Raw genomic sequence first — 576,716 nt, 5'->3', positions numbered from 1 at the left:
TGCATGGTAGACCCGTCCATGCCTGCCTCTAGAGTCAAGCCCTTTAACATCCTACTTCTTCAGCAAATATCTTTGAATGCACAGGTCAGGTGAAAGCTGTAACCAATGCAGGTGCTCCAGCGGAAAAGGGCAAATTTACATATCCTCCCTATGTCACAGACTCGTCACCATATTACTCAATCATACATTCATTCATTGGTGGGGCCCATAACACCAACACTCACACGTCTCACTCGAGTCTGCACACAGGAGGAAAAGAAGCGCTGGACACGTGGGGTGTACCTTGTTACCTATCGAGAGTAATTCCTTTACATTATATACATTATGTACATCTGCACCTATAGAATCCTAACTTTAACATCAAGGCACTCCACCACTTGGTCGATGGACCAATTAGTTGGACTGGTTGATGGTGATTTAGAACCAGTTAAAACACATTTAAAGTTTCAGAAACTTTCGGTTAACTTTCAATACCTTATTAAAGAATCACAAACTCATTTTTATTAATCAATGTTTAGTTTATCTAATTAATTCACTCTGTGTTAGCATATTCAGGATTACAGTTCAAATCAGATTTCTATTGAGCGATTTCCAACCTTTGATCTTGAACATAAATTGACATAACATTTATATTTACCTAAATTTGAATATTGGCTACCATTTCCAGAAGAACCCGTCAACCCACAGCAAAATCAAAATCCCTTCAGATGGAATCGTTCTTTTATAATCAAAGCGAAACCCAGGTAAGCCCAGGAAATCTCCCTCAGCACGACGCAGTCCCCACAATTTAGCCAAGGGACCATGCGATCGCGCCAACGAACCAACAATCCAGAAAATCGACCCTTCACACCAACAGCCACCAACGGGATAATGATACAGACCTTTTTTTCTCTTCTAAATTCTCCCCTTATATACCCTTTTTCTTCTTACTTTCAGGACAATGTGCAACAATTTAGCAGTAGAAAGTGTTCTGATTGGCTAAATCCTCTGAATTTGGTAAGTCTTTTCAATATTCCCAGGTTTGCCTGTTTCCCATGAGACCGGGCATGACATCTCCCCAATTGTATTCTTTTCGTAGTTTCACAGGCGAAAGTTCCGAAGTAACAACATGTAAACCTTCTTGTACAGGTCGTTCATTGTCCCCTCAGTCATTCACACTAGTCTGGGTCTTGGCAGTCCTCCACGTTCCTATCCTTGACAAGGAACATTTCATTTCTCATCGGAGGTCGCCTGGAGATGTTCAGAGCCATCCGAGTCTGCGCAGTAGGCATCGCGCTCACATGACGGTGGCCACTTCCAAACTCCATTTTAAGTACTGCGGCCTAGTAGGCCCGAATGCCAACTTAAGCAAAAACAAACAGAACAGTAATTAATATATGGAAATGAAGATTCTAATGTTAAACCTGCACTAATCCCTATATATATTAGTATTTTCCTAGCTTGTAGCAACATTTACTGCAATAATACTCACCATTCTGCAGCACTGGAAGCACAAACCATCACAAAAGCAACATAAATCATGCAATTCTCTATTTCAACACATCCTACAGTTAGTTTGCCTACCGTAGTTAATTATTAGCCATGCAATTAGCATTTTAGTCCCATGTGTATCTTGTGTTTATTAAGGTGCAAGGGTTGACTAATTATAACACTTCGCACAATTAGTACGAGTCAATAGTTAGAATGGTTACGTAATTAATATTTCATGCAATTGTTACATCATAGTATCTCCCATCTCATCCTCTCTTGTTCTCTTGTACATGTTCTCTTTCCATTCTTCTAGTTCTATATCTCCTACTTCTCTTTCTCTTATTTCCTTCTCCTTTCTTTTCGCAACTTCTCTTTTTATTCCATTGTGTAATTTTCTTCTTTTTATACATACACACCCTAATCTTAAAATCAGTATCAGTATTACCCCACAAGTCAGTGGCATTAGTATTTTACCTACAAATGAGCTATCTAATTTTGTTAATAAACCCTTTATAGTAGAAAAGCCTTTACCAAGCTTCTCCCAAACACTTTCAACCTCCAATGGAACAATTTCCTCATGCAAATCAGTTATATTCTTGATGTATTTCTTTAAATTTTGGCTCTCGTCAGGAATATAGGTACAGCAATGTTGTACCTTCAGCATTCCACAGACTCCACCCTCTTTGGCTAATATAATATCAAGGGCAAGTCGATTTTGCATAATCTTGGCTCTCATGGCAGCCATTTCGATATTTACCATTAAGAACCCAACAGCTGTGCTTGTCGATAAGCGATCCACAACTGTAGACAATTTTCTAATTTTATGTGCATTCAGAGATATTCCAACGGCTGGTATCAGTTCTCCAAAAATATACCCTACAATTTCTGACCAACTCTCCCTCCTTCTACGTGTTAGTTGCCTATCTATTTCGTGCAAACCGTCCTCTCCCCTTCCCACATGAAATATTTTTGGGAAGACCAGGCCTAAGTAGCATGTACCATACCAGTGGTCCGGTAACCTATAATAAGCCCTGTTTCCACAGATGTAATATATTCCAGGGAATACCGGATCATTTCCTCCTTTAAATCCCCATCCTCCCATGATCTTATATACATCATGGCATTCACTTGCACCTACAAAATAATTATCATAAACAGTGTTATCTCTACTGATGCACAATTTGCCTCTCTGAGGCCAATCCAAAGCCATTGCAGGATTTGTTTCTCCCTTTAAATGGTTTTCCTTCTCAGCATCCCAAAATGTTGTTTCCATCTTTTCCCCGGATACCTTTCTTTGCATCTTAATTCTCCTCTCTTCTCCCATGTTCAAGAAAGTTTTCTCTTCTTTTTTCAGACTACAAGTAAGATTGTTCTTAAACACTTCTTCTAAGGTTAATTCTCTAGTTTCTAAGAAAAATTCACCTAAAGTTCTACCAGGAATCACCTTATTTAGTTCAGGAACTACAGGTACCTGCGAGAAAACGTTATCTACATCAGTATAATAATATTCTAATTTCCCTGTTCTATAGAACAAGCTTGCTAATACACTACATGTTATTCCATATGTCAAAGGAAGGTGATGATAGGTGACACCCTCTGACACCGATGCAGGTAACTGCATACAAACATAGCAATCTCTAACTTCCATAGTCTTTACATATTCATACAGTAACTTTGAAAAAACATTATTAGAAAAATCAGTTATAGACCTATCCTTATGGAAATCTGTTCTATCTACCAGTTTAGTCGCATGAGTATCATAAACCTCTTCTCTATTAGTCTTGTTCTAAGTGTGGTTTTCTACCCTTTCGAGTGTCACTTTAAACGAAATTGTTATTGCTAATAGGATCCATAGAAGCATTAGTAATCCTGTACAACAACAACACATCTTGCACCATCTTCAGAGAAACCCACATGTAGGTTTTCTACCTTCTGTGTTTGCCATTTCGGAAATGATCAGTGTCTTTTGACTTAGCCTCTTTTATTCACAAATTAATTTTTGTCTAAACCCAAGGCTTTTAAGTGCCTACTTGGTTCTTTCGGTTACGTGTCTTGTCCAGTATTTAAAATTCTCTGCATCTTTCTTTGTCAATTCAATCCGGGCATTGATCATCTTTGTCTCGTTTTTCACAGTCTTGATTCAGAACGTCCTGATCATCCGTCTCTTCTCTGATATCAGATAAGAAAACTCTCAGGATTTCCGAATCTTCTTCTTCTTCAACCACTTCCGGTACAGTCACTCCTAGACTTCCTTGGCTATCTGCTTCCTCTTGGATGTCAGGAAGTGCCACATACGTCCACTCTGGTGACTTGTACTTCTGGTTGGGTTTCTTGATTCTCTTCTCTCTTTTCAAATGTGCCTGATCAGTGTCTTCTGATTTCTCTTGACTAGACACTTCATTCACTTGTTCTGCGTTAGGAGATCTTACTCTAGTCAGTCGATATCTCAATCTCTTAAGTTTATTTGGCCAAATTTCCTCTTTCGACAGTCTTTTCAACCTGTTCCCCTTCTCACCTCGCTCTGTTTTCCAAGCTCTTTTCCTCAATATTCGTCCTCCTTGGCCTTCTCCTTCACTTTCTTCAGATTCTGTATCGGTTTGACTTTTACTTACTTTGGATTTTACTCTCAAGACTTCAGGTTCCCTATCTACGCTTTTCCCTCCTCGTGTTTCTTCCACGCAATCTTCCTGCTGACTAACTGTCCCTTCTTCTACCTGGATGTGTGTTGTCCCTACACCTCCTCGAGGGTCTTCCGCAATAACCTTACCCTCACTCTCTGTATCTTATTCATCACCTTCTATTTCTAGGATTTCAGGCGGAATTTCGCATGTGCTTGCACTTGGTGCTTCTTTATCAAGAATTTCTTGTTCAGTTTATTCAATATTCTCTTTTATCCTTTCTTGTATTTCCACCTGTTCAGTCTTTGACTCAGAGCTAGTGTCAGAAATTTCCAGTCGTCTCCTCAGTGGTATGTAACTTGGCTCAAGTCCGCCTCTACTGTTCTCTGGGTTTGCCTTGTTTTTGTTTTTCCTCTGATTCCGACTCAGAACTGGTATCAGACTCTTCCAAATACTCTTCCTCGGGGCGGTTTATAGGACTGGGGGTTCGAAGAGTATGACTAGCATGAATCCAATTCTTTACCTTGGCATACTTCACACCGGTTGTCGTGGTCAGAATCACTTGATGTGGTTTCCCTCAGCGTGGGACCAGACAATTTCTCCTTCTGTGCATTTTGATTCACACCCAGTCCCCAGGACTCAAATTATGAGCTAGCTTCTTTTCAAGGGTGGTTGCATCCAGTCCAAACTGATGAAACACAGAATGAACGAAATCAGCCAACCCCTTGCAATAATCCAAAATGAAGTCATCAGATATAGGCAGTAGTCTGTTGACAGGAATGAAAACATGTCTCATTGCTCTACCCATAACAATTTCATGGGGGCTCAGGCCAGTGTTCCTATCAGGAATAGACCTAATAGTCACGAGCACCAGAGGCAAGACATCTGGCCATTTTAGACCTGTGGCCAAACACATTTTCTACAATGTGTTTTTAATGGTGCCATTCATTTGTTCCACTACTCCAGAAGCCTCTGGACGATAGGCACAATGTAGTTTCTGTTGCACACTCAATGCCTCACAAATCAATCTTATAATTTCATTCTGAAAATGCTTTTCTCTATCTGACTCAATCGTTACAGGGAAACCAAATCTAGGAATGAACTCTCTCAATAGGAGTTTCGCTACACTAACTCCTACTAGTCGGGTAAGCTTCCACCCAACGTGAAAACAGGCAGACAACTACTAGGACATATCTTAGCCGATTACACGGGGGCATTCATTTCAATTAAATCAGTCTGCATTCTGGTGAAAGGACCTCCCTCCCGTCCTATGGTCCCCAAACTCACCACTGTTTTCCTTCCTGGATTATATTGCTGACATATAAGGCATCTTTGACAAAGGCTCTCAGCTACAAGCCGGAACTTGGCGTTATACCAGGTCTGTTTGAAAAGTCTAATCATGGCATCCCTACCTACATGTGCCTGTCCGTGGTACATCCGTGCCATGGTAGAGATCATGCTATCAGGCATTACTGGTCTTCCATCACGATAAACCCAAACCTTGTCTACCTCGCGTGGTGCACATCCTGATTTTATCCACTGTTTCTTCTCCTCCTCTCCTGCCTCTTCCTGTAACTGCCTCACCTCATCCCAGGTATTTACAGTGTTAGTAAAAAGCAAGGGATATGAGTTTATTTCCTCTTCCCGGTTCCAATTCAATGAGTTTTGTTTCCGTGCACAATACTGCGCTATGTCATTCGCAAATTAATTGCCCGCAGACACATAGTCTGTACCCTTTGAGTGGGCTGCACATTTTACAACTGCAATTTGCTTAGGCAGCTGTATTACCTCAAGCAATTTTACAACCACTTCAGCATTCCTGATCGGAGTTCCACTCGACGTCAAGAACCCTCTTTGATACCAAATCTGTCCAAAATCATGCACCACTCCAAATCCATACTGACTATCGGTAACCACAGTGACTCGCAGATTCTTTCCCAACTTACACGCTCTGGTCAATGCAAACAATTCAGCAACCTGAGCTGATTTTACTCCTTTCAGGCAAGATGCTTCCAACACAGCCGCTACAGTACATACTGCATACGCAGCACTCAGAATTCCTTCTTCAGTTCTCAGACATGGCCCATCCACAAACATCACATAGTCACTTTCTTTCAAAGGCACATCTTTTATGTCAGGACGCGGCTTAATGCAAAAATCAAGCGCACTTCCAAACAATCGTGATCCACGTCATCCTTCACTTCCACATTCACAGCATCAGGTAGCAATGTTGATGGATTTACATTAAGGCACCTCACAAGGCTCACATTTGTAGCACCCAGAATGACCTTTTCATATTTCGTTAGACGACTATGCGTCATAAACTGTGTGCGGCTTCTTGTCAAACGAATTGCAACATCATGGGGTACAAACACTCTCACAGGATATCCCATCACAATTCCTTTACTCTGCTCCAAACTCTTACAGGTAGCAGCTACTGCTTTCAAACAACCAGGCAAAGCTACGGCTACAGGATGTAATACAGCTGAGAACTATGCAACCGGTCGTCTTAATTTTCCATGCCTCTGTACTAACACAGAGAGTGCACATCCATCTCTCTCACTACAATATAGCTCAAATTCTTTTTCGTAATCAGTCATTCCAAGAGCTGGTGCTTCACACAAGCAGTCTCTCAGTTGCCTAAAAGCCTTCATCTCCTCTTTATTTAGTTCAAGGGGGTCTTTCACATCACTTTTTGTCAAGCGCACCAAGGGTTTTGCAATCAGTGAAAAGTTGCTGATTCACTGGCGACAATATCCCACCATTCCAAGAAACATTCTCACTTCTCTCTGAGTCATTGGTGCTCTCATTCCTTTTATTATCCTAATCCTGTCTGCAGTCACTTTCCTCAGGCCTTTCTCAATATTGTGACCTAAATATTGTACTTCCTTTTTACAGAATTGTAATTTCGATGGGGATACCTTAAGTCCTCCATCCGCCAAATGATTCAACAACGCAACTGTGTCCACCACACATGCGACTTCGATGCCACCAATAGGTCATCAATGTATTGCATGAGTACTGAACTTTCGGGCATTTTCAAATCTTCCAAGGACTTCTTTAGAATCTGATTAAATATCGATGGACTTTCTGTATACCCCTGTGGGATACGGCAATATGCCAAAGTACGTTCGCCGAACCGGAACACAAAAATTTGTTGGCTATCGGGGTGCAATGGGATAGAAAAGAAAGCATGAAACAGGTCGATGACTGTGTACCATTCCGCATCATGGGGAATCTGATATAGGATTACCAAAGGGTTCGGTACAATGGGACAGCAGGGTACAACAACTTTATTCACCTTTCTCAAATCTTGCACTATCCTGAAAGTTCCGTTAGGCTTCTTTAAACCCATGATTGGTGAATTACATGGGCTACTCATTATTTCTCTCAAAAGTCCCTGTTCAATCATCTTGTCTATTACGGGGGTCACTCCTGTAATTATTTCTGGTGTCAATTTATACTGGGGAATATTTGGGTAGCTTACTCCTTCTTTTACAGTTATTTTCACAGGGTCTACTCTTTTCATCAATCCCATATCTTCTCCTGTCAAATCCCATACCTCTGGTTTCGTTTTCTTCAATTCCTGAGGCAATTCTTCCAGATCAAATACAACAAATGCCTCAGTAATTTCGGGTTCCAAATTTGCCATTTTCATTCTATACAGTACATCCTCATCAGGATGTTTCAAAGGCTATGCCATCAGGGGTACAGAAGATAGTGCAATTCATTTTGCACAACAAATCTGTCCCTAACAGATTCACGGAGCTAGTATCACACACGACAAATCGATGCACGTCGGTGAATTTCCCTATTTTAACTTTAACAGGATCAGTAAGATAAGTTTTTATCTGTCTGTTTGAGACTCCTACTACTTGGATTGTGTCACCAGAGAGAGGAAGATTTTTAACGTCAGCTGATCTAACAGTTGAACGAGTAGCACCAGTATCTACTAGGAAAGTAATTTTTTCATCATTTACCTTTCTATCCACAAAGGGTCCTGTCTGTTCTACCTCTAGAGTTGTGCCAAGTACGCACTCCTCTTCCTCTCCTAGGCACCGTCAATAACTCTCTTCTGACTCGCTCTCATCGCGCTGCAGCCAATACTGCGAAACAGCACTAGCGCGCGGTAGCTTCGTTACCTGTTCCTCGGTGTAGAATCCTGTCTCATTACTGTATCTCTGAGGATTTATGCTCTGTGGAAAAGGTGGCTTTGGCACCTGACGCTGTTGCGTAATAACCTGCTGTTGTCGCGGCGGTTGACAACTCACCTCATTCTGCACCTGTGGATTCAATGATGCATTATCACGATTAGCACTCAGGGGCAATTTACACTCGGATTTCCAATGCCCTAATTCTCCGCAATTATGACATGGCCATTTCTTTTTTTCTTCCTCTAAGCTGATTTGTCCCTTTCCCTTTCCAATAATAGGCTTTTGTCTAACTTGGCCCATGCCATTAGCTTGCTCAATCAACTGGGCTTCTTGCCTCTCCGCTACCTTAACTTGTGCCCACATTGCCTTCTCTTTCAGTTTGCGTTGTTTTGCTTCGATTTCATCACTAAAATGTTTTGCATGTCGTAACACTTCATCTATCTTTTTATTTTGCCAATCCACTGTATGTTGTTGATCATTTCGCTTACATCAGGTCTTAAACCATAAACAAATCGATATACAAAATGACTCAAATCCTTCTTACTCAATTTCTCATCACCACTGTATTGCTGAAAAGCTAAGAGTAACCTTTCATATTAGGCGTGAACAGATTCTTTAACCTCCTGGTGAGTTCTATCAATTTTTACCCAATCGCTTTCCTTAGGCGGCACTTTATTTTTCAAAAAAGTAATTACCTGTTCATATTTTCTCATTACCTCCGGATCAGGGGCTCCCGTCTTAGGCTCCCTAGGGTACTCTTGAGTTGGCCAACCTACTGTAATTTTACATTCTGCCCATAAATCTGCAGGTACAATTATATCAAAAAGACCATTCAGATCTATCCACAGCACTTTTGATAATTTAACAAACCTTCCCACCTGTCGATACCACTCAACGGTTTTTTCTCTTAACCTCAGGAAATCATTGGTAAATGACAAAGGGGCATATGCATCAACATTAGCATTTGCGATTCCTTATTAGCGAAAAATAAGGAATCGCTAATAAGGAATAGCAAAAGGCTATGCATGTAGGAATCGCTATTCAAATAGCGATTCCTTAACATTCCTTATTACCGAATCGGTAATACCGAATCGGTAATAAGGAATACCTACCCATTCATTCCTATGGGCTTGGAGGCCCATGGGAATGAATGTAAAGCCATTCTGTATTAGCGATTCGGTATTACCGAATCGCTAATAGCGGGAGCACTTTCAAGGGTGCCAGGGTGTCAAAAGGACACCCTGTTGCACCCCTGAAAATGATATGTGCACATATGTTGCACACACACATGCTCTAAGGGCATGTGTGTGCGCAACATGAAACTTTGAAAAATGCACAAAAGTGCATTTTTCAAAGTTTTTGCAAATTACCATGCAGTTCATCTTCATGGTAATTTGCTCCCCTTATTAGCGAAATCGCTAATTTTTTAACTTTGATGCATTGCATTTAAGGAATCTCACTTTGGGATTCCTTAAATGCAATCGCTATTTAAGGAATCGGTATTTAAGGAATCCCTATTTAAAGAATCGCTATTTAAGGATTCCTTAAATACCGATTTCTGCTTTTGGGTTGATGCATTGGGATTGGGTATTTTTTACTTAATACCGGGAGCTAATAAGGAATCGGTATTTTACCGACTGGATTTTGGCTTGATGCATAAGGGTGTAAATGTCCTGTCTAGTCCAGGGAACATGTACATAACCCCCTTCTGGGATTTCCCTCATGGGACATTCAGTTACTACTGTCTCTTTTTCTCTTATCGGAAATGCCGAAAAGGTCTTGTCTGTCGTATCCTCTCCCTTTCGAAACCACCTACCTTTCCACCTATCTACATCACCTCATTTCCTTAACAAGGCAATCAGTACTTTAATTTGAGTCAATCTCCCTGCAGTATTCAGATTTTCAATATCTTTCTCAGAAAAATCCACTCTATATGGTTTCTGTAATGATCTTATTTTCTCAAAGTCAATCCCCATTTCACTCGCTGTCTCTTCAAGTTTCTCATGCAAACTTCTCGCTCTCCAAGTTATACTTTTGCAGAGAAACATCAGCTCCTCGTCCTGATATGTTTTAATTTTTCAGTTGGAATAGTCCCTACTATTAATTCTTCCAAGGTTATTTTTAATTTTGCCACATCTAAAGGTTGAGGTTCTGTATCTTTTCGCTGTAAACTCCTTAACCAATCGCTTAATTCTTCAGAAGTGGGACCTACAGGGATTGTTTGACTTCTTATTCTCTCCGCATTTCTCTCTGGGGTTTCTGTTGCCGAATCTGTTGTCATCAGCGTCTTACTTGCTGGACTTTGATTTATAGTCAGATTTTTAGGAGTACTTAACCCTGATGTTCCTGCCATTTTTCCCCATGCATTTCCTCCAGATCCACTTCTTTCTGTCTCGATTTGTTTATTACTATTGTAGGGAACTGTTAAACAATGCTCACTATCTTTCTGTTTATCAAAGACAGGCATCACTGGCCCTATAGTTACAGGTACAGTTACTGCTTCCATATTTTTGGTTAATTCTCTAATTTTCTCAGTTAATTCCAGAGTAGTTCTAGCTAGTTCAGCCGAATTTTCATTTCCCGTCCTGACAGGTTGTACCATTTCAGAGTCTCTAAATGGATTATTTTTCCCTAAATCAGGTGGCGTTTGCTCAAAATGTTTATTTAGCAGGGTTTCTTTTGCCGGCGCACTTGGCGTCAGCAACGTAGAATTTGGTTGATCCGGGGGAGGACTTTTATAAAACATGTCCTCTAGCACTTCATCCTCCAATTCATTTACACCATACTTATAACCTTCTGACCCTGTATTGTTTCTCTTTTCTGTACACTTTCTGCCACTTGTCTCTTCATTATTTCTCAAAGGAAACATACCATCAGTTATGTTTGTTTTCCGCCATCTTCTCATTCGATCCTCATGACTTTCCTGACCACAATGTCTACCAAACATGTAATTATACCTTCTTCCACTCCGATGCCGTTCCCTTTCATACATCTCTTCTTCCCACTCTGTCAAAGCCTCGAACTGAGTAGGTCTAGCTCTTGGTTCTAACCTCATCATTCTTTCTCTTAAGTTCCTTAATACAGCTAAACTAAATGAACCACTTTCTAGAAACGCTAGGACTCCATCTTCTTTTGTATATTTTGCCCAATTCTCTAGCCAAATACATGTATGGTACCCATATTTCGCTACCATATAAGATGCAGGTGATTTCGGTGGAGGAAGTATTTGTCCTTCCCTAGTCATAATCGGCTTATCCTTTTTAAATAGATTTTTTAATTTTCCCAAACCATGATTTTTTTCTCTTTCTCAGGTGGATCGTAGTACATCGTTTTTATTTTTCCCTAGTTCTGAATCACTAAACTTTTCAAATCACTTCTCTTGCGACTATTCCGTATGCTGTCCAATCCCAGCGCGACTCACACTAACGCACCAATCCGGAGCGTCTACATCACTCCTGAAGTTGTCCATTCCCAGTGCGACTCACACTAATGCACCAATCCTGTGCGTCTACGTCACACTGGCAAATCTCCACTCCTAGCGCATCTCACACCAACGCACCAATCCGTGAAATCTTCGTCTCTCCATGGCTGGCCAATCCCAGCGCGGTCTTTCTGACGTCAGCATTTCTCTCTACTCCTGCTCCTGCTGACCCCTCCCTTACAAAATTTATCGGCAAACTTTTCTTACGTTTTCTTTAATCAAAATCTGTTAGTAACGAGATAAAAACACCACCATTGTCTGTTTCACTAAACCAAAGAGATAGTTTTGTTCATTTACACAAGAATTCTGTATTTCCAATAGGCAGCGCTTACCTCTACCCTACCACAGAATTATTCAGTTTTGCCGATAAAATAGCACTTCCCTCTTCCTTACCCTTCTAACAACCAAAAAGGCTAACCGTTTCTCTGGGGATAAATTACATGTGGAGACTACACTGCTCCTGAGAATTAAGGTCAGAATGCTTTATCTCCAGAATGGAGTGGACTACTGAAGACACTGCGCACCCTGGTCTGCCAGACTTTTTTCTGACCACCGTACAGTAAGTACTAAGATTTTCTGTGAGGGACGTTGTGCAATCTTCAGAAGATCACTGGCGCTCTACGAGAAACACATTGGCTTGTTGTAGAACAGAGGACAGTTCAGATGCCTGCTTGGTTCACAAATCTTTTTGTGGTCGGTGTAGTCTAATATTTTCCAATTTTCTTTCTCCTTGAATGCCAGCTTGACCTCTGCTTTTAGAAGACAAGCCCACACTTCGTCACTCTTTTAGATTTATAGCTACAACATTGTGCAACCAGCCACCCCTGGAACTTAGGAAAACTGGCAATCACCTGGTTTTCAGAACTGCGGACAGGCTTTTATTCTGTTTTCAGATGTTCTTAGTTCTTCGGACCTCATCACCATTGTAGTGTCGTCATGCCTGGCCCCGGCGTGCGACGTCAGGACCAGGCACGGCAGAAACGGGAAGTGAGGGCATAGAAGATATAGAATAAAGACGTGTGTAACCTGCCTGCCTGTCTGTCTCCTTTATTTCCATGAGAGACACGAAAACTGGTGACGAGGGTGGGATCGGAAGGACCCACCAACCAGCGCGCATTTAAACGACGCGCTACGTTACCTGCTGTGAGGCTGATTACTGTCACCGACACCCGCTGTGCAGTGAACCACGTCTGAGTCGGGTGCATGCCGTCGGTGTCATCACAGCGAGCTCTGGCAGCCACCACGAGTCTGCACTAACCCCTGATAGAGCCTCGAGTGCAGCATCTAGCTGGGGTAAGCCTCATCACCACATGCTGTGCCTGTAGCCTGCACACGTCTGTCCTTGCTGGTGGCCATATTGAAGTCAGGCCCCATTGCATTGAAAGACCCTGCCACCATTCCGGCGGCTATCTTACAACCAGGCAAAGAAGAAATACTAATATTGCTGCAAATATAAGATAATGAGATAGTGCTCCTGAGCGTCATTGCTGCACGCTGCACCCTCACATTGCCAGATGCCCGCTCTAGATGCTCTGCTGAATTAGGAAGAGTAAACAGAATCACGTGCACGTCATCATGTCTGTGCCCCCAGACACCTCGCAGAATGCGCAACCAGGTCCGGTACTACTGGGGGTATTGTTCCTACCCCCTCCAGAACCCCTGATGCTAACATCTGGAAACAGCATGGGTCCAATATGGCAAAGCTGGTTGGAAGACTTCGAGGACTTCATGAAAGGGTCGCGAGTCGTGGACCCCAACCAACAACTTACCGCCTTGTGCAATCTGGTGGACAAAGACGTCGGCCAAATTATCAAAGAGCTACCACCGGCCACATCAGCCTCCTATCAAGATGTCAGAGAGGCGCTGAACAGAAAATCTCTCCACAAGCGAAACCTGGATTACGAAAGTTACACCTTCAATTTAGCGTCACAAGAAAAACATGAATCGATGGGTGATTTCATTACTTGCCTTAAACGCCTAGCTCGCTACTGCGAATTCGACAATTTCACCACCGAAGACATACTTCGCATACGGATCATAGAAGGGTGCCAGTCCGAATCTCTACGCCGTCGCCTGCTGAAGAAACACTACTCACTCGATGATATCGAAGAGCTCACGCGAATAAATGATCAAGCTGAAGAACATGCAAAGAAAATGAAAGCAGGCAAGACGGAGAAACGTGAACAAGCTTTTCGACTGCACTCCCAAACAGATTCACGTCGCCAGTCAGACTATAGAAACCGTCGAAATCCACGAGCCAAACTCGGCGAAACTCACAAGGAACACGACAAGGACTTAAATCGCATGTGTCACGCTCTTCTGAATGTCAACCTCACGCTCAACCGAGACAAATGTGAGTTTCATAAATCTACATTAAAATTCTACGGTCACATTTTCTCCAGTGACGGAATGCTACCTGATCCTGAAAAAGTGTCAGCCCTATCGGACACACCATGCCGCCGAGATGTCAGCGATGTACGATCCTTCCTGGGCATGGCCAGCTACTGTACCGTTACATCAAGGACTACGCTACCATCAGCTATCCTCTGCTGGAACTTACAAAACAAGGCCAAATCTTTCAATGGTCAGACAAATGTGAGCAAGCATTCAGCAAAATCAAAACAGCAGTAAGTTCTGCCATCAACCTGACATACTTTAACCCCCGCAAGAAAACTGAAATCACGGTTGACGCAAGCCCTGTAGGACTCGGAGCCATCTTAGCCCAATACGAAGACGAAGGAGATCAGTGACACATCGTAGCATACGCAAGTCGTAGTCTCACAGATACTGAGGGCCCGATTCACAGAACTAATTTAAGAAAAAATCCTAAACTTACTACCATTTTGGTATTCACAGAAGGCACTTACTCATTTTGGTATTCACAGAAGGCACTTACTCATTTCGGTATTCACAGAAGTTAGGAGTCCTAACTTTAGGACTCCTAAATGCCTTCTGTGAATACCGAAAGTCTTAAAATTAGGATTTTTCTCAGTTTAGGAGTCCTAAAGTAAGGACTCCTAACTTTACTACTACTACTAAAGTGAGAAAAATCCTAATTTTAAGGCTTTCGGTAGTCACAGAAGGCATTTAGGAGTCCTAAAGTTAGGAGTCCTAACTTTACTACTACTAAATTGAGAAAAATCCTAATTTTAAGACTTTCGGTATTCACAGAAGGCATTTAGGAGTCCTAAAGTTAGGAGTCCTAACTTTACTACTACTAAATTGAGAAAAATCCTAATTTTAAGACTTTTGGTATTCACAGAAGGCATTTAGGAGTCCTAAAGTTAGGAGTCCTAACTATACTACTACTAAACTGAGAAAAATCCTAATTTTAAGACTTTCGGTATTCACAGAAGGCATTAAAATTAGGATTTTTCTCAATTTAGTAGTAGTAAAGTTAGGACTCCTAACTTTAGGACTCCTAAATGCCTTCTGTGACTACCGAAAGCCTTAAAATTAGGATTTTTCTCACTTTAGTAGTAGTAAAGTTAGGAGTCCTTACTTTAGGACTCCTAAACTGAGAAAATCCTAATTTTAAGACTTTCGGTATTCACAGAAGGCATTTAGGAGTCCTAAAGTTAGGACTCCTAACTTCTGTGAATACCGAAGTGAGTAAGTGTCTTCTGTGAATACCAAAATGAGTAAGTGCCTTCTGTGAATACCAAAATGGTAGTAAGTTTAGGATTTTGTCTTAAGTTAGTTCTGTGTATCGGGCCCTTAGAGAGCTTACTCACAGGCAGAGCAGGAACAGGAACGGGAAGTGAGGTAGCCGGAAGGGCGGAGGGGTAGGCAGGAAGGGCATAGAAGATATAGAATATAGACATGTGTAAGCTGCCCGCCTGTCTGTCTCCTTTATTTCCATGAGAGACACGAAAACCATGTAGCCTTTGGCATTGTTGGTGTTGTTCATTCGTACGTATATAGCTCACAGTCTGCCATTCCTATGACATCCAAGCATCCACATTAACATTAATAATATAAAATAGAACACACAAATAGTGCTTATTTGCAACTGGTGTATGTGACTGGCTGCACTACGTATACGTTAGAAGCACAGCAGTGATACAAACTAACTATAGGTTGTCTTTCCTTTCTGGCTGCACAGTCCACAGTGTGTAATTCGCAGGGCTTTAAGTGGGCTGGGTGCTAAAGGCAGTTCTAAAAAGCAGGTGCTGAGACGGATTTTTTTGGGCTCTCTAATATTGCCCGCACCCTCTAAGTAAAAATAAATATTAACTTAACAGCAGTACCACCCATCACTGCCTTTGATGTGGTTTTAAAAGGACTTGTTATGGTTCTTTCACAGTCTCCTCATTTCAGAACTGAGATGCCGTTCTTGTTGCTTATTTATCTTATGCAACTAACAACCATTGACAAAGCCAATAGTCCTGGCTTGCTGTAAGTGTAATGTTACTTGTTGCATTATATATCTAGATGCAAAGGCAGAAGCAGCAAAATGCCAGTCGGGCAGCACACTATGCTAGGCAGAGATTTCTAACTTACGTGTTTAAGCCACGCCCTTAATAATATCGGCCACGTCGCTTTCAGAGACCCCCCCCCCTTTTTCATCCCACTTAAAGCCTTGGTAATTTATACTTACAAAAGATCTGTGACGACGGCATTGGAATCACCGTTCTCGTCAACACTCGCGCCTTCATCCATTAATGTGACAATAAAACCTAGTGAAGCGGTCAGAGATTCAACAATCTGAACCAAGAGAAAAAAACAGGTGTCTCTGTCTGGTCCCCTGCTTGTGGTAACCACTTTTTTAATCCTTATACTATTTACATATCGCCCTTTTCATGCGACCCCTTTTAGGCCCTCTGTGCCTCTTTTCTTCCATTTTGTAATCTCTGCCATCACGGCCGTTTTCCCCAGAAATTTCACTCGGCATGCCCTCCGCGCCATAATGTAAAAGACAAGCCTTTCACTCGCGGCACTTTACCTTCCACGTCGCTCCTGTTCCGACACTCCTGAGAGACGCCTCTCTCCTTCCCTTCCCGTCGTGCCCTCCGGATCACCTTACCGGCCCCAAGCTTCAACGCGTATCCAGGGCGCGTCACGGCCGAGCCTCGCAGCTCCAATTTACGGAGTTCGGGCCGCTTCGCGCCCCCGTCCTGACCTCGGTTTTCCCTTTCTGGCCCTCGCTAGGATTTTAGCCTACATTAACCCCTCATTACTCAATAAAAAAAATAAAAAAATAAGAGCAAAGAGGAAGTGAACGAAGGGCTCTCACACATTTGAGGAGAGACCCTTAGCAACCATGACTAATATGCTAAGCACGCCAACGCATAACTAGGCTTGTCAAGGTTGCCTAGCAACGTGTATCTTCAACAGCAGATCGCCCGACGGTTGGCAGCTCGATGGGATTTCCTCACTCCTGCCTGTAATTTCGTAGTTTCTTATCCATTTTATTATTATTAATTCCTTGCCCATTTTATTATAAAATATATATATATCTTATCCTACTGAATCCCAATTAAAACCTAGGATAAACCCCCTCCTCTCTTCCATAATTTCAACCTACCTAGTGATCCTTTTGCCCTCATCCCATCATGTCTGATGCTGAGTCCGATGACTCTCAGACCCAGGTACCCGCTCCTAATACCAACGAGGAGCTTATTAAGAAAATAATACACAATGAATTGCATTCCTGCATGAGGGAGACCATAAGTAAAATTGTTGCCGGTAAGAGATCTCTTCCCAACCCCATTAACCCCTCTGCTCTCCACGGAGGGCACTCTGAAGACCTGAACAAGAGTGTGGGTAAAAACTAAGGATATGCAACAATTTAGAAAATGAGAGCACTATGGTAGGTCCAAGCACCTCAAATGTATTGGGAGGTCTACGCGCCTCAAGAACTGAAGGAGGACTAAGATCCTCAAATAATAGTGGAGGCCTACGCACCCCAAAAAGACCATGTGCCCGTAACAGCACATCTCATTTGGATGCCCTATTTGGCTCACAATATCAAAGTGATTCTATGGATCTCCTCTTATCCAACAAAATGGATACTTCTAAAGAGTCCTTCGATGAATAACTTTTGGCCTTAGACCAAATTGACGATGATATCAATCTCGACATCTCGGAAGAGGAACTCCCCTCCTCCTCAAAGGAAATTATTTTTTACCCCCTTGGCGGGAAAATGTTCTCCCCTGACAACATACAGCACCCTAGGAGCTCCCAGTGGTGGCCCCAAAAACACGCGGCAATGTTTATTAAGAGTCGGGTCAAGAAACCCCCGAAAGAGAGGCAAGAAACATCCTGAAGTAAGAATGCCCACGGCTTGTCATACAAGATAAATACGGCCTTACACCTAACTTGGACCCTGAACTCATCAAGTTCCTATTAAAAATGAGCAGGGATCCCAGGAAAGGTATGGAACGCTCCCTCAAAAGCTATCAGGATCGCATGCTTGAGATGCTCGGCCCATTGTGCCGTATGATTGACCTAATTGAGGAGAGCAATATTAATGGTTCACAACCCAACATTGACCTCCTACGAGGATGGAGCCAGAGAACACTGATCCTCCTCGGGAAAGCCAACGCTTCTCTAAATACCGAGAGAAGGAAAGTGGTTTTGTCCAAATTGATCCCAAGCTCTGTGACATGGCAGAAAAAGAATCCTCATCCAACCCCAATGGCCTCCTGTTTGGGGAGGATATGATTAAAGATTTGGGACAGTACGTGGCAACCTTTACGGCTCTGGATAAAGTGCAAGACAACATGCTCAGAGTCTTCAACCCAAGTGTTTTTGCCAGGGCCGGCAGAAGGGGTCTTTCTGCCGGCCGCCTCTTCCAAAGACCCTTCTCCGGGCAAAGAGGTTTTGGTCACCTGTTCCAGCCTAACCCTTCATTCTACCCTCAACGAGGTCGATCATCCCACTCAAGAGGCTTCAGGGTGCCAACACCTCAAGTAAGCACCCTTCCTCCTCATTCTTCCTCTTTAACACAGAGAGTGTGGGGTTGCCTAAAACATTTCCTACACGTTTGGAAATGAATTATACACGATCCCTGGGTTTTAGAAACTGTTCAGGGTTTCAGAATAGATTTCACGGAAAAACCCATTCAAGTTTTAACTTCCAAAATGTTAAACCTGACACTAGAGCAACAATCTATTGTGGCAGAGGAGGTAAATTTAATGTTGATGAAGGGCACTATTGTAGATGTTCCTTGGGAACGCAAGTTTTTCAGGAGCAACATTTTCCTAGTGGGAAAAAAGGGCAAAGGGTGGAGAACAGTAATAAACCTAAATGAATTGAACCGATATCTCACCTACAATCACTTCAAGATGGAGGGTATCCATCTCCTCAGGGACATGCTTTTAGAAAAAGACTGGCTAGTGAAACCAGACCTAAAAGATGCCTACTTCACGATTCCAATGGCAGAGGAGTCGCAATCCTTCCTTCAATTTACGTGGAACGACCACCTTTACCAGTTTCAAGCTCTCCCCTTCGGTCTATCCTTGGACCCTTGGTGCTTTACCAAAGTAATGAAGGCTATTACCACGGTCCTGAGAGAAAGGGGTGTCCGCCTTGTAATCTATTTAGACGACATACTCATCATGTCCCAAGACCACTCTCAAATTCTGAAAGATTTGAACACTACTGTGGATCTAATAGAGAGTACAGGTTATATTATAAACACGGAGCAATCCACCATGACTCCCTCGAGGTCCCTAGAGTTCCTGGGCTTCACGGTAAACCCCGGGAAGTCTATGCTCTTACTTCCCGCAAAGAAGATATCCAAGATTCGGAAAGAGATACGTCATGGTCTGAAATTAGATCTTGTAACCTTAAGGGAACTAGCCAGACTTCTGGGCCTCCTATCATCATCTATCCAAGCTATCTTCCTGGGCCCTCTAAATTACCCTCTAAATTACCGAGCCCTTCAAAGACTGAAGGGCAGGGCCCTCCGTTCAGGCCTTTGGTACGGAGACAAAATTCACCTAGACACTGAAGCCAAGGCAGAACTGACTTGGTGGTTAGAGAATCTAGATGCATGGAACGGCAAAGCCATTTTTGGGACTTCCCCGGATTACGTACTGGAATCGGATGCCAGCCTTCATGGCTGGGGTGCTTGTTTTCAAAATCAGAGCACAGGAGGTTTATGGTCCTATTCGGAGAGCTTGCACCATATAAACTTTCTGGAGTTAACCACCGGACATTATGCCCTTATGAGTTTCAAACAATCCCTTCAAGGGAGGTCAGTCGTCCTAAAGATGGACAACATGTCAGCTGTTGCCTACATAAATCGTCTAGGGGGCACGATGTCACCAGACCTCTCCAACCTAGCCAAAAAACTGTGGATGTTCTGCTTGGAACACCAAATTTCGCTGAGAGCAGAATATCTTCCATTTCTAAAGAATGTTTGTGTGGATTGGAATTCAAGGTTCCTCGTAGATCACACCGATTGGAAATTAAACGCAAATGTGTTTAAGAGTCTGGACTGTCTTTGGGGTCCCCTAGAAGTAGAACTCTTCGCGAGCAGACTCACGTTCCAACTTTCCAGATACTTCAGCTGGATGCCAGATCTGGATGCTTTGGCAGTGAATGCCTTTCTCCAACATTGGAACGAAATTCGGGGATATGCTTTTCCCCCCTTTGCGATGATCCAACGCATCCAGGACAGAACAATCTTCAGTAGTCCTAGTAACTCCTTTTTGGCCGTCCCAAGCCTGGTTCCTAACAACCTTGGAATTAGCTTATGAAATACCCTTTCTGCTCCAGCTTCACCAGGTCTCCTAAGAGACATAGACGGTTTGGATCACCCAACGGGAACGGGACTTTGAACCTTCTTGCCTGGAAGGTGTCAGGCGAGACAATTAAATCTCTGGGCTTTCGACGCAGGCTTCTTCGCTAATCTTGGGCCCCTAGTACACACTATAGATACAACGGAATCTGCAAAAGATGGTTTCATTGGTGCCTGGAAAGGAACCTGGATTCTGTAGAGGCTCCTATTGTACATGTAGCCAATTTTCTTGTTGAGCAATTTGAAAGAGGCCTTTCCTATAGGTCAATTAACTGCTATAGATCGGCCATTTCTGTGGGTCACTCCCTCGTAAATGGTAGAACTATCGGCAAGAATCCTATAATTTGCAGAATTATGAAAAGTATCAGACTTAAAAGACCTCCAAAACCTAAATACGACAAGCTATGAGACGTTAAATTGTTACTTGATCTTTTTTGTAACTGGCAGAATAATAACTTATTAGATAATAAGGGACTCTCCATCAAACTAGCTTCTCTCCTAAGTCTAATATCCTGGCGTAGAGTTTCGGACGTTAAGGCATTGGAAATATCCAACAGATCTTATGAAGCCTTCGGCGTCAGATTTGAAATTATCAAAAGAACTAAAACAATGTCTGATATGATTTTTTACCCTAGGTTTGACGCTTGTAAAAGATTATGCATGGTGGATTGCATGAAGGAATATGATTTAAGGATGGACCTTCATCGCAACGCTGGTGTAAACCAACTCCTTATATGCTTTGTTAAGCCCTTCAAACCTGTCTCTTCTTCTCCATAGCTAGATGGGTTAAACTGGCTATGCAATTGGCAGGCATTGACCTCCTTAGATTTCAGGCACACTCTTTAAGAGGGGCTATGGCTAGCCAGTCCTTTTGGAAAGGAGGTAAGTTGGATGACATTCTTAAAGCAGCAGACTGGTCAAGTTCCTATACCTTTGCAAAACATTACTGCAAACCTGTCGAACACATGTCTGAGGTAGTTTTACTTGACTACCAACATGCATAATGGTAGCCTCCTGTCTTGTAATGAAATTGAGATTCTCCTATTACCATGACCAGAGAATCTGGATTTCATTAAAGACACGGAAGCTAACATTGTCCCAACCCTCTCTCCCGGGAGTGGGTTTTAACATCTCTTTGACTTATCGCACTCTTCTTGTTCTAAGAATTTTTTAGGTGTAATGTTTTGTTTAGATTACAATACAACTCCGTTTTTTACTGTATTTTGCCTTAATATGTGTATTATCAATTACCACCTTTTCTTTTTTCCCTTTACATAGGGCGTTTTGTACAAATCCTAATATATTGTCCTTTTTGAGATAATTCGTCATGATTGGTTCATGGTCACGATTTGTTGCAAGCAACTCCACTCTCGACAGCTCGCTTCCTTCTGCATGGAGTCCCTCACTATTTCAAGGCGAGACCTTTCCCTTCATGGTGCCATCTCTTGGGCTTTGTTGCATTTGGAAGAACTTTTCCTTTTGCTCTCACTGCATTTAAAAGAGGCAGATATGTGTGATGATGTTGCCAAGGTTACACTTGTACATTCTAGAGCTTTGCTTTATGATGCAACTTTAAATAGCTGTACTTGAAGTTGCATTAAAAGAATAATGCATAACGTTAGCCTCCATGTCTTTAATGAGATCCAGAATCCCTGGTCATGGTAATAGGAGAATCGCAATTCAACAATATGAACCAAGAGAAAAAAACAGGTGTCAATGGAAGAAGGATCGCGATAGCCGCCAAGTCAGGCCCGTGTGGGTGTCCGCTTGACAATGAGTGCGAGACACAGTGCAGCAGAGGGGAATCTAACATGGCCGCTCACCTGCACGTGACACTGATCCACCAGAAGGCAATTCCTAGCACTTGTTATTGCATCAATTAATCAATCAGTGATAATAACTGTTCCTCAGGCATTTCCAGCAATCAATACTCATCTCTTAATTACCCGGCCTTTTGCAGTGATGGATGTTTTTCTGCTGCTAATTAGATCCTCTCTAGCCTTTCCCCACTGAATATTATGCAGAGTTCTGCATTGTATGCAAGCGCGGCAGTGTCAACCTCCGGGGCACCGGCGCCAGTGCGGGCTGTTTCTTATCATGGCTTCCATTTTGTGAGAAGGGCGGTCAGGGGCCCCGCCCCCAGCCTACTTTTCTTCTAATATGTCATAGCACAGCTCTAGGGAATGGGGACAACGCGCACACCATGCATTAGCACTTCTGCCAAACGCAACGACATGCGCCCGCAGTGGCAACCCACATGGATTTAGTGTCACAAATTAAAACAGCAGCAAGATGCAATGCAATCGATCGGAATGTTGGAAGAGCGAAAGCATCCTTCTGTGTGATTATCGATAGGGTGACCGACTTTAAAATAAAGCCACTGAGCATTAAAAAACAGAAAAACAGCGGAGAAAAACACAAGGAACGACCAGCATGCAAAAGACAGGAAAAATGAGATATTAAGAGCAATTAATGGGCGTTCTTCCATCAGGCTACGTTTACTTTTCCTTACACACAGAGAAGATGACATCAGGTAGAAGCCACCATAACCATTTGTGCAGAATTACGTGAATTTTTAAATCTATGGCCAAAAAACACACATTACTACATACAAATAGCCACGAAAATGATCAGCGCGAAATTGTGATAAATGTGTGTGTTATGGACGATGCACGACTATCAGAGACATGTGAGGGTGCGAGGGCGATCAAAGGTTGTCATAGTAAATAGGAGCAAATATTTTTTGGGAAAAAAATTGTAACACATTTCTTTATTCTTATATAGATCTGATCGTTTCAGCCGTTTCACCTGGCTATGATGCAGAACGCTCCATATATTCTCTTGATTAATATTACTTTTCACCCTGCTCATTGCCCTATTTATTCCACTTTTGTTGAGAATTATTTTTCCTGTTACATTTTTCTACATATTTTCTTGAAAATTCACCCATGCGTGTGGGTTCTTGTGAAAATCCCAATTATTCGGTTTCATAGATTTGGCATGATTGTTGGTTTCCTTTCCAACACTTACAGCTCATCAATTCTTGTTCCTGCTCCTCCACTTCCCTCCTCTTATGTCCAGTCCTGCTGGTTCCCACCCGCCTTTCCCACTTTCCCATATGTCTTACTCTATGATTCTTCCACCTACCATTCCTCTCATCAGCTCCTGACCATAACTCCATCTTGTTTCTTCTCTCTTTCCCTCCCTATTTTGCGCGCCTCACTTTATCTCTTTCTTGACACCATATCGTTCTTTTTTCAGCCCTTCACTCTTTCCCAGGTGTCCTCCTCAGTCTTTCTCACCCAGAGCTTACATTAGTGCAGTCAGGACCGGTATTTTTACTTGCATGGACACAAAGACTTGTTGTCAATAGTCCTCTCTTTGTTCTATGCAAAGGAGCCTTAATTTTAGTCCTTCCTTTCTTTCTATGTCACAGAATATAATGAAGTACTACGACCCTTAGCATTCAACCGTTATTTGACATAGAAACAAAAATGTGAGTGCATTGAAGGCAAGGGTGTTCGCGATATAGACTGGCCTTCGTTTGTTTCTGTGCTTAATTTGAGCTGGTGTTTTCCGTTGCTCGGCACTAGCACTTAACTGTCAGTACTGTTGCTTGTGACAGTCTGCCACAAGGTGGTGCTGTTTGGCTAATTTAGAGATGAGCCCAACACAATTCATTATTAATTAATTATGCATTAAAAATTACCACTAGGTGCTGCCCAAGCCATTCTTATAGCTTTTGAGGCCTGAAATAGTCTGAATTGTAGGAGTGTGATGGTCGGTAGTTGTGTTGTTACTTTCATTGGCAGCAACGCAGTGGCAATGTGTAGTTCACACTGCTGTGGCCTCCTGATGAGAGCTCTGGCACTTATGTTTTTTACAAGCACTGTTTGGTTTAATATGTCTATTTTAATGTCTCATATTTTATATTAAAATATGTATCTACAGACAAGCAGTGCTTAACTCGTGCAAAAGTAAGTGCACCAAAGTGGTTCTTAGGTAGCTACTACAGCGCTACAGAATGCTCGGAATTCTAAGGCTGCCGAGTCTTTATTTCGCTGCTATCTTCCACCACGCAACACTTCTTGTCTCTTTATCTCGCTCTACTTCCTCATTTTGTTACTTTTTAAAACGTTTTCTTCCTCCTTTTTCTTCCCTTTCTCCCGCTTGCTCTGGCTTAAAGTCCGATGATGAAAAATCAGTACTGGTCTGCAGAAACGAGTACCAGTGCTGAGACGCCGCACCAGCACAAAATAAGCACTGTGTATCTATGTAATGCAAATTCAGAGTATTTATTATTCTTTGTGCGTGCAAGATCCAGGACACGTTAAACTAAAGTACAGTCGTACAAAGGGCTGCGCCGGTCTCTCTAACTGCAATATCAGGATGAAACTACACAGAACAGCGGTAAATGCAGTGACAACCCTGGGGTGATGTTTGTTGCATTCGGCATTCTATGCTGGCGCTTGTGGTGACACATGATGTCAAAAATGTGATGTATTGCACCTTTTTAACTAATAGAGAGACCTTGAAAAATAATTAAATCCAGTTTCCATCCACGCTGGTTTGGACTCTGAAGTCCGGCCCCTCCCCCTCGTCAATTTCTGCCAGTTACCTCTGTTATTAGAGTAGGGCACAACAATTCACCGAGTAGTAAAATTAAAGTCAGAGTTTCATGAGATTCACACTGCATCTAGATGAGATGAATTTGCATACATTGAATTTCAGTGGACTTTATTTGCATGTTTTCGGTCATTCAGAAGAGTTAACAGGATTTTACTCATCAGTGACTCAAGGAGCCCAGCCCTACCTGCAGATCACTCTTGACTTTATGAGTGGCAAATGCAAATCATTCTGAGGGGACAGTCTGGAATTCCAGTCTTTGTGAGTGACTGAGCAGGAGGGGATACAAGCCTCATGCTTCAGGAATGTCGTTTATTCTGTGCACATTGTATTGTATGGTGCTGATATTTAGATAGTGCTTTCCATTCCCACTGTGAGTTCTAAAGCGCTGTCTGTGTTGCCCAATTACATTATTCGTGTAGCACTTTGGATGCCTCACGAAGCCGCGAATCACTCTGATTACTATTGTGCTCCTGGGCACCCTTTGTAGTGCATGGTTGAAAGGGTGTTGTTTCTAGTTTGGCCTCTGGAGGGCCTGTTCAGTGTGGTGCCTGAAGTTTGGAATGATGTGGTGGAAGCACGGTGCACCTTATCGCAAAGTGCAAAAGCATGAGTTATCAGCATAGAGGCCACCACACTTGCTGGTACGTACCAACTTTAGGGTAGACAGAAGCAAATGTGGAACCTGGCACTGATGTTCATCAGTTGGGTCTACTATGGTACACAGAGTCCACCCAGTAGCATCAAAAATCCCAACACATTGTTAAGCCACCAAGGCTATATTATGAGTCCACTTATTAGTAGCAGAGAACCAGTTAATTGGAGTCCCTGTTAAGCCATCAATGGAGTATTATAATGTGTTGTGAACCCAGAAGTGGCGCAAGGCTCACCCATTGAAGGCACTGTAAAACTACCAAAGGAGTACTTTATGGAGTCCACCCAGGACCAAAAGAGGACCAATCCTTTTGAGGCGCTGTTAACCAACCAATAAAGTCATAAATGCAGCCAACCCAGGAGTGACAAAGGGCCGGCTGATTAAAAGTCAAGGTTAAGCTACACACAGAGAGTTATGTTGGGTCCAAAGAGGATGGACAGAGGACTCACCATTGGAAGCACTGTTAATGCACTAAACTAAGGCTATATAGAGTTCCTTCAGAAGCAACAGCGGGACTGCTAAATTAACAAAAGGAGTACCATATAGAATACAACCAGAAGCGACTCGGGGTTCACCCGCTGAAGGAACCCATGAGCAAAGGAAGAAAGGCAGGGGTTCATCTCCTGTGCCCTTTCCAGGTCTAAATAGGAAAGATGTTATCGGTAGACACCCTTGTCCTGCTTTTCCTGGATGATCTGAGAGGAATGATTATGTCGGTGTGACACAATTCCGCCTACCCACTAAAGAGTGGTTGGTACCCAACATCTGTTGTGAGACAGGAAGTACTGTGCAGCTAAAGGAGTGATACACACAGTGAGGCGAGAGGATGAATAATGCCACCAAACATACGCAACGGTGCTCTTGCTAACTTCAATAAGTGGTGGGAGCAAACAAATGCACTAGTATGTACCTTCCTTCCAGTTGAAGACTCAAAACAGAAATACAAATAATGTAGCCCTTTTTAAAATATCACTTTCCCAAATAAAATGCTGGTCCACATTTTAACACACATTATCATTTTAGGTCTTTAGATCATCTTCTGACAGGTTTTTGGTCAGGAGAGGAGCTGGGTGGGAACCACAGCATCCCTCGCCGTGCTTGGATGGTAGGTGCATAGATCAGGGAGCCTCAACTTGTCCTGATGGGAGAATCTATGATGCAGGCTGCCCTCCAATTGAAGCATTTCTGGTGCATAACATTCTTTGTTTCTGTTCGTGGGGACAAATTTATCAACACTGCACTGGGTTTGGGCATACCGATTTTGAATTCACTTCCTTGCACCGAGCAGGTTTTCTGCAAGTAAGCAGCCGCAAGTGAAGCAAACTAGAGCTTTGAGCGACTTTGCAACGCTTTAGTGAACGTGGGGTAGCATGGCTGGTACATGGGTGTCTCAATGCAACCACCCATGGGTTTTGATGCAAATCCTTAAATGCTAACAATGTATACACGGTTTGCACAAAAATGAAAGCCCATTCATGGCACGTCTAACAGTAGAGAAAAGTTATATTGTCTCAAATCTTTCCTAACTTTGTATATTACATACACAGCACACATGCAAAGTTATAAAAGTGTAAAACGGTGTCAAAGAATAGTATTTTGTACTCGAAGGGTCCACTTCCAGTACCACTCCGATGCTTGCCATCAAGCACACCCCCTTGCATGTACGTTGGCACAAGGCAACACAGAGAGCGCCAGCACAGGTAGAGAGAAAAACAGCACTATATAATAATAGCTATAGAGCTTGTTCTGCTCGCTCCCATTCACACAAAGCAACTGACCTACTTTGATAGCTGCACCACGTTGTAAGGATACTTGGTAAATGTGGTCCACCGTTTTCATTGGTGCACCGGTGGCACCAAATGCCATTCAATAAGTAAGAATTGAAGTAGGCATGATGCAATACAGCCCATTATTTCTGTATTAGTGCAAATCTGGCTTAAAAATCATCCTTATCATTGTTCAGAATGTTTTTAATTGCCGATTAGATTTACCGCAAGGAACCCTTCCATTCTTCAGGCCTCTACCGAAATGTAAATGTAAAGTTTTATAGGCACGAAGACTGAAATAAAAATGAAACATTTGTATCGTATCATTCAAGCTACAAAATTCCAAGCCAATAGGGAAACACCTTTCAAAGAAGGAAAAGAAAATTAATTGCAATTGTAAATACTGTTCTGCACTATCCGATGAATGGGCTCAGTACCGAGGCTGTGGCTCAGTGGCTGGTGTAAGAGGACAGAACTCTGGCGACGAGGATCTCCGCCTCATCGAACACCGTCACCCTCATATCTGCAACGCTGCAGGCTGCAACCCCGAATCCCCATGAAGAGAGACGAGGTCAAGAAGCTGAGAGCGATCAGCCTTTAGTGGGCGCTTCCGGTGCTCCTGCAGGTCCACTCTAGACAGTCAGCGAGCTCGCGCCTGCTCAGCTGGAATACTAATGCACTACGTGGGTGAGAGGATTTACATTTTGTACCTTCGCCTTTTCGACACAGGGGATGACTACGGCAGAGAGGGGCGGGGCTAAATGTGCAATTCATGACGCAGAGCAGTCCCAGCTAGTGCAAGTCTCCTAACAGCTTCAAGATAGGCCATGTACCGGATTACTTCCCCTGCAAAACACTGTATCCAACATTAAAAATACGGTGGTCTGATAAATGGGAAGAGGACCAAACAAACATATAACATAGAGAGTACTACAAAGGATTCATGAACAAAACAAGAGGACCCTTGCGAGAGATAGGATTCCCATCAATCACCAAAGTGATCAATATCATCGTTTGGATATCCTTCCTACCATCCACTATACCTCTTGATCATAGAGGAAAACCATGTGGATTGTATCTTGTCCAGGTCATAAAGGAAGGACAAAGAAAAGAGACGAGCTCTCAAATAGTAATGATCACAATGAATAGGTGATAGAATTTTGGTGCAGTGCGTGAGAGTGAAGCTATAAAAGGATTTAGACAAGAGAAAAGACTTTTATTAAGATATCTCTTGTAATCCTAATTAAAAACAGTGCAAAAGCAGCTTGAAATAATATATGCTGCTTTAAAATAGGGTCGACATGTTTCAGCCTTCTTGACTTGTAGTCATAGGCTTTCTTCAGGACCTAACTAGAATCTACGCTGCTACTGCATTAAAAAATAAAGTGATAAAGTAATGTAAAGTTGAAATCAATCCAACCTTACACTACGAGTTTCTTTCCTCTGTACAGAAAGGATACAGTTGATATCTATAAAATAAAGTATGCATTGTAGTACTCAAAATGAAACAGTGAATTAAGCCCCCAAACACCCCAAAAAAGGTCATGTATCCTGTGGAACATCTAAAATTAACCACAGTCACTCATATCTATATGATGTATATATCAAACAAAAAACCTTTGCCAAAAGTATTTGCTCACCCGTCTTGTACGAGGATAGGACCTCACCTCATCCGGTAACAACTCAGGTCAAAGAGGCCCCGCTCTGAGGAGGAAACAGGGAATAAAAAGAGAGAAGACAACAGGAAGGTTAAACCACTCCCAATGTAGAAATATCAAACTGTCCCTCATATTCTTTCTACAATATACAATTTTTTAATTTTCTGGCACTTTTCATTAGTAGACTCGAGTATGAATGAGCCATTATGATCATGGCTCTGTCCAGAGTCAGTAGCTAGAAACCTCAGCTCATTCTCGTACTGAAAACCAGAATGCCTCCTTTCAGTACCTTATGTAACCATCCTGATGTCTACACTATCTTCATTCTTAGTGTGTCATTTTTCAATTTGTTATAGGGGTCATTGTGTGTTGCAACACCTCTTCCAAATGTACAGGCCATTGGCGAGTGAGCTACCTCTGTCTGTCCAGTCACGTCTGAGAACACAGATGAGCCCCACCCCTGCAGCCCATGCATGGTTATAGCAGAGGAAATCAATCAGTCTGGCTCATCTCGTTAGCAGATGAGAAAACACAACCCTCCCAACCCAAGCGCAAGATCACCACCCACAAGCTTGAAAGTGGCTCCCCCTATCAACTCTAAAGCGTCCATGAACATGATGGACAAAACCAACACATACTATCCAAACCATGCCCAAAGCTCACCAGATCACGCAAGCATATCACTGCATATGGGTCCTAAAATCGCTGTCTTTAGCAATATCACTGTGAACTGTGGTACTACACGCTAATGAGCAATTGAAGGCTGGGTGTAACATGGGCCCACTCATGAGCTGTCAAACTCCTGAAGCACCACTGCTGATTCATTGCGCAAGGACTATTGTCTTGTAAATTCAATGGCCACCTTCATGAAGACAGACGTTTCTTCTTAGATGTTGGGCCCCTTAAGATGAAGACTCTAATCCTACACTACATTTGTGGCTACTTGAAGTGTGCACTTGCGGAGGACCAAATAGTGCAACAGAGTTGAGTAAATTATGCAGCAAGAAAGGCCTATTTATGTGGCACAATCTGTGGCAGTATTGTTTCATTATTTTGTCCTGATTTTGTCATTCTAATACAACTTACTACTGCCTGGAAAGAATTTGTATCTCATTAGCACCAGTTTCACACTTGAATACCGTGAAGGGGAACTGGAAGTTGACCAGATAACTTTTGGAAAGAGTCTGCCCAGTGCACAATCCTGTGTGGGGCTTTTCTTTTTTTTATTTAAACGTTAGATTAGTTTGAGCTAGAAACAAGTAATTTTTTTGCTGAAACCTGCATTTAGTAAATCCATAATTATGTATAGAACCCCTCATTTGCTGAATCACGTTATTTATATTGCTCAAGCGTAACAAAGGCAGAATTTCTTGCCCCATAAAAAGTAATTTAATGGTAAGAAAACTGAAGAATGAAGGGGGATATTAGACTAGCCAATGCTTGATGGCCTTTTTTCATAGATGTGTCTTTGATGGATTTAGTAGCAATATAAGTGGGAAAGGAAGAGAATTCACAGTTTGGCTCCCTAGACTGAGAAGGCTCTATCTACCAAAGTTAACCTTTCGAGTGCACAAAGATTTATTCGGCTGATAGACCTGGAACTTCCAAGTCAAAAATTGAGGGGTGCGTTGATGTACAGTTTTGTGTACTATAGTGAGTGCTTTAAAGCCCAAATGGGAAGCCAATGTAGAGAATCCAGTATCGGAGAGATCCTGCTATGTTTCGAAATGCCTGTGGGTAGTCGGACATCAGTATTTTGCAACAGATGAAGCCAACAGAGCAGTTTATCTGGGGCAGCCAAAGAGATTAAATTATCATCATTGAGTATGGACTGGAGCAGATTACAATGGCCTTGATTATGATACAAGAAACCCGTGGCCCTCAGACACCACAGCTCCCCTTCCATATTCTCGCTCGAGAAATGAGAAAAAGAAGGAGTGATTGTAAAGGTAGCAGACTTTACACCATGGGCTCTGCATTGACCAGCGGCATCCGAACAGGGCCATCAAAAAAGAATTTCACATAACCCAACCATAGGCAATCTACTGGCAGATCTGAGCTGAAATCAGTGGCTTACAAAGTTGGACCTGTTGGCTAGATGTCATCAACTACAATTAAATGGAGCCAGCAGATATATAACCATGGTCCCCACGCATATTGTGCTGCTAAAGACTGAATTTGGGGACATCTTCGGCTTCTGAGATGGTCTAAAATGGAATCAGATAAGTCCCAGCAGATGGGGAGAACCTAATGAACATCAATGGTGGAGTTGGTATGTATGCAAATACATTCCTGAACACCACCGTCAACTGAACGTGGTACTCCAAAGAATTTCAGATTGAAGACTAACACCCCTCAAGAGCAAGACTGAATTCCTGGAAGACACCCTGGAGTTCTATGGTTATTTATATATATGTAAAACAGCCTCCATGTGGCCTCACACAACCCAATACTGGCATTGACCAACACTGGCATTCACCAATAGCCTTCAGCTGTGGGCTTTGAGTAATATAGGATTCAGCAGTCCTCCACCAGGGCAGTGGCGTAGCTGGGAGGAGGTCGTGGGGGTGGGGGCGGAGGGGGCGGACTGCCCATGGTAGCACTTTTTGGGGGCGGCGGCTATGGTGTGCAGCCGGGGTCTCGGAGGCTGCAGGGGAGCAGATCCACAGCCAGCGCAGGGCCTGGCTGCGGCCGAGCAGGAGGGCGGGTCTGGATGATGCAGATTATGGCACTGTGATCAGCACGCTGTTTGGGACCTTAGATCCCAACAGGGCTGAGTGACAGCAAGGTAAGTTTTCATTTTTCTTCTACCTCGTAGCCCTTGTTAACCTGGCCAACCCTCCCCCCTCCCCCCACTCGTCGTCTTTAACCCAGATAGCCCCCCCCCCGGTCACCCCCCCCGTAGTCCACTGCACCAGGGCGTCCTGGCCAATGTCCTAAATCTTTGCAAAGTTGCAGTTTTCCCAGAGAAGCAAAATTTGATAACTATTCATTTCTTCCAATATTTCATTTTCCGAGTCATCGACACGTTTCACTCTTCATGTTCTCTTCTTCAGTGAACCACAACAGGTACTCAGTGCTCAGCTTGTGCAGCATAACATTTATAGAAGAGTGCCTTCTTAACTGTTTCTCAAACAGCATTTTTCTGCAAGTAATTTCTTCCTATATTAAGTTCCTCCAATATCTGGTGGGCTTCACTGAAGGGGCTCAAGAAGAACGAAACGCGTGCCTGCAACTAGTAAAATAAAAGATTGAAAAATATTAATAATTATTAAGCTTTGTTTTATAGGAACTACTAGCAGGGCTGTAGTACAGCGATGCCTGCTTCTGCAGTTCACACCAAGGACTGGCGCCGATGGAGATCATTGCAGGGACAGTAAGAGAGCACTGTTTGCAGTTCTGATTGAGAAATGAGGAGAGTTAACCCTGTATTTGACATCAAGAACTGAAGGGGCCTGCAGCTCTCAGCGGGGGCTGCGAAAGGGCAATGCCTGCAGTTCTCAGCAAAGAAGGGTGGTGACTGCAGTTTTCACTGAGAACTCTAAGAGAGTGGTATCAGCAAGATGGTGGTGTCTGCAGTTTTTGGCACGGTATGAGGTGACCAGCAGTTCTCTGTAGGAACTATGGGCCATATGTAGGTAGCCTCACATTTACCGATTCATAAATACCGAATTTTACCGATTCGGTATTTATGAATCGGTAAATAAGATGTAGGTAATAATTCGGTAAATTTTACCGAATCGGAAAAATTCGGTAATTAAGAATCGGTATTTACCGATTCGGTAATGAGGCATACCTTCCCACTGATTCCTATGGGCCTGGAGGCCCATAGGAATCAATGGGAAGCCATTCACCATTACCGATTCGGTAAATACCGATTCGGTAATGGGGGAGCATATTCAAGGGTGGCAGGGTGTCACATTGACACCCTGTTGCACCCCTGAATCTTGCATGTGTGCACATGTGGCGCACATACATGCCCTAAGGGCATGTATGTCTGCCACATGGCACTCTTAAATCTGCAAAATATTACTTTTTGCAAGGTATTCGTTATTTATCACCAACCTGTATTTGGTGGTAAATAACGAATTCTTAATACTAATTTTCACTCTTTGGAGTGCTCCCTACATATGATTTCAGGATTCGGTATTTACCGAATCGGTATTTTACTGATTCGGTAAATTACCGAAACCTGAAATTATGCCTCCTACATCTCAAATAGCTGAATACCGGTCGGTAACGGGATATTTACCGAATTTCGGCCATTACCGACCGGTATTTAGCTACCTACATGAGGCCCTTTGAGAGGCTGGTGTCTGTAATTCTCTGCAAGTACTGTCATAACCCATGCTTCTATTCAGGAACTGTAAGGGGCTAGGGATCTGCAGTTCTCAGTAAGGACGGGTGAAGCCTGCAGTCAGCTGCAGGAGCTGTAAAACGCTGGTGTCTTCTCAGTAAGGACTGGCGGTTCCAGCAGTGCGCTGCAGGAACTGTAAGAGACTTGGTGGCATATTAACAACGACCGTTGCTTAGCGATAATTATATTATCGCAGGCTATCTCTGGTATTTATCGCCCTGGTCAGTGCTTTAAATGGGATGGTAGTCACCGGTACGGAGTACCACCACTTTTTATTTTTCTCCCTTTGAGTACCGGAACTTTTCCTTCGCCAAGGACAGTACCGGTACTCAGGGGAAAGTCAGGCAGTGCAGGCTCCATGGCACTGGAGACTGTGCTGCGCAGAAAGTGCTCTGCTCGGCTGCTGCCGAAAAAGAGAAGGCAGAATGGCGGGAGGTGCAGTGTATGTCTCTGAATGGAACCGCTGCTGAGCAGTCCAGCAGCGGCTCATTAGCATCACTTAAGGGCTGTTTAGGGTTGTGAATGCCCTGCGGCCCTCTGTGAATAAAAGTGACGGGTTCGATCAGACCCTGCCCAGTCAATCACACTGTAGGTGTGGGACTCTGAGCCTATCCCCTACCCCACAAATCTAATTACAGCGTGACACCCAAGATGAATGCACCTCTCAGCATGAGTCTGCGAAGGGGGGTATTACACGCTACACAGCATCAGATTGGGAAGGCGGACATTGGGCGATGGGATGGTGCCTAAGGGTCTCTCTGCTTTTCTTCCCTGCTCCCTGTCCAGGCTAGCGCCATGAAGCTATAGTTTGCTGGGAAAGGGGGAGAGTTCGTGAATTGGCCTTGCTGAGGGCCTGTTGTTAGCACCTTCGCTCCAGTGTCTTTCAGGCCTTGGTGGAGGGTTTATGTTTGCATCGGCTGTGAGGCCTCTTTCCCAGATAGGAAAATTGAGAGGATGTAATGTTAGGGCCGGTCAGAGCTGCCTAACAATGAACTATGAAAATAGGTTTGAGTCCCAGCTTCAGCTCAACATCCTGTGATTCTGAGCAAATGACTTAATTGTCCTAGGCCTAAAACTAAAATTAATGTGACTTTCTGTAATGTAACTGATGCTCATGCAATCTCTGCTCTTGTGTGTCTGCTGTTTGTGTGTTTGCCTGCATTTGTATGAAGAGAGAATCAAGACACTCTCAGGAGGTATTTTAAAGAAAATGGGTGGCACTTTGTGTGTACATGTCTGCTCGGCGACAAGGGATTCATAAATAACGAAAAAAAGGGTTGGTGGGTGGGTGAGTGAGTGAGTGGATGGATGAGTGAGCAAGGGTGGATGTATGGATGGATGAATAGATGGATGGATGAGTGAAAGCATGCATGGGTGAAAGAGGGTGGATGATTGGCTAAAAGGGCAGATGATGGGTGGATAAGTGAAAGATTGGATGGATGAATGAAAGGGTGGATGATGGATGAGTGAAAGGAAGGATTGAGTGAAAGGGTGGATGGAATGAAAAGGTGGATGGAATAAAAGAGTGAAAGGGTTGATGGATGGATGAGCGAATGGATTGATGGATGAGGGAAAAGGTGGATAAAGAGATGGGTGAGTGAAAGGATGAATGAATAGGTTTGGAGATGGATGGATGGGTTTGGATATGAAGGGTGGATAGACGGAATGGTGAAAAACTGAATGATTAATGAAAGACAGAATAGACAATAGAATGTAAAGGTTAAATGGTGGACATCAGCAGGTAAATGGTAGGATGAACGGATGAATGGATAGATCGATGGAAGAGACAAGAGATTTCTTCTGGGGAGTGTCATGATTGTTTGCTTCATATACTTGGTGCCATAAGATCTTTTGTTCGAAGTGGGGGTATTTTCAGTTTCTTCCTACTCGCACGCTCATAAATATATAGTATTGTGCCAAACAGCAATTAACAGTATGACATTAAAAAGGTGCAACTATTTGTTAACATATTATTGCATTTCTCTTTCATTTTGTGTAATGACTTAACCTGCTTTGTTTATATCAACACATTTCTCCTGTGTTTTGGTATGCGCTGCAACTAATATAGAAGTCGTTAAGTATCATCATGTCTGGCCTTTAGCCCCGCCCCTAGCCCCGCCCCTTCACTACACCTCTAGCTCATTTTAATGAGTACCTGCACTTATTTTTTCCCATTTAAAGCACTGGCCCTGGTAGCGCGTTATTAACAACGCGTTACTCCAGGGCGATAAAAATTCCAGAGATAGAGGGGAGGAGCCAAGATGGCGACCGGGACGGCAGCGTAGACTCCCGGCTCCGTGAACCTCCGTATCCCACACGGATATCCTGCATTAGATCCTCAGCCTGCGCTATGCGCCCGTGTTTGTGAATGAGAGAGGCAACCGATCGAGTGACTCTGAAGTTTCTGGCGGCTGTACCGCCGGAGAAACGGGTATTTGCAATTTGCGGCCTGTGCGGCCCTGGAGCCGGGACCTCGAGTGGACACCTTGGCCGGGTGGCAGTTTAACAACAGCGGCCTTTGGTGACTGGGTGGAGTCGGACTGACGGATCGGTGCGACTATCGGCCTACATTTCGCCGTGGTCGCTTCCTACCACTAAGCGGAGCGGAGCAAGTGCATGCCCGGGGTGGCAGTTCCACGACTCTCCGGTGATTGCCTCTGCCTTCGACGGTGAGCTGCCCGAACGGCGCCCGTAACTCGCCCTGATTCCTGCCGGCTGCTCCCGGATTTGCGCGGGCGCTGGTCCGTGGTGGGGACGACTGTTGCCTGTGACTACATAACGGATACATTTTTGTCTGCCTCCGGAACCCTGTTTGCCAGCGACATGGACCTTGATGCGCTTGCCCCTGGGTCCCGGTCCCAATACGGGTTGGACCTACCCGGCGGCCATCTTGTCACGATGAAGTCTACCATCCTGTCCACCAGGTCACAGCAGGATCGGGAGTGTGCGACTCTAGGGAGCGTAGCGGAGCAATCGCAGAGAGCTGTGCTGGGGTACTGTGACCTTCTCGAGGCTCTCGGTGCCCTTCATTCCACCTTGCTCCATGGCGTTTGGGTATTGGGGAGTAGGCTTGATGGTGTGGCATCAGCGTTGGGACAGTTGCGGCCTGCCTGTCCTCAGATACACAGAGACTTCCTGCACTACACTCAGGACGACAATGTCGTGGCCACCCCTGTGACTAGTGACCAGCTGGAAACTCCGGACAGTCTACTATCGTGTGATCGGCTGGCTGTGGGTCTGATCTGTCCCGGAGGTATTGGACCTGAGTGGGGGGGGGTGGCCTTGTCCGGTGCGCGGCCTCCGGCGACCCGGGGAAAACTCAAGCAACGGTTGTCTACTCTGGCTGATTCCGCCTTCCTGGACCTTGTGTGCAGTGCAGATCCTGGGGCAGCACTGGGAAAGACGTTCCTCCATAATGCTGACTGGGTTGGTACTCAGAGACTTCCACCCCACCGGGGTGCGTCGCTTCCTGGTCGTTTTTGGATGCTCCTTTACCGTGTAGCATTGGACATGGCGCCGGGTCGAGGGGTATGCATGGGCGGATTTGCCAAGAGTGGCCAAGGATAAGAATGATCTTTCAGAGGTGGTCGGCTAATAGGCGGGCGGGCTCGGGGTTGCGTGCTCTCATGGTATAACTGTCGGTATAGTAGGTGCAAAATGCTCCCCATCTTTCTTTGACATGGTCGATTTTGTGTTGCTTACTGTTTGCTTTGGGGGAAACATAATGTGCGGGAGGGAGAAGCCGGGGGCATGTTTTGAAGGCCCTCCTCCAGTTTATTAATACTCTCTCTACCCCCCCGTCTGGTGGGGTTCTTTTCTTACTCCTTTTTCCCTGTTTCTTCTATATTTCGGGTCTGGTTCCAGGGCGACAGGCACACTGCTGGGGGGGGGGGCCGTACTCATCTGCAGAGGTGCAGGGTGGGGGGTTGGGGGAGGGGATTCTTTAGTCTTTAATCTCTTTTTTTCCATGGCCTCTTTTTCTTCTCTGATTCTTCTTGTTTTTTCTTTTCTGGGATCAGCGTGGTACGCCTCCTTTGTTGTGAATCATTGCCTTTTTATGTGTGCCACAATTTCCGGGGTGTTCTCTGGGCTTTAGGGCAGGGGACTGCAGGCGCAGCTGGGCATGATATTCTTCCCCATCCTGAATTTCCTGTGTCTGCGCCATTGATCCAAATAGATTGCTGTTTATTGCTTATGTTTTTTACTCTGCCTGCCTCTTATCGCTGTTGGGAAATTGTTCGGCACCTGATCCTTCTGTCTTTTTCCATTATAAAATGAAAACCCCTTTTTTATCCTGGTGTCCTACCTGCGCAGTTCACTGGTCAGACTATATTAGCATGAAGATTCTGCTCCCCGAGGTGCTGCCTGTGTTAACATTTGATCTCTGTTGCTCTGACTGCTTAGCGGCCGGCCCCGGGGGGTTGTAGGCCCATACTTGTTATTGATTGAAATGTCAATAAAGGTTTTTCAAAAAAAAAAAAAAAAAAAAAAAAAATTTCCAGAGATAGCGAGGTCATCGCCCTTTTGCAGGGAACATCACTGGTTTTCCAGCGATGTTCACTGCAAAACAAAAGGGCGATAACCTTGCTGATACGTCCCACAGGGCCGTATCAGCAAAATCCACCCCTATGTTAGGGATGGCTAAGTCAGGATTTTAGCAGACGTTAGGTTTTGGCGAAAAAGGCCAAAATCCAATGTGTGCTAAAATCATGTGGGCTGCCTTGTAAATATCGCGATGTAAACATCAGCGATATTTGCAAGGTAATCCATCTTGGGTACACCCAGTAACGCCCACTTTGCATCTCATTGGAGATGCAAAGTGAGGCGTTGGGAAAAAGGGTGCTAACATGTGATTATGCATGTTAGCACCCTCTTGTAAATAGGGCGCTGGTTTTATCTCCGCTTTTTTGGCTTTGTAAGCCAAAAAAGCAGAGATAAAGCCCTTGTAAATATGCCCCTTGTGTCTTTTCAGTAAGGCCTGGTAGGGCCTGCAGTGCACTGTAGGAACTGTGAGAGGCTGATGTCTGCAGTTCTCAGTAAGGACGGGTGGCAACTGCAGTGTGCTGCAGGAACTGTAAGAGGCTGGTGTCTGCAGTTCTCAGTAAGGACTGGTGGGGTCTGAAGTCTGCTGCAGGAGCTGTAAGAGACCGTTGTCTGCAGTCCTCAGTATGGATGGTGGGGCCTGCAGTCCGCTGCAGGATCTGTAAGAGGCTGGTGTCCGCAGTTCTCAGTAAGGACTGGTGGGCCGTGCAGTCTGGTGTATGAACGGTAAGAGGCTGATGTCCGCAGTTCTCAGTAAGGACTGGTGGGTCCTGCAGTGTGCTGCAGGAACTGTAAGAGGTGTTGTCTGCAGTTCTCAGTATGGATGGTGGGGCCTGCAGTGCGCTGCAGGAAATGTAAAGGCTGGTATCTGCAATTCTCAGTAAGGACAGGTGAGTCCTGCAGTTCACTGCAGGAATGGTAAGCGGTTGGTTTGTGCAGTCCTCAGTAAGGACTGGTGGGCCTGCAGTCCACTGCAGGAACTATAAGAGACTAGTGTCTGTAGTCCTCATTAAGGACTGGTGGGGCCTGCAGTGCGTTGCAGGAAATGTAAGAGGCTGGTGACTGCAGTTCGCAGTAAGGACTGGTGGGTCCTGCAGTCTGCTGCAGAAACTGGAAGAGGCTGGTGTCAGTAGTTCTCAGTAAGGACTGGTGAGGCATGCAGTGGGCTACAGGAACTGTAAGAGGCTGGTTTCTTCTTAGTAAGGGCTGGTGGGGCCTTGAGTCCACTGCAGGAACTGTAAAAGGCTGGGGTCTGCAGCTCTCAGTAGTGATGGTGGCAGGGCCGGTTCTAGGGCGGTGCGATTGGTGCCACAGCACCAAGCGTTGACTTGGGGTGGGGGCGTCATTTTTGAGAATGTATATTTTCATTTTAGAAGCACCTACTGCTATGTTCCTATCCTTCATCAATTTCAGACATCAATCAAAATGTCAACTCTGGTGATTAATCATGTTTCTGGAAAGAGACCGGAGGTTTGTCTTGGGGAAGTTTTGACTCATACTAAGGTAGCGCAGAGGGTTAAAATGCCTGCTGATAAGAACGTGTATTATGCAGATAGCAAAGCGCATATAATGAAAATAGATCAGTGTGTTACTGATTCTGTAAGAGAGCTCCTTTTGTAACTTGTTGCTTATAAGTCAAAATCCTAATATAGAACACTGACTTATTAACTGTCATCAAAGAGCTGCATGCAAACTGCAAGGTATAAATTAGAGCTACATGTTTTTTTGCCCATTCTTTTATCATCCTAATCTTGTGAAAAGAGTTAATTTGGGTTGAAAACAATTCTTATTATGAAAGAGAACCCTTAACAATGATGTTACGTTTTAAATTCAGAATGTGTGCTTTTCCAGAATAAGGACTCAAACTAGCAGCATAGATGACATGTCACTCCTACGCTACACCTTGTAGTCCTGCCTGATGTAACGTTTCCTATACACTGATTTACATGATTGTCTATGTCCAATGTGTGTGTGATATAAAGTGCTGCAACACCTTACACTAGTATGAGTGGCGCTATAAAACTAAATTAATCTGAGAAACAGGTGTTATGAAGACTTGAGGGGCACTGTTAAAGGGTGCTAGTAAGGTAATCTGTGGCAAAGGTGGTCATGGGGGGGGCGCCAACAGACATTGTTGCACAGGGCGCCACCAGCAATAAAACCGGCCCTGGATGGTGGGGTCTGCGGTGCATGGCAGGAACTGTAAGAGGCTGGTGTCTTCTTAGTAAGGACTCTTGGGGCCTGCAGTGTGCTGCAGTCCGGCGCAGGAACTGTAAGAGGCTGGTGTCTGCAGTTCTCAGTAAGGACTGGTGAGGCATGCAGTGCTCTGCAGAAACTGTATGAGGCTGGTGTCTTCTTAGTAAGGGCTGGTGGGGTCTGGAGTCCACTGCAGGAACTATAAGAGACTAGTGTCTGCAGTCCTCAGTAAGGATTGGTGGGACCTGCAGTCCACTGCAGGAGCTATAAGAGACTAGTGTCTGCAGTCCTCAGTAAGGACTGGTGAGGCCTGCAGTGCACTGCAGGAACTGTAAGAGGCTGGTATGTGCAGTTTGCAGTATGGACTCGTGGGTCCTGCAGTGCGTTGCCGGAATGGTAAGAGGCTGGTGTCTGCAGTTCTCAGTAAGGACTGGTGGGTCCTGCAGCCTGCTTCAGGAACTGTAAGAGGCTGATGTTTGCAGTTCTCAGTAAGGGCTGGTGGGGTCTGCAGTCCTCAGTAAGGGCTGGTGGATCCTGTAATCCACTGCAGGAACTATAAAAGACTAGTGTCTGCAGTCCTCAGTAAGGACTGGTGGGACCTGCAGTCCACTGCAGGAGCTATAAGAGACTAGTGTCTGCAGTCCTCAGTAAGGACTGGTGAGGCCTGCAGTGCACTGCAGGAACTGTAAGAGGCTGGTATCTGCAGTTTGCAGTATGGACTCGTGGGTCCTGCAGTGCGTTGCCGGAATGGTAAGAGGCTGGTGTCTGCAGTTCTCAGTAAGGACTGGTGGGTCCTGCAGCCTGCTGCAGGAACTGTAAGAGGCTGATGTTTGCAGTTCTCAGTAAGGGCTGGTGGGGTCTGCAGTCCACAGTAAGGGCTGGTGGATCCTGTAATCCACTGCAGGAACTATAAAAGACTAGTGTCTGCAGTCCTCAGTAAGGACTGGTGGGACCTGCAGTCCACTGCAGGAGCTATAAGAGACTAGTGTCTGCAGTCCTCAGTAAGGACTGGTGGGGCCTGCAGTCCTCTGCAGGAAATGTAAGAGGCTGGTGTCTGCAGCTCACAGTCAGGACTGGTCAGGCCTGCAGTGTGCTGCAGAAACTGTAAGAGGCTGGGGTCTTCTCAGTAAGGACTAGTGGGGACGGCAGAGCGCTCCAGGAACTGTAAGAGGCTGGAGTATTTTCAGTAAGTACTGATGAGGCCTACATCTGCTGCAGGAGCTGTAAGAGACTGGCGTCTACAGTTCTCACTATGAACTGGTGGGGCCTGCAGTCCGCTGAAGGAACTGTAAGAGGCTGATGTCTGCAGTTCTCAGGACGTACTGGTGGGGCCTGCTGCCTGCTGTATGAACTATAAGAGACTGGTGTCTGCAGCACTCAGTAAAGACTGGTGGGGCCTGCTGTCTGATGCTGGAACTTTAAGAAGCTGGTATCTGCAGTTCTCAGTATGGACTGGTGGGGCCTGCAGTCTGATGCAGGAGCTGTAAGAGGCTGGGTGTCTGCACTTCTCAGTAGGGACTGCTAAGTGTTGCAGTCCACTGCACGAACTGTAAGAGGCCGGTGTCTGCAGTTCTCAGTAAGGACTGGTGGGGCCTGCAGTGCACTGCATGAACTGTAAGAGGCTGGTATCTGCAGTTCGCAGTGTGGACTGGTGGGGCCTGCAGTGCGTTGCCGGAACTGTAAGAGGCTGTTATATGCAGTTCTCAGTAAGGGTTGATGGGGCCTGCAGTGCGCTGCCGGAACTGTAAGAGGCTGGTATCTGCAGTTCGCAATATGGACTAGTGGGGCCTGCAGTGCGTTGCCGGAACTGTAAGAGGCTGGTGTCTACAGTTCTCAGTAATGACTGGTGGGGCCTGCAGTGCACTGCAGAAAATGTAAGAGGCTGGTATCTGCAGTTCCCCATATGCACTTGTGGGGCCTGCAGTGCGTTGCCGGAACTGTAAGAGGCTGGTATCTGCAGTTCGCAGTATGCACTGGTGGGTCCTGCAGCCCGCTGCAGGAACTGTAAGAGGCTAGTGTTGCCAGTTCTCAGTAAGGACCGGTGGGGCCTGCAGTGTGCTGCAGGAAATGTAGGAGGCTGGTATCTGCAGTTTGCAGTATGGACTGGTGGGGCCTGCAGCCCGCTGCTGGAACTGTAAGAGGCTGGTGTCTGCAGTTCTCAGTAAGGACTGGTGGGTCCTGCAGCCCGCTGCAGGAACTGTAAGAGGCTAGTGTTGCCAGTTCTCAGTAAGGACCGGTGGGGCCTGCAGTGCGCTGCAGAAACTGTAAGTGGCTGGTATCTGCAGTTCCCCGTATGCACTTGTGGGGCCTGCAGTGCATTGCCGGAACTGTAAGAGGCTGGTGTCTGCAGTTCGCAGTATGCACTGGTGGGTCCTGCAGCCCGCTGCAGGAACTGTAAGAGGCTAGTGTTGCCAGTTCTCAGTAAGGACCGGTGGGGCCTGCAGTGCGCTGCTGGAACTGTAAGAGACTGGTATCTGCAGTTTGCAGTATGCACTGGTGGGGCCTGCAGTGCGTTGCCGGAACTGTAAGAGGCTGGTGTCTGCAGTTTGCAGTATGCACTGGTGGGTCCTGCAGCCCGCTGCAGGAACTGTAAGAGGCTAGTGTTGCCAGTTCTCAGTAAGGACCGGTGGGGCCTGCAGTGCGCTGCAGGAAATGTAAGAGGCTGGTATCTGCAGTTTGCAGTCTGGACTGGTGGGGCCTGCAGCCCGCTGCCGGAACTGTAAGAGGCTGGTGTCTGCAGTTCTCAGTAAGGACTGGTGGGTCCTGCAGCCCGCTGCAGGAACTGTAAGAGGCTAGTGTTGCCAGTTCTCAGTAAGGACCGGTGGGGCCTGCAGTGCGCTGCCGGAACTGTAAGAGGCTGGTATCTGCAGTTTGCAGTATGCACTGGTGGGGCCTGCAGTGCGTTGCCGGAACTGTAAGAGGCTGGTGTCGGCAGTTCGCAGTATGCACTGGTGGGTCCTGCAGCCCGCTGCAGGAACTGTAAGAGGCTAGTGTTGCCAGTTCTCAGTAAGGATCGGTGGGGCCTGCAGTGCGCTGCAGGAAATGTAAGAGGCTGGTATCTGCAGTTTGCAGTATGGACTGGTGGGGCCTGCAGCCCGCTGCCGGAACTGTAAGAGGCTGGTGTCTGTAGTTCTCAGTAAGGACTGGTGGGTCCTGCAGCCCGCTGCAGGAACTGTAAGAGGCTAGTGTTGCCAGTTCTCAGTAAGGACCGGTGGGGCCTGCAGTGCGCTGCCGGAACTGTAAGAGGCTGGTATCTGCAGTTTGCAGTATGCACTGGTGGGGCCTGCAGTGCGTTGCCGGAACTGTAAGAGGCTGGTGTCGGCAGTTCGCAGTATGCACTGGTGGGTCCTGCAGCCCGCTGCAGGAACTGTAGGAGGCTAGTGTTGCCAGTTCTCAGTAAGGATCGGTGGGGCCTGCAGTGCGCTGCAGGAAATGTAAGAGGCTGGTATCTGCAGTTTGCAGTATGGACTGGTGGGGCCTGCAGCCCGCTGCCGGAACTGTAAGAGGCTGGTGTCTATAGTTCTCAGTAAGGACTGGTGGGTCCTGCAGCCCGCTGCAGGAACTGTAAGAGGCTAGTGTTGCCAGTTCTCAGTAAGGACCGGTGGGGCCTGCAGTGCGCTGCAGGAAATGTAAGAGGCTGGTATCTGCAGTTTGCAGTATGGACTGGTGGGGCCTGCAGCCCGCTGCCAGAACTGTAAGAGGCTGGTGTTTGCAGTTCTCAGTAAGGACTGGTGGGGCCTGCAGTGCGCTGCAAGAAATGTAAGAGGCTGGTGTTTGCAGTTCTCAGTAAGGACTGGTGGGGCCTGCAGTGCGCTGCAGGAAATGTAAGAGGCTGGTGTCTGGAGTGTTTGAGGTTAAGCAAACAGTCACTGAAAACGCAATACGCCGCAGCTATCTACAGGAGCAGTGAGACAACAAGTGCTGGATTACAGTCAAAGTGTAGTCAGACCTTGCGCCATTGAATACGCGCACTGGGCTCCTGCACTGCTTGGTCTGAACTCTTCTTTGTTCTGCTGCTGAAGGTCACTGGCCTGTCTCACACCAAGGGCTCTCCTGTCGCTCATTCCCTGGGTGAGAGATAGATCAGTGGCTAGATGCACTGTCTCTTTGCCAGGCTCTGTCTCCAGAACCTTTTGGGTGTAAAGAAGGCAAAGTTACCATGTCTTTGACGATCACTTTGAAATCAGAGATATTTCTTTAAACATTAATTTGTGTTTAGTTTCCAGATTAATGCACTAGTTTAAATGACGATCTCTCCTGACAACCAGAAACGTCCAGCTCATGTAACTCACCAGTTCTAACACTAAGCCATTTTACCACAATAGAGCAATAAAATAAAGAAAGGACTACTGCCTACTAAAGGCATGTTAAAGTGTTGACCTATGGGCTATGAAGACACTCAATGAATCTTGCATCAGCATAACTCACAATCCCTAAGTACTAAGCATGAAGTGCAACACCCAGCCAGTAGCAATAGTTACTCTGCTTAGTCGAATTCTATCCACTGCACACACTAGCCGCCATTCCACGTAGCCTCACCTGCACAGGACGGGCTGAGTAGATAAGCCCATGCAAGTATACTCATTAGCAGGGGGCGCTAGAGGGCGCACAAGCAGAATGGCCGCACTGACGTGAGGCTCCTGCAACCTGGAACTATAATCCTGCATTTATCCTTCAAAAACTACCGATCCTCCGGCAAAAACCACACCGGGATGCTGCTGGCGCTGTCCTGTTGCCTCGGTGGACGTTTGATGCCTGTGTGACCTGCTGCGGAGGAGTTAGAGGCGATATGACACGAGGCGGGCGCTGGGCTGCGTAGGAGTGGAGCGTGCTGTCGGCCGTGTGAGCTACGCCGGATCGGGGCGCACCACGAGGCGGGTGGGCCCGAGCGGAAGCCTGCACCTACGGCGCCCTGCTCTGCTGGCGGAGCTGCTGCGGGGCGCGAAGAGCGTTATACAGCCACGGGACACGGCTCGATGCTCGTCCCCCCCCCCCCGCCCCTCGCCACTGGGAGCGGATCTGCCGGTGCCACTGATCGGAGCAGAGTGGGACTCACGGTGAGCGGAGCGGGATCTGGAGGGAGCCTGCCAGCCATTGCGGGACTCGGGAGCGAGGTGTGTAACTGCCGGTGAGACTTAGGTGCATCTGGGGGCCTGGTGATTCGTGTCCCCCCCTCCCCCTCTGTGCCCAGGGGAGCGGTTTAGCTGCGGTGCCACACAGGAGACGTGGGGATGGCTGGTGCGGGAGGACTCATCGGCTGGGGTGCCCCTGGGGGACCCAGTGCACTGTGCTACTGTGGCAAGACTGGATTGCCTGTGACCCGACATATCGACGCAGCGTTGGTGGCCGGTGTAGCGGAGGCTCCGCTTGGACAGAGGAGGCTTGGTCTCGCAGTGAGGGCGCTGATGTGATAGTGCGCCCACCCGCTTGCGTTGTTACAAAGGCTGGTGAAGAGGTGCCTTGGTGGCGCGCGCTGGTCCTGTGCCTCCACTGCTTCGCGATTGTATGGAGGTTGGCGCTCCAGGGGCTGGCAGCATTCCCTTGTCGCGTGAGCACCGGCGGTGCTGGCCTCGTTTCCTTTGCTGGAGTGGGCTGTTGGTTGCTACCGGTCCCACTGTCACTTGTCAGGTGGAGTTCAGGTGATGCAATGAGACTTTTATAGCTGTCCAGGAATGACGGAGGCTCGCGTTCCTCTGGTGGCGACGGTGGTGGTTGCCCCCCTCCCTGCTTGAAACCTTGGCCCTGCGGTACCGATTTGGGGCTTCTTGTGAACTGCTGGCCTCTGCTACAGACGCGCTGTCCTACACCTGGAGCCTTTGACCCCATCTACGCCTGCGTGGCACTAAGAAATTGCCCTTTTGCCCGCTGCTAAGGGCCCGCACACGAGGCCTGAGATGGGTAAACAGGATAGTCGACAGCCCAAACTCACGTTTGAGGTCCCAGCGGCCAAGAAAAATGCACGGAGTGCACAGGATACAGGAAGCTCTAATGATTCGCCTGCGGATGGTGCGAGCTCCGGCCCCCCAACAGCGGACTTGCGACAGCTGATGCAGGAAATGAGACAGGGCTTTGCTACCATAGTTGATAAAGTGGACCGGCTGTCGTCCAGAGTGGAAACTTTCGCGCAGAAAATCGATATACACGAAGAGCGTATCACGGAGGCGGAAAGGCGGATATCTGATCAGGAAGACACCTCTGTTTCACACACTTCGCAGCCCCCGAGGAATGGATAATGTTTTAAGAGTTATTGCCGCAAAGAATGAGGAGTTGGAAGCCCGTAGCCGGTGTAACAACATACGTGTGGTAGGTGTGCCGGAGTCCACCAATACAGGACGCATGGAAGACTACATAGAGAAGATACTCCTTACCTCCGTGGGGTCTGAGGCGTTTTCTAAGCAGTTTATCGTCGAGAGGGCACATCGCTCCCTTGGGCCGCGGCCCAAACCTGGAGCCCCGCCGCGGCCAATCATTGCTCGGCTCCTAAACTACCGGGACCGTGAAGCTGCGCTGCGTGCCGCGCGCACGAATAAGATACTTGCATGTGATGGGGTCAGCTTTACTATCTACCCAGACTTTACGCCTATTGTACAGGAGCAACGGCGCAAATTTCTAGAGGTAAAAAAGAAATTGCGGGCCCTGCAAATTGATTATGCATTGTTATACCCGGCAAAGCTGAGAGTCACCCACCAAGCGAAACAGCACTTTTTCACGAATCCGCAACAAGTGGAGGATTTTTTGAAGACTCTTAAGACTACGCGAACTGTGAGACAAGAGGGCGATGTGGAAGACCACGAGGACGATCACTAGGTGTGGAGTCACAGCTTTCTGTTGGTTGACCGCCGAACTAGTAGACTGCGGCAATATTAGCGTCAAGAAGGCCCACCCGATGGACACACTGCTGTGACGGCGCTTCAGTGCACGAGAATGCCGTGGCCGGATATAGGACGGTGGTTGGTAATGTACTCCAGGCACCACCCCCCCCCTCCTTTTTGGTTTGTTCCCTAACTATGGGAGGGGGCAGGATTTAGGGAGTGGATACGGGCGCCCTCTTGCTGAACCTCATGGGGTGTGCCCCACTGAACATGATGACTATGTTGCTCTTGTTGAGCTGTTTGATGGGGAGGGGGTGGGAGAGGGGATTCTGGCAAGTTGGGGATGCTTCAGTGGGTTGGGGGTGGCTTAGGGGTTTTTATGGTGACTCAGGTCCCCTCCGATACTATCGTTGTTTTTGGGACAGCTGCGCCTGGACTAGCAGTTAAGCAATGGCCTGACTACGCAATATGGTTCTTAATTGTTAGTAAGTGTTGTGGGTGCTCTGAGCTGGTAGGATTTCTTGTTATGTCATGGGTCCTAGAACGACCTGTTCTATGCTTGGAAATCATTATTGGATGGGCAACCTGGAACCCTGTTATTGTATTATATGTGATCGCTTTGTTTTCATTACAAGTTGGACGGGCTATTGCAAGGGCAGCAGGTAACACTTTGGAGTTCTTTTGGCAGTGGGGTGGGGGGTTGGGGATGTTTGACAATGTTATTACAATGTTTGGCACGTTTTTTCTTACAGTGATGCTACATTCTGATTTGGCATGTCTATATGAAGGAGAATTGCGGCAGGGGGGCTCCTCCTGCTGCATGAGGTGCACGTACACATTCACATGCAGCCTGGCAGGGCTACTTACAGTGATGTAGGACACGAGGTGCGCTATTACAGTGCGACGCAGGTGACACAACGCTCAAGCATGCATACACTTCTGAGCGAATTGCAGATTCCTATACTGGTGCAAACTGATTCCTCTCGCTACCCACATGGCTAAGACAGATACTGATTTAAATATACTAACTTGGAATGTCAGAGGCTTAGGGGACCCCAGGAAAAAGAGACAGATCCTTTCTTATTTGGATCGCCATGCAATCCACATAGCCTTTCTTCAGGAGACACATTTTAGTCCCCAGGCTACTCACACTTTTGCCTCTAGATGGGCAACCTGCGCATTGTTTTCCTCCTACTCCTCATACTCTAGGGGTACGGCAATACTGGTAAAAAAGGGGACGCCCTTTGTTATGGCGGGCACGAAGTGCGATGCTCAGGGGAGGTATTGCCTGATGTGGGGTAGGCTGGGGCGTATGGCAGTTACCCTGGTCTGCTGCTACGGCCCCAACATAGATGATCCGCAATTTTTTGCAGACCTCAATGCGACTATCATAGGCGTGGGCCCGCGGCACCTCATCCTGGGTGGGGATTGCAACACCTCACTCGACCCATCGAAGGACAGATCTCACCCGGCCCCGCATCATTATACCAAAGCGCGTGCGATGTTGTCAGACATACTAGCTGAGCATAACATAATTGACACATGGAGATGCCTCCATGCTGATCAGCGGGAAGGCACACACTTCACGGCGCAGGCGAGATCATGGGCCCGGCTTGACTATGTCTTCATATCTCCTTTCCTTTATACGGCGCTGACTAGAGCGCACCATCTTCCAAGAACGTTCTCGGATCATTCGCCAGTTCGTGTTACGCTGCGAGCTGCAGACCTTGGCCCCCCCGTGACTGCATGGCGCCTGCAACCAAAGATGCTACTCGATCCTGTGTTTCAGGAGGAATTGCGGGAAGACTGTCTAGATTTTTTTAAGCGTAACAAAGATTCTGTGCAGGATGTAGAAACGATATGGGATGCATTTAAAGTGACGCTGAGGGGCATATGCATCGCTAAAGGGTCCGGTGTATTGAAAAGTATACTGACACGCCTGCGACTACTGGAAAAGGATCTTAAAGCATTGGAGACGTCATTGGCTGTCGGTCCCGATGATACTAAGCTAGCACATATTCGTGAAAAACTGACGGAATATACAAGCGAAGCCACCAGGGAGACGAACTTTAGAGGTAAACACTGGATTTCCCAACGCTATGGCGAGGGCGAGCGGCCGGGGAAGGCCCTGGCAGCGACGATCAGATTGACGCGGCCTCCTACCACTATATTGGAAATTGAAGCCATGGAGGGGGTAGTCTACAGAGACACCATGCACATCCTTAATGGGTTTGTGGAACACTATTGCCAATTGTATACGTCAACTAGGGTGGGGGATTTGCAATTGCAGGACTACCTGGAGGATGTGTCCCTCGGGTGGCTTAGTGATGCTCAAAGGGAGTTTCTGAGCTCCCCTTTTGAATTGGACGAGGTACGTGAAGCTATTATGCACACGCGGTCGGGCAAGGCTACGGGCCTAGATGGGATACCAATAGAATTCTATAAAACTTACATTGACTTTATGGCACCGGTCTTACGGGAGGTATACGAAGATGCCCTTGAGGTGGGCCGGTTACCCCCGTCTATGCGCATGGCCCTAATTAAGTCACTACTTAAACCTGGGAAAGCTGCAGATAAATGTGACTCCTATCGGCCCCTCTCATTGCTCAATTGCGATGTGAAAATACTCGCGAAATTGATTGCTACTCGTATTAACTTGCTCCTCCCTAACCTGATCTTGCCTGATCAGGCAGGGTTTGTGCCCGGCAGGGCAACGTCCCATAACCTGCGCACTTTCTTCTCGATCCTAAATTCGGTGCACGAAGACCTGCCAATGGCTGCCATCTTCCTAGACGCCACGAAGGCTTTTGATTCGGTAGAATGGGACTATGTCTTTAAGGTACTGGAACGTATGGGGTTTCCACTCATTTTCATCTCATGGATTAGACTATTGTATACGTCTCCTGGGGCCAAGGTGCTAATAAATGCCATCCTTTCCGCAGCGTTTCCTATTTCCAGAGGAACTCGACAAGGTTGCCCCTTGTCGCCCCTGCTGTTCGCTATAGCCATGGAGCCGCTTGCAGCAAAGTTGAGGTAACATCATAAAGATAAGGCGTTGCGATGTTTTCATAGGCAGATTTTAATATCCATGTACGCAGACGATATTACCCTGTATATACGAGACCCCAGCGATAATCTTAATCCGATTCTTAGAGAATTCATCCGCTTCGGTAGGCTCTCCGGAATTCAGATTAATTGGAACAAGTCACGGATTTTCCCCCTTACGGCATCTACCAAACGATTTGTGTTGGACTACCCTCTCGCTTGGAGCGAGGGCGACTTTAAGTGTTTAGGTATACACATTGAAAAGGACAAAGACGAGCTATTGCGAGCCAACTATGGAACGACGATGACACGTATTTCCGCCTGCATTGCTAGGTGGATCACGCTCCCCCTTTCAATGGCGGGAAGGGCCTCACTGATTAAAATGGTAATATTACCTCAACTGCTGTATTTGTTTTTAAATATCCCCTTTTACCCAGGTGGTTTTTTCTTCCGGCACCTCCGCTCAGAGCTCATTAGACTAGTCTGGGGTGGGAAGTCGCCCCGGCTCCGGTGGGAGGTCCTCACTAGGCCGTACAGTCAAGGCGGGTTTGGCGTCCCTGATTTTGAACTTTATTTTCAAGCAGCGCAAGCACACTACGCTTATTTCTGGATACGGCAAACAAGATATATGCCTCAGCTTGCTGCTGAACACTGGCTTGCACACCCGATCCCCATAGAAGGCGCCTTGTATATCCCAGTACGGGGGAAAGATACTACGCCCAGGACCGTGAGGAGTACGGTAACTGCATGGAACCGACTCACAACCAAATTAGAGATTACCATGTTATATGCGCCGCTCTTACCCCTTGTTTACCATCCCAGCATGCCTCTGTTACAGGAGGTGGGGTTTCGGAAATTGGTTCATACTCTAAACGTCAGGACGTGGGGAGACCTGTACCATAAGGGTACGTTCCGCTCTATGGAGCATCTATTTGGAGGCATCCAACCTTCGCCCCTTGAGGTTTTCCTGTACCTCAGGCTTCGGCACGGAATCAAGACACTAACACCTGACTTTCCGAAGGAGCCTCCGGCTGTCGCACCCTTACAACGTATCCTCTTGGACGAGGCCCCTGCAAAGCTAGTCTCCAAAATTTACGGGTCGGTTCTCACACTTGTGATCGCCCCGCCTCTGGCGGCTCGGGCGAAATGGGACCAGGAACTATCGGTCCCCTTGACGGGCAAACAATGGGAGTTCTGCCTCCAACAGACGGAGCGTGTCTCCTCTAGTAGTAGATTTAGGATACTACACTATAAATACATCCACAGATTATATTACCCTCCTGCGCGGCTGTATAGATACCGACTCCGGGACGACGATAGGTGCAATAGGTGTCACGCCCCTATGGCGGATTTTCTTCACCTGGCGTGGGCATGTGAGGCGGTGAATCGCTACTGGTGCCAGATCTTTACGGCACTCTCTACAATGATTAATTCAGAGATAGAACCCTCCCCTATCCTTGCCCTCTTGGGGTACGTGGAACCCATACAAGCTACACACCGCAAATTCATTGCGCTTGCCTTCTTGCTTGCCAAAAGACGAGTTGCATGTAAGTGGGGCAGGGGCAGGGGTAGGGCCCCCAAATTTAAGGATTGGCTGCGAGATCTTACTTATTGTCAGGAACAAATACATACATACTCTGAACTTCTACCACCTACATCGCGACCTGTGGACATATGGGCTCCGTTACACTGCTACTTGTTAAGAGGGGAGACGACTGTTGAGGACACGACATCTACATAGCCACACACTGTAAAACCTCTCAAGCCGTAATGAACATCAGTTATGGGAGGGTACCCCCCCCACCCCTCCCCCTTGGGATGTGGTGCTTTAGGCACGTCACAATGTGGGACTTCATCCCCTGTGCTACCTGTGGTGCTGGGTGCAGGGATCCGCCGGGGGGTGACTAATCATCAGTAGCCCTGTGGATGCTATGAGATAGATGTACTTGCCTGCAACGTGGGTTAGGACCGCACTGTTAATGCCTGTTGTGTTTATTTCCTGCCTACATTGTATTGCTTGTGGATGAGATGTGTACCAATTGCTGTACCTATGCAAAGCACTGTATGTTCGCGCAAAAAATCTAAAATAATGGTTTTATAAGTAAAAAAAAAACATAAACAAAAAAAACAAAAAAAAAGTATACTCATTAGCAAATGCAGTGTCTACACCACCACAAAACACGCTCATTCTTTCCTCCGTCCTATACAGATATAGTTGATATGTAGTTTTGGCGGAACCATCTTGATGCCACCTTTTCCAGTGACCACTACCTAAATGACTTCTGTTTGGATCAATAGTATGTAAATTCACCTTATTTGCATATCGTGAAAGTCTGACTTGATACCTCCCCTCCTAGATCTATGATGGACGCTACTGCTCCGAAACATCAGTCCAAGAGCCACCTCTACCAAAAACAATGGTTCCGTGTCTGATCATTGTATAAACTACGGTGGTACAGCAGCCCCCCAAATACCCCACATCTTCCCCAGGGTTCCTTCTTGGCATCTAAATGATCTTGGGAATACTTTGAAAATATCTCTGTTGCTCCCTTATATATTCTACGTGTATTTAATTTTTTGTTTATTGATCTTTAACCCTTTTCGCCTTCTCACTCCACACCCTAAGCGCTTCTTCTAACACCGCCTTGTTGCATAAATGCTTAGTTTAAAAATGTGAATGCGTAATAGTGCCATAGTAGCAGCGTTCAATTTATAAAAAAAGTAGTCCAGTGGCCCAAGGTGTTCCTCTGTAGGCTGTTTCCAGCACTGCCAAATGTTCGGATTGTCGAATAGCAAGGCTGCCTAATTCTGATTCCACCTCATGCTTCTTCAATACCCCAATCCACACTTCCCATTTCACCCTTGCAGAGCCTTCACACTTCATTGTACCCATGTTTTTGATACTTCTGCTTGGAGCCAAGATTGTAACTACTTCCTGTGAGAGCAATCCCCTTGCACAAAGGGTGTGTCTGCACTACAGCCAGAAAATGGCATTTGACAGTGACTCACCTCAAACCGGTTCCAAGACCTTAGACACTGGATTTACATGTGTAGAAAAAGTATTATCATAGTGGAACTCAAACCACCAGACTTTGTTTCAGTTCTAGGTGGTTCATCACCTAGGAAAGTAGTGTTCTGCAGAGCACTGAAAGAGTTCCTTTGTGGGCTGCCAGGATGTATGTCGTCAACACAAATATTGTCATTTAATAAATATATATATCTTTTTATTGCCATTTCCTAAATAACAAATATTGTCAACAAAAATATTGCCCCAAAAATATTGAGGACAAATATATTGACTTTACATACCTTGTACATAAAGTCAAAAATATAAAAAACCAACATACTGAATACCACAATATTGTCAGAAAAGAGGTACGTCAAATTTTAATTATTATAAACTATATTAACTTTAAAACATATATTAATTTCAAAGTTAATATTAGAAATTTGAAAAATCAACCTAAAATATATAAAAATGTATAACTTACTAATATACCATAAAAATATATTATGTATTATATTCACAAACAATAGTTAAAATAACATTCAAGGGGCGTGGTCTCGCCGCGGACGATGTGTGTCGCACATCGCTGAGGCTCCGGGCCGCCGCCGTGGAAAACAGCCTTTAAAGCGGGGCGGTGGATGCGGAGACGAGTTAGCCGGGGGGGGACCGGCTGGATATCGACAGCGGGCAGCTGCCAGGCGCCTTAGAGACTCCCGACACAGGCTGTGGCGAGCAGGGGTGATATACGAGGCGAGGAGCCGGCGGGAGAGACTGCGACCGCCATCTTGGCTGCGCCTGGCTGACCGGGAGGAGTGCCGCTAGAGAAGCCGCGAGGCCGTGTGACAGAGCGACGGCGACGTTGAGGCGGCTGGGGCCGTGTGACAGAGCGACGGCGTCACTGAGGCGGCTGGGGCCGACGGAGAGGCGACTCGAGGGAGATCGGGCTCGGGGACGGGCGCGGCCGCCATCTTGTGTTCTGCGGCTGGCCCTGGCCCGTTGCTGCGGCTGTCCGTCTCGTGGCGCCAAAGAGGAGGCGGACTGTGATGAGGCCTCGGCCCTGACATTGGTACGCGGAGCGGTTTGCTGGGGCTGCCTGGGGGGCACCTGGCCATAGCCTACGACTCACTGCACGCGCGGAGCTGCTGCCGCGTGGCGGCGCTGCGGGCCCTGCTGCTGGTGACTGGGGCCCCTGGACTGGCCCGGCCGGGCCCTGACCGCGGCGTCGACCTGCCGGCCTGTGGCGACCTTGAGCTTGGAGGCGCCGGCCATCAGCGGAGCGAAGCAGCGAAGAGCCACCGAGCTGCACGGCGGACGACATCTACAACGACGAGAGCTGGTAGGCCGGGACCTCCCGGACGACCTGGGTGATTGCTGGGGGCCAGAGCGGAGGCGGGGGCCCGAAGGTGAAGGCGAACGACGCGGGGTGTGCGTGTGGCTGTGGACTAGCCGGGGGCGGAGAGACGCTGGCTGCCACCTTGACTCGCCTCGCGGGAGAGGCCTAGCCCACACGGCGACTGGACTGGGGCCTGGGCCAGGATCGGGGGGCGTTCTAGAAGGAAACACGCTCAGAGGACGACCGGCGCCCTGATGTCCGTGGCCGGCTGCCTGCACCTGCACACCAGACGATAGACTACCGTTGGGCTGGGTGAGGTCCGCTGACGAGCCCTGACCTGAGAGCTGGTGGCGTTCGCTACAGGCGTGACGGCCATTCCTAGCGCTGGAGGGCCTCTCTTGGACGGCGTGGGAGCTCAACCCTGGGACAGTTTAGCGGCCGCATCGCTACGTGGAGTTGGGCCTCGAGGACCTCCTGCGTTGTGGCGCTCTACGCTGCGGCATTGTCGTCTGCGCTCATCCCTGCGCCCCTGTGGTTCTGAGCCGGGAAAGGTGGGGCTGGCCATTCGCCACACGACTGCGGGCCCCTGAGCTGCTGGGGGCTGCTACCCCCATTCACTGTGAGGCTGATCCTGAACGCGGCCACACCATGACCCGTACGAAACAGGGGAAGGAGCCGCCGGCAACCCCCAAAGACGCCTCTGTTAAGGACTTGTGGACCAAGCCTGCCACATCGTCACAGAGCGTGGAGCCATCGGGGGCCGGGGCCTCGACAGCCCCCGTCACGCAATCCTTCATGACGGCATTCATGCACGAACTTAAATCGGAGATTGGGTCCCTTCGCTCTGAAGTCCAGGCATGCGTGAAGGACCTTCGGAGGGATGTGGGAGAGCTGGGTGGCCGAGTGGATGACTTGGAAAAGACCCTGGATGCACGCACGGAGGACCAAGAACACCTATGGCAAAGGCTGGCGACCTTGGAAGAACAACATGTTGAGCTTCAGATCCAACAGGAGGACTTGGAAAATAGGGGGCGCCGGAACAACATACGCATCCGGGGGGTGCCGCCTGGGGCAGAAGGGGCAGATATTATGTCCTTCGTGGCGGACCTACTCCATGACATCCGAGGGGATGATGACACTTCGCCGCCCACCCTGGACCGCGCTCACAGGGTTTCAGGGCCGATGGGGAGGCCGGGCCTGGTCCCTGACATCTTGACACGGGTTCACTTCTTTGTTGAAAAGGAAGCCATTCTTCAGGCGGCCAGAGGCAAATCTGAAATCCTCTGCGGAGGGAAGCCCATTCAACTGTTTCAGGACTTGGCCTCCACCACTCTCCGGCGACGCCGGGACTTCAAGCCCATCACTGCCAAATTGAGGGAGCTCAACATCCGCTACCAATGGGCCCATCCCTTCGCCCTCATGTTTCAGTGGGAGTCCAAGCGGCGGGTGCTGCGCTCATACCGGGAAGCGGCCCAACTCCTACAGATTCCTGATTCACCGCCGGCCAGCCCCGCGCGGCGCCCATCCAAACTCAGAGTCCCGGCGAAGCCGCAATGGTCCACGGTGCGACACCCTAGACACCCACCGTCGCCGGAGGGCAGCAGGGCCTCCCGGGACAAGCAGGACATTATTGAACATATCAAATCCTTGGGGGGCTCTTCCTCGCCGCTGGGCTCCCAGGCCTCTGCCGTTAAATGACCAACGCCCACCGCGGATCTGCTCACTTGACTGCATTCACATTATTGAGCTGGCTGAGACGACCGGAGGCATGGCCGGCTGTGGACTGCATCTCTCCCCCATTGCTAGCGCCCTGGACGCCTCACTCGGAGGCGCACCGTCGTCTCCTCTACGGGGCACTGTCTCCCAGGCTTGGGCGGCGGCCCGGGCTAGACCCTCGACACCATAACTTTGCGGTTCAACGATGGCGAACCCCCCCATCCTATTTCTGGGAGAGTGACATCTCCGAGACAGCCTGTGCCATGGTGCCTGGCTACTCTCTTGACTGGAATAGGCTCTTCCGGCCCTGTTGGCCGACTACAGGTTTACATGGTTGTACTTGTTCTTATTTGTTCTCCTCCGTAACCTCTTTCCTCCATTACCCTTGGCGGGGGGGACATGTGTTTGGGTGGGATGCTCAAGCGTGTGGTGCCCTACTGGGGATTCTACGACAATGACTACCATCTCTACTTGGAAGATTCTCTCTCTCAATGTGAATGGGCTCAACTCTCCCAACAAACGACGCCTCATCTGGCGCTACCTCCTCCTGCAGAACCCCGACATCATTCTTCTTCAAGAGACTCACCTCCTCAAGTCCGACGTGGGCCGGATGGCGCATCCGCGCTTCCCCCTTCAGTTCTGGTCCTCGGCTCCTTCAAAGACGGCAGGGGTGGCGATCTTGTGCCGGGCGGGGATATCCCGGGGTGATTCCAAGGTACATAGCGATGCGGAGGGGCGGTTTCTGCGGGTGGAGATCAGGCGGGGCTCCCGCGCTCTGACACTGTGTAATTTATATGTCCCCAACCAGGGTCAGGATCTCTTCTTGCGTAGGGTAATCAGGGAACACCTAGAGCCGGTAACCACAGACCTCATAGTCGGGGGGGACTTCAACTGGGTGTGGGACGCGGAGCTTGACCGTTGTGGGGGCGCTTTTCACGGGGTGGGGGCCATGTCTACGGCGGTGAAACGCTCCTTAACCGCCTTAACCTTAGTGGATGTTTGGAGGTACCACTCCCCGGGGTTGCGCGACTACACCTTTTACTCCCATGTTCATCGCACTTACTCCCGCATTGACCTCCTTCTCGTATCGCACTCGCTACTTAAGGACTCCATCTCGGTGTCCCACTCCACCATCTCGGTCTCGGACCACGCCCATGTCGAGCTGCTTCTACGGGAGGGTCCTCCCCACCCGCTGCGTCCGCGCCGCTGGCGTTTCCCGGACCACGTCCTCCGGGATCCAGTGGATAGAGAGGAGCTCCAAACAGCTATCCTGGCATATTTCGAGGATAACGACCTGCCGGGGACCCCTCTCCCTATCCTTTGGGACGCCTTCAAGGCCACTATACGGGGCACTCTCACAGCCTTGGCGGCTGCTCGAGCGCGTGAGGCCCAGCTCTATGAGACAAAAACTACGAGGGAGTTGCAGGTGCTCGAGCAGATGGACAAAGAGCGCCCGCTGGCGACGCACAAGCGCCGTTTGGCCGTCCTACGGGGGCAGCTCCGCGCACATAGGGTCAACAAGGCTGAGCGCGCTCTGCTGGCACTCAAGCAGCGCTACTATGCGGGGGGCGACAAGGTGGGCGCTGTTCTGGCGCGACGTTTGCGGACGCGGGCCGCTACGGCACATATCGCGAAGCTACAGAAGGCGGACGGGTCCTGGGCCGTTACGGAATCGGCGAAGCTCCAAACGTTCCACGACTACTATTCAGCCCTTTATACTGGCGACCCCCCCGCGGCGGAGCTGGTTGCGGAAGCCTTAGACGCTTGTCACTGGGACCCGTTGAGTGGGCATCACTCCGGGCTTCTGGAGGACTCTATCACCCCGGCAGAGCTGGTTGGCGCTTTACGCGACCTCCCGCTTGGCAAGGCGCCCGGCCCGGACGGGCTCCCGGTGTCGTTCTTCCGCGCCTTCTTACCGCAATTGCAGCCGTACCTTTTGCGCCTCTTTAATTCCTTTGGGGAGTCGGTAGGGCCTTCAGCAGATATGACAATGGCCGACATAACGCTCATCCCGAAGCCCGGGAAGGACCATACGCTGTGCTCCTCCTACCGGCCTATTGCCCTGCTGAACACCGATTTAAAACTATACACTAAAATTCTAGCCAAGCGGCTTAGCCCTCACCTCCCCAATCTCATTGAGCCCGACCAGGTGGGGTTCATCCATCAACGCCAGGGCGCGGATAATGTACGGCGTATTGCGCATATCGTCGGGAAGGCCCAGCACTGGAAGATCCCGGCCTGCCTGTTGTCGCTCGACGCGGAAAAAGCGTTCGACAGGGTGGACTGGACCTTTCTTCGAGCAGTGCTGCGGAAAATAGGCCTGGGTCCTAAGATGGTGGCGCGCATTATGGCCCCGTATATCTCGCCAGTTGCCAGGGTGCGGGTTAACGGACAGCTCACGCACCCTTTTCCCATCTGCAGAGGCACTCGGCAGGGCTGTCCCCTCTCGCCCCTATTGTTCGCCCTGGTGGTGGAGCCTCTGGCCATTATGATTCGGCGGTCCCCCGATATCTGTGGTATAACCCTTCGCGGAGTGCAGCACAAGATTGCTCTCTTCGCGGACGACCTCCTCCTCACCCTCTCTGAGCCCCTGCGCTCACTGCCGGTGGTACACTCGCTACTCCGCACCTACGAACGTGCCTCTGGGCTCAAAATTAACCACACCAAGTCCTGGGCCCTTAATATCTCGATCCCGGCCGAAGAGCTCCCAGCGATTCAAGTTTCGGCCCCGTATCAGTGGGCGGACGCGTCAGTGCGATACTTGGGTCTTAACTTGACTCCAGACCTGGCCACTTGGACGCAAGCCAACTGGCAAGACTACAAAACCTCTGTCCTGGCTGACCTGCGGGCGTGGAAGGCCTTACCGCTCTCCTGGTTGGGCCGCCTAAACACTGTGAAGATGTCGATACTGCCAAAGGTCCTCTATCTATTTCAAACACTGCCAACTCCGATTCCGGAACATCAAATACAGGGGCTCCAACGCGAGCTCAACGCGTTTGTGTGGGGGGGGAAAAAGCCACGGTTCTCGAATAAAATCTTGAGTCTCCCCCGGGACAGGGGTGGCCTGGCCTGCCCTAACCTCCTCGAATATTACTGGGCGTCGCACCTTCGCTGTATCCTGGAGTGGGGGGCGTGGGAGAGTGAAAAGGTGTGGTTCCACATGGACAGGGCAGTCACCTGCCGGCCGCTATGGGACCATGCCTGGCTTCCCCGGGCGGCCCGACATCGCAGCGCCTACATGGCCGTCCCTACCAAAACGGTCCTGGAGATCTGGGATAAAGTGGCGGTGAGTAGGGGCCTGACCACCTTTCCATCCCCACACACCCCGATCGCGCGAAATCCACAGTTTCCGCCAGCATGTCAGACACCTTACTTCGCGAACTGGACAGAGTCGGGCTGCAGGACGATACGAGACCTATTTTGCGGTGACACTCTCAAAACCTTTGCACAGTGCAAGCAGGAATTTGGGCTCCTGGACGGCGACAAATACCAATATATACAACTGCGGCACTGGATACAGGGCTCGTCCCTGACGCCGGCGGCCACGCGACCCTACACGCAGTTCGAACAGCTAGCGCGGGATTTAGGTAACTATAAGGGGCTCATTTCCCGCATCTACAGGGTGCTGCAGCGCTCGCACCGGCTAGACCCCCACCCCTATCAGACGAGATGGCACTCCTCTACTAGCTCGGGCGTCACCCCTGCCCAATGGGCCCGGCTTTGGGGCGACATCCCTAAAATACTACGTAGCATCCCTCAACAAGAATCGGCGTACAAAGTAATGACCCAATGGTACTACACCCCCGCCAGACTCCACAAAATGTTCCCCAATTCCTCTCCCCTGTGCTGGCGATGCACTCAGGCGCAGGGAGACTTCATACATATTTGGTGGACATGCCCACTTTTGAAAGTCTTCTGGAAGGAGGTCCTCAGCCATGTAAAAAGGGTGTTCGGGTTCCCCCTTCCGGAGGATCCGCTGGTGGTCCTTCTGGGGGTTAGTCCAACAACCCTGAGAGCCATGACGGGTCGTGATCGGCACCTTAGCCTCCACATGCTGGGCGCTGCAAAACAAACAGTAGCCCTTCACTGGAAGAAGCCGGAGTCGCCCTCTGTAAACGTGTGGTTTACCCGTCTGTGGCAGGTGGTGGCGATGGAGTTTCTCACGGCGCGTCTACAGCTTCGAGACGCCAAGTATAAGCAACTCTGGAAGCCCTTGGTGGACTACCTGGGGCGGCTAGAGCATGCTCGCTTGCAGCCGCCACGACTTCGAGCCCTGAAGCTCTTCGATGACGTGCTAGTTCCCACGGACCCGGGGGGGTTCTGGAACACCGCAGGGGGTATGTAACGTAACCCACTAGTGAGCGCCGACCCGGAGGGAGGGGAGGAGACCCTGCTGTTAGCGGACTACACCCTGGAGGGCCCCCATCTGCTGGTGATAACTGAGCGCGCATCTTTTCTCCCTCGCCATGACTGTCGCCCTTTGCGATGGTCCACACCCTCCCCCTCTTCCCTTGTTCTCTCCCCCTGGTTGTTTGGTCGTCACATTGGCAATCTTTGATGTGGGGAGTGGGGCGCTACTTACTGCTCTGTGCATCATTGATGAAAGGTACCTGACTTGTACAGCGCCTCCTTTAGGTGATACTTGCTAGCATATGCTGTGACCCTAACATCGCACAACTGGGACACCCCCACTGCCTTACCCTAACGCTACCTGCCCGGCTGGCCCGGGACGAGTGGGACATTTCGTTAGCCATGGTTTCTAGCCTTTAAGAACTGTCTCTACAGGGTTGCTGGGCGGGAGGTCTACTGAGGGTTTAACGCCACTAAGGCAAACAACCTCTGAGAGTCAATGTACCTGTGGGGGCCGGTTTCTGGGCTATCGATAATGTTCCTGGTGCTAAAGCATATGCCTGTATTCATGCCAATGACTAGTCACCTGCTGCCGGCCAATGTGGTTGTAGGCGAACAAGCTGTGTATGGATTTTTGCACGACCGTTAAAATCAATAAAAGTTGGTTCAAAAAAAAAAAATAACATTCAAAAATATAATTATTATTTAAAAATAAATAATGAAAAATTCTACTAATAATTAATCATACTTAAAAACACTAGATATTAAAATATTTGATAAAAAGGTTTAACAACATTAAAATAAAATACAGTACAGAATTTTTTAACAAAAAATAATATTAGATATTACTTTAAACTAAGGGCTTGATTTAGCTCTCTGTGTACAGGTTACTCTGACACAACGGTGAAGGATATCCGGTCCGCCAAAATATACATTTCATTATATTGTTTGAGATATATTTCAGCAGACAGGTTATCCATCACCGTTATGTCGGAGTAACCCATTCGCTGAAATCTAAATCAAGCCCTTAGTTTTAAAATCAAAACAAAAATATGTATTAGAACTTTTTTTAATTCATATACTAAAATATCATTTGGCGGGTTCAAGCTCATGACTTCCACTCTAATCTGGCCAACAGTAGGGTAAGAGTTGGACTTTGACAGGGTCAGATTTATTATTCCCACTTCAACATAATCAACAGTAGAGAAAGCTTTGGACTTTGGAGGAGTCAGATTTACTATTCCCACTCCAAAATAATCAACAGTAGGCAAAGAGTTGAACTTTGGAGGGGTTAGATTTGTCATTCCCGTTCAAACATGTGCAAGAGCAGGGAAAGTGCTGGACTTTGAGGGGTCAGATTTACTATTTTAACTCCAATATAAGCAACAGTAGGGAAAGTGTTGGACTTTGTAGAGGTTACATTTACTATTCCCACTCCGACATAAGCAACAGTAGGGAAGACATTGGACTTTGGAAGGGTCAGATTACTATTCCTATACCAACGTAAGTAACAGTAGGGAAAAAGTTAACATTTAGAGAGCTGTTTTAATTTTTCCTCACCTAAATTATTATAAAGTAAACTACATTTATAAAAAATAAATAAACCTTTAAATATATTTCCGTAAACATATAAAAAAAATAACAGTACATAATTTATAGAAATAATTAAAAACAAACAATTAACATATAAAATTGTACTGAACAATTATGACGATTACAACATTTATAAAATAGATTTAAAACACGTCCCACCCTATTACCCTGAATTCCCAATAACTACAAAATAAATTAAATTAATAACAACAAACGAATAAACATTAAACAAAATTTACATTATAGCATTATTATACAAAAAAGGAAACATAATACAATTAACAAATAATTACATATGTATTAATAATTAAAAACAATTAAATAAGCAACACCAGCAGTAATCCTATTAACCAAATAACAAACAAAAACATTAACAAAGTATTTAATCTATTAAATAAGGTATGTATTTAATTAACAAATTAAAACATCATAAAAATATTTTATAATTAATTAAAATATAAATTTAAACATCTTCCCTCTCTACTAACGTACAAACACAACAACCTGCCAAACAAATTGACAGAAAATAATTAAACTTAATATATATTAACAAGCTAAAATATAATCCACACCAAACAATAAATAAACATGCTGAACATAAAAATAATAAACTACTAACATTAAAACGAATGAAACTCAACTAAATAATAAAAACATATATTAGGTACAAATATATTTTTTTAAATTAAAGACTTAAATAACAATCATTTTAGCTTCTATATTCTGTCCCACATTTCTGACATCACAATATTTTTGACACAATATTTGTGTCTCATAGTATTTGAGAAATGCTATTTTGACAAAATACCAGACTGGTGTCTGCATGGTGAGAGTTCATCGCCTGAAGTCTGCCCATTTTGCTGTAGAAGCTGTGGGACTGCCTCGCTCCTAGAAGCAAGCATCCTGATCAGAGAGGCAAGGAGAGTAACTTGCCCTCAGGATGAGGGAGACTTGACGAGGAGGAGAAACCCAGCCATGCTTCTGGCATGTGGAGCACTCAGAAGAAGCTGACTGTCAAGTGAGAAGGTCCCTCGGACTGACCTAAGTTGTGAGGGATTCTCCGGTCTCCCAGAATGTAATTCATTAGGCAAACAGCATAATACAAATTTAAAGGCAAATATTATATGCTGCCTAGCATCTCTATAGTGTGCCTGAAGTACTGGTGATGATGCAGCAGAAGAGAATGGTGCATCCCCCTCAAAAAGCTGTTGTCGCGGCCAAAAGGAGAAGTTCATGGCACAGCAGAAAGCTGAAAGATTTTTCAGAGGGTTCCAACCATTCTAGGCTCGATTACGACTTTTAGCTGTGCGGGGGTGGGCGGCCTGCCATCGACACGCCCCCGCACCGCCAAGAGTTGCTGCCACCCGCCCACCAGATTACAAGTTATTTTGTATTCTGGCAGGTGGGCAGCATGGCGGTTCCCACAGCAGTGCCGTTTTTAAAGGCTGTGGTGCTGTCTGAAAAAGGCACCGCAATGGAAATGCCACGCAGGTTCCTGTACATCATGGACTGCAAAGTCCATGCTGTGCAAGAACTGGGGAACATGCATACAGGGGGTAACATTTTGTGTCCCGCTGCATTCATCCATAGACTGAGGGGCACATGGGCCCCTGTAGGGCCCCCATTGTTTCAGCACCGCCAGCCTTTTCATGGGGGAAAGACCTCCATGAAAACGCTGGCAAGCCTGAAATTTGAAATATGCATGGCAATGTCACAGCGGCACCATCTGCATCTTACAATGGCCCTGACCACCACGCCATCGCAAGGGATGGCGGGTCCCTGGTGGGGCCAGCAGTCCAGTTATGGTCCAACTGCCAAACTGGTAAAACACCGGATGGCCGGTGCAGTGGTGGTTGGACCGCCACCACCGCACCACCACGAGTATGGTGATTCTCGGACTGCCAGACTAAGGGCCAGATGTACGACCCTTGTAAATGACGCCTCACAATTTGCACTAGATTGCGAGGCGCAATTTACAATGTACTACAGTGTCAGAGACACTGATTGTGATTCCCAATGGGGTCGCAAAATGCGAGCCTCATGAATATTGATGAGCCACTCGCAATTTGCGACCCCATTGGGAATGGCTGGCCCTCCCAGGGATGGTGGCTTGCTGGGCTCATCAGACCACCGTGTCTGGCACTGCTTTTCAATAAAGAAGGTTTTTTTTTTTAATGCAGCCCGTTTAAAAAAACAAATGAAATGTTTTCGTCTCAGGGACCACTGCCTGCCCCTAAAAAATATTTTCCCCTGCATTTGCAAAGGGAAAGGGAGTGGTAATTTGCGAGTGTTTTGCGACCACAATTGTGGTCGCAAAACATTCCTACATGGCTTTGGGTTGCTTCCTAAAAGCGTCTCGCAATTCCTAAATAGCGAGTCGCAAATAAATTGAAACTCGCTATTTAGGAATTGTACGTGGCCGTGTGACGTTTTGAATGCGCAGACGGGTCGCAAACCCGTTTGTGCATGCAAAATAGGGTCGTACATCTGGCCCTAAGTGTGTACATATGGGCCTAGGTTAGTTTCCGTCTGAAATCTAGTACAAGAAGCCTGTCCAGGTTAGTAGGGAAAACACTTTTTACCTGCAAACGTCCTGTCTGTTGTCTTTAAGTGCATAATACCTTTAGGCTGCACTGAGTGTTACAGGGATGCAGGGTGCAGCTTTATATGAAAGAAGCTAAGAGCCAAGAGAGACTAGAGGTTACTGCAGCAATAACTGCATTTCACGACCTGCCTTCACTGGGACAAAAAAATCTTATCATTCATCCATCGCCATGTCGTTTATGGCCCAAGAGATATATTTCAGGTTTAATACAAGAAGATTTTGATCATGTGCCAGCAAGAGAGATAGTGCGAGCGCTTGATTGGAGTCTCTATATTCTTGGCAGACAGCCATAGGAGGCCACCTTTATTTATATTACTTATTGACAAGTTTTATAGAGCCCCAACGTCACCGCAGGTAGTAAAGAGACACTATAAAATGAGATCAAATATATACAAACATATTAAAAATGATAAAATCTATGGCAGAATTCAACAGAGTATGATAAAAATCCAATTTTCATATAGAAATAAAAAGTGAGGAAGAAAAGGAATGTGAAAGTGAGACAAATTGAAATATCATCTCAAGAAGAAGGAGAGGGGAATGGCAAATCGACTAGAAAACGCTTACAAGCTTTCAAAAAATAAAGAAAGGTAGAAAGCAAGCAGAGTTTTGTTGGCCAAGCTCCAGAGCTGGGGAGTGGCAGCTGAAGATGGGAAAGGATTTGCTTTGCTACCGGTACTTTTGCACCCACCCAATGCTCACTGGGCTATTAACTTCACATCCTAGATGGATGGATTCAGCCAGTGGTGCTGGAACAATTTTCAGAGTGGGGGTGCTGCCATCAATGTTACATAACTGAAGTCATAGGGACTGGGAACAATTCAAGCACCACAAAAAACAATTGTAGCAAATGAGCTACATCCATTCATTGGGAGAGTGGTAACAGTGTGGTATACATCTGGTGGTGAAGTTTGGAGAACACAGTCACACTTATATTACTAAAGCAATGGTGTAATAGTGCACAGTCATTTGCAGACCACATGTTTTCCATTGAAATGGTCACTAAACAGACATCAGTTTTACTGATAAAACAATATAGCACACAAGCAATAATGTATGGAAATTGGGGTTCACAAAGTAAAGTGCTAGGATTTTTTATGGCATTAAAATATATGTTTTCTTAAAACTTCATACCTACCAAAAAAAACACTTAGGGGATCATTATGATGGCGGAAAGACCACCACCACCGGGCCGGCGGTGGCGGTCCATCCGCCATCACATAGTGATTTACCTACCGTCAAATTAGGATGGTGGTTGGTACCGTAGCGGATGCAAAGTCCGTCCGCCGCTTCACCGCAAAAGGCGGCGGATGGAGCAGGGCCACTAATATGGTGGTAGTGCCAGCAGGCACCTTCCACCAAATTAGGATGTGGGCTTAAAAAGGCGACATGGGAAGGCTAGTGTGGATTGGGTTGGGGGGGTGTCGCTGCACTGGGGGGTACCCATGGTACCCCCCTGCATTTCCATGCATTTCCATGCACCAAGTGGCAGGCACCGCATGGTGCCTGCCACGTAGTGCAGGAAAATGCAGTGCAAGCACTTTTAACATTGCGGACGGTGCTACAGATAGCAGCACCACCCGCAATGTTAAAAGCCCAGGATGTTAAAAGCCCAGGATGAGCCCGCCAATAAAAGCTAATTGAAGGCATAATTGGGCTGTGCAAATGGGACATACATACTGCTTCCTTGTATAGGAAACTTGATATGATGCACTCACTTGGGGCAACCTCAGTGTCTCTGACAACTGCCTGGAAGAAGCTTCTGTGGACAGAGGGTGTCTCAAAAGTATTCAAACTGGGTCTATTTCAGGAGCTTTGGCACCTGATTTCTCAAATAGCGGCATTCAAAAGTGCTCTTATTCTGAATGTATCTATGGGGCATTTTTCAGAGTTTGAGAAAGAAAGTGAAACCAACGTCACAGCGTACTAGAGGCATTCTGCTAGGTGGTTCCCTATGAAATCCCAAATTCACGGTCATAGAAGACTTACTTGGCATTGCAGCTTGGCACACAGTGTTGGGTTTGTCTACTTGTTCCTGTGTGAGGGACGCTGATGCCGTTCACTGTGGGCGCAGGGGATGAGTGTTGCTTTACCTTGGATCCTCAGAATTGGTGCAAGGAACTATGTGATGTTAATTCTAAATAAGGCGGAAAGAGGTGGGTAGCATCTCTGCTTCCATCTTCAATGGAAAGCCATGCCCAAAAAGTACCAAAAGTCAATCTGATTGCAGTATCGTTGACCGTTGCGGGTTTCTGCCCTTCCAACGTTGGGAATCTTTTATTTTGTACCTTTATTCTCAACACTGAAACCTTTGCACTTTGATCCTGATTTCTGGAACCAGGACTTGATTTCCTTCTAAATCCAGAGAGAAGACTTTATTAGATTCTTCTGTGCTTCCTGGGGCTGCATCATCTGTTAGAAACAGAGGGGATTTACACTTTCCCCACACCTTCTGCTGTCTCTGGTACTCCCAGTGGCTTCAAAGTCTCCCATGCTGTCCTCCTAATCTCCTCTTTCCGGATTGCTGACACTGTTTTATATCCCGAACGGGCTTGCCTAAGAGCCTCAATATATTGCAGAAGAGAATTGAGGGCTATTTTAAGTTGCCTATGTCATAGGCCCTATGAGCAGCAGTGCAGGCTGCATTTAACCATCTGCGTAAGGGCGCTGTGTTTGCAGGTTTCGTTATCCGTAAACATTCGTGATCTAGACTGGCATATCAAGCCGACACCATTAGTCTGCCTCAGGTGTCAAACATTGATTAAAGCTTCTTATTTATTTATTACTGGATGTATCAATTTTGTCCCATTCGATTCTCAGTCCCTTATTAACTGTGTAGACCAAATCCCCCATCTCATATATTCTACAATCATCCCTCAAATCTAAATTAAAAACCAAATGAAGGCGGTTATGGTCAATTGCACAATTAGCAATAACAATAAATTAAAATTGGTAATTAAAGAGCATTGATCCATGGACAATAAAAAGAAATTGATGGTACTACCATGGCCTATTTCAGTAAAAGGTTGGGACATATATATGCCAGCTTCTAACGTTAAATCACAGGTGAACTCTAGATTATTTTTAGTTACTAGCTGGGTTAATGCTTCTCCATTGGGGGTGAGTCTAAAGTAGGTATTATCCTCCCCCTCCAATCTACAAATCCACAAACAGGCGGCCTACAAACTCTACAAGTAGAAATGTTAAATTACCCAGCTCATACTATTAATGTGTGGCAATTTCTTGTTCAGAATGTATTTTGATGTACTACTGCCTAATTTATCAATTACCTCGTAAGATCGTTGGTCAAAAACATTGTATTAAAACATTATAAGCATCAAGACAAAAGAACCTGAAAAAGATAGGTGTAGTAATTGGCACCAAGCTGTATGGCATAAGACATCCACATTGACAAAGACCAGATTGGCCAGGTCCCCTTGTGGCCTGCCTGCAGGAGAAGGGACCGCCACATTAGATTAAGTGTGAAAACTGTCACTGCAAAGGTCGTCTGTCAGCAAGGCCTCTTGAAAATGACAACATATTTATTTGTGATCCCTCAACAGGGCCAGCCAATCTGCACTTGTACATTTTGAACAGGAAAAGAGATCTTTATTGTACAGTTAATTAAAACCATTACAATTTTTAAAACCTTGTGCGTGTTAGCAGGCTTTTCAAAGTGCATTACAGGTGGAAGGACGGTGCACACGATACAAGGTTAAAATTGGATCATATTAACATTGAAAATTGGCAGTGCAGGTGTGGGATGTCTGCTCAGTTCACTTGGCGCGCGTCGAGACACTTCGCTCAATGATAAGTCTGTAAAACATGGAACAAGTCCAAGATAAAAGATAGATCCCATAAAAAATACCGGCCGAGTGCTGTTAGCTAAATCTGATAGGACTTTGAATTATAAACTATTGCCGATATTAGCACAATCAATATTTGCCCCTGTAGCAGGGCACAAAAAGTTATGCTAAGTGCAGACGGTTCTTGGCATGAGTGAAGCTGTCTCGCACAGTTTGAAAGAATTCACCTCCATGGGCATCCATTGATGACCATGCTTGCCATGGGGCACTAGCTGGTGGGCCAAGCTCGGGCGGAATGCTTCCCTGAGCTGGGTAGGGCTCCCTGGCAGCTCTTCTGTAGATGAAACTCCAAGTCAGATTGTACCGTGTGCAGACTATATGACGGTTACTTGAGTTTTTGTTCCGTATGCCAAGCTTGTTCCGTGTGCCAAGCTGCCTCTCTCGGTCCTCACACTCTCCCCCCACTGCGTTTGTAACTGTTTACTTGTTGAAGAAACTTTGTTGTCCTACAAGAGACCTGGAGCGACTGACTATTCAGAAGTGTCACCACAGCGGGTCGACAAGATCTTATCTGGAGTGACCAGAGGGCTGGTAATAGTAGTTGTTGTCTGATGGCGGTAAAAATGCACAGGAAATGTTGAACAGTGTCCTCGGAGCTGCCGCATAGTCGACAAATGGGGTTTGGCCAGGTTTGTTTCCACGATGGAATCTGGTCTTTTGAGGAAAAAAAACTCCCAGTTGTACGAGGAGGAGGGAATGCTCTGTTGATGGAGATATATGGCTTACGAGGTACGGTTTTGGGTCCCAATTCCCATACGATTGTTGAACCATCCATGTTTTTTGCTTGCCATTTCAGCTTTATCAATTGACTAGGCTTGCAGGTCGGCTGCTTTATTTGTGATTTTTTGAACGCGGGGAAGCTGATGTTTAGGCCCCATGCTTCAGTCAGCTTGAGGGCGGTTTGCACTTGTTGGAGCACCGTTGGCCAGTCATTCTTGGTTTTGGGCCGATTCTTTATTTCTGTCCAGCAAAGTGCGGCCAGTGATTTTGGATGTGCCGCTCTCAATCTCCAGCACAGTTTGATAATTGCTGCCATCCTGACCGGTAGTTGGTGAAATAGCCCGAATTACAATCGGACCTGCGCCTGAGAAATGGATTGCGGGAGTCGAAAGATGCGTTTGAACAGAGTGGATTGCTGTAGGTTCAAGAAAGTTGCATTTTTCCCTTTTAAGGTAGGGAGCCATTGGTGAGCGTTGGAAGGAACTTGGCAGCAATTACTTGTAAAAGATGGGAGTTGGACAGGCACTCCAGCTTTGTTCGCAGTGAGTTAAGAGCGAAACGCAATTTGTTTGCCTGGGCCCGTCTTTTAAGTAGATGGTCTTTGAATTTTAATTTGGAGTCTAGAACCACCCCTAGATATTTAATAGGATCCAACCAACTCTAGTTTGTTCCCTGCTGCCGTCCATTTGAATTTTACATAATGGAGATTTGTGTTTGCGGAGAAGCAGATGACCTTTGCTCTATTGTAATTTAATTTCAGTCCAAGCACCTCTGTGTATTCCGGTAGTTTGGTTATCAGGCGCTGAAGGCCAATTGAGGTCTAGCTACATAGGACTATGTCGTCCGCATATTGTATGCTCCTCACTGGGCATTTTGCTAGCTTGGGCGGATCGCTTCGGACTTCTGGCAACCATGCGTCTAAGTCTGCCATAAAGATATTAAATAAACTGTGAGCAAGCACACATCCTTGCTTTAGGCATATATATGTGGGTATCTTCCCTGTTGTTCTCTCACCTTTGCCTAATTTGGCACATACCATGTTTGAGTATAAATTGACAATGGCTCTGAGTAACTTTGGTGGAATACCCCATTCAGCCATCTTTGACCATAAGCACTCACTTGGGACCATATTGAAAACTGCTTTTAGGTCGACAAAGCAGGTGTACAATTTAGTGGTCTTTTGTAAGACTTTTTCTACGTGGAGGCTCAGGGCCAAAAGGGTGCTCATAGTACTTGTACCTGGTCTAAAGCCTGTTTGTCTAATTGGAATGATCTTGCTGCAGGTGACCTAGGCCTCAAGATCTAAGAGAAGGTTAGAGGCGTACAGTTTGGCTTTGACATCAATAAGCGCGATCAGTCTGTAGTTCGCAGGATCTGATCTACTGCCTGCTTTATAAATTGGACGGAGGATATTGCTTCTCTATGATGCGGTTCTGCAGTTTGTCGAAAACTGTGGGGTAAGGTACGAGGCCCAAAAGGGTTGATTGAGCTTGAATAATGCTTTTGGAAGGCCATTTGGGCCAGGGGCCCCCGTCTGCTCTCAGTCTTTTTAGGACTTTCCAAACTTGAATTTCATTCAGCCGTTTTCCCTTGAGCTGGTTTTCAAGGGGCGTGTTTGTCGAAAAGATAGGGGCCTAATTATGTTTGGCAACTGAGGTTTGTGCAACAATTGTGTTCAAGTGTGCTTTCTAGTCTGCCTCTGAGATATTTGCGTTATGATGGCGGAAGCTACCATTGGCAATGTTGTTGATTTCTGCCCAAAACTGCTTGTTGTTGTTTGTTTTGCTTGTGTGCAGGAGCTTTATCCAGATATTTGATTGGTATGATTTTTTTGCTCACCAGATTGCCTTTTTGTACACACGCCTTAAGGTGTAGACTTGTTGGTTCATATTTGGGATGTTCTTTGACTCATTTTTCCAGAGTTTTCTGATCTCCTTGTTAAATTTTCTTTTTTCCATAAGAGTGATTTTGAGAATCAAGATGCTTCTTTTCTTGTGTTGTTTGGGTGGTGGAAGCAATTTGGTGAGAATTTGGAAATAAGTGTTGTTATCATGGACTCCCATTTTTGCCACAAGATCCATGATTGATTATCGGGCTTGTTTGTAGTGAACGTTATTATAAAGTTCATTATTGTGGATGCCTCTGTTCCCTTCCAGCTGAGCCTTTTCAGATTATATGAGTTTGGGAGGGCCATAAGGTAATTACTTGGTGGGGCTTTTGGTGGGGCGGATGGTGGACTCAATAAACTGGGGAAAATGGTCACTCTGCAATCTTGGCGTGATTTGATAGCTGGCAGTCATTTGAAACAGCTCAATATCTACAAGAGTGTAATCTAAAATGGTATTAGTGTGTGTTTGAAGCTCTGGTAAATGCCGCTAGTTGGTCTTCAGGAATAGACCATTACAGTGACCATACCCATCTTCGTTAGAGCTGTGATGCAAGTTTTTCCTTGGTGGTCTGTTCTGGAATGCGATAGTGGTTTGTGGGGGAATGTTGTTTTCAACTAAGTTTGAAGGTTGAGTGGCAGGAATGATGCCAGTTTGCAATAAAGAAGCCTCCTGACAACATTATTCCAGCTTCAGGATAATTAAATTGTTTTGATTTTAATAGTGACGTTAGCGACTCTATTTTTCCTGCTTTATGCTTCTGGGAAGGATGAATGTACACATTGCAGATTCAAAATGTGTCTTATGAATTTTGCTTGATATTCCTCTATTTCTATCTTGCAGCAGTGAAAATTTGACGCATTGGACCCATGATTGATCTAAGCCGATCGGTTCTTGTTGCTATCGTAAGTGGGATGCGATAAATATAGATAGTCCACCGGAAGCTCTACCAGATTTTTTAGTTTTGGTCGCTTGTTGGTGGTACTCCTTAAAGCCCGTGATTGGCATTGGAGACAAAGCCCAGGTTTTCTGTAGTAATACTATATCGAAATCGTGAAGAAAGGTGATGAAGTCAATCTCCCCCACCTTACTGCTGAGGCCCTTTATGTTCCATGAGCAAAGTTTTAAATTTCTGTTTCATGGGACCCTGTGTTGGAATGATCATATGTTTCTCTTGATGTTTGCTGCACCCCTAGCTGGTGGTAAACAGACCTGTCTTACATGGCTGTTGGCTGCGGATTGGAGAAAGCATACATTTTACAGACTGTCCAGGGTGTGTTCCACTGGGCCTATGGCTCCCCTAAGTTCCTCGATAGCCATGGTGATGTTGGTTTGTGGTATTTTTGATTTTGGGCAAAGGAGGCTTGGATACCCCTCTATCTCCATGATTTTTATTTCTGTGCCCCAATTCAGGAAACGATCCCTGTGGTGCCATTCTTCCATGCCAATTTTGTGTTGCTCCAGATGACCAACGTGATTTCTTTTCTGGTCTCTTCTGTGTCTGGTTTGAACTCTATGCCTTCAATGTGTTGGGCTCTCAGATGTTTTAGACTAGAGGATCAATTCTGCTGCTGGCCAATTTCAATATGGCACTTCGGTTTAGTATGTCAAGGCGTCCTCTGGACCTGTAATGAGGAAAATTTCTAATTTTACTTGTTCTTCTAAATGTCTAAAAATGTGTGGGCTTCTTCACTCGGCCGGGTCGCCACTCGGTTTGGGACAGGACGGTGTTGCTGTTCTTGAGGTTGGTCCATGGTTGTGAGGAGATTTGATGCTGTTACATTGGAGGCCAAACAGAATGCTTGCATATCTACTGTGTTTACCTGGCTCACTCATTGCAAGCTGCATAGTGTAGGCAAGATTGTGTACTTAGTTTGGTGTTGATATCATTGATCTTGTATCCGCTCATGAGCCTCCATTTTACTGTTATATAGGTTTATTTGTTCTGGGGGGCAATGGAGTAATGTGGCTGCCCTGACTGGTGGTTGTGGGCTAAATTACCAAACGTTCTTTGTGCTGTATGGGTGAGGTTTGGGACATGTGGCAAATAATGATCATGTGGAATAGGGGATTCATATGAGGTTTGTAATGATAGATCGGTTGAATTTCCTTGTAGCTCGATTGGTGATCCAGTTAAGAGTTGTGGGGGTACCATTTTGATTATGGTTCTGGGGCCCCTGTCACTGTGATCTAACAATTTATTAAAGTTGGCAGGGGACCAGACATCGGGCCCCTGCTGACATTGTGTTTCTTTTAACATTCGAGGGGCCTTTTGTTCCTGGAGCAGAATATTGGGGAGCGTTTGGGCCTTTTCTTGTTGTCTTAACAATTTATTATTCCTTGATGTCCTTAGCCGTTTGCGCTCCCTTTTTGTTAGGGGGAGACATTGTTCAAGACCCTGCTGGTTTGTTTCTCTTGCTGAGGGCGAGGGACCCCCACATGTCTGAATTGCTGATGTAGTTGCAAGATGCGGATCATCATTGGATTTTATCCGTGTGGCCCTGGGTGCCATATCTTCTGTTCTCATTAAATGATGTCCCCGTTGTAAGTGAAGTAGGCGATGTACTCGGGCTTGTAATGGGCGAAGTGCTAATTGTCAAAGGCATTGTCTGGAGTTTTACTTCTACTAATATATCCAACAGGATGGTAGGAATGGATTGTAGGTGATCCAAGGTGCTAGAGCATTGGCACCCGTGATACGAGGCGATGGGATCTTTTTGCACCTGCTTGATTAGTGTTCAGTTCCTGAAGGTTCCTTTCACTGCCGGAGACATGGGTGGCTAGGACATTTAATAAGTCCACTTGGAGCTCTAGATTTTCCGAATAAAAGGTTAGCGCCGATGAGATGGTCTCCATCGTGCTTATAAATGGGGCCCATAGGGGCGCTGAAAATGGCGAGCTGTATTCCGTGTGACGGATGTCAGCTGGTGGCGGAGGCGAGAAATTGCTTTGTTTTGGAAGGAAAGTATCGATTAGGTGGCTCGGGTTGTCCTCAGAGATTACCTATTGTGGAGAGCTGCATTGTGGGTGGATGTTACTGTGACCCTGCTGGATTTTTGTCGCAAAGGTAGAGTGTTGTAGCCATAGATAGGAGCAGAATTCATGGTGGTATTTAGTTGCGCCCCTGCTCTCTCCTTTGCGGTTCCTGAGTTGGTTCAAGAGGACTAAATAGAAATTCTTGCCATTCTATTGCTGCTTCTGGTGGTCTTTCTGGTGAGCCGGTGCCTTGACCGCTGTAGGGGCAACAGGCCGTGGTTCGATTGGATGGCCAGCTTCCACCTACTGTGTTCTCTGGCAAAAGATGTGTCGGCGATTTCCCAATTTGCTGTTGAGTTTCCTGTGCATGCACTTGCACATTGATAAGTGGTTGATGATTGGGGGTTATCATTGAGTGGCATGCAGGTCTGCAAGGTGGGTGAGCAACATCTTGCAAGGTCTATGGTTTGGGGCCTTGGAGAGATTGAGAAATCAGTGATTGTCACCTTCCTGACCAAAGTTTTTTTTGTAGGTGATGATAATGGTATTATTTGTGTTACATGAGATGGTGATATATTAAGTTTCATCTGGAAGTGGCTCTGTTGCCTTGTTGTTGTTCTTCTTCAAACTTTGTTTTTTCATTGATTTTGCCACTGCACTAGTCCTACCAGATTACACTGTGGGTGGTAGTCCTCGTAATTAGTGGGGCCCCAAGCGGGAACACTCCAAACGACCCACGAGATGCACCCGCTCCTGACTGGGCCACTTCTGGGCACCTTCTTTGGGGCCCGGGTTCTCACTCAGCGGCTGGTTCTCACTCAGCAGGCAAAGGCTTTGACCGCCGCAGCTCGGTCCCTCCTCCTCCACACCCCTAGCTCAGTGGTACGTCGATGGTGCTGTGTCTGTCTTGTCTACTAAGCCCCTTCTGTGCCCTTTTATGCCCTTCAAGTGAGCCTAATTTGCGGCAGGAGCTATTAACTGGTCGCTGTGTCCTCAGGTATGGTCTGGCTGCAACTGGAGCTGGCCCCGTGATTCGCCAGGGGGTGGCCCAGGCTCAAAGTGCGGCATGCGGGGGATTGGCTCTAGAGTGTGTGGAGTGACGGCTGAAGGCACGGAAAGAGTGAGGCGCTGGTCTTACCATGATGTGGTGAAGGTAAAGCAAGGTTGGAGCCACTGTCCGCTATCAACTACCACCGGCTACTCTTGCCCCCTCTGCCATCCTTGCCATCTAGGCTTCACTCTCGATTTCTCCCGCAGTGTCCTCTGACCTCATGCAATGAGTGGGGCGCATCGAGCAAGCTGCAGGCCGCATCCGGTCCTCACCGGGCCGCCTCTGCTGATCACCCGGGAGCACACTCTCTGCACTCGAAGCACTGGAGGGAGCAGGCTCAGCGTGATACTTGCTCCCAACACCCTTCCAATACTCTGGGTGCTGAATCCAACCACTCCCCCGGTGGAAAGTCAACAGTGGCACGCCAAGCAGTTGGAGTAGCTCAATGCCTGCCTCTGTCACAATGCGACTCGACTCAGACTCTATCAGTCCATGACCGAATTTAGCTCCACCAACACCAGGCATCTGGTGTGTGAAGCCCCCGATTAAAATATTGAGCAAATTCCAGCTAAGTTCCTTGCGAGGCGTTTAACCCCCGTCGCAGGGGGTCTCCATCTTTCGTGTAGAGGGGGAGGGTAGACCATTCTTGACACTACAGACCCCTTTATCACCATAGATTGACTATGTTGATAAGGCGTAATGGCTCTTGGTGTAATAATGAGATGCTAGCTTTCCAACATAAAACATCACAAAGCAATACACTCAAAACCACGTTTCAAGCATCCACCTATCGACCATGGAACAAACTCAGTTTTGAACACTTAGAAACACAACTAGCATTAAACACAAATCTAGGCACAATACATTCCATTCAAAAACTATATGAGTGGCTGTTGGAAGGTTTTGATATCCTAATAACACTCAGAACAACAAACCAGGACAAAAGAAAACAGGGACCTTGGAAAAATACAGAATTAAAAGAGATAAAACAGCAAATAAGAAAGCTGTAACACACCTGGTTCAAACAAACAGCAATCAAGACAAACTTCACCTACAGAAACTTAACAGATGATATAAGTCAACAATCATGCAAGCTAAAAAAATACTATTCAGCCAGATTCAAAATGCTAAGTGTGCGATTAAAGATTTTTATAACATTCTCACCGAATTTCTATGGATGAACAGCAAGTGCCTGAAGCTTAACTATTTAATCTAAATGCACAGAAGGATCTTATCCCATTACTCAAGAATTCACTCACTAACTGGCAAATCGTTACACAACCAAAGCAGACATGTTGTAATCCTATTTAAAACAAAGTAAAAACCACAAGCACCAACCCAGTTCCAAACATCCCCTTCATGAGTAAGCTATTCCAGTCTCTGCATTCTTCCAAACAAATATCCCAAAGTGAATTTATGGATCTGGTCAAAGCAAGCAGGCAAGTCGGCTGCCCTTCTGACCCTTGTCCACCATAAATATTCAAGAACATTCTTTTAACTACCTCGACTGCCATGCCAGTAAGAAAAATCATCAATAATTCTTTAACTTCAGGAATTTTTCCTGAAAACCTAAAAAAGGCATACCTATGCCCCTTAATAAAGAAAACAAACCTGGACCCACATGACACCGACAACTACAGACCGATTACAAATGGGCCTTTCCTGAGCAAAGTGATGGAAAGATCAGCTTTCAACCAGATGTCACAATTCAATGAAGATAACCCCATACTTTCAGACTACCAAACAGGATTCCATCCAGGAAGAGGAACGGAATCTGCCCTCATCGCCATCTGGGATGACCTTAAAAACACAGTAGATCACAACGGGTCACTGCACTACTTCTCTTGGACCTCTCAGCTGCCTTTGACACAGTTGATAATGACACCCTACTACAAAGATTCTATGAAGCCGGCATAGAGGGGACTGATCTCGACTGGATCGCGTCCTACCTTAAAAAAACAGGACTAATGTCATCATTACACCACCTTTCTCATCCGAACCATACTTTACAAAAGGAGGGGTCCCTCAAGTGTCTATCATCTCATCCATGCTTTTCAACATCTAAATGAAGTCATTACTAGCAAGGATCAATGAATTTCAGCTCACATGCTATAACTATGCTGATACACACATAAATAATCCTTAAACTGGAAAGCCCCTAAGACATTGTAAACTCCAAAATCTTAAATTGACTCAAAGCGGTTGATTAGTGGATAACATGGTGCCATCTCAAATTTATTGCTTCAAAAACTGAAATACTAACAAGTGGCGATTGGAAAAATTATGACTCACTTGGCGTCTCGCCTGATGATCTTGAGCCACCACCTAAAGTATGTAAGGAAGTAAGAAAGCTTAAAATTACTATAGACTCTAAGCTATCAATAAATTCTCAAGTAGACAAATTAGCAAAATCAAGCTTTTATTATGAAAACTCTGCAATGCATTTTCCCCCAACTAGGATTTTCACACAAGGTCCAGGCTACTAGCTCTCTTGTACTAAACTTGATTACACCAATGGCCTCTACCACAGATCATCTTTATCAACTATGAAAAGACTACAACGGATTCAGAAATCTGATGCCAGACTACTCCTACATGTAAATCAATCAATCAATCAATCAGGGAATTGTGAAGTGCGCTACTCACCCATGAGGGTCTCAAGGTGCTTGGGGGAGGTGCTGCTCTGGTCAGTCGAAAATCAGATCTTGAGGGTCCTCTTTATGATGTGCAGTAGGGGCACATCTGATGTTGATCGGGAACTCGTTCTAGGTATTTGCTGAGATGTAGGAGAAGGCTCTTCCACCAGTTCTGGCTCTGCAGATGCGTGGGGTTTCAGCGAGGGCGAGGTCAGCGGATCGGAGATTCTTTCGTTGAGATATTGGGGGTCCGGTGTTGTGGACACATTTGCAGGCATGGGTGAGTATCTTGAAGGTTACTCTCTTCTCGATGGGGAGCCAGTGAAGGCCTCATATGTGTTTGGTGATGTGTACGTGTCAAGTGATGCCGAGGACGAGTCTGGCTGCGGTGTTCTGTATGGTCTGGAACTTGCAGAGCAGAGATTTGTTGATCCTGGTGTAGAGGGCGTTTCCACAGTTTAGTCTGCTGGTTATTAGTGCGTGGGTAATGGTCTTTTTTGATTCAGTGGGGATCCATTTGAAGGTCTTGCGAAGGATGCAAAGGGTGTTGAAGCAGGTGGAGGCGACGGCGTTGAGCTGTCGGGTCATGGTGAGGGACAAGTCGAGTATGATGCCCAGGTTCCATGTGTGGTCTATGGGGGTCGGGGGGCTGCCATGGGTGGTGGACCAACAGGTGTTGTCCCATGCAAACGGGGAGGTTCCCAGGACGAGGATTTCTGTCTTCTCTGAGTTAAGCTTCAGGCAGCTGCTGTTCATCCAGGATGCAACATCCTTCATTCCTTCCTGGAAGCTGAGTCTGGTGGTGAGGGGGTCCTTAGTGAGTGAGAGGATGAGCTCGGTGCCCTCTGCGCAGGATACTATGCTGAGTCCATGCTGTCTGAAGATGGTGGCGAGGGGGGCCATGTAGATGTTAAAGAGTGTGGGGCTGAGTGAAGATCCTTGGGGTACTCTGCAGTTGATCTCTGTGGGTTCAGAGAGGAAGGGGGAAAGTCTGACTTTTTGGGTTCTGCTGGAGAGGAAGGAGCGGATCTAGTCGATGGCAGTTCCCTGTATGCCGGCGTCGTGGAGTCTAGCGGTGAGAGTACGGTGGGAGACGGTGTCAAAGGCTGCAGAGAGGTTGAATAGGATCAGAGCCTCGTGTGGCCTTGGTCGAGCAGGGTGCAGATGTCATCTGTAGCGGCGAGTAGGGCGGTCTCGGTGCTGTGGTTGCTGCAGAATCCGGATTGGGAGGGGTCAAGGATGGAGTTCTCTTCCATGAATTTCATTAGTTGAACGTTGATGATCTTCTCTGTGACTTTGGCCGCGAAAGGGAGGAGAGAGATGGGTCGGTAGTTCTTGAGGTCTGTTGGATCTGCTGAGGGCTTCTTGAGGAGAGGCTTGACTTCTGCGCATTTCCAATTGTCGGGGAATGTGCCGGCTTTGAAGGCTGAGTTGATGGTGCATCGTAGCTCAGCTGAAATGGCGGCAGTGGCTCTGTGGAAGATGTGAGGAGGGCAGGGGTCCATGGAGGCTCCTGAGTGAATGCCCTTCATGGTCAATGCAGTGTCTTCGGTGGTGACTGGGCTCGAGGAGGGGGTGGTGGGCTGGCTATCGTTGATGGGGGAAGTAGGTTCGGTGTCCGTGGTCTGTTTGTTGAAGTTTTCATAGAAGGATCTTATTTTCAGGTGGAAGCAGGATCCACGTTTGTTGCAGAGGTCCTATGAGGGTGTAATGTCCGTGGCTTCGCTGGGGGGTTTGGTGAATTCCTGGATGATGCTGAAGAGATCTTTGGAGTTGCTGACGTTGGCGTGGATTTTGTTTCGGGTGAAGTGCCTCTTAGTGGATCTGATGAGTTGGTGGTATTCTATCATGGCATTCTTGTATGTGGTGCGGTCCTCCAAAATGTTTCTGTTTCTCCACTTCTTCTCTGCAGGTATGTCTGAATTCTTGGAGGTTGGCGGTGAACCAGTTTGCCTTCCTGGGGCATAGTCTGTTAGGGTTGCGGAGGGGGGTGAGCTGGTCTGCGCAGTTGATGATCAATCTGTGAAGTTCTTTGACTGCGGAGTTGGCTCCGGTTGATGTAGGGGGGCATCGCAGTTGAGGGTGGAGTTGAGAAGCTTGTCCGTGACTTTGCTCCAGTTCCTTCACGGAGGGTGGGGTGCAGGTTTGGGGGCGGTGGGTTTGTCAACGTGGAAGTGTACGCAGTGTTTGTCCATCCAGGTTGGTTGCGTGGTGTGGCTGAAGTGGATGTTGTTACCTCCTGCGAAGATGGAGTCAAAGGTGTGCCCCGCCTTGTGGGTACGGGTGGTGACGAGTTGTTTCAGTTCGATGTTGGTGAGGTTGTCCAGGAGGGTGGAGGAGTTAGGGTTGCTGAGGTTGTCGAGCTGGAAGTTGAGGTCTCTGATGAGTCTGTAGTCCGTGGATGCAATGGTGTGGGGCGCAATGAGGTCGGCGATGGTGTTGGTGAATCCGGTTCGAGGTCCGGGGGTCTGTAGGCGAGGGTGCCACGTAGGGTTGTTCTGGGGCTGGTCTGGATCTGGAAATGGAGGTGTTCGGTTGTGGACGGGGAGTCACTCGTACTGGAGGTGGTGAGTTGGAGGGAGCTCTTGTGTGTGAGTCCTCCTCCTGGGTTGTCCTTCCTCTGGATCTTGTATCCGTCAGGGATGGTGGTGGCGATGTCAGGGGCGGAGGTGGGGTTGGTCCATGTTTCCGTGAGGAAGGCATCGTCAGGCGAGAGGGTGTCAAGGCGGTCCCAGATCTCTACAGCATGTCTGTGCAGGGAGCGAAGTTGAGAAGGATGCACCTCAGGGCTTTGGGGTGCTGGTGTCCGTTGCGGGGAGGGCGGCTGGGGGGTGCAGAGGGTGGTGAAGGTTTGACGGCAGTTAGGCAGCAGAACTAGCCATGGGTGGTGTTCGGCGTAGACAGCTGCAAGTTGTTGTTCCTTCCGGGTTTGAGTGCAAGGAGGGTAGCTGAGTTGTAGCGTGGGTGATCGGAGATCCAGGGTCCCTGGCGCTGGTCACGGTCGGGTTGCAGACAGGCGCAGACGGGCTTGCCTTTGGTGCGCCTTCAGCACGCCAGTGGCGCAGCCGCACAGCAGACACCATTAAGTAGGGGAGGGAAGCACAGCTGGGAGACAGGAGCGGAAAACGGCAGGATGGAGGGGCCATGGGGCGGCAGCGGCAAAAACAGGCACGGAGGACAAGGGCACAGGTACAAGAAACAGGCAAATGGGCAAAAATAGACAGAGCTACAGAAAATACAGAATACAGATACAAATACAATACAATGCAGAAAATAACAAATATAAAGGCACAATAACAAGAAGACAGTCAGAAAACAGAAACCAGGCACAAAACACAAATACAGACAACAGCGGACCAGAAGAAGAGCAAGGCTCTCCCAATGGCTCACCAGGGATGAGGTGCACGCAGGAGCCTGCGGGTGGAGGAGGGCCTCGAACACCTACCTTCACAGGGCAGCGGCACAACAGCGGAGCTGCTGGGGGAGAGAGCAGGGTCTATGACCAGGAGCCACAAGCCCACATCTCCCCTGCCTTGGTTAACGGTTGCCAGACGATCCGCAGTTGAGCTACTTTGTATCACCCACAAGGCAATACATGAACAGGAACGCTTTTCATCAGGAATAAAATCCATTCAACAAAGGAACCGCTGCCTCAGATTAGCACCTCCTCTCAAAATTCCACCATAGAAGAAAAGGAGCATAGGTTGCACATCCTTCTCTGTTCAAGTAACCAAATTATGGAACTCATTACCAGCAAACATAAGATCCACAGATAAATATCTTATCTTCAGAAGACTACTCGAGAGTAGGCTCTTTCCTAGAGAACCACCATATTCAGAACACAAATGTACAGCATATCCCTGTGTATAAACATTTCATTTGATTATATGTATGTATCTAGATAGGAATATTTCTTTGTGAAAATAGGTATAATAATTATATTGTGAATATATAGATATTCTTTAGGTTGTCTTGACAAATGTACATATTACTTATGGTTAAATACATATATAGATTATTCTATGCTTAACATGTATGTAGGTCACTGAATAGTTTCATATAAGTTACTTGATTAGATAGTTATGGTTCTCCATTTATTTATCTATCACAATATGTAAATATTATCATAACTAGTTTATCTACAATTGCTTCACTATTGAAATATTGATTTTTTTTAATGCAAAAGTACATTTGCTTGAAGTCTAGCAACACTTGAAAGTCTGAGTTTATTAAATACAACTTAAATCTTGATATATTACCTTCCTTATAACATGCATACCCTCTAAGTACTGAGCTGTAAAGCAATTACTGCTGCTGCACTCCTGTTGACCTGTCACCGTTTTAGATGTGCTGTGAGGATGCATTCTTTTGAAAACCGCAAAGAACTGAGGATACCTACCATCTCTTTGCTTCAACAAATGTCATTCACACTTAGCTATGTGTCAGTCAATGTGCATGCCTACAGGTCAAACCCTACCACACAAATAAGTTTCAGACGGAAAACACAAGGGCAGCAAAACAATTTGGGTCTTGGTCTCACAATTCTGGAACTCGCTATGACCAAATTTGAGGAACCAACCAAACCTGACAGCCTTCAAAAGAAATCTGAATTCAAGACTCTGGATGGAGGCCTTCTCCTCTCTACTAAGCACCATTGGGATCACCCACCTCTTACATGGTACAGCCCAGCCCCAAAGTGCAATATGCAGTTAATGCAGCAACATTAGGATGTAGAAAGGGTTACTTCTGGTGTTGGGACGCACTGTGATTTACAGGACATTAGCTGATGGCAGATGAGAAGAGATAAGCTACTGCTTGCAAGGGGTATCCGTTTCAGAATGAACTTTGTTGTTAAATATTCAGGGCTGATTTAGGGTTTGGTGGAGAGGGTACTGTGTCACAACAGCGATGGAGTACACTCTCGGCCAAAGGGAAGTTCTGCCCACATCATTTAGAGTTGGGCCAACTTAGGTATGTCAGCAACACAGACTTCTGTCTCTCCACTGCTGACATAGTCCTGTGGCAGGTGCGTTGGAGCTTTGGCCATTTGTCTGCCCCTCTACCTGCAGTAGGCAGACAAATGGGCAGTTTTAATTTCACACCGCCATCCAAAACATGGTAGTAACTGAAGGCAAAAACATTTTAATGATCCCCACTTCATGGGAGAAAACTCCCAACTTGAAGGGGGCATTACTTTTTTTAAATTTTCAAATGGAAAATGTCCACCTGGGATTTTGATTTTGTTTCTGAAAATAAAAAAAACATATTGAAAGTTTGACAGGCGGCACTGTTATGTTGACGGACATGTACCCACACTTTCAATACCTTGACAGGAAACCGCCGTGACGGTTGTTCCTGCCAATGGTCAGAGATAACCTGCCAGAGTCTGGTACTCCATCAGGGTGATGGAGTACTTTACTCAGTTGCCCTGATGTAGTAATTAGCTTACGCCAAACTGTAAATCGAACTCTCGACATAATAGATTCTTCATCAACTCAGCAGTCTGGTCTATTCCCATCCCCCAGTCTTCGGAGACCCGGATATCCACTCCCTGATCCCTCAACAGCATCTGAAGCCCCGGAAAAGGTTCTTCAAGGTGGACTGATCACACTCAGAAGTGTATTTTGGGCACATGCTAGTCATTAAAAAAATAATGGAAAAAAACAAAAATACATAAATAAGTTAATTAATTAATTAATCAATCAAGCAATTAAATGAATTAGTTAATGATGAACATAAGCAACTTGGTAAAGTCTTCTGGTTCCACCACATGGGACATCTCACATCAGACATCCCAGAGTCAAACATGAGCGTGGCACATCCCCCCCACTCCTGAAGAGACATATACAAATATTGGCTTGATCTTCAGTACTAGAGGACTGAGGTGTGTGATGGACTCCTCGTGAATACGCTGATGAGCCGCCACGCCTCCCATAGTGCAGGGAGTCCATATCGATAGCAGAATATGTGCTGTACGTATGCCTCTAACATGACATCCCTCCAGTACAGCACTAAAGTAAAGCTCCTTTGCTCTGTTTTAAGGGACTTGTGCTCAAAGGAAGAGTGTACTGAAGGTAATTTTAAAAGTGGAGCTGCTGTTGTGTTTCGGGGATGCTGCATCACTCCGTTGTTAGGTCTTTTTACTTCATCAGTATTCTCCTCCAAGTGAGACATTGGTAAAACCTGTTACTTCCGTGTTGCTGCTTACAATCTTCTGGAGTGTTTGGCAAACCACGTGACGTCACCACCTGGCTTTTAATCCTACAAGGGTATGTGCCTCCAGCTTTGGCTAATTTTAATAGCTGGGAGTTGCAGCCCCCATCCACCACTGGTCATTTGCACGCTGCTGCCTCGAAATGGGAATGAACTGATGAGCAATTGCAGGCAGGTAAACAATGCTCCCTTGAGCAGCCCTAAGGGATGCAATGCAATTGAGGTCTGGCACCCTGACAAATAGCTTACCAAGCCTAAATGTTCTCTCTAGGTTGCCTGGCCTTCCACATTGCTTGTTTTGCTATTATTTATTTCTACACTTTCCATTAAAGGGCCTTGTGCTCCGGCTGCTTAATGCTTTCGAAGCATCCTGCACAATGCAGTCAGATTGAGCAGTGGGTGGGCAGGGATGTTGGGCTAAAGGTGGCTGTGTGCAGAATAGAAGCGCGCAAGCGGGGCGCTTTTCCACCGTACGGTGCAGTGTGCCATGTACTCCCAAAAGATTTGCCTGACAATGTGATTGATTTTGTAGTAGGGACCCCTGGGGCTTCACTGCTCTCTCAGTGTGTCCACTAGATTATGCAGTCCATATTGTGTCATAATGTGTGGAATTGTATTGTATTGAGTAGTAGCAGTTTTATAGCTCCTCGCACTCTTGAAAAGGCCTTAAAGTACTTCAAGTAGGAAAGTAAGAAGCTTAAAATGTTAATCCTTTTTTGTTATGTAGTTTTATAGAGTGTCCTCTGTGGGAAGCATTTTGGTGTTATGTGTGAGTGCCAAAGGGGTGGCTCAAACATGCAGCAGCAACCGTGTGGCTGCGCTTAACCGTGGAGTGAAGTAAGAGAGATAATATTGGGAGTTTTCTTACTTAACCTCTTGGGACAGCTGGGTTTGTAGCTGTACCGATGCCAGTCTTTATTTGGTGAGTTATGGATTATATAATGATAATAATAATTTACATTTGTAAAGCGTGAACATATCACCCCTTAAGGGTTTTAAGGCGCTGGGGGCCATCTGCAAGATTAAGGGGGATATGTACAATGGAAGTGGCGGAGCATGTTGTGAGCCTCCTGGGCCTAACAACACGTTCCACCACTTCGGAAACGCAAGGCTGCACCATATTTACAAGAATGTGGTGCAGCCTTGCGTTTCCCCCTGCGATGGCGCTAAGTTTAACAACTTAGCGCCAATGCAGGGAAGGATTGTTTATGTAAAGGAAGGTGTCCCTTCCTGCACATAAACAATCCTAAAAGGCCATTTTGTAACTTTCATGTGTGCTGCTTCATACAGCACACATGAAAGTGACAAAATGGAATTTTTCAAAAAGGTTTGTTTATGTACAGGAAGGGACACCTTCCTATACATAAACAAACCATGGCATTTTGCTTTTTTCATGTGATCTGCACAATGTAGCACACATGGAAAAAGCAAAAACAAGGAGAAATAATGCGTTTCTCTTCATTTTGCCAACTTAAGACCAGGGTTTTCCTGGTCTTAATTTTGGCGCTGCCTCCAATGTACGCCACTCTTGTACATAGGGGGCAGCATCAAATACAATGGGTGTTGCGGTGGAACGCCCACCACAACACGCACTGCAGGCCCCTTTCATGCTAAACATAGGGTGAAAGGGTGCCTTATGCACAAGGCAGCGTTAAGCCACGTTAAGTGGCTTAACGCTGCCTTGTACATAACGCAAGGCCCCTATCGCCACGGGAACATCACAAAAAGTGACGTTCCCGTGGCAATAGGGGTTATGACATTTGCCCAAAGTGAGCTATTGCCCAGAGTCAACTGATACTGAGCTGCCGCCAGCGCAGGGGATCAAACCGTGAACCCCGCGCTCCAGAGTCAGACATTCTGGCCGCTGCACCACACTTCTCATCGATTCACCATCTGCACATAGTGCAAGGTATTGCATGTCATGCATGAGGCGAAAAGATGTGCTCCAATCATAACACAGTATTCTTAAAGCTGCGACTATGCCTCTTGTGCAGTGGAGGGGTCAAGGATGGCTAGGAGAGGTAAACACAAAGTACCAACCTTCTCCTGTTTCCCTGACCTGGCTGAGAGGCCAATTCCACAATGTAAGATGAGTTCTGAAAATGATCTCGTGCCTCCACCGTGACCATTAATTATAAGCACAGATGTAAGGCCCATCAGTGTTCACAAATGTACTCATTTGTTTCTTTGCTACAATGTTGCGAGTCCGTCTTTAAGGTTCGAGAAAGGACATGCCAGTGACATGGTTGCTTATATACTCTAGTCATGAACTGACACCACCATCCTAGGAAGACATGTTCCTTGATACAGACTTCGGGGGTACTGAGATGAAGCATGAAATGTAAGTCCCTGCCCCAAAAATCATTGAGTAGACAGGGGAGACATACAACAAGGGATTGGCATGTTAGAGGCGTGTGGAACATGAAGAACCAATGACATAAATGTAACTTGTATGCGTAAACAAAATAAAAAGTATAATAACATCAATGTGAGTCCCTAATACCTACCTTACTAATTCAATATACAGTCACTTTAAGAACAAGAAAATGCTAATGTACTATTGACTATGTTTAAACAAAAAGCACCGGTTGTAAAAAGATTATTAACACCTCAGATTATCCTGCCAGTTTTTTCAGTTTATAACTGATAAACATATGGGGGCAGATTTATATCAGACTTGCGCCACTTTTACGCTGCCGTTGCGTCACTTTCGTGACGCAGCGGCGGCGTAAACCCTGCGCCATGTTGCGTCCCATTTACATCGTGACGCATCTATGGAGATGCGTCACGGTGTAAAGCCCTGCGCCACATGAAACCTGCGTCAGGTTTCATGTGGGCGTTTCTACTCAGGGGGGGGCGTTCCGTCGCAGGAACGCCCCTGAAAAGTGACTTAGTGAAATCTATAAGATTTCACTGAGTCACTTTCCCAATGCTGATGCGTCAAAACCCTGCGCCTGCTTGAAGCAGGCGTAAGGCTTGACGCACCATGGTAGGGATAGGGTAGGTTGGAACAGTGCTGGAATACGTCGCGCTTGCGACGCAACTTCAGCACTGCGCCAACCTTACGCCGGCAGATGCATCGCGTATCTGCTTGTCCTTGCGCTATGATGCACCGCATTGTAAATGCGGCGCATCTGCGGTGGTGCAAGGACAAACGTGCATAACGCATCTTCCCTGGCGCATCCCTGCTGATTTGCAGGGATGCGTCAGGGAACATAAATCTGCCCCTTAGTCTTCTATAAGCTCCCAATAAACCCCTTCTGTCTTTCAACGAGCATGCGCGTGTAGGCCCTCTCAAAACTGATACGGTCGCAGTGCAATGTTCCTAATTGTATTTTCAAGATCTTGCCTGGCTGTGCCGATGTTGAACTCAAGAAGCAAACAGGTTGTGATTTCCTTTCCGCTATTCAAGTTAGACTCAGTCAAATATACTTACTCGCTGAATTTTAAACTGATGTCCTCTAGCATGGAAGTACTTTAAGTAAGAAACTTCAAAGCTGGAGTTGTTCCACTTTCACCTTCAAAGTTAATGGGTCGATCTTCTGACCTTCCTCAAGGGGATTTCTCAGCTGGTGTTATGCACAGGAGCTACTGAAATTAAAAGCATTGGGTTCAAGGTCATGGCTTGGTTGGAGCTGGGCTTACTTCTAGATTGAAGATGCTGGCTGCTCTTTCTCTTGAAGGTTCCTCACATCTGGTTTCTCTATTTGCTGTACCTCATTTGTATTTTGACATAGAGCCAGTGAGCATCATAGATACCTGCTAAGCCCCCTTCAGTCCTACTTCGGGAGCCAATGAGCATCATCGGTACCTGCTACGCCCCCTTCAGTCCTGCTTCCAGAGCCAATGAGCATCATTGGTAGCTGCTACGCCCCCTTCAGTCCTGCTTCCAGAGCCAATGAGCATCATCAGTAGCTGCTACTCCCCCTTCAGTTCTGCTTCCAGAGCCAATGAGCATCATCGGTACCTGCTACGCCCCCTTCAGTCCTGCTTCCAGAGCCAATGAGCATCATCGGTAGCTGCTACGCCTCCTTTAGTCCTGCTTCCAGAGCCAATGAGCATCATCAGTAGCTGCTACGCCCCCTTCAGTCCTGCTTCCAGAGCCAATGAGCATTATCAGTGGCTGCTACTCCCCCTTCAACTCAGTTTCCAGAGTCAATGAGCATCATCGGTACCTGCAACGCCCCCTTCAGTCCTGCTTCCAGAGCCAATGAGCATCATCTGCAGCTGCTACGCCCTCTTCAGTCTTGCTACCAGAGCCAATGAGCATCATATGTAGCTGCTACTTCTCCTTCACTTCAGCTTCCAGAGCCAATGAGCATCATCGGTACCTGCTATGCCCCTTCAGTCCTACTTCCAGAGCCAATGAGCATCATCAGTACCTGCAGCGCCCCCTTCCTAATTAACATGCCTTAGAAGAAAAATATAGGCAACGGATCTGCTCCAGTACATGTGCCCTTAAGTTATCTCGATCTGATATAATAAATATAGACTACTTATAAATGGCTCAATAGTAAATCAGAACAGAGGTACTCCTGCACTCCTCTCAGCTTAAATTGTTGATTCTAAAAGTACATTTTACAAGAGATGAAATATATTAAAAAACATTTTTAGATATACATTTATGCTATCTCAATAATGCACATTAAACAGCTGACTGTGCTCTGCCAGTGATGAATAAATTATTTACTTCTCAAACAGTTTCCTTGGTGCTACCCTCTCCCTTCCTTCAAGCACTTCCTTCTGTTAGAATATATATGTCATTTGCAAATAAATAAATTAAAACTACCCTGATTTGAACTTTATCGAACTCCAGGGTTAGAGGCCCTATGTCTAGTTCCAGGTCTGACATCCCTCCCTAATCTTGTAGGTGATCATCAGATAAGCTAACTGACTCTAATGTGGGATGCCCCCTTAGAGGCACACTACAAACTGCAGCACATGTCATCCAGAGCCTAAAGGAATATGATGACATCACCTCCCCTCTGATGAGCACCATTGGCTCCCCTGCCAGCCTGCACCATCTTCAAAACCAGCTGCACCAATTACAAAGCCATCATGACCAGCACTGCTGCTTATCTTGCAGACAAGCTTCACATCTCTGGGAGTTTCTATGCACAAACTCATAGGCAGGACATCATCAGACTGCAGACTAAGAAGCGTAAAAAACAATAAACAAGAAAACAGGCCTTTTCCATCTATGCACCCAGGATCTGGAACATCATTCCTGCATCCATCAGGACCACTTAACGCTGCTCCAATTTAGGAAAGGGCTGAAGACCCACTTTTTTAAAGAAAAATCACATCACAATGAATTACAGGTTCACAACTCGGCTTCCTCTCCTATTACTCGTCAACTTTACGTTTGCCCTTGTCCATGCAAAGCGCTTCGCTGCCTTTTGACTAGGTTTGTGCTATAGAAATACCAGCTACATGCATATATGCATGCATGCATACAGACATATAGACATACATGCATACATGTATACAGATATATAGACATACATTCAGATGGGTCACTATCATCCTCCCTTGTCACCTGCTAGCCTGGGGCATCATGCAGCTAACCAGGGACTGAACTGGTGGTTACAGAACTCATGCTTTGGTTGCCAACACTACATTCTTCAAATAATCTTATCAAACATTAAAGATACAGATCCCTCGATATCCCTTGATTTATTATCTTCCATCTGCTCATATTTTATTTTACTTTGAGTTATTTTTCCTGTCTGACGTGTTTCCTTTTGATGTCTTTACCCAGTTTGAACTATCAACTGAAACAGGTTTGTATATAATCTGTGAAATATTTGTTGTTTTAGACTCTTCTTCTACTGGTAGTAGGTAATTCCCATGTAGGGTCTTTCTCCTGTCGTGTTTGTATAGAGGGAGATCACGCAATTTACTTTCCACAATATGTGGGCCTGAAAACCAGTTCTTTCCTGGTTGGTTTATTTCCTCAATGCCCCAAGTGACAAACAAGTACTGTGATTCCAACTTGTAAGTCCTGTTGCTTCGCTCCCTAATCATTTCTTGCATTGTTCTCCCTGACTAGTTTGTCTGCTGCAGTGGTTTCACAGTTGATGTTTCAGTTTCTATACATTTGTCAGATGAAATTCTGCAGAATCTCCATCTGGATTTGTTCCAAAACATAGATCAACTCGGTAGCCAGTATCTCTCCCAAAAGTGAGATAGTAAGACGAGTAACCTATGGAGCTATTTTTAGTTCAATTATAGCCTCGGATCAATGTTGCTACATAATGACCTCAATTCTGATTCTGCTCCTTTGTTAGTGTTCCCACATATCAAGGAGGGTGCAGTTAAACGTTCTACACAGTGGTTGATTTGCAAAACAATAAGTGCCAGAGCCCTTGTCAGGAGGACACGGCAGCTTGCACCATCCATTGTCCCTGCCAGCGCTGCCAATGACAGTGCCAACACAATTATTAACCGTCGCCCTCCTACAAGTGTGACAATTCATACTATTCCAGGCCTCCAAAGCTATAAGAATGGCTTGGGAGGCACATATTCGTGATTGTTAATGGATATTAAGTTAAATCAAATGCTCCTACCCAAATTTGGCAGACAGCGCCACCATGTGGCAGACTGTCACAAGTGCCGGTGCTAAGAATTAAGTGCCGGTTCCGAGCACCAGAAACCACTGGTTCAAATTAAGCACTGGTTCAACATGAAATGAAGAGCAGCCGCGGCCCGTGGAGGGAGTTCCGTGGGGCGGTAAGGCGGGGCGGGGGAGGGGGAGGATGGGGGGGTTCTAAAAACCGGAGTATGGATAATTACAGGTAAGTAAACAATTAAATAAATAAAACGAATTTCGTAGCGCGCGCTGCATCGCATTTTGCGATGCAGCCTGCGCTACGAAATTCGTTTTATTTATTTGTTTACTTACCTGCAATTATTCATCTTCCGGTTTTTAGAACCCCCCACCCTGCCCCTCCTCCGCCCCGCCTTACCGCCCCACGGAACTCCCTCCACGGGCCGCGGCTGATGAAGAGTCTCCAAAATTCAGTTTGTCATGACCTATTTTAGGGGAAACGTGATCTGGACGGGCCACTTGGGCTATTGTGGAACTTAGATCAAATTCTGCCATCTTGGTCGCTGTAATAAGGGAAATTCCATGATCACTGATGTTTGACCTGAGAAGCAGAACAGTTCACCATTTGTCTGTGTTCAGATGTAAGAATTTCCCCTCACCAGCAATCCTCCTGGAAGTTTTTCTGTTTGGGTGGGGAAGCCTTTGGTGTTTGGATTCAAAAGTGCATGTTTGAATCAAGACTTCCTCTGGAGCAATAAGCACAGAATGTTCTCTGCATAATGGATTGTCCTCTTTTAGTAGAGCTGCATAGGTAGTGCAGAGGGATTTGAAGGGGACTCTTCCAGCAAATGGAAGCCAATAAAGGGCATATAAAGCCGTGCTGACATGATTTCCTGATTGAAGATGCAGGAGAAGCCTCTGCAGTGTTTTCTGTATCCGTTTTCATGGGAGCCGGTTTGAATGTGCCTCAAGAGCTCTCCAGCAAAGGACAACATCAGCTAGATTTCCTCTTGGCCACTTCCATACACTACTACTGGACATCTCCCTAAGCAGACACCTTGCGTACCTTGGGAGAAAAAAAGAAGGGAAGGTGCACTTGGACAAGAACCCTTATAAGAGCAAAAACAGTATTCTGAGATGTATTTTCATCCTTTATTCATTTTCTTCAGTAAGAGGATAGGCACACAGCCAACGCGTTTCGTTCCCTCATGCCTTGGGAACTTCGTCAGGGCTTCCAAAGGGTATAAGATAGCGTCAATAAGAGCCAAATAGGATAATACCATGTGTTTTGGAAAAAGCAATCTCAAAACGTAATTCAAATGACCCCAATGTCACCGAGTTCTTAAAGAGCAATTAATTAAGGTTATATTCCGTCGACACAGTAACTCTTCAGAAAGCGTGGCCTTAATAGGGCTTTTTAAACAGTCATATAAGATCTCAGAAATGTTCTATAATGGAAAGGCGCAGTATAATAGCTGATAACCCCAGGTTCAGTAAACGTTGCGTACCTTGAGATGGCTCCCATCTGTTACCCTATGGAAGAAGCAGAAGATTGTCTAGACCTTCCTGAGCTACTCACAAAAGGAGGGAGGGACAGGTGATTATTAAATGAGAGTCACAGGTAATCCTTTAAACAAAGAACCTTAATAATCAAAAATCTAGGGCAGATTTAAAAAGATCTGACTGCAAAAATCCAGTCGTAATTCACAATCAGTATTTTTGCGAGCAGTAAAGAATTTCATGAACTGACCTTTGTACTAATTAGGCATTTCATATGATTTTGAATTGGAGTGGGTTGTAATCTCACTTACCTCATGAATATTAATGTGGTATGTCACAAATTGTGACTGTCACAGAATGTTGACCATCTCAGGGATCTGGGCTTGCTATGGTCAGCAGGCCACCATGTCTGTGATCACTTTTCAATAAAGTATACATTTTTTATAAATACAGCACTTTTTCCTTAGAGAAATTGGAGCTGCATTTTTTAAAAAGTTTCTTTTTTAGTAAAAGTTTGTTTGAGTTTTGGCAGTGGGTCCCTCGACCACTGCATACTTTCCATGAAACTTTTTTTTTAATGATCGAATTGGAAGGAGTCGCAAAGGGACCCATCTCTTTTTCAAATGAATTACCACAACAATTTGGAAGTCAGTAACTTTTCAATGTTTTGCTATTGATTTAAGTCACTAACATTGATACATAGTATACAGAATTGTTTTTTTTAAGGTACGCCTACAACAGGTCCCTCCAAAATAGCAATTGGGCAAGGGTTTCAGAATCCCATGTTAGGATTTGGTAAAAGTTTACTGAGTCTCTAAAATTGGATGTCTACAGTTGAAAAAATAAATTGTGTAGTCAGAAACTATGAATCTGATCGTTTGCGGCTGTAAAACTGCTAAGTACGATTGGCCCCTAATTTCTCTATGGAGGCATGCCAAGGAAAACCCTTTTTATGAACCCTCGTCTAGGGCAGTGCATGTGTGTTATGAAAACAATGAAAATAATGTAAATCATATTTTGAGGACTTTGTGCCCTCACCAACAATATGTGGCGTGCTTCATCATAGGGCCTGCTCCTGGTGATGCTGGATATCCACCATTGATAATCACTGATGGAAGCAGGAAAATTGTGTTTTTTCTGTATCAGCATCTAACATATGGAGCATCAGACCATGACTGTGCAAACTCATCCTGATTGCCTGCTATGAGCGTATAGAATAGTGTATCTACCCTATCCTGATACACACCAAAGGTACTGAGCACAGGCCCAAGGATGAAGCTGCACATCATTGGGAGCTTACAGATGATCTCCCCAGATGTGTACTACCTACCAACGGACCAACAATGCGTGCTGCTGCTACTGGTCTAGACAGTGCTGTGGTGCCTTTCTTTGTCGCCATAAGATTCACTTGATGTAGCAAAAGCTCCCTTGATGGCGGACATCCACGATGGCAGCCAATTGAGCTAGTGAAGAAGGCTTGCAAACAAATTCAGAGAAGGATTCAGATACCATCCGTGCTGGATGTAAATGCTGAAATTCCAACCCATGAGACAATTTGGGAGGGGAAGTGCCCCAGGACAGAGATCCAGAGGATCCCTTTGCTGATCAGAGGTGGATGTAGCTGGCAACCTCTTAAGCCCAATATTGTGGAAGGAGAGTTCATATTAAGGTCAAGCACACGCATTAAGAAGAAACATTAGAAGGACCAAACAAAGGCCATCTTGTGATCAGGCATCACTGAATCGTGTAAGAAATCGTGAAAGGACTACAAAGGCAGACAAAAGGCACTGAACGGAATGAAAGTGGCATCTTCAATGATGATCACCCTTGTAGAAATGTGATGGTCAGGGATTGGATAAACTGATGCTTGCCTGTATATTTCCAACACTTGCTACGCAAAACCTACAGCCCACTGATATGGCATAGCAACCCAAGTAAAAGGTAAAATTCTATTTGTGAGTTTTGACCCAAAGACCTAATGTAAACTTACGGTTGTGGTTCCAACAGACTTAGCATTGGGATATGATCACTTCAAAACAAGTATTTACGACACTTATCCACTACAGGAATTTTAATGAACTGTTATTCAATGTCCAGACCTTAACAAATATTGATGTTATCTGATGATCATTGGGAGGTGGTGGAGAACACGAAAGAAGTCAGGGATTGATAGGAGCGGTAGCTAGAGTATGAATCAATAGAGGGTTGGAGAATGGGCACCATAGTGTAGGACATTCTCATTCAGTGGTTAAAGCAGCAGGAAAATTAAGGTCTGAGAGTGTGGACTTGGCCCCTGGCTTTTTGTTCAGTCTGTTCGGGGAGATGTTTTCTGGATCATAGGGGTGTATGGAATTACCAAGCCACGTCTCGATGATAGTGAGTAATTTAGGTTTGTAATCAGTGAGAATATTATGTAAATGGTAAAGCCATAGACATTGCATTGATCAGGAGACAAAGGTTGTGACAAAGCCGTTTGAGTTTGGAATTAGAGGTAGATAGGAGATTGTGCGTCAGAAGGTCAGGGTGGTGGATGCATTCTAAGGGAGTAAAAGGGTGAGGGGAAGCGAGAGGGAGTGGTAAAGGGCTGGAAGCGGGCAGACATGCAAGGGCAGGATGAACTTGACTGGGTCCAGTGGAGATGCTCTGGAGTTGATGACGGCGGGACATTTGTCTGTGCTAGGAGGCTGCAGAGTTTTCACAGGTGTAGAGAGTGACGGAGGGAATGAGGTTGGTAAGTCTACAGTTAACGTATACAAAGCAGCATTAGATTTCTACCAATCTCATTGGCCCCTTCACTGCTCTACCTCAATACCAGGAATTCACCCAAAGTGTAAGTATCTACAAAATACTATAACAGTTCATGGGAGCAAACGCATTACATCGCTCCTAACATAGAATTATCACTCAAAAATTGAAAATTCAAGTATTTCTTCTATTATTGCACGTTAAAGGAGATTTATTCCATTACACATAAAATCTAGTCATTCACGGTTATTATTACATGGATAAGTGATTCTAGCTAAACCAAATTTGAGTGCAATGAATCTCTTTGTTTTCGATGAACAATCAATTCAGAGGTGGAATCCACAGTCCTCATGTTCACTACTGTATTTCCAAAAAGATGTAAGTGCGAAAGGTCTAGAGATACCGCGAACTGGTGTTTTGCAGACTTATGCGCTTCTTTTGAGCTTAAAATAGTGTTGTGAATATTTGATGATACATTGAAAATATCATATTTTGAATATATAACAGCATGTGAATTGTTATTTTCAAATAGAAAGTCCCCGAATTCTTTCCCCCGCACCTTTGGCGTGTGAAAAAAAGTCTTCTCTACAATAATGTGTGGATGACAATGAGGTCAGTTGTCTATTAGTAGCTAGGATCCATCTTACCAAGCTGGTTGTGGAGTGAGGGGCAAAATGCTTCAAGGAAGCGTGTTAACATCTGCCCGAGGTTTTGTTGTGGTGGAGACAAGAGGAGAGGTGAAGCTTGAAGGGACACAACAAGCCTGGTGTGTAACAAAGGCTCCTGAGAGGGCGGGTCTGGGTGTGATTGTGGGCTGGCTGGTATTTAGCATGGCGTGGTTTGGGGGGGAAAGTCTGGAGGGATGGGGAGAAAGCATGGCAGGGTGGGATCAGCAGGGGAGGCTCCAGGGGGAAGAGCCTAGAAGAAGAGACATAGTTGGAAGGTGGAGAGATAGGCCAGGGTAGGGCTGAATGGAAAAGTTGGAGAGTCTGTTGCTTGGAGCGGGATGTTTTCTGGGAGAAGAAGGGCAGGGTGGCTAGAGGGGGGGTTAAAAGGGGAGGATGAGGAGATTGCTGCACGGTTGAAGAGTCAAGCTTCATGTGGTGGCTGGGGCTGAGAAGCTGATAGATGGAGATAGAAGTTGAATGTACAGTGGTTTGGTAAGGGGAGGTAGTAGAAGGGAATCAGTTTAGGGGGGACCTGGTGTGTGTGTGTGTGTGTGTGTAATAATGCAACAGATAGACGAGTGTGAAAAGGATAGAGAGCAGCTGGGGAGGATTCTCATGATAAGCGGTTGTACATGGATTCAGGCCAGTGTGAGACCTACCTGTTCCCTTGGCTCTGCGTGTGGGAGTTCACCTGGACGGTGGAATCAGGAAGATAGAACATGTCTTCTCTGCTGCATTGGCTGCAGGAGGAAGCTAGACTGCTGGACATGTTTTACCATTTTAGATAAATGCCTGCACGTGTCAGCCCCTGATCACCTCTGAAACAAAATCTGTCCTTGTCTTCTTATCACTTCCCTCCAGGTGGTTCACCACAATCTTCTTTCTCTTCAGTCTTTTAGTCAGGCTGCAGATGTGGGTCATTTGCTGGGGGTCCTGGGCCATCACCCAGAGGCTACGTAGGTACAACCAATGACTTACAATTGACCCAACACTCTATGCAATGCAACAGGTGCAGCTTAGGTGCCACACAGGGAGCTGCAGCCACTGCTTAATTTGAGATGGTACTTGCAGGTGGGGAACCAGGACTTATTTTTCCTCATCAGACTGTGACAAAGAACAAAAGATAGAAAAACACAAGAGGATGAAAGAATGAGGAAAAGAAAGACTGAAAAAGAGTGACAAAGGGAGACAGCAGGGACAAAAAAGAACGTGCAGGAGTGAGTTAGAGGGGCAGGGAGTGTCTGGTGATGGATTAAAGATGCATGGGGGAGGAGTCAAGACTTCGCAGCCTTGGTATTTGGCACCCCATCTTCTTCTGCACCATTATCAGCTTCTGAACAAATGTCTGAGCCTGTACACTTTTTATTTCACACATTAGGACCTGGCTGCAACTATTTAGCGGATATGACTGATTTATGCACACAATCTGTGGACACTTGCCCTGATGTATCTAACTTAACTGTTCCCGATTGTATATGATGTAATTTATCAGCTACCTATTTACTATAGTATATGACACAAAGTTACTTATAAAGAGCCCTAATACCTTTGGAGGAGTAGCACTTGATATAAATATTGCGAGAATAAATAAATATGAGGTCCACCCAAGGGCAGCATAGGTGCAACCTCCGATGATGCAAATGATTTCTTAGCAATCTGTGTAGTCCACTCAGGAACAGCTTTGATGAGACCCTATTGAGACACTGCTCCAGAGAGGTTACAACTGATGTACCCAATCCATGGCGTCCCTATTCAGACATGAGAATGGAAAACCTACAGTGATGATATATGGTCAGAGTGCAGGAAGTCTGGGAGCAGGGTGCGGCCAGAGCCCTGATCCAGAGGGTCAGGCGCAGGGTATTGCTAATATGGTCTAAACGTGAATGGAGCAGGCCCCCTGCTTATTCTCTAAAATAACTAAATGCTGGGGCCTGTTTTGCTCAGAAGTCCATTTACGGTGATATCAAAGGTCAGTGAACCAAATATGGAGACTGAGTACTTTTCATCCCACCTCATATGTTTTTAATCCATCACAAAACACTCCCTGCCCCCTTTCAATCACTCAATCAATCAGTTAATTTGTAAAGCGCACCACTTACCCGCAAGGGTTTCAAGGCGCTGAGGGAGGGGGGGGGGGGGTGCTGCTGCTACTGGTCGAAAAGTCAGGTCTTGAGTCGTCTCCTGAAGGTCAGCAGGTTTTCGGTTTGTCGTAGGTTGAGGGGGAGGGTGTTCCAGGGTGTTCCAGATCTTGGCGGCGCGGTGGGAGAAGGACCTGCCTCCGCATGTGGTTCTACGGATGCGCGGGACCGTGGCCAGGGCGTGGTCAGCGGAGCGCAGTTTCCTGTTGGGTACGTAGAAGTGGAGTCGACTGTTGAGATAGGCTGGGCCGGTTTTGTGGAGTGCCTTGTGTGCGTGGATCAGGAGCTTGAAGGAGATTCTTCTGTCGACGGGGAGCCAGTGCAGGTTCCTCAGGTGGGGGGTGATGTGGTCGCGGCGCAGGACGTCGAGGATCAGGCGTGCAGAGGTGTTCTGGACTCTTTGTAGTCTGTTGATGAGTTTGGTCGGAGCTCTGGCGTAGAGGGCGTTTCCGTAGTCGAGTCTGCTGCTGACTAGGGCCTGGGTGACTGTTTTCCTTGTCTCTGTCTGGATCCATCTGTAGATCTTGCGGAGCATGCGGAGGGTGTTGAAGCAGGTAGAGGAGACTGAGTTTACTTGTTTGGTCATGGTGAGTTTCGAGTCGAAGATGACTCCCAGTTTGCGTGCGTGGTTGGTAGGAGCCGGGGGTGTCCCCAGTGATGTAAGCAACCAGGAGTCATCCCATGCTGAGGGGTTGGGCCCGAGGATGAGGATCTCCATCTTGTCTGTGTTCAGCTTAAATCGACTTTCCTCCATCCAGTCAGCGACAGCCTTCATTCCCTGGTGGAGGTTGGATTTGGCGGTGAGGGGGTCCTTGGTGAGGGAGAGGATCAGCTGTGTGTCATCGGCGTAGGAGATTATGTTGAGGTTGTGCTGTCGGGCGATGCGTGCGAGTAGTGCCATGTAGACATTGAACAGCTTTGGGCTGAGGGAGGATCCCTGCGGGACGCCGCAGATGATCTCGGAGGCTTCGGACCGGAACAGGGGGAGGCGGACTCTCTGAGTTCTACCGCAGAGGAAGGATGTGGTTCAGTCCAGGGCCTTGTCTCGGATCCCTGCGTCGTGGAGGCGCGTGCATAGTGTGCGGTAGCAGACGGTGTCGAAGGCGGCGGAGAGGTCCAGGAGGATGAGGGCCGCCGTCTCGCCGTTGTCTAGCAGGATCCTGATGTCGTCTGTGGCGGCGATGAGGGCGGTCTCTGTGCTGTGGTTGCTGTGGAATCCTGATTGGGAGGGGTCCAGAATGCTGTTGTCTTCGAGGTGACGGGTGAGCTGGATGTTAACTATCTTCTCGATGACCTTTGCTGGGAACGGAAGCAGGGAGATGGGCCGTAAGTTCTTGAGGTCGCTCGATCCGCCTTGGGTTTCTTCAGTAGGGCGTTGATCTCGGCGTGCTTTCAGCTCTCAGGGAAGGTAGCGGTCTCGAAGGAGAGGTTGATAACGTTGCGCAGGTGGGGTGCGATGGAGCTGCCGGCTTTGTTGAAGATGTGGTGTGGAAGAGGATCAGACGGGGAGCCGGAGTGGATTGTGCCCATGGTCTTGATTGTGTCCTCGATGCTCACGTTGGCCCAGGTTGTCAGGGAGTCGTGGTCGATGGGGTGCGGTGGGTCCGGCGTGTCAAGGCCTGTAGGGGTCGTCCGGGGGTTGAAGCTGTCATGGATGTCGGTGATTTTGCGGTGAAAGAAGGGGGCGAGGGTGTCGCACAGGGCCTGTGATGGCGGAATGTCGTTGGCCTGGAGCTGGGGTTGGAGAGTTCCATCATGATGTTGAAGATCTCCTTGCTGTTGTGTGCGTTGTTGTCGAGGCGGTCTTTGAAGGAGGTCCTTTTGGTGGTCCTGATGAGGTGGTGGTGGTTGCGGATGGCGTCTTTGTGGGCAGCACGGCTGTCCAGCGTCTTATCGCTGTGCCATTTGTTCTCCAATTTCCGGCAGGTGCGCTTTGATGCTAGGAGTTCCGGGGTGAACCAGCTGGCTCTCTCGCTGGTGTCTCTGTTGGTTGGCTTTTTCAGCGGTGCTAAGGTGTTGGTGCAGTCGTCCATCCAGCGTCTGAGGATGCGTGCACCATCGTCGGGGTTGGTGGGGTTGGTCGGTGGGTTGAGTGCGAGGCTTGTCTGTAGTTGTTCTTGAGTGACTTTGCCCCAGCAGCGGCGGGGGATCTGTAGGGTGCGGTGGTGTATGAGGGGTTTTCGGAAGGTGAAGTGGATGCAGTGGTGGTCTGTCCAGGTGAGTTTGGAGGCGTGGCTGAAGGCGACATGGGTCTTGAGGAGAAGATGGTTTCGAGCGTGTGACCGGCGATGTGGGTCGGCGTCGTGATGAGCTGTTTAAGTCCGAGGTTGGCGAGGTTGGCGATCAGGGTGGAGGAGTTGCTGTCGTTGTTGTTCTCCAGACGATAGTTCAGGTCTCCGTGGAGGCTGTAGTCTGTGTAGGTCAGCGTGTGCGTGCTGATGTGGTCGGCGATGGAGTCACTGAATTGTGGTCGGGGTCCGGGCGATCTGTAGACGAGGGTGCCTCTTAGGGTGGTCTTGGGGTCCGTGTGGATCTGGAAGTGCATGTGTTCGGCAGTGCTGAGAGTGTTGTTGGTGTTTGTTAAGACCCTGATGGTTGTCTTGTGGACGATGGCGATTCCTCCTCCGGCTCCGTTGGTGCGGTCTCTGCGGGTGATCTTGTATCCGTCGGGGATGGCTATGGCGATGTCTGGAGATGAGGCTTCGTTCATCCAGGTCTCAGTCAGGAAATCGACGTCCGGAGATGCGGTGTCGAGTAGGTCCCAGAGCTCGACGGCGTGTTTGCGTGCGGAGCGGGTGTTGATCAAGATGCATCTGAGCTGGTTGGGTTCCGTCGCTGTGGGTGTCTCGGCGCCTTCGAGGCAGGAGAAGCTGCAGTTCCGGCAGGCGAAGGGACCGTGGGTGCGCTTCTGGGCGGCCTTGCAGCAGGTGTGGGTCCTTCCTGAGTTGAGAGCGACGAGGGTGCTGGCGTCGTAACGGAGGCGGTCTTCATGGCTGGTGCGGGGGCCAGGGGTTCTGGCGCTGGGCGCGGTCCAGGCGTGGACGGGCACAGACGGGCTTGCCTTAGGCGCACCTTAGGCGCACCTTAGACGCGCCAGCGGTGCGCCAGCTGCGTGCAGCCGCGCAGCGGCCGCCATATATGGAGAGGTGGGGAGGGAGGAGCAGCTGGGAGGCGGGAGGCGGGTGGCAGGGGCAGCGGTTAGGCATGGAGGGGGCAGGGCCACGGGGGATGCAGCGGCGGGGACGGGAGCAGGGAAGCAAAGCGGTCGCAAGGTAGGAAAATAAGGCAAAAAGGGGTACAGAAGCAGAAAAGGGGACACAGCAGTAGCCGGACAGATGGGCAGGGGGCACAGAGCAGAAAGGTCGCAGCAGGGGCGGGAGGCAGACGAGGGACAGAGGGAGAAAACCGGGCAGTGGGGGCACATAAGTAAAAGAGGTCACAGCGACGAGCGGGCAGCAGGGGGGTAAAGGAGAGGAACGGGTGTACAGAAGGAGGGCAGAGGAGTACAAAAGAGAGACGGGCAGACAGAATACAGGCACAACAGAGAGCAGATACAACCTAAGGCCACCACTGGCCACCAGGGATGAGGCGCAGGTGGTAGCCTGCGGGTAGTGGAGGGCTTCGACTTCAGCGGCGGCAGCAGGAACGCAGGCAGAGCCGCAGCGGGGGGGAGCGACCTACCAGGCAAGGTCAAGGGTCGCTTGACCCTTTATCTCACTCTTACAGGTTGTGTTTCATCCCTGCTTTCTCTCTTTGTCACAGTTTTCCATCCTGCTCTCCCTCACATTTCATTCTTTTGTGTCTTCCCTTCTCCTGCTCTTGATTGAAGTCTGTTGAGGACAAATAAGTGCTGGTCCCCAAAAATGAGAGTTTGTGGCCCCGTCCTGCAACAATTGGCTCAAAATAGGCAGCCGCGGTCCGTGCAGGTAACAGTGGTGCGGCGGTGGGGCCACTTAAGGGGGGATTTCGAGGGAAAATAAAATAAATAATTAATTTTTCCCCTGCATCGTCCCTCAAAATACCCCTTTACCTGGCACCCCCACCCTACCGCTATTACCTGCACGGACTGCGCCTGAAAATAAGCGCTGCAACACCTCTACTGTACTATCGATTTCTTCTTTCTGAGGAAGCATGGCATGCTTGGCATAATAGTCCCTGGGTGCAGATCAGGCCTCACCTGCCCACTTGCCTGCTGGCGGTGAGCAGCGGCTGCTGTCACTGGCACAGAAGTCTTGTCCACATGATTCCCTGTCTGTCACCTTGTAGATGCGTGTAATGGGCAGCATCTCCACGAGGCGGAGGTGTCAGTTCTGTATTTAACTTATTAATAGCGTTTCATAGACCCTGAATCAAGGTTGAGGAGCTGAGTGGATATAATGATGTTCAGATTGAAGTCCTTCAGGGCATCCTCCGTGCATACTGGACCAGGGATGTCTGCCCGCACCTAGATCAGCGCTAACCAGGGCTACATTTAAACTCATCAGAGAAGCACAGTCTTGATAGAAAGAGGGTTTGAGTGCATTTGTGCAATGAGAGAATTTAATACCAGTGCACCTTTTCTGCAAGGTGGCATCTCCACCATGTGAAGCCACAGGTGGGTCCAGCACACACACACTGTTGTGGCTGCAGAGAAAGTGTAGGCCCTACAGAGATGCACGGAAGAGGGAGTTTATGGCGAGAGACATAACAGGGAAAGAGGACTTCCTGTTTGGTGACTTCCTTTTTGTGAGGAGCCTGGAACTGAAAACAACGTCGCATCTGCAGGGTCCATTCTGAGATCACAGCGTCCAGCACCAGCCGGGGGGGCCCTCGAGGCAGAGGCCTGAATGGTGCGATTGCTATCTGCGTGACCTCACTGCAGACTCCCGCCGATCTATGGTAAACCAATCAGCTTCTTCCGTGATTGCATCGCCCCCACACGAGAGCAAAACTCAACATCTGTTAACGCTCCACTCTATAATGCTGGCACCATCGCCTGGCGACGGAGATTAAATCATTACCAATTAGACGGCTAGAAGCATTAAACGAGTTTCACCCAGTCCCCTGGACACGCACCTAATGTGTGTTCAAAAACACTCGCTTGCATTAGTCCGATAAGCAAAAATCTATTCAGGTAAAGGAAGTGGACGGCTAATAGCCTGCCCTGCTGAGGGCGAAAAGGGGGGCGGGCGGGAAAATGAAATGGTGTCATGGCGGCGTCTTGCCACTTCCAAGAAAGAGTGGTCTTTCGGGGAACCATCAGGCCTATCTGAGGGCATCCCAAAGGTACTTTCGTCATTCACAATCACGCTCGGAAAAATCACACAATAGATTGGAAGGGTTTGCGGTGGAACCGCCACCACGTCGCAAACACAGGGGCTTATTTACAAGCCCCTTGCGCCGCCGGTGCGTCACTTTTAATATGGGAAAAAGTGAAGTACCCACTTGAAAAGAAGCCCCTTAGTTTTATTTCCCATTTGTGGTTGTCGTCTTCACATCCCATGATTTGTGTGTGGAGGGCTCCAATTACGCGTAGTTGTGTAGCGCTGGCACTGGGAGATTTGCACGTGTGAGATTTGCGCGTGTTTCCTGCTGGCTTCAGACTGTATTAATATCAGTGGCGTAACACCTGGAGCTGTGAGACATGTACTCCTAAAAGAGCGCTTTATTGTCATCCCACCCCCACTACACCACCCACCTTATGACCATCACCCTTCACTAAGTCAATGTATAGACCAACCCACGAAAAACTATTTTTATATGCAATAAATGTGCTTACATTGTCCCTATTCCCTGAGAAATGGTATATAGGTTTCTATGTTAAAAACTAAAATGATGAAATTAATCAGACTCAAAAGGTGATCAAAATAATGATGAGCCCTGAAAATACTCTGGCACCAAGATGAGTGCCAGAAGTATCCAGGGGTACCAAGGGCAAGCCCAGAGTAACAGGTGCCACTCCTATCACCACTGACATCCATTGCTATGAATTGAACCCATGACCTCCGCATCAGAAGGTATGCCACGAAAAGAGTGTTTTGGCAGTTCGGGCTGGACTGTTCCCATGAGGCACAGGGTCAAGACTGATTTGTATATGGCCAGGTCTAATCTGGGGGGGGCATGGTGAGCAAAAGAATGATGGATTTAACCCAGATCTCTTGACTGGGGGTGAATGTTTTGATTTGTTCTGCATTCCGTCCATCAATTGTGTATCTTTTGCTTTCTCGCCCTAAATGCGCCAGGTATGCCCAGACATGGGTCCTGGGCTCACTGTGCCACTGGAATCAAGCTATCCTGGCTGAAGAGGGGTGAAACCCCAAAACCAGTCCTAGGATGCTTGTTTCCGGTCCAGGGAGGACCTGGCTTGGCAGTTCGGGCTGGACTCTTCCCATGAGGCACAGGGTCAAGACTGATTTGCATATGGCCAGGTCTAAACTGGGGTGGCATGGTGAGCAAAAGAATGATGGATTTAACCCAGATCTCTTGACTGGGGGTGAATGTTTTGATTTGTTCTGCATTCCGTCCATCAATTGTGTGTCTTTTATGGAAAAAAGTGTTCAGCAAACAAGCATCAGTGTGGATTTAAAACGACTCAGTGTCCTGGAAAACAGACTAAAACAGCCATGATATGGGGATTCTTGTTCACCTTTCTTTCTCAGACTGCAAAGTGAGAGGAGCCACTATATGACAATCCTGCTGGGGTACAGGGAGCGTGAAAGGAAAGCCTGTAGGATGTCATTTTTTGTAACATATACCCAGATTTTAATGCCTGTAAATATACTACACATATTTCAGAATACAACAGCAGTTAGGAAAGCAAAAAGTAAACACTTTTTGTATAATTCTGAGGTGCTCTGTAAACAAAGATTTTAATGTGATCAAAATTTGGCACTTTTACTTGGTGATGCGCAAATAATAAATATTCCCTGAAACCCTATTGTGCGCTATAGAGGTCCAACAGTCAAACTGCAGGTCTGTGCAAATTTACTGGTCATGTCAATGGAAAATGTGCTATCTGTAAATGACAGTGTGCTACCACACAAAGCTTTGGTAATACATTTGTGACAGTGTGCTCCTAAATGCACAACCAGCTACATACTATACCCTTACAACTCTTCCGCTGAATTCATTGGCTACACGTTGTGTGTAGGGAGGATTATTCACAATCCCTAAAACTTCAGTGATGTAACTTTGATGTCAGCACCCCCACTCTTGAATTGTTACAGCACCACTGGTGCAAAGGTGCTAAACCAAGTCCTTCCATGTCTTTAAATCCAATTTTAAAACAAACTCCTACAAGCATTCCCAAGCAAGACTCCAGATTAACCTTCCAGTATTTTTGCTGACGTTTTTTTTACGTCACAAAGCCATTTCAGCAGAGCCTGTGCTCACTATATGTGACCATGCACAATCAAAACACTTGTGTTTGACTTTCACACATGAATTGAGAAATTATGGATAAGGCGTAGCGGGCAGAACTGTTGACTTTTAATCTGGGGAACCACGTTCGAGTCCCGTGTTGGCTTTGGACCAATAACTTAATCGCCTGACTTAAAATAAAACAAACCTGACTGTATGTAATCTGGTGCTCATGTAAAGCACTCAAATGCCCTTGGGCCGTGCTGACTCCGGATAACACTATATATATGGAGTCCAAAATGCAACACAAGGCCTTGTTTTAACACAAAAATGGATATGAGGACTTACCCTATACTCTGATGCAGAAGGGGTTTTCCACTTTTCCTAAAATCACTGATATCAACACCAAGATTTTTTCAGAAGCCTTGCAGTTTTAGTGAACAGATGCCACAGGCCAGCACCTCAATCTGAAAAGTGTTCTAGCTCCAGTGCAGTTCACCTTCTGCCACTTTAATGAGCAGATCAATATCTTAGCCACAGTCGGGTAAATGCATATCGATGGGTGCGGACAATGTCGTGGCATTTACAAACAATTGCAATTGGAAAGGAACACTAAAAACAGCAGAGTATGTTATTTTAGTAATTCACAGTATTTTGAAAGCATGTCTGCTACTACATTTTAAAAACCGCACTTGCCTCATATCCGTGAAAGATAGGTGGGTCATGAAAGTGCGTTGTTCTCAAAATTGGGTTGTGGTTCTAAAAAGTTTGGGCAGCACTGTCGTAGTGTGTATGCATGTTGTAGTATCGGGTGAACCTAGCTGAGAAGCAATCAAGCTCTGAACAGAAGGTGATAGTCTTGGACAAATTTAAAGTTTTCAATTAGACAGCTGTAAGCATATCTATTTGTAGGAGAATGGCTCTTTGAAGAGCACTTTGTTCAGTTCTTTTAAAAATGCCAGAGGGTTTGACCATTTCTGATGTTGATGAGAACATTATTCCGTATTTGAAGTTTGTGGATCGACAATGGGTCTTGGTCTCATATCACCTTGTTTCAGACAGCAACAGACCTTCTGTTATTTGCTATCCACATTGTTATACTGCAAGCAGTCCAACAATAGGGTAGCAAATGGTTATATAAAATGTGAAACTCCCCTTTATTTTTTCCCTTAGTCATTGAGTAGTTGATTGTTTTGGTTCACTATGCAATGTCTCTCTAGGACAGAAGTTCTTAGCCTTTTAACTTCTGTAGACCTCCTTTCTAATCAGTACTGGAAAATGGGGATGACCACTGAAACATTTTTGCAATCCAATGACCCCCAATGAGACATAACTAGATGCCAGGGACTCTGGCCTAAGGAATTTCAATGATATACATCTCAAAGCAATACACAAAAATGTGCCGACAAGTATTATCAAACAAATACTCAAGTTGTTAAAAATTGGGTTGCTGTTCGAGTGGGGTGTGAACCCTGGTCAAACAGCAATTACAATCCTAGTCAGGGTAAGGCACAAACAACCCCACATTGACCTATAGTCACCCCCTGGTACCTCTGCACAGAGCAGTTAGGCATAACTTAAAGGCAATGTTTAAAGTATTTGTGCAACACTTCAAACAGTAAAACAATGCAAACATCACACAAAAAGATCCTACCCAGGTTAGACAAAATAGAACAAAATTCACTAAATAAAATAAGACCAAAATGACAAAACTCCAATGAGTAGAACTGGAGTAATACTTTTTTAAAGAATAAACTGTAAATTAGCGCCTTGAGACAGAAAGCCCCAGCAGCGTCTATCTGTTCACGCTAAGCGGGTCTAAGTCAAAAGTTCAGGCCGACCGTGAAGGAGTGGGGTCAGATACAGTTCTAGATTAGTCCCGTTGAAGGTTTACCGTCTCAAGTTGTGTGCCAAGAGTCCCGTTCGTGTTGGAGAGGATTCCGAGGAGTAAGGAGACCCTCGTGGGTGGCAGTCTGTAGGACGTGAAGAGCATGCTGGGAGTCGTGGTCGGGCAGGCTGGAGCTTCATGTAGGGAGTCCCCTGTGGGCTTTCAAGGAGATGGGCTAGCGGCTGTTCGCTTTGATTTTTGGTGCGAGCGGCACGGTTCCAGTGTGAACTGGCCCATCCGTGGTCGCGAAGAGCTTAAAAGCTTGAATTAAGAGCCCGCTGAGCATACCATGGGCCCAGGACCTGAGGGGTACAACTTGGGGGTCATAAACTTACTGAAGACGTGGCCAGGAGCTGTTGGGGAGCCTTTTATGTCCCTGAGGCTCAGATTAGGAGGCCAGTAGACTAGCCCTTTGATTCGCTCTGGAGTTCTGGGTTCAAGAGGGTTGCAGGTCCAGTTCTTCTTCCCCAGGCTAGAGGGCAGCAGGTCAGCACAGCAGGGCAGCAGTTCCTTAAGAGCAGCAGTCCAGCAGAGAGGCAGTCCTTGTAGCAGCACAGCAGTCCTTCTTCCTGGCAGAGCATCCACAGGTCCTGAAGTGTACTGAAGTGGTGGTGCTGAGGTCCTTCTTTTATATATAGTTGTGTCTTTGAAGTGAGGAGAATCTTTTAGAGGCATGACTTTGAAGTGCACAGATGCCCTGCATTCTTGGACCTGGCTCAAGACTAATTACAGGGGGGGGGGTGCAGCCCTTTGTGTGGAGACAGGACACAGCATATTCAGGTTTAAATGAGCTGGGCCCAGCTCCTCCCTCCCACCCTGCCAATGATGGCCAATCCAGTCACACCTAAGCTCCCATTGTGTGTGTGTGTCTAGGAGGAAAACACAAAGACCAACTGCCAACTTCACCCACTCATGTGACCAGAGACACTAAGGAAAGAAAATGGCATCTTTCTAAAAGTGGCCTTTTATGATTTGTAATTTAAAATCTGATTTTACCATAAATTAGGATTTTAAATTAAGATTCCCGAGACACCAAACATGAACCAATCATCTCTTCCAATTTGGAAACTACACTTAAAAAATATAATAAGGCAACTCCAGTGTTATCCTATGGGCAAGATGGGCCTTGCAGTGGTGAAAAACGAATTTAAGCGTTTTTCACTACCAGGACATGTAAACCTTAAAAGTGCAAACCCAACTTTTTAAATACATTGCACCCTGCCCTCCAGGCTGTCCAGGGCCTACCCTAAGGGTGACATATATATTACAAAAGAAAGTTTGGGCCTGGAAAAAGGTTTATTTTGCCAGGTCCAAATGGTAGTTTAAACTACACACACAGGCTCAGCAATGGCAGGCCTGAGATGTTTAATGGGCTACTTAAGTGTGTGGCACAATCAGTGCTGAAGGACCACTAATAGAATTAAATTTACAGGACCTTGGTACATGTAGTGCACTTTACTAGGGACTCATAAGTAAATTAAATATACCAATGGGGTATAAGCCAATGTTACCATGTTCTGAGCAGAGAGCACCAGCGCTTTAGCACTGGTTAGCAGTGATAAAGTGTGCAGAGTTCTGAGGACAGTAAAACCAGGGGGTCTGAAGGCAAAAGGTTATGAAATGATGAAATATTTAATTTAATTAATAAACAAATATAAAAAGTACACATTTTTAATTTTAATGGGAAGGGTGGTTTGACCACCTGATTATGAGTCTGGCGGTCAGACTGCCACCAGCCCGCCACAACACCGTCGGCACCACCAGCTTCCTGGATCATGAGGGGCTGGCGGTTTTCAGAGTGGGGAGCAATGGAGGCTGTGTCTTGCCTTTCCACAAGCATTTTCACTGCTGGTAAACCACCTTGAAAAAGCTGGCAGAAAGGCAAGGAGGAGGCCCCAAACCGGGCCCCCAGGAGTCGTTGTGCATTTTGTTATGTGACTGGGGGCACATGTTGTGCCCCCCCATGCCTGCGCTGTTGGGCGTGCACTGTGTGACATGCACGACGTGGTGCATATCAGCAGTGCTCGCACAACAATGCAGGCGCAGCTGGACTGCTGCATTGACTTCAGACTCACTTAGTGAGTGGAAGCATGCAGACAGCCAAGACTGCGGCAGAACGCCTGCCTGGCGGTCCAGTCATAATGCGGCGGTCTCAAGACCACCGGCATTTTGGTCTTGTGGTGGATGTGGTGTCAGTGGCCAGAGGACGGACCGCCGAAGTCGAAATAAGGCCCTAAATCCTGTATTTTGGCAGACTTGAAGCTAGCCAATCATGTGTTTTTGGTAGTCCTTTAATACAGCTCTAAGATCAAAGTGCATGGAATTTCTCATTCGGAAATGTGCATAAAACTGAAGTTTATTGGGGATGAGTCACTTGGACCGTCATGAATGAAAGTGTTGCTTATCTTGAAGAGAACAGAGTACCAATACATATCATAATGATGTAGTCTGGATGTAAACAAACATCAATGAGAAGTGTATTTTACAGTGGTGGATGAGGTGAAAGAAATTAACAGTAGAGCACCTAGAGGGGAAATATACAGTTTAAGGCGCATCATGTGGGCACATCCACATGAAACGAGGAGAACGGTTAAGTTTGGAAGCATGGCTTGATTTTGAGAAATTAGGATTTGAGGGTAGTTTGAAAGCCAGTGGGGAGAAAATGCTCCAAGTTCAGTTGGGAAGGCATTCCTCGAACTGTACCTGTAGACAAATATTGTGGCCGACTCGTATCTTTCAAATGTCCCTCCTTAGCAGCATGAGTCACTATTACAAGCCACCGATTTCCAGTTTGTAAGTATTTTGTAACTTTGTTCTGCTTCAAAACCAAACTTGTCCAGTGCATTCCAAAGGGAGAGATTGAGCATATATTTAGAACCTACCTGATCCTCGCAACAATTCTTCTCCTCAGTGTGAAATTTGCACACAAATGAAAAGCACATGTGAAACATAAAATGTGCAGCATTCATATAGCGCTTAGTACTGGAGTTCGCGGTTTCTCTGCGCTTACAGTTTTAACATGCTTTTGATGACTTTGGTCAAGAGTTTCAGCTAATTTCACGTGTGATCTCGTTTGACAGGGAGTTTCATAAGTAATTTAAAAGAATGATACTTTTTAAAGACTTTTTATCTGCAGATAGTCCGGTATTTAGTAATAGCATTCTCATGCAAGCTATTAGTTGAAATTGCTTTATTATGTCACTCTATTTATATAAAATATACTTGGTGCTGGGGAATGTGCAGATATAGACTGGGACTTGGGGGGCAGGAGTATTTCACATCTCTTGCAGAAGATGACATGATCACCGGGGATTGTGTTTTTAAGGCAGAGGTTCCAGGGCGTGGACAGGTCTGCAGAATCAATTTCGTAAGCCGATGTCTCACTGCACCTTCCTCACAACAGCAGAGCTCGGCTTACTGGGGCTGAAGTCTTTACAGCTCTGTTGATTTTTCTATTAGTCATGCACACACCACAAACTTAAATGCTTACTTGAAGAAAATGTGCTATTGTAACCTGATTTATTGGCAGTGGCGGCTCCGCTCATGTTCTCTAACCCAGGCGGATAAAATGCTCAGCTACAGTTGCGGGGAGGTAAGCATGTATATGTCGATTGATACATACCTCTCTGCAGCATGTGCATAACCTGCCATGCTACAGCGCTGTTTAACTGACAGGTTGTGGAATCGGTTTGGATCTTTTTCAAGTGTCCTTCTCAGGCTCCCTGCCTTTGTGTAAAGTGATACTTCTCACTTGCACTGACTGGGGGGAAGCTCTCATCACCTCTATATTTTGCCATGCCACAATCAGAGGCATCCAAGATGGACCCCACCGCACATCCTTAATTAACTCTGTGATGGAAACTTTAGGGGTGAACATTAGAAGACATCTGCACCAGCATCTGCAGATTGCACATTTTACTCTAAACCGCACGCATGTTTGGCTTAATCCCTAATATTGTATTTATGCACACTGCCCACACCTCATTTCAAAGATCACAAACTACCCTTTGAAAGTCACCTCTGCGACCAAGCAACAACCTATCCCCTGTAGCCCATCCATTAATACTGCCAACCATTTGCATGAATATACATGCCGCCTCTCCCACTAAAGATCACACCCACCGCCTACCAATCTCCCACATAGAAACTGGAGTAAATGCATGGAATGGTTTCATTAAGATCTCGCGACTAATCCAATAACCAACAAGAAGGAATATAAGACGATACTTCGCGTGCCATTACTACGCATGCTTTTAGTGCGATGTTTTTACATCGCAAATGCATTTACTTAGCATTTTCTTTTTGCGCATTCAATTACTTCGCAAAGGCATTTTTAAGCTAATAATTTACTTTTAGTACGCATAACCTTTCTACGCATACCACTACTTTGTGATCATTTTCTTTTTTACCAACATTAAATTTAATTAAATAATTACCCTAACACTACACCAAATTCTAAATGTAAAAACACCACACTACACAAGACATACTTCACAACAATACTCTAATCCCTTCAACACTACCCCAGAACGAGCCTAACCTGTGCCCGAGTCCTGCCCCTACATGCAAACACTTCCCTACACGACACCCTGACTACTCTAAACCCTAAAAAACTACCTTACACTACTTAAACACTACCCCCAGCACGACCCTACCCCCAGTCCATCCCCTACACTGAAACACTACCCTACACAACCCCCTAAGACAACCCTAAACCCTAACACACTACCCTACACTACACCTACACTATAACACTACCCTTACCCTAAAACACTACCCCAAGCACGACCCTGCCCCTAACACCACTCCTGTACACTACCTACTCGCAAACACTACCCTTCACAACCCCCTACACTACCCTATACACAATTACTCTACTGTACACTACACTACAAAAACACAACACAAACCTTAAAACTACACAGCCCCACTTACCTCTCTCTCCGTGTGGTCCCTCTCGTCTCGCCTGGTTCCTCTCTGCTCCGGCTTCCTGCCTCATCTGGAAACGGATGCGTCTAGAAAAGGATGCGCCTTAAAAATAACGATGGCGATAGCGCATACAATTACTACGCATGCGTTGTAACAACACTTGCGATGTAACAGCCTGCGTACTAATGGTATGCGTTGTTACATCGCAAGCATAGTAACGCTTGCGAAGTAATGGCATGCGTACAAACAGCCGCGTACTAATGGCTGTTCACCAACAAGAACTGCTGTAAGAAAACACTGATCTTGAGTTCTGAAGTCGCGTGCTTTCCAGCATGAAGTGCTTTAATGCCTCATCATGGTTAATATGCACTAAATAAATACTATTGTAGTACAATACAATATGTAACTCTCCTGGCCCACATTAACACAAACACATAACACTCAGCAGCCAGGCACTCAATTGTAGTTCATACAGACTGCATAATTATTCCCGTATGCTGTTTCACACTCAGACTCCTATAAGGCAAAACTCCTACAGGTCATGTCATTTACCTTTTACTGTACCAATCCACAGCAGTAAACCACCCATAACCAACCAAACAAGCTTGGAATAATTAAAGAAATTTGCCACAGGCCGCTGGCTAACAGAGGACTTTAATCTGTTCCACTACAGCAGGTCCCAGCACGCCACATACCATGACTGCTTCTCATAATGACAATTAGTTGCCATGACTAAAGTCCATAACAGCAAATCTCTCCACCACAGTTCCCTCCAACCCATGCCTGCTCAGGACCATAATCTTTAAACAAAATGTGTCATAATGAACAACTATGGGCAGTGACCAGATAAGCAGACTATGGTTATAAGAAATACCACAATGGGACATGCAGAGCTGCTCAAAACTGTCAGCTTTCCGAGAACCATAAACTGCCAGCCTCTCTCTAACAGTTCTTCATTCATCACACTGCTAAGTGCTGTGTCCAATAACCGATAACCGCACCCTGGCGGTCATCATGCATGACATGGAAACACTTCCCACAAAGGATTAAAACAAAGACAGAATACGTCGTGGACTCAGACCCAGAGCTGGACCTTGAGAAACATTCAGAGGGAGGAAATTGACCCTTACCTGTGTGGCTCTGGGCTTCTCACAATTATTATAAAGTCTTTGGTAGCATCAGCTATTTAGATGCATATGGAATTACAGGCCCTCAATACATGCAGAAGCAAAATGGATTTGTTTAGAAGATTAAAATAGTGGGCCTTATTTATGAGAAGTGTCACATCGCTGTGTGAAAACAGCGATGCATCAATTCTCAGTGCATCCTTGCGACATGATAGATGCATCATATTTATTGTATGACGCATCATGTCACAAGGAGTTATAGATACGTTAGTATTTCTGATGTATCTATAGGCACAAAAGTGATGCAGTGATGGGTTGACGCAACTCCAGCAATGTGTCCTTTCACATGGGGCAAGCCCCATGTGAAAGGGCCTGCATCAGTCTTACGCCTGCTCTGAGGCAGGCTTAAGAGATTGACGCAATGGCGTCCTAGAAGTTGCGCACTGAAATCTCATAGATTTCAATATGCCACTTCTACGAGGCTTTTTGCAGGGGAACACCCACCCTGCCTACATTATACCTGGCGCAGGTTTAATGTGGCGCAGGGGTTTACAAAGTGACACATCTGCATAGATGTGTCACTTTGCAAATAGGGCACAACATGCACATTTTTTACGCCACCGGTGCATCACAAAAAGTGACGCACCGGCGGCGTAAAAGTGATGCAAGGTCTCATAAATAAGGCCCATAATGTGCAAACCTATCACGGAAATATTTTATGAAAAACAGGAAGATATTAAAAATGATGCAATGCAGATTAAGGAAAACTTACAACATTTTCTTACTCAAATGTAGCATGATTAGTGAAAAGTTTGGAATCCCCAAGGTAGTGAGGCCTTTTAGAACTCCATCTCATAATATTCTTTAGGCAGTCCTGTCCAACTCATAGTGCCTTAGTACCTTTCAGAACAAACCAAGGAGACCTTAACTTCCTCACTGGTCCATCTAATACAAATCACATGTGTACTTACTGCAGTTTATCTCTCACCTGTTTCTCTTCAGTTCAATCTCTGGGGGTGGAAGACCGTTACCAACAAAATGTGCAGTTTTGTCCCAGTAACATAACACTATTGTATATTGCACCTGACCTCTCCACTATGTGTACCTAGCCGGTGTTTGTATAACTACACACTGTCACTTTAACCCAAGTTCAACCTCATTCATCCATCGCTGACTTCTTATATTCACAGAAGCTTTCAGAAATCACTTATGTTTACATCATTGAACTGCCAGTAAATCAGTGACACTACATTGATTGGACACTACATCAAAACGTATGCACTCCCATTACCGGAGATGCCAGCACATCGCACTAGGTATATTCTGTTTCATTTAATTTAATTTCGAAACAATTACATTTTTGTAGTGGGTTAGGGCTCATTTCATTGAATTGTATTTAAGTAAGTTGGTATGGCTATTTAGTTTGTTTAATTTGATATAATTCACTCTAATAATAATTCATTTTGGTTAGGTTAAAAAAGTTCACTTAATGTAATTTATTGTATTTCATAATTAATTAAGGATTGGAGTTCGAACTACTTATACAATCTTTTTTAATTTTGTTTAATTTAAATGAATCAAGGGTTAGAGTTCTGGTTACTTATTTAGATTTAAGTTAATAATACTTACAATGAAGAATTAACTTCAGGGTTAATTATTTGCTTTCAATTAAATTAATATAAAACTATAAGATAAGTGATTAGGGTTGACATTAGGTTTAGTTTAAGGTTGTATTTTATTTCAATTAATTAGAAATAAAATAAAATAGTAAAATAGTTAGAGTTAGTATTAGGGTTACTTTGAGGGCACTTATTTAATTAAATGATAATTAATTACATTTTAGGGTTTCAATGACAGTTTATTCAAGACTAATCATTGTGTTTATTTTAACTGTGTTTAATATGGGGCAAGGGTTAGGATTGACATAAATAAGTATATAATTAGTGTATCTAATAAGCATATACTTAACAAAATAATGTTACTTTAATATAATATAGCATCTCTAGATATAGGGTGATTAGTTCTAGTTTACAATTTAAAACTTAACTTGTTCATGTACTTTCTGCCTAGAGAGTAGCACACAATTATCTATGATATACTTACGACACATGACAAATACCTTGTTTCTCTTTTCAAAATACATTTCATTGATTCCCAAGTAGAAATGAGCCCTTGGGATCATTCGGAAAAAAGAGTATATTTCATGCAAGTACAAGTGGCCAAGTCTTGAGTGACAGTGGCTTTACATTGATCTTTTTTGGTTGTGCTCTTAGAAGTACTTTAAATAGAAGTAAATGATTAGCATGTTTAAAATGTATTTAATTCTTATTTTAATGTATGTTGACAGTCTTATTTACTTTGTCCACTTTTGTTGTGTGGATGACTACTACTGCTAGTGGGGGACAGCCAGCATTCAATTCCTGCCACACTCATCGATGATGGCAATACCAGTGGCCTTCAGCATGGCATCGCGGCATTAAAACCTTCCTGATCTCACTTTCATGCTGGCAACTCGCTGAAATGCCCTATATCCTTTAAAAAAGAAAATTAATCAATCACTCATTCATTTTACGCCCTAGTAATTGTCATTGGTTTCTGCGGGGTAACCCTCCTTTATTTTAGCTAATTTTATTTACTTTTAATACTTTACTTTCTTTGTATTTGGAACTTCAGGTATCTGACTTTACACATTTAACTTTGATTTCTTTGTCTTTTCAAATTTGTGTTTGCAGGCAATATTATTTTCTCTACCCACTTTTATTCTGTGTCTTACTTCCTTTACTGTTTGAAATAGAACTGGAATCCACTGGACCGTGGGATGCATCCTAAACTATAGACCATCCTCTTAAGAGCCCAACTATTTTGAATGGCTTGATGATCTCATCATGCGCAGTTGTTAGATGGTATGCTGAGCTGGAGGAGTAAGGGGACTATACACCTGGGCTGAAGTACCCAACATTCCCTCAACTAACCATGCGCCCAATGCCATCAATTCATTAAACCTCATTCAAGTGAAGGGACCCGCTTGTTCTGCAGGTTACACCCTAGGACTTATTTTCAGTTCCCATAACTGTGTAATGGTGAGCCCGCTGCTAAACCTCCTTTGACAGGCCATCTTATAACATACCTTGACATCACTTTACCAAAGGCAATAATCGCACATCAATTGCTATAGTAAACGTGCAATCGGAAATTAGTTTCTCCTAATTACCCTCTAATGAAGTTTGAGGAAATTAGGTTGTGTGTTGGTAATTTCAATGAAGCTCAAGACCCAGAAGCTAAACTGAAGTAATTTGCACTATTGGAAAGGAGGGATCAAACTCAACAAACAATACGCTAAAGGATAAAATCAATCAAACAAGCCGTTGTCTAATGGATTTTTCAAATCATCAATGATTTGTTAACTACTGGCAACTTCAAGTGATTGTAAAATGACCATAATCCACCCTACACGTAAAAAGGGTGTCTCTGGGCTCTGAAGACCCACCAAATTAACGTCCTATTTTGCTGTTATCATATTTTTAAAGCTATTGGAGAATGGACATCTTAGTTACCAACCTATATTGAAATTGAATGGGGTGATGGAGGATGTGCAATATGGCTAATGACCAGTATTAGGGACTGAAACAGTTATCCTTTCTGCCATTAATGACCTCTGGATTGCTGCTGGTGGTGATGGGTCATGAGTGGTGATCCCTTTTGATTTCTCTGTTGCATTTAACACCATTGACCATCATATCCTTCTGTACCATTTAAGAATCTTTGCCGCATCAGGCACTCTCCTGCACTTTTTTGCAATCTTCTATCATAGGTAGAACACAAGTGATTCAAATTGAATCTTTCTTCTCTACCTCGAAGTCCTTCTGTTGGGGCGTTTCTCATAGGTTGGTCGTGTCAACTTTATGTTTTAATCTGTACTTAAAACAAGTTGCTTCTCTTCTGCACCAGTTTAATCTTACAACATATTTAGATGCAGATTGTATTGTATATTATTGTAATTGCATTTATATAGCACTTACTACCCCAGGCGAGGCATTGAATCGCTTTATGTCAGGTAGCATGCTACTCCGTAACCCAAGTTTAGTAGTTAATCAAGTGGTTATTAGGTATAGTATATTGTTGGTTATTGGGGTTTGTCTTGTGCCTTCATGAAACTGCTTGAATCATTTTCTCCTCTTTCTTGAGGTAGATCAAAATAGACATTTGGGGTGATCATTGGTGTGTGTTCATGCAAGTGAAACAAGTAGAATAAGCAAATAGGCTAGAGAAGTATTAGATCTTGTTAGATTGCACGGTGAGGTTATTCAGAAGAAGTTTACGATTTGTGATGAGCATAAGAGGGATGAGTAAATAGGCTAGAAAAGATAATATATTGGTAGACTGCAAAGAATGGTTACATGGAAGAAGAACTTATTGGGATGCAGCCCCGCCCGCTACCTCGCTAGCAGCTCTACCCGCAGCCACACACACAAGCCCTGCTCACCGGCAATCATCAGCAGGCAACGGCGGTGCTTAGGGCCCATAAAAGAGGATTCCATCATGGATCCCCGTCTAGCCCCCTCACTCTCTCGTTCTTCCTGCACTTACCTGCAGTTGTTCTTTGGATCCGCGCCAGAGAGAGGGATCGTCTCCTGCGTTCTCTTGCGATGTCTTCGTGGGTTCTTCTCATCCGGGTCCCAGCTCCTCTTTCGGGGCACTCCACAGTATTGTTGCTCCCTCGCTGGCTGATTCTTCGTACCGCAACATTTTCTGGCAGCTTATCCTTGCGCCGCCTTCTCTGTTCCAAAAAGGGAGAAAACATAGAGTATTTACTTTAAACAATCCTAGCCTCCAGTCTACACGGGAGACATCTGTTACATGCAGTCTTTACACTGCAATACGTTTACAACGTGGCCATTACAACGCAAGTCGCTACAACGACTTGTGCTGGATTGCACTATACACTAAGGAATAGTATGATGTACTATTCCAACACCTTCCCTACTGTTACGTAGGCTGGAGTTGGACTAGTAAATCATACTATTCCTAAGTCCAGCGCGCTCCAGTGCAAGTCGTTGTAACGACTTGCGTTGTAATGACTGCGTTGTAAACATATCGCTGTGTGAAGACTGCGATGTCACATCATACATTCATCTATATGGTAGAGCTAGTTCCTCTGCCATGATTGACCGCCACACCTTCTCTTATGCTGTAAAATAAGAGAGTGGTATTAGTTACGTTTGTGAATTACATAGATATTCTATCCTACCCTGACCCAGCACATTTTTGTGCATTTTTTTTCATGTCCTGTCTAGGAAAATGAGTTTTTCGTTTTTTCCTAGTTATTCAGGATAGTATTTGTTTCTTGGGTCTAATGAATGCACCTGGTGGTCTCCGTTAAGGTTAGTATTGTTTACCCTTGTCATGATTGAATGCCTAAATTATTCAGTCCTAATGAGTAATATGTACACTTATACCTTTCAGATATAGGTTTAGACCTCTTTAACTTAAACAATTTGAATTGTGCCTTTGAGGCTTCTTTGATATGTTGTTTTCTTTCCATGTTTTACAGTTACCCCTGAAGAAGGGCGAGAAGCCCGAAATGCATTGGGTTAAATTACTTCATGATTATTTGTTAAATTGGATTTTTTCAAAATGCTGTAATTAAGGCTTTTGAGCATAATACATGCACTTGAAAATCGAAATGACCAATTCGACACATCAAAAGACAAGAATAAAATATATTTAAAATAAACGAATCATGGTTAAACGATGATTTTTCATCTAACATGGGGTGTCGCATCCTGGGACTGACGCATAGTCATGCATCAGCATCATGTTTTGATACTTCCACCACTCCTGACATTGTTGTGAACGGGCATCCTTATGGCAGCCTTGCATTCCATTTCATGCAATCCTAGTCATTGAGCTAAGAGGTAGCCATGATATGTCAATAACTTGATAAGAAAGCAGACACTCTTCAGTGCACAGACATTGTCTATCATTAATCAGAATAATTGGGTTGTCCAGATTAGATTAAAGCAGTTCTGTTTCTGTACACAATGCACTCAGACTGGTCATGAGCAGCAGCAAGTAAGGGCTCTGGGTGCTGCAGGAATAGACCGTATATAGGCGGCTCTTACGGTGCGCCATTGGCTCTGTTATATTAAGAAATCACGCTAACTAAAAGCAATGCTATTTCTATCTAAATGATTGCTTGCAAAGCCTTTCCACCCGCACGCTGAGATCCGCCGGGGCTAATTTAAAGAAATATGCAATTTATTTTAGGTATTTGAGGCGAGAGAGCACTAAATGTAAGGAGTAATAGAGAGCTTAATGTAAAGCCTTTTTATTGGAACTGGAGAATCGCCGGTGCTGTGCACAGAACAGGATTGTCGTACAGGGTCCAGTTAAAACTGGATTACGGAACCCAGGAGGGGTGTGGACCATGTAACTCGGACAGTACTAGACAGCTCGCCACACGGGAGTCTCCAGGTTCTACTCTCACTAATGGAGCCTTAGACATCTTTTCCACAAAGTGCTTAATCTGTCAAATATTACGTCCTTGGGACCAAACTTTATTCGGAACTCACCGACGATGCTGCTGAATGCGGAGTTGCCTAATTCCTAATATCCTTCCTGATAGTTAAGGAACTGCTCAACATCCCCTCATCTCCCGCTGCCTCTCCTCCCCCGCCGGACAGATGCAAGGACTTAGCCTCATACTTCGATTCCAAAATCACGCGGATCTTGGAGTCCCTTCCCCCAATCAGCCCCCCCATCCCGGTTGATGCAGACGCCTGCTCCACCAGCCCACGGCTGTCCTCCTTTAGAGGAGTCTCCCTCGATGAGGTCACCACCACGCTGGCTAAAATGAGAAGTGGATCCCCCCTGGACCCGGCACCCGTCAGATTCTTAAAAACCGTTTCTCCCAGTACTTCACCTACCATTAGGGATCTGATTAACACATCTCTTGCCCAAGGCACAGTGCCCTCCTCTTGGAAGAGCGCAGTTGTCAAGGCCTTGCTGAAAAAGCCTAACCTGAACCCGGACGATATGGCAAATTATAGACCCATTTCGCTCCTCCCCTGCATCAGCAAGGTGGCTGAGAAATTAGTCAACGTGCAACTCTCCCAATTCCTCGAAACGAATAAAATTCTACGTCAGTCACAAACCGGATGCCGGCCGGGCCACGGCACAGACACCGCACTCCTCTCCGTCATCGAGGAGGCTAGGTGTATCCTGGATTCAGGAGGATCAGTGGCAGTGATCCTCCTGGACCTCAGTGCCGCATTCGACACGGTGGACCACCGTGTCCTTCTCCATCGCCTGGCCAAGGCAGGAATTGTGGGAACGGCACGTGCTCGGATCAAATCCTTCCTCTCGGGTCGCTCATTTCAGGTGTGGGACGGCAACTCCCGCTCAGACCCCCTTCCGCTCACATGTGGTGTGCCCCAGGGGTCCTCGCTTAGTCCCACCTTGTTTAATATGTACATGGCCCCGTTAGAGGATGTGGTTACCCCCTATGGGATAAAAATAGTCAATTATGCCGACGACACCCAACTCGTCGTCTCTCTTTCCCAGCTGGACAATAACCCTAAAATCCTACTTAACTGCCTACAAGACATACACACCTGGATGTGTGAATCCTCGCTGAAGTTGAACGGGACAAAAACAGAAATCATGCTTCTGGGCAACAAATGGTCCTCCGTCCCTCCTTCAGTCTGGCCGGATTCCTTCGGTGACATCCCCACGCCTAAGACAGAAATTAAAACACTGGGCTTCTGGTTGGAGCAGGACCTCTCCTTGAAGACCCAGGCAGTCAAGACCGCGGGGACCTGCTTTGGCCTTCTCCGTTCAATTCGTAAGATCCTCCCCCTCCTGCCCCCCCTGTCCAGGAAACTTCTAGTTCAAGGGCTCATTCTAGCACGTCTGGACTACGGCAACGCCGCATACCTCGGCGCTCCTGAATCCACCCTGGCCAAACTCCAGCGTGCACAAAACGCCGCGGCGAGACTCATTCTCAACCTTCCTCCCAGAGCCCCGACTACACTGGCCCTTAAATCTCTGCACTGGCTTCCGGTCCGCCAGCGAGTAGAGTTTAAGGCCATGTGCATCACGCACAAACTCATCAATGGGGCTGGACCTGCCGCCCTCAAAGACATGATCACACCTTATAAAGCCCACAGAAACCTTCGCTCGGACAACGAACATCTGGCCACAGTCCCAAGATTCAAGAAGTCGCGCACCGGTGGCCGCCGCTTCTCGGTTAAGGCCGCCTCTAACTGGAACGCTCTCCCTCGCCTGCTGCGCCTGGAAGCTAGCCACGCACTTTTCCGCAAAAAACTCAAAACCCTCCTCTTCCCCAAATAGTTCCTGGTTTCCGCCTGACCTGGATTTTACATTCTTATAGCGCGGGGATGCCCTCGGGTCACCAGGCGCTCTATAAATCTCAAAATAATAATAATAATAATAATAATTCCAAGGCTCTCTAATCTTGATTCCACCTTATTCCACCATCCTGCATTTCCCATCTCTTTATCTCATGCTTGCAGGTTGTTTTTTATCCCTGTTTTCTTCTTTTGTGCCTGTCTTCCCAACATTATCTTCCTTCTTCTTTCTCCCTTTTCTGCCTTTCTCTCTCCTTCTATGAGACTCGATCTCCTATGCAAAAATATTCCTAAACTTGAACTTTTTAAAATCCTGTACTCCAAGACTCCATGCTGCACTCCAAGACTAAAAACCAGAATCACTGGTTTTCTGCCAAAAAAAAGAAAAGTAATACTATGTGCGCCCTTTACAATACCTCTCACTGTCTGAACAGCCTCTCTCTCATCACAGTCTAAATCCCAACCATCACTGCCAGAGAGATCGACAATGCACCGATCAAAATAATTCTCGCCATAGGCTGAAAAGTGCCTTTCAGTCAACATCCGGTGGAGCCTGCATCGCCTTAGTGCGACTCATTGCGCCTGTTAATGTGCTGTGTGGGAGATCATCAGCTTCCGTGGATCCACTGAGGACATAACCTCCTCCTTCCCAGGCAACACATGTTTTCTTTTCATTTTTTCGTATTATTTATTACTGTCACTCAATTCTTCCTCATCCAGGTATCACCAATCTCCATCCACATCAAAAAGCTCAGTTAGTTTCCTTTTCTTAGTAAATATACACTTGCAGCATCCTGAACTGAAGACCGAACCTAGAGCAACTCATTTCTCACGGCTTCCCAAAGGGAGGAGAGAAGGGGGTCTGGTGGCTGCTCTCGGGCATCGTGGCTGGGAGTGATAGCGCTACCACTGTAAGAGTCTAAACGCACATCGGGAGCCGCCATACACAATATAACTCTATGGCAACCCCTAAAGCGCTTTAAAGTTCAAGTTTAATGCTCACAACACTAATCTCTCTGGGGCATATTATCAAGACAGGCAATAAAATTATCGCCGCTTTAGCGGCAGAAAACTGCCGCTAAAACGGCGATAATGGACTTGATTATATGCTCTATGGAATTCCAACTGAAGCCCATGTTAGATGTGAAGGACATCTAACCTGAGCTTCAATTGGAATTCCATAGAGCATATTATCAAGCCCATTATCGCCGTTTTAGCTGCAGTTTTCTGTGGCGATAATTTAATCGCCTGTCTTGATAATATGCCCCTCTGTTTTTAACTTTTAACAACTACGTGAATGTTAAAGTAGGCATTCCGCTTTACTGGGAATATCCTGACCTAACAACTAAAGATAAACAAAAGCAGTCAAAATTATGACAGTATAAATAACCCCAATTATCTCATAAGAAACACATTCCTAAAGAAAGTAAAACTACTTAGCTGTGAAGGCGCAGCAATGAAAAGAGGAAGATGGCTGCTGTGTTGGAACGTATAAGGACCGGTTATGAGTTCTAGTTCTAGAATGTTGTGTTTAGCTGTAGATTACTTCTATAGGCTCCTTGAAGTGGCAATAAAAGAATATGGGAAATGCTACCCTCAGGCTTGACATGAAATCCACTGCTGTAATTCAATCCACTATATGAGCCACGTGGTTGAAGAAGTTCCATTCAGGATTCTACTGTGAATTTAACATTTCAACTAGGAATTGGAGATTTTCTATAGCCACCTAAATCTTAATCTCCACATACTCTCTCCCTGAACAGCACTCTCCTTTCTGCCAGTCTCAAAGACCTCATAAACGTTAGGGTAGCATTCAATGTGTTTAAAATGTGTGTTTCAGTACTTTTTGCAAGGAATCAGAAATTGCTTTTATTTATTTCCTTGGAATTGCATTATGTATTAGAAATTTTGGTTCCTGATTAGAAAGACGTCACCCAATGCCTGAAAGGACAATGCAATCACCAAATCTATCTTTAAAAAAATTCAATTTTTTAGTTTTCTAGTGCACATAAACGTGCAGTACCAGATATCTGATCTTATTGAGAATGGTAAAGCACTAGTTAGGAGTGAGACCATTTGCCTCATCCTTTGACCGAACACCATCTGTACGCACATTTCCCGTCATAGTCCTTCAGTACTATTGACATCCGTCTCCCACACTTTTATTAAATCCATTAACAATTCCTGGTCAGTTTCTAGCTCTGCCATTAGTTAGGACATTTTTTTTTAAAGAAAAATATATACACTATATGTACATACATACGGGTGCTTTCAATCTCCCGTCTTCACCCATTGGTCTGCTTTAGTCTCATTCACATTTTTCCTCCCTGTACCCCAGCGTACAGCATGGAATACAGCATCAGCTCACTTCAGTTACAGGCTTACCGGTCTGTGAGTGATGGCATTAAACCCTAGCGCAATGTGCACAAATTCACAGTGAGTAATCGCCCTCTGTGCCAGGAATTACTAGTGCAACGTGTGCTCTTACATGAAAAATATTTTAGCTTCTAGACAAGGCTTGTTTTACTTAAGTAAGCACCAAGCAAATCTCACAATATGGCTGTTGAGCCACTTCTGTGTCATGAGTCACCATAGAAAAGCTATTTATAAACAAACAAGCACAGGCAAAGCCAAAAGCTCAGCAGTCAACACCAGGTCTATTGGCTTTGCCAATGCTTGTTTTTCAAGTGCTTCTGTGATACTGATTCCATCTCACAATCACCTCACCCAGAATCTACCCATGCTGAATTTTCCCCATGTAAACATCCCCAAATCATGCATGTCACGAGACTTGATTCGGGCCGGAGACTACTGATTTTTAAACGAAAAATGGCTTTAATTTAGGTGTCTCCTGCCTAAAAATGCCCCTTCTTCAATAAAAGCCAATAAGGAAAATACGTTCCCCCAATTTTATTTTAAAAATCTCGCACTTTCCTGTTCTAAAATGTTGTCATGTATGCCAATGATTATATCGGTTTCCAATGGTACCCATTCAAAATTTATTAATTTCCCCAGCAAAATACCTGCACACTATAATCTCGACAAGTATTAAAAGAATATTAAATTCAACCCTTATAATAAATAATCCTTGAATTTTTCCCCCATTACGACTTTATATATATATATATTTTTTTTTTCATCATCAATATATCTTTATTCGGATATTAAAACATCCAAGAAAAGAACAATACATTTACACATATCACAATACAATAGTATGGGCAACTTATCATAAAAAGCCCTTGACAATAAGACAATTCTAGTAGGCCTGTCTAGGGCCTTAATAACAGGAATGCACAGTGGCTTCTTAAAAGGCAGTCAATTTATAGCTTTTTTAAAGTGCCGGGTGCTGAGAACTATAAAGTGCGAAATACCATCACAATAAAATAAATAAACTGCAAGATCATAGCCTACATAAAACAGTATATTATAAAAGGACTATAACATATTAAAAAAGCCATATAACATCCCAAATACTCTTTACACCTCATGTCTAGAATTCCTCAGTTTTGCAGCTAATCTTAAAAAATTCACAGTACAAAACAAGGTAAGAGGTTCAGCAGAGAGTTTCAAATATAAAAGTGCTACCCTAACTTGGGTAAATTTATTCGCTTTTAGGATGGTTTTTAAAAAGACAGCCCGCGGGTATTCATAATATGGGCAAAAGAATACAAAATGGAGGGTATCCTGTGGAGATCCCAGATCGCAGCCACAGGGACCCTTTGATCCAATATCTTTTGTGAACCCTCCGGGGACAGCTAAGATATGGTGTAAAAGGTCCAGTCTGAATCTGGACATTAAAAATCTATCATTTTTGTTATAAATCTGCGCCAGGTAAGGTTCTAAACCTACAACAGATTTCGTTAGTATGTGTGCTCGCACTGATCCTTTCAATATTTCACTGTCTTCCCGGGCGCAGGCTAGTCGCCTGAGATATTCTGTTTTTATAGCTACTTTTAATTGGGGCGTCAGAGACGTGGGCTCCTCAAAATACCTAGCAAAGCCCAGCCACTTCAACTTGTCCTTCACATATTTAAGCCATGGTATCTTGTGACCTTTGTCCCTATTAATACAGTCTTTGATTATTTCTCTACTGAGACTAGCATCGGGATTGGTCCAGATTTTAATCCAACACATTAATGGTTTGAAACTGATTCTATCAGAGATGTAAGGGAGCCCTAGCTCCTCATGGACAATGTAAGCCGGGATGCTTTGGGGCACTTGCAAAATCCTCCTGAGAAACTTATTCTCCTCCAACTGTATCTTGGAAGTGTTTCTAAGACCCCAAACTTCGCTCCCATACATAATTTTAGAGCAACAGATTGAGTTATATAATTTCAGTATTTTATTCAATGACCAACGGCCTAATCTCGTGGCTCGATTCATAATTGAGCCCATTATACTCAGATGCTGTTGACATTTTTCTGCGATTAGTGTGTTAAAATTGAGGTGTTTGTCGAAGATTATCCCTAAATAATTAAAAACCTCGACCTTCTCTAGTTTGTGACCCCCAATTTTAAAAGTAAAGTTCCTCGTTGTTTTTTCCCTGCTTCCATAATGTAGGATTTTGTTAAATTGGGGGATAAGTCTAGTTGTGCCATGAACCCACAAAAACCATCAATGAGAGACTGCAGTCCCCTCCCTGTACGTGAGAGGAGTACTCCGTCGTCCGCATATAAAAGGACAGGAATGCTTCTGTTGGCCACTCTAGGACAATCTACCCCCAATTCTCTCAATGCTTTGTCCAGACCATTTATGTATAACGTGAATAAAAAAGGCGCCAAGATACAGCCTTGTCTCACACCCCCAGTGCATGCGAAATGGTCCGTGAGGTTCCCCTCATTACTGTATCTAACCTGGGCTGTTGTGTTCATGTGAAGTGTTTTTAAGATGAATATCAAACTTGGATCCACCCCAAGCAGCTCTAAAATCTCCCATAGTTTTTCTCGGTTGACCCGGTCAAAGGCTGCTGTCAGGTCCATAAAGGCTAGAAAGACTGTCCCTTCACCAGCCACAGTGTACTTTGCCACCAAATTATATAAATTGAGGCATTGGTCTGATGTGGAACGGCCCGTTCTAAAACCATACTGGGTGTCTGTGATAATTTCGTTTTCCTCCGCCCAATCCATTAAACGGTTTAGGATTACCTTCCCTAAAACCTTTGCTGACACGTCAATTAATGAAATCGGGCGATAACATTGAGGATCACTTTTGTTGCCCTTTTTAAATAGGGGGACAATACTAGCCGTTGACCAAGACCTGGGCATTCCCCTTTCCACTGCTGTGTTAAAAACTCTTGTGAGTATCGGAGCCCACAAGTCAACCTGAGATAAAAATAAGTCAGGGGGAATTCCATCTGGGCCAGGGGCCTTATTCCTTGTCAGGGCGTGTATTCCATCTTTAATCTCGCTCACTGTGAATTGCACCCATGAGCTCGGTAAAGCGCCCACATCTGAAATTTGTTGAACAATGGCGCTGCCCTGATTATACAACTTTTTAAAATGAGAGACCCACACTTCTGGCAGGATATTGCAAGCGACCTTCTCATTATTCGGGGGCTGGAAACTAGGATCATTAATCACCCTCCAAAATCTCGACATGTCTCTCCTCTCAGCTGCCTCCCTTAAATTCTCACCGGCCTCATATTGGATAGTGTATTTCCTCTTCTTTATGGCCAGTTTATATTAAGCCCTACAATGCGCTATCCTACTCCTATCCTTAGGCACCTTTTTAAGTGCCTGTTTTAATTCTTTTTGGGCTCTGGAGCATGCTTTATCAAACCATTTTGGTGAGAGGTTAGACATAGGTGATGAATTGGCCCTCAATAGCCTGTCAATATCCCTTGCCATACTTTCAAAGGCACTTATCAATTCTTTACCTTTGACTTCTTGATTCAAGCACTCCCATATCCTGCTTTCTGGGGATGCAATAAGTTTTTTATAAAATGCATCCCCATCAATGTTGGTCCAACGAATTCGCCTGCCCTGGTCAGTTGCTTCCAATTTTCCCCTAGTCATCCTGTGCCTTGGCTCCATGGATGAAACCACATCCATCAGTGACAACACCAGAGGGTTGTGATCACTAAAAATACTCATCTCTATATTAAAATCTATGATCTTACGTTTAAAACCATGTGCAACAAAAATGAAATCAATAATTGTGTCCCTTCCCCTGCCTTTAAAGGATGGATTAATACTATTAGAGTTCCTGGGGTTGATTAAGTCCATTGTAGGGACTAAATCATGTATGCCCAGGATCTTACTCAATTCACTGCCTTCCACTGTGTGTTCTAAATGCCAGTCCAAAATAGTTGGGCAAGCGTCCCATTTTCCCCCACCCCATTTCAAATATGGGCATTGGTGACAGTTAAAGTCGCCCACCAAGATCAAATTTGGGGGGGTATTTCCCCTGGAGTCCAGGTCGGCCAGTCTGTTCTTGAGTTCGTTCAGTCTCTGTAATGATTGGTTCGGGTTATAAAAATTTATCAGAACAAATTTTAAGCCCTTTTTGCCGTGACTGACACCCTGTATGTTAACCGAATTCCAGCCCACAACCTCCCAACTCCCTTGTAGGGCAAGAGACACATACATTATTAATCCCCCTTTAGCTCTTCCCTTTTTGGATTTTTGGGCGGGCACGAAGAACATTTTATACCCCTCTAAATGCGGGACGCTACTATCCGTCTCCCACGTTTCTTGTAGGCAGATAATATCAAATTGTTGGATGAAATTCAACCATTCCTTATTTCTTAATTTGGTCGAGATCCCTGCAATGTTCCACGATACCACCCTGAGTTCTCCAGCTACATAGTTTGTCTCACTCCTCACTGGAGTTGACTGTTTTTGGGACGAAAATCCTACTAGACAACTCATTCCTGATACTAGACTGTCGACTGGGGGAATTGATACAGCCTCGTTTAGGGGGATATCGGGTGAGCAATTATTTCCTATAGTGCCCACATTCTCCCTTGACGTTAAGTTAACTGGGGGGGGGTAAAGACTCTGTGTTCAGATCTTGGGCCAGTCAATCTAGTTCATCCATCACTGCCGCATCAGACAGTGGGATGAACCTATTTGAAACTGACCCCAATCTATAAGGCCTCGTGTTGGAAATTTCCCCTCTTCTACATGTCCCTTGGTATAACTCTTTTGCAAAGTCCCTATAAAAAAGTTCAGGGAAAGCATTTTTATAGTCGTCCCTCTCTCAAAAACCCCGGAACTGTGGATAAGCAAATCTTTAACCAACTCTGGGTGACTAATATTTACAATAACGCAGTCCCCTGCAAACTTTTTCTCCGAGGGTCCAATCCAAGATACCCTCCTTGCCATGAGAATATGCCTACTCTGTAGCTTGACTCCCTTCACATTGTTGTGGAGCCAATGGTTAACCTTGTTTATCAGGGAACTTGTGGACTCTTCTCTATCCTGGTTATAGGTTGGGACCCCCGCTAAAACTATTGTGTAAGGGCAAGAGGCTGGGGGAAGATCCAACGTCTGCAAGCCCGGTGTACTCTGCACCTGATCCTTCGGGGGGCTGTGAGCTACTAACGCCCCTTTTTTATTAACCTCTTGTTGTGAACTCTGGGGCACTATAATAGAAGGTGTGCCTTTATCCTTACTCGCAATGGGGACAGCTCTCTGCTCATTCCCTACCATCCTACTACTATTTGTACAAGTACTGCCCGGGCGGGGTACAATCTCTATCCCTTCATGACTCATGGTTGTCTGGGGCTCTGGGTGTTCACCATCTTTCGGTTCTAGCAACCTACTAACTTTCTCCTCGATTTTCTTTATGTGTTCCACTAAGGGGGCCAGATGTTTAAGAAAGAGGGCTTCCAAATTGGCCTCAAGTGTTTTCAGTGTCTCCTGCGACCATTCCATTCTTTTTGCAGGAGAACAGATTTCACCCTGTTGGCAGGATGGCCTATTTCTTTCCTCCTCTACAACTTTTGGGTCTTTTCTGGGGCCTCCCTTTTTCACCTTACTGTTTTTCTTAGTTATACTTGTCCCTTTGCTTTGTGAGCTAGCTGTAGGCCTTGTAAACTCTGTGGTGATATTTTCTAAAGAGGGGGCTGGCACCAATAACACTTTTTTTGAGCGGGTGACCACTTCCTTTTCCATTCCTGATAATGAATTGGGGTCCCTCTTCCCCCCGGGAGTGATTTCTTCCTGCTCGTGGACTCCCTTAGCCCCACTGGATGCTATGTCTGCCTCCAAATTAGTAGTCAAATTTTCAAGCACTCTCGTGGGGGAAGTATCATGTTGGCTAATATTGTTTGCAGGCCCCTCCAATAACAATGGCTCTTGTTCCCCACCTACTCGCTTGTTTATATGGACTTGTGCTGTGGTTACATGCTGAATTTCACTGTGGACAGGAGGTCCCTGATCTGCAGGAATGCTTACCCCTGGTGTAACACACTCAGCTATATGCCCCAGTGAGGAACGTTTATGAGCCAAAAGGGAATCAAGGGACAACCTGCGCTCCGCTAGCTGTATCTCGTGCGTCAGCAGGGATTCGGCTCTTGTGATGAATGCATCCAAAGTTCCCCTTACTCCCGCCCCCGATCTAATTTGTTTTTTTTTAGTTTTCCCCATATCACTACTTGGGCTCAAAGACGTATGGTGTTGGGGATCAAAGTCCGTGGGCTACGTAATCTCAAACTACCACTTCTAGTTGACCAAAGATGAAAGAAAAAATCACAATATGTTAAATAACAAGCTATAGTGAATAATGCCTGACGTTAACCAACCACGGATAACACCCAGATACCCATCTGACACATATAGCAAATCACCCAAATGTGCCCCTCATTGGGAGTCTGGCAATAATCCCACAATAAATGACCCACAGGACCCCCCTCAACTTATCTCGGATGTCCTTGTAAAATTTTGACAATCTTGCCTCAGGGACCAAATGGTTAGGCCCAGCCCAGCCTCTGTCGGCCCCGGACGGCCACAGACGGTCCCGCCCTTGTCCTGGGCTTCTCCCGGCACCGCCCGCGCGCGTCCCGCGAGGCGGTGGCTCTGTTCAAATTTATGCGCCTCCGTGCGCGTTGTTGGTGATGCAAGCGGACTTCCGCCGCTAAGGCTCCTGGGGGCTGTGGTCCTGCACTCAGCGGCCGCAAGGGAGCACGTCAGCGGCAGCGGCAGGAAAGTGAGCAAGCCAGCACCAGTACCCGGTAGGGAGAGCAGACGGATTTAATTTTCGCTGTGCCCAGGGTTGTGGAGTCGCCCGCTCAGCCGGGGCTCTGTTCAAATTTATGTGCCTCCGTGCGCGTTGTTGGTGATGCAAGCGGACCTCCGCTGCTAAGGCTCCTGGGGGCTGTGGTCCTGCACTCAGCGGCCGCAAGGGAGCACGTCAGCGGCAGCAGCAGGAAAGTGAGCAAGCCAGCACCAGTACCCGGTAGGGAGAGCAGACCGGTTTAATTTTCGCTGTGCCCAGGGTTGTGGAGTCGCCCGCTCAGCCGGGGCTCTGTTCAAATTTATGCGCCTCCGTGCGCGTTGTTGGTGATGCAAGCGGACTTCCGCCGCTAAGGCTCCTGGGGGCTGTGGTCCTGCACTCAGCGGCCGCAAGGGAGCACGTCAGCGGCAGGAAAGTGAGCAAGCCAGCACCAGTACCCGGTAGGGAGAGCAGACGGGTTTAATTTTCGCTGTGCCCAGGGTTGTGGAGTCGCCCGCTCAGCCGGGGCTCTGTTCAAATTTATGCGTCTCCGTGCGCGTTGTTGGTGATGCAAGCGGACTTCCACCGCTAAGGCTCCTGGGGGTTGTGGTCCTGCACTCAGCGGCCGCAAGGGAGCACGTCAGCGGCAGCGGCAGGAAAGTGAGCAAGCCAGCACCAGTACCCGGTAGGGAGAGCAGACGAGTTTAATTTTCGCTGTGCCCAGGGTTGTGGTTGTTTATATTAAAAAACATGGATGACCCCTCGTGCATCATTTACAAGGAATCTTTCCACACCTCCAGTACCATTCGCACGTTATGTGTTTATTTATACTTGTGGATTCAATTAAAAAACATAAAGAAAGTAAATATTAGAGCCAGGGAACTCCTCATACAGGGCGCTATTTGTAGCTGAAATGAAGAAAAAACGTATGTGGAATTGCAAAGGAACTTTATATCAAATTTCCTAATCGAATATTTCTGCTTTGTTTTAGATTTTGAACATTTTGGGCCTAATTACGATGTTGGGCGGACTTAATTCCGTCCAATGCCGTTGCTGTTCTTGGACCGATTGGCCTCTAGTCAGTGGTCCTGACTGCCTAATTAGGATGCAACCGGACACTGTTCAGTCTCATTCCTACATTTCCCTATTGGAGCAAGCTTTACTGACGTAAACCAGCCGTAATACATGCTTCTGTAGGGAAATGGGAGGTGCTGTTCATCCCTACACCTTGTGGCAGGCACCTCAAGGTATCTTCCACGGGGTGCAGGAATCAACAGGTGCCTCCTCGGCCCCCAACCGTAGGCCGCACACACAAGGGGGCCTGCTGGGGGCACCCAATCACGCTTTCCAACATAGTTTCCACGCCGGAAACAGTGCATCGTAATCCCAAGGGTGGAAAGGCCTGCCCTTTGATATTAAAAGCTAGTTCCGACTGATCAACAGGCTCCTTGAGCCCGTTGGAAGCCAGCCAGAATGACCGGCCGGTTTAGTTTCTGACCGTCAGCATTGTAATGCGGCAGTCGGAAAGCAAACCGAGCGGCCGATTGCAATGCGGTCCAGAAGGCTCCGACCGTGGGTGAAGCCTTCAGGGCCGCATTGTAATCAGCCCCTTAATATTCAGGGGCAGCTCCTCCACAATGGCTGAGGAGCATCTCCCAACTGGGTCAGAGCCAGCAGCAAAAAAATAAAATGAAATTTCGTAAGCGATTTATTTTTAAGCCACTGGCTCAGCCAGGGTGCTCAGGGAGGGGCATGACCGAGGCATGGGAGAGGGGAGGAGGAGTGCTACGTGCACTCCCTAAGTGCTCATGTGTGTTTGGCCGGCCACATCCGGCTGACCAAAACACACATGCACACTTAGGTTTCTCAAACCCGGCTGTATTGAACAGGTTAGAGAAACCCCACAGACTCCCTGAAGTGAGTGGAGTGTTTTCCTATCCCACTCAGGCCAATCCCCTATGCTGCAGAGATGGGACAGGGAGTCTGTGATGTAGTCACAGTGTCTGCTTGGACAAGAAAGTCCCAGCACCGAGGTGCGACGCAGTAGGCGGCCGGCAGAAGGTCCGTTTAACTTTTTTTAAAATTATTATTATAGCACGTCCCCTCCACCCCCATGTTCCCCCCCCCTCCGCGCCCTGAACTCACCACTTTTTGTATGTGGCGGCCGCCACTGTTTATATTAAGAAATTAAGTTGTGGCTAGTAGAAGAATGTTAGGGCAGGATTGAAATTATCTGTTATGGCACCGTAGGCAACGGGTCTGTTAGGCAGCTACAGAACCAATAGGCACAAAAACTTTAAAAAGAGATTAAATACATTTTGAGGAATGTCAGAGGAAATGGAGTTTCAAGCCAGTTGGGTGGGTTGATTTGTTGAGAGGATGGGGGAAGTTTTAGTTTAAACTAATGTTCTCTAGTTTGATGAGAAGCACATAGTGGTGTGGATGGCCGTATAGGCCGAGAATGCAAAGTATGAGCTTTTTCCTCCCTTCTCAAAAAAGCAAGCTTCCTACAAATTTATAAGCAAGTCCATATGATCTGTATAATGTCTTCAAACCCTCTCTTGAATTCTGAAATGAGAAGAAATGCGGACCCAGGAAGGCACCGTCAGACCCAAGAGGGCAACCGCGACTAATGCACACCTTGGGTAGCGTAAGGAAGGGGCGGCCAGTCAAAGCCCAGGATAATACCCACACGGCATTGGCTGACTGGTGATAAACAATCAGGGGGCAAGGGGTGTGACCAGTGCATGGCTAAAAGAAGGCCGGAACAGAGGCTAATCTGTTGTGTGCAGCAATCGTTGACCCACCCACACCGGACAATTGCGGGCAGTGCAACTGCAGTAGGCGAGTAGAGTACACCGTGGGTATCAGTTGGGCCCCTGGAGGTCTCCGGATACCAGAAGGTGAACAACGCCAATGTGGGCAGAGGTGAACATGCTTTCATTGGGCTGCCTCACAGCAGGGATACACAAACGGTGGTGGACTCAACAACAGAAAGCAGATAATAACACCATTGGATCAAAAGAAACTGCCCGAGCAGAGTCCTTGGTATGCCTTACGGCAGGGACACTGGGTGGCAAGCAAAGGAGGGCCACGATGGGGTCAGCGCAAAGGGGACAAGGCCCTTACTGCCTGGACCCATCCAGAGGGCTTTGAAGGCCAGACATTGGTTGCAAGGGAGAGCCTAGAAGCTGTGGCGCTCAATACGAAAGATGGACCAGGAACAATTGCTGTCACATGTGATTTATGGGTCAACCAAGTGGGATGTATGATCCCCAGGGACTCAGTTATGGTTTACAATGTGCAGGTTGTCCAGTCGATAATCTTGCATGCGTTGGTGAATATTAATGACCGAAACTTTGTGATGTCTTATGAACCAGCATAAATAAAAGAATGTGATCAAATATGTAATAAACTGCAGCCATTTACGCACCATAGAAGTTGTGATTTCATGTTATCAAAGTAGGAGGCTGTGAATGGTTGTAAACCCCTGAGGTAGCTCGCCAGTATGAGGTGGGTTTTGGCCAACCTGTCTCCATCCTGGGAGTGGGGGGTTGTCTGAAGTTGCACTCAAGAGTTTATTGAAATCAGGCAGGGGGTTTAATGGCTGGGCTGCTGATCTTGGTATCCGGTCACCTAGGCCAGAGCTCATGGTGTTGGTTGGCGCCCACATTGTGGTTGCCACACTCACACTGGGGATCATGAGGCACATTATCACAAGAAACGAGTAGCCTACACAAGCTCCGGCGACAGCATCTGTGCAAGATAGTGAGGAGCAGACAGGGAGGGAACGGAGGGTAAACCACCTGGATGCTCCAACCATGAAAGTGGCCGACTTCACCAGCACTTCCGGGAGACCTCAGTTCCATCCACAAAGGGAAGGTTGCACGGTGCCCAAACTCAGAAGCTCATGACCTCGCCTTGGCTGCCCTCATGCTGTCCCTATGATTTGGCATTTCTATAGCGGGAAACTAGTTGCATTCCTACCAACGTACAAATGAAGGCCACTGTGTGACAAGGGGGGGCATTGGAGGGGGCAGGCCTCATTCAGAGATCTATCTAAGAGGCACTCTGCCCCTCACCAAGTGCCCCACATCCCTCCCGAAAAATAAATACAGAGGGTCATTGAGGCAGTGACCGATGTCCTGGGGTGTTTTCACACCTCTCAATGGATACTACCTCCGAAAATGAGCTTAAAATCCTCTGTTTACAATGGTTTCAGCTCGTTTTCCCTACCTCCGTGTGATTTCGGCTCCACGCCAGGTGACTGTGTGATGGGAGCCGAAACCGTGTGACACACGGCGGCACCGTGTGAGTTGGCATGTCTGTCGGTGACTAGCAACAGAGCACTATACGGCATCAAGCCCCAGAGGGGATTTACAGGGGGGAGAGGACTCAGGGAGGAGGCAGAGTTAGTGAAAGGGAGGGAATCAGTGTTCAACAAGACATCCATTTGCACAGGGTTAGGACCATTGGGCGTAAATTCTGTGATTCCCCATTGCCCTTGCACGTGGTTAAATAACAGGAGCTTGTGCAGTAACAAATGAATTCCGCAATGTGATCGCGGCATCTCATGGAATTAAGGGAATGCCCACCTCCAAATGCATGCCCGCTCCATGCGTGGACTTACAGATTGTGCCTTGCAGGGCTTGCTTCAAAACTGGTACTCACCTACCCCACTTTGGGTTCATCTATTACTAGTTTTAATATTTACTCATCATGTAATTTGGGCAACACATCGCTAGTTGCTCTATACTATAGATATGTCAATTGCAAAAATGGGAGCAACAGCACAATGTGTAAATAGTTCTATTCCAGTTGTATGTTATCACCCCCCACTGTCCATCACATCCTGGCTCCTGTATGCAGCCACAAGTGTACCCCAAACAAAAGCAAATCCCATCCAATTCTATTTAAAGCACCTTTTGTTTCACCTGCTTCTAACCAAAAAGTTTTCTTTTCTCAAAGATCTACAATAAATGAAAACCTATTATATGTAAATCACACCAGCCTTCACAAAGATACTATTCAGTCTGCCAACCGGAGATACTAACAATGCGAAACCACCAAGTAATTGATATAATCATATACATTAAGCATGTCATAATTTTTCATATGGCTCAGCTATTATAGCTTTCTATGGCAGTGCTCAGTATGTAGGTTAATCTCTCTCGAGCTGCTCTCAGCTTTGACATCTGAGATAACTGGGGATCAGGAACAATGTGTCACTGGACCAGGATCACACAGTTGGTCAATTCGGTAGCTATAATTAAAACGTGTATCTCTTGGTTTCAGCGCCAATAATGTGCCCACTAGACTGGTGAGTGTGTGCTTGCGTGTATGGTGATGGGTCTGGCGCAGAGCCAGACGTCCGAAGGCCGGAGCTCTGTCCTTTGTACTTCCCACTGGCAGACTTTCTGTTTTAACGCTATTAAGACAATGAAAATGTTCCTTTATCCTGAAATATATGAGTGGGGGTAGGTGAGGGGATGGTCGTCACATGTTTCTTTAGTGCACACATGCCTGTCAGGTGCCTGCCTGTGCCGCGGCTATAGGAACATTTAATACCAATAAATAATGTATTTATGAAGTTAGGGCACTTTTAAACTTGGTCTACTCGAGCCACAAGAAGAAAGTGACCGAGAAGGTTGTCGGTAATTCCAAGCTGTCATCCTGGATGAATGCTCATTGCTTCCAAGTGGTACCCAGAGCACGTCCGTCCTTAGGTCATCGATGCTCAGGGGTGTGATGTGCCAACCGAGCCTCCACGCTGTGCATATATAGTGCTGTGGATCACCCTCCCCTTTGTGTTAAGTGTCTTCTGGAAGAGGTAGCATCTGCTGAGTGCTGTCTTCCCCTCTCCAGGCTTCTTATAAATGACATAAGACACACCAAGGACACTGCATACATTTATACAGCGCTCCATGCACCGCTGTGGCTCTCCAAGGCACTATCATTGCTAGCTAGGGTCACTGGCTGCCTGCCTGTGGACCCCAGAAACATAAAGGGCTAAGAAAGTCACACGTGGGGTGGAGTAACAGAACATTCTCCTCGCCCACACGGTCATGGGCAGTACAGGTTAAACACAGCATCCCACATAAACCCAACACAGCGCCTTATGCTCTATAGAGGGATGTCACGCTCCTCCCAACAGCACATGCCACCAAGGGATCCCACCCAAAAACATCCACACAGCCAGCAGCACCAGGCCTAGACTATCTCTGACCACCAGGCCGGGGCCATGGTACCGCCCTAGCAGATGCCCTCCAACACCAACCGTGGCCACTCAGATCGTTGAGGCTGGCAGCGCCGCCCAACCAGAGATGATCCAGACCACAATACCAAGAACACATCATCACCGGAGGACCTGATTCATCATAGCATTTATAACACATCTACGACTCATAGGGTCTCTTAGGGCGAGTTGTCGCCATCATCTAAAGGGGAAGATGTGGAGGCATTTTAAAGGATGTGGAGGCATATTAAAGGATGTGGAGGCATTTTAAAGATGGACTTCCAGACTCCAGGCTGCGACAGAAAGCACACGAAGGCATGCAGGGGCGTCCTAAGCAGAGATAGTGCTACAAAGCCAAGCAAAGGGCAGACTGTGCTATACACATATCAGCAATATAACCTCGTCTTGTACAGCGCAGCTGACACCTCTGGGTACCCACGTGGATTCCTGGCACAGTGGGGTTGGGATGCCTCTCCAGTGTAAAGGTGTTGCACTGGGTTAGGCCCCATGCGTTTGAGTAAAGGTGTTTGATATAGCATGCACCGAGCTATGCACATTCTTTTTGTCACATGGTAAAGCAGGGATTAGGACCGAGGTTGCAGGTTTCAGCAGAAGTAACTTAGTGAGGCTACATTTCCCATAGACCTAGCCTGTACCTGCTTCTTTTTGCTCATCAGAAATGGAGCAACGAAAGTGGCTTGTATTCGTTTTTGTTCAAAGCTCATGTGGGGTGGTGAGCAGTATTTTGGTTTGCAGAAGAACTGGAAGACATGTGCTTGTTTTCACTCTCTACTCCGTGAGGTTCGCCTTGCTATGCTGATGGGCGGGAGTGCACCCGATAGACCTGTTACCTTTGCAGTTGCTGTGTGTAGAAGGATATTTGAAATACTGTTATATTAGCGACTTAAGAGAACATCTAAGGATTGAAGGACTTTTCTGAGGTGTATTTGTGGGTAAGGTAGAGGGCCTTGAAGGTTTTGAGTCATCCATGGTAAAGCAGGGAGGTGGCGCCCACAGGGCCAGGGTGACATTGTTCCACGACCATCTGCCTGGTTGCCGCATTCTGCATGGCCTGGACACCAGACATGTCGCATCTCAGTACATCTGTGATAAGGAAATTAGCCTTTTCCAAGTCAGGAGCTTGTAGCAGATCATACTGCTAGTGGGGTGTCTTCTGTGTGTGGGATACAAGGACCAGCTGCTGCAGGAGGCAGAAGAGAGATGTGCTACTGTCCCCTGGCTCCCTTCATCCATCTTGTGTCATAGGGGGTCGAGGGGGGCCTAGACAGTTCCTGTAACGATGGTCAGTAATCAGATCGACAGGCACCGTGAGAGTGTTCAGAGGTTGGTGTTGCATTGGAGTTGATGAAATGATACATGTTCTAAGCTCGCCTCCTTGATGGAGCTGCTGGCCAGAGAATGTCCCAACACTGATGTCCAGCTTGAGAGAGCTGTGGTCGTTGACTGGATGCTATGAGGCTTTAGAGGTTTACCTAGACACGTCTTCATATGGTCAATAAATGCATTACTGGAATAGTCTGGAATGTACACAACAGCACAATCCGAACAGCCTTCTCTAAAGGTACCTTTGCCTTGTACCAAATGTGTGAAATTCACCCGTCAACGACATTAGTAAATGTATGAGGAATGTGAAATAGTGAGAGACCATAGGCTGGAAGTAGGAACCGGTATGGATGCATTAGTATTTATATAGTGCAAACCTAGGTAGGAAGCCATGGAGCGTTGTACATTACATCTACAAGATAGTGTTCATCAAGTGCATATTACATCAATATATTTAGGCACAGGGTAATTAAATCATTTGCCAGAATCACATGATGTTGAGCCAAGTGGTGATGCTGGTATTTTAGCGTGGGTACCCAGGTTCCATGGTCGGCAGGTCCAGCCACTAGGCCACATCCACTTTCCGAGAAGAATTAGTCATTTCCTAGTAACAAAAAAAATCAAGAGTAAGGCCCAGGTATTCCTCAGGAAGAACTTAGATGAAAGGATGCCTACTGAAAACTAACAAGAGAAGCACAGAATAATAGCACTTATGACATTTCTTTACAAACTGCAATAAATACATCATCAATACAAGTTCAAACATGACTAAATAAAATAAAATAAAGTTCTTTCTTCCGAAAGACAGCCTTAGGACTGCGGTCACAGCGCTCATCTTGTCCCAAATGAACTACTGTAACAGTCTCTACTTGAACATCCAAAAAAGTCACATGAACAGACTTCAAATCGTGCAAAATGCCGCAGTTAGACTGTTGTTGGGTACAGCTAGGTTTGTTTCGGTTAAGAGGGGACTTAGACATCTCCACTGGCTCCCAGTAAAACAACTGGCACTATTTAAGGTCCTCTGCACGGTCTTTAAGGCACTTAAGTGTGTAGGCTCCACTATTTGAATCAACGGTTCCAATGGTACGTCCCGAGAAGAACTCTGTGTTCGATGGAAGCTAAACAAGTGACTGTTCCCCAGTTAAAAAAGCTAGCTGGGGCGGCAGGAGCTTCATCACATGTGCAGCTAAAGATTGGAACAATCTACCTTTCCACTGTAGAAATGCAACCAAGCTCCTTTCTTTCAGGAAGGGGCCTGAAAACCTGGCTTTTCACTGCATAGTCACTCACCCTACAGTAACTATTTAGGCAATGCTCAGCGCCAGGACACCCTAGAGCAGGGGTACTCATAGTACGGCTCGCGGGCCGCCAGCGGCCCGGCAAGCCTTTCTTGGCGGCCCGCGGACCTTGCAGACATCATACCGGTGTTTTTTTTTTTTTTTTAACATTGTCAGCAAACACAGACTCTGCTCTGTGGGGGCCCGGGGATTCAAGCGATAGTCCGCGTAAAGCTGCTGGGGCGCTAAGAGGTGAAAAACAACAAAGCCTCGTTTTCATGCAAATGGTCTCTTAAAGACCTGTGAAGTACTCCGGTGGGGCTGTGTGTGTGCCCTGGAAGGGAAGCTGCCTCAGCTGCCACACAAGCGAAGGGGGGTGGAGGGGGCGGGGGGGGGAGGAGAGGTGACAAAGAATGAGAAGAGAACAGCAGGGTGTGAGAGTCGGGTAAGGGGACAGAAGGTGACAGAGGGCAGTAGGGAGAGACAGAAACAGACAGATAGAGATAGAGACTAACAGAGACAGGGACAGACAGAGACAGATAGGCAGAGACAGGGACAGACAGATAGAGGCAGAGACAGACAGAGAGGCAAAGAGACAGACGGAGAGGGAGATGGAGAGGGAGACGGAGAGGGAGGGCGACAGAGAGAGAGGGAGACGGAGAGAGAGAGGGAGACGGGGAGAGAGAGGGAGACGGGGAGAGGGAGGGAGACGGGGAGGGAGACGGAGAGGGAGGGCGACAGAGAGAGAGGGAGACGGAGAGAGAGAGGGTGACGGGGAGAGAGAGGGAGACGGGGAGAGGGAGGGAGACGGGGAGGGAGGGAGACGGGGAGAGGGAGGGAGATGGAGAGGGAGGGAGACGTGGAGAGGGAGGGAGACGGAGAGGGAGGGAGACTGAGAGGGAGGGAGACAGAGGGAGGGAGACTGAGAGGGAGGGAGACTGAGAGGGAGGGAGACGGGGAGAGGGAGAGAGACGGAGAGGGAGGGAGAGAGGGGAAGAGGGGAAGAGGGGGAGAGGGGGAGGGAGGGAGGGAGATGGAGTGGGAGGGAGACGGAGAGAGAGAGAGGGGGAGAGAGGGAGAGAGAGAGAGAAAGAGAGGGAGGGAGACAGGGAGGGAGGGAGACAGAGAGGGGGAGACAGAGAGGGGGGAGACAGAGAGGGGGAGACAGAGAGGGGGGAGACAGAGAGGGGGGAGACAGAGGGAGGCGGAGAGGGAGGGAGAGGGAGAGAGAGAGGGGGAGAGAGAGGGAGGGAGAGAGGGAGGGAGGGAGACAGAGGGGGGAGGGAGACAGAGGGGGGAGGGAGACAGAGGGGAGGGAGACAGAGGGGGAGACAGAGAGGGGGAGACAGAGAGAGACGGAGAGGGAGGGAGACAGAGAGAGAGGGAGAGAGACAGAGAGGGAGGGAGAGAGACAGAGAGAGGGAGGGAGACGGAGGAGGGAGGGAGACGGAGGATGGAGGGAGAGGGAGGGAGACGGAGGATGGAGGGAGATGGAGGACGGAGGGAGACGGAGAGAGAGGGAAGGAGAGGGAGAGAGGGAGGGAGAGGGCGAGGGAGACAGAGAGGGAGGGAGACAGAGAGAGAGGGAGACAGAGAGGGGGAGATGGAGAGAGACGGAGAGGGAGAGAGACGGATAGAAGGAGAGAGGGAGGGAGACGGAGGAGGGAGGGAGATGGAGGAGGGAGGGAGACGGAGGGAGAGGGAGGGAGACGGAGGGAGAGGGAGGGAGACGGAGGACGGAGGGAGACGGAGGAGGGAGGGAGACGGAGGAGGGAGGGAGGGAGATAGAGAGAGTGAGAGAGATATGTGTATGCCGGGTCCGGTGGCTCAGTGGACAAAGGCGTCCGCTCATGGGACCTGTGTTCCACCTCATGGTCACAGTTTTTTTTGTTGCTCTAGCCCCACCCCCTCCCCCAATGATCCCGCCCCCAAGGTGCAGCCCTCGGCCACAAACCACACTGTAAATTTGGCCCCCAAGAGAAAGTTTGTGAGTACCCCGGGCCTAGAGTAACACCAGCGCTTTAGAAATCATATTAACATAACATAACATAACTTGTATTCACATGAATACTCTTTTACATCGAATTGCATCTTTCTCAATCATCATCAAATCGATAAATTAGATTAAGACAGACCCAATGTTTTACTAAGATAATAATTATAATATGACCAATATTTTGCTTGTTTTACAAAGTTATTCATTAAGGCCCTCATTATGATGTCGGGTAGACCAGCACTAATGTCGGTGGCGGTCTGCCCAACATCTAGGGCAACAGTCCAACACCCGGATTATGAGACCGGTGGTCGGAGCGCAGTCGGCTGGGGAAAGACAGCCGCCTCCGACAGGCACAAGGAGCCTGTCAGGGTGGCGGTCGGGCAGTAATCCCTACAATGAAGGCGGTGCCTGTACAGACACCGCTGCAGGGATTATGATGTATATTTCCCACAGCTGTTTCATGGGCATCCCACCGCCATGGAAAGGTTGTCAGAAAGGGACCTCTGGAGGCCCCTAGCAGGGCCCCCGTCTCCCGTGGACCACCGAAATGTGGCCAGGGGGGCATATAGGGTGCCCCTCCAAACATTCATGCACTGTGTGCCAGGTACCATATGATGCCTGGTACATGGTGCATGGATGTTTGATAACATGCCTTTACTACTATGGCTTGTGCTGTGGCCCTTTTCTGGGCTGCAGCACAAGCCATAATATTAAAAGGCATATTTCCTACCACCTACACGGCAGTCTCATCATAGAATGGGGGGTGGGACCGCCGCCTACTTGTTGGCTGGTCTCTATCCCACTGAGATGGCAGTCGGATGCTCGTCCAACCGCCATCATAATGTGGCCCTAAATGTTTTGACGAATGGCAACCACTCTGTGCAAAACTTTGTTTCTATGTAGACAGAAGGAAATGAGTATATGCAAAAAATAAAAACATTGAACTTAAGCCAATTCATAATTATGAAGATCTCTTCCTTTATCAAAAAATTGTAACACAATGGAATTAGAGGCAGCAAAAGTCTGATGTTAAGGAATCATTTTGAGTTAAATGTCCTTCAGGTGTAAAGGTGGATCAGTGACATAATATTGTTGCATACCAGAATTTCGACAATCAAATATCGATAACAGAAATATTGACTTCCTATACTTAACTAGTAAAACCACAAATATCGAGAACACAAATATCGTTGTTAAAAATATAGATTTTACCTATATTGAAAACAGAAATATTGGAAACAAAAATATTGTTACCTTTAAATAAACATATGTCAAAAATATCAATTCACATAATATTAACTGCAGTATTATTACTAACATAATTAAATAATCTTTAATACATATTAAAAACACATTGTACATAAAACAATTATAGAAATTAAACCTAAAAAACTTTATACACATTGTTAAATAAAATATAAATATATTACTTCAACATAATCATTATCATTCACTCCAATATATTATATGACTAAAATCATATCAAAGCAAAACCTTTGGTTTTGCTTTGTTCGCCCTAAGTTGGCAGGGTATGCCCAGACGTAGGTCCCTTGCTCACTTTGCCACTGGATTCAGGCTAGCCTGGCTTATAACGGCTGATAGCCAGAAACCGGTCCTAGGAAGCCTGTTTCCGGTCCAGGGAAGACATGACTTGGCAGTTCGGGCTGGACTGTTCCCATGAGGCACAGAGTCAGACTGATTTGCATATGGCCATGTCTGAACTGGGGTGGCGGACTGAGCTAAAGAATGATGATGGATTAAACCCAGATCAGTTGACTGGAGGTGAGTGCTTGCAATGTTCAACACTTCGTCCATCATCCCCTTTGGTTTTGCTTTGTTCGCCCTAAGTTGGCAGGGTATGCCCAGACGTGGGTCCCTTGCTCACTTTGCCACTGGATTCAAGCTAGCCTGGCTGATGACGGCTGATTAGCCAGAAACCGGTCCCAGGATGCTTGTTTCCGGTCCAGGGAAGACATGGCTTGGTAGTTCGGACTGGACTTTTCCCATGAGGCACAGGGTTAGACTGATTTGCATATGGCCATGTCTGAACTGGGGTGGCGGAGTGAACTAAAGAATGATGATGGATTAAACCCAGATCAGTTGACTGGGGTGAGTGCTTGTAATGTTCAACACTCCGTCCATCATCCCCTTTGGTTTTGCTAAAATCATATCAATACAATCTAAAAATAACCTTTAGCTACAAACATTTAAACAACAACCTAAATAATAATAAATATAAATATATATATAAATATATATATATATATATATATATATATATATATATATATAAATAAATGTATACTCAAAACTATCAAACTATATGTCATACATTAAAAATAAAACCTAAATTAGCATTTACCAGAGAAGGACATAACTGATAAAAAATTGAAACTAAAACTAAGCCAACCAATAAAATAAAAGTATAAACAACTTTAACCAATACAATTAGACAAACAATTAAATCAACTATATAAAAGGCACTCTAAACAGCAAAATACTTCAAAAACGACAAACGCTGCAAGACGAAGAAACTCAGTCGGAATCTCTCACCAAACCATAAAATAAAAAATATATACATCTGAACAACTACCTAACAAGGGCCTAATTACGAGTTTGGCAGCCTGACCGCCGTAGGACCAGGTCTGCCCCCACCATCAGCCCACGGCACTGGCAGGCCAAAGACCGCCATATTACAGGTTGACCATGGGGTCAGAGGTGTGAGGGCGGAGCTCTCGCAGTGGTGGTGAGTTCTTTTCACAAATATATCGATGCCTGTGTGTGCATCTTGACTGTAGAAGTGTCAGATGCACAGATATTCATGATATATATGGAAAAATACCATATACCCATTACCGGGGTTCAGCTCATATGTGGGCAGTCCTGGCACTGGGTACATGGTTAAAAAGGACTCACCTGTAGATTGCCGCAAACAAACTTAATCCTCAGCGTGAAGATCCTGCTGTGAAGGGGGGCCCTGAAGAAAGTGATCCACATCAGAATCAGCCTGGAAGAAGAAGAAAGTGGTGAGTACGCATCTTAAATCCTTAAATCACTGCCATCTTGAAGCAGGCGGTCAGACTGCCGTGGTCCGTTCGTGGAACAGGCAACTCATAAAATGGACAGTGATGCACCTACTCTGTCCAGCCTATGGTGGCTGCCTTGCCCCGACAGCAAACCCAGCAGTCGGCGGTCTGCTGGTGGTCTGAGCGATCCAGCTGCTGTCTTTGCAGAGCAGATCCGCCCAACTCCTAAAACGGCAGTCCAACCGCCGAGCTCACCACGCTCGGACCGTCATAACCGATACGGCAGTCCAAGGGACCACCAAACTCGTGATAATGCCCAAAGTAAATAAAACTTATATTTAAACTAAAAAGTGCCTGCTAATAAACCTAAAAACATATAATAGAAAATAATTAATAAAATACTCTGAAACTTCTATCTCTTTAAATAGACTTCCTAAAAGACAAAAGTACGACTTGAAAAATTGATAAACTGCCAGAAAAAATGACAACCACAAACCAACAAAACGATATAAGAAAGTAGGAATACATAAATAATTACAAAAGTGTGAACTCACCCAAATACAGAGTAAAAATAAACCTAACAACATCAACCTCTACAAACTGCCACCAAATTAATATTTAACATGAAATTAACATTTTTTTCATCCAAAGGAAAAGAAAAAACCTGTGTCACATTAGCACACCTCCAACGGAAAAGCTGCAAACCCATGTGAAACATATTAACAGACATGTAAATATTCAAAATAGAAGTAGTTACATAATTTACATGTAAATAACAAACATACAAGCTTTAAAATCTTGTATATATTTATAGTATTTTACTAATTTCAGATACAATGGCAGTGAAAGAAAAGTACATAACTTCATAGAAGTGAAAGCAGTAACTAAGGGGCCTGATCCCTTAGCTGTGGCTTGGTGGTCTGGCCCAGCACTATGCTGGTGGTGCCGCTGCAGCACTGCCAAGTATATTATGAGTTTCCTCACAGCCACAGTTTTCATGGTGGTGAGCTCACCATGAAAACTGTGGCAGTGAGGAAAGTAAGGGGGCTCTATAGAGTCCCCTGTTGTCCTGGGCCAGGGGATGCATGCAGGGGGGCACATGGTGTGCTCCCCTGTCTGCATGCACCTCCAGATCCTGCACGGCATGGACTTCACAGTCCATGCAATGCTGGAATGTGCTTTGGCATTCCCATTGCAATGGCATGGCAGCCTGCTCCCACACCCCCAAACTTGTGATCAGGCCCTAAATCACATGGGCTACGCTTACAGCTAAGAAAGTACAACAACAAAAAATACAAACTGGAAATGTAACAAATATTATTCTAATGCAAGGTATGGGAGGGCAACTACAAAAGATGTAATTTATGTACGAGAGCACAAGCACCCCCCAAATGTGACATAAATAGAAGCAAGGGTGATATTATAATGTATAAGAGAGGCAAGCACTAGTTCACAGGAACCCACAAGCAAAATACTTAAAGATATACTGCCTAAAGTCCATGAACACATCACAGGCCAACTACCACCTATCCCCACTTAAAACCTTTTATTGCAAAAACTAAAAAGAGCCACCAGCAATACTCCTCCTGCCCCTAGAAGATATCAAGACATACACATACTTAAACATTTAACAATTGCACATAGGGTCTGATTACAATGCCAGTCGGACCAACTCCAGTGGTCCTGTCAGAGGTGGTCGGACCGCAGCGGTCTCACCGGATGTGGCTGGTCTGATCGCCGGATTATGATGCATAAATCCTGTAGTCCGACCAACCGCTGAAAGACTGCCGAGAACGCAATGGAAGGATGGTAAAATGCCTTTAAATCCACACTAGGCAGAACCGAACCTACACTCTTTGGGCCTAATTACGATGTTGGTCGGAAAGGCTACGAAAGGCATTCGGGTTTACTTAACCTATGTCGAAACCCCTGTTTCCAACCGACTCGAAAAAATTTCCGACCGACCGATTACGATGGAAGTTTACCGTTCGGTCTTCCCGACTCGGTGCCGACTGGCATTCGGAGACTCGGTCGGAGCTCAATCATACAGGTCTATGGACCGCATTTCCGAACGACGCATTACGATGTCGGATTCGGATAGCCTTTCCAAATCGGTTTGTCCGACACGGAACGGCAGTCAGAAACTGACTTTGGGGGCCCGTAGCAGGCCTCCCTTCACCCGGAGGCCTACGGTTGGGGCTTGTTGAGGTAACCCTGGGACCCCTCTTTCCAGCCATGCACAGTGTGGTAGGCACCATGGGGCTACAGGGCACTTTGAAAAATGCTTTTTTGGGCATTTTTCAAAATGTACACATGGTTACATCGACTTGGAGTCAATGGTAATAGCATTTCTAGAAAATACACAGTTTGCATTTAGAACATGCTTGGTACATGTGCTAAGGGAATCACAAATTGTGATTCCCTATTTGTGATCGCAATTTTAGGTAATCGCAATTTTTGCAATTACCTAAAATTGCGACTACAAAGCCTTTCATACATCTTGAAAGGCTATTTTGCATTCGCACCATTCGCGAATGCAAAATTGTTTGATACATGTGGCCCATTGTTTTGTAGCTGCATATCTTCATCTGTATCCATAGAGTCATAAACACTAATCGTCCAAAAACACGAAAAATATTGTCCAAAAAGTCTAAAAAAAAATGCCAACATAAGCCGAATATAATACAAATCCCTTGAGGCAATCCAAAGTATTTCGGAAACAAGAAACCCAGAGAGTGTTTAAAATAAATAAATGTTCCAGGAAACACAAAAAAAGGAAATCAAAGTAAAAAGCATTGCTTTATTATAAATCAAAATTGATTTCCTTTAAAAAAAATAGAAACTCGCAATTCCCATAGGACATGTTCATTAACAAAAGCCTGAAAAGTACAAAAACCCACCTGAATAACAAATTACATTCCCCAAAATACATATACATCACATTTAACAATCAAACTCTAAATAAGATAACATAATTTAACATAAGAAAATGATTCATTACTAAATTGGTGTACGAAAACCCCAAACTACTAACTAATGAAAATTACTACTATTAACACTTCTAAGTGCCTCATTACGATGTCGGTCGGAAAGGCTCCAAATGTCGTTCGGTTCAACCGAACCGGTGTAGGAAGCAATGATTTCAACCAACCGATTATGATACAAGGTAGTCGTCGAACATTCCGAATCGGTTCCGACTGGCATTTAGGGAGTCCTAGTCAGTCGGAGCCGAATCGTAGAGCTGTACGGGCCACGTTTCCGACTGACCGATCACAATGTCGGATTCCGACAGCCATTCCGACTCAGTCTGGCCGACACAGATTGGATGTCGGAAACAGACTTTGGGGGCCCATAGCAGGTGTCACATCATCCAGAGGCCTCTGGTTGGGGCTCGCGGGGTTACCCAGGGGACCCCTCTTTCCAACCATTGACATTGTGGCAGGCACCCTAGGGTGCCCACCACAGGGTGAAGGATTTTCCGGAACCACCCCTTTTTTCAATGCGAGCCTGTGTTGTTTATCGGAACACAGGCCCCAATTGAAGTCAATGGGAGTCTGACAGAACGGTGGTCGGAACTATCTTAATAGGTCGGTCGGACTCTCCGAACCCGAGTCGCTCAGAAACCATTTTGACAAGGAGTCGGTCAGAATCCTTTCCAACCGACATTGTAATGAGGCCCTAAATGTACCAAAAAGCCACAAACAACACTATAACTAACATGTAGACCCCCAAACCCTCTGTCCTCACAACCCTTACAAAATCCTTTTATTCACCACTCCAATTCCACTGTATGGTTCCCTGCGGATCATGTGGCAAAATATGTTTCTTTTTATTTGTGGAATGCTTTTGACAAATCCACAAGGAATAAATTAAAATCCAGATGTCACCACCCTTCCCTCCCTAATAATATTAGAAATACTTGCATCATTGACCCTAATATGCTTCTGTTCTTTTTTACATTTGGCAGGGATCGTAAAAAAGAGGTGGATAAAGCTTGATCTAATTGCCAAGATAGATTATTGGATTTGGTGATTGCTCTCACCAGAATATTGGATTTGGCTGGAGGGGCCAAGATAGAGGGCACTATACCCTTTCCAATTGGGCCCAACGGGCTATTTGTGTTTTAGGGAATGCCAATGCCCACATATCTTTGGAAAGAAGGAAAAGCCTTCTCCTGAAGATAGACCCCACATTGGCCTCTTTAGCTGCTAAAGAAGAGGGTCCTTCTGCCAAAGGCCTTTTGTTTGGCGACTCTTTTATTAAAGAGCTAAGCAAATATGTTGCCACCTTCACCACCATGGACAAAGCACAAAAATCTATTTAAAAGATATTTTCCCCTCTGTTTTTTTCCAGGGACGGCAAGGTCGGAGTCGCTTTGCCGTCCGCGCCTCTAATAGAGGCTCCTTTAACCAACAAGGTCAGTCTGACTCCTACACATGGATATAAGCCTCAGTTCTATCCATGTCCTACCAGAGGATTCCAGTCTAGAGGCTACAGGAATAAAGGAGAACAACTCTCCGGTAAGTGTATCCAATCTGGCCTTCCTCCCGTCAAAGGCCGACTAGCTTTATTCCTAGATTCATGGATTTCTCTTTCCACAGATCCCTGGGTTCTTCGGTCATTTCAGGGGTATTTAATAGAGTTCTACGACAGCCCAGTTCAACATTCTCTTCCTCTTCTGTTGCGTTTTACCCAGAAACAGAACAATCTCATGCACAACAAAATTCTTTCCCGCTATCCAAACAAAGGATCCAGCAAAGTTCCTTCGATCCTTCGGGATTTCTCAGCAATATTTTCCTTGTCCAGAAAAAGAACCAGAAGTTTCGTCTGGTCCTAAATTTAAGGGACTTCAACAACTTTGTAATTTATCACCATTTCAAACTGGAAACGATTTCACACCTCAGACATTCTCATCCAGGACGATTGGCTGGTCAGATTAGATCTTCAAGACACTTACCTCTTAGACCCCATTCATCCTTCTTACAGAAAGTATCCCCAATTTCGATGGAAGAATTCTTTTTATCAGTACAAAGTTCTTCCTTGGTGCTTTACCAGGCTCCTATGTCCAGTGGTGGCCTTTCTCAGAGCTCAAAGTGTTTGCCTTATTATCTATCTCGACCATATCCTCATCATGGTGGCTTAAGACAGGAATCTCCTGTTAGTTCACTTTAATCTTTGTCAGAATCTTCTCTTTCAATTAGGTTTTCTGGTAAATCTTCAAAAGTCCGTTCTGCTGCCTTCTCAACAGCTAGAATTTCTTGGTTTACTCATCGACACTTCACGCTCGATTCTCCAACCGCCTTTTCACAAGGTAGCTCTGATCAGAAAAGAGATCTGTCATTCCCTCTCACTTCTGATGTTCTCAATGAGATCTCTCACCTGGTTAGTAGGCCTTCTGGCTTTTTCCATTCAAGCCATTTTTCCAGGCCCTCTTCACAATCGGGACCTTCAACATTTGAAAATTCATCACCTTCACGGAGGTCCTGCTTATCCCGATTCCATTTCTCTCGATCAAGAATCCAAAGAAGAACTTCTTTGGTGGCTTCAACATCTAGATGCCTGGAACAGGAAAACAATTTTCTCTGCCGTCCCAGATCTTGTATTAGAATCCGATGCAAGTTGGACAAGTTGGGGTGCAAGATGTAGCCAGTTCTCGACTGGAGTCGTATGGTCTCGGAAGGAGTCCTTCTTGCATATCAAAATTTTAGAGATGCTTGCAGGTTCCTGTGCCATCCAGCCCTTTGCCAAAAACAGAGTAAGTTGCACCATTCTTCTCCGTATGGACAATCTGACTGCAGTCAGATATATCAATCATCTGGGAGGCAGAAGTTCAAATATTCTTGCAGATCTTTCCAGACATCTTTGGGATTATTGTCTTCAACGCAAACTATCGGTGCATGCGGTTTATCTTCCAGGGAAGGTAAATGTTGTAGCGTATTGGTATTCCCGTCATCTTCAAGATGCCAGTGATTAAAGATTGCATCCTTCAGTGTTCAGTCCTTTTTCTTCCATAATCAGAACAATGTCAATAGATACTTTCCCTTCCGGTCTCAATTCCCATCTCCCCTCCTTCTTCACTTGGAGACCGGATCCTTTGGCCCTAGCTACAGATGCTCTTCTCCAAACCTTGCCTCACTCTCTTCTGTATGCTTTCCCTCCCTTTCTTCTCATTGCACAAGTACTGGCTCACACTCGGAGACAGCGATCCTCTCTAGTCTTGATTACTCCATTTTGGCAAGCCCAATCGTGGTATCCCTCTATTCTGGAATTGGCCTTGGATTTTACAGGATGGATATCTTCTTTACCAGATATTCTTCTCAATCCATTAGGTCGTAAGCACAACATGATCTTAGACAGATCTCTGTCTCTGATTGCCTAGAAGATTTCGGGTCATCCTGGAGAACCCTCGGAATTTTGGAAGAAGCTATCCGATTCATTCAACAATGATGGGCGCCAGGTACCACGAAGGTTTATAAATCAGCTTGGTTCTCCTGGTGTAGCTGGTGTTTGGACTGGAATTCAAATCCTGTTTCAGCTGATGTTACATTAGTGGTCAATTTTTTAGCTAATCTAGCCTCTCAGGGTAAATCTTACCATTCCATTAATACATATTGATCTGCTATTTCTGCAAAACATCTCCATGTGGGTGGGAGACTTGTTGGTGAACATCCTTTGGTTTGTCGTCTTTTGAAAGGGGTACGGCATGCGAAACCTCTTGCTCCCAGATACAGTTCCATGTGGGATGTCAAACTGGTTCTTCAACTTTTGATTACTTAGCCGGATAATGTCTTGTTCTCACTTAAACAACTTTCTGCTAAACTTACTATGCTTCTTTGCTTAATCTCTTTGAAGCGTGTTTGTGATGTGAAAGCTTTGGATGTGCCTTCTTTCTGTTTTTCCTTTCTGGGTGTCTCTTTTAAAGTTTACAGACGTACTAGAACAAATTTATCTTCTATTCTCTATCCCTTTTTTCCTTCTCAACCTAAGTTGTGTGTTGCTAACTGTTTGAAAACGTATGTGTCTCGAACTACAGATTTAAGATGTTCGTCTTCTCTACAGTTGCTCATTTCTTTTCAAAAACCTCATAAGCCTGTATCTTCTCCTAATTTAGCTCATTGAATTAAATGGATTATTTCTCTTTCTGGGATTGACATTTCTTCTTTTGGTGTCCATTCGGCCAGAGGGGCCATGGTCTCTCGAGCCCTTTGGGCTGGGTCTTCTTTGCATAATATTCTTAAATCTGCAGATTGGTCTAATGTTAATATGTTTAGAACTTTTTATTGCAAACCAATTTCTCATGTTTCAGATGCTGTGATTGCAATGCTTTGATCTTGCATAATAGGATCCTCCGTGTCTTTCATTAAAGACACAGAGGCAAGTATTATCCCTCCTCAAATATGTTTTAACCCTCCCTTTTCTTTTGCAGTGCCTACTCCTTCCTCCGGTACCTCCACTTAACCGAGATGGATATTCTGTTCATTCACAGACCCATGGATTTTCGCCCTGGATATCTTTCTGTGTGACCACCTAACTACTCCATATTTTTTGGACTGTTTTTGGACATTACTGTTATATTATTTATTTTATTGTCTATTTTTTCCTTCTCTGTTGAAAAGAGGACTTGTTGCTCGCTGTCAACATAATTATGGGTTCACTTGATATCTCATTGGTCTGCCCTTTATGATGTTATTCTTTTTTTTCTTCATGTTTGGGAAATGCAGTTCTTGCTTGGCTGTTGTTTAATAAAAGCAAGAAAAGACTGCATAATACTCCCCTCTGTGTCTTTAATAAAATCTAGTCTTTCTGACACCAAGGCTGGGAAAATCTCAATTAAAATAAAGGATTTCAGATTAAATTATAAAATTAAGTAATCACACTAAAACTAAACCCATTTAAAAAAATAAAGGCTAGACACCAAAAGAGTAACATTTATAAATCTCACTCCAATCCAATCGTATTGGGGGAAGATGTTGGGCAATAAAGGGGTGGCATTTACTATTCCCACTGCAGTTGAACCATATTGGGGAAAGGTGTTGGATACTAAAGAGGTGACATTTACTATTCCTACTCCCCTCTAAGGACCGCCAGACGCACTGTGGTAGTCTCCAGACCGCTCTATTATGACAAGGGAGGTTGGACTGCCCTGGGACCACCGCCACAACTGCCAGGGAACCAAAGTTCCCTTGCGCAGCAGTCCTGAGGCCATAATATGCTTGGCAGGGCCGCTGCAGCCCAGCCAAGCATATTACGAGTTTTCTCACAACGCCGTGAATAGTGTGGCGGTGAAACAAATGTACTGTATACACTTCAACCTAAAACATTCTAAGGAAGGATAATACTAATTAAATATTTTATATGCACAATCAATACTCTATACTGCACACAGGATCTTAACTGTAAACTACAATAATATTTATTCTAAAAACGCCCTATTCAAAACTACAGACCTATATTTACATATTTAAACATCATAACATATAAAAAAAAATCAAAAGAATGGATAGAAAATCATAATTAATGTAAATATAAAAAATACTACTAATTTTAACATTTATACTATAAAAATAAATAAAAATTAAACCAAAATTAAGAAACATAATTTTAAAATAACATTATAATTTAATAACTTTTCAGAAAAAAGTAATTTGTTAAAGTTTATATGAAAGTAATCTCTAATAATTTTACTTTTTTTTAAATATATTTTTAAAATGTTATATTTAAAAATGATTTATTACCATTATTATATATTTTATTTAATATTAAATTAACATGTATTGAAAATATTATAATAAAATAAATTTAAAAAAGTATATAAATAAAAAATAGTTTCCAGAAAATGTCTACATTTATTAACTTCTATTTAGAAATAATATCATAATATTTTACTTTATTACTATATTTTTCACATATTTTCATTTTGTAAAGTGTTTTAATTAATTATTTTTAATTAAAAAAACTTTTTACACATAATACTATTATTATACAATTTACTTAATATAAATGTAATTAAGAACATGAAAGTAACAAATTAATTTTTTTTTTTAAATATCAATGTGCATATCTTTAAAAGGATTACCATAACTCTTACTTTAAAATAAACTTTGTAAAACATCTTTCTATCCTTATCCCTTGAAAACCGAATCTCCTGCCACAAAAAAAGTCTAAAACCATTATTTATATGCACTATAACAACTAAAAATAAAAATGTAAACAATTTCAAGACTACAAAATTATCTTACTAAAAACACAAATCAAAAAAGTTAACAAACATATCCAACTAAACACACTACAATAAATAACATACAAACTAACATTTACAAATGATATTACATACAACGATATTTTCTGCATTGATACTTTTTACAAAGATATTGAAAACAACTCTGTGAAGAATCGTTTTACCTTTGATATTCCTAATGACGATATTCCTGTAATCCTGGTATTCTTATTTTGTTTCTATATTCTTTATTTAAAGATTAAAACAAAGCAGTGTTTAGGGGAAGGAGGGGCGGGGAACATGAGTTATACCATATGTGAAACAGTAAGACTGTACTGAAGAGCAAAGTGCAACATGAAACAGAGCTCTAGGTACACAAGATGTGGTGTACCCACAAGGCAGGGGCCCTTGAAGAACAAGCAAGGGCAATATCAAGGAGGACATGCAGGTCCACATCTGTACACAGAATGGTCAGCGGGGTGGGGTGGCAGAAAGATGTAACATGACAAAATGAAACTAATAAAGGAAAAGCAAACAGTGAATCCATACTCGCATACACACGCGGAAGAGGCAGAGGGGCAAAGGGGAGAGAAGGAGGAAGAGAGGAAAGAGATGAGAGGAAAAGAAGAAGAGATATGTGGAAAAAGCTTGAGTGGGAGAGGAAAGTGGGGGAAGGAAGCATACACCCTCATGGATCATGACCAGATGGGATCTCAAGGGCAGTGTCAGTGTGATATAACATCTGGTCACCCTATTGAGGACAGGGGTGCTCTCAATTAAGGGCTAGTGGGCTCCATCCCAGAGGAAAGGCGTCCGGTGAGGAAGAAGGTCTCTGTCTTATCGTAGGTTATATAAAACCTGCTCAGCCATTTATCATGTAAGGAGGTGTGGGGGAATGCCAGTGGTGAAGAATGCAGATCATAGCCGTGGTAAGAGCTGTATGCAGTACTCGGCCTTGAAGGTGGGAAAAGATCTTGGGAGGCTATGATATCCTGTTGATGGAATCAGGGGACGAGGCAGGGGTGCCGTGATTGGTAGGGCATCGCTCAGCATGGTGCCGACTGCCGCCCAAAAAGGTTGTACCGAAGGGCAATCACAGAGGACGTATATTAGGTCACATCGGTCGTGGGAGCAGCACCAGCAATTTGCATGAGGTAACAGGCACACAGTTTTATGGGAGTCTATTGCCAGTCATGCAGTGACTTAAAGAGGCAGAACTTCAGACGTGCCTCCCAGGCAATGCCTCTAGAAGGTCCACCCAATTCTCTGGTTCATATTCTCGACACAATATTTTTGTATTATGATATTGTTTCCCAATATTTTGTTGAAATACCATAACAGACACTATCTATGCTACAGAAGGACATGGATTCTTTTACACCCTTTGCAATTAATGGCTGGCATTTAAGTGCATAGTCACTTCTGCATGGATGTTGATCCGTTTCAACCCAAGGGTCTTTAATGGGTCTTCTCAGGACTTGGACGCTGCTGTGATCTTTATCTACCTGTAAAGGAAAGAGTAATTCTTGTTAAAAATGGGAAAAAAATTGTGCAAAACAATATCAATGATCGCATCGCTGTGTAGGCACTGTGAGTTGGGCTGTTATGGGCCAGAAAATGGTGACAGGTCTGAAAAACACCTTGTGAGGGAGCAAATTTTTAAACTTAGCAGCATGTTATTCCAAAGGATTTTTATTGTGTGGAAGACTGATTTGATTCATGTCTAATGATGTGCCTTGAGATCTGTTGGTGGTGCCCCCATCCTATATTGGAAGTTGTATTTAGAAGGATAGGTGCAATCTAATAGGAGAGAGGCCTGTGTTAGAATTAAAGATGCAGGCACTTCCTCAGTCTCTGTGTTTGACAGATGGACTAGCATTTATCTCTGGATCAACTAACTATGAAATAACCAGCTTGCAGACTCACTTTTCTTCATATTCCACCATGTGGAGCTGCCCCATCTCTGCAGAAAAGGATCAACCCATGGTTGCCCCCTTTGATTTGAAGAATACATTTACACAAACATGTTTTGGAAGAATTAGTTGTAGTGTAATTATCGCTAATAAAAACATGAAATCTGTGGGTGCTTGATGGGGTCGTGTAAGGTTTTCAAGGTAAAGATCCATAATATCTAGCGGCTCCTTCTCTAGAATGTTAGTGTAGAGAGATTCTATATTAAAAGTGACTAAAAATGCAATTTTTTATTAAGTGTAATCCTTTATAATAGGCTGATGATCTACAAGAACAGTCCCTTCCACAGCAACTTCCGGGTTTGGAAAAGGTGTGCAAATGACGCCCTTTGCATTTGCACTGAGTCCCGGAGAAGCTGTATGACTTGACTCAGTGGGTGAACCACAGGTCCCCCAGTATCAAATTTGTTAAACGCCAGTCCAGGGATAAGTTAACTATCTAGACACCTGGGTTAATGCTGAGGGTTGTGCCCTATATACATTTTTGCACGCAAACCTATACTCCTGTGGCAGCATTTGCCGCCTGCCACTGTGGCCTAGCCATTATCTCACAGTCCCTGGGTTGTATCTGCCAGTGTTGGGGGGCCATACCATACTCTCCCAACCCTCCCACCCTTGCTGATTTCTGCCAAGGGCAGTCATGTACCCGCTGGCCAGGTGCTCTGCCAAAGCCATCCTGGGCCTTCTAGGGGCAGTGATCTTGCCATCCCTCATTGATGGCCAGCTAGCCATACTGGGCTTCTCATCTTCCCGGGGTGTTGGAGCCGCACAGAGTACCCCCAAGTCCGCAATGCCACCAAACCGATCACCCTGTAAAAAAGATGAGAGGCCCAGTGTGCTGGTTACTACTTCCGGCCTAACTGTACATGTCCCCGCCTCGAAGACACCCCTGCTCTTCCCAGCACCCTCTCATCCCCTGCTCTGCTCGCACTCACACCTGCGCCCCCTGCGCATCCACCACAAATGCTACGCTGAGCTTCTCTGTCATAAACTCTAATGAAGCGGTGAGCCACCCCCTGCAGAGACTTACTCGTGCTTCACAAGGACAAATCTTCTGCCACCTCTTCCGGTGACCCCTGGTTTCCCTGTCGCCACATTCCAAACCGGGCACCATAAGGGAAGCCGCATTATTCCTACTGTCACCAGGAGTGCTGGCAGACCGCCCCCACGCTCACACCCCACCCAGCCCTGGGGCTGCTTACGCTCTCGCCCAACACGACCTGCGCCAAACAACCCCAGCTCCCTCAGGGGCCCAGGCCAATAAGCCCCCCACCCCCCTTTCTGGCACCCATGTTCTCCCTTGTCCCTGAGCGCATTCACTCTCCCTCCCAGTCACCACCTTATTACAACTGTCATCATGGCTGCCTGGCCCTCTCCTCTAAAGTCTTGCTCTCCCAGTATGTTCCAGTACCCAACCTGCGTGCCTATCCCCTCAGTCTCCCTGTCAGGGAATAATTGAGGGACCTATCAGCAGCCCCCACCCCTTTCTCACGCTCTCTCCGCGCCATCATTCTGGAGTTCCTCTGCCTCCCACCCCTTGCCTCCATCATTCCGCCTTCATTATCCTCCCTGTACGTGGAAAGGGCCACTTCGTTCCCAGCTCCGTCCCTCCCCCTTCCCCCGCGCACCACAACACCTGTAGCAAACACCCCCGAATCAGGGCCAAAGCCAAGTGTCACTCAGATGGGGAATCGCCCTGACACCACAAACATTCCCTGGGGCCTCCCGCTGCGTGCTTGACTGGGCCTCACCACTGGAGCAGCCGCTTGGATGCAGAGCTCGACCCACAACCTGCTCTGTGAGTGCGTGGGGCCACTCTCCCAACCTGGGAGCGGCCCCGGTCTCTCACCTCAGGTTGTCCCCCATCTGGGGTCCGAGGCGGTGGCGAACAGCCCTGGACTCCCGGTGCGGCCCCTGCCAACGCCCTCAGGGCCGGCTTTAGTGCTGGTGGCGCCCTGTGCGACAATGTTTTTTTGACGCCCCCCCCCCAATGACCACCTCCACCATGGATTCTCTCACTAGCACCCTTTAACAGTGACCAAGTCTGCATAACCACACTCTCTTAGATGCATTGAATTAGTTATATAGCGCCAATTCATACCAGTGCAGGGTGTCCGAGCACTTTGCATCACACACACATTACACGGAGACAATCAATCATACGTGTGTACATCAGTGTATAGGAAATGTTACATAAGACAGAGGACTAAAATTATAGGAGTCACATGTCATCCATACTGGTAGGCAGTATAGTTTAAGAGTGCTTGGTGTGGAGAAGCACAAACTCAGAGTTGAAAAAGAAACAGCATAGTTGGGAGTTTTCTTTAATAATAAGAATCGATTTATAGCCAAATTAACCCTTTTTGCAACATTAATCAATGTTCTAATAATGTATACTTTGCAGTCTGTATGCAGCTCTAGGATGAAAGTTAATAGCTCACTATTCTATATTAGAACTTTAAGTTATAAATTGCAAGTAACAAAAAGATGTCTCTTTTTAAAGCAGTAACCTGCTGATCTGTTTACATCATACGCACTCTGTAATCTACTTGGTACACGTTCTTTGCAGCAGGCATATTAACCCTCTGCACTAACTTCACCGAAGTCAAAACCTCAAGTATACAAAATGCTGATCTCTCTCCAAGAAGATAATTAATCACACAAGTTATCTTGACATTTTTATGTGGCCTGGTAATTGCAGGGGAAAGAAACGCTGCAGCAGGTGCTTCAAAAGCATAATTAACTTTCAAATACGGCGCCCCCAGGAAGCCAGCACCCGGTGCGGTGGCACCGGTCGCACCGCCCTAAACCGGCCCTGAACGCCCTCCTTGACGGCTGGGCAGTTCCATCTTGGCCAAAAAGTCCAAGCGCTTGGCCTCCTCCAAGAGCATGAGCACCTGGGCCATTTACGAACTCCTCTACACCGGCTACGGAGCCTGCATGCTGTACAGTGCCTAGGTACCCCTCTTCCTATAGTTGGCGCCCAGCACGAGCTCAAGAACAGCCTCAGGCTCAAGCATGCCGCCTTCAACCACCAAGACCTGGCTTTCTACCCGTACAGCCATCACCAATTCAGATCCCTCCAGGCAGTGGTCGAAGTGGGCGGGATCGGCAGGGCACAGCGTGCCCCTACTTCTTCAATTCCAAGGATTACGTTCCCCTACTTTTTTATTTTGAAAATGCATCCCAGGACGCAAGAAATCACCATCGCCTATAAATAAAGCTCGGCGTTCCTGGTGTTCGAGGACGGGCGGCAGAGAAGTAACAGGACTCTGTCTTTTCCTTCTTGCACAGAGAAGAAAAATACAGTGTCCCCTTTTGCTCTGCCACTTCAGTTGCCCCCCCCACTCTTTCCTTCTTCCCACTCTTTGGGGCCAATTCCGATCCTGTATTTTTTTTTCCCGCCCGACTTGTATCGGTAAATTTTTCCATACAAATCGTACAAGTCCCGTCCGACCCGTGAAGTACGATTTGTATGGGAAAAATACAACTTTTCCCGATCCGATTTGTACGGATCGGCCCGATCCGTACAAATCGGATCGGGAAAAGTCATAAGAGACGGACCCGGACACTTTTCCGTACAAATTGTAAAAATTCAGTCCGACCGTACTAGTACGATCCGGACCGACTTTCCGATTTACGATTTGTATGGAAAATGTCCCGTACACAGGGAATGCCATTACCCGCAATGAAGCGAACTTTGTACGACTCGTATCCCAGGAAAAGTTGTTCCCGGGGTGCGAGTCGTACAGTGGTACGGGTCGTACAGGCATACACCCCGTGCGTTGTGTATGTACGGTGCGTACTCCTAGTGCGCATGTACTGTGCGTACCCCCAACATCGCGTACCCCAACATCACGTACCCCAACATCGCGTATGTATGGTGCGTACATACGCGATGTTGGGGTACGTGATGTTGGGGGTACGCACAGTACATATGCGATGTTGGGGGTACGCACAGTACATACGCGATGTTCGGGAGTACGCACTGTACATACACAACGCACAGGGGTGTATGCCCGTACGACTCGTACCCCTGGGGACTCTACTTTTACGGCTGTTTTTGGCTCCCATGAGAAAAGAGCCGTACGGAGTGCCGTAGGGATGAATCGTACTTGCTGGGCCAGAAACCGCTGCTTAAATACATACAGACGTCGCGTGCAAGCTGTTCCGGATCAGAATCGTAGGTTTATTTTAGCTGTATGGTCTTTTGTACGATTTGCATGGAAAGAGGCTTCCTGTACGAATCGTACTTCCTAGGTTGTAAGAAAAGTTTACCGGGGACGAGTTGTACGGGACAAACGCTCCATACAACGATTTGTACAGCCTTTTTCCAGGATTGGAATCGGCCCCTTTCTGTCTAGCAGTTCTTCTCTTACTGAAAATCGTGATTTCAAAAGGGGGTTCTCACTCTCTTTCCTCTCCTTTCTTTTATTTGCTCCCCTGTGAATTGGATCCAAAAAAGAAAAAAAAAATTGCTGGAAAATGTCGTATTTTAATTCCAAAGTAAGTAAGGCAGAGTGGTAGCAAACTGGCCAGATTTATTTTATTCACACCCAAACACATTAGCGCCACTGTGAAGCGCTATTTTTGTTTTCTTGTCTTTGTTTTCCCTGGGCTTGCAACTAGTGCACCAATCCTGGAGGTACTGTGTGGATTGGAAAACAAAATGTGTACTGCGGCTCTACATCCAGAGATGTGGTCTTTTTTCCATACTGCTTACGTTTTGTAAGGATATAAGCAATGGACATTGAAATGGGTCCATTCAGGGCCCTGTAGTCATATCCTTAACTTTTCAGACAAAAGCACCCACTGATTTCTGAATTGTGAGTGTAAAAGCGTAAGGTAACCATGTTGTTCTTGCTTACATTTCACATGGTTTGCTAAATTTAGCATTCCCTATGAGTGTTTGCTTTTTCCAGGATGTTGTTACTTTTTTTTGTAGGCTGCATATTGCTCTTGTCTAGTGCGTCATTTAAATTGAGCCGCATCCAGGTGTTTATAGCCGGCAGCAATTGGGTTAAAGTTGAAGGCAGTGTGAGTTCTTCTCAGTGGGGCAGTATGGTGTTCAGTGGGGGAGAGGATGTGGCACTATGGCCAGAGCTGCTGAATTTGGAACTGGGGAACCAGGTTCAGCCTTAATAACCAGTCCACCAGACCACTCTCCTGAGAGAGCACAATCCCATGCTAGACCTTAGAAGGCTGCGCAAGACCTTAGAAGCCCTGGTGTCTTAGCACCAGCAGGTGGACCCTAGAAGTGGCAAGTGTGGGTTAACCTTCAAAGTTTGTCCACCACAATCCAAACTGAAGTTCACCTCCAGTCTTGCGGGCAAGCCTATGAAGCAGCACACCCTAGAACAACAGTGACTCTGTCACTGAGGTCACAGGACCCTTGAGAAGGGCCAGATCTAGGGCAGGGCAACCGGTGTGACCTCACCGGGTGATGACTTTGGGTGGAGGCATTATGTTTGCAAGTATATTAAGGTTTTAAAAGCGCTTGCTGCCTCCTTCTTGGCCTCCAGCAATTTTCGGCAACAATAAAAATATCATGATGACTCTGGTGTTTAATGTTCTTCCTAGCGAGAGATCATTTGTCTAGTGGAAGTTTTGATTCATGGAAAGGTAGCTCAGAGGGTTAATGTGCCTGCTGCAAAGAACTTGTACCATGCAGATCACAAAGTGCACATAATGTAAATAGGACTGTGGGCTACTGCTTTTGTCGGAGAGATCCTTTTGTTACTTGCAGTTTATAAGTTAAAATTCTAAATAGAACAGTGAGCTATTAACTGTCATCTAAGAGCTGCATACAAACTGCAAGGTATAAATTAGAGAGTCATGTTCCCCCCCTCAACCCTCCCAGTCTTTGATTATCCTAATGTTACAAAAAGTGTTCTTTTGGACAGAAATCAATTCTGATTATCAAAGAGAACTCCCAACCATGGTATTACGTTTTAAATTCTGAGTATCTGTTTCTCCAGACCAATCACTATTAAACTATACGGCCTACTAGTATGGTTGCCATGTGACTCCTACACCTTGTAGGCCTTAGTCTTATGTTACATTCTCTATACAGTGATTTACACACATATTGATTGTCTCTGAGTAATGTGTGTGATGTAAAGTGCTCTGACACCCTACACTGGTAAAATTGGCACTGTAAATCAAATGAAATGCATCTGAGAAAGAGTGTGGTTATGGAGACTTGAGGGGCACTGTTAAAGAGTGGTAGTGAGGGAATCCATGGCAGAGGTGGTCATTGGGGGGCAATAACAAACATTAATACACAGGGCACCACCAGTGCTAAGGCCGGCCCTGCCCTTGAGGCCAGTCTTCCTCACCCAAAGGCACCTCCATTGGCCTTGTTTCAGAAGTAGTAGCTGCAACTCACCAGGGATTGGCAATGCAGAATTTGCACGCACGCCAGACTAAGTTTGCAAACTTCACAGTCTCTCTGCTTCATTCACAAGCACTTTTAACATGTGCTGTTTGCTGTGGGGCCACTGAAATTAATTATGCAGCAAAGGAGGACAAATTTATGCCGCAGTGTTGACTAAAATATGCATTAAAAAAGGCTGCAGTGTAATGCAGTAAATCTACTGATATTTTAATATTTTGACATGTGTACACATGCTAACAGTCTTTGGAACGATTTTGCCTTATTAGTACCAGTGTAACATACAAATGCAACAGTGAGAAAGGTGATCAGTCAACCTTTGCAATAAGCCATCCACTCCGCAGCAAAACAAGTCACATTTTGTTATTAACTTTTGATACGTTTGAGCTATAAACAATTTATTAGCTTAAATGGTCAGATCATGCAGCAGATCTTGCATTAGGAGGCAAATATGGCAGAGCCATAATTATATAGAGAACATTTGCAAACTAGGATATTTTGCCTTTCATGTTTGAACTGCTGTTGTGGAACAAGGGAGAAGTGCTGATGACAAACTCCATGGCTCGGCAACAAATGGCTTGTGCTTCCACATTTTATCGTATTTGGGACAGTCTTTGATTAGAAGCATATCCCACTTTGTGAATGTGTTAATGTCAATAACTCATTATAACCTTAAACAATCATGTGTATCCATTGGTTGATTAAACTGGGCAGTGAAATGCCAAACAAATACAAAAATGTGGGATTTTTGCGCATTCTGGCCACACCTCTGGCTCCGCCCACTGATCCAATCCTTCGGTTATTCCCGCTCTCTGATTCTCCGCCCACAGTTCCCCTTTTTCTCCTCCACTTCGACCACTGCCTCCAGGCCCTAGCTCACCGCCCGTGAGGGTAACAGCACCCTAAAGGCCTGGCTAAATGAGCACTGCAAAAACCACAGCAATGGCGAGAAGTTCTTGCCCGGTAAATATGTAATATATATTTGTCCAACCATAATCGCTTAAACTAATCTTGAGTGAATTTGCAACTTGTATATATCTAACTCTAACCACTAGTGTCTGTAGTAGACCTATGTACTTACTACCATATTTATGTGAGTTTAGAGTTTATCTGTTTCGAATCTTTTATGTAATTCATGTACTCTGAAGACCTTATGTAATGTAACTGGTTCTATTGTAAAGAGATCTGACATCTTTCGGTAAAGTATGCGCTATATAAAAATGCATAAATAAATAAATACATGCCTCAGTAATGGACAAATACGCTCACAGCCCTGCTACCAGCCAGCGTGTTAATTAACAAAATGGTGGCTGGTAACATAAAATAGCCCCTATATATACCCGGGCTGCATAATAGCCCAAAAATAGCCCAAATGTCAGAGCAGTTGTTTGACTGCTCCTTTGCCCAAATTATCCCGGGGGCAAACCTCCCTGTGGTCGACTGTCCCCCAAGACCCCATTCTTTACTATCGACATTTTCTCAGGGATAATTTGCCACATGGACAATTCCTAAGGATCAGACGGAACTGTACTAACATGGACAGCTATTTTGAGCATTCAGAAATACTCTAGAAAACTGAAGGCAGAGGCCACCTGAAACAAACTACTTAAAAATTAGTCTGGTTCACCCAAGAGGAAAATTGTTGGCATAAAAGAAACAAGTATTGGCAAAACCAATAAGGTTAGTGTTGGCCTTCAGGCTTTTGTCATAGCCAATGTTTGTCTTGCTTTGTCATAACTTTGCAAAACTTGTTGTGGAAGCTGTAAAGCCCTTGTCAATCTAAAAAAAATGCACTGGCTAAAAGCAAAAATATTTTTGGGTCTCAAAAATCACACATTGACATAGTAGCTCCTCTAACTTCAGAAAACTACTTTGTGTATGGATGAGCTCTTTGTGAAAGGCCAGAATGCCGTCACTCACAGAGAGGTTAGGCAATGGCTGAACTGAGCTGACTAAGTGCCTCATGTGGTAAGCTGTAGCGGACAAAAGAAAAAAATGGAATGACACAATAACGGCCCACTATAGGTAAGGCTCTCTACGCCGGAATCAACAAGAAACTCCTTTGCAAACTCCAGACTGTCCAGAACGCCGCAGCCAGACTGATCGTCAACATCCCCCATCGCAGTCACATCACTTAACACCTCTGCGATCTCCATTGGCTTCCAGTTGAAAGAAGAATAACCTTCAAACTCCTCACCAACGCATTCAAGGCCCTTCACAACTCCGGACCCGCATACCTGAACAGCTGCCTTTCCCTGCACGCACCCAAAAGACACCTCTGAACAGCCCAGCTGTCACTGGCCACCGTCCCACGTATCAACAAGACCAGGACGGAAGGAAAGTCCTTCTACCTCGCAAACAAAGCCTGTAACACCCTCCACCTCCAGAAATCTCCCACATTGCCCCAGTTCAGGAAGGACCTCAAGACCTGTCTTTTCGGCTGACCCCAACACTCAACGTAGTCGCCCGCCTCCCCCCGGTTGACTTGAGACCCTCACGGGTGAGTAGTTGCGCTTTACCGACCCTGATTGATTGATCAGTATATTACGCAGATCATTTTGGTAAAATCAAAGGTCTTGGCTAACGTCAGACCTAAAAATGACAATAGGCTTATATTTGTTTTCTATTTTTTGTCCTAACACTACAGACGTAAAGAAAATTATAAATGAATAGTGGTATTTTTTGCCATCATTGTAATGCCCATTAGAAAGCCCTTTGTCTGCAATGGCAAAAAGCAAAAGTCTCAATTGATCGGAGCTGTTGCTGCTGGGACGGTTAGTGGTCATGCTGTGCTCCTGTTGGCAGCCCTCGCCCTGCCACCTCCTCGCCTCTGGTTTCACTGGCTACCTAAACACACCCAGAGAAGCCAGGCTTAGTCATTTTGGGTGCAGAAAGATAGGAGAACTAGTAGTATAGAGGGATATATGGCTCCACCATACTCGTAAATGGGTCCTTAGCCTTCCATCACAGCAAGCATCAAGAAGTGCTACAAAGCTTATGAATGGAATGAATACATGGATCTCATTCATTCACTGAAATCTCCCACAATGCCCTGTAATCACATTCAACTCTGAGATCGCACAATGCATGCACTCATTCATCCTCATTTGTTATTTTTTGTCAGCCATTCATTCAGCTGTGCGTTTAGGGGTGTTTGGGTCAGGGACTGACATACAGCATCACACAGCAATGAGTACATAAACTCATCACCCAGACAGTGCTATAACTTCAACGAAGAATAGTAATTGCATTAACAGATAAATTTCTTATTTTGAAAAAAGCCAGTAGGCCTTACTTTTTCTTTGTGAAAATCTGTCTGTATTGATAAGCAAGTCTGTGCGCGTGTTGTGGACGGGTGAGAGGATGCATGCAAGAATTTGTAGGTGAATGAATGGAGGCATTAGTTGGTGGGGGATGGAACAGTAGTTGAGTGAAAGAGTAACTAATTGGTGGAATAGATGTCTGAGTAGATGAAAAAAGGACACCAAAGGCAGCTCGGCCTGCTGTTAGCCCCACTCCATGCTGAGTCCTTGCTAGTTTGATAACAGCCTCTAAGTAACGATGGAAAGCACTGACTGCTCGTGATGCAATAAATGTATGCAGGGGTGTAGCTTTGGGGGGGGGGGGGTGTTTGGGGTGTTACACCTCCCCCTAAAAAATGTCTTTTCAGGTGAATAATTGGGCACAGGTGCTTTCAGTCCGGTATGGTGAGGTGTCAGTAGGATTTCACCTGTGATTTTTGAATAAACAAACACACACTCTCTCATCTCTGTGTTGAAGGCCCTAAAAATGTTTATGTTACAAAATATTGTGTTTCTCTCATTTAGTACTCCTATTAATCCGTATTCCTCTCCCTTTCCAATGCCTCTTAAGCCCCTCTCATTCGCCCTGCTTGTCATAAAATGAATTCTAACATTATATGCCACCGTGATGGTCGGGAAATCTGATGTCCCCCCCCACTGAAAAAGTAACACCCCTAAATGCATGGTGTGATGCAGATCTTCTGTTTGTCTGCTAGAGTGCAAACTGGTCCACGGTGGGTCAGACATCCAATCCTGGCCACTCACACGGTGTTGAGCCTGTACTTGCAGGTGATGGGCAGAGCGTTTGAGGACACCTGTCTGCCTCTCTGGGCATGTTAGGGCCTGACTGAATGAATGAACCGTATTTGTATAGCACATACCTACTCCTTCTGGATTGTCCTGGCGCTGGCAATTAACAAGTGCATACCATACGCGGCTTAGTTTTTAAATAGCCATGTTTTCAGCTGTTTTTCGGTCTTGCCTATGCAGCGCGCAAGCGCTGCATAGGAGGGACCTCTTGCCATCGCACTGTACTTTTTGGAAAATGGTGCATGTTTTGCACTGCTTCCAATGAGTACTCGTGCATGCAGAGCGTTTGCCTTGCGGGAGCAGTGGCGCCATCTGTTAGCAATTATCGCGCCTGCAGCTGCTCGCTCCCGCAAGGCAAATGCTCTGCATGCACGAGTACTGTTTCACTTTCGCAGCCGCGGGGCGGCGCTTGCTTTTCCTATAGGCAGCGGGTGGGGACTGATACCGGTGACAGTGGCTGCTGGCAGTGTATGTATAATTCGGTGGGAGATGTTGAGAAGGTTTAATTAGAATATGTGGTTTACAAATTACGGGTTGGTGATGAGAGTTCTCTCTAAAACATCTGAGCAATAAATAAAAAACATTTTAAAAAATGACGTAAAAACTGAAATATTATTGGCCACTTTCCATTATTTACCTATCGACCCCACAAGACACGCTCTCTGAGCAGTACTACCACCCTCTGCTGGCTAACGTGCGTGGCGCCACCGGTGATCAGCTCTCCGCTTCAGTGGAAGTAAATACCGCACATGTGTTACGTCCGGCCTGAGGAAAGCAGCGCTCGCTCTCCTCCTACAGCCCACGCTCAACGGGGTGCGACACTGCAGCTGCTGCCCAGGAAGACGTGGCAGTTGGGGGGGCCTTCTCAGTGCACCAGCCTCTGGGAGTGAACTATGAAAAGCAAAACACTCCCGCGGGATCAGGGAAGAAGTGAGCCAGTCAGAAGCAGGAGCTGCGGACGCACCAATAGGAAGCATTAGATGAGTTGCTCCGAGGCCAATCGCTGGGGAAATGTGCCAGAGGTACTTAGAGGTGGTGTAAAGTGGATAATGCCATGCATACGTGTTTCCTTTCACCGCTCCACGCGGGATTTCAGTTGGTGGTGATTGTGTACACATGCATTGGAAAAATAGACCACCTGTATCTGGTTGCCGTATCTGCGATCCGAGTTTTGATATAATGACCAAATCTTTCCAGGACATTGAAAGCATCGTCGCAATAGAGCGTTGCGTGCTGGCTCTTCAAAAACAAGCATTTGCAATGCACTAGGTCTCGCATTTGCGCGAATTTGAGCTATTGGCGTTGTCAAGACAATGCCTTTTATTTAGGTTTTGGTTTTTAAAACATAAATAAAAGGCATTGTCATTTACAATGCCAATAGCCTAAACTTGCGTAAATGCGAGACCTATTGCATTGCAAATGCTTGTTTAAAGTGGGAGAGCACTGTTAAAGATCTCAGAGCAGCTGGCAGTTTGTTCCAGAGGTGGGCTCCCAAAAAGCCAAAAGATCTGCTGCCTCTGCGTGCCAGACGAGCTTTGGGGATGCAAGCCAGGTCGGCGTTGTCCTGGTGGGCACATATCAGTTGACTCTTTTTTTATGATAGGCGGCGCTTGTTCCATGGAAGGCCTGGAAACAGCCTTGGCTCTGAATCCCTGTCCCTTGATGTTCATCCCTCGTTTATCCTTCCCTTGACCCCTTCTCCCCAGCAGTTCATCCTACCTGCTGATCACCGGCCGGTTGTACTAAGACTTGCAAACTGCACACCAGCTGGTGTGCAAACAGGGCTTCGTTTAGCAATGAGTCAAATTGCAAAATATAGATAGGAAGATTTCAATACCTCTTGCCTAATGAGACAAGAGGTATTTTGCAGCTGCAAATGTAGAGATGGAGTCCCGCGAGGGACACAAAGACCCCCACCCCTGCATATGTGTTCATTCCAAGTGAACTTTTTCTTGACAGAATTCTCTGTGACATAGAAGACCATGGCCATAAAGAATGTTTTTAAATTTAAAAAATCACTAACTTTAAAAGGATTGATATCACCATAGCATGACGTGGTCCCCCGGTCCAGTTCTATCCCACCCCACCTGACTACACCCTCACCCCAGGCCACCCACCATATTTCCCAAAAGGTACAATGTCCCATAAGCACAGCTTCTCCTTTCCTAATCAATATCCAACCTAAATCAGGTGACGGTAACTGACCATTGGTTTGCAACTGCCTCTTTGATTTCAAACCATTGATACATTTCATTGTGACGCACAGATAGGACGTGGATGCCCCTGTCACGACTCCTCCTATCTTTGATCCGCAGTGAGTCACTAGTTACTTTGCAAGTCATAAATACTTTTCTTACTTGCCCAGCAGCATTTGTACATTGTGACATGGGCTTTTGCGGACACATAGCGAGGGGTTGCAAATCGTAGGCTTTGGGAATGTAAAACCTTTTATTACCGCAGGCTCGTTTACTCCTTCCTCATCATTACCCTCCTACCTACACTATTATACCTGGGAGCACCAGATACACACCACGGTGTTGCACTCAGGTTGCTCGTAGATGGACACCCTGTGCAGCCAGCCCACTGATGAGACAGCCAGGGACTCGACTTGCACTGTGTGTGCTCCGAGTCATTTAAAACTCATCAGGCACGTACTGTGTCCCTTTGCCCTCCCCTGTACTCTACTTACACATCCGCAGAGCTCCGCCCGTGCTTCTTTGTTCTGTACTTCCAATACTATTATCTCAGTACTCGAAATCTACAACCCCAGTGTTTTGTAGCGTGTGCACCTCAAGTTGTTATATGTATGACATAGGACAAGGCTAAAAGAAGCACGTCAGCACATATGAGGATGGAGCTCTCGTTGAGCTTTGCAAATAAATGGCTCAGGATAATGTGGGAAGAAAGCTCAGAGTCCACTGGTGGTGAAAGGCTTCAGCCCACTACGATAGCTCAGGGGGTTGAGTACCTGTTACGAGGATCTTTGTGCAATATATTCGTCGCCGTTTCTTTTCCCAGTGTGTTTCAGGTTAATGCAGCAGCTGCAGAAAAAGGGGCGTGGCCTGCATTTCCCGCTGCTGGTAGCAGGCAATCTTTCTAATTAAAAGGCAGTGTTAATAATATGCCTCTAGAAGTGATGTGGTTTCCTGTGCGTGGCAATAATTGGAAGTAATGTGCCTCGTGCACAGATGAATGCATAATCTGCAGGCCCTTCTCGTTATAGGAGTTCTGTTGGTTAATGCGTCCATTGCAGAAATATGAGTGTAATACAAAGAACACAAGCCCGAGTGTCAGTAAAATAGCCACGGGGTGTGATATATATATGCAGGAATCTTTGCGTCCAGTCCAAGTCACACTCTACAAACCCAGAGAGAGGGCTCCGAGCAATGCATTGTGTGCTGCAGGGAGCTGTGCCCGACCTGCGTGTAAAGGTTGTCAAGGGAGACCCCTGTGGGTGGCACTCCTTGTTTCTGTTGTGATTCATATCCTTTTTTACCTTCATTTGTAATGTCTGGCCTGCAACAAACACGTAAAAAGTGATGCAAGAAACGCTACAAATAGTCTATCCGCTGCCAATCACTCGGGGTAACATCCCGCACATTGGTTTTTCGCCCACTGTGTCACTCTAGACCAGTGGTCTCCCAACTTTTTGATGCCAAGACCCCCCATCAAAATGTATTAGGCGTAAGTACCCCCTCCCAAAAAACAATTCTAGAACCTGGTAGCCCTTATCATGGGCAACCATAAATGTTCTTCAGAGAAACGGTCAATCTGTGGTTGCACCTCATTAGTACCAGTTTAACACCAAAATATAGCAATAAACACCAAAAATGTGACCAGAGCAGCTTTCCAAAGAGCCTTCTACAGAGCGGCAACACCTGTTGCTGCTTTTTACTAACTTTTAAACCTTTTGAATAAATACATTTTTTTTGTGTTAAAATTAGCAGATTATGCAGCAGATGATGGATTATGTGGCAAATGCGGGAAATTTATAATTATGCTAAAATTGCTACGGCCGCACAATTACATAATTCCAGTGGCCCTTGGTATAATAGCTGTAATGCATGGGCTGCAACTTTATTGCACGGCATTAGAGGAAAACCATGCTATATTTCATGGGATGCTGACAGCTTGGCATTTACAGCTGCATGTAACTGGAGAGAGCTGAACAAAATTCATCATAATTAAAACATACGTACGTTTTTTAGATCTTTCACCGTCAGGTAGCTACATAAAAAATAACGGGCAGCTTCAATGAATAATAAATACATTTGAAAAAGTTGTTACTCAGTGGGAAATGCAATATAATAAATTAGGAAACCTCTATTAGTTAATGCATTGCAAAAGTCTGTGTGAAAGCAGAGCGCCACGGAATTAAATCGTGGTTGGTGCAGTTGAGAATAGTGACTTGTGTAGTTTTAGTGCTATGAGGTCACAGCCTGCGACAGAAAGCATTGTGACTATTTAAATCGCTATTTTATACTTGCATTACACACAGTATAAAACAGACCTCTACAAAACATGCAAGATGTTCTACGATAAAATGGTGCATCCAAATATATACTGGCTTTTATGGCGCTCTGGTTGCGCAAAGAGCAGCCCCATATCTACTTGGTCACGCAAGGTCCCTTTGGGTGGATTTTCATGGCCTCCTAGATATGGTGTAAGGCAACGCAGCGCAAGTTGGTGCGTTGTCTTACATTGCGTGGGTGGGGGGCATTCCATGGGTGTTGCAATGTGTTTACCAATGGGTTGTGACACATTCCCAGATTTACAAGGATCTGTAAACCTGAGTATGGGTCAAACCTGCACCCTGCCCCAGGGAATGCGTACAAAGGAGACATATCTTTATTTCTCTTCAATTGTTTCCTCTTTCAATTGCGCAGGAAGACGTGCCTTCTTGCACAAAAACAATCCTGCCCTCAATGCAAACACCCTTGCACCATGGTGCAAGGGTGCCTGCATTGGCGCTAGGCACCAAATTGTGCGCCGGCAGAAAGGACAGGAGTGCACTGTATCTTATAAATACAGTTCATTCCTGTACTTTTGAATTGGCATAGGGCAGTGCAGCAAAAGTACTTGCAGAGCTGCCCTACACCATTTCATTCGAAATAAGACCCATAGAATTTAGTAATAACCAGACCCTATGTAATTACATTTTATTTACATAACTGTTCCTTCAACACATTCTCAGGGATAGTAAGCACTATGTAAATACAATAACTATTAGAAGCAAGCACTTCACAGCTCAGTAAACTCTGTGCACTACCACTCAAAAAAGCGATTTGATCAATTGTAGCAGAATTCTCTTGTCCAGAGAAATCAAAGTTAGGCAGACAACTAAACACACCTTTTTGCCAGTGTGCTGCTAGCCTGAAAGAAATACAAGTGTGCACAACGAGTTAATCTGCAAATCCTTTACATTTGCAGATTAACTGGTTGTGCACATTTGCATTTCTTTCAGGCCAGCAATACACTTATAGAAAGGTGTGTTTATCTGTCTGTCTTGCTTCCATTTCCCAGCAGAGGAGAGTCCCTGAATAACACTCCAGGGAAAACAGGTTAACTACCGGAATCAACCGCCTGGGCCGTTTTCTTTAGCAAATGAAGAGCGTCACCCCCTTCCCATGCTTCCAGGGCCCCCCTGGGGGTCGCGCCCCACAGATTGAATACCTCTGCTCTAGACAAAGGTCCACCATATACAAACCAGTACTAAACCTGTTTCTCATGGGAATAGTCCATCATGAGCTGCCAGGCTCACTGTGCCACTGGAGCCAAGCTGGATTCAGGGGCGACCGATACAAATAAACAGTGGTGAGGTGGATGGAGGAGGTGTGGGATGAGTGCGGGAGGGGAAACCTGGGGTGGGGTGTAAAAATAAATAAATAAAAGACATACCTGATTCTGCTGGACGCCTCACGCCTCGGTGCTCCTCTGCTTTCCTGCTCCCAGCAGTCCCTCAGACACATCCCAGACTCCACATCCAATCCAGACGCTGCTCTCATGCTTTACCCAGCACACACAAGGAGATGATGATAGAGCACTAAAACTTTTGAGACACAGACCTGGGTTGAATCCGTCTTCGTACTTTAGCTCACTTCGCCACCTCAGGTAAGACCCAGCCATATGCAAATCAGTCTTGACCCTGTGCCTCATGGGAACAGTCCAGCCCGAACTGCCAAGCCAGGGCTTCCTTAGAACAGCAACAAGCATCCTAGGATGCTTGTTTTCCAGTCCAGGGAGAACCTGGCCTGCCAGTTCAGGCTGGACTGTTCCCATGAGGCACAGGGTCAAGACTGATTTGCATATGGCTGGGTTTAAACTGGAATAGCATGAGGAGCAAAAACACTATGAATTTAGGCCCAGATCTCTGTACTGGGGTGAATGTTTGACATTGTTCAACATTCTGTCCATCAATTGTTCTTTTTGCATTTGTCACCCTGAGTGGGACGGGTATGCCCAGACGTGGGTCCTGTGCTCTCCATGCCACTGGAGTCAAGCTAGCCTGGCTGATAAGGGGTGAAATCCTGAAACTGGTCCTAGGATACTTGTTTTCCAGTCCAGGGAGAACCTGGCCTGGCAGTTCAGGCTGGACTGTTCCCATGAGGCACAGGGTCAAGACTGATTTGCATATGGCTGGGTTCAAACTGGAATGGCATGGTGAGCAAAAAAACGATGGATTTAGGCCCAGATCTCTGTACTGGGGTGAATGTTTGACATTGTTCAACATTCTGTCCATCAATTGTTCTTTTTGCACTCACGTTATACCTAGAATGAGAGCAGCGTGTGCTGTTTCTCCACCCGCTGCGGAGTGTGCATGTCTCTTTTACCGGCCTTAGATAGCCAGCCAAACAGACATGCACACTTGTAGCAGTGTGTACCACTCCTCCCCTCAGCCTCCCAGTGTCAATCAGGATGGCCCCGCCCTTAATGCGGCCTACCAGGCATAGCAACGGGGGAAAATGATAATAACATGTTTATCATTTTATTTTTCCTTTATTCACTGCTCAGAACTCCTCCGCCTTATTGGAGAAGCCACCGCTGCGTGGGTTGTTTGTGTTCTAGGTTTAGAGAAGACCCACCTTGGCAGTTCGGGCGGGACTTTTCCTTTTGGAAGAGGACCAAGACTTATTTGCATATGGCTGAGTCTAGTCTGAGGTGGAAGGGTGGCAAAAGAACAATGGGTTTGAATGCTACCCTGAGCACAGTTGCCAGTGTTTAGACATATTGCAAGCATTCCTCCCATCACCTTTTGTGTGCTTAATTATATGTGTCTTTTGCTCTTTTTCAGACACACAGTTCATTGTAGCTATGTCTCTATATCAAGTGCTGACACGTAGTGCCTGCATGTTGTGCTGGAAACATCCCTTCTTCGGGAGATTAAACGTTACATGTCTTCTTCCTCTTGTCAGAAGGTGTACTCTTGATGGGTGGCATATGAGGGAGTGCCACTGAGTGTCAAAAACGTTGTGCATTGGAACCAGCATGCCAGTTTTCAGTCTCTGCCAGAGAGTGCAAGGGTTTAATTGGGGTACTTAAGAGATCTGCTTGAACCTACAGGCCATGGGATCTAGTGGAACAGTTGAAAGACAGGTTCCCAGTGCAAACACAAAAAGGATAATGGAGAAGGCCGCGGGCCTCAGGGAGTGGCATTGTGAAGGGCTGTTCTCAGTACTGTAAAACTATAAATGCTGAAGGGCCAATATATTTAGGCAGTGAGGTGTCTGCATGTTTTTTTTGTTTTACATTATTATTTACTGTTGTTGGATGAGGTTGAACTGTTGTTACAAAAAAAGAAAAAAAATAATATCTAATGCACAGACTTGACGTTGGAACGCCCATTGATCTATTTACTTATGATACGTTATACGATGAAATGTCAGAGTTGGATCTCATTGCAAAATGTACTTATCAGTATGCATTGATGTTCTTACGAATTGCCCTCGCTGCCATGAAGAGGCGTACTTAGCACGTTCACCCTGGCCCTTCACTGGAGATGACAGAATGTGTGTGCTGTAGGAGCCCAAAGGGACTTGTATACGTAAATGTAACCCCCACGCCCCAGGCATGGCTGACAATGAAGTAAAATGACAGAAATGTTTTGATTTATATGCAAAGTGTTCAGGAGCAAGTGATATCGTTGACATATTGATGTGTACAGCTGCCTGTGGACTAATGTACCAGAAAAGATAAAAGGCAATAAAGATATTTAAAGAAAAAAAAACAAGAAAAAAATAAAATAAAATTGAGGTGCTGACATGTTGCATTGGAAAGGAGTCCTTGACACCAAAATTCAGAAAATGAATATGGACTCAAACACATGCACTAGAAATTGGAATCCCTTCAGGTTACAGGCGTCACGTCATGCCACAACAGACAGCTGATTTGGTTGATTACTTGCTGCTGCGATCTTTCTTTAACCTGCAGATCACATTTTTCAATGGCACAAAAATTGCTTTGTGGCTTATTGCACATGCTGTCGAGAGAAGAAGGCAGAAAAAGTGTTTATGTGGGCGCGTTTGTGAATTTGTGTATTCTGTATGCGTGCTGGTTTGTCTGAGTGTCACCTAGGGATTCATTTGTCTTGTATCTTTTATTTTTAGGTTACACGTGATTATATTTTGTTATACATTGATTCGCCCACAACCGTATAACTTGCTCAAACTCAAACAATGATGTCACTTCCAGTGATGTCACTTCCCGCAATCAGAGATTTCTTCATGAGCAAATTTATGATTGCATGTTTCAGGGGTCCTGGTACAATCCCACTGGTAATTGATGCATTCGGTAGGTTTGTGATGTCACGTGACAGGAAGCGGAGGAGTTTCTTGATGCAGGAAGACCAGCGTGGTTCCATTGGAGGGTTGGATACTTTGATCATGGGTGCTGGTCCGGGACCTGCTGATTCATTTAAAGGCTCAAATCTCTCAGCAGTCCGTGCAAGATGGGCAACGGAGTCGGTGGAAATGCTCATGCTCCCCTCTTTTTTAAATCTTTCCTCTAATTGTATAATTTTTTGGGGAACCGCAGAAAGAATGTAAACTCTCACACAGCTTTGTGTTTGTGTCAGAGGGGTTTATTCAATTCTTAGGATTGGACAGTTCCCGAAATGTGTTACTATATCCCACAATCACCTCAAGTCCTCTTTAATGCTCTTTGAGTAATAATCTTTTATGGCATATTTGGTCAGGACAGTCATGAGGTAAGGAGCTGGAGAGAGTAGAAGACAGAAATGAATGTGGGACAGTGTCTACCTTTGACCCATTTTTGAATTTCTGATCTTGACCTTTGAACTATCCCCCTGCTACCTGAAGAGTGATCTGCAGACCCTCCAATTGACTCTAGCATCAAAATTCCTCCGCTTCACCATCCTTTAACCCCCCTGCACCACTCACTGATTCCGGCCTTTGCTGCTCCTTACTCTCCATCTCTCGGCAGCGACTGTCACCGCACTCACACAGAGGGATGTGAACGCACCCTCCCAAAGGCACAGACTTGGAAGTTAACAGTCAAATTTCTCTCTTGTGCTAGTAATTCGTTCATCCCCACTATACCCTTGAAAGGTTCCTTCTCGACTGCTGAGTTAACACTACAAAAGCTTCAGGGGCAGATTATGAGTTTGGCGGCCCTGCAGCTGACGGTGCAACACGCCATCCGCTTTGGGACCGCCAAACCCGTGGTGCAACCGCCTGCCAGATTAGGGCTTCAATCCTGGTCTGGCAGTTGGTCAGGCGGTGGTCTGACAGCAGCAGTCTGATAGGCTCATGGAAGAGCCTAACATGCAGACCGCCGCTCCCAGAGCGCTGACTGCACCTTCCTGCATGGTGTGGTATACATGACACACCGTGCAGGAACTGGAGGTGCAAATCCAGGTGGGCACTCCATGTGCCCCCCTGCATGCACCCCCTGGGCCATGAGGCGGCAGGGGGTCCTATTAGGTCCTGGATTCCTGGTGGTCGCTGCGGTCCTGTGGCGGTCAGACGGACGCAGTCGTAATACTTTGGGCTGTCCCGCAGTGCGGCAGTGGTCAGACCGCCATCACGGGTTTGGCGCTCCTATGGACTGCCAAAATCGCAATCAGGCCCTTAGTTTGTCTTGATGATGACCCATGGACGATATTTCATTTTGAGTCAAAAGACTCAAGAGTGGACAGTCCAGGGCAGATCTGTGAACCACTGGACTATTAAATTGCCTGCAAAGAAAAACAATTGCCATTTACTTTTGATATGGCACCCACAAATTACTCTCTCAGAACTCTGTAAAGTTTGCGGTTTATTGTATCTTTGCCGTTTTAGGACTTTAGTTGCATTACGCTATTTTTAACACTGCACTGTCTGCATTCTCATTGATGTAAGCTGTATGAATTGCATATTACACTTTTAGAACAAAAGTCCAAGTTCAATTTATTCAAAGAGATGAATTTCTCAAGTGGTGATAAACCGTTTTAGTGAACATATTATGACTCTATGCGAAATAAAGAAGATATGACATGTTGTGGGGTGTTAAAAATATAAATTTTACCAGATGGACCTCTGCGTTTGAATATATTCTATTCATCTCTGTCAAAACTACCATCTCTCTAGGAGACTTTAGGAACCTGAACAGTGCCTCCTCTGGCTACAAAGAGATGCTGCAACCAATGATCCCAAATGTGTCAAGCGAGGTGCCGGACTCTGCTAACCACTATCAGGGGTGCAGTTAACTGTCCCCAAAACCTCTGAAAACCCCACTAACAGTTGATGGTCACGCCTAGTGTTGATTTCTTGATTTCGATACTGTTACAGTCGCTTTGATCCTATGTGCAATATCATCTCTGACAAATATTTTAGGTAAATGGATAATCATTTTCTGTTATTGCCATTGACAAGATCCGTTGATGTTTAATGTGTATGCAGTTCCATTGATTCACTCGTGTATGAGTGGGTAACATAGAGCATCGAGTTAGTGCGCCGAGGAACTCTCTGCAGACGCTAGTGCCTAACATGCACGTCACAGGTTTGTATCTATGTTTGGCTGATTCAGCCTTTCATCTTTCTGAGGTCAAGTCATTGGGTGCCATCAAGATAGTGAAGCCAAAGGGCCTTATTACAAACGCGGCAGTCCTCAGGACTACCGTACTCATGGGTGTGGCCAACCACCGCCATACTGCGGGTCCGCCTGCAGTATACTGAGTGTGGCAGTCGGACCGCGATGAGACCGCTGGCTCCGCCGGGATCAAGGATTCCGCTGGGCCGGTCGGTCTGCTACTGGCCTGAATATGCTGGTGGTGTCACTGCCGGCACCGCTGAGTATATTCCGAGTTGCCTTTTCACCGCCCTTTTAGTGGAGGTGAGCCCGCCATAAAAAGGGTGGCAGAGAGGCAACTCCTTCCGAATCTGGGTCTGTGGGTGCATGCAGGGGAGGCACATGTTGTGACCCCTCGTTATTGCACCCCTGTCCCTGCAGGGTGTGGCACACCGTGCAGGAACATGCTGCAGGCCCTGTCACGGCAGCAGTCTGCTATGAATGCTCTTCTATGGGCCTGACACAGCCGCCACCATGAGACCACTACAGCACCACCCGCCTGACCTGGATTAAATTCTGAATCCGGCGGGCTGGCGGGCGCACAACGGCCTTGCTTGTCCTCCTATGGACACAGTGGTGGCAGTGCCGGAGGAGGACCACCAAAGTTGTAATAAGGCTCTAAATCTAGTGTCTGCATCGCATTAAGAGGCAGATCCGTTGTAGTCAACACTAAAAAAAAAACGAAAATATTTATCCCCCCCAAAATATATATATATATATATATATATATATATTCACTTAAAAAACCATAGGTTTCACACATGTTATGGTTAGGTGGATATTTCACTCGTAAAAAAACAATGAAATTCCCCCGTTATAGTTAGTTCAGATAACTATAACTCGCGCGCCCGCAATGCACTGCTGATGACGTCACATATTACATCACTCATGACATGGTCAGTGACATCACTCATGACATCACTGATGACATCATCCTTGTGATAGAGTGGCGGTTGCGCGAGTTATAGTTATCTGAACTAACTATAACGGGGGAATTTCATTGGTTTTTTACGAGTGAAATATCCACCTAACTATAACATGTGTGAAACCTATGGTTTTTTAAGTGAATTTGCAAGGTTTTTTAAATGCTAATTCCTAACTATAACGTGTATGAAACCTATGGTTTTTTTAGTGAATTTGTACGTTTTTTTAAATGCTAAGATATGTATGTATTATTATTTTTTTATATATTTATTTTACAATAAACTACGTATTAAATTATTTATTTATTTTTTCAACGTGCGCGCACCCCCGCGATTTAAAAAAAAAAAAATGTTTTCAAAAATGTCTGCCTTCGGGGTCCTTCAGGGACCCCCTGACAAAGGCTAGGGGGTCAGGAACTCTCTACCCTGCCCCCTTTTCACGTTCGCCACCTTTCTTTTTCACTCTTGCACTGAAAACAAACAAAATGGCGGCCGACACTTCCTGATTTCGACCGATTCGAACGTTGACTAACATGTAACCACCAATCAGAATTACGCTCGCGCACGTTAGGGTGCTCGCACGGTGCGCGCACGGTGAGCGCACGGTACGCGCTTATAGATATTCATATGCTTTTAAATGCTATTTTCTCAGGAACTACTGAACAGATTGACACCAGACCTGCAAAAGGCACTTCCCTGACCTGAGGACTATCTCTCTGCCAAATTTCAAGTAATTCTGTTCAGCCGTTCGGGCTGTACCTTCAACTAATGGTCCTTTGGGAAAATGCATGGGGAAAACGCATTTTGGGACCCCCCTTTTTTCTCGGCCCCCACTTGACGAATCGCCCCGAGACTTTCAGGGTAGGAGCTGAGCGGAGCGCCCCATTAGTTTTGAAACTTTCGCGAGGATTCGTCAACCAGCGCTAAAGTTATTAACAATAGAATTTTCAGATTTCCTATGGAAACACGGTCCTAACTGTAACTATCTACTATATATATATATATATTATCTACTGGCGGTCGCCAGTAGATAGTTATAGTTAGGACCGAGTTCCCATAGGAAATCTGAAAATTCTATTTTGAATAACTTTGGCGCCGGTTGACTTATCTTCGTGAAATTTTCAAAACTAATGGGGCGCTACGCTCAGCTCCTACTCTGAAAGTCTCGGGGTGATTCGTCAAGCGGGGGCTGAGAAAAAAGGGGGGTCCCAAAACGCGTTTTCCCCATGCATTTTCCTATAGGACTTTAGAACTGGACAGTAAATTCCCGAATGGATTGAACAATACGGAGGACCTACACACTTTTTTATAATTGGGTGCATGTACCTCCTTTGTGCTTCCTTATAAATAGGTTTCCATATAAATGATGATATATTTTTCAAGTTACATTTTAATAATGGGCGTCAACTAATGTAAACAATTGTAGTTGTATTACATTACCCATGGTAACTTTCGATGGTAGCGACAAATATGATGAAGTCTCCTAAGAAAATCTACTAGTGCTCACTCTATTTAGATATTGAACATATAAACATCATCTATTAACACTTCTCGTTCTTTTAAAGAAACACTAAAATTTAACTGAATTTTATATGGTTTATTATTACATTTTTTCCCTTGTGTTATTTATTTTTATATTAAATTGACATGCATGAAGCACTTTAGAAATTTGGAATAACACTTAGGAATTATTTGTACAGAATTGCACGAGGCACTTTCTCTTTTTGTATAAATACGTGCTTTGAAAATTAGTATTATGCTGATACTAAAAAAAACAAATTGGAAGAATAAAACGCATTTAAGCAGTTATATGTTTTTCCAAAAGCAGACGTTTGCACACGATCTCGCTATGTTTACATTTGTTGAAGTGTGATAATGTGTATATTTTAAATTATTTATACATGTTTTATTTATTTCTGAAAATGTATTGTTTTTCTAAATATTTAATATATCTTAAAATATTTATTGAAAATACGCGCCACGGGGAGGAGCCTAGCGCGCAACCAAGATGGCCGCGTAGGTTTACGGATCTCGAGGGCCTCCGCAACCTCCCACGTCTATCCTGACTTAATCCTGGTTTTTTTGACGGGCTTTTGAGGATGAACTTGCGCTGAGGTGCCACCCGTTTTCCAAACTCAAATCGGACGCCGGGAACCGGAATGTTTGCGCTCTGAAGTTTGAGGCCTGCTCTTGCCTTGGCCCCGATCTCGAGTTGGTGAGGTGCCCGGGTACGAAGTGAACAAGCGGCATCCCGGGCTTGACCTGCCACGTACCCCGCACTTTCACTTTCGTTTTCAAGCTTGTTTGCTGAGATCGTTGAAACCCAAGTCAACCCGGAGGGGCGCCTATACTCAGGTCAATAACATGGATCGTTATGCCCAGGCAAAGGGATCTCCTAGTGGCTCGCATAAATCGCCTGAGAGGTCCAAAGAGGTCTCGGGCTCATCGTCAGAATTGACTTTGCTGGACGTCATGGGCGCCATTGAGGAGATGAAGGCTGCTGTGGGTCAGCAGTTTGATACCCTGGCTCATAAATTGGACACGGTCCTGATCGATGTGAATTTGGTCAGGGCAGACCTGTCCAAAACTAACGAGCGGGTCGACTCCTTGGCTCAGGCCACGTCGAGCCTAACTGTGGACGTGGCCGCCCTGCAGACGGAGGTCCGTAGGTTGCGGCTAGCCAGTGACCTGACGGACCGTCGACTTGAGGACTCCGAAAGCAGGGCTAGACGGAACAATGTTCGTATCATTGGAGTGCCGGAAAGATCGGAGGACTCTGCTGCTGATCTTTTTGTGGAGGATCTGGTGATCAATCGTCTCGCGCCCAAGGGACTGAGCAAGTTCTTCGCGGTGGAGCGGGCCACAGGATTCCGGGTGGTGCGCCCAAAGTGGGTGCTCCCCCGCGGCCTATAATCGCCCGACTCTTTAACTTTCGGGATAGGGATGCTATGCTTCAGGCGTCGAGGGTGGCCGGGCCGCTGAAGTTTGAGAACTCTAATGTCAGCTTTTACCCGGATTTCACGCAAGCGGTTCAAAAACAACGGCTGGGATTTTGAGGGACATGGAGCTGAAATATGCGATGTTATTCCCGGCTAGGCTGCGGGTTGAGTTCGGGGGTCGCTCACACTTCTTCGACTGGCCGGAGGCGGTTGGAGACTGGTTGGATGCCCTGCCTCGGGGACAGAATCGGGATGGTCGGATGGCGGAGAGCGGAGAGGGTTCGGTGGAGCAGGACTAGAACTTGGTTCCTGGTAATGGACTAGACTGGTGACGTTTTGTACCTTGGCTCAACTGGACTCTAGTTTGCCACAATATGCCCTTCAAATGCTTGGAGGTTGTGGGGAGCTTATTGGGGCCCTTTCCTCCTTCTGGGGTTCTTTTTGTGGTATATGTTGGGGCGACAGGCACACTGCGAGTTGGGGGGGCTGTTGGGGCTCAAGCAGGGGTGCAGGGTGGGGGGAGTTGTGGTTGGGGGACTCTGGGGGAGGGGGGGTGTTGGGGTCTGTTTGTTTGTTTCGCAAGGCAATGTGAAGTTCTCTGCTGACTTGTCCGGATTGTGCTCTCCGGGGGGTGGGTATCATGCACGGGAGTGGGGTGGGGGGTAGGGGATTGAGAATCCTTTCGTGGAATGTGAATGGATTGGGGGACAGGATCAAGCGCGGGGTGGTGTTGCAGTTTTTGAAACGGATCTCACCCGACATTGTTTTCCTGCAAGAGACACATTTGATTGGGAACTCCTTCCATTCCCTGAATAGGCGGGGCTATCGCCTTGCCGCTCACTCTGGTTTCACTTCTGGCTCAAGGGGAGTGGGCATTTTGGTTAGGGCCTCTCTCCCATTGGAGGTGGACGAGGTGCTTCACGATGATAGGGGGCGCTATGTGGCACTGGTGGGGAGATGGGAGGGTAGGACTGTTTCGCTCGTTGCTGTTTATGTGCCTCCGGGATTACAGACGGCTACATTTGCTGATTTGGGGCGTCTGGTCCTGGGACTCCCTGGGGGGGTTCTGGTGTTGGGGGGTGACTTTAACGCTGTTGTATCCCGGTTGGAGGACCGTCACCCCCCCAGGGATCTCCCTAGGGCTCAAGCCTGGTTGGGTGGCTTTCTGGACACTTTGGGACTTGTAGATTGATGGAGATTGATGCACCCGGGGCAGGCGCAATACACCTTTCACTCGGGGGCCCATGGGAGTCTCTCGAGACTTGACTACATGCTTATGCCGGCGATCCAAGCTGGGATGATTGGGGAGGTGCGTCATTTGGCCCGAGGTATTTCTGACCATTCCCCTATATGGTTGCAACTGAAGGTTGTCTCTGGGGCAGAGGGGAGAGTAGCGCCCATTAACCCCTGGTATTTACGTAACCCTAAGATCCGCGCGGAACTGGTCAAGTCCATCGATCACTACTTCAATGATAATGTGGGGTCGGTGTCGTCGGCTGTCTCCCTATGGGAGGGTTATAAAGTGGTGATCAGGGGGCAGGCCTTGTCACTTATCTCCCATGCTAAGAGGTGCGAGAGAGCAGAGGTGGTTCGCCTGGAAACGGAAATAGCTGAAATGGAGGAGGACTTGGAGCGGGGTGTTACTGATGAGAAATTGCACGTCCTCAGCCTCAAACAATCAGATTATAGAGCGCTAGTCACGGATGCCGCTAAAAAGATGAGTAGAGAGCAGCAAGGACGACTGTATGATGTGGGGGATAAGGCCGGAAAGTTGATTGCTTGGTTGGATAAGAAGGAGAGAGCGAGCAGGGTAGTGCCCGTTGTGGAGAGCAGGGATGGAGTGTGTGTGACTGACCCTGTGGAGATTGTTGACTGCTTCGCGGATTATTTCCGCGGGGTATACTCTCCGGTTTCTGTGCGTTCGGAGGAGGATTATTCTCATCTGTTGCTTAGAGACATTGCATTGCCAACCCTATCGGAGGCTGATGCAATATTGATGGAGGCGAAGTTGTCGTCAGATGAGATCGCTTTGGCCATTCGCTCGATCGCTTCTGGTAAGGCTGTGGGTCCTAATGGTCTTCCCATTGAACTATATAAATTGCGTCCCGATAAGATAGCGCCGTATCTTCGGGACATGTTTTTCACGGCACGTGCGGCGGGCTTCCTCCCCCCTGACCAACGTCTCGCCACCATAGTTGTGATACACAAAGAGGGGAAGCCGCGGGATCGCTGCGCCTCCTATAGGCCCATTTCGCTGTTGAATGCAGAACCCAAAATTCTGGCTAAGGTATTGGCTAATCGGCTGGTTCGGGTCGTGGGCGACTTGATTCATCAGGATCAGTCCGGTTTTATACCCCATCGGAATACCGCCCTGAATTTGAGGCGGTTACACGGCGTGCTTGCTAGAGCGGAGTTTATACGTGAGCCGGCCATCTTGGCTTCTTTAGATGCTACTATGGCGTTCGACACTTTGGAGTGGCCGTATATTTGGGCCGTGTTGGCGAAATTCGGGTTCGGCCCTGAGTTTATTGGTTGGGTAAAATTATTATACGCTGACCCATTGGCACAGGTTGTGGTGAATGGTAGGGTGTCGGCTCCCCTCGCACTGGGGAGAGGTACGCGGCAGGGTTGTCCGTTATCACCCCTTCTCTTTGCACTTTCTTTAGAGCCTCTCGCCGCCTGGTTGCGTTGGGAGCCGTCGCTGCGGGGCATCAGATGGACGCCGGAGTTTGAGGACCGTGTCTCCCTTTACGCGGATGACATCCTTCTGTATCTTACCTCTCCCCGACAGTCGCTGATTGTATTGGTAGACGTATTGAATTCCTTCGGTCGCAACTCTGGCCTGGTTATCAACTGGGCCAAGTCATGTGTTTACGTCCTCTCGGGCGAGGCCCCCCTCCTGCCGCGGGATTGCCCTATCCAGATTGCTACACTGGGGTTCAAATATTTGGGAATCTTTATATCTCTGGATCCCGCGGTCCGCTATGAGCGAAACCTTCTCCCTCCCCTCCAGCGATTGAAGGCCGACGTCGCGAGGTGGCGACGACTTCCGCTCTCGCCGCTCGGACGGGCGGCATTGTTCAAAATGATGTCGCTGCCTCGCTTCTTGTACGCTTTGCAAAATACTCTAGATGTCGTGCCCGCCCGTTATTTCCGTGAGGTGGAGGGTCTTCAGCGCCAACTGTTTTGGAATGGGCGGCCGCGGATCGCTCTCGCCAAGTTGACGCTCCCTTGGTACGATGGGGGGGTCGCCCTCCCCGACATTAAAAGATACTATTGGGCGTCTCAATTGGCGGCGGTGAACCACGGGATATTCGGTCCTGCCTTGAATCCGGCCTTCGAGATGGATAAATTACTGCTCCCGGGTGGGGATTATAATAGGGCGCTGTATTCGGCGACCCCGGATGCACGGTTGACAGGACCCACGCAGGTTGCGGTACGTGTGTGGCATGCGGCGAATGCTGCGATGGGGTGGCGGGATCGCTTGACTCGGGCGACGCCGTTGTATGCATCCCGGCGGCTGGGTTGTTTGTGGAAAACGAAAGGCTTTGAGAAATGGGATATGATTGGTATATGTAAGGTGGGTGATCTTTGGGCGAAGGGGTCTTTCAAAACGTTTGAAATGCTTAAAACGGAATACAAATTAAATGATAGAGAGTACTTCCGGTATGCACAGGTCTACCACGCGCTGTGTTCGGTCTTTCCGGACGTTGCTGCTATCCCCGAATACTCCCCGCTGGAGGATAGAGTGTTGGATGGCTATGTGCCCGACAGCACTATTTCTCTGATCTACAAAAAACGTATTAACGATCGCGCGGACTTGCTGATCCGTCTGCGGGAGGCATGGACGGGCGACGGCTTGGAACTGGACAATGAGGACTGGGTATCGGCGGTGGCCTCCCCGAAAGAGGTGGCGATCCCGGCCCGCTTACGATTCGTACAGCTGAAGATCCTCCATAGAGTGTATGTCACGGGGCCCGGTTTGCTACGTATGGGTTACTCGAGGGATGGAATGTGTAAGCGTGGTTGTGGCCTGTCGGGTAGCTTTCTTCATATCCTATGGGAATGTTTGGAGGTTGTGCGATTTTGGAACGGTGTCCATGCCGTAATGGAGGAGGTCATGCACGTTGCTCTGCTGCCAGAGGCTAGGAGGTGTTTGATGAATGTCTGGGAACCGAATGACTATAATGTGGCGCAGACGCAGTGGGTGACTTTGGGGTACATGGTGGCGAAGCGTAACATTGCACAGCTGTGGGGCTCCCCGAGGCCGCCCTTGATCGCGGTATGGAAGGAGAATATGGACTGGTGTATGTTTAGGGAGAAGACGGTGTATGTGGCGAGAGGCAAGCCTGGGAAATGGACTAAGGTATGGGGTCCATGGAATTCATATCGTGGACATATCTGCGCCCCGCCTCTGCCTTTAGAGGTTGATATTGCTTTGTCCCCCTAGCCACGCGTTCTGCGGGATTGTGTAAGGTGTGTTCCATGCTTTGTCTTCCCCTCGCCCCCCACTGCCACTTCCTGTCAAGAACTGCTTTGGATACTGTACGTTGTCCCCCGTCCTGGGAAGCGCACGCTGCTATTTCGGACTCTCATTGCCTTGAGTGTGTGTTGTATTTAATAGAAAATGAAACTGTTTTTTCCGATTGCTCTTGGCCTATGGCCACGGCCTGTTGCATGTGCTCACGAACTGCCGAGAGCTTCGCCTCTGGTTCATTTGAATGTGTGGCGTTGCATTGCGGGCCCTCGGGCTCTGTAGCGGCCGGCCTTGGTGGTTGTAGGCCCTTGTATGTATTTTTTACTGTGTAATAAAGGTTTCTTTAAAAAAAAAAAAAAAAAAATACGCGCCACAACAAATGCGAATGGTACTGTTTTCCAGGTGTGCGATTAAATGAGTTGAGGTCTGTCTTTCAGCTATCGATGCACTTTGCAATGATTTGTAGCATGTAACAAAAGGAAGTGTTTCTTCACTGTTTATCACTATGGAGGTGTGTTCCTTTTCACAAAGCATATATAAAAAAGATGGCGTACTGCAAGCTCCTTATGTGATCAAGGGCACTTGATGCCCGAAACGCGTCATAAGATGAGGAACAAAGAATAATAAAAGAACCTTGCCATTGACTTGTCCTGGTGGTCCATTTCTGTCAGTTCGCCGGAAGGAAGTACTGAGAGTGGTTTGGGTGCATATTATATGTATATATATATATATATATTATTATTATTATTTTTTTTTTAAAGAGACAAGCCGCACTCCAACAGTGCCATTCAAAATTGAATTGATGTTCTGGCATCAGCAGTCCTGAAGCGTTTCGGTCACATTGACCTAAGCCTGGGCATCAAAGTGAATAAACACCACAAACACAAATTACAACTATTTTCAAGTGCTTGCCCCCTAGTGGGCGCCCCGATGGGCTGTTGCTTTGCATGCTGGTACTTGTGGTGCCTCATTCAGTCAAACAAATATAACCCTCCAGTGGGTGATGCCGCTTTGCCTGAAATTTCACCACGCTCACCGTGTCTCCGATAATCCCATTTTCAAGGATTCAGGAGTCCATGCCGGTGACGGTCTTCGGCGGCGCACTACTGCCCAAACTTGTGTGTGCGTGTGTGTATATATGTATATACTGAGTACTCATTGCTACTTTCATGCATCTATGTATTCATTCATTTTTTCATTTCCCTATTTGTTTGTCCATGAACACATTTTAGGGGCAGATTGTAGACATTTGAGGGGGCCATGAATGGGTGAAGGGGCAAAGAATAACAGCCCTCATTAATATAGAAACACAGAAGGGGTACTAAGCAAATACATAAAATGTAATTTTTAAAACCGGCGTCATACCTGTTAATAAAAGTGCTTACTTATAACTGCTGCTAATTTAGCCCTGCTTTGGAACACCCAAAAAAGTGTCTCTGACTGTTTTCAGTTCAATCCTCTCTAAAAACCTGGACATGAACTAAATATGGCGAAATCGGGCCGGGACAGCTATTGGAAAGCGGGACTGTCCCGGCAAATCCGGATCGCCTTGTCTCCCTAGGCCATGACGGTCCCCATTGTGCTCTTTGGGTGAGGTCACAGCAGAGGGTGATGGGGTAATAAAGGAGGTGTGATGCGACTCCCGGACCGGTCGCGCGCAGGTGGAGCGCCCTCCACGTATTCCTGTCGGAAGGCAGAAATGTCTGCTGGCCGCAGGCCTCCCCTTTAATTAAAGGCTCCTGCTCTGCTGCTGCTGTAGCTGGGCTGAGATTCGCAGGGTGCTGCTGTCTGCAGCCCGGCATGAGGAGCAGCAGCGGCTGCAGTGGGTACCCCGGGGACCTCCAGCATTACCACGCAGCACCCACTGCGGGGGCCAGCACCCGAAGCCTCTGCTAGGCCCAGAGGACGCCCCGGTCTGTGACCCGAGCCTGTATGCGGGGGCTTTCACCATCCTCACTCGGGATGCCCCTGGCCCTTCATGGGGAGGTGGAGGTGGGCAGAGGAGAGCCCCAGTGGGCACAGCGGCACTGATGGCAGGGCTGGAGTACCCCGGAGAGGGGCTCGTCTGCAACCTCGCGCAGCCAACAGACTGGACGCCAGCCACCTGCCCTGAAGTCCCCAGACCAGCGTGAGCCCCGTCCTGCCTCAGGGGAGAAGTACCTCCTCGCAGCGGGTCGACTCTCTACCATCAGCTTCCTGCCCTCTGAGTAGCCAGCTCCCAGCCACGAGCCACTTTCTACCCACCCCCTACCGCCAGACCCCTCCTTCCCCCACCGGTCTGACGTCCCCTGACATAGCGTGTAAGAGGGGAATACCCTGCCCCTCTGAACCAGTATCCGGCTGCCATCCTGACAGCAGCACCCTCTTTCGAGACAACCCCGGTACCCTGCCTGCAGTAACCTCCCTACAGCCTGCAGTTGCTCTAGTGTGCCCGCCGTAATAAGCCTTTTGGACCAGCCTGCAGCATCCCCGGGGACCCAGCCAGCGGCATTCCCAGGGGCCCAGCCTGCAGCAACCTCTTGCCAAGCCTGCAGCATCCCCGGGGACCCATCCGGCAGCAACCTCTTGCAAAGCTTGCTGTAACTCCAGGGTGCCCGCCCTTGGGAGCCCTTGGGGCCAGCCTGCAGCATCCCCAGGGACCCAGTCTGCAGCAAACTATTGGCCAAGCCTGCAGCATCCACAGGGACTCAGCCTGCAGCAACCTTTTGCGAAGCCTGCTGTAACTCCAGGGTGCCAGCCTGCATAACACCTTGATGCAGCCAACAGTACCCCTTGGGCCACCCTGCAGCAGCTGCTTTGGCTAGCCTGTCACTACTCCTGGACCAGCCTAAAGCACCCCCTGGGACCAGCAGGAGCAATCCCTTAGTCAAGCCTGCTACAACCCCTGGGTTCCAGCCAGTAGCAGGACCTTGTTCCAGCCTGCAGCAACCGCAGGACCCATCCACATCACCCCTTGGGCCCAACCTTCAGCGCCCCCGGGGCTCAGCCTGCAACACTCCCTGGGCCCATCCTACTGCACTCCCTGAGACCAGCCTTCTGCCCCTCTGGGGCCATTCTGCAGCAGCCCCTGAAACAAGCCTGCAGTCCACTCTGAGCCCAACCTGCAGCAAGCTCGGGACCCAGCCTGCAGCACCCCTGGGACAAGCCTGCAGTCCACTCTGAGCCCATCCTGCAGCAACCTCGGGACCCAGCCTGCAGCACCCCTGGGACAAGCCTGCAGTCCACTCTGAGCCCATCCTGCAGCAACCTCGGGACCCAGCCTGCATCACCCCTGGGGCAAGCCTGCAGTCCACTCTGAGCCCATCCTGCAGCAACCTCGGGACCCAGACTGCAGAACCCCTGGGACAAGCCTTCAGTCCACTCTGAGCACAACCTGCAGCAAGCTCGGGACCCAGCCTGCAGCACCCCTGGGACAAGCCTGCAGTCCACTCTGAGCCCATCCTGCAGCAACCTCGGGACCCAGCCTGCAGCACCCCTGGGACAAGCCTGCAGTCCACTCAGCCCATCCTGCAGCAACCTCGGGACCCAACCTGCAGCACCCCTGGGACAAGCCTGCAGTCCACTCTGAGCCCATCCTGCAGCAACCTCGGGACCCAGCCTGCAGCACCCCTGGGACAAGCCTGCAGTCCACTCTGAGCCCTTACTGCAGCAACCTCGGGACCCGGCCTGCAGCACCCCTGGGGCAAGCCTGCAGTCCACTCTGAGCCCTTACTGCAGCAACCTCGGGACCCAGCCTGCAGCACCCCTAGGACAAGCCTGCAGTCCACTCTGAGCCCATCCTGCAGCAACCTCGGGACCCAGCCTGCAGCACCCCTGGGGCAAGCCTGCAGTCCACTCTGAGCCCATCCTGCAGCAACCTCGGCAGAACCCCTGGGTAGAGACAGCAGCACCCCCTGGACCCAGCCTGCAGCACCCCCTGGATCCAGTCTGCAGCACTCCCTAGAAACAGTCTGCCCCACCCCCTGGGACTAGCCTGCCCCAACTTCCTACTCAGGGCACAACTGGGACGGCATGAAGCGTTTCTCCGCCCTCACTGGATCTGCCCGGAACAACCCCTGAGATCTGCCTGAATAATCTTTCGGCTCCAGAGTACCTAGCTACAGCAACTACCAATACCTGCCTGCATCATTGTCCTCTCCAGGAGGCTAGCACCTGCCTGCAGCAACCACCTAAACCTGCCTGCATCATTGTCCTCTCCAGGAGGCTAGCACCTGCCTGCAGCAACCACCTAAACCTGCGTGCATCATTGTTCTCTCCTGGAGGCTAGCACCTGCCTGCAGCAACCACCTAAACCTGCCTGCATCATTGTCCTCTCCAGGAGGCTAGCACCTGCCTGCAGCAACCACCTAAACCTGCGTGCATCATTGTCCTCTCCTGGAGGCTAGCACCTGCCTGCAGCAACCACCTAAACCTGCCTGCATCATTGTCCTCTCCAGGGGGCTAGCACCTGCCTGCAGCAACCACCTAAACCTGCCTGCATCATTGTCCTCTCCAGGGGGCTAACACCTTCCTGCAGCAACCACCAATACCTGCCTGCATCATTGTTTTCTCCTGGACGCTAGCACCTGCCTGCAGCAACTACCAATACCTGCCTGCATCATTGTCCTCTCCAGGAGGCTACACCTACCTGCAGCAACTACCAGCACCTGCCTGCATAACAGTCCGTCTGGGAACCTGCCTGCGCCAACCCCAAGGACGTACCTGTGCTGTCTTTCTTCTCCATCGGATCTCTCTGTAACAACGCCCTGGACGGTTCTTCCTCACCCTTTGCCCAGAAATCCCGCCTGCACCAATCCCCTGGAGCAGTCAAACTCGAACCTCCTCAAGAGGTGCTGCCTGCAACACTCCAGGTCGGCACCCTGCTCTGTCCACTCCCCACTGGACCTGCCTGCCTCAGCCTCCGTGGTCTGCCTGCGCCCTTCTTCCCTCCGTTCCATCCAGGGGACCTGCCTGTAAATGCCCTAAGGAGTTCACCATCTTCTTAACTCTCCAGTCTGAGGGCATGCCTGCAGGGACCTGCGCTGTCTGCCTGTATTTTCGCCCCTCTCCTAAACACCGCATGTATCGCCGCCTTTATTCACACATATGTTCTCCGTGGAACAACTCCACGTAAAGTCTACGTCACCGTCGCTGTCCAGCAACATGAACTGCCTGTAAGAACCACCAGGACGCGACTGTGGCACCTTTCCCCAGCCAGGCAACCTGCCTGCAATAGCCTCAAGGCGCTATCTGAAACATCTCCCTTCTCGAGGACACCTGCCTGCCTACACCTTGACACTACAGGCAGAGTACCATCCTGTACCACACCTCACTCTAGCTTGGGGACCTGCCTGCAACAGTCTCCGACACCTGCCTGCATCACTCCCCTTTCAAGCCTGTGGACCTACCTGTAACAGCCTCCACGATCTGCCTGCATCATTCCCCTCTCTAGCCAGAGGACCTGCCTGTAACAGCCTCCGAGATCTGCCTGCATCATTCCCCTCTCTAGCCAGAGGACCTGCCTGTAACAGCCTCCGAGATCTGCCTGCATCATTCCCCTCTCTAGCCAGAGGACCTGCCTGCATCACTCCCTTCTATAGCCAGAGGACCTGCCTGTAACGGTCTGCGAGACCTGCCTGCATCACTCCCCTCTCTAGCCAGAGGACCTGCCTGTAACAGTCTCCGAGACCTGCCTGCATCACTCCCTTCTCTAGCGAGAGGACCTGCCTGTAACAGCCTCCGAGACCTGCCTGCATCATTCCCCTCTCTAGCCAGAGGACCTGCCTGCATCACTCCCTTCTATAGCCAGAGGGCCTGCCTGTAACGGTCTCCGAGACCTGCCTGCATCACTCCCTTCTCTAGCGAGAGGACCTGCCTGTAACAGCCTCCGAGACCTGCGTGCATCACTCTGCCTCCAGCCAGGAGACTCACTTGACTGCATTACCCCTCCTCAGAAAGGAGCTGCCTTGCCACAGCCCCCCCCCCCCCCCACGCGAACCTGCTGGCCCTGCGCCCCCACCCCAGGCACTTTCACAGTCCTCCTCTGAAGCCGGGGGATGCTGGCACAGCAGAACTGATAGAGGACCAGAGCAGAATACCCCATGCTCCTCCCTGGCAAAGTACCCTCTCTCTAAGTGCCCACCTGCCCTCAGAGATCCACCTCTTCTGCCCCCCTGCCCACCGGTGCCAGGATGAGGAGGCTCCGGAGGTTTGTGCACCTCGTGCTGCTCTGCCCTCTTTCAAAGGGCATGCAGGTAAGCCACCTCACTGGGCATTGAATATTGAAATTGGGGAAATTCTGGACTGGGCATCTATGTGCCTCCTTTCTGGGTGTTGGGGGGGGGAGTACCTTACTGAGCACCGCATATGTGATAATGCTGGGATGGGCATCTGTGTGCCTCCTTTCTGTGTGTTGGGGGGGGGGAGTAGCTTACTGAGCACCGCATATGTGATAATGCTGGGCTGGGCATCTGTGTGCCTCCTTTCTGTGTGTGTGTGTTGGAGGAGTACCTTACTGAGTACTGGATATGTGGTAATGCTGGACTGGGCATCTGTGTGCCTCCTTTCTGGGTGTTGGGGGGGGGAGTACCTTACTGAGCACCGCATATGTGATAATGCTGGGATGGGCATCTGTGTGCCTCCTTTCTGTGTGTTGGGGGGAGGGGAGTAGCTTACTGAGCACCGCATATGTGATAATGCTGGGCTGGGCATCTGTGTGCCTCCTTTCTGTGTGTGTGTGTTGGAGGAGTACCTTACTGAGTACTGGATATGTGGTAATGCTGGACTGGGCATCTGTGTGCCTCCTTTCTGGGTGTTGGGGGAGGGGAGTACCTTACTGAGCACTGCATATGTGATAATGCTGGGCTGGGCATCTGTGTGCCCCCTTTCTCTGTTGGGTGGGGGTGGGGGTTTACCTCACTTGGCACTGAATGTGTAGTAATGCTGGGCACCTGTGGGCCTCCTTTCTCTGTGTGTGTGGGGGGGGGTAAGTTCCTCACCGGGCATTGATTATGTGGTAATGCTAGCCATTGTTGTGCCTTCTTTTCTCTGTGAGGGTAGGTACCTCACTGTGCATTAAGTATGTAGTAATGCTGGGCATCTGTGCGCAGCCTATCACTGTTGGGGGCGCAAGTTTCTCACTGGGCATTGCATATGTGGTAATGCTTGGCATCTGTGCGCCTCCTTTCTCTGTTGGGGGGACTATGTATTTCACTGGGCACTGAATGTGTAGTAGTGCTGGGCAACTTGTGCCTCCTTTCTCTGTTGGTTGGGGGGGAGGGGCAGGTTCCTCTCCGGCATTGAATATGTGGTTATGCTGGGTATCTTTGTGCCTTCTTTTCTCTGTGGGGGTAGGTACCTCACCGGGCATTGAATATGTGGTAATGCTGGGTATCTCTGTGCCTTCTATTCTCTGTGAGGGTAGGTACCTCACTTGGCATTGAATATGTGGTAATGCTGGGCATCTTTGTGCCTTCTTTTCTCTGTGGGGGTGGGAGTAGGTACCTCGCTGGGCATTTAGTGTGTGGTAATGCTAGTCTTGGCATCTGTCTGTGTGCCTCCTTTCTCTGTTGGGGGCAGATTCCTCACTGGGCACTGAATATGTGGTAATGCTGGACATCTGTGTGCCTCCTTTCCCTGTTATGGGGGCAAGTTCCTCACTGGGCATTGCATTTGTGGTAATGCTGGTCTGGGCATCTGTGCGCCTTCTTTCTGTGTATGGGACGTTGCCTCACTGGGCATTACAAATGTGGTAATGCTGGGCGTTTGTGTGATCCCTTTCTGTGTTGGGGGCGGTATCTCACTGGGCATTGAATGTGCAGTTATGCTGGGCTGTGCATCTGTGCGCCTTCTTTCTGCATTGGGGGGCGGGGGAGGGGAGTGGCGAGACCTCGCTGGGCATTGAATATGTGGTAAAGCTGGGCTGTGCATCTGTGCGCCTTATTTGTGTGTTTGTGGGGTGGGGGGGCATCTGGAGAGCCCCTTTGAATGAGAGTGTCAGGTATTTGACTAGAGATGGCATATGTAAGTGATGCTGGCACCTGTCTCGCTTCTTTCTGCACAGGATGGGCAGGTCTTACACCTTCCATTCGGTGTGTAGCGCTGCTGGGGATACATATGGCTTCTTTGTGGATGAGGGCAGGCTGCTTACTGCTATGTATGACGTCATGCTGCACTGGTGCCTTCTTTCTGTAGGGGTCGTCAGATACTTCACATGGCACTAAAGAGACTAAAGATGCGCCTGCCTTGTTTCTGTGAGTGGGTGTTGGCGCTGGACAGGTGGTGATGCGGCTGGCACTTGTCTCCTTTCTACCTGGGTGAGTGGGTACTTCACTGCGAATAAAATACATGACAAATATTGGATAGGCGTCTGCATAACGTCTTTCTACACGGGATGGTCGCGAACCGGTCGGTGGTGTTCAGTGTGACGTCGTTGTGCTCTGTGTGACGTCGCGGTGCTCTGTGACGTCGTCGTGTTGCTTGTGAAGTCGTCGCGTGTGGCTGGCACGTACTTCGCTGGTCTCGGTGGTTTCTTCCTGCACAGGGAGGATGGGCAGGCTCACCTCCCACGCGCAGGTGCAGCCCAGCATTCACACCCAGTGCTGGAAGTGACAGGTGTGACGCCGCCCAGTTCAGGAATGGCCGTGTTCATCCCTGTAACGGATAACACAGCCATCCGGCGTTTATTGGAATGTGATGTGATCATAGCCGAAGTGGCAAACATTCGCTAAACGTGTCATATATAGCGCTTCTTCTCGGCGCCTCGTAGCGCTGTAAATGGCTAACTAGTGGTTCTCGAAAGTGGCGTCGAACCTTCGAGCTGCAAACTTACAGGTTGAGGCTGCAGGTGCATTAACTCACTGAGATATATGTTTTAATGTATGCTTCACCCTACACTGATCACCCTTTTCCTTAAACAAATACGTCTCTTACTCTCCTTATACGTTTATGCCATGGAAGTCTTGGCACGGCTCCTTACTCACTGTACCCAGATGTGTGTTAAAGCGTGCCAGCTGAGCCACTGGTGGGCACCCCGGTGTGCTCAGTTGTGCCCAAACCAGGTCATTCCGAGTTTTTTTCCCCACAGGAAACGCTCGCTGTTTTATGAAGGTCGATAATGGCATATTGATAATAAATGAACAATATTTTATTATTTCCTTATTTTCCGAAGCTTTTATGTGAACATTGTAGATTGAAAGACCAATATACGCTGCTAGAGTGAATTAGAAAGAACTGCAGAATGCTGAATTTCATGTGCGCTCAGGAAGTCATTTAATCCGACAGGGCGGCCCTACAGTGTTCTCATTAGCATAGCTTGACCCTGACTTTTGGAGGGAAGCATAATAATGTGTGGTCATGTAGCACTTCATATCCGCACCTATGCGGTTTCTAAGCGCTGCGAATAAGAGATTTTATTCTGGGGGAGTGATGCAGAGCGCGTCTTTGCTGTGCAGCCAGCCCAGGTTCATATGCATTTAATTGATGTACGTACGTGTTCTTTTGTAGCGCCAGTATGCACACTTTCAGCCTCTTCGAAGCACTTAGACGAAGGACGCACATATAAAAGAACGTAAAAATGTTGTTACTCTGCAAAATGTAAGATAGTTACAACGAGGCTTATGCTTGCTCTGGGAGCATAATGTCGTGTCTGCGAGCTAGGCCAGCGCATACTGGATTTTCCTGTTCATTGCTGAACTTGGTCCTGAATGTGTATCAGAATGACAAAAGAGCGAAACAGTACAGCCACAGAATGTGCTGTATTATGTCACATCATTTGCCTTTTCTTGCCACATAATTTAGTCTGTCATCTAGGGGCTGATTACGATGTTGTTTCGGAAAGCAGTCTGACCGAAGCGGTTTCGAAATGCTTTCCAAACAACTCGGGTTCGGGTAGTCTGACCGACAGATTACGGTGTCCAAATACCGTTCAGTCGGACTCCCATTGACTTCAATGGGAGCCTGTGTTCTGACTGACTACACAGGCTCCCATTGAAGAAAGGGGTGGTTGCAGAAAATCGTGCACCCTGTGGCGGGCACCGCATGGTGCCTACCACACTTTGCATGCATAGAAAGGGGAGCCCATGGGTACCCCCACAAGCAGTATTCGGAGACTCCCGGGGGAAAGGAGGCCTGCTACGGGCCCCCAAAGTCCGATTCCGACAGCCGATCTGTGTCAGAATAACCAACTCGGAAAGGCTGTCCAAATCCAACATCCTAATCGCTTATGCGGAAACGCGGTCCATAGACTCCTACAATTCAGCTCTGACCGACTCGGTTACTCAGAATGCCGTTCGTAACCGAGTCGGAAAGTCCGAACGGTTTCCAGCCATCCTAATCGGTCATTCAGAAAAGTGTCAGAGTCGGTCGGAAAGGAGTGTTCAGAATCGGATTCGGACAAACCAAAAGCCATTTGAAGCCTTTCTGAATGACATCATAATCGATCCCTAATTTGCTCTTGCAGTGCCGCATAATTCCAGTGGCCCTTAGCTCTAACCAGGGCTATATCCAGTTTTCCTCTACCTGAAGTATTCGGTTTAATTTCCTGATTTGTGATTCTGCAGGAGCCACGTACTATGCTATTGTAGCCCTAAATAGTTCCATGGAGCACAGGGCAGAATTTTCAGAGATTTTGCCATTTTCTGAGGAGGGAGGTCCAGAGGGTATATGAAATATTCATTGCATGAGATTGTGGAAGTGTGCCCTGGGGGCAGCATTCAAACAACTGCACGCTTGCTTTCCTTTTGCCCCCTCTTTGCAACCCCAACAGGGGTATGACACGCCACTTGTCAGGTACAATACAGCTGACAACTGGCACCATGAGCCATTCCTGGTGTTTTAGCCAAAAACGTGTTGAATGTTGGGACAATTTGACCTTTAAACATTATGAGAAATTCAAGCCTGGTGGTTACGCGTGGCATGCCAACACTACCACCAGCCACCCAACCTTGTTTGTCCCAAAGAGCCCCACCCTTTCCCTCCTCGCTCACACTAGTATTTGTGTTTTTGAGCAGTGAATATCAACCATCTTGGACTGTGACTCAAAAACACAAAGAAGCCTTTTCTTAAAGCCCCTGAAATATGCAAATATAATCACGACTCTTTTGCATGCCATTGTTCCCATGTTTTTCTCCTGCATTGGTTTGCTGATTCTCGTTAAGCCATATTGATATTTTTTTCAGTAATGCATCCTGTGCTTGTTTTTTTATGTTATTTTCTTTATACTCATTTTTATCTAGGTTCAGTTTTAGTTTTTGTTTTCCGACCTCTGAATGGGGTGCTGTTGCATATACTTACCAGCCTCATTTTTGGGGCCTTTTCAAGACGAGAGTCGAGATAAAAACAAAGTCGTCTCTGGCACGCCGGGTGTCGCTGATATTGATCCAATGTAGGGGTGCATTGTTGCGTAAAGGTGTCCCTGGTGGTCCCTCTTGCTCCTCAAGTGACCCTTATTCAGTTTGAAACTTATGTGCAGAGCTGGAATCACAAGTGGGGCTCATGGTATTATGCATGGAGGGCATCATTTTGTGTTACACCACTTCTCCTAGGTCAGCTTCCCCTCCCAGCCTGCATCTATGTATGAGACAGAAGTGAGATGCAAATGGAGACAGGACTACACACATTGGGACAGCCCAACAGCCTTCAAGGGAGGGTGACTCAGTGTCTGGACTAAATGGAACTGTGCATAAAGCCTGCTGGAGGAAGGTTCCAGAATATCTGGGAAAGGTAGCCCTACACTGCACGCGCAGTGAGAACTTCCAATGACGCCACTCCATGGGAATGTGGCAACACACTCTAGATACAGGGTCCCTGGAGTGCAGGGACTAGGGATTAGACACTTTCCTGACCCAGCTGGGGAGCACTCAAGGGATCCTAAATCTAAACAAGCTTTTAAAGGGTTAATGTAAAATGTAGGACACATTGACTGACCACTGTTAGGGGAGTGACACCCGTCCCCCACTTCCTGCCCAACCTCCTACTACTCCGTTCTCGTGGTCTTGATCTTCCAGTGAAATCTTAATCCCACCTCCTTCCCAGTGTGTTACTTCCTCACCTTCCCATTTAGGCACTGGAAGTAAGTGTGTGTGTGGTGGGGGGTGCTGCAGCACCCCCAAAATAACCACACTGGAGGTGACCGAGCATTCGTGATGACATTACATTTTCTTTTGTATCTTGTCACACTTGCTGTGCGTTCGAAGAAAGACTTCAAATGTCAGATAACATCTCCTGACAAACTGCTGCTTATTCTTTTAACACGTAGACTGGTGTTTACTTTTCTTTCTCTTACAGCTATGTATGAGCATTTTTTTAATAAAGTGAAGTATGTGACAATCTTGCTGGTGTGAAAGGGAGAGTTGTAGGATGTCGTTTTCTTCTAATACCCGACAAAATGTAAATAACTATGAATGCACCGTCCAAATTTTTAAAGATAAACTGGAAAGCACAAATGAAGTGCCCTTTTCCTAATTCTGAAGTGTGATGGAAACAAAGGAAAGATTTAATGGAATCAAACCAAGGCCCTTTACTAGGTGGTGTGCCACTGACAAATATTCACTGAAAACCAATTTTCGCAAATTATCGTTTGTTTGCTGCATCATTATATCAGTAACACTGTATGCCTGTGCAACCTTACTGGTCCTTTCAATGGAAAATGTACAGTCTGTCAATAACAGACGCTACCACACCATGCTTTAGTAATATATTTGTGACAGTGTGCACCTAAATGTAACACCTGCTACATACCACACCGTCACCACTTGTGCTTTGTGTGATGTTTGCATTCTTCAGAATCTCTAGAGTTCAGTGATGCAACATTGATGGCAGCATCCCTAATCTGAAAACTTTCCCACCTCATGCGGTCTACTAAGCCGCCATCTTATTTTGAAAAAGGGCCCCCAAGTCGTTCTTAAGATAAAATGTTGGCTTCTGTACAGATCTGAATATACCAGTTTTGAATCTAGAATATCATTTCATGTAAAACCTTGATCTTAAGATATGTGTACAGAAATTAATGTTAGATTTACATTGTTTCTTTCCCCAATATTTCTTTTTTCATTCGATTAATTATTTTAGTCTCTTGCTGTTCCTGCTCTATTTACTGAACATGCAGAACACGTTCTGAAGCGGCTACAGTTGCGGCATGACGCCCTACATGAATTCTAAAGTAGGAATATTAATACACACCTGGCACAAATCCTGACCGCAACCAGATAAATGTTCCTATTATCCTGTTTTGCACTGTCAACCTTTCTCCTGTCATGAAAGGCTGGCTTGCTAATCTGCAGGCAGGGCCCTCAACATTGCAGCAGAATCTATGAGCCCAGGCTTGTGCGCTGCATTTCCCACAGCGGGCATCAAAAACTCATCTCCAGTTGCCTACTTTTCATCTCTCTTCTCCTCGGCATTCTTCTACCGTTACAAATTGATCGGTCGATAGCTTGTTCCTTGGAAATTTAGACCTCACACAATGGTGGTGAGGTTCATTATATGAGGCTAAGCCGGAGGTGAGTGTGGCCTGCCATTGAAAAGGGAAGGATCTGCTTACACAATGGAAGGGGCCATCCATCAATACATAACTACAGTATCCCTCCCCTTGCGCGATGATCACATTTCCTGTTCCGCGTTGACACGATGTGGCTTGAAGGCCAGGCTCTGGATGGAGTTAGATATGTTTTCTGTAGAGCGATGACCAGAACGGTTTAGACCCCACTGCGCTGAATCCTCAGGCCTCTTGAACCCTCGACCAGACACTGCTGGCCCTTTATCTCACTCTCGCCGCATCCTGCTTTCTATCTTTGTGTCGGTATTTCTGTGTTTCTCTTCCCCTTTTTTTCTCGTTTGTGTGATTTTATCTCTCTTGGTCGCGCTCTATATCTGATGAGGAATAAGAAGTACTGGTCTCCAAAAATGAGTGCCAGTGGCAACCACCAGCACAAAAAAAGCACTGGGACTGAGGCTTAGATATGTAAAGGATGTGCGATCGAGGAGGGCTCCGCTACCATTTCGGATTTCTCCAATAATTCCTGAATTTTTAGAAACTTTGCAGCTAGAAGCAAACCGCCACCTTAAAACCGTTGTATTTAGAACCCCTAGGGCCTTATTATGAGTCGGGTGGGTCGGAGTTTGGGCGACATACCGCTCTGCCCGTTATTCCTGCACCTGATTTTTCCCAGTTGCACAAATACAGATCTAATTTTACAACCAGGTGATTCAGGCATGAAGCTTGGGCTGCACAAGCTGAAAAGCTCTCTCTCCCTCTCTCTCTCTCTCTCTCTCTCTCTCCCTGCTCCCTCCCCTGTCGCAATCCAGGCTTCCCCTACACGTTTACCAGCAGGTGATAAATCTGTGCATTAATTCACACGGAACCGGGAATGCCGTGCAGAATTTTTCCAGTTAAAACCAGGTGCTCGTAGTAATTCCCCATTCCATGGAAATTAACTCACAATAGCCGGAATTCTGTGAGGAAATTCAGGTCTGTAACAGTAATTATGTCTGCCCAGAGTCCTGGAGTTTCCTCATAGTAATCCTCTATACTCTTAATCGGGTCGAGGATGTTTAATTGGAACCAGTGAAAAAAATGCAGTTCTTATGCATTTCAGAATCAGCTCTGTGGTGAAGAATGTTAATATCTCCCGAAGTGTCTGCATACAGCATACAGCTAAAACGCATTAGTGGATGGGTCGGACACCACACCATGGGTGAGTGCTTGGGTGGAAGAGGTCTGCAGTGCAGTGTGGCCTATGTGGGAAGAGCTTTGGTACCATCCATAATGGATCCGAGTAGTATTTTTATCCTGATTTGGCATGACTTGACTGACTTGACATGACTTGACTTAACGTGACATCACTACATGACTTGACTTGACATGACTTGACTAGACATGACTTGACTTGACTTGACATGCATTCATATGACTTGACACGACTTGTCTTGACTTGACATGACATGATTTGACTTGACGCGACTTGACGCGACTTGACTTGACATGACTGACTTGACATGACATGACTTGACATGACATGACCGACTTGACATGACATGACTGACTTGACATGACTTAACTTGATATGACTTGACTGACTTGACTTGACTTGATGTGACCTGACTTGACTTGACATGACTTGACGTGACATGACTGACTTGACATGACTTAACTCAACGTGACTTTACATGACTTGACTGACTTGACTTGACATGACCGACTTGACGTGACATTGACTGACTTGACATGACTTAACTCGACGTGACTTTATGTGACTTGAAATGACTTGACATCACTTGACTGACTTGACTTGACATTACTTAACATGACTTGGCTTGACATCGCTACATGACTTGACATGACTGACTCGACATGACATGCATTCACATGACTTGACATGACTTGACTTGACATGACTTGACTTGACTGACTTGACTTGACTGACTTGACATGACTTGACGTGACATGACTGACTTGACATGACTTAACTCGACGTGACTTTATGTGACTTGAAATGACTTGACATGACTTGACTGACTTGACTTGACATTACTTAACATGACTTGACTTGACATCGCTACATGACATGACATGACTGACTCGACATGACATGCATTCACATGACTTGACATGACTTGTCTTGACATGACTTGACTTGACATGACTTGACTTGACATGACTGACTTGACATGACATGACTTGACTTGACATGCCTTGACTTGACATGACATGACTGACTTGACATGACATGACTGACTTGACATGACTTGACATGACTGACTTGACATGACATGACTGACTTGACATGACTTAACTTGACGTGACTTGATATGACTTGACGCGTCTTGACATGACTTGACATGACATGACTGACTTGACATGACTGACTGACATGACATGACTGACTTGACATGACTTGACTTGACATGACTGACTTGACATGACATGACATGACTGACTTGACATGACTTAACTTGACGTGACTTGATATGACTTGACTGACCTGACCTGACTTGATGTGACCTGACTTGACTTGACGTGACATGAATGACTTGACATGACTTAACTCGACGTGACTTTATGTGACTTGAAATGACTTGACGTGACTTGACTGACTTGACATTACTTAACATGACTTGACATCGCTGCATGACTTGACATGACTGACTCGACATGACATGCATTCACATGACTTGTCTTGACATGAGATAACTTGACATGACATCACTACATGACTTGACATGACTAGACATGACTTGACTTGACATGCATTCACATGACATGACTTGACTGACTTGACATGACATGACTTGACGCGACTTGACATGACATGACTTGACTGACTTGACATGACTTGACACGACTTGACATGACTTGACATGACTTGACATGACTGACTTGGCATAACTTGACTTGACATGACTGACATGACATGACTGACTTGACATGACTTAACTTGACGCAACTTGACATGACTTGACGCAACTTGACATGACTTGACATGACATGACTGACTTGACATGACATGACTTGACTTGATTTGACATCACTGACTTGACATGACATGGCATGACTGACTTGACATGACTTAACTTGACATGACTTGATATGACTTGTTGTGACCTGACTTGACATGACTTGACATGACTGACTTGACATGACTTAACTCAACGTGACTTTATGTGACTTGAAATGACTTGACATGACTTGACTGACTTGACTTGACATTACTTAACATGACTTGATTTGACATCGCTACATGACTTGACATGACTGACTCAACATGACATGCATTCACATGACTTGACTTGACATGAGATAATTTGACATGACATCACTACATGACTTGACATGACTAGACATGACTTGACATGCATTCACATGACTTGACATGACTTGACTTGACTTGACATGACTTGACTGACTTGACATGACTTGACTGACTTGACATGACATGAAGAGATATGACTTGACGCGACTTGACGCGACTTGACATGACTTGACATGACTTGACATGACTGACTTGACATGACTTGACATGACATGACTGACTTGACATGGCTGACTTAACTTGACATGACAGACTTGACATGACTTGACTTGACATGACTTGACTTGACATGACTTGACTTGACATGACTGACTTGACATGACTGACTTGACATGACTTAACTTGACGTGACTTGATATGACTTGACTGACCTGACTTGACTTGATGTGACCTGACTTTACGTGAAATGACTTGACGTGACATGACTGATTTGACATGACTTAACTCGACGTGACATGCATTCGTATGACTTGACTTGACATGAGATAATTTGACATGACATCACTACATGACTTGACTGACTCGACTTGGCATGACATGCATTCACATGACTTAACGTGACTTGACATGACTTGACATAACTTGACATGACTTGACTTACTCGACGTGACAATGCATTCACATGACTTAACATGACATGACTTGACTGACTTGATGTGACTTGACATGACTTGACTGACTTGATGTGACTTGACATGACTTGACATGTCCTGACGTGACATGACTGACTTGACATGACTTGACTTGACTTGACATGACTTGACTGACTTGACTGACTTGTCATTACTTGACATGACTTGACATGACTTTCCAGGACTTGACATGACTTGACTAGACATGACTTGACTTGACATGCATTCATATGACTTGACACGACTTGTCTTGACTTGACATGACATGACATGATTTGAATTGACGCGGCTTGACGCGACTTGACGCGACTTGACGCGACTTGACGCGACTTGACGCGACATGACTGACTTGACATGACATGACTGACTTGACATGACATGACCGACTTGACATGACATGACTGACTTGACATGACTTCACTTGATATGACTTGACTGACTTGACTTGACTTGATGTGACCTGACTTGACTTGACATGACTTGACGTGACATGACTGACTTGACATGACTTAACTCGACGTGACTTTACATGACTTGACTGACTTGACTGGACATGACCGACTTGATGTGACATGACTGACTTGACATGACTTAACTCGACGTGACTTTATGTGACTTGAAATGACTTGACATGACTTGACTGACTTGACTTGACATTACTTAACATGACTTGGCTTGACATCGCTACATGACTTGACATGACTGACTCGACATGACATGCATTCACATGACTTGACATGACTTGACTTGACATGACTTGACTTGACTGACTTGACATGACTTGACGTGACATGACTGACTTGACATGACTTAACTCGACGTGACTTTATGTGACTTGAAATGACTTGACATGACTTGACTGACTTGACTTGACATTACTTAACATGACTTGACTTGACATCGCTACATGACATGACTGACTCGACATGACATGCATTCACATGACTTGACATGACTTGTCTTGACATGACTTGACTTGACATGACATGACTTGACTTGACTTGACTTGACATGACTGACTTGACATGACATGACTTGACTTGACATGCCTTGACTTGACTTGACATGACATGACTGACTTGACATGACATGACTGACTTGACATGACTTGACTTGAGATGACTGACTTGACATGACATGACTGACTTGACATGACTTAACTTGACGTGACTTGATATGACTTGACGCGTCTTGACATGACTTGACATGACATGACTGACTTGACTTGACATGACTGACTTGACATGACATGACTGACTTGACATGACTTGACTTGACATGACTGACTTGACATGATATGACATGACTGACTTGACATGACTTAACTTGACGTGACTTGATATGACTTGACTGACCTGACCTGACTTGATGTGACCTGACTTGACTTGACGTGACATGAATGACTTGACATGACTTAACTCGACGTGACTTTATGTGACTTGAAATGACTTGACATGACTTGACTGACTTGACTTGACATTACTTAACATGACTTGACATCGCTACATGACTTGACATGACTGACTCGACATGACTTGTCTTGACATGAGATAACTTGACATGACATCACTACATGACTTGACATGACTAGACATGACTTGACTTGACATGCATTCACATGACTTGACTTGACATGACTTGACTGACTTGACATGACTTGACTGACTTGACATGACATGACTTGACGTGACTTGACATGACATGACTTGACTGACTTGACATGACTTGACGCGACTTGACATGACTTGACATGACTTGACATGACTGACTTGGCATAACTTGACTTGACATGACTGACATGACATGACTGACTTGACATGACATGACTTGACTTGACATCACTGACATGACATGACATGACTGACTTGACATGACATGACTTGACTTGACATCACTGACTTGACATGACATGGCATGACTGACTTGACATGACTTAACTTGACGTGACTTGATATGACTTGACTTGTGACCTGACTTGACTTGACATGACTTGACGTGACATGACTGACTTGACATGACTTAACTCAACGTGACTTTATGTGACTTGAAATGACTTGACATGACTTGACTGACTTGACTTGACATTACTTAACATGACTTGACTTGACATCGCTACATGACTTGACATGACTGACTCAACATGACATGCATTCACATGACTTGACTTGACATGAGATAACTTGACATGACATCACTACATGACTTGACATGACTAGACATGACTTGACATGCATTCACATGACTTGACATGACTTGACTTGACTTGACATGACTTGACTGACTTGACATGACATGAAGAGACATGACTTGACGTGACTTGACGCGACTTGACATGACTTGACATGACTTGACATGACATGACTGACTTGACATGACTTGACATGACATGACTGACTTGACTTGACATGACAGACTTGACATGACTTGACTTGACATGACTTGACTTGACATGACTGACTTGACATGACTTGACATGACTTGACATGACTTGACTTGACATGACTGACTTGACATGACTTGACATGACTTAACTTGACGTGACTTGATATGACTTGACTGACCTGACTTGACTTGATGTGACCTGACTTGACGTGACATGACTTGACGTGACATGACTGATTTGACATGACTTAACTCGACGTGACATGCATTCACATGACTTGACTTGACATGAGACAACTTGACATTACATCACTACATGACTTGACTGACTCGACTTGGCATGACATGCATTCACATGACTTGACGTGACTTGACATGACTTGACATAACTTGACATGACTTGACTTACTCGACTTGACAATGCATTCACATGACTTAACATGACATGACTTGACTGACTTGATGTGACTTGACATGACTTGACTGACTTGATGTGACTTGACATGACTTGACATGTCCTGACGTGACATGACTGACTTGACATGACTTGACATGATGTGACTTGACTTGACATGACTTGACTGACTTGACTGACTTGTCATTACTTGACATGACTTGACATGACTTTCCAGGACTTGACTGACTTGACATGACTTGACATGGTTGTTGCATGCAAGTATGTATCGGAGGGACGAGTAGTGATAGATGGAGCACATGGGGTTTATATTGATGCAATTATTGTGCCTTGTTAAAGCGATCTCCATAGATTCCATTTAGGAGCACCTGTGGAGCAGCCCATTGCAACGACTGAATACAGGGAGCCCTGATAGAATGCTCAGTTCTATAAGGTGCACCCAGGATGGAGCTGTGGGCGACCCTCGACATGCACTAGTACAGGCAGCCAGGGTAGAATGCTCAGTTCTATAAGGTGCACCCAGGATGGAGCTGTGGGCGACCCTCGACATGCACTAGTAACAGGCAGCCAGGGTAGAATGCTCAGCGCTGTAAGGTGCACCTGGGATGGAGCTGTAAGGGACCCTCGGCATGCACCAGTAACAGGCAGCCAGGGTAAGTAAATACTCTACAGCGGTTACCCATGGTCGGGGATGAGAGAGTTATCGCAATCACTTTCTGGTATACAGCACTTGTAACCTTTCCCTTCGCAGTGACGTAAATAAGAGATGCTGCTAGGACTCAGCAATGCACACTGTATAAACCTTGGAAGGATGGGAGTTGGAGTTGGTCCTGCTGATTAAACACAAAGTTAAGAAGTGAGTACTTGACTCTTTGAACTGTTCGACTGAGTTCAAGGTCTATAATTCGGTGGGAAGGGGGGAGGTTGCAGGATTTCTTTACAGCACAATGACATCGCCCAATATCATTCATTGGTGTATATGACACAATTGTATCTCGTTCTGAGCCATATATACTATTTAAAGCACGTAAACAAAGAGCAGCAGGTTTGAAAGCGGATAAGAAGCGGATGTCCTGGAGGTGTAATTGACACAAGTGGTTGCGTGCGCTCTAGTTTTCCTTGAACAAACAGCACGAGGATCAATTCTATAAACATGCGTCACTTCCGAGCTTGGCGTTTGTTGCTCGAGGCACGTGGCTGGGTGGCCGTAGTTGTGCGGCACGGGCGCTGCGGGGCGCCCTCGGAGCATTGACCTTTACGTCACCCTGCATCGCACACCTGGGGCGTGCCTCCGGGCACCCGATGACCCGGATGCAGCCTGGGCTTTTATTGCATCTATTCATTATCAGAGAGTCACAGGGAGATCAGTGAGGCTGAAAGCTTAAGTGACAGTAGTAAAATATTGTGCCGTCATTTGTACGTAAAAAAGGGGCACTCATGCTGCAAGCTCGCCTGGCAACCCTTCCTTTGTTGCCAGACGATGGCTTGAGGCTGTTAACAGTTAGTTCTAGATTGAACCTGATATAGGGAAGGGAATCAAAACTGTTCCCAACCTGCTATGGATTTTCTCTGGCGCACAGAAACTAAATATCGGTTATTTGAAATAAACTTCTAGCACTGTTCAGCACTGGCAACAAGACACAGACCCAGGACTTGTTGTGTTATGTCAGGGACGAGTAGTTGTAAAGTTTCCAGAAGAGAAGTGTGGTCGAGTTTAATAAAAGTGACCTTACAATGTGTCGGCATTAAATAGTAGGTGGTGGATACATTGAGAGCAACCATATGGTCATAAGCTTGTGGTGGACTCATATCTATCAGCTGTTCTCGCCATTCCATCTTCCCCAAATATATTGCTATTTAACTTCACGAACACAAGTTAGTCTTCTCTACGACAGGATATCGTACATAAAGCGAATAATAATTAAATATTGCATTAAAAAAGGAAGAAGCTGTGGCTTGAAAAATGTTCATCTTAGTTTAAGACGGCACAGAATCAGCCGTGCACTTTGGATATTGTCTGAGATCACAATGAGGCTTGTTGACCAGTAGCAAGGACAACAATGAGGCTTGTTGACTAGTAGCAAGGACAACAATGAGGCTTGTTGACCAGTAGCAAGGACAACAACGTTAGAAACATAGCCAGCGGACCATTGAGTAATAATTAACGCTCCCTATTTTCCGTTTTTATGGATTGTTACAGTAAATACAGACAGTCTGTATTTAGTTTTTAAGTGACTCTACGTGCTGTCTTTCATGAATCATAGGCCAGCAGCCGAGCAGATGAACAGCATGGTTAATTAAGAAACAGGATGACATTTCTTTAAATAAGACATTTATGGTATAATGCTAGTATTTACCAATTGATGTATTGTTATCTAATATTTGGCAGCTTAAATAGCTAAAACACAACAGATATCAAAGTAAGAGGTGCAAGTCTATCAGTTGTATCGATATGGAAGTGTACAGTTTTACAACTTAATTTATACGCAAAACGCAAAATAAATATGGATAAATACAGATAAAATAGCCAAAAAATAATTATGGATAAATACAGATGGAAATGGCCAAAAAATAAATACCATAAAACCGGGAGCCTAGTAATAATGTACTAGCCATTTTAAAGTGGCATCTGTTTAGTTTCAGTATTATTTATGCATATTCAGTAGGCCTAGGTAGGATTTCAGTTACACCGGAGGAATCCAGTAATTTTGCGTTCCTCTTTGACAGGGAATTGCCGGTAATAATGCGATTACTCATGCTCAAGTAATTTTGGGGGAAAATAATCCTCCCGCAAGGTCACATTTAGAGAGAAGCCACTCACGCTCACTATTCCTGTTCTGCTGCATTTACCAATATTTTTTGGTGCAAAATGCCTCTTTGCATCCATTTTGGAAGCTAGGGTTCATGTTGCACTTAGAAATAGCACTAAATTCCTGGACTACGAGGAGCCTAGCGCGTGACCAAGATGGCCGCGTGAGCTCAGAGCTCCTGAGACCCGCGCTCCCTCCGGCAAATATCCTGTGACGAATCCTGTCTTTAACACCCGGAATATTGGAGGCGAACCGTTGCTGAGGTGATTGTCGCTGTCCGGACTGAAATCGCTCACCGGACGCCGAAGTTGTGCCACATGGAGGGTTGCGGCCTGCTCCCCGGAAGATGCCCGGGGCCTGCGCTGGCCCGGTGCCCGAGCACTAATTGAACAACAGCGGCTGAGTGTGGGGCGAGCCATCGGACGGACGGTGTCATCACTTTCACTTTCACTTTCCTGATTTCATCGCGCCCTGGCTTGGGAGTGCGCCGCGCCGGCCATTTGTTGCACTGTCTTCTCTGGATGGGCTAGGGTACTGTTTTTCGGCTGCAGATCACGATGTCAACCAAATCGGAAGCCGAAAAACAGAAGCCCAAGAGCACCAGGCGGGGAGGGTACACCCAAACTAACAACATGGACCGTTATGCCCAGCAGAAGGAGTCACCGGGCGGCTCGGGTCGGCCACTGGAAGCCCTGAAGGACGGTTTGCCCCCCGCTACGGAACCAACCCTCCAGGATGTTATGGGTGCCATCGAGGGAATGCAGGCCTCTATCGGGCGGCAATTCGAGACCTTGGCACACAAAGTGGACACCATCTCGATCGACGTTAACTTGATTCGGGCAGATCTGGGGAAAACCAATGAACGGGTTCAATCCTCGGACCTTAAAACTTCTGGCCTCCTGGGTGATGTCTCCGACCTGCAGCTGGAAGTCCGCAATTTGAGGTCTTCAAACGACCTCTTTGCCCGACGGTTGGAGGACTTTGAAGGCCGGGCACGGCGCAATAACGTGCGCATTATTGGGGTCCCAGAAAACACGGAGGAACAGTCGGTGGACCTGTTCGTGGAGGACTTGGTTGTAAACCATCTGGCGCCCAAAGGCCTCAGTAAGTTCTTTACTGTTGAACGGGCCCACAGAGTCCCCGGTCGGAGGCCCAAGGTGGGGGCCCCTCCGAGACCGATTGTAGCCAGGATCTTTAATTTCAGGGACCGTGACGCCATTCTACAAGCATCAAGAGTGTCCGGCCCGACGGCCTTCCAGAACACCACAGTGAGCTTTTACCCTGACTTTACCCAGGCGGTGCAGAAGCAGAGGCAGAGCTTCCAGGCGGTTAAGAGAAGGCTTAGAGGGATGGAACTGAAATACGCCATGCTCTTCCCGGCCAGACTGCGTGTGGTGTATGAAGAGTGGACTTTCTTTTTTGAATCACCGGACATGGCTGGAGAATGGCTGGACACATTGCCCCAACGACGGGCTGGCGGGGAGCATGCTGGTGGAGCAGAAGGTGGCGGTGTGGATCAAGAGTGAGGACTCTGGTGCTAGATTATTTTGACTTTGCCCCGGACAGTGACTCACAGTTTTCGGTTTCTCCGGGAGGGTAGTAACCCGGGGGGTGGCGGGGTATGAAGGGAGCTTTCTCCTCCTCTGGGTTTCTTTTTGTAGATTAGTTTTAGAATAGGGCGACAGGCACACTGCAAGTTGGGGGGGCTTTTCAAGCTTACGCAGGGGTGCAGGGTGGGGGGTGGACTGGGATTGTTGGGATGGTTGTTGTTGGTTTTTGTTTTGCAAGGCGTAGTGATGCAAGCTTCTGTAGTTCGAGTGCGGTTCTTCGGGGGGGGTGTTGGTCTCCTTACATTTCGGGATGGGGGTAGGGGCTTAAAGATACTCAGTTGGAATGTTAATGGCTTAGGGGATCGCATTAAGCGAGGGATCGTTCTGCAATTTCTGAAGCGATGTTCCCCTGATATAGTTCTATTGCAAGAGACGCACTTGATAGGTAACATGTGCTACGCACTCAACAGGAAGGGCTATAAATTTGTTGCGCACTCGGGGTTCTCCTCGGGCTCCAGAGGGGCTGGAGTACTTGTCAGGGCCTCACTGCCGTTTGAGGTTGATTCCACCACTGTTGACGACAGGGGGCGATTTGCGGCTGTGGCGGGGAGGTGGGAGGGCAGGACGCTGGTCCTGGTCTCTGTGTATGTCCCTCCTGCGCTGCAGCCCTCCACATTTGAGGACCTGGGGAGGGCTCTGCTGGATCTCCCAGAAGGGATGTTGGTGGTGGGTGGCGATTTCAATGCGGTTGGTTCCGGATTGCTTGATAGACACCCGCCGAGGAGCACTGGGGGGGCGCAGAAATGGCTTACAGATTTCGTGGATACCCTTGGTCTGGTTGACTGTTGGAGACTGCTGCATCCCACTCAGCGGCAATACACCTTCCACTCAGGGGCGCATGGCAGTCTCTCTAGAATTGATTATGTACTTACTTTGGCTGCACACGCCTCCTTTGTGTCTGAGGCTAGGCACATGGCTAGGGGTATTTCTGACCATTCGCCGGTGTGGATCTGTATGGATGTTGGTCGAGAGGTGGGGGTAGGGTGGCCCCGATTAACCCCTGGTATCTCCGTGACCCTAGGACTCGTAGCGCTGTGCTGAAGGCGGTCGATCGCTACTTCCAGGAAAACCTAGGCTCGGTCACGTCTGCGGTGTCTTTGTGGGAAGCGTTTAAAACTGTGCTGAGGGGAGAGGCCCTTTCCTTGATAACGGCGGCCAAGCGTCGGAGGGATGCGGAGGTCGCACAGCTTGAGGCGGAGATAGCGGCTCTAGAGTTGGCCTTGGAGGGGGAGGTTCTGGCAACAACGCTGCACAAATTGAGCCTTAAGCAGTCGGAGTATAAGGCCCTGGTGACGGACGCGGCCAAAGCCCTGAGTAGGGAGCAGCAGGGGCGACTGTACGATGTTGGGGACAAGGCCGGGAAATTAATAGCGTGGCTGGATAAAAAAGAGCGGATTAATCGTGTTGTGCCAGAACTTGTTACAGAGGGTGGCGTTAGTGTTACTGAGCCGGATGGCATAGTCCAGTGCTTCGTGGATTATTTCCGTACGGTCTACACCTCGGTGTCGGACAGGCCGGTTGAGGACTCGTGTGAACTTCTGCGTGATCTGGCTCTGCCTTGCCTCTCTGATATAGACAGGGACGACTTGGATGGTGACATCACAGCTGACGAAGTCGCGGGTGCTATCCGTTCACTGCGCCCGGGCAAGGCCTCGGGCCCGAACGGTCTGCCAATTGAGTTCTATAAACTCCGTCCGGACAAGATTGCTCCGCATCTGCGAGCTATGTTTGTGGAGGCGCGGGAAATGGGATGCCTTCCATTTGACCAACGTCTGGCGACAATTGTGGTCATACACAAAGATGGCAAGCCCAGAAATAAATGCAGCTCCTATAGGCCGATTTCGCTACTTAATGCCGAGCCGAAAATCCTTGCTAAAATACTGGCCAACCGCTTGATTAGGGTGATTGGGGACCTGATTCACCCGGACCAATCCGGTTTCATCCCGCATCGTAACACTGCGTTGAACCTTAGGCGCATCCACGGCGTGCTTGCACGGACGGGGACGCTGCAGGAGTCGACCGTTGTGGCCGCACTTGACGCCACGATGGCCTTTGACACGGTAGAGTGGGCATATCTGTGGGCTGCACTTGCAAAATTCGGCTTTGGGCCTGGCTTTGTTGGCTGGGTGAGATTACTATATGAAGGACCCTTGGCCAAAGTCGCGGTCAATGGTAGGGCGTCCTGCCCGTTCGAGCTGGGGAGGGGCACCAGGCAGGGTTGTCCCCTGTCGCCGTTGTTGTTTGCTCTTGCCCTTGAACCGCTAGCGGCATGGATAAGATGGCACCCGGACATAAGGGGGATCCGATGGTCACCAGATCATGAGGACCGCATCTCTCTTTATGCCGACGACATTTTGCTATACCTCACCTCCCCTAGGAAGTCTCTCATAGTAGTCTGTGACGTTTTGGCCTCTTTTGGTAGGAACTCGGGTCTCACCATTAACTGGGGTAAGTCGTATCTGTACGCCCTGTGTGGAGACGTCCCTGTTCTCCCGCGGAATTGCTCGATCCAGATCGCTCGGGATGGCTTTTTGTATCTAGGTATCTATATCTCCACCGATCCGATTGTTCGGTATGAGAGAAACCTGCTCCCTCCATTGACGCGCTTGCGGCGGGATGTGGCGGGTTGGCGGCGGTTGCCGCTTTCCCTCCTGGGCCGGGCCGCGCTGTTCAAAATGATGTCTCTTCCCCGCTTTCTTTATGCCCTGCAGAATACTCTGGAGCTGGTCCCGGCCAGCTATTTTCGGGAGGTTGAGAGCCTCCAGCGCTCGCTGCTGTGGGAGGGCCGACCGCGTATAGCTATTGCAAAACTGACCCTTCCGTGGTACGATGGGGGTATCGCGCTTCCTGACATCAGGCGATACTATTGGGCCACCCAGTTAAGTGCTATCAACCACGGCGTCTACGGACCGGCGCTGAGCCCCGGCTTTGCTATGGACCGATGGTTGCTGCGCGGGGGTAATTACTTTAGAGCACTCTACTCCAGGTCGATGGATGGGTCCCTCACGGGACCGACCAAGACGGCGGTGCACGTGTGGAAGGCTGTTACGAACTCGTTGGGTCGGAAGGATAGGCTTACCCGCGCCACTCCGTTGTTTGATTCCGATGTGTTGGGGAAACTTTGGCACACGAAGGGGTTCGAGAAATGGGACCTGATTGGGATTTCCAGAGTGGGGGATCTTCTGGTTAAGGGACGAGTGAAATCGTTTGATGAGCTACGGACGGAGTACGATCTGGAGGGTACGGAATATTTCCGGTATGCACAGGTGCGCCACGCTCTGCGGTCCGTCCTCGTCGAGGGGGAGGCTGTGCCCAAGTCCTCTCCCTTGGAGGATCGGATTCTGGATGGCCATATGCCGGAGAGTACAATCTCCTTAATCTACAAGAAGCTTGTTAACGTCCGGACCGACCTCCTCCTTGGGGTGCGTGATCAGTGGACTAGGGACGGTCTTGAACTGGATGATGAGGACTGGCAGTCTGCCATTTCCTCTCCTAAGGAGGTCGCGATCCCGGCACGGCTAAGGCTAGTGCAGCTTAAGATACTTCATAGAGTCTATGTCACGGGCCCCCGACTGATTCATATGGGTTTCTCCGAGGATGGCTTGTGTAAGAGGGGCTGTGGGATGGTGGGCACCTTCCTACATATCATATGGGAATGTGGTGTGATTGCGGAGTTCTGGAAGCGAATTCATGTTGTGATGCAGGAGATCACGGGCTTTGCACTGTTGCCAGAGGCACGGCGCTGTCTTTTGAATGTCTGGGGTCCTACTGACTATGACGCTGCACAGACTCAATGGGTGACCCTGGGAAATATGGTGGCGAAGCGTGATATTGCGCGACTGTGGGGTTCTCAGAGACCTCCCGCTGTGGATGCATGGATGGAAAATATGGACTGGAGCATGTTTAGGGAGAAGACGGTGTACTGTGCCCGGGGGCGGCCTAAGAAATGGCATAAGATATGGGGGCGATGGAACCAGTATAGGGGGGATATATGTCTGCCCCCGGCCACTGAACCGTTGGAGGAGCACCTCTCCCCCTAGCCTCACTTCCAACTTGGGATTTTTATGAGGATAATATGTTAGATTGTTAGTGCCTCTGCTCTCCCTCATCCACCCGACCGGTGGTTTTGTTCTGTGTTTGAGAATGGGGCTGCGCCCCCACCGGGAACTTGCACGTGTTTATTGTGTACACTGCCTTGCTTGTGTTATTTATCTTAGGTTGTTCTAAAAAAGGAACCTTTGTCTTTTCCTGTACCAGAGCTATGGACACTTCCATGTGTTGTCCTTACTTGGCTGCCGAACCTCCGGGATGTCGGCTGAATAGCTGTGTTCCAGACTGACATAAATAAAGGTTTTTAAAAAAAAAAAAAAAATCCTGGACTACGTTGGGAGAAAATCCTACCCCGAGCGCACATTTAGTGAATGTGTGTAGCTGCTCACTATTCGTGTTCTGTTGCATTTTGCACTTTTTCTTTGCGCAAGATGCATTCTCGCACCCATTTTAAATGTGAGGGTAATTTTTGCGTAAACGCTGAAATTCTCTTCTCACTTAAGTATAGGTTACCTCACGGAATTCTTAGGTATTTCTGATGAATTAGACTACACTGAATTACGTGAGTTACGCCCACCCTTAGTAATCTGTGGTTTGGCCCTTCATTGGTGTGCATTAGTAGGGCTGTTGACTTGTCCGAGCGACTGCAAGCCACAGCATGTGTGTGAGGTGTCCATGGGAGCGTGCAAAGGTGGAGTGTGCCCTTCGCGGGGAGTGGTGGTTGTGGTGTGCCAGGTCCTGGTGTATGTAGTAATCTGAGTGATTTTGGGTAATTTTGCGTTCCTCTTTGACAGGGAATTACCGCTAATAATGTGGTTACTCCTGCTCAAGTAATTTGGGGGGAAAAATCCTCCCGAAGATCACATTTATCGAGCAGCCACTCGCGGTCACTATTCCTGTTGTGCTGCATTATCAAATATTTCTTAGTGCGAAATGCCTCTTTTCATCCATTTTGGGAGCGAGAGTGCATTTTGCACTAAGAAATAGAACTAAATGCCTGGAGTACGTTGGGGGAAAATGCTACCCAAGAGCAAATTTAGTGAATGTGAGTGACTGCTCACTATTCGTGTTCTGTTGCATTTAGCGCTTTTTCTTCACGCAAGATGCTTTCTTGAACCCATTTTGAACGTGAGGGTGATTTTTGGGTGAACGCAGAATTTCTCTTCTCAATTATAGGTAAGCTCATGGAATTCCGATAGATTAGACTATACTGAATTATGTAAGTTACGCCCTCCCTTAGTAATCAGTGGGTTGGCCCTTTATTGGTGTGCATTAATAGGGCTGTTGACTTGTTCGAGTGACTGCAAGCCGTAGCGTGTGTGTGTGTGTGTGTGTGTGGTGTTTGGGAGGGTGCATAGGTGGAGTGGGCCCTTCGTGTGGAGTGGTAGTTATGGTGGGCCAGGTCCTGGTGTGTCCTCTTGCTGTGTTGCGGCAGACACGGCGCTGACGCTAGGAGTGCAGAGTTACAGAAATGTGCATTATTAGATTGTTTAGGTACCATGCACTTCATACATATGATGGTGAAACCTCGCAGAGACCAAGACTGAGATGTAATTCTTCATCGTGGCAGATTTAGGGTTTCTAAGATTCTGAGATGTGTGGTCACAGGGGACGGATGTGGCTCAGTTCTGAAATGACTTCCCTATGGGGTCTTGGATTCAAGGCGCTTTTGGTGAAAGCTGTGACAAGTGCTTTAAAAAAAGCAGGAGGTGAGCAAGCATATTTTCCTACCTCCAGAAGAAGAAGCTGTCCTGTATTTTATGAACCTGTGTTGATGACGTAATTAGTCGCAGACCTTATTCGCTCCTGACACCAAGAAACATTGTGACCTTACGCCCACAGGTGGGTATAAAATCCGCCTAGCAATATGACAAAAGGTGTGTCTTTTGTAAAGCACATGTGATTTGTTGATGCTGGTATAACAGGGATTCATTGTTACGGAACTCATCACTGCTCATTTTTTTGGGCTTTGGGAGCAGTGCTTAATTTGTAAAAGAATAAGTGTCAGGGCCCAAAGTTTCGCTTAGAAGCCTACGGCTGGTGATACTGAATGTCAGTGTGCTAAATACCAACCCTGCGTATTTTTGATTCCACCTCATACCTATAATCCAACCCAGATACACCCTGCGCAGTTATCTGACTCTTGCAGGTTCCAGCTCTCTGTTTGTTACATTTTATTCATTTTTCTCTTCTTTCCCCTTTGTGTGTTTTTCTCTCTCTTGTTCTGAGTCAAAAGCCAAATGAGTTAAAATAAGTGTTGATCCCCCCAAATGACTGCCGGTGGGTCCCACCTTCAACCACCTGCTAAAATTAAGCACTGCCTGTTTGGATGAACTTCTTAGGAGCTCCACCAGGCTTCAAGCTGAATCATGCTGTGGAATCTCCTATAAAAACATTAACAATATTTCTTGGTCCCTGTTCTGTCTAAAATATTTTTTGTAGCACAATATTTAAAACTCAACATTGTGGTAGTAAACCGGGTTGGTGGTTGGGTGCGCACCTGCTAGGCCTGTGTATGGCATGCTCGTGGGTGAGTGGTGTCGGAAAGAAACCCCGTGGCCTTCTTCCCAAAGCCCGATGAGGCCAACATGCCTACTCACTGCATGGACTGTAGGACACCCTGAAAAGTGGCTGATACCATGTAATAATAATAATCCATATTTGTAAAGCGCGAACAATCACCCGTAAGGGTCTCTAGGCACTGGGGGCCATCGGGAAGATTAAGCAAGCTATTGCCCAGAATCACATGGTGCTGGGCTGACCTGCCGCCTGTGCCGGGGATCGAACCGTGATCCCCAGATTCCAGAGGCAGCCGCCCTAGCCGTGGTGCCACACCTCTTCCACTAGTGTAAAGTGCCTTTGAGCGCCACCAGTACCCCGGGTGGTGGAGTTGGCACATATCCCAAATACGGTGCGTTTTATCCCATTTCTAGAGTGTGCCCCAAGGTTTCAGTTTTGCATAACATACCGTTTCTTGCTCCGTACTTTGACAATGTTTAGTACTGTTGTATCCATGGAATGCAACAAGCCTTTCCTTGAGCATACTGCCCTTCCAGACTTGATGGTGAACTTCAGGTATATATCAATGTAGAGTTTTTTGAGAGGTGGGAGGCTGAGAATGAAGGAATATAGGTACTTCTAAGCGTAAATATATACCAAAAAAGGCATCGTGGCCCTAAAAGAGTGAAAAAGAAAAGAACAAAAAAGAGAAAAAGAGCCCATGTGTTAAAACTAGGAAGGAACTATTCCTAATAACATAATATTGACCTTTTTTAGGCTAAAAGATATGTTTTACGTTCCCTACGAAAGATTCTATGACCAGTGATGCCGCTCAACCCCCAAGGCAGCCGATTCCAGACATTCAAACTGCAAAAGATTCTCCTCCAAGATGGGCTTTCTTAAATGGCCGAAGCAGGGCCCTGACTTGCGATGCAGAACGCAAAGCATGGATAGGAAGGAGTGTGCTTGGTGATGTAAGTCATAAGGGCGGGGGCACACCAGTGCCCTTTATCACTTTCCGGGCCAGAGAATCAGCCCCGAACTCCAGTGCTTGAAGCAAGCTCCAGACACTGAGCACCAGTACATCCCCGATCTACGCTGACCGGCGAGAAAAGTGATTTCTGAAACTCTACTGCTAATTAAAAATTATTAATAAGCAGCACCGGTGCTATATAGTTTCACAATCCGTTGCCTCCATTTTTGGCCTGATGTAAAATTATTTCAGTTAAATGGATGGAAACGACACTCGTTTACCCATTTTGCATACACCGACATCAAAATACGTGCACATTGATTTGATCATATGTGTGGCTTGCAGAGCCTGACTGGTGCCAATGATTGCAGGTGGTGGGTACCATCACTCATTTTGGGGGCCAGGACTTATTTTTTAGTCTGAATTTTAGCCAGGGATAGAGACTTAGAAAAAGGAGAGAGAAGGAAAAGGATAAGATAGGACAACATTAAAGAGGGAGAAAGCAGGGTCGAAAAGAACCCGCTTGACTGAGATAAAGAGGCAGGAAGCATTGGGTGGTGTAAGTAAGAGGCATGAGGAGCATTAAGACTAGACCGCCTTGGTATTTCGCATTCACCAGCGGAGGACTCCTAAGTAAAACTTTAGGCCCTCACACTTTTTAACAAATTAAGCACTGGCGACATAGTGCCTTGCCGGTCATGACAGCAGTTGGAGCAGTTGCTACTGTTAAAGAAGACAGCTGGCACCATACTAAAGCACACTGAGACAAAATGGTTCTTCTTTTCCCTACATAGCCGCCATCGAATAGCCTTCCTGTTGAGTTACGACTGGTCCAGGATTTGACCCTTTTCCGCAGACAGCTGAAAACCTGGCTGTTCCCCAGAGCCTAATTCTTAGCCTCCCCTCCGTTTTCCTCCTTCACTCTGTCTTTAGCGCCAGGATGCCCGTAGGGTTGCAGTGCGCTCTACAAATTTAAATACATACATCTTACTGCCGCAGACCATGTGCACGCCGCCCTGGCCCGCTGCTGCTGTGTCTAGCTGCGCTGAGCGCCTCTGCTCCTGGCGCCGAGGAGAGCCTGGCCTTCGGGCTCTGTACCGCTGCAGCTGGAGCGGCTCCTCTCCCAGAAGGGGAGGGCTGAAAGTGACAGAGCTGGAGTTACTGCAGGTCAGGTGATGTGGGCGGCCACCAGTTTATGAGCAGAGCAAGGAGCGTTTACACTCATTCCAGGGGTGAAAGACCAGTGCTAATAATGTCAAGAGTATCCTGCCTCCCAGTCACATTTTATGCCATTATGAGGACATTACTGGGAGCTGCAGAGTAACTGATGGGGGATTTATACTCCATAGTTCATATCCAAGCTTGACAAAGCATGTTTACTGGAGAGAAAAGGGAGGGAAAAAGTCAGCATCCTCATACAATTTCGTATAATATATAGACAGCGAATAGGCAAAGGGTAGCGGCTTATCCCTGGACAGATAATAGCATGGAAGGGCTTTCCTGCGGACAAGGTAATCCAAGACACAAAGGTTCAAGTGAAATGCGAATGCATAATCGCTTATAGTTTGGCCCACGTTTCTATAGGAAAAGCATTTTTTATTTGTTCATAACTGTGGCTCTGTTTGATGTATCTTCTCCAAACGTTCCAAAGTAAAGGTCATTCATCTCAGCTCCTTCCTGAAAAGCTTGGAGGTGATCCATCAAGTTAGGGCCAAGAAAAAACAAGCATTTACAATGCAATGGTCTCGGCCTTGGTAAAGTTAGAGCTATTGGCATTGCTCATGACATTATTTTTGTTTATGTGTTTGTTTTTCAAACATTTCAAGAAACGGCATTGTCATGAGCAATGAGCCAATAGCTCTAACTTTAACAATGCCGAGACCGTTGCATTTAAAGAAACGGCATTGTTATTTATAATGTCAATAGCTTAATCACTCTCAAAAGCGAGATTTATTATGCGAGCATTATTTGGGAAGTTTGGCAAACCCATAATTATGAGGAAAACGCTGCAGCATCGCAAAATGCCCTTGGCCCAGACTAATATGCATGATGAGTATTTGGATCCCATGCCCATTCCTTCTTTGTCCTCTCTGCTGAAACTGCTCTCTGAAGTGTCAAATTTTATTAATACTAAACAAAAATCGCACTACCGTGCCAGGGCCAGACTTGGCGTTGATAATGATTGTTTGAAAAGGGAACTTTGAAAGGATACGAACTTGAGCAATTCTGGTTTCAAAATACAATAGAACACTGTAGAGGCATGCGTCTACCGACTGTTATATATAATTTGGGATATATTTCTTAATCTGTCGAGTTCAGCCACTGCATGATTATATTGTTGTCTCTTTTTGAAACTCAGGAGCAGTAACATTGTCGTGGTGTCACTAGGGCTTCAAGTGGATGCTTTCTCAATATTATATACAAGCCACAGTTACTGCTAATTTATCTTATGCAACTAACAACGATTGACAAAGCCAATAGTCCTAACTTGTTGTAGGTAGCATGTTACTTGCTGTATCAATATGCTTGTTTGATTGTGGTTGTTGAGCAGACCTTCTTGGTGAATGTTGAAACAAAGATTCAGAAGAGGAATTGGCTGTTAAGGCACCTGCAGACTTACAAAATGAAGCGTTTATTTCTTTGAATGACTAATGAAGCCTCTCTTCCAATTCTGCACCAAATAGTTTAATAACTATAAACGGTTTTCTTAAATCAGGCTTTTTTTTTTTTTGAGAGACCAAGTGCCACTCTCACAATAGGTTCCTCCTTGCCACTATAGTTGCTCCTGCAGCCAATATAGCAGCTATCATGTCAAAAGAAATTTCCAAGGATTCAATTTGTTTTTCTATAGCTTCTAGAAAAGAGAACAAACATCACCATCAGGAATGGTGTTATACCAATCCTTAAGACCGATATAAGTGATTGTACCATGTATGCCCCATGATCACAGTCAGAGGAGATCCTTTTTTTAAAGAGCAGATTTTTCTCTTTTTATTAGTTTAGTTTTTCAGAATACTGTCTTCAGCCGTATAAGTACAGCCTACCGGACTGGCTACAAGTGAATCCATGACCACTGCATCTGACAGTCTTATACATTTTTTCCAAAGGGAAGATCTGCCGACTAAGGTACCATTTGGTTTGGTCCCCAGAAATACCTTATGGGCAAAACTTTGAGTATGAGTATTCTTCTGATTAGATTAAAATGAATCATTTTACTTCACACCAACACCTGATAACACTATTGCTTTTCAATATCTTCTTTGGTACAAGTTAGACCAATCTCGATGAGGAGATTTTATAAGGCCCCTTACTTTCTCTCAACATAACTTCAGCACCATGGAAAGGACCCTTTAATTACACTTAAGACTGATTCTGCAGACGTTGCTTGCTAATTCCACTATATGGAACCCCATGTTTACTTCTCAGTAACCCAGGCAGAAGCTCTTTACCAATATCTCTCTATCCACACAGCAAGTAATGACCATGGGAACCATTTTGCAGATCACTCCCTTAGTCCCAGTTTCTGTGCTGAAGTAGAAACAAGAATGTGAGTAAACCAAGCACGTTCATTTGTTTTACATCGTTGCCTGTTCATTTCTACTGACTTGGACGAGGATGAAGATAGAATAGGTGGTTGAAAAGACAAAAAACGTTCGTAGAACATTTCCCTCTCCCCGAAATGGATCGCAGTGCGAATGTAAACTAACGACAGTAAACCACTTAGTAATGGGTAGAAAACAATTATGTAAAAAACAAAGTATACTACATTTTACCAACAAATAAACATTAAATAAATTATTACTCGCCTTAAAAGCTGAACCATGTTAGCTACTGTTTTTATTTTTAAAAGTGTTATGACGATTATCTTTAATAAAAATTGCAGGGCTGCAACTGTGCGCGAACAGAAATAGCCAGCAGCTATCTAGGAGTTATTGACCATGCTCGAGACGTTAGTTGTTGAGCGTTCATGAAGGTTGTTGTGAATAATTCGCGTCAATTGCATATAAAGTGAAAGAATTCCACTGCCTTTGCTAAATTACGTATTAGCAACTGGCTATATCCGAGCAGTCCTGTTATCTATCACTCTCGGCACATCTCTGATTATTTATGTGACATTAAGAAAAATACCGGTCAAGACAAAGGACTAGCTGCACGGTCACATACTTTCTTTGTTAGCATCCCTCCCACACTTTTAACATAAAACAGTTGTACAATGAGACGTACATCTTTAACTTGAAGGCGATAATCCAAGTGACAGCTGAGCCAGACAGGTGAACAAAGGCAAGTGTTACCAAAAAACGACTACTAATCCCAGCGTCCTCTGCTCTGCGGGTGAAGGTGTCTTCGCCCTTAAAGCTAGCAAACGAACCCACCCCTGCCAAGCAGTCATTGGTTGAAGCATACTGCATTCGCCGCTCATCTAGCCCGCGCGTCTGTCAATCAAATCAGCTCGCTCCACCATCAATAAACAGCGGCCATTAGAGTTAGGTTGGCATGGCAAAAAAAGGGGATAGGGTGGTGGCTAACAGCCTGGCTGCGCAGTTTAAGCGGGTGCCGCGAGCCAAGCTGTAAGGCACCAGCGATCTGTAGAGGACGGGGACAAAAGTGGAATGTTAAACACTCGAACATCTAGGTACAACTAGTAACCTAAGTCTCAGCGTATAGTGCGCCATTAGACTTTTCTCAATATGATCATGTACACTTAAAATCTAGAAGAAGATTATTGCAGGACTAATCTCCGCAATGAAAAAATCGGAGGAACGGCTCCACCTAAAGTATTTACAAAGACCCACATTCCTCCCACTGCCAGCCTTTAAACCCGCCCTCTCCCTGAGGTGAGTTTCGGAGATGTTTCGTAACGATTTTAACATTAAAAGAAGCCCAAAAACAGTAATTACGAGTCTCACTCACCCCAACAGTTTACAGCACTATCACCAGCGCCGCCATAAGCAGCACGGCACATTACGTAGGAATAAAATAAAGACAAGCGAGTCTATTCACAGCAGGCTGTCCACAAAACCCATAGGCAAAGTATTGGAAATTAACAAATGCGCCGGGACACCACCGCCTTTCTCCGAGGCACAGCAGAAAATGCCTCGGAGAAAGGGAGTGTCCTTTTCGGATTGGGGGGCGTGTTTTGCTGTTGTCTCCTCCCTGAGACTTCTCGCAAAAAACACGCCCCCCGATCCGAAAAGGACGGGGCTTCAACGGAGTGACTGGACCTCTTCTCCAGTGGCTGGCCAGCATTTAAGAGGCCAGCCAATGGAGAACAGGAGAGAAGAGGGGCGGGTGCAAGCCCCTCTTCTCAAAGTCACTCCAACTCATTAAATCTCGGAGCGAGACTGCGCAAGCGCAGCCTTTCGCAGCCGAGACCTAAAAAGGGGGGTCCAAGAACTGGTTATCCCCATTCATTTTTCAAGAGGAAAATTAGCAACAGCTACAGTCACAATGTCTAAATGGAATTGCACCAAATGAGGCAGAAAGCAAGATCTTGGTCCAGAAAGCGTGCTTTTTGCGATTCGGTGTAATTCTGTTCAGTAGTTTTCGAGAAAATAAGGTTAAAAAAAGAGATATTTCATGCCGCAGAGGATTCGCTGAGCCGCCAGATCTAGATATAAGATCTGATTGGCTGCCATCACATCAACAAAGATGTGATAGCAACCATTTTCTGACAAGGGGACTCAGTGCCCTGTCCTGCAAAAACATTAAAAAATCTTATAGGGAGGTACGGTATGGATACCCTGACCCCTAGGCCTAGTGGGGGGAACACCAGAGGTACCCCTGTGGCCGAATACATTATTTTTAACGGTATCATGGATCCGCAAAGGATCCGTGGTCCCATTTTACATTTTTTTAAAAGCCTGCCATTTCAAAATATAAACCCCTAGGTAGGCCAACCCCACGTCGCTCACGTCGATGGACAGTTACAGCTAGGAATTGTAATTATATCTTACTTTAAATTTAAAAGTACCGCAGTTGAAAAGTACCATTTTAGGTGAACAAATCCACTGAAATTCACCCGTTATAGTTATCTCAAGTAACTATAACTTGTGGCCTAAATTAACTTTGACTCGCACCGTTGCCATGCACAACTGATTACCTCCCATATTACATCACTCCTGACATGTTCAAAGTCATCTTTGATAACATCACTGCAACATCTAAAATGCGATCATTGATGACAACATGTGCATGGTGGGGGTGCGAGTTATGGGTACTATACGGCACAAGGTATAGTTAGTTGAGATGACTATAACTGGTGAACTTCAGTGGTTTTGTTAATTTTAAATAGTATGTTTTAACTGACCTTTTCACTTGACTATACCACCCCTATAACCTTTGGGTTTTTTCAGTGAATTTCGGTTTTTTACCTTAAAGACAGATGTTATTACTGTGAAATCCCCTTGCAGGTGGCCAACCCAACAGCTGGTGGCATTTGGCGCCCAAACCCTATTTAAATATCTAAAATATGAAAGGCAGGCCCATTGGCTTTACCAGGAGGTAAGCACATCAACATATATAAAGCCATCCTATTGACTTTGCCAAAAAGTCACCAATATTTATAATAAAATGTATATTTTATAAATACACATATTGCAATGTTTTATAATACTTATTGTCTCAAAATATGTTTAGCACAGCATTTTAAAAAAAATCATAAACATGTCTTTGTGTCTTTTTTAAACATTTTTCAGGCCATAAAATACAGCCATGAAACCAACCACAAAGGATCCCTGCACTCTAGCTGAGGCGCACACAACTCCAGCTCTGAGTGCTTTAAAAATAACGGTAATCTCTCCTGGGGTTATGGATTCAATGACTCCGGAGATTACTGTGATTTCTTTTAATGTTGCCGGGGGACGGGCTGCTGCACTCCCTCCAGCCCTCCACAATATTAAAAAAGTGTTTGGTGGTACCCCTGCCCCACCAGGATAAAAAAAAAAAATATATATATATATATATATATATATATATATATCCATGCTCGTGCTTGGTTGGTCGTTTGTTTGAAAAGCACTCGACAAGCACCAAGGTGTTCCAAGCATCACCTTTATTAAGCGGAAAGGAAAACGTCTCTCTGCTGCTTACACCGTTCCCACTACGTACGCCGTTCAGCAGGAAGTTGCACTCTTATTCAAAGCCGACACTACATTGCCCAGAATACTTTGCTCATCGCACAGGTGACAACCGACCACATGGTATATCACATGGTGCTTTCAGCAGGGAGTGATCGGAGGTGCATTTTTCCACTGCCAGCCCTGAAGAGAGGATTGCCTCGAAACGCGTCGGCGTACGTAGTGGGAACGGTGTAAGCAGCAGAGAGACGTTTTCCTTTCCGCTTAATAAAGGTGATGCTTGGAACACCTTGGTGCTTGTCGAGTGCTTTTCAAACAAACGACCAACCAAGCACGAGCATGGATTTATTGGCGGCGGTCGTGCCGTCGAAGAGCACCACCCCGAGAACCTGGGGGCCCCAGGGGCTAACATCTGCTGGCCTCTAATTGGGGACTAACACCAAGGAATTGAGGACTACGTTAATCTGCCGGGGCTCATTTGGGGGCTCCGTTCAGCAGGAAGTTGCACTCTTATTCAAAGCCGACACTACATTGCCCAGAATACTTTGCTCATCGCACAGGTGACAACCGACCACATGGTATATCACATGGTGCTTTCAGCAGGGAGTGATCGGAGGTGCATTTTTCCACTGCCAGCCCTGAAGAGAGGATTGCCTCGAAACGCGTCGGCGTACGTAGTGGGAACGGTGTAAGCAGCAGAGAGACGTTTTCCTTTCCGCTTAATAAAGGTGATGCTTGGAACACCTTGGTGCTTGTCGAGTGCTTTTCAAACAAACGACCAACCAAGCACGAGCATGGATTTATTGGCGGCGGTCGTGCCGTCGAAGAGCACCACCCCGAGAACCTGGGGGCCCCAGGGGCTAACATCTGCTGGCCTCTAATTGGGGACTAACACCAAGGAATTGAGGACTACGTTAATCTGCCGGGGCTCATTTGGGGGCTCCGTTCAGCAGGAAGTTGCACTCTTATTCAAAGCCGACACTACATTGCCCAGAATACTTTGCTCATCGCACAGGTGACAACCGACCACATGGTATATCACATGGTGCTTTCAGCAGGGAGTGATCGGAGGTGCATTTTTCCACTGCCAGCCCTGAAGAGAGGATTGCCTCGAAACGCGTCGGCGTACGTAGTGGGAACGGTGTAAGCAGCAGAGAGACGTTTTCCTTTCCGCTTAATAAAGGTGATGCTTGGAACACCTTGGTGCTTGTCGAGTGCTTTTCAAACAAACGACCAACCAAGCACGAGCATGGATATATATATATATATATATATTATCTACTGGCGGTCGCCAGTAGATAGTTATAGTTAGGACCGTGTTTCCATAGGAAATCCGCAACATTCTATTTTGAATAACTTTGGCGCCGATTGACGAATCCTCGCGAAATTTTCAAAATAGGTGGGGCGCTCCGCTCTGCTCCTTCCCTGAAAGTCTCGGGGGGATTCGTCAAGCGGGGGCTGAGAAAAAGGGGGGGTCCTAAAACGCGTTTTCCCCATGCATTTTTCCATAGGACCTTTAGTCCAAGCTGCAGCCCGAACGGCTGAACAGAATTACTTGAAATTTGGCAGAGAGGTAGTCCTCAGGTCAGGGATGTGCCTTTTGCAGGTCTGGTGTAAATCTGTTCAGTATTTCCTGAGAAAATAGCATTTAAATCAATATATATATCTATAGGCGCGCTCCGAGCGCGTAGCGTAAGCTTACCGTACGCGCACGCTGCCGTGCGCGAGCGCGATTCTGATTGGTTGTTAGATCTTAGTAAACATTCGAATCGGTCGAAACCAGGAAGTGTCGGCCGCCATTTTGTCTCTCGCAGTCTGAGGGGGTGAAAAACAAAGGTGGATAACGTGAAAAGGGGGCAGGCTGGACAGTTCCTGACCCCCTAGCCTTGGTCAGGGGGTCCCAGAAGGACTCCCAAGGGCAAAAATGTATTTTAATTTTTTTACGAAAAATCGCGGAGTGCGCGTAGCGTACTCCGCTCGGTAGGAACGCAAAAATTCCGCGTACTACGTAACGTGGGCGCACGGTGCACTTCGCGCACCGTGCGCCCACAGCGCGTGCATGGTGCGCTTTATATATATGTATATAAATAGTATATATATATAAATAGTAAGAAATAGTAAGAAATGAAAGTAGGACTGTTGTAAAAATCTACTGTGATCAGGAACTCCGGTTCGAAACGCGTAGGGAGGATTACGTTTGAAATTAAATAACAACTTTAACACCGAGAGGAGTGCCGCGTCTTCTTTTCTTTGGGATGATATATATATATATATATATATATATATATATATATATATATATATATATATTCACTGAAAAAACCATAGGTACTCCAAAAAGATCTCGATATAGGGATGGACATAGGAAACCACCCACGGATATCATACAAAAGAGCACCGAATCTCTCAGACCATCTGGTGCGAAGCCACTTTGTAGCCACCAAACCTAAATCCTGGTTACAATCCAGATCCAAAGGATTTACAAAATGCATGTCTTGCAAAGCATGTAAGATTGGCAAAAGTCTCAAAAACATCAAAGACCCAACTGGCAAGATTTTTCAGATTAGAGAGACGATCACTTGTGATTCAACCTTTGTGGTCTATATACTTCAATGTTTTTGTGGCAAACAATATATCGGAAGCACAATATGCCCATTAAAAAAACGCATTCTGGAACACACACGTGCGATCCAAAACATGGACATGACTTATGCAATCGCTAGACACATGTCTCTCCATGAGGGTAAATCCTGGCTGGATATAAAATACTCGGGACTTGTGACAATACCTCCCAATGAACGAGGTGGCAACCGTATCCAAAAACTGCGAAGGCTTGAGTCACGTATGATAATGAGGTTTAAAACCAAGCATCCCCTAGGTCTTAATGGGGACGAGGAACTTCATGTACATTTGTAAGACATTCCTTTGTATAATCAGTGTATGATAACAGATTATGCTCAACACAAGTGTAATCAATTGAAGTTATTGCTGGCCCAGAATCCATATAGACCTTGATAGAACTGTAGCGTCTTTGAATGTCAATTGATATAACTGCAAAGCATTTCATATTCAGAGAAGGTAAAAAGGCACTCAGCCATGATTTGTTTTAGAACACTTAGTCCCAACCCACACTCTATAATACCGAAATATGTAGTACATTTTGTATCCTCACGAATGTCCTTAATTGAAATGCACCAGGTGCCTTACATTTACAAATGACAAACCAGAACCATATTGAGTGCATTACATGCAATGCTTGTTCTGTCTCTGACATATGCGCTAGCGTTGACAGAACAATGCTAATTAGATCATGCAAGGGGGTCTCACATTTATATTACGATACCCCACATAGGAATTAACTGAATTCCTCACGTTATTGTATTATTTCAACTACAATACCCACAATGCATTATAATGGCCCCTTGACATATGTATATAAATAGTAAGAAATGAAAGTAGGACTGTTGTAAAAATCTACCGTGATCAGGAACTCCGGTTCGAAACACGTAGGGAGGATTACATTTGAAATTAAATAACAACTTTAACACCGAGAGGGGTGCCGCGTCTTCTTTTCTTTGGGATGATTAGTAACTCGAGATCGCTGTCCTGATCTCAACGTGGCACCAGCTGTCAAAGTGTTCCTTTCGTGCAGGACATTTGTGGAAACATATATATATATATAATTATTTTTTTTAAATAAATATATATTTAATCAAGAAATAAAGGAATCTGTTTAAAGGAGAGGTTTTTTTCTTGTAGGCTCTTTTGGATCATAGCTGGTACTGTAGATCTGAGTAATCTGATTGACTGATGTAAGAGGAAAATGTCTCTTGCGGTAGCCATTTCAGATTGCAGGGCACCGTCTCCATGACCTCAAGAAAAAGTCCACTTAGGAAGAATAGGTAGACACTCCCTGATCCCCAGGTCATGGTTCGGGTTTCTTGAAGTGGCTTACTGGACTAAAGTTAAAAAACATTAAAAAGGGTCACAGACTTGACAAATCCTTTTTGGGGATTTGCAGATTCCTTACACCTTAAGTAGTTCCCAGGGACTACGGTACCGAAAGGATTTGCGAACACTGTATGTTTCATTCCTAAGTACTCAGGACGGAGGGGAAGCATCACCAACCCATGTATCACTATTTGGGATTTGCGGTAAAGGGTTCAGATTCATGAATCCCTGGAAGGAAAGATTTGAATCAGAAAAGCTTGGCTTGGGTTTGAGGTACCCGACCATGAAGCCTGCCCCCCATTCATCACATAGCATCCATGAATCCCCAATTATGTTTTTGAAAAAAGAGGGTCTGGCCAAAGGTCAAGCTCTGTGGAGCAACCCTTGTGCAAACTGGGGCACGGCCACCTCCTACACAGTGGGGGTGGCCGACTGTGGCAGATTAGGCATAGGGGCTGGCAAAAGGCTGTGCACTGATGAGACTGACCACCCACAGTGGGTCGGGTGGTGACCTGCCCACAGGCTTGACACTGATGTCAACCCCCCACTGTGCATGACTAAAAGGCATGTGCAGCTGAGGATTGACTCCTATGGTGAATTAGGCCCAGGGTCTGGCAAAGTCCAGACCCTGCGGCAACTCCTGCTGCGAAATTAAGTAGATCATAAAAAAACAATACAATTCACAGAAAAAAACACATTTAAAAGATGATTTATGGTTTTGGCTCATTTGTGAAAAAACTGTGAAATGTACTAATTATAGTGAGCAAAACACTCAACACATGCTAGAATGTATACCGTCTGCCAGCACAAAACACCAACTCTCCTGTGGGTGCGCAGTGAAGCACCATGAACTGTATCATAAGGCATGAGAGCTCATGCTCTTGAGGCCTAGTAGTAATGTTTCCAAGTAGACTTGTGATGTAGGTTCAGGCCAATACATCTCTGTAATCAAAGTATGAGATGTTACAATGACAAAATATTTGTTTCTGATTACGGAACACAGTGAGTTAAATACTGGATCTATTTCAAGCTGTTTTAGATTCTTTTACTTCTACGACCGACACTTCATAGCAAATATTGATCTTTCATCAACTGATTTTATAAGTGTCCTTATTTATCTTTAACACTGACATGTATTACTGAGGAGGAATTTCAAATACATTTCGAAGGTGTAAAGATATGCTAGAAAAATGACTATTTTAAGGAATGCATGAATAAAGATGCTCCTACTACAATGTGGATCTACTATTGAGTACACACAAGTGATTGTTCTTATTGGGTTTTGTTGACTTAATTTCTAGCCCAAATATGTACAGTCTTTCAATAAACTGTGTATGCAAAAAAACACGGATTGTAAATAGGTCTCGCCTACAAATAGCTTTTAGCTCTCTGTTGTCAAAAGTCCTCTTGTGGACCACACCTAAAGCTTACAGTGGGCTTTGAGCTAGCACTTAGCTTACCATTGGTTGTCATTCTTGTCATTCTCATTTCCTTGCTTCTCATTCTAGACTTTTCTTCTTCTTCATGTATTTGTCCCAAACCTGGAATATAGCTTCTTTACCATCCTATTGATTGGATGACTTGTATAACTTCTGCTGCTCACATTTAGGGAAAGACTTTTTCTTTTTCATTAAACTCTCTCCTTTGTGTGCCCCTCCCCCTCAAATACCCACCCCAGGCGCACTGTGTTGTTACCTCCTCTGTCCACCACTACCTCTTCCCTTGCTTCCCCCACTTGCTGTTGCCCTTTTGTGCTGCTTACCCCATCAAGTGAGCTCTGTGTTGTTCCCTCCACCCCAACCCCATCCATTGCTTCTTTCACCCCGGCTTTTTAAATTTATTTATACCCCTTAGTTCAAACGTATTTGTTGATCTACGTGCCCACTTTGACTGCTTCACCCACCCGCTCCACCAATGTCCCACTCCCCTCCCCACAACAACTCCTCTACTGCTGCACCACCTCTTGAGGTTAAACCTGTATATACCACCTCTTCTGGTTAAATTAATATATATGTGTATATATTATCTACTGGCGGTCGCCAGTAGATAGTTATAGTTAGGACCGTGTTTCCATAGGAAATCTGAAAATTCTATTTTGAATAACTTTGGCGCCGGTTGACGGATCCTCGCGAAATTTTCAAAACTAATGGGGCGCTCCGCTCAGCTCCTACCCTGGAAGTCTCGGGGTGATTCGTCAAGCGGGGGCTGAGAAAAAAAGGGGGTCCCAAAACGCATTTTCCCCATGCATTTTCCCATAGGACCTTTAGTCGAAGGTACAGCCCGAACGGCTGAACAGAATTACTTGAAATTTGGCAAAGAGGTAGTCCTCAGGTCAGGGATGTGCCTTTTGCATATATGGTGTCAATCTGGTCAGTAGTTCCTGAGAAAATTGCAGTTAAAAGTACATAAATATCTATATGGTGCGCACCGTGAGCGCACGGTGCCGTGCGCGAGCGTAATTCTGATTGGTGGTTACATGTCAGTCAACATTCGAATCGGTCGAAATCAGGAAGCGTTGTCTGCCATTTTGTGTGTGACAGTGAAAAAGAAAGGTGGAGAACGTGAAAAGGGGGCAGGGTACAGGGTCCCTGAAGGACCATTAAGGGTGAAAAAAACATATTTTTATTTTTTTTAAATTGCGGGGTGCGTGCACCGTCGGGAAAAAAATCATTAAAAAAATAGAATTAAAAATCAAATTTAAGTGTTTAGATGTTATGTGGCTCTAGAAAGAGCCGTTGTGTTAATTGAGGAACAGAGGAACAAAAAAATGACAAAAATTATAGGGTGCCGCATGTGTGCTGCTGTATCTTGCTCTCTATTAGGGGAATGCTGGTGTCCCCATAAGAGAGAAGAGCATTGCACGCATTGCACCGTATATGCACCCTCTTAAACAGAGGGTGTATATCCAGAGGAACCGAAGCAGGTGAAGCTGCCGCCGCAGATGAAGTGCTCGGCTGAGCTGCCGATGATGTGCTCGGCTGAGCTGCTGCGGATGTGCTTGGCTGAGCTGCTGGAGGGTTTTCTCTAGCAGCTCGAGCATAAGCCACAGGATGTACATCTCTAACGTGCCTGATCATAGTGAAGATACTAAAAGAGTATTTCTTTTTAGGATCTCCTCTTGATAAGACACCACCACAAATAGTGCAGGTGACTTTTGGAGCATTCACCTTCTTCTGCCCCTCTGGAAAAGTGAAAAATTGCCATATAAAAGAGTTTTTCTGTTTCCTCTGTCTCTGTGGCACAAGGGTCTCCTGCTCACTCCCAGAAGATGACTGCTGCTGTGCCATTCTCAAGTACTGGAGTACTGGAAAAGCTGTTCAGCTCCTTCTCCCAGGGAATCAGAAGTAATAATGAGGGGAGTGGGTGTGGTGTTGGAAGTTTCTGGAACTGAAACTACTATAAACCAATAAAAAGTGTTGTTTCTTAATCACATGACCTGAAACTACTATAAACCAATGAAAAGTGTTGTTTCTAAATCACATGACTTGCCGTGCGTGCACGGTGCGCGCACGGAGCACGCACGCATGCACGTACGAAGCACGTGCGCATGCGCATACGGAGCACGCGCGTATGGAGCACGCGCGCATGCGTGTACGGTGCACGCGCGTACGGAGCACGCACGACGTACGCATGCGCACATGGAGCACGTACGCATGCGCACACGGAGCACATACGCATGCGTGCTCCGTGCGCGCACCGTGTGCGAACGGTCAAAAACACTTACAAAAAATAAAAATAAAATTAAAAGTGTTTATAAGTTTATAGAAGATATTAACTATGCTGTTCAACTCTATCCAAATAAAAAAAAATAAAAAAACTGAGCCATTCCATATTACAGGATAAAGTTAATCTATAACTATATATAGAGGCAGCTTATTGTAAAATAAATATTTTAAAAATATAATAATACATTCATAAATTAGCATTTAAAAAACCTTGCAAATTCACTAAAAAACCATAGGTTTCACACACGTTATAGTTAGGAATTAGCATTTAAAAAACCTTGCAAAGTCATTAAAAAAACCATAGGTTTCACACACGTTATAGTTAGGAATTAGCATTTAAAAAACCTTGCAAATTCACTGAAAAAAACATAGGTTTCACACACGTTATAGTTAGGAATTAGCATTTAAAAAACCTTGCAAATTCACTGAAAAAACCATAGGTGTCACACATGTTATAGTTAGCTGGACATTTCACTCGTAAAAAACCAATGAAATTCCCCCGTTATAGTTAGTTCAGCTAACTATAATTCGTGCGCCCGCAATCCACTGCTGATGACGTCACATATTACATCACTCATGACATGGTCAGTGACATCACTCATGACATCACTGATGACATCTCAAATGACATCACGGATGACATCATCCTTTGAGTATGTGTTTCTGAACAACTTTAATATGTTTAATATATATAGGGAAAGGCCGGTGGAAGAATGAGTGGGTGTACAAGTGTGTAAATGGATGATTTTCTGTGGTGCGTAACTGACTCTATAAGTGAGTCATTAAATGTATCTTACTGCAGACTAGTGACTGAACTGTGCAACCATGGTGTTTTATGCATAGTTATTGCTTTAGCGCATATGCCCCACAATCCAGCATTTGCTGCATAATTTACATATTTTACCCTTTAAAGATTGTTTCTAGTCAAAAGTTACTAAACAAAGAGCAGACGGGTGGCAGCAAGAGAGGTTTTCGGCCCACAACAATCATCAGGAAGCAAGGGGTCTCCATCCCCCCCAACGTGCAGTGCGCCAGGGGACGAGACTGCTGGGTGGCCCAAGAAGGGGGCAGTGCCTCCTTTCACGCTGTTAGCGCTTTTGGCAGTCCCGCTGTGTGGGACGTGCCCACCAAAGCCCGGGTCAAGGGTTGGTCCATCCTGCACCCGTCAGCGCCAGGAAGAGACAGTTCAGGGCCACCCCCTTGGCTTTATTGTTGGGTGCTGTTAAGGCTCATAAGTCGCATAAATCTCCCTCAATGTGCTCAGAGGTATGCTTCCATTGTGTTTTTATTATCAGATGTACACGCCTACACCTCAACCTCAATGCAGTACTCCTTGGGCACATATTGTACCCAATTCTTTAGAACCTGTATGGGATTCAGCCAGGGGTGTTTTCTTTCTCCCTTCTTGTTCTCTTAGTGCAGGCGAATTGTCCGAAGATGGGATCTAGACTATTTCCATTTGTAGGTCTTGCCTAGCGTTGCAGCACATGCGTTGCTCGCTCTGCGAGGCATATTGTAGTAGGGACAGATGTGGAAGGGCCGAGGAAGCCCCATCCATATTTTTCATTGGCTGGTGGCATTGTCTTTGGTAAACGCTGGCTTCCGATTGATAATGAGGCTTCTTAGTCCTTCCTTGTTACCGCCCTGTCTCCTTTTGTGACCGCCCATCAGGACTGGATCTTTTACCTACGACGTTACACTGTCTCCTTCATTAGTCGATAAGCACTATGTTATTTCAGTCAGTCAGCTTTTCTGGCTGGCTGGGTAGGTTAACCTAACTTAACCAGCCAGTATTTGGAAAAGGTTTGAAGGTCTGAACAGCTGTTCCTCTTTTGAAAAGAAACAACCATGAGAAAGTAAAAGCATGCGGGAACGACCTCACACCTGTGAGGTTCATTATTATTCGAGTTTCACATGAAACTGAAGCCGGACCTGGCCCTTTGTGATTGTACGGAGAACAGACTGCCTTGGGATGAAAACCTAAGCAATCAGTCGGTGAGATAGCGCAGTGGAGAAACGCATCATCTGTAGATGCATGTATGTCTACGAATTCGAGTCCAAACAGATTAATTCAGGCGTGCCTCTGAGGTCAATAAAATGAGCATCACCCAGTATGGTAGTACATGTGCATGATAATTCTTTCAAATGTGTAAACTATAGGTATTGTAGCATTTAAACCTTATAGCACACATAGCTGCGATGGTCACATCACTGGTCGTCACAAGTTTATTTATTTATTTATTTTTTTAATAGAAATGCTTAAATGCACGCAGCCCGCTTGAAATACAGTTACTATCGTATAATTGCATTTACAGCTGCCAAGGGTACTATCAGGTTCAGCGCAGCAACTCATAATCCATACCGTAATATTACTCGTGTCATTTTAACATCATCCAGGTCGCTATATATTTCTCAGCTCGATAAAAAATAGCACATAGAAAAGTCCTTGAGGATGGCTCCCTGGAAGCGTCCAGTCCCAGGCAGAACTCACCTTGGTGTCACCTCCCAGGCCCCGCCTGGACTGGCAGGTGCTGTTTATTTGCCAGGGAAATTGGTGATTTGTTAGGAGGCCTGGCCGTGTCTCCTGCCTAGGTTCCTTAACTTTCTGCTTTCTCACCTGCCCCGCCACACGAGCAACACTTGTGCCCATGCCTACCCACAACGTGTGGGCACAAAGCATGTCCTCGCTCTACAACTCACCTAGCGGTGTGACCCGGCTATCTTTTACACCAGTACTCCGTGGATTCCCTCACGACGGCATGGCACGGCAAACCCTGCCCCGCAGGGGCGCTGCACACTTACCACAAGATGTAGAAGAACACAAGGTGGGTGCGTCAAGGGAGAGCCTGGACAGCTGGGTTGTGAGACACACTTGTGTGTGTCGCCAGGTGAACTGTGGTGATGGAAGAGAATGGGGGAAGGTTCAGGCCGAGGGAATAGCTTGGGGAGTGAGATATTAGATGAAATGAATACAAAAAAGGAAAAAATGTAACATCAGGTGTCTGGCGACATCCTGCGTTGACAGATTAACAGTTTTTATGAGCCAGCATAGACAGATTGCATAAAGCTCTCCAAAAGGAAGAGATGGTCAAATAAACTTGTCCAAGACTTCAGTGGCCCTTGGCGAGCGGGGTAGATGACATTCATAGTTTCACTAAATGTAATTTATGCTCCTTGAAAATAAATCTGTTCTCCCCTTTAGGTATGACACGCATTTCCTCATACCACAGATTGATGATCGATTTTTCAGCCACATTGGCTCTCGTTATGAGCAGCCTCTTAATTCCAACGGGACCGTTAACAGTATTTACCTACAGGCCCATTCAGAATTAAGAGATTTGAGGAAACACTTCAGATCACTTTCTAACAAATCAAATCTCTGGATGAAACTGTGGCCCAAAATGAGGAATTACTGGGGGATTCAATCAATCAGTTTGGGTTTGTAAAGCGCAGCTACTCATCCGTGAGGGTCTCAAGGCGATGTGTCTGTGTGTGTGTGTGTGGAGGGAGAGGGGGTGCAGCGATCAAACTAAGTGCTTGGACCCGGAATTACTGATTCCCCGTGAGTCCTCATTTTTTAGTGGACCCTCATAGTTCAACTAGTAATGGGCCAGATTCTTCCCACCTCCGGAGTTACAGGTGCCCCCAGTATCAGTAAACTGGGAGTGGGGAAACCTGTCTGGCCTTGGTCTGCATTCCAGTCAGGATAACTTGATAAGTGCTCCACCTGTGATATCTCATATATAGTATTGCTACGCCTGGAAGCCGTTATCATGTGGTCTTTCTTATACGTATGTTGCAAGAATTGGAGGCTTTCCAAGCTAGTGATTTTGGTTTATTTTTTATCTTTTTATCTGGCAACTCTTACTCTTCACCCAATAATGATCATTTTACAGATGTGTCTTAATTTCTCAAGAGGTATGCATCCGAGTAATTGTGCAACCATTATCATGGTTTTTGCACAGGACTTTTAGGTCTAGCTCCTGTAATAACAAGCATTTGCAATGCAATAGGTCTCGCATTTACGTGTGTTTGAGCTATTGACATTGCAAATAACAATGCCTTTTATTTTTGTTTTCGTTTTTAAAACAAATAAAAGGCATTGTCATTTACAATGCCATTAGTTTAAACTCGCGTAAATGCAAGACCTATTGCATTGCAAATGCTTGTTTTTGTAGGCCAATAACGTGGTTCTCATGGCATGGACATCCATGAGACCCAAGTTGTTATTGAATACGTTTGTTGCCTTTATGACCAGTTTGGATCTCAGAGTTAATTTTACAAAATCCTACATTATGGTAGTCAGGCTACAGACCACCAGCTCAAAAACCTTCAAGGTGGGATACAATATGTTGGCCAAAGTCCCTGTTTTCTCATACCTTGGGGTGCTGTTCGATGTGAATAATAATTGGAAGCCCCTGACCGAGGGGAGGAAGTGTGATCTTGTTAAGGCCACAGGGGCAGTGGCTAGTTTTACCCAGAGATTAGGTTCTAGGCCCCCAGCACATTAATCCAGATTTACCAGGCCAATTTGTCTCTAAGGCTTCATATGGCAGCGAGGTTTGGGTATTTACGAAGGTTGATAACATTCAGACTGATGAAAACATGTTGTAGGATGCTTGTTGCAGGTCTCCAAAAGTACACCGTCTTTCTCTGTCCATGATGAGCTTGGAATAAAATACATAGGAGACATTATTTCTCTTAAACCATTTCTATGCTGGATTAAAATCTGGACGGGGGGAGCTCAGCTGAATAGGCACATCTTTTCTGATTCTCTTGGCCATGTGCATAACATTCCTTGGTTTGCCTATATAAAGGCAGCTTTTACCAGCCTGGGCAGGGAGGATATATTTCATAACCCCTATCCCTGTGACCCTGTGAGTTGAAAAGGGTGAGGGACCACCTCGTAGAACGCCTGATCTTACAAAGGGAACAGACAGAACTTGGGAAACCTATGGTGCGGGGGCATATGCTCTTAAAAACAGTTCAGGCTAAGGAGCCACATTCATCCATTGTTATCAATGAGAGGGGTAGATTTGTTCTCGTCAAATTCAGGGTTAACCTGCTGCATCGTCTTCTGGCTTCCCCCAGTGGATGGAGCCAACTGGGCAACTTGGACCTCTGCATCTGCGACAATACGTCTCCGCAGGACACCCTGCATTTTGTGCTGTTTTTCAAGTATGTGAACTGTTTATCTCATTACTGAAACCCTTGAATTTCAAGCAAGATCCTCCGGCTCTTATGTTTATGCAGCTTTCATCTTTTATCAGCTGTTTTTATCATTTTTAGGGTTTCATTGATATTGTGTGAATATTATCTTATCCTTTTGATATGCATGTATTATGTTGTTATGCTTGTTTATGGTTATACTAAATAAAGATTTATGATGGTGATGTTGAAATAGCACCACATGTTGTGCTGAGTTGTGGCAAACACTCGGCAAAGATTAACTGGTCACCTTTCAGTCTCTGATTCCCGAATACAGGTGTTAAACTGTTGGGAATGTTGTAAGGTTACTGTCAATGTAGCCATCAAGTTTGGCGTCTCTTCCAGGCGGTGGTCTCCAGACTAAAGGTTCTTATGGTGTTGTTGTGTTGGGTTTATTCCTAGTAGTTAGAAGAGTATTTTCTTGGACAGAGTCATCTGAAATACTCTTCTCTTTCTTCATCAAGCCCAGTTCCATCAAAATGTTGACTGGCCAGACTCTGAGTCCTGTACACATCAAATGGATTTCTGCTGCCATCAGTGTGTTCAGACCATTAGGGTGTATGTCCTATGTATTGTTTTCAAGGTTTGCAATTTTTCACCTTTATTGTGGTTTGCGTGTTGTCTTGCTGCACAACATCTTTCATAGGTGTCGTTCCAGTTGTTATTGGTGTGTATGTTGGGTGTTCAACTGGATTAATGTTTGGTTCTTTGCGAATTTAGGGTGTGAAATTATCGTCTTTGTAGCAATGCGCTTTTGTTGCAGATGAGGTTCCGTGTGTGGCTACAGTACAAGTTTTTGGGTTCAGATGTGTTGTTGTGTTGCTTGGAGTTGTCTGGTGTCTCCACATCAGGAGATAGGGTTCCTTTCTGCACAGACTGCTATTTGCACAGGAACTGAAACATTGTGCACTCTGAATGTTTAACTGCTTGCAGTCTGCTACGCTCACCTGAGGCCCCACCATTGTGAGATGAATATTCATAGTTGCATGGAAAGTAGATGTGAGGAATTTACATCAAATAATCTACTCCAATTACCAGAATGCATTGGGACAGAACAACTTAAGTATTGAAGCCTGCAGTTGTGATGCAATAGGTGACCAATAAATATACAACTTTCAGGTTCACAGGCCAATGGGAACCCAGAGAAACAGATTGGACTTTAAGAATGTCGCATATTTCTGAACAGAATACCTGCCTGAACTGACAAAATATATTTTCCTATCACAGTGTCAATGAATGACAGTCACAGGTAAATCTGGCTTTTACCCCCAAATGTTAAGTTTTTAATTAAAATTGGGAATCTGCCCTACTTTTTCTCCTTTGTCCAGTCCCCCCACCCATCGTACTGTCCCCCCCCCCATTTGTGTGGTCGAGGTGCACCTCATGTCTCCTATAATGGTCTCCAACCACTGTTGCACCTTGCTAGATCCTACCATTTTACTCCATATCCGCTCTTCTCCCATGATTCCTCTTTCGTTCTTAATAATTGATGCTGTTATTGTTTTCACTCTTTACGCATTTCACCTGTTTTCATTAAAACTGTGCTTCAGCCGATTAGGCCATCCTTCATACTAATGACTGCGCCCCAGTGCTATTAGCTGGCAGATTAGCTGGGGGTGTACATTGAGAGATGAGAAGTTAGGAAACCTGCTTCTAAATCTTTACTATGCAATGTGACTTACTCCTGCACATTCAGGAGTACATTGCATCTCCTCAAGGGTTCCTTCTTAGCTGGCCAGACCACGACTGGTGCATCAATCTCTGCTCAGCTATCAACATTTACTGAGTTGTCTCTGAGTGGCCAGACACTGACCGTCAGCTCGGTCGGAATAACTCTGGCCATTGTCCTACGTTCAAGAGGATGAAAGGAGTACCAGGCCTCTCCTGCCCAATCTTGATTCGCTTACTCCTCTGAATATCTGTGGTCAGGCTTCTAGCCCCGGCATCTTGAGTTGTTTAAAGCGAACCACGAACCTTGTGCCTGTTGTGCAACAATGGAGGGCAGAAGCTCCAACCAATGGACGCACCCAGATTTTTACATCATTTAACTTGGAGCTCTCTTCTTTACAGTGGCCAGTGATGGGCCTGGGGATTGGCTGCCGAGCTCACCGAGCCAATGAATGTGCACCACGAGTCCGCGGGGAGCATTTAGAAAACGAACAGCAGAAAGGCCTAATTTAGGAGGCAGCAGTATAGACAAGCGCTTCAAAGCATGCCAGTGGGCCATGTCATCACGGGCAAGGATTGTCAAAGAGAACTTTGCATCATGTTTTTGGTGGAGTCTGAAAATGTTTATTGACAAAAGAAAAATCAATGATCTGTGAATCCGAGTCGGGTGTCCAGGGGCTCCCCTGAAGTCAGTCTGTAGTGGAGAGAAGCTCCCTGAACTCAGTGGGATGCAAATGTATTCTCAAGTACACAAGGTTCCTATTGTGAATCGCTCCACAGAGTTCCTGCCAAGAACTAAAAAAAACAGGTGACTTCTTGCCAAGATTTAAAAAAAGCTGGTGACTTAACTAAACAAGCTAAACTAATGAGAACGACCAGAGGTACTTCAGAAGTAACAAAAATGCCAACATTTTTCAGCTGAGTATGCTAACTCAAAACTTCACATCTTGAGTGACAAAACGCAGCATACCTCAGCATCCGGGAAGGGCGCAGCCCATAGGAAACGTCAGAATAGTCAAACCGACATGGCAGGACCAAGGTACCGCTCTGAAGAGACAGCTGAAACGCGTCTACATTTCTTACAGTGAGTGTGTGAAATTCAGGTGGGGAGGGAGGGAGTCTGAGATTATAATCCCCATAGTGAAGCTAACTAAAGAAGCTGGTCCCCAGGCTGGGGTGGGGGAGGTCATGCGAGGAGTAGGAGTTTCGGAAGGGTCAGGGGGCCTAACGGGTATCTGTGGATGGTGGCCAGTAGTCTGAAAAATAAACAATACTCTTGAAGCCCTTCAAATCTATGCAGGCTTTGAGGTTTCTGGGTGTTGTGTACGAATAGTGGAAAGCGGCCAGCAGCCCTCTGATCAGAGTAGATGCCATGGAAACTTACCTGCACATTACAAGTTACAGTCCTAATGAGATATGAGGTTGATGCTGTGGTTTGTGTATAACCTGTGGGTCACAGGTCACAAGGCCAGTAAGGTTGGTTCCTGCACCTGAGAGAGAGAGAGAGAGAGGGGGAGAGAGAGAGAGAGAGAGAGAGAGAGAGAGAGAGTGTGTATGTCTGTCCACTAAGAGCAGCAGTGTGCAAACATTTATGTCTGTGCAAGAGCATTATAAACTAGTGGTGCTACACACAGAACAGTGTTGTATGCTTGGGGTCTAGATGAAATCACATTAGAATGCAAGGAGCAGATTAAGGACGGAAATATATTGCAGCATGACTAGACATCACAATTTAGACTTCTTTTTTTTTCATAATGTAAATTTACAATTTAAGGCGCGGGAAGATACAGTAATTTGCTCACAATTTTTGGTCATGTCGCGAAACTGGGATTAAAAACTAGTTTGCAGGTACCAAGGTTATGAGGAATACTTTTGACTATGGAAACGTTATTAAAGATTCAGCTTCAATTGAGAGGTAGAATACAGGAGCCTGTGGGCGGTGAATTGCAACCTGTTTTGCACCTCCACTCTCAAACTATAGAAAAGGGTTCCGTGCATGATTCAGTGCAATAGATTTTTTTTAAAGTAAGAAATACACACCTTTGCCAAATATTAAATCTGAAAGTCTGGTTTGTGTTGCCAAAGAGGGCCAACTGGCAAGCATGAATAGATATTTGGAGGCGGCCCAACACGCACTGTCCATTCTCAACTAAACTCATAGTTTACAAATGAGCTGGTCTGTTTTTTTTACTAATTTCCCTGACACAGATTTAAATGACACCCATCTCCTTTTCTCTGCCTTGGCAGGTCTGTAGTTACAAATTGTCATTCATTTAGTAATTGATCCACAATATCCGCTTGTTGCGGATTTTAAGGTTGGCACCATGGATATACAATAAAAACTGGGGCCAGTCCAACGGTGTAACGTGGCTCTTAATGCATGCTCCTATTTTTACCAAGGAAGAAAGGTCTGAATGTTGTCTGCATCCGCACAATGAAGATATGGGAAAAGGTCACGTTATCGAACCTGGTTCCTGAAGGTCTGGCTTCTAATGCCGGCTGACAAACTGACGGCACAGTGTGATCCTGTGACAAACACTTCTGAGGCTTTATTACCTTGGGCTAGTAACAAAATCCTACTGTAAAGTTACTCAAAAGTGTGAACTTACACAACTCCACCGCCTGAAACAGAGTGGAAGTTACTACTGTCGAAAACAACTGTAAAAGAAACCGTAGTAAGTCCAGTACCAAACATTGTAAATCACTGATAGTGCAACCCTCGCCCATAAAAGAAAATGGATGTAGATAAGTAAAATAATGTTAAATTAAATTCTTTAAAATAGTTAAAAATATCAATAAATATAATTTCCTGTTGAAAAATACAATGTAACATATTTATAGTTTAATAATAACATATTTGAATACCTTTTTTAATTAAAAAAAAATCAATGTTATACTAAATTTGCTAAAATATAGCTACATTAATTTTAAGTAATTCTACATATCATTATTAATAACTATTAGTGCATAATATATATTTTTTCAGTTTAGGTGAAAAATTATGTTTTTTATTTGAACTTTAAAAAACCTATTTCTAATTTAACATATTTAAATAAATTAATGATCTACTTCAAAATAAAATTAATAGTGCAGTAGGGTATTTTTCTTTTGTCCTACAGTTAAAATTAATTTACAATCAAAATATTTTTACTAGCTTTTTCCAGGTTTAATAACCTTTTTTGCTTTTCCCTATGTTTAACTATAAGGAAATCTCCACCCGATTGCAGCGTCTCCCTATAAGAGATGTTGGGAAAATTAAAAAACTTTATGTAACGCAAACAAAATTTGTTAAAATATTTTTATGTTAAATATTAATCTAAATAAATTTTAGGCATATTTTTATGAATGTAGAAGAAAAGAAACTGTGCTATAGAAGTCTAAATGTATTTATTTATTATTTAATTAATTTATTTACATTAAATTTAAATCATTTTTCTGACATTTAATTTAAAACATAACTACCACCTGAAGTATCAAATATATTTTTATATTGTGCATTAATAGTTATTAAATGTGATGTTTAGAATTAAATATAAGTACTGTAATTGTATTTTAATACAATTCATGTTACATTAATTCTTAAATTAGAAAAGGATTTTTATATACTTTATAATTTAATGATACATATTTTATATTTTTTAACATTAGATTATATTTATTTATATTTTCACTGTTTCAAATAATTGAATTTATTTTAACATGATTTCCTATGGGTTTTATAAATAACGAAGGTCCCTACCGCCTTCATGTTTTATGGGACGGTATTTCAGTACTAGTGGTTGGGCATGTGTGGTGCAGGACTTCCTACTGCTCTGAGTTGGAATGATTTGCCTAGGTTTCGGAGACCTTTTTAGCTGCCGTAATGTTACTAGTGCAGATTGTGAATACTAATGTGGTTAGACTTATGTGGGTGGGTGCAAGTCCCTCCCTAAATCCCACCCTAACCCACCTTGCTAATCGCCCCTTGCTTTAACTCGTTCCGTGCTCATGACGGAACCACGCCGTCATGAGCCACGGTTGCCGTGTGCTCATGACGGAGTGGTTCCGTCATGTTGCGGCCGTTGGCGGCCGCGCCGCCCACGCGGCGCTAATTCCCCGCCTGTGCGGGCGATTAGCGCTGTGGGCGGAGTCATGACAGAACCACTCCGTCATGAGCACAGCCCAACCGTGGCTCATGACGGAGTGGCTCTGTCATGAGCACCGCGCTGCCCCCCCGCACCCCCCAGCGCTGCGGCGGAATTTCCGCCGCAGCGAAGGGGTTAAATGACTGTTTATTTACATGCATAAATGCCGTGTTGTATCTGCCGATTTGATTTTTGTTTTGTACAGCGCTCAGATGGATGACAGACAGAGAAGGATTCTGAACCAGGAACCTGTTTTTGAAATGTCTAGGGAGCGTGTTGGCATATTAGACTAGAGAGATGAAAGTTTAAGGTGGGATTTATTCTGATCTAACATTTGCTTTTTTATCACCATCACTGCATTTTCATTTAATAGGTCCTTGGTAAAAAAATAAAGGGGGGGTTAGTACTTTTTTCTTTTCCTTTTGAATCCTGCTGGCTCCAGACATCATTCTCTCTTCTTCAGAGATGTGTAAAGTGAGCCTGTTCACCCTGAAGATGAGCTTTGAGGCAAGTCGTCTGTAAACCCATTTGTAGCTGTCAGGGCATCATCCGTCTAGCGCCGGAATATGACGGCGCTTTCAATGTGCCTTTGTGATCACGGTAGCGCGAGACAAAAGTGCCCCCAGAGCTGAGCCCCGGGTCGGAGCATGCTCTCCGGTGGAGCAATTAGCCTCCGTCTGATGCCCAAGTCTTGTAAAAGGCTTCACGTTTTGATGCCTACTTAATATCCTTTAACCCATTCCCCGCTCATGACGGAACCACTCCGTCATGAGCCACGGGCGCCGTGTGCTCATGACGGAGTGGTTCCGTCATGCTGCGGCCGTTGGCGGCCGCTCCTCCCACGCGGCGCTAATTCCCCGCCTGTGCGGGCGATTAGCACAGTGGGTGGAGTCATGACGGAACCACGCCGTCATGAGCACAGCTCACCCGTGACTCATGACGGCGTGGTTCCGTCATGAGCACAGCGGCGCCGTCAACCCCCCCAAACCCCCCCAGCGCTGCGGCGGAATTCGCGCCGCAGCGAAGGGGTTAAAGAGGTACTGCAGTGTGAAAAGCTCTTTCACTACTGTTGTCTTCAGTTTAATCAGGCGAGGCTGCTGTGCTAACGAGCGGCGAGGTGGAGGGAGGTGGGGGGCATAGGGGTCGGGGTGAAAAAAAACCCGAACCTGCAGCCAGCTGCGTCGCGCTGTTCTGCACACGGGCTCCCAGAATGCCCTGCGGCCAATCCTGAAGCTGCTCTCACGCATGAGAGAAGCTTCAGGATTATCCGGAGCGCCTTCGATTGGCACTCCAGGACACACTAGGAGTATGTGCTTGCTCCCTCCAACCCAGCTGCGTTGCTGGATTTGGAGAGCGCTTTCACTGCGCATGTCGGTTTGGCTGGCCTGAGACGGCCGGCTAAACCGTAATAAGCAGTGAAGGGAGCTCGCCTACTATTCCCCTCGGTGCCTGTCAACCCCAGGCCCACCCCAAGACTCGGCAGGAAAGGGAAAATAAAACAAGTGTTTATTATCGTTTTACTTTTTGTTTCCCAATGTTTTGGGGAGGCGACACTCCTCCGCCATGGTGGAGGAGCCGCCGCTGAGTTTAATACACTTCTATGACATCATGCAATAGTGGTCAAGCATCGTAGCACAGACTATGAGCTGTATGACACTATATTAAGGTTGTTATTAAAATTTTACAAAAATATCGCATCCACTGCATCGAGCTACCACTACTTAGTAATGTGAGTATATCTTTACTACGTTGTACTACTGAATATCGGCCCCCAGAATGTCATAATAGAAGAAAATCAAGGTCAAAATATCGAAAGGTAAGTGCATATAGGGAAGTATAGATTTACTATTCCTAACTGTAGGAGTCATCGGACCCGATCTTTGTAGAAGGAGGGAGCCTCTTCCATGCTGAACGAGTGGCGTGGGACCTTTGCTGGACCCCCCAGGTAGGAGGAGAACGCTGCCTGGGCCTCGCCGGTTGCCCTTTGATGGGTGGCTCCCCTGGGCGGGTGCGGTGAGATTTAGGTGGCAGCAGCGATCGCCGAGCTCCACTCGGCTTCTGATGTATGTGGGACCAACGGGACAGTTCGGCTTTATTGGGAACCGCTTGGGCTCCCCCGCCGTCACCTTATGGCAGAGGTGACCTGGCTGTCACTTGGAGGGAAAACTAAGAAACACTGTGGTTTGTCGCGCTTTCGCTCCTCTGCTGCATTTCTGGATTGAGCTTATAGCTGGACAGTGTACATGAACTGCCTCTGATGCTAAATGGACCCCTCCACACGCCTTGTGTTCTTCAGCTCTGCGTGACCTGCTACGCAGACCCACGCAGCAAGATAAGAGGTACAGGTCAACGGTTCCTGTACATAAGAGAACTCAAGAGAGATACTTTGTGGGTCTGGCTCACGTTGTTTTGCGGCTCTATCTTGGTTGGGGGAGGAGAGAGAGGTTCCCTCATGAGGCCCTTCATCCCGGTCTTACAGCCGACTGTTGAGCGTTGCTGAGCAGAGATCTGTGGCATAGACTGAGTGCGGTGGCCAAGTTCAGCTCTGCGCGGCCCGTACTCCAGTTGATATTATACCAGCGGGGAAAGCCGGGCAGCGCAAAGGAACGTATGTGTTTCAGAAGAGTCTGTAGCAGTACTGGGGTGATATTGTGGTTGTTCCCTCAGCGACAGTGCTGCATAGGGTGAGTCCCTGTTCAGCCCCCAGATTACCATGGGGAAAGACAAGCCTGCGAAATCGCAAACCAATAAAATATTGAACTATGCTCAACCGGTTTTCCATGGTCCTGATGATACTACTGGGAACCAAGCAATGGACAGGAGTGCCCTGGAAGGGGGTGCTGAGAAGGCGCCGACACTGATGAATGTCCTATGTGCCGTCCAATCCACCAGAGATGAGATGATCAAGAAAATTGATGCTGTGGCCATAGACGTCAACCTCCTGCTCTGTGACCTTCGAAAGGTATCGGACAGAGTGACGCAGCTATCGAGGTGATGGTGGGAGTGTGGGGTGAGGGGTGGTTTGGGGCGGTGTGTATTGTTTCTTATGTGGATCATTTATTGTTTGTGACTTTTTACTGCTCCCCAGGGGTGGGGGGACGGGATTGCATTGTTTGATTTTTCAATGTTTGTTAGTTTTGTTGGGACTTTTTTCGGGTCACCAAATATCATGCGATAGTACAAAGACTTTAGACTACGTGGAAAGGGGATTCTATCAAAGTTGTGATATGCGTGCAACACCCATTACAACACCAACATGTCAGCACAGAAGTTGAGATTTCTTAGTTGGAACGTTCGGGGGTTGGCGACCATAGATAAGCGTCGTAAAATATATGCTTTCTTGAAGTGATATAAAATAGCAATGGCTGGGCTGCAGGAAACGCACATCTGGGGAAACACAAGAGCGAGTCTCCGTAAGCATTGGAGGGGACAATTATATGCTACATCATACTCTGGATTTGCACGTGGGGCGCTAGTATCGGTGGCGTCTGGAGTTCCTTTTCATCATATCCATCATGTACTGGATCCTGAGGGATGATATGTTATTGTGTTTGGTAGGTGGGGAAGGAAGAGAGATATGCATTATTAACGTTTATGCCCCCAATCTGGATTGTCCTGATTTATACCCAGCGGTTTGCGGCGACTCCCTATATGGGAGCTGAGAACCTCCTCTTCAGAGATTTTAATTGTGTGTTTGGCGGTTTGGATAGGGAGCACCCTAAAGAACGTACCAAACCCCATATGGTAAACTCCCTCACTGATATTCTTCAAGGTATGCAATTGAGAGATGAATGGAGAGCCAGACATCCCAATAGAAGGGAGTTTTCTTGCTTTACCCCAGCGGCTCATACCTTCTCCCGAATTGATCATTGTCAGCGGGCCTTTCTACGGCGGCCGAAATAATTTCCTATTTGCGCGGTATATGTCTGACCATGCCCCTCTGTTGTTTACAGTGTCCAGCAGACCGGGACGACCAGCCATTCCACTTTGGAGACTGCGGGCGGAGGCCCTTACGGACCCCCCATATGTGCAAACGGTAGCGGAGGCTATTTGTCATTATTTTGCTGAAAATTGGGGCTCCGCCTCCAATAGAGCCACTGAGTGGGAGGCGCGAAAGGTTGTGGTTAGAGGAGTCTGTATGAGGACTACATATGGGGTTCAACACCAACTCAATGCGATATTGACTCCCTGGAAACTCGGTTAAAAGCTATAGAAACCACACTCCACAAGACCCCGACAAATATGACTGAGTGGACACAGGTTAAAGGGGAGTTGCTTGAGGCATGGTGCCGCTTAGAGAAACATAAAGACACCATCTATAGGCAGTGGCTTTATATGGAGGGTGACAGATCTGGGGCAAAAAAAGAAAAATCTACCCTTTCACGTGCACTGAAGCCAAACCAGTCAGAGGAGCAGTGCTTAATTTGAGCCGGTGGTTTCCGGTGCTCCGTACTGACACTTAATTATCAGCACTGCTGCTTATGACAGTCTGCCACATGGTGGTGCTGTCAGCCTATTTTAGGTATGAGCATAATAACAGCTATTTATTAGTTTGATATACATTAATATTGACTAATATCTGCCATCCAAGCCATTCTTATGGCTTTGGGGGCTTGGTATAGCACAAAGTGTCACATTTACAAGAGTGTGATGGTTAATAGCTGTGTTGGTACTGTAATTGGGAGCGCTAGCAGAGGCAATGGGCGGTGAAAGCTGCAGTGGCCCCCTGATGAGGACCCTGGAACTTATTTTTTCACAAATAAACCACTGGCTCAACCACAGACGGAGGAACGGCCAAGCTGACGTTTTTAGGGCTTCAAACTGCTATCTTGAAAAGCAGATACCTAAACCACCGAGATAGAATAGATATATTAAATTAAAGTAAATAAGCGCCCGTTGATAAGCAGCTTTTCCTCTTGTTGCTGTTGACCCCGGATGTGGGGGGATGGAGGCTGGAGATGGAAGATAGTTGATGCGCTAATCCTATGACTGCAGCAGAGAGGAGCGGAGATACGTAAGCATCGGATGCTTAAATTATGTTTTTATTATTATTTTATATAATTTAATTATGAAACAGTTTCATACCAAAGCTTTTCTATTTCTAAGCACAGTAAATAATAGCTTTTACTCAGTGCACAAATTGGGGGTACATGCGATAGACCGCATCCACCCACTATTTTTACAGGGTGGACAGCATCCACCCTGCCAAGAAGTTATGCCCCACTGAAATATGCTGAACTCATCCGAGTGTAATTTTCAGATACCAGCTATCTGGAGCCTCACACCAAGATGGAAATGCAATAGAGGGGAAAGAAAGGCGCCCAGCTTGTTATTACTTCACAAGCATTTAAGAGAGGCATGGTTTTGGCTTTGTTCAGAACCTGTCTATAAGAGATATTATGCATGCACTGTAAGAATGTCAGATATGTTGGTCTGTCCCAGGAGTTACACAAATAACAATTTAAATACCACTTTTTTGTTTTGTGTCTTTCATAGCGCTACTCATCCCCTTGTAGGGTGTCCGGGGGCTTTCCATCACACGTACACATCATACAAGTACAATAAATCATATGTGTGTAAATTAATGTACAGGATGTGTTACATAAAACAGTGAGGGTTACAAGGTGTAGGAGTCACATGTCCTTCATAGCTCAATGTGTTATATCAGAAGGATTACAATTTACGAACCGCAAGTAACAAACTGTTCTCTGTGTTAAAAGCAGTAACCCACTTACCTAGCTACATAAAATAAAAATCTGTCATCAGCATGTTACATGATGTGCTTAGCGGAAGAAATATAAACTCTTTATGCTACTTTGATTCAAAACTAAATCTAGAAAAAACACAGATCTCTCCAGCATATGTGTCAACCTCCAGAGTTATCTTACCATTTTTATTATTATCTGAGATTTATTGAGCACACAAAGATCTCTGCAGCATGTGCCTTAACCCCATAAGATAATTTAAATTGCAGACTTTGTAATCAATTCAGCACAACAGATTTACTGTCGCGTTTTCCTTGCTGCCAATTTATTTGTCGCTGGGTTTAAAAAAATAAATGTACAAGTTCAGGCCCAGATTTTACATCTGGGTTGGGTCACTTTTTTGGTACAACTCTGATGCAAAATCTAATTTGTTAAATCTCGTAAAGCACTTATATGCACTTATTATCGACCTGCTAACCATATGCATGAGATCTTAAGATCTGATGTCTCTTTCTTCTTGTGAGGTTGTGATGCCACTTCCTGTGATGTCACTTCCTGTGAAGCCATGTACGATATTACGTGCTGTGATGCCACAGGCCATGGTGTCAATTGCCTACTGCTTAACTTGGTTAGTTACCCACATTTTTTAAAAAGAATTCTGCCCTGCTTTTACTACTGTTCAATTTTATGTAATGGTATTTTAGATAGATCAATGGATGCATTGGCTTTGCCTGGATTTGCTTTCTGAAGCCCAACTAGCAAGATAGATCAGTGATCTAAATGCTTGGGCCTGACATCCATTTTGATCTGTAGGTCAAAAGGTTGCAGATCAAAATAGATTTCAGGCCCAAGCATTTAGCTCACTGATCTATCTTGCTGGTTGGGCTTCAGAAAGACATTCTCCCCATTAGTTTAATGTTACTTTTCATAGCCAAGCTTTGAAACACATGCAGCAGTGTCAGGTGCATCTGCAGGGGACTCTCATCTGGCAGCCATTTACTGTCCTACCCCCGAAGATCCCTGGAGGGACCATTTCACAGATTGCCAGACAAATGGTTTTAATGTTGGTCTTGCATTATTGATGCACTCGGTGCCTGGTTGCAGATCTGCTCCTATACTTACATACAGATGTGGAACTACCCACCTGCATCCCCATCGCGAATGATAATCTCAGATCAAAGAGGTTCCTACTAGCACTGGATGCATTCAGTCATTAAGGCCAAATTTCTCAGTGACGAAGGTCAGTCTGATGAGATCACGTTGATGTAACTTCATTTTGGAGAAACACATCCTGAAGAAATACCTTTTCCAAGAGTATACAATGATTTCATGGAACAGGTATACCAGGACTGGGTTTGATCTCGGTTATCAATATTGAATCCCCCGGCTGGGAAAAAACTTCCTACAATTCATATAAAGACATGCAATGTAAAAATTAGGGTCTGATTATGAGTTTGGCAGTGCGGCAGCGGGACAGCCCGGCTCCCAGACCACCAAACACGTGGTTGAACCACCCGCCAGATTGGGAGTTCTCTCCTGGTCTGGGAGGTGATTCTTTGGCGTTCCCATGGCAGTGCCTATTTCATAAGCGCCGCAATGGTAACATCAAAATCAGTACGTGCACGGCATGGACTGCTGTAATCCATGCAGTGCAGGTACTGGGGTACATGCACACGAGGGGCACAACATGTGCCCCCCTGCATGCACCCCATGGCCCAGAGGCAACAGGGGGCCCCCTTTGTTGCCTCTCCACCATGGTTTTCATGGCGGTGGAACTGCCATAAAACCGCGACAGGGAGGAAACTCGTAATATTTTTGGCGGACTGCGGCGGTCTGGAACACCTCTTTGCCACAAGGTAGCACAAGACAGCAGATTGTGCTGCCTTGCATTATCTTGGATTTACTAAACCCATACATGCCAACATTTTAGAAGAGGAAAGTGGGAGATTTTGGAAAAATAACCAGGAGATTGTTTTCTCCCATTGACTTTTATCGAGACCTGAATCGGGTCTACTGTCTCGTATGGGACTTAGTGTGCTGCTGCAGGATCGGATATCAGAAATGCAGATATATGTTTTTTTTCCCCTTACCTGTCAGGAGCACAGAGAAAGCGCAGGCAGACATTCTGTGACAAAAATGTTGTGCACTGGCGTGCAGGAGCAGGTTACTGACAGTGAATACTACGATTTTCACTAGACCTGTCCCAGCTGCAGCCTGCAGGGGAATCGAGATTTTGAAGGCAGGAATTGGGAGGTGGGAGACTAGCCTTGAAATCAGTAATCTCACGTCTAAATTGGAGGGTCGGCATGTATGTAAATCATGCAGAGACACGCAAGGTAGCTCTGCGTGCCTTAGTAAATCCTACTAAAGGCCTTGTGTTACTTTGTGTCGCCTTGCATGATGCAAGGGTAGCACAAGCCCTTTGTAAATCTGGCACAAAATCATTTGTTAAAATCTGTACATCAAGCGGAAAATGATGGCTTATGTGGCAAGCACGGAAAATCCATAATTATGTGGCAACACCACAGCCACATAATTGCATAATTCCAGCACCTATGCCTTTACCCCATGACAAAAGATCCGTGTTATGTTTAGGTCTCACAACACAATTTAAATTGGACAACATTTGCACCTGGGTGTTATTTTGGGGTGTGCTTTGTCCTGCTGCACAACAACATTCTGCTGCTCCCCCCATTGGCTCTGTTGATCACTGAAAGCCTCTGGCACATTCGGAGTGGGTTTTCTATTAATGAGGAATTTTGCTCACGGTTATCGGCGTAAAAAGTACCGGACTATTTAAAAAGCTCTACTTCATAGTTGCTTCTAAAACTATTGATTTTAGAATTATGATAACAACTTCTTAAAGTGCTTCATGTGCTGTTTGAAGTGCTGTAAAGAACATGTGTTGCTATTACCATAGTTAATGGTGCTAATTTGGCTGACCTCGGAAGGATGAATGGCTAGGTAGCTTTTGCCAGTGTTCAAAAACGTGAAATGCCGATGACCACACATAGCAGTGGTGAGCGTCAAGCACATTGAGGCAGGGCTGGCTTTAGGGCGGTGAGACTCAGGGGCGTAGTAGACACTACATTTCTGGGGGGGACAGGGTAAGCCGCGGGGACCCAGTACAAATTGCCTGTGGTCTTCACACCTCTGGCTCAAGTGCAATAGTAATATTAAAATAAGCTATGTTTTATACAAAGTTCAGATGCAGTTTTATCAAATAGAGCCTAATGTACGGTAGCTCAGGGCGTTAAGGAATCTGCTGCCAAAGGCCAAACGCATCCTGGAGGTCATAGTTTGAATCTCTGCAGGATCTGCTTTTCATCCTTTGAAGGTTCATAACATGAGTGCTACTGGGTTGGTATAATATTAACTCCCTAATTTTCTGTTCTATTAGGCCGTGAGAACAAGGCTGGAAGCGATTCATAAGCAGGGACAGGAAACTTAAAAAAACATTTTTTAGGTCTCGCCTAGCTATCGCGTAAGCGATCGCTATGCGAGACTATAGTAAGGGGCTCCCAAAAGTGCTCCCAAAAGCGGATTGCATGGCGAGCACGCGCACAATCACGTGCATCGTGCCGCCATGCAATCCGCTTTTGTGAAGCGCTTCAGCCCACTGGCGACGGGCATGCGGTTACGCGCACAATGACGAGCAGAGGCACCATATGGCTCTCCTCTCTCGTCATGGTGCGCGCATATCGCACACCACTCGCCAGCCAGCCTGCTTTCACTTTTGCGCCTCAATGCTCCTCCCCCTCCCCCACCACAGAGCGCGTCTCGCGGCCCCTTCGTGTATGCGATGCTCGCCGGGGCCGCGCTTGTTTCAGTTTGTCACAAGTTTTCTCGCTCCACTGCATCATCTGCCTGCCTTTGAAACATACAAAGGCAAAAATAAAAGCAGGCTTTTAATTTACTAAACTTTTAATACTCGACATGTCTGCATTTGATTTTTGGAAGGCACAGAGAACCAAGGCGGATACTCGAACGATGTTCCCCAGTTCCAAAGTCCGCAGCTTTGCATGTTATGCTGCATCGTCGCTCCAAATGCATCCGCTTTGTTTAGGAGGGGTTATCTCCATTTCCCTCATGCACCCACCCTTAACCTCTTCCTCTTTTGTTTCCCTGAGCACCAGCCAGCACAGGACCAGCACATTCACTTAAAACATACAGAGCCTCGCATCCGGAGTCTCTCTTCTGGGGCCTAGCCCTTCCAGTGCTCACAACATCCCCACACCACGCATAGCTTATCTCCCTCTTCGTGCCATAAATCTTCTCAGGCTGCCCATTAGCTTTGCACTCATGTCCTCTCTTCCGTTCTCCGTGTGTTACAAATGCTTGTTATTTTATTTTAAATGCAGAGTAAGTATTTGTTTTTAATTTACCCAGGAGAATTCCTACAGCCCTTTTCCTTTAAACAGACCATCTTCAATTACCTTTTAAACTTAACTCTTTCCTTTGCCCCATCACCCTTCGACTGCCCCAGTCAAATGAAAACAAGCATTTACAATCCAATAGGTCTCAGATTTGCACCATTGGCATTGTAGATGACAATGCCTTTTAGTAACTGAAGATAATTTACAACTATTTTCCCCAGTTCTGTGATGTAACTGACAGTGTTTTTCGCACTGCTGCTTCAGAAAAAGTGCACAACATAAAGGGGAGGGTTAACAGGAAACACCCTGGTCTTGCTCACTCAAAAATCTTTTATTTTGAAAAGTTGTCACGAATTAGAAAATGACGTGCCATAATAAAAGACTTCATACCTACATGTAAATGTTAAAAAGCACAATCGAAGAAGGTTGTATGTCAGTTTAAACCACAGAGTGAATTTAATTATTAGAGTGCTTACTGTTAAGTAATTTACCTCTAAGCGCTTTCGAATAAGATGCACGACGAGCTGTTGAATTCAGACCAAAAGCGGCTTACAAGTCAGGTATTTCTTTCTGAAGATCTCATGCTTGAAAAATGGCTTTAAAATTCTACACGTGTTATTGTGCTTCCGTGCGTTATTCATGGGTTAAAATATGTTCTTTACTTCCTGCCTCAAGGGTACAGATTAATTTTATCACGTTTTTGATAAGTGTGAGCGATATTATCTGCAGTTTAATCAAACTAAGCACGCTCCTAGAACTCTGAGCACGGATAAAGTTAAAACATTTCTTCAGATCTTAGAAATGATTCAGTGCAATATAATCCCGAGCCCATGTTGTTTATCTCATTTTGTACTTTAAGTTCACTGACACACTTTAATAACAAGTCCCGCCCCATGCAAGTCATCATTTTCACATGCCATGGCTGTCTGCCAAAATGAGTGAAATATTGTGACTTCAGCCAGGACTGATTTTCGACATGGTTGCTGTGTCTCTGACACCAAGATGTGCCAACAAGCATTGGTAAAGCCAACGGGTCTCACTATGTAAGATCTATTAGCTTTGTCAATGTGTTTTTACCCATGTTGTACAGCAGCATGGTTGCTGTGCAGCATGGCTATAAGTGAAACAAGCATTGGCATAGCCAATAGGTCTCGCCTTTGGGACCTTATAAGTGTTTAGCCATGCAACAGTTGTTGTTGCACCAAGGATATTGTGCTGCATAACTAAATACTTATAAGGTCCCAAAAGCGAGACCTATTGGCTATGCCAATGCTTGTTTAGTTTTATATAGCGGGAACTCAACCCAAATGTATTGGAGACCTATACATGAGCACCAGTTACATTATGCAAGATCGCCTTCAGGTTTTTTTAGGCACAGAAAGATTAAGTGATTTGCCTAGAATCACAGGATGGTCAGCCGATTCCAAGACTCAAACCTGGTTCCCCAGTTCCAAAGTCGGCATCTCTGGCCATAATGCCACTTCCTTTCCCTTAGATAAAATACAACGAAATGTATTTTGAAAAGCAGTTAGCTCTCCTAACTACATTTATGGTCAGAAGAATACATCTAACTCCAGTAACGGCTGCTACTGGACTGGGGTTGACAGTATTGCTTCATTATTGTGTCATTTTTACACTTGTTAACACTGTGTGGGCATTGGTTGCACCTCATTAATACCAGTTTAATATCCAAATACAGCAATAGGCAACAGAAGGGTGACCAGTCACATTTGAAAAGGGCCTTCCGCTGTGTGGCAACACGTGTCGCTGCGTTTCTAGTAAATTTTGAATCGTTTGTGCTACAAATAATTTATTTTTCTTTAAAATCTGCAGATTACGCAGCAGATGATGATTTATGTGGCAAATCCGTAATCATTCGGCCGCACAATTGCATAATTCCAGTGGCCCTGGATATGGAAGACTGAATGCATGTGCACTTGCTACAAGCAACCTGTGTGGTAATATCAGGGAAATCAACAGTAAAAACCAGCCCACCTGACCATAAAACTGGCCCGAAAACAGCCAAAAAACACCGCAAGCACACGGCAGGTCAAAAGCAGGGCCCTCAAAGGTAGCGTTTTAACGCTCCAGTGGCCCTGCGAACAGTTGAAGTGTACAGGAGATGTTTTGGTCCCTGTTTCCCCTGACACTTGTCCTCCGTGGCCCCTCCACCACAAAATCTGGGGGGTTAAATCCCCTGCATCCACCACACTTCCCACTCCCATGGTGTGACTGGTGCAGCCGCAACTGGTGCTGACTTTGGGGAGGGGCGCTGTGTTTAAACATAACTTACGGGTTTAAAAGCAGATTAAATTCCTTGTACGTCCAGCAGTTTTCAGGCAACAATTAAAATATCAAGATAACTCTGGTGATGAGAGATCGGAATTTTGTCTAGTGGCAATTTTGACTCTTCATAAAGTACCGCAGAGGGTTAATGTGCCTGCTGCAAAGAATGTGTACCATGCAGATCACAGTACTGAGTGCAAGTGAACTGCGAGTGGCCCTATAAAAAAATGAAATGTATGTCAGAGAGGGGCTCTGGACAGATGAGGGGCACTCTGGGAGAGTGGTAGTGAGGGAATTAGTGTAGAAGGAGTTCATTGGGGGGGGGGGTGCCAAAAAAGACTGTCGCACCAATGCTAAAGCTGGCCCTGCATTGAGGCTTCCAGCACCAACATTGGAAATGTGCTTTAAAACACCAAATTAGGCCCTTTTTTCCAAACATTTGCATAATGTTGCCTTCACCACCAAGCCCCCTGCAAATCTGTTTTAATTATTACTTTATTCTGTTTATATGCACATTTCTTTTTTCTGCAACTCCTTACCACCCCTATGAACTGGGTGAAATCGGGCCGGATTGAAAACATTTATTTTATTTATACATATTTGTTTCTCATGGTAGAAGATCATTCCTAACAAACGCTTAAGAGCGGCAGCAGTTGGGATGGTAAACCTACAGATTGTAATGGGGCATGAGTCAGTCTGCCTGGAGAATATTACATTCAAGAAACATATTACAATTAAGGATCCCTGTTTTCCATTTTTACTGATTTTTACAGATAAATACAGACAGAAAACAATGTTTTCTGCCTGCATTTATTTTTAAAAGTGGATTAATACAGAAAATAGTGCTGCTTTTAAGTGACTCTCCGTGCTGTCTTTCATGAATTATAGCCCAACAGCTGAGCAGATGGACAGCATGGGAAATTAAACAAGCATTGGCATAGCCAATAGGTCTCGCCTTTGGGACCTTATAAGTGTTTAGCCATGCAGCAGTTGCATAACTAAATGCTTATAAGGTCCCAAAAGCGAAACCTATTGGCTATTCCAAGCGGTCGCAATCACGATCAAACATCAAAGTGGCCGTGAAAGTAATCGCGGTCAAGCGTGGCGCGCGCGCCCGCGCACATGCACTGTAGCTCTAGGCTGGCCTGGTAGCACTTTTTGGAGCCCTCTCAAAAAGTCTCGCCAGATCAGCGCATGTGCTGGGTTAGGCGAGACCTAAAAACACAGGATGACATTTCCTTAAATAATGGCATGAGCCAAAATACATTTGTGGTATAATGCTAGTATTTACCAGTGGATGTATTGTTATGTAATATTTGGCAGTTTAAATAGCTGAAGCACGACAGACATCAAAGTATGAGTGCATGTCTATCAGTTAAATAAATATGGAAATGTACAGTTTTACAACTTCGTATATATACAAAACACAAAAGAAATATGTATAAATACAGATAAAATGGGCAAAAAATAAATATGTATAAATACAGACAGAAATGTTAAAAAAATAAATACCATTAAACCGGGAGCCCTAATTATAATATATGACTACATATATGCTTGTACCCTCAGATTTGACATCACTCATGGCATGTTTAATGACCCCATTTATAACACCCTTAATCACATCACAAACAACATCATTAATAACAGCACTGTGCATGTCCAGGACGCGTGTTATAGTTACTTCAGGGTATGAGTTATATAATAACTTGAGATACTTGGTGAATTTCAGTGGTTTTGTTACTTTAAAACATTACATTTAAACTGATATTTCACTGAACTATAAAGTTTCTTACTATTAGGTCCTTTCAGTGAATCTCTTAAGACGTGCTTTTTAATGTAAAGTACGTTATTAGTACAATTCCTAACTATACCATGACTTTAACCTTTGTTTTTTTCAGTGACGCTATATATATCTATATTTATCTCTCTTTAGATAGCTAGATAGACAGACAGACAGACGGACGGATGGGTGGTTGAATGGATGGATATTTTGTCCAGACGCGGATCAGGAGAGGTTGCTGGAGCGTGGTAGAGTGGTTTGTCTGCTCTATTCCTTTATGCAGTATACATCTGGGAGTCAAAAATGTAGTGCTTTATATTCACTCATGCTGTTTAATAATTGCATTTTTTTATTGAATATGTAGTCTATTTTAGTTTAAAAACGTTTATTCTAACGAAAGTTTACAGAGTACGAAACCAACCACTAAAAACCTTATCACTTACATAGCATTTCAATTTATTTAATATTCGATCTTGAAATGTATCCCTAGATTATAAAACACATCAAATAAGTGATTTAATTTACAACGCGTCCTTATAATGCCATAAAAATGTAACCCGGCATCCATAACATGCAAAACATTGGTGAAAAAGGCGTTGTTTCTTCCCTCCCCCCAGGGTGATGTTATTGCGTAAATGCGTAAAGTGCCTGTGCTTGCGGAAACACTGAACATTAGATCAACCATCTTTGTTGGAGTCTCCTTGCAGAAAGCACCGCTCCTGCCATATCCAGGTATCCCACACCATCAGGGCTGTACTAGGTCCATTGTGGTGAGGTACTAATGGCGCCCCCACCACCTTTGGCTACAGAAAGGCACTAGACTGCTGCAAGAGGCCTGAAGCTGGGGTTCGTGGGAAAGGAGCCCTCAAAAAGAAAAAATATCATTTGTCTTAGGCCCCGAAGACCTGCACCGCAGCTCCATCCCATGCTCCTTTTTCAAATTAGAAGTTATTCTGCTAAAACCTGACACACACAAAACGGAGCCCTTGCACCCGAGGTCCCAAACTATTCTTACCGAAGAGGCGAATAACATTCCATGATGATCCTAGCTAGCAATAGCGCAGCCTTTTTAGGTCTCACCTACGCAGTGCGCACGTGCTGCATAGGAAAGAGACCTTTAGCCATCGGTTCCCTTTTTCGCTCAAAAACGTGCACGCGTTCCATTGCCTTCAATGGCAACGCGTGCACGTCTGGTGATTCACTTGCGGGAGCGAGCAGCTGGTGCCATATGTTATCAATTATCGCGCCTTGCTGCTCGCTCTCGCAAGGGAATCGCGCAGGCCCCCTCCTCTCTCTCCTCCCCCTGCTGCCACGCAAGGCGCGCGCGCTTGTGCTTGTTTTACAGGGGTGTCTCGCTCATCCTGCTTAAGGTTTAATCACGATTTCAGTTTCTTTTTATATCACAGCTCAAAGCAATGTTATAACACACATTTCATTCGTTTGTTTCAATTTTTCATTATTTCTGGTTTCCTAGTGACAACAGAAGAAACAACTCGGCTGTTCTTATTTTGAATGATTTTAAATAATTATTTCAAAACCTGTCTGTAACTGGGATACATTTATGGCATGGTGTTCCATAGACATTGCCAACTGTGGACTTATGAATGTGGGTGAATGGGGAATATCTGTGCTAAGTAAAAGGATTCATGGTGATGTCAGCGCACACGTTGCATGGACGTCAGTGGCTACCGTTTCGAATTCTGCATATTTATTCAAATCGTTCAAGGTCAAATGGAAGTATTTTGTAGATCGTTTTATTTCCTCAGATGCCACTATACAAGCACACAAAATTAAACAAATGAAGAATAAAGTAATCCTTAACATATTGAGTTTCATATCTAGGAAAAAAAAAGATGTTGGAACACTGACTGAAATGCCACCAAGGCACGAGACACCACGGGAATGTACGCCTCAGCGGGTCTTCAGGGCACTGAGTCAGGTCGCATCTGTGTACGAGAAATTGCTTGATAACTTCCTTTACGTTGTTGTTGTTACCTCACAGCTTTTACAGATGCAGCAATGCCCCCGCACATTTTTGTCACGACTGTCGGCGATCTATCTTGATCAAAGGACCTGGGCTGAGGGGGTCGGGTACTGTATAATTAATCAAGGAGAATTGTTCGTACCCCGAGCCGAAGCAGCATCTTGGCCTCGTGTGACACCCACATTCCAAGTGCTGTACTCCTAGCCAACAGCACTACGCATGCCGGGACTTGTAGTCCCACGTTTGGATGAGCAACGTGTAACTACAGGTCCCGACATGCTTAGTACTGATGGTTGATGTTACAGTTAGCGCTCTAGCCTTTCGGCTAGAGCGCTGGACAATAGGCGTACATTGCGCCCACGTCGGGGACGTGAGCGCGTAATTAAATAAATAAACGGGCCGGCGAGCAAGGCAGTTCGCGCCCAACCGAGTACCAGGCTGCAGAGTGTTTATTGAGCTGTGCGCGCTAGGCCCCCTACCTGCTCCCATACCGCGAGGGTGTGTACCCAGGGTCCCCACCCCTCCAAGGCAGAGGTCAGGGATAGAAACACAACTCTGGCGACGAGGGGTAACTGCTGAACCCCAGGAACTCATCCACCGGCTGAACAGCCAAGAAAGCATCGCCTAGTGGCGCAGCACACCGCGCCTGCCCACGTGCAGCTACCAACTAGCCAAGTGAGAGCACGACGGTCACTGCTCACAAGTCGGTCGGTTCGACTCCCACCATGAGCGACACTGAGACGCCCGGCCCTGCAGGGGCGCTGCTCCATCACCCCGCTTCAGGAGTGCTGCCTCCTTTTAGCGAAGCCGCGGACCCCACGACCGCCGCTCCGCGGTGGCAGACATGGCTGGGTAGGCTGGAAAACTATTTCGTTGGGTCCAGAGAGACGGACGGAGTGGTGAAACGCTCCCTACTCCTCCACTACACGGGAGAAGAGGTTTACCTCCTATTTAAGCACCTGCCCGACACGGGACCCCCGACTGACTACGCAGCAGCGGTGGCGGCTCTGAATGCACATTTTGACCCCCAAGTCAACCCTGATTATGAACACTTCAAGCTTCGTCAAGCGAAACAGAGTCGGTTGACGCGTTCCACGCAAGGCTGAGAGCCCTCGCAGACACGCACTTGGTCGGGGACCGGGCCAAGGAAGAAGTCAGGGCGCAGCTGATATTGGGGATCAGGAGCAAAACGCTACGAGGCCTGATACTTCGCAAGCCCAACATCACGATGAACGAAATCCTCGTCCTGGCCAGAACACACGACTTGTCAGCGGCGCGCGCAGAGGAGATGGATTTGGCCCTGGTGAAAGGAGCTGACAGAATTATAGAGGTGAAGGTGGAGAAGACGGACGCAGTCCGGAGGAAAGAACGGCCACAGAAGCCCCGCGACCGGCGGGCCCCAGATCCAGCCAAGCAGTGCGGGTACTGCGGATATGACGAACACCCCCTCAAGACATGCCCAGGTCGAGGGAAAACGTGCACCAACTGTGGCATTGGCAACCACTTCGCGTCGGTCTGTCGCAGGAAGACGCAAAGAAGCAGCTACAAGCGAGACAAGCCAGTAAGGAAGCTGGTGCGACAACTGTCAAACACGTCGCTGTCGTCGCAGCCGCGGGCCAGAAGAGAACAAACCAGAGAGTACCCAGACTCAAGCACTGAGTCCGACGATGGGGAAGAAACGTACCTTGTGTCGTTCACCAGAGCCCTCAAAAGCACCCGGCGACCACAGCCACGTTGTGACATACTAGTAGCTGGATCGGAGGTGAACGCTGTGATAGACACCGGCGCGTCGGTGACGGTGATGGGTGTGCAACAGTACAACCGCCTCAGACCGAGGCCGGAGCTCCGACCGTCGAAGGCCAAAATATTCGCTTATGGAAGTGACACGCCGCTTCCGCTGAAAGGAAAGATGACGGTGGCAGTACAGTCAGAAAAGGCGGAAATCGTCATTGACATTCATGTAATCAACCAGGAAGTAGACACACTACTCAGCGGCCACGCTGCAGAAGATCTAGGACTGATCACATTTCTCAGAGTAGTCCAAGACAGGCAAGTCGAAGACCTGCTGGAAGCATTTCAAGGCCTATTTTCAGGACTAGGGAAGATCAAAAGGCCACCGGTACGGCTCCACATAGACCCCGCTGTACAACCGACAGCCCTTAGGCACAGGCGCATTCCGTTCCACTTACGCCCGTTAGTGGAGGAGGAGCTCCGAAGGTTGGAGGAACAGGGTGTAATAGAGAAGGTCACAGGACCCACACCATGGGTGTCACCGATGGTGATAGCCGAGAAGCCACGACAACCTGAGAAGATCTGGCTATGCATCGACATGCGCCTCCCAAACAAAGCCATCAAAAGGGAAAGGCATATCACGCCGACCATGGATGACATTGTATCCGATCTAAACGGCGCCCGATGGTTCTCAAAACTGGACTTAAATGCAGGGTACCACCAACTCACCCTAGCAAAGGAGAGCCGTTAAATTACCACCTTTAGCACACACTTAGGGCTAAGGCGGTACAGACGCCTGAATTTTGGGATCTCATCGGCTGCCGAAATCTTCCAGAACACTATTAGAGACATCCTGGCCGGACTCCCTGGCGTCCTGAACGTGAGCGATGATATCCTCATCTACTCCAGAACAGTGGAGGAGCACTACCGACATGTCCGGGCCACCCTAGCGCGTCTACAAGATCATGGAGTCATCCTACACCGAGAGAAGTGCCAACTGTTCCAACAAAAGATCGAATTCTTTGGCTACATCTTCACCAAGGAAGGCATCCAAGTAGACCCCCGAAAGTCGCACGCCATCAAAATGGCTGCGGCCCCCACGTCAGTGGCGGAAGTACGCAGTTTCCTGGGGATGGCCACGTACTGCGGGAGGTTCGTCCCGAACTTGGCCACCCTGGCCTAGCCCCTCAGGCGCCTCACCAAAACCGATGTGGTGTGGCAGTGGACTGACACCGAAGAAAATGCATTTGAGGCGATCAAAGAGGCGCTACTAGACCAAACGACACTAGTCTATTTTGATCCGACCAAGAAGACCGAAATCCTGGTGGATGCCAGCCCCGTAGGGCTAGGGGCAGTCTTAACACAAGAGCAAGAACGGGGACAATGGGCAACTCTTGCGTATGCTAGCAAGGCCCTCACAGACACCGAAAAGCGATATTCCCAAATCGAGCTGGAAGCACTGGCAATCCGATGGGGCTGTCGTCATTTCCATCTGTATGTGTGTGGACACCCGTTCACAGTGGTGACGGACCATCAGCCGCTGGTGCCGCTATTCTGAGGGACAGCGCCACACCCGCCCCCATGCATAGAACGGTGGGCCATCGGCCTGCAACAGTACCACCTGAGCGTAATATACCAGCCTGGGGCCAAAAACCCAGCGGACTTCCTGTCCCGACACCCAGAACATTGCAGTGAGCCCGAGAACAAAGACGCGGAAGACGAGGCCGAAGAGCACCTTGACATGGTGGCGGCGCTGACGTGTCCCCAGGCCATAACGCTGGAGGAGCTCCGAGAAACAGCCGACCAAGACCCCGTGATGGGCAAGGTCAAGAGCACCATCCTTGAAGGAACCTGGCAGCATTTTCTGCAAGCAGCGAACTCGTGGGCCAGTGAAGACCGAGAGGACCTTCAACACATGTGGAGGGTACGCCACGAGCTGAGTGTGACCAGAGGAGGGCTCCTCCTAAGAGGTTCCAGAATTGTCGTCCCAATGGCCCTCAGGACAAGAGCGACACAGCTAGCCCACAAAGGGCACCAGGGGACGGAGAGGATGAAAGCCCGGATGAGAGAGAAGGTTTGGTTCCCGGGTATGGACGACTATGTCAACGACACCGTCCGCAGCTGCCAGTCATGCCAACTAACAGGGGAGGCCCAACCACCGGCGCCCATCATAACCGAAGAGCATGAGCGAAGTCCATGGGAGAAGATTAGCGTGGATTTTGGGAGCCTGCCCGATGGGCGAGTCACACTAGTCATCGTCGACAGCTACTCGAAATACCCGATAGCAGAGGCTTTACCATCCACCGCCTTCGTGCATGTAGGGCCCGCCCTGGAGAAGGTATTTGGGATGTTCGGATACCCCGTGGAGCTGCGGAGTGACAACGGACCCCCATTTCAAGGACACGAGTTCGAAGACCTCCTAAAGTCACACGGCATCAGACACAGGCGCATCACCCCGCAATGGCCCCAAGCCAACGGGGAGGTGGAGCGGTTCATGCGCACCATTAACAAAATACTACGCATCACCGTGTCCGAACAGCTAGACCCGGAACAAGAACTACAACGATTCCTGGGGGAGTACCGCAGCACTCCCCATTGTTCCACCCGACAAGCGCCCTGGGCACTAATGTTCCACGGAGCTCGCAGGGACGGGTTGCCAGTAGCCCCCGGCTGGGTAGCGCCACCATTCAGCGAGGAAGAAGCGTTCCGGAGGCGCCAAAGGCGAAATAACAGAGTCAGTGAGGCACCGAGGGCTGTGACCCGAGAGGTTCAGGCTGGAGACACTGTGGTCCTAAAAGAGCGCCGGCCGGGAGGAAAGAGGGTACTGGAGAGTGGTCGACCGTCGAGGGACCATGGTGACAGCGCGCCGAGGGAGAGACCTGGTCACCCGGAACATATCGTGGTTCAAGGTGGTGAGGAGACCCGCAGACGACCAAGGGGCGACAGACCTCGACGAAGGCCACGACTCCGGGGACATCCCGGCGAGTGCACCCAGCTCCGACCCACGGAGCAACACAGAGTCTGAGCCAGGCGGCGCCGACTGCACAGGTGGTGAACCAAGGCAAGCGGTGGCACCCGAGACCCAGGCCCCGGGCGCACGAAGGGCAGCCAGGTATGAGTGAGGGAGAACCCCAGGCCCAGCAGTCGGCTGAGAGACTTTGCGTGCCAAGTAAGTGATGCGGCGAACTAAGAATTGAACCGTCGTCAAGGACTGAGTTGAGAAGGGATGTTACAGTTAGCACTCTAGCCTTTCGGCTAGAGCGCTGGACAATAGGCGTACGTTGCGCTCACGTCGGGGACGTGAGCGCGTAATTAAATAAATAAACGGGCGGGCGAGCAAGGCAGTTCGCGCCCAACCGAGTACTAGGCTGCAGAGTGTTTATTGCGCTGTGCGCGCTAGGCCCCCTACCTGCTCCCATATCGCGAGGGTGTGTACCCAGGGTCCCCACCCCTCCCAGGCAGAGGTCAGGGATATAAACACACCAGTTGACAAACCGGGGTTGACTAAACTCTCGTGACATGGGACTCCTTCGCCGAGAAGCATTAGTCATTAAAAATCAGTTCGATTCGATCGGAGATCTTGGGGGTCTCCCAAAGCTCCAGCCCGGCTCACCACCCCCACCTCTGAAACGAGAGCACACTGTCAACTAACACAACGCTTGCTTCTTCTGCATAATGGGCCTGTGCCATGCATATGTAAATGTCCTCTGAACAATGGCATCTTAATCATACATCAAATGAAAGCTGAGAAAACATCATTTGCAACTTTCTTTGTTCAAAAAAGCTCCCCCCACCCCAGATGCTTCAGCACCTCGCAGGAAGAGACCTCCACATTTCTTTTTGTTTTACTCCGTCCTTAATTGAGTCAGCTTTATTTGGGAAAGAGTTCTCCAATTAGCCTCGTTTTGGGTTTCTTTTATTTTTCGAATTGTCAACACGTTCCAAGGTGGAGAGAGGTGTCTTCTTTTACTTTCGGTTGCGACTCTGTGGTTGAAAATGTGTGAAAATTCATTCATTGTGTTGGTCTTAAACAGTGGAAACAAGTCCACTCACAACTTGCTCTCGAGTGCCCCCAGTGGTATAAGCGCTATAATTGAGTACTGCCAGGTATGCCGCTGCCCGCGTCCCAAGCAGTGGGACATCAGCAGGGCAGCACTCTAGTGGCCGCCCGTCGTAGCCTTCCCCCCTGCTGCCTCGCGCGCGAGGCTACGCCCACTAAGGTTATGACCCCCCAATAGTGTGGAGCTGGAGGCGGGCCGTTGGGGGCGGGGGGCGAGGCTTGCCCCCTCTACTTAGGAGGCCCTCTCGCCCAGTTCCTCCTCTGTTCCCTGCGCGCCGCTCCAGCCTGGACACGCGTTATCCCACCCTTTCCACTTACCCCACGTGTCAGGCTCAGCGCGTTATTGGAATGTTTAATGTTTTCTTTTTGCGTTGCAGGCGGAGTTACAGGGCGATCTGGATGCAGACGGGTACAGTAAGGGTACCTCTGCGACAGGCGGTACAGTAAGGGTACCCCTGTCCGGCACAGTAAGGGTGCCCGAGCCAAGGTCCAGGAGCCGAAGGGGGTTCTGGGAAGACCGCGACGGTGCCCCGTTAGTCCTTCGGGCAGTTGGGGGGCCTGACCAACCGGGGGTGTGCCACAACACGCTCCGCCCCTGTCGGAAGGGGCGGGAGTAGGAGACAGATCACGTGACCCAGTGGATGATCTGTAAATAATTATGTGCCACACTGCCGGGCATCGACCCACCGTGTGTGCTGGCTCACCAGGCGGGCGGAGCAGCAAGGGGCTGCCTGCCCTGGATCGCCCGTAGGATAACCCAATTTTATTATCATACTATGTCGTATGAAATAAATCTGCAGCAGTTCTTCACCCACAAATAAAGTGTCAGTGTAATCATTGGGTGACGTCTGTGTATGCGTGTTGACTGAAGCGGATGACGGTGTGGTCACTACTCATATTTCTGGTTTAGCAACACCACTGTCCTACTCAAGGCTGCAATGGATAGAATATGCAAATGAGCTGGGGGACCCCCTCCGAGCCCCCCTGTATGATGCAACCTCGAGCACCTCATTTCGGTGTTAATATAAAGGGCCTAATTATTGTGCAAGAATGTGATTTTAGTAATATGCTTATTAAATGCAAAGCTAACATGTTGTGTTCATTTTATGCAGCGCTTGCCCTGTCCAGCGCCTCAACGTAGCCACAACTTTACGTTGTGATTTAAGGAGAAGTCTGGATACATGTCAACACTCCCCCAGTGGCGGCTGGCACGGATCAGGGGTGGGCGGGAAGAGGGTGTAAAAATTAAAAACAAACTTACCTTATCGCGACGCCTCTTCCGTGGTGGCCAGTAACAGGAAGCACCCAGACTCCCCAAAGCCAATCACAATGCTGCATCGCAGCATTGTGATTGGTCTGAGCACCGTGGTTCGGTAACAAGCATTTGCAATGCAACAGGTCTAGTATTTGCGAGAATTTGAGCTGTTGGCATTGTAAATGACAATGCCTTTTATTTACGTGTTGGTTTTAAAAAATAAATAAAAGGCATTGCCATTTACAATGCCAATAGCTTAAACTCTCGCAAATGCAAGACCTATTGCATTGCAAATGCTTGTTTTAAATGATGAGCATGATCGTAGAAGGCAGCAACTTGGCTGTTTCCAGCTCGTAAATGGAATCCAAGCCTCGAGCAACAGGTTCGTCACTGTTTTTAATCGTGAGCTGCAATATGTCCTCATACAGCGGCGCAAGGGTACTATGGAGTACTGCCGGAAACTGCCAGGTTAGAACCGAGGCAATAGAAACTCCCAGGGGATGCAATGCCAGGTCCAATTCGAATTAACTGATGCTTTCTTCGTGTGTGGCTACAGTCACCCACTGAGGTGCTAATGTACACTGGGCAGTACCTTCCTCCCGTAGCTGGAAAGCCCATTTTTCATGATTGATTAATTGAGGCACCAGACCACCAGGGTTCTCCAGGCGTTAACAAACCACGCTGTGCCCAACAGGGCATGTGCCACTCTGTCGAAGATCACACGTGGTAGGCAGGGTAGGTGCACCAAGCTCGGCCTCCTTTCCTCAAGCACACCCTACTTTTATGTCCATGAACAAGACACAATTTGTAGTGTCAGCCTCAGGCAACCATGGTGCGGGCCTCTCACTGACCACACATTTGACAAGGGGTCAGGATAGGACAGTAGAGGTTTCAGTTCTCTGATTGGATAAGGCCCATGGCAGTGCACTGACGTCACCTCCCCATTTCCTGCTCACTGAACACAATCCTTCTTTATTCGTTTTCTATTCAAAGATTGCATTTGGTGGGTACAGAAGGCTCTTACTTTAATGAGTATGAGGGCTCTCTGTAAAATGAAGCTTCATGCTTGTCTGAAGCTCTTCTTGTAAGAGTCCAAATAAAGCATCCTACAAGGAGATGAGTGACCACATCCAGACCAGTGGGAGCTCAGGCACTCTTAGATGGAGAATGTGTTTCCGGCGGCCACTTTCTCTGTGTGCTATAAGGCTAATTCCACCCAGATGTGCAGGACGGGTTAACCCAGCAATGCGTCAGGTGTACCCTAGGTTTAAATTTACCCAGATGTACTTTTTTAAGGTTTATGGCAGACAGATGTAAGGTTTGTTGCAGCAAAGTTCCAGATGTGGAGTAAAGTCTTAATTGGCCACATGTACAATAAATATTGAAGTAGCCAGGTACCAGATGTGTAATCAGGTTCATAGCAGCAATGTGCCAGCTGTACTATAGGTATTAATTAAACCAGGTGTAGGGTTTAAGGCAGCCAGATGTTCAACAAGGTATATTCGTGCCAGATGTGAGGCAAGGTTAAGGCTGGCAGGTGTGCAGTGAGGTTTTAGACAGCCACATATATAAGAAGGTACAATGTAGCCACTTACTAGATGTCCAGTAAAGTGTCTTGCAGCAACGTGCCAGATATAGTACACGTTATAATTTACCCAGATCCAGTACTAGGATTAAGGCAGCTAGATGTTTAATAAGGTTTACAACAAAAACATGTGTAGCATGGTATAAGAAAGGTGAGTGGCAGCTGTACAGTAAGGTTTATGGCAACAATGTGCCCGTTATGCCCAAGGTTTTAATTTAGCCAGATGTACTAGAGGATTTTAAGCAACCAGATCTTGAATATGGTTTATTCGTGCCAGATGTTTAGCATGGTTTAAGGTAGCCGTATGCCAGATGTGCATTAAGGTTAAATGAAGCAATGTGTCAGATATACTCTAGATTTTAGTTTAGCCAGATGCACTGTAAGGCTCAAGACAGAGAGATGTTCACTACGTTTATTGCAGGCAGGTACCAGATATACAATAAGGTTTAAGACAAGCAGGTAACCAGTGCACAATGAGGTTTAATGTAGCCAGTTGTGCTATAAAGTGTAAGTCAGCCAGATGAGCAGTAAGGGTTCTGGAAGCAAGGTGGCATCTGTAACTAAAGATTTACTGTAACCCCTATTCACCACAAGATGCTCATGAAGTACTTAAACCCAATTAGTGAAACAAAGTCCTATAGATGTTCCCATATAAGGGTATATAGACCTGCAACAGTCATGTTGAATTGAATTGAATTGAATAAGTACTTGTAAAGCGCAACTGTCACTCCGTAAGGAGTATCCTGGCGCTGGATTGGCGGTAAGAATGAGCCCTATATGAAATTAGATCAAAGCTAGACAGAATTCATCAGAGGCACTGAAGACCCAGGTTTTCAAAGCCTTCCTACATACAGATTCAGTATTGCATAGCCTAAGATGGGAAGGGAGCAGATTCCAGGCTTTGGCACCCAGATAAGCCGCAGTCTTACCTCCTTTCAATTTGTATCTAAAGTTGGGGAGTTTAAGCAAATTTGCTGAGGAAGACCTAAGAGGTCTTATTGTAGTATATGGGACAAAACGTGCTACCAGGTATTTGGGTCCCACATTAAGCTTAGCTCTAAAAGTAATCAAGAGAATCTTAAAAAGGATTCTCTTATGCACCGGGAGCCAATGCAGACTACTCAAAGCAGCAGAGGCTGAAGATCTCCTTGGAAGTTTAAGCACTAGCCGTGCTGCTGCATGCTGCACAACCTGTAATTTCTTGAAAATGGCTTTATTAACTCCTACAAGGAGACCGTTACAATAATCTAGGCGCGAGAGTATCAAAGCCACAGCCACTGATTTCCTTGCTGCCAAAGCGAGGAATTTGATTTTTTTTTTAAAGATTTAATCAGGCTGAAGCAGGTTTCTGCCACTGCCTTAGCATGGGGTAAGAAGGAGAGTGAGGTATCAAATTGTACCCCAAGTTCTTGGCAACTTCTACCACATCTGGCGGAGGAGTCGCGCCTTCAGGCCACCGTTTGGAAGGCTGGAAGATGACATCTTTCCCTATCGTGGAGAATTTCAGTTTTGTCCGTGTTGCATTTTAGCTGATTATTCCTCATCCACCAAAGAACAGCAGTCAGACAACTTTTAAAATTAGTCTCAACATCAACGGTACCATTATCTATTGAGAGGATCATCTGGGTGTCATCTGCTTATGAGGTGACCTCTATCCCAAATGATCCAATCAAAGAGATAAGTGGGGTCATGTATATATTGAATAATAAGGGGCTTAAAGAAGATCCTTGAGGGGCCCCTGCCATTAGGTTTCGTTCTGTAGAAAAGAACGTACCCAAAGTAACTGCTTGTCTCCGCTGCATTCGACGCGCTTCAAAAGGATATCGTGGGAGATGGTGTCGAATGCAGCCGACAAGTCCAAAAGAATCAGGACCGCTTTCTTACCTTTATCGGCAATCATTTTAAGAATATCAGATATTTCCAAACGAGCCGATTCTGTAGAGTGTTTTGGGCAGTGCTTAATTTGAGCAGGAGCTTTCCGGTGCTCAGCACCGGCACCTAATCCTCAGCACCGGTGCTTATAGCACCAGTTAAGGACACACTCATTTGGAAGGCACTTGATTTTCTACAAAATCGCAATATGTTGAGCCACGCCGAGACTCGAACCCGGCTCCCCAGCTCCGAAATCGGCATCTTTAGCCATTAGGCCAAGTCCACACCAGAATAATAAGTGACAGGGCTTTTGTCAGGAGGCAGTTTGCACCAGCACAATCTCCTCTTAGCACTGCCTCCTGAGGAGAGCCCCGGCACTTTTTATTTTACAAATTAACCACTGGTTTTGGGCGAAATCCAGATTGTTGTGGATGGAGGATTTGTTGCTCTTCAATGAACTTAGTTAGTTCCTTATGGATAAATTTTTGTTATTTTTCCTAACAGGGGAAGGAGAGAAATCGGACGAAGGTTTGACAGTACCAGCGGGTCAATATTTTGTTTCTTTTTTAATGGTTTTACCAGCGCGAGCTTCCACTCGTCTGGTACAATGCCTGTCCTTAGGGAGGAGTTAACGATATGATTAATGATAGGATTCACTGTCTCTAGAATTTTATGAAGAATCATCGGGGGCAGGCATCCAATGGCGAGCCTGATTTACACCTTTCTATTGCCGCACTGATTCAAAAGTACAAATAGAGACAGAGCTTTTCACCGAAAGAGGATCAAAGGCAGAATCCTGATTATAGATAGGGGAGACCGGAAAATCTCTTTGAAGTCTTTTTATTTTTTCCTCAAAGAACAGTGAAATACTATCACACAGTTTCTGCGAGTGTTGTGAGTTTGTTCTTAAAGGGGTGTGGCTGTGGTGGTCTCAGGAATCGGTGCTGCTAGAGGAGTGTAACAATCTGTGCCTGTTAGAAGGGAAGGATGTTCCATCTGCAGAAGACACAGCCTAACACTTGACCTCTGTCTTTAAATCTTCAGCAAATGTGATAAGATAACACTAATTCACCTTCAGAACTCCAGCATGGCTGTTTTGCGGGAGCTAAAGTACCCAGCATGCTCCTGCTTCCAGCTTGAGCCTAGGGGTCAAAACAGAGCAATGATGTCCTTGACTCCATCTCGATGTCTCTCTAGGGAGACAAGGCAGCCCTTGGAGGCCCTCTGGGGCTTGTAGTTCTACACATGCAGGCCTCCAAAAAGAGGAACAGGCTTGTGGACTACAACCCCCATAAAGCTAATGCATTTCAATGAGCAACCGATCAGGAGGAGCTTGTTAGGTCTCGCCTGGCGTTGCAGCTCGCATGCGTTGCTCGCCGGCGAGAGATATTGTGATTGAGGACTTTCAGAAGGGGACTTGAAGCCCCGCCCCTCATTTCCATTGGCTTGCGTCATCGTTTATGCTAAACCGCGTCCTGCCATTGGAAATTAGCTTTTTTGGTTGCCACCCTTTCGACTTTTCAAACGGCCCCTCCGGACTGGATGGCTTGGTTTATGGCTGTTGTGAAGCACTTTCTTATCTTCACGAGGCGTGTTATATAAACAAGCCGTGAACCAGTCCAGATGGGCCGTCCCAAAAGGAGAGAGGGCTGCAGGCAGGCACAACGTGCATGGCGCCAGCTGCCCCCACTATCCCGGCTCCCTTTGTTTGCTGGAATGCATCTCAGGAACTTGCGCAGGCTCTTCCCCCTCCTCCCGTTTGCACCTCCTTTAACTTTCTGATATCCCCACCTGTCACTTTACTCCCTCCCGGTTGTATTCCACATTTATGTCATCAATAAGCTTGAACTCGCCCATGAGTGTCTGGACAGCAGTAACGCTATGTGCACACATAGAATGAAACAATACTCACATGAAACACTCCGCTTGGAAATAGAAATGCATCGCCCACCCGCAGCCACAGCAGCACCGTAAAAAAGCCCAATTTCTTAAACTCACCGGGGTGTCATCTGCACAGACGAGTCGTGAGTGGCAGCACCGATAGATAAAAGAATTAGATCTCTCTTACATTTTTTTTCTTCGTTTTTATGAATAAGTACTGGCAAGAAGCTGGTCATCCTGAACCCGTATTTATGTGTAAATATTAGTAACAATGGAAACAGGAAATTTTTATTACAATGACAGATATGCCTCTAATTTACTTTATTTGGGGTTCCATCTTATCTTCAACACCCCCACACCCCAAGTACTCTACGACTTATAGCATCTTTACAAAAAATCCCCAGATGAGACAGCCGAAACCAGAACAAAAGCTGCCTAGGCAACAGCTACCGAAACCCTGCAATCTGCACTTGTAGCGCTGCAAAGCTGTGGCTGTTGGCAGGACTAAGAGTGCCAGGTTCAACAAATGCAGATCTGTGGGACGGGGACCCCTACGGATAACACATGCGCGAGGCACTACGTTTTTAGGTCTCGCCTTGCTATCGCGTAAGCGATCGCAAAGCGAGACTATAGGGGCTTTGAAAAGTGCTCCCAAAATACTCGGGTTAGTGCGCGGGCTGCATACAGCAGGGCTTGTTTTTCTTTATTTGCGCAATGGCGTGGCGACAGCTTGTTCTGTCTTCCAGCAGGACCCTAATGCTCATCTATATTAAACCATCTGAGTTCAGGAATCCGGCCAGATCATCTCCTCCTGCTTCCGCTCCGGGAGGAGGAGTGCTGCCGGGAGAGTTTACTTTTAACGAGGACCCCCCTCTGCCCGACAGCATCAGAGCAACATTTCGGATGGGAGGTCGCCGAGGGAGCAGGAAGCCATCCAACCTTTTGCAAGCGACGGAGCAAACTTCAGGGCTGTGAGCTCGGGATGAACATTTCACCCTCAAGGTAAGCCAGTCTGGGCTGTTTGCTCTGTCTCTCTTGCCTCTCCCCCTCCTGACTGACCAGCAGGGGTAGATCTCTCTCCTTCACCGACTCTCTGTAGCTGCGTTACTTTTCCCCGTAGAGATGGTAATGTTTTTATACTTTTTGTACCACTTTGGTTTTCTTACGCCAGGCGAAAGCAGAGTGCTACTATTTTAAAAAAACACTTTTTCTTTTTATTCCCACTCGTATTTTTTTTTTTGTCAGTTAATTTCGCAGTATCCTCCCTCGTGTGTGTTTTGTACGTTTGCACTTTGATACTAAGTAGGGGAAGAGGTGACACATGATTCCCTTGTAGCCAACATCACTTTTTCGTAGTCTTGTACAGCACAGTGCTCTTAGAAAGGGGGTATTACGGGTGGTGGGTATGTTTTTTCACTACATATCTTTGCTTCTAACTACAAAACTCTTATACCAAAAAGGCATGTGCACCCCATTTGCACTTGGATAAATTTTTCCCCTGGAAAAAAGAGGGAGGACACAGTGGTGATGGTGTTGCGTGTGTTTGTTGAGGGATGCCTACATTGTGTCCGGTGTCCATCTTTTCCCTGTCGAACGAGTTCTCTTCGGCATCCTTGACGGTGCCTCATTTGCACTTCTGTGAGAAGAGGTGAGGTTTCAGTAAGCGAGACGAAAGAAAATGCTTTTCTACTTTTTCATTACAATTGTCATGGAGTGGGGTTGTGATGCATAATACAGTGTCCGGATATTTCACTGTATTGAAGGAAAGCCCCTTCACCTTCTTTTTACTCCTCACAATGTTTGAATCACAGCCCATTAAAGAGGACAAGTAGGATGGGGAGCTAGGTTTGGGTTAGTCCAGGGAGCTATCTGAGAAAAGACCAGCTCTGATCACCACACACCATCATGCAACGGTACATACCTGGGAAGAACATTTAATAGGCCTCAAACACAGTTCAAAACTGACACTAGTACAAATGCAAATAGATTTCGCAGTTGCAACAAAGTGAGCTATTGCCATTTTGCATTACACAATTTGATTAATGCTTCACAAAGGGAAAAAAAACAATTACATTTACAATGTCAATAGCTCAAAATAATGTAATTGCGAGACCTATTGCATTGTAAATGCTTGTTTAAAGTATGGGGTGGTACCTGTCAGCATTTGTGAAGTGAACAAAAATCACAAGAAAAGCCTGGTGAAATCTTGACTCTGACCCAGCCCCGGAGGGTGCATTATTAACAAATTTCTCTCTCTCTCTTTCTCTCTCTGGTGGGTGTGGCAGGGAGGGGCCCAGACATGCGAGGGGCCCCACCCAGGGGATTATCGACCATAGCATGCATGTACAATGGCTGCCTTTCAAGACTGGGCCAACGCCCTGAGTAAACAGAGATAAGTCACGCCCCTTCACAGAGTGACCTCTCACCCCATTCTGCAACAGACGGCGCTTCTGACACGTGAGAATGCGTGCCTTTAACCAACAAAAAAACATGCTCACATTTGAAAAATGATTTACACTTTAATATGACCTTAAATGCCAACCTATATAATAAGTATATCACAATAATACAACCCTTGTTTTACATAGCCTTTGCTGCTGCGGTATTGCTGTTTCGAGGCGCTGTAAATAATCGGCATTACTATCACCCTCTTTGCTGCCATCCCACTTCAGAGTTCAGAAGGCTGAAAGGCTGGATTGGCCGTATGCACCACGAGTTGTGACCAGTCACAGCAGATGTCAGTAACGGACGATTAACTAACGTGAATAATTGCGTCATTCAAAGAGAGCTACAAGCCGAGAGTCCCTTAGAGACTAAACAAAAGTTGCTCCCAGCGGCTCGAGGAGGTACATTTTGGTTTTCTAGATTGTTCTGGGGGATCATCTATTTGGTGCTGTTGTGACCTTGAGGGGTGCTATTTCCGACTCCTCACTCTGAGCTGTCTGGAACCCCGTTCCCACTTTACGCCTGAGGCGGGTTTGTTAAATTGCACTCACTGTGAAGTTTTGTCAAGGCGCTACATGTCACAAACTCCAGGCCCGATTCATAGAGGTAAACTTAGACCAAACTTCTAAGATTAGAACTTTGGGAAGTCACAAAGGGAATTTACGGGTACTATCTTAATGTCTACACTCGGGCGGATCCGAGTGTGAGCATCAAGGTTCTGCGCGTAAATGCCCTTTGTGAATTCCCAGAGTCGTAAACTTAGACGTCTAAATTTACCTCTGTGGTTCGGGTCCTCTGTGTGAGCCCATTGGGGTGACCCCAACAGTAATGTCAACAATATTGTGTTCCCTCTTATTGCACATTACATGCCGCAAAATAAGGACTTATGTAAACAAGCATATATAGACACAAATGGTTCAGCACTATACACTATACACTTATCATATAATCAGAGCATGTGACACAAAATATAGAGATTTTCTTTTGTGGTGGACTGATGGCCAGCGTGTTCAAGTCATGGTTGCGGCGAAAACTAATAAAAAATAATATGTGGCCTTGAGAAGCATTCACCACAAAATAATATGTGGCCTTGAGAAGCATCCACCACAAAATAATATGTGGCCTTGAGAAGCATCCACCACAAAATAATATGTGGCCTTGAGAAGCATTCATCGCAGAATCCATACCATAGGAAATCGCCATTACAAAAGGATCATATACATGATATATTTGAACCCTGAAGAAGTCTCGTGTGAGACGAAACGCGTTGGCTACGGCTATGTGAACATATGAATTACAAGAAATATTCAACCAAGAGAAATAAAGAAGAAAATCTCTATATTTTGTGTCACATGCTCTGATTATATGATAAGTGTATAGTGTATAGTGCTGAACCATTTGTGTCTATATATGTTGATGTAGGATTTTATCCTACACCTTTGGGAGTAAAGAGGGGAGTACTCTCTGGTTTCGTGCACTACTATTCACTGATTACGAGAACCACTGACATTTGCTGGGTGCGGATTCAATCAGCCTCTACCCTCATCTTTGTGCTTGTCTTATGTAAACAAGCATTTACAATGCAATAGGTCTTGCAATGACATTATTTTGAGCTATTGACATTGTAAATGGCAATGTCTTTAAAAAAATTAAAAGGCATTGTTATTTACAATACCAAAAGCAACACCTATTGCATTGCATAGCGCGGTGTCCGTGAAGACGGCGCCGCGCTTATTAAAGTAAAAAATAAAAATGACAATGCCTTTTATTTATGTTTTAAAAACCAAAACATAAAAAGGCATTGCCATTCACAATGCCAATAGCTCAAACTCGTGTAAATGAGAGACCTATTGCATTGCAAATGCTTGTTGTCATAGTGACAAGCTAAACTCGGCTCGATGGAAAGAACTCTGTGGGAGAGGTCCAGTAGCATCCTCCCCTCCCCCCAGGGTTGGATTGGGATTAAAAGTTGGCCCGGGCACGCTAAAAAAAAGTGGCCTACATTTGCATATTGCCTTTTCGCAAAACACTGCTTCCGCGAAATTTTATAAAAAGGGAGGGGTGGGGGGGTTAAAAAAATGCACGGATTAGTTTACACTGGTGAAACACAACTGATAACAAGTGAGGCCACGTCTGCTCAGGCCCCCTGCCCCCACTCAATATGCATATATTAATGGGCCAGCCCAGCGACAGAAAGGGAATGACACCTCTGATGTTGATAAAAGGGAGGTAATGGACACCCATCTCCCTACAGAAAGACCATTCAGGCACCCACTGGGCCGCTGGTGACATTGAACAACGCAGAAACTGCCCAAATCGGCCCCCAGACTGCTCCAAAAAGCAGCCCACAGCTGGAATTCGGATACCGGCCCCTCGGGCATTGCCCAAGTGCCCGCGTTACCAATCGGACACTGCCTCCCCTCGCTCAAGCTGCTGGAGCAGGGGGTTCCCAACGCCACAGATGTGTAACACGCCTTGTGCGGTCACTCATATTGAAAGGGGGCAATGGGTAAAATCTACTGATCTCTTGCCCCATGCTGTGGTGGGCGGTAGCAAAACGTTAATGTCAATTTAAAGACCAATGGATAAAGCCCTCTTACCGAACGTCTCTCTCTTTAAGTATATTTTGTAAAATGTCCTTTAAGAAAACAATAATCTGGCAATTCAGCTAAAGATATCTCGAAGGCCAGGCCTAAAAACACCGCTGTTGCCTGGCCTGAGCATTGAGGTCCAGGTTCAATTTCAAGATGTGCAAAAAGAAAGGCGAGAACATGATGGGAAGTGGTCAAAAAGCACAAATAGAGAAGAAGGGTTGTAATTAGAAGGATTTCCTGCAAAAACGTACCCCAAAATTCAACTTAAAAATATTGACGTTTGACCTAAATCATGTCTACATCTCGCACAATCAATACTGAATTTCAACCAGATTGCAAATAATTCACACGCCTGTCCTATACACATTTTATACAAGGTTAGATTAAAAGGTCTTCCCCAATATTGTATGCTTTAAACTAGACCCAGCCTGGATATTAATCTGAGCGCTTGTCTTCTATTTGTGTATGCATACTTTTGACACTGTAGACTTTTAATCACCATTAAATAGAAAAAACGTGCAGTACCTAGTATTTTTATGGACTGTTTGGAAAGAGGAACTTTCACAAAACAGGAAAAGGGATGAAAAATCATAGTGCCCTTTTAATCCACATAATGGTACATTGGGCGTCATTTGGTGCCATATAGATATTTGGACACAAATCTTATATATGCTAAGGCCCCCTTTCAAGCCTTACCCTCATCTGATAGTATAGTCACAGCATCACTGTTACACAGTAGACCTGAACCATTTTTAATGCACAAATAGAATTGTACATGGGTTAGGCTTCAATAACTCAGTTGCGGTCTCCTGAAGGGTTCCTAATGCCATCATGGACAATGAGAGCGAAGCAAGAATAGTCGGTCACTCAGTGCATTGGGTGTTGTAAGGAGCTGAAGACGGGGTGCCAGATGAGGGTGCTTCCGAGTGTAGTTGTCAACTAACCCGATCGTTCGTACTTTTTAGAATTGGAGCAAATATGATTAGGCAAAGCCTGGTGGGGAAAAGTTGAAGTGAAGATCAGATGGTGAACAATGTTTTGGGCATCCAAAATAATTTCACAGTCCAAGATGAATCCTAGACTTCTCACAGAGAGAGGCTATGGATCAGTGCCCATAAATATGCTACATTATGCAATATTGTGTTATTTTATATTATGTTTAATGGTATACTATATTATACTGGTCTATGCTGCACTAGATTGCTTTCCTGGGTACTTGGATAGTGCAGCATTCGCCTAGCCCCTAACTAGGCCTGGGCGAAGCACTACGCTACGCTCGCGTAGTTTGCGAAGTTCGCGCTACTTCGCACTACGCGAACTGCACGTAGCACAGTGCGAACACGCGTAGCGTAGTGTTGCGTAGTGCTGCGGTCATTTTTTGCTTGCTCGCGACCGCGAGCAAGCAAAATGACATCCTGGCGAGACTTTTTCCTTGTTCGCGATCGCGAGCATGGAAAATAAACCTCCCGGCGAGATTCCCAACGCGAGAAGGTCAGGTTTCTCATTGCGAGGGGTCGCGTATGCTCGCGACCGCTCGCGATGAGAAACTACCAGTTCGCGTTGAGAAAGCTGCAGCTCGAGTAAAAATCTACTCGAGCAGCAGAAAACTACAGCTCGCACTGTGCAAGATGCCATTTTCAATGATTGCACAGTGCCGGTTGCTTGTCCGCACTGTGCAATCATTGAAAACAACATCTTGCACAGTGCGAACATGTTACTTCGCAGTTCGCGAAGTGCTACGCGTAGCTCGCGTAGTGCGAACTTCACTTTGCGTAGCTTCGCGAAGTGCTACTTCGCGAACTACGCCCACCCTTACCCCTAACCTCTTTGTGCTTTGTGCAGACATCGGTTTGCAGTCGTGACTCTTTCAGCTGAGGTTCTCCATTGGGGGATTTGGTTCCTGGACACATTGGTCTAGGTCGGCCATTTGGAGGATGCTGGTCATCCTCACAGAAGTTTTCCATGTAGGTAATGGGACAGATCTTGTGACCTTCCAACTTAACCACAACACACTGTAGAGAGGGGGGGACAGGGAGCTATTTAGAAATGAGAGGTCCAGTACCGGTGCTCCCAAAGAATCACGTAGTAATCACTAGGGGGTAACTGGTCCTGATGGAGCGGGGGCAGCCAATTCTGGTTGCTGTGCTAAAGATTATAGAGTGTGGTCTGTGTTGCGGTTGGATATCGATGAAGGTGGGGGGATTTCTCCTTTTAGAAAAAGTGCCCTCACACATGTCATGCTTCATCAGGTGGTAAGATTAAAAACAAAGGAACAAATGTAGTAAAGGAGTGAGTATTATCCTGCTGCATCCGTGAGTGTGAGTGAAAGTGGCTAGACCGGCTAACCTGAGAGCGGCGGGACAGGTAATGGGCTGCAACTAAGAAGAAGGAAAGTTGACTTCTTCACTACCGCATGGTTACGCTGAAGAAGCCAATACATTCAAATTGAGGGGTTTGAATCAGGAACACCATTCGGACGTTCCAATAGGTGCTCAGACGCACTCACACCAAACTTTAGGTGCCATAGGAATATAGAGTGTTGTCTTCTCTAATTCCTATTTTTAATTTTTATTTCCACATCGCGGTCCTGAAGAAGCGCACGGGGATCTATTGGGGACCAACACTTAGCGCGAAACATGTCGACCTAAAACTTACTTTCACTTACACTCACGGATAAGAGAGCAGCAAGATAATACTCACTCCTCTACTACCGTTGTTCCTTTGTTTTTAATCTTACCACCCGGACCCCCGAATAAAATTCAGTTTCTGGGTATCGTGGGGGTAATTTTAACTCACTCACACACTTTTTAGACCCACATACCCACACACTGAACTGCAGCGTCTCTTCTAGAAGATCTCCGACAAAGAGCCCTCTCACGGAGCCTATGTGGGACAGCAGCGCCACCCCCACGAGGAGCAAACACCCGATGATGAAGCCTGACACCAGCAAGGGTGTGTGAGGGCACTTTTTCTAAAAGGAGAAATTCCCCCACCTTCATCGATATCCAACCGCAACTGAAAAACGAGACCACACTCTATAATCTTTAGCACAGCAACTAGAATTGCCTGCCCTTTCTCCATCAGGACCAGTTACCCCCTAGTAATTACTACCTTCCAACTTAACCCATATGAATGTTGAGCATATGGTGGGTTGTCTGTGAATGGTGGTTCACAGTGAGGGATCTGTTCCTGAGGTCCTCTGACTAATGTGCATCAGCTGTTGCAGTGTATGTGTGTTGGACAAGGGCTCTAGTACCCTTTTGGATGACCTGGGTGTTTGTGCATTTAGTGCAGCATTTGTGGCTCTTCTGTTTCTCACCTGGGGTGTATTGTTCTAATTTAGGTTCTAATGGAAATTTTCCACCCAGAGTATTTATTTCCCAGTCTCCTTGTTGGAACAGGTCGGTACCTATCTTGCACTGTTTCAGTAGCGGCCGCTACCGGACCTGGCTAATGGCCAATGTGCTGGAGCAACATGGGGAGAGGTGCATGAGGCTCAGAGTAATGAGGATCTAACAGAATCTTCTCCCTGACATGTTTTGGTGAAGAATACCAGAAATACAGCACCAAAACGGCCGTATGCTGCCTCTCCTCTGTCCTCTTCTTCCTGTCTCTGGTCCCGACAGCAGGAAGCACCCGGGCTCCGAGGCTCCCCTGAGCCAATCACAACACTACAATGCAGCGTTGTGATTGGTCTGAGCGCCGTGGTTCGGCACTCAGATGAGGAATGGGAGGCTGGGCATGTTCCTCACCAAGCTGTGCATTACTGTCTGGTGGGGAAGATGCAAAGTGCAGGCCAAGCAGTCATGCGCACTTGGGGAGTGCAAACCCCTTCACCCCCATCTCTGGCCAGCCCCGCCTGAGAGCCACTGAATGCAATAGGAAAACGAAACTGATAATAACGTCACGTTATTATAATTGTATTTTTCCTTTTGCTCAGTGGGGCGACGCTCCTCTGCCGTAGCGGAGGAGCCGCAACTGCACTGTTTCTGATGTTCTTGTGCATAACATCTCTGCATTGTTGTGTTTTAGATTTCTAGATCCATCGTCGCTCAGATGTGATAGTCTCTCTGTCCCCATGTCTCATGCCCTCTTGTTTTCCTGGCTTCTTGTTTTCCCTGTGCCAGCAGAGTTATCTTTGAGTTTCTCTTTCTCCAGCAGAGTCGTCTCTGAGGTTCTCTTTTCTCAAGGCCCTTGTTCCATGAATCGCCATCCCTTCACAGTCCTTACCCTTGAGGGCCTTATTCCAGGCCCCCCTGGGACTGATGGATAGCTGTAGCCTGATGCACAAAACAGAAAGAAAGGACAAAAGAAATACAATCAGCCAGGCAGGTACCTGACCAGGGATATGAAGCTCTGTTGTGTGAGACAGGGTTGGGATATCTCCAGCTGAGCAAGAGACTTGTTCACCAAATGCAGGGATAGCTGTGCTTCTTGTGGCAAGTTAGGGGTAGTTCTGCCATCCGCAAGAACTGAGAGATGGGTCTGCTATCTGCCCTGAGTGAAACTGATCTGCTGAACAAGGGAAAGCTCTGCTTTTAGTGGTACATTGCAGCTCTCTGTTGATGGGTGACAGGCTTGTCCCTGCCTCTGTGCTGGTATTTTCTCAGATCTCTGCCCATGATGGCTTACGGGGCAGGCAAACCTCATACCTTGCTGATCTTTTCCACTACTCAGTGCCTTTAACTGCAGGCATGGGCAGGCCACCCTGCATCTTCTCTATAAAGAGCCCAGAGTTGCAGAGAGCAGGGGTGTAACGGAGGCCCTGCATCCCCTGTAGTGTGGGGGCAGAGTTTCTTGTTTTGGAGAGGGCCCCCTCACCATCTAAGCCATGACACTGCATGCCTTGAAGAAATGGATGCAACAGCATGGAATAAGAAATAATTAAACATTCGGGAAAGCCACTCCTCTTTCCTAAGGAGGCTCCTGCAGCATAGGGGGCCCCAACCGTTCAGGGGGCCCCATTCAGCCCAAGACCAAAGAATATCTGTGCGATCTGGGAGATGCCGGGGTACCTCACCCCATTCTGCCTCGAGGACCCATCATTTCACGTTATGCGACTTACAGAGAGTGCTTCGATTTAGGCAGCTCAGTGTCAGTCACTCATTTTCCTTAATATTTGGGGTGTGTGGGAGGAGAGTACCACTAGGGTTTGAGTCATAGGCCATTGGCAGGTTGCTAAGGGACAGGCTTGGCACTCTGTGATCCCAGCCCATCAGGCTGCTAGTGTAACTGTCCACGCCCAACCAGGGACGTGCCTGAGGTGGGTTGAGCAGGCATAGGAGCTCAGTAGCTAAGCATCCGAGGGCACAACGTACAGGCCTGTGCCCCTTTCACCCCAGAGTTCTAAGAAACAAGAGAAGTCCGCTGCGGCTAGGTTTGCAGGCTGTCTGGGAATGACCACCCTACAATTGCAGATTTCATAGGGGTTATTAGGTTTTGAATGGGTAGTTTAGGTGCTAAATTTGGGACCCGTGAGAACCATCAGCCAGTGAAGCATTAAGATGATCCATAAGGTGTAAGGATGTAGGGTGAGCGGAAGGGGTATGAGGGCTTCAATCTTGGAACTCAAGATGAGCAATGAGGCCCAAGGTTTGAGGAACAGACTTTAATAGCGATTTGAGTAGCACCTTTGGAAAGCAGTCCCGGCTTAGGTAGTGCCCCGATGTATGCACGAGGAGGCATGTACATTGAAGCGATTTCTGAACTAGGTGGGGGTTTCTGTTATGCCTATCAGTTTAGACTTAAGCTGCAGTAACCCCTACACCCCACTCAATTCTAATTCATTTTATAGTGCTTCTTAAATTCCATAGACTGTAGTGCCACAGACTAGTAACCAAAGAATACATTTTGCACCAGAATCCGTCTTCCAGAATTATGCACCACAGGTGCATCATAGCTAAAGATAGTGTGCCTACATTTCTGAAGTAACCCTTGAAAAATGTAGCAATGAACCACCACACTATTAAAAAATATTCCCTAGAATACTGACCCATGATGCTGTTCACTCTGTGGTGTGTGTTATAGAAACAAGCCATCTTCTCATTAATATGACCTAAATCAGAAATGATCGCATTTCTGAGCAGAGATGGGTTCCGCGTAGACAACCCCATGAATGTATTGAATTTGCAGATGTGTTGAGGTGCTGCCCTACTGCATTGAGCAGATTGATTTTTAAAGAAGGTGAATTATTATGTGGTAAGTAATGGTGCGTAAGAGCATTCTCTGGGAACACGGTGCCATGATTTATGTATCACATTTACTTATTTATAATGCTTGTAATGCACAAGCTACTGCATAATCATTTCAAGGCACAGATACAGGATGAGGGAAGGCTCGGTCGTAGAGGGCGGGGGCTTATGGGGGGAGGATTGTCTGCGGAATGGCTCTATTCGTCCCTGAAGCTTGGAAAAAGGATGGTTTATAGGAACTTCCTGAAGAATAACAGAGTAGCACGGACTCCAACTTAGGCCACAAGTTTCTTCTAGAGCATGGGTGCCTAGTACTGTACCGGAGGGCCGGATCCATGCCAGATTTTCAGGATAACCGTTGAGCTTGTAAATGAGTTTCATATAGATCCATTAGATGTAAATGTGTTTTATCTGGATGTCTTGGAAGTCTGGCATGGATTCTGCTCTATGGGGCCTTCTATGGACAAGGCTGTTCCAGAGCCTAGCTGCGTGCACAGAGAAGGTCTTGCCTTCCCTCCTGACTCTGCAAGAGATCCACCCATCTGAAGACTCTGGGATTTGTAAGGTTTCTTTTACCCAGGTTAATCCTAGTGATTCACTAGAACTTGATGGAAGATGTTTAATCTTATCAGAAACCATTGTGGTTTGTGTACAGTAGAGATTATGTTCTCCTGCCGGCCCCCACCCTGCTCTGCCATAAACAGAAAGTGGCTTATAAGGCTGACTTGGGTATATGCTGAGATCCTCAGAGGAAGAAAGCAACGCTTTTTTTTTTTGAAAGATTTTTTTATTGGCATTTATAAACATTACATACATAGGCACGTTTGGAAAGCAACGCTTTTTGTGTTCTCTATATTTATTGTTTCAATTTATTTCCGTCATTTCAAATTCACTGGTGATTTAAGTGTCATCATTTTATTCTACCCATTATCTATCTATCTGTGAAAGTTATTCTGTACTACACAGTCAGGAGGGACAACAAGCCATTGCGATGAAGTGTTTGGGTAAAAGAGGATTTATAGCAAAAGTTAATTAAATTGAAGGAAAACATAGATTGTAAATATCACGAGCGAGCACCATAGGAATAAAGTGATTACACACATTCGCTGTCTGTCACTGCAGGCAAAGGCCCCTTTTCAGTTTGTTCTTTGCTCCTCCATCGTTCTGCTGTTCACCATCCTCCAGGGAGTCAAGAAGTCACGCAGTGGAAGCAGATATTTTCCATTCATGGCTCCTAAGCTTAGGAATTCCCTGTCATTGGGTTTACCCAGCATTCAGACGCACCTTTCTTTCAGGAAGTTCCACTAACTCCTGCTGCCGCTTAATTCTGCTCGTCTTAGCTCCCAGATGCCTTTGGACACATTTGCATCCCACTGGTGGCAGGGCAGGGTGGTGGGATGGAGGGGTACACTGGCAGGGGGGGGCTTGGGGGGAGGACTAGGACGAATTAAAAAAAAATAAGAACTTACCTCCAGCCGTGGAGAAGTGTGGCTCAATGATTATAGCGGCAGACCCTGATGCAGAGGTCTAGCCCGGGACCAGGGTTCAATTCCCCGCCTCGGCGGGTCTTGGGCTCAAAAATTCCACGGACCTGATAATTCTCGCCTCGGTGCCATTCCAATGATGGAGTCCCACTCTGCAACTCTGGGCAATAGCTTGCTTAATCTCCACAACGGCCCCCACAACGCTAAGGATGCCTGGCCTCCACCTTGGGGGGGCCCAGGAGTGGACACCTCACAGGGAAAGCCAGGATGGGTTCCACAGCGGTATTCGTACAAGCGCCTTGAGACCCTTGCGGGTGAGTAGCGCGCTATACAAGTATCAATTTACATTTACATTTACAGCCGCATCACGCTCTTCTGCTCCTCTGTGGACAGGCTGCCAGGACCACCTGCAGCCAGTCCCGACGCTGCTCTCACAGCATGAGAGCAGCATCAGGATTGGCCTGAGCGCCCTCGATTTGCGCTCCCAGGAAGACAGGGAGCCTGTGCCTGCTGTTTCCAACCCGGCAACGCTGCTCGGGTCGGAAACCGCTTCAGTGGGCATGTGGGTTTGACCGTCCTGAGAATATTGATTTGTTTAAATTGCTGCGTAGGGAAATAGTGAGCAAGGAAGGCTTGAAAGCAGAGGAGTGGTACCTACTACCGTTGATACCTCGACGGTGGCGTTCACTATTTTCACCATCAATTTGTTTGAAACGGCTGCGGAGCAGAGTGTGACCTAATAGAAGTACATTGATGTCATTAGGACCACCATCATCGGTTTTGGGGGCTTGGCGTGGTTAAGATTGATGGGCATTTCAAGGCACAGAAGAGTGCCACGCCGAGAAAAGCATGGGGGGGGTTATTGTCCAAGAGCTTTGACTACAGTACATGACACCTACGAGACCTGCTATAGCAGCACATGCTGCGAGTGTGCTGCCTGTTCCTTACCAGCCTTTTTGGTGTCGCCTCACCCAGAGAAGTGTGGAGGGGACAGGCAAGCAGCCCACCATGGGGCTTGCTAGAATTTTAACAAAATAAGCCTCCAATAAGTACCTCTGCAAATTTCATCAGTGCGTAGCAGGGGCAATCCACCCCCGGCAAAGGGTGGTTAGAAAGGTTAAACCAGAGACAATGCTGCCGTGGTTGAAGAGCGATCCTGACGGTGAAATGAAGGCTTTCTTGTGGGAGTTTTTTTTTATTTTCACATATCTTAATTGGGTCTCGAGTGGGTCAACAAGCAGACAATCTAAAATCCTGCAAAGCAATGAAGAAGCTAGTCCAGGAGAAACTGTGTAAAGAAGTGAGTCAGGGTAGGCTGGCAGGGCCATTTCTAATGAATATGTTAAGGAACTTGCTGGTGTCGCCTCTACGGGTGGTGCCAAAGAAAGCTCTGGGGGAGTTCAGACTAATACACCATCTGTCATGGCCTGATGGAGGTTCCATGAAGGATTTAATCGACCAGGTGAGTGTTCAGTGTCATATGCAGTGTAGACACAGCCAATCCCGGCCCCCTGATATACCACAGCAAAACAATTGTTGTCACAAGATTTTCATTTTTGAATTGTGTTTTTGGATCATTAGAGAAGTAATTTAGCTTGGGTAGGCATTGTTGATCTGGGCTGAATTTTTCTGGATGACATTTTTTTAAATGGTGGATGTGTTGCAGTGATTATGTAATATTTCAGGAACCATGAGACCTATATACTTCATTTTAGTATCAAAACATAGGTTTTGGGGGTCAAGTAGTCTTATAGAGACAGAAAATATCTCCTTAGAGCAACCCTTCCACCATTTTCCAAAATGGCTGCTACAATAGAGGAAGAAGAAGCATGTATAGAAAAAAAAACAAATAATAATGTTTTTCAATCCCTTTATGTGTACACCAAATAATGTTTATGATCTGAATATGAAAAATAATGTTTTTCATTCCTGTTTTAAACACATTTTCATAGTTCACTTTATTTGTTTCTGCAGTCTCTCATGTTAGATTTTCAGAATGTTGAACATTTGAAAAGAGCATATATCGACAGTGACATCCTTTTGTAGCACAGGTTTTGCAAGTACATGTACGTGTAAGTTCTGTGGGTAGAAGCTTTAGAAATTTCATAGGATTTTAGCACCCCATCAATATTGTTCCAAACATATTCACATGGATCTTTCTCTACATATGCATGATCCAAAACATTTACACATCTTCTGATCTACTACAGCGCTCTTTTAATGTGTCCACGCACAGAATATGAGGTTGGTGTAAGGTTACTTAGCGGGACTGATTTCTTGAACTCACTGTACCAAAGATCGTCAAATGTGTTACAGTCAGAAATCCTTTTCTACACACGCACAAGGTATTTTTCTATGTCTTTGAAGTCACATTCTTCTGTCTCAGCAAATCGTTTTAGAAACTTCAGATTCAGCAGTTACAGCTCAAAGCTTTGTTCCAATTTTGCTCATAGTGTCATCACCCGTAAGAATATGTGCCTTGATAAGAACACTGAGCATCTCTGGGTCAAGTTTCTTGTACAGAATCTGAAACAGGATTAAGTGTCTGTTCTCGCCTGTTCCGTAACATATGCATAACTCTGTCAATCCATGACTTACGAACACTGCAACAAATCTAAGTAGCACAATAATGGCATATGTGTCATTTGACAGTACAATGACTCGATTGGAACCATTTAGAACAGTCCACTCAACATGTGGCACAATACGAAGGTCAGTTTCCTCCAATTTGCTGTTACGTTCTTGAACAATATGGCTCGTACCTTTTGAAAATGTCTCTGCAGGCACCAACTCCTCTTTGGAAATCATTCCACTTGCAATAATTGGAAATTCAGTGTTTGGTGAAGCATCAGCAATGTTTTGGCGAGTTAACATCTCTAAGTTCATCTTGTTTGATGTTGATGACCAGAATTGTTGCACAGGTATAGGTGTCGAACTTTTGATGCAGGAAATGTCAACTGTTCAACATGGGGACATTTGTCTGATTCTCTCACATTCTTTGACAGATAGCTGTCAAAGACAATGTACAGTCTGAACGACCTCTCTGAATTTTTGCATGGATGAAATCTTGACCATTCGCAATTGTGACATATTGTCTACAACAACAGCAGTTTTCAATGAGGACACCTTGAAAGGTGAAAGACTTTTTTTGGGCTCTCGCACGAGTTTGTGCTTCACTGGTTTGGTTGCAGCATCTCCATCAAATAATGCGTTTGTTGGAAGAAGATCCTGCTCCATACTATGTCATTATGACTTGTTGATACACATATCCTATTCATTGAAGTGATTAGCGCTCTACTTTTGCACTTCTCATAGATTGTGTGGGCAGACATCATGTGCAGCAGAGTTTTCTTTTTGCTGTAATGTAACTCATAAAACATGATTTGGAAAAGACAGTACATTTGCACAGCATAAGCCTGTCAGTTCATGGGATTTTCTTCCACTTTTTCGCTTATATTTTCATAGCCATCATCGGTGTTGTTGGCTTGTGTTCCGAACTCAAGAACTTTAGTTTGTAACAGTTTTACTTTGCTGATATTAAACAATGATGTAAAAAATGTTAAGACAACCTCAGGCATTCTTGTTGACTCCCATGATTTGGGGAGCTCTGGGGCATCACAAAATTTGCCATTAAGTCCAAAATCAAAATCTTTCAGGATGTTTTTTTAAAATGGATCCTGCTGAATTTACTGCATCCTATGACCTTATTTTGGCAGCAAGAACTTCAGGAGTCAAATCAGCTGAGAACACCATAAGTGGCTCATTCTTTTTGTTAGACTAACAAAAACAAATTGTCTTTGTACATTCTCACCAGAAAAATCTTAATTTCATTATTATGGATCAATACAGTTTCATCAATGTTGACTAATATTTCTCTAATCTCACTGAGTGGGAACCCGTAGCCAGCACTCAAGAGTGGCTTTAAAACTTCATTTGCTTTTTCAAAGAGTCCAAACTTAACTGAAGGCTGGCGGTTACGTTGCTGCTGAGAGCTCATCGTACATTCATATTTTCGAATGTATGCACACATGTTCAGGTGGGCAAATAAATCCACTGCAAATACATTCACCTTCCTGTTTAGATCAGCTGCTCGGCTGAAAAACTTCATCGTGGTAGAAACTAGCTGAAGATAAAAACATGTTTGCCCATTGAGACTCACATACTCTGTACTTTGTACTTTCATCAATCCCTCTGGCCCTTGTTCTGGCTAAACCACAGATAACGCATTGAAGATCTTCTGCTTTCTGATCAGTTGTTGGAGGTGGACGAGGGGTAGCTAGGCATTGGGTTCGGTTGTCGCCGCTTTCGCAGAAGACTCAGATTCTTGTTGTGATCCACTGGTTTCTGCTATTTTGTGAAACAAAATCCTAGCTTTTTTCCATTGCATAGGACTTGTAACACGTGTTGTTACAATGATAAATATTTGATCCTCTCATCCATCTTTTTCTTTTGGCCATTGGAGTAACCAGGACTATTCTTCCGGGATTGGAACATTATAGAGGTTCCATATTGGTTTGTGCGCACTCTAGTCTTTCTGCCCAAATGTTATGAAATAGAGCTGTGCGTGGATGCCTTGAGGCTTTGGGACCTCTTGTGTTGACCTGTGTAAAGATTGAAAACTGTTGGTAATTTGCTTTTTGCACAGTTTTGAACAATTTTTAACTGTGGGGGTCATTTAATTGTTGAAACGAGGGAGAGCAGCAGCTAAAATGTATTTTGAGCATTGGAGTTACCGGAACTATTCTTCTGGGTTGGGACATTCTAGAGGCACCATTTTGGTTCACGTGTACTCTAGTCTTTCTACCCACATGTTGTTAAATAGGGCCGTGGTGTGGACGTGCAGCGAGTGCACCGTTGGCGCACCAAAGGCAAGTCCATCTGCGCCCGTCAGCATCTTAGAAGCGTCCAGCACCAGCACCCTATTTCCTAAGAAAGCTCTGTTTTGCACAGTTTAGCCCCCAAATTTCCATGTTCACCTCATTGTTCACACAATATGCTCCTGAAAGAGTTTGCGTGTCGAATCAGTTAATCACCCTTTTGACACATCTAAAAGCCTTATTTTGAATATTAAATGAGCCCCCCTAAGCACAACTTGCTGTCCACACGGTAGAGTGCATTTTATTTAAGAGTGAAACATGTTTGGCATTAGAAGTGGCAGGTTCCCCCAGTGACTAGGCTGGAAAATAAATTGTCAATGGTCGGGCTATAACTGATACATAGGAAAAGTCAAAGTATAGATTATACAATTCAAGACAAGACAAGTCAACGCCTTCTCCTCAGCTTGCTTCCACAACCTCCGCATGCTCCGAAAGATCTTCCGATGGATCCCGATCGAGACCAGGAAGACGGTCACCCAGGCTCTCGTCACCAGCAGACTAGACTACGGAAACACCCTCTACGCCGGTACTACAGCCAAGCTTCAGAAAAGACTTCAGCGTATCCAGAACGCCTCCGCCCGACTCATCCTGGACGTCCCCCGACGCAACCACATCTCGTGCCACCTGAGAGACCTGCACTGGCTCCCTGTCAACAAGAGGATCACGTTCAGACTCCTCACCCACGCACACAAGTCCCTCCACGACCTAGGCCCAGGGTACCTCAACAGCCGCCTCACCTTCTACACGCCCACCCGCCGGCTACGTTCCGTTAACCTCGCCCTCGCCGTCGTCCCTCGTATCCAGAGAGCCACCGCTGGAGGAAGGTCATTCTCCTACCTGGCAGCTAAGACTTGGAACTCCCTACCCGTCCACCTGCGGATGACCCAGGACCACCTGGCCTTCAGGAAACAGCTCAAGACCTGGCTGTTCGAGCAGTAGCAGACCCCCTTCCCCAAGCGCCTTGAGACCCTTACGGGTGAGTAGTGCGCGATATAAGTTCCATGATTGATTGATTGATTGAATCTAGTTTTTTTTTTACCTGTACTAGCTACAGACTCCATTCAAAGACTTACTCTACATTTAATAAAAATGCAGACTAATTGCAAAGTCATATTTCTTTTTAATAAATGGAAAGTGTAACTTTTTAAAAGTTACCCTTAACCTGCCTGAAGTTGTTTGGGGCTAATTTGCATTAGCTCTTCAGTAACTGCCCAACATGTACTTGGCCTGAATTAGGTGTGAAAACTGCTCCAGAGGAGATACAATGAGTTGGGAGTGGGGAGGAGTTTTCTTCCCCTTTTAGGGAGACCCGCTGGGGTTGGCCCAAGAATTTCATCTACTTCAAAGGGGGCTGTCCTATCACAAGGAAAGGTTAGGTGACAGCAAGGTAGGCCACAGCCTTTGTCCTCATTGTCAGGCTGGCACCAGGGCCAGAGGGAGGCAAGCTACCACAACGCAGACTTTGAGTGACCATATGGGAGGGGAATGTTCATTACCCTGGCCACACCTGTGGGTGGGAAAACCGACTCTGCAGAATGGGAGAAGAGTTTCCCCATCTTAGATTTTGAGAGTGAGGTGCACTCTGGGATTGTTTGCCGAGCGACATGCAGGAACTGCTGAAAAGCTGGGTAGGGTTGTCGCCCGAAACTTTTACCCCATTGATAAAGGCGTACCCAGCAGTCACCTCCACCCCACTAGCTAGTGCTAGGGATAAATTTGGTATCCTCAGACACCATCCTTGGAGCACTTTTTGGACCTGCCGCCTGTGACCTGAGGGGAGTCCTGAAGGAGTGGACCTGCTCCGTCTTGTAGCCAGGACAATGATGTAAACTCTAAGTTTGGTTGAATGACCTCCTGTGCTGTTACAGGGACACGACAACCTGCATGAGGCCTGTTTCCTGAAGTGTCCAGCTGACTAGTGGCAACAGCTGTGGATTAAATTTCTGCTTCATCCAGGTCAATGTTCCTAGCACTTCAGAAAAAACGACTAAGTCCCTTTCTGTGGTGGGAATTTTCTGCAAGAAAGTTTGAGAGCTCCAGCGGATCCAACCTGCTTCAAGTTCCTGGCCTTTGTTTCCACAGTGGTGGACATAACCTCTGTGGCAGTCCACTCAGGGAGGACTCTTCTTCTCAAAAAGTGACTAAGACCCTTTCTGCGTTGGGACTTATAAAAAATGTCAGCACTTTTCTTTAAAAACCTGACAAAGTGCTTATCTGAAGTGGGACTTGGAAACCTTTTAGAACGTTTTGACTACCATACTTTTCACCAGGTCAAATCAACTTGTTGTATCTGAGCAGGGCTCCATTGCGTCTGCTTCAAACCGCGCCTCGGTCCCAGTCTACAGCTCCCATAGACTATCATTGATGCCTTGTGGTTTTTGGTGCTCTATTTAAAAACTTTAAAAATTCATGTCTCCAGTTCCCCTTACAGGGTTTTTGTCATGTTTGTGTCATTTTGTTTATTACATTTTACTCTTATTTTTCTAATTCGGGTTTAGCATTTTTATTGTTTGGTGTTTAGCCTATATTACTGTTTTGGTACTGCATAAACTCTTTACACAGTGCCCTAAGTTAAGCCTGTCTGCTGTGTGCCATAGCTACCACGGGGTTGAGCTCAGATTAATTCAATTACTTTGAAGGTTCTCCCAGAGAAGAGCTGTGATTATTCCTTGTGGCGGGAAGTTGCCCACCCTAAATAATAATCCATTTTCTTATACGTATGTTCAGGGATAGTAATGAGGCATTACCTGGTCATTACATTTATTGTTAGAACGATCTATTGATCTCTCGCCCAAAATGCTCTTTCTGCGGATGACAAGTGAGTTTGGGGGCCCCAGACGAGAGTGCCCCTGGTGGGAACGGGCACTCTTCTTGCCATGAGTGATATCCCCAGACACTGAAGATAGAGTCCGCCTGATCAAGGAACAACTAGCTAAGAGGTATGGGTAGATACTTTCAGCTTGAATCTGTCGAGCCTGAGTTATCTCTGCAAGCATTAGAGGATATGGGGGTCATGATGGACCTATTTTCACATTTTTACTGTTAAGTGTATCGTATCCCATACGCTACACCTGGGTCAAGGCCAGGATAGATGTATAGGAATATATGTATATGTCTCATTAATCCTATAGTGATGAAATGTGATAACATCTATCTCTGCCACTTATTGAAAATAAATAAAAGCAGTTCATAAAAAAGATATTCCTATGTTGACCTGGACGTCAGTAGCATATGTGTGGTGGAGTGCTTAATTTGAGTGTGGTTTCCGGTGCTCAGCACCAACACTTAAATCATCAACACCGGCACTTTTCATGACCACCAGTTAAGGACACAGACACGGGTAGATTAAGTGATTTGCCCAGAATCACAGGATGTTGAGCCAACGCCGAGACTCTAACCTAGTTCCCCATCTCCGAAGTCGGCAGCTCTGGCCATTACGCCACATCCTCTCCCCACTTTCATGGTTAATAGTTGGTTCTGTTGTAGGCGGCGCTAACAGGAGAAATGGCTGGAGGAAGCTGCCTCCTGAAGAAAGCCCCAGCACTTATTTTTTTTTTTTACAAATTAACTACTAGTGTGGTGGCTGACAGTGGTTGCTAAGGATGGTCACAGTAGGAACAATGTGAACAGAGCAGGTGACACTGTTGATCCCTGTGACGCACAAAGTGACGTTTTCGGTTTTGGAAGAGAATCAACCTAGTTTCACCTGTATGCCTAATTTGCTCCGAATACCCTAAACTTGTGAAGCGCGGTCCCCACTGGTCACCAGCAGGGCTCTCGCCAGTGTAGAGGAGTGTCAAATGACACAGACGACTCGGAGAGGATCCCTGCGTGTGTGTGAACCTGTCCCTGGCGATACCTTATCTCGTGATATTCATAAACGGCCGTGTTAGTTCTGCTTTGACAGTGTCGGCCTGGATGTCTGTTTCCTGGTGGTTCTAGAGTTACCACTGGGTAGAAAGTTGCAAGATAACAGCAGTTTCAAGAATTTTTCCAGTGCATGTGAGGATAAAAAAATGGATGTGGCTTAATGGCTAGAGCATCGACCTCAAAGCTAAGGAACCCGGTTCGAGTCTCGGCAGGGACGCTCAGCATCCTGTGATTTTTGGCGATTCACTTAATCTCCCCCTGCCTAGCAAAATGAATGTGTCCGTCTGTAATGCAACTGGTGCTCATGTACAGCGCTCTGATGGCTTCCGGTCGAGTTCGAGTATAAGCCTTGAGTCTGGCATAATGTTTCCGTAGTGGAGTTACTATGTATGTCATTTGTGTAGCATAAACCACCATGTCCATGACTTTGTAGCGCTGTCTCAAACTGGGCGTCCTTTGTGGAACTGGAAAGGTCAGTCAGTGGTGTCCAGCTTTAGCTGATGTTTGATTGTGAGAGATTGGTGTGGCCAGTATTTAGTTTAGAAGTGGTCTGTATAGATTGAATAATGGATCGACTAATATTTCGGCGGGGTTTTTGTTCACATGGGTTTAATGTGTCTAAAGTTGAGGAATATGTCATATTTTTTGTGGGCACTTTAAATGTGTCTTTTTGTGGAGGTAAGTTGTGGGTCTTTGGAGAGTCCGATGTGTGTGGATAGAGGGTCGAAGACCCGCATTTGTCTGCATTGAGTGGTCAGTTGTCGTGTGCTCACCTGAAGTTGTCATGCAGTGCTGTGCTCAGGAGGCAGGGGCATGCTTGTGCTGGATTTTATCAGAGTGGTTCTACGTTGTATGTTGCTTGGCGGTTCCATTGCTGTAGCAGCATGCTGCCAACTGTACAACTGTGATGCTGTGTTGTGCCTAGAGGCCGTGTGGAGGGCACACATGCACCTTGTAAAGTCTGAACTCTATATCCCAATCTGCTCTGTTTTTCTACAGCTGTGATAGCCCCTTCTCTGTGTGTGACACTGTGGTTGTTTTTCTGTTGCAGAGTCGTCTCCCTGGCATCAAAGTGAAATACCTCTTCCTCGCCTGGCTGGGTATCTTCGTGGGCAGCTGGGTTGTGTACATGCATTATTCATCCTACTCCGAGCTCTGCAAAGGCCACGTCTGCCAGATGATTATAGTGAGTACCACAAACAGCCAGATGTTTTGTGTGGGTGTCTGTGTGCATGCCACACTCGATGCGCTTTTTTGTTGTGTCACCACCGAAGGACGCTGTGCGATGGGCAGATGCTCTTGAAATCTGTGCATGAGCCGGGTATGAGCTCGAGATATTACACTTCTGCTATTCTTGCTACACAGAGGCAAATGTACACAAACACACACACACCACACACACACACAAGCAAATGTACACACAGACACACCACACACACAGGCAAATGTACATACACACAGACACAGAGGCGAATGTACACATACACACACACACCGGCAAATGTACACACAGACACACCACAAACACAGGCAAATCTACATACACACAGACACAGAGGCGAATGTACACACACACACACACACAGGTAAATGTACACACAGACACAGAGGCAAATGAACACAAACCACACACACACAGGCAAATGTACACACACACACCACACACAGAGGCAAATGTACATACACACATACACAGAGGCAAATGTACATACACACACACCACACACACAGAGTCAAATGTACATACAAACACACAGGCAAATGTACACACACACACAGAGGCAAATGTACACACACACACAGAGGCAAATGTACACAAACCACACACACAGAGGCAAATGTACACACACACACCACAAACACAGAGGCAAATGTACATTCACACACACACAGAGGAAAATGTACGTACACACAGACACACACCACACACACACAGAGTCAAATGTGCATACACACACACAGAGGCAAATGTACACACACACACACAGAGGCAACTGTACATACACACAGGCACATTTACACACATACACTCACACACAGGCAAATGTACACACACACACCACATACACAGAGTCAAATGTACATACACACACACACACAGATTAATGTACTTGTAAATCTGACGTGCAGCTGGAGTTCAAAACTGTCCCTATGTGACTTCCAGTAATGTGCGCTCGGTAATTGTGAATTGAGGAGTGTAATTCGAAAATTCCCTTTCTGGTGCTCATTTCGGCTGACTGCTCTTTGGATTGTGCTTGGATTTACAATTAGCATCATGATAATTCTATGAGATACATTGTGTGCATACGGCCTGTGTTGCATGTAGCAATTTACAGAATGTGGTGCGCTATAGGTGGCTGTTGTAATGTAATGTAGTGCCGCGCAGTACCGCACAGAATGCTTCGGTGTCCCCTTTGTGTGACCCCCCAGGTTGACAGAAGTTGTTGCACTCTTGGGATCCATGCTAGGGTACCTCTGAGAATCCTCGGATTAGAGTTGTAGGTTACACAGCATTGCTAACGCGCTTCACTGGCAAATACTAAGGGCGCGATTCACAGGGCTCTGCGTGGTGGTCATTGGGACTCTACGCTGGTGGGCGTTGAATCCGTGAGCATCAAGCGGAATGGGTTTTGGGGACTCAGAGCTTTGTGGTTCAGTTGGTGTAGTACTGCCCAGCCGGGATGAACTGTTAGTGTTGCTAAGTCAACGATGTTGGACCGCAGCGGTGTGTCCTTTGTTGTGGAGGAGAGCAACACTACACTCTGCTTGGAAAAGCTGTCCTCTTCCACTATAGATTTCTAGCATTTTGTGGATTCACAGAGAATCACAGGAGTACCACTCAAAAACTACAGATCTGAACACTCTAGTTTTCAAGCAGTACTCCTACTTACCAGGAGCTTGAAAATCCACCCAAGTAAGTCAGAAAAATGCGCATTTTACACATTTCACTCTTATCTTTGTCTCCCCATTTTTCCCCATGGAGAAACCCCTGCTAGCCCCTTTTTTTGTGTGTGCCCTGCTTATCCCCACCCTGGAACTATCCAACCTTTGTAGAAGTGGATGTTCAGGGGTTTCTCAGGTGCAAATGCCCCTGAAAATTGTTTGTAAACAAACACAAATGTGTACGTTTTGTATGTGTTGTGTGAGTTTTGTAGCTGTTGAATGTGTTTTGTAGCTGTTGAATGAGTTTTGTAGGTGTTGAAGGAGTTTTGTAGGTGTTGAATGAGTTTTGTAGGTATTGAATGAGTTTTGTAGGTATTGAATGAGTTGTGTAGGCGTTGAATGAGTTTGTAGCTGTTGAATGAGTTTTGTAGCTGTTGAATGAGTTTTGTAGGTGTTGAATGAGTTTTATAGGTGTTGAATGAGTTTTGTAGGTGTTGTAAGAGTTTTGTAGGTATTGAATGAGTTGTGTAGGCGTTGAATGAGTTTGTAGCTGTTGAATGAGTTTTGTAGCTGTTGAATGAGTTTTGTAGCTGTTGAATGAGTTTTGTAGGTGTTGTAAGACTTTTGTAGGTGTTGTAAGAGTTTTGTAGGTGTTGAATGAGTTGTATAGGTGTTGTATGCATTTAAAGATCCTTCCTCTCACAATTCCTCCTCTCCCACATTAAGCCCGCCTGATGGTTATAAATGCACCTCCATGTCCAGTCCCCTCCTTAATAAATGCACTTTACAAATCTAAAATTCCACATAACCCCATTATGTGATCTAAGATGAGGAATTTTTGACTGTGAATCCCACATTTATGCGCTGTTAAGTTAGACTTGGGTGCCACAACGCGTTTCTGAATCTTTTCTCAAGGCTTTATCCATAAACAATGCCATTGCCTGCTGTATGTGGGGCACCTGAGCCAGCATTGGGAGCTGGAAGTGCCTAAGGCATTGGCCGCAATCAAATTTCGCAAATACAAGAGATTGACATTGCTTATCAACTATGGTTAAAAATAGCCAGAAAAGACCCACATATGTTGAACAGCCTTATTTGTGGCCGATGACCTTCAAAAGGTGCATACATTTAGCCTAACAGAGTACACAATGTCCATACGTACTTGTTTCCAGTGCGTATACCAAGCGAAATCAAAAAAGATAGTCTATTTTTACAATACATGCCTTTCAGATATACCCAGTGCCAGTTATGAAAACTGCAATTGTTCAAAATATATAAGCTATATAAACAATTTCCTTTCAGCATATACACAGATAAATGTACATAAGCCAGGCCCCAGCTAAAGTTGGCGTGTTATAAATATGGACTGTAATGATCCAACCCGGCCCTCATTCTTGGATGCAAGAGCTCTGCATTTACCTTCAGATGAGACATCGAGGTGGACTCAGGGGGATTCAGGACACTTCTAATGAGACCTGGGTATTGTTTATCGACCAGCAAAAGTCATTCTGTCGCATCTTTTAATGCAAAAATGATCGATTGTGCCTCTGTTTGTTGGTCCTGACCTTCCTCAAACCTGCTCCTCTTCAGAAAAAAAGACAATCATTATGTTCTTTTTTTTTTACAGATTCTGAGTAATTATTGATATAATTGTAATAAATTGCGATAAATTTATTTGGTATTTCTTCTTGAATCTGCATTCCTGTTTTGTTTAATAAAAATATTTCATTAAAAGACACTTATGTTAAAGTCAAAAAGACAAGGCCCATTATAGACAAAACGAGTTCCATAAAGACAGCAGAACTCTGGCATGTCCCTGTGATCCTTAATTAAGGTTGAGCTTGTTGATCAACCTTGAAGGAAACAAAAAACTAGTTTTCAGAACAAACAACAAAGATGCAAGTTCTCCTGGTGAAATGCCTCATATGTCATTTTCACTGTGGCCATCCGGAGTATCCATTTTTACTTTGTGGTGGCTCAATGAGTCCAATCCTATGAATGATTCCACTTCTCTGCAGTCATAGTTCGATATTTTTAAGTTAGTGATGTCATGTTGGAGACATCCCTGTCATTCGTCTCAAGATCATTGAATCCATGAAAAAGGCCAGAAATGTTTGGTCCCGGTATTTGAAGATGGGGTACCCTGCCCGCCATGTGGCAGGAGCTCTTGGATGCTGTGAACCAGGGAATAGCCTCCGCAGAGGTTTACTTGATGAATATTGAAAACAAGAGTTGCCATTAGTTTGTGGGATGTTTGGAAGACCTCTGTGAGGTAGGAAGTGCAGGTGTGTCATGTGTCACTCATGTGATATCTGCCAAGTTGTCCTTTGTGGGCGTAGCAAGGATTGCATAATGGGTGGAATGCTGCTGGCTCTGGATGAAGGCTGAGGGTTGCAGTAGGTGACATTTTGTGAGACAAGTAGTGAACCGGGCAATTTGATTGGTTGTTTTCCTATGCCAATAGCTGTTCCAAACATTCTATAGAGAAGAACTTTCCACAAGATGCTAACTTTGAAACAGACCACATTTATTCTCTCTGGGCATCTCTACTGGCTATGGGTGGATATCTGTGTTCAGCAAGGTTTCAAGCATAAGTTGTACATTCTTACTTACTCCTGACTTGCTCCACCAACTGCTAAGCTCCTATATGAAAAAGCTGCGAGGTTCATATCGAATGTAGAATAACTTTTTTCCTTCCTTTTTTTGCTGGTTGGATAGAGGAGGGTTGCAGGCTGTGAGTTGTCTTGGAGTTTTTTATCCATGTGGGAAATAGCAGCAAATTGCATATGCTTAAGCTCGTGTGCCTACATTATTTCAGAGTCCATCAAATTTCTTATGTACGAATTTTTAGCATGGCGTTACCAGAAACATTTGACTTACAAATTCGATACTTATAGGGTAGGAGGGAAGCAGAAGTATTTCATCGATATTTGCATCTGGTGGATTTCTTTTATGGATAGTCGACCAGGAACAAAGGTAGCATGGGTATGTTGGGGTGGCCACTAACTAATTAAAATAATTTCTCTCTGAGTGGAGTCAATTTCAATCAAATCAATACAACGGCAGGAACAATCTAGCAAGGAAAGTAGTAAAAACGAAAAAGACAAAAAAAGAGGAAAAAAACAAACAAAAAACATTGAGAAAGAGAGAGAAAATAGGAAATACTATTTAAGAGATGGGAAAAAAGCAGGTTTGGTAGACCGATATAACGGGGGCAATAAAACGGTTAAGGTGCTGAAGCAAACACTGATTGGGAGGGAGGAGAAAAAAGAGCAAACTACAAAAGGGGGTAAAGGGAGATTTGGGAGGGGTAATCACAAGCAAATACATTTAATATGGTGAAAACGGCAGACAAATTAAATTACAGTTTCCACCTTTGTGTAAATTCATACCAAATGCAGATTTTTGTACCAGATGCATTCACATTATTTACCTCGAAAAACTTTAATTTCACATCAAATAATCCTAATTATTCACACAGCTTTTGGATTTAGACCAATGACCCTCGGTGCTACCGTAAGCCCTGTATTATCCCCGCAGACACATCCATCCGTGCATGTATCATCGCATTGCCATTAGTAAAATGGAAAAAGCAGCATAAGATACATCAGAACTGGATGTAACAGAAAGTGGGCAGGATATATTGTGATGGGCAGAATGTTGTGGACCTGGGAGGAGGAGGAAGAGAAGCAGGAAGCACAAAAATGGCATGTTCTGCGAGATGTGCCTTATACACAATAGTGATTAAAAAAATCACAATTGAAGGCGCTGCACAGCCCATGCAATATTCAATCAATCAACCATTTATAGAGCTTCGCAACCCACCCGTTTGGGTCTCGAGGTGCTATTGGCTACTGCCGTTCGTACATTATTCGAACATCCAGGTCTTGAGGTCTCTTCTGAATTGCTGGAGTGATGGGGCGGTCCTTATGTGCAGGGGAGGGGAGTTCCATGTCTTGGCTTCCAGACGCAAGAAGGAACGTCCTCCGCTGTTGGCTTGGTGGACCTAAGGGGCGTCTGCGAGGAATCGCGAGGCGTATCAAAGGTGTCTGGTTGGTTATTAGGAGGTCAGTCGTTTGTTGAGGTATGCTGGTCCTTGGTCGCGGAGGGCTTTGTAACCGTGAGTCATCATCTTGAACTGGCATCTCTTCTGCATCGGGAGCCAGTGGAGTTTCTTGAGGTGGGTGTGATGTGAGTCTTTCTGGGTAGGTTGAGGATGAGTCTTGCTGCTGCTTTCTGTATTGTCAGCAGTCTCTTCAGAAGGCGTTCCAGGATTCGTGCGTAAAGAGCATTTCCGTAGTCTAGCCTGGAAAAGTGCCCCTCCAAACCCTAACACATGCCAGTGGAGTGGAGCTTTGAGCCAGCCCATCAGAATAGAATGCAGGATTTATGCATAATGTACCATGTGAGAAATCTTGCATGTATCTCTTATAGAACATAGGATTTTTTTTCTATTCAGCTAAGGGAAACAGGACTCGATATTGAGCCCGTACACACATCTTTTTTATCAAAAACACTACGATTTTTCATCATAAATGTTTTTCACCATTTGTCAATCTGGACATTCAACTCACTAGATCACTCAGTATTCTGTTCTTCATTAGATTTGGTACCAAAATGAAGCAGTGCCACACACAGAAGTTGTTTGATCAGGGCTCACGAGCAGATCACTATCGTCCAGAAAAATCTTTCTAGGTAGAACATCTCTTGCTTGAGTTGAAAAGAACTTTGCTGGCTGTCAGCGAGAAGTTAAACTCATTTTGCAAATGTGGACGCAAGAGATGTTGCTAGGTTTTTAAAAAGTCCGAGTCCTGTGGGACGAAAGGCAGTGGTTGAGTTATATTGAGAAATTCAGCCTGACACTGAAGAACATGTTGTGCTGGAGGATGTGTGGGGGCGGACCAGGTGTCTCCCAGTCTCTGAACAAGTAAAACAAATCGCTTTAAAAAGCATCTCTTACACCTGTGAAATAAAGAGAAATACTTCACCCTTCAGATTAAAAGTTGTACCCCTTGAATATCGAAGTCCGAATATTTTGGTATGGAAATACTGAGGACAAAAAATCGAAATCGAAATATCATTAGATAATTATAGGTTTTGTTTACCTAACTCAACATATTTGGTAAAATATTACGACCGTATGCCGATGGCCGGTTAAGAATGGTAAATCTATGCATCTTCTATATGCACTTTTCTTCCTCAATGTTTTTGTCCACTATATTTTCATACCATGATATTTGTATGTTCAGTAGCACAATCGATTAAAAGAACTGCAACCGTGAAATGGATGTAAAAAGAACTACATTACCCCAAAATTAAACTAGTGGAACTCTGTTCCCACTCACTGTGACCAGTGCTTAATTTGAGCCAGTGGTTACCGGTGGGGGCCACTACACTCATTTGGGTGGACCGGCCCCTACTTTTCTTGATCAGACATTTCCCGAGAGCAAGAGTGAGAAAAACAAGCAAAGGGGAAATAAGGAGGAAGATAAAGACGGAGAAACCCCCACAAAGGAAGAAAGAAGGACATCAACGGCTCCTCCGCTGAGGTGGAGGAGCATTGCGCCACAGAAAAAATAAATCATAATAACACAAAGTTCTTATCATTTTATTTTTCCCGTACTGGCTCAGTTTTGTTTAAGGGGCGGGCGTGGCTGGGCTTGGCTGTCAGCCAACAGAGGGAGGAGTGGTATGTGCACTTAAGTGACATGACGATTTGACCGGCTGTCTTGGGCCGGCCAAACAGTCATGTGCACTTTGTATAGTCTCCACCCAGGCTGTATTACAGCCTGACTCAGGCTGAATTACAGCTTGGGTTGAGAACATGTACAGGCTCAGAGTCCCCATCTGAGCGCCGAACCATGGCGTTCTGACCAATCACGAGGCTTCTGTTAGCAGTGTCGTGATGGGCTCGGGGAGTCTGGTAGCCTGTGTGCATCCTGTTCCTGCGTCGTCCACAGAAGAACGGAGGAGAGGCGGCAGCCAGGTACGTGGAATTTTCTTCTTTTTTTTTAAATACCCTCCACCCCCGCCTGCCTCACCACCACTGCCCCATTGCAGCCGCCACTGTAGGAGGAACCAACAAGAGTCAGATAAAGGAAGAGGGGTGTCCGGTAGTGGAGTAAAGATGCCCAAGTTATTTGTCGGCCTGACATGTATCCGGGCTGGCCGCTGGTGCTGCCTGTGATCTGTGTCAGTAGGGCCCGAGCTGGACCAGAACTGATGCTAGCTTTGATCAATGCATACATTAGTGATGGAAGACGCAGGAACTGTGGCTGTGCTCTTACAGAATCCCCCAGTCCAGTAGCGAATAACAGCACTGAGGTATGGGTGACTGGCAACAGCGTACAAGCGCCTCTTTCTATTTTTTATTTTTTTCACCTTGGAGCAGAAATAATTGGCAGAGTTTTTGCATAATTCAGGAGAAGGTGTCACGGTGGATGTGTTGGCTGATGACAATTCCTGCCAAACAAGATGCAGCTCTTCTAATGTGGATGCAGCAGAAAGTCATTTCTCTGTCTAACATACATCTTTGCCTGTCAAAATCTTGCTTTGTAGAGGCGCAGCTGGCATTTACACACAAATTCAAACTCGTTTTGTAGTTCATTGTCCTTGTTCTTTCTGCAGCTGGGTGTTCTGCGCTTTCCTTCTGTAGCTGCTTCGTAAACCTTTTAGAGGTATGTTATTGTCCTCTAGTTCCATTTTTTTATTTACGCAGTTTAGCTAATTAGGAGTTTTTTTTAAAGCGCTGCACATCACCTTTGCCTCTTCAGAGCACTTCAGTCTGTACAGTGTGCATTATAAACTAAATGACCTTGCGGCACATAGACTACCTATATCGGAGTCCTGGTTATAGTGGGGATATGGTTTTGAAGGACTCATTATAAATTATAGGTGATGGGATTGGGCTAATACTCTATGTCAAAGTCTGTTAGTCCCCAGAGCATGGCTTGAGGGCTCACAATCAAAGGGCTAGCCAATCATAACATTTAAGGCTGACGGATGGCTCCACCCCTTGACCTCCTCATTTTTTAATGTTCTGTAGTAGCTGTGAATTCTATTTTTTGCTGAAATGTGAACATGGCCAAATACACCCATTTATGCTCCCCTTGCCAAGAGTAATTTAATTTTGCAGACAGACAAAATCTGGTCCGCGGGCGCACTGGATAAAAGAACATGATTTGTGCCCCATTACAGAAACCAGCTGTATGCAGGCTGCCCGCGCCTCCATGAGATCACAAACGTGGCCAGCTGCCGCCTCGTTGTTTAAAATTTGCAGGCTTACCCGCTGCTGTGGGCACCAACCATTGGTTGCCAGGAGCGCGCGGGGTCACCTGGGTGGCCGGCAGAGGTACCAGGACAGGTTTTAGTATACCTTTTCACCACATTGCTGCCTGGCTGTACATGGGGACTGTGACGTGAACCTGGTGCTGCATATCTACCGAAGTACTTCTTTTCCCACCCTCTCATCCCTGTAGTTGGCACTATTGAGAGAGATTATTACAGTGTTGCCTCTTGACTACTCAGGAAGCAGATGCAGTAAGGGGTTGGTTTGTGATTAGAGGTTTATACATGACTGATCATGTCGCCACATGGACGGGGAGGAGTCATGTTTAGACACAAAAAAGATAGACAACATTGGCTTCAGTAATATAACTGGAGGCGAATTCAAGATGGATTTGGTTTTAAGCCTTAGCTCAAGCAGGGGCAGTGGTTTTACAGTCTGTAGTGAAGGGCCGGGGACATGAACTACAGCGATCGCCCTTAGCCTTTCAGGATACTCCATTACACGGACCTAGGGATGCTGTGGGATTTGTGGCTGGGCCAAGGTGCAACCCAGTTACCCAGGACCATCTCTTAAAGGGTGCCAGGGAAAATCCCTCTGTTGGTTTGGCACGGGCATGGTAGTGCGAAGAACCATCTTACATGCTGCCCTAAACTCTCCCTCTCCTGAGTGGGTGAGTTCAACTTGTAAAGAATTTATGGAGGGACCCACTGGGTTTTCCCTCAGTCCCAAGTCAATTGGTGAAAATTGGTAGGAGAATTCATGTCTAACTTTGTCCATGCAATATTTTATGATGATGTAACTTTTATGATTTGATAGGTACCATTGCATTTTAGTGTTGTGTTTATAATGCATAATAAATGCAGACTTGAGAATTATATATTCCCTACTGCAAGAATGGTAGTGAATATCTGGGATTTGTACATGATCAGCTTTGTGTTTTTGGGAGAGTACAACATTGGTCATGATTGTGATCTGACCGGTATTGCTGCGATCCCTCAACTATTGCTGATGCAGCATGTTGCATCAGCAATCTGATAGGCCACCATGTCAACTAATTAGACTACCAGACCGGGGCTCTTGGGTTATAATAATTTTCTTTAGCTGCCGCCAAAAACTGCTAGAGTCTTCGTATGTGTGTCGGCAAATCTTCAGATTTTCGATGATCACTGCGGAATGCCCACGGCCTGCACTTATTTTAGTGTTTGGTAGGCAGACGTGGATACCACAGGAAAGAGGCATTTGCTGCAGGGGGAGATCCTATGTGTACCAGAACAGGCTTTTTGCCTATCCCCTAATAAAACAAGCATTGGCATAGCCAATAGGTCTCGCCTTTGGGACCTTATAAGTGTTTAGCCATGCAACAGTTGCATAACTAAATACTTATAAGGTCCCAAAAGCGAGACCTATTGGCTATGCAAAGCGGCCGTGAAAGTGAAATTGATCGCGATCAAACATCAAAGCGGCCGTGCGGCCGCGAAACCGAAAGTAATCGCGGTAAAGCGCGGGGCGCGCGCCCGCGCACATTCACTGTGGTTCTAGGCTGGCCTGGTAGCACTTTTTGGAGCCCTCTCAATAAGTCTCGCCAGACCAGCGCATGCGCTGGGTCAGGCGAGACCTAAAAAAGGTTCAATACCCCATCAGTAATGCAGCTAATGCCTTGAGAATTTGTGCACAGGAAGTTAAACCTGGCCCTGGTTGCCTGTATGAATTCAGGGGAGGCCATTAACAAATGCTAAACTACAGCCAGTACGTTTTCAGTACTCCGTACCCTTCCCTACACCTCCTTCCTCTCTCAAAAGCATCTCTAATTTACGTCTGCTAGAATACCTGGAGAGAGGAAAGTCATTTAGCATTCTCCCAAGAGCTGTAATTAGTTAGAAATCAAAGATTTCATAAGCCTCAGTTAACAAGCGCAGGAATTTTCAGCTGCTAAATGAGGCGTGAACAGCACTGCACGTGCTGCTTCCCTAACTGACGTCTTCGCGCCTTCTTTAAGTAGTCCCAACATTTACACTGTTCACCTCCGGAGAGCTGTCCTGGTCACTCTTTCAAACGCACATTCGACTCCTGGTTTTTGCTGGAATAATCGTATTCTTCTACCATAAGTGTGTAGCTCGTTGACGAGGGATGCCTGCTCCTTGACCTCCAGTTACCATGGTGATGGCAAAGCATGCGCCTGAGCACTGAGCTCCTACACCAACTCTCTTCCTGAATTCTTGAGGCAAGCAAGCACTATTGCAAATTAGACCAATGAAACTGCTTAAAGTTGAACCGTATGGGGGTCATCATGCTCCTTAGAAATCCTAAAAACGCAAACAAAGTTGGCGAAATCTGCAAATAATTAGGATTGGATATAAGAGGAATGTTCCTCATTTTAAATATGGAGTATTAAAATGTGGTATTTTAAGAGTACCATAATAGTACTTCGGGGCATCATTCATGATCCCTGATCTAGTGCTGTTTTTATGCAGCCATTTTGTTTTGCCAGGCACTGGACATTGAGGTCTTCTAAGACTTCTTCACAGATAGTCTACGAAAGCAGGGTAGAGCTAGTTCTAAAAGATAAATCGATATGGAAGACTCTGATATATAACTGTCTTTTTCTTTCTTCCCAATGCATGCTCTCTTTTCGTCAGGGCACATCAGTGCATCAATTAAAACCACTAATTGTCCGTACTAGGCTCTAAACAGTCGCCTGAGTAGGTCTTGCAGACCAGTCCCCAGGTTTTGAACCCCTGGCGTAGAGTCATCACGAAAGGTGGAGAGTTAACTTGTCCTGTATGAAAATAGACGCTTGTCAAGGTGAGAATGTCAGCGGGATGTCTATTCTTTGAGCACAGAATTGATCAGTTCCTGAAGGAATAGATTTGCTGCTAGATTTTGTTTCCAGTGGGGATGTTGGATTATCGCCCTGCAGGAATGGTGCTAGTGATCGTTGATGCCTAGAAACTTCTTCAGTCTAAGCGCGGTGCCTGGAAGATTTACCTCGCACAAGGGTGGTTCTATTCCTCACATGTCGGGGGTACCAAACATCCCTTGGCAGCAGAGGTTTCAAGTTTAAGATGGGGCAGCAAAAGCCAGGTTCCCTTATGTGGTGTGACACTGGCCTGCTACCATCTCCAATCTACATCTACTTACATGGCTGCCAGCCAATAGCAGAGTGGCTGCATGTACTTAGGTTTCATTTACAGAAGCACAATTGAAATGGGCAAGGCCATAAAAAAAATACACTGTTGGTTGGATTTTCAGGTCTCGGATATCAAAATGGTCTGTACTAATTTCTGTCCGTGAAAAAGCTCTGCACAATCCTATCTATCTATCTATCTATCTATCTATCTATCTATCTATCTATCTATCTATCTATCTATCTATCTATCTATCTATCTATCTATCTATCTATCTATCTATCTATCTATCTATCTATCTATCTATCTATCTATCTATCTATCTATCTATCTATTGCCTGCCTGCCTGCCTGCCTGCCTGCCTGCCAATAGATAATATTTATTAGACCAAGGAAATATCGCGAACATTTGGCATGAGCAGAACCTCATGAACATATCTTGGACATCCCATGTACAGCATGGTGGCCTAAGCAACATATCCCAATAGTTCTACCTTTCAGAATATTTGAATACTTCAAAGAACACAATATGAGGTACTCAAATCTACCTTTGGCACGGAACTCATTTTCACCAAATGGAAACGATGCTAGCTTTATGTCTGTGTATTCACTTAGATGCTTCCATGATACAAAATCGCCATAACAATCCCGTCTACTCCCTCACCACCTGTCTCCTGGGGGAGGAGGTGGGGCTTAGTGTTTAGGAAATCTTGATTCTAATCTCTTTTTCCCTACTTGACACTTGACAATTTGAAATCTCTGCTGCTGAGTGATGTTTGGTACCCCCTACATGTGAGTAATAGAACTACCCTTACGCAAAGTTAATCTTCCAGGCACCGCTCTTAAGCAGAAGATGTTTCTTGGCATCAACGATCGCAGGCACCATTCCTGCAGGGTGATGATCCACCATCACCACTGTAAACAAAATCTAGCAGCAAATCTATTCCTTCAGGAGCTGATCAATTCTGTGCTCAAAGAACAGATATCCCACTGGCATCCTCAACTTGACAAGCAACTATTTTCATACAGGACAAGTTAACTTTCAGCCTTTTGTGATGATTCTATGCCAGTAGTTCTAAACACCTACTCGGGGGTTCCGCGACTTCTTAGATCCGAGTTGGACAATTAGTGGTCTCAATTCAAGCACTGATGTGTCCCCAACAAACAGAGAGCATGCATTGGGAGTAAAAAAAAAAGGCAGTTATATATTAGTCTTCCATATCGATTTGTCTTTTAGAAATGAAAATTAATTTTGAAAAGCTCTATCTTGCTTTCGTAGACTATATGTGGAGAAGTCTTGTAAGACCTCAATGTCCAGTGTCTGGCAGGGCAAAATGGCTGCCGTGAAACACCATCAGGGCAGGGTCTCGTGAATGATCCCGATGAGCTATTATACTACTCGTAGTGAGAATTGTGTCATCCTGGTTGGATCACTTTTGGCTCTTGTCATAATTACAGTCCCTCACTAAGAGGCATAGCTATTGTTAGGTGCTAAATAAAACAACGGAGCCTTTCCCTTTAATTCTATAAGCGAAGCTTGTGCATGTAAAGACGAACATAAAGCTGGAGGTACAGTTTTTAGGTAACATTATATAACACTTGAGTCAGCCCTTTCCTGAAGACTCAGGAGAGATACCTGTGCTTTCGCTGGATTAAGAAACACAACAGATTCCTTTACAAAAACAAGTTCTCGAAATTCATATTTCCATTCTGTGCCTGTCCCAAATGTCTTGTTGCTGAACTAAGAATTTGTTCAAGGATAATAAGAACAGGCTCTTTTCAAACTTCTATGTTTGGTCTTTAAAACCTTGCACGGAAAGGACCCTGCTATCTAGAAGGCAAACTACAGCCTTATATTCCAATTCGCCAGCTGAGATACAGCGAACTGCATACGTTGTGCCCCAAACGTATTTATAAAACCAGATTTGGGAGTCGGTCTTTCTATTTTTTTGGCTCCCCATCACTGGAATCGTCTGCCCTGGCACATCCGTTCCTGTTCAGATCTAAAGGGTCTTAGAAAATTTCTGAAAACCTGGCTGTTCATTCTTTAACCCTGGTATCGCTATATGAACTGTATTCTGTGGCTACGGCGCCGAGATATCCCCTCGGGGATGATTCGTTGCACCTAATAAATTAAATTCTAATTTAAAATTATAAACAACACTGTTAAAAAAACAGTTTTGTCTCAGTCGCAAGACAAGTTCCCATGTTTACTCTGACTGAAGTCACTGAATCATGGAACTTTGAAGTCATTCTTCTTACTTAATTATCAATTTATTCTTGTTATGTATCATAATTGACACCATTTAGAAAGGTGTAGGAGGGTAGATGGGAAGCAGTGGAACAGAAAGTGATCCAGTGAGAGACGAGCATGTTGGTAATAGGCAGGTATGGGACCACACAACATGTCACGTCATTGGCAGTTTTCGGCATGTGCAAAGCTCTACAACTCATTTGTTGTTTAATACAGTGGAAGCTGTCACTCTAACACAAGGGCTTCCTCTTAGAGAATGTTCAACACCTTCCCACAGCAGAGGGTGACCAGACATACCGGATTCCCCCTGGTCTGGCTTGACAGTGCAGTGAGAATCACCAGGAGAGGGGCTTTGGCTCCGCCCACATGTTGGGAACCAGGAGTACATGTTTTGATGGGGCAGAAGTTGTGTGCTTCCACAAAATAGTGCTTGCCCGCCACAGAGCTGTGACAATTTTATTTATCCAGTTGCCTGAGCTTGAAGTTTCAGGGCCACATACATGACATTGTAAAGCTATTAAAGTGTCATACATCACTAGATCATGTATGGAGTTCTCTGCCTGCAGCAAGCATGGGAGGAGGGCAGTCATTAACACTCATGGATTTTTAGGTCTGGCTTGCCAGTGCAACTGTTACCTGGCCTTTTAACCTACACCAATATTATTCTATTGGTTTTTTGCATCCACACAAATACATATCTATTCCCATGCTATCTACTTGTAACGCTTCACATTAGCACACCACATTTCTTTAAAGCCAGAGCTCCTGGCATTGTAAATGCGTGTTGATGGCCTGGTCCAGCGTGGTTTATGAAGAGGGGGTGGGGGTCTGGTGAGCAGCACACTATTTATAGTGGTATGCGTTCTCGCTCTTTCACCAAGCCCTCTCATCATACCATAGACAAAAGTTCACTTCTTTAAAAAGTCCCCTGCTGTACTGCCTCGTCTCATTTAAGCAGCAAAGCAGGTTTGATCATGGGGTGTATCATTATTAAAGGATCCTTTCAGCCAAGGCCAAGCCTGCCTAGAGGGCCAAAAACAACACTTGAGAGGGAGCAAGTTTCATTTTTTTTAATAACAGTTAGTCCTTCTTCTATGTCAGTGGCTCTCCCAGTTTTTGGTTCTGAAAATATGGTCACCCGGCCTCAGGACTTAGAGACCTGCCAAAGTGTTTGGACCACGGGATCTGTTGCAACGCATTGATACCTGCAGGTTGTAAGGATGGAATAGGGAGCACACCTTACCATGTGGCGCACAACATTTAGCGGCATGGGTATTGACTTTCCACAAGCCATTTACGAAACGCAGTGGAAGGTTCTTGAGTCGCAAATGGGCATTTTGCATTCGTCAAAGCGAGGTATCTTGCTTTGCACTGGCGCTGGGAGTGCAAAGTCCTTTATTAAATCTGCACTAGAGTCTGCTCTTCTGCTAAGAAATCCTAATGGCAGCACTCAGTTGAACTTAACAGAGTCTGCGTGGACTTAGATCAGCCCTGCCAGCCCCCACTTTCACCACAGTGGTAACAACAATGAGCAGTCCTGCAGGAAGCCCTGTAATGCGTTCTCACAGCTGCGCCTTAACATACAATCAGACTCTTAGCCCAACCACAGATATTTTGTCCTGGGAAAATGTACATATTGAACGAGAACAAAAGAGGGGGTTTAGATTCATGGGTCCGTTTTTATACACAACAATAATGAAATGCAGGGCCACGAACAAAGCAATCACATTCTTCAAAGAAATGTTTCAACTGACATTTAAAATCTTATTTTCTCTGTAACAGAAAAACGTGCTTAAGGCCAAACACTGCAATCTGAACATTTCGTCCATAAAAAAAACCTCACTGTTCCCGAAATTGTGTTTCATAGCAATCACAGAAGGTAAAACAGAAATATAACAACAAATGTATATTTATAAGGTGTGCAGACGCTCTTGGTGATATCCTGGCTCTAAAAGTAGAGGCTTACAGTTAGCCAAACCAATGGCATATTCATTTTATCAACCTTGCAAGGATGAAAGGCTGAAACAACCCACAGGAATTCGGGATTCGACACTGTGCCCCTGAGGTCAAATATAGATCTCTGCAAGCCTTCTGAGCCACCAACTAAACTGCCTTGTGGCGACTGGCATCTACAGGCAGTGGGGGGAGGCAGGGTAAAAATGATATGTTAAAAACAAGTGTGCGCAAATAAATTATTAAAAAACCCAACTTACCTTACTGGTCCAGAACTCTTCTTTGGCAGGAACTGGAACCGGATGTAGCAAATCCCTTGGCCAATCCTGGTGCTACTCTCACCAGCATGAGAGCAGTGCTCTGATTGGAGGGAGCATCCTCACTCTGCACTCCACAGCTCTCTGGAGGCTCTGGCTTGCTCTAACCCAGCTGTCTTGAGACAGCTGAGTTAGCGCTGTCTAAAGTGCGCATGTGTGTCTGGCTGTCGTGAGACAGCCGGCTAAAAAGACATGCGCACATATTAAACAGTACACAGACAGCCCACTGTCCTCCCTGCTGAGTGATGCCGCGGTCACTCCGCAGTGGCCCCATCCTGACTCTCTGTTTGGGACTGGGCATGAAAAATAAAATGGCAATAAATTATCATTTTATTTTTCACCTATAGGGCTTTTGGGGGCGACACTCCTCTGCCCCAATGGGTGAGCCGCTCCTGAAACGGCCTTGTGCTTAGGAAAACTGCACCGTTCAGAGAAGCTCTCGTAGGATATCTGGCATCACTTATTGGTCGAATATCACCTGTAAGTAGCTGTAAATCACCTGTAAACCTAACTTCTCGCTATCATGATAATAAATCATAAATTACAATTTATGTCTAAAATTGGCTGAAATTTATGAGTATCACTCAGAGAATGCTCACGCTTTGCTACATGCGGAGGGATACGTCCATCACAGGCAAAATATCCACCCCACTCCCGCGCTATCCAACCCCTGCTGATTGCCGCATGGCGACTATTTTTGTGTGGATTCAGGGGGGGCTTATTTATGAGACGCTTACCGCCGGAGAGTTACTTTTTTTACGTGCCGGTGGCGCAAGCCTCGCAATCATATCTATGAGCCACGCAAAGCTACTCTGCGTGACTTTGCATGGCCTCATAGATATGGAGTAAGACAAAGCAGCGCAAGTCGCTGCGTTGCCTTAGTCTGCGTTAAGGAGTTGTCCATGGGCGTTGTGGTGGGTGTACCCATGCAACACCAATGCATTTTGATGCTGCCGCAGACTTACTTAATCACGTAAGCCTGGGACAGGGCCAATACCTTACGCCTCCCCAGAGCAGGCGTAACGAGGAGAAATATTTTATTCCATTCCATTCTGTAGAACACATCGAAAGAGGTAAACGCTTCTCTGGATTGTTCTTGTTCAGGAAGGTGCTCCTTCCTGTACAAAAACAATCCTGCCTGCAATGGAGGTACCCTTTCACTATGGTGCAAGGGAGCCTACATTGGCACTAGGCAGCAAATAGTGCACCAGCACAGGGGGAAAGGACAGGAATGCACAGTATTTCATCTATACGGTGCATTCTTGCCATTTCATATTGGCGAGGGGCAGCAGGGCTAGCCGACTTGCAGTGCTGCCCCACGTCAATTCCTCACAAATGAGGCCCAGAGTGTCTAACTTAGTGTCCTGTTGCTCAACTTGCTTATTAGAGACATAACTGTTTGGGAGAAGGGGAACTATCAAGCACCCTGGGCCCTTTATTTATTATAGCCCAAATGCATTCTGCTCTTAGAAGTACCACAACTAATTGTTAGGTAATCAAAAATATGTAAAATTAGTGGTACTTCTAAGACCAGGATGTATCTGGGTCATAATGATGGCACGCATTAGAAATAAATAGTTGCTTGGTGCCTAGGATGTTTGAACAATGTTTTCCTTCCCTCTACATAAGATTGAATTCTCTGTAAAAACTTTCCTGAAACGCTGTGGAAGAAGATAACATTGTATTTGACTATAAAAAATTATATTGGGACTACTAAGACCAGAATGCATCTTGGCCAATATAATGGCATACACGTGAAAGAAATTGTTCCTGAGTGCCTGAAATGTTTGAGTTCAGGCTTCCTTCCCTGCACACAAGATTAAGCTATGGAACTGACTTTTGAGTAGCACCTGGAATATGACAGTATTTATTTAGAAAACGAAGAAAATACCTCGCGAGTCAGCGTGTGCAATCACTAGTCCTTGCGTCACCGTGCAAATGAGTTAATGGTTCAGCATTTTTTAGCGTGCATCATAATCAAAAGGTGCCATCTCTGAAAAGTAGTTAAGATTCCAAAAGATGAGTTGTATGAGAATCTAGGAGGATTCGAAATATGCCAGAGCAACATTCTGATTTCACAGAAGTCCTGTTTGTCTTTATATTAATTCAGGATTACAAGTAACAGTATTTTCAAAAACAGTTTAAAATTAGGTCATGTCCCCCTTGTTTCTTTTGTGATTGTTTGGTTGGTGTGTAATTGACTCATTTTTCAAATTACCATTTAAGTGCTTGAAATTTAACATATTGCCTACAGTACGCATTCACATGGACACAAAATTATTCAATTTCAGTATTTTTTTATTAACTTTGTTTCATAAAAGTTCACAATTTGGTCCACTTTCATCAATGTTCTTGTGAACTCTCACCTACGTTTTTATGTGCCAGTTATATTTATAGATATGTGCTGCAAAAGTATTGCAATATTTATTTAGCTATCTAAGAGCTAAATTTAAAAAGTCCCTTTGTAGTACAAACCCTGAAAATTTGTGAAATCACAGGTTTGCGACCACAAAAGGGCTTTTTTGGGGGGCAGAAGGCACTTTGGAAGAGTACCACTGCCTTTTCCCCTTGTTTTCCCAAAGAGGATTTTTTCTTGAGAGCATGAACTGCTTTTAGGAAGTAAAAAACACTTTTGGTAATGGAAACACAAGAATGATGGTCTGCTGTTCCTTGCAGGCCACCAATCCTGTATTTGCAGTGACCTGCCTAGTTAGTATTAATTAGATAGGTCAATCTGACACCCCCTGTGACTGGGGAGTTTTTGTGAGGAGAACTAAAAGTACAGTAGTTGCATCACAAAATTAAAGAGTGGTCGCAGAGAGTTGGTTCGCAATTTGTGACCACATTTTGTGGTCAGTCTTATAGTACATCTGTCCGTAATTGCAAAAACTGCATCAGTGTAGTGTCCACATAAGTGCGTACTCGTCTTGCATACAGTTACGTGGGTTTCACACTTTGTGACTAAGGCATTAATTAGGCATGCTTAAGTTACATATTTTGGGGGCTATGGCCTCCACAGGGTCCTATCAACATGTTCCAGTCACCTCTGTCCCTTTCATTTCAGTCTAAGCATTTACTTTTTATGAAATGTGTGGACGTTCTCCAGAGTGAGCAAATGCATTTCCAGTGATGTCTGTTGAACTTTGGAAGAGTTAAAACTAGAATAAAAGTCTGAAAAAATTGCCACTGCATAAATATGGCAGGGTTTTGAAAGACAGCATTGAGCAGAGTCAGCAACCTCTGATTTACTCTCATGGTTGATGGCATTGTAAATAAACAGATCTTTTGGGGTTTAAGCAGGCCTCGAAAAATCCTTTAAAAAGTTACTAGACCTGCATGTCTAGTAACTTGAATAATCTACTTGACCAAACTGTAATGTACTTGACCCGTAAACCAGTGTCAAATTGTGTGATCCTAGGCAAATATTTTTTCTCCATGAGCTGCCTTTTACTTCATTACATAATATGCAATCTCAGCATTTCTGCTTGACAAAAAACCCTCTTTTTATGATTTATTTTAGAGTAAAGGTTTACTCCATGTATTATACGAATTTGGCCCATATATAGGGCACACATGACCCCTGACCTGACTCATGGTTTATTAATAGCATTGTCATCAGGGTGAGGGGCAGAAATATTTCTCAGTTCATGTTTAAAAGGTCACTTTTAATAAATATATTACTAAAGGATGATGCTGTAGTGCACCGTCATTTATAGACAGCACATTAAAAGGGCCACAAACCTTCCCATTAACATTCATTTTTACTGATAAAATTATGTAGTGCATAAACAATGTTTGGAAATCGGATTTCAGTACAAATATTTAGTATTTGCACATCACAAAGTAAAGTATTTTCATCCTATAATAAATCTTTTTTCTCCACACAGAATTACAAAAATGTGCTTTCATATCTACTGAAATATATTTGAAATGTTTGTGCAGTTCGCCTATTAGCTATTTAAAGGTTGTGTTAGAAAAAAAGCCTGACATCTGCTTTGCACAGCAGGATTGTCAGACAGTACACTTCATAAAATCCTCTAAATTCAGTCCGAGAAAGAAAAGTAAATGTAAGAAGACAAATTGACTTTTGACTTGTGTCTCTGAATGCATAGGAAATGTGATGAGACAAAAACACAATTTAAAGGCATCTTTATAGCTCATTCACTTTGTGAGTGAACAGAACACCTATTATTTGTCAGCTCGCCAGATTGGGCCAGTGAGCCCTAAAAATACCTCAACCTGATTAAATCTGACTCGCCATAGCGAGTGGGTGAGTAGATTTTCCGAGGCCCGGCTTCAAAGCACTTGCTAGGGTTGCTCTTGCAATTGCTGGCCTCTCGATCACCCGACCTCGGGCCTTGCCAATCCCCGGGCCAAATACCTCACAGGCTTTCAAACTGCACTCACAGACATGCACTTAAACAGGTGTTCAGGCATACAAACAAACATACATAGAAACATACATACACACACAGTTGCAGGTACACACACAAAGACAGTCATAAAGACATACACATGCATTCCCCAACACACTTAGGGTGCTAAATGCAAAATTGTACTTGGGGAAGTCTTCGACATGAGCGTACTCGCTCTATGTCTGCAGGACAGGCCCACGATTTCTGAATCCCCTGTCCGTCTGCTAACTCAACAAAACAGGACACCAGAGCCAGGTCCATGAGTTTCCGCCAAACCAGAAGCGGGAATAAGGTTTACGTTAGCCAGGTAGACCTTTCTTCTCTATTCCAACTTTTGAGGGACAAGAGGGCCTGTGGTTTACAGGCCCTGAAGCTACATTACCTAACATGGTGCACTGTTTGACTCTAGTACAGCATGTCAGATATGTCTTGTGTCTGTGTGAAGCTAGGCTGTACGAGCCCCCACTTGACACGTGGAATACAGCCAGTGGAACCCTCTTCCGCTGGCAAGGTGATGCGACAGCTTTTACATGCAAACAAACGATCTGAGATTGCTTGTTTTCATGTAAAATCCGAAACATGCCAAGCAAATAGCGACAGAGCGAGGAGGAGGGTTGGCACCCTGGCGCCCTAAACGGGCAGCCGCAACTGTGCATTTCTCACAAGTTCTTCACCCATTTTTATATCATCAGATGTTCTACTTAGGTTTTGGCCATTGCCCATTGCTCTGTGTGAGCAATGACGTTCACAACCTGTGCATTAGCAAGAGTGTGAGCGAGTCTGGGCATGACATTCATGGAAGTGGCTTTGCCTTCATTAGAATATGGCTAAGCATGGGCCTTATTAGGAGTTGCATGGATATTAGAAGCAGAGGGAGTCCAGGATTTATCAAAATCTGTGTGAGTGTGGTGTGCGTGACTCAGGCATTTATCATGAGGCCTCTTTGTTTGTGGGTTACCATGACCTGAGTGAGTCTGGGCTTTCTAACCATCAAAGGCAATCACTGGTTATAAAGAAAAGATGTCAGAACTCAACTGTAATAACTTATTACTGTTGAATTCTGACATCACAATGCCCTCTACCAGAGCCAGCAGCTGGCGGCAAACGCAGGTCAGGTCACAGAGAATATCTGAAGCAGATGTTAAAGCACTCCTTTGTTTATCTAGTTGTACAGTAACAACAAGAAAAGAGATTTTAATGGAAACATATGTATTATTTTGCACTCCTTAGGTTAACAGAAAAGTTTGAATATTTCTGCATGTTTCTACACAATCTAAAATACAGCACCATTTTAAAAAAAAATACCTTGTATTTAACGGATTCTAATATCTTTTTGCAACAAATATTTACCAGTTTATTTTTTATCTATTGGAATTTCATAACCGTATAAAGTAACTTGGACTTCGGCTTTGTTCCTCTATATGTTTATGGAACTCTTCGGTTACTTGCAATATCCGTCTAAAGTACGGCAGGGGGTATTTTATCCCATATAATGTACAGGTCTAGGATAATCTGGGCTTTGTGACACAGTGACTGAGCCTTGATTTTGTCAAGAGGCGATTGAGTCTGATCATGTTCTTGGGCTGAGTGAGTCTGGGTTTTGTGAATAGACGAGGGAGCCTCGAACTTATCAAGTGATAATGGGCCTTGAGATGGTGCAGAGTAAGTCTGCTTTTAAGATGCCCTCAGATAAACCTTTCTCATTATGACGCATCCTTGTTAATGTCAACCTCGTAGGTGTTGCAGTGCCATTTGTTGCACTGATATCAGAGGTGACGGGTCACTAACTGTCACATTTCGAAGGTTATATGTCCAATTACTTAATTTCTTTCAGTGTAATCATTTTTATTAATTAGCAATTTTGATAGCTACAAAATATTATCCCTTTGGTTGTGTTCTCCTGAATGCCAATAATATTTTGGTGACATAAGATATAAATATGGAGTGAACTGAGGGGCTGTAAGTATCACTCAATTGCCTTCTCTTCTAAACATATGAAGTCATGGCCAAAGAGGTAATCTAGAAGGCTGTGTGTCAGGAAAGTGAATTTGAGCAGGTCAATTCCAAATTACTATTTTAAAGAGTTTTTATTAACTCCTAAATCATTATGAACTTAAGCATGTGGCAAAACTGGTTGAAAGATTTGTTGCGAACTTCCATATGCTTCAAGTGCTTTAGGTGGTAAGCAAGCCATTTATGTGTCAGTGATGCTGATATGTGCATGCTGGTGTGCCAAACTGCATATGGATGCTCAACAGGTCACGTGGCAGTGTTTTGCAACAGGTTCTATGATGTTCCAGTAATATTGTTCAGTGGCAAAAACCCTGGAAAAAACATGCACTCTCCCTTGTCAATTTTCTGTGGAAGAACTAAGGAGGTGGTTCAGCACTCTTGAATAAATAAATAAATAAAACCATGCTTTCATTTCCCACGCGTTCCTTAACAACGCAGTCGGAACAACGAATGCCTCTGACCCACACATTCCATTTACTATGCAAGTCATTACAACAGCTTGCCTTAGGGGGGCGCTGAACTTTGGAATAGTATAATTTACTATTCCAACTCTAGTCCCCGCAACAGTATGGAAAGCTTTGGACTTTAAAGTCCAACTCTGCTTTACCTAACGCATGTTGTTGTGACGACTTGCGTTATAAATGGAATGCGTGATTCAGACGCATTTGTTGTTCCCCCTGCATTGCAAAGGCAACGCGTTATTCAGCGGTCATGGTATTTGCTGTTTCCAATAAATATCCCACCCTCTCTCTGCCCCATAGTTCCTTCATTTGTTAACTTTCTGCAATGATACTGCAGGTGTTAAACCTTCCTTCTCAAAGAATATTTCATTATGCTGATATAGGGAATGCAAACAGAGTTAAGGCTGAAATTGTTGGGCCTCACTAGGAAGGAGGCAGGGCCATCTATCACATTTGCGAGCTCTACTCTGGTATGTGTGCATAAACATTACGTTCTTACTTGTATGTGCATGCTCCTTTTAGGAATTGGACTAGGACAGTGTTTCTCAAACTCTGGGTCGCGACCTACGTCACCAGACAATGCTTGCTTGAATGGCATGTATCCGTCTATTGCTAGCATCTCACTGTGTACTGCAGTGCATAATAGGGACTATTCACTCTCCCTCTTAGAGGGACTATTCACTCTCCCTCTCTATCACTTACTGCTCTGACCACCTAACGACACCTCCGTTTATTAAACATTACCTCGTGCCCTCTTGCGCCCAAGCCCCTGACCCTTTCAGTGTGGCTCATCGCTCAACGCTGTATCATTTGTCAGCTGTCTTAAAATGTTTTCTTAACAATAGCAAGATGGCACCCTATGTGTGTATATCTGCACACACATCTTTAATTCACTTTTCTTATGCTTTATGAAAACCCATTCAAATATGGCTGTTGTAGTTGTGCCATCTTTAAATGGATTGTGTCCATAATCCAAAAGTGGAAAAAAGTATCAGCAAAGCTCATAGGTTTTGCAGCAAGACTTTTGGCTTCGCCAGTGCTTACTGTAATTTTGTATCCGCTTTAGTCTTGGTTTCACTGAGATCACATGCATTTTACTCTTACATAACCCCTAATGGCTTCAAAAGGGTCCCCTCTACTTGGGATCAACCCCCTGAGTGGGTCTTCGTGTCTTCCCAGCTCTCTCCTCTTTGCCCTCCTGCTCACCGCGTCGCTGAAGGACTGGACTCTGGGCCCCAGACATCAACATCACGGTGTCTGCTAAACGGGGTCTGATGTTGGCTTCCTGTCTTAGGATCACAGGCACCTGGCATGTTAGTAGAGGAAAGGGATACTGTCCTTGAAAGGCAAAAGTGGTAGGTGTGGAGAATAAATGTCATTAGGTAACAGCAAAATATTGGAAGAGGATATATTCCACAAACGAGCTCACGACACAAGAACTGGACCTTCGGGACCGCAAGCCCACAGCACCTGTCAAACTCAGAATGCTGTGGGACTTTCAGAACTCCCTAGCCCACTGCTTCCCAAACTTTTTTGAACCACGGTCCACTTTTTAGAACAACAAACGTTTTGGGGAGGGAAACCCCTTCTGGACATTCTCTAAGTTTACAAATTACGTTGCACGTTTGAATCCTTTTCTTTCAGAGCGTTCATTCGTATTGCCGCCAACTTCTATAACTCGCGTTTTCTCCGCTCTCCGCTTCCAAACATTTAATAACCATGGACCATTCATCAATGCCTTAAATTACAAAATAAATATAATTAAATGTATTAAGTAAACGAGGGGTCCACAGTGACCTGCCAGGAACAGGATATTCGCATGTGAGTGCAGGATGTTGGAAGAAGAAAATGTGCCCTTAGCAAAGGAGTGAGCAGTGAACCAGGCGCATGCGTGGTACCGCTCCTGCTGCACGCGCGCGACGCCTTGTGTCTAAGCCTACCGTGGACAGGAGCCCAGGGCCCGCGGCGCCCCCTATCTCGCGGACGCCTGGCTGAGAGTGTTAGCGAGAAACGAGAATAATCTTGGGGAAAGAGAATAAATACATCAAGGCTGTTTACGATGTACAGGGAAGGAACAGAGGTGTTTGTTGCATCTCTTCAACAAACGAAACCATGCGTGAAGTCGGCAGGAATTCTCGCAGGCTTCCATCCGGTTCTGCGTGTCCTTTTAATATTTCCTTGCCTGGTAAAATCAATGTATTCAGGTTTATGTAAACGCGTGTGGTCGGATGTACAGACACCGTGGCGTGCCGTCTATTGTCATGTATGTCTAAAGGAGTTTGGACACATTAGCAAGGATGGCACAGTGAAAGCAAGAAATCAGGGCTGTGGGCCCCGGTGCCGCTGCACCTGCTGCACCATTAGTAACTACGCCCCTGTGTGGACACGGAAAATCGTCCAGACTCCATAAAAACGTGCTCTTTACACCTGCGCACAACAAGCAGGTGAAGCCATTGAAATACTTTACCAAGTGAAGCTGATTTACCGTCTGTGCGACTATCTCACTAACTCGTCCAGGCTGCAAAGGGGAGGCTAAAACTGAGCAGGTAAAACAGCTGAAAATGCAAATCACCTAATTTGCATATGCTGATAAGAACTGTTCAAGGGCAGATAACGCAAATTAGGTTTGTACCCACATGGAAGCAAACCAAACAACTGTGCAATTTCTTAAGGGCAGCAATAATTACAACTTTTTTCTTCATGGTAATTCGCAAGGGCAGGAGTAAATTGCGTGCTGTGCTTGCAACGCAGCCTACAGACAAAAATGCAGTGTTTTGGCATTCACCATCTGCAATTGTTTCATAATGCAAATGGTAATGTTTTGGCGACCAGTTGCACATTCACGTTGCGGAGGGAAGGGATGGAAACAGACATATGAACGTGGCAGTGTAGGGAAGGTGTTTCAACACAAGGGAAATGTCTCTACCTCTGGAGAAAAAAGGTGGCTTTGGAAAAAAGTGATTTCAAAAGATACTGTTTAAACTGTTACCGAAAATATTTAGGATGGCAGGGGCATATACCTTGAAATCTATGAGTGTCCTAGATATTCAAGCATGTTTGTAACCACGTGGAAGTCTGTGCAGTCGATAAAAGAGTAAATCAAAGAGAAATCGAAGATTTAAGTTTACTCACCTGGATTTACTTTTTAGGTCGAGCATCAGCGATGACCTGTTCTATCTCTCTGTGTGGCTCTGGCAAACCCTTCCATTGCTATTGGCTGTTAGCTGTAGCATTCATAAATGCTGGCTTCTTATTGGTCTATTACGGCAATTGTCCCTCCCTTCTGTGGCTCCTTCCCATGGCTATTTCACCAATGGTTTCTTTTGGTTGTCCTGCAGGAGGAGGCCGTGCCTGGTTTTGTTTGATGTACGGTGTGTGTCCATCTGTGTGTGTTTGTGGTCAGGCTTTGGCAGGTGAGCCTCTCTGTCACAAACTACGACAGCAAACATGTGGACCTTCAAGGGTGATGTGACGCGATGAACTCTCTGCCATCTAGGGTTACTTTAAACCTTCACACTGAAGCAGAGGCTCCTCGCCAGGGCCCGCTCTCAGTTCCTCAGTCATTCTTTCTACATCCCAGATGGGAGGAGGCCTAAGCGCTATACGGCATCTGTGGACATTGAAAGTTTCCAGAAATACTGGCAAGTTCTCCTGCCTATTATTGTTTCGACAATGGTATTCAAGAGAAGACCGTCCTGAATGTAGTCTTTGAAAGAGGCCAGCATCTGAACTTGTCAGTGGTCTTGCTTATGATGACAGCTATAAGGTAGCCAAAATGTAAGAAACTTGAGCTTAACGCACCTGAGGCCATAGGTTCAAAAAGAAGGAATTGCGATTTCCTAATGTAAGAAAACGTACATCTTGTAAGTAGTGATTGTTAGTGGGTTGCAAATCAGCCTACTTCATGAATATTAATGAGATAGGTTACAGTTTGCGACCCATTAGGAATTGCAGTCATCACAGGGATGGTGGCCTGTTGGAGTCAGAAAACCACCATGTCTGTCATTGCTTTCTATTAAAGCAATAATTTTTTTTAAATGCTGTCTGTTTTCCTTAAAGGAAAACAGGATGCATTTCAAAAAATAAAATGAAACGTTTGTTTCATATTGTAAGAGAAGGCAGTGATCCATGTGACCACTGCCTGCTCTTAAAAAGTATTTGTTTCGACATCCTCAAAGGGTAATGGGTCCCTTGGGGACTCCTCATTTGCAAATGGTTACCACCTCTTTTGAGGTGTCGGTAAAAAATGGATATTTTGGCACCGCAATTTGGTGGTCAAACATTCATACATCCCTCTGTAATTCTGTATTTGGAAGTGAAGGCCTAAACACACCCCTTCCAAATACCGAATCGCTAAACATAAATTGCGATTTGGTAACATGTTACCATATCGTTATTTCTTCTTTTCACATATGAAAAAGCATTTTTGCGGTAGAAATGGCTTTGCACATATGGCCCCTGGTTCTTCTATATTCAGGTGTTTTCAAGACGAACTCGACTACGGAGAAACTCAACAGAGACTGTTCATGTTTTTAGGATCGAGGGAAGCAGATAATTTTTCCCGACTTTGGCAGCGGCCAGGGCAGCCCGCCATCATCACGGCCTTTGTGGCTTTCCCTACCGAGGAAATACTAGCTGGGAGACAGGTCAAGCATGTAGAAAATGTGACCAAAATGAATCAATCAGAGCATTTGTAAAGTGCACTACTTACCCGTGAGGGTCTCAAGGCGCTGGGTGGGGGGATGCTGCTACTGCTTGAATAGCCAGGTCTTGAGGAGTTTTCTGAAGGTCAGCAGGTCCTGGGTCTGCCGTAGGATGATGGGGAGGGTGATCCAGGTCTTGGCGGCGAGGTTGGAGAACGATCTGCCGCCGGAGGTCGCTCTTCGGATGTGGGGGACTGTGGCGAGGGCGAGGTCAGCGGAGCGGAGCTAGCAAAAAGTATTCTGTTAGTGGTTTCCGCCATGTTTGTTCGGTTTTCAAGATTTCTGTAAACTCATCTCTGACTATTGGATAATTTCCATTAGTTCTTTACATTCGCAAGTATTTATGATGAGAAACAATTTTGCGAAACAAACATAAAATCACATTAAATTCAGTATTAAATATTTTGACAGGCATTGGTTAACGAAATGGACAGATAGAGAAAAGAGTATAGTCTTTAAATGTGCTTTTGGACAAAGTAATTCAGTAGGCCCCAATAGCGGGCGGTTCGATGGAGGTCCCTACTTTTTGATTTCCTCTTCTGCACAGCGGGAAGGCTTGCACATCCGCTGAAGACTGAACCACCATGGCAACGCTCCTCGCCCCCACCCCGCCATCCTGCAATAAGCTACCCCCTCTCCGGATCAGTCAAAAGCAACATCAATTTTGTTTTCTCGCTGCTGTTGCTCATATAGAGGCTCGCTGTTTGATCAAGAAAATTTATCAAGAGCGCATATTACGTTATTATTGCTTGCCTTGTTCCATTAATGGCTCTTAGTAGCAAGAAATAAATAATGAAAGTGACAATCAGAAGCTTTCATCCTGATTTTCGGTCCCTTCTAATGTAGGAAAATGACATAGCCAGATGGCAAGAAATTAGGGGAGAAGTCGAAGGGGGGAGGGGAGGGTTGGCGGGAGGAAGGGGGAGGGGCGCGTTTTTTTTTTCCCAAGCATTGATTTGGATGCTTGTTAAACACTGCCTGTCTGCTTGGCGTCTGGCTGATGAAGCTCTCATGTTCTTCTGATTGTGGCACAGAAGGGGCTGAGTAGGAGGCGAGCGGGACTGACATGCTGAAGGGAACAGGTTTCTCGCCTCTGAAGAGGAGCACGTAGACCCCACCCTGCAAGGATGTCATCTGCTGTCTAGGACTCAAGCGGAGACACTTCTTGGCACACAGAGGCTTGACATGGAGCTGTGGGTTCCCCAGCTCAAGGGGTCCAGGTTTGGCACATGTCCCTTGTGTATTTGGGACCCCCGTCATTTTGCATTACGCCACTCCTAGCTCTAAAAAAAAGCCTGTGCTTAATTTGAGGCAGTGGTTGCAGGCTGGGCCCACCAGCACACATTTTTAGTTCGAAGCCTATCAGACGGCACAACTGTCTGGTTGTGAAAATACTTTTTGTGGGAATTCTGAAAGCCACCCTGAGAATGCATTCTACCTATTGCTTACCATTGGCTTTGTGGTTTGTGCTCACATTTTATGACGGTCTATTTGCTGACCTGATTTGTTTTAGGCTGTCCAGCATGTCTTCGTCCCTCCCATGGAACAAAGCTGGTTGACCATTGCTCCTTGTATTCTTCCACGAGTCCCCGCTTTCTGTAAACAGCCCTTTACATTGTTTTCTTTACTGTTTCACATTTGCAGTATGTTCAATGACGGACGTCAAATTTCAGGGTCTGTTGTTTACTTTTCTATCTCTGACTTCAAAGTGAGAGGACTTTTGTGACAATCTTGCCAGATACTGAGAAAGAACTGTTTTTTTTTCTAGCACACATCAACATTTAAATGTCTATAAATGAACTGTGCAAATATTTCAAATTATATCAGAATTAGGCTAGCACAAATGAAACATTTGTATGTAATTTGGAAGTGTGGTGAAAACAAACATTTTAATACAAAAAAACAAATCAGTAAACTAGGTGATGCCATTTCCACACATTCTCTTTTGTGCGCTGTATAGTTTGATCAGTAAAACTGTATGTGCAAATGTAATGGTCATTTCAATAGAAAATGTGTTGTCTGTAATGGCGCTACCACATCATGCACTCTCCACTCTGTGCCACACCACTCTACGACACTCTACTCTATGACACTCTACTCTAAGTAAGACCGTCTACACCACTCTTCGCAACTCCACTCTATGCCAATCCACTCTCTTCCACTCCACTCCACCACACTTCACCAAACTCCATCACACTCCACTCCACCACACCACACTCCACTAAGCCACACTTTAGGCCACTCTACTCTACTCTATTCCAATCCACTACACGCTGCTCTACACCACTTCACTCTAGCTCACTCTATGCTACTCAACTCTATGACTCTACTCAACTCTACACCACTCCACAACACTCTGTGCCTCTCCACTCTTCACCCATCCACTCTTCGCCACTCCACTCTTCGCCACTCTACTATACAACACTCCACTCCATGTCACTCTCCTCTACGCCACTAACGTTTAGCCTTGCTGAACAGCAGCCACGCTGGTATACAACATGGCTAAAAAACATTGGCAAAGTCAATAGCTCTTACATAGACGAGACCTATTGGCTTTGCCAATGCTTGTTATGTACTGGGACTAATTTTTCGTCAGATTTCTAACTAGCGCAAGAGAGAGGAAGTCAGGGAAGGGGGAAAGATGGAAAACAATGATAAAGGGAGATGGCAGGGATAAAAAAAAGAGATGGAACCAAGACTAGACGGCTTTGGTATTTGGCAGCCACGACGCTTAGCAGCACCGGTGGCAGTCTTGGGCCCTGGCACTTATTTTTTTATGAACTGTGCACTGTGAAAGGGTGAACAGCTCTGCATGGACAAGAATGCTTCAGAGGCCAAAAAGACACAATAGGTGCTGCAGGCTGCTTGCAACATTGGTGTATTTCACCCAGTAGGCAATCAGAAAGAGATCGATCGGGGAGCACCAGCTCACACAGTTTGTGCAATGGAAAGATGTGATTCATGACAACACTGCACGCCCTGTTGGCCCTTAACAACTATTCGGTAATGTGAACTGCAAAGCCACTGACCCCTACAATGCCGCCCGGATCATGCCTTTAAAGGGCCTTTGCACTAGCCACGCAGGGAGTCAAGGCCTCGTCCATTTCTTTCCTTTAGTATCGCTAGGTGGGCGAATGTCAACTACCACTGACCACCCAGCGCTCAATAGTAATGAGTAGGAGTGAGGGAGACAATCAGCAATAAGAATGAGTAGAAGCTGATTGTGCAACTCACTCACTTAACTGTGGCGCGAGAGAAGCTGTTGGGGCGGTCCACAGAACATTTTTGACCCCCACTCTTATGTGTCGTTGGTGGTAAGTTAAAGCTGTCCAGTCCTTGGTGCAAGCAACTCTTACTAGCACATAGGAAACCTGAGTTCGGGAGGTGCTTCTGTGTGACGTTTATATGCGCGCATGTTTGATGTGTTGCATTTTGTATCGGTGATTGTGTACTGTTTTTGTGCTGCATTATTGTGTATTGTTAGTGTTGTGTTGCACTGTGGTTCTTGTGTTGAGCTCTATTTTGTTTGGTTTGTCCCCTGTTAGGCTTTTGTTGTGCTGATATTTTGCATTGTGTATGGTGTTGTGGTGTGCTCTGTTGTCACTTTAGAAACGTCAACAAAAGCAGCACGTTTCTTTAAAATTCCAGTGTCAAACAACTGTCTGTGGTGGCAACATAACGCCACTCCAGCTCTTAATCCACTGAAAACACCGGTCAGATTAAAGGTGCGGCAGACACCTTGCCTTAAATGAGCCCGTCTATTGAAGCGGTGCAACGCATTCTGTGTTTGTGGTGATAGTACAGCACACAGTGCCAAAAGATCACATTCCATCGCAAACGATAGCGACTTTCCAATTAGTCAAATATAAATTTGCAGTGTTTTTCGTTTTTAAATAAAGGACGTCATATTGGTGCCTTTCTGGTTGCTAAGAGCTCACAATTTCACCTGTGGACAAAAGTGATACACAGAAATGATACGACTGAGATTGTGAGGCTGACGGTGAAGCAAGAAGGGGTGAACATGGCCTTTTGGCATATGGTGTAGGCAGCTCAACATGCCAGCTTGAGACTGAGTTGTGGCCGCCACATTGTGTGATTCAGACTGAGCCGGCACTTAATTAAGAGAGGCAAGAGGTCAGGGATCAGGGTGCCACATAGTAGTGGTGGTGCCAAATTTACAGAAAAAAGGCTGGAAGATGGCCTTTTCTCAGTGCATGACGAGCAACCTAGCACGCAAAATACTGTTTTCTCTGCGGCATGCCAAGAGTGACCTTTCATCATTCCTAGATTCAGGAAAAAACCCTTCCTATTCCTGACCACCTTAATGCATCACCTGCTTTATTGGCTTATTGGCCAACTCCAGGGATTAGTAAAGAAGTTTAATTTGTAATTTCCACGTTTGTGTAGCTAGAAATTGCGTAAGAGGAAAGGTGTAAAGCAGTGGCGTAGCAAAACCTTAGGGGGCCCCCCTGCAAGGTGTGACGAAGGGGCCCTGCTCACCTACATGCAGTCTATGTCCCTCACCTATCACCTGTGCAAGGCCTTTCGGAACCGCACAACATACAGACACTTTCAGCAGAACTATTCCCAGATTACACAAATCTGCAGGCTGTGGATTGAGACTGTTATGTACCTCAAGTGAAAAAAGGCTTATAGGCTGCACACACTAAATGGCATCAACCAGATGGGTGGTAAACTGGAGAGTAGGTATGTTACTGATACAAGAAAGAGAGACATCTTCGACAAATTACTATTGTTCTTAGTGTATGCAATGCTTGTGCTGGCAGAGAGGAAATTAGAAGATCTAAAATGATCTTTTATTTAAGTGAGGAAATGGCAGAGCCGGACTGCAAACAACTTTAGACAAGAATGAAAATCAATCAATCGGGAGCCTTATGTAGTGCCAACGCCAAAAGCACTAAGCACTGACAAGCTCAATACTTTGTTTCAGGATTTGGAGACATGGTAGGCAGAAGCCTTGGGGATTTTATTAAGCAATAAACACATATTTGAAGATGTTGGTGCCTCTGTCTGAGGCAGCCAGTCTATCTAATAGGCATAAGTTTAAACCCTGGTCTAGTTTGTCCATTTATCACCAAAGGCAGATATGTAGAACAGCAGAAAGAAGGTGGAGGAAAAGAGAATTTGAGGAAGACCAGGCTTGCTGTAGGAAGCATCTGCAGCTCCATCAGGAACTGGAAAAGGCAAACATATGTATTATGTAACTACAATAATGAAAGCCATAACATCAAGCTTCTACGGGGGTTCAGTTAGCTTACTTATCGTTCAGGCCTCTTCCTGATGGCATTGCCTTCACAGTGTTTGATGACCAAATGGGACTCTTGCCTTTCAACACAAGATCATTATAATCCAGCACAAAATATGAATATTCTCTAGTCAGGAATTCTAATTTCTTCTCCATATCTCACTGGGTGAGGCACTGTTGGGTCCCTGCTCAGCAGCATGTTGTGGTATCTGTCCCTGTTATGGCAAGAGGGTATGGTCTCACAATAGATTAACACAGCTGCTGTGACTCCCCATCTTAAAAATCTTTAGACCAAGTTCTTATTTGCCGGTATTGACCAAGTGTCGGAGGGAGTGGTATATGAAATGATCCAACAGTATGTTTGTAAGTTTTACTTACACAGTAAATGTTAATTAGGGTTTCAACTGGGGCATGGTACAGAGACAGTCATTTTTTTTTATTGAACCTGTCCGTGTCCTATACTACAATAGATCCATCTGTTCTTCTGGAAAGGGAAAACTTTCCCCTACAGATTTGATGTACAAAGCTTGGCTGTAATCAGCTTTAAACCGGGTTTTGTGATTAAGATAATTATTCCATGGCCAGGGAGCTCTGTTCTTGAGCTGCCACAGGGTTCTCCAGTTTATCCATTGTTTTTTAAAGGGTATATGGCTGGAATTTCAACTGGACTGGACTTTCAGCACTAAATAGATGCCACCCAAATAAGGGTTCATCTGGAGAAAAAGTAGTTGCCAGGCTCTGTTCGACATTCTTACTGGCTCACAGAGATAGTGGCCTCTCGATGGCAACATTTAATCACGGAATCATTGCCTTCATCCAAGTGCCTTCATCAGCAACCACACCAAGCACAGAATTAGCTGTTGTTTTGCACATGCCTTCTTGTCAGTAAACGGAATACAGCAAATGCCTTTAAGAAAACTCTGATCACTTGAACATGCTCAACTATCAGTACACTTAAAAAGGAGTTTAGCTCCAACTGTCAGTGTTCCACAGCGTTTCGTTGCAGTACAGAACCTCGCCAGCTCAACTATGCATCCTCCTGCTCACCACTGCTCCACGTTCTTCTCCTTTCCTACCCTTAGCATGTACTCTGTCACTCTTCCAGATTTCCTACAGTCTTTCAGTTCCAAATGGTCCTCTTTGCCTTTTCAGTGCCACTGTGCAACTTTTCTACTTCCCTACTATATTTAGCCCGGGTCAGACAGATACCAGGCATTTTCAGATCAGAATTTCAACCAGCAGTGCATCACTCCAGGCTTCCGGTTTCTTTGCATCTCTGTCTAGTCTACAGCTGGTCAACTTTACTGCTGATTACCATTTCACTCCAGAACCATTTGTAGTGGCAAGTTCGAAGACACAATCTTGAAAGGCTGAAATTAGACTGCCATAATCCCGAGGCTTGGTTCTGCCTCTTCTTTTACATCAGGAGGCATGCACCATTTTAGAGTTACAATTGTATTCTATCCCCTCATGTCTGACAATAGAGAGAGACCAAATAACAGCTTCTTGTGGGGATAAGAGCAGGTGAATCAACTTTCAGTGGTGGAAAAAATGAAATATCACAAAATGGAGTGGCTAATCCATTGTAATCTCTGTTTTCTTGGCCAGAGTTCCTTACGGCAGCACCATGAACCAGCTCTACCGTTAAGAACCTGAGAGTCTATACTGACCATCAACACTCTTTAGTTCCCACAATAAGTACAGAAGTGAAAGGTTTAGTCCAGACTGGCCAGAAATCTTCTTCCATTCTTGGGCTCAATGAAAAGGGCTGCATTTATTAGGGTTATCATTTTATTTTGTATGGCCTATAACAACGTCCTTCATGTCAAGATAACTGCTGGACAGATTTACATGTTCCAGATGGCACAAGACCAAGCTATGTGATTGATTTACAGAGTGAAGAAACCACATTATGTTGTGCTCCATAGAATTAAAGGTACAATGTCTGGCCCATAGAGCTATTTATAACAAAGGAAGGTGATTTGTGCCTTAAAAAGTCATTAGAAGATACTGTCCCAGAAGACATTTGAGATATTCAGCTCCAATGAGACCTATATCTCTGAGATACTATAAAAGTCATTCCAGTGGAGCCTTCTTTGTCGTCTTTGTGGTTTCCTTATGTTACAATAACCAGGCAACTGAGAAACTGTTAAAAAGCAACTATTTCTACAACATGTATAGCTAGTTACTGCTCTACTGGGTGATGCTGTTCTTTGTACAGTGGCCAACACTCTAAATATATACATATTCTCCATGATATAACACTAGAATGTTAATCTATCTTTGTAATAGGACATGCTTACCTTTCTCCTTTGTGTTGTACTCCTCTGTAAGTTTCCTCTTCCCATAGCTATGCTACCCATCTGTGTCTTCTCCTACTAATATTCTCCCTCGTGTGGCCTTCTCTTTTTACTCTCTCCTTCACATCTTCCCTGCCCTATGGTTCGCCCCTCCCTTTCTCTGTCTTTTATATCGCTTCTCTCCTCTGCCCTCTCTTCCATGCTTTTTTTTAATCATCTCCCCTCCACTGGGTTGTCTGTCTTTTACCCATTCCATATTGCTCGTCTCTGTGCCACCTGTTTTCCTCTCTCACCCACCCTTTCTCATGTCTCTTTATCATCACCGCTACTTTTCCCTATCAGTTGATTCTTGATTACATATATGTCTCTTTATTACCTCTTTCACCCTTCTCCCCACTCTTGCTCAGCTATCTCTCACTCACCTAATTATCATTTAATTACCTCTTTCCTACATCTTCTCCATACCTGTCTCTTCATATCATGCCTGTCCCTTTATCAACTCGCTATCTCTCCCCACCCCCTCTGCTCTCTTTCTAACCTGTCTCTGTATCACCATGCTCTCTCTTAACTCCACACTCTCTCTGCCTCTCTCTCAGGTCTTTCTCATCTGTATCTGTCTCTTGATTTACCCTACTCTTTCTACCCACTGTCTGTCACCTGTCTCTTGATCATGCCACCATCACTTCTCCCCTCTTTTCTCTCTCTGCGCTGACCCACTCTCACCTGTTTGTAGCTTAATCCCTTCTTTTAGCTTGTCCCTTTCTTACCTCTCTCTCTAACCTGTATGTCTTTTTCTCATCCCTCTCTTTTGTGACTTCTTATGCTCTTTCGAGGCTATAGCTTTCTTGGCTATCTCTTTATAACCTCCATCACCTGCCACCCTTTTTACCTCTCTCAATTGTCTTTCACCTCTCTTCATCTCTCTCAAACGCCTGTCTCCTCCCTATCTCTGGCTCTTTACTGTGCAGCCCTTTTTTCACTTCTCTCTCTTAATCACCCACTCTATCTCGCTCACCTTTCTTCCTCTCCCATGCCCCCCTCTGTGTGTCCTTTAAGCTGTCTATTTCTCATATTCCTCTATGTCTTTATCACCTCTCTCACACAAATCTCTCCTTCCATATCTCTCATCTGTGTTTAACGTATCTCCCTCCTAAAAACTACCTGTCTCTTTCTCGACTGTCTTTCTTACTGTTCTGGCTCTACCACTTCTCTCCCATTCTATCTATATCTGTCTCTCACTTGTCTGCTATCTCGCTCACATTTGTCTCCTCCACACTGGTATCCTCAGTTGTCCTCTATAACATTGCTGTCTCTTTACCAACCGCCATCTCACTCACTCTCTGTCTCTCTTTCTCTCAACTATTTATTTTCTTCCCGCAGTCTCTTTTGTACCTTTTTAACTGGCCTGTCCTCTATCGATCCCCATGGTGTTTCACCTCTCTATCGCTCACACACCTGTCTCTTCTCTGTCTCTCTACCCTGTTCATTTCTCACCTGCCTCCTTATTTATCACCTCTCTACTCTAATTCTCTGGCAGCTGTCTCTCGCCTATTTCTGTCTCACACCTGTCTCGTCTCGAATCTGCCTTTTTCTCACCTCTCCCACGTCTCCACCTCTCTCTGTATGAAACCTGTTCTTTGTTACCTCACACTAATTCTCGCACTGTGCCTTTTAAGTGTCCACTAATTTTCGTTTGTCTTTCTCCTTTCCTGTGTTGTCTTTACCTTCTCTCACCCTGGTCTCTGCAGATATTTCCCTCCCTACTGACACAAAGAGACATGGAAGAGCTTTTTCCCGGGGGGCCTCCTACTGCCAACATTAATTCATTTTGCAAGTTTGTTTTGAGTGTTTCACTGTGCAGGGATATCCCATCCCATACAGCGCTTCAGCCAGGTAGCAGCTGTCTCTTTTTTCTTGCAGCCTTTGCGAGAAGGCTTGTGTTACACCTCTGGTGTAAAGTAAAGAGTTCGGCTCTCAGGCACTTGTTATTGGATGTAGACGCCAGGTTAATGCTTCATGTAGTGCACTGGTCCAATGGGATGTCAGGAATCCCAGATCCTGAGTTGGGATGAGCACTGTATTCCCCAAAATCCCTTTTCACAACTTAGATTAGTGGATGAGCTATTGATAGGAGATGAATCACAAACTGGGAACTCTCTCGCTGGCAAAATAATGGGGCACTGAAGACGACCACCGGAGACTTGATGGACCTGGGATCCTGTGGTTTCTTGCCGTACAAGCTGGTTGCGGTTTGTCAGCAAAACCCAGGCACTTCTCCTGATTGTGGATCAGGGCTTGATATTTGACAGTGTCAAATGCTGTATAGAGGTCGAACAGGATTAGGAGGAAGAGGTTTTTTGGAGTTGATGAGGAAGATGTTACTATCTGTTTGAGGAGAAAAATATCGCTATGCTGCAGCAATCGACGCACTCAGAATTGCATTCCTGCTAAAGATAGTCTCTTTCATCCTCTCCCGGAGTTGATTGTAGACTGCTTTGCCAATGGTTTTTCAGGTGAAGATTAAGTGGCCGATTGGTTGGAAGTTGATAATATCGTCTGCGTCCAGTATTGGTTTGTCAGCAGGAGAGGATTTGTCTTGCCTGGAGGGCATCGGGGAAGGTTCCTTTGCCGACAGATGAGTTGAGGAGGGATATGTTGGCATCGCCTCTAAGAGATTTAACACTGGATGATGGGTCTTGGCTGTTGTCTTTGCATGAGGTGGCCTTGAGTGAATTCAGCATGTTGTTGAGCTCAACATGGAAGAGGAGTTCAGTGGCTTTCCACTTGGCGGGGAGTCATGGGGGATAGGAGGTAGTGTGGATGTCGGTTTCATCTTTCCGATTTGGGATCCAGTTTTGTTGACTTGCTTGATGAAGATGTGATTAGGAACGTTGCACTTGTCTACTGACTGAAGGACTGAACAGCGTGGAAACTGATTACTACAGCGATTGATGGTCTGAGAGTTTGGTTTCTGCTGGCGGTAGCCTTGTAGAACGTGACTTTCGTTCTGGTGATGAGGGATTTGGATACACAGTGGGGTTTGTTGAATTGCATGAGGTTTTTGAGGAGCTTGGTCCACCTCAATTACCTTTCCTATGTGCACGTGGCACATGAGTTCTCTATCATTCTTTGGGAGTATGAAGATGCTGGTAAAATGGGTAAAGTTCTGACGGGGGAGCTCATAAAACCAAATCGTACATGTATCAGCAAAGGCCCATTTACGTGAAAAAGTCTAACATATCAATCTGACAAAAACAAATCAAACATCAAGAATGTCTATAAAACTAAACAGATAAGAAAGGACGACCCCATACAGTATTGAAGCTGCGAGAACCATAGTCGTAGACCTAGCCACGAACGTTAGCTCTACTTCTTTCCTTTGATTTCACCAGGTAAAGGGATGCGAGGTGCGCTGTCCAATGAACAGGTTTGGTCTTAAGAACCTGGAGACCTGCGTTTGAATCCTGGCTTCCCCACTAGACCAAATTGTGTGATCTCAGACAAACTGACTGTTTTGGATGTGCCTCAGTTCCCTTATCTTATTGAGAGCAGAGTAGGACTATTAAATTGGCAGATTACTTTTTATAACAAAACATGTGCAACAATTGTTCTATTAGGATATTTTGTCAACAGTTTGCTTCTTTTGATACACTGATTTTCTTGTTTTTTGGTTTTACTCCATGATTTTTGGCTGAATAGTTTTCTGGTTGTATGAAAATAAAAGGGAGACCAAGAAAATAGTACAAATTGGTCTGCATACTTTGGATTTGCGTATGAGGGACATTTGAATTTCGTATTACAAGAGTATGTGCCACAATGCTTGTATTTAGGGTGAGAATTGTTAGGCCTGCTTTGTGTCCACCCCTTTCAACCATTGGCTTTTTTTTAAACCAGCCTCTTTCAGCCATTGGCTTGAGACTTTGTCAATAAACATGTAGGCGAAGCCCAAAGCATTATTTCTCTCTCACCTAATGCTGTTTCCTTTTGGCCGTCTCCTTTTGCCTCCATCAGAATGCCTGCAGTGCAATTTATGAGAGTTTATTTCACATCTCCCTGACACTCTTGTGCTCGCATATGTTCAGGACCACTGGGATTATGCGGCAGGGTTGGACCAAATTACACAGCAAGAAAAGGCAAATTATGCGGTGCAATGTGACACATTTTGTGATAGTATTACTTCACTATATTGTCGTTTTGACACTAACACTGTCTGATGAATGGTTTTACCTCTTTCAATCTCACTAACACATTCATATATCCACCTCTCCAATTAACAACTTATATTTCCCTATACTAATCAACCACTAATCCACCTAGGGTTCCAGAGTAGCATGCTGATTGCTCAAAAGCACTTCAACACCTCATCATGGGTAGTAAGCACTATATAAATACAGCTACAATTAGTACTAGTTCAACACCCTAGCACAGCAGTAAGCAACCCAGAGGTGACCGATCAACATTTGTAAAGGACCTTATTTGCTCCGCAACACGTGCTGCTGTGGTTTTTGGTACATTTTGATCTGTTTGAGCAATAAACAAATATTTTTTGTTAAAATCTGCAGAATATGCAGCAGATGATCGATTATGTAGCATATGCGACAAATGCATAGTTCTTGTGGAAAATGCAGCGCCCACAGAATTGCATAATTCCAGTGGCTCTGCCTATATTTAGATGCACTCGCACATTCTACCCAGGCCTGTTGCTTTGCCAATGCTTTTCCGTTCCCCTTCTTATTGTTTGTGAAAAATGAGAAGCATCAATTTGTCATGGTTCCTCAGAGAGCTATTGGGCATTTGCCTTCATCTTTCTACTTACTCTTAGCGCCAGGCTAGAAGTCTTAAAGATAGCGGTGGGACTCACTAGCCTCAGCAACGTCCCCTGCCGTCACAGGAAATGATGTCAGAACTCTGTCAAACCCTGGATCCTTATGATAATATGCACACTTCCAGTCTGTCACAGTCTCATACTCTACCTGATTACCTTGGAAGGTTTCTGTCCAGTCACCCAAATAGTGATGTTTATACATCTCATTCATTGTTTTTCCACGTCTCTTTTTGCGTATATTGTAGCATTAAAACACCGCTTACGTGTTTCATCAAGATTGCAAGATGGGCATGCACTCTGCCTAGGTGCACATGTGGTATTTGTATGGCATGAACCTGGCCCAAAGGCAGCAGAGCAGTACAGGGTCAAATGCAAAGACACAGTCATCATATAATTGTTGGGGCAGCTGGTTTCTAAGAGCAACAGCGTCGTGATGTAGTGTTCTTTAAAGAGGTGTCTTCAGTATCTTCGTAAACTGGACAGGGTTGGGGTAATCCTGAGCGATACTGGGCAGTGGTTAATTTGTAAAAAGAAGTGCCGGGGCTCTCGTCGGGAGGCAAATTCCACCAGCTCATTTCTCCTGTTAGCGCGACCTAAAACAGAACCAACTACCAACTATGAAAGTGGGAAAAGGATGTGGTGTAATGGCCAGAGCTGCCGACTTTGGAGCTGGGGAACCAGGTCCCAGTCTCGGCGTCAGCTCAACATCCTGTGAGTCTGGGAAAATCACTTAATCTCCCCATAAATTAATGTGTCCCTAACGGGTGCTCATGAAAAGCGCTGGTGTTGATGATGGAAGTGCCGGTGCTGAGCACTAGAAACCACTGGCTCAAATTAAGCACTGATACGGAGTTAGATGTCAAACCAGATCCTGGGTGCATAAAAGAGGAAGGCCTGTTTCCTGTTTCTGTTTTGTTTTTGCACTTCTCCATCTCCCATCTGATGGTGTCAGGTCTGGGGGTGTGCCTAGAGCCACCAGCAGTGGTGAGCTTGTCAGCCAGGTAGGCATGGGTGATGGTCTTCATGCAATGAACTGTGTGATTTACACATCAAAGGTTCAGATCCCAGCACAGTTCAATCGCTCAATTTATCCTTTCATCTTTCCAAGTCAATTATAAGAGGGCGATAAAAACCGCATCGAAAACTGTTCTGTGTAAAGCGCTAGAGATAAAAGCGCTATATAAAAAAAGATGCTTTTATTCATTTGATAAAGTGAGTCATCCTCGCCACCGCGGAGGTGTAATTCTGTTTCCTGTTGGAGTAAAATGGATAAAAGTTCACCCCTCAACCTACCTCCCTTTCATCTCCAGAGCCTGAATACAGAGATCAAAAGGTGGATGGGGTGCGGTCACACTGCAGACATTTAGGAGCCCCAGAGGTACCCACCCCCTCCCGGCCATCCTCCGATAGGAAGAGGATGCTTCTAGGTGAGCTGAGAAGCAACCTGTGAGGCCACGTGATTGGAAGTCACTCTGACCGCGGTCTCTGCCTCCAGAGGGAGGCACATCGCATGCAGAGCGGAAAGAGCTACAAGACAATGGTGTTTGCTTCAGGAGAGAGGAGGGGATGGGTTGGACAAGAACAACGGGAATGGGATAAGAAAACTGAGCTATAAGGCAACTGAGGTGGACATATGCAAGAGCAGTGAACAAGAGGGTGAACAAAGATCAGGGGAAGAACAAAGAAAGATGGAATAAATATAGGCAGAGGGGAGAAAAGGGGGAAGTACAATTGGCAAAGAATATACCTTTGGCCAGAGTGGAAAACAATAGCCTGTAATAGACAAAGCAACAACCGATGGATAGGTTAGGGGATGAACAGTGATCAGAGGAGAGAACAATGGGCAGTGAAGCAACAGTGATGAAAGGAAGAACAATGGACAAGAGAATAACAGTGGCCACAGGAGGGAACAATGCTAGGGAGAAAAACAATGTTCAGAGGAAAATACAATCTAACAAAAGAACAATCAGCAGAGAGTTTACCAATGGGCAACAATGTGCAGTGGGATGTTGCAAGAGCAGTGTGATGAACAACAGACAGTAGAACTGTGGGCAGCTGGAGGAACAGGGAGTAGATAGAAAAACAGGTATCACTGTGAAGAACAAGTGGAAGAGGTAATCCATTGGATGACATTTTACCATTTAATACCATGTAAATATCTTATTTTATTTCTGCTACGCCTCTGTTATTGAAAGCGGGGTGCCCAATGTAACCTCGTTGTGATCACTCTAAATACCCTCTGGACACCTAGCATCGCTCTGCCACAACACCAGTGCATGAAAGGACCTACAAACATCAAGCCAGTGCATAGCAAGATGGATCTGTTCTGATTCCTAGCAATCCTCAACTTCCGCATTTGCACACTTACGTAGTCCCAACGCTTGTTATTAGCCATTTAGTTTGGCTTTCCACATCTAAAATTTATTTTTAATGATATGGCTTTAAAATTAGCTCACCACCATTCATACATGAGATCCAGAAATGGCTCCATTTTTATTTTTGCAGATTTATTTAGCACAAATTCTTCCAGATCGCATTGGAGTGCATTACATGAACACAAGTTGCATAACACAAGGTCACATTTTTTTTTTTTTAAGGCACGGGGAGATTAAGTGATTTGCCCAGAGTCACAGGATGTTGAGCCAACACTGAGACTCAAACTTGATATCACAGCTCTGGCCGTAGTGCCACATCCTCAACTATGAGATTCCTAAAGAACACATGGCTATAATGCATATAATCCCTGGTGCTATCCAGAGTTCAAAGCTGCATAAATTGGATCATGTCTACGAATTGAGATCTCAACTGTGTTGACTACTAGCAACTTACAAATAAAACAAGCATTGGCAAAGCCAACAGATCTCTCCTATGCGAGAGCTATTGGCTTTGGCAATGTGTTTTAGCCATGTTGTACACCAATATGGCTGCTGTTCAGCATGGCTAATAGTGCGGTGGCTGGGGTAGGGAGGAGTGGGGTTTGGTGAGCGGGATTGGAGTAGAGTGGAGTGGAGAGGAGTCTAGTAGATTGGTGTAAAGTTGGGTGTATTAGGGTAGAGTGTGCTAGATTGGGGTAGATTGTACTGGAGTGAGGTAAATTGTAGTGGGATAGAATAGAGGGGGTATATTGGAGTGTGGTAGATCGGGGTGGAGTGGGGTAGATTGGGGTAGAGTGGAGTGCGGTGTCGTGGGGTAGAGTAGTGTACATTGGGGTGGGGTAGAGTGGTGTGAGGTCGATGGGGTAAAGTGGAGTGGATTAGATTGGGTATAGTGGAGTTGGGAGGAGTGTGGTAGATCAGTGTAGATTGTAATGGACTGGGGTAGATTGGGGTGGGTAGATTGGGGTAGAGATGAGTGGGGTAGATTGGGAGGAGTAGATTGGGGTGAAGAGCCATAACGTGGGGTAGATTGGGATAGAGTGCAGTGGGGTAGATTTGGGTATCTTGGGGTGGGGTAGATTGGGGTAGAGTGGAGTGGGTTTGATTGGGGTGGGGTAAATTGGAGTACAGTGGAGTGGGGTAGAGTGGAGTGGGGCACAGTGGAGTAGATTGGGGCGGGTGAGATTGGAGTTGGGTAGATTGGAATGGGGTAGATTGAGGTAGATTGTAGTGTAGTGAAGTGGGGTGGACTGCATAGATTGGAGTGTGGTAGATAGGGGTAGAGTTGAGTGGGGTAGATTGTATTAGAGTAGAGTGGGGTAGATTGATGTGGAGTGGCATAGAGTGGGGTAGATTGTGGTAGATTGGGTGGGGTAAATAGGGGTAGAGTGGAGTTGGGTAGATTGATAGAGTGGTGTGGGGGTAGCTTGGGGTGGGGTAGATTGGCGTATAGTGGAGTAGAAGGTGAGATTGGAGGGGTGTAGGGTGGTGTACATTGTAGTTGAGTGGATTAGGGTAGAGTGGAGCGGTAGATTGGGGTAGAGTGGTGTGGAGTAGATTGGGATAGGGTGGAGTAGAGTAGATTGGGAAAGAGTGTTGTGGGGTAGATTAGGATAGAGTGGGTGGGGTAGATTGGGGAGAGTGAAGTGGTGTAGAGTGGGGTAGATTTGAGTGGGGTAGATTGGGTTAGATTGGAGTTGCTTATGATAGAATGTAGTGGAATGGAGTAGATTGGAGTGGGTTAGATTGTGGTAGAGTGGAGTGGGGTAGATTGGGGTAGAGTGGTGTGCAGTAGAATGGAGTGGGGTGTGGTAGATTGGGATAGAGTGGAGTGGGATAGATTAGGATGGATATGAGTGAAGTAAATTGGTGTAGAGTGAAGTGGGGTAGATTGGTGTAGACTGGAGTAAGGTAAATTGGGGTAGGGTGGAATCGGGTAGATTGGGGTGGAGTAGGGTCGATTGGGGTGGATTTGAGTGAGGTAGATAGTGTTCTACTGGAGTGAGGTATATTGGGTTAGGGTGGAGTGGGGTAGATTGAAGTAGAGTAGATTAAGGTAGAGTAGGGGAGATTGGATTTATGTAGATTGGGGACAACGCCAGTGACAGAGTTCCTGTCTGTGAGCTCAGCTGCAGTGCAGTGCTGCTCATATCTGTTCTGCTGTTTTTTATCTGTACAAGAGCAACATGCAGAACCAGGCTGTGAATACTGAGTGGAACTTGACCCTGTCACAAGTGATTCATTGATGCAGTGCAGTTCCTAGTGACTGCATTCAAGCCTATCATGAGGGGGATGAGTGTTGATCAAGGGAAATATAACTATAAAAAGGAATATTAAATTGTTCAATGCTTAATTATTCGTGCTTTTAATAAAAGCACTACAGAGTGAGCAGCAGATAGGGCGAGTGGAGGGGGAAGAAATAGTACCATCACTTCAGGAGCTGCGAACAGGCACTGATTAAGTTTCATTAATCTGTGCTTGGTCCCTGCTCCACAGAAAGGATCGGAAATGACGTTTGGCCCGCAATGGGCCAACGAAGGTGGCCACAAAGAAAAGGGACGCAACACCAACAAATGATAAGCAATAGGAGGGCTCCAAACTCTTTTTGTAAACAACAGTGTCTCGCAAGCATGACACATTCACCAGCGCACACACTCACAGGCTCGACCCTAAAAAGAGAGCCTGTCGAAATGTGAATATAAAGAAACACCAAGCTATAAATATGTCTGAGCTGATTCATATTAGCAACTTTAGCATTCTCAATCTTTAACCATAAACTTGAAGGGGATTATTTGTTCAATGTAACGCCATTATCGGTTTTCGTAAATTCACTTGGAATGGAGCGGTGTTCTAGCTGATGTCAGCTAGCTTTGAGACTGTCACTTGGACTAGCCAGTACTCCCTAATATTTGTGTACTTTAGAGGGTTTGAGAAATTATTTATTTTCCTCCTCTCTATAGTCATCTATAGTCATCAGTCTTCAATCTGTTATCTCTTTTTTAGGGTTGAATATTTATTCCCTCAGAGACGTCCTGGGATTCCTTAAGCGGCCCTGCTCCTCCTTGCAGCCTTGTACACTGAATAAACTGAGATAGGCAAGATGTGCGTTTTTTTTGGCCACTTGAACTGCCTCACAATATGATCTTGATTAGTCACCAATAATAATGAGCACAATTTGGTGCTAAAGTGTAAAATGGGGGAGGGGGCGTGGCCTGCCGAGCTACGGAATGGCCGCTTGGTAAGCGTGCTCCGTCGGCCAATGATTAATCCTGAAGTAATCCGTTTATCAGGGGGGAAGCGGTCCAGCCAGAGTACATTCCAAATGTAAGGCAGGACCTGCGGTACACAGCGGTGCCAAAATATCCCACCTGCCACCTCCGGAAGAGGAGTTACAAGACCTGCGGAGTACAACTGGGAGCCGGAGTGGACCCTGACGACGTGAAGCCGGGGTCTGGCATAAATCGAGGCCGAGGCCTTGGCCGACAATTAGGCCCCGCCGGGTGCTGCTGACAAACGGCCGATGCTCTGTGGGCCCCTCGGCGGAGACATCGGAGATAGCGGAGGTTCGGGCGGGACTGTCGCAATACCCCGCTGTGCGGCGCTGTGGCCGGTAGCTGTGGTGGCCGCCAGCGGGCGCTCCGGGCCGCGTGGGCGCCATCTTGTGTGGAGGGAGTCCCTTGCCGGACCGGGAACCAGCCCGGATTGCTGTGTATACCTCCCGGTGCATTGGTGAGTGGATGCTGCACTGGGCGCCACCTGGTGTGAGTCACGGAGCACTTGTGCGGTGTGTCGGCTTCATGGTGAGGCCCCTTAATTGACGATCAGCAGCGTCTGGGCAGTTCGAGGAAGGCGGGGGCTGCGGGGTCGATCTGGTTAGGGGGCATCATCCTGTGGCTGAACTAAATATTCTGTGGACTGTCGCCAGAGTGTCACCCCTGCATAAGTGGAGGGACGCTTCGAGAGGTCACCAGTGTGCGAGGGCCATAGTCTTACCTGTAGTTTGGTGAAGCTGCAACTGTGGAGCTCAGCTGTGGGAGGTTACTCTTATACTCTACCTGCTTTCCAGTGAGGTGTCAGTGTGGACTGCAGCTGGGCTAAACGCTGTTGACTCTGTCTGGGTGACCCGAAGATCTGTGATAGCCGGGCGGCCACGTGGCGGTCTGGAGGAGTCGCGAGTAGCCCACGTGGAGCGTGGTAGCCAGACTGCTGCTGTGGTACACATTTCCATAACCACGATGGGTAAGCAAGACACCAAGCAACCCAAGATAAACTTTGAGCAGCGGAGGGTGACCCGGCTGGCGGAATCCGAGCCGGAGTCAGGTGCGGGAGGTCCTGTTGAAAATCAATCGGAGGATCAGCGGGAGGACATCCGCACGCTCATGCTAGAGATGCGCTCCAGCCTCCGTAACATAGACGCCAAACTGGACGCACTGACGACTCAAATGGAATCCGTCAAATCTCAGGTGGGAGTCCACGAAAACCGACTAGACGCCCTGGAGAACAGACAGACTGAATTCCATGAATTTCAGGTAGACGCAAAAGAACAGCTGTTGCAGATGGACAAACTGTTGGGTATAATCCGCGCGAAGAATGAGGATTGGAGGCGCGGTCGCACCGCAACAATCGTTGGCGTACCGGAGACTACGGCCATTGTTAAAATGGAGGCATTCGTGACGGATCTGCTGCGCGACCTTTTTGCTGCCCACCTTTCACCAGTCTTTGCGGTGGAGAGAGCGCACCGTGCCTTGGGACCTAAACCTCCGGTCGGGGCCACTCCCAGGCCAATATTGGCAAAAATCCTAAATTACCAGGACCATGATCTCATTTTGAGGCAGGCGCGAATGATGCGGAACATAACGTATAAAGGGAACCAGATCTCCTTTTATCCGTACTTTACACCGGCAGTCCAGGCAGCGAGACGTGAATTTCTACCAGCCAAAAAAATCCTCATGCAGGCACAAATCCCCTATTCGTTACTGTACCCTGCTAAACTGAAGGTGTCACACGATGGATCCTCTCACTTCTTCACCGACGCCAAGTCCGCAGTAAAATTTACAAAACACGTAGGGGGGAAAAAAGCGAGACAAGTTCCAGTGCTGGAGTCATCTGCAGGCAACCAGCTAAGTGATAATGACTGAGGGCATCTGGGCTTTCTGAAATGTGTCACACGTTCTTTCGCTTCTCCTACTGTGTTGTATTTTGGCTCAGAACCCTTATAACCTGTACTGCGGTCCCCTTCCCTGTGGTGTGGGTTGGCATCTGCAAGTTGTAGTTAACATTTTTTTATATTCACACTTAAATTGGGCAGGGAGATGGATTTGATGGAGGGGTAGGATATTTTATACAATTTGAAACTGTGAAATGTCGCCTCATTGTGGGATGTATGGACACAGGGTGGGTAGGGCGGGGTAGATATGCAATGTCAGTATTTTATGTTTGGGCGCCGCTGTGTTAGTATTTAGTTCGGCTGTAGACTTATCTCCCTGCAGTTTCTTGGCCGCCCTGCCTTGGTAGGGTGAGTATGCCGTCGCTCTCGCACCCCCATGGGAAATTTCCCGTCTGTTGCTCGTTCACATGATTGTTATCGGGGGTATTTTTCAACCTGTTTGGGGGGTTGGAGTCGGTGGGGGGGGGGGGTGTTGGGTGTGTTATTGTGTGTTTTGATCATGCACCAGACCAGTGTTGGATCCATTGCACGGTTAAGACTATGGGGATGAAGCGGGAACCCGGTAACTACGATTTTATGTCAACTGCAATGTCACAACCACGCTAAAAGCGTGAGCTTCCTCTCGTGGAACATTAGAGGTTTGAACGATGGTAGAAAGGCCAGACTTGTACATGCCTACCTAGCTAGACACAATATAGACATATGCCTGTTGCAGGAGACCCACCTTAATGTGCAGCCCTCCCCGAAGCTCAAACACAACAAATGGGGGCATGTTTACTCTTCGATATACTCCAACTATGCCCGTGGGGTGGCAATATTGATTAAGCGAGGACTTGATTGGAGGGAGCGGGAGGAACACATTGATCCGGAGGGCAGGTTTATTTTATTGTTTGGGACGTTGGGTGGTGTGGACATTGTGCTGAAAGCTATTTATGGCCCGAATGTGGACTCTCCTGCGTTTTTTCAGGACATCTGGGCTACGGTCAGGGCGACTGGGTGTGGTACGGTTCTGTGGGGGGTAGACTTCAACGCTGTGCATCCTGCTGTGAGCGCTGCTTTGCATACCATTCTTGAGGATGGGGACCTGAGTGATGTTTGGAGATTGCGAAATCTCCTGACTAGAGAGGGCACCTGTTTTTCCGAACATTATAGAGCGGGGTCTCGGCTGGACTTATGGCTGGCTTCCCGCGAGGTTGCCTGTAGGGTCATAGATGTGGCGCACTTGCCGCGCACATTATCGGACCACGCCCCGTGCTTGTTACGATTGGCTCTCCCTGGTTCAGTGCCATGTGGGTTCTCTTGGAGACTCCCCCTGCATGCCCTATTAGATGAAGTTTTTAAAGAAAAAATGCGTACAGATATTACCAATTATTTCGCAAATAATATTGGCTCTGTTGATACTGAAGCTTCACTGTGGGAGGCATTCAAGGTGGTCATTAGATGCCAATGTATCGCCCGCCAGGCCTGGGTATTGAAGGCCATTAGGGGCATGCTTACTTCCCTGGAATCCCAAATTAAAGAACTTGAAACACAATTCTATAAGAAGGATAACTCTGAATTCTTGGCTCTCCTAAAAACAAAATTACTGGACTATGCCGAGGAAGCACAGCTTGAGGTAAAGTTCCTTGGGAAGCATGCTGAGGCGCGTAGATATGGGGAGGGTGATAGGCCGGGGAGAACTCTTGCCAGCATGATTCGTACCCCACGGTCCGCAGCCTATATCCCTGAGCTAATCAATCCGCAGGGAGACATAGAGGACAAATGGATATTCTCAGGGAGTTCTCCACATTTTACTCTAAGTTATATACGGCCACTCAGGATAGTTGTCCGGAAGGCATGCAGGCGTTCCTGGATTCCCTTGCTCTAGTCTGGTTCAACAATCGCCACAGGGAATATATGAACATCCCATTTACCGTTGAAGACGTGGCTGCTGTTATAAAAAGCATGCCTCCAGACAAGGCGCCCGGTTCTGACGGCCTGACAACTGCATTCTATAAAACATATGCGGAGGAGCTGGCGCCTCGCCTACTGGCGGTGTATGAGGAGGCTCAGGAGTCTGGCATATTACCCCCAACTATGCGAGAAGCGGTCATCGTTACTCTGTTAAAGCCAGAAAAACCCGACACAGAGTTAGAGTCATACCGACCACTGTCATTGATCAACGTCGATGTCAAAATTCTAGCACAACTGATAGCGAATAGATTGCAGCCTATGCTCCCCCTCATTGCCCTACCGGACCAGTCAGGGTTCATTCCTGGCAGGTCCACTTCTCATAACCTCCGTACTCTCTTCTCTGTAATCCACTACCTACACCCAGATGAACAGGCCGCGGTGGTGTTTCTTGATGCCACTAAGGCCTTTGATACACTAGAGTGGCCTTATCTCTTTGCGATATTGGGTCACATGGGATTTAGTCCCCAGTTCATTGGCCTGATCCGTTTGCTATACACTTGGCCCTCTGCTCGGATAAAAGTGAATGGGCTCCTGTCTGAACCCTTCCCAATCTCGCGCGGTACGAGACAGGGGTGCCCCTTGTCTCCCTTACTGTTCGCCGTGGCAATGGAGCCTCTGGCCGCACAAATCAGACAACACCACACGGCTAGAGGAATTGGTTTTAGCACCAGAAACCCACTCATCTCACTGTACGCGGATGACGTCACTTTATATCTTACGGACCCTGAGACAAACTTAAATCCCCTGCTTAGAGAATTAATTACATTTGAGGGATTGGCAGGTATATCCATTAATTGGGCGAAGTCATTTATATTCCCCCTGACAGATAACACGAAAGTCACGACAACTGAATTTCCGCTAAAGTGGGAAATTGAGAAGGTTAAATACCTGGGCATCTGGATTAGCCGTGACCTGCAGGAGTTATGGAGACTGAATTATGGTCGCGCTGTCACTTGGCTGGAGGATAAGGTGGCGATATGGTCAAGACTACCGCTATCACTGGCCAGAAAGATTGCCCTGGCTAAAATGGTAATTTTGCCTAAATTTTTACATATTTTCGTTAACCTGACGCTCATCCTCACGCAGGACTTTTTTTAAACGTTACGCTCCCTTTTGATATCGCTGGTGTGGGTTGGTGGACAAGCCAGGGTGTCATGGGAATTATTGACACTACCGTTGACACAGGGGTTATGGGGGCTCCAGATATGAAGCTATATGCACTATGTGCGCAGGCACAGTTTCTACACTACTCGGTTCACCCTACACCGTTCCAACCGCATGTTGCAGTTGAGACTGACGCGGTTAAGCCTGTACCTATAAGGGTAGCGTTGTATCAGTCATATAAAAGACCAAGAGAGGACATTGACACTGCTGAAACATTACGCTGGGCGTGGGATGGGCTGAGAAGACGGGCGGGTGCTGGGATACTGTACGCCCCCTCAATACCACTAGTGCAAAACCCAATGCTGCGTGGGGTCAAAGATGGGATAAGCAAAACAATAGCTCAGAAACTGACATTACACACGTTTGCGGACTTATACCCTAACAATACATTCAGGGAGCCCCCAGCCGAGATTGACGGTCAGGGTGTGTCGTTTGCCGACATGTTTCTTTATCATAAACTGCGCTCTGCATGCCGCACCTTACATGACGACTTCCCAGCCCCTCCGCTAACTCTCTCTGCCCTGGAAAATCTGCTGCGCTCCCCATCACCGCGCAAACTAATCACACGTCTTTATACACGCATGCAGGCGGATGCTCCGGCCCAGCGCGCTGCAGGGGTGGAACGCTGAACTACCTCTCACACTCACAGAGCAACAATGGGCATACTGTTGTCGTCAACTCACCGAGCTGTCCTCTAACTATAAGCTTAGATTGGTTCATTTTAAATTCCTCCACCGGTATTACAGAACGCCAATAGGATTACATCGTATGGGGCTTAGGGAAGATGAGTGTTGCTGGCGATGCGGATATACTCCTGCTTCCTTCTTACACATGGCCTGGGACTGCCCGGCTCTTGGCTCATTGTGGTCCACGATGTTCACTTCCATCAATCAGATTATAGGTTTGTCCCTGTCTCTGTCCCCTCTGCTGGGTCTGCTGGGATATGTCAAAGATACACCGGTGTAAAAACGTAAACTTCATGCACTACCTTTATTGCTCGCTAAACGTCAGGTGGCCGTGCACTGGGGAAGGGGAAGGGTACCCTTGGCTAAAGATTGGATAAAGGATGTGACATTTGGCCATTCCCAACTGAGTGTCTTCTGGGAGTTAATGCCGGCCGCCTCGAGACCACGTGACATTTGGGAACCATTCCTTGAGTGGGCCAGGGAGCGGGCGGGGTGATGGAACTGCTATGCCCAACGAGGTCCCGGAGGAGGGCCTGTCATAAATCAATATGAAAATCAGATATGTCTGCTGTGGTGGAGGTTGGGTGGGGTCTGGGATCAGTCCATATTTTTCTACAGTTGTTAACCTCATGTAAGCTGTCAAATGTCAATTGATCTGTCATGTGGCTGGGGTGTACTGCTTCATCAGAAGCCCGTTATTTCTTTGTCATAATGTAAACTATGTGCTGAGAACTGATCCTAGCGGGATACAACTGGTATATTGGTCTGTTGTATTGAATTTATGGTACATTGTTTTTTTTTGCATAAAATGCCAATAACATTTTTTTAAAAAGTGTAAAATGGGTGTTATGCATTTTTTACTTGCCTAGAGAAAGGGGGTGGGCTTTTTTATTGAGTTTACATTTTGTGTATATAACAATCACTCGGAAAAATCAATCATGCATTTTATTTACTGCCGAGGGACAGATACGTGAAACCATGCACTTTATGAATTGCATGGTTATTTTTTAAATATGCAACGTAATCTTTGTTTTTATTGTGATAGATCATTATTACTGTGTATGAATGCATATTTTTTATATATTTATTTATTCTATTTTTATTCTTTCGATGATTTATGACAACATGTTGCTGAATATTTCTACTACTATCACTAAAATAGGAATATGTCTACCTATAGTGAATTGACTCTGAACCCGCAGTGGAAGGCTGCAAATGCTTTATTATAGACGGCTCATCTGGTGATTGCAGATTCCTGATTTTATTCCCATTCTATATCACTCTTTTGGAATGCATTTGTTTAATATGATTTCAAACTGCCTGGCCTTGTGGATTGTTTTAAAATTTCTGTTGCTTTTTAGTGTTATCGATAGGTAGTTTCATACTGACATCCCAGGAACTGTATAAATCTTGAATAAACAGATGGGTTTGTTGATAGGCTGAATGTGAATACGATTTAAACCCAATAAGTGGGTGCTAAGAACACTGTTACAGTGCTAACTCCATTAGTCGGTTTTCATTCCATGCTTGCTCTCAACTTTTCTGTACCTTTAATAGAAAGTGTCAACTTCTTAGAGCACACGCAAACATGCCAGTATCATCATGGCTGACAAGTCTATAGGCTGATATGTTTTTGTTTATGTGAATGGGTGCTGCCATTACAATGTGGATCCTTGCAGTGTAAGCTTATTGTCTACAAAGACTGATGTTTAATGGCAAGATCTGGATCGAGCTGACGAATTTTGTGCCACATTCAGTCTGACCTAATGCTTAGTGTCTCCATAACCAGTTTCATTTTGTAAAAAAGAGATAAAATCAGTGGTCAAATGGTACACAAACCGCAGGATTTCACCATTGGTTAGCAAAGGTCTTCGCTCCAGGACTATCAGCTGAGTTCACGCCAGACTGCCGAGCCTCATATTCTCAGTCGGAAATTTGATTTGAGAAGCTGTGCAGAAGAAAGTTGGTTCGAGAAGCTGTGAAGAAGATGTCTTTCACCTAGGGAGCATATCCTCCTTGTACAGCAGAGCTCTGATAAGGAACAGCTGCAGCCAGCTATTCAAAGCTGTGCTGTGCCATCCATCCTACAAAACTTGCAAGCAGGTTTTGATGTTTAATGCTTTAGCTAAGGTTTAGCAAAGCATATAGAAATAGCATTAGAGGGCTAGGTTGACATGAAAACAATGTTAGAAACATTTATGTTGCTTTCACTATACTTAACATGCTTTTATTTCTGCATTCTGTGCAGTTACCATACATATTTTATGCACGAGTGAGGATTTTTACAAAGATACTTTGAACGATATGCCCTTATTTCTTAGTACTATCTTTGAGTGTCCTAAATGAAAGATTGCTCGAATTGCCACTCTGCCCCTGAATCCATCTAGATGGGCTGATAGTAACCTGAAAACGCTGCGGGCGCTGGATTGCTGATAGATCTCTTATAAATCCCAAATGATCAAAATAGCGAACAGTCTTTCATCTCCTTCGGCGGTAGGTCAAGGTGTTCCTCAAGGCTCTATACTTGCACCCACATTGTTCAATCTCTATTTAGAACCATTGGGAAATCTCCTAAGTAAATCAGGGATCCACTATCATCTTCTCTATGCGGACGACACTCAAATCTACCTTAAGGTGGCCTCCACTCACGATCTCTCCATCCTAAGCTCTACTCTCGACTCCATTCAAAACTGATTGTTAACTCATCAACTGATTCTGAATCTCTCCAAAACTGAATTCCTCCTCCTCTCCTCCTCACTTTCTCCTCCCCCGGTTCAATCATGGATGGATCAGATGAATCTACTTAACAATAAACCCATCATTGTCGACAGCACAAAATCCCTTGGCGTCATACTCGACAAAAAACTCAATCTACTCTCCCACATCAATTCCATTGCAAAGTCTGCTCGATACCAACTGTGCCTTGTTTGGTGGATTTGTCGCTTATTCCCGGAGCAAGACCTTAAAACCCTGGTCCAATCGCTGGTTATCTCCGGACTGGACTACTGCAATTCTCTTCTTACTGGCCTCCCCAAATCCCACCTGGCCCCCCTTAAATCTGTTCTCCATTCAGCAGCTCGTTTCATCTATGGGGCCAAAAGAAGCGACCACATCACACCCATTTTATCCACCCTCCGTTGGCTTCCCATCGAGGCAAGATCTATCTACAAGACTGCCTGGATCACCCACAAAGTCTTGCACTCCTCCTCTCCTCGCTACCTGGCAAATAAACTGAAACTCTCTGGAGGCTCTAGACCATCACGTAATGCGGAAAATGTATTGCTTGAACCTCCCACTTTCAAGAAGGAAAGATCGATGGCCCAATCCTTTTCAGGCATCGCGGTGAGAATCTGGAACTCACTTCCGCCTCAGCTCCGGACCACCACTTCTTCCCAGGCCTTCAAAACTGACCTCAAAGTTCTCCTCCTTCAAAGACACTTCCAAATTTAATTCACGCCCCCTCTATTATCTGATGGAAGTCCTTTCATTATAGGAAATTCTGTTCTCCATGACTATAGAAGTGCCTTCCCAGTGTGTTGTTGTGGTTTGAGTGTCTGCCATTTATTGCAGTATTATACTTCTACTTGTATTTTGTACTCTTTTGTAACATGCACACGTCACTTTTCTTCTTGCAACGTATCGTTTGCTACCTCTTGTATTTTGTTTGCTTTGGATACATGCACAATTGCCACCATTGCCTCATGTAACGTAACGTTTGTTCTTGTGTTTTGAGTGTCTGCCACTTATTGCAGTATTATACCAGAATCAGACATCACTTTACTTGCAATACACAATATGTTGTTTACATCCTGGAATGCCCGTGTGGAAGCATTTATGTAGGAAGCACAGTTCGCAACCTCAAGATCAGAATCCAAGAACACCGCAGGGCACTCATCAACAATGATGACAGGTACCCCATGACAGAGCATTACCGCACCACACATAAAGGACCCATCAAATTTGGCTTCTTTGGGATAGACCACATTCCACCAAATAACAGGGGTGGCAATAGGGAATTGTCACTTAGGAGAGCAGAAGCGAAATGGATATGCAGACTTGACGCGGTCAAGAGGGGACACAACTCTGACCATGAGTTTCACTATTTGCTATGACACAGTTGCCCTGCAGCTCAGCCCCCCGTGTCTTTATGCATTCCTTCAGGAGCCTTGACGTATGCATTCCACCACACGCTATCTTCATCCACCCCTTCTGACCGAGCTCCCCCCCTTTTGCCAGTATCCCGCCCCCTTGTCCACTGTCCCATGCGACTCTTCTCGCTCTGTACTATTTTGCGACATTTTTTACTTCAATTTTTCATTACATTTTAATTTAAATTTTTTCTCTCTGCCCGCATGTACCGAGCACCAACACTATTTAGGCCCTTGCAGAGTCGCTCACAACCTCCACTTCTTTTTACTTGTCAGTTCCCACCCTAATAGGTGAGTCTTTCCAGTGACTCCCACCGCCTTTTTCCTATTCTCTTCCCACCCGAGCATTCCGGAATGCACATAGCGGCAGACATGGCCTGACACTCCCCATCCAGCAGTTACCAGTGCTGACACTGCCCCTTTGGGGTCTGAGCACACGGAGCGATGGATTGCTCCTTTTCTCCCAGTGCCACCACTACTCCTAGTGTCCCTACAGCATGCACCAGTGCTGACACTGCCCCCCAGGGCTTCCACCTCACTGGAGAAACGGATACATCCGCATCTCCCAGTGGCTCTACCACACCTAGTGGCCCTCCCCTGCAGCCAATCAAGCAACGTGCATCTTCGCACGTCATCGCCTTTCCCGCCTCCGCCTCCAGTACTTTAATGTACTGTTCCACTGAGAGCCACCATTCTTATCATGGAAGCGGACAACCCGACATCCAGCCCTACTCACAGGTACATGTTTTCTACAGGCTCCGTGGCCGGCGCATCCCCCTGACTCTGATACTCGATTCCCCCCGGACTCATGCCCAGGCCCTATTTTCCCAACCCTCCTTTGCCTCGCAACCAGTCTACCCGTATTCCCTACCCCTCCCTTGGCGCTGGCAACCGCAGCATCAGGCGGGCACCCTGGCCTAGATCCACACCGAGATCTCAACCCACACCGGGCCCGTGCTCTTTAATTTTTATTTATTTTTTCGAGGCACTTATTTTTATCCTCTAACCCAGTTTCCACCTTCCACCTGAGCTTTATTTTCGTTAGGCCGCTCTCTTCTTCATCCGCTCCATTACCGGAGTGCCACTACCCTTCGTCTCCACACCGCCGATGTTTTCGTACCCCTTTTGTGGCCACATACCCCTAGAATCACCACAGACTTACCCACGTGCTGATTCTTTGATCAGCTTCACTATTTCTATTTTTATTTTTTCTTTCCATCTGCCGCCAGCCCTTGCCCGCACAAGAATATTCACCATCAGAGGCCTCCGCTCATGCCTTGCACCCACCTGCTATCATGGTGCACCCAGTCTCACCCACACACTAGTTACCCTGATATCGAGACCACTTCCCCCTACACACTCAGATGTCCTTGACATCCCTAGTGTATTCGACCTTACACGTGAACCAGCATATTTCATTCCAGCATTTACCACCGTTCTTCTTTCCCTCCCTACCACGCAGTACTTGCGCTCATTTGCCTTCTTTTCCCGCAGATAAGCGCACACCAGCCCTTACCAAGGCGGCCCCTCAATCGCGGACTATTACCTTACTTTACTGCTCCCCTCAACCAGGAACGTTACTCATGGTACGTACATACACCAGATGCATATGTCACTACCTAGTCTCTGTTTAGTACAGCACTTGTGGGAGGGCCAGCTTTGATTATAGAGTAGGTCTTTATATTGTATATACAAGGCATTTCGGCTCCTAGACCTACTCACTCCATGTCCACACCATTGGCAGTCTCGGCACCATGATGTTTATGTAGACTCTAAATATGTTTCTCACATTTCTGATTTTGACGTTGGGAGCTCTAGTAGTGTTTATTTTACTTACCTGTCTTTTGAGTATCATGGTGCATTCTGTGATTTTGTGGCATATGTTGCCTTGGATACAGTCTCTGCAATGTTCAGTCATCATGAAGTTGTAATAGTACACTGATTCTACTTCTATCCAGCCTCCCAGTCCCCCTCACCACCCCCCCTCCTTGTCGCTCACTGTAAACTCTACATTAATATTGTTTCTCTAACACGATCACCCCCTTCCCTCATCCAGCACATCTCCTCCCCCACATCACTGTTCCGTTTCCGTACTCACCTCTGTGTCACGATATCCATGTAATATACACGTGCACATGTCTATTGGTGCACATTCTCATATGTTTTCGTTATAACTTACAGCCCTGAAGAAGTTCATTTTATGAACGAAACACGTTGGCTGGCACCCTTTTTTTTTTAACATAAAGAATTACTCGACTTCTTAAACATCACAAGACTCATTGACTAATTGATTACCATTTATCGCAATAACGAGCAGTGCACCACTCCACAAGTCCTATTTTCTCACTTATCTGCATTGCAGTTGGCACTCAACGACGGCGAGTGCTGGAGCAGTTTTGTGCACACTCAACCTAGATTGACAACCTCTTACACTACAACGGAACACCACAGGGAAGTGCGGTCACTGTGTCCGCCGTTGTTTGGAAACACAATCAGTATTATACCTCTACCTGTACTTTGTACACTTTTGTAACATGCACACATCACTTTTTCCTCTTGTAACATATCGTTTGCTACCTCTTGTATTTTGTTTGCTCTTGATACATGCACAATTGTCACTATTGCCTCATGTAACGTAACGTTTGCCTTTGTAACATGCTCACTTGTAATTTTCTCCTCATGTATCATTACTGTTCCTATTGTGAAGCGCTCTGGCACCTTTGTGTAAAGTCCGCGCTATATAAGAACGCATAAAATAAAATAAATAAATAAAAAATTGCTCAGTGGGTTAGTGCCAGGGCAGCAGTTCATCTGGCGTTCTCATTTATTGTTGATGCATTGAATTAAGTCCTTGCATTAGAGGGTTAGAAATCCGAGCCCTACGGCTCTGTGCATCCCTCAGATTTCGTATCAAGGGTTTTGTTTTAAGGATATTCACCTCTCCGGATTACGTGTATTGTTTATGTAGCTGTTGGTAAATCTCTGCTTTTTGTCCTCCTTGGCCCCTTGAATCATAGCAGACCGTATAAATGACCCATGCGGTGATCATAATTTTTGGATTACACCTCATACTAACTTTTCATTACAGAGACTTGGAATTACTGTGGATTGTGTCTCTATTTTGGCAACTATGTTTTCCACCAGATTCTCTGTTAAATTGTTGTATTCAATATTACATTGATGCAAAATGGTGGTATAGCTTGCGTTTATCAGATCCTCAGAGTCGCTGATATATTTTGGCAAACTCAAGTTACTTGTCCTTCTTAAAAGTTTTGGGCCTTGCTTCGCCTGGAGGGTGGTTTTGGGCCTTGCTCCGCCTGGAGGGTGGTTTTGGGCCTTGCTCCGCCTGGTGGGTGGTTTTGGGCCTTGCTCCGCCTGGTGGGTGGTTTTGAATGAATCACCCCAGTAAAATGTGTGCCAATTACCTGCAGAATGTCAGAGTGAGGCTCTTATTTTCAACCTGGCTTTCTCACTACAAATCCTTTGAGGCATGAATGAATCACGCAAAGGAACTCCTCTTCTGTCAGCGATGCCATCTTCACGGACTAAACCACCATACAAAGCTCTTTCCTTTTATTCATGGTGGCGTGCCCCTGTTATACATAGTATGTTAAAACAAGGGTGACAAAGTTTTAATTATACCTGCGTAGAGGGGGAATTAAAAAACGAGTTCAAAATTCCCTTGGGTAACGCTTGGGGTTGGCATGCTTCTCCGTAGCTCACCCCAACATTCCCTGCATCCAGAAGTCTTATTAAACATGGACCAGACCTCAGGCTTCAAGGAAGTGCCTTTCCTCATTGTCACTGGAGAGACAGGAAGTAAACATAATAGCAAGGGCTCCCCTGTGCCAAGTCCTGCACTGGTTAACCTAGGACTTCAAGTAGAGGGTAATGAAGATGCAGTGTATCCAATTCTTCTTCGGATCCCATTGTTTTGAACAAGATTCAGCCAATAGGGGGGACTCATTGCCCAGTGAGACACTAATATCCAACTTCTAGCTTGCAGAATGTGAAGACCATCAGGTAGCCATCAGTCTGGCCTGAAAACGTCTCACACACTGTCTTTGATGATCTTCTAGCTCAAGCCTACGTAGGTTGCCCTCTCAAAAACATGATGATTCCCCGCTTCCAAATGAGGCAGGGAATCCTCAGACAGGGCAGTTTATGGATGTCCTTCAATTCCACCATACCCAAAACGATACCCTTTATCAGCCTGTTGTGGGAATTCTAAATATGGGTAAAGTAAAAATGTACATTTCAGATATGTTAAATAGAAGCTAGTGAACAGTCTATGTCTAGTGCTGGACTAATTATATGTGCCCACCTCCATCCAAATCATAATTTCAGTAATCCTCTCACAGTGGGGCCCCGTAGGCCATAATGTTCTCTATGCAGAGTGTCGTAATCTGAATTCTCCTCCTACAATAAAATGATTTCTCTGAATGTCTCTGCCTCTCTTTGAGACTAGTGAAAATATCAAACACAAATAAATAAACAATGAAGTCATTTAGGCATGAGATGGATTCCAGAAGCATGTAATATACAGAAGGAATAGTAAGCCAATTTGCCTTGGCAGGAAAATCCAAACAGCAGCGAGGCAGGATTCCAAAAAGATGGTGTTTTTTGAGGACTCGGCTGGAGACAGAGTAGCACCATCAGGATGCAGACATGAGGAGATATGCGTGCATCAAGAGAACTGCTGTTACAGGACTGCCGCGCCTTGTTATTCTCGTCTGCTGATTGGCATCCAGCTGGGGTGGGAAAGTATGCATGTTTACAGTAACCCAGACAATTAAAAGAGAAGGATCTGTGGTTCTGCAATCCCTAATCCTACCCAAAACAGAACAAAAAATACGTATGGTTGTCAAACGCCATGTAGAACCTTAAAGTTCTGGTTGATGCCGCTGAACGTCTTACAGCATGCCTATATCACCGGGGTCAGATTGCCTCTGGAGTATGATCCATTCTGTGTGCTACTGATGAGGTGTGTTGAGTAAAACAAGCTCCTTGAGCTTGAGTAGAACTGTGACCAAACTGTAGATGGCTGATTAATCTTTCAGTGAGTGATCATTACACTATCACTCACTATCACTTCGGCTCCAGTTTTTATCCTTAGATTTGCTTGAAAAAATGTAGTTTTCGCTGTGAAGTAACTTGATGCACCCCATGGGGTTGATCTGGGCAAGACTTGCAATCAAATTTGGCCTAGGATTTTTTTTATATCCGTCCAGTAGCAAGCAAAGCCAGTTGATCCAATCTCCTGCATGGCATGTTTGATTGCGGGTAGTGGTCTCCCATCTGCAAGTATATTTTGGAAAAATGGGATCAAACACATCATATTTATCTTATGAGCTCTGTTCATCTACAACTGTAAAACTACCCATAGTTGTATAAGCCTGCCAGGAAGCCTCCGCCATTGATGTGCACCTGTTTGACCTTAATCTCGATTATAATTCCTTTTCTATTAGTGGCACGATCAAACAGGGTAAAGAGGGGATTCTGCTCAGAAGACCTCACGTTGTCAATCTGAGCCTAGTGACCAAACAGGACTTCAGCGACTACATTTAAAAACACTCAAACTGAAAAGTCGATACCAATGGTCTGTCTGCGGTATCAGCAAAGCCCCATGTTTGTTGTGAGTTTGGTTATACAACTCAAGTTTGCGTCCACTGGTAACTAACTGAGGGTGCTCTTCGTTGAGAAACATTGGGTACCTGGAAGGGTTGTTATGTTGCTATCTCGGATTAAAGTTTGATGTTGGTCTCTCTTGACAGCTTATTTTAGCAGCTGCTTATGAACACACAAACATACTTCGGCATACTATGATTGATGAGACCGAGGGGTGTTTGACCATGCACCTTTTTATCGACCACGGCTTCATTCAGCAGATGTACCTCCTTTCTATTGCTTGAATGGTAGGATTGATGTGTGCCTCAACTTGATTCTCTTTGAGGCACCTCAAGTCTTGAAATAGAACTTGGAAGTCCACTAGAATGTCCTCCAACTTGCATACCCTGGCACATAGAGCAAAGTTGTGACTTTTCTAGATCTCCACAAGGGCACAAGCCGAAGGGTGTGCCTGCCCCCTATTATTTTGGCCCTGTGCTATGATTAATCAATATCTCAAAAATTACTCTCAAAGGGGATCAACCATGTGCCTCAGAAGGTATATATATTTTTACTATGATGTGCATGATTTTTGGCGACTGCCTTTGTTGGCTGAGCTTTTTCTTTCAGCATAATAATTCCAGCTGCCCCTAAGCCTTTTAGAGTTACCACCTCTAAGCCATGATACTGTCTCCGTCTCCATCGTTGCTGACTGCTTTTGTTTGTCCCTTCTCAATCATAGCTTTGACAAGCACCTATTTGGCAGATCTGGCCATTTTGCAACTACGCAGACAACACAGTTTTATTTTTACTCCTGTGCCACTTTTATTTTGTTGGTAACCCTTGCCCCAAAGCAAAGTAGCTCGACTTTTCACACTTCATAAAAGTGCACCTTTTTGCAGGAATCTGAGCCAGATGTACTATATGGTAATCGCTATTCGAAATTAATTAAAGTTTGAATATTAATGAGGTAGGTCACAATTTACAGCCCACTAGGAATCACTGCCATCGCAAAGATTGTGGCCTGTTTGGGTCAGCAGACCACCATGACTGTATATGCTTTTTAATAAATACAATTTTTTTAAGGTACAGACCCTTTCTCTTAACAAAAACGGGACATCATTTAAAAAGAAAACTTTCTTTTTTGTTTTTAAAGAGGATGCAGTGGTCCCATGGAATGCTGCCTTTTCTTAAACAAACCTTTTTTTACGTTCAAATAACATTTGTGAACAGCTTACCAATACATGCTTATAGTCGGCAAAGTACTACTGTTTTGCCACCGTAATTTGGTCACAATACATTAATACATACCATTCTGAATCGGTATTTGGAAGGAACGCCCCTGCCTGGTTGCTGGGCATCCAGCCCTACGCATCCGGGGTAACATGCCTGTGTGCTTGGGTGCAACAGGCTAGGCTTTTAAAGATGCGGCTCAGAGGCATCACACCTGCAGACCTCTCGTAGAGTGGCCAGTCCGCTTGCGTCGGGATAGGTGTGACGAAGGCTTGGATTGTAAATGATGGTCCCAGATGTAGATCTGTGAGACCTTCTTCCTATCCTCTGAGCTGGGCCTGCTTAATAACTGCTCTGCGCCCGTGCAGGGCTCCGAGAGCCACTGTTGCTAGTAATTCATCCCTCTCTCTCTCTTCCTCTTTATGCCTTTGGAGCTTGAGAATGACAGCTTTGTGCATGACAAAGCGATGAGGACTGTAAGGGATGCTGAATACATGGCCCAGCATCAGCAGCTCTGCTTCCCCGCAGCACTTGAAGCAATTAATAATAAGAGAATGATAATTGTACTAATAGTGCAGGACCTGCTTCATCGGAATATGTTTGTACAAGTCACAGGCTAATGACGGCAATTGCCCACACACATGGAGTCCTGGCACTTCAGCAGTGTTGACTAGATGCATTATTAAGCCATCAAGTTGACGGGCCCAGTTCTCAGTGGTTTATGGTGGGGACCCTATGCTGGATGGACTGCTCTTTCCTCAAACTAAAGTTCAACCAAGATAAGTTCATCGCGATTGGTGACGGTGGAGACCTGTGAAGCCCAGTGCTTTGACACTTTTTTTTTAACTTCTAATTGTTTTTATTGCTGGATATTTTATTGATGTATGTATTTACATTTCTGTGGATATGTTTTATCCAAATAAAGAATGCAAACGAAACGAATGATTCATTAATAAGCAATCAATTTGACCGAATTTTACATTGTTGCCAGTTCAAGAGCTTACCCAGTTTTTAGGTCTCGCCTGAGCCAGCGCTCTTGCATTGTGTATTTGTATTATAGAGTATGCATTCCTGTAGTGTAACTGGTCTCACATGGGGACAGAGTGTTTTGCTGTCCTTGTTCACAAGTCCTCTGTTGAGTTACCGGTGTCCCTCCAATTCTGGCTTATTTAGGTAGAAGATTGCATCAGCGGGCCCTTACATTATGTGGTGCGATTGTCCATGAGTGGGTTGGTCTGTATTGAGTGTCCGTGTGTCCTTTCCTGGTGAAGTAGTCATAGGGCTCATAAGATGCTGGGTGTCTGTAGAGCTGTTTGAATGGTGTTCCTGGCTAGTTGTTTTTGTTTTTCAGGCTTACATATTGAGTTGTGAGGTGACTGAGCTGATAGTTGGTTGCATAGTTAAGGTGGGGCAGCTTGAAGATTTACACAGTTCGCTAGTTGTTTCCATCCAATAGTTTCAGACTAGCTTCAGCCTAAGCTCTATCTTCAGAATCCTTCAGTGTCTCCCAGTGTATCTGCTGTCTCCAGAGTGATGTCCATGCCTTACAGTGACGTTGATCTCCATTCCCCATGCCTTACAGTGACGTTGATCTCCAATTCCCATGCCTTACAGTGACGTTGATCTCCTCAATGTCTCCCCATGTGTGTTACTCCCTCAGTCTGATACTCTCTGTGCCCACAGTGTACACCTCTAAGTCTACATATCCACAAAGTATTCCTATGTCCCCCAGTGCTTTCAGTTGTCTTAGTGTTACGTCAAAAGGCTAGTATTAATGTGGAACTGTAACTTCCTGGCAAATGCCACAAGGACAGCCCCTCCACTTCTAGTGCCACAGCCCGGGCTCCACAGTCCCCCTCTGCAAACAATCAACATCACCACAGTACTGTCGGAAATGTTCTTTTGTTGGTCACTGGGCCGCCTCAGACAGGTACCAGCCATGGGCAAATCAGCTCTGGCCCTGCGCCAACAGGAACGGCGCCCCAGGACTGCCAGGACAGGGACCCTCTGAACAGGAACCCAAGCACCCCCAGAGGTCCTGGCCTCGTTAGACTCTGTCAGTGGGGCATGGCATTCATCCAATGGCACAGCAGGCATGGCACCCACGCCTGGACGGACCCATTTACTCGGCTTTACACTGGGGAAGAACTCAAGGCGATGCCCTCGAGGCCACATCTTAAGAGTTTTTCAACTTTGAAAAGTCTGTAGTTAGCGAAGATGCGGCTTTGGCAGGGCGAAATACAAGTTTCCAATGTATAGAAATAACAATGTGAACCACAAATATTTTTTGCAACTAACAATATCAACAATGCCGTTCCTTATTAACGGCCAGGACGTAAATGGGACCCCCACCCCCAACACCCTCCTGTGATTTGTAAGCAAAGGAATCCATTATTTCAGACCCCACCAGCAGTGGCAACGCACTGAAAGGCTGTGACTGGCCACCCCCTCGGCAGCCATTTGCACAATAAATGCCTTCCACGAGGGAGGAGTTTAAGCTGTCAGAATGAAAGCTTTGGACATCTGGAGGAGCAAACAGGACCCCTCCCATGTCCCTTTCACAACTTGCCACCTTTGTCATTGTGACAGCTGCTCCTCCTGCGAACAATAGTCGCAATATTGGCAGTCTGCAAATGCAGAGGTGGGAGTCTGCTGTCTCGCGTTGATATCATCTCTACCTTGACAGCTAGTGCCAAGAATTTGCAGAAGGCACTATACCTCGTGAATATTGATGAGGCAGGGATTCCCGGCACACCGCCTCCCAGCCCTGTGCCAGATCAGATGGGTAGACTGGCAAAGGGCATAGAGTGGGCCAGGCTCCACCCCAGGTGCTGTTCAAATGCGAGCTGACCAGGGATGCACCCAGGGCCATGCGCTTTAACGCATGGGACTCCCTCCTGGGTTTTAGTGCACGGCGCGTTCATTACTGTGAGAGCGCTCGCGCCGCCTGCCCTGCCCTGTCACACGTGCGGCACGCGCACAATGACTGAAGCCAGCTGGTGCCGCTCCAGCGCCTGCCTGCCACTGTCAGAACCATTTGCAGCCCACACAAACGTTTGTTCCTGCCCCCGCTTTGCAATTTACAGTGCGTTTAGCACGTCCTCCAACCCATCCGCCTGCTCGGAGAGGATGAACGCTGAATTTTAAAACGTGGTGGTTTTTGAAAAGGTGTGAATATTATGACAGTTCTGTTCCCGTTTAAAATTGTATCAACATTTCATGCCTGCTGATTGCTATTTTGAAAGAAAAAAAACATGTTATATTCTTGGCGCCCTTCACTCAAAATAAGGGAACATTCCAGATTTTCTTGGCACCCATGTTTCTGACCTTCTGCGGTGAATGTTGGTCCTACAGTGGACACGCGCATGCATAACAATATTTGTCCAGTGGCAAAGTGTGCGTGTGAGCTTTTGCTGTCAATATTATTGTGTATATATTAATGTAGGATTGGCGCACGGGCTGTGCTGTATTGGCCATCACCCACCTTGTCAAGAGAGAAGATATGTTGCCTAACAAAGTGCGTCCAAATTTAGAAGTGGGGAAGCCAGATTTGAATCCCGGCGTGGTCTCAACACGCTGTGATCGTGGACAAATCACTTGATATCTCCGTGCCTAAAAAATTAACAAATAAATTAAAAAAAACAATCAATCTGACCTCGTGTAACGTGATCTGGTGCTCGTAAAGCGCTCCACCGCCTTCGGGCCGCGTTTGCGCTATATTAAAAATTAAAAGTCAAACCCTAAACTATATGTACCAACAAAAAACTGCTAAGATGTCCTGCATATAATGTTGTTTTGATATGTACAGTACAAATATACAACAATATCTCAACCCGATTCATTGAAAATAATTATACTTGTATGTGCAAGACATTACAATCATGCACATACAAGTATAATTATTCTCAATGAATCCGGTTGAGATATTGTTGTATATTTGTACTGTACCTACCCAGATCTCAACTAGGTTTATGGGTTATACTCCCGTGGTTTTTCCATGTGTTGCTGTGTACAGCACTTCTTTTCGAAATGCTCTATTGTGTCCAAAATGTACAAATTGGTAAATGGTGAGTATTGCACATTAGAATTCACAGCAGAGAACTTCAGGCCTACGACTGAGATTCAGACAGTTTCTACTGTCAGTCTCAGCACTTTTATTGACTTTCTGAAGAATCCACTTAGCTTGATATTAGACATTAGTAGAAGCCTCAATAGCAGCTTATTGTTACTATTATTATTATTATGATCACCTTGGCGCTGATTGGAGGGACGGGTTTTTGCTCAGGGAGTCTTCTTCCCCTCAAGGTTTCTTAATATTAGCAAAGCTTCTCCCACACACTACACCAGAGATCAAACCCTGTAAAGGTTTGGGTGATGATGCGGCTGGGGTCTGGGTCCCCTGCCATGCAGTGGCGGCTCCTCCGCTGAGGCGGAGGAGCGTCGCCCTACTACTTTCAAGCAGCGTAACTAAAGGAAAAATAAATGATCATAACGGAATGTTATTGATCATTTTATTTGTTCCTGCTGCTCTGCGACCGAGGCGGGCGAGACCGCTCTGCTCTCAGAGCAGGGCAGGCGAGGAGTGGTTTGCCCACTCCTAAGTGTGCATGAATGCTCACTTTCCCTGTTCTCCATGCAGGATATATATATATATATTCCACCAAATTTCCCACAACTACTGCACGTCGAAAAGCGGGACACGGACCAGGTTGGATTATTCGAACATTCTTTACCTGGGGCTGCCGGAGTATTTGCTGCAGCGGCTCCAAGTGGTGCAGAACGCTGCTGCGAGAGCTATCTTCGGATTAAATAGACGGGCCAGTTGAAAATTTTGCATTGGCTCCCGATCCGGAAACGGATTGTTTTTAAGGCTTTGACTCTGGCCTATAAAGCTCTCCACGCGGTGGGAGCAAAGTACCTTCAAAAGAGACTGGTCTTCTATCATCCGACCCGGTCTTTGAGGTCGGAATCCCTGTTTTTGGCGGTTGTTCCGCGTGTGAAGAGAGCTCGTCTGGGTGGCCGCTCTTTTGGACTACTGGCGCCACAGTTGTGGAACTCTCTGCCACTCACTCTGCGGGGAGCTACCAGCCTACTAGCGTTTAGGAAAGGCCTTAAAACCTGGCTGTTCACCCAGTAGCCTGTTTTTTCTTGCATGTATTTGTCTGGCATTCGGTCTTTTTTTCTTCTTCTAACATTGTTATGTTATTATGTTGCAGCACTCCTTCTCCTAAAGCGCCGGGACACTCTTTTTGAGTAGCCGTGCGCTATACAAAAGAATAAATAACATAACATAACATAACATAACATAACATAACATAATGGACACCAGGTAAGTGCAAATTTCTTTTTCTTTGTTTAGCTGATGATCAGCATCTACATATATATAGATTTTCTTATAAAGGCATGTATTCCAGTAACAGTATTAGCTCATTAATACAGTCATTACACCTCTGATATAAGAACTTCTTATTTCAAATCATATTTTATTATATTTAAATAGCGCTTACTACCCCTGACGAGGCACCAAGCTCCTTTTCAGCTAGTAGCATGCTAGTCCGGAACCCAAAAAGGATTATTGGTGAATTAGTATAGGGAAATATGAAAATTAATTTGAGCGGTGGACATGTTAGTCTGTTATTTGGATTGAAAAAGGGTGATGGAGGGATAGAAGAGGGAAGGGTTTGCTTTTATATAGCGCTTGGTACCCCCGAGGAGGCGTCAAAGCACTTTTTGGTGAGTAACTGGCTACTCCGGAACCTAAACAGGATTAGTGGTGAATTAGTACAGGGAAATATGAAATTAATTTGAGCAATGAACACGTGAGTCTATTAGTTGCATTGAAAGGGATATAATGAAGTGATAGAAGAGGACAGGGTCTCGAAAGTGTTTATTTGGAGACCTTAGCAGCAGGAATAGGTTTGGGATGAGTAGAAGGGAGGGGGCAAGACTCAGAGGGAAGGGTTTTGAGAGGCTTGTTAGGGATATCTGAAAAGTAAAACAGGGTTGAGATGATGCAAGGAGGGTAAGGGTATGGACAAGTCTAGAAGGGGTTATTTTGGGGGTCATGGTAGTAGAATGGGGATTTGGATAAGTCATAGAGTCGAGGTAAAGGATATATTGATAGAGTATAGGGTGAATGACAGGGTAGGGCATTGGAGAAAGTAATAGATTGAAGGGATGAGGATGTAGCCTGATGGTTAGAGCGGTCGACCTCGGAGCTGGGGGACCGGGTTTGAGTCTCGTCAGGGACACTCAACATCCTGTGATTCTGGGCAAATCACTTAATCTCCCCGTGCCTAACAAAAATGAATGTGTCCATCTGTAACGAAACTGGTGCTCATGTAAAGCGCTCTGATACCTGATGTGTCGGGTCTAGTTAGCGCTGTATAAAACAAACAAACATATTTTGTTTAAAAGTTTGGGAATGAGTCAGAGAGGGGAGGTAGAGGATGTATTGAGAGAGGTACATGGTGAGATATAGGGAGGTACATTGGAGATGCTGAATTAGGAGTAAGGTAATAAATATAAAGATATATACGTACATGGAAGGTATATATGTATAAGTAAGGTAATATATCTAGATTTAAGTTGTATTTAATACATTCAGACGTTCAAGTGTTGGTGTACTTTAAGTTAATTTATTTGTTTTTATAAATTTTTTTCTTCAATAGTGAAGCAATTGGAGATGGATAGTTATGATAAAAATTTACTTATTTATGCAGTGACCTATAAATATGTTAAACATAGAATAATATAACCATAATATCTACATTTGTTAAGCAATTTGTGTACTCCGGAGTGAAACAAAATAACCAGCCACCTTTTGTGCTCAGAAAAGCAGTGTTATTGTCACATTGTTAATCCATACGATTATCAGTTTTTCAACATTAATGGAATTAAGAGCAACTGAACTAACCAGTGAGCTCTGCATGGATTACAATTAGACTAGCCCAAAAATTCTACGGATTCAGGATCTTTTTTGTATTGCTGGGATGGCCTCCTGTTTAAATCATATCTTAGGCGGTTAAAATCGGGCTTGTGTTATTTGTTGTGAAATTGTTTTCTCCATCTATTTGTAACAGTCTACATGTTTTAACCCTCTTAGTACTCAGTTATACATGGGTCTTCATCAGAACACTAGTGCTGAATTAAAAGGACATTGAAGCTGAATTAAGCTGCCTGAAAGAGTAGGCGCTATAGTCACAGAGATGTCAATAATTTGTCCACATGTGGTAGTGTTTTTCACCAAAGTGTAGGATGGCCTCTCTCTATTGCATTCTTGCAGTCACAGGCAATTAGATACAAAACTGTTCTTTTTCTAAAATTAAATAGAAACCTGTTTTACATAATGGATATCTAGAGAAGCCTAAACACATAGCAGTCATCTTTAATGAGGTGATAATATAGCCCTGTGATAAGGTCATATAATACCTCAGAAGGTTGTCTTGTTTTGATTGTGTCGTGGGCATCGCTCTCGCAGTGGTCATTAAGTCTGGAAGAATTGCAGGTGAATACTTTAATTTCATGCCCAGGTTCATGCATCTGTTCTCCTTCAGTGAGCTGAGGGATATTGTGAGCAAACTTGACCTTTCTCTGTTGACTTATTCTGCTACCGTGCCACTCCAAGCCATCCATGTAGTTTCCCTGTTGCTTCAGCAGATGCGCAGTTGCCTCTGCATATATCCTTGTGTGGTAGGACCAGGATGTGTGATGCTCAAGATGTCATCCCACCTCAGTCAGGAGCACCTCTTTGGACAGTCCTACTTCCACATGCCAGAGTTCATGTCATATGGGGCAGAAAAGAGTTAATTGGAAAACTAATGTGTTCTGAGGGCCTTTGCGTGCCTGGTTGACACACATCTTACCTGTTTAAAGCCCCTTTACCCTCATGCAGTCATACATTGTTTAGACGTGCTTGTGTTTCTTAGTGTCTGCTCTTCAGACACGGGGATTGGTATTTGAATCTACAGCTCTGTTATAGAGTTGATTTTTTCTAAACATCGTGTATGGAGTCTCTTGTAGATTCTAATTGTAGGACTTTCAGATATTTTCCAATTCACGTGTTTCACTCAATCCTGCCTGGGCTGTTTTCAGTCTGTGTATGATCATTGCTTCTTTCTCCAGAAGAGCTGTCTGTGCAGCTTCCCCTCTGATGTCATCTGTTTGGAAGATTGTCCATGGTAACTCTTTTTATGCAGGCGGGTGTCCCTGGAGTTGTCTCTCCAATAAAGCATCTATGTTTGCATCTAATGTTGGATTCATAAGCATTATCGTTTTTTGTTTCTGGTGTGGATTTTTCCTGCATACAAAAGATTTTTCCTGCATACAAAACAGAACTGAGTCGAAACAATGGGTTTTTGGTTTGCAGTTCTTGCCTGGGCTGGTGGCTCAGTGGACTGATGCGTCCATTGCAGGGGCCTGTGTTTGACCTCATGGTCACAGGTTCAAATCCCGGTGGGTCCACTCAGCCTTTCATCCATCTGAGGTCGATAAAATGAGTACCATTGAGTTGGGTAACAATGAACATCTGTTTTTCAGCACCAAGAGACCTCTGGGTGAATGTGCGCTTTACAAATACACGTTATGTTATGTTAAATCCAGTGTACAATATGATGTTCCTCGTAGATGAACCTCTCTCCAAAGATGGTTCAGTGACAAATTAAAGTTTCCCCATAAATGATGGCCATGTAGAGGTGTAGGTTTCTAGATTCATGTTACATTTTGATTAGGCACGGTCTCTTTTGTTACATGCTGGTGAGGCAGAAAAGTCCTTCGCACAGGCATGGATGTGCACCCGTGCCCTGAGTGGCACAGCTGCAAAAAATCTGGTTCCCTGATTCTGTTTATTAGGCATGGGGGGAAAGCGGCTGATGCGTGTGTGCCATGACCTTTACCTGTCTCATAGTATGTGGTCTTTGAGAGGCTTCCAACGCATTACCCTTATAAGTGTTAAAGGACTAGTCTAGTGCCCTTACCAAAGAGTGGCGCGAGAGCAGTGGTGTCAATATACCATGTTTTAGTAATGATGATCAAGCCTTTTTACCTGTGTCACTGGAGTGGAGTCTACCAGCTACCGGCATGGTGTTAGCAGATAGTGCTGTGCAGTGCGCATGTGTACATGTGTGCTCAGTGATGTATATGTGCCTGTGAGTGGCACAGTACATGGAGGCCTGTGGATTCCATATTGGAGGCCAAGGTCTTGAATAGGACATGAGGAGGCAAAGAAGTCCACCAGGTAGATTTGTGAATAGCTACATTCCAGAGAGCTGGGTGGGACCCACACTGGAGGAAGGGAGAGCCAGGCTTTCATGTGCTCTTTAAGAGAATCAAAACCTCTCACCCTGGAACCTGGGACAACAGCATCTGCCTGTCATAAGACCTTGTGAGCACTGGAAGAAGTAACGTCCAGTAGTGATACTGTTGAGTGGATCCCTGAAGCAGATGATGAGATTTGGGTCCGCATTGAGGACCGTTGCACCAATTGTGCTGTATGCCAGAGTGCTGCTGTTCGCTAACCCTGTATGCCAGGTAGTCGCCGCAGTGAAGATTGAGGACTATGGTACCAATCAGGCCTTCTGCATGAGTTCTGATGTTCGCAAACCTCATATGCTAGGTGGGGACTATGATAAAGTTTGAGGACTGTTGTACAGATCAGGGCCGTCTGCCCGAATGCTGCTGTTTGCCACTCCCGTATGCTAGGCGGGTGTAATGGTGAAGATTGAGGACCACTGCACTGATGAGGCCATCTGCCTTAATGCTGCTGTTCATGACCCCTGTATGCCAGGTGAGAGCTGCTGTGAAGATTAAGGGACATCGCCCAGGTCCATCACTGTAACAAGAGGCGGGCCATCGCCCTGTGCAATGTTGTGACCCAGGGGGGCCTTCAACCTATGTGCACTGTTCGCAACCCCCTTTGTATGCAGGGTGGGGGGCCTTGGTGAAAAGAGAGAGGACCGTCACTCTGGAGCAGCGCTCAACTCTAAAGTGTAGTGGGTTATGATCTCGAAGGAGAGCATCCATTTGATCACCCAAAACCAGAAGCGCCCAAGACCTGCCACCGGACACCGGACTTAAGGAACACTTACCACATGATTGGAGGAGCGTCCTGGACTCCTGCGACCTCGCCCGCAGGATCCAGACTTTGGCTCACTGCCCACAGCTCCAGCAAGAGCTGGTAAAACTGATTGCGTGACAACCGAGCCTCTGAGGGAAATTGCTCTGACTAAAAGCACCAACAATGTAGAGACACTTTGACTTTTAAGAAGCTATCGTGGAACTTATTAGCGAGGCCATACCTGAATGTTGCCTCACATGAATGGGGATATAACCACGATCCTTAGGTAAGGGAGTGGAACTCAGCGACTTAACCGGACAGTACTAGAGTACCAGGCCTACAAAGACTGTGTACTTGCTTTGTTATAAGTCATATTTTAATCTGTATTTGTATGTAAATACTACATTTTCCTTAAAGCAAATATCCAGCTGGATACTCATTTATTGAGGTTGCTGAGAGTGTTATTCCGTTGAGAGTTCATGTACATCTTACATCTATCTACCTTCTGAAAAGCCTTGGACAGTTCGACCAGTGATTCCACTGAGAGTCAAGTGCTTAAGGGGAAGTACTTGGTTGGCCGAGTTACTCATGACCCATAGTAGGCCAGGACCCAGGACATCTGGATTAAAAGGCCTTAACCCCCATGGTTTGGGCCAGTAGCTCCTGCTTTCTCTCTAGCCCTCTGAAAAGGGATCTAACAGATGCACCCTTACCAGCTCATACTTCAAGTTTTTCTTGTGGGCAAAGAGGGCTTCCTCCAGGGGACATTCAATTTCACACCCAGTAAATATAGACTTACTCCAGCATCAGAAGGTGAACGGATCACTCCCAAATGTGTTGTTTGTTGAGGTAAGGGATTTCTCCACAGAGAAAAATATTTACCCTGTGGAGAGGAAAAAAAACAAAAAAACATGCATGTACACAGGGATATCCATTCCCCATCTGTAGAGTTCTTCATCACAGGGAACTCTGCACCGAAGGAATGGATTTCCAAATTGGAATCACATGATTTTCAAAAGAATCCCCATGGAAACAAATGCCAGGCGCATCTTTCAATGCAATTTCCTAATGGATTTGGTGGATTCCTAAAAGAAGTAAAACTTCAATCGCAGCTAGAAGTAAATCTGGAAGTGCAGACATACTACTTTTTCGTGAATCAAGTCCCTTCCCACACAACCTCACAGTTAACTATTATTCAAATTTGTTAGAAACCATTTTGAAGGTGTTTAGGTTCTGGGAAATGAATTGGACTTGATTCATTTGAAGGGTCAATAAAAATGAATACATGAATGAATTTGTTATTAGCCAGGGGTTGATAAATGTAACGTTTTGTGAGATTTTATGAAATTTAAGAGATTTCCTGTAAAATCACAAATTTAATCCATTGTATACTTTGCATTTTTTCTATCCTGAAAACAAACCTGAAAGTAAATGAAATTGAACGTAGGGTCGATTTGTATTGGTAACAAAACTTTGTTTCATTTTTATATTATTTGTTTTGGGAGAGATTTAAGTATTTGCTGTGACTTATTGAATTTTCTCCGTACTTCCAGGTTTAACTGTAATTAACTACCTATATTTGCTCTGCTTTTTACTCTTTGAGGGCAAATGAATGGAGCCCCCCCACCTCGACAAATAAAACAGATGTGATGGACTCTCCATTGGTACAAATCCCAAAAGGGTAAATACCTACCTAGTTGGCCATCTGCATCAAAGCCCCATGAACTGGTCCCCTGCAAGCGTTTGGTGACACTGAGTGCGCTAAATACCCAGGACAGACATGGGTATTACATTTACATGTTACATTAAAGAAAAACATAAACAGCAGAAACGTGGACTCTAACATATAGACTGCCTGAACCTCAATCAATCAATCAGGATTTATAAAGCGCGGCTAATCGACCCTAGGGTATTTAGTCACTGAGAACATAGCAGCTTCGAAGGGGTTCATTTGGACAGCCAGGTCTTGAGAGTTTTTCTGAATTCCAGAAGAGAGGATGATGCCTTAAGGTAAAAGGGAGGTTGTTCCAGGACATTCCAGCGAGGTAGAAGGAGCGTCCTTCACTGCTGCTTTGAAGGATCCGGGGTGTCTGCTAGGGAGACGGAGGCAGACTGCAGGTGTCTGGAGGGTTGGTGGAACTTCATGCTGTGGTTGATGTATTCTGGTTCTTGATTGCCAAGGGCTTTGTAGGTGTGAATCAGTATCTTGAATTGGCATCTTTTCTGATTGGGCTGCAAGTGGAGGTTCTGATGTGGGGGGCGATGTGGGTTCGCTTTGGGAGGTTGGAGATAAGTCTGGCCGCTGAGTTCTGTATGGTCTGCAGTCTCTTCAGAAGGTGCGTGTGATTCCTATGTGGAGTGCGTTTTCGTAGTCCAGCCAGCTGGTGACCAGGGCTTGAGTGACAGTTTGTCTGGTGTTGACGGGGATCCATTTGAAGATCTTATGGAGTATGTGAAGAGTGAGGAAGCAGGCAGAAGAGACTACATTGTTCTGTCTCTTCATGGTGAGCTTGCTGTCCAGGATAATGCCAATATTGCAGGCGTAGTCTGTTGGGGTGGGTGACGGCCCAAGTTTGGAAGGCCACCAGGAGTCGTTCCACAGGGAGGTGTTATTCCCAAAGATCAGCACTTCCGTTTTGTCTTGCAGCTGTCCATGCAGCTGTCCATCATCCAGTTGATGACACTTGTCATGCACCTGCCGAAGTTGGCCATTGTGGTTGAGGGGTCTTCTGATAGCAAGAGAGTGACCTGAATGTCGTCTGCATAGGATATGATGTTTAGTCCATGGGTTCTGACGATATTGGCCAGGGGGTCATGTAGGGGTTGAACTGTGTTGGGCTGAGGGATGAACCTTGAGGAACGCCATAGATGATGGTCTTGGGTTCTGAGTTGAAAGGTGTATATGGATATTCTGGGTTCTTCTAGTGAGGAAGGAGGCTATCCCTTTGAGTGTGTTTCCTTGGATACCAATGTGATGAAGCCTCTTGACAAGGGGGTGGTGGGATATGGTGTTGAAAACTGCAAAGCTGTCGAGTAGAATCAGGGCTGCCGTTTCTTCCCAGTTTTGGAAGGTTCTGATGCCGTCGTTGGTAGCGTTCAGGGCAGCCTCGGTGCTGTGGTTGGTGCAAAATTCAGATTGGGATGAGTCCAGAAGATTGTTGTTCTCCAGATGTTCCTTGAGTTGGGGGTTGATGGCCTTCTTGAAGACCTTGATGGGAAAGGGAAGCTGATAGATGGGATGGTAGTGCTTGAGTTCGCTTGGGGTTTGACTTCATGTTTCCATTCCTAGGGGAATGTGGCCGTGGTGATGGATGCGTTGAAAATGGCGATGAGGTCATTTCTGATTATCTTGCTCCTGAGGTTGAAAACCGCTATGGATACATTAATATCTTCCCACAAAAACGTTATTAGATCCAAAGAGTCAAACTCACCTGTCAAACATTTTAAGAATCATTTCTATCTCATTGGCTATCATATTTGGGGGCAAAGTGCCGGATAGAGGAATTAGATGGAAGTTGACATTTTTTGTAAGTAAATATTTATACAATGGCCAATTTGGATTGTCTTTTAAACCCTTCAGCGCGGCGCGGATTTCCGCGCCACGCTGAAGGTTCCGTGCGCGGGCGGGGCCATGACGGAACGGTTCCGTCATGCGCACAGCGCAACCGACGTGCATGACGGAACCGTTCCGTCATGCGCGTCGAAGGGGTTAAAGTCTGTATTTTGCTGACGATATAATGCCTTTTCCTTTCACATCACCACAATCGTTGCACAACCATAAAGTGCATAGTAGCGATGAGACCCACAACTTTGATCAAATTTGAAATTGAACACAAAACTTTTTATAGTTTCTGGAAATGTGCCTCTTCTGGATCCGACTTTGCTTTTAATTAATTGTCTTCCCGCCATCGCTCTTTGCAGCTTCTCTTCCGCTGGCTCTCCTGGATGCCGGCCTTGGTCTGCTGTATTTCACTGCAGTCGTTCGTTTTACTGTACTCTGCCTGCGCCGAAGCCCATTTACACATTATTTTTCATCCCGGCCCTTTTATCTGGACTTTGTGATTTGCACACTTGAAAGGCCGTTTCATTTCGCTTTTGGCAGCGAAAAGGACATTCAAATCCGAGACCTGTGTTTTCCTTGTGAAGTTTGAAACTTCTCATCAGAAACAAAAAGAACTCTGTTGGCTTCCCAAATCCACAGAAACGAGAGAATCTGTCGAACGCTGACTGACAACAGACCTCCTTTGTGTGTTATGCGAAGTGCCCGAAAACCAGGAAAAAACATAAAAGCTGGCCTTCGATTTTTGTTACCTTTGATACCGTTTAAAAAAAAAAATATCGATCATTTCGTCCATCTGGTATGTGTGTGGCGTAATCTGCATCTGGTGTGTGCGCTTGTAGGATGTCTGGATGTACCTAGGCGTACTGTTCTGGGCTGTGTTGTGTATGTGTTGTGGCTCATATCTGAACTGACTGGGTCTGCTGCAGGCCTGTGGAATGCCATCAGAGGTGGTGGTGTTGCCTGGTTAGCTGGTTTGTGTTTCTGTGTAAGAGACATGCTGCACGCATGAGACCAGATGATTATTAGGTTAAGTACAGTTAGGTAGAGTTGTGGCGGCCGTAATCAAAGGGATACAGCAGTGCTTAATTTGTAAAGAATTGAGTGCCAAGGCCCTTCATAGGAGTCCACTCTAGTTGGCACCACCATCAGTCCTGCCACTGCTGCCGAATGCCAACACCTGTACAACCTATGTGGCAGATTTATTTTTTAAATAAACATTTCACTGATAATTTCAGCTGAAGAATGAACACACAGCGCTACAGTGTGGTGGAATCCCATAATAGGTGCCTTGTAGAAATAAGTGCTGGTGCTGAGCACCAGAAAACACTAACACAAATTAAGCAGTGGTACAGGCTGCATAAATTTGGTGTTGAGAGCAACATATTGTCAAATGGTTAGATGGTAGAGCTGTAGTGGTTGTGTATATGAAGGTGGAACGGTGGTGCACTCGGGAGATTCTGTCAAGAGAAGAAGGTAGTGTTTGTTGTGTGAAGAGTGACTCCACAACTTAGTTGACCATCAGCACTGTGATGGGTGGAAATCCAGCCCAGAGAGTTGGGGTAGCACGCATTGAAGTAAAACAGTGCAAGCAGAATGCATCGTTTTCAGATTTGTTTGGATACAAGTCATTAGTCCAATAACATGACATAGGTATTTCATTACATATCCTTGATGGCATCATATACAATTGATGTTTGGAGAAATAATACACTTTTCACTACTTCTTCATTATTAGTCAGCCTTTGTCACTTAGTAGTCAAAGCTTGCACTTTCCTAGTGCAGTAACCAGCACAGCACATTTACCCGAGTAAAGTGAGTCCCCACAGGGCTCCTACCTCCATTCTTGAGGACATACATGCGATCCATGAAAAAAAGGCCTCGCTTAGGGTCCAATTACGATGGGGGTTGGACAAGCGTCCGACTGCCATCGCAGCAGGATTGGGATCGACCGACAAGTAGTCGGCGGTCCCACCCGCCAAAGTTTGATGCAACAGGCGTGTAGATGGTTGGAACCATAGCTTTTTCCATCGTGCCTTGTACTGTGGCCCCAAAAGAGCAGCAGCACAAGCTGCAATGGAAGAAGGGATGTTTTTAAACATCCATGCACCGTGTGCCAGTCACCACCTGGTGCCTGCCATACAGGATATGGATGTTTGGGGGTCACCAAGGGTGCCCCCAGGACTCATAGCGGAGGCCTATGGGGGACAGGGGCCCAAAGTTTCTTTATGACAGCTTTTCCATGGCGGTCAGACTGCCATGGAAAGGAAAGGATGTCGTAAATGGACAATGAATCCCTACGGCGGAGCCTTAGCAGGCACCAACCCTATTGTAGGAAATACGATCCGACTGACGGGCCGACGGACTCCTTGAGCCTGTCAAAAGCAACTGTCAGCACCCTCTGACGGGGTGGTCGGACCGCCCCACTGGATGTCGGTCGGACCGCCATCGACGGCCTGTCGGTGGGGGTCCGACCAACATTCTAATGAGGCTCTAAGTCTGGTGTGTACTGTATATTGCCACGTACAGCGCCTTTATAATTACAACACTAACAGAAATTGCTATTAAAATCCGCGTGCTAGCTGTAATGAGCAAAAAATGTTCACGTCCTGCACATCCTTATATCTAGTTACCTTACCATTGAAGCCAAGTAAATTATCTGCCAACCTATGAGGCATAAGGAGAGCCTAAGGAGGACTTAAGGAGAAGGTGCTTATAACGTAGCACATTGGCTAAAAGGTTTGTAAAGAAAACTGGAACAAAGGACCATATTATTTGTATAGTTCTCTTTTTGCCGCTGGGTGGGTGGGTGGGTAAAAGGCTACCCATTTGTTGTGCCCGGTTGGTAGATTGTGGTTTGACAGTTTGATTTGGAAGCATTTGGTTTTGTGTGTGAGCTTCAGAGCTGTGCTCCAATCATCTTAATGGCCATTGCTTATTTGTAAAAAAATATATATATATAATAAGTGGCAAGGCACTCGTCAAGAGGCCACTGCAGCCTGCACCAGCCATTGCCCCTGCCAGTACCACCAGTGACACAACCAACACAATATTAGCCATCGCACCCCACATGTGTCACAACTCAGACTATTCAAGGCACCCAAAGCTATAAGAATGGCTTGGGCAACAGGAATTAGTCATATTAATGTATATTGAACTAATAAACAACTGTTGTTGTGTTTATCTCTAATTTAGACAAACAATGCCAAGTGGCAGACTTTCATAATTGCCTGTGTTGACGATTAAGTGCCAGTGCCGAGCACCGGAAACCACTGGCTGAAATTAAGCCCTCCTAATGGCACAGTTTAAACATAACATGCAGCCCTAGAATTGGATTAAGTGACAGAGAAAAGAAAAATATTCTTAATCTTTCTATTCACATGTTGCGTAGATATTTGAAAGTTTTTGACTTTCTAACCAGTTATATTACCACTATAATACCCTAACAGGTACATAATACACGTAGATGTGTGCAGCAGATGCCTAGGCTGTCTTAAAATGCACCATGTTTGGGAAAGTCGACACAGCTCCTCATGACTCTCTCCCTTAGTCCCTCGCTCCCCTTTCACATTTTTGCTGACCCCTCTCTATCCTTTATGAGTTCCCACCAGCTGCTTTCACCCAATAGATATTAGCTTATTTTGTGTGCTGCATAAGAGATGCATACTTTTCAGCCATTGTACATTCAAACACCCCATGGCATGTTCTTGCGTGAAAGGCTCTCAAACGATAACTTTTCTTTCCTTTTCTTACTTTGTATCTTTGCCTGGAGTTTTTTATCCCAGTGGAATACCCGTACGTACCTTCATGTCACAAGATCCTTTGCCATGATTGTACATTTCATTTTCAAGCCTTTTTAAACTCTTTCAAACATGGCCGCCAGATCCCGCCGGCAGCGGCCCGTTGGGTCACGCCAGCCTCCTTGATGCAGAAACGCAGCGACTTTGCTAGGAATGGCGGTTGCCATTGTTGGAAGCGTCTTGGGAAGAGTGCTTATGTTAACAAAAGAGTCCTGCTGCGATAAGAAATACTCATTGTTGTATCTACGGGCTGCAGCCCCCTTCACTGGATGGTTGACGGTCTACCCTAGAGGCCCCTGCCAAGAATAAAAACAACAAAGGGACATTTTTGAGCCTTTTCTGCATGGGTTGCTTGTCACGCGCTTCAAAATGTTGAGCTATCAGTGGGCTAATAGGTGGTCTCATGGGTATTTAGAACCATAGCAGACTAGAATCAATGATGGCTTCCAGCGCGCTTGTACGATTCTGTTGTTGTTTCCGACTGATGGCTGGGCGACACAGGCTGGGAGACCAGATCTGGCAGTGGGAGCCTGTGACCCTAGGACTTAGAGACACTGACCATGGGATTGTTAGATCTGACCCTACGAAGGGGAGACAATGGCGCTCGGATAAGGGAGACAATGCCCCCGTAGACAGTGAGACGCTGACGCGGAGTCCCCATCACAGGACATCACAAACAGCAGGCAGGACTCCACTATTGAACAGCAGGAAGAGCTAATGTCAATCAAAGCTCTCTGTTAAAGAGCTTCAAATATGAGTCTGTTTATGCCACCGACCTAAATGAAAGCTTAATTATTCGAATATTTGGCGGTGTTATATTACTGATCTTTAATTGTTTAATTTAACTAAAGGAACATTTTCTTTACTCACCTTGTAAAATGTTTTATATAAATATATATTGTTAACAATCTTACAGAAAAGCCACATGGTAATGGAGCTCCTGTGACGTCACGGTGTGGATAGAAGGCCCTTTAAACAGTCTGCATCTGCGCCCAGTGTTTCAGGCTGATTGCGCGAGATGCTCCACACTGTAGAGTCTTTCGGAGGTGCCCTGCTGGCGCCATAATGCCAATCCCTAACACACGTCACTCGCATAGTTCGGAAAAATATTCGCAGGGGCTCTAAGTTCTTTTTAGGGCGCTGCTGATGAGTGCCCAGGCTGCGGAGTACAAAGGCTGGCTAGTTTCGACTCCACCTCGTGCCTCTTTCTTCCATCGCCCTACACTTCCTGTCTCTCACTCTTACAAGACCTTCTTCATCCCTCCTGTCTCCCTTGCCATTGTTTTCCTACATTTCTCTTCCTCCTTCCTTCTCTCTTTTGCCCCTCTCTTTCTCTTGCTGGGGGCCACACTCCCATGGTAGAAAATAAGTGCCAATGAACACCACCTGCAAACAGCGATACAAATTAAACATTTGTCACCGGGCTATTTTTTCTATATTGCACGGTCGAAATCTTTGCAGAAACTGGACGGTCAGGAGCTTTCTGAGGCTTTAGAGGTTGAGGAGTGAGCGGGATGGCTTTTGTTACTCTCTCCAGGACTGCGAGGGCCCGATGCACACAAGTACTTAGTGCAGTAAAGTTACGAGTGTGAAGTCTCTGCACTTGTGGTGGAGTTTCTGCACGAACTGTAGTGTAGAGATTCCGCTACGAGTGCGTTGATTCCGCCACCAAGCGTGGAGCCTCCGCACTCGTAACTTTACAACACGTCTGTGAATCAGGCCTGGAGTATACAATGGCTTCCACACAGTGCTTAATTTGAGCCGGTGGTTTCTGGTGCTTGGTACCGGCACTTAATTACCCGCCCTTACGACAGCTGCCACATGATGGCACTCTTTGTGTAATTTAAAGATGAACAGAAAAACAATTGTTTGTCAATTCAATATACATTGAAAACAGCTAATACCTGCCACCCAAGCCATTCTTAGCTTTGGCCCAAAAGTGCATTTTGCTACAAAAGTTTGGGTGAATTTTTAGTCAAATGTCTTTCAGTGGGAGTCTATCAGATGGTACTGAAGTGGCACTGATGAAGTAATCTAAAAAAATAAAGGACTGCCAGTATGTTGATTTTAATCTTACCCTTAGGTGTGTTGAGGAATTTTTCATTTCTTCCTTTTCCTCCTTTCTATTTTCCCATCTTTCTTGCTTCTCCACTTTGTTATGCTTTCTCGCACCTCTTTGTCTTTTCTTTATTTCATTTCTGTCTCTCTCACTTTGTCTGTATTTGTCTTTCACAACTTTCCTCCCAGTTTTCATCATTTCTCTGTCTTCATCTCCAACATTGTACATACCTCTTTTGCCATCCCTTCACCTCCCCTCCTCTTTGCTCTGACACAGTTTTACTGTAAACTGCTGACCGAAGAGGAGTCATGTAGCCCAAAGATGGCCACACAGCAGCTGCTTAAGTTTCACCAAGGCCCTGTACACAGGTGGAAGACTCGACCTGTTATTCCCCACTTGGGCATTCGAAATAGCACCAAGACAGACTAGTAAGCCAAAGGCCAGCAGGCTGCCCACAGGATAAACACCCCATGACACCCTTTTCTTTCCTCCTTTGAATCCCAGCTCATGCCTAATTCACTGACTCAAAAAACATAGACAGATGTCTGGAGCGCGCCCTGTGATGGCAGACTTGAGCGTCAAGGTCTTTCGACCTTGAAGGTTTTACAGCCATAAAAAGGCTAGCACCCATAGGCGATTTATCTCATGTAGAAATGGAGGCTCTGTGACGTGTTGTGTTTGGAGGCTTTGCACTGTACAGTTCTTTAAAAAAAAAACTATTCATGGTTAGACAGTAAGCCCTAAGATGCAAAGAACAATTATTCAGCATAATGTGGCATAATTTTTAATAGTATTACTTCATTACTTTGTGTAATTTTTACACATGGTAATACAGTCTGGACAAATATTTCACATCATTGGTACTAGTTTAAGAACTAAATACACTAGCAACTGAATAACGACCAGTTAACCTTTACAAATGGTCTTCCAACTTGCGAGAACCCATATCACCACGTTTGTAGTAACTTTTGATCCATTTGAGCTACAAACATTTATTTTTTGGTAAAATCTGCAGATTATGCAGCTGATTTTAGATTATGTGGCAAATAAGACGAATCATTAATTAGGGGGGGGCGGAAAGCTGCGGACGCAGAATGTCATAATTCCAGTGGCCCTGGATATAATGCTCTTTCAATACAGCAGATAGGATGCCCATGACATTGGTGATGGAGTAACCTGTCCACCAAACTCTAAATCAGTCCTGTAGTTGGCAAAGTTCAAAGAAGACACTGGGGCCTTGATTACGCGTACCTTGGGAAATTACGAGACCCGTGGAAAATCCTGCGTGCCTGTATGATGGGATTATGAGTTGTCATATTTTGTTTGCAGCTAGTATTTAAAGTGAGTGGCAAAATATAACATTCCAAAATTTCACAAGGTAAATATCGACATGTCAAAACTGTTGCTATTTGCCTGACGAAAAAGGTTCAGAAAATACAGAAACATTTGAGTGGAAAAAGGACTAAAATCCATGTTATTCCACATTTTAAGTGCCAACGTATCGTTTTTTATCGAAGCTGATCAATATTGCACCAACACCATGGGCATGGTACTCACAGCCTGAGTTGGTTGAGTTCTATTCTATTTATTCATTTACACGTTTTATAAATTGCTGTCCCCTTTCGTTCTCTTCAGCCAGTTGTGGCTGTCGCTGTTAGTTTGGCAGGACTTCCAATATGATAACACTTCATCCAAAAATCCGTATGCCCCAAGCTACAGCAATTTACAAGTGTGGTATTAATGCCTTGAGAAATGGAGAACATGCACTAGATTCAGTGTTTCTGCACCGGTTTTCATATGTTTTCTCTAATTCATAGTTCGTGACTGCTGCCCAGCGCTTAGAGAGCCTTTTTTTTTAATTGTTCTACTTTGTTTGTGTACTGTTTTAAAAAGACTGAACTTGCGTTTTTTTACATTTGCACTTTGCTGTGATCAGCGCCACCCGCTCTACTAACCTTGCTGTAGCTTCCTGGTGCCACTCCCCGAGGTCACCCAATTAGAATGGGTGAAGGGTGGAGCTGACGCTAACACCGGACATTTATGCCAGCAAGATTGAGGGAGCGCAGCGGACGCGCACATCGGGCGCGCCGGCGGCGCGCTAAAGGCAAGCCCGTCTGTGCCCGTCCACGATCCGCGCAAGCTTTGCTGCCCGTGACGCCAGGAGACTGCGTTATTCAAGCCAGGCATTGCGGGAGATAGGTGAGAAAGGTGGTGCCGGGGTAGGCATGCCTATATTTGAGAACTCGGCCAGCCCAGAGTCCGACTTCATTAGGAAGGAAGCTTTGGTCTGTGGGTTACTCAATGTTAGATCGCTCCCCAAACATGTCACAGAGATCCAATTACTCACTGAGGTGTATCATTTTGACTTGCTACTCATGACTGAGACTTGGACTTTTCCTGACTCCGTTTTTGAACTTGGTCTGGCCTGTCCCCCAGGCTATAAGATCTTTCATAAGCCCAGGGCCACAGGTAGAGGGGGTGGGGTTGGCTTTATGTTTAAAGATGGCTGGGACTTTGCCCCTCTGGACATCGACGCAGTAGAGGGTTTTGAGCTCCTGGGGTTCTCCTTAAAAGACCCCAGGGGACACCTACTGGATGGCATAGTATGCTACAGACTCCCGGGCACAGTCAATCCGTCTCAGCTGCAGATGCTGATAGATGTTTTTAATAATATGGCTGTTACTCACTCGAGACTTCTTATTGCTGGGGATTTTAATCTCTGGCATAATGGGACCTTAGATACAGGCTGTCATACCCTTTTCCAATCTTGTGAAAGTCTGAGCCTATTTCAAGGAGTAACCGGACCTACACATATAAGGGGACATATGCTCGACTTAATTTTCACGGAGGAAAGGGTTATTGATCGCATGGAAATTCTTCCAATAGATTGGACTGACCACCATTTGATCAAATTCTCGATGGCCATTCTGAGCCGAGGATCTACTGCCCTGAGGGATGTTACGAACCTCCTGGGCAGGGATTGGAAGAGGTTGCTGGAAAAAGCGACACAGGCACCACTGTTCCCTTCTAATGGGAATTTTTGTGCACGCAGTTCAGTGGAGGAGAACTATACAGTCTTCTGTAGTCAAAATACTGCCACCATCAATCATATTGCCCCTTTGTAATGTTGTAAAAATAGAGGCAGACCCTGCGCCAGGTGGTTTAATGAAAAACCTAAACACTTGAAATCAAAATGTAAACAGGCAGAACGAAAATGGAGAAAGCACTATGCAGATGAGGATAAGGCTGCCTGGAAAGTGGCCATATCTCTTTATAAAAAAGAAATTTTTGCCGCTAAACAGGAATATTTCGCTGAGATCATTCTAAATTCGTCAAATAAGTCTAAATGCATTTTTAAATTAGTTGATGATCTCACTAACCCTCAGTGCTCACAAAATCAGATTCAGCCCACTCAAGATCTCTGCGATAGTTTAGCAAGCCTTTTCACGAAAAAATCAGTAATATCATCATGGGGCTAAAAAATAACACCTCCGGGGGGGTAGGAAGTTTGATTCCTAAAGTAGCTACCTCAGTTGATAGTGTGGGCGGAGTGCTTTATGTAGGTATATAGACTGGAGAAGGGACCGGTAAACCGAGTGTTTTGGACCACTTTGAGATCCTCTTGGAGGGGTAATTCAGTAGGCTTGCCTTGGGCGTCTCCTCAGGTTCCCCCTTGGACGCCCTCCCACATAATATTTGGAAGGAATTTGCCTTAGAACTTTTTCCCAGGCTTTGACAGATTTGCAATCAGTCACTCTCCAGAGGAGTGGTACCATCTGGCTGGAAACAGGCTGTAATCACGCCACTTTTGAAGAAGGCCACTCTTGACTCAACCTGCCCGGGTAACTATCGGCCCATCTCTCTCCTCCCCTACCCAGTGAAAATTCTTGAACGCCTGGTCAGCAAATCTCTGTCAGCATTTTTAGAACAGACTAGTTGCCTGGCAGATGTACAATTTGTCTTCCGTCCAGAACACGGAACTGAGTCAGCGCTGGTGACCGTGATGGATGATCTACGTCAGTTGGCAGACAGGGGACAATCAGCAATACTTATTTTGCTTGACCTGTCTGCCGCTTTCGACACGGTCAACCATGATATTTTGCTGACCCGTTTAGAGGAGGTGGGAGTAGTGGGCACTGCCCTAAATTGGTTTCGATCATACTTATCGGGCAGATGTCAGGCTGTGGCTCTTCCACCGTTCCAGTCAGCCTTCTGTCATGGGGTTCCACAAGGATCTGCCATCAGCCCGATCTTATTCAACATTTATTTGAGCCCATTGATTAATACCATTCTGGCTCATAATGTAAAATTGATAAACTATGCTGATGACACTCAGATCATTCTTTCTCTTGATGGAACCCAACCTAATGCCGTGGAGTAGTTTCATGCATGTATGCATGATACTGCGCAGTGGTTACGAAATAATTTTTTACAATTTAATTTGGATAAGACCGAAATTTTGCACTGCGCAGTTGGGAAGGTTCCTTTGCCCCTTCCTGGTAACTTTTGGCCTCTCGGCACTTCCACTCCCTTGGCACCGTCTATGAAGGTGCGAAACTTGGGAGTCATGTTCAATGCCAACCTGTCATTGGAGACGCAAGTGAACAAGATGGTAGGGTGCTGTTTTGGCCTTATGAGAGCTTTAAGAAAGATCCTTCCATTGCGCGCGCAACGAAATTCGTTTTTTTTTTTTTTCCGTAACTTACCTGCAGTCGGCCGTATGCCGCATTTTGCAACCCTCCACCCTTCCCCTCCTCTGCCCCACGTCACCGCCCCGGTAACACGCCCTTTACGGGCCGTCGCTGCACAGCAGCAAAACTAGTTCTGTCCAGACCACGAAGCTCTTCTGCCTCAATGTGCCTGGCCGAGCTACATTGGCTTCCTGTGCAGCAAAGGATATTTTTTAAATCCCTTTGCATTGGGTTCAGGGCGCTGCATGGACTGGGCCCTAAGCCACTGCAGAAGAAACTGGTTTGGTACACTCCTGTCCGTAGTCTCCGTTCCTCTTCCGCCTGTCTGGCAAAGGTACCCAGATTCCACAGGGCCAGACTGGGAGGAAGATCTTTTAGCTATGCTGCCGCGAAACTCTGGAATGAACTTCCACTTACAATCAGACAATGTAGTACCTTGTCCCTGTTTAGGAAAAGGATCAAAACGTGGCTGTTTCCTAGAAACTGATCCTGTTATCTTTGAGTACGGCTTATTTTAGGCTTTATTCTATTTTCTCTTATCCTTGCTGGTCCGTGCTCACGCATCTTCAGCGCCGGGGTACCCATAGGGTGTTTGTCGCGCTCTATAAATATTATATACATACATACATACATACATACATACATTTCAGACCTGTTTTCACACTTTTGCTAGGCTTTTCCAAGTGAAATGTGCGCAGAGAAAACATTTGCATGTGCAGACGAATTGTGTACCTTTTTATGACACTGAATGCCTTTCTGTGCTTAACTTGAGACGGTGGTTTCCGGTTCTTGGCACTGGTACTCAGGGCTTTAAGGGGACGGGTCGCACAGGGTCTGAGCACCGGCAGTTTTTTTAAGGAGGCCTCGAAACGGGTCTCTATCGGGCTCTGTTTTATGCCCTGGCACAGGCAGTCCGTTTTTTTTGTGCGTTATAGGGGAAGGGAAATCCTTTAAAGAGAGTTCTTTTCTCTCTGGATTTCCCTTCTCTTTTTGAAACTCAGGAGCAGCAACATTGTCGTGGTGTCATCACCAGGGATGTAAGTGGAAGTTTTTTCAATATTAATACAAGCCATTGTTGCTGCTGATTTATCTTATGCAACTAACAACCATTGACAAAGCCAATAGCCCTGACTTGTTGTAGGTATGATGTTACTTGTTGTATCGTATATATCTGGATGCAATGACAGAAACAGCAAAATACCAGTCGGGCGGCACACTATGCTAAGCACAAATTTTTAGCTTACGTGTTTTTAAGCCATGCCCTTAATTACATGGATTTAACCCAGATCTCTTGACTGGGGGAGAATGTCTGCATTGTCAGCATTCCGTCCATCATTTGTTTGTTGTAACGCTTTTCACCCTAAGTGGGATGGGTATGCCCAGACGTGGGTCCCGTGCTCACTACGCCACTGGAGTCAAGCTATCCTGGCTGATGACGGCTGATAGCCAGAAACCGGTCCTAGGATGCTTGATTCTGGTCCAGGGAAGACATGGCTTGGCAGTTCGGGCTGGACTGTTCCCATGAGGCGCAGGGTCAAGACTGATTTGCATATGGCCATGTCTGAACTGGGGTGGCGTAGTGGGCAAAAGAACGATGGATTTAACCCAGATCTCTTGACTGGGGGAGAATGTCTGCATTGTCAGCATTCCGTCCATCATTTGTTTGTTGTAACGCTTAATTACATTGGCCACACCCCCTTGAGAGTCACCCCAGTTTTTTCATCCCTCTTAAAGCCCTGCTGGTACTTACTTGTCAGCACCAGTATCTATGACAATCTGCAACATGGTGGCGCAGTTTGTTTGTATTAGAGACTAGCACAACAACAGTTGTTTATTAACCCCTTCCATGCCCATGACGGAACGGTTCCGTCATGAGCATCGGTTGCGCTGTGCTCATGACGGAACCGTTCCGTCATGGCCCCGCCCGCGCTCGAACCCTTCAGCACCGCGGGGGAATTCCCGCAGCGCTGAAGGGTTAATTGAATATACATTAATAATGACTAATACCTGCTGCCAAAGCCTGCCTTTTAACTTGGGGTCCTGTAATTATCACACTTGTAGGAATGTGACGGTTATTAGTTATGCAGTTACTGTAATTGACAGCGGTGCAAGTGAAGGTGGCCTGCTGACTAGGGCCCTGGCACTTATCTTTTTACAAATTAAGCACTGAGTCCTTTGCACTATCTGGATCCTAGGTAGTGCACATCGATTGGGTTAGATAATCGGTAGAAAGAAAAATGGTGTTAGAATCAAAGGTATCCACTCCCTAATCCCTCCAACAGAAAACAAGCATTGGCAAAGCCTATAGGTGTCACCTTAGAACCTATTGGCTTTGCCAATGGTTTTTAGCCATGCTGCGCGTCATAAACAATATATATCACTATTTAGTGAAAATGATTTAACATTTAATTTGTATATTACATTTTGGTTGTGTAAATATTTACATTAGGCAATCTTTTCTGTTACTGGTACATGTGTTTACTATTTTTCAACTTATAATATTTTTAACTTTTAGTATATAAAAAGTTGTATAATTATTGTTCTTTTGTTGTTTAAATTGTATTGGCGTTTTGAACTGATGTCTTTTAGAGAATGAAATAATTAAAGAAAATGATTTATTTTACATTATATTAATTCTATATATTTTAATATTTTCAATCTATTATTTTAAAGTGCATATATTTTTTTTTAACTATATTTCTACCTGTTTCAGACAATATTCCCATATACAATATTTTTGTGTCGATATAAGTGTAATTTTCATTACATATCTAGGAACATGATGTTGTGGTAAACAATATTTGTGACAAAATATTTTTGTCAAAAATATTTTTACCATGATATTGTGTCAGAGAAACGTGCAATACTTCAGTTCTCCTTAAAATAGATGCAAACTTTGAAAACAACAGCTACGTTTTTGGCTAAATAAATGGTGCAAATTAGTAAAAGCCCTTCTTCTCCCTTGTGTCCATTTCTCCAGCCTGATGATTGGGCTATCTGAGACAGTGGCCTTTTACATGAGCGTTACTGTGCTTTACTCCAAACTCCTAAATGAAACAGGGAGTTTTAAATAATCCCTCTTCCCTTTATTTTCTGGTAAATTGCCCAGTGGGTTTAGCTGTTCAGCATGCTAGTTGACAAGTGTTGACTTCACATTCAAACAAACAACGTTTTACTATCTTCAACACAAAAAAGTCACATAGTAAAAAGTGCAATTCTTTAACCATATTGGCCCACATATGAGTTATGAGTCCTGGCCGTTTACTGTAGCTACAGGGGGGTTGTATTACTTTGTTTTAGTATGTGTGGAATTCTGGGTCTTATTCCGTGTGGTACTTATTGGATTAAATAAATACTAAACCTTGACATCAAAGACGGGGATGACCCTCTAATTCTTGCCTACCGCCAAAGCTACTTTTGCATCCAAGTCAGACTTACAGTAAGTGTACACAAAGCAGCAGTTGCCAGGTAGAGTGCCATTCCCGAGTCATGGAATTTGGCATTCCTGGTTTACATAATCAGGAACGGTTAGATTTTGCCTTTGTAAATGTGATTTACTCACACAGAATATCCTCCAACATAGTGCAGTGTCTGTGGTGGCAAATCTGCTCCCACAACTGAATTTCTTGGCATTCTAAGATGGGTTTACTGGATTTCTTGGCATTCTAAGATGGGTTTACTGGATTTCTTGGCATTCTAAGACGGGTTTACTGGATTTCTTGGCATTCTAAGATGGGTTTACTGGATTTCTTGGCATTCTAAGATGGGTTTACTGGATTTCTTGGCATTCTAAGACGGGTTTACTGGATTTCTTGGCATTCTAAGATGGGTTTACTGGATTTCTTGCATTCTAAGACGGGTTAACTGGATTTCTTGGCATTCTAAGACATTCTAAGACGGGTTTACTGGATTTCTTGGCATTCTAAGATGGGTTTACTGGATTTCTTGGCATTCTAAGACGGGTTTACTTGATTTCTTGGCATTCTAAGATGGGTTTACTGGATTTCTTGGCATTCTAAGACGGGTTTACTGGATTTCTTGGCATTCTAAGATGGGTTTACTGGATTCCTTGGCATTCTAAGATGGGTTTACTGGATTTCTTGGCATTCTAAGACGGGTTTACTTGATTTCTTGGCATTCTAAGATGGGTTTACTGGATTTCTTGGAATTCTAAGATGGGTTTACTGGATTTCTTGACATTCTAAGACGGGTTTACTATATTTCTTGGCATTCTAAGACGGGTTTACTGGATTTCTTGGAATTCTAAGACGGGTTTACTTGATTTCTTGGCATTCTAAGATGGGTTTACTCTATTTCTTGACATTCTAAGACGGGTTTACTATATTTCTTGGCATTCTAAGACGGGTTTACTGGATTTCTTAGAATTCTAAGACGGGTTTACTGGATTTCTTGGCATTCTAAGACGGGTTTACTTGATTTCTTGGCATTCTAAGACGGGTTTACTGGATTTCTTGGAATTCTAAGACGGGTTTACTTGATTTCTTGGCATTCTAAGATGGGTTTACTGGATTTCTTGACATTCTAAGACGGGTTTACTATATTTCTTGGCATTCTAAGACAGGTTTACTGGATTTCTTGGCATTCTAAGATGGGTTTACTGGATTTCTTGGCATTCTAAGACGGGTTTACTGGATTTCTTGGCATTCTAAGATAGGTTTACTGGGTTTCTTGATTTCTTGGCATTCTAAGACGGGTTTACTGGATTTCTTTGCATTCTAAGACGGGATTACTGGATTTCTTGGCATTCTAAGATGGCTTTGCCTGGATAAAGTGGTGGTGGTCACCCATAAACTCTCATGTTCGTGATTAGTCACAACTTTTTACAGGTAGTTTAGTTTCCCACCCTGAAAACTTTTGTAGATTGACTCCTGTCATGGGCAGGAGTAAATTGGTTTTCTCAGTGGGAAAGTGGTGGAAACATCCAGCGCTATGGATGCGGGTGGAGGGTAAGGGCTGTCTGAATGACGAACAATACTTTGCCCTTAAAGAGAAATAAACAGTAGCATGTTACTAATGCAGTTAGGCATCGCATTTGCGTAAGCAGAAATGCAAATTTCTGTAGGTATAATGGTTACACGTGAGAAACCCTGGCAACATGCCACCCTCGATAATGAATTTAGAGATTATGTCTATCATGTAATTACACTTTCATACCCTCTTCCCTTTCACCCTTTTCATAGTTTTGGAGAAATATTAGGATGACTCAAAAAGTGTTTGTAGTATTGACTTCAGAGCACCCTTACAGGAGCAAAGTCTGGTATATACTACAATACAGGACAGAAAAAACGCCCCTAACCTCAACTTAGCTACAAATGCCAGGCCAGCTGTCTACCCATCCTCGCACAATGATATTCCAACTCCACAATCCACCCACCGTCTTGCATCTCGGGCCTCAGATGTAGAAGAGTTATACAGGGTGGCCAGTGCTTAATTTGAGCCGGAGCTTTCCGGTGCTAAGCACCGGCACTTAATTTGTTTCCGGTGCTCGGCACCAGCACCTAATTGTTAACTTCATTACTAAAACAGTCCACCACATGGTGGCGCTGCTCATCTAATTTAGAGATGAGCAGAACAACGGTAGTTTAGGAAAACAATATACATTAAAATTGCTAATACCTGCCTCCCCAGCCATTCCTTTAGCTTTAGGGGCCTCATATAATCTGAAGTGTCGCATTTACATGCGAGAGAGATGATTAGTAGCTGTTTTGGCAGCAATGACAAGGGCGATGAGTGGTGTAAGCTGCAGTGGGCTCCTGGTCATAGCCCTGGTACTTAAGATTTTACAAATTAAGCACTGGTGGCGACTCAGCGAACCCCGACTCGCCAAGCCCAACCAATACACCGTGACCCCCCCCTTAGCTTCTTCTAAATACCTCTTGAATGAAGATGTGCGGGTGGCAAGCGTTTAGGTGAAGTATTGCTTAATGGTTAAGAATTTCTAATTTATGATCAAAGTGCTACGACCACCAAATAAATAAATGGGCGCGACCATGGAGCCAGTAGACCCGGATTTTAGTTCAATATTTTTCAACTGGCAAAATTGTGTGACCCCAGTTTTAAGCATTATTTTTTCTTTGTAAATAAAAAGTAGTCATATCATTCTGTGGTTCCCCCAGAATGCTCTCATTGTATGTATATATTGTACTCTTTCACCATGTCCATACCACTCTTCTTGTCCACTTTCTTCACACATCCACCCTTCTCATCCCTTGCTTGCCCTGCTTTCACAGCGTTCTCCACTCTCGTTTCACTTGTCCCTCACTTCCTAAAATTAAAAGGGCCAGGTCAAAGCAATTTGCGGCCCAAGGCGAAGTAAAATCCTGATGCTCTCCATCTACCTGCGTCCTCGATTGGCTCTCCTACTTCAATGTAAACAAGCACTGGCAAATCCAATAGGTCAGGTGTTGGCTGTCAGACTTTTGGCTTTGTAAATGCATGCTCCATTTTGTCTTGGTTTCTGCTAAAATGTATTGAGGGGGGAGCTGCCAGACCTACACCAATACAATAAAACGTTGGCTAAAAGCAAAAATATGTTTTTACTCTCAAGAAGCACACATTGCCATAGTAATCCCTGGCACTTAAGTGAACTGTTTTGTGCGCGGATGTGCTATTTGTGCAAGAGCACAATGCAATCACTCAAAGGGAAGAGTTAGTCAGTGGCTAAAGTGGGCACTGCCCCATCCTGTATGCTGTAGTGTGCATATGAAAAATGTAAATAACACAATAACCTGCCATCAAAAGGTCTTGGCTTCTATATTGGGGCAAATGGTGTTTTGGGCGTTCAGTGATGACCTTCGATCACCCTTCAATATTTCAAGGCAACATGCACAATACTACCTCACCCGACTACCTGTCCTTCCTACATCACCTTCCATTTCACCATGTTTCCTTTCATGTCCCACCATCCACTCCCACCAGCATCCCTCACCCTGCCCTCCACTGTTACCCACACCACAACACCACACTATACCAGTTAGTAGCACAACCTACATTATACCATGCAAATTTACTCCATTTCCTTGCACTCGTATGAGCCCACATACTTCCATACTTGTCCATTCTCCACCGGTCCTCCCACTAACACCCCGACAAAAAAACACAAAACACCAACGCCACCTTTTACCTACCTCGGATGTCTGATGTCATATTTATATCAAAATACTTGTTACATCGAGGGCACTCTTACGGGGTGTCTCAGGTGATCGGATGTTGCTATGCTCTCCATGCAGATTCATTGTCTTACCGTGCTCTGCTGGGGAACTGTGCTGGTATTGTGTCCACAGCCTGACATGAACAAAAGCCCATTGTAGTAAATAGCCTGCATGTGTGAGAAACACGCCATATTCTACACTTATTGGAAGGGCTGCCGTGACACCATGGTCTCTCAACATTGTGGATCATTGGAAAACAAAATCCTTTGGTTTTAGATGTGTGAAAAACTGCAAAAACAAATCTGTCTTGTGTGTTTTACCTGAGCACCTTAATTGTTTCATAGCTATGTGCTAGGATTTAACTCAGTTGCCTGAACTATCTTTTTACCTGCCATATGTGAATAAAGTAAAGTCCTACAATGCTGAAATAATCTGTTTATGGGCCTAATGGCAATAATTTAGTTAGATTAGATTAGATTTTGAATAGTGCTATGTATGCCCTAAGGTGCCTTGGTTCTGCCTGTAAGATGAAGGAAGGAAATAGTCGATGAGAAAGCTACGAGGCGAGGGTAAACAGCCAGATCTTTAGAGACTTTCTAAAAACCAGATGTTTGGATGTGTTCCTTAGATGACCTGGCATTTGATTCCAGAGGTGAGTGGTAGCATTGGAAAGGCTTCTATCTCCCCAGGAGGCTTTGGAGATGAAAGGAACAAACACTCTTTTAGCTGAGGCTGGTTGCAGACATCTGTTAGGGGTGTTCCAAGAGATTTTGTTTCTAAGATAGACTGGACCATTGAGGTAAAGTGATTGATGTGCTATCCAGAGTGCCTTAAAGACAACTCTCTTCTTCATGGGTAGCCAATGTAGATCTTGCCTAGCTTTGGAGATGTGCTCACATTTGTTGATCTTTTTCAGAGCCTGGACTGCTGCGTTTAACAGTCTCTGGAACTTCCCAAAACACTCTGTTGGGTTCCGACATAAAGAGCGTTACAATAGTCTAACTTTGAATGCACCAGGGAAGTGGCCACTGTCTTCTGCAAGTCAAATGGTAGAAAAGGGAGCATTTTCTTCAAAGCTTTTAAAGAACTGAAGCAAGAGGAGGTCAAGACATTGGTTTGATCCCTAAAAGAGGGATTAGAATCAAACATTCTTCCGAGATTTCTTGCTTTGGCCACAGGATCTGGAAGTGACCAAGGACTTGTGGCCAGGAAATGTTCTAAAAGGAGGTATCTCCACCAAAGAACTTCTGTCTTTTTGGAATTCAATTTCAGACAGTGGGGCCTCATCCAGCTAAAGATTGCAATCATGCATTTGTTAAAACGAGACACCACCTCATCAAGATCATTTTTTTTAGGAACATTGATTTGAGTGTCGTCAATGTGCATTCGTGAATTGGTTCTACATTCTACTTACTAGACTCCGAAGGACTCAAAATGTGAACTGAAATGTTTCCAAAGGACCCTCTGTTTGCATATGCAGTGGACATCAATACACAGAAATAAAGACCAATCAACAATACACCCCACAAAGATACTATATCATATCATAAAATACCACACCAGCTCATGCCATAGCAGGGTTGCCACTGGATCACCCATTTCACAGCACACCACAACCCACAGATCATAATGGGAGCCCTCCTATGGTCCTACCAAGTATATTCGTACAACCCCATACAAAATGAAACCACCCTGGATCTCGCGATCACCTATGCCCATGTTAGTAGGTCTGTCATAACCTCACAAACCGAGTACCTCAATTCTACACACACTAACTCGACACATACAATCATGTTGTTCAAAACTCACTCCTCCGGAAACATAGTATCCGAGAATATAGAACCACGTATGCAGTCCAAACCTTGCCATGAGCACCCTAAATCCACAGCGCCTCCGTTGCATCAAATTCCCGCTGGTGCAGGAGTGCCCTCCCCAGTGCAACACCTTTAGGACCCATATGCTTAGCTGATTTCACTTGATTGTATGTATACTACAAGCTCATACATACAGAAGCGCATGCCTTCTGTACTCGTTAGCGATGCAGCTCCAATCCACAGCTCAACACCTCATTTCCTCATTTTTTATGCAGTTTCATGATCCTGACATTACATGTGAGTAAAATGCCTGTAAGCACAACTTAGGCGATGCCCAATGTAAGAGCTCTCCACACCTGTGAGGACAGACAGGACACAGTCCTAGGTGAACATCCAACAAGTCCTCCTCTTGGACTGGTCTAGGAGCTTGGTCTACCCACCTCCCCTTTGTTGGGCTTTAAACTGTCCTATGCAGCAGAACCCAAGGACCCGAGTCCGAACTACAGATGCAGAAAGAATTCAGTACCCCAAAGTACATTCAGGTAAAATAAATATGCAGGTTCACCACATAGCCTAGAAGGGGTGTTCTTGGAAATTAAAGACCAGACAAGGAAACACTGGGATGGGATACAGGTGATAGAACCTGGGCTGAGTAGGAAACACCAGGCCGGAACATATGACCTCCAATAATAGCCTGGAAATATATACCAAACAAACGTAGGAACCTCAGAACCCCAGACAACTCGACTAGAGTGTAACTCATTGCTGGGATCCTTACTCCAGACTAGGAAATTTTTATTTGTAAAATAAAAATAAGTGCCAGGCTCTCATCAGGAGGCAGCTTGCACCAGCCCATTTCTCCTGTTAGTGCTGCCTAAAACAGAACCAACTACTACCCATGAAAGTGGGTACAGGATATGGCGTAATGGCTAGAACTGCTGTGGCTCAAGTCTCGGCATTGGCTCAACATCCTGTGATTCAGGGCAAATCACTTAATCCCCCTGCGCCTAACATAAATGAATGTCTCCTTAACTGGTGCTAATGAAAAGCGCCGATATTGATGAGTAAGTGCCGGCGCTGAGTACCAGAAACCACTAGCTCAAATTAAGCACTGGTGCATCTAGCAGGAAGACCACAGTGAAATCGGGCATTCTCTTCACCCCGGAGAAGACCACAACACCCTCCACCCAAAGAAGTCAATTAGATCTCAATTTACATCAGGCGAAGGACAGCAGACGCCGGTCAGTGGAAGGGCTTTAAGACCACACAGAGACGAACCACTACCTCTTGACATTCACATGGGGAAGGTTGAAAGGTCACATGGTTCCCAGTCCTTACGAAACCCCTAGGCAAGGGTAACCCACGCCCACCAATGTTGCTCAAGAAGAAAATCCCTGATTGGAGAACCCCCACTGTATGAATCACAGCTGCAGACTGATGCACATTTTAAAGCACCAAGAGGCCCATTATTTGGCCAACAATGCGCTATGCCAATACTTATAAGCATAACATTAACATAACCTTCTCGCGCATCCCTTTCCATGGGGGCGGTGTACTCAATGCCTTAAGTCCCTCCCCCCCCCCCCCCCCTCCATCTTTCATCTAACGCCCTCGGTAAGTCCTCCACACGTGACCTCTCTCTCACACACCCACACATCCTCTCCCATCTCCTCACCCCTCTTCCTCTCTCCTGTGTTGCGGGCTGCCCCCTCTCCTAGTCGTCGCACAGGCTTGCCTCACCCCACCCCCTTCAGTGTATCCGAGGCTGCAGCATCCATTACTCCCACCTCATGTCACCTCTCTGCCTCTACCCTCCCTTCTCGCGGCCTCTACCTTCCATATTTCTTCCCCAGAGGGCCCTTTCACTCCCCTCTTCCTTATCACCATTTCCCTTCCCTCCTCTCTCCACCCTTTCTCGCACGCGCCTCTCCCTCTCACAACCTCTGTCATATTCTCCTCGCCTGCGGCCACCTTTCTCTAGTTTCCTCTCCTGTCACCCCCACACGTTCCCTCATCTTTCAATTATTTGTATCCGCCTCTTCTCCTCTCCGTCTGTTCTTATTCATCTGCGCCCTCTCTCTGATCCTCCCCCTTCGCCCTGTAGTGTCCTCCGACGTCGGGTAGCGGTATAGTCTACCCGCGTCGGAGGTGAGGAACGAGCGCTGACGCATGACGTCAGGCGCCATGTATAAATAAAGGGGCGTGGCCCGCGATCGGCAGTCGGGACCACGCTGGAAACCACATCATCGTGTGTCCAGGAGTATTATTGCGCGATGCAGCGCGATAACCACGAGGCCTACAGTACTTAGGCCATCACACGCCCCATTATGTGGTGTTCCCTCCCGCACCACCCACGCTCTCCTCACATCCCCCCATTCAGTTTTGTTTCTCATCAGCACTTCACTTCGCGCCTCCACTTCCCTTTATCTTCCCAACGTTCCTTGTTTCCCCATCTGCACGTCTCCCCCATCTACCGTTAGCCTCGCCCTCCATCTCTCCCATCCTCCATGCCCTCCATCCCCCTCCCCCACCCGCTCGCCTCCAGTGACGCACTCCCCTTTCATCCCTCACAATACTTTAATGTCGATGGTTTTATTTCTGCTCTGTAGGCTGCATTACTTAATTTGAAGTGACTGCTGAAGAGATAAGAAAGTGCCCCCCGTCAATCCTCGAGCTCGGTATGAGTGCGCGCGCCGCAGAAGAGAATAGACAGCGAGAGACAGAGCGCCGCCTGTCAGCCCGCCTCGCGCAGGAAGGATGCGGGGAGCACAGATGTTTGACGGAGGAATGATCGCCCTTCCCGCCCGGCGGCAACAACACCTCACGGAGGCACGTGTGGTGCGTAAGGCGGACTCCTGGAAAAGCTCGCTGCTGGCTCCCCAGGACTATGCCCCCTCCCGGTAGATGACTTTCAACACATCACCCTCCCCATCAGTGATGCCGGCTCCCTTATTGAATTCAGAAGAAGTCTGAAAACTTGGCTTTTCAACTAGAAATCTCTCAGACAGCGCAGTTCACTTCTTCTTTGATGCCTTTGAAATCCCCATAACATAACCATAGCATAGCATAACAACAATAACATAACAGAAGGACAGACATCAGCTTTGCAACGTGCTGTTTGCTCACACATGACATAGACCTTTCTACCCATAGCGCCTTCAATTAGGGTGACCAACCGTCCGTAAATTTCACGGACAGTCCGTAATTTCGGCCGTCTGTCCGTTGTCCGTGAAGGATTCTTTAACGGACGCCATTTGTCCGTAATTTTAACCAGGCACCGATCGCAACACCCTAAAGCCGGCACAGCTTCCACCCACCTCCCTTCTTGACGCGGATGCTGTTGAGGTCGGGTGTAACAGACTTCGATGCAGTACCAAAGCTCAGATACCCAGCAGCATTGGAGAGGCACAGCTGGATGGCAACCCTCACACCTTCAGCCCTTGATGAGCTGTTAAGAGGGGCTTGAAGGTGACTGAGAGGGAGGGGCTGCAGCTTCAGGCGCAGGGGCATCTATTCAGATGCAAACAGCCCTGAACGCCTCATGTCTCTGCAATTTAGAGGGGCCTCTCACATTCCCTTTCTGCCCAGGGCCTGAAACATCCTAGAACCGGCCCTGATTACACCGAGGTTCTCTTCACAGAGCTTAATTACGGTCACTAAATTGTAAGCAAACCTCAGTTCTTCAAACATGCAGTCTAAAATGTAATAAAATAAAGAAATGGCACAATCGCACCCACGCTGATTAACAAAGTATGGAGGACAATCAGTTAAATCAGTTCTCTTGGAGTACTGTACATCACAGTGGGGGATGGCAAGACTAACATTTTGGAAAGAGAGCCTGTCTTCTCGTTGCCTTGTAGGGGGGGGGGGGGGTGAGGAGCTCTACCCCACCCTGGAAGAGACCAAGATGATACTAGAGTACTGCATGCCCACCCCTGTGCCCACCCTGGTGGATCCTACTCCCCGTCCTGTGATGGCTCCTGCCCCCCCCCCCCCAGTGATAGCTCCTGCCCCCCATATGGTGGCTCCTGTCCCCCCCCCCCCCCCCCCGCCTGTGATGGCTTCTGTCCCCCCCCCTGTGGTGGATCCTGGGTGGCTTCTGTCCCAGTCCTGGAATGGCTCCTGCAGCGAGGGTGAAGTTCTTGATGGGCCTTTTCTCAAAAAGGCTCAGCTCAAAATTAATATGAAAAGGTGAGCGAGTGAGTAAGTGAAGGGATGGGTGGATGGTTGGATGAATTAGCGAAAGGGTGAATGGATGAAGGAAAGATTGAATAGATGGATAATGAGAGAGGATGGATGGATTGATGAGTGAGTGGAAGGATGGATGAGAGAAAAGATAAATAGCTGGATGTATGGGTGGAAGGGTAGCTGGATGGGTAAAAGGGTGGATGGATGAGTGAAATGATGGATGGATTGATGAATTGATAAGTGCAAGGGTGAATGGATGGACGGATGAGTGAAAGGGTGGATGGAAGGATGGATGAGTGAGTAAAAGGGAGGTTAGATGTACAAAAGGATGAATAGATGAGTGAAGGAGTGAAAGGATAAATGGATGAGAGAAAGGATGGATGAGTGATAGCGTCAATAGATGGATTCATGAGTGGATGAGTAGATGGGTAGATGGGTGGGTGGGTGGATGGAAGGAAGGATGGCTAAGTGAAAGGGTCGATGGAGAGGGAAAGGGAGGATGGATGGATGACTGAAAGGGTGGATGGGTGGAAGGATGAGTGACTGGGTGGATGGATGAGTAAGTGAAAGGATGACTGGATGGGTGAAAGGGTAAATGGCTGGATGGATGAGTGAATGGATGGATGGGTAGAAGAGTGGATGGATGAGTGTGCAGATGGATAGGGTGAAAGGGTGGATGGATGGATGGATGGATGAGTGAAATGATAGATGGAAGGATACATGATGGATAGGTTTGCAAATGGTTGAATATGTTTGGATATGGCTGGGCTTACTTATATACTATTGCGCGACCTCCTCTGATGTGTCTGTAAAACTTACCTATTGTCTTGAAGTTTTGTCCTGAATTTGTGTCCTGAATTTTGACCCTTTGTCCTGAATTTTTACACTCACCGTCCTGAATTTGCACCAATGCCAGTTGGTCACCCTACCTTCAATTTCACTAGCTCCCAACCAGCAGCAGGGCCTAATTTAAACCACTAGCTCTAGTTTACAAAGCAATCAGAAGTAGGGGCACCCCTTACCTCGACAGTAAATTCTCCTGCAGCACTCCAAGCTGAGCTCCTGGGTTAGCAGCAGTGGCGGCTGGCAAGTATTTAGAGTGGTGAGACGGGCAAGATACAGGCGTTTTAAAATAATTGAAACAAATGCCACTTACCTTTATTACTTGCCGCAGAAGGTCCTCCTCCTTTGGGTGTCTTCTGTCCGCAGAGACCCAGGAAACTGCACTACCCAATCCTGGCGCTGCTCTCATGCTGTTAAACAGCAGGAGGGAAGTGTCAGGATTGGAGCAGCCTCTCTCAGCGCTCCTAAGAGCTCTGGATGCCCGTGCTTCCTCTAACTCAGCTGTCTAAGACAGAGACGTTTAAAATTTGCATGTCCGGCTGTCTGTCACAAGACGGACAGCCAAAGGACCATGGGCACAGCTCCCTGCTGTCACTCCGCAGCAATTGCCCGCTTCTCCTGAACCTCAGTTCAGGACGGGTTGCTGAAAAATAAAATGGCAATAAAAAAACATTATTACCTTCTTATTTTTCTACTATTCTGAGGCAATTTGTTAGCGGGGCGACGACGTTCCTCCGCTCTCATGGAGGAGTGGCTCCTAGTAAGCAGTATTCACCTACTCACGACCCCCAAACTCCGTCCCTTGCTTGTGAAGCATTAAATATGAGTGTGGTGTGGTCATTATAGGGAAAAGAGGAACATGAATTCATGATGATGCAATGACGCAGCAACGGGGGGAAGTCTGCCCCGGGCTGCCCACCTCCCCCAGCGCTTGAGCTAGAGGAGATTAGGTATTGTTAGGATGCAGGGAAAACCCTTTCCAGAGAAGCATTGGCAAAGTCAATAGGTCTCGCCTATGAAAGAGCTATTGGCTCTGTCAATGTGATACAACCAAGTTGTACACCAGCGCAACTGCTTTTCAGCATTGCTAAAAGTTAGTGGCGTAGAGGAGAGTGGCATGGAGTGGACTGTCGTAGAGTTGAGTGTCCTAAAGTGGAGTGGCATAGAATAGAGTGGAGGGTTGTAGAGTGAAGTGTTGCATAGAGTGGAGATCCATAGAGTGGAATTTCATAGAGTAATGTGTCGTAGAGTAGAGTGTCGTAGAGTAGAGTAGAGTGTCATAGAGTGGAGTGGAGTGTGGTCGAGTAGAGTACCGTAGAGTGGAATATCGTTGAGTAAAGTGTCGTTGAGTAGAGTGTCGTAGAGTAGAGTGTCGTTGAGTAGAGTGTCGTAGAGTCGAGTGGAGTATGGTTGAGTGGAGGGTCATAGAGTGAAGGTTGGTGGATTCAGAGTTGGTATGAGAACTACACGTCGATCCTGGAGTAAGTGTGACGATTGGATCACGGTCCCACGACGGTCCCGGGTTCAGCCAATAGATGTGAAACTCGGTTATTCTGTTCCTCTGCGCTATTGCATAAGAGTGAGATATGGAGATTATCCAGTGACTAAGACCTGAATGTGGGTCTAGACCAAGAACGTTTTTAAGGGATCAATACCCTGACGAAGGCCGCTGTGACCCCTGGGGGGCATACATTAAAGTCCGAAACATGTTGGTTCCTGCAAAGAGGATATAGGGGTACTGATTTCCCCGGTGTATCCTATACATTTTTAACCCTATCGAGGGTGACCAAAAATAAAGGTAACCTAGGTTCCCCTCAGATAGTTTTATTATTATTATTGTATTGCACTTATTGATCCCTTCTTGAAGGAACTACGCTTTTCCTTCACCTGTCTATATATTTGCTTTCCTCACCACTTTCTGTACAAAATAATTGTGCTCCGCCCAGTGTGTTGGTCTGCACCTGGGCATCAGATGCGGCCCAATGATGAAGCATGACACAGTAAGGTATGTGAGGGCAGTATTAAGAAAGTAGATTTCTTTCCACGCCCCTTCCCCCTCCCCTTTGTTTAGATTGGGTTACAACAACTCCCCACTCTTTTTTAGTTTTTTGTCCTTTTCTTTATAGTGAGTATATAGTTGTGGATGGGGAGTTAGAAAGGGCTCATTCCCTAGTCTCTCTTTTTTGTGATTTTCTCATGTGAAGGGTCATAGAGTGGAGAGTCATAGAGTATCATAGAGTGTAGTAGAATGGTGTGAAGTGGAGTAGAGTGCTGTAGAGTGTAGTAGAATAGGGTGGCATAGAGTGGAGTAGAGTGATATAGAGTCGAATGACGAAGAGTGGAGGAGCGTAGAGTGTTGTGGAGTGGAGTAGAGTGTCAGAGTGGAGTGAAGTAGAGTGTCATTTAGAGGAATGTCATAGAGCGGAGTGGTGTAGAGTGGAGTGTCATGGAGCAGAGTGTCATAGCGTGAAGTGTCATTGAGTAGAGTGCAGTAGGATAAAGTGACATGGAGTGGAGTAAAGTGTCATAGAGTAGAATGGAGTATAGAGTGGCATGAATGGAGTAAAGTGACGCAGAGTGGAGTAGAGTGGCATAAAGTGAAGTGGAGTGTCGTACAGTGGTGTAGAGTGGCATAAAGTAGAGGGTCCCCGAGTGGAGGATCACTGACTGGAGGAGTGTAGAGTAGAGGAGCATAGAGTGGAAGAGCATAGAGTAGAGGGATATAAACTAGAGTGGAGTAAAGTTTTGTAGAGTGGAGGGACGTAGAGTGGAGTAGAATGTCATAGAGTGGTGGAGCATAGAGTGAAGTAAAGTGTTGTGGAGGGGCACAGAGTGGAATAGAAGGTCTTCGAGTGGAATGTCATAGAGTGTAGTGGAGTTGAAAGATATAGAGCGGCGTAAAGTGTCATAGAATGCAATAGAGTGGTGTAGAGCGGAGTGGCATAGAGCAAAGGGTCTTTAGAGGGTTGTGAGTGGAGGGGGGTAGAGTGGAGTAAAGTGTTATAGAGTAAAGTGGAGTAGTTAAGCGTACAGTGGAGTAAAATGGCATGGAGTGGAGTGAGATGGAGTGTTGTAGGATGGAATGAGGCATAGAGTGGAGTGGCGTAGAGTGGAAAAGAGTGGCCTAGAGTTAAATGGCATAGAGTGGTGTAGAGTGTCGTAGATTGGAGTGGTGTTAAATGGAGTGGTGTACAGTGGAGTAGAGTGGAGTGATGTAGGGTTGAGGGGCGTAAACTGGAGCGGTATAGAGCAGAGTAGAGTGTTGTAGAGTGAAGTGGCATAGATTGAAGCAGAGTGTCGTAGAGTTTCATAGAGTGGCATAGAGTCGAGTGGCATGGAGTGGAGTGGCAGAGTGTAGTGTAGTAGAACAGCTAATAGTGGTGTAGAGTGTAGTAGAGTACCATAGAGTGCAGTAGAGTGGCGTAGACTAAAGTGGCATAGAGTGGAGTTGCGAGTGGAGTAGAGTGGAGGGGCATAAATTGAAGAATGCATGGTGCTGCAGTGCACTGCAATTACAGACAACACATTTCAGTTGAAATGACCATTACATTTGCATAAACATACAGTTTTACTGAAAATACTATACAGTGCCCAAATGATAATGTGTGGAAATGCCATCGCCTAGTGAACTGATTTGTTTTGTTCGCGTTAAAACATGCTTCCAGCACAATTCAGAATTTTTTTTGAAGTGCTTTATTTGAGCTTTCCAGATTCTGATATAGTCTGAAATATTTGCACAGTTCATTTACAGACATTTACATTTTTTTGTGTGCTAGAAAAAAATCTTTCCTTTCACACCCCCAGATTGTCAGATAAATCCTCTCACTTTTAAGTCAGAGGAAAAAAAGTAAACACCAAGCTCCCTTGGGAAGCCTGACATTTGACCTCTGTCTTTGAATGCACAGCAATTGTGACAAAAATAAGAACAAAATGTAAGGGCCTGTTTACAGAAAGCAGGCACTTGTGGTAGAATACAGTAAACAGGCTATGCTCCACGGGAGGAACAAATACATGCTGGGCAGTCTAAAACAAATAGAGTCAGGAAATAGAAAGCAGCTTTCAGAATGTCCCCAAGCTGTCTTTAGCAACCAGACAGTTGTGCTTTCTGGTAGACTTCAACCTAAAAAGCAATGGTTATGATCTTTGAAATGAGTTGTCGGCAATTTGCAGAAATACATTAATAGAGATTAAGGCAAACACGCTTGTGATATACCAAACGTTGTGTTCAGAAAGAAGAGAGGATGGAAAGGAAAGAGAGAGCTATTTGAAAGGAAATTGGAGAGGTGACAATCGGAAATTTAAAGTGAAGCTCAGCTTTTCATGCCGGAGTTTAGGAATATAGGGGACTTTTTTTGGAGGTAGTATGCAATTTGAGTATCAAAAACTGTGGAAAGAAACAACATTATGTGCATGTGAAGACAGTGTTATATTACCTTCATAAGTGCTAGAGTAAGGTGAAAAATCTGTGTACTGCTAAGCTACCATTAAATCACTGTCAAGGAGAGCTGATCAGCTCAGGGGTTGGAAGCATAAAGTAATGGCTGAATGCCAACATTGAAAGGAGGTTCTGCAAGTAATAGAGGTGATGTTGGCTAATGATCATCCTGAAGTGTGGCTCACTGTATTAATGATAAAGTTTCATAAAGGACTCAATGAAGCCTTTGTTAGCATGGGGCTGCTAATTGGACTTCCAGAGGTCTGGCCCTTTGTTAGATGGAAGGGGTGGGACTATTTGTGCAAGGTGAAAGGGACCCTTTAGGTGAGACCCAGCCTTTCGTCTTACTTGAACACGCTTTCAGTTGTCCAGAACACAGAGAAATGCTGACACCTCACACCTCTTTGTGCCAGCTGTGAGGGGCATTAGTGCACACACATGTTGTGTCTAGAGAGCAGCCTGGCAAGGACATTTGACAGGAGAACCAGCCTAAACCTGTACCGCAGGAGGTACCCTAAGCAAGTTCTCCTTTTTTTACAAATATTAAGACTCTCGTTCATCAGGGGCTCTGAGCAGGTGGTCAATGGGGGTGGGGTATAGAGAGTTGCTGTGCTGTGGAGTGGCTAGGGCAGATTTCTACTCTGCGTGGCGGGGGTAGGGGGCATATTCTCTCCCTTCAGCTCAGCGTAGGAGTGAGGTGGGGGAATGGCCACAGTTGTTTTAAAGGGTGACTTTAAGCACATTGTAATCTTAAGCTGGTTTTCCCACAAAAGGGATTGGACACTCAAATTTACCAGAGTGGTATTCTGCAGGAGACACCCCATCTCAATGGAACACCACTTTTTTAGTCCTGGGCTCTCTTTGGTACAAAAATTGCTTCGCAGGCGCTGCATTATACATGCTCTGCATTTCCCTTCATTGCGCTCAGTGCACCTTTACATAGGTGCGCCCAGCGCAATGAAGGAAAATGCGCCATGTTATGATGAATACGCTGCCCTCAGGGCAGCCGAGAACTCTTGCGGCCCTGGGTGCAGCGCATACCTGTGAAAAACAGAACAGCTGCTTTAAAGCCGCTCCCTGTTTTCACAGTGCAGGCGGCAACCCGCCTGCACTTGTAAGGGGGATTAGAGAACCCCTTGCAGGTGAGTGCAGTCAGTGACTGCACCCGCCTGCAAGGAGATATCTGAGGGGTTCCATCAGGCCTGGACTGGGAACCGAAACCAGCCCAGGCAAACTGCTCTGCCGGCCCCCCTTGAGGGGAGGGGGAGTGCGGCCTAGCTGTTCATTAGGGACGGTTTCTGCCAATTTTGACACAGGGGGCAAAAATTGCTGGCCCCCGGTAACAAAAATGCCCCTCAGGGGCCCAAAACCGGCCCGACCATGGCGGCCCACCAGGGAAACGCACGGTGCCTGCTACGGCCGGTCCAGCCCTGGGGTCTATAGGGCCCCCTTTCCGCCCTCCAGAGTGCTGCTCTCAGGGGGGACGCACTGACGGTCAGTGCACCTCCTGAGAGCTTCTTTGCCTCTGTGCCTGCATCTGTAATACGGCGCGACCGCAGAGACAAAGGGATTCCCTCCTTTGCAAGGGGCACGCCCCCATGCAAATGAGGGAACGCCCCCTGAAGATAGCGCTGGCTCTTTATATGCACCAGCGCTATCGGTATTACAGAAGGGGCCACCCAAGCATCTGCGGCCTCTTCTGTAATACCAAAGTGCCCCGGGGTACGCACAGCGGGTGCAAACGCCTGTTGCACCCCTGGGGCACTTTGTGTAATACAGCTCCAGATCTGATAGTCCTATTGTTTCAATCAAGAACTTTATTCAAGGGTACTCTTGTTCTCAACACTGGAAGGATAAGGAGCTGATTTACCCCTGCCAGGATGCAGATCTGTAACGTGCATCGTACAGCAGGTGGTCGACCCACTAAATCAGGGGTGTCCAACGCGGGACCTCTATGGCTCGATGTTTGCCATACTTTCAGTCTAAACACTGAAAGTGGAAACGAGTTCTTTCACATTACAATGTTTGTAAAAGTTTCTTACGTGCGTACCCTGAAAAGGAAATGTTAGAAAACTATACCAGGGCTGTCTGTTTGATTGTTGGTTTAAAAAGGGAGATTTTACTGTTATCTGTTTAGGGAGAGAGCAGTGGCTGTTATCCATTCAATGCTGCATATTTTAGTGTGTGTTCACTCTGTTAAGAGAGTGAAAGCAAGAAGTCCAAAGAAAGCAGCAGTGAAAGGGTTAAGGAAGAAGCTTCAGACGCAGATCCTCGGTAGGCCAGACACTGACGTCAGACCCCCGCGCCCCTTATGAGTTCCTTTCTGGGATTCGGCATTCAAGGGGCTCAAAGTCCAGACAGTTCACATCGATGAAACATGCTTTCTTCTTGGGCCCCGAGGCCAGAACAGCAGCTTCATGTTTAGATTTCTTTTGCCCACTAATGAATTATATATTTTTCTCTCTGAATCGAAAATGCAGTCTGCTGAAAAAGGATTCAGTCTTGAATTTATTAAGAACGTCTGACCTGAGTTTGCACAGAGCATACAAACCATTCCCTAGATGCCTAAAAATTCTTGTTGCCTGGCCCTTCTTTTAAAACATGGCAGCTTTCTTGTGCACTCAGGAATTTGCCCAGATTGTCTATGATATATACTATTGTGCTGTTTAAATGCCAAGCACCATAGATTGAGGGTCCCTGTTCATAAAACTGTTTTTACTCATGATTAGTTGTGACTACTCAGATAAATTCCAGAGTATTTCCCAATCACCAAGATCGATCTTTGTGAACTGAAGCCATTGGATCTGTTACAGTGAGCATCTGGATTCACTGGGTCTGCCCAAGAGAAGCCTGAAGTATGTCCCTAAAGAACATCTGGCGTGAGTTTAAACTTGGGTTAAAAACCCTAAACCCTCCAAGCCCTCATGATAGTGTATTGAATTATGCACGCACCAGTGGCCGGGTTTCCAGAACAAAACTGGAAAATTAAAAAGAGTTGCATGGAGCAGTTGAATTAAATGCATATATGGTAAAGATATTAGCTAAATAGAAAGCTTTAGTCACCAGTAGACAGCACGCGTCACTCCCTCAGGATGCCTGGTACCGCTACTCTTTCTTCTTCCTTCAGGCCTTTGCCTCCTTCTCTTAGAACTCATAAAGTAGAAATAATGGGATTGTGTAAGGCCTTTAAGGCCATCAGAGGTTCTTTAAACATGAATAAACCACATGGCTAAAGCTGAGTGGCTTATTCATGTCATAGACCCTGAAGCTGGCATTTAGGGTTTGGTCACAAGCAGTCGGTAAGGAAACGGATTGGATCCCGTACAGCCAATTAGAGGCTCTGATGAGCCTGAAATTATAGTATAGGGTACTTCCATGCAGTGCTTTAAATGGGCCGGTACTCGATGGTGCTGAGTACCAGCAGCTCTGAATTTTACATCCTTCAGCTACCGGAACTTCTTCTTAGACAGGGAGAGTACCCTACTCTGACGGGCAGAGGGCGGTGTGCACGGCAGGCTCAGGATAGATATGTCTGCTAGCGCTACTCTCCTGCCGAGGAGCTATAAACCCACCAACCTTCTTGTGCAGCTGAATTCGGAGGTGCTGCAGAAGAACCCAGCTGTGCTCATGTGAAATCCTCAGGGCTGCCCCCTGCCTGCCGCCATCAAACTGTGATTAACATCAAAGTGTCATTAGGCAATGCACACTTGTGTAACACGGACGGTATGAAATGCGACAAGCGTGGCTGTCTGTGGAGTTCTCCACCAGCCACAAGAGTGTATTTGTAAGTAAAATATAAACACATCCGACGTATCACGGGCTCTGCCTGAGTGTCTGAGAGTGCGCGTGTCTGTATTGTGTGCTGACACGTGTGAGCTGTGAGTGTTTGTGTGGCCAGTGCTCCCCTCATTCAAGATGCTGCCAGTGTCACCACACAGCCCGCAGCCCCAGCATCAACACTCCCCAGACATCAAACTATAGAGGTAAGAAGGCGCAGGTGCCGGTCAGGGGAAGGGAGGCCAGTGGAGGTGGATGGTGGTGGCAGCCGCGACTCTTGCGTCACTAGCCTGGGAAAGAGATGTGGCAGTACAGACCCGGATGCATGGGTGCAGGAGCTGCCATTCATTCAGATAGAGTGAATGAGCAGGAAACCTTCAAAGAAGGAAGGGAAGCTTCGGGAAGGAAAACGGTTGAGCGGGAAGAAAGAGTAGTGGAAAAGTGCGCATACGGTTGGGACTTAGAGGGCACAGGTGCATTGGCCTTGTGGCCTGGTGAGGGATGCCCCATTGAATAAAACGTGCCAATGGGCCCTTTGTAGCCCCAAGTCTTGCTTCGCCTTGCCTGAACAGGCCCCCCAGTCCTGCGGGGCCTGCCTTCAGTGCAGCGCATGCGTATTGGTGCACTAGTGAGGGGTGCGCTCTTTCTGCAGTATGCAACTTTGTTCCTGTTGTAGTTTTAGCCTCAGTAACTCTGGCTGTGACTGCAGTTGTGCACCAAAGTAAAAAAAAAAAACAGCAGTGAGCCTTTTCATGTAAATGAGCTTAAACCACACTGGCCATTGCTGGCCCATACTGTAGTCTTACTGCTAGAGCGGTCGACCTCGAAGCTGGAGAACCGGGTTTGAGTCTCGGCAACGATGCTCAACATCCTGTGTTTCTGGGCAAATAACTTAATCTCCCCATGCCTAACAAGAATGAATGTGTCCTTCTGTAACAAAACTGGTGCTCATGTAAAGCGCTCTGATACCCGATGTCTTGGGTCTAGTTCGTGCTATATAAAACTCTGAAAATATGCTGTCTGCGGTTACCGTACTCAATGTGTGGAAAGGGTCATGATAGGGAACCATACGTCTCTGGGGAAATCCATCGTTATTATTACCATACTGTTACATTCATTCACTTTTTTCAGGAGGCTGTGACAAGACTAGTGGTGGGCGGAACTCACAGAGTTTTACTCCACGGAATGACACAGAGTTACCTAAAAACTCAGCAAGATTCAGCAGAGTTCCACGAGCAGCAGAATTCGGTATGTTGTGCTGCTTGTGCTGATTTTTTACACGCAATCAGTAGTGACCTGCCACGACGGCCCATGTTGAGAAATCTCACGGGGGTGGTTTGACGCTCAATTTTCTTCCTCGACAACTTAACGCTGGTGAGCCACACAAAAGAAAAAACTCCGCCATGCCGCACTTTTTCCAGAACTCCGTGCTCCAAGTGAAGTGGGCAAAACTCCACGAACTCCGCCGAGGAGCAGAGTTTACCGCCCACCCCTAGAAAAGCACTAAGACAAAGAGAGGGGGGAAGGAGAGACTGCTTGAGATAGGAAGATGAACAATGTATAGTAAGGCAGAGGAGAATGATGAATGTTATACAGGTATCAGAGAGAGAAAGGGGGAAGCTCAGTGGGGAAAGGGAGAGACATGGGAGAGAAGAAAGAGCAAAGAAAAGGCTCTGAGCTGGAATGAGGATGAGACGTGGGGCAGGGCAGAAACAGGCAAGTGAAATATATGAGACAACTGAGGAGAAATAGACACATGGTAAGCAGAACGTTGACAAGTGAAATGAGACACACTGTAGAAGACAAAAAGAGTCAGGGAAGCGCCAGAGAGCAGAGTGATAAAGGTGAGAATGGCACATGCCTCCTTTGGCAAGAATCAGTTTAGAATTGAACATAGTCACCTTTAGTGAAATATGTCGGGCAAGCATTTTCCAATAATACTACATTTACTGGATCGCAAAATAAAAGGCACATGTCCTAGCATGCATTATGTGATATGATACAATTGTGGGGCCTAATCCTTACATGTATGATTAACTTTCTTTTCATTGGTTTTCATGTCTTGTGCTTAAATTCATACTTTCACATCTAGGCACTTTAAATAACAGCTGCTACTATTGACCACTTTTGCTCCTACTCAAATTACCGACGTTCATTCTCGATCCCAATAAATGCTTTCATCTTAAGCCTGCCCCAGATATCCAGGACTTATTTGGCTGAGAATACCTGCACTTATTTTTTCCCAATTGAAGCACTGCTTCCATGTGTAGACTAAGCAACATTTCCTGACTAGGGATGTTAACTCTGTTTCAGATCTTTAAGATCTTCTCCACTTCTAACCACAAAAAGAAAACAGAATTTGAAAAGCAGTTTATTATAGATCCTAAACCAGATACTATTGGGTGTCCCAGCTTGTCTGAAAGATTAGCGAGGGTACCGAAGACGGCGTAGACAGGAAAGTGAAGCCAGTGGAGATCCATCAAGTTGGGAGTGATGTGATCATATTTCCTCAGGCCGTGGATGAGATGTGCTGTGACATCTAGGATGCACTTAAGGGGTTCCAGTGTGGAGTCTCCGAGGCCCTGGACCATGGCGTTACCATCGCATAGATGCAAGAGTAAAAGGGCTTGAACAGAAGTTCTGAAATCACGATCTGGAATAAATATTTTCACTTTTGTTAGAAGAGAGAGCTGGTACCAGACCATCTTTGTTGTTTTGCCAATGTGTTCCTTGAGGGTGTGGTTGATGTACAAGGTGAATCCAAGTGCCTTGGCATTCAGTGAAAGGTGGGGTTCGAATACTTTAAGGTTCATGCTATTGAGCCAGGTTTCTTGCAAATAACACAAATTCTCTTGTGTTGGATTGAGCTTCAGGGAGGCGCTGGACATCAAGGAGTGGATGATGGACAAGCAGTGTTTGAGGCATTGGGTGTCTGATGCAGAGAAGACTTTTCAAGTAGAGTTGTGTATCATTGGCATTTTGGTGAATCTTGATGTTGTCATCTGTGAGAAGAGAACCAAGAAGCTCCATGTAGAGGTTTCAGAGAAGAGCAGACATTTATGGAAACCTAGGGGACTCCGCAGATGATAGGGATCTTTTGGGACCTGGAAGTGCCTATGTGAACAAACTGGTGTTGGTTGGACAGGTCAGAGGAGAACCAGGGAAGCACATTACCAGTGAATCCCATTCAAGACTCCAGGCGGCGTATGAAGGTGGAATGATCGACTACTGAAGGGAGCTGTGGGGCCCTGCAATATCAGGAGGTGGTGTCATCTACATCTGTGGTCAAGACGGCATCCTTTACAATCTGTAACCAGGCTGGTAGTCATGTAATCAATCAATCAATCAATCAATCAGTGGTTTGTAGAGCGCGCTACTCACCTGCGAGGGTCTCAAAGCGCTGGGGGGGAACTGCTCCTGTTCAGTCGAAGAGCCAGGTCTTGAGGTCTTTCCTGAACGTGTGCAAGGTTGGGGAGCGTCTGATATTTACAGGGAGTGCGTTCCAGGTTTTGGTTGAGATGTAGGAGAAAGCCCTCCTGCTGTAAGAGACGGTTAGCATTGATGTTATCATGGTGTTGAACATAGACTGCTTTTCCAATGATCTTGTTGATAAAGTTTAGGTGAGTTGTGGGCTGGTAATTGATAAGGGCATCAGGCTCTATTATAGGTCGCTATTAGAGTGGGAGGAGCTAGCCTGTCTTGAGAGGATTAGGGAAGATGAATTGAGTGAAGAAGGCATGAACAATAGTGAGTAGGGGTGACAACAATCCCTATAGAGAGCTTTGTTGGAGGACAAGGGTAAGATATCATCTTCATAAAAAATGGATTTAAGGGAGTTTAGTGTGTTGGCTAGATCTGTGAGAGATTCGGCTATGAGGCTGACCTTGAGGGACTCTAGTGCAAGGGGTGGATGTAAGAGATTAAGTAGGCTTTTAGTTGGTGATGTGCTGTTGGATCGTCTGTATGTTTTCTCTGAAGAAGAGGTTGATAGCATTGTACTTTTCTGTGGAGTGAGGAATAGATGTTTTTTTTTTTGCCAGCAGTGTCTTTCGGGTGCCAGGGTGCGACAGGCTTTGGCTTGCAATTGCATATTTTAATTAGGGAGTGGATGTTCACATAGTTTTCCACAACAAGTTTGAAGTTGTTTATAAGGGTCTTGACATCATGTGTGGAGTATATAGGATGAGATATGGGTTTAAGCATTAGGTTGTCTATGGAGAAGCATCTGAAGGTTTATTGTTCTCTTTTCTGTTGAACTTGGTTTGTTGGTAGGATCCAGAGCAGAGAGATAGGAATGATAAAATAGTCAGGTGATTTGCTTTGGATTGTTGGTGATGTTGCGAAGGCAACATCCAGGATGTGCCCCGTGGATTGTGTTGGTTGTGTGATGCCATGTTGAGTGTGTTCAATTGGTTTGAAATGGGTGTTTCTTGTTTTTTTATTTAGCCTGTGTTTTCTAGAAGGTTGAAGTCACGCATGTTGGGTGGATGAGCTGGTGATGCGTTCCAAACATTCATCAATGAGGTCCTTGTTCTGCCCGGAAGGTCTATAGTTGAGATAGAAGGTGGCAGTCTGAGTTTCATCAAATGAGAAATGGCATGTTGGCAGCTCCATGGAGTTGAGTGGCACTTGATTGCTGAGGGTGCGGGACCAGGAAGCCTTATAAATGGCAGCAAGGCCTCCTCTCTTCTTATGTGCACTGTCCACTCGATGGATGCTGTAGCCTGAGGGGAAAAAGGACATCTAAGATGGGCCAGGATAAAGGGGGGACCATGTCTCTGTGATGAAGACATCATCAAACTTGTTATAAGTGATGAGGTCTGTGATGTCTGTTGTGTGGAATACTGCAGAGCATGCGTTAACGAGCAATAAGTTGGAATGTGAGTTATGTAGTTGTTAGTGAAATGTGTGAGAGGCAGGGTCGATGTGTTGTATAAATACCATGTGAGTGTTTGGGTTGTCTAGATCTGGGTGAGATTGTAGGAATTGTCATTATGTGGTGCTGGGTTGTGGTCATGATTTTATCTTGCCATGTATTAGTGGAACAGGGATTCTGGCCCAAGGCCCTTCTTGGCCCAAAAAAGCACCACCCTAGTCTGTGTCTGCCCCTTTACTGATGTTGCCTGGGCAATGGGATCTCCTGAAGTGTTGATTCAGTTAGGTAGAAGGCATGAAGTGATGTCCGTTCCTCTGAAGATGAATGATGGGAAAATCACTGATGTCACTTCCTGGGCTGAAAGATAATGGCAAATCCAATGATGTCACTTCCTGTGCATATAAGAAACAAGAAATGAAATTCTCTTGTATGACTATTTCTTTTAAAGATAGTTTTTGTGGAAAAGCAGTGATGACACTTCCTGTGGAGATGGATGATTGGAAATCTAACCATGTGACTTCCTGTGCAGATGGATAATAGGACATTAAGCTCTCTTGCTTGGCTTCTTCTTTTAAGGATGGTTTAGGGGAAACCAGTGGTTTCACGTCCTGTTAAAATTAATGATGGGAAATCCAGTGCAGATGAAGGCTAGGAAAGTAATTTCTTACATGCATACTTAGGGAGGAGCGACATTCTGAACTAAGAAGAAGAGTCAATTAAAAGACAAATGCCTGTGTTTTGTTCATATTTAATAATATCAAAATGGGGTAACCCAGTATCCCTCAGAACCTGGGCGGATTATCAAAATAGTACAAACGGTTCTGTCGGGTAAACAATATTACTTCTAGAAAAAACCTTCATTTGTTTGCATATACGAACACACATAGAGACCATAAGTAGTTTTCAAAAAGGCTTTATGAATTGCATCATTCATAAATAACTAATGACAATGGCTGTCAAATGTAAAACACAGTTGTGACAAAGTGGCATAAAGTGACATAAAGTGCTCAGTGCTGTGGTGAAAAGTGCGTAATATATACAGTGTGATTTTTGCGGGTATTGATAATTTACAAAGGCCAGTTTAAGCGAATATTCGAAACAATCTGCAGATCGATTGAATCAGTCTTTTGTGCAGAGTATTTCCAACTGATCCTTGAACAAATGTCGACGTTTCAACCCAAGGTAGCGTTATTCGCTAGTCAATACGGGTCTTCATCAGGACAGGGAGTGACAGCCAAAAGGAGGAGGCCCAATGTAGCTTGTGGGGCGATATGTAAAGAGAGGCAAACAGGAGCAGTTGTATCCTGTATGCCCTGGTTGGTGGGAGGGTGAATTCTTTTCCAATCGTTTGAACGAACCCGCGTTGGGGATTAGTCCCGGGCGGGAAATGCGTGAGCATAGACAAAGTTTTGTCCTTCAGAGGGACGAATCACATCCGAGTTAGTCTGGTTTACAGCAATTACTTCTTAATCAGCAGCGCGCAGGCAAGCGTCCTGTCTTTCGCGAAGTCTTCGCGAAAGACAGGACGCTTGCCTGCGCGCTGCTGATTAAGAAGTAATTGCTGTAAACCAGACTAACTCGGATGTGATTCGTCCCTCTGAAGGACAAAACTTTGTCTATGCTCACGCATTTCCCGCCCGGGACTAATCCCCAACGCGGGTTCGTTCAAACGATTGGAAAAGAATTCACCCTCCCACCAACCAGGGCATACAGGATACAACTGCTCCTGTTTGCCTCTCTTTACATATCGCCCCACAAGCTACATTGGGCCTCCTCCTTTTGGCTGTCACTCCCTGTCCTGATGAAGACCCGTATTGACTAGCGAATAACGCTACCTTGGGTTGAAACGTCGACATTTGTTCAAGGATCAGTTGGAAATACTCTGCACAAAAGACTGATTCAATCGATCTGCAGATTGTTTCGAATATTCGCTTAAACTGGCCTTTGTAAATTATCAATACCCGCAAAAATCACACTGTATATATTACGCACTTTTCACCACAGCACTGAGCACTTTATGTCACTTTATGCCACTTTGTCACAACTGTGTTTTACATTTGACAGCCATTGTCATTAGTTATTTATGAATGATGCAATTCATAAAGCCTTTTTGAAAACTACTTATGGTCTCTATGTGTGTTCGTATATGCAAACAAATGAAGGTTTTTTCTAGAAGTAATATTGTTTACCCGACAGAACCGTTTGTACAATTTTGTGTTTTGTTCATAGTCACGAGAATGAAATGATGAGGTTTCAAACGAACTAACTGGCGAGGAGGTAATGTAGACTGAGGGAATTCTGAATGACGTAGTAGAAAGTTGTTATAAATTGCAAACTGTACATTAGATGGCTTATTTTCTCTTAGTTCTTGGAATTATGTGCAAATTAGCTTGTGATATTTAGTAAGAGCTAGAGTGCAATATAAATACTGATAGCAGAACATTTCATGTAAAACTACAAAGCCATGCAACTTCATAGACTTACAGGCCTTGATTCGCAAAGGCATTTTTAAGTTTATAGCTGAAAATACCTTTGTTTATGCCTATCATGAATTCATTAAAGGATACCCGTTAATCTTACTACTGAAAAGAAACCCGAAGAAGTAAATTCCATGCAAGGGGTGTGAAGTGGGAGAAACAAGATGTGGTTTGTCTCGTTAGTTTTTAAATACCTGCAAAAATGCATGCTTCTGGACATTCACAAGCTGGAAATCCAACCCCCTTAAAACACTTAAAATAGTTGAAGATTTACAAAAGCACAGTGATGGAGTAACTCCTGTTCCAAGAAGGGAAGGTGACGATGGGAAGGAGAACAGATGCCTTTGCCATTCTGGCAGTCTTAAAAAGTCATGAGAGGTGTGATAGTATGTCTGGAAACAGGCACTTGGTGCAGCTTTCCAGCCGTACACCTGCGTTGTGAATTAGGAAAAAGTGTAAGAGTACATTCAGGCAGAGTCGATGAACTGTCTGCACGTCTACAATATTCTTTCTGTATTGAGCCCATAATATTTTTATTTTTTTGTGTTTTTCTGAAGTCCAGCATTTATCTATGGACACAAAATCCAGAAAAACGTTTAACTAAAAAAAACAATAAACGACGGAAAACCATGTTGTAAGGCTATTCTGAATGTTAACAGGGTAAGTTCATCTCAGATGGAAAACAGGATACTAGAATTGATTGATTACCAAGAGATTGTGGTCAGAACGGCAGATCTCAGAAACAGGAGGATCAAGAAGGCAGCAGAATGTCTGTTTTGTTACTCTTCAGTTTAAATTGGTTGAAGAACTTCCAGTTTTTGATCACATCAAGACACCCATGAAGATTGGAAGTACATTGAAGTAGATTACCAAAAGTTTCTAAAACAATCATCAATGAATCAATTTGGTAAAAGTGGTTGCAAAATGCGCACTGACTTTTAACAACTCTCTTTTAGGTCGAAGCTTACCAGACAGTGCAGCTGTCTGGTTTGCTCCCGACATTTTGAGGACATTCTGAAGGCTTTACTGGGAATACATTCCACCCATTGCTTACCATTGGCTTTGTGTTTTGTTACTCACTTTTGCTTGCTTTCTATTTGCTGGCTTTATTTGTTTTAGGCTGTGCAGCTTGAGATCATCCTTCCCGTGGGCAATAGCCTATTTACTGCATTCTTCTACAGCTCGCTTTCTGTAAACAGGCTTTTAAATCTTGTTCTTATCTTGTCACATTTGTTGTGCAGTCAAAGACAGCGGATAAATATCAGGCTCTGTGGTCTGAGGGAGTTTGGCGTTTACTTTTCTTTCTCTGACTTCAAAATTAGAGAATTTATGCAGCAATCCTGATGGGTACCCATGTCAAAGGAGATGTTATTTTTCTGGCACACAACAAAACTTACATGTTAGTAAACTAACTGTGCAAATATTTAAAAGTATATCAGAATTTTGAAAGCACAATGAAACACATTTTTTTGTAATTCTGAAGTGTGGTGGAAACAAATATTTTACTACGATCAATACACTTGGGGATGCCATTTCCACACATTATCGTTTGTGCTCTGTATAGTTTTATCAGTAAAACTATATGTCTGGGCAAATGTAATGGTAATTTCAATTGAAAATGTGTTGCCTGTAATGCAGTGCACTACCAAATCATGCATACTCTACGCAGCTCCACTGTACAACACTCTACTCCACGACACAATGCAACACTCTACTCCCCTCTATGCTACGGCACGCCACGGCACTCCACTCTATGCCACTCCACACTACTCAGGGCCACTGTACCCCTCTCTATACCGCGTACGCCACTCCACCCTACCCTCCCCACTCTACACTACTCTAGGCCACTTCAACCTAGGCTACTTCACTGTAGGCAACTTCACTCTTCAACACTCCTACGAAACTACACTCTTCGACACTCCACGACATTCTATGCCACTCCATTCTATGCCACTCCACTATACAACACTCCATTCTACATTACTATACTCCATTCTGCACTCCACACTGTGACACTCCACTCTGTGGCACTCACCTCTACTCCACTCTGACACTTTTCTCAGTTCTATACTAAGCCACCATACACCCCCCCATTTGAAGTCACTCCTCTCTATGACACTTCACTCCATCTACGTCACTCAGCTCCACTTTTTGCCACTCTGTGGCACTCCACTCTATGCCCCTCCACTCTCCATCCCACCATTCTACTCCACAACACTCTATGGCACAACACGCTCCAACACGACACTCTGTGACACACCACTCCACGACACTTCTCTCCACAACACTGTACTCTTCGCGATTCTACTCTACTCCACTCTGTGCCACTCCACTCTACGCCACGCCTCTCCATTCTACTGTACGTCACTGTGTGCCACTCTATGCCACTCTATGATACTTAACTCTAAGGCCACTCTATTACATTCAAATCCACTCTATGACACTCTACTCCATTCCACTCAATGACACACTATGACACTTTACTCCTCTCTACGCCATGCCACTGTACACCACTCTTCTCTATGACACTCCACAACACTCCACTCTATGACACTCCACGCCACTCTGTGCCAATGTACAGCACTCAACAACACTACGAAAATCCACTCGATGCCACTTTCCTTCACTCTACGCCACACAATGCTATGCCACTCCACTCTGACACTTTGCCCCACTTTAGGTCACTCCACTCACTCTACACCACTCTATACTGCGCTACTTTACATCACTCCACTCTATTCCCTTCCACTCTATGTCCCACCAATCTCCGTCCCTCCGCTCTGAGCCAGGTCACTCTACACTCTGCCACTCTATGCCCTGCCACTCTACAATACACAACTTTACAACACTCCACTCTACGATACTCCGCTTTGCTCCTCTCTACATCACTTTCCTCCACTCTATGACACTCCACTCTACGCCACTGTATGCCACTTGACTCTAGGCCACTCTACTTCTCTCCATGACACTCTACTCCTCTCCATGACACTCCACTCTATGAAACTCTACTCCATTCCACTCTCCGACACTCTACAACACTCTATGCTCCTCTATGCCACTTGACTCTTATGACCCTCCACGACACTGTACGACAGTCTACTCTATGCCACTCTACTGTATGACACTTCATGACATTCCACGACCCTCTACAACTCTTTGTCACTCTATGCCACTCCACTCGATGAGACTCTATGCCACTTTACTCCACTAGAAACCACTCCATTCTATGACACTTTATTCCACTCTATGCTACTTCACTCTATTCCACTTCACTTTACGTCACTCCACTCTACTCCTTGCCACTCCACTCCATTCTATGATACTCCATTCTAAGACCCTCCAGTCCATTTTACTTGACTTTGTGCCCCTCCACTCTCTGTTCCCCTCCCCTCTCTGCACCACTGTACTCACTCCATTTTACAACACTCTACTCCTCTCCACTTTACCACACTCTCTGCCACTCTACTCAACTCTACGCCACTCCATAGCCTTCCACTCTATGACCCTCCACTCTATGGCACTCTACAGCCCTCTACTCTATACCACTTCACTCTATGCCACTGCAGTTTACACCACTCCACTCTACCCTATGCCACTCCACACCATTCCAATCTATGCCACGCTATGACACTCCACTCCACTCTACAACACTTGACCCCACTCTATGCCCCTCCACTCTACGTCCATCCGTACACTCCACTCAATGACAGTCTACGCGACTCCACTCTATGCTACTCCACGACATTCTACGCCACTCCACTGCACTCTATTCCACTCCACTCTGTGACACTCTATGCCAGTCTATGCCCCTCCACTATGACACTTTACTCCACTCTAACCCCCTCCACACTACGTCCCTTCACTCTACGCCTATCTACTCTATGACACTCCACCGTATGCCAATCCACTCAACGACACTCCATTCTGCACCACTCAATGCCACTACACTCTATGCCACTCCACTCTATGCTACTTCATGGCATTCTAAGCCACTCCACTCTATGCCACTCCACTCTACTCCATTCTATGCCCCTCCACTCTGACACTCTACTCCACTGTGTGCCACAACACTCTGTGGCCCATCAGACTGTGCCTCTCCTCTCTACACCCCTTCATTCTATGCCCCTCTGCTCTGCACCACTCGCTCTGCATCGCTCCACTCCACTCAGATTCATGACACTCCAATTTACTTTATGACATTCCACTCTACGATACAATGCCACTCTATGCCAATATATTCTACGCCACTACACTCCCCGCCACTCCCCTCTATGCCCCAATGTTTTAGCCATGCTGAACAGCAGCCACACCGGTGTACTTAATGGCTAAAGCACTTTTGCAAAGCCAATAGCTCTTGCATGGCCGAGACCTATTGGCTTCAGCAATGCTTGTTGATTTTGCAAACTGACCCATTTACTAATAGGTCAGTTCACAAAATATGGAATCATAGTTGGATGCAATTCAATCTACCGCCACAATATTCGTTAGGTAGGTCGCAAATTACGACCCACCGCGATTGGCTACAGTCACAGGGATGGTGGTTGAAGGTGTCAGGAGACCTCCATGTCTGTTACTGCTTTAAAATAGAACAATTTTTTTATGTATCCTTTTTCCTTAAAGGATAAAGAGATGCATTTACAAAAGAAAACCTCCACTCTATGCCTTTCCAGTCTACGACACTCTACACTACTTTACTCCACTCTATGCCACAACACTCTTATGCCCCTCCATTCTACGCCCCTCTACTATGTGCCCCTGCACTCTTCACCACTCCACTCCACAAAACTTTACGTCACTCCAATCAATGCCACTCCACGCCACTCTATGCCCCTCCACTCTACGACACCTTACTTCACTCTATGCCACATCACTCTATGCCCCTCTACTCCACTCTGTGCCACAACATAATATGCCCTTCTACTCCACTCTATACCCTCCACTCTATGCCCATTCACCCTCCGCCCCTCCATTCTAAAACTCTCCACTCTGAGCCACTCTACATCACTCCACTCTAATCCACGACACTCCACTCTACGCTACGACACTCCACTCTACAGCACTCCACTCAATGACACTCTATGCCACTCTACTCCACTGTATGCCAATCCATTCCACACCACTCTCCTCTATGCCACAATTTTTTAGCCAGGCTGAACAGCTAAAACACATTGGCAAAGCCAATAGCGCTTGCGTAGGCAAGACCTATTGTCTTTGCCAATGCTTTTTGATTTTGCAAACTGACCAATTACTAATAGGTCAGCTCACAAAATATGGAATCATTGTGGGTTGCAAATCAATCTACCTCATCAATATTCATGAAGTAAGTTGCAAATTGCGATCCAGTACTATTGGCCACAATCACAGGGATGGTGACTGCTGATGTCAGCAGACCACCATGTCTCTTATTGATTTTAAATAGAGCAATTTTATTAATTCATCCTTTTTCCTTAAAGGATAAATGGATTTTAAAAAAACAAGAAGGTTGACAGAAACCTTTTTTTAGGAGAAGTCATTGATCCATGGAAATAGGTTGCAATTTGTAATCTACCTCATGAATATTGATGAGATAGGTCAAATTGCAACCCACTATAAGTCCATATTTTGTCAACCACTGTATTAGTATATAGATCGATTTGCAAAATCAACAAGCATTGGCATAGCCAATAGGTCTCGCCTTATAAGTGTTTAGCCAGAGCAATTGCCTTTGCCAATATCTTTAAGCTATGTTGTAGAGCATTGTGGCTGCTGTGTAGCATGTTGAAAAGGCATAATAAAAAAGTGTTATAAACACGTGTTACCGTATAAATATATAACCAAGAAGACATTATGTACAACTGAACAACCCTATTAAAAAAGATATAACAAAAAAAAGTCTTCTCGTTTTTTTTTTCTTGGTCATGCTGGCAACTTCTTACTGCCTGTTGTAATGCTTGTTTGTTATTGTTTTTTTGTTATGGGTGGGTGGGGGAAGTAGGGGGGAATGAGGACATAATCAATGGGATGGTGGAAGTTGGGAAAATAGTACCTGAATTACCACAAGAGCAGCGGACAGATATTAGGGGAGAATCAACCGATTACACAAATACCGAGCAGACTGAGGTGGTGCTGAGATGGTAATGGGCTGATGCGGAGGTGTTACTTAATGATACTTGGGTGGAGCTGAGTGATGCTGTGGTGCTGAGTCATGCTGAGGCAGTGGTGCTGCATTGGTGCTCAAGTGGTACTGATTAATGCTGAGTTGGTGCTGTGCTGATGCTGAAGTGCTGCTGCATTAATGATGAATTGCTGCTGAGGTGGGGCTGTGTTTGTGGTCGTGTTGCACTGGTGGTAAGGTGGTGCTGCGGTGAGGTGATGGTGCGAGGTGAAAGTGCAACTTAATGGCATCCCAGTTAGAAATTTGACCTGCATGGAATAATACTACCACAAACTAAAGTCGAATGCGCAGTAGAACATAAAGGAGTGAAAATTACCCTGCAAATTCTAGTAACGTCATAAACCCTGTGGGTAGTCAAAAGATGCAGTAGCCTATTTTTCCATAAAGGGCAAAAGAAAATATAGCTGTGAAATAGGGTATTGTTTTACAGCAATTACTGTGTCCACTAGAAACAGATAGGTAAATGGCACACTTATTAGTTAATCATGACCCTTCAAAAACATACATATTTAAAATAACCTTGAATCAAGAATGCCATAATTTGTGTAATCTCGGCCTGCAGCAAGAACGCAGTCCGATGTGGCAAACTCCTACAACGCGACGCTATGTGGAACACTCTCAGTAGTGCACTGCTATGTGACACGCACACATAAGGGCAGTCCTTTGTGGCACACTCCTGGAACACAGCACTATGTGGAACACTTTCAGAAGTACATTGCTATGTGGCACCCCCACAGAAGCACAGTCCTATGTGGCAAACTCCCACAACGTGGCGCTATGTGGAACGCTCTCAGAAGTGCATTGCTGTGTGAGGCGCTAACAGAGGGAAGTCCTATGTGGCACACTCCCACAACGCAGCACTACGTGGAACTCTCTCAGAAGCGCATTGCTGTGTAAGGTGGAAGTAGAGGGAAGTGCTATGTGGCACACTCCCACAACGCGGCGCTATGTGGAACTCTCTCAGAAGCGCATTGCTATGTGGCATGCTCATAGAAGCACAATCCTATGTGGCACACTCACACAAGGCAGCGCTATGTGGAACGCTCCTGGAATGCAGCACTATGTAGAACGCTTTTAGAAGTGCATTGCTATGTGGCATACTCATAGAAGCGCAATGCTATGTGCCACACTCCCACAACGCTGCGCTATGTGGAACACCCCTAGAAGTGTGGAGCCCTTGGCCTCGCAGTGCTCATACACACAGAAATCCCACTTACTGCTCTGGAGCCGGGGTGAGAGTCTGTCGCGGGGTCCAGGGTAGACTTCGGGGAACGCGGAGCCCCTCCCGAAGCGCCGACAAGCAGAATCTGAGCGAGGGTTCTGGGCAGCATCTCCTGTCTCCGCCGAGCTCGGGGACTTGTCTCTGATGTCTCCAGAGGAAGACTGCCCGGGAGTCTCTTTCCTGCCCGTCGAGACGGCCGGTCCTCCAACCCCCGCACTAACGGAGGAGTTCAGGGCAAAAATGGAAGGAGGAAGGGAGGAGAGCTACAGAAAGAGGAGAGTGGTAAAGATTGGGAGAGGATGGAAGAATAGAGGCGGAGAGAGAGGAGACACAAAAAGAGAGGCTGCTGCTGCTAAACGAGAGAGAGGTGTGATCTACAGGATAAGAGAAGGAAATGAACGAGGAACAGCGAGAGAGACGACTAGTGACAGAAGAAACAAGCATTGGCATAGCCGAGTGGTGCGTGCGAGCCGGCAAAAGTGAAAGCAGGGGTGTGCGCGACGGCGGAAAAAGTAAAAGCTCCAGATGGCGCCTTGGGCGCTGAAAGCTGCCGGCTGCGCGTGTGAACGCAAGCTTGTCGCTAGCCAGCAGCACTTTGAAAACTCACCTACTAAATGTCTCTCCGAGCAGCGCATGCGCGCTGACTCAGCGAGACCTAAAAATGATCCCAGTAAAAGCTCGAGCACAACTTGCACCATTTTTACCAAATTGATTCTTTGTACAAGAAGCCCTTGGACGTTTGATTTCATGCTCTGTATCGATGTGGATGATACTCAGAATGTTTCACTGCCAACTCCTAAAAAACGTTTTTCCTACATTCCCTTGGGAATCCCTTCCCATTTGCAATTGTGTTACCACCTACTTTGAGCTGGTAGTAAAATATTAATGTTTTGTGACTGGATTTCAGTCGCAAAACGTGACTACATACCCTAAGGTATTGGTATTTGGAAGGGACACCCAAACAAACCCATTCCAAATACTGATTCCTTATGGTTTCATAACCCCATTTAACAATAATAAAAAAGCTTTTCCAAATCATTCATTTGGTTTAGTACAATTCAAACAGTGTTTAAGTGGCTGCAAGCCCTCTAATTTACTGAAAATGAGGGCTTGTGACTTTTAAAACACTTGGGGCTAGATGTACGAACAGTAGTAATAGTGATTTACAAATACAGATTTTTTGTGAATCACTATTCAGTAATGGCTATTACTAATGTACAAAGGCGTTATCTGGCACTTATTCCCTAAATAGCGATTTGTGGTGGGTTGCAAATAGACCTACCTCACGAATATTAATGAGTTAGGCGGCAATTTGTGACTCACTAAGATTCACCGCCATCACAGGGATGGTGGCCTGCTGGGGACAACAGATCACCATGTCTGTGATTGCTTTTAAATAAACCGACCATTTTTTAAAAATGCCTCCCATTTTCATCATAGGAAAACAAGATGCGTTTAAAGATAAAAATGAAAGGTTTCATTTTTATTTCTTAAGAGTAGGCCGTGGTCTGTGGGACCGCTACCTGCTCTCGCAAAATATTTTTCAATAGTCTCAGAGAAGAAGGGGTCCCAGGGAGACCCTTTCCAATTTGGGAATAGGTTAACATCAGTTGTTGGTAAAGTATAGATGTTTGCGACCGCATTTCGTTCGCAAAACATTAGTACATACCATTCAGATTCCCTGTTTAGAAGGGATGCCCTGAACAAGCCCCTTCCAAATAGCGATTCTATTTGTATTCGCAAACCCAAACTGCGATTTAGGGACAAGTTACTGAATTCAAATTTTGAGTTTGTGCATTACAACAGGCATTCTTCTGGCCTCATAAGGCCGACAGCACATCCACCCCATAGGACATGAGGCTGTAATGAGGCGCGCCTGCGGAACCGTGTTGTGATTAAAAAAAAGGGGAAACTGAGTAGAACCCCAAGGCACTCCACAGGAGAGCACCCTCTCAGGGGAGGCAAAGGGAATCAGAATAATTTGTAGAGTTTTAGTTCTCAAAGTCCCCAAAGTAGCTTAAGGCAGCGCTTTTGTGTGGTACAAACCACAAACTCACTCGGTACTCTAAGCTTAAACAGTAGGCGCCTTCATTGCATCTTCTGGAACAGGATAAAGAAACCTTGAATTCGGAAAGGTGATTCAAACAGAATGATTCACATGAATGACTCTTTCAATGTTGTTTCTATTTCACTATTAACATGTGTGTGTTCTCATCAAAGACACTGGCGCTTCAGCAGAGCACTCAGGCTTTCAAAGAACAACAGTCAATAAGCATTTAAACAAAACATATATTGCATCGCTTCCAAATGTGCCACGTTTTGCATCCTATCATGCCTCCTTTGGGACATGTAGTAATCAGGATTGAATGTGCTACAGTGCTCTGCAGAGCTGATTTTACTGAAAGTGGATGCTGCAGAACGACCTTATTTTGTGCCTTTCCCTGCCATGTAATGTGGTCAGCTCTGCCACGTAATTTGGGCCGCCACCACATCATAATTCCAGTAACCCTGCTTACAAATCTCATAGATGCCTGCTGTATGGATGCACTTACTACTGTATAGACGTCCTGGCCTTCACCAGCAATAAAGTTGCCTTAGAATATTCCAGTGGATATAGCTTAGGTTGTACCACTGCTTGATTTGTGGAAGGGTGGCCAGTGGTGGGAGCCAGCACTCTTTTGGGGCCTGGAACTGAGAACCAAGAAGAAAACTGTTTCATATGGAAGAAGCAGGGGTGAAAAAGAGCCTGCAGGGATGGGAAAAAGGGACAGGAAGCCTAGAGTGGAGCAAGAACGAGGCATGAGGTGAAACCATGGCTGCATGGACTTGGTGTTTGGCAATCCCAGCATTTGGCAGCACGGGTGGTAGGCTCCTGAGAAAAACTGTGCACCCCTGTACTTATTTGTCTTGCAGATTAAGCACTGGGGTGACCCCCAAATAATAATTCTATTTGGTCAGAACAAGGAGGGTCTCGTTGACAAAAGCTTTCTCAATTGTCTAACATGGTGAGACAAAGGCACCAGGTCTCCTATTAGTTTTTCAACTCTAAATTCAAGTCTTTCCATGTGACGCTTCAGGGCCCATCTTCCTGGTAAACCCCATAGATACAAACTCTGCTCTGCGGCCTCCTCCTGGCCAGCCGCTATTAAAATGCAGGACTCTTCATCCCGATTGGGAGCATCATAACCTTATCGATAATAATGATTGGGCCATTAGTTCTGGTCTACGCAGGAATCAATACCAGGCCCTGTGAACCAGCAGGAGTTCTGGATGCTTCCCATGACCAGCCGCATCCCATCACCGATGGACATCCCAGCACAGGCCTGCAGGAGAGATGTAGGAAAGGCTTCAGGAGTCACCGTCCACCCTAAGAGCGTACACAGGACAGTCTTCTGGCTCCCTCGCCCACCTCATGCACTAAACACATCCTGGGGTGCCTGTGTGCGTAGGATTTAACAACAGGCAGACCATCGTGTTCAGAGCCCTGGTCCCAAACGTCATGGTTAAATCCCCCGACTTTTGTCTGGTGGCCCTCAGGGCTGTAGGGGATGGTCTCACCACCGCTCGCCAGCCACCCTCTCTTATTCACCCACCTTGCTGCAGCTACAGTTCCAAAGCACTGGCAGAGCTCTGACCACACTACCACGCTGACCTGACAAGCGGCAGCTCCTCCGTTATGGCGGAGGAGCGTCGCCTCGCCTGCTGCGAGCGCAGCAGGTGCACACATTCATAAAATTGGAATAAATACCATTTTATTATATTTTGTCAAAGGCTCACGCTGTGTAGAGTGAGGGCAGGGGGCGGGCTGATTCTTGCAAGTGCGCTATTCCCGCAGCCCCTGCCAGTGCGCATGTCAGATTGGCCAGGTGCCTACAGCTGGCCAACCTGACAAGCACACTTCAGAGCTAGCAATCCCAGGGCTAAGAAACAGCCAGGGGATTGCAGCCACAGGCCCCCGGCCTCAAAATGAGCACTGGGTTAGCCTGCTCCAAACAATCCTGGAGCTTATGTTGGATTTGCGTTGCACAAGGGACGAAGTCCTTCCTTAGCCTGCTGGAGTCACCGCCGAGGAGAGCGCCAGGACGAAGTGAGACCGCAACCTGAGCCTGCGTGCCAGCAAATGCAACATACATGGTGAGTTTTTGGGCATTGAGCCTCATCATATATTAACGTTGCCAGCCACCACTGTTGCTGACACAGTTTCACAGCCAGGAAATGAGTGTGCAGCAGGACCCAGGACAGGCACCAAAATAATTCTACTATAATAGGGCATTCCAGCGGAATCATTCTCTATACAATGATTCAAGTGATTACCATTATTAACCCGCCAGTACCTCTAAGAAGTATTTAGTAAAGCTCTTGTTGTAGGGTCCTTTAAATGTCGGGCTTCAAGTGTGATTAGATGTGTCTGCCGTTTGTTAGCTGCTTTTACATAAAGCTTTTGAGTGTGCCGGTTTGTGAATCCTGATGTGAGTTTACTTATCCTTGAGTACGTGGTAAATGTAGAGAACACAGTAATGTCAAAACCTGGGAACTAATGAGAGGAAGATTTAAACATAAAAGGTAGAAAAGTAAAAGTATTTCATTTTTCAGTAAGACAAATGGTTAGTCTTGTGCCTAAGCTGAGGGTACCAATGTACGAGGACTGCATCCTTAAGCCTCACCATCCAGGATGCTGAAAAAGGCTGGGGGTGATAAAATGGAGGGTCCACTATCAGATCTTACACAATTGGGTACTCCAAAACCGTTCATTTGAAGTAGTGAGGGAGGGGACTGACCATGGACAGAAAGAAAACCATCCAACATTTTCTACAAAAATGTGATCAGAGACACGTCATTGGCTTGTTCATGTTTTATTCTTTAATCCTTATACTTTAATCTTTATAACCACCACGTTTGATTGCTATTTTAAAATTACAGAATTCATTCATTAGTATAACTCGATTTTTTTACATAAGTTTAATAGAACATTGACATAATATGAAATATAGTATTATACATCTTATCTCATAATTAATTCAGACTCACAAACTCTCTCACCCACATAGTTCCACGCCCACACTTTAACAAGCATTGGCATAGCCAATAGGTCTCGCATTTGGGACCTTATAAGTTTTTAGCCATGCAACAGTTGCATAACTAAATACTTATAAGGTCCCAAAAGCGAGACCTATTGGCTATGCCAAGCGGCCGTGCGGCTGCGAAAGAGAAAGGGATCGCGATCGCATCAAACATCAAACATCAAAGCGAAAGTAATCGGGGTAAAGCGCGCGCGCCCGCGCACGTGCACTGTAGCTCTAGGCTGGCCTGGTAGCACTTTTTGGAGCCCTCTCAGTAAGTCTCGCCAGACCAGCGCATGCGCTGGGTCAGGCGAGACCTAAAAAATGAACCCTGGCTAGATGATGATTCAGAACAGAAAGGAATAACATTGGACCTGGGCGTAAACAAACTGGTGGTCTTAAGAAGTGAACCTACACTCAAAAACGACGACCACAGGCGGTAATCGGGCAGCATTCACCCAGGGATAATGCATTTGTTTTATTTTATCCAGTCCACACGTCCCATTTTCAACATTGGTATCGGGTGCAAAGAGATGTGAGACACCTGTGTGTTTTCTGGTGGATTACCAGATGACGGCATGTCCCTGGCTCTCGTCCCTGGCTCTCGGCCCTGGCCCTACCACTGGAATTTGGTACTTGTCAACATAGTTTTTTCCATCAAAATCAAGTGTAAACAAGGTACCAGATTGCAATGAATTTTAAACGGGAGAGATGGCTCCTCTGTGACATGGAGTCTTATGGCAATCCGTCGGAGATTTTGGGGTAAGTGTGCCCTTAGTTGAGTATGAATAGAAATAGAAATTTGTGGAGATTTTGAGTGAATATTGGAGTTTGAGAGCTGTCATGCCTATCAGGAAGCACCACTGAGTCCATTGAGACTTCAACCTCAATGGTTTGAACGTGAGACCAACTAGAGCGCTGGTGTTGCGTGTCCGGCATAGCACCAGATAGTGGCGGCTGGAAGTTCTTTTAAGATGTGGGCTAAAACTTTGCCTTATTTGTGAGCAGGCAGACATGCACACACGCAGAATCGTACTCTCATTCACATGCACACCCTCGGTCACCGGTGTGATCACTCAAACAAGCTAATTCGCCATCACTGCCCCTGCCCAAAACTTCCCCCTTCTACCTTACCTGGCAGGCGGCTGCAGTGATTGTAGATCTGACGCGACCTTTCCTCCCGGCTCAGCTCCATCATGGTAGCAGTAGCATCAGGTGGCGGGAGAGGGTATTTCAGGTGACTTGAGGAGGGCTCCCAGACCACCACAGATGGGATGAGGGAGCTGCAAGTCACAGTGACAATGGAGCTGTAGGCCTGGGACGGTCATCCACATAGGACTAGGACTTCTCAGAGCCCTGGAGACAGGACTCTGCCGGCTGGAGCGCTCCTCCTCCCGAACCCTGAGCCCCACCAGGTAAGCAGGCCTGGCCCCAGAGGGCAGGTCAGGCACGAGGTGTATAGCAACACAGAGAGGAAAGACATGGGCAGACATCAATGGCTGCCTGTCACGTAATCTATGTATCAGCCACATCCCGTCTCCCCCTCTCATTGGTTGACGGTCTGAAGGGTAGGTCTGTGAGAGGAAGAGGAGGATGTAGGTGCCTGAACGCTTGCTTAAGCTCACCTCAGGCCTCACAGCCCTGGACAAAGTGCTGCTTTTGATATTGCCTGCCTGCCCTTATCACTGCCTCTTAGGTGCACACAGCACATGTGAGATTTGAATGAAGCAGAAGTTGCCAACCTTACATTGGATTTTATAATTTCTAAAGCATGCGATTGCCCACACGCGTCTTGGCGCTGGCGTAATACTACATCCTTCAACCTAAAAACCAGACTGAAAACAGCCAGGTTTTTAGCTGCTTAGGAAAGCAAAGAAAATTAGCCTGACTTTTCATAGAAAAGCTTGGATACCCTTGCGTACCCTGCTATACGAATTCTGTATACCTTGTGAAAACCAATAAAGTATTTTGAAAAAGAAAAAAAAGAGAAAAAAAAAAGAAAAGGGCAGAGCATTCAGGGCCAGATTGTGCCTGGGAGGCTGGGGGCCGGTTTGAAGGGGCGGGGGCCGCTATTGTTACTGGGGTCCAGTTTTGCACCGATGCTGCAATATCAACCCCGAGTAACAAAAGCAGTAGTGCTGGGAGCTGGTTTTGTTGAGCAGCTGTGCTTCACGCTTGCCCCCATCTCCCTTTCGGAGGATGGCGGCCGGTCTGACAAAATTGTAAGGGCTACTTTGGGTTCCCACTCGGGCCCTAAGAGCATTCCACAGATTACAGGTGGAATGTACAATACTACGACCATCCCATGCTACTTTCTTAATTCTTGAAACAATCAGAGACCTACAGGTGGCTGATTGCAGTGTTCTTTTGGGGGAATACCACTATTTACTTTAAAGTACTGGGATCCAGATCTGTGCAGCATATGTGCTAGCCATAGCGCCTTAAAGGCGATACTTTCCAGGCAGGGAGCCAGTGGCGCTCCACCAGTGCTGCAGTCATGGACGTATACACACCCCGTGTTTATCTGTTGACTGTTGTACTCTACTTTTACTGCCTACACTTGGCAGCGATAGAACAGGAGACCAACCTGTCCGTCTCCTCCTCCTGCCTCCTCCACGCTTGTAGACCACCGCGTCGTAGCCCAGCTTCAATGCAATGCCTCTGGGTCCACGAGGATCAGGGCAGTGCCGGATTTTGAGGATAACCATTGACTTTGGAAATGAGCTCTATTTCGATCCATTGTAAACAAATGAATTTTGTGTAGATAGCGTGTAAATCTGGTGTGGATCCAGCCTTCTTAGACCTCTGGTGGACACCCCTAAACTAGACCATTCACACTTCAGCTACTGTCAATAGGGGTGCCATCCTGTTCTAAGCTCGCTGGTTTGTAGGGGAGAAACTGGTAGAATGTCCCAGGTGCCCCACATAAGCCGGCATAGGAGGGAACATTCAGCCACATCTGTATCAGCTTTTGAGTAAGGGTGGCAGAAGTTTTAATTATGCGAGTGAGGTCTCCCTAGATTCCTATTATTGGCCTACTCATAGTTCTCAGGTTTCCTACTTTTCTTATGGCTTTACTTTGGCAAAGTCTTTTCCACAAATGTCAATATTTATTTGCGAGCGTTTGTTGATGCTGAAATGGATGTGCTGTTCCCTCTTGGTTCATTTTAAAACCGTTTCTCTTCCAACTTTGTAAGTAGATTTATATTAGCAGTCTTTTTTACCTCTGAACACCTTAAAAAGGGAGTGAAAGTCCTCCTCTTAATGTGTAAACCCACACACAGAAGTCTTGGTGAACTACAGGTGGTAACTGTGGTATTTGTGAGAATTCTGAGCTATTCGGTAGAAAAGAACTTTGGGCCTAGGCTAACAAATGTGGCCATGCTTTTGAGATGTAACCTGTCAGACAAGTTCCCAGGGATTCCTTGATGTGTACAGTCTCCAACAGACAATCATACAGTGACCTACAGGCAGGGCCCTACTGGGATAGAAAATAGACCTCGGCACCAAAAAAAGGGGGGCCCCATTAGTGAACTAGATAGCTAAAAAAAGTGGGCCATGTCTGCATGTTTGCAAATTGGGGCAGTTTTGAACTTGTAAAGATTTGCTGTATAAGTGTTTTGCAAGGTATGGAAGACTATATATGGATTTGGGCTTGATGCAGGCAATGTTTGTTTTAATACAGGGAAATAATTAACAGTAAAAACATTCCCTGCAAACCACAAAACAGGTCCACAAACAGCCAAAATTCTCAGGCCCACACACTGACCTGATGGACCAGCCGTCGGGCCCTGCCTGATTGTCTGATAAGCAGGAACACTGACATTATGTGACTCTGCAGCTCACGCAAAAAACACAAGGGGTCAACTTTCATCTTATTCTAATGAGGTGAAATCTTTGCCCAAACAGTATTACTTTGTGTAAAAATGATATAATAATAAACTAATACTATCACAAAATGTGCCTCATTATGCAACATAATTTGCCTTTTCTTGCAGCGTAATTTAGTACACCCTGCCGCATAATTTGGTCCTCCCCTGCCGCATAATTCCAGTGGCCCTGCCTGTAGGCCAGTCCGACACTGCCCCTGTGTCACAGGCCAGCTCCGAAGAGCCTTCAGCACATCTTGTACTGTACTGCCGCCCATTATTTCTGTCCTCGGGGTCCCCAGATGCTGAACTGTAATGAAGAAAGGCCTGCAAGGAAGGTCTCCGGCTCTGCTTTGTTCTGCTCTGTTTCTCACCGGCACTCTACATTCAAAGCCGTCTTTGTCCCCGCCGAGCTCGCCACAGATTCTGTGTCGGGTTCACGGATGGAGCAGGCCAGGCGCGGAGGTGGGTGCAACAGGAGAGGGCGGCCTCAGACCTGGAAACGGGAGCTACTCTCTGTGTAGCGGTGAGAAGCCTGGCCTGGCCTGGCCTGCTCGGGTCAGGGGACGGATGTGTGAGGAGAGCTGGAAGCCGACGCTCAGGGCACGAACACACAGACAGGGTCAGATTACCTAAACTCCATCCTTCCGGCGCAATGTCACTGATACTGCATCGAGCATCTATTGCAGAAATGAGATTTCCACTGACTGACCACTGAAATAAATGACATTTCCACTGAGTGACCAGTGAAGAAATGAGATTTGCACTGACTGACCACTGAAATAAATGACATTTCCACTGACTGACCAGTGAAGAAATGAGATTTGCACTGAGTGACCACTGAAATAAATGACATGTCCACTGACTGACCAGTGAAGAAATTAGATTTGCACTGACTGACCAATGAAATAAATGACATTTCCACTGACTGACCAGTGAAGAAATGAGATTTGCACTGACTGACCACTGAAATAAATGACATGTCCACTGAGTGACCAGTGAAGAAATGAGATTTGCACTTACTGACCACTGAAATAAATGACATTTCCACTGACTGACCAGTGAAGAAATGAGATTTGCACTGACTGACCACTGAAATAAATGACATGTCCACTGAGTGACCAGTGAAGAAATGAGATTTGCACTGACTGACCACTGAAATAAATGACATTTCCACTGACTGACCAGTGAAGAAATGAGATTTGCACTTACTGACCACTGAAATAAATGACATGTCCACTGACTGACCAGTGAAGAAATTAGATTTGCACTGACTGACCAATGAAATAAATGACATTTCCACTGACTGACCAGTGAAGAAATGAGATTTGCACTGACTGACCACTGAAATAAATGACATGTCCACTGAGTGACCAGTGAAGAAATGAGATTTGCACTTACTGACCACTGAGATAAATGACATTTCCACTGACTGACCAGTGAAGAAATTAGATTTGCACTGACTGACCACTGAAATAAATGACATGTCCACTGAGTGACCAGTGAAGAAATGAGATTTGCACTGACTGACCACTGAAATAAATGACATTTCCACTGACTGACCAGTGAAGAAATGAGATTTGCACTGACTGACCACTGAAATAAATGACATGTCCACTGACTGACCAGTGAAGAAATGAGATTTCCACTGACTGACCAATGAAATAAATGACATGTCCACTGACTGACCAGTGAAGAAATGAGATTTGCACTGACTGACCACTGAAATAAATGACATTTCCACTGACTGACCAGTGAAGAAATGAGATTTGCACTGACTGACCCCAGTGCAAAAGTTTGCCCAGTCGAGCATTGTCCAATGCTAGTGCAGTTCACACAACCTACAAAGTGCTGTACCACAAGGCTGCAGCAGGGTGGATTAGAAAGATGTTAGATCCGTGCTGTGGGTGTGAACATGTGGGGCCCGTTCACTGAGTCTGCTGTGAGTACGTTGTGACTTACACGAATAATTCCATCTCTATTGACACAGCTTGAAGGTTACATCACAGCCACTTTTGAAAGCTGAAACCATTTCTAGAGGACATTCCCATCCCGGACTTGTTGCATCTCTTTTCAAGACCCGTTTTCTAAGATCCTGAAGATGGTTCTAGTTCTGCACCTTAATAAAGACCATGGACGTACTGTATTGTTTAATGGCTGCACTTTAATGGATGGTAGTGGTTTTAGGGACCCGGTAGTGTGACCACAAGGTAAAGGTGAAACAGAAGACACGTTTTACAACAAATAACTGTGGTACATGAATAAAAGAGAATGTACATTTTATTAAAAGATGTGTTTAGATGTAAACACATGCAATACTGTGCCGGTGGTACAAAATGTAGTTTGCTCTAGAAGGCACTCGGAGCAACGGGTGGATGGGTGCTCAGTCACAAATGTGAAGGATATCCTGTCCGCCTTATTACAAGTGCCATAGGCAGGGCCTCTGAAATTATGCGGCCACTGCTATTTTCACATAATAATAGATTTGCTGCATTTGCCACATAATCCATCATCTGCTGCTCAACCTGCAGATTTTAACAAAAATATTTTGTTTCTAGCTCAAACGGTTCAAAAGTTACTAAACTTGCAATGACGTGTTGCCGCACACTGCAAGGTCCTTTGCAGAGCTGGACTGGTGACCTTTCTGTTGCTTATTGCGATATTGTGTATTAAACTGGTACTAATGAGGTGCAACTAATGCCCAGACAGAGTTACCAAGTTTAAAAGTGACAAAACAACGAAGTAATACTATTACAAAATGTGCCACATTATGCTACATATTTTGCCTTTTCTTGCCACATAATTTACTCAACCTTGCTGCATAATTTGTCAGTCTCCTGCTGCATAATTCCAGTTGCCCTGGCCATAAAATGCAATACAATTGTAATGAGGTGGACGGGATATCTGTCATGTTTGTGACGGAGTAACCTGTCCGCCAAAGTCTAAATCAGGCCCTTAGGTATCAGCAGCGAAGTGTGCAGAAAAGGTGTTTCTGTGTCTCCAGACAATAAAAAAAATCATTTTGGTAAATAACATTTTAAATAGTATCTGTTGGACATGTATAGTTTTTATAGAAGAAACCTGTACTTTTAACAGCATTTAGATCCCTTTTGTGTTGCTGTGTTAATATGTTAATGTCAATAGCCAATAAGGCCACAGAAGGCACTGAATAATTTTTCTTTGGTTTGCACAATGTGCATCACGTTTTGCCCTTTCTTGCTGCTTAATTTGGTTTTGATGCCATGTAATTTCGTAGACCTTGCTGCATAGTTTGGTTCTCCGATGCCATATAATTTCAGCAGCGCTGCCACCTTGCCTTATAGAAGCTTTGGCTCTGAGTGCTGGGAAGCAGCATCTGCACATGAATGTATCGTTCTGTGGACCAGAGCTGCAAAAGCTATGGCGTTGGAGTGCTTTAAGCCAGTGTTTTGGGCATGAGCCGAGTGTGCTTTACACCATGACTGCAGATATAACAAGCACTGGCAAAGACAATAGGTCTCGGCAGTGCCCGAGCTGTTGGCTTTGATAATGTCAACGTCTTTCAGCCATGTTGTATAGCAGCGTCATAGCGCTTTTTCCCTTACATGCGACAATGGCTAAAAGTCATTGACAAAGCCAATGGCCCTTGAATGCAATATGTTGTTAAATTAAGTTGGTGGCATTGAGTCACCTAGTAACCTTAGATAAGAAAAGTCTATATCTGTAAAGCTTGTATGCTCTCCACATAACGCCCCAGATGTTGTCTGATAGTGGAGGACTGATGGCCTCTTTGCCACAACTACTGACAATGCAGTATGCACACCTGACAAGCAAGTCAATCAGCAGGACACAACACTCTCCTTCTCCAGCACAAACTGCCATTCAGTATGACGAGAGTAGCACATTTTTGCGTACCGCAAAGGATTTTGGTCGGATGCAACTGGCAACATATTGGGAGGCCCCTCAGCCACGCCCGAAAAGTATCTGAAACAAATAAGAAACTGTGACCAGGAATAGACTGACTTGTGAAGAAATTGAGATAATGCTTGACGGGCAGCTGGGGCTAAAAGATGGGTATTGCGGAGAGGACAACACCGGGTGTGAACGAAGTAGCCACATGTCAGGCCTTCGTGAACAATTCTACGAGCCACCTAGAGAAACCAGTAGGCATTCTCTCCATTTCTCTGTATGCCATTCTACTTCCTGCTAAGCCTTTGAACCAAAAAGAGGCCACAAATATAACCAAATGGTCTGATTAGAAGAATAACTTGATTTGTATAGCTCCTGCCACTGAAATATTACTATTTCCAAGCTCTATAATTAATAGGGGAACAGGACTGTTCAAAATAGCCGAATGGTTCTCATTTTATCTACTTCTGAGAGATAAAAGGTGGACTTCCCCAGTCGAGAGCCAAGCCCTTGACTTGAGATCGCACCAGATGTCAGCAGCAAGTGGTGAACCGACTGAGACAATGCATGTGTGGGATTGTGAAAACGCTTCAATACATTCGTGTGTGAAACTCTCTCTTCTCGGATTCTATTCCTGAATAGATCGCTGGTAAACGTATATGTTCGTCTGTCAAGGGCGGGCTTGCAAGAGAAAACATCTCATTTAGCAAAAATGATTTCTGAAAATAATCCACCTACATTGAGTGCAAACAAATTAAAATAAATGTTTTTAAAAAATGATGGATTTTTATTCAATGATTAATACTGTATAGATTTTTTCTACCTCTACATTTGTTTTGAGAATAAATCCTGTTACCGGTGCACTTCACGAAAAATAAGCTGGAGCGTTTTATAAACATAGAGGCCTGGGGATACCACGCAATGTAGGATTATTAATCTCCATCTAAACGCTGCGGGTGGCATCTGGCGAGATAACTGCCAGGGCTTTCTCTGGACAGAGATTGTGTGGAAGGCCGCCTCCCCGTTAGCATAGCCTCTCCCGACTCCAGGGCCGTATTTTACTGTTTGTTTTTCTGCTGCGCTCCACACAGCCCAGTTATGCCGTTCCTGTGGATTGAAAAAACATGCTTTGGCACAGGACGTGCATCATACGCGCAAGCAATAAACACAGGCTTATGTATAGAAAAATAACAGACACCCATCAGTGCACATCACAGGCAACAACCGCGGCGCCATTCCAGAGGCATTGTGGTTACAATCAGCTCATCATTCGCCTGACTAGGAAAGCAATTCACCCATTCGAATCATACACAGGTATATCAATGAAACACACAAAAAACACGTTTTGACATATGTGTCCGCGGGTGCTGTACACAGCTGTGTTTACTTCATTCATAAAGGGAAAAAAGTATCCAGTCGGGATCATCAAGTATCGACTAATGCCTTGTATATTTACGAGGAGCTAAAAAACGTTTCCCCCAGCTCCAAAGTCGGTGGCTGTGGTCATTACGCCACATCCTCTCTGCATGAATGCTGTCGGCTCGAGAGAGGAAAGAAGAAACCGGGATGGGGCGGGTGGGAGGGTGAAATAAGCGACAGGGATGGGGAGGGTGGGAGGGTGAAAGAAGAAACAGGGATGGGGCGGGTGGGAGGGTGAAATAAGCGACAGGGATGGGGAGGGTGGGAGGGTGAAAGAAGAAACAGGGAGGGGGCGGGTGGGAGGGTAAAATAAGCGACAGGGATGGGGACGAGTGGGAGGGGAACGAAGCAACAGGGATGGGGCGGGCGGAAGGGGGAACGAAGCAACACAAATGCAGGGCAGATGTGCAGGGACAGATCGAGTGAAAACAAGAGCACTCATGGAGTGACTAAATACAACTAAAAAAGCAGCTTCAAAAACAGGAGCAGTGAATGGAGACATTTACTTGGTCCATGCTCTAGGGGAGGGCCAAACACAGGAAGAGGCATGACACATGTATGCATGCCATGAACAAATGGGAACAAAGGATTACAGAGCGACGTTGATGTGAACAAATGGTAAGCCTGTGGGTGTGCATTAGCCCACTGAATTCAAAAGAACAAATCTGCTCGAGACAGCGCATGCGCTTTCGAGCTGAGAACTAAAAATGGGATTCACTGCCTTCATTGTGATTCCGGTTTATTCTGGTCTTTGTCTTGCTCCTTCACGATTAGATGGGACTCTGCTGAAGGTAGCATTGCAAACTGTCAAAGGACTTTTAGGACAGTGGTGTCCTTAACTGGCAGTTTCCACCTCATTAGGTCACGTGCATCCCTATGATAGCTGTTATGGTTTACTGCCATGTTAACATTAACTCACTCATGTACTAGAGAAGATGACTGGGCAGGTTTCATGAAGGAGAGAGAGCACAAGTACTAACAGTAACAGAGTCTCCATGGAGGTCAATTTTCGATATTATTCCTCTCTGCTCTCTGGATTTCCCATGTGGTAGGAATATGTCCACAGCCGAAGGACATTGAGAGAAAGCTACCATATTAACTGTCCTGGCATCTTCAAACATACATACTTCTTTTTTCTTTTTTTTTTTTTAGCTTTATACAGCGCAAACTAAATCCGAGACATCGGGTATCAGAGCGATTTACATGAGCAGCAGTTTCGTTACAGATGGACACATTCGTTTTTGTTAGGCACTGGGAGATTAACTGATTTGCCCAGAATCACAGGATGTTGAGCGTCGTTGCCGAGACTCGTACACGGTTCCCCAGCTTTGAGGTCAACCGCTCTAGCCGTAAGGCATTGGTTACTTTAGGAAGGCAAGAGTTGCGGCAGTCAAACCACGTGGCATTGGTTGCCTTAGGAAGGCGAGAGATGCAGCAGTCAAACCATGTGGCATTGGTTACTTTAGGAAGGCGAGAGATGCGGCAGTCAAACCATGTGGCATTGGTTACTTTAGGAAGGCGAGAGATGCGGCAGTCACACCATGTGGCATTGGTTACTTTAGGAAGGCGAGAGATACGGCAGTCAAACATTGTGGCATTGGTTACTTTAGGAAGGCGAGAGATGCGGCAGTCAAACCATGTGGCATTGGTTACTGTAGGAAGGCGAGAGATGCGGCAGTCAAACCATGTGGCATTGGTTACTGTAGGAAGGCGAGAGATGCGGCAGTCAAACCATGTGGCATTGGTTACTGTAGGAAGGCAAGAGATGCGGCAGTCAAACATTGTGGCATTGTTTACTTTAGGAAGTCAGGAGATGTGGCAGTCAAACCACGTGGCATTGGATACTTTAGGTAGGCGAGAGATGCGGCAGTCCAACCATGTGGCATTGGTTACTTTAGGAAGGCAAGAGATGCGGCAGTCCAACCATGTGGCATTGGTTACTTTAGGAAGGCGAGCGATGCGGCAGTCAAACCATGTGGCATTGGTTACTTTAGGAAGGCGAGAGATGCGGCAGTCAAACCATGTGGCATTGGTTACTTTAGGAAGGCGAGAGATGCGGCAGTCACACCATGTGGCATTGGTTACTTTAGGAAGGCGAGAGATACGGCAGTCAAACATTGTGGCATTGGTTACTTTAGGAAGGCGAGAGATGCGGCAGTCAAACCATGTGGCATTGGTTACTGTAGGAAGGCGAGAGATGCGGCAGTCAAACCATGTGGCATTGGTTACTGTAGGAAGGCGAGAGATGCGGCAGTCAAACCATGTGGCATTGGTTACTTTAGGAAGGCAAGAGATGCGGCAGTCAAACATTGTGGCATTGGTTACTTTAGGAGTGCGAGAGATGTGGCAGTCAAACCATGTGGCATTGGTTACTTTATGAAGGCGAGAGATGCGGCAGTCAAACATTGTGGCATTGTTTACTTTAGGAAGTCAGGAGATGTGGCAGTCAAACCACGTGGCATTGGATACTTTAGGTAGGCGAGAGATGCGGCAGTCCAACCATGTGGCATTGGTTACTTTAGGAAGGCAAGAGATGCGGCAGTCCAACCATGTGGCATTGGTTACTTTAGGAAGGCGAGCGATGCGGCAGTCAAACCATGTGGCATTGGTTACTTTAGGAAGGCGAGAGATGCGGCAGTCAAACCATGTGGCATTGGTTACTTTAGGAAGGCAGGAGATGTGGCAGTCAAACCATGTGGCATTGGTTACTTTAGGAAGGCGAGAGTTGCGGCAGTCAAACCATGTGGCATTGTTACTTTAGGAAGGCGAGAGATGGAGCAGTCAAACATTGTGGCATTGGTTACTTTAGGAAGGCAGGAGATGTGGCAGTCAAACCACGTGGCATTGGATACTTTAGGTAGGCGAGAGATGCGGCAGTCAAACCACATGGCATTGGTTACTTTAGGTAGGCGAGAGATGCAGCAGTCAAACCATGTGGCATTGGTTACCTCATCTTCTGTCGTTCAGGGTATATGAAGGGCTTGGTTCTCCAAGAGTAGATTTCAGACTGTTCATCACATAAAGAGTATGTTATATAATCAGCAGCAGGGTGTATATACAGAGATTAGGCTGGAAAGTAGGAAGCATGTTGTGTTGGTTGAAGTGAATATAAAATATCAGGTTGGATTGAAGGAACGGGTGCTACACATTGCAACCATGTCTATATGGAACATCAGCAATAACCTGATTCGCACAAAAGTCTGTGGTTGTAAATGATATTTACAACAACAAAAGTCCTATTTATTCTTGTATTTTTTAGAACTCATAAAATCAAGATTTGGAGATTTTGTGTCCCCAGATCAGACATAAAATAGCAAAATATCTGCAAGTATGGCATATTTCTTTCCGTAATAAATGTATGGTTAGGCATGGGAGCATGGGCGTTCCCAGGGAAGGGGTAAAGGCCATCCTTTTCGGAAACGTGGTTTACAACCAATGCTGCCCACGACCGAATTGTGCTCCTAACTTTGGTGGTGAAACGGGAGTAAGTGAGATAATTTCCTGTAAAAAACACACAAACACTCCACATTTACAGGGAGTATGGGAGAAGCAATTTTACCACAAGGACTTCTTCCTTCTGGTCAAGCATTTTAAAAGTTTCATATTTACACTAACATTCCTGTAGAAACAGTGCTATCGAACCTTTGTAGAACCACGCTCCAAAGTTTAGAATGCCAAACTTTTGCAACCCACCTAGCTTTAATGGACATGAGGCAAGACATTTTTTAAGGTAACTAAAGCATTGTGTGGCAGCACACTCACCTACATACAGCACCTTTACCTTTGAAATGGCCACTAAATTCGCACAGACATACAATGTTACTGATAAATTGAAATTGCTCGCAAATGATCATGTGTGGAAATCGGATTTCAGAGAAGAATTATCATTTCTGCATCGCCAAGTAAATTGTCTTCATTTGTTTGTATCCTTTTAAAATCTTTTAAAAAATCTTACAAAAAATGTGCTTAGTTTTTGCTTTCCTAACTGCAGAATGTGCACAGCTCATTTACAGGTATTAACATGTTTTTGTTTGTTACAAAAAATGGCATCCTTCGGTCTTCTTCTCCACACTCTATACCAAAGCAAATTTGCCACATAATGCACTTTACTTTTCTTTCTCTGACTGCAAAGTGAGAGGAGTTTGTGAACACCAATGCCCATGTTAAAATAATAAACAACAATTTGTAAGAATGGCCTAACATTTGACCTCTGTCTTTGAAGATCAGCAAACGTGACAAGATAATTACAGAATTTAAACGCATCTTTATTGATAGCTTGGACTTTCCCGACTCACCGAAAATTGGATCATGAGTTTGGGAAACACTGCTGTCGAATATCCTCTATGTGGACAATTCAGAAGAATGTTAGGGGCAATATAAGTAATGATGTGGATTTTGGTGAATCTCCATAAAGATGGAAATGTATTCTGGGCATAGGAGGAAAGGTTTGATGCGTGGATTTCCAAATTTTTAAATAAGAATTTGTGAACTAGCCCCAGACTATTATGGCATTGCCGAGGATGCTTCACACTCATTCATTTTCTGGTGCAAGTAATGCTGAAAGAAAGGCTGTCTTCCATAGAACATCCACGTCATCGAGTGCTATTCGCCGAAAAGGTGGAAGTCCACCCCAATCTAGATTGTATGAGGGCCCAGGTAGAGTAACTGAGGGTGAGCCAGGATAGGGTTATACCATATTAGCCCCTTAAAGTGTCATTGAGCTGCGCATATTTAAATTAAAAGTATTATCATCTAGGCTAAGGTACGATACAGAAGATGCAGTTGGCCTACAGTACAGTCAGTAGTGGTGGAACTGAAGGGATTGGATGAATTTTGGAATAACCTGCCAATCTCGATCATTGGCGAGATGTATATATGTCCTACAGACATCAATGCGCCACATAAAACATGATGGAGGCATTGGGTATGCAAAACTTTAGGGCAATTATACTGAGGGATTTATATCCCAGAGATACCTTCATCACAATCAAAGGCACACAGGATAGTTTAGACCTGGGCAATTCTGACAAGTTGTCCCAGAAAGCAAGGGCAATCTAGACAGAGTGCCCGAGGACCCCTGAAGCAAGAGACATGTCGGCCATAATTCTAGAAAGTGGGGTGGGCTTAGATTAGTATTAAATATTCCAATCTATATGGATCACTGAAAACAGACAAGGTCACTGAAACCCGCCAAAGTGGGAGTGAGAACACCAATAAGGCAGCTAGCACTTGGGGGGGGGGGGGGGGGGGGTTATTACCCACACTTGTTAACATGTGAAGACTCTGAGGCGGCATGTGCTCAGGATAAGAAGCATCAAGTAATGTAGATTTAAATTGGTTCAGTGTAACCACCTACATAGGACATTCCTGACAATAAAACTAAATAAAATCTATTTAGACGAATCATCCCTCTGCCCATGATACCAGCCAACTTCATTCTCGACCTGGACCCGTCGGTCAATCATGGGATACGGAGTTGAGGCCAAGCCAAGACTTCACCCTATAACTTTCGAATCAGGACACTGGTGGTTGCACTTGGCATGTTTCTAGAGCCTGATGGGCAATGATGTTTACACTGCATCTGAACCTCATGTATGTTAAGTAAATGTATGCTGGTTGCTCTTTCTACGTCTGCTTATTACATAATTTGCATAGTTATCACAATTTTTACTTGTTCAATTTTCCCAGCCATTACTTGGATGCTGGAAGGATTATTCGTTTCCCTCACTTCAACGCTTACATTTTTACCTCTAGACAGTCGTCTAGGGCACCTTTTTAAAATCCCTCAAGTAATTCCTTCGCTTGCCTGTGTTTAACGTCCAGCGATGTCACTCTTTACGGGTCTTGATGATGACCCTGTCAATTTACTCTTGATGGATCGAAACGTTGACTCTTAAAGTTTGGTACTGTCCAGGAACCACCTCTGAAGCGGGGTATCCTGTAGGGAATAGGTTAACTCTTAAACCACCCGCTATCTGCCTGAATTAGTGCAAGCCATTGTTTTGTGTTCCCATGTGAATTTCTGTGTGATCACTTCAGCACTGTTGTGTCATCCATTCACGTTTTGTCGCACACTCGTGTGTAATATTGCTTTGTTTCTTAAAAGTTGCCTTATCCTTAATTACATATGGATTAATGACATTATTTTTGGTGTTTACGTAATTTAATTTTAAACTACCATACGATTTTTTGCAATTCAGGTGCCCCTTTATATGCAATTTTAGATTTAATGAACCCGCATTAACCCTTGTGTTCTTTTATGTATTAAATTCTATAACGACCAGCCTGCCAAAACTGACCTTTAAACAATGCCTTCTTGGAATCCTCCCAAATCATTAGAGACAGTACTAACGAAATACAAAATTGCATTACCCCAGCTCCACCCTTGAGGTGCAACAAAACAAGCATGGATACCCCGGACTCGAGACCCCCATACAGTTGGAAAATCTGAATAAAGATACTTTATTAAAAATAATTTCAGTGTTTGTTAGGTAATGCATAATATACAAGACATTTCCACTGCTACTGTTGTAAGAATATTGGTTTTATTATCTATGGCACAAAAGAAAACCTCACCACAGTGGAGTGGTGTGGCTCACTGGTTAGAGGCGGCAGACCCGGAAGCAGAGGTCGGCCCGGGACCAGGGTTCGATTCCCGACGCGGCAGGGTCTTGGGCCAAGGTCAGCGGACACGATAATTCTCGCATCGGTGCCTACGCTAACCATGGATCCCACTCAGCAACTCTGGGCAACAGCTTGCTTAATCTCCACTAATGGCCCCATCAGCGTTTGGGATGTTTGTCTTCACCTTGGAGATGCCCAGTAAGGGACCATCTCACAGGGAAAGCCAGGATGGGTTCCCCAGCGGTATACAGCGCCGGGACGCCTTGTTGCTGGGGCAGCTGTGCGCTTTACAAGTATACAACATTAACATTAACTTTACTTCTGAACGGTTGTATGGCACCTTGGGGGGGGGGGGGGGCGCTGGACTTTGGAACAGTATAATTTACTATTCCAACTCCAGTCCCTGCAACATTAGGGGAAGCATTGGGCGTTAAAAGTCCAACGCTGCTTTACCGAACGCATGTTGTAAATGGAATGCGTGGTTCAGACGCATTCGTTGTTGCGCCCGCGTTGCAAAGGCAACGCATTGTTCGGTGGTCGTGGTATTTGCTGTTTCCCCTTCTGAGCAGCTTTGTGATTAAAGTCTTTCTTGGTAACTCTTACAGTTTTAAGTTTAACTTCAGGAATATTCAAATGAGCTTCAACTAATTATTGAAGAATCAAGATTTCAAGTTGTGCAGTGCTGGAAGGAGAGGAGACTCAGCTCCTATGCTTGCTGAACATCCATAGAACAGGATGCTGACTCTATTAGCCCATGGCCATTGGAGTAAGCTAGCAGTGTTGTAACACTGTGTGCCCCACCTGCACAGCTGCTAGCATGTGTCAACATTGTGTGGTGTCACATGCACTTCTAATATCACCTCACCAGGCCATTTTTGACCCCTCTGGATAGAAGGGCACAGGAGAGGGGACCTCTGAAGCTGTTACTTGGGTGCAAAGGGAGGGCCGTGCTGATTATTCACTCTTTAATTGCTGTACTCGGCCCGTGGGGAGGAAGGAGTGTCACCCACATCTGATATTTCTGCCTATTTCTGGATGGCTGTGAACAGGCTGAAAGAAGATCTCTTGTCGTGCTTTCACACGATTGAAAAAAGGAAATGCCTGCAGCAAGTAAAAGTATCAAACTTTCTTAATGGAGGAATTAAACTCATTCTTTTTATGATAACAAAACCTTGTTCTTCTATACTGCTTTTATCTAAATGTTATGGTTTTCTAAAAAAATTGATGAATTATAGTATCAAAAAGTCCTTTGTGGCCAGAAAATAGCCATTAAGGGCCGAGCTAATAACATTTAAGAATCCAGAGCATAAAGCTTTAGAAGTGAATTACACCAATGCAAGGAGGTATAGAATCAGGGTCTATGTAAGGTATAGCCTAGTTTTTTACTGTAGTCTAAACTTTGGGGCTAGACGGCAGAGCGTGTCCCTGTGTGTACCGGTGGAGCTCATCAGGGCAGGAGTACCACAAGTCAACGATGACCAGAGCGCACGGACTCACTCTATGGCACTGAGAGACCCACTGATAAATCGGAAGTTATCTTTGGTTTCTACCGAATAACATGACTGGGTCCTACTGTTCATCAAAATGATATCACGCCATTAATACAACCTGCCAACGTTCGAGAGCTCCAGACCTGGATGGTTTACTGGAAGCTGCATTAAAGCTTAATGCGAACGTTTGTGGTGGTCATTTAATGCCACTATTTTAGGATATTTATAGGACCAGGAATAGTTTATTCTCTTGGTGCCGCAGTCGGCTTGCGCTGATCGAAGGCACATCCTCCCAGTCTCAGAGGGGTTGCACTTCTGGATTTGAAGGACAGCTTTAGGCGGTGCTGGTGCTGTGTCATGTCTTTGGAGTAGATGCAGGAAAATTCGATTTTGCCAATTGAGCGTGCCGGCTTTAGATCCCCATACACTACCGCCCATACTGTGAGCCCTGTTTGTTCCTTGTTATCTAAATATCCACCAGGGTAAACAGTTGCATTTTATTCGTATTGTTACCTAACTGGCTCCTCAAGTACCTTTGAGCGGGTGAGCAGGGTGCACTTCTGGACAGTGCTTTAGGGTTTGAAAATGGTCATTATAGCGAGAGGTATGTTTTAGTTAAGAGTAAAGCAAGCAATATAGGGTTCAATCTCATACTAACTTTGGAAGGAAATACCATGTCCCTGTATAAGCGTCGGCCACTGCACTGCGTAAAGGAACTTGAAACGTTTCTATATGTTAATGATCTTCATGCCAGTTGTACAAAATTGGGTTATTAGTGACGTCGTTTAATGTTGCAGCAATGTTATCAATGATGTCATAGAACATGTCATAAGTCATGTGATATGCAGGGTAGCTAGTGCAAGGCGAGGGCTCGGGTAATAGTTACTTTAGGGCACAAGTTGTAGTTAATAAGTCAGCAAGTTTCTCTTTACTGGGAACCAGATACTACATTGTAGCACTTGACTCTCTAACGGTTCCGAAGCGGAGCAGTCCAAGCCCTACTCAGAGGAGGGGGAGTAAACTGGTAACGCCAGCTCGCTGGGACTCAACAACATCAATAAATCATTGTCCACTCAGTGCTTATGAAAAGGAAAACCCCTTTTGTTATACCCACACTACTAACTATGACACAACAATTCCACATAGATAGATAGATAGATAGATAGATAGATAGATAGATAGATAGATAGATAGATAGATAGATATTCAGGTAGATAAAAACACGTTCGGTGACACCCTCATGACAGATAACACCCCTGGTGATTTTGAACTTTATAAATACAAGGCCCACCACCTATATTGGATACAATATAAGAAGGCATCTTTATCAATAATATCAAAATTACAATGGTTCTGTCGGGTAAAACCATATCCAGCTGGATATGCAGCAAGATGTCTGAATGAATCAGAAGTGACACAAAGACCAAACAACCTCAATATCCTTAAATGAATTCATTCATTTATGAAATTTGTCATCAAAAATCATTTGCAAAGGCCATCACAATACAAAGACATAACAAATAATGACCAAAGTAAAACTTAGTGCTCAGTGAAATAAGTGCAAAACAAAATACAGTGTAATAGTACAAAAATATATATATTATTGTTGGCCAGCGGAACCAAAATTCATAGTAGTCATGCACACTGAAGCAATTCAATAGTTAGGGCAGGCTCTAAAGACTGGTCCGGGGAAATTGTCGACGTTTCAACCCTGTTGATGCACTACTAGTAAGTCGGTGCGGGTCTTCATCAGGACAAAAGTAACAAAAAGATGGCTTGTGGAGAATAAACTAACTTAAAGTCAGAAGTGTCACAGGAAACTGAAAAACTACCACTCAAGGGTAATTTGAGGTGGTGTCCCACTCACCTATACTCTGGGCGGGGTATTCAATCCTTTCCGCAGATAATGATTGAATGTATCTATAAATGAGTAGAATAGATTCAAAATTCCTACTCAACAGACTTGTAAAATTACAGAGCTATTACTATGGTTTCAAATAATGTTTGTGGCAATTGAAGCTCACCTCAATAATGAACGTCGTGCTTATGACTCTGTCACAAAATTAATAATTTGTCTATTGCTTCTCGAGAATGGTCCAAGGCGATCCAATCTAAAAGCCATTAAGTTAAAAGGATACATATTATGTAATAAATCATATTCGTATCCAACTATTCTTCATTTACATAGTACTATTAAAATAGTTATAAAGGAGCTTACCTCCTAAAGCTCAAATGAGGCGAGAAAACGTCACTCAAAATGCTGTTACACTCGTTCTGTCAAATAAAGATTGTGAATTAGGTGTACGCTATTTTAACCTAGCTTAATGTTATAGGAGTTCCAGAAGAGCTCTAGGTCTTGAGATTACCTGAGTCCAAGTGATTGAACAGCATGCAAAACGTCTCAGCTCGTCCGTGTCTGCGAAAGACGCGTTCGAAACGAGCATTGCATATATAACATCCATTGCGCATGTATCACTGCGTCAATTGGCTGTTGCTGGGAAGCGACGTCTATGCACGTCTTCACGTGATCGTTGTCTTGACAACATTGGACGCCCAAGGTTGATATCCTTGCCAAGCCCTCGTCAATTACATGATCATTACATCAAACGGGCACTGTTCTAAGGTCAGCTCCCTATTCCGCGAAAAAGGAAAACACGGGCCGCCAGACGTTAAGGCAACACCTTCATTCCGTTAATCCTAATGCGCTAGTGCGCCATTTAGGCATTGCGGAGCATGCATCACTGCGTCCATTGGCTGGTGCTAGGAAGCGACGTCTATGCACGTCTTCACGTGATCGTTGTCATGACAACGTTGAACGCCCAAGGTTAATATCCTTGCCAAACCCTCGTCAATTACGTGTTAGTTACATCAAACGGGCACTGTTCTGAAGTGAGCTCCCTATTCCGCCAAAAAGGAAAACACGGGCCGCCAGACGTCAAGGCAGCACCCTCATTCTGTTGATCCCAATGTGCTTGTGCGCCATGGGGCACCCGGAAAAGATTATCCGTGATACTTATCGAGTATGCACAAATGGTGTTCTCTATCTATAAACTGTGTATGTGCCTAGAGAAAACAATCTCGCCATTAGTTAGATGTCATATATCTCACATTTTACAAAGCGATAATTGACAAACGTTGTTCATACATTAAAGACAATCCTTTTAGATACAGGTGTTAAGGCAATTCAATCATGTTGCAATTGAAATTACAATTTTCAGCATAACTTCATACAAGTAGTTGGTAACATATAGATCTTATACTGTCAGATTTGTAAAATTGTACTGTTACAATTTGTAAAGTGTGAGAGTGTGTACGTTCTGTTTGCGTGTTCAAATGTAGTACCCACATAGCATAACTCACAGGCCTTGCACTGTCCACATTTATGATGTCCAGTTACTGGAGGAAGACCAAAGTGACCTCTAAGGTCCAATGGTTTTGGTTCATCAAAATATGCATTGACCACTGTGTCTTTTATGTTTTTCCCCCTCTTGAAAGCAAAAATGGGGTTCTGTGTAGTCTGGATTTCACTCGCAACCAGGTTCCAATATTTCTTTACGATCCCTTTTATTTCGTTACTCCTGGTGTTAAATGTGGTGACACACACCATTTTGTCTGTTTCTTTAGTTTTCTGGTGGATTTCTAAAAGTTGTTCCCGGGGGCAATACCAGGCACGTTTTTTGGCTCGTTTTAGTAGTCCGGTCGGGTATCCCCTCTCTTTCAGACGGCTAGTTAATATCTCAGACTCCTTGAAATAGTCTGTTCTCCTCGAACAATTTCTTCTGAGTCTGAGATATTGCCCATACGGGAGGTTATCTCGCAAACTGCGTGGATGGTGCGATTGATATTTAAATAGTGAATTCCTCTCCATTGGTTTGCGGTACAAATCACTGTACAAAAAACCCTCTTCCACTCGGAAGGTGACGTCCAAGAAATCTATGGCCTTGTTGTTACTGGTCATAGTAAACTTGATGTCATCAGATCTCATATTCAGCCAAGAGAAGAATTCATTCAAATTCTCATTATTCCCAGTCCAGATCATTATGACGTCGTCAATATATCTTTTCTATACCGAGATCGAATTGAGGTATGGATTTGCATGATTGTTTAGGTGTTCCTCCTCATAATAATCCATATAAATGTTCGCCAGGCTCGGCGCATAAGTTGCGCCCATGGCTACTCCTTTACATTGGAAGTAAAACTGTCCACACAACAGAGGACGGGGGAGATCACAGAACTGGGAGAGACGTGGAGGATGGGGCAGAGGCAGGAATACCGAACAAGCGGCATCACGAGTTCGGTTTTACCAACCAGAGGCACATGGCGAGATCTCCACAAGGAGACAGACATACAGATGGTAGATACTACACCACACATTTCTCCCATCACAGACATGAATGATATGCCAAATCAACTACCCATCTTAGGCACATGCACTGTTCATAGAGAACCAGAGAATCCGACAAACTTGACGAAACATCAAAACAATAACCACAGGAATGCATTGGATCCCATAGTTAATCTATCAGACCACGCCATATCTAGTGCAGAGAGAGAGGTACTTTCAAAGGGACTTTCCTTTATACCCACGGTGATTCCTGATTCATTCCAACTGAAAATTGAACTTCAGCGCTTCTTTCGAAAGATCAGATTGAAATATTACTTCAGCAGGAATGTTTACAATCCGACCCCCTCGGCTACTGGCTTCAGACCGCCTTCAACCTTCACACCAGGGGCATACATGATGAGCGAGAGAATATTTTTTTTTTTTTTTTTTTTTTTTTTTTTACAATATTGGCTTACGAAAAGATTGTACTTCAAGAAACGATGAAAATCCTTGACGTGAAGAAATATATAAAATTCAACATCACTAAGGAAGAGAAATTAGCACTTCATTCACTGAGTCAAGATAACTCCATTGTAATCAAGGCAGCGGATAAAGGGGGTGCCGTTGTGCTGCAAAACACCAGCGACTATGTGGAGGAACTGGAACTTCAACTTGGGATGCGTGATAGCTACCAACCGACTCCAAGAGACCCTACCCCGATACTGACATCTTTGATAGCAAAAGTTACCAAGAAAGGTCTTGCTGATGGTTTTTTGAGCCAATCAGAGCATGACTTTCTAAACAAAAAGGAACCTAGAATACCAACGATATATACGCTGCCGAAGATTCATAAGCAGATTGTTAAACCACCCGGCAGGCCAATTGTATCTGGTTGCGGGTCTATATTGGAACCACTCAACCAATTTATAGACCATTTTTTGCAACCATTCGTTCCTCAGACAAAATCGTTTGTTAGGGACACAATGCATATTATTCAACTACTGGAAGGCCAAGCGTACGAAATACAAACTCAAATTTTGGTTACGCTTGATGTATCATCACTTTATACATCGATTCCTCAAAACACTGCACTGCGAGTCATCAGAACAACTTCAGACACCAGACCAAGGCCCCATTGGATCCCCACAGATTTTCTAATCTCCCTACTCGAGATTGCCATGAACAAAAATTTCTTTGTATTTAAAAGACAGTTTTACTTCCAATGTAAAGGAGTAGCCATGGGCGCAACTTATGCGCCGAGCCTGGCGAACATTTATATGGATTATTATGAGGAGGAACACCTATACAATCATGCAAATCCATACCTCAATTCGATCTCGGTATGGAAAAGATATATTGACGACGTCATAATGATCTGGACTGGGAATAATGAGAATTTGAATGAATTCTTCTCTTGGCTGAATATGAGATCTGATGACATCAAGTTTACTATGACCAGTAACAACAAGGCCATAGATTTCTTGGACGTCACCTTCCGAGTGGAAGAGGGTTTTTTGTACAGTGATTTGTACCGCAAACCAATGGAGAGGAATTCACTATTTAAATATCAATCGCACCATCCACGCAGTTTGCGAGATAACCTCCCGTATGGGCAATATCTCAGACTCAGAAGAAATTGTTCGAGGAGAACAGGATATTTCAAGGAGTCTGAGATATTAACTAGCCGTCTGAAAGAGAGGGGATACCCGACCGGACTACTAAAACGAGCCAAAAAACGTGCCTGGTATTGCCCCCGGGAACAACTTTTAGAAATCCATCAGAAAACTAAAGAAACAGACAAAATGGTGTGTGTCACCACATTTAACACCAGGAGTAACGAAATAAAAGGGATCGTAAAGAAATATTGGAACCTGGTTGCGAGTGAAATCCAGACTAGACAGAACCCCATTTTTGCTTTCAAGAGGGGGAAAAACATAAAAGACACAGTGGTCAATGCATATTTTGATGAACCAAAACCATTGGACCTTAGAGGTCACTTTGGTCTTCCTCCAGTAACTGGACATCATAAATGTGGACAGTGCAAGGCCTGTGAGTTATGCTATGTGGGTACTACATTTGAACACGCAAACAGAACGTACACACTCTCACACTTTACAAATTGTAACAGTACCAACGTTATATATGCCATCAGATGTCCCTGCGGGTGTATATACGTGGGCCAAACCACTCAGAAAGTGAAAGTGAGGATCTTACAGCATATGAGCAGGATAAGATGTAAGGTACAAGGGGCACCCTTAGTTGATCATTATATGACACACCAACACGCTCCACACAATCTTACATGGTGGGTACTTGAGAAGATTATTCCCAGTGTAAGGGGTGGTTCAGTTACGAGGTGCTTGAACTATAAAGAGTGTAGATGGATACATCAGCTTGACCTAATAGACCACGGGCTGAACGAGATGGAGGAGACAACAAGACAGATGGGGCAATTATAATCTGGTTCTGGTTAGCATTTGAAAATGTATGACCAATTGCATGGTTGGTAACATATGTTAATGAATCTACACCTCCCACTGTGTATGTAATGTATAAATTTCAATGATTATACAATTTTACAAATCTGACAGTATAAGATCTATATGTTACCAACTACTTGTATGAAGTTATGCTGAAAATTGTAATTTCAATTGCAACATGATTGAATTGCCTTAACACCTGTATCTAAAAGGATTGTCTTTAATGTATGAACAACGTTTGTCAATTATCGCTTTGTAAAATGTGAGATATATGACATCTAACTCATGGCGAGATTGTTTTCTCTAGGCACATACACAGTTTATAGATAGAGAACACCATTTGTGCATACTCGATATGTATCACGGATAATCTTTTCCGGGTGCCCCATGGCGCACAAGCACATTGGGATCAACAGAATGAGGGTGCTGCCTTGACGTCTGGCGGCCCGTGTTTTCCTTTTTGGCGGAATAGGGAGCTCACTTCAGAACAGTGCCCGTTTGATGTAACTAACACGTAATTGACGAGGGTTTGGCAAGGATATTAACCTTGGGCGTTCAATGTTGTCATGACAACGATCACGTGAAGACGTGCATAGACGTCGCTTCCCAGCACCAGCCAATGGACGCAGTGATGCATGCTCCGCAATGCCTAAATGGCGCACTAGCGCATTAGGATTAACGGAATGAAGGTGTTGCCTTAACGTCTGGCGGCCCGTGTTTTCCTTTTTCGCGGAATAGGGAGCTGACCTTAGAACAGTGCCCGTTTGATGTAATGATCATGTAATTGACGAGGGCTTGGCAAGGATATCAACCTTGGGCGTCCAATGTTGTCAAGACAACGATCACGTGAAGACGTGCATAGACGTCGCTTCCCAGCAACAGCCAATTGACGCAGTGATACATGCGCAATGGATGTTATATATGCAGTGCTCGTTTCGAACGCGTCTTTCGCAGACACGGACGAGCTGAGACGTTTTGCATGCCGTTCAATCACTTGGACTCAGGTAATCTCAAGACCTAGAGCTCTTCTGGAACTCCCATAACATTAAGCTAGGTTAAAATAGCGTATACCTTCTATCACAATCTTTATTTGACAGAACGAGTGTAACAGCATTTTGAGTGACGTTTTCTCGCCTCATTTGAGCTTTAGGAGGTAAGCTCCTTTATAACAATTTTAATAGTACTATGTAAATGAAGAATAGTTGGATACGAATATGATTTATTACATAATATGTATCCTTTTAACTTAATGGCTTTTAGATTGGATCGCCTTGGACCATTCTCGAGAAGCAATAGACAAATTATTAATTTCGTGACAGAGTCATAAGCACGACGTTCATTATTGAGGTGAGCTTCAATTGCCACGAACATTATTTGAAACCATATTAATAGCTCTGTAATTTTACAAGTCTGTTGAGTAGGAATTTTGAATCTATTCTACTCATTTATAGATACATTCAATCATTATCTGCGGAAAGGATTGAATACCCCGCCCAGAGTATAGGTGAGTGGGACACCACCTCAAATTACCCTTGAGTGGTAGTTTTTCAGTTTCCTGTGACACTTCTGACTTTAAGTTAATTTATTCTCCACAGGCCATCTTTTTGTTACTTTTGTCCTGATGAAGACCCGCACCGACTTACTAGTAGTGCATCAACAGGGTTGAAACGTCGACAATTTCCCCGGACCAGTCTTTAGAGCCTGCCCTAACTATTGAATTGCTTCAGTGTGCATGACTACTATGAATTTTGGTTTCGCTGGCCAACAATAATATATATATTTTTGTACTATTACACTGTATTTTGTTTTGCACTTATTTCACTGAGCACTAAGTTTTACTTTGGTCATTATTTGTTATGTCTTTGTATTGTGATGGCCTTTGCAAATGATTTTTGATGACAAATTTCATAAATGAATGAATTCATATAAGGATATTGAGGTTTTTTGGTCTTTGTGTCACTTCTGATTCATTCAGACATCTTGCTGCATATCCAGCTGGATATGGTTTTACCCGACAGAACCATTGTAATTTTGGTATAAGTCTGCCCAGGTTCTGAGGGATACTGGGTTACCCCATTGCTTGTTGAAAAATCTTTATCAATAAGGCAGGCCTACTGGCTTTGTCAGGGGGTCACCAAAGATGTAAAAGCAGCAACATTGCAACTATGAGCTATTGCCCAGAGCCACATGATGCTGAGCTGATCTGCTTCCGGTGCTAGGGATCGAACTGTGAGCCCCACACTCCGGAGTCAGCCGCCCTGGCCGCCTCACCACCATCTTATTGTGTTTGCTATGTTCGCCCTAAATTGCCAGGGTATGCCCAGACGTGGGTCCCTTGCTCACTTTGCAACTGGATTCAAGCTAACTTGGCTGAGGGGTGATACCTTGAAACTGGTCCCAGGATTCTTGTTTCCAGCTCAGGGAGGACCTGGCTTGGCAGTTAGGGCTGAATTGTTCCCATGAGGAGCAGGGTCAAGACTGATTTGTATATGTCTGGGTCCAAACTGGAGTGGCGAAGTGAGCAGAAGAACGATGATGATCTGTGACTGGGAGTGAGTGTCTGAAAAGTTTCAGCGCTTCGTCCATCATCTTATTGTGTTTGCACAGAATATATGACTTTTATAGAATGTGGAATCAAAATTAGGGCATTCTGACGTCACTTATGCCAACTCATATACTTTTGAGGTGAATCTAAATCTCCAGTTGACTTCTCTAATACAAAAAAATAACTATTATAAACAAACTATTGCCACAGTCAAGGGCAACTACTGCTTCACAAACATATTGAAGGCAAACAATCAAACAAGCATTGGCTGTCAGCCTTTTGGCTTTGTCATTGCTTGTTTTATTATCAAGATTTTTTTTATAAGAACTGTATTGCTGGGGAAGGTGTCAACCCTCAATAAAAATAAAACATTTACTAAAATCAAAAGAAATTTTGACTCAAAAAGTGCACGCTGCCATAGTAGTCCCTGGCACTGAAGGGAACTACTTTGTGTACGGATGGGCTCTTTGTGATGTGAAAGGGTAGAATGATGTCACTCACAGTGAAGTTAGCCAATGGCTGAAGTAGTGTGAACCGATGCCCCAAGCTGTATTGTTTAGAGGGTAGATGAAAAATGTGAATGACACATCAACAGACCAATGGATGAGGAGGCCTGGCCAAACTGCCCTTATAATTAAGTATATTGTAAATATAATTTTAGTAAAATAAAAAAGGTCTTGGTAATGGAATCCCTAAAAAGGTACTATTCAAGTGGTAAACACTGTGAAAGATACCTTTCCCTCTCTTCAGTGATGTCTACAGAAGTGTACTGGCATCAAAGAATACTTGACAAAGAAGTCAACAGAGATACCCCTGACACCTCCACCACACCTTACGCAACTATCGTCGCCTTCTCATTCACAAGAATTGTACGATCCTCTCTAAATATCCAATCTTCACTTTGATACACTTTTAATCATACCATGAAAAGTCTGCTCCTTCTAGGTAAGGTCCTGGAAAGGGCAGTTGCTACCATCCTAGTGCTGGACGATGCGCTACAGATCGATGACTCTAGGGACCCTTGCCTTTTATTGTTTCTGGACTTGTCTACAGGCATTTGCGGTGTGTCTCACATGGTGCTACATGAAAAAATCCACTCTCACACTGGCATTGCGGATATTCTTCTAAAATGGTTCATGTCCTGCTTTTCAAGCAGAAAGGTAATTGTTCCAGTGGATCCATTCGAATAGACGCCTCTGTCCATCAAAGCATGGTTCTTCAGAACTCAGCACTGGCAACTATGAGGCATTCTTTCAACAGAGCTGCCAGCAGTGTTACTCGGTTAAGATATGCCCCTTCACAATATTGATGACAACACTCGGTTGCACCTTGCAGTGTTGCCAGGCATTGATATCTACAAACCTCGATCTTATCAGGGTATCATCCAGATACGGATGTCCCCTGTATATTTCAGACCAAGTTTGTTCTCACCAGTGGTTGCACCAAGTTTGTTCTCACCAGTGGTTGCACCAAGTTTGTTCTCACCAGTGGTTGCACCAAGTTTGTGCTCACCAGTGGTTGCACACACCAAGCTTAAGCCCATGGTTGGGTCAGTCACACAGACTCCAAAAGTTGCCGCCCACAGCACTCTTCTCGCTCCAAGGATCTAAGATTCCAGATCACCTCTGCACTGTTCTTCAAGGTCCATGCAAAGGACAAGACCAGCCATCATGGGTCCAGTTCAGAAGTTCAAGTCATCCCTCCCTCCAGAGAACTTCTCATCAATGTGGCTCACCCTCTTCATATCACACAACCAGCTGCTAGACCTGCTGGCCGGCCTCTTAGTCACTATGCGTTATGAAGCAGATTGGGTAATCACCAATTGGGGGAATTCAACCATGTGACCACTGCTCTGGCTCACTCTTCTGACACATATCCAGTGCAGTCCTGTGTGAATTACAACAAGCTTGATTACCTTTCTAATATAAGCTCTCTGGTAGCACCTTCAAAACACCTGATCTTCCGAGCTTGAAATCCCAAAGACCCCGAAGAATGCCAGCAGGATCAGGCCTGCTCCTGGTGAGTGCCACGACGCTGAAACCACCTTTTCATACTTCTCAGGCTCACTCTGCATCACTTACTTTTCGTTAATGGCACCATCTTACTCTTACCCAAGGACGTATCTCTCTTGCCACCTGCCACACACCAGTCGTAAATGGTTCCACCAGTTCTTTTTGTGTACATTCTGGTGTTGTTTAGGCTTTTAATGGCGGTAAAAGAAATAAGCGGTTATAGGGTGAGAGCAATGATAGTATAAACCAGGAGTGAGCACTGAAATCCCCAAGGACATGCAACGGACGTTATGTTCCCTTCTCCCCTTCTGCGCTCTCTCCTGGCCCATCCTTCGCTCTGCTTCTCCCGTCAGCTCAGGTGATTGGTAGCACCGTGAAGTAGCTCTGGTCAGCATCAGGTGTTAGCTACAGGAGACAGCCTTCACTTCCTTTTTAGGTTTCGCATGCAAAGCGCTTGCCCTGTGCTTGTGAAATCTCTTGTAATTAAAAAAAAAAATCTTAAAAGAGGCTTACAAACATCCTTACTTTCCATTTGTTCGTCTGCTTGCCACTCTGTTTTCCTTGCTTTCTGTTGGCTGTAGCATGCTATTTCCTGTTGCGTCCGAGTTTCTCTTTGTGTATTTATCTAATGCTTGGAGCCTGGACCAAGTACTTCTTCCTTTGAACTTTTCATCCGCATATTTCCTTTCATGGATCTACGTCATCTGACGTGTTTGGCGACTGCATGTCATGTATGCAGCTATGGTTATGATTTAGTTTCTTTAGAACATCCAGCTTATTTGCTGATTGTAGCTGTGTACTTGAAGGTTTATCGACATGGTCACGCTCGTAGATTTCATGATTTAACATTACAATTTCTCAGTCCCCAACTTTGCCTGTGCCCACTCTGCTACTTGAGTAGAAAAGAGGATACGGCTGCCAAGCTTTGCTGGAGGTACATGCTTAAAATGTGAAAATAGAGGAGCACTTCTTGTTTCCGTGAGTGCAACCACATAGCCGAATTACTTATTTCTTGTTTTATATCGCACCACCTTCACCCAATCAGATTTCAGAGCACTGTTTCTAAGGATGGCGCAAACACATCAGCATTCTATTCTTTATTCCCCTGTCCCTTTGTACTCATTTCCTGCTCAGGCCTGCACCACTTCCCCTGGAAGGCTGATTCGTGCTTGCACCATCCTTCTGTGAATGGCGGGGGCTCCAATATTAAACCCCAAACAGCCCATCCCCCCTCCGGCTGCCGGGCACTCTCCTTTCATGGCCCCTCTCACTAGCAGTCTTCTGCCCCTGAGGCAAGCACCCCTCTAGGAGTGTGACTGCCTTTCCCACCCTCCCCCTTTACCAGTGCGCAGGTCAGGAAATAACAACCAGTTCATTAAATAAGATATAGTCAGTGCTTAATTTGAGATGATGGTTTCCAGTGCTCAGTACAGGCACTTAGTTGTCAACACAGGGACTTATGACAGCTGCCACATGGTGGTGCTGTTTGTGCAATGAAAAGATGAGCAGAACAACACTTGTTTATTAATTCAATATACATTAAAACAACTTATACCAGCCACCCAAGCCATTCTTACAGCTTTGGGGTCCTCAAACAGTCTCAAATGTCACACGTGTAGCAGTGTGATGCTTAGTAGTTGTGTAGTTACTGTCATTGGTTGTGCTGGCTGTGGCAATGAGAAGTGCAAGCTTTGGTGACCTCCGGACGAGGGCCCAGCCACCTAATTCTTTTACTAATTAAGCACTGAATATAGTTTAGTCTGTGTGTGTGTATTCCAGGCTACCTTGACAATGTTGGCCTGACTTATCGTGCCAATAACCTGTGTGATATAGCACGGTACAGATGTTCTGGTTCTGTTTCTGTCTAGGGGTTGGGGAGGCGGGACAGATGAGGTCAAACTTTTCAGGACTGGTTGAAAGGTTTCAACCTTTGTTGGGGAAAGAAACGATCTTGGCACAATGTTTGCTCGAATTTTCATTCGAGAAACAATATTTCTCCTTTGGCCTTCCTCTCTCCTATACCTTGTTCTCTCTTTCGCTTTTTAGTTACAACTTTTTTGTTTTTAAGTTATGATTCTTTTATTTGGACCATTGTAAAAAAAAAAAAAGCATGTTAAATAACATGTTATTGGCGCACCTTAATGTGTTTTTTAATGGACTTTTTGGGGATCAAAACCTTTGCTGGGTGCTCCAGGACTCAAAGCTGTGTGACCTGCTTTTTGAAAGCAAATCTCAGCCGTAGGATTATTAGTTCGCCGGGCTACCTTGCTAAGGTTTGACCCCGGGCACTTACAGTTTATACACAAATCACTAGTTGAATTAACCCAGTGAACTACCTCACTCCAATGCAAACATGTGACCTGCAGCTTACTCCTTTTTCCTCTAAATCAGAAACTTTAAATCAATGAACTCAGGGCCGGACTGGGAACCGAAACTGGCCCTGGCAAACTGCTCAGCGGCCCCCACCCCCCCCTGGGGTGAGGGGGGGGCTGCAGAGAGCAGTTTGTGAGGGCCGGTTTCGGCTGATTTTGTTACAGGGGGCCGATATTGCCGAGCCCCGGTAACAAAAACGGCCACCCAGAGGCCCAAAACGGGCCCCCACCCTAGCGGCCTACCGGGGAAACGCCCGGAGCCCACTACGGCCAGTCCGGCCCTGAATGAACTATATTCACAGAACTCCTTCAGGAGAGGACACTCCTTGGTCATCGGCTGCTCTCAATGCTGAGCCCGGCCTCTCTCTCTCTCAATTAGACATGAGCGAGCATTTGCCTGCTCCTGCCGGGGCACGGATGGAGTTGCCTCCTTCTGTAAAACAAGCATTGGCAAAGCCAATACGTTTCGCCTGTGCAAAACCTATTGGCTTTGTCAATGTTTTTTTACATGCTGCACAGCAGTTGAGCTGCTGTGTAATATGGCTTAAAGTTTTTTTTAAACGCTATGACGCGGCCAGCATTGTCCACATCATAATGCTATTTTTTTGTTTTTTTACTTTAAGCCATGTTGCAGAGCAGCTCAACTGCTGTGTAGCATGTAAAAAACATTGACAAAGCCCATCGAATACGCAGAGATGAAACCTACTGGCTTTGCCAATGCTTGTTTCAGCCTTCCGATTCCCTCTCTGCCCATTCTCTCCTTCTGCTTCTACCATTAGCACTTTGAAGCAGTGACCAGGGCTTTAAGTGCTGCACAAATGACCCGCATGTCATAACATACTGTTCCATCGTCTCTCTCATCTAAACCTGCCTTGCTCCTCTCCTGTGCCATGCTTCCCCCTCCGCCCCTCCTTTCCTCTTACACCCTGCATCGCTTTGAAACACTTTACAAGCGACCTCAAGATCCGCGGCAGTCCGCGGATGTAAAGACGGAAGCCCTGCTTTAGAACTGGGTATTTAAATGCTGAAGAGCTGTCCTAGTTTATAATTATAACATGATACAAATTGTTCAACATGGAAGCCCAGAATATGTGTTGTCTGATGTGTAGATCACCTATCGATCACCAATATCTGATCATAGGAGTTTATAGTTAAGGGAAAATGTCAGTTAAAATATAACATTTTAACTAACAAAACCACTGAAATTCACCAGTAATAGTTACTCAAGTAACAGTGTCATGCCCTAAAGTAGCTATAACTCACACCCCGACATGCACAGTGTTGTCATCAATGATGTAATTTCTGATGTTGCAGTGCTGTTATCAATGATGTCGTAGAACACGTCATGGGTCATATAATATTTGAGCTAATTAGTAGATGCCAAGGGCACATGGGATAACAATAACGGGTGAATTTCATCTGTTTTGTTAGTGTAAAAACATTGGGGCTTATTTATGGGCTCTTGCGTCACTTTTGCTCCGCCTGTGCGTCACTTTTTGTGACGCACCGGCAGTGTAAAAAATGCGTCATGTTACGCCATATTTACAAAGTGATGCATCTAGGTAGATGCGTCACTTTGTAAACCCCTGTGCCACATTATACCTGAGCCAAGTATAATGTATGCAGGGTGGGCGTTCCGATGCAAGAAAGGGTAGGAGAAGTGATGCAGTGAAATCTATAAGATTTCACTGCGCCACTTCTGGGACGCAAATATGTCAATATCTTACACCTGCCTCATGGCAGGCGTAAGACTGATGAAGGCACATTTAACATGGGACTTGCCCATGTGTAATGACCCATTGCTGGAGTTGCGTCGCTTTTGTGACACACTCCAGCAATGTGTCATTTTTGCGCCTACAGATAAGTCAGAAACACTGATGTATCTGTAACTCCTTGCGACATGATGCGTCATACTTTAAATATGACACATCATTGCTGTCACAAGGAGAGTGAAATGAAAAGTGACACATCGCTGTTTTCTTGCAGAGATGCGTCACTTTTCATAAATGAGGGCCATTATGTTTTAAATGACATTCTCACCTTACTATAATATCCCTTTAACCTTTCTTTTTTTTCAGTGAATTTCTAAGGTTTTTGGAAACTAAAGTGAGATTAATGATTCGCAACTATAACATAACTTTAACCGTTGGTTTATTCAGATTCGTGATCAAGGGAGTGTGATCCCGAAACGCGTAGAGTATTGTTTGCCTAATTTGCTCTCATTAAAAAGATCGTTTTGAAGCTCAATTGGTGTCCGTGGTTGCTGGGGATTCGGAAAAGGAGGAATTACAGCGTTGTCGGAATACGGAGAGGTTTGCCACCTCACTGCGGACCACCATCACAAGTGAGTAGGGGGAGGGCTAACGGTAGCGAGTTCGCTACCTTTGCGGTTTTTGATATATATATATATATATATATATATATACATCCAGTAGGTATAGTAAGGACCGTGTTTTCATAGGAAAAATGTTTTTGACTTTCCTATATCTTTGGTTTTTTTTGACAAACCTTCACAAAATGTTCCCAAAAAAGTGCCCCGGTTATTCTTGTTCTGCATGGAAAGCTTCAGAGCGATCGATACAGGGGGGGCTAAGAAGAAGGAGGGGGGGGGGCAAAATCTGGGTGCTTCCCCTGTTAATCCCCATAGGAACTTTATACATGGCTACAGCCCGGACTGCTGAACTGAATTACACCATATTTGGCAGAAAGGTAGATATTGGTCCTGGCAAGTGTCTTTTTGTGATTTGGTGTAAATCCATTCTGTTGTTTTGGAAATGTTAAGGATAATCCCAATTTGTATATATAGGAACGCGGATCCTCCCCATGCTCGAATTTGATTGGCTGCCAACACTTCAAACCAGGAAGTGTTGGCAGCCATTTTGGGGTCCGGCTTGAGACGAGTCTCAGATAAAACATTAAAAAAAAAGAAAAGGGAGCAGGGTAGAAATACTCTGACCCCCTAAGCCTCTTGGGGGGGTCCCACAAGGGTAAAGAAGCATTTTTTTTAAAGATTTCGGTGGGAGTCACACTTGATCCGCGGCTCCCGCCGAACATTTTTAAAAAAACTAAGCGTGGTCTCCCGTGCTTCATTAGTAATCGGCCCCAGGGTGGGTCAGGTTACAGGGGCATCTTGATCATAAAGGAGGGGGAATGCATGCCCCCCCCTCCTGGGGCTTATTAATGCCCTATGGATCACCATCTCCCCTGGACCCATTTATTTGAAAACAGGGGGACTCTTGGACTCCCCCAGGGACCACCGCCTCCCCAGGCCAGATGACAAAAAACAAATTGGGGGGCCTTTTGGACCCCCTGGCCCCGGGGACCACCACCTCCCCAGAGTCATAATGAATTTGTTTTGGGGGGGCTTCAGAGACCCCCCATCCACAGGCCCAAGGGAGGAAGGCCATCTTCTTTTTAAAAAATTGGGAAAGGGGCTGCACGGCCCCCCTTCCAGACTCTTCTTGGCCCTGGGAATCACCACCTCTCCAGGTCAGGCCCTACACACAAGAAAGGAGCCATAGATGGCCATGGGGACGCCACCCTTCAGGGCCAGCTCCTGCTATGTCCCGGGGTGGAGATGGCTGGGAAATAGCTGTTTGCTGTGGCTTGGCATTACAGCTCTCGCCAAGCCACAGCAAACGCTGTGCTTCCAGCAAGCAAGATAGTTAAAAAGTCTATCGCTTGTTGTACGCAGAGCAGAATTGCTTTTAGACAGGTTTAGCAGCACCCTGTGTCTTAAGGCAATGCCGGCTCCTGCAGGAGACGAGGAGTTGTCAGGGCCCACGAGGGCATTCAGGCTCCCCGTGCTGTTCCAGTGGAGACTGCGTGCCCTGGGGAGAATGGGTTCCCCAGGGCCAAATTGGCCCAGGGAGATGGCTGGCATGGACCCTTCCCCTATTACAGGTAGGCTGTGGGATGGGGTCCCCGGGGCAAAAATCGGGCCCCTCTCCCCTAAATGAAAAAAAAAAAAAATAAATAAAGGTTATGGTTAGGACCAGGTTTCCATAGGAAAAGCATTTTTTGACTTGACGTTAACTTTGGCACCATTTGATGAATATTCACAAACTTTTCTCAAAAAAAGTGATCTGTGATTCTTGTGTATGGAAAGTTTCGAAGTGATTTGTCTAGCGGGGTCCAAGAAAAAAGAGAGGGCAAAAATGTGTTTTTCCGATGTTAGTTTCTACAGAGAATTTAGACACAACTACAGCCCGAAACGCCGGATGGAATTACACCAAATTTGGCAGAAAGGTAGCTCTTGGTCCAGAATGAAAACTTTTTGTTATTGCGTGCAAATCTGTTCATTAGTTTGGAAGGTATTAAAGAAAGAAAAATTATATATCTAGGTACACAAGCTGAGATCTGATTGGCTGCCAACACTTCAACCCAAGTGGTCTCAGCCATCATGGGACTTGGCTCCATCCGAGTCCTGAAAAAAGGTTCCAAAAAATAGAAAAGGGGGCAGGGTGGGAATATCCTGACCCCTTAGCTTTGGTGTTGGGGTCCCAAAAGCATGTTTTTTAACAAGTAACATCATACCTACAACAAGTCAGGACTATTGGCTTTGTCAAGGGATAGTTGCATTAGATAAATAAGCAGCAACTATGGCTTGTTGTATATAATATTGAAAAAGCTTCCACTTAGAGCCCTGGTGACAACTCGACAATGTTGCTGCTCCTGAATCTCAGAAAGAGAAGGGAAATCCAGAGAGAAAATGACTTTATTTAAAGAATTCCCCTTCCCCTAAAACACTCACCTGGCATGACGTCATGTCTGTAACTTCTCCACTAGTGAGAAGAGAGCAGTGTGAGCACCGCCACATGATGTGCCTGCTGCCACTGCAGTCCGGGGGGGAAACGGACTGCAGTGACAGCAGGCACAAAATGGAGCCCGAAATATACCCGTTTCGATGCCCCCTTTAAAAAAAACTGCCGGTGCTCAGACCCGGTGAGACCCAGCCCACTTAAAGCACTGGCTGGAGCGATGGCTGGCGCAGGCTCGAGTGGCCTCTTGACAGGACCCTGTCACTTTTGTTCTCACAAATTAAGCGCTAGGAGGCGGCCGCACGTTCACAGCCGCACACCGGCCTAGCAGCGGCAGGTGTGCGTCCTTCAGGTGACAGCCGCGCGCGGAGACGCTCCGCCGGGGCGTTTAGGGGGCGCCGCGGCCCAGCACCGGTGTCAGGCCAGGTCTCGGAAGCAGACAGCTGACGCACAGACACTGCACTTTGAAAGACTGCAGGCCAAGAAAGCAATGCAATTATGGGGCAGCCGGCCGCGAAGCACGCCGCTTCCTCGAAGCGCCGGCGGCCCGCGCTCCGGCGAGCCGGCTGCCACTCGGCCTTAATTAAGGCCCCGCAACGGCTGTCAGGCCGAGGCTGCCGCGGGGAAGTGAGCGAGAGCAGGCAGGTATTGACTCGCTGTCTGCTGGGACTAATTTGTTTATCGAAGCCTGTTAGATCATTACTGCAGTCCTGCAGCTGGGGAGGGGGCGGTGTCCTGCGGCAGCCTGCGAGCAGGGGGGCAAGAACAGGCTCTCATAATTTAAGAGATCTGTGTTGTATACAGTCAAACCAACTCGGAAATTATGGGTTAATAGTTGATTCAATTAGCATTATTGTTACTCAGTTTGATGGAAAGTATTGTATCGATCTCGGAAGAATGAAATGCTCGGTTGTCCCGCACTGGGAGTTGTTGCCTGCAGCTTACACACGAGTTCTGAGGTATCAACCCGCTGCACTACATCGCTGTTAGTTCTACAGTATGAGCTTGACATGTTTCCGGGCGTTTTTATTTTAATTGTAACCCGGATACTACTTAGCAATGTGCATACAACTAGACTTACAGGTCCCGAAAAGTTGCCGTTCCCCAGAAAAATTACTGCAGACTACACATGTAAAAATCCCCCCCACCCCACTTTGTTGAACTTTTGTTTTGCCTCAGGAGAGTTACTTCCGCACTCTCCTGGTTCTTCAGCCAGCAGCGCTACGCGCTAATCATGATGGGAACTGTAGGACCATACTTACCCCCCTTGTCCAAACAGCAGATGCCGACTGTGGAACGCACGCGCCCTCCCGTGCAGACTTGGTCAAAGATTGACAACTCTTGGGTGTCAACTTAGTGCTTCGTCGCTCTTGCTCTCGTATTTGGAGCTAGATAAGGCGGCTTTTGACAGAGGAGAATAGCGACCGAAATGTCTTCGCAAGAAGCTTACTTCCTAATCTCCATTATTTTTGTGCAGTCTTATATAGCGCGCGAACTCGACCCGAAGGTATTGCAGCGCTATATAAGAACAACAGTTAAATTACACACGGGCACATTCATTTTTGGAAGGCACAGGGAGATTAAGTAATTTGCCCAGAATCACAGGATGTGTTGAGACGACGCCGAGACTTGAACCTGGTTCCCCAGCTTTAAAGTCGGCTGAGCCGGCTCCAGGAAGCAGTTGGATGATGGTGGGGTGTTCGGAGGCTCACCTGGAATGAAGTCCGGTAGTGGCGGTAATGTTCCTTGTCCTTAGATGTCAAGTAGTTAGCTCCTGTGCATGTGTTTTCGGCTTTCTTTTTTTTTTTTTTTTGCCTGAGGAGGTTGCATTTTGGTACTTTTAATTTCACTTTTAACATTGCAATTGAGAATCGCCACGTGCAAAGTGTGGGTGTTTAATATGCCGAGGACGATGGGCGTCACACGTGGCATGGGCCACCTCTGTCCATCTCCATTACTGGTTACAGGTGAGCGAGCCACTGAAGTCTCGAGCCTGATGCCTGGCTCTGGCCCGGCCTGTGGTCCTCCCAGACCCTCGAGCCAAAAACGAGCCACGCACAGTGTGAGTGACTTACGCTAAAAAGTAGTGTGAGTCAGAGAGAGATTGTAGAGGAAAAATACAGTGCCAGGAAGAGAGAGACAGGTCTGACGAAGGAGAAACATAATTAGGAAGCAGTCGGGCAGAGAGGGGCACGGGTGACCGTTTGGTGAGGAGAATGTAAGCAAGAGGATTTGGCATGAAAAGCGGTGAGAAAGGGCAGGAGGAAGAGGTGATGAAGCTGCAGCAGGCCAGTGTGAACATCAGGCAGGGCTGGGAAGAGTCAGTAACGTGACATGTGACTAAGTGTGACCACCTGCTTTCTCGGCCTGCCTCTGGCACCAGCAGTTCTTAATTTAAATAAAAATCTAAGTGCCAGGGCCCTTCTCGGAAGGCCACCGCAGCCTGCACCACTCATTGTCCCTGTCAGCACCGTCAATGACAGTACCAGCCTAACACCGAACCATCGCACTCCTACCAGGGCTGGAATGGCTGTAGCGGGCACCGGGCGTTTCCCCGGTGGGGCGCCAATGTTTGGGCCGGTTTTTGGCCCCTGGAGGCCCGTTTTTGTTACAGGGGCCGGCAATATCGGCCCCCCTGTAACAAAATCGGCCGAAACCGGCCTTGGCAAACAGCTCGGCGGCGCCCCCACCCTCCCCTCCAGGGGGCCGGCCCAGCAGTCTGCCAGGGCCCGTTTCTGTTCCCAGTCCGGCCCTGACTCCTACAAGTATAACAATTCAGACTGTTCTGGGCCCCCAAAGCTATAAGAATGGTGTGAGAGGCACAAATTAAGCACAGGCAGCAGCCTGTCACAGACTGCACGTACGCAACAATGGTTGGGGCCTTAGCTGCCCCCCCCCCCCACCGCAGCCTGCCATAGCATGACAATGATTCTGCTAGCATGGCTCGAGTTTTGGCCCGTAGAGCTGAGCCGGACCCCTTGGCTCAGCTCTTCCCTTACATTCTCTGCTTGACCACCTCTGTCACCGGTGAGGCCTCGTGACGGCCTCTGTGGGCATAGAGTCCTCATCATAGGCCCTGTGCAGTGGGCGCTGTATGTCTGCGAGCACAACACCTTATTCAGGGTCCTTGGTGCCATTCCAGAGCTTGAAAATAAATTAATTGGCTATTTATAGCAGCTCTTAACTCGGTTGCCAAGGGCAATGCTCTGCCACATTTATTTATGAATTTCTATGTAATAGTTCTGTGCTTCACTTCCAGGTACTTGAAGCCACTCTGGAGAGCAGTTAGGTGGATTTACATGCACTGGTTTAGAAAAACAATGCGGCAGATGTCAAATGCTGCGGTTGGCAGTGGGCCACAGGCTCTGTGCCCAGAAGGGTCGAAGTCCAAAGGGCAGCTCATCTCAGAGATGGTGCAGCAAGGGCACCATGCGTCAACTGCAGGGGCCTGTGTACGACCTCATGGTCACAGGTTCAAATCTCAGCGGGTCCCCTCAGCCTTTCATCCATCTGAGGTCGATAAAATGAGTAGCATTGAGCTGGGTAACAATAAACATCTGTTATTCAGCGCCAAGATGCCTATGGGTGGTGCGCTTTACAAATACACGTTATGTTGTGTCACGGGGTCTAGTGCGAGCAAGGAAAATGTCTCCTGGACCCCTGAATGGATAATAAAACACAGCAATAATCTAGCCAGGCGCTGCACTGAAGTCACTTGTGCACCAGAGGCTGAATCTGCGCATGGAGGCCTGGCTGACCAGTATTTCCATGTCATGTGTGACACCTCCAGCCAATAGTGATTTTTTGTAAGACCCCCATTTGCAAGGTTGGATTTTTAACGTTATACTTATAATGGTAAAAACGGCACTACAAGTCCCAGAAAGCAAAGCAAAGTTGGTGCCAGGTTGTGCACTATGCAGTAACCCATAATGTAACATAAAATCCTGGATTAGCTGAAAGTGCTTTCAAACGATATGGGTTCACTTGGCACTCTGCAAGTGGTTCTGCATGGGTGCAACAGAGGCTGGGGAAGTGCTGCGGGCCCTAGGAGGAGAGGTACAGCAGTCTAGTCCCCTACTTCTGCTGTCATCAAATGGTCTTCTGTTGGGCTCTGTGGTACAAGTTTCTGATCTGGAGCAGTAACACCCCTTGGGCTCCGTGTCTCGGTCTGTGCTGAAGCGCATCCTTAAATGAGTGCTCCAAATCCCAGAAAAAATGCGCCGACCCCAGTGCAGGTGCAAACTGTGACAGTCTGGGCTGAGTTTGTGCCTGCACCGCAGAGAGCGCATCGCTGAAAGATAAAGTTGGGGTCTGAAGCCACAGTAAGCTTTCACTGCCAGTGGACCCTGCCTCACCTTCAAGAGGATACAGGAACCCCACCTCGGCCACGTGCATACTGTATATGACTCCCAGTGGGGCTGTGCACTGCCCCTCTTCCAAGGGAACCTGGGGGGTCACACTGAAGTGGCTGCCTCATATGTTACACATAATTACTGCGTCCTTGACAGCCGCTTTGGCTGTACGCCCCGATCCAGACAGCTGCAGGCGGAAGAGCCTTTATTTGCAGGATTCCAAGTCCCCATGAAAGAGAGAGCACCTTATTGTGTTTGCAGCAGCGCACATTTTGTGCCGCATGATCCGTATAATAGGAGTCCCGCAAGCGCCTGTAGCCTCTTCTGTAATTTCAAAGAAACAAACCGACGCAAATCATCATGGCACCGCTGGGCTCACTTTGTGTAACACGGCCCATGGTGTCCACCCGCTGATGGGATGACACTGCTACAACACGTCACACGCAGGGATGGCTGGACCTCCCGGGAGTGCCATATTTGGCTATTCGTTTTACACATCAGCGCTGTCCTGTGTGTTGTTCACATTGTTTTTATGGAAAGAAATAAAGACCACAGCTTCAAAATTTCACTGCATCGTTAAATGAAAAGGCAGGACCGGAAACCCAGTGTTTGGCATCCATAAGGTGATCTGGCCGCATTCAGCGTCATCCTTATAAATGCTTCTTTGTTTATCATCCACCTTCATTAATCAGAGCTGCCGGATAATGTGCAGGTGTTACCCTGTGCCAAAAACAGAGTGTCCATGGTCATGTGGGTGTGCAGGAAGAGGACACACTGCATTCCCACCTTCTTTCTGTGCCAGTGATCAATGTTCATATAATGGTTATTCTTGTTTTGCTCAGAATTTAGGTCACACTGATGTGGCAACAGGCCAGTCGGAACATGAACTACAACCAGAGTCATTATCCAGGCCTTTTCCAGGTTACTTAGCACGTGCGGTCAATATAACGAGATAATTGCCTCCCTCTAACATATGCCTCCAGAGCAAAAGGCAAGGGCACATGGAAAAGGGCAAAAGCTATCAATAAAGCTATTAACAACAGCATGGATTTAAAACGCATATTTTTAGGTCTGGTCTAGGGGACAGCTTTAGCTTTCAGCCCAGCCATACAATCGAAATATCCATTATTAAATATATACACATGTATGCATATATAGAGGGGCTGTGGGTCTGTGCTCTTCAGCCATTGGTCCCTCATACTGCCACTCACAATTTCCTTTCACCCACCTCAGCATACAGTATAGGACAATGGGCCCGCCCACTTCAGCCATTGACTCTGTTGTACTGTGAGTGAGATTGACAGCATTTTTTCTGCACAGCCACTTACAAAAGGGCACTTAAATAGCATTGCAGGTGGGCCAACTGGCAATTTTTTTTCGTTTTAATTCTTTAACCTTTTATATTTTTTTTACATCATCCGTGCGTGTTTAAGCTATGTCTTCAGGTTACATTAATTTATAGCCAATGGTACCTTTTCTTTGCGCCATTAAGAATCATGCATTTGTGACGTGCATTGAAACTCAAACATAGGTACACTTGTTTGCTAAAAAGTACTTGTACTGTTTTATTTAAAATATATTTTGTGGTTAACTTAGTTGTGATTACCGAGGCAGGCATTTTTTGTTACCCACTGCCAAAGGGCAGTGGTCTGCCCAGCCAAGACCGTTCTTTAAGTTGGGGCACTTCTAATGTTGTCTTTGCCATTACACTTTTTTTGATTAGACGTGTGTGATCATCACAGCTGACGTACAATAACATTAGATTCCTTCAACAAGTAGGAGGAGGAAGGGCAGATCCTACTGCATGGGTCATCTTTGAATAGATCAGTGGGCTAAGGACACCCCTGACAGATGTGTGCCTAGCCTGCAAGACTGAATCCCAGCAGAGCCTGTCAGCCTTTTATCCTTACAGAGTTGATACAATGAGTAGCATTGAGTTAGTCAATAACACTCGTTATTCAACCATAATGAGAGAATACAGTGAAGGGGTGTGTGGCACAAATGGTCACTATCAGTCCTAATGTGAGTCATTAGAGGTGCGGAGATGGACAAAACACGTGGCCTTTAATTGGTAGTAATTTAGAGGGTAGCAAGGAAGTGGCTACCCTTTTATCGCTATTAGTCGACAAGACGGCGCTTCCCTTTTCTGTTGCTGCGCCTGTTGGCGCAGCACATAGAAGCCCGGTCACTGGGCCTGTTTTACTGTAAATCAGCGCTTCACCATTTGCAACCCTCAACAGGACAAAGTATTTCTCCCATTTAAGTAATCTGGTACTACTGTCCTCAGTAACTGGGATCACTGGATTACATATAGAAAGGATGAATGATAGTATATGCCTATTATGTTAATTTATTTGCAAAGCGCAACTATTCCCTGGAGGTGTCTTGGCGCTATTAGAAGTTTCGATTGTTTTCCCCTTTAGTACCTGCGAGATTCCACTTTGAATTTCTGTTCCACTCTAAAAGGAGGATTCTAGTCACTTCTAACATGTTCTGCAGTTGTGCCAGCCATGGGACGTTTAGCCCACCCTTTGCCTTCAGGAAGGTATACTGGCAACAAGCACAGACAAAGACAAGTTGGCAAAGCTGGTTGTGGCGCATTACAACGAGAGCTGTCCACCTCTTCAGGGCAGTGCAGTCTTGAAGAGGGGCGTTGGGGAGATGATACAGGGGGGAGACTGAGGCACGGTGAACAGGAGAGCGGTGACTGACATTGCAGATATTAGGTATAACGATTTGAGGGGGCCTTGGCTTGACGGATTGCAGATTTGACGGTGGGGAAAGAATATGGTGCTACATTGCAGTAAGATGGGGGTTAGTGAACGTACCATGATTTAGGGCACAATAATACCTTAGTGCATCATTTATGTACTGGTGGCTGAAGATGGCGTTTAAAAACAGAAGTTTTTAGGAGACAGCAACTCCTTTAGTTTCATCTGTTAGCTTGAGGTGGGTGCACAGGGATGGGGTTGTGCGCCTCTGGACTTGCGTTTGGCGAGATTCATTTTTTCCGGATGGGAAACTTGATCCAGTCTTCCCTCTCCCTCTGTTTTGCATCCAGTTGCTCGGGATTGAAGAAGGCGAAGTGCATATGAAGTGCCTCGCAGAACAAGTGCTCCTGTTCCGCAGAGCGGAATGCACAGAACGGGGGGTTCTTGTGACGTCCAGCACTGCAGGGGCCCTGCAAGGCCGTTACTTTAGTGGAACCTACATTAGGTTCATAACAGTGGCTGGCCCTTGGCAGTGCTCGGCAAAGCAACGTTCCCATCAAGGGGGCGTGAGTGCGGTCCTGATAGAGCGCCAGGAGGACCGTGCATGCCGGGGAGGCGCACACGCTTCTGCCAGGGAAGTTGCTATGAAGAGCACTGCCAGGGGGCGCTATATTTACCGTAATGCATGTAGTTAAAGTGACCAATCACTCGCAGTGCTTCGAAAAGCTACTGTGCTTTTTGGCTTTAGGCCTCTTTTTTTCCACCCACAGAGGTCAAATCCCTCTCCGCAGGTGGGAGGAAAAGAAGGCGAATTTTCCCTAACTTCGTTTCTGTAACCACATGCAAATTCCACGCAGCTGTCTTGGGGTAAGGCATAGGGCCGCAAAGGGAGGCCTTACATAGGGCACAAATACTGTCCCCCAGCCTGGGCTCTAATGATCTGATGTCTTGTTTTTGTTTGGTTCTATAACTTTCAAACCACTGTAAAGATAAATTTCCATTTCCAGGGAAGAGGTGTGGTGCAGTGGCCAGAGCAACTGAATCAGAAACCCAGGGGCAGATCAGCTCTGGGCAATAGCTCGCTTAATCTTCCCGGTGGCCCCCAGCGCCTTGACACCCTTGAGTAATTGTTCACGCTTTACAAATACTGGACATTTCCTACAGAAACCTGAGCCAACATCAGGAGGTTTCTAATGCTGTCTTCAAAGTGCAGTGCGCTTGAAGCTGCATAAATTGTGAGTGGTTTGACTAGTATTCATTTCATTTTTTGCTCAAACCTGCAGATCTGGTAGGAGATGATGCATCCTGTGCAGGTGTTTGTTGTGTGGCAGTGCCCTCGGCGGCAGAGATTTCAGTATCTCAGGGGCACATGGTCTGGAAAGGATACGATCACATAGAGATGGGTAATCACTGACGGGGATGTCTGGTTCCCCCTCATTGGAGTAGGCACAATTGGCCACATGGCTCCTGATCTCTTGAGGTCAGCTGGCGTTTTGCCGCGCAAGGCATGGTGGGTGCTCTGTTCTTCTCTGTACTGCTGAAGGCTGTGTCAGTCCTTCTCACCCTCTGTGGACCCCGGACCTCAGTCTTTCTAGAGCAGGCTTCTACAACGAGGAGCTTGTGAGGTACCTGTAGCTCATGAGCAGCCTGTAAGTAGCTCTCCTGTGTGCAGACCAGGCTACTAGTTTAGAAACTTCTGTTTAGTTGAATTAATATTAGTAAGCCCATCATTGAAAAGTGTGTATTTGACATGAAGGTATGTATATTTCCAGAAATCCTAAGCTGATTTTGGGAGAAAAATTGGTGAATTTTCAAAATATATTTACAGCTGATATTTGTTTGAAAAATCATGCAGCGTTGAGGAGACTTATCACTAATGTTATTACCTTATTTTACGTTACTGCTGGCAACCATGCCTGATGGACTGAGGTGATCACTTGTAGTAATCTTGCATATAGCGGCCACTAATGTAATCTTATCAGATGTGGTCATTATTACAAAACTTATAAGTAGCTTGGGATGATTTTCACTGACGATAAGTAGCTCTTATTACAGAAATGGTTGGAGACCTCTGTTCTCGAGAGACACCCCATCTGAGTAATGGTTAGCGTGTTCTGTTTGTCTCCACATCTTTACAAGCTCACCGACAGACTTCAGATTCTGAGAAAAGTGTTCTCCCTGCCACAGGGCCCTATAAGAGTTGCAAACAAGTGTATGTTTCACAAACATTTTGATCAGCAAATTGGGCTGTTTCTTTAAGGACCATGTTCCATGGTTTTTAGCAGTTATTTTTGCATTACTCTTTCAAGGCATCCATATCCAGGTGTCTCTTTGCTCTGGGAGCTTCACAGACACGTGTGATGCGACCTGGCCAGTTCTTTGCACTGTGTTGGATATGTGAAACTGCACCCGACATATATATATATATATTAGCGAAGCTAGATTTTCAGGATAACAATTGTATTGCTAATAAGTTCCGATTTGATTAATTGAATGAAAATGTGCTCCGTTTCTTTTAATGATATGAAAATATTTTATATAGACCTCCTAATATGCTAGCATCGAGCTCACCTCCATGACCTAAGTTAAACACCCATCTATTAAACTCCATTGATTCACAAACCACTATAAAATACACAACAAACTATGCAAGTGTGCAAAGGATGCCTTCAGAGAAGAGCAACAGCCAGGGGTCTGTGTTTTTGGTGTAATCAGAAGCGGTGTCCTCCTTCCTCAAGCTTGCAGAAGCTGAATAGTCCTCTGCGGCCAATAGCTCGCGACACCTCATTAGCATATCTGTCTAAAATGCCTCCGGGAAGGCTTGTCCTGATGATTAAAGGCTGTCAGTTCTGCTTATCGCCTCTGTAGAGACAGAACAGCTAATGCCCACAAGCTTAGATTTACTAAATGCCCTCAATATATAATCAGCACATTGGAGAATCAGGCAAACGGAACGAATGCACATTACGGAACTGATGTACATTGGAGAATCGGGCATACACTACTGATACATATTAGAGAGTCAGGCATACACTACTGATCCACACTGGAGAGTCAGGCATACACTACTGGTACACATTGGAGAGTCAGGCATACACTACTGATCCACATTGGAGAGTCAGGCATACACTACTGGTACACATTTGAGAGTCAGGCATACACTACTGGTACACACTGGAGAGTCAGGCATACACTACTGGTACACATTGGAGAGTCAGGCATACCCTACTGGTACACATTGGAGAGTCAGGTATACACTACTGATGCACATTGGAGAGTCCGGTTTAGGGAAATGATACACTTTGGACAGTCAGTCATACTCTACTGATGCACATTAGAGAGTCAGGAATACAGACCTCATGCACATTGGAAAGTCAGGCAGGCATGCACTACTAATGCACACTGGAGAGTTAGGCATACTGCACTGATACATATTGGCAAGTCAGGCATGCACTACTGATGCACATTAGAGAGTCAGGCTTACGGAACTGGAGAGTCAGGCTTACAGACTGATACCCATTGCAGAGTCAGGCATGCTCTACTGATGTACATTGAAGAGTCAGGCATACAAAATTGATGCACTTTGGAGGGTTAAGCATATGTGAGTGATGCACATTTGAGAGTGAGGCATACATTACTGATGCACACTGGAGGGTCAGGCATACACTTCTGATACACATTGAAGAGTGAGGCATACTGAACTTATGCACATTGGACAGTATGGCATACACCACTGATGCACATTGGACAGTCTGAACTATGGAACAGATGCACATTGGAGAGTAAGGCATGCACTATTGACGCACATTGGAAAGTCAAGAATGCACTACCTATGTACATTGGAGAGTCAGGCATACACTACTGATGCACACTGGAGGGTCAGGCATGCACTTCTGATGCACATTGGAAAGTGAGGCATACTGAACTGATACATTTGGAAAGTATTGCGTACACTATTGATGCACATTGGCCAGTCAGACTTATGGAAATGATGCACATTGGAGAGTAAGGCATGCACTATTGATGCACATTGGAAAGTCAAGCATACTGTACCGATGCACATTGGAGAGTGAGGCATACTGAACTGATGCACATTGGAGGGTCAGACCTACACTACCTATGCTCATTGGAGAGTCAGGCATTCACTACTTATGCACATTGGAGAGTCAGGCAGGCATACACTATTGATGCACACAGGAGAGTAAGGCATACACTACTGACACACATTGGACAGTTTGACCTATGGAACCAATGCATATTTGGAGAGTCAGGCATACGCTATCTATGCACATTGTTGAGTCGGGCTTACACTACTGATGCACATTGGAGAGTCAGGCTTACACTACTAATGCACATTGGAGAGTCAGGCTTACACTACTGATGCACATTGGGGAGTCTGTAATACAGAAGTGATGCACATTGGAGAGTCAGGCAATCACTTTGTATGCACATTGGAGAGTCAGGCATATGCTATTTATGCACATTGGAGAGTCCGGCATACACTATACATGCACATTCGGGAGTCCAGCATGCATTACGTATGCACATTGGAGAGTCAGGCATACACTACCTAGGTACATTGGAGAGTCAAGCATACACTACCTACGTACATTGTAAAGTAAGGGATATCCTACATATGTACATTGGAGAGTCAGGCATGCACTACCTATGCACATTGATGAGTCCGGCACACACTACTGATGCACATTGGCGAGTCATGCATATACTACGCATCTACATTGGAGAGTCGGGCATACAGCACCTATGTACATTAGTCAGGCATGCACTACTTATGCACATTGGAGAGTCAGGCATGCACTACCTATGCACATTGGAGAGTCAGGCATGCATTACTGATACACATTGCATTGTCTGCTATACAGAAGTGATGCACACTAGCACCCCTGGAGTTAACTGTGATAAACATGGATTTTGTGCATCTCTAAACTAGTCTTTTCCTTTCTCTCACCAGTGTGATCAGTACAAGAAGGGGATCATCTCCGGCTCAAGCTGCAAGGATCTGTGTGAAGATCACACACTGGTGCTCCAGCAGTGTCTCTCCTCTTCTCCTGCCCACCAGGTACAGTGTGCTTATGGTCCTCAGAGAACCACAGTGCGGCTCATTGTTGTGACTGCGTGCATTGTTGGGGTGCTGTATATTATGTTAACATGCTGCCTAACACCTTCTTCAGAGTGCTCTTGTATGCTGTAAGCATGCAGACAAGCAGTCTGTGTCACTATAAGCTTGTAAATAAATCAGTCCGAGGCACTAGAAGCTTTCTGATGTGCAGGCTGAGACACAGTCGACATGCAGTCTAAAACACTGTAACCATGTCTGTCTCACTACAAGATTGTTGACATACAAGCAGAAACCCCTTAAACATGCAGATATGCAGTCTAAAACACTGTAAACATGCAATCCGAGTCACTATAAGCATTCTGACATGCAGTCTGAGACCCGATAAGCATGCAAACATGTAGTCCGAGTCACTATAAGCATGCTGAAATGCAGTCTGAGACCCAGTGGACATGCAGTCTAAAACACTGCAACCATGCGAACATGCAGTCTGTCTTGCTACAAGATTGCTGACATGTAAGTGAAGCCCCCTTAAACATGCAGATATGCAGTCTAAAATACTATAAACATGCAAACGTGCCGTCCGAGTCACTATAAGCATTCTGACATACAGTCTGAGACACGGTAAGCACGCAAACATGCAGCCGGAATCAATATAAGCATCCTGAAATGCAGTCTGAGACGTAGTAAGTAGGCAGACATGGATTCTCGGGGCTAGATGTATGAAGATTAGTAATGGCGATTACCAAATAGCGATTTGTTTGTGAATCGTTATTTAGTAGTCGCTATTATCAATGTACAAAAGTAATGTCTGGCCCATTAGCGATTCGTAGTGGGTTGCAAATAGACCTACCTTATGAATATTAATGAATTAGATCACAATTGTGAACCAGTAGGATTCGCTGCCATCACAGGGATGGTGGCTTGCTGGGGTCAGCAGTCCACCACGTCTGTGAAAGGTCACCATCCCTGTGACTACTTTTAAATAAAGCAATCGTTTTTGATTTCTTTTTGTAATGAAGCCTGTTTTCCTAAAAGAAAAAAAAGTGATAAATAAAAAAAATAAAGTTGCATTTTTTTTTAAGAGTAAGCAGTAGTCCATGGGACCACTGCCTTCTCTTAAAACTATTTACTTTAAATATTATCAAAGGGGACGGGATCCCAAGGGGACCCTTCCCATTTGCAAACTGGTTACCACCAACTTTGAGTTGGTGGTAAAATGCGAATGTTTTGCAGCCGCATTTTGGTCACAAAATATTCATAGGTCCCATTCTGATTCGGTATTTGGAAGGGACGGCCTAAACAACCCCCGTCCAAATACACAGTCGCTATGTATTTGCAATTCCAAATTGTGATTGCATAACCTGTTACTGAATCCCAATTTGGGATTAATATATACCAAAATGCATTTTTGCGGTTGGAAATGTAAGCATGCACACTTGTAGTCCAGGTCAATTTAAGGTTTCTCACATACAGTCTAAGACAGAGTGACATGCAGTCTGAAACACTTTAAGCATGCTAACGTGGTCTCAGTCATTATAAGCATGCTGACATGCAGTCTGAGCTCCGGTACACATTAAGACGTGCAGTCTTAAACTCAGTAAGCATACAAACATTCAGTCTGGGTCACTATAAGAATGCTGACTAAGACATAGGTAATATGCAGACTCGCAGTCTAACACACTGTAAGCCTTTTTGCTTCTGACCTCCTGTTTTGACTGTATGCTGAACTTCGTTTTTGCTGGTTTTAGGACTCTGGGCACTTGACCACTGCTAATCAGTGCTAAAGTGCATGTGCTCTGTGTCTAAGTGTAATGGCATTTGGTTTGTCCATGATTGGCATATTTGATTTACTGGCAAGTCTCTAGTGCAGTACGCTACATGTGCAAGAGCGTTTGGCTTTGCCAATGTGTTTTAGCCATGTTGTACAACATCATGGCTGCTGTTCAGCATTGCTAAAAGTTAATGGCATAGAAGTGAGTGGTGTGGAGTGTCGAACAGTGGGATGGTGTGGTGTGGCATAGAGTATTGTGTATTTGAGTGGCATATAGTGGAGTCACGTGCAGGGGAGTGGCGTAGAGTAGACAGGTGTTGAGGGTATTGGCATAGAGTGTTACAGAATATAGTGGTGAGAGTGCAGCGGCATAAAATTCAGTGATATACTATGCAGCATTGTAGAATGAAGTGGCGTACATTAGAGTGCAATAGCGTAGAGTAAAATGGTGTAGAGTGCAGTGGCATAGAGTTCAGTGGTGTTGAGTAGAGGCAGAGTGTAGTGGTATAGAGTTGTGGAGAGTACAGTGGCATAGAGTGGCGCAATGTAGAATATTGTGCAGTCGAGTACAGTGGCATAGAGGGGAGTTTTGGACAGTACAGTGGTGTGGAGTGGCGTAGAGTGCATTGGCATAAAATGCAGTGCTGAAGAGTAGAGTAGCATAGAGTTCAGTGACGGTGAGAGCAGTGGTGCACAGTAGAGTGTGCTAGAGTGCATTGGCGTAAAATGCATTGGCGTAAAGTGCAGTAGGGTAGAGTGATGTTGAGTTAGAGTGGTATAGAGAACAGTGGCATAGTGTGCTGTGCTGACGAGTGGAGTGATGTGGAGTGTATTGGCGTAGTGTGTTGCAGAGAATAGTGATGTAGAATGCAACAGTATGGAACCCAGTGGCATGCAATGCAGCATCGTAACAAGCAGTGGCGTAGATAAAATTGGTGCATAGTAGAGTGCAGTGCTGCAGAGTAGAGTGGCATCCAGGGCAGTGGAATAGAGTAAAGAGGGTTAAAGTGCACTGATATAGAGTAGAGTGGCAGAGAGTGCAGTGGCCTAGAGTAGATTATTTCAGAGTAGAGTGCAGGGGAGTAAAGTGTAAGGGCATAGAGTAAAGTGGTGTAGAGTGCAGGGGCATAGCGTGAAGTGGTGCAGAGCAGATTAGAGTGGAGCACAATGGATTGGCATGGAATGCAGGAGCAAAGAGTTGAGTGTTACTGAGTAAAGTGCATTGGTGTTGAGCGTATTGGCATAGAGCGCAGTGTTGCAGAGTGGCATAGAGTGGAATTGTGCAGAGTAGATTGGAGTGGCCTAGACTGGAGTGGTGTAGAGTGCAGTGGCATAGAGTAGAGTGGTGGAGAGTGGAGAGGCGTAAAGTGCTGTGGCATAGAGTGGAGTGGTACAAAATGGAAAACAGTGTAGTGGCGTGGAGTGGTGCAGAGTAGAGTGGATTATGCATGGTGTGGTAGTACACTGCCAATACAGAAAACACATTTCCAATTGAAATGGCTAATACATTGCACCTACATACAGTTTTACTAATAAAAGTATACAGCGCACAAACGATAATGTGTGGAAATTACATCATCTAGTGTATTGTATTGCTTAGATCATACTAAAGTATTTGCTTCCAACACACTTCAGAATTAATAAAAAATGTACTTCATTTGTGCATTCCTAATTCTTATATGGTCTGAAATACTTGCAAAATTCATTTAAATGTTGTTGTGTGCTAGATTAAAAACCCCTTTCCCACTCACGGTATCCAGCAAGTTTGACACATAGATCCTCTCACTTTGAAGTCAGAGAAAGAAAAGAAAACACCTTGGAAGACAGAGCCTGGCATTGGGCCTCTGCCTTTGAATGCACAGCAAATCTGACAAGATACAAAGGAGACTAACAGGCCTCTCTACAGAAAGGAGCACTCGTGGAAGAATGCAAGTGGAGTTGGTGTGAAAAGGTTTTGGTCCTTGGGAGGGACACACGCGCCCTGTACAGCCGAAAATAAGTAAAGCCAGCAAATAGAAAGCCAGAAAATGTGAGTCACAAACCACAAAGCCAATGGTAAGGAAAGGGCGGAATGCATTGCCATGGAAGCTTTCTGAATGTCTCCAAGATGTCCTTAGCAAACCAGACTGGTAGGCTTCAACCTAAAAATGGTGTGTGGCATGCTACTGCGCAGTGGAAGGCCCTTTGCAAAGGTTGACTGGTCTCCTTTAAGTTACTTATGGCTGTATTTTGGGTTTTAAACTGGTACTACTGATGTGAAATCTATACCCAAACCGTGCTAACCTATGTAAATATGACAAAATAAGGAAATAATACTAAAACGAAATGTGCCGCGTTATGCTGCATTATTTGCCTTTTCTTGCTGCATGATTTAGCCGCCACTGCTGCATAATTTGGGCCTCCCTTACTACAGAATTCCAGTGGCCCTGCATATGACATGCTGTGTAAGGGGCTTCACTGTAGTTGGACCGAGTGGGCACAGGGATGTTAACATTCAAGCAAAGGGATTGGAGAGGGTGCAGTGACTCCCCCTCAGCCCCCCACTCTCCTGCCTGTTCTCCCATCTTAGCAAAGGCCGCAGAGGGAATCAAACCTATCAAGCAGAAGACACACTGCAGCAGGAGGCACAAGGGCGCTCAGTGTTAGCATGGTAGAGGGGATAACATAGAACCAAGATGACAGAGGCACGTGACTGATGCCAGGCAGCATCCCACAGCAGGTACTCCAAGGGTAAGGCGGTGGGGGCGCTCCTCTCTGTCTCTGCTCCATCTCACTAAAGTCGCTGGACTCTCAGGAACCCAAACACTGGACCCCCCCATCTTCTAGCCATTGTCTCACTCATGGACCAGTCCGGTACCCCTCTCACTCATCAGACTACTTTCCAGTCACTTTTATCATTCACAGGTGTTGTTACAACACCAGATATTGAGTCTTTACTTACACCTCACTGAATTACATTTATTTATCAAGTACTATAATGACTCCCACTGAAAGCTTCCCTGACCTGAACAAAACTATTGCAAAAGAAATGTATTTTCACAAAACACCTGTAATAAACAATGGAGAAGGCAAATGGAAAAATAAGTCTTGTACAGACTACTAAACAACGAATTAACAACCATATAACGATACGCCTTAGAACGAAGGAAATCCCCAACTGCATATTGAGGGCGCGCAGACGACCCTGCTTTGTCACACTGGTCATATACAAATGCAGATGACGTAACACAGACTGAGGCACCCCAGAAGCACAGCTGAGATCTGAGGCTCGAGACTGCCAGATGTGGCAGTGCACACCGAAGGCCTGCCAGGCACCCGGCAGATGAAGACCCCTTGGCACAGCAGACGGGCGCTGCAGTACGGGATGAAGGGCATCACAGCCATTAGTGCAAGGAGGAGTGAGTCCGGCCCCTGAATACTAACAGCCAGGTCCCTGAACAACTTCACAGGCCTTGCAGACTATGAAGAAGGGAATTCAGAGCTCCCCGGGGGTACCTCGTGGAGCCCAAAAGATGCAGCACTCTGATAGAGCGACAAAGCGCAGCAGACAGCAGTCATCCACACTCTGCACCTGTAGGAATCCCTGGTCCAGGTTATGTTAGGGGACTCTGTACACGCACTGATGCTATACGTATGTGTGATGAGAAAGGGAAGACCTATTGAGACAACACAAGCACGTGATGACGACAGCCGCAATCTGATAGTACAGACAGTACTTGTAGCCAAACACACGGCGTCTGCATAGGCATTTCCCAGAGTCTGTCGACTTGCAGGAGTTCCAGGACAGGCGAGCACGACCGCCAGTGGTTCTGATGTTGCAGTGGTCTAGTAAAATGTGTGCCATCCGGACAGATGGCCTGTAAACTCGGATGGAACCATTAGAGGACATGCGGACGTGTCAGCAACGAAGCGTGTGCTCCCTGAAACATATTGGTGGACAAGACCTGGAAGTTGATAGCTGGCGAGAAGCTGTAGAATATATGTTACCTATGCACCCTATTAATTGGCATGTTCATGGCAAACAGTAGCATTTGGTACCCAATTGCCCACAGTGTAATGATGAAGCGGTGAGTTCTAATCGTATCCTTAAGAGTGATCTCGAGAGGCGGTGGCTCCTAATTTGAGTGTTAGAGGGATAGAGTTTTTGTGCAGTATGTGACACCCCTGAAGATAGTCTTTTTGAGCTACTGAAGAGAGAGCAGGGGTGCACAGTAAAAAACGGAGCGACAAAAGTAGTCCATGAGAATTGTTTGGTGATGGTGCGAGTGCGATTGACTGGGGCGATCATAAAAATGGAGGTGGTCTCAGAGCGATCCTTGAGAGTGGCGGTGGCAAACAGAAATAGTGGAGGGTCCCAGCTCGGCAATTGTCATGGTTTGGTGATTTAGAAGGGAGACGACAGGGAAACAGAGGAGAAAAAACACCAGGGTGTTGATGTAGACTCACAGAGTGGCATTCACAGAAGCAGACTCATGGTGCAGAGAGCGTGGAGCCTGGAGCGTTGTTACACTGAGCACAGGGGTTGGTAAACTTATTTCTTCGGATCCAGGAGGAGCCGGGGTACTTGTGATGAGCGACATTTGGATGTGCATTCCAGGACCAGGAAGGCGAACCTTCTAGGCACCAGCCTAAGACACTGGTTGGTAGTGTGTTTCCTTGAGTGACTTGTTTCTTCTTTTGTGGGGTGCAGAGTGTAAAACTTCATTCACATAGTACTTCCTGGAAGTGCATTGCTTGTGTTTGGCACAAGCGGATGATGGATTTAGCCGGGGAAACTGCTTATGGGGTGTGTGTAGGGATACCCTGGAACTAAACGATGGCCATGGAAGAGGAAGGGACGTGAGAGATGTCTGCTGCCTCTCACCTACTTCTTTTACAATCCGGATTTGTCAGGCAATCGGTTGGGACACAGTGAACAAATGAAAAGTATAATGCTACTTCACTTGTTCTCTGCACTCCTTGTGTTTTTTACCTGCAAGAAGATCGACCCACTGAGTGAATGCACTGGATAAAATTCGAGGTCTCATGAAAGAAATCTCATGGTGTAATTGTGATTTGCTTATATACCTGCTTTGTCTCGTGCTTGACAGACAGATTGACTGTATGGCGGTGCAGGTAGTGGTGGGGCGTGAAAGGGTGTGAGGCAGTTGTTAATCACATGTCTTGTGGTGCTTGTTTCTGTTGACATTGTGTAGAATCTTGCTATGCCACAACCAGGATAGAGATTCTGCGCGTGGCCACTGGGCATTAGCCAGGGAGGACTTTGAGAGCTGGGTTGGCTTGGTGTGATAATATACTCTTAAAGAACTACCCCCCCTCCCCCCCAATTCACCATGTTCATCATTACAGTCCTAAGAAAGCAACCTTTAGACCAGGATTGTCTACCTTTGTTTCAGGAGGGGCAGGTCCATGCTAGATTTTCGAGGTAGCCACATAAGCTAGGCACATAAGGCATACAACCAATCTTTATTGGACTCATATCCATAGCTATTGGCTACCCAGAATCTCTTGCATAGACCTGCCCCTCCTAAACCTACAGTGGACACCCCTGCTTTAGACACCTGTAGGGTTTTTAAGCATGCACTTGCACTTCTAATCACCCTCCCCAGGCCTGCTGTTTGTGACCTAGGGTACAAATATTATTTTTTTCTGCTTGTATTATCATAGCAAGATGCAGTCGCCCGCGTTAACCTACCCCTCCCTCTCTCCCTCCCACCGGCCGTCTTCTGCAGAACAAAATGTGCTTGGTTCCTGATTTACTCTGATCTGTGGTTTTTGCAGTCCCCTGGGCAATGCTCGTTGTGCTGTGATGCGCGCGTCTCCCCATGCATTCAGTGGCCTCTCCATCTGCCAGCGGTCCATTACCGCCTTGCTCTCCTGCCTCTGTGGGAACAACGCCTCCTCCGTGGACTATCCAGGCCCCGCAGGGACCTCTTGGTGGTTTGTGATAATGGCAAATGAAGCCGTGAGAGGCCAGAGGGGACCCTCTGTTTGCCAAAACATGGCTGTGAGTTGTGACGGGCTCATATGAATTAATTAGCGGGGGCGGTTTCTAGTACATCAACAGAGATGGATCGGCCTATGGGGGGTTCAGGATAATGGCTGACAGGCCTGGGCCTGTCGGCACCTGCTGATTTCCCTGTAGATCCGTCCCCTTCTCCCCCATCAATCTCAGAAATATGCAAGGGGTAAAGTAACACTATTAATGTAGGTTCTCGTTGAAAACGCTCATTATTGAAAATGTTAATTATCTCGAGCCGGATGAGGGAAGTGTGCTCGCCCTGAAAGCGTCTTCTACCTCAGAAGTTTCTTATGTCGCAGCATTCAGACTTTATCCTGCCTCATTACTCCTGACATTCAGGTACTGACAGAGTTCACCAGAAGGGCGGAAGAAGCTTCAGACTGGTAATTCATCGTGTTCCTTCCGCGCCGCTTCGCCATCCTTGACAAACTTCTTGGCGGGAGCAGCCGTGCGTTCGCCATGGCAACAGCACTCCCCATCCCCTCGGCAACGGCTCTCGGAGGGGGGAGAGCGAGGCGCGGGGACGCGGCGCTGGATTTTAAAAAGAAAGTTCAAACGGGTTGAGGCGGGGTTTAATTTTCTCTGAAAATTTCTGATAGAAAATGGCTGAAAAAAAGGGCCCCCGCATCTGTCGCAGCCGAGGCCAGACTTTCCAATGTGCAGTTTCATTATTGACAAGTGGCTGAGCCAGTTTTGGGGGAGTTTTGTAGCATTGTATTTATTCTAGGTCTAACGAAACTGAAATCAACTTCATTCAGGGCACAAGTCCTAAAAAAAGAAGTGGGGGGACGCTCCAAGTTAGGTGGTGTCACCGGAAGTGACCTCACGGCAGGAAGTGACGTCACGAGATGTAGTCCCCATTAATTAACAAAGGTTAGAAGGCGATGGGGGCAGGTTCAAAGGGCAAAGGAGAATGTTTACGTTGGAATTAGTCACCGTATTGACACTCAAAGGAGCGGGGAAATTAAAGCTGCGCTTGTTCGGTGCGTATTTATTGCCCACAGTAAATTTGCCGGTCTCCGTCTGAAATGCATGAATACATACTGACCTTTTCTAATATACGGCCGCGAGCGCCGTCTATCATACTGAACGGCTCCATCAACGTAAAACAACTTAAAGAGCTCTGTTTGCCCTCTCTCGACAATAGAAGGTGGGGTTTGGTGAGTGCTGAGCGCGCGCGCAGGTGCAGGCTCGGGTACCGGCTCCATCTTTTGGGCAGGGTGGACGGCGTCCACCCGGTAAAAACCCGGTAAAATAAGTGGGGGGACGCCGTCCACCCGCGTGGTACCCCGACTCGAGCCCTGACTTCATTTGAAATTAAATCAGCGAAAATCTACCTGCTGTTTGAGGGGCCCCGTGTTTCCTTGTTTTTGTGAGAAAAAAAATTCTGTTCAAAGGTGGCACCCAAAAAGATGCAATAAAAAAATGAAAAAGTAAGAACATTGTTCCTAAATCTCAACTCAAGTCAGCCCAAGATGCTGACCGAGCAAAGACGCAATTGTGGCAGATCAGACCCGAATCTTAATTGTGCTATGTGTCATTCCACGTGCCAACTCTATTGTTTCCACGTGTGAAGAACGCAGCATTTGTTGCTGATTCAAGTCACTGTAGAGACCACAGCACATTATTCTGACTCAAGCCACTGAAAGGATCATAGCACATGCTCCGGATTCAAGCCACTCTAAAGACGTCTCACCACATGCTCCGGATTCAAGCCACTCTAAAGACGTCTCACCACATTCTCCGGATTCAAGCCACTCTAAAGACCTCACCACATGCTCCTGATTCAAGCCACTCTAATGATCTCCCCACATGCTCCTGAGTCAAGCCACTCTAAAGACCTCACCACATGCTCCTGATTCAAGCCACTCTACAGACCTCACCACATGCTCCTGATTCAAGTGACTCTAAAGACCTCACCACATGCTCCTTATTCAAGCACTCTAAAGACCCTAGCACATGCTCCTGATTCAAGCCACTCTAAAGACCTCACCACATGCTCCTGCCTCAAGCCACTCTAAAGAGCTCTCCCCACATGCTCCTTATTCAAGTCACTCTAAAGGCCGTAGCACACGATCCTGATTCAAGCCACTCTACAGACCTCGCCACATGCTCCTGATTCAAGCCACTCTAAAGACCGTAGCACATGCTCCTGATTCAACTCACTCTAAAGACCTCAGCACATGCACCTGATTCAAGCCACTCTAAAGACCGTAGCACATGCTCCTGATTTAAGCCACACTAAAGACCTCACCACATGCTCCTGATTCAACTCACTCTAAAGACCGTAGCACATGCTCCTGATTCAACTCACTCTAAAGACCTCAGCACATGCTCCTGATTCAAGCCACTAAAGAACGTTGCACATGCTCCTGATTCAAGCCACTCTAAAGACCGTAGCACATGCTCCTGATTCAAGCCACTCTAAAGACCGTAGCACATGCTCCTGATTCAAGCCACTAAAGACCGTTGCACATGCTCCTTATTCAAGTCACTCTAAAGGCCGTAGCACATGCTCCTGATTCAAGCCACTAAAGACCGTTGCACATGCTCCTTATTCAAGTCACTCTAAAGGCCGTAGCACATGCTCCTGATTCAAGCCACTCTAAAGAGCTCTCCCCACATGCTCCTGATTCAAGCTGCTCTAAAGACCTCACCACATGCTCCGGATTCAAGACACTCTAAAGACTGTAGCACATGCTCCTGATCCAAGCCACTCAAAAGACCTCTCCCCACTTGCTCCTTATTCAAGCCACTCTAAAGACCTCCCCACATGCTCCTGATTCAAGCCACTCTAAAGACCGTAGCACATGCTCCTGATTCAAGCCACTCTAAAGACCCTAGCACATGCTCCTGATTCAAGCCACTCTAAAGACCTCACCACATGCTCCTGCCTCAAGCCACTCTAAAGAGCTCTCCCCACATGCTCCTTATTCAAGTCACTCTAAAGGCCGTAGCACACGATCCTGATTCAAGCCACTCTACAGACCTCGCCACATGCTCCTGATTCAAGCCACTCTAAAGACCGTAGCACATGCTCCTGATTCAACTCACTCTAAAGACCTCAGCACATGCACCTGATTCAAGCCACTCTAAAGACCGTAGCACATGCTCCTGATTTAAGCCACACTAAAGACCTCACCACATGCTCCTGATTCAACTCACTCTAAAGACCGTAGCACATGCTCCTGATTCAACTCACTCTAAAGACCTCAGCACATGCTCCTGATTCAAGCCACTAAAGAACGTTGCACATGCTCCTGATTCAAGCCACTCTAAAGACCGTAGCACATGCTCCTGATTCAAGCCACTCTAAAGACCGTAGCACATGCTCCTGATTCAAGCCACTAAAGACCGTTGCACATGCTCCTTATTCAAGTCACTCTAAAGGCCGTAGCACATGCTCCTGATTCAAGCCACTAAAGACCGTTGCACATGCTCCTTATTCAAGTCACTCTAAAGGCCGTAGCACATGCTCCTGATTCAAGCCACTCTAAAGAGCTCTCCCCACATGCTCCTGATTCAAGCTGCTCTAAAGACCTCACCACATGCTCCGGATTCAAGACACTCTAAAGACTGTAGCACATGCTCCTGATCCAAGCCACTCAAAAGACCTCTCCCCACTTGCTCCTTATTCAAGCCACTCTAAAGACCTCCCCACATGCTCCTGATTCAAGCCACTCTAAAGACCGTAGCACATGCTCCTGATTCAAGCCACTCTAAAGACCGTAGCACATGCTCCTGATTCAAGCCACTCTAAAGACCGTAGCACATGCTCCGAATTCAACCACTCTAAAGACCGTAGCACATTCTCCTGATTCATGCCACTCTAAAGACCACAGCACATGCTCTTGATTCAATCCACACTGAAAACTGTAGCACATGCTCCTGATTCAAGCCACTCTAAAGACCGTAGCACATGCTCCTGATTCAAGCCACTCTAAAGACCGTAGCACATGCTCCTGATTCAAGCCACTCTAAAGACCTCTCCCCACATGCTCTTGATTCAAGCCACTCTAAAGAGCTCTCCCCACATGCTCCTGATTCAAGCTGCTCTAAAGACCTCACCACATGCTCCGGATTCAAGACACTCTAAAGACTGTAGCACATGCTCCTGATCGAAGCCACTCAAAAGACCTCTCCCCACTTGCTCCTTATTCAAGCCACTCTACCTCACCACATGCTCCTGATGCAAGCCACTCTAAAGACCTCACCACATGCTCCGGAGTCAAGCCACTCTAAAGACCTCCCCACATGCTCCGGATTCAAGCCACTCTAAAGACCTCACCACATGCTCCTGATTCAAGCCACTCTAAAGACCGTAGCACATGCTCCTGATTCAAGCCACTCTAAAGACCGTAGCACATGCTCCTGATTCAAGCCACTCTAAAGACCGTAGCACATGCTCCTGATTCAAGCCACTCTAAAGACCTCACCACATACTCCTGATTCAAGCCACTAAAGACCGTTGCACATGCTCCTGATTCAAGCCACTCTAAAGACCGTAGCACATGCTCCTGATTCAAGCTACTCTAAAGATCGTAGCACATGCTCCTGATTCAAGTCACTCTAAAGACCTCACCACATGCTCCTGATTCAATCCACTCTGAAAACTGTAGCACATGCTCCTGATTCCAGCTACTCTAAAGATCGTAGCACATGCTCCTGATTCAAGCCACTCTAAAGACCTCACCACATGCTCCGGATTCAATCCACTCTGAAAACTGTAGCACATGCTCCTGATTCAATCCACTCTGAAAACTGTAGCACATGCTCCTGATTCAAGCCACTCTAAAGACCGTAGCACATGCTCCTGATTCAAGCCACTCTAAAGACCGTAGCACATGCTCCTGATTCAAGCCACTCTAAAGACCTCACCACATACTCCTGATTCAAGCCACTAAAGACCGTTGCACATGCTCCTGATTCAAGCCACTCTAAAGACCGTAGCACATGCTCCTGATTCAAGCCACTCTAAAGACCTCTCCACATGCTCCTGATTCAAGCCACTCTAAAGACCGTAGCACATGCTCCTGATTCATGCCACTAAAGACCGTTGCACATGCTCCTGATTCAAGCCACTCTAAAGACCTCACCCCATGCTCCTGATTCAAGCCACTAAAGACCGTTGCACATGCTCCTGATTCAAGCCACTCTAAAGACCGTAGCACATGCTCCTGATTCAAGCCACTAAAGACCGTTGCACATGCTCCTGATTCAAGCCACTCTAAAGACCGTAGCACATGCTCCTGATTCAAGCCACTCTAAAGACCGTAGCCACTCTAAAGACCGTAGCACATGCTCCTGATTCAAGCCACTCGAAAGACCACAGCACATGCTCCTGATTCAAGCCACTAAAGACCGTTGCACATGCTCCTTATTCAAGTCACTCTAAAGACCGTAGCACATGCTCCTGATTCAAGCCACTCTAAAGACCGTAGCACATGCTCCTGATTGAAGCCACTCTAAAGACCTCTCCACATGCTCTTGATTCAAGCCACTCTAAAGACCGTAGCACATGCTCCTGATTCAACTCACTCTAAAGACCTCAGCACATGCTCCTGATTCAAGCCACTCTAAAGACCGTAGCACATGCTCCTGATTTAAGCCACACTAAGGACCTCACCACATGCTCCTGATTCAACTCACTCTAAAGACCGTAGCACATGCTCCTGATTCAACTCACTCTAAAGACCTCAGCACATGCTCCTGATTCAAGCCACTAAAGAACGTTGCACATGCTCCTGATTCAAGCCACTCTAAAGACCGTAGCACATGCTCCTGATTCAAGCCACTCTAAAGACCGTAGCACATGCTCCTTATTCAAGTCACTCTAAAGGCCGTAGCACATGCTCCTGATTCAAGCCACTAAAGACCGTTGCACATGCTCCTTATTCAAGCCACTAAAGACCGTAGCACATGCTCCTGATTCAAGCCACTCTAAAGAGCTCTCCCCACATGCTCCTGATTCAAGCTGCTCTAAAGACCGTAGCACATGCTCCTGATTCAAGCCACTCTAAAGACCGTAGCACATGCTCCTGATTCAAGCCACTCTAAAGACCGTAGCACATGCTCCGAATTCAACCACTCTAAAGACCGTAGCACATTCTCCTGATTCATGCCACTCTAAAGACCACAGCACATGCTCCTGATTCAATCCACTCTGAAAACTGTAGCACATGCTCCTGATTCAATCCACTCTGAAAACTGTAGCACATGCTCCTGATTCAATCCACTCTAAAGACCGTAGCACATGCTCCTGATTCAAGCCACTCTAAAGACCGTAGCACATGCTCCTGATTCAAGCCACTCTAAAGACCTCTCCCCACATGCTCTTGATTCAAGCCACTCTAAAGAGCTCTCCCCACATGCTCCTGATTCAAGCTGCTCTAAAGACCTCACCACATGCTCCGGATTCAAGACACTCTAAAGACTGTAGCACATGCTCCTGATCCAAGCCACTCAAAAGACCTCTCCCCACTTGCTCCTTATTCAAGCCACTCTACCTCACCACATGCTCCTGATGCAAGCCACTCTAAAGACCTCACCACATGCTACGGAGTCAAGCCACTCTAAAGACCTCCCCACATGCTCCGGATTCAAGCCACTCTAAAGACCTCACCACATGCTCCTGATTCAAGCCACTCTAAAGACCGTAGCACATGCTCCTGATTCAAGCCACTCTAAAGACCGTAGCACATGCTCCTGATTCAAGCCACTTTAAAGACCACAGCACATGCTCCTGATTCAAGCTACTCTAAAGATCGTAGCACATGCTCCTGATTCAAGCCACTCTAAAGACCTCACCACATGCTCCGGATTCAATCCACTCTGAAAACTGTAGCACATGCTCCTGATTCAAGCCACTCTAAAGACCGTAGCACATGCTCCTGATTCAAGCCACTCTAAAGACCGTAGCACATGCTCCTGATTCAAGCCACTCTAAAGACCTCACCACATACTCCTGATTCAAGCCACTAAAGACCGTTGCACATGCTCCTGATTCAAGCCACTCTAAAGACCGTAGCACATGCTCCTGATTCAAGCCACTCTAAAGACCTCTCCACATGCTCCTGATTCAAGCCACTCTAAAGACCGTAGCACATGCTCCTTATTCAAGTCACTCTAAAGACCGTAGCACATGCTCCTGATTCATGCCACTAAAGACCGTTGCACATGCTCCTGATTCAAGCCACTCTAAAGACCTCACCCCATGCTCCTGATTCAAGCCACTAAAGACCGTTGCACATGCTCCTGATTCAAGCCACTCTAAAGACCGTAGCACATGCTCCTGATTCAAGCCACTCTAAAGACCGTAGCCACTCTAAACACCGTAGCACATGCTCCTGATTCAAGCCACTCGAAAGACCACAGCACATGCTCCTGATTCAAGCCACTAAAGACCGTTGCACATGCTCCTTATTCAAGTCACTCTAAAGACCGTAGCACATGCTCCTGATTCAAGCCACTCTAAAGACCGTAGCACATGCTCCTGATTGAAGCCACTCTAAAGACCTCTCCACATGCTCTTGATTCAAGCCACTCTAAAGACCGTAGCACATGCTCCTGATTCAACTCACTCTAAAGACCTCAGCACATGCTCCTGATTCAAGCCACTCTAAAGACCGTAGCACATGCTCCTGATTTAAGCCACACTAAGGACCTCACCACATGCTCCTGATTCAACTCACTCTAAAGACCGTAGCACATGCTCCTGATTCAACTCACTCTAAAGACCTCAGCACATGCTCCTGATTCAAGCCACTAAAGAACGTTGCACATGCTCCTGATTCAAGCCACTCTAAAGACCGTAGCACATGCTCCTGATTCAAGCCACTCTAAAGACCGTAGCACATGCTCCTTACTCAAGTCACTCTAAAGGCCGTAGCACATGCTCCTGATTCAAGCCACTAAAGACCGTTGCACATGCTCCTTATTTAAGTCACTCTAAAGGCCGTAGCACATGCTCCTGATTCAAGCCACTCTAAAGAGCTCTCCCCACATGCTCCTGATTCAAGCTGCTCTAAAGACCTCACCACATGCTCCGGATTCAAGACACTCTAAAGACTGTAGCACATGCTCCTGATCCAAGCCACTCAAAAGACCTCTCCCCACTTGCTCCTTATTCAAGCCACTCTAAAGACCTCCCCACATGCTCCTGATTCAAGCCACTCTAAAGACCGTAGCACATGCTCCTGATTCAAGCCACTCTAAAGACCGTAGAACATGCTCCTGATTCAAGCCACTCTAAAGACCGTAGCACATGCTCCGAATTCAACCACTCTAAAGACCGTAGCACATTCTCCTGATTCATGCCACTCTAAAGACCACAGCACATGCTCCTGATTCAATCCACTCTGAAAACTGTAGCACATGCTCCTGATTCAAGCCACTCTAAAGACCGTAGCACATGCTCCTGATTCAAGCCACTCTAAAGACCGTAGCACATGCTCCTGATTCAAGCCACTCTAAAGACCTCTCCCCACATGCTCTTGATTCAAGCCACTCTAAAGAGCTCTCCCCACATGCTCCTGATTCAAGCTGCTCTAAAGACCTCACCACATGCTCCGGATTCAAGACACTCTAAAGACTGTAGCACATGCTCCTGATCCAAGCCACTCAAAAGACCTCTCCCCACTTGCTCCTTATTCAAGCCACTCTACCTCACCACATGCTCCTGATGCAAGCCACTCTAAAGACCTCACCACATGCTCCGGAGTCAAGCCACTCTAAAGACCTCCCCACATGCTCCGGATTCAAGCCACTCTAAAGACCTCACCACATGCTCCTGATTCAAGCCACTTTAAAGACCACAGCACATGCTCCTGATTCAAGCTACTCTAAAGATCGTAGCACATGCTCCTGATTCAAGTCACTCTAAAGACCTCACCACATGCTCCTGATTCAAGCCACTCGAAAGACCACAGCACATGCTCCTGATTCAAGCTACTGTAAAGATTGTAGCACATGCTCCTGATTCAAGCCACTCTAAAGACCTCACCACATACTCCTGATTCAAGCCACTAAAGACCGTTGCACATGCTCCTGATTCAAGCCACTCTAAAGACCGTAGCACATGCTCCTGATTCAAGCCACTCTAAAGACCTCTCCACATGCTCCTGATTCAAGCCACTCTAAAGACCGTAGCACATGCTCCTTATTCAAGTCACTCTAAAGACCGTAGCACATGCTCCTGATTCATGCCACTAAAGACCGTTGCACATGCTCCTGATTCAAGCCACTCTAAAGACCTCACCCCATGCTCCTGATTCAAGCCACTAAAGACCGTTGCACATGCTCCTGATTCAAGCCACTCTAAAGACCGTAGCACATGCTCCTGATTCAAGCCACTCTAAAGACCGTAGCCACTCTAAAGACCGTAGCACATGCTCCTGATTCAAGCCACTCGAAAGACCACAGCACATGCTCCTGATTCAAGCCACTAAAGACCGTTGCACATGCTCCTTATTCAAGTCACTCTAAAGACCGTAGCACATGCTCCTGATTCAAGCCACTCTAAAGACCGTAGCACATGCTCCTGATTGAAGCCACTCTAAAGACCTCTCCACATGCTCTTGATTCAAGCCACTCTAAAGACCGTAGCACGTGCTCCTGATTCAAGCCACTCTAAAGACCTCTCCCCACATGCTCCTGATTCAAGCCACTAAAGACCTCACCACATGCTCCTGATTCAAGCCACTAAAGACCTCACCACATGCTCCTTATTCAAGTCACTCTAAAGACCGTAGCACATGCTACTGATTCAAGCTGCTCTAAAGACCGTTGCACCTGCTCCTGATTCAAGCCACTCTAAAGACCTCACCACATGCTCTGGATTCAAGGCACTCTAATGACCTCCCCACATGCTCCTGATTCAAGCCACTCTAAAGAGCTCTCCCCACATGCTCCTGATTCAAGTCACTCTAAAGACCTCACCACATGCTCCTGATTCAATCCACTCTGAAAACTGTAGCACATGCTCCTGATTCAAGCCACTCTAAAGACCTCATCACATGCTCCGGATTCAATCCACTCTGCAAACTGTAGCACATGCTCCTGATTCAAGCCACTCTAAAGACCGTAGCACATGCTCCTGATTCACGCCACTCTAAAGACCGTAGCACATGCTCCTGATTCAAGCCACTCTAAAGACCTCACCACATACTCCTGATTCAAGCCACTAAAGACCGTTGCACATGCTCCTGATTCAAGCCACTCTAAAGACCGTAGCACATGCTCCTGATTCAAGCCACTCTAAAGACCTCTCCACATGCTCCTGATTCAAGCCACTCTAAAGACCAGTAGCACATGCTCCTTATTCAAGTCACTCTAAAGACCGTAGCACATGCTCCTGATTCAAGCCACTAAAGACCGTTGCACATGCTCCTGATTCAAGCCACTCTAAAGACCTCACCACATGCTCCCGATTCAAGCCACTAAAGACCGTTGCACATGCTCCTGATTCAAGCCACTCTAAAGACCGTAGCACATGCTCCTGATTCAAGCCACTCTAAAGACCTCACCACATGCTCCTGATTCAAGCCACTCTAAAGACCATAGCACATGCTCCTGATTCAAGTCACTCTAAAGACCGTAGCACATGCTCCTGATTCAAGCCACTCTAAAGACCGTAGCACATGCTCCTGATTCAAGCCACTCTAAAGACCGTAGCACATGCTCCTGATTCAAGCCACTAAAGACCGTTGCACATGCTCCTTATTCAAGTCACTCTAAAGACCATAGCACATGCTCCTGATTCAAGTCACTCTAAAGACCTCTCCACATGCTCTTGATTCAAGCCACTCTAAAGACCGTAGCACATGCTCCTGATTCAAGCCACTCTAAAGACCTCTCCCCACATGCTCCTGATTCAAGCCACTAAAGACCTCACCACATGCTCCTGATTCAAGCCACTAAAGACCGTTGCACATGCTCCTTATTCAAGTCACTCTAAAGACCGTAGCACATGCTCCTGATTCAAGCTGCTCTAAAGACCGTTGCACCTGCTCCTGATTCAAGCCACTCTAAAGACCTCACCACATGCTCTGGATTCAAGGCACTCTAATGACCTCCCCACATGCTCCTGATTCAAGCCACTCTAAAGAGCTCTCCCCACATGCTCCTGATTCAAGCTGCTCTAAAGACCTCACCACATGCTCCGGATTCAAGACACTCTAAAGACTGTAGCACATGCTCCTGATCCAAGCCACTCAAAAGACCTCTCCCCACTTGCTCCTTATTCAAGCTACTCTACCTCACCACATGCTCCTGATGCAAGCCACTCTAAAGACCTCACCACATGCTCCTGATTCAAGCCACTCTAAAGACCTCCCCACATGCTCCGGATTCAAGCCACTCTAAAGATCGTAGCACATGCTCCTGATTCAAGTCACTCTAAAGACCTCACCACATGCTCCGGATTCAATCCACTCTGAAAACTGTAGCACATGCTCCTGATTCAAGCCACTCTAAAGACGGTAGCACATGCTCCTGATTCAAGCCACTCTAAAGACCGTAGCACATGCTCCTGATTCAAGCCACTCTAAAGACCTCTCCCCACATGCTCTTGATTCAAGCCACTCTAAAGAGCTCTCCCCACATGCTCCTGATTCAAGCTGCTCTAAAGACCTCACCACATACTCCTGATTCAAGCCACTCAAAATACCTCTCCCCACTTGCTCCTTATTCAAGCCACTCTAGCTCACCACATGCTCCTGATGCAAGCCACTCTAAAGACCTCACCACATGCTCCGGATTCAAGCCACTCTAAAGACCTCCCCACATGCTGCTCCGGATTCAAGCCACTCTAAAGACCTCCCCACATGCTCCGGATTCAAGCCACTCTAAAGACCTCACCACATGCTCCTGATTCAAGCCACTCTAAAGACCGTAGCACATGCTCCTGATTCAAGCCACTCTAAAGACCGTAGCAGATGCTCCTGATTCAAGCCACTCTAAAGACCGTAGCACATGCTCCTGATTCAAGCCACTTTAAAGACCACAGCACATGCTCCTGATTCAAGCTACTCTAAAGATCGTAGCACATGCTCCTGATTCAAGCCACTCTAAAGACCTCACCACATGCTCCGGATTCAATCCACTCTGAAAACTGTAGCACATGCTCCTGATTCAAGCCACTCTAAAGACCGTAGCACATGCTCCTGATTCAAGCCACTAAAGACCGTTGCACATGCTCCTGATTCAAGCCACTCTAAAGACCGTAGCACATGCTCCTGATTCAAGCCACTCTAAAGACCGTAGCACATGCTCCTTATTCAAGTCACTCTAAAGACCGTAGCACATGCTCCTGATTCAAGCCACTAAAGACCGTTGCACATGCTCCTGATTCAAGCCACTCTAAAGACCTCACCACATGCTCCTGATTCAAGCCACTAAAGACCGTTGCACATGCTCCTGATTCAAGCCACTCTAAAGACCTCACCACATGCTCTGGATTCAAGGCACTCTAATGACCTCCCCACATGCTCCTGATTCAAGCCACTCTAAAGACCTCACCACATGCTCCTGATTCAATCCACTCAGAAAACCGTAGCACATGCTCCTGATTCAAGCCACTCTAAAGACCTCACCACATGCTCCGGATTCAATCCACTCTGAAAACTGTAGCACATGCTCCTGATTCAAGCCACTCTAAAGACCGTAGCACATGCTCCTGATTCAAGCCACTCTAAAGACCTCACCACATGCTCCTGATTCAATCCACTCTGAAAACCGTAGCACATGCTCCTGATTCAAGCCACTCTAAAGACCTCACCACATGCTCCGGATTCAATCCACTCTGAAAACTGTAGCACATGCTCCTGATTCAAGCCACTCTAAAGACCGTAGCACATGCTCCTGATTCAAGCCACTCTAAAGACCGTAGCACATGCTCCTGATTCAAGCCACTCTAAAGACCTCACCACATACTCCTGATTCAAGCCACTAAAGACCGTTGCACATGCTCCTGATTCAAGCCACTCTAAAGACCGTAGCACATGCTCCTGATTCAAGCCACTCTAAAGACCTCTCCACATGCTCCTGATTCAAGCCACTCTAAAGACCAGTAGCACATGCTCCTTATTCAAGTCACTCTAAAGACCGTAGCACATGCTCCTGATTCAAGCCACTAAAGACCGTTGCACATGCTCCTGATTCAAGCCACTCTAAAGACCTCACCACATGCTCCTGATTCAAGCCACTAAAGACCGTTGCACATGCTCCTGATTCAAGCCACTCTAAAGACCGTAGCACATGCTCCTGATTCAAGCCACTCTAAAGACCTCTCCACATGCTCCTGATTCAGGCCACTCTAAAGACCAGTAGCACATGCTCCTTATTCAAGTCACTCTAAAGACCGTAGCACATGCTCCTGATTCAAGCCACTAAAGACCGTTGCACATGCTCCTGATTCAAGCCACTCTAAAGACCTCACCACATGCTCTGGATTCAAGGCACTCTAATGACCTCCCCACATGCTCCTGATTCAAGCCACTCATAAAACCGTAGCACATGCTCCTGATTCAAGCCACTCTAAAGACCTCACCACATGCTCCGGATTCAATCCACTCTGAAAACTGTAGCACATGCTCCTGATTCAAGCCACTCTAAAGACCGTAGCACATGCTCCTGATTCAAGCCACTCTAAAGACCTCACCACATGCTCCTGATTCAATCCACTCTGAAAACCGTAGCACATGCTCCTGATTCAAGCCACTCTAAAGACCTCACCACATGCTCCGGATTCAATCCACTCTGAAAACTGTAGCACATGCTCCTGATTCAAGCCACTCTAAAGACCGTAGCACATGCTCCTGATTCAAGCCACTCTAAAGACCGTAGCACATGCTCCTGATTCAAGCCACTCTAAAGACCTCACCACATACTCCTGATTCAAGCCACTAAAGACCGTTGCACATGCTCCTGATTCAAGCCACTCTAAAGACCGTAGCACATGCTCCTGATTCAAGCCACTCTAAAGACCTCTCCACATGCTCCTGATTCAAGCCACTCTAAAGACCAGTAGCACATGCTCCTTATTCAAGTCACTCTAAAGACCGTAGCACATGCTCCTGATTCAAGCCACTAAAGACCGTTGCACATGCTCCTGATTCAAGCCACTCTAAAGACCTCACCACATGCTCCTGATTCAAGCCACTAAAGACCGTTGCACATGCTCCTGATTCAAGCCACTCTAAAGACCGTAGCACATGCTCCTGATTCAAGCCACTCTAAAGACCTCACCACATGCTCCTGATTCAAGCCACTCTAAAGACCGTAGCACATGCTCCTGACTCAAGTCACTCTAAAGACCGTAGCACATGCTCCTGATTCAATCCACTCTAAAGACCGTAGCACATGCTCCTGATTCAAGCCACTCGAAAGACCACAGCACATGCTCCTGATTCAAGCCACTAAAGACCGTTGCACATGCTCCTTATTCAAGTCACTCTAAAGACCGTAGCACATGCTCCTGATTCAAGCCACTCTAAAGACCGTAGCACATGCTCCTGATTCAAGCCACTCTAAAGACCTCTCCACATGCTCTTGATTCAAGCCACTCTAAAGACCGCACATGCTCCTGATTCAAGCCACTCTAAAGACCTCTCCCCACATGCTCCTGATTCAAGCCACTAAAGACCTCACCACATGCTCCTGATTCAAGCCACTAAAGACCATTGCACATGCTCCTTATTCAAGTCACTCTAAAGACCGTAGCACATGCTCCTGATTCAAGCTGCTCTAAAGACCGTTGCACCTGCTCCTGATTCAAGCCACTCTAAAGACCTCACCACATGCTCTGGATTCAAGGCACTCTAATGACCTCCCCACATGCTCCTGATTCAAGCCACTCTAAAGAGCTCTCCCCACATGCTCCTGATTCAAGCTGCTCTAAAGACCTCACCACATGCTCCGGATTCAAGACACTCTAAAGACTGTAGCACATACTCCTGATCCAAGCCACTCAAAAGACCTCTCCCCACTTGCTCCTTATTCAAGCTACTCTACCTCACCACATGCTCCTGATGCAAGCCACTCTAAAGACCTCACCACATGCTCCTGATTCAAGCCACTTTAAAGACCACAGCACATGCCCCTGATTCAAGCTACTCTAAAGATCGTAGCACATGCTCCTGATTCAAGTCACTCTAAAGACCTCACCACATGCTCCGGATTCAATCCACTCTGAAAACTGTAGCACATGCTCCTGATTCAAGCCACTCTAAAGACCGTAGCACATGCTCCTGATTCAAGCCACTCTAAAGACCGTAGCACATGCTCCTGATTCAAGCCACTCTAAAGACCTCTCCCCACATGCTCCTGATTCAAGCTGCTCTAAAGACCTCACCACATGCTCTGGATTCAAGGCACTCTAATGACCTCCCCACATGCTCTTGATTCAAGCCACTCTAAAGAGCTCTCCCCACATGCTCCTGATTCAAGCTGCTCTAAAGACCTCACCACATGCTCCGGATTCAAGACACTCTAAAGACTGTAGCACATGCTCCTGATCCAAGCCACTCAAAAGACCTCTCCCCACTTGCTCCTTATTCAAGCCACTCTAAAGACCTCCCCACATGCTCCTGATTCAAGCCACTCTAAAGACCGTAGCACATGCTCCTGATTCAAGCCACTCTAAAGACCGTAGAACATGCTCCTGATTCAAGCCACTCTAAAGACCGTAGCACATGCTCCGAATTCAACCACTCTAAAGACCGTAGCACATTCTCCTGATTCATGCCACTCTAAAGACCACAGCACATGCTCCTGATTCAATCCACTCTGAAAACTGTAGCACATGCTCCTGATTCAAGCCACTCTAAAGACCGTAGCACATGCTCCTGATTCAAGCCACTCTAAAGACCGTAGCACATGCTCCTGATTCAAGCCACTCTAAAGACCTCTCCCCACATGCTCTTGATTCAAGCCACTCTAAAGAGCTCTCCCCACATGCTCCTGATTCAAGCTGCTCTAAAGACCTCACCACATGCTCCGGATTCAAGACACTCTAAAGACTGTAGCACATGCTCCTGATCCAAGCCACTCAAAAGACCTCTCCCCACTTGCTCCTTATTCAAGCCACTCTACCTCACCACATGCTCCTGATGCAAGCCACTCTAAAGACCTCACCACATGCTCCGGAGTCAAGCCACTCTAAAGACCTCCCCACATGCTCCGGATTCAAGCCACTCTAAAGACCTCACCACATGCTCCTGATTCAAGCCACTTTAAAGACCACAGCACATGCTCCTGATTCAAGCTACTCTAAAGATCGTAGCACATGCTCCTGATTCAAGTCACTCTAAAGACCTCACCACATGCTCCTGATTCAAGCCACTCGAAAGACCACAGCACATGCTCCTGATTCAAGCTACTGTAAAGATTGTAGCACATGCTCCTGATTCAAGCCACTCTAAAGACCTCACCACATACTCCTGATTCAAGCCACTAAAGACCGTTGCACATGCTCCTGATTCAAGCCACTCTAAAGACCGTAGCACATGCTCCTGATTCAAGCCACTCTAAAGACCTCTCCACATGCTCCTGATTCAAGCCACTCTAAAGACCGTAGCACATGCTCCTTATTCAAGTCACTCTAAAGACCGTAGCACATGCTCCTGATTCATGCCACTAAAGACCGTTGCACATGCTCCTGATTCAAGCCACTCTAAAGACCTCACCCCATGCTCCTGATTCAAGCCACTAAAGACCGTTGCACATGCTCCTGATTCAAGCCACTCTAAAGACCGTAGCACATGCTCCTGATTCAAGCCACTCTAAAGACCGTAGCCACTCTAAAGACCGTAGCACATGCTCCTGATTCAAGCCACTCGAAAGACCACAGCACATGCTCCTGATTCAAGCCACTAAAGACCGTTGCACATGCTCCTTATTCAAGTCACTCTAAAGACCGTAGCACATGCTCCTGATTCAAGCCACTCTAAAGACCGTAGCACATGCTCCTGATTGAAGCCACTCTAAAGACCTCTCCACATGCTCTTGATTCAAGCCACTCTAAAGACCGTAGCACGTGCTCCTGATTCAAGCCACTCTAAAGACCTCTCCCCACATGCTCCTGATTCAAGCCACTAAAGACCTCACCACATGCTCCTGATTCAAGCCACTAAAGACCTCACCACATGCTCCTTATTCAAGTCACTCTAAAGACCGTAGCACATGCTACTGATTCAAGCTGCTCTAAAGACCGTTGCACCTGCTCCTGATTCAAGCCACTCTAAAGACCTCACCACATGCTCTGGATTCAAGGCACTCTAATGACCTCCCCACATGCTCCTGATTCAAGCCACTCTAAAGAGCTCTCCCCACATGCTCCTGATTCAAGTCACTCTAAAGACCTCACCACATGCTCCTGATTCAATCCACTCTGAAAACTGTAGCACATGCTCCTGATTCAAGCCACTCTAAAGACCTCATCACATGCTCCGGATTCAATCCACTCTGCAAACTGTAGCACATGCTCCTGATTCAAGCCACTCTAAAGACCGTAGCACATGCTCCTGATTCACGCCACTCTAAAGACCGTAGCACATGCTCCTGATTCAAGCCACTCTAAAGACCTCACCACATACTCCTGATTCAAGCCACTAAAGACCGTTGCACATGCTCCTGATTCAAGCCACTCTAAAGACCGTAGCACATGCTCCTGATTCAAGCCACTCTAAAGACCTCTCCACATGCTCCTGATTCAAGCCACTCTAAAGACCAGTAGCACATGCTCCTTATTCAAGTCACTCTAAAGACCGTAGCACATGCTCCTGATTCAAGCCACTAAAGACCGTTGCACATGCTCCTGATTCAAGCCACTCTAAAGACCTCACCACATGCTCCCGATTCAAGCCACTAAAGACCGTTGCACATGCTCCTGATTCAAGCCACTCTAAAGACCGTAGCACATGCTCCTGATTCAAGCCACTCTAAAGACCTCACCACATGCTCCTGATTCAAGCCACTCTAAAGACCATAGCACATGCTCCTGATTCAAGTCACTCTAAAGACCGTAGCACATGCTCCTGATTCAAGCCACTCTAAAGACCGTAGCACATGCTCCTGATTCAAGCCACTCTAAAGACCGTAGCACATGCTCCTGATTCAAGCCACTCGAAAGACCACAGCACATGCTCCTGATTCAAGCCACTAAAGACCGTTGCACATGCTCCTTATTCAAGTCACTCTAAAGACCATAGCACATGCTCCTGATTCAAGTCACTCTAAAGACCTCTCCACATGCTCTTGATTCAAGCCACTCTAAAGACCGTAGCACATGCTCCTGATTCAAGCCACTCTAAAGACCTCTCCCCACATGCTCCTGATTCAAGCCACTAAAGACCTCACCACATGCTCCTGATTCAAGCCACTAAAGACCGTTGCACATGCTCCTTATTCAAGTCACTCTAAAGACCGTAGCACATGCTCCTGATTCAAGCTGCTCTAAAGACCGTTGCACCTGCTCCTGATTCAAGCCACTCTAAAGACCTCACCACATGCTCTGGATTCAAGGCACTCTAATGACCTCCCCACATGCTCCTGATTCAAGCCACTCTAAAGAGCTCTCCCCACATGCTCCTGATTCAAGCTGCTCTAAAGACCTCACCACATGCTCCGGATTCAAGACACTCTAAAGACTGTAGCACATGCTCCTGATCCAAGCCACTCAAAAGACCTCTCCCCACTTGCTCCTTATTCAAGCTACTCTACCTCACCACATGCTCCTGATGCAAGCCACTCTAAAGACCTCACCACATGCTCCTGATTCAAGCCACTCTAAAGACCTCCCCACATGCTCCGGATTCAAGCCACTCTAAAGATCGTAGCACATGCTCCTGATTCAAGTCACTCTAAAGACCTCACCACATGCTCCGGATTCAATCCACTCTGAAAACTGTAGCACATGCTCCTGATTCAAGCCACTCTAAAGACGGTAGCACATGCTCCTGATTCAAGCCACTCTAAAGACCGTAGCACATGCTCCTGATTCAAGCCACTCTAAAGACCTCTCCCCACATGCTCTTGATTCAAGCCACTCTAAAGAGCTCTCCCCACATGCTCCTGATTCAAGCTGCTCTAAAGACCTCACCACATACTCCTGATTCAAGCCACTCAAAATACCTCTCCCCACTTGCTCCTTATTCAAGCCACTCTAGCTCACCACATGCTCCTGATGCAAGCCACTCTAAAGACCTCACCACATGCTCCGGATTCAAGCCACTCTAAAGACCTCCCCACATGCTGCTCCGGATTCAAGCCACTCTAAAGACCTCCCCACATGCTCCGGATTCAAGCCACTCTAAAGACCTCACCACATGCTCCTGATTCAAGCCACTCTAAAGACCGTAGCACATGCTCCTGATTCAAGCCACTCTAAAGACCGTAGCAGATGCTCCTGATTCAAGCCACTCTAAAGACCGTAGCACATGCTCCTGATTCAAGCCACTTTAAAGACCACAGCACATGCTCCTGATTCAAGCTACTCTAAAGATCGTAGCACATGCTCCTGATTCAAGCCACTCTAAAGACCTCACCACATGCTCCGGATTCAATCCACTCTGAAAACTGTAGCACATGCTCCTGATTCAAGCCACTCTAAAGACCGTAGCACATGCTCCTGATTCAAGCCACTAAAGACCGTTGCACATGCTCCTGATTCAAGCCACTCTAAAGACCGTAGCACATGCTCCTGATTCAAGCCACTCTAAAGACCGTAGCACATGCTCCTTATTCAAGTCACTCTAAAGACCGTAGCACATGCTCCTGATTCAAGCCACTAAAGACCGTTGCACATGCTCCTGATTCAAGCCACTCTAAAGACCTCACCACATGCTCCTGATTCAAGCCACTAAAGACCGTTGCACATGCTCCTGATTCAAGCCACTCTAAAGACCTCACCACATGCTCTGGATTCAAGGCACTCTAATGACCTCCCCACATGCTCCTGATTCAAGCCACTCTAAAGACCTCACCACATGCTCCTGATTCAATCCACTCAGAAAACCGTAGCACATGCTCCTGATTCAAGCCACTCTAAAGACCTCACCACATGCTCCGGATTCAATCCACTCTGAAAACTGTAGCACATGCTCCTGATTCAAGCCACTCTAAAGACCGTAGCACATGCTCCTGATTCAAGCCACTCTAAAGACCTCACCACATGCTCCTGATTCAATCCACTCTGAAAACCGTAGCACATGCTCCTGATTCAAGCCACTCTAAAGACCTCACCACATGCTCCGGATTCAATCCACTCTGAAAACTGTAGCACATGCTCCTGATTCAAGCCACTCTAAAGACCGTAGCACATGCTCCTGATTCAAGCCACTCTAAAGACCGTAGCACATGCTCCTGATTCAAGCCACTCTAAAGACCTCACCACATACTCCTGATTCAAGCCACTAAAGACCGTTGCACATGCTCCTGATTCAAGCCACTCTAAAGACCGTAGCACATGCTCCTGATTCAAGCCACTCTAAAGACCTCTCCACATGCTCCTGATTCAAGCCACTCTAAAGACCAGTAGCACATGCTCCTTATTCAAGTCACTCTAAAGACCGTAGCACATGCTCCTGATTCAAGCCACTAAAGACCGTTGCACATGCTCCTGATTCAAGCCACTCTAAAGACCTCACCACATGCTCCTGATTCAAGCCACTAAAGACCGTTGCACATGCTCCTGATTCAAGCCACTCTAAAGACCGTAGCACATGCTCCTGATTCAAGCCACTCTAAAGACCTCTCCACATGCTCCTGATTCAGGCCACTCTAAAGACCAGTAGCACATGCTCCTTATTCAAGTCACTCTAAAGACCGTAGCACATGCTCCTGATTCAAGCCACTAAAGACCGTTGCACATGCTCCTGATTCAAGCCACTCTAAAGACCTCACCACATGCTCTGGATTCAAGGCACTCTAATGACCTCCCCACATGCTCCTGATTCAAGCCACTCATAAAACCGTAGCACATGCTCCTGATTCAAGCCACTCTAAAGACCTCACCACATGCTCCGGATTCAATCCACTCTGAAAACTGTAGCACATGCTCCTGATTCAAGCCACTCTAAAGACCGTAGCACATGCTCCTGATTCAAGCCACTCTAAAGACCTCACCACATGCTCCTGATTCAATCCACTCTGAAAACCGTAGCACATGCTCCTGATTCAAGCCACTCTAAAGACCTCACCACATGCTCCGGATTCAATCCACTCTGAAAACTGTAGCACATGCTCCTGATTCAAGCCACTCTAAAGACCGTAGCACATGCTCCTGATTCAAGCCACTCTAAAGACCGTAGCACATGCTCCTGATTCAAGCCACTCTAAAGACCTCACCACATACTCCTGATTCAAGCCACTAAAGACCGTTGCACATGCTCCTGATTCAAGCCACTCTAAAGACCGTAGCACATGCTCCTGATTCAAGCCACTCTAAAGACCTCTCCACATGCTCCTGATTCAAGCCACTCTAAAGACCAGTAGCACATGCTCCTTATTCAAGTCACTCTAAAGACCGTAGCACATGCTCCTGATTCAAGCCACTAAAGACCGTTGCACATGCTCCTGATTCAAGCCACTCTAAAGACCTCACCACATGCTCCTGATTCAAGCCACTAAAGACCGTTGCACATGCTCCTGATTCAAGCCACTCTAAAGACCGTAGCACATGCTCCTGATTCAAGCCACTCTAAAGACCTCACCACATGCTCCTGATTCAAGCCACTCTAAAGACCGTAGCACATGCTCCTGACTCAAGTCACTCTAAAGACCGTAGCACATGCTCCTGATTCAATCCACTCTAAAGACCGTAGCACATGCTCCTGATTCAAGCCACTCGAAAGACCACAGCACATGCTCCTGATTCAAGCCACTAAAGACCGTTGCACATGCTCCTTATTCAAGTCACTCTAAAGACCGTAGCACATGCTCCTGATTCAAGCCACTCTAAAGACCGTAGCACATGCTCCTGATTCAAGCCACTCTAAAGACCTCTCCACATGCTCTTGATTCAAGCCACTCTAAAGACCGCACATGCTCCTGATTCAAGCCACTCTAAAGACCTCTCCCCACATGCTCCTGATTCAAGCCACTAAAGACCTCACCACATGCTCCTGATTCAAGCCACTAAAGACCATTGCACATGCTCCTTATTCAAGTCACTCTAAAGACCGTAGCACATGCTCCTGATTCAAGCTGCTCTAAAGACCGTTGCACCTGCTCCTGATTCAAGCCACTCTAAAGACCTCACCACATGCTCTGGATTCAAGGCACTCTAATGACCTCCCCACATGCTCCTGATTCAAGCCACTCTAAAGAGCTCTCCCCACATGCTCCTGATTCAAGCTGCTCTAAAGACCTCACCACATGCTCCGGATTCAAGACACTCTAAAGACTGTAGCACATACTCCTGATCCAAGCCACTCAAAAGACCTCTCCCCACTTGCTCCTTATTCAAGCTACTCTACCTCACCACATGCTCCTGATGCAAGCCACTCTAAAGACCTCACCACATGCTCCTGATTCAAGCCACTTTAAAGACCACAGCACATGCCCCTGATTCAAGCTACTCTAAAGATCGTAGCACATGCTCCTGATTCAAGTCACTCTAAAGACCTCACCACATGCTCCGGATTCAATCCACTCTGAAAACTGTAGCACATGCTCCTGATTCAAGCCACTCTAAAGACCGTAGCACATGCTCCTGATTCAAGCCACTCTAAAGACCGTAGCACATGCTCCTGATTCAAGCCACTCTAAAGACCTCTCCCCACATGCTCCTGATTCAAGCTGCTCTAAAGACCTCACCACATGCTCTGGATTCAAGGCACTCTAATGACCTCCCCACATGCTCTTGATTCAAGCCACTCTAAAGAGCTCTCCCCACATGCTCCTGATTCAAGCTGCTCTAAAGACCTCACCACATGCTCCGGATTCAAGACACTCTAAAGACTGTAGCACATGCTCCTGATCCAAGCCACTCAAAAGACCTCTCCCCACTTGCTCCTTATTCAAGCCACTCTAGCTCACCACATGCTCCTGATGCAAGCCACTCTAAAGACCTCACCACATGCTCCGGATTCAAGCCACTCTAAAGACCTCCCCGCATGCTGCTCCGGATTCAAGCCACTCTAAAGACCTCCCCACATGCTCCGGATTCAGGCCACTCTAAAGACCTCACCACATGCTCCTGATTCAAGCCACTCTAAAGACCGTAGCACATGCTCCTGATTCAAGCCACTCTAAAGACCGTAGCAGATGCTCCTGATTCAAGCCACTCTAAAGACCGTAGCACATGCTCCTGATTCAAGCCACTCTAAAGACCTCACCACATGCTCCTGATTAAAGCTACTCTAAAGATCGTAGCACATGCTCCTGATTCAAGCCACTCTAAAGACCTCACCACATGCTCCGGATTCAATCCACTCTGAAAACTGTAGCACATGCTCCTGATTCAAGCCACTCTAAAGACCGTAGCACATGCTCCTGATTCAAGCCACTCTAAAGACCGTAGCACATGCTCCTGATTCAAGCCACTCTAAAGACCTCACCACATGCTCCTGATTCAAGCCACTAAAGACCGTTGCACATGCTCCTGATTCAAGCCACTCTAAAGACCGTAGCACATGCTCCTGATTCAAGCCACTCTAAAGACGGTAGCACATGCTCCTTATTCAAGTCACTCTAAAGACCGGAGCACATGCTCCTGATTCAAGCCACTAAAGACTGTTGCACATGCTCCTGATTCAAGCCACTCTAAAGACCTCACCACATGCTCCTGATTCAAGCCACTAAAGACCGTTGCACATGCTCCTGATTCAAGCCACTCTAAAGACGGTAGCACATGCTCCTGATTCAAGCCACTCTAAAGACCTCACCACATGCTCCTGATTCAAGCCACTCTAAAGACCGTAGCACATGCTCCTGATTCAAGCCACTAAAGACCGTTGCACATGCTCCTGATTCAAGCCACTCTAAAGACCTCACCACATGCTCCTGATTCAAGCCACTAAAGACCGTTGCACAGGCTCCTGATTCAAGCCACTCTAAAGACCGTAGCACATGCTCCTGATTCAAGCCACTCTAAAGACCTCCCCACATGCTCCTGATTCAAGCCACTCGAAAGACCACCACACATGCTCCTGATTCAAGCCACTAAAGACCGTAGCACATGCTCCTGATTCAAGCCACTCTAAAGACCGTAGCACATGCTCCTGATTCAAGCCACTCTAAAGACCTCTCCACATGCTCTTGATTCAAGCCACTCTAAAAACCGTAGCACATGCTCCTGATTCAAGCCACTCTAAAGACCTCTCCCCACATGCTCCTGATTCAAGCCACTAAAGACCTCACCACATGCTCCTGATTCAAGCCACTAAAGACCGTTGCACATGCTCCTTATTCAAGTCACTCTAAAGACCGTTGCACATGCTCCTGATTCAAGCCACTCTAAAGACGGTAGCACATGCTCCTGATTCAAGCCACTCTAAAGACCTCACCACATGCTCCTGATTCAAGCCACTAAAGACCGTTGCACATGCTCCTGATTCAAGCCACTCTAAAGACGGTAGCACATGCTCCTGATTCAAGCCACTCTAAAGACCTCACCACATGCTCCTGATTCAAGCCACTAAAGACCGTTGCACAGGCTCCTGATTCAAGCCACTCTAAAGACCGTAGCACATGCTCCTGATTCAAGCCACTCTAAAGACCTCCCCACATGCTCCTGATTCAAGCCACTCGAAAGACCACCACACATGCTCCTGATTCAAGCCACTAAAGACCGTAGCACATGCTCCGGATTCAAGCCACTCTAAAGACCGTAGCACATGCTCCTGATTCAAGCCACTCTAAAGACCTCTCCACATGCTCTTGATTCAAGCCACTCTAAAAACCGTAGCACATGCTCCTGATTCAAGCCACTCTAAAGACCTCTCCCCACATGCTCCTGATTCAAGCCACTAAAGACCTCACCACATGCTCCTGATTCAAGCCACTAAAGACCGTTGCACATGCTCCTTATTCAAGTCACTCTAAAGACCGTTGCATATGCTCCTGATTCAAGCCACTCTAAAGACCTCACCACATGCTCTGGATTCAAGGCACTCTAATGACCTCCCCACATGCTCCTGATTCAAGCCACTCTAAAGACCTCACCACATGCTCCTGATTCAAGCTGCTCTAAAGACCTCACCACATGCTCCTGATTCAAGCCACTAAAGACCTCACCACATGCTCCTGATTCAAGCCACTTAAGACCGTTGCACATGCTCCGGATTCAAGCCACTCTAAAGACCGTAGCACATGCTCCTGATTCAAGCCACTCTAAAGACCTCACCACATGCTCCGGATTCAATCCACTCTGAAAACCGTAGCACATGCTCCTGATTCAAGCCACTCTAAAGACCGTAGCACATGCTCCTAATTCAAGCCACTCTGAAGACCGTAGCACATGCTCCTGATTCAAGCCACTCTACAGACCGTAGCACATGCTCCTAATTCAAGCCACTCCAAAGACCGTAGCACATGTTCCTGATTCAAGCCACTCTAAAGACCACAGCATATAGTCGTAATTCAAGTTACTTTAAGACCACAGCTCCTGGTCCAATCATCTTTAAACGCTTTCCTATTCATAATTCAAGTAACGGTAAAGACTGCAGCATATAATCATAATTAAAGTCGCTACCCTACCAGTGATGCTGTCATTAATTTCTATGATGCTATCAACACTGAACTACTTGATGTCATTCAGGTATGTATAATACTTAGCCATTCTTGAGATTGAGCTGCTGACTGTATTGAAAAGTTCCTATGCTCACCCACAGCTCCCCACCACTGAGACATCACACCGCTGCATCACACTGTGCCCATTACTTTGTTCTAGTCAGACTGCCTTGGAAGAACCTCTGGCTCTCGTATCCACCAGGCAAGACTGCACCTTAGAAGAGCACTTCCACATTCTTGCCTCAGCTGAAGGTGAGATGCTGATACAAGGCCCTGCAAATTCACTTGCATAACATCTGATGCAACAACATCACCTCTCAGTTGCAACAGCACTAAAGACCTGCAACCCGGCCATATTTCCAGTACCTCAGACTTCCAGCTACTAAGACGGACAAAGCACCAATAAAAGGTGAACTCTTCAAGAGCACCCATTGTGACAGTCGGAATAGCAACGCCTACAACAAAGGGCCATCCCACCATGTTTGTGCTCTGACTGCTATATCTCACCACAACCCCTTGTTCCATGGATGGGCAAGAAATTGAAATCAGAGACTTGTACCCTTCACAATCTTAGCCTCTCCAGAGTAAAACTCCTTCCTAAAAATTTAAAATTGAACTTATCCACACACACACTTGGCTAACAAACATTTTCTGGGCTCACAAGACCTCATGACCAAAAATGATTGACACATTATCAGCCTGTTGAGTGACAGTTTTAGGTAAATTGATGTTTCTTAGTTTGGAATTATATACAGCAATCGATGTTCCAGAAAGGGGATAGGGTGACACTACTTTGCGGTATGGGCTTGACTTGTATCACAATCCACAGCATGCTCTTCCTCGGACAATGCGGTGTAGAGATATGGCAGTGGTCTCTCTGTGGTAAACCCTTGGTCTTCCCGCTCTTTTCTAAGTCTTTCCCAGTGATGGTATCCCCGCTGGGCGTGCTGTTGGAAAACTTACTCCGATGGCTCGAGGGAGTAGGGCCCATCGGAGTTAGTACATCAGACTGCCCACCCCATATAGAGCGGATGGAAGAAAAATCTGGCGTCATTGCCTGAAATTAATAATGATCCCCCAAGCCTCAGGACAAAACTCTTAGGTCGTCAAGGTCATTATTTATTTGTTTTTTAAACACAAACAACCGCTTTGGAATTTGTTTTTTAAAAAACAAAAACGTTGGTGCATGGCCACCTAGAAGACCATGGCTTTCCACTAAACTTTCAGTGCCTTTGCAGGATCTGTTGTGACAGCGGCTCCTTTGAGTGCACAGAGATCACCACTGGGCCTGTGCTGATCTCTGAATGTGGCGGTCCTTTGCCCATCAGGGCAGTGGACGTAATGTCCTCTGTCATGCCGATGGTCAGAGATAAAACCGCTGAACTCAAAACAGGCCCTAAAATTGCTCCCTTAACTCCATATGAATTATTGTTCTGCCAAGCAGTCTGGATTGATCCTTAGAGATGTGTGCTCTTGTACAAAACGAATACAATAACATAATTGTAACTAACATAGTGACACATGCTTCATATATAAACCTTTATATAATTTTATTATTCTAAAATTTATTTTCAGATTTAAACAGTGTCCCTTTTTAAGTCTTGGCTAGACAACGCATGTGCTGTCTCAAAGAGACATGTTGTGTTTAATCTGTGGGCTTCAGCCCACCCACAGCTCCCCATATGCTCATTCCATTGTCTGTCTCATATTCTTTGTCGCCATTCGTCCCTGACATGCATGGGTCATGCCTTTTCTTGTGTTTAGCATTCCCGCCAGGGGATTGAACCAAGTACTTGTAAACATCCACTGCTCTCTTTTTTTACAACCATTCTAGGACCTACTTTTTTCTTTCTTTTTCAGCACTACACAGTGCTCGCGCTTTTACCAGATCTGTCTCCTCCCACCTGCACTCCTGTCCCATCCACAGATCCACCCCCTGTCCCATCACTGCTTTTATTATTGTTGCTGCTTTCCCCCGCCCCTCCCTCCCATCGCTGCTTGCTCCTTTGCACCTCCCGGTGCTTCCCCATCCATATATCACCAACTCCGCCTCCACGTCACTGCTTTTCCCTTTGTTGCTACTTTTCCCCCATCTCCTCCCTCCCTCTCTGCTTGCTCCCTCGCACCTCCCGGTGCTTGCCTCCTCCACAATTCACCCCCAACCCCATCACCGCTTTAAACTCCCATTGTAGTCTGCTTCGTTCTAGCCAATGGTGGTTTTCCACCTTTTAATGTCCTGTAAGTTTAGTGCTGATTTGCTGATTGGAGCATGTGTGCTTGGCTGCTATTACTTGCCACATGTGTAGTCTCTATTTATTTTCCACATGTGTGGGTACTAGGTGTGTGTGCGTGTTTACAACATATGTGGTCAATGGTAATGGTGTTTATAGCTGGAAAATCAGACCACAAGTGAATCAGGTATGCGTTATCACAGGGCATGTCAGAGCTTCTAAAGTACCTGTGCCTTCTGCTTTAATTGCATAGCCACGTTTTGACTGTGCAAAATTATTGAACTGTTCATGTTTCACCTTGTTGCTTCTCATTTCATAGTGTGGGACTCGATTTTTTAAAAATTTCTCTTGTCGGGACACAAAGTGTTTCCATGTGCCATTGTGTTTTTTGTGCAGTTTTATATATCGCCAACACCACCCAAAGGTATTGGAGCACTTTACATTAGCACTAGTTATTTTTTTGTGTTCAGTTTTATATAGCGCCAACACCACCCAAAGGTATTGGAGCAATTTACATTAGCACCAGTTACTTTATACAAGGACACACTCATTTATATAGGCGGGGCGAGATTGTCATTATCCCAAAATCAAGGACGTTAAGCTGATGCCAAAACCCAGTTCACCAGCTCTGTAGTCTGCAGCTCTGGCCCTTACGCCATATCCTCTCCCGAAAGGACGCTATATCCGCTCCCTAGCCTCGGCCTCAGTTCCACATTTTGTGATTTCTGATAAATTACTTAATTTCCCCATTTCTAAATACAGCAAGCACTGGCAAAGCCAGTAGGTTTTGCCTGTACAAAATCTTTTGTTTTTAGGTCTCAGCTAGATAGCGCATGTGCTGCTCGGCTATATTGCATGCGCTGTCTCAAAGAAACGTGTTGTGTTCTATCTGTGCCCATCTCCTACAATTGGTAAACTTCGAGGTCGCTCTAATTTTCTTTGATGCCATTCGTCAAGGCGCGCAGACATCATGCCCTCTTCTTGTGTTTGGCCCTCCAATAGCATGTAGACCAAGTACATGTCTCCTTATACTGCTCTGTACTTGTGTTTTCAGGCCGTCTCCCTTGTACACATACACATATACCACTAAAATGTATGCACGTGTACATAAACAAATGCATTTCTTAAAAGTTGTTAAAACACGAACAGCACTTGTTAATTTCATTATTTTTTAACCATCCAATGGTATTAGAGTGCTTGCTCCATCCTCTATCTTGCCATAACGCGAACACGGGCCTTTGGTATTGGAGCACTTTGTGTACTCACCAGGTACCATTTAACAATGACTGTAGGAAAGTCCCTCTTTTGGACATGGTAATCCCCCACTTTTTGCCTGGAAAATGATGTAATTTCGACTGGAAGTGCACAGGGTCCCTGCGAGATAGGTCCCCTGTGCCAGATCTCCTTCCCTAAACTGTACCTTTTGTTTCCACAATTGGCACCACTTTAGTTCACATATAAACCCCTAGCAAAAGGTACCCCTGTACCAAGGGCCTTGTGATTAAAGAGGTTCCCTAAGGGTTGCAGCAAAAATTGTGCCACCCCACGGTACCCCTCACTAAGCCAATGCACACTGCCACTGCAGGCTGAGTGTCTTGGTGCAGACAAAACTGAAGAGCTGACGTGGCACACATCCCATTTCAATTTCCCACCGTCTCACTGAGTCTATTACTTGGGTAGACCTGCGCAATGAGTTAAATGACATAGTTCCAGTGAGTAAATATATATTATATTTTTTGATTGTAGTGAGCCCTGACAAAGGGTTTTCTAGACCCGAAATGCACTGGGTGTGTTTGAACGGACATCAACAAGAGAACATTGTATCTTTCATGTTGGACTGCACGAATGTGAAGATGACATTTGTGAAAAGAATTCGCCATCCACAATCAACTGGATTAAAGAACTGATTTGTTTTTCGCCACGAGTTTCATTTGCATTATTCCAAGCGGATTGTTAAATAATTTTGATTCACAAAATTACAAGGTCACAGTAGTGCACACAGTGTCTAGTAGAACATCCATTCTAGTGTTTTTTCATGTTTATTAAGCAGTGGGCTAGGGTGGAGCCCTTTACACGGTGTGCACACAAAGTTTGTTTTAAGATATTTTGATTGTTGCGTACAAAAGTGTTAAACAACCATTGTTATGAATTTAGATAACATAGAGTGCATCAAAACCAATTTTCTTAATTATCATTTTCATTCTACCCAAACAGTTGAGTTTGCACTAGCACAATGTTATTTGATGATATAGCACACCTCACGCATAATAAGGCAGAAAGTAAAGTTTACAGTTCCTCATCCACAGGCTCTACCACTCAACAAATTAGACAATTGGAATGCCTGATGCGCAGAGAGATTAACCAGAAACTACATCTAACAGTCCTGACACAATATCAAAAAACCAGCAGGATTCCGATAGGTCTTCATTTGGCTATTAAACCGATGATGTTAAAATTAAACAAAAGATTCATGGCCAAATGGTATTCCATACTAAATAAATGTTCTTTGGACTTAATTCTTCTAATAGTAGAAGAATTGTCTCTGGTACTAACTGGATTCGAGGAAGATTCATGATTTGAAGAACCTTCTAGAACAACGCATGGAAGCTGACACCGGCTTTCACTCCATCTGATATCTCACCAGTACACATCATACTTTTCACCATAGGATCTGTCTCTGCAGGGGTTAGGTCTCACATTTCAATTTCCCACCGAATCACTGATTCTATCACTTGGATAGACCTGCTCAATGAGTCAAATTATGTACTTCCAGTGGGTAAATATGTATTATATTTATTGATTGTAGTGACCCCCGACGAAGGGTTTTCTAGACCTGAAATGCATTGAGTTTGTTTGAACGGACAGTAACAAGAGAACATTGTAACTTTTATGTTGGACTACACAAATGTGAAGGCTAACATTTGTGAAAAGAATTTCCCATCCACAATCAATTTGATTAAAGAACTGCTTTGTTTTTCACCACGAGTTTCATTTGAATTATTCCAAGTGGACTGTTAAATGATTTTTATTCACAAGATTGCAAGGCAGCACTAGGGCACAGTAGTGCACGAAGTGTCTAGGACATCTGTTCTAGGTATTTTCCACATATCCCTGTGTGCCATGCCCACAGGCACTGCATGTGATATAAGTAAGACACCCCTGTAGCAGGCCTTAACCCTAAAGCAGGGTGCACTATATCTCGCGTGAGGACATATCTCCATGGGCAGATATGCCCCAGCAATATCCTTGTCGATTCCTGGATATTGTAAGTGACCAGGGAAGCCATAGTAAGTACATGGACTGGACACTCGTCATTATGAGTTCCCCAGCTTTATGATGGCTTCACTGAAGTATGGGATGTTTGGTACCAAAGTTCTCGGCATAATAAACCTGCACCGATTCCAGTGTCAGATTTATTACAAATTACACACAGAGACCCCTTAGAGCCCCCCACCCTGAAACCTACCAATCCTTAGTGTGGTAACCGACTGGCCTGCTACCACCAGACAGTGCTCGGACCGCATAGGGTGAGTGCCTATGCGCTCAGAGGTCTAGAACAATGCCTTCCCTGGGTGGATGTGTTCAAACCTCCCCTGGTCAGGAAGAGACATCTGTGGGGGAGAGCTTCAAAGGCCTTGCCACCTTTGTAATGTGACCCCAGCCTCTCCTGTTGGAGGAAGCAGGCCCCCTTCCTGTCCTCACCCCCTTTTTGGCAGGAGCACAGGCGGTATAACGTAAACAGAATAGGAGGTGTACCGCCCTCTGCCATCTACACCCTTAGGGTGCTGTAGGCAAGGTGAAGTACACTTTTCAGTGCCCACCATCTTGAAGATGGTGGGACTTATCCAATCAGGGCTAGGTCTGTGTCCCCCCTCCCATAGGTGGTGGGCTTACTAGAGGATGTAGAAACCCCAGGTAAGGGGCCCATTGGCCACTACATGTCACTCCCTTCTAATGATCCTATATCTAGTATTTAGTTGGCATCTCCAGACCCTGAACTTCTGTTTCTGACAACCTAGGAAGTCGCACCAGCAGAGAAGACTGTAGAGAACTACTGACTTTTCGCCAGCCCTACTGGCCTGTCTGCAGCCCTTGACGATCCTGCACAAAAAGACAGCCCATCCGGCAGCCTAGTGACCTCAAAAACCTTAGGAGTACTGCCTCCCTTCGAAGCAACCATATTCAAAGTAAGGACTCTGTGAGCTGCAGAACCGTTAAGCCTGCCCTCGGTTCAATCTCTGCACCTGACTCCTCCAGCTCAAGTGCAAGTAGCCCACCAGTTCCAGCAAGGTTCCCCAGCACTCCAGTGCCCAAGTCCACTGTGAGCTGACCTCTCCTGGATTCCTGGACATCGCCTGCAGCCTCTGCACGAAGACCCCCCCTCAACTGCAACCTGCTCCTGTAAGCCATTTCCAACACCGAAAGACACACCTGTACCTGCACCTGTCCCCACTGGGTCTTAGTAAAGGAGGTCCAAAGAACTCTCTACATCCAGAGCACTGCAACTTACCTCTCCAGCTGTTGGTTTCCTACGACCGGCCTCCTGGCCTGAGCCTGCAGCCCTTTTCCAATTGGGCCTTTCTCCATTGCTTTACATTGGGAGCCCAACGCTGTGTTGGCACCTGGCCACCCCATACCGCTGGTGGTGTAGTGTTGGTGCTACTTTGGGCCCTGTCCAGTGTTCACCTCTACACCCAGACACTGGTCCCCCAAGCCGCTGCTACTTACCTGTAAGCAGCCCCTGTCCGATTGCCCCAGTCCCCATTGATTTGAATTGAGTGCCTGACCTCGAACTTGCGCCCGGTCACCTCTGTGTCACTGGTGGTGTTCTGTTGGTGCTGAACTGAACCTTGCCCAATACTGACCTTTACTCTTGAAGACTGGTCTTGTAAGTCGATGATAACTATATGTATGCTGAATGTTTTCTTCCTCCCGTAGATTAACATTGCAAAGTCTGAAAATTGCACGGTGTCCACTTTTTACATTGAAAAGTATTTCTATTGCCAAACGTATTTACCTAAGACGAAGTTCTGTGGCTCTGCAACATAAATATAACCAAGTATTATTTTTATAAATTGGTTTCAAATGTATTCAGTGAGTGTTTGTCTCATTTATTGCCACTGTATGTACCACAAATGCTTAACACTACCCTCAGATGAGCCTAGCTGCTCGCCCACACTACCACTAAAAAGAACATTCTTTTTATCTACGATAGCCTCTGTAGAGCTTCTGGAGTTACACTGGACTCTCTACACATAGTACCTCATTTTGTTATAGTATATAGAGAGTCCGCTTCCTACAATGATACATTCCTTTTTGTCATTGATCCTGCTTCAAACAAGGTATTTATTTACCCTTTCATTTTTGCTTCCTCCCACCCTCTCCTGTCGTTGCTTGCCCATCTCCCCATCCCCTCCTGCTTCCATGCTTAAACCGCCCCCCCCACTAATTCCCTCGTCACTGCTGCTTTTATTTTTTTGTATGATCCAATGGTATTGGAGCACTTGCTTGTTCCATCCTCCATCTAGCCATAGTGCTAACACAGCCGATGGTATTGGAGCGATTTAAGTGCTCACTTTTTACATTACACAATCACACATTCATTGTCGTACGCAGGGGGAAGCGTAAGTGACTTGCCCAGAATCACAAACTGTTCAGCCGACCCTGAGATTCGTACCTGGTTCACCAGTTCGGCTGTCCGAGCTCTGGCCATTATGCCACATCCTCGCTTCACTTCAAAGCTCCTCCGCTTTCTCACTATTACTTCCACATTTGTTCAGCAAGACCCTGTCAACACCGAACAAGCATTGACAAAGCTAATAGATCTCGGAAATGTCCGAGCTGTTGGCCTTGTCAGCCTGAATTTCTTCTAGCCATGTTGTCTAGCAGCACATCCGCTGTTCAGTCACTGAAAAAAGTGCTATGATGTAACCAGTGCAGGCCACTACATAATGCATTTTTGTGTTAGGAGGGGCAGGAGAATAAACTCAACATGGGGGTGAAAAGACGCTGCATGGGCTCAACACAGGGGCGTAACACAGGCCCCCGCAGCCCCCGCGGTGCGGGGGGGCCCCTCGCTCCAGGGACCCCCTCACTCTAAACGGAGGGAGAGGACTGCGCCTGCAAGCAAGCCTCTTCAGCCTCCCCAAGTCCCCATAAATTAAACTGTGCGCGCACACCACGGTGACTGAAAACCGAGACTTCAAGAAACAGGTATTACCCTCTCTTTCCTCCTTTCGTTTATTTGCTCCCCTGTGAAATGGATCCAAAAAAGAATAACATTTTTGCTGCAAACGTTGTCTTTTTCTGACACAAGTTCAGCCTCGGGGTGGAGACAAATAAAACATTCCAAATGTGAAAAATAAATAACTAATTAAAGCAAGACAGAGTGGTTGCAAGGTGGCCAGATTGATTCATTTACACCTAAACACATTAGTGCCACTTTACAGGGTTTGCCAGTGAAGTGATACTTTTGTTTACTCCTCTCTCTTTGAACAACATTGTTTTCCCTGTGACTGTGTGGGAAAGTGCACCTTCCCTGGAGGTACTGAAATACCTGCTTGATGGGTGAATTGGAAAACAAAATGTGTACAGCGACTGTGTGTTTACGAATGTGGTCTTTTTAAACCATACTGCCTATGTTTTGAAAGAATATAAGCAATGGGCACTGAAACGGGTCCCTTCCGGGCCCTGTAGTCATGGCCTTACCTTTTCATACAAAAGCATTCACTAATTTCTGAATAATGAGTGTAAAAGGAAAAAGGTAACCATGTTGTTCCTGCTTACATTTCACATGCTTTACTTAATCTTGCATTCCCTATGAGTGTTTGCTTTTTCCAGGATGTTGGTAATTTTTTTTAGGCAGCACATTGCTCTTGTCTAGTACGTAATTAGAATTGAGTCACATCCAGGTGTTTATAGCGTGTCAGTGCAGTGCAAGATTCTCTCAGTGGGGCATTATGGTGTTCAGTGGGGGAGAGGATGTGGCGCTATGGTCAGAGCTGCTGAAGTGGAACTGGTGAACCAGGTTCAGCCTTAATGACCAGGCTCCCAGACCACTCTCCTAAGGGAGCACATTCCTGTGCTACACCTTAGAAGGCGCCGCAAGATCTTAAAAGCCCTTGTGTCTTAGCACCAGCAGGTGGACCCTAGCGGTGGCAAGTGTAGGTTAACCTTGAAGGCCTGTCCACCACTATCCATGAAGTTCACCTCCAGTCTTGGGGACAGACCTATGAAGCAGCACACCATAGAGTGGCAGTGACTCTGTCACTGAGGTCAAAGGACCCTTGAGCAGGGTGGTTCTAGGGCAGTGCAACCGCGCCGGGCGCTAACTTCAGGTGGGGGCATTGTGTTTGTAAGTATATTATGGTTTTAAAAGCACTTGCTGCCTCCTTCCTGGCCTCCAATATTTTTGAGCAACAATAAAAATGTTTTGATAACTCCAGTGATTAATGTTCTTAGTAGAGAGAGATGGTGTTTTGTCTAGTGGAAGGTTTGACTCATGAAAAGGAATGGAAGAGGTGTAATGTGCATGCTACTAAGAACATGTGCCATGCAGATCACAAAGTGCACATAATGTGAATAGGTCAGTGGGTTACTGCTTTTGTCAGAGAGACCCTATTGTTACTTGCAGTTAATAAGTTAAAATCCTAACATAGAACAGTGAGCTATTAACTGTCATGTAAGAGCTGCATGTAAACTCCAAGGTATAAATTAGAGCGTTATGTTTTTTCCCCCAGTCTTCGTTTATCCTAATGTTGCAAAAAAGGGTTAATTTGGGTAGAAATCAATTCTGATTATTAAAGAGAACCCCTAACCATGGTATTATGTTTTTAATTCTGAGTTTGTGTTTCTGCAGACCAATCACTATTAAACTATGCTGCCTACTAGTATGGTTGTCATGTGACTCCTACACCTTGTAGTCCTTTGTCATATGTAACATTTCCTACACAGTGATTTACACACATATGAATGGTTGTCTCTGTGTAATATGTGTGATGTAAAGTACTCTGATACCCTACACTGGTATTAGTGGTGCTGTAAATTTTCTGATACTTTATTATTTTGAAATTTGTACACATGCTAACAGTCTCTGCAAAGATTTTTCCTTATTAGTACTAGTAGAACATACATTTGCAGCAATGAGAAAGGTGACCAGTCAACCTTTGCAAAGGGCCCTCCACTTCACAGCAGCACAAGTCACATTTTTTAGTAACTTTTGATGTGTTTGAGCTATAAACAATTTATTAGTTAAAATCGTCACATTATGCAGCAGATGATGTATTATGTGGCAAATATGGCAAAACCATAGTTATGTGGAAAACATTTGCAAACTAGGATATTTTGCCATTCATGTTTGAACTCTCTCTCTAGGCATCTTGAAGCTGGAAAACTCCTGCATCCATCCCAAACTGGGTTTCGCCCCTCTCAAGGGACTGAAACAGCCTTACTGGCAGTCACGGAAGACTCTAGAAGGATTCTTGATGCAGGTGGTTCTCTAGCCGTGATATTGTTAGATCTCAGCGCGTCATTTGATACGGTTAATCACCGTATCCTAATTCATCGACTCAAAGATCTGGGTGTGACCGGAACAGCCCTGAATAGGCTGTTCTCTTTCCTCGAGGGTAGATCCTTCCAGGTCTTCGAGGGCGAGGCCATTTCAAGCCCTAGGCCCCTTTATTGTGGAGTGCCTCAGGGGTCGTCCCTGAGTCCCACTCTCTTTAATGTTGACATGACTTCTCTCGCGGACATTGTTCTACCCTTTGGGGTGCATATATTTACATATGCCGACGACACTCAATTAGTGGTGGCATTTAACTACAAAAGCAGTTCACCTACTTGTCTTGGCCCATGCCTCGAGGAGGTGATGAGGTGGATGTGCCATTCCCATCTAAAACTGAACGGTGATAAGACCGAGCTTATGTTGCTCGGTAATCCCTCCCCCCTCGAGGTTTCCTCTATCTGGCCAGCATGTATGGGCCCTGTGCCTGTCCCCAAATCCGAAATAAAGAGTTTGGGTTTCTGGCTTGATTCTGAGCTTAGTTTTAAAACCCAAGCAAGGAAAGTGTTGCATCCTACTTCGGTATTCTAAGACTGCTGCGTGAAGTGTTGCCTTTGCTACCCCCTCAAACAAGAAAGCTTGTGGTCCAGGCACTTGTCTTATCCCGCCTGGACTATGGCAACGCTCTTTACCTCGGTGATCCCTGTGCGGTCTTTAAGAAACTTCAAATCATGCAAAATTGTGCCGCAAGGATTCATGAGGGTACTCCAAGCCGCCAGTCAGCCAAAGCTGCACTTAGGTCTTTACATTGGCTTTCTAGTCAGGAAAGAGTCCACTTTAAAGCCTTCTGCACCACCCATAAGATGCTAGGGGGTTTGGGACCGGCTATCATTTCTTCCTTTGTCCAGCCCTACCAAGGCAACAGGCGGTGAAGTTCAAATGACCTCCACCTGGCATCTGTTCCCAGAATCAAGAGGTCCAGAAGTGGCGGCCGGCTCTTCTCTTACAACGCCGCTAAACTCTGGAACTCCTTGTTGCTTCAGCTACGTAAAGAGCCAGACCACACCGTCTTCCGCAGGAAGTTCAAAACCTGGCTTTTCCCTAATAGATTGCCACAGCTTCGTGCGGTTTCTGCCCCAGCGCTGGGATGCCTTCGGGTAACCATGCGCTTTATAAATGCTATTTCATTTCATTTCAACTGCTCTTGTGGAAAAAGGGAGGAGAAGTGTTGATGACAGAAACTCCATGGCTGGGAGACAAATGGCTTGCGATTCCACTTTTAAGGATATTTGGGACATTCCGTGATTGGAAATGTATCCCACTTTGTGAATGTATTTTAATGTTAATAACACATATTTAACCTTAAATAATGTGTATCTATTGGTTAAATTAAATAATGTAATAAGCTGTAACCGGTTAGTGAAATGGGAAACAAATACAAAAAATTGGGATATTTTGCTCTTTCTGCCAAACCTCTCACTCTGCCCACTGACCCAATCCATTGGTTATTCCCACCCTCTGATTCTCCTCCCACAGTTGCCCTACTTTTTTCCCCCCGACTGCCTGGCACTAACATGCATTAGAGACAACTGTGGGCTTTTACCACTGGGTCTCTTAGAGAATGACACCTCAGGTCCATACACGGGGGCTAAACACAGCACGTTTCTGGGTTCTCCGCACAACGTGTTTTCTATTTGACGCCAGACTTCTGCAGCTTGTGTTGAGGAAATTAAACATCCCCTTGTGCTTGTATAAAACATAGCTCCCAAGTGGCATTGGCACCATGTCGTGTCCATTCTTAGCTTTTATCCAAAACACTTTGCATGCTGGAATGTTTAACCCCTTACTTAGATGGTCACAGCACAACTTCCAGAATGCAAGGCGCTGTTGGCTTAAAATCCAGGCCTGGCTGGCGGTGTCACACAGTACGATAGAGCCATTTGGAGGCAATGGTGAATCTTTAATTTAGCAGGCGTGTCTATACTCTTAGTAAATTGTAAATACCGCCAGTGTTGACACACTGAGGTCTGAGGCCTCTGTTTGTTATGACGCAAGGCCCAGTCTGGTGGTTCAGGTCAGTCCTTGTGAGGAAAGCTGCTGGACTTGTTTTTACCATGCACTTTGAAAGTATTTTCACCTTGATGCAAGAAGAAAGTTGGATTGTTTTACAAAACATGCTTGATTTTTGTATATTGCTGGACTGGTGATTGCTTTATTTTGCACTTTGAAAGTATTTGCACTTTTTCTTTTGCTTTACCAGCTACAGTTTGTATAGATTGTCATTAGGTACTTGCTGATATGGTTTGTTTTTATTCTACATGCAGTGTTATTTAGGGTGTTGCTTGCACTTGTCTGTAATACGTGTACCTTAAATCTTGTATTTAGCATTGTTTACACTACAGAAATGATCAATTAAACCAGACAAACATCTGCATCAATGTTCTGAAGCATCCAAACAGTTTTCTTGCTCAGCCTTGTTTGCCTGCCTGTTTTGCAGTGCTTACTAATAAAGACATTATGATTGAAATTGCTTCCTCAGTTCACGTTATTATCATGCACAAACCTTGACAGTCACTAGTGTGTGGTATGCAGATAATTCACCAGTCTATTTCTCTTGACTTTCGCAGGATACTGAGTTATAGCTTGTGTACTTCTCATGTATATTGTCAGTCGAGTTTTTATGGAATTGCAGGTTTGGGTTGGTCTTTCAAAGTGTCAAGGTATTGTCAATTCTATTTCAGACCCTTCATAGTTGTTCTTTGTTCTTCAGCCATAGGCAGCTCCTGAGACAATAGGACCGCTCCTTGGCATTGTTCTGATTGCTGCCTCAGTTAAATAACCTGCTTTTGACAGTATTGTTACAAATGGCATAGCTTGTATGTTAAGAGTGTTTCCCACTTTCTCATTAGAACTTAGAGAAAGACAAGCTAGATTTCTGGGTGGTAGGGCAAAGTGGTAGATGGTGGGCCGCGCCGCAGGGGAGGGGGGCCCCCTCCATGTGCTTTGCAGGGGGGCCCCCTCAAGTTTTGTTACACCACTGGCTCAACATCCAGTGATTCTGGACTTTTAGTGTCTTTCAGCCATGCTGAACAGCAGATGTGCTGCTAGACAACCTTTCTAAAAGACATTTACATTAACCAGGCCAATAGCTCGAGCATTGCCGAGATCTATTGGCTTTGCCAATGCTTGGTAATTGTATGTGTTTTTGAATGGGGACTCTCCCTGCCCCCAGAATTAACTCCTGTTTAACTCTTAAACAATCCACGTGGAACTTGTTACACTCTAGCACCCCCACACTGGTTACTTTCTGCTTCCCAATCTACCACCTCTACAAGTTCTTTTTTTATCATTTTCAGTGACAAAATGCTGAGAATTGTTCTAAAAAATATTAGGTTTAGATGTGCTGACAAAACTATGTGAAACTCTGCATACCTTAGCAAGACAGCTGTAATTGTTGCTATTTTCAATTATATTTATGATGCATGCTGGGTTAGAAGACACTATAAAATATTTTTAAAATACCCGCTGCAGTGAGGCTTGGATGTGTTGTTTTGCTGGTGAAACTACAAGAATGGGGCGGACTAAATATGAAAAGGTGGGAGGGTTACGAAAAGAACACAGATAACACACTCCAATGATTGGGCCAGCGCCTCTTCCTTCCTCGCCGACCTACAGCTTATTCTTGAAAGGCATTATATCAACCATGTTATTTTAAAGTGTTGTGTTTCACAATATTTTTATATTTTATAATTGATATTATGTTATGTAACAGTAAAAGAGCAAAATATAGTGTCATTTTGGAGTAAATCAGGTAGCCCAATTTAGGCAGCCCTGGGATTTTACTAATAAGATCTTTTCCTGGGGTGGAGTGCATGCCATAAAAGATGTAATGTTTATGCCTGGCTACAGCTGATAACCTTTCAGGTCTAGCTGCAAACAACTTAAACTTTCTGGAAATGCATTTCCTTCAGAATAGTAGAGGTGCTGCAAGAGAATGGGCTTTGGGTCCGCCCTCTTCCGCCATTGGTTTTCATACATTTTTCATGGATTTCTATCGCTTGGAAGGCTGTCCATCAAAACCATTGCAGTTCAGTTATGGGTACTTTGTCTCATTTTAGTTCTGATTAGGTTGGAGATGGGGCGCAAGTAGTCCTTCTGTTAGTATAGAGCAAGGTGTGCTGTTTGATTTATTCACTTAGCTGACACAGCTACATTTTATTACTGATTTAAAGCTTTTTTTGTTTAGGAAGTGCTTGCACTTCAGATGCCTTAGCCAATTAGGAAGACAGAGTGCTATACAATAAATGGCCTGCACATTCATTTGTTTTACTTTGCTGTCATAATAACATATTGGATTTAGAGGTTTTATTTATCGCACAGTAAAGACCTGCGACCACCAAGGCATTCTTGAAGCTGCAAGAAAAACATTGCTACTTTGTCAAACTTGTTCACTATCCAATATTTTGCTGTGTGAGCTCTTAATTACACCACTTCCAACACTTCCAACTTCTTTTCTAAATACTTTTTTTGATGGTGCAGCTTAGCTCTGCTAATACCGTCAGTCCAGTGAAGGGGCATTTTGCTTTCAATGATGTCTCCACCTTGTTGGTGAAGAAGGCAAGTGAGAAATCTCGCAAGTATTTAAAATATTTTCGGCACAAACATTCAGAGAAGTTTAAAGCTTAGGTTATTCGTTCACAGTTTTTAAAGTGCACTTTTCAAATTCAAATGGCAAGAGCATAAGTGAATAAAAGGTGAGGGCAACAGTGTACCTCACATCCACCATCTGTAGGAACTGGTGACTAGTGGACTACAGACTATTTCATCAAGCAAAATCTGAGGATAACTTCACAGCAGACCTGGAACTAAACAACTGCCTGTTACATTTGATGTGTGAAGCGCAGAATAGGAGTCCTGGCTTTCTTGATATGTAGATAGGAACTGCTCCTTCCCTTCAGCACCTTGACCTTCTCGGAAAAGAGAAGGTGATAAAAAAAAGAATGAAAAACAGAGTTTCGGCTAAAAGTCTACTAGGAGTTAAAAACAGAATACAGGAAAATACCTCAAGGCAGGCAGAGCATCAAGAAGCAAGCATTGGCAAAGCCAATAGGTCTCGCCTATGAGAGCTTTTGATTTTGTTAATGTTTTGTAGCCTTGCTCTACAGCAGTGCAGATGCTTTGAAGAGTGGTTAAAGCTGATTTAGAAAAGCACTATGATGCAGCCAGGGCGAATGCACTTTTGTTTTAAAGTACAGTGGAATGGACGCATCATAGTCTTTTTTTTGTTATCGTATTGTTTAGCCATGCTTCACAGCAGCCAGGCTGCTATACAGCATGTCTACAAATCCTTACCAAAGTTGCCTATGCCCATGCTGTACAACATGAACAAAAATGCAATGTCAGAGCCAAAGGTCTCAAAGGCAAGACCTATTGGCATTACCAATGCTTGTTAGTGAATGTCATGGTCTTTGAACTCAAATGTGTGTGACTACCATAGCTCACTTTTCATCCTTGTGCACATGCAGTATGAACCTCGAGCAGGTAAAGAGCAGAGTAGTCCTGCTTTGGCCAAGAGGGGGAATTCATGGCCGCATTTCACGAATGATAAGTTTAAATAACATTAATCTTCAGAGGTAAACGTTTGCAAAGTCTGTGGCTATGGCTTCAATCTGGCATGGACCAGTCCCTTGTGGGCCCACCTTGGACATCACTGACGTAGGCTCCATGACGCAGCCATTTAAAGTGAATGCCTCAGCACTTTAAAGTCGAAGGCGTAGTTTCATTTTGGGTCACAAGAGTGGGGTTTGCACTCCACCATTCATCTAAAGAGAAGAGCAAACGTTCATCATAAAGCACTTAATATAACGAAGAACATTTTCCTCCTTATACCTACAAATAGAGACCCCACTTGGGGGTGTTTGTTCAATAGAAACAACCATAGGCTCCTTTCACAGTTTCTATGAAGTAATGAGAAGTGCACAAGCGTGTGCTCGCTTTGTTGTGGGTGTTCACCCTAGTCCATGTGAAATGTCTCCTTTCTGTGGGATGGAAATTAACATGAACTGGTAAAATGCTGTGCATTGCTGTAAAGTCCCTGGCAGGCCGCTGAATTCCTACGAGATTAAAAATGCTCAACAACACATACCTATTTCCGCTGCAAACCTTCAATAGTGACCTTTACTTCAGGACTTTCACAACCACGCACCTCCCTTCCTTTCAATTTTCCTTAGGCACTTCTGGTGAAAACAATCAATTGAGTGAAAATCATAAGCCAAGTCCTTGCATCAAAGAGAGCACACACTACATGTGCCCTTATCAAATAAAAGAGAGTTACTCGCCAAGACACACATAATCCAGTTAAAGCAACTATTGAGTGTACTCAGTGGTCGAAGTGCATTAAAAAAAAGTATGGGAACAGTGATGCTGCATGCAATAGGGGTGGGGTCAAAGGTGTGCTTAAAAAAAGTCTGTAATTTTGTTTTTGATCTTTCACCTTCGAGTAACTACATATAAAATAGTGCACACCTTAAGTGAAAAATTTAAAAAGTTCAGTTAATCAGTGGTAAATGCTTTAATAGTGCATTATGAAACCGCTATAAATTAATGCACTGCTGAGGTCTGGCTGTAACCAGAGAGCCACAGAGTTAAATGTTGGTTGGTGCAGTGGAGAATAGTGACTTCTGTATTTTTAGTGCTACGAGGTCACAGCCTGTGACAGAAAGCACTGTAAATATGAAAGTCATTATTTAAAACTTTCATTACACACAGTGTAAGACAGACTGCTGCAAAATGCACAAAAAGGTGTAAGATGAAATGGTGCTTCCAAAGTATAGATTTCAGTAATACCCAAACTGTACATAGTGCATTTTTTTATATAGCTGTCCCTTAAAAGCAACACTTCACCACTCCGCTGGTAACTCTCTCACACTATCACCCCAAAAAAATAAATCTTGGTCATCACAAAGCTTCAAGTAATTCCATAAATTCTATCCACTGCGGGCTCCCAAGTGCCTTTTAAGTTTGCAGTGGTGCACATTTGTATTTTTTTCAGGCAAGCAGGCACCCTGGGAAGAAGGCTTGTTAGGTCTCGCCTAGGCAGCCCTAGCGCTGTCTCCTCGAGACATGCTTTATTCAGGTATGGACTTGAAGATCTGCCCATTTTCCACCCATCTTTTCAATTTGCTCCGGTTACTGTCCTTTCTGAATAGTTGCTTTCAATTCATGAATAGGCTTAGTAGTGCCTCCTTCGTACCGCCTTTTCTACTTTTGTAACCTCCCATGAGGACTGGCCCTTTTACTTGTGTTGTTACTCTGCAGGTTTAAATTAACAGCCTGTGGCCACTATTTTCTTAAAGGACTTTCTCCTACCAGTTGTTGCAGGCAGGACACACTCTCCCGCAACCCCTTGTTTTGCATTTGTAGCGCGAACCAGACTGTAAGCTAATGGAGCGCTTTACATAAGCACCATTCTCTAGTTCGCTAATGATTGATCTTTAATAATGGCAGCCACGTGTCTTTTCATTTGTTGCACGCGGCTTGCCTAACTCAACGTTTTTTAATTAATTTTTTTGTTTAAAGGTTGCTCTTTATCAATGGCGGCCAAATGTCTTTTCTTTTGTTGCATGCGGCTCGCCAACGGCTGGGCCTTTAGGTGCAGCGGGCACACCCGCTTGATCTTTATCAATGGCGGCCGCACGTCTATTCTTTTGTTGCATGCAGCCGTTTTTATTAGAAGTCCACCCATCTTTTAACAACACACACTCCGAATAAAAAACAAAAATTGCCTTGCAGTGCTTCTCACAGTCTTGACCTAGTTTGGTGAAGGCACCTTTAAATCTTTCTGGATTTTCAGCAAGACACACGCACGTGGCTCACAGTGGGCCGATAGATTTTAAGCTAGCATAGCAGCAAACACAACACTTTCACTTTTAAACAGTGCTGCTGAGTGTCAGCTATGGAACACCGTATTTACTTTGTATGGACAGTAAGCATGGGTTTACCACTGCTTGGAGTATCACCAGCATCATTTTTAGTTTTTATTCATTTTGCATTAATTTGTGCTAGCAACAGACACCCAGTTTTTGCAACAGTGATCGTAAGTGCATGTAAAACTCACAAGGTTGTCATTAACTGAATGGATTTTTAGATGAAAGCATGGCACGTGTAACACGGGTCTCTTTCAGTCGGTAACCGTTGGGCGAGCACACGCTGACTAAATCGCTTCTACTGAGTTTCCGATTCACTCATCAAGAGCAATATTTGGAACGTTAAGTACTGCGCAGTTGCATTTTCTATCCGCACTCTCAGCACATCGTATAAACACAGTGATTAACATATCAGTAGTGGTCTGCTTGAATTGCTCACGGCTGTTCGCTTGTGGTCCTGACCCTCGTCCCTCTCCCTGGAGGTTAGCAAGAGCATGTAACTTGAGGGAAGAATATATCGCTTGTCGGTGCCTGTCCACAGGGGCCTGTCGTGGCGGGCACCGAGAGTTTGTCTGGAAACCGCCTAATCATAAGCGAGGCTTACTGGGACATTCCTGGCAAGAGGTAACCAGTTCTTAAGTTACAACTCGGACCAAACGTACGCATTGAAAGCCCCCACAGTAGAAACATACGCCGACTAACCGAAATAGCTGTTTTTATGAAGGATTGCGTTAAGTTCCCTTCTGTCTATATTGTAAAGCAAAAAATATATATATATTGAGAAGTATTGCAAAGTTTTGGACGGGCACCTGATTCTTAATGTAATCAACAACACATTTGCATAGAAGACTGAAACAAGACTCACAGTAACATTCCACCCTAAAAACAATTGTGTTAATCGCAAATGCCCTATCAGCGACATACTTTAAGGCACTTCAGGTGATGTTCATCATTTGTAGGTGAGCTGGGCGTATCATGTGATTGATAATAACTGTAATGTGCAAGTACCTGCCAACTGCTACTATGCCGTGCATGTCAACTTTCAGCCAATCCTTTTTTTGTATTTCATCTAATATAATTTTTCATGCTGTGCTGTTTGTGCCAACATGCTTCTTCATGAAAGGAAAAACGACATGTTCCACAATACAAAAATGTTGCGTGAAAATCCAGAACTGACAGGAGATGCCACACAGAGCATGGGTTCATTTGGTAGCTCTTTGCATAACTGCATGAGAAACTTGAGAGATGGCTCTTAAGACTTGGGTGACATACACCTTTTCCTATAACACTACATGTTGTTCCTTACAATCAATGTGTCAACTTTTGCCAGTTTTATCCATGAATGTTCTTCGTAGCTACATTATTTGTACATTTTAGGTTTTTTTCCCTTGCCTATTGCTTATTCCAATTTGTGAATCCCCTATAACTATTGAAACAGGAAGTGACATCAGAACAAAACGCATGCAGCGTGCAGCTCATTTAGGGCACGCTATTGTGGGTTTTAAAGCTAAGCCTACTCTGGTGTGCTGATGACATCTTGATGGCATTCGAAAAAAGTCCTTGGGAATGCTTACCACCCTTTGCCTACTATTGGCTTTGTCCTTTGTAACGCACACTTGCTTCCTTTCGATTTGTTGGCGCCCGCAGCCACGAGATAGCTGGTAAAATTATATAAGTCTCGGTTTTGCTCCTGTCAGCCCAGCGTTAATTTTACCCTCTATTTTTAAGTGAATTACTGTTTTAAAACAAAAACCTTGATCAATTGCTCTTATTACCTGCTTTGCTGCTATTATTCGCACTTGCACTTTCACTTTAAAAATCTATCATAGGGCGATTTGTAAAGCCCGTGCCGCTTATTTTTCACGCGAAATTAGCTCGAGCTCTAATTCCACTAAGCTAATATTCCAGGCACTCAAGGATCTTACCGCTAGTAGAGCTCCAGCTGCTGATATTTGTTCAGCCAGTCATTGTGAAGGCATGGCAGCCTTTTTTTTGGAAAAGGTGGAAGTTATCTACCGTTCTTTCCCTAGTTCATCCATCTGCCCGGAGAAACGGGTTCCTGACTCGGAAACTACTATGGGTTTGTGTTCTTTTCCTGAACTTTCGCTGCATGAATTTGATAAGATTGCAGGGAAAGTCAAATCGGGATCCCCTATGGATCCCCTTCGACCTGCTCAATTCAGGGAATCGTCATCACTCTGCTTCCCTTTGCTCTGCGAGCTTGTTAACCTATCTTTGAAGTCGGGCTCCGTTCCGGACAGTTGGAAACAGGCACAGGTTATGCCTATTTTGAAAAAACCCGCTCTTGATCCTTTAAAGTTCGAGAACTATCGCCCCATTTCTCTCCTTCCGTGGGTGGTGAAATTGACCGAGGCCTATGTTAATACCATCCTTTGTAATCATATCCATTCTGCTAATATTTTAGATTCTTCGCAGAATGGTTTCCGGCCCGGCCACAGTACTGAGACCGCGCTTCTCTCTATGGTTGAATATCTGCGAACTTTGGTCGACTCTGGTCAAACGGCGGCTCTGGTACTTTTAGATCTCAGTGCCGCGTTCGACACCGTCTCCCATTCAATTTTATTACAGCGCTTGGTTGAGACTGGTGTCGATCATGTGGCACTTGACTGGTTCCGATCGTTTTTTTCTGGTCGGACTTTTAGGGTCGTTACCCCTCCTTACCAGTCTGAGCCCCATTCCATCACTCAGGATGTCCCTCAGGGATCGGCCCTTAGCCCCACACTTTTTAATATCTATGTCCAGCCGCTGGCTGCAGTCATAAAGCGTTGTAATTTGACTATGGTGTCTTACGCTGATGACACGCAGCTAGCGGTTGCGATTAGTGGGGCATCTGACCTAGAAGCCACCAAGTTCTTCGAGGGAAATAGGTCTGTGGCCCGCTGGCTGACAGATAACTGCTTGCAATTAAATGCAAAAAAAAACGAGGTGTTGATTGTTGGCAAGCAGAGTCAAGCCTGGGGAGATCGTTGGTGGCCACCGGAGCTTGGCCCTACCCCCCTTCCTGTTACTGAGGTAAAGAATCTCGGCATTTGGCTAGATTCCAAACTTAGTTTTGTTTCTTATACCAAGAAAACTGCTGCCACGTGTTTCGGGATCCTGCGTAGACTCAGACCTATCTTTAAATTTTTCAATGCTCCAACCAGACAGCTTATTGTACAAGCTACTATTCTGTCCCGGTTGGATTATGCAAGCTCCCTTTTGCTCGGAGCCAATCAGGCCGAACTCTGCAGATTCCAACGAGTTCAAAATGCTGCTGCTAGAGCCCTGGTCGGCCTGCCTAGATCATGCTCAGCAAAAAGAACTATTTCTGGTCTACATTGGCTCCCGGTCTCTCAGAGAATTAAGTTTAAGTCTCTATGTCTCGTGTTCAAGATCCTGAAATATTCTTCCCCTCCGATTCTCGAACAGCTTATTTTACCATATGTACCATCGCGGTCCCTAAGATCTTCAGGCTCGCATCTGGCTATAGTCCCACGCTTTAAAAGGGTTCGGGCCGGTGGCCGCTCTTTTAGTGTACTAGCTGCCAAGCTATGGAACTCACTTCCTGCCCATATCCGCGCCATTGATGAACTTTTGACTTTCAGGAAAGCCGTTAAGACCTATTTGTTCTCATGGGATGTTTAGGTCTGACTCGGTTCTTTTCTTTGAATCGCTGTATGCCGGTTTTTTTTGTTCAAGAAGCGCCGGGCAGCTGAGCGCTATATAAAACCAGGTAACATAACAAACATAACTGTCTGCTCACGCCCACACCTCGGTCCACCGCGGGGTTTCCCCGATTGATGTGGAGGGTGCTGGCGTGCTAGATTTCCTTCCTCTCTGGTTGGTGGGGGCGTAGCTGGACGGTCAGCGTACCAGAGCTTGCTGCCTATTTAAACCTGATGCCTTCCTCCTCGCGCAGCGGACATGCGCAGCCACGAGATAGCTGGTAAAATTATATAAGTCTCGGTTTTGCTCTTCTCAGCTCAGCGTTAATTTTTACCCTCTGTTTTAACGTGAATTACTGTTTTTAAACAAAAACCTTGATCAATTGCTCTTATTACCTGCTTTGCTGCTATTATTCGCACTTGCACTTTCACTGTCTGCTCACGCCCACACCTCAGTCCACCACGGGGTTTCCCCGATTGATGTGGAGGATGCTGGCGTGCTAGATTTCCTGCCTCTCTGGTTGGTGGGGGTTTGTGGGGGCGGAACTGGAAGGTCAGCATCCCAGAGCTTGATGCCTATTTAAACTTGATGCCTTCCTCCTCGCGCAGCGGACGCGCGCAGCCACGAGATAGCTGTTAAAATTATATAAGTCTCGGATTTGCTCCTCTCAGCCCAGCGTTAATGTTTACCCTCTGTTTTTACGTGAATTACTGTTTTTAAACAAAAACCTTGATCAATTGCTCTTATTACCTGCTTTGCTGCTATTATTCGCACTTGCACTTTCACTGTCTGCTCACGCGCACCTCGGTCCACCGCGGGGTTTCCCCGATTGATGTGGAGGGTGCTGGCGTGCTAGATTTCCTGCCTCTCTGGTTGGTGGGGGCTTGGGGGGGCCAAGCTGGACTGTCAGCATCCCAGAGCTTGCTGCCTATTTAAACCTGATGCCTTCCTCTTCGCGCAGCGGGCACGCCGCTAACGTGCCAAAGGCAAGCCCGTTTGTGTCCAGCATCGCCCAACCAGGACCTGGGGCCACAACCCCTTGTCCAAACAGGGCGCGTAGACTTTACTATACCACTAGCCAATTAATGGCTTACCGCAAACCACTGCTCCACGACTGTACCTTGCTACAACTAGGAAACAGGGGGGAAAAATGCGTATGTTGTGATTTCTCCTTTGATGCAACCCAGGGACATACAACCTCTCCCATGGGCAACAAAAATAATACCAACCATGCCGCCCCAACTAGGAATTTTCTTTCATCAGCACTAACTGCCGCTCTCTCCCAAAGCATAAAGCCAACATTTTTGATATTTTGATCCAACCAGATGCCGTATTTCTCACGGAGACATGGTTGCATGAGAGTTCTGGCCCTGATGTTGCTGTCGCCTTACCGCCTAACTACGCTATAGTCAGGAAGGATAGTGGGCCAAACATTGGTGGGGGTATTGCTATCATTTAAAAAAAGGATTACCAGTGTAAATTCGAACCGTTATCATTCATGAATAGTGAGGCAGCATTATTCAAAGTGGCCCTGACCCCGAAATTCACCCTCTCTGGAATACTTGTGTACCGCCCTCCCGGGCCTTCCGCTCCTTGGGCCTCATCATTCCCCAGCCTAATAACCCTTCTGCTTATGAGCACCGCCAATTTTTCAATTTTGGGTGATTTAAACTTACACCTGGATGACCCAACATGTAAAATCAGCACAAATCTCATCTCTGATTTGGCAGCCATAAACATTAACCTACACAGTTCCGGCCCCACACACGAGGCGGGACACTTACTGGATCCTATTTTTTCCAGTCTATCTAGCATTCACTGCTCCCCAGCGCTCCCCCTATGCTGGTCTGACCATTTTATCACCAGGTTCCATCTGGTACCCCCAGATAACTTTGTGTCTGCTACTCCTACCTTAAGGATATTAACTAGAGATTGGAAAAAATTAGACATGACTGCTTTAAACAATATTTTGTGCTCTAACACGCCCATCTATAAACAAATGGTGTATACGCTCTCTGACACCATGCAAAAATGGCTTCTCAATGCCATTGACACCTGTCTTCCTCTTTCCCAGAAAAGGGTTCATAATCATCGCCCCCCAGCGCCCTGGTTTACTGAAACTCTGAAAACAGAGAAAGCCAAATGTAAAGCGATGGAACGCAAGTGGAGAAGGAACTATGCTTCCGAATCCAAAATTATTTATAAAAAGGCCAAAAAGGTATATCACAATCTCTGCAAGTCAGCCCGCGCTGAGTATGTTTCTACAACCATCTCTAATGCTCTGAACTGCTCCAAAACTCTTTTTGGTATGGTCAAGGAGCTCGCTGGTTCTGCAACCCAATCTAGGCCCCCTCCACTAAATAAACAACAATGTGATGATCTGGCTACGTTTTTTGTTCAGAAAGTTGAGAAAATATACTCAGAAATATTGAGCTTACGGTGTGACGACCTCCCTCCATTGCAGCTTACCAATTCCCTCCAACTAGCATCTGCACTACCCTCAGCGGAAAGTACCCATCCTGACCAGGACAGGGCGCTTTGCGCACCTTCTAACAATCTGGACACATGGCCCCTACTTAATGTTGCCTCCTTTAAAGGACTTCTAGACAGTGTCAAATCAGGATCGCCCAGGGACCCTTTGCCTATCTCTGTGCTCAAGCAGCTTAAACCACCCTTCCTGCTTGTTATTATGGACCTTTTAAATGCCTCCTTACAGGAAGCCACAGTGCCACCAGACTGGAAGCACGCCATGGTGATCCCACTCTTGAAAAAGACCCCGATATACCCTCCAACTATCGTCCCATTTCCTTGCTGCCGGCCTTCTCAAAAATACTGGAGAAACATATCCATGTTCAGCTCTCTAATTTTGTTGAAAGCAAAAAGTTCCTTCACCCATCCCAATCGGGCTTTTTTTTTTTTTCCTGGGCATCTATTTTTTTTTAAACATCTTTTTATTGACTTTTCATAACAATTATCCTTGTAAGGAAAAGGCAAGATATTAACATTTCTCTTATGCGGCACATGTCGTATACATTTACATCAAAGATGCAGCGTGCCATAACAATATCCTTGAGGATCTTCTAGAGTTCGTAAATAACAGAAATGACACTACAATAGTTCTTAAGTATGATAGAATAGGTCCATGTCTTTAAAACAATATGTAAGCTTGCAGCTCACTCGCCTTCATTAGAAAACAGTCATTATATATCATTTTAAGTTTACAAAGTCAAATCATCTCAATTTAAAACTATTCTACCACAACAAACTTCCCTCCCCCTCCCTCCCCCCGCAAGCACAGCCAACACTTTCCATTAGCAATATATTCACATGCCCAGAACATGGTCCTGCGTACATATGTCCTCCACAGGTATTCCTGAGTGCACCTTGCACCCCTCTTTGATTAAAAACACTATTATTGACCTGTACGATCACTACCTGTGGTCTGGGGCTCGGGCGGGTGTAATCATGTTCCCTCAATAAGATATGTCAATCGCGGCATATTCCTCCAACATTGCATTCCAATCCATCCCAATCAGGTTTTAGAGCTGGTTTCTCAACTGAAACAACCCTACTGGGGGTAACGGAAAGACTGCGTTGACATGAGTGGCCATGATTTTGCAGGACCTGAGCGCAGCATTTGACACAGTTTCTCACACCGTGCTAGCAAAAACGTTAAGATCGTTAGGCATCAGTGGCTCAGCCTTAAATTGGCTCATTTCTTTTCTTGCCAATCGTACTTTCCAAATCTTTTCCCTGACAGCCAGCTCCGATATCCATCCTTTACCCTATGGGGTACCTCAGGGCTCCATTTGTAGCCCTTTACTCTTTAATTTATATGTTAGACCTCTAGTCGATGTTGCAGAAGATGCCGGTTTGTCCTTGTTCTCTTACGCGGACGACTCCCAGATAATTTTTTCTCTCTCTATGCAGAGTACGAGGTCTTGATACTTGGTAAAAACAAAGATCTCTGGGTACCACAACATTGGCCCGGTGAGATGGGTGAACTTCCACTGCCCTACAGTCAAGTCCGCAATTTGGGTGTCATCCTTGATGACTTGCTAACTATGCATCATCAACTTGCTTTACTATCTTGAAGTGGCTAAAAAAGATCATCTGGATGCTGCCTGAGCCCACTCAGAGAACAGTAGTCCAGGCACTAATCACCTCAAGACTGGACTACGGTAGCGTTCTCTACCTAGGATCCAACAAGGAGGTGACTCGTAGGCTGCAGATGGTTCAGAACTCTGCTGCAAGACTACTTTTCCGGGTTCCTAGAGCCACCTCTGTCTCTAGTCACCTGTGGGACCTGCACTGGCTCAGGGTGGAGAACCGAATTAAGTTCAAAGCCCTGAGCTACATGTTCAAAATCAAAATAGGTGCTGCCCCTCAGTATCTGCAGTCTCTAGTCTGCCCCTATGTGCCCCCCCCCCGATGCCTTCGCTCATCCACTCAAGGGAAATTCTCTGTGCCCAGAATCAGACTATCTCGGATGGGTGGTAGATCGTTTGCATACCTTGGTACCTCACTCTGGAATTCCCTACCCACAGCTATCCGCCACAAAACGGTATATGCCCAAATCACTGAAGACTTGGCTCTTTAACCAGTAATCTCTTAAACTGCTATACAATCTTTGATCTGCTCCGGCGCCGGGAAACCCTTTTTGAGTAGGCGCTGCACCTTACAAATTTAATAATAATAATAATAACTGTTTTACGCTATCCAGCTTGTGTTCATCAGTTCTCTTGCCCAAACCCTATTTAATGTATTCTTCCACCAGAACTGTATTGCTCTATCCCACAGTTGAGTTTATTCTCTTCAACTGCTGCCTTGGATGCTTGCAAAATAAACATGCATGGATGAGCTGTTTAGTCCCCTATAATGTATAATATCCTGCTCTGGTATCACGCTCTCTCCTGTCATCCATTATCCCCGACCATTTACAGCAACTCCTTCCCTAGTTTTTAAATTCCTTTTTCCATTGGTGTAATTTTATTTTTCGTCTCTCCTCCCTTGTAACCTATTTCCAATTTTCTGGTTGTCCAGCACCGCAAGGTCGTACGAATAGCAATAGCGCTTAGAACACAGGGGCAACTACTCGTCCTATTGGACGTCAGTTGGGGCTTCACTTTCTTGGTTTTCTGTAAATTTTTCAAATACAGAAATAGTGAATAACATTATTCACTATTTGTGTAACAAAATATGGAGAACAGTTAGCTGGAATATGACCATATCTGGCAGTTAAGGTAAGTAAAACAATGCTTTTAAATGTATGTTGTGTGCATGCTTGTGGGTGAGAGTGCATGAATGTGTTTATGTGTAAGTGTGTGTGAGTGAAAGTAAACGTAAAATGGTGTGTATGTCGCTTCCGCTACACCTGGCATTTTGGTGAATTGACATCCATGCTGGGGTTGCTCAGCACCACAGCTGCCCAGTCGTGACTCGAACTCATGCCTCTCATTCATAACCTTACACATCCTGTCTCCTTACCTCACTCTTGCAAGTTCTGTTTTTTTCTTCCCTCTTTGTCACTGCTTTCTACCTCCCTTTTCAGCCTTTCTCTCTTGGCTCTGGTTTAAAGTTTGATGATGAAAAATAAGCCAGGGTCCCCACATATGAGTGCAGGTGCCTATCCAATGCAACCACCAGACAAGAAAGAGGAGGTGGAGCTGGCTGTTTCCTGCATCCTGTGTGGTTTTAAGGCAGTGGCTAGTGGAGGAAGGCAAGAGGCTTGGACTAAAACATGTCCCACACTCTTCAATCCAAATGTAGTTTAAGGAACGCTTGTTTTTAGATTCCTCTGGTTTTTTTCATGGTCATGTTGGAGGAACTCATGCATGCAGATTACATCTCTTTGTCTCCTCTCTATGGCCATGTACCAAGTTATAACAGAATTCAGTAACTTTAATTCATTTAAAGACTATCTACAGGGCCCCTTGATGTCATTTTCACTTTGAGGCCAAACATCAGCATTTTAAAAACAAAAGTAATCTGATTTGTTGGAATAAATTCACTTTTCTCTGTCTCCCTTGCACAGGTCTATGGCGGGCTGTGGAAGGACAGAGAGGTCATTATAAAATGTGGAATAGAAGAGGCACTGAAGGCGGATAGTAATCCAGACTCTGGTCCGCGGCGGGAGTTGGTCTTGTTCGATAAACCCACCAGGGGGACTTCGATGGATGAATTTAAGGAGATGCTGACCAACTTCTTGAAGGTATGTTTCTGGGCTGGTGTTGGGAAGTGAAGACATTGTGCAGTCAGTCAAAGTAACCCAGGCTAGTTTAGAGCAGACAGTCTGACATATCTTTTATCTTCACTGGGATCACAGGGAAAGCCTGGTGCCTCGAACAGGGAAACAAATAAATGATCCCACGCTGGGAGAAAACTCTTAGTGTGTCAAGGGCAGTTATTTTTTTGTTTTTCAAAAACAAACTCTGCTTTGGGAATTTATTTTTGAAAAACAAAATGAACATGGTATGCACAAAAGGTGATGTGAGGAATGTTAGCAAATAGTCTGAGCACTAGTAGTTGCTCGGATAGCATCCAACCAATTTCTTTTTTGGCCGCCATGCCACCCTAGATTAGACACAGCCATATGCAAGCCAGCCGTGGTCCTGATCCAGTATATCGGTGCCGCATGAACTGCCAAGTCAGGTCCTCTCGAACTAGAACTCAAGCGACCCAAGACCGGTTTCAGCCTATTTGGGCCACTTCAGTTAAGGGCCCCTTGGCTCTAGTGGCACAGTGAGTACAGGACCATGTCTGGGCATACCCGTGGTCACGTAGGGTGTTAAATCAAGCACACAAAGGGTGAGGGGAGGAATACTTGCAAAACGTGTAACCACTGGGAATTACCATGGGTAGCGTTCTACCATTTATTTGTTTGCCCACCATGGCAACTTAGGTGATTGCCAGTGGTTAGGCTATATGGAAGCATCTTCCCTTCACCTTTTGTGTGTTACATTGAGCATAGTGCCGGCACAGCAAAGCAGTGGGCACAAAGATCTCCGCTTGCCTTGCAGAGAGCTCTAAATATGCTGAGCTGTAGACCACCAGGGCAGGGGAGCACATCCCTCCATTGCCATGCTGTGTTGGAATACATAAGATAGCCTGCCGCATTTTAAATGAAGCCTTGAGTGCCTTACAATGATAGACTTTTGCATCTGAAAGTGGTGGTCCTTGGACCATTCCTACCCTTCCCTGGTTGGCTGAGGCCCTGAATTAAGGTGTTCTTCCGTATCCCAGTGGTGGGGACCAGAGGTAATGTGTATGACCTAATAGGGGAGGTTCTTCGTGCCTCAGGGGTGCATGTCCGCATGCTGTGGATGGTGTGTGTGTTGTCCCTCTGCAATAAACCATACTATTTCCCTCCCCTGGATCAGTGCAATCCGGCAACCACTCGATCTCCCTGAAACAATCCCAAACACAATGCACTGTAACGCCAAGCTCCTTGTATTGGAGAATGCACAAACAGTGTGTGTGTTATACTCCTGCAGGAGTGTCGGTGGATACAAATTCTTACAGGGAGAGGAGGCCCACCCAGGTCTTCAGGCCAAATCTGTAACTATATGTAGCCCTTCACATTTGGTCTTGTGGACAAATCTGTAACTTCTATACATAGCCCTTCACACATGGATTCCTATAGACTTTATGCTCAGGTATATTTATCTGGACTGTAGGGTCTCGACGTGTTCCTCCAAGGCCCCTTTCTATTCTAATTCCTTGCCCCCGTGGACTCCCGGTCTCCCAGTCCCAGGGGCTTCCTGAGTGGGTACTCTGTGGCCCCAGGGACATAAGGAGCACCTTTGATGGGTAACAATGTATGCCATGCTATTTTGAAGTGGGCTGCCAATATTCCTGATTTTGGCATTCCTAGGTTCTGACCCTGCCTGCTGCATGCTCCAAACTAGAAATATTTCACTATGAACAAGGTAAGGGACCAGCCCTGTACCCATACCCACCCCCATGGCTGGTGGTCCGATGTGATTGGCCAAACACGTTACCCACTTGTGGTTCCCTTACGGCTTCCCTTGCACTATGTCACCTCTAGGACATGTCCAATTCTCAGATTGTCAATGGGTCCTGCCCAGGCCTTTGGGTACCTTTCCTGGACAAGACCCATCCAGTGTCACCTTACAGATTTTTCAGGCCCTGGGAAAGACATATTTTGGGGTCCTTTGTATGAAACAACTTTCAATTTCATTACCCATTGACTGATAATTCCGGCCTACATGATGCCAAGCATTATAATATTGTGTTAGAACTTGCACACAAATCAACTGAAATGAGTCTTGCCTGATGTCCCCAAATCCTTAAAAGCACACTGGATATAGAGCGACAGAGTCCGAGGAAGAGAGGGAAAGAAGTTCTGATAGAGAAATCAAGGAAAGTGAGAGAAACAGAGAAATATTACTAGTTTATCGAGGGGCCTTTTGGAAGGTGGGGCCCTGAGCAATTACCCACTTTGCCCATGCCTCAAAAAGTCTCTGGTCACCCATCATGTGAAGTTACCTTTATGGGGTCGATGGAAACATCAGTTGCAAACAATTCTCACCCAGACTGACTTGTAGAGTATTCTTTCTTCTGCAGACTCGAGGCACACTCCTTCATCCACCCAGCCAATCGCACAGTCACCCCACGCATTGTGACATCCTAGACCAGGACAGACATAAAGTCAGGCCACGCTCCTGTTGCTATGGAAAACTGGAAGTAAACCTAACCTCATTAAGCCATATTTAGCAATGTCATCTAAGGGAATCAAACGCAACAGGCATGCAAGGCACACACTGATCCATCTGATAGTGATAGTTATAAGGTATGTATGTATGTGTGTGTATATAGATATATATATATATATATATATATATATCCATCCTACTGGCGGTCGCCAGTAGGTAGTTATAGTTAGGGCCTATTATCCATAGGAAATCTGCAACATTCTATTTGGAATAACTTTGGCGCCGGTTGACGAATCTTCACGAACTTTTCAAAACTCGTGGCCCTCTCCGGTCCGCTCCTATCCTGAAAGTCTCGGGGTGATTCGTCAAGCGGGGTCAGAGAAAAAAGGGGGTCCCAAAACATGTTTTCCCTATGCAATTTTCCATAGGGACCGTTAGTCGCAGCTACAGCCCGAAATGCTGAACGGAATTTGGCAAAGAGGTAGCCCTTGGTTCACACTCGTGCCTTTTGGTTAAATGGTGTAAATCCGTTCAGTAGTTCATGAGAAATTCAAAAGTAAAAACATAGATATATCTAGGGCCGCGGATCGTCCCAAGCACGACCTTTATGCTAATTGGCTGTCAACACTTCAAACCAGGGAGTGTTGGCAGCCATCTTGTGCCTCGGTAATCGAGGCACAAGAAAGCAGTGGAAAAAAACACAAAAAACGCAAAAAGGGGGCAGGGTAAACCCCCAAAGCCCCCAATTTTTTTTTATTTCTTTTTAAATCGCGGGATGCTCATCCCGCAGTGAAAAAAAAAAAAAGCAAGCGCGGTCTTCTGCGCTTTGTTTTTAATTAACCCCCGGGGGGGCCAAGTCCCGGGGGCAAATTGCATATTGGAATGGGGGGCCCCGGGGGCTTTTCTGAATTATGGGGGGGCTCTTAGCCCCCCCTGCCCAGGGACCGCCACCCCCTGGGGCTTTAATATACATAGGTGGAGGGGCTCAAAGGCCCCCCCCCAAAGCCACTGGGACCGCCACCCCCGGGGCTTCTTTAAAAAAAAATAAAGCTGTGTGGGGGGGGCTTGAGTCCCCCCACACGCCCCGGGGACTGCCACCTCCCCGGGGCACTAAATATTTAATATAGTGGGTCCGTTACGGACCCCCAAGCCCGGGGGACCAGCACCCCCTGGGGCTTTAAATTAAGTGGGAGGGGGGCAACACAGCCCCCCGCCAAAAGATAAAAAAAAAAAATTAAAGGCCATGCCCCAGGGGATGGGGTCCCCGGGGCCGATTAAGGCCTCAGGAGGGGGGCCACGCGGCCCCCTTCCAATTTAAAAAAAAAATAAAAAAAATTAGGGGCAGGCCCTGGGGGATGGGGTCCCCAGGGCCAATAAATTAGAAAAAGAAGGGGGGGGGCACACAGCCCCCCTTCTTAAAAAACAAAGAAAAACGGGATTGCGGAGGCCATGCCCCCTTCTTGCTACACTCTGCAAACGCGCCCCCTTGAATACTGGGGGTCACTGGGGGCCAACTAGCCCACCAGGAACCTCCAGTATGCGCCAGGGGGCTGCGTTGCAGAGAGGTGTTCTGAGGCCAGGCCCCTTTTTACACCTCTCTGCAACGCAGCTCTGTGGCGCTTAATGGAGGTAGCTGGTGGGCTAGTTGCACCCCAGGGACCCTCAAGATTCAAGGGGAGTTAATCCCCCAACTTAAAACGCACCACGGGGCGCGTTTGCACAGTGGTGAAGGGAGGGGGCGGGGCCTGAGGTGACATGTGTGCAAACACGCCCTGTGGCGCGTTTTAAGTTGAGGAATTAATTCCTCTTCAATCCTGAGGGTCCCTAGGGGCCAACTAGCCCATCAGGTACCTCCAGTAAGCGCCACGGAGCTGCGTTGCTGAGTGTTGTAAAAAGGGGCGTGGCCTCTGAACACCTCGCTGCAACGCAGCTCCCTGGCGCATACTGAGGTACCTCGTGGGCTAGTTGGTCCCCAGGGACCCTCAGGTTTGAAGAGGAATTAATACCCCAACTTAAAATGCGCCACAGGGCGTGTTTGCACACATGTCCCCTCATGCCCCGCCCCCTTCCTTCACCATTGTGCAAACGCGCCCCGTTGTAAGTTGGGGAATTAATTCCCCTTCAATACTGAGGGTCCCAGAGGGCCTACTAGCCCACCGGGTATCTCCAGTATGCGCCAGGGAGCTATGTTGCAAACAGGTTTTCAGAGACCACGCCCCTTTTTACACCTCTCTGCAATGCAGCTCTGTGGCGCTTACTGGAGGTACCTAGTGGGCTAGTTTGACCCTAGGGACCCTTAGGATTCAAGGGGACTTAATTTCCCAACTTAGAACAAACACAGGGCACGTTTACACAGTGGTGAAGGGAGAGAACGGGACCTGAGGTGACGTGTGCAAACACGCCCTGTGGCATGTTTTAAGTTGGGGAGTTAATTCCCCTTCAATCTTGAGGGCCCCTGGGGGCCAACTAGCCCACCAGGTGCTTCCAGTAAGTGACGCTGCGTTGCAGAGAGTTGGTGCTGGCCGTGGCCCTTTTTAGACCTCTCTGCAACAGCGCTTACTGGAGGTACCTAGTGGGCTAGTTTGACCCTAGGGTCCCTCAGGATTCAAGGGTGCGTTATCCTCTAAATTAAAACGGCCACAGGGCGTGTTTGCACACGTCAGCTCAGCACCCCCTCCCTTCACGAGTGTACAAACCCGCCCTGTGGCGCGTTTTAAGAGGTAGTTTTAATCCCCCTGCCCTATTATGTACTAGGGGCTTACAGAGGAGGTCATTCTAATCACAGGGGTACCCCAACGCATAGTGTTCCCTAGTGTATGTAGGTGTTTTAACTGTATTCTAAGTGTCTTTTAGCATAGCACTGGCTCTAGGACTGGTTAGTCAGATTCAGTTACCACCAGTACCCATCTGAAAAAGTTGAGGGTACTGGAAGATTTTGCAACAAGGCCTCTTTCTGCTCCTCTGTTTGTTCTTTCTGCATGTCTTCCTTCTTCCTGCACTTTTCTTTGTCTTTGTGGACTTCTTTTGCTTCTTTCTGCATTTCTTTTCCTTCTTTCTGTGTGTTTTTCTTCTTTCTTCACATGTCCTACCTCTGTAGGCATAGTTAGAAACTAGCATTTAAAACACCTTAGAAATTAACTGAAAAAACATAGGTTTCAGGCACGTTATAGTTACAAATTAACATCTAAAAAACCATTGAAATTCACTGAAAAAACCATAGGTTTCAGGCACGTTATAGTTAGGAATTAGCATTTAAAAAACCTTAGAAATTCACCGAAAAAACCATAGGTTTCAGGGCTGTTATAGTTAGATGGGCATTTCACTCGTACACAACCATTGAAATTCCTCCGTTATAGTTAGTTCTGCTAACTATAACTCGCGCGCCCGCAATCCACAGTTGATGATGTCACATATTACATCATTCATGACATGGTCAGTGACATCACTGATGACATCACTGATGACATCATCCACGTGACAATCAGATACACCTCATCATACACTAGTATAACCTTTCATCACTCACTGTAAAATCCAGAGTACCATATTTGAATCCATTGGCACACCAATACAAGTTTCTAAAAACCCACTCAGTGATTCCTAGATCTACACACACATCTAATCACTTACCTATAGATTCACTCATACATGCTGTCAATGATCAATAGAACACTATCAAATATACTTGTACACCTATATCGACATGACACACCAGAACACATCCTATTCACTTATGCAGTCATCCTACTCACTTATCCAAACAATGGATCATACTTACATTTAGTCAGCTACACACTTATAGAAACACCACTTCATTTATTCATATAGATAGTAACTCATACTTAGTGTGTTATAAAATCACTATTACAAGTATACAGTTATCCATACAGTCACTCATACAATCACTGAGTCTTATGTATACTTATTTATATACAACAACTGTCACATACACTGCCTTTTATTTTTCTAGTTTGTTGGACATGTACCATTGAGACATATATTTGCTCATCGCCACCCCCATAAAGATATTCACTCACCCAAACAACTGTTATAACATGTAGTCTTAACCTCATATACCTACTGAATCAACTATTCACACATGTTTGGGCAGTCACACACCCCCCACCGAACCACACACACATTCACTCTCCCATACAAATACTCAGTTAACTAATCAATAACTAATATAGACCTTCACGTATCTAGTAACCAACTGGTGCAGCACTTTACACAACAACTGACAAAGTGATACAGATATTCACACAGTTTAATCACTATCCAATATATTTAGTGAGACACTATAAATTAGTCAAGTAAACAGTCAATCACACTGCTACTAAATACTCCATCCAGATATTTATATATCCACTCATTCTTCAATGCAGATTGCTATATATATAATACATATTTAAATAACAAACCAAACCACATTCACTGGATGATGTCATCAGTGATGTCATTTGAGAAGTCATCAGTGATGTCATCAGTGATGTCACTGACCATGTCATGAATGATGTAATATGTGACATCATCAGCAGTGGATTGCGGGCGCGCAAGTTATAGTTAGCAGACCTAACTATAACGGAGGAATTTCAATGGTTTTGTACGACTGAAATGTCCAGCTAACTATAACAGCCCTGAAACCTAAGGTTTTTTCAGTGAATATATATATATTGGTTTTTTTTTTTAAACTAATTACAACTCATTCATACACTCTTTAAGCCCAGACCCATACACCATAGTAGGCACATTCACAATACCTGCTCTTGACACACGATCCCTGCACAGGCTCGCTCTGACCTTCAAGGCAGGTGCTTCCACAATGCGGAGTAAAGCAACAGCCGAGGGCGCCACAACTCGGTGTTGCTAGATAATTAGCAAAGGCCTGAAAAATTGCTTGTCTTGGTGAATGGGAGCTCTCCTGTTACAAAATGCTATTTTGCTTGGAGCTCCCAGCAAATTGGCCCATTCCTGCTATTGTTACCTTTGCATGAATTAAGTTGCTGTTTTTATCTTTTATGCTTCCAGAGGAAAACCGCTCCATTCGTTCACTACCCTTTAACTGGAAATTCATTTGCGAACGCTACTCCTTCTGACCCCAACCTCTTCTTATCGGCTAGTGCTGTAAGATGCCCCCTCCACACCTCTATTTTGCAATGTATTTGCTTTTGAGGTCCTTTTAATTCGACCTATCTTTTGAAACATTCCCCTATCTCTGCCTCTGCCCATCTGCATACATGGGCACAAACTGGCACAATGCACTAAAGCATGTGCCTCACCAGTTATGTGCGCACTGACAACACAAAGCACTTGATTATTCTGCTTCTACGTATCCCTATGCTGCCTAACACCCCTCTTTCGCTCTTAGTAGCTGCATCAAACTGTTGAGCTATTTGAAGAGCATCAGCGCAGAGCATTACAGCAAAACCCAAGCAGAAGATGAAATAAATAAATGTCTCTCCTCCTTATCTTGTCCTTGAAGTCCAGTTCACTGCCCATCGTGTGCTATGACACAGGACTTCTGGGTGCCATGTGCATAACTCTATATTTGGTGGCATTGAACCTAAGCTGTACCCTACCAATTCTAAACACAACTCTGAGGGAGATGTACAAAGAGAAACGTCGCAAGCAGTGGTCTCCATTTGGGCTCTGAATGTTTGCAATCACTTTATAGTTTCGCCATTCGACCTATGTTTAGGCTACGTGGTAGCATCTCCAGTTGATGGGGGTCACAAAATGAGCCAACCAAAGAACGTTAAAACGGTAGGTCGCTTTTTGCAAACCCTGTGATTGGCTACTCACACTGAAGTGTCGAACCGCTATGATCAGCAGGCTGCCATCCTTGTGTTTTCATTCCCAAGCATGAACCTTTTTTCTTTTGTTTTTTAAATGAACCAGTGCTTCTTAAAAAGAAAGATTCCCGTTTGGAAAGACATTGAGGGGAGCATGTAGTGGTGAGCATGCGGTCACCTCAAGGCCACCAGACATGATTCCCAAAGGAGACTCTGTCCAACCAAGACTGCTTCCTGTCTGCAATTCTTTTCCCAATTCCTTTGAGAACTCATTAGCATTTCAATAGACTGTGACTGCAATTGCAGTCACAAATCAGTGGTAAATCCAGGGCCACTGCAATTATGCGGCCACTGCAATTTTCGTATAATTATAGATTTGCTGCAGTTGCCACATAATCCATCATCTGCTGCATAATCTTCAGATTTTAACAAAAAGAAAAATTTGTTTCTAGCTCAAACGGTTCAAAGGTTACTAGAAACGTTGCAACCCGCTTTTCTGTGCAGTGGAAGGCCCTTTGCAAAGGTTAACTGGTCACCTTTCTGTAGTTTATTGCAGTGTTTGGGTGGCATACTGGCACTAGTGAGTTACAACCAATGCCCAGACAAGTTTAAAAATGACAAAAATAATGCCTAACGCATAACTTTCTTTTTCTTGCCGCATAATTTAACCAATCCTGGCACATAATGTGCCCCTCCCCTGCTGCATAATTCTAGTGGCCCTGGATATATCTCATTGTGCCCCTACCTAATCCTCACACAACTCCTTTTCCAAATTACAAAAGGTGTTTAGTGAACACTAAGATGTCATTTTGAGGTTGCAAAACCTGTGATTACTTTAGTACATCTGGTCCTCCATTTTACATCTGTCCATCCAGCTTGCTCTGTTCTCAACAGGTGCGGCCCCTCTGTTATAATGGGGGAAGGTCGCCCCACTAAAAAATAAAATGATAATAAAACCATTTTATTTTTATTATCATTTTGTTCTTCTTTCCTAATCCCACCATTGCCAGCCGAGGTTAGGGTGGTTACCGGGCCATCGTGACAGAGTGTCACAGAAGGGAGAAGTGGTGGGCACTTAAAAATGCGCATGTGAGTTTGGCCTGTCGTCTTAGCCCGGCCAAACTAGCATGCGCCCCTTGATTTTTCCAACCCAGCTGTGTTGTACATCCTGGTTGGAGAAAAGCTGCAGGCTCCCTGTGTCTGAGCGAGCGTCAAGTCAGCCCGCTCAGACCAATCACAGCGCTGCTTTCATGCTGGTAAATGATATTACCAGCATGAGAGCTGCGCTTTGATTGCCCCCTGGGAGCCTGTGCAGCGTGCCCAGCGTAGGGAGAGGAGCACCTAGGCGGCGTTCGCAGGTTTTCCCCCACCCTCCCTCACTGCTTCCAGTTTAGAGCAGCCGCCACTGGTTTCTCATTGCTCTTTGGCGCTCCTTTCCAGGGACTACCCAGCCCTGTTCATCAATCTGCCCCAAGGCCACGGTTTATTAATGCTTGTATGTGGACCCATATTGAAAGCTTTAGTAAAATGTAAGTAGATCCCATCCATCATTCTGTCTGCCTTTTTTCCTTGACACACAATGAAAAAACCCAATTACATTTGTCTTGTATGACCTTCGTCTTGATAAACCAGCCGCCGTGCATCCACTCACCCGAGCATTCCAATGCCTTATTTTCCTTAATAGTGATTTCATCATTTTTCGGAACCATTCCTATCAGGATGGCTGCATGACAGTTGCCAACATCCCCCTCACGCCTCATTTTCTGGAGTGGGATCTACATATCTGGGAAAGTTCTGGATTCTGCTGCTGCTGCTGCCGGCTTCTTTCATATTCTAAGATGCTCTTGTGCACATTAAGAGTTACAAGTTTCAGTAGGAATCCTTTAACATCCACTTCGCCCAAATTTCTTCAGGCCCTACTAACTGTAAAATAATGTAATAGTACAGGTGGAGATTTACATCTATGCCGGAGCATACTTTTAGTGATTTTTTCTATTCTAATAAGCATTCCTAAAGGTATGTGTATTCACCCTAAGCGAAATTCTAAATAGCGTAGAATTTCGCTTAGGGGAATGGAGCCCTCGTGCAAACACATGCTTTAATTTTCTTTTTCTCTGCTGGGAAATTATTTTCCCCATAAAGAAAGCCCTGCTGCTGAACCCCTATCCTGGAAGGGAAGTTATACCTGCTCCTTGCTGAAATAAAGTTATGACCATTTCTAGAGTGGGTTTGAGAATACCTACAAACATACGTGGTTGTGGACACTCCCAACCCACGCATTGCAGTGCCCCCTCTTCCCAACCATGGGGTGGTATTAACTACTATGTATTTATCTACACTTAGGGGTAGAGAAAAAGATGCAAAAGTCAATGCTTTACGCCTGCTGAAATCCTGTTGTGAATTCTTGGAGGTTCAAATGAAGTTATTGCAAAAAGAACTATTGATGGACAGAATGCAGAACAATGTCATACAATGTCTATACATTCACCCCAGTACAGAGATCTGGGCCTAAATCCATCGTTTTTTTGCTCACCATGCCATTCCAGTTTGGACCCAGCCATATGCAAATCAGTCTTGACCCTGTGCCTCATGGGAAAAGTCCAGCCCGAACAGCCAAGCCAGGTCCTCCCTGGACTGGAACCAAGCATCCTAGGACCGGTTTCGGGGTTTCACCCCTCCTCAGCCAGGATTGCTTGATTCCAGTGGCATGGAGAGCACGGGACTCACGTCTGAGCATACCCGTCCCACTCGGGGTGACAAATGCAAAAACAACAGTTGAAGGACAGAATGCAGAACAATGTCATACATTCACCCCAGTACAGAGATCTGGGCCTAAATCCATCGTTTTTTTGCTCCCCATGCCATTCCAGTTTGAACCAAGCCATATGCAAATCAGTCTTGACCCTGTGCCTCATGGGAACAGTCCAGCCCGAACTGCCAGGCCAGGTCCTCCCTGGACTGGAAACAAGCATCCTAGGAGTTATTTTCGGCGGTAACGAATGAGAGACAAACTTGGTGTTAGAGGGCGCAGGCCGAAGTGAATGTAGTGGGAGTTTGATGACTGAAGAAAGAGAAACAAAAGTTGGCAAGAATACCAATTAAGGTGTTTCGAGATAATTTAAATTGAAATCAAGAGAGAGGGGCTTTAGAAAGGTAAACGGTGGGAATGTTTTAACCCCTTGAGTGCCCCGCCCTTTCCACGCCCTGTGCCGGGCGTTTCATTAGCGGGCGGGGCTCATGACGAGATAGTCTCGTCATGGGCACAGCGCAACCGCGGCCCATGACGAGACCATCTCGTCATGGGCACTCAAGGGGTTAAAGAAGAGGGAAAGGTTGTGTGGCGATTTTAGTGTGTTCTTACAGACATTTTAGATTTTACCGCTAAAGCTGAAGAATATTTATTTGTAAGCACTGTGACCTCAGCTTAGTTCCAACAAACGTGGCCTACTGCATATTTTTTGTGTGTGTTAGAATGTTGTGCTCTCATTTAGAGCACATCGCATGAAAGGCGCGAGTGTCCTGGTTCCAGTGTACAGAAGAAGGCTTTTAAGCTTAGAGCTAATAGAAGGGCGAGCTATATGAAAACAGAGAGCAGAGAGAAAGGAAGGAGCCAAATCAGAAGTTTAGAAGCATAGAAAGTAATGAAAAACAGACAAGGGGCAGTACAAAGAAAGAGGGACAGAAAAATACTCTAATGAAAACAAAGTGGGTTGGGCTGAAAAGCATATACTATAAGGATTAAAGTAATCATAGCTGTATGATTAGAGAATATTGATCGTCATCTCAGAGTTCTGTGACCATAGTCATTTTCCTGCAGGCCACATACCTCTGTCCACGGAGCCTCTATATGTAATATATATTTTTGCAGGGATTCTGCACATATACAGAACTATGCACAGGAAAACAGGACCTCAGTGAATAGGGGTGTACCAACCTACCACATTAGTACCCAAAATCCCAAACCGACTAGCTATAGTGTCTCATTCATTCTCCGACTAACAGCGAAGCTACCAATGATTAGACAACCCAGAACACGACACTCCGACTCTCTCAGAATCTCGGGAGCCAGACACTCTTTCGCTCACTCACTCACTCATACTTGTCCACAATGAGAGTAATCAGAGACGCGGTATAGTTTCAAATGTTTATTTTAACTAATGCCCTCTATGGTACAGTAACGTGCCATTGCTAGCAGCAAAATGCATAAACACAATATAGTCAGCATTGTCACCATTCCATAGAATACAAACGGGGATATCATTTTATAAAGACAGTGGAAACGGGCTACAATACCACCCTCCCCATGGTAAGAAATAGTTTATTATAAAAAAGAAGACCTCTGGGCTTTGTCAGCAGACCCCATACCTCAAGGCCTAGATGACAGGTTTACATCTCAAGACAAGCACAGCTCTTCTCTCTGGAGAGGTGTCCCTCCAAGTGTCTATCACATGATTCGCTTGCAACATTAAAGCATACGATTTCCAGTAGTGCAGCTGTGTGTAGCATGTTATGTCTAGGTGCGAGGGACTCGCCAGAACAGAATAACAAGGGGCATTGTTGATCGACCTTGTACATCGTGTGCAGACTAAACCTCAGAGCACAGCAGAGAACACGAAAAGCAGACAGTTCTCATGTGAAAAGGGCACAAACAGAGTCTTGCAAACTCTATGCATGCAGTGTCATGTGCAAAAGCAGCCTCATGGCAGCGAAGCTCATGCTAACTTAGCAGATGTCGACAATGCACCCACAAGCCATACCACAATATTTACGGTCTGTTTGTCGATATATTAGATAACTAGTCAGTCACTGGATTCAGTAAAAACTGTCGGTCAGTTTGGGTTTTGCTCAGTCTTCTTCACTCACTTGATGATATGACTCGGTGTACAATGCCTTTTGTCTTCTCTATTGAATTTTAATGAAGCAAGGAGATTAGAGTCCTGAATTGGAGTTTGATGGACAGAATAGACCATCGCAAACAGGATGTATTACCCTCTCTGCCAAACCTTCAGTCTGCCCATCTCGTTTACAGTCAGACAGACCAGAAGTATTCTGTCACCCCATTGGCTCGGTCAACGAAGGCCCGATGGAGTAGGGACTGTCGGAGGAAAGACTTTAGACCATCTGCACTGTTTGGGGTGGACGGTGTAAAGTCTTTTTTTTTTTCCCTGTCCGTCACTGCCAGGAAAATTCTGGCAGTAAGGGACAGGAGAAAAACAATAATGACTTCCCCCTCCCTGAGAGAAAGTTCCTAGGGTGTGGGAGCCCCTGGTGTTTTTGTTTTTTTCAAAAACAAACTTCCGCTTTGGGAGGTTGTTTTTGAAAGAAAAAAAAAGACTTGAAAAGTTTGATGAGCAACTGTCATAGCTGATGGTAATGTGGTAAATAAAATACCGGACTGAATTTCATACGGAATCTTAAAATAAAGTAAATAGCTCAAAATAACAAGAGGCAGAATCCGTGGTATAAGAGGTTTTCTAATGGGCTTTATTCCATTCAAAATGGCCGACTCGAGTCGCGGCCTTCAGGTTCCGTCACCACGAGGGTTCAGGAAGTGAAGTACAATAATTTATTAACAGACATGTATTTTTATAATAAGTACATTACAATGAAACGAATGTAGAAGGCGTAACATTTGATAAGAAAAGTGACAAAACAGTGACATAATCGAAACTAGGCGTAATAAGGAATAGAAGAAACATGATTGGTTAGAATTATCAGACATAGGTGGATCTATAAGATAATACTTGGCATAGATGTGCGCGCGGCAGCATGACGTGTAATTGACGTGCAACTAGGGGGTGAAGGGGACTTGACATTTAGCTCTACATGTGGAGACGAGAAGTCTGGGGGGGTCAAGTCAACCTAATCCCAAATCATATCTAACATCCTATGTTTAGAGAACTATGTTATCCACAAGGAAGGACTCTCGGACAGAATCTATTCTATACCAACTGTGTGTGCGTGTACAAGCGTCTAAGTGTCTATATGAGATGCGAGGGATAGAAAACTTTCCATGGCAACAGGGCTATGAATCACTTGCAGGAGGACGGAAAGGCTGAGTCCTTTGCTTGTGAGCTAAAGGAAATGTTTACCTAAATCACTGGACAGGAATGCATCGGCTGGAGAGCAAAATAGATAATTCGAAGGTGAAATACAACTTCTTGGCAGACAGGCGAAAACTGGCCGAGGCAGGCACCGTTAGCTGCACAGGGAGTAGGACAAAGTTCATGGATACAGATGCGAGCTCAAGCTGAAGCTGTCAGAGACAGAGAGCAGGGAAAGGCTTTGAGGACAGAATCGGGCCTACTCGCCTGAACTGTAAAAATGGAGTAACTTAGCCATATAAAGTCGGTGGCCTGTCACACCTAGGAATCGAATATCCAGCCCATTGATGGCGGATCTGACAGAGAACATGTTGACGGTAGACACACATATGTTTGCGTCTTAGAAACTGGAACTGGAGGGAACATACATGTACTTGTAACATGCATATAGAACCGTTGGGGTCCAAGATAGGGGACATAACTGATCAGGAAAATCCACATTTCCACATTCCCTCCTTGTCCCCTACTTGCCCTTCAAGAGATATCAATCTTCATCATTCCATTGATTTGCTCATGGAGCATCATTTCTTCTTCCTTCCGGCATTCTGAACGGGACCTGTGATGTGGAATGCATGATGTGGCACACAGACCACAAATCGCTGGTCCACCTTGCAGGCATAAACAACAACTGAAGAGCATAAGAAGGCCAATACCTAGGAAGGATAAAACTCTCCATCCCCAGGCTGATATCACACTCCAAAACCACCCGGACCACGTCCAAGTGCCTGGATTTTCGTGTATCTGGCTTACAATCTTATGAAGGCGTGTTATAGCTTTATATACAGATGGCGAATTTTCTGGTATGAATATGCAGCAGCTGGATCCGATGACCCTGCAAGCTCCGCCCCTATCGGCCAGGATGACGTCAAGGACAAGACGATTCTGGAGAACAACAATTCTCATCACTGATTGTTCCTCTGTCAGATTGCCTAGGGCGGCTATAGTCTCGTTTACTACAGCTTCAAGAGTCTTGGTGAGTCTGCGTATCAGCTTACTATTTGATATAGTACCTATATAGGGAAAGATACCTTTATTGAAATCTACATACTTGTCCCATGCTGTCTCAGTATAATCGACAACTGGGAGATCTCTTTGCTCTCTATTGTGTACTAAATGAACATTTCGATAATAATCAGGGGGAGCTAGGAAAACAGGTGGCAAAAGGAATGCTATGTAACAGGTACCATCCCAATCTAGAGGCAGACGCATATATGCCGTCTGACCACATATGAAGTAAGAATGGCGAGAAGCTCTAAATGAAGATTTACCTTGATCACTATATTCTACTGTGGTAACGCATTGGCTATGGCCCATATGTATGGAACCAACTTTTCTTACACATAATTCACCCTTAACTGGAAATACTGACATAGTGGGCAGAATTAGTTCAACTTCGGATTTGACATTCAGAATCATAAGATTAGGCGTAAAATTACCTAATTTATACACTTCATTTTCTAAATCAGTTCCTGTTCTACTGGGGTGACCCTCCTTATTAGGGTGACAGACTTTGAATAAAACTAGATTCAGATTTCCCCATATCCAATGTTGTTGATAAACTGCTGTGTCTGGGTCTATGGAATTTAATAAACTAAACCATGCTCCACAGGAGCCATTGTGTGTGAATGGATGTGGAAAGAAAGGCAGAACTCCTTTGTTATTCTGATAGGGAGGAAGTCGGCCACACACCCAACAATTGGTCGCATTACTAGTCTGATGGGAATGATGTAACATACTAATGAAGGTGTTATTGCGCAGCGCAAGTCTATAAGATAATTCATGTGGCGGTAGGTCACTAAAAGAATGTTCTGCAGCAACATTATAAACATGTCTAGAGATAGGATGATATATGTGCAAAATCACACTCGTAATAATTACTAAAATACTCAATAAAAACAAAATTAATAATGTCCTCATACAGTAGCTACGCAGTGATTTACAATACGCCTGTCGTTTCAACATTTCTCGGGTATTTTCTCTACTCAGGTCCAAGGGATACATGTCGGAGACAATTCAACCGCTTCACCTTGGAGAGGACTTAAACAATCAAATTGCTCGACTGTTTGGGCCTAAGCTTTAATTTATAGCACTGAGAGTCATTCTGTTCAACAAAAGGAAGTTTTGAATCAGTCTGTGAGGGAGTGCAGGGCACAGTGTCTATATCTGAAGGTAGTCCATGAAATTTTTTGACGTGACTTGAATGAATCCACCCTTTACGTCCCTCGATCTTCACGGCTGTTCTTGTGGTCAACAGGACCAACTTGGGTGCTTTCCACCTGGGCTCCAGTTGACTTTTCCTGTCGAAATTTCTCACAAAGACAAGATTACCCGGAACAACGTCATGGGGTTTCGCCTCAGTGTTGTCGGGAAAGGCTGCAGCTACCTGTGAACGAGAAGATTGTAGTGCAGACATCAAGGAAGCCAAGTAATCTGTCAGCATGTTACAGTCAATGTCAGTTATTTTGCGTGGTATAGGCGTCCCCCACATATTCGGTGGTCTACCAAAGATCACCTCATACGGGGATAGCCCTGTTCTAGAGTGTGCTACCATTCTCATGTAAAAGAGTGCAACTGGTAATGCTACTATCCAGTCGACACCTTTCTCTCTACATATTTTGGACAGTCTGATTTTCAGTGTCTGGTTATGTCTTTCTACGAGACCTGCTGCCTCGGGGTGTCGGACACAGTGGAATTTCCACTGATATCCCAACAAGAGTGAGACATGTTTCATTAATTCGGATGAGAAAGGCTGGCCGTTATCTGAATATACAACACGTGGTAAACCGTACCGTGGGAAGAATTCTCGAACTAACTGTTTGGCAGTAGTCGGGGCAGTGTAATCTGATACGGGATACGCCTCTGTCCAACGGGAGAGAGCGCAGACAACTACGAGGACATATTTGAATCCTCGACAACGTTCCATCTGAATATAATCCATCTGGAGGATTTCAAAAGGATGGTCAGGAGGCTGAAATCCACCCTGCTCTACGGGAACACTCTTTCCTGGATTAAACTGACAACATATCATACAGGTACGAACTTTTTGTTTAGCTGCTGCTCGTAAATGTTTGTTGAACCAAATGTGCTGAATGCTGTCTAGCATAGCCTTCTCTCCTAAATGTGCTGGACTGTGAACTGTAGCTATAATGGCTTGAACCATGGAATCAGGGAGAAACCATACAGATTTCTCCTTCGTCATCCATCCTTGATCTGTCTGGATCCCTCCTAGTTCAGTCCACTTCTTTATTTCTTCTGCTGTGGCATGTGTCTGTATGTCAATTACGTCAAGTGCGGGATCCTTAATTGTCATACACTGTGTTGGGGTCTGAACTATTGGCTTTGTCATGTCTAATGTGCGATTCTGAGCAGTCTGTTTAGCTGTTCGGTCAGCTAAATCATTTCCTTGAGAAATGGTATCAGTAACCTTCGTGTGTGCTTTACATTTCATAATCGATATAGCAGTTGGTAGATGTATTGCATCTAACAAAGCATGAATGAGGGGCCCGTGCTGAATGTGGGCACCATGGGACGTTAGATAACCTCTCTCTCGCCACAGCACGCCGAAGTCGTGTACAACTCCGAATGCATAACGTGAGTCAGTGTATACATTAACTTTCTTATTTGTGGCTTGAATACAGGCTTGCGTTAGAGCAATAAGTTCTGCTGCTTGGGCTGACAGAGTATCTATACAATGTGTCTCAATAACTTCAGTGTCTGTTGTGACTGCATACGCGGCCACTAAATCTCCTGTACTTGCTCTCATGCATGATCCGTCTACATACAACGTCAGGTCTGGATCTAACAATGGAACGTCTGTCAAGTCTTGTCTAGGTTTCGTCTTTATTTCAATGATTTCAACACAATCATGAGCTAGTGGGTCTGTTCCAATTACAGGTAATAGTGTAGCAGGATTCAATGTATTACACCGTCGGATCTCTATGTGTGGTTGAAACAATGTCAGTTCATAACCGGTAAGTCTTGCTATGGTCAAGTGTTGTGTTTGTGTTCGGTTCACAAGAACCTCTACTGCATGTGGTACTTGAACTGTCAATGGGTGTCCTAATACTATGGCATCGCTTTGTCTGATTGCTAAAGCTGTCGCTGCCACTGATTTCAGGCATGCAGGCAAAGCCTGAGCTACGGGATCTAATGTACTGGAAAAATAAGCACATGGCTTGCGTGGTCCTGCTTGATCCTGAGTGAGTACTGACAAGGCAGTACCTTCGCGTTCTGTAACAAAGAGTGTAAAAGGTTTGCTATAACATGGTGTTGCTAAAACAGGTGCTTGACATAAAGCTTCCTTTAGGCTTTCAAAAGCTTGTGTATGTTCCTGAGTCCAAGGGAGAACAGTCGATGTGGCTGCCTCCTGTGTGGTTAACTGAATGAGTGGTTTTGCTAAAAATGCGTACTGAGGGATCCACTGCCTACAATATGAAGTGAGGCCTATGAAAGCTCGCACCTCCTTTTGTGTCTGGGGTATTGACATGTTAGCAATTAACTGGATGCGATCTGGTGTAAGCTGCCTTCCCTCCTTGGACAGCGAGTGACCAAGATAAATAACTCGCTGAACACAGAATTGCAGCTTAGAAGGGGACACCTTGTGCCCCTTGTCGGCTAGGAAATGTAAAACTGTCAGAGAAGCTTTTTCACATTCTGGCTCGCTTCTCGCGGTGATCAGCAGATCATCGACATATTGAAGCAGTGCAGTATTGACTGGCATGTGGATACTGTCAAGTTCTCGTTTCAGTGCTTGGCTGTAGATGCTGGGGCTTTCTGTAAATCCTTGGGGAGCGCGTGAGAATTTAAAACTGCGCCCATTTAAACTGAATCCGAACAAGTATTGGCTTTCCGGATCTATTGGGACGCTGAAAAAGGCATTCTTGAGATCAATTACAGTAAAGAATGTTGCTTCGGAATCAATTGCTGTCAACAATGATGATATATCAGGGACCACAGGGAATTGTGGTACAATACACTTGTTTAGTTCACGCAAATCAATAACCAATCGGTACACTGGTGGGGCAGTAGGATCAGTTCGTTTAAGAATCGGAATTATCGGTGAATTACATACATTGGAGTCTGTTTCTACAACTACTCCCTGGGCAATCAGCTCATCAATGATTTTCAACAAAGCCACTACAGCATCATGCGGTAACTTGTATTGTCGCATTCGTGGTAGTACCACTCCTGCTTTCAATGTAACTCGATAGGGTGTAATGTTCATGCAGCCAACATCCGTAGGGCCTTGTGCCCATAGATGTACTGGTAAAGTCTGTAGTCGGGGATCCATGTCTCTGGACACATAGTGACCTTTAAAATCACGTAAAAACAACCTTACTCCTTCCGGAGAACAACATATTATGGCTCCTAGTGCTTTCAGAGTCTTAATTCCTAACAGATTTTCTGGGCATGATTTAGTAAGCAATAAATCTGTAGTTCGTGTCAAAGGTCCTATCGTAAGTGGTAGAGGCTGTGATACTTCATTAACAATAGGTTTTCCTGAAAAACCAAGGGAAACATTTTGAGAGCCTGAGAGGGGTGCCCCTGGAACTTCACTACGTTTTATGGTTGTTCGACTTGCCCCTGTATCGAGTAAGAATTTTCTATCTTGACCTAATAATTCACTATGTACATAAGGTCCTTCTTGATCTACAGGAATCTCGATAAGCGGTAAGTCAACTTCCCTCTCTAGGCTGGTTCATGCGTAACGCTGATACTCAGGGTATTCATACTGTGCAGTCTGATACATTTGTCGTGTTGTGGTTTGTGTGGCAGTAGCAGGCAACGGTGGTGCAGCTGGCACAAACTGTATGGGTTGCTGTGAGGCTGGCATAGACTGTTGCTGAACTGGCATGGACTGTCCATGCTGCATAGCTCCTTGTTCATTCTGATCTTGTCTAACTAATCGTGGTCTCTCTTTTGCAATACCTGTAGCTATATTTCGTTTCAGGACTTGACAATCATGTACATAATGGCCTAGTTGTTTACAGTAATTGCAGGTTCCTTTTACAGGAACTGCAGAATCACCAGAATGTGTCACACCCTTTTTGTGACCATCTGCTGGTACTGTCTGAGAAACTAGCATTTTCATTTTTGTATCCTTCATGCGTCTATGCTCGTGTTCTTGTTCATCCCTAATTCTATTGTGATGATACTGTAACATTTGTAGCATTTGCGACGGAGTGTTACTTTGCCAGGTACTCTCGAATTTCAATATTCTATTCTTTACTGGAGGTAATGCATTTTCCACTAATTTTGTCACAAATAAATGTGGATATGAATCACTACTTGCTTTTATACCACTATTTATACCAAAACATTTTTCAAATCGAGCATAATAATCGCTTGTGTCTTCATCTTGCTTTTGTTTACAGGCTGTGATTGCACCCCAATCTTCCTTTTTTGTAGTTAATAAACGTGGCAGTACCTGTACTAGTAAACCTGGTAATAGTTTAACTTTATCCCCGAGCCCCGAACCTGCAGTTCGGCTCCTTTCTTCCTCTGCTAATGCTGTCCAGTCTATCTTTTGGTCTCCCACTTCCCACTCTTTTTCTTTCAGTTTTTCATATATGCCAGCAGGCAAAAGCACCTTTAATATCGTCATAATATCAGGAAAGGTGTACTCTCCCATCAGTAACATGTCTTTAATTTCTCGGTGGAAACCCGCTGGGTCTTTGTCATGACTAGGTACTACTTTTTTCATTTCTAATAATTCCATTTTTGATATGGGAGTGTAAACAAATACACGGTGAAACTCATTGTCTTCGCCTTTTATTGGGTGCACTTCCCGTAAAGGATTTTGTCTATCCATGTAGTACGGTGCTCTTTCTCTGGGGGGCAACGAGAGAGAATCCGGACTTACAAAAAGGACATACTGCTTACGTGACACTAATATCTCTTTAATTAGCTTGTTACTAGAACCTCTCCATCTGTTCGTGAGTAGTTCCGTTAATATATCAGGTAAAGGACCAGGGTCAGCATGTTGGCTCTTATATAATATGAGGAGTTGCTGAATCATATATATTCCAGCTAAACGTTGTTCATCTGTACTGAGGTTAAAAAACGTGTGTGCTACGGTCTCATCACCGTATTTTTCAGGACTGTCAATCCAGTGAACGGCTGATCTGGCTAATTCTTGCTCATCCATGGAATCGAGGAGGTGGTAACCTCTTCGTTCTCGTAGTATTTTATCTGCGGCTTGAAACAAATGTTCAGGAGACTTCAGATTCATTACAGGCGTCGGATACGTTCTGCTATTATTTGGACATACAGAGTGTATGGGATCAGAAAAGCATCTAGTATTTTCACAGTATCTTCCTTTGCCTACATAGGCTATGGTCTCTGACTGTCTTGCGGAATTCCCTGATTCGGACACTTCATCTTGCTCAAACTCGTCTGTTCCCAATCTCTCTTCATGAATACGCTCTATTTCTTTACGTATTTTTCGGCACATGGCTATTATACAATTTTGCTTATCGTGTCTCCCTTCTGATATATTCTGACTCCATCTTGTAAGAATAAGCATTGCATTCGGGTCTACCCCCGGACGATCTTGATTTCTGATCACACAGTTTATGAGGAAACGTAACAGTTCCCCCTGTATTTCTACTTTCTGGAATTCCATAGCTCTGTTAATACATCCTGGATCTCGTCCTGTTTGAACAAAATGATATATGTTATCTAGATGCGTAGTCATTCCTGGTAACCTTGCTAAATACTCTGCGGCTCGTCTGATACGTAATGATGCCAGGACCATTTCGTCCTCTTTACCGACCACGGGGTCATATCTACAATTTACAAGGAGTTCCTTAAGCGTACGTTCACTTACGAATTTAGGTGTACGTGAATGCGCTGACTCTTGAAAGACAAGTTTATTTATTCTAGGTGGTGTAAAAGTACTGCTAGCACCTCCCGTGGCCCCATCTGGGGCGTCGGGTGTGAAAGGGTTCGTCGAACGTGACACAGCAACTATGGGTGTTGATACCTCTGTAGAGTCGACTGCGGAGACAGATGCGGAAACAGATGTGCTTGCCGAAGCTTGTGTCGGAACTTGCTGTTGCACGGGGACAGATACCTGATCCTGACGTTGAACCCCTCCGCCAGACGGTCTATGTGGTGTGGCGTTAGCATACTCGGGAGCTGCATCGTCTAGATATGAGGAAAGAAAAACATCTTCTGCGGTTCTGGGATGCCCCTTTGGATGTACCTTAATTGGAAATAATGGGGGTGGCAAGTCTTTTGGCATCTCTGTAACAGCCTTAGGTAGTCCTTCGGCTAGAAGGGGATACATACCATTCATAAGAGCATTTCTTTGTCTATTCACTTGTTCTGATTTCACTCGGATACCTTCCTCAATTAATAGATTTTCTTGAACTTTATTTGAACTTTCTTTACTCCTCTCTTCTTGTCTACGTGCTTTTTCTGTTCGTCTATGAGATTCTTTACGCCATAACTCAACAGCGTCTTTCTGTGACTGTCTGACCTTTCTTTTCCATAACTCTTCCTCCACTTTCATGATGCACTCTGCATCCCAGGTTCCCGCTATGGGCCACCTTTGACTTTCCGGTAATCCTTTGGTATAATCTACCCATAGATCAAGAAACAATATGGCATCTAAGCCATGTTTATGGTACATAAAATGCCCTGGGGTGTCCCTAGGAGGAATAGGAACTGCTTCTTCAAGCACCCCTTTTCTGGTAGTAATCTGTCTTAACTTCGAGAAGAGCGGCATATTGACAACTGATCTGATACTTACTCTTGAATTTTCTTAATACGAAAAACACCATAAATGAACAGTGAACAATGAACAGTCATTCATACCACAATATGCAAGACATTTCTGAATACTTTAAACATTAAACATTAAACATTATAACAATGATCGACAATGATGACAGTCTGCCTAACTAATCACCACGCTGAATTCTTGACAATAACTGAATACTTCGGAATACTTGATATACTGCTAAACAGTACATATACACTGCTAAACAGTGCAGACCGGATTTGTGTACCCAAATCCGTCTTGACCGGCACAACCTATGTGCGCGTCAACACGCCTCCCCGGCGATGGTACTCACCGAGTAGCTCCTTGAAACGGAAGGCCTCAGAGAATGGACAGGACTCGATAACTGCGGACATCGGACCCTCTGGACGTCGGGATTTCGGAAAACCTGGTGGGCCTCTGTATACCTCGGATCTTGCTCTCTCAGCTAGGCTCTGGTCGAGATACTTCGCACTTCTCACCGCCTCGTCTGGGTTGATCGCAGCCTCAGTCGCCCCCGCTTGACCGGAGGGAGCTTACAGGAAATCCTGCTGGTACGCGTTTATGGTCCGTCCAGCTGTGGCAGGAGACCGGGCCTGCAACGCACCGCCGGCGCGTGAGATGAGAAAGTGTCCCTATTCGGGCGCCATTATGTGGTAAATAAAATACCGGACTGAATTTCATACGGAATCTTAAAATAAAGTAAATAGCTCAAAATAACAAGAGGCAGAATCCGTGGTATAAGAGGTTTTCTAATGGGCTTTATTCCATTCAAAATGGCCGACTCGAGTCGCGGCCTTCAGGTTCCGTCACCACGAGGGTTCAGGAAGTGAAGTACAATAATTTATTAACAGACATGTATTTTTATAATAAGTACATTACAATGAAACGAATGTAGAAGGCGTAACATTTGATAAGAAAAGTGACAAAACAGTGACATAATCGAAACTAGGCGTAATAAGGAATAGAAGAAACATGATTGGTTAGAATTATCAGACATAGGTGGATCTATAAGATAATACTTGGCATAGATGTGCGCGCGGCAGCATGACGTGTAATTGACGTGCAACTAGGGGGTGAAGGGGACTTGACATTTAGCTCTACATGTGGAGACGAGAAGTCTGGGGGGGTCAAGTCAACCTAATCCCAAATCATATCTAACATCCTATGTTTAGAGAACTATGTTATCCACAAGGAAGGACTCTCGGACAGAATCTATTCTATACCAACTGTGTGTGCGTGTACAAGCGTCTAAGTGTCTATATGAGATGCGAGGGATAGAAAACTTTCCATGGCAACAGGGCTATGAATCACTTGCAGGAGGACGGAAAGGCTGAGTCCTTTGCTTGTGAGCTAAAGGAAATGTTTACCTAAATCACTGGACAGGAATGCATCGGCTGGAGAGCAAAATAGATAATTCGAAGGTGAAATACAACTTCTTGGCAGACAGGCGAAAACTGGCCGAGGCAGGCACCGTTAGCTGCACAGGGAGTAGGACAAAGTTCATGGATACAGATGCGAGCTCAAGCTGAAGCTGTCAGAGACAGAGAGCAGGGAAAGGCTTTGAGGACAGAATCGGGCCTACTCGCCTGAACTGTAAAAATGGAGTAACTTAGCCATATAAAGTCGGTGGCCTGTCACACCTAGGAATCGAATATCCAGCCCATTGATGGCGGATCTGACAGAGAACATGTTGACGGTAGACACACATATGTTTGCGTCTTAGAAACTGGAACTGGAGGGAACATACATGTACTTGTAACATGCATATAGAACCGTTGGGGTCCAAGATAGGGGACATAACTGATCAGGAAAATCCACATTTCCACAGTAAAATACATCATACTTTATCTAAATTCAGTGGAACTGCCATGATGGCAGCCCTGTCAATGTAGAAAGTTTTCTACAGGGCTGTCGGACAACTCTAAATGTGGCGGACAGAGGTCCCGCCTGATGGCAGAGGTACTATACGCCACCATCCCGATGAAATTCTTCAGTAAACTCTGTCTGCCAAACTCTAATTAGGCACAAAACCTTTTAAAGATTCATTGAAAAAGGACCTGAAAAATTGGAATGGTAAGTCCAAAGAAATGGTAAGTGGAGCTGCAGAGTGTGTTTTTTGGAACCTTTGGGAATGTCTATGAAAATGTTTGCAAAGTTAGCTTAGTTTTACACTTTAAACATACATTCAAAAGTGATGATTTTATTAAAGATTACTTGTTTCACATACATTTTTATTTAAATTATTTTAAAAAATTGTTCATACTGAGGGGCTGGAAATTGCAGTCGATAAAATGTCTAAGGGGGGAATGAAGCCTTACCACACGCAGCAGTGTTACGCTTGTGCAGTTTCACAGGCGATTCCTAATTCTTCATGTCAGATTGGGCTATAACATGCCAATTGGGTCTTCACAACTGGAAAACCACACACTCTCGCTCCCCTTTCCGACATGTTTTAATGCTTCCAAGGAATGGTTGGAGAAATTTGAGTGTGGAAGCACCCTATGCCACAGATGAGCTGATGGCGGAGGGGCGCATTCACAAAGGTATTTTCGTCTGTGCACGTACTTTTGTGCTGTACATGACACTTTCAGCGCATTTTCTAGTGGGTGGTGTGAAAAGTAAGGGGATCAGTTCAAGTACTGCACTACCTCGAAGGAAGGAAGAGCAGGTGAGTGTAGTGAATACCAGAGAATGATTATAGTTTTTTAGGCATATGCAAGAGACTTCGTGGTACCTCTTGTGCCAGAAATAAATGATTGAACCAACAGCAGCCATCGCTTTTCCAGGTATTGAGCCTGACTAGTCTGAAATGGGGTCTATGCGACTGGTGGTGGACTAGGTGCAGCTACATTAAAGGTTGATAAAGTGTGATTTGTGGACTTTGCTGCAAGTTGTAGGCCATCTGAGGTTTACATGTAAAATAGTGGTGCCAGGCAGGGCCCGTGGCAAGCAGATGGCGGCTGCCATGCATGGGCCATCAAAACTTCATCGCATTTAAGAGTTAAGGACAGAATCAGACTTGTTGATGTGGCTTCAGTTATTGGAGGAGTACAACGCAGTGACCGTTTGGCTTTGGGATGACCCAATGGCATGGACGATGGAGATCTTATCATACGCATGAGGGTCAGGACGGTTTGGCCTACATGAGTTTGGCTTAGACTGAAAAGGACAGTGGTGTGGGGAACTGGAAAGAAAAGAGACACAGTATTGCATTCCTAGAGCTCTTTCCTACGGTGTTGGCAATCAGTCATGGAAGAGCATGTTAAAAGACAGACATGAAATTGATTTTTGTGATTGACAGTGACAGGAAGTGAAGTGGAGCTTCTTTTCTACCCAAATATTTCTACAAATTCAGTGGGGCTACTGTGAAAACCTTTGCATAGCAATAGCCTAAGAATTATATCTGGCATTCTAACTGTGCTAATATGAGCAGATTGTAACACACAATACAGGCTGTTGCTATAACTCGTCTTTTTGTTTATCCGCAGGCAAATCTGGGAGATCAGACTTCTCTCTCTGTCCTAGTGAGCCGCATCATCAACATGGCGGACGTGAATGGGGATGGGAGAGTGTCCCTGGCCGAAGCCAAGTCCATCTGGGCTTTACTCCAGCTCAACGAGTTTCTGCTCATGCTCTCGTTACACGAGAAGGAACACACGTCGAGGCTACTGGGTCACTGTGGGGACCTGTACATCACAGAGAAGACCCCACATGTCTCACTCTACGGATCTCAAATCCCTCACTTCCTGAAGCCCTTTCTGCCTTCGCCCATACACAGGGTCATCAACCAGTGGTTTGCCCCGGCTTGGCCTCGAAGAGCCAAAATTGCCATTGGTCTCTTAGAATTCGTGGAGGAGATCTTCCATGGCACCTACGGCAATTTCTTCATCTGTGAAACTAACTTTCAGAATGTAGGTTACAATGAAAATTATGACTTCAAGATGATTGACCTGCGCAACGTGGCTACAGAAATGTCCATCCGAAGGTTCCTGAAGGGTCGACACTGTGAGCAAAATGCCGACTGCACTTACGGGAAGGACTGCACTGCAACCTGTGACAAGCTGATGAAGCAGTGCAAGAGTGACATGATCCAGCCCAACTTGGCCAAAGTCTGCACACTGCTGCAGGACTATCTGCTGTATGGCACCCCAGCTGATCTGAAGGAAGAACTTCAGAAGCAGCTTCGAACTTGCATGACACTCAGTGGCTTGGCCAGCCAGATGGAAGTGCATCACTCCTTGGTACTGAACAATCTAAAGACCTTATTGTGGAAAAAGATTTCCAACACCAAATACTCCTAGAGGGAGCCGGGGAGCTCGGAAGCCTGTTGCTATGCTGTGGGAAGCCTTAAATTAGAAAGCCTGTTTGCCTATAGCCCATTTTCCCTATCCTGTGCTGGGGGGTCTGAGGGTTCCAAATGGATGGAGAACACATGGCTGCAGACTTGTCCAATTACTGGAATGATAACTCTGGTGAATTTAATGTCCGCTTGCATCTCAGAGTATAGAAACTGTCATTCTGCTAATAGAGGCAGATGCACTTTCGAGACAGCGAGAAGGGACTGCTTGCCATGGTCGTGCATGCCTCCCATTGATTCAGGTTAAAAACAGACAAGGAGTATGACTGGAGGAAAGAAGCTGTAATTGTCCTTTTCCATCCTGAAGAACACTTCTGATGTAAATAAATACATTTTATGTGAAATAAGGTTGTCCTGCTTGTTGTACACCACCTGCAACCTACTATCCTTGCCACATGCTGCTGTTTTCTAGGTTGACAGCTGGCAATTAAACGCTGTCTGTTCTAAAGTTATCCTTTTACTATTCTTATGCCTTGGTAAGGAGACAGTGTTCCCCACTGCATGCACCCATGCCATGCAAGTATTGCAAATGTTCTTGGTTTCAGCGACAGTCAGTCACACAGCCATGTACTACTTGACTTTGGAGGAAATCTACTTCCAAGGGAAAAAAATAGATTATTTTTTCTGCTTCATTGAAGCGAATACAGTTGCTAAAATAAGGTCGCTCACTGCTTTCATTTCCATTTTCTCACGTTAGCACATGCTTCTGATATTTCTCTACGTCTGAGTGGCCTTGTTTGCCATCATTCCGGACCGCCTGGATGGTGCATCATCGATGGCTGCACACCCCCTCAGCACTTAAGGTGCCCCTACCTCAGTGCACCGAAAGACACCATCCTGAGGTGGTGTGCCTGTGCCTGCCGCAGTGTATCCGGTGTTACAACAAACAAATGATGGACGGAATGCTGACAATGCATACATTCTCCCCCAGTCAAGAGATCTGGGTTAAATCCATCGTTCTTTTGCCCACAACACCACCCCAGTTTAGACATGGCCATATGCAAATCAGTCTTGACCCTGTGCCTCATGGGAACAGTCCAGCCCGAACTGCCAAGCCATGTCTTCCCTGGACCGGAATCAAGCATCCTAGGACCGGTTTCTGGCTATCAGCCGTCATCAGCCAGGATAGCTTGACTCCAGTGGCGTAGTGAGCACGGGTCCCACGTCTGGGAATACCCATCCCACTTAGGGCGAAAAGCGTTACAACAAACAAATGATGGACGGAATGCTGACAATGCATACATTCTCCCCCAGTCAAGAGATCTGGGTTAAATCCATCGTTCTTTTGCCCACTACACCACCCCAGTTTAGACATGGCCATATGCAAATCAGTCTTGACCCTGTGCCTCATGGGAACAGTCCAGCCCGAACTGCCAAGCCATGTCTTCCCTGGACCGGAATCAAGCATCCTAGGACCGGTTTCTGGCTATCAGCCGTCATCAGCCAGGATAGCTTGACTCCAGTGGCGTAGTGAGCACGGGTCCCACGTCTGGGAATACCCATCCCACTTAGGGCGAAAAGCGTTACAACAAACAAATGATGGACGGAATGCTGACAATGCATACATTCTCCCCCAGTCAAGAGATCTGGGTTAAATCCATCGTTCTTTTGCCCACTACACCACCCCAGTTTAGACATGGCCATATGCAAATCAGTCTTGACCCTGTGCCTCATGGGAACAGTCCAGCCCGAACTGCCAAGCCATGTCTTCCCTGGACCGGAATCAAGCATCCTAGGACCGGCAGTGTATCCGGTGCCACCAAGTCTGTGCACCGCAAGCCATGGACCCTTTATGATTGAGTCCCGTGGTGCGGACGCCATCATGTCACCCTCTGCACTGGGAAATGTGCTGTGCCCGGGCCCTTGGCCCTCAGGCAGAAATGTAACCACACGGTTACAGAGTGGAAATGGCGTCCAGCACGTGGCCAGGCCGTTTTTATTGTCAGGGTCACATGTCCTGTGATGCCTGTGCTGGATGGGTGTGGTGTGGGTGTAAACCAGCCGTGAGGGAGTTGCTGTGGCATGATGACAACTAGACCTTTGAGCAGCAGATCCCTACAGGGAAGACCTGGGACATGTAGCGTTGTCGTCCCCCCCCGTGAGCATTGGCGGAGTGGGCTGGCCTGGCGTATGCCAGTCCAGTGTAAGGGTGTGAACAATGACCCCGGGGCTCTGGGCGTGGTTCCGTCCATGGCTGGACAAGGAAGTAACTAGTGCGTGTGTCTCTGTTCTAGTGTCGGTGCCACCCGGCACGCAATCGGCAGTGTGTCACCCTGTGACCCAAGTACCACAACATGAGCAACATGGACGTAAGGGGAAATCATTGACCCTATATGCATCCATACCTCCACACTTGCAAGATCATAGACATGACACATTGGTGTGAAAATGAATGTTTAATGCACATTCAGTGGAGTGTTGCAGCTGGAGCACCACAGGGCCATGCAAACCCCACTTTACATTCCCAGCCCGTGGAGGGCCAACCAGAATCCTTCAGGGAATGACAAGTACATCAGTAGAGGAGGAGTTTTGTCCGCAGTCTGATAGCTGTGTCATTGGTGACCAAACAGAATATGGCAGTCCATGTCGAGGTCCAAGGTGAGTGTCGCAGAGTGCATCGAGGGACAGTGGAAGGTGATAATGCAGAGGGCAGAACAAAGCAGAAACAGGCCATATGGTGGAGATGAATGCTACCGCTTCCTTCTGACCACGAGGGCAGATTCATCCGCATCTTCGTTCTCTGCTGTTTTAGGTGCCTCACATGTGGGTGGTGGTGTTTTGTCTCCAGCACTGTGTGGCAGTGACACCTCAGGGGCCAGAGGTGGAATGTCCGCCGCACTGTGTGGCATTGACACATCAGGGGCCGGATATGTGGATCGAGTGGTAGGAGCAGCATGCATCAGCGCCATGCCTTGTGGCAGCAATGCCATGAGGAGGGTCTTTATGGCATTGAGGGACCCAGCTACCTCTCGCTTGTGTGCAGCTGTGGCAGCCGCTCTTTCCGCACGCGTCCACTCCATGTTCTCCATGAGCCTCCGCATGAGTCCCAACTCCAGGGCCAGCTCGCTGGAGCCACTGGAGCTCGCTGGAGCCACTCTGAGTAGACAGTCGTTCTTGTCGCAGAGTCAGGACTCTGGCGATGTCAACCGTGGTTCGTTGGAGGGCATGGAGCGGAATGTGGGTGTCCGTTAGGGACTGTGAGTGGTCCCTGATGAGACTTATACACCCAGGTTAAACCCCACCTGCACCTGTTCAGCCAGCTTCTCCTGGCACCCCAACACACGGCGTTGGAAGGCTATGTGTTCGTCGTGGGGGTCCTGGGAGGCAACCGTGGTGATGGGTGTTGCCTGGTGTGTGTTCTGTGCAGGGGGTGGGTTCTCCTCGTAGCAGCTGGGCTGCCCTGCTCCTGGAAGTGGGCTGCAGAGGCTCTCCACGAGCTGTTGGAGGGCGTTGGAGTCGAAGGTGTGGTGGTCCTCTTCGTCATCAGAGAAGAGAGGTTCGGTCTGCTCTGCAGGAGGTGTTGAATTTCCCTCTGCAATGTGAAGCGGAGAAGCAGTTTAACATTGTGTTCACATATATGTTGACGCATTGTACATGTTTACATTCAGACTGAATGACAGTGTACATTGTGACTGTTTGTCGGGCACTGCCTATATGATAAGGGAAAGTGGACATTTCGACAACATCACGGATGTGTGTTTGTACTTGTACATTGTCTACTCACATTTCCCTGCGATGCCATATGTGATTGGCCAGTTTCTGCACACAAGCGGCACCAGATGTGTCCTCTGTTCTGTTGTGGACGTGTTGCGGATCGTGCCACATCGTTGTCAATGTTGATGTGCTCTGCATGTGATGTGTGTGTGTGCCGCATTTTGGGAGAGTCGCCCCCGCAACTCTGATTTTGCTGCCTCTTCTCCCTTTCATGCAGTGTGCCTTTGACTTCTGTGCTTATACAGTGCTGAGATGTTGCATACTTGGGTACATTGGTCTCTTGGTGGGATGTGGGGGTCTGGGGCATGGTTTGTCCGCAGATGTGCTATGCTTACTTGTGCATGTGTGCCATTGTACCCATCTTCCCCCTTCCCCCCCCCCTTCCCTGGTCGTTCCCTGTTGCTGTTGTGTCCAGTCATGTTGAGCAGTGTCCGGTCCCCCAACTCCCCAACTCCTGCCACCGTCTCCCAAATGATGACTGTGGACACCATTTCCTCCATCTCGTCCAGCTCCTCCTGTGGCGCTAGGCTCCCACCTCCAGTCTGCATTGCTGCCTTCCGGTTGTTTGCGAGTTTCTGCTTGGTTTTGCGCTTGACATCATTCCAGCGCCTCTTGACCTCTTCCATTGTCCTCTTCAGCACTCCGACTGCATTCACCTGGTCTACGATGTTCTGCAATATTGCATTTTTTGTTGTCAGTGACACAGTGGAGGTGATGAACAATAGTTGATGGTGTTCTATCACCTCCGTTATCAGGATCCTGTTTTCCTGCGGACTGAACCCCTTCTTCCTACTCTTCTTCTCCTTGCCCTTCCCTGACCCCGAGGTCACAGGCTTGTCCTCCGGGGGGCTTGTGGGGTTCAGGCTGTCCTCTGCACTTGCTCCGGCTGACTCCATTGTGCTTAGCTGTTGTTTGACTTTTCTATGTTTTTTTTTTTTTTCCAACTTTCATAGTGCATTTTCCCACATGTCACGTGTGGATTGCAGGCCTGTGGCTGGTTTTCGCAGATTTTTATATCGCGACTTGCATCATCGCAGCTTTTTTCGCATTCGTGTTTCTCATTTTTGTGGTGTCGCATTGATTTTAGCGCGTTCATTTGACGCGTTGTGGTGGGTCTATCGCATGCAGCCACCTTGTTTTTTTTTTTTTTGTCCTCATTCACCTCAGAGAAAATATACAATGCAAGATGCCCTATTGTTTCCACCCATTCTTTTTTTTTTTCTTTTTTGAGAAAGGGGGTGTAATGGGGTTAGTACAAAAGGCACCCGCTTTTCTGCGGCTTTCTCTCTCACACGGTGAAAACACCGGAGCTGCTTGTAGTTTGAAGGAGAAGACCAGACCCTATAGCAGCCGAAGAGTATGCCGGTGTAATCATTGGACATTTTTTATTTTTGAGATCTCAAATAAATTAGAGAGACTTTTTATGATAACCCTTCTGTATTATCCAACCATAACTGCAACAAGTTCCAGAATGCTTTCTTCTTTGATTTTTTCCCAGATAGGTCCATTCTAGACATATATGTAAGGGATTCCAGCCATTCTGCATGCTGTGGTGGTATATTGCTCACCCATTTTTGACATATTTCCCTCCTGGCTATTAACATTGTGTAAAACAACATATCTCTACAGTTACTTGTATGTTCATTAGTAACCCCGAATATCACTAGGGGGAGGCTTACCTCTAATTGCCGACCTAGAATACCTGATGTTGTCGATTCCACTTTATTCCAAAAGTCCCTGATTGCGGGACATTGAAAAAACATGTGCACATCCGTAGCACCTTCAAGCCCGCATTTAGCACAAGAGGTTCGGCTTCCTTTCCCCATCTTGGATAACTTCTCAGGTGATATATATGCCCTATGGAGTGAGAAGAGATGGTTTCTTCTTAAAAAAGCAGGTCTAACTGTATTGTAAAGTGTACGCATAGATACTTGGCAAATATTCTGCAGCTTCTCTCTCGGCAAGTAATTTCCCCACAGCTCCTCCGGCAACTTGAAGTCTCCATCTAAAATATCATGTAAGTGCCAGTACCATAGAGCTATTTCCTTGCCTCCTGGAGATTTAGTTACCAGTTGATCTTCTAGGGAATTGCCCATTCCCAATGGCGATTTCTTGCTTTGCACCCAGCTTTTTAGTTGTAAATATTTAAACTTGGATAATGAGCCTGCCATCATCCCATTTAGATTAAACCAAGGTAATAATTTGCCTTCGTTTGTCAAGTCGCCCCAGACTTTCATACCAGCGGCTTTGCCAATTTATCCTTGAGACATTCAGGAGTGCCTGGTGACTCCCATATGGGAGCAAAGTAGGAATGTCTAACTTCATTAACCTTCTAATTTCATACCACCTTTTTGCCGTTGACTGAAGTATCTTCAGTTTAACTTTTTTGAAAAATTTGGGATCCCCAAATTTGAAGAGAAATCCATTTAAGTCTATTTGGCATTCTTTTAACATAGCCATATACATAAGACCTATCATGGATCCATCGGGTGTCCTAGTGAGCATTCTGGAATTCTTTAATTGGAAATCCCATGCGTAATATTGAATATCTGGCAAGGTCAGACCTCCCTTCTCCCTTCGCCTCCGTAGTTTCTTCCATGAGATTCTAACCCCTTTATTAGCCCAGATAAATGAATTTATAGCCTGTCGGATTTTTTGTATAATCGTTTTGTCAAAGTAAAGTGGTATAGAGTTGAAAATAAAGGTGATCTTTGGTAGGATGGTCATTTTAACCAAATTTACTCTACCTAAGATGGTCAATGGGAGATATGCCCAACTCTTCATTAAATTAACAACTTCTTTAAACACCCTCCTTAGATTGTTTTCTGCAATTTCACTAATTTCCTGAAAAATCCTAATCCCTAGATAACGTATCTCCTTTTTTATAAGAGGGTTGCTCTCTGTATGATTCCATACCATCACTTCAGTCTTATTTTCATTCACTGCATAGCCCGAGGCTTCTCCAAATTTTGTTGCTATACTCAGAATCGTTGGTAGAGCGATAACTAAATCAGATGAGTAAACCAAAAGATCATCCGAATATAGCGCGACTTTCCTAACCCAGTCCCCCTGGTAGAATGGTGGAATGCCCATTGTATGTCTAATTTTGAAAGCAAAAGGCTCCATATAGAAATTAAATAAGAGAGGGGAGAGTGGACAGCCCTGTCTTGTACCCCTAAAAATTTTAAAAGGTGCAGATAATTTTCCATTTACCAGTACTCTCGCAACTGGTTCATCATAGATTAACCTAATTGCTCTACAAAAATTATCCCCCAAATTATATCTCTCTAGCACTGTAAATAAGTAGGACCATCTCACCTTATCAAAAGCTTTTGAGGCGTCCAATGTTATTATGGCTAAGGGGGTGTTAAAAGTTGTGGCAACATTAATGGCCCCTATAAGTTCATATGTGAGTTCATGTAAGTGTCTTTCTTTAACAAAGCCTCTCTGATCTTCATGAATTGTAATATTTGCGATATTTGCTAATCTGTTTGATAACATTTTTGTAAAGATTTTATAATCTGAATTTAAAAGAGAGATTGGCCGATATGACTCACATATTTTTGGATCTTTTCCTGGTTTCAGAATAAGAGAGACTGTAGCCTCATTCCAAGACTTTGGTAGTTTTTTACCCTGTCTCAATATCTCGTTCATCAGCACAGTCAATAAGGGGGAGACTACTTCTACTAAGAGTTTATATAGCTCCGTTGGTATACCATCAGGTCCGGCCGCTTTACCCCCTTTACTCATTAAGATGGTCTTAACAACTTCCTCCTGAGATATTTCTTGATTTAGACTAATTTGTTGATTAAAATTTATAGGTTTAGTAGACTCTGCAAGCCAGCCCTCTGTGTCTTCGTATACCACTTCGTCTTTCCCCTCCGTATATAGATCACTAAAACATTCTTCAAAGGCCTCAATAATCTCGTCTTCATTATTCAATAAATTCCCAGACTGATCTTCTTTAATTTCCTTAATTCTGTTCTTATTTTGTTCTGCCTTAACTTTCCATGCTAGGAGTTTACCTGCCCCTTCCCCATATTCAAAATGTGCTAATTTACTGGTGTCCCATCTTTTTTTATTCGTACTTGGAGGATCTCCGCTAACTGATTTTTCGTTAGTAACTGTTTTTTCACTAACTCCATTTTTTCCTCCTCTGAGTCTGTCTTTTTAATCTTTTCATCTATTCTCTTCAACTCCTCCTCCAGATGTAATATTTCTTTTTTATATATTCTGTTCCTATAACAGATGATTCCTATGATCTTGCCTCTAATAAAAGCTTTTAAGGTGTCCCACACCACTCCATTTGAGGCTGTGTGTCTATTAACCTCAATAAACTCTTGAACCTCTTCAGTGAGATTTTCCATTATTCCACTATCTGTTAATATGGTACGATCCAATGTCCACCTTCTCTCTACATCTTTATTACAGTTTTCCAGTGTTAGCAAGACTGCCGAATGATCTGATAGATGGGCCGCCTTATACTCTATATCCGAGATATTTTGTCTCAGACTCCAATCTATCAAGAAGTAATCAATTCTGGACCTGGTTCCATATTTCTTATTATGAAAGGATGTACCCTGTGAGATTCCTGCTCTCTCTCTCCAGAGATCACAGAGTGTGTATTGGGTCATCATAGCCTTTAATAGAATACGTAAGTTAGGAGTTGGCGTTGTTCTAGTTTTGCTTGACTTATCTAAATTGAGATTTAACACCACATTGAAGTCCCCTCCCATAATTATAGGGTCAGGGAAATCCAACAAGTTTGCAAAGAGATTTGTTAGGGGCTCGCAATCGTCGTGGACCATAATGACCTATAAGTGTTAATGATTTATCATTGACCTTAACCTTTGCTATAATCCACCTTCCCCCTTTATCCACTCTTGTATCAGTAGCCCATATATTTGCTCGTTTTTTCACTATTATTGCGACGCCTCTTATATTACAACTTTGATTTGTGCAGAGAACTTGTTCTACCCAACTTTGTTTGTCAAAGAGGTCAATGCACTCATTTTTTAACAAATGTGACTCTTGTAAAATTAAAATATGTGCTGATGAATCTCTCAAGTACTGAAGTATTTTATCTCTTCGGCCCTTTGCTCGTAACCCATTGACATTCCAGGTTAAGATCTGAATGGACATATCCGTTTTATTTCATTTTTTGTTTTAATTAACTCTGAGGATCTTAAGGATTTTTTTGGTTTTTTTCCCACTTGCTCCCCACCTTGTGCTCCCCATCTAACCCCCCCACCCATCTTACCCTGGAGAACCCACCCTTGCTTCTTCTCCTTGGACATGATGTCAGTCCAAGTTGTCTTTGCTCCGACCCCCCTCAGCCCCATTTTTGTACTTCCTGTTTTACTATATAAACCATCAAGCAGATTTCCCTATTGCCTTATATACCTCTTTACTTCCTTACATCCTCCCCACTTCCCTTTATACTTTCCAACAGGTTGTCTGCTTCTTTAACATTTCTGACCATATACATTTTATTGTTGTACATAATACGTAATGATGCGGGGAATTTTAGTTGGACGTTGTCCCCAGCTTTCTTAAAGTCATCCATACGTCTTCCTAACTCCCATTGTCTGTCCAAAGTCACTCTTGATAAGTCTGACCTTATTTCAAAAGAAAAGTCGGGGCCTTTTAGGGACTTTAGTTTTAGTGCCGATAACAAAAAAAATTCTTTGATCGCATATGTCTGGAAATTTATAAGGATTTTCCTTGGTTTAGTTTTTCCTGGATTTTTTCTAAAGGGGTCCCTGTGAACTCTCTGTATATCTTTAGCAATTTCTTCTTCACTTTCCTCTATCTGAATTGCAGATTTTATAATGGCTACTACAAACGATTTCATGTCTCCTCTTTCCTTTTCTTCCGGTACATTTAATAGTCTCAAATTATTTTTCCTCTAATTATTTTCAAGGTGTTCCACTTTCTCCTGTAAACCTTGTTCATCTTTACGGAGTGTTTGTATTTCCGCTCTACTGTTAGAAGGGAGAACATGGGATGGAGAAGGGAGAACATGGCGGTCGCGTAGAACGCCGGTCGTAGCTCCGAAAGAGCTCTCAGCCCCACACAGCATGTAATCGTAACCAAGCCGGTTAATTCCTCCGTGAATTGCGGGTCTCTTACCGCAAACTGTTCACCGCTTACCGCTTTGGCCCGAAAATCTTGATGTGCCTTGAAACGGAGATTATTTCCGCTCGACGGTGTTCGCCCCCGAGCTGCTTCCTCTCGCCTACCGGTCCGCGCTGCATCACAGCCGCCCTGGAGCTCAGGAAGAGCCGCAGGGCAGCAGCACGAAGTCACCTCCTGGGTAGTGTAGGCAGCGTCAGTACATGTGCCGGTTTTGCACTTCCTGGGGGATTAGACGCTGCAAAGCCAGACAAAGGACATCGAGGACCTCAAATTCAAATTTTAAGAGGTAGGGGGGGAAAGGAGGGGGGTTGTACGGATGAGACCCCCAAGGAGCAGATAACAAGAGGGCTCCAGGAGTGTGAAAAGTCTCAAATTAAACAAGAGGAGTTACTTGGAGGGGTTAAAGACAGTAAAGGGTGGGTTCAATTAGTTTCTCACGAGGGGGCAGTAAAAGAACCACAAAAGCCCCCATATAGGGAGAGACCAGAAGCGAAAAAAAGAGGCAGAACACTAAAGAAAAAAGTAGAGCCCATAGACCCTAAGCTGAAATTTACTCCATCTCTACGTTCTTTTTTCAAAATTCAACCGCCTGTCCTCAAATTAAAAAGGCCATCTCTAATGGTAGTAGAAGGGCATAAAGATGATTCCGTCTATCTGATCAATAACAGTGAGGGGGGTGGCATCCAGGAACCCCAAATCATTAAAGATAAGATAGATTTGGTGGGTGGTAGCAATGGGAAGGACACAGTAGTAACTTCAGCTAGCCCGGGCTTATTGAATAAAAATACTATGAATAGTAACATAACTACCCCCGTGGTCAGAAATATAGTAGATCCAACACCTTGCTCTTTGGAGGCAATGATGGTGAAATTAACCACAGAGATCAAGAACGGTTTCTCGGTATCAGAGACAAACCAGCAGGAAATACGGGGCTTCTGTGAGACTCTAGATAAAAAACTAGATGCTCTATCCAACCGGACAGAATCCCTTGAAAAATCAGTAGAGGAATTATGCAGCCACCTTGTTGAGAATACCCCGTTAACACTGTGTTATTTTCCCGCAGTAGACTGCGATGTGAAGAGTTGCATTAAGTTACTTTGGCGGTAGTTATCATAGGTTCTTGAGAATATCCCCTAAAGATGCTTTACCCACTGCCCCTACCATCTAAGGGGCCCTGTGTGTAGGTGAACCTTCTCTTTATTTGACCTCTGTCTATTTCTCTCTCTAAACATATCATCCTTTCTACCTCCCTCTACCTGTGACTCTGTCTGTCGACTGTCATCTTATGGATTTTTGGAGTTTAGGGCACGAAAGATCTCACCTGGTTTTGTTACCATGTTAAAGTTTAACATAATTCAGTATATTTGGCCCGATGAGGCCTTCAATTACCTGGAAACAGGTATTATAATTGTAAGTTGCTCCATACTGGGGCCCCCAAAAATATGTTAAATCCAAAAGTTGACATTGCTTGAAAATATTTGCCCAATCAGCAACACCTCCCACCCCCCACCCCCATAGCCTTCGTTTGCCCGACTCATGGATATCCTGGCAAGCCTGACTATGTATAGGCCTGCCTGCAGACTGAGGAGCAGTGCTTGAAATGGAAACATAGAAGTGCAGGTACTCTGTACCAGAGCACCTGCTCGTTTCTGAGAAGTGCTGGTACCCTCCAATTAAAAGTATTACAGTTTTCTTGAGCAGTGCTGGTACTCTCCCACTCAAAATAAAACAAGCATTGGCATAGCCAATAGGTCTCGCCTTTGGGACCTTATAAGTGTTTAGCCATGCAACAGTTGCACAACTAAACACTTATAAGGTCCCAAAAGCGAGACCTATTGGCTATGCCAATGCTTGTTTTAACTGCTGCAATCTATTGAAGCCTCACCGAGAACATCAAAGTGGCCCTGCGGCCGCGAAAGTGAAAGTAATCTCGGTAAAGCGCGCGCCCGCGCACATGCACTGTAGCTCTAGGCTGGCCTGGCAGCACTTTTTTGGAGCCCTCTCAATAAGTCTCGCCAGACCAGCGCATGCGCTGGGTCAGGCGAGACCTAAAAAGGGCCAGTACTTAGTACCCGCCCATTTCTATACTTCTATACTGTAAAAGACTGAAGATTTTTGGGGAGGCCACATACAAAAGTATAGGCTGACCTGGCCCCTAAGGGCCCTCTAACGCCCCCCCCCCACAGCCCCCACCATCCTGTGGCTACGCCTCTCTAAGTTCGTCATGCATGCCAATAAACCCGATTCAGTCGGGAAACTTCTGTGTTTTCTTAAGCCAAGCATGGCTTTATTTTGGCCCTCTCGCGCCTGGAAGTGTCTGTTTCAACAGAAGTCAATGGGGAAAATACATTCTCTCGAGTATGTTTTTTAAATCTCTTTGCTCGTTTGAAACATTGGCATGTTGGTTCGTCCCTCACTCTCGGGCCTAGTGTCCAAACCCTCCCATCTCTTTAATGCCCATTCTTGCCACGTGCCGCGAGCAGCAAGCAATTTCCCAATTCCCGTGGCGCGTCGCAGGTAATTTACTGCGTTCTCCCTCAGGGAAAAGGAGGCAGGTTGGCAAGTCCTACGCGCTCCTCAAACCCGCAATTGACGGTTCGTAGTTTTTTTTTCTCCTGCATAAAAAAAAAACAATAGACTGCCTCCCCGGCAGTCTGACAGACCCTGCCTGGCAGGCAGTGTGCTACATGACAACCTCCGCCCCGCGGAGTGATGGCCTCCGCGCGCCGAACAAAGCAGAGCGCGCCAAAAAGCAAGTGATTCACCCAGCATCGGCGCGCATCCGCCGAGGGAGCAAAGACTGATTATAAAGGTGCAAATACAGCAGTGCACAGGGGTTTCCAAGAAGCAGCCACCTGAACATCGCTTGATGGATGCGCTGTCATTTTTTTCTGTCTATGCTGCAAGGGTATTTTTAGGCTCTGAAGAAATGGATGAGGTTGTGCTGGCGAGAGGCGCCCTGTACAGCGAGCACAGGGTTTCTTATACAGGAGGCAATTAGAATGTGAAAGACGGGGCCCCAACACCATTATGGCGCTCAGTAATGTTGTGGCCTATAAGCCAAGATAATAAATTGGACGTATGTATCACACATTGCCACAGCACGCTCCAGCCGCAGGCTCTTAGAATGGAGCACAGTGTTGAAAAACACCTTTGATGGATGACTGTTGTGCACAACAAGTGCATGCAAGCCCAAATGAGAAGCAGCGAAGACCAGGACAGCAGATCACCTGCTGTGAAGACGTAGCGCCTAGTTTAGAGTTTGGTGGACAGGTTACAGCATCAGAAATGTAAAGCCTATCTCGTCCGCTGTATTGTTGCATTACAACCTATGGTACTTGTAATAAAGGCGGCTGCGTCAGGCTGTGATGGAGTAAACAGGTAAACTTTAAACCAAGGTCCATATTTAAATCAAGGTCATCTTTGCCCCACTCAAGGAGGTGCAAGGAAGATGCAACGCTAACGTCAGACGTATCAAGCCACGCAAGGTCACCTTGCATGGTACTGTATGGCTTGATAAATATGGAGTAGAGCAAGGCGCTGTAAATCGCTGCCTTGCGTTACTCTGTCCCAGGGAGGCGTTCCATGGGTGGAGAGTGGGTGTTCCCATGCATCCGCCCATGGATTTTGGCTCGTTCCCAGATTTACCATTAGTGGTAGACATGGGAACGCGTCAAAATGCTACTCCTCCCCAGGGGAGGCGTAACGTTTAGAAATATCTTTATTTCTCCTCGTTTTTTCCTCTTTTTATGTGTGCTGCCTCTGAAGATTGTTTTTGTGCAGGAAGGTGTGACTTCCTAGACAAAAACAATCCTGCTTTGTGCAGGAAGGTGTCCCTTCCTGGACCAAAACGATCGGCCTGCAACGCAGGCACCATGATGCCAGGGTGCCTGCGTTGGCGCTAGGCAGCCAAAAGTGCAGCAGTGCAAAGAAAGGACAGGAATGTGCTGTATGATGTTAGATAAGGCACATTCCTGCCCTTTTCCTTTCACACAGCGCAGCAAGCCTGGCTTGCTGCGCTGCGCTCCGTGAAAGTATGATCAATCTGGGTCCAAGTCCTTCCCATCATAGATGCAAGGAAAGCTGAATGTCAACTTTTGTGTTGCACCAAATGTAAACCACTGCCACCTGTGCCGCTTCAACTGACCTGGGCGGATTGATGCGCTGCACTTGGGGCACCTCCCTCTGCTCTAGCGGCCATGAAGAGGGAGGGCTGCCTGCGGTTAGCTTGGAGAAACCTTGACGGGGGAACATGGAACAAGAAAGGAAGTGTGGACTGGAAGCAGGAATTTGAAGTAGTGGTTATTCATATGAAAGGCGTTTTTTTTTAACCCCTCGAGTGCCCCGCCCTTTCCACGCCCTTTGCCGGGCGTTTCATTAGCGGGCGGGGCTCATGACGAGATAGTCTCGTCATGGGCACAGCGCAACCGCGGCCCATGACGAGACCATCTCGTCATGGGCACTCAAGAGGTTAAAGAAAATTGAAAAGCAGAGTGGTAGTCACGGGCAATGTCCTGCTTGTGGGCCACTAAAAAGAGATATGAAGTGGAAGGTTGGTGCTTAAACATACCCGAACAATGGGCACATAGTCAGAGGTGCCGATTCTTTCTAAAGTGGAATGGCCTAGATAGGACAAAAGGGCATATTTACAACAAAGTGGCGGAGCGCAGCGTTGGCCTCCTTGGCTTAACAGCACGCTCTGCCACTTATGAAACACAGGGCTGCACCATATTTACAACAATATGGTGCAGTCCTGCGTTTCCCCCTGCCCCGGCGCTAAATTTAGCAGCCTAACGCCAACACAGGCACCCTCGCACCGTAGTGGAACGGTGTCTGCGTTGAGGGGAAGATTGTTTATGTGCAGGAAGGTCTCCCTTCCTGCACATAAACCATCTTTAAATGGTGCTTTGTCACTTCTATGTGTGCTGCTTAATGCAGCACACATTGAAGTTACAAAATGTCATAGTTTAAAAAGATTGTTTATGTGTAGGAAGGGTCAACGCAGCACACATGGAAACAGCAAAAACGAGGAGAAGTGAAGCATTTCTCCTTGTTTTGCCTGTTTAAGACCAGGTTTTCCCTGGTCTACATTTTGGTGCTGCCTCCTATTTACGCTGCCCTTGTAAATAGGGGGCAGCGCCACAATCAATGGGTGTTGCGGTGGAACGCCCACCGCAAACACACATTGCCCTCCCCTTTCACGCTAAGTGTAGCGTGAAACGGGGCCTTATTTACAAGGCAGTGTGAAGCCACGTTAAGTGGCTTAAGGCTACCTTGTAAATAAGGCGAAGCACATATCGTCACAGTAACGTCACTAAAGTGAAATTTTTTGTGGCGATAGGGGCTTGTAAATATGCCCCCAAGTGTTCTTGGTGCAGACAGTGCTTAAATTGAGCGGATGGTTGCAGGTGGGAACCACAGGCATTTTTTTCCTCATCAGACTTTCATCCAGAGCAAGAGAGCAAAAAACACACAAATACGAAAGAAGGAGAAAGAGAAAACCTGGAAAACAGTGATAAAGGAAGAAAGCAGGGATGAAAAGAAACCTGCAAGTTTGAGATAAAGAGCGAGGGAGTGTCTGGTGGTGGATTTAAGAGGACTTTGGTGGAATCAAGATTATGCAGACTTGGTATTCCACGCTCCAACCTTTGATAAAGCAGGATGCACACTCCTAAACAACACTTTGGGCACTGGCACTTATAATATTAACAAATGATATATAGGCC

At 45.7% G+C, this 576,716-nt stretch overlaps 1 protein-coding gene across 2 annotated transcripts; it reads left to right on the top strand.

Moving 5' to 3' along the window:
* Positions 1-187,244: 187,244 nt before the first annotated feature.
* On the top strand, positions 187,245-561,494 carry DIPK1B (divergent protein kinase domain 1B). 2 transcript variants are annotated; one of them, XM_085612894.1, is made up of 5 exons: positions 187,245-191,702; positions 294,410-294,544; positions 471,493-471,600; positions 533,478-533,654; positions 560,270-561,493. In XM_085612894.1, exons 1-5 carry the CDS (start codon positions 191,640-191,642, stop codon positions 561,080-561,082), a joined length of 1,296 nt encoding a protein of 431 aa, XP_085469020.1. In that variant the 5' UTR covers positions 187,245-191,639; the 3' UTR covers positions 561,083-561,493. The 2 variants fall into 2 exon arrangements, with proteins under 2 accessions (XP_085469020.1, XP_085469031.1); XM_085612905.1 differs by lacking the exons at positions 187,245-191,702; positions 294,410-294,544 and adding an exon at positions 459,789-460,102 and having other exon boundaries at positions 560,270-561,494.
* The last annotated feature ends 15,222 nt before the right edge of the window (positions 561,495-576,716 follow it).

The sequence above is a fragment of the Triturus cristatus genome, chromosome 1_2, assembly GCF_964204655.1.
Source record: "Triturus cristatus chromosome 1_2, aTriCri1.1, whole genome shotgun sequence".
NCBI classification, from domain to species: Eukaryota; Metazoa; Chordata; class Amphibia; order Caudata; family Salamandridae; genus Triturus; species Triturus cristatus.
Note: the sequence above shows the minus strand (reverse complement) of the source record. Positions and strands in the feature narration are given on the sequence as shown.

Excerpts from the sequence above, each read along its gene's own strand:
- DIPK1B (XM_085612894.1), top strand. The coding sequence starts at position 191,640 with ATGAGGAGGCTCCGGAGGTTTGTGCACCTCGTGCTGCTCTGCCCTCTT. Across the intron at positions 191,703-294,409 it reads CTCTTTCAAAGGGCATGCAG|AGTCGTCTCCCTGGCATCAA; the intron begins GTAAGCCACCTC and ends TTTCTGTTGCAG. Across the intron at positions 471,601-533,477 it reads CCTCTTCTCCTGCCCACCAG|GTCTATGGCGGGCTGTGGAA; the intron begins GTACAGTGTGCT and ends TCCCTTGCACAG.